This window comes from Labeo rohita, chromosome 18 (genome assembly GCF_022985175.1).
Source record: "Labeo rohita strain BAU-BD-2019 chromosome 18, IGBB_LRoh.1.0, whole genome shotgun sequence".
Lineage (NCBI taxonomy): Eukaryota > Metazoa > Chordata > Actinopteri > Cypriniformes > Cyprinidae > Labeo > Labeo rohita.
This window is the reverse complement of record NC_066886.1, coordinates 13,415,965-13,958,298: the sequence shown is the minus strand read 5'-3', so window position 1 is coordinate 13,958,298 and position 542,334 is coordinate 13,415,965. Positions and strand designations below refer to the sequence as shown.

The 542,334-nt window shown below is 35.8% G+C and overlaps 14 protein-coding genes across 24 annotated transcripts; 11 read left to right on the top strand and 3 right to left on the bottom strand.

Moving 5' to 3' along the window:
• Window positions 1-46,447: 46,447 nt before the first annotated feature.
• Window positions 46,448-84,618, top strand: pard6a (par-6 family cell polarity regulator alpha). The gene is made up of 3 exons (XM_051135528.1): window positions 46,448-46,659; window positions 50,211-50,433; window positions 79,933-84,618. The coding sequence occupies exons 1-3, from the start codon at window positions 46,597-46,599 to the stop codon at window positions 80,805-80,807; spliced, it is 1,161 nt and encodes a 386-aa protein (XP_050991485.1). The 5' UTR covers window positions 46,448-46,596; the 3' UTR covers window positions 80,808-84,618.
• Window positions 84,619-87,983: 3,365 nt separating this feature from the next.
• Window positions 87,984-124,342, bottom strand: ranbp10 (RAN binding protein 10). 3 transcript variants are annotated; one of them, XM_051135596.1, is made up of 15 exons: window positions 123,651-124,342; window positions 113,499-113,610; window positions 110,933-110,985; window positions 106,074-106,241; window positions 105,905-105,927; window positions 103,420-103,604; window positions 103,158-103,270; window positions 100,419-100,527; window positions 98,730-98,878; window positions 95,166-95,379; window positions 94,872-95,008; window positions 92,905-93,050; window positions 92,510-92,621; window positions 92,151-92,306; window positions 87,984-90,388 (listed from the first exon to the last, which is right to left on the bottom strand). In XM_051135596.1, exons 1-14 carry the CDS (start codon window positions 123,847-123,849, stop codon window positions 92,176-92,178), a joined length of 1,851 nt encoding a protein of 616 aa, XP_050991553.1. In that variant the 5' UTR covers window positions 123,850-124,342; the 3' UTR covers window positions 87,984-90,388; window positions 92,151-92,175. The 3 variants fall into 3 exon arrangements, with proteins under 3 accessions (XP_050991553.1, XP_050991552.1, XP_050991554.1); XM_051135595.1 differs by having other exon boundaries at window positions 92,165-92,306; window positions 123,651-124,340; XM_051135597.1 differs by having other exon boundaries at window positions 92,165-92,306; window positions 95,187-95,379; window positions 123,651-124,335.
• Window positions 124,343-124,422: 80 nt separating this feature from the next.
• tsnaxip1 (translin-associated factor X interacting protein 1) lies at window positions 124,423-135,656 on the top strand. Of its 4 annotated transcripts, none has more exons than XM_051135591.1 (17): window positions 124,423-124,988; window positions 125,324-125,378; window positions 126,566-126,660; window positions 126,796-126,901; window positions 127,995-128,088; window positions 128,400-128,596; window positions 129,315-129,450; window positions 131,253-131,422; window positions 132,246-132,320; window positions 132,412-132,511; window positions 132,600-132,715; window positions 133,002-133,130; window positions 133,227-133,385; window positions 133,517-133,626; window positions 133,703-133,826; window positions 134,938-135,044; window positions 135,184-135,656. In XM_051135591.1, the coding sequence occupies exons 1-17, from the start codon at window positions 124,942-124,944 to the stop codon at window positions 135,374-135,376; spliced, it is 2,013 nt and encodes a 670-aa protein (XP_050991548.1). In that variant the 5' UTR covers window positions 124,423-124,941; the 3' UTR covers window positions 135,377-135,656. The 4 variants fall into 4 exon arrangements, with proteins under 4 accessions (XP_050991548.1, XP_050991551.1, XP_050991549.1 ...); XM_051135592.1 differs by having other exon boundaries at window positions 124,425-124,988; window positions 125,327-125,378; XM_051135593.1 differs by having other exon boundaries at window positions 124,425-124,988; window positions 132,246-132,317.
• Window positions 135,657-137,931: 2,275 nt separating this feature from the next.
• Window positions 137,932-148,018, top strand: nutf2 (nuclear transport factor 2). 2 transcript variants are annotated; one of them, XM_051135604.1, is made up of 6 exons: window positions 137,961-138,050; window positions 138,730-138,751; window positions 140,805-140,926; window positions 141,918-141,989; window positions 143,262-143,360; window positions 146,195-148,018. In XM_051135604.1, the coding sequence occupies exons 3-6, from the start codon at window positions 140,828-140,830 to the stop codon at window positions 146,306-146,308; spliced, it is 384 nt and encodes a 127-aa protein (XP_050991561.1). In that variant the 5' UTR covers window positions 137,961-138,050; window positions 138,730-138,751; window positions 140,805-140,827; the 3' UTR covers window positions 146,309-148,018. The 2 variants fall into 2 exon arrangements, with proteins under 2 accessions (XP_050991559.1, XP_050991561.1); XM_051135602.1 differs by lacking the exon at window positions 138,730-138,751 and having other exon boundaries at window positions 137,932-138,050.
• A 228-nt stretch (window positions 148,019-148,246) lies between these two features.
• edc4 (enhancer of mRNA decapping 4) lies at window positions 148,247-182,054 on the top strand. Of its 2 annotated transcripts, none has more exons than XM_051135588.1 (29): window positions 148,247-148,472; window positions 149,095-149,251; window positions 150,670-150,781; window positions 151,430-151,529; window positions 151,635-151,821; window positions 152,021-152,168; window positions 152,279-152,383; window positions 152,524-152,633; window positions 154,764-154,847; window positions 155,022-155,117; window positions 155,369-155,468; window positions 156,554-156,734; window positions 156,884-156,950; window positions 157,040-157,131; window positions 157,625-157,815; window positions 157,896-157,972; window positions 158,112-158,244; window positions 160,056-160,669; window positions 161,890-161,991; window positions 164,552-164,695; window positions 164,834-164,867; window positions 165,162-165,342; window positions 166,967-167,122; window positions 167,291-167,406; window positions 167,672-167,837; window positions 167,999-168,185; window positions 169,134-169,353; window positions 171,608-171,771; window positions 179,824-182,054. In XM_051135588.1, the coding sequence occupies exons 1-29, from the start codon at window positions 148,385-148,387 to the stop codon at window positions 180,005-180,007; spliced, it is 4,296 nt and encodes a 1,431-aa protein (XP_050991545.1). In that variant the 5' UTR covers window positions 148,247-148,384; the 3' UTR covers window positions 180,008-182,054. The 2 variants fall into 2 exon arrangements, with proteins under 2 accessions (XP_050991545.1, XP_050991546.1); XM_051135589.1 differs by having other exon boundaries at window positions 148,248-148,472; window positions 160,176-160,669.
• A 2,674-nt stretch (window positions 182,055-184,728) lies between these two features.
• Window positions 184,729-218,882, top strand: nrn1la (neuritin 1-like a). 2 transcript variants are annotated; one of them, XM_051135600.1, is made up of 3 exons: window positions 184,729-184,919; window positions 211,399-211,549; window positions 215,880-218,882. In XM_051135600.1, exons 1-3 carry the CDS (start codon window positions 184,865-184,867, stop codon window positions 216,157-216,159), a joined length of 486 nt encoding a protein of 161 aa, XP_050991557.1. In that variant the 5' UTR covers window positions 184,729-184,864; the 3' UTR covers window positions 216,160-218,882. The 2 variants fall into 2 exon arrangements, with proteins under 2 accessions (XP_050991557.1, XP_050991558.1); XM_051135601.1 differs by lacking the exon at window positions 184,729-184,919 and adding an exon at window positions 208,417-208,549.
• A 12,750-nt stretch (window positions 218,883-231,632) lies between these two features.
• pskh1 (protein serine kinase H1) lies at window positions 231,633-244,192 on the top strand. Of its 2 annotated transcripts, none has more exons than XM_051135599.1 (3): window positions 231,633-232,003; window positions 233,861-235,007; window positions 241,274-244,192. In XM_051135599.1, exons 2-3 carry the CDS (start codon window positions 234,057-234,059, stop codon window positions 241,589-241,591), a joined length of 1,269 nt encoding a protein of 422 aa, XP_050991556.1. In that variant the 5' UTR covers window positions 231,633-232,003; window positions 233,861-234,056; the 3' UTR covers window positions 241,592-244,192. The 2 variants fall into 2 exon arrangements, with proteins under 2 accessions (XP_050991556.1, XP_050991555.1); XM_051135598.1 differs by having other exon boundaries at window positions 231,633-232,023.
• Window positions 244,193-245,750: 1,558 nt separating this feature from the next.
• On the top strand, window positions 245,751-255,167 carry fan1 (FANCD2 and FANCI associated nuclease 1). The gene is made up of 14 exons (XM_051135876.1): window positions 245,751-245,825; window positions 246,134-247,429; window positions 248,629-248,769; window positions 248,858-249,056; window positions 249,591-249,824; window positions 251,042-251,173; window positions 251,250-251,358; window positions 251,467-251,586; window positions 251,712-251,876; window positions 252,217-252,385; window positions 253,366-253,469; window positions 253,586-253,780; window positions 254,384-254,512; window positions 254,695-255,167. Exons 2-14 carry the CDS (start codon window positions 246,235-246,237, stop codon window positions 254,830-254,832), a joined length of 3,030 nt encoding a protein of 1,009 aa, XP_050991833.1. The 5' UTR covers window positions 245,751-245,825; window positions 246,134-246,234; the 3' UTR covers window positions 254,833-255,167.
• Window positions 255,168-257,109: 1,942 nt separating this feature from the next.
• On the top strand, window positions 257,110-281,633 carry mbtps1 (membrane-bound transcription factor peptidase, site 1). Its single transcript, XM_051135323.1, has 23 exons — window positions 257,110-257,282; window positions 259,924-260,435; window positions 263,344-263,601; window positions 267,642-267,860; window positions 267,947-268,057; window positions 268,200-268,309; window positions 269,430-269,546; window positions 269,752-269,819; window positions 269,906-270,008; window positions 271,007-271,158; window positions 272,290-272,451; window positions 272,715-272,859; window positions 274,297-274,485; window positions 275,034-275,206; window positions 275,361-275,476; window positions 275,595-275,751; window positions 277,639-277,763; window positions 277,874-277,951; window positions 278,074-278,214; window positions 278,332-278,463; window positions 280,428-280,554; window positions 280,684-280,814; window positions 280,920-281,633. Exons 2-23 carry the CDS (start codon window positions 260,216-260,218, stop codon window positions 281,129-281,131), a joined length of 3,246 nt encoding a protein of 1,081 aa, XP_050991280.1. The 5' UTR covers window positions 257,110-257,282; window positions 259,924-260,215; the 3' UTR covers window positions 281,132-281,633.
• A 4,932-nt stretch (window positions 281,634-286,565) lies between these two features.
• On the top strand, window positions 286,566-295,242 carry slc38a8a (solute carrier family 38 member 8a). Its single transcript, XM_051135608.1, has 10 exons — window positions 286,566-287,035; window positions 287,613-287,811; window positions 287,911-288,067; window positions 289,933-290,037; window positions 290,229-290,286; window positions 290,758-290,872; window positions 292,464-292,611; window positions 292,689-292,888; window positions 294,328-294,379; window positions 294,496-295,242. Exons 1-10 carry the CDS (start codon window positions 286,847-286,849, stop codon window positions 294,596-294,598), a joined length of 1,326 nt encoding a protein of 441 aa, XP_050991565.1. The 5' UTR covers window positions 286,566-286,846; the 3' UTR covers window positions 294,599-295,242.
• Window positions 295,243-295,303: 61 nt separating this feature from the next.
• Window positions 295,304-407,210, bottom strand: necab2 (N-terminal EF-hand calcium binding protein 2). Of its 2 annotated transcripts, XM_051135609.1 has the most exons (13): window positions 406,839-407,209; window positions 399,200-399,224; window positions 357,381-357,489; window positions 352,966-352,991; window positions 352,077-352,174; window positions 328,121-328,257; window positions 327,689-327,813; window positions 319,580-319,659; window positions 312,644-312,700; window positions 305,846-305,958; window positions 303,063-303,140; window positions 299,497-299,588; window positions 295,305-297,042 (listed from the first exon to the last, which is right to left on the bottom strand). In XM_051135609.1, the coding sequence occupies exons 1-13, from the start codon at window positions 407,154-407,156 to the stop codon at window positions 297,014-297,016; spliced, it is 1,287 nt and encodes a 428-aa protein (XP_050991566.1). In that variant the 5' UTR covers window positions 407,157-407,209; the 3' UTR covers window positions 295,305-297,013. The 2 variants fall into 2 exon arrangements, with proteins under 2 accessions (XP_050991567.1, XP_050991566.1); XM_051135610.1 differs by lacking the exon at window positions 312,644-312,700 and having other exon boundaries at window positions 295,304-297,042; window positions 406,839-407,210.
• A 3,652-nt stretch (window positions 407,211-410,862) lies between these two features.
• On the bottom strand, window positions 410,863-500,831 carry hydin (HYDIN axonemal central pair apparatus protein). The gene is given in 82 exon segments (XM_051135605.1): window positions 410,863-411,609; window positions 412,516-412,740; window positions 413,759-413,989; window positions 414,083-414,233; window positions 414,652-414,815; window positions 414,931-415,140; window positions 415,804-416,023; window positions 416,564-416,844; window positions 417,704-417,859; window positions 417,943-418,141; window positions 418,226-418,395; window positions 418,928-419,149; window positions 419,270-419,477; window positions 419,589-419,736; window positions 420,105-420,270; window positions 420,343-420,469; window positions 422,496-422,699; window positions 422,893-423,103; window positions 423,238-423,332; window positions 423,414-423,574; window positions 424,332-424,687; window positions 424,807-425,034; window positions 425,514-425,619; window positions 425,708-425,903; window positions 425,989-426,140; window positions 427,574-427,803; window positions 428,005-428,209; window positions 428,290-428,392; window positions 428,478-428,713; window positions 428,821-428,989; window positions 429,102-429,201; window positions 429,402-429,504; window positions 429,577-429,775; window positions 429,858-430,030; window positions 430,314-430,473; window positions 431,450-431,569; window positions 431,650-431,832; window positions 431,927-432,000; window positions 432,245-432,439; window positions 432,540-432,956; window positions 433,100-433,253; window positions 433,882-434,039; window positions 434,156-434,275; window positions 435,484-435,851; window positions 435,944-436,111; window positions 436,219-436,296; window positions 437,343-437,472; window positions 437,794-438,033; window positions 439,598-439,747; window positions 440,110-440,301; window positions 440,891-441,012; window positions 441,269-441,405; window positions 441,484-441,617; window positions 443,399-443,532; window positions 444,963-445,137; window positions 445,224-445,364; window positions 446,032-446,241; window positions 447,389-447,560; window positions 448,591-448,673; window positions 448,675-448,714; window positions 452,780-453,093; window positions 455,077-455,220; window positions 457,900-458,043; window positions 458,568-458,826; window positions 462,724-462,962; window positions 469,171-469,323; window positions 471,349-471,513; window positions 471,624-471,759; window positions 471,831-471,931; window positions 473,183-473,418; window positions 473,863-473,930; window positions 477,009-477,232; window positions 478,477-478,595; window positions 478,914-479,013; window positions 482,504-482,684; window positions 482,924-483,119; window positions 493,313-493,437; window positions 493,538-493,737; window positions 495,579-495,713; window positions 496,242-496,361; window positions 496,878-497,003; window positions 500,418-500,831. Coding segments are annotated over 82 exon segments (14,490 nt in total). The 5' UTR covers window positions 500,553-500,831; the 3' UTR covers window positions 410,863-411,099.
• A 5,830-nt stretch (window positions 500,832-506,661) lies between these two features.
• On the top strand, window positions 506,662-514,193 carry pnp6 (purine nucleoside phosphorylase 6). Its single transcript, XM_051135581.1, has 6 exons — window positions 506,662-506,988; window positions 508,834-509,003; window positions 509,141-509,244; window positions 510,973-511,148; window positions 511,768-511,958; window positions 512,908-514,193. The coding sequence occupies exons 1-6, from the start codon at window positions 506,966-506,968 to the stop codon at window positions 513,102-513,104; spliced, it is 861 nt and encodes a 286-aa protein (XP_050991538.1). The 5' UTR covers window positions 506,662-506,965; the 3' UTR covers window positions 513,105-514,193.
• A 12,076-nt stretch (window positions 514,194-526,269) lies between these two features.
• On the top strand, window positions 526,270-537,154 carry calb2a (calbindin 2a). The gene is made up of 11 exons (XM_051135796.1): window positions 526,270-526,470; window positions 529,428-529,504; window positions 531,041-531,130; window positions 531,238-531,318; window positions 531,960-532,016; window positions 533,263-533,340; window positions 533,746-533,801; window positions 533,889-533,928; window positions 534,014-534,067; window positions 536,370-536,441; window positions 536,537-537,154. The coding sequence occupies exons 1-11, from the start codon at window positions 526,377-526,379 to the stop codon at window positions 536,651-536,653; spliced, it is 816 nt and encodes a 271-aa protein (XP_050991753.1). The 5' UTR covers window positions 526,270-526,376; the 3' UTR covers window positions 536,654-537,154.
• The last annotated feature ends 5,180 nt before the right edge of the window (window positions 537,155-542,334 follow it).

Genomic DNA, 542,334 nt, shown 5'->3' with positions numbered 1-542,334 from the left:
CCTCAAAACACGCTGCTATGCTAAAAACACTACTTATCATGCTTTAAGTTTGCTGAACCATATGTGACCCTGGACCACAAAACCAGTCATAAGGGTCCATTTTTCGAAATTGAGATTTATACATCATCTGAAAGCTAAATAAATAAGCTTTCAATTGATGTATGGTTTGTTAGCATAGGACAATATTTGGCTGAGATACAACTATTTGAATATATGGAATCTGAGGGTGCAAAAAAAAATCTAAATATTGAGAAAATCACCTTTAAAGTTTTCAAATGAAGTTCATAGCAATGCATATTAGTAATCAAAAATTAAGTTTTGAGATATTTACGGTAGGAATTTTACTAAATATCTCCATGGAACATGATCTTTACTTAATTTCCTAATGTTTTTTGGCATAAAAGAAAAATCTATAATTTTGACCCATACAGTGTATTTTTGGCTATTGCTACAAATATACCCCAGCGACTTAAGACTGGTTTTGTGGTCCAGGGTCACATATGCGATGCCATATGACGAGTCATAGCATTTTTATACAATGTTATGTTTTTTAAAAACTGCAATTTGCATAGGCGAGAAGATATTTGGTGAGTGTTTTTTATGCTACCAGGCATAATATGAATCAAAAGGAACAGGTTGTTGTTTTGCTGTTGATTTATCGTTAGGAATATCCACATTTTTACACGTAAGAGTGGGCGTGGCCATTTAAAAATTTATGGGTTCGGCTTCCGGTCTCATCTGCGTCCAGCTATTTTTAGACGTACATAACATCTTGTTTTGCTGCTTGATTTAAAGTTGGTGTTTTACCATATTATTTTAATGTATTATCTTAGCGCAAACAGTTTTTACAACAGTGTTTACTGCACTCTTCGTTATTTCCCTATAGCGCCAAATGTATCGTAAGTCTCGCCCATACACTGTAAAAAATAAAAAACACAATTTGTTGAGTCAGCTTAAAATAATTTGTTACCCTGCTGCCTTAAAATTTTAAGTTCAGTCAACTAAAATAAGTTTAGTCAACTTGAAATGTTAAGTTGTACTAAGTAACAACTTAGTTATATGTGTTTGCTAAACTTAACAGATGGGTAAGTAACCCAGCTGCCTTAAAATTTTAAGTTGATTCAACGCAAATATCTAAGTTGTCACTTAGTATAATTTAACATTTCAAGTTGAATAAACATTTTTTGAGTTGACTGAACTTAAAATTTTAAGGCAGCCAGGTTACAAATTATTTTAAGTTGACTCAACAAATTGTTTTTTACAGTGTAGGCTTATTTCCATGTTGAAGAAAAAAGTGGATAGTCTAATAAATCAGAAAATATTGCAAGAGCGTATCTGTGAATGAAGAAGTAATTTACTATCGCCAAATAAAAATACATTTTACAACATGTTTACATAAATAGCCTGTATAGTGCATATGCTCCAGCTACAGGTTAAATTATAGGCTGAAGTGGCTGCATGGCAATTATAACACTAGACTATATATAGAAACGTTGCAAGCACGAGAGACGATTCTAGAAAGAAATGCTTAGGAAGGACATTTTTCTGAACATTTTAGGACAAAGTTTAAACCGGTACCATGTTAATATTACACAAACCTCTTTGACTGTGTTACTAGGATTGTCTACCTCAATAAAATGAGTGCTGTGCTGCTATATGCAACAGTTGCCACCACAATGCTAGGATGGATGATTGAGCCGTTGCACTGCAGTTGCAAAGGCGGTGTGTAAGTCGTAAGAGCCTACCTCAGTGACTTAAGACACTCCTGTGTCTTTAAACGCAACAAGCATAGACATAACAGTTTAAAATGGAAGATTTGGACTGTATGAGCATGTGTGACGTGTTTTGACTGGTCTCGTAGGCCTTGGTCAGCTAACACTGCTGGCGATAACTGAAGGTGATGTCATGTGTTTGAAGAGAGGCTTGACGTGGCCACCTGCCAGCAAAAGATAGGCCTGAGACTGAAGAGAGGGATCAATGGTGGCTACACTAATACCCCCTCCCTGTTTGTCCCCTATTCAAACCCAGCCAGCCATTATCTATTTAAATTTTGAATTCACTTCCCTAAATCACTGTTGCACACCCCCCAATCCAAATCACCCCTCTGTGGCTTAGCCTGGACAAGAGCACTACAAAGTATCCACTGCCTAGGGCTAAAACATGGCACCTAAATTATGCAATTAGGCTACAGAATGTAGAGCGAAATCCAGGCCATGTTCAAGACATGCAACCCTATAAAGCCTACTGTATTTGATGAGCGAAGGCCTCTAAACTATAAACATGATCAAAATTTAGCTGAAACACTTATTGTACACAATATACTACATGCTTTCTGTTGTCTGATTGATAGTTTTAGCCAGTTAAAAGTCCTTTTAGTATCATTCTAAAAGTGTCTACCTTCAGTTTGTGATACAAGTCTTTTTGCTATTAATCTTTAATGAAGTAAACATTTGAATAACTGTTATATTGTTACTAATATTTCAAGGTGAACACTTCCTGGACTGATGGAACCTAGGTTTAGCTAATTTTCCATACATTATTTTAGAAAAATCAAGGCTTTTGATGAACGTTTTTAAGTAATTTATTTTATATTTTATTCATATGCATTTTATGTAAGTAGTCTGCTATACTGTTATAAAGATCTCAATAATATAAATTCCAAACATCAGAATTTTATTTTTTGGCCATATAACATGGAAGCCCATTTCCTCCACTGAATAAAAACTAAAATAAATGTTATCAGGACTTTTTATCTTACAATTCTGACTTTTATTCTCAGAATTGTGAGATATAAATTCAGAATTGCAAGTTATATAGTCAGAATTGCGTGATATAAACTCACAATTCCAAGATATAAAGTCAGTTTTTCTCAGAATTGTGTGGCAAACTCATAATTGCAAGAAAGAAAAACAGACCTGTGAGATAAAAACTTGCAATTCTGAAATTTTTCGCACAAATGCAAGTTTGTATCTCACAATTCTGAATTTTTCTCAGAATTGTGAGATATAAACTCGGAATTGCGAGTTTTAAAGTCAGAATTTCAAAACTCATAGTTCTGAGAAATAAAGTCACAATTGCAAGAAATAAAGTCAGAATTGTGAGATAAAAAATATAGTCAGAATTGTCTGATATAAACTCGCAATTCTGACTTTTTATCTAAGAATTGTGAGATATAAACTCACAATTGCGGGAAAAAAAGTCAGAATTGACTTTTATTTCTTAAGATTGTTTATATCTCGCAATTCTGATTTTATAACTTGCAATTGTGAGTTTGTATCTCGCACTTCTGACTTTATTTCTCAGAACTGCGAGTTGATGTCTGACACAATTCTGACAATTCGCAATTGCGAGTTTATATGACTAACACTAATGCACTTTTTTCCTTTAAAAATATATAATGTGCATATTCTCCTATATGAGCCATAAAAGTCTGATGCAACAAATGTGATATTTAACTAAAAAACACATACGCTAATTATTATTATTTTTATTTTTATTTTTTTTAAAAGATTTTGTCTATAAACTTTTCCATTTCTGTTATTTCATATGTCGGGCTTTACATGGTTAATGGATTCTGGTACTAGACAGGTCTAAATTATTAATTATCTGATTTATTTTTTGTTTTGGTTTTACACATCTCCCTCTTTCAACTTGTTTTCTAGGGTCAGAGGAGGCCAGCATTGCGTCTGTCGAGCTGTCAATCACACGAAGCCCCCTCCTAGTCCCATCTCCATGCTCATTGACCCCTGAACCCCAGTGCGTGCAACCTGCCTCTCAGACTCCCTGTGGGAATGTCCACAGTTTAAGGAGGGGGCAACATTTGATCATCACTTTCTATCCTTCCTTCCTCACCTTCTTGTCCTTTCTTGTTTCTTTATCAGCTTGCATGTTGAGTTTTTTGGATGTGTCAGTACATAAAAAAGCCTGACCCTGAATTCTAATGCAAAACATATGTTTTTTGAAGCAAGGACATGCCAAAAGTGGGCATGAATTTATTTATAAACTCGTCAAGTCGCTCTTTCCATTTCTCTGCATCCCCCGTCCGTCATTTCTCATGTATTTTTGCCTAAGGCTAGCATGTACGACTGGGAGGGTATGTTTGTGGGTGTATTTTTTTGGGGGGGCAGGGCTGAAAGCAAAGAGTATGGGTTTCGTTTTTAAGTGCCACAGCAAAGAATAGTATAAGTAGCACATGGATTACGGCAAACAAAAAGGCTTTAAAATGTCTGATAAAGTGTTTATTTATCTATTTACTGCTTATTAAAGAAAGCTCAGACATTGACGTCACAGCTTTGTAAGCCACTCCTTTCTTTCCAAACCAAGCTCCAGTTCTCTGATGTTTTCTCAGTTCCTCACTTTCAGTGTTCAGAAGTGAGTTTTTGGGAGTTAAAGTCTTTCGAAGGGCAGAGAACTTTCCATTTAGCCGTCTCAGGAAGCCTTTTAGCATTTGTCAGCCACCCTTATAGAAAGCCCACCCACTCACCCACCATAACATGCTGACCCACGCAAAAGAAAGAGAAATGCGTCCTAACCCACACACATCACATACCACCTGTTCACTCCATCTGCTACTCTGGCATTTCATAACGTGCATGCAATTATATCGCAGACAACAAGCATGACAACATATTGAGCTTCACACTAACTCACTTAGTCAATACATATAGGTTTGATTGCTGCAGGAAAACTCGTACCCAGAGGCACGAGAAGGTTTAATTGGGTCAGGCATCTCCAAAGCCCTCATTTCAGGGCTAAATGAGTCTGTTTGGACACTCAGTATGCATTAGTGCATCATAGGAAACGTTAGTATTGAAACTAAGCAGAAAATATTCTATTACTGAATTGGATTTGAAGTGAATGTAAAACATGCACTAGAGTGGCATAATGGGATGGGTGTTTTTGTCTGTTCTCTAGGGCCTAGCTAGTACTTAGTCTATTGACTTTGGAAGATAGTGGTACTTAAGAATAGGCAAACCATTAAGTCTATAGTGGAGCTAGTCATTAAGACTAGACTATTCTAATTAAGAGCACTTAAGACATGAAAAGTAGACTCATTCATGTACCATATCAGTTTTCAAGTTTTTTATTTAAACTAAGCTGCAAAAAATGGTTCATGGATATGACTTTATATTAACTTTATACTCTTTATATTAATTTATTATATTTCTGTCATAACAACTCTTTGAGAGTTTAGCACGGTAATTTACATGGCAATGTTAATGTTCTTTGGCAGAATAGAACTGCCAATAGATTCATAGACATGCTGCTGTGAGCATGTAAGAAATATTGTTGCTGCACATAAAACATATATGAATAACCCGCATATATAACATACATGAATTTATGTCATAGCAGATCTATACAGGTGGACCTGGGGAAGGCGAAGGGTTTCTAAAGTGCGCTGCAAATGCTACAGCAAGCACTAGGCGATTATTTGAATGTTGAGCAGCAAGCTCATTGGCTGTTGATGCGAAAAGAAACCAATCAGCTGTGCCATGTGAATAATGATGTCATAGATTGAGTTAGAATCCATTGGACTATGCTATCTAGAGTTTTGTGACAGAACTCTGGATTTAATTTAGGCCGTTTACACTAGTGTGTTTTTGTTTTAAAACAGCGTTTTCTACACTGGCATTTTCACTGCTTTTCAGAAACAATTTTGGTCTACACTACAAAACCAAAAACATTGCATTCGTCATCAAGGATGTCTTATTTAAAAGATGTAACCATAATTAAATTGACTGTTATTTCTTGGGGTGTGAAAATACTGTAATTTCCTTTTTTTACTTTGTAGTTTAACTGTTACTTTTCTTATATGAGCCTCCGAAAAAAGAGACGCACCAAATGAGCATGGTGTTATTGTTTACATGGTCATCAAGGATATGCAGAGCAAATGTGGGCAGCCACACCATTGTTTTCAAAAGTCTCTATTTTGGTCCGTTTACAATGAAAAGCAACCCTGGAGTTTTCCAACTAAAGCGTGTTCTACAGCGTTTTTGAAAGTTTTTTAAGGGTCGAAAACGCCGGAGTAGCGTAAACGACAGGCGGAACCGTAGCAAAAGTTATGCTTTTTAAAATGAAAACACACTAGTGTAAACATAGCTTTACTTCTAAACGGAAATTAAAATGTAAACTATCACATAAACCTAAATTCGGACACTTTTGCACACAAACATTTGGAATAAAAAAGATTTTTTAATGTTGAAAAAAGTCTTGTATGCTCACCAAGGTTGCTCTTATTTGATACAGTAAAAACATGAATATTGTGAAATATTATTACAATATAAAAAAAAAACTGTTTTCTATTTTAGTAAATTTAAAAAAATTATTTATTCTTGTGATAGCGAAGCTGAATTTTCAGCAGCCATTACTCTAGTATTCAGTGTCACATCATTCTTCAGACATCATTTTAAAATAAATTAGAGTTCTTCTAAGTTGTAAAAATATTTTACAATATGTGACTTCAGACCACAAAACCAGTCCTAAGAGTCAATTTTTTGAAATTGAGATTAATACATCATCTGAAAGCCGAATAAATAAGCGTTCTATTGATGTATGGTTTGTTAGAACCACATTTGGCCGTGATACAACTATTTAAAAATTTGGAATCTGAGGGTGCAAAAAAATCTAAATATTGAGAAAATCTTTGAAGTTGTTTCAATGCATATTATTCAAAGTTTTGACGTATTTACAGTAGGAAATTTATGAAAAACCTTCATGGAACATGATCTTTACTTAATATCCTAATGATTTTTGGCATAAAAGAAAAATCGATCATTTTGACCCATGCAATGTATTTTTAGCAAATACATCTATTCTACAAATATACCTGCGCTACTTCACACTGGTTTTGTGGTTCAGGGTCATATATTACATAGTTTTTAATATATTTGTAATCATATAAATACAACTTTGTTGAACATTAGACTTTATTCAGAAACATTAAAAAATGTTAATTATTCCTTTTAACTTTTTACTAGTGTAAGTGGACCTCATTTAATAATAATAAAAGTAAGAGCAGTTGTAACAGTAAATCATTTTACATTGAGACACTTCTCTTAGCAGTTTATTTCAGGCTGTACTCTATAAATGTCCCTCTAAATGACCAACCCCCACCATTCTGAGTCCTTCAGGCAGGACACAAGACCCGGGGGGTGAATCTTTGACCCTTCAGTCCAGTTAATCTGTCTTTCCAGCGTAAATTCCTCTTAGATTAAAGCAGGGTGGGACCCTGCCGACCGGGTCATAATAATATGCTGATTGGTTCTTTCCCCTGGGCACGCTGCTCAGCAGGCGGAGAGGAAGTGTGAGTGATGACATCTCGTGTGACCCGGCCTATGAGCACGTAAACACTTAGAGACTATAAAGGTTAGATATAGCTAAATTTGCCAGTGTGGTCTTAGCCATGAGGAAACTTCGGACGCAGTTGGACACAGAAAGTGTCCGGTGGTGGGTGTGTGGATTACAGCCAATGTCCAGATCCAGGCCCGGTAATTAAGCTCCAACAAAAGGTTTCTCACTCAGCCTCATTTTAATGCTCCTATTGATAGGAGTGAAAAACTGCTGAGTATCTGTGAAAAGTGATGGTAATGAAAAAGAGAGGGAGAGGGGGAGGACAAGGAGCAGTGAAGGCAGAAGTGAAAGAGAAAGTGACGAGTGAAAGCAAAGCCCGCATTGGGGATGCAAGAACATGGCTGGCAATGAGCTCATGCACATTGTGTCTTTTTGCATGAGTTGACCCACTTGGTTGAATTTATTCTGAAGAGAAAGAAAGAGAAAAAGCAAACGAGAATGAAGCACAAGAGAGATCTTCTGTATATTCAGACAGTTTAAAAATTTAAATCCGATGGCTTTAACTCTTCCCTGGTGCAAATTAAAACGCTAAAATACTTTTTCAATTCCAAATTTAATATGCAAAGACAGTGGGCACACAAGATATTTGGACACTTAAGTCACAATAAAAAATGTATGAATATCTTTAAATAATATAACAAACATCAAACTGAGTGGTGAAGTTAATTCTGAGAATCATTTGTTTGTAGATGCCACTTTGTTTGATATTTTCATATCCAAAGCAGTATATTTTAAAGTGCAGCTTATTTAATTCTAAATGCATATAAACATTAAACAAATTTTGCGTCTGGCTTCCAGTCTTATCCGCGTCCAGCTATTTTTAGCTTTACAAAACAGCTCATTTTGCTGATTGATATTGCAAATCGGTATGTCTTTCCATATTATTTTACTGTATTATCTTAATTATAAACAAACTGGTTTGTAGTGCAAACAGTTTTACCCTTGTTCATCTCGTTATTTCCCTACAGTGACTAATGAACGGGAATTCTCACCCATAGGCTTACTTCCGCGTTGAAGAACAAGGTCAATAAGGATTTAAATAAAACTTACAAATAGTTTTTAAAAGTCCAGTATGTAATACTGAGAGCTAGCGGTTGACATGGGTACTGCAGTCCAAATTCAAAATATCATTTCTCCAGCTTCCTCCTCAGACGCGATGCTCAAGCGGGTTGCCAGATTGAGGACAGGCAACTGGAATGAGTGCAATAGTGTTTTCATGACGCATCAATCGGCCATATTGGCGGCACTGAACGTAAACAATATCACAGAACCAAGCGAAACTCGCATATTTTGCTGATTATTGCTGCTGAAAATGGTCAATTATTGTCATGTTTTGAGCTGTACTAATCGATCGGACCAGGAAAAACATTTGGAGTACTATAGACTGGCAGAAGTTATAACAAATCAAAGAGAAGAGTGCAAACAACTGTCGGAGGAACAAAAGGCGTTTGTGGTTGGCCAAAATGAACCAGGATTTCCAGAGCAAGAATCTTGACAACATTTGTGCTTGTTCTTATGATTTCCAGTCAGGTAGGTGAAATATTATATCTTAATTAATATTACTTGTATGTATCTTTACCACCTATTAACTTTAGTCAAAATATTGCTCCCTTTCTGCTTACTATGTCCTTCTCTATATGATTTAGCACCTTCCACACTTCTTTTCCATGGTTTAGAGAGCATTAATATTAGCAGAACAAAATATTCAGTAGTACATTAACTGTGCAGTCCATGCTGTTCTTTACCTCAGTGTATAGCCAGTATGGCCACGCGTCGGTAACTGACCATATCGTGATGTAAGTGCAAATTCCTCTGCTGGTCTTAAGAGCTTTTTAGATGGATGCCAAGGCTTTTTTTGGTTGGGTAGAATCTGCGATCTCTGGCTGTGATACGCTGTTTTCCGTGCTCTGGCAACCCAAATGCTATTGGTTAAACTGGTGATAGGCAGAATCACAGAACAAAACAAAAACTGCCATTCTGACACGGAATGCACATTTTCAAAGTCAAATAACTTAAATTTTTGTTTCATAAATATTATGTTGTTTTTATGCTTTGGTACAGTCAAAAAATTACATACAGCACCTTTAATTGTCACTGAACTTGGAGCAACTAATAAATGTGTTTTGCTCTGTTGCTTCTTGTATTTTCTAAGAACATGGTCAGTGTGAAACATTTATTTATTTCATTCCATGTGAAGTGTCATTTTTACTTTTTCACCCTTTGCATGTAGAGCAACTTCTGTCTGCTGCTCAGCAGTCCCCTGAAAAGTATCCCATCAGCCAGGCCCTAAAATAACTCAGAATAATGCAGTTCTGCTTAGTCAACAACCGTAAACAAGGACGGCTAAACAAAGAATGGAATTGTATTTTTTCTGCTTATTTTGAGCCCGTTTCCTAGTGCTGAGGTGTTTCCTATTCACTGTGAACTGTAATGCCCTATAAAGCCTATGTTTGTCATTTCTCTGTCTGCACTCATAGCCATGTATGGAAAGAAGCTGCCAAAACAAACTGTAGATGCAGCATGTCTCAACTTCGTCATAGAGTGTACATTTTAACAGCCAGCTTTACTTGGTGTTTATATTTGTTGAACTGTAAATTGAATTGTTTTCAATCAGACTATGGTACAGTACATCATTAGGGGTCACGGATCAGCGACCTCCATGTAAAACTGATTGTGCAGATCAAACCGTAAGTCACAGAGACTTGAAACTTGGTAGTATTCACAGTCCTGACAACATGAAATAGGCTACAGCAATCACAAGTAGAAAATCGCTCATAACTCCTAAACAGTCAGTCGCAGGCTCAAGTGTCTTATGTCGTTGGAATCCTTAGCTCACGCCGGACAAAATACATGCCTCAACCTCGATTTGATTACAGCTAAATATTCGGGTATTTCGCATTTTTTTAAAAACCTACTTTTGCAAAATAGTCCTAGGTTTTTTGCCTGATCAAAACCAAATGAAAGCATAAAGATTCTCTGGAGAGTGAATATCAATAATTATCAAAGCTTCCGCCTCATCGTCGCAAAGGGACACCAAAAAGTTCAGGGCCGCTTTTAGTAAAATGCCTGTAACTGCTGAACGGAATGAGATTTCTTCGCCAAAATCAGAACATCTACATAAGAGCTCAATCTGATGTCACAGGAAAACAAATTATGGAGCTTAACCACTTGGTGGTGCTGTAAGAGAAAAAAAAAACATAAAAATGGTTATAAATGAGTAAATATTTGTCCTATCAACATGAAAATTGCTGTGCATGGTCTTGGTCCGAAGTGACATGGGTGTCTACAAGCACATTTGCATATCTCAAAAAACATGGCTGCCACTGGCAGATGAAATTTGAGCACTTGTTAGACAAGGTTAACGGAGGCTGATCAAAACGAAACGCGGTGGGCCTGTTCGACTCACAGCCCTAAAGGTCTGAGAGAAATTTAAAAGAAATCGGACAATGGAGGGCAATAACGCATTTTTCAAGGGTGTAATTGATTGTGTTGCACTTTTTTTTTTTTCCGTATATGATATTCGTATCATACAATAGAACTCCTCATTCCAGGCAAATTTGCCTGTAGAACCACTGCTGTCAACCAAATCGTTTGTTAAATGATTGAGAAAGGGTTAAAAAAAAAAAACTACTTTTGCGAACTAGTCCTAGGTTTTTCACTCAATCTGGAAAAAAACACTACAGTACAATTCTCTGGACTCTCTAGGTCAATAATTATCAGAAAAATGTTGTAATTTACCCTTTGGAAAGCTATAACGGGATAATTTAGGAAAGGGGCCTGTCCAAATTTACCCAAAATCCTATAAAGCCTAAAGGAAAACTCAAAACTTCACAAAACCTACTGAGCACATGCGACAGGTGATTCTAAACTAGCATGCTGAGTTTTAAGAGGATCGTAGATCATATTTCTATGGTAAATTACCTGGATTTGCCAAAAATGCATTTTTAATCATTGATTTAGGTGGTTAAAAGCTTGCTAAATGTATTTTTTTATATGTGACCCTGGATCACAAAACCAGTCTTAAGTCGTTGGGGTAAATTTGTAGCAATAGCCAAAAATACACTGTATGGGTCAAAATTATAGATTTTATTTTCTTTTTTACATTTGCACTTTACATTTCTTTTATGCCAAAAATCATTAGGAAATTAAGTAAAGATCATGTTCCATTAAGATATTTAAAAAAAATCCCTACTGTAAATACATAACTTAATTTTTGATTAGTAATATGCATTATTAAGAACTACATTTTGACAACTTTAGAGGCAATTTTCTCAATATTCAGATTTTTTTGCACCCTCAGATTCTATATTCCGATAGTTGTATCTTGGCCAAATATTGTCCTATCCTAACAAATACATCAATGGAAAGCTTGTTTATCCAGCTTTCAGATGATGTATAAATCTCCAAAAATTGACCCTTATGACTGTGGTCCAGGGTCACATATGTGCTTAAATGCCTTAAAGCGCTTGAAGCCCAGTAATCGCTGTTTGCAGCTATATTTGGAATCTTATTTTTACTTGAAAAAGATAAAAATTAATCAATTAAATAAAAAGCAAAAAATATGTATACATTTCATAAATCTTTTAGCACTGATGAAGTTAATAATCTTTTGCCCTCATTGCAATCATTGCCATCTACACAGAAATGACATACATTCTGTTTATATATATTTATATACAATATTGTCTACATTTAAATCATGTGGCAGATCATTTCCACACAGAAAGAGAACCAGGGATAGTAAAAGAGAGCGAGGTTTCCCTGCAGGCAGCAGGCGATGAGTGTTATCTTTATCTACCCACAATAGAATGTCTCGCTCCTTTCCACAAAGCCACCATTGTGATCAGACGTGTTGGCAGGTGTTATGTTGTTGTAGTTGTTTTCATTTACTAAAGGTGCTTTTTATCCCGATTGTTTCTCTTTCCACTTACATCACACATGCAAACAGCTGAGCTTGCCTAGGACTCCACATGATGTGTTATGTGATAGTAATTGCTTTCATCTGACTCTTACTGGGCGGATATTATTACTAAATCAGGCTCTATGTAAAAAATAAGAGTAAAAACAAGACAGATTGTCCTGTGCAATGAGGTGACTACATACATCTGTAAATAAATGTTTTACTTTTGTGTAGAAAAACAACTTATGGTGGGGAACAGGAGCAAATGACGACTATGAGGTTTATGACCCCTCCCTGCAACAGCAGTAACTATATTTGAAACAAGTCAGAATCATGATCTAACACTGCCCTCCACTGGACAATACATGCAAAATGACATGCTAAGTGGGAAGTACTGCCTGCCTGGAAATAGTTACAACCCCTTGAAACCAGTGGTTTTCAAACCTGGAAAGCACCCATCCCCTGCACATTTTGTATGTCTCTCTTATCAGACACACCCAATTCATGTTGTGCAGCCTCTATTAACGAGCTGATGAGGTGAATCAGGTGTGTCAGATGAGGGAGACATACAAAATGTGCCAAGCAGGGGTGCTTCCAGGACAGGTTTGAAAACCACTGCTACACTGACCAAAATTATAAACGCAACACTTTTGTTTTTGCCCCCATTTTTTATGAGCTGAACTCAACGATCTAAAACTTTTTCTATGTACACAAATGGCATATTTCTCTCAAATATTGTTCACAAATCTGTGTTAGTGAGCACTTCTCCTTTGCCGAGATAATCAATCCACCTCACAGGTTTGGCATATCAAGATGCTGATTAGACAGCATGATTATTGCACAGGTGTGCCTTAGGCTGGCCACAATAAAATGTGCAGTTTTACTGTATTGGGGGGTCCGGGGGGTCTCAAAACCAGTCGGTATCTGGTATGACCACCATTTGCCTCACGCAGTGCAACACATCTCCTTTGCATAGAGTTGATCAGGTTGTTGATTGTGGCCTGTGAAATGTTGGTCCGCTCCTCTTCAATGGCTGTGCGAAGTTGCTGGATATTGGCAGGAACTGGAACACGCTGTCGTATACGCCGATCCAGAGCATCCCAAACATGCTCAATGGGTGACATGTCTGGTGAGTATGCTGGCCATGCAAGAACTGGGATGTTTTCAGCTTCCAGAAATTGTGTACAGATCCTTGCAATATGGGGCCATGCATTATCATGATGCAACATGAGGTGATGGTCATGGATGAATGGCACAATGGGCCTCAGGATCTCGTCACAGTATCTCTGTGCATTCCAAATGCCATCAATAAAATGCACCTTTGTTCGTTGTCCATAGCATATGCCCGCCCATACCATAACCCCACCGCCACCATGGGCCACTCGATCCACAATGTTGACATCAGCAAACCGCTCACCCACACAACGCCATACACGCTGTCTGCCATCTGCCCTGTACAGTGGATGAATCCGTGACGAGAACACCTCTCCAAAGTGCCAGACGCCATCGAATGTGAGCATTTGCCCACTCAGGTCGGTTACGACGACGAACTGAAGTCAGGTCAAGACCCCGATGAGGACGACGAGCATGCAGATGAGCTTCCCTGAGACGGTTTCTGACAGTTTGTGCAGAAATTCTTCGGTTATGCAAACCAATTGTTGCAGCAGCTATCCGGGTGGCTGGTCTCAGATGATCTTGGAGGTGAAGACGCTGGATGTGGAGGTCCTTGGCTGGTGTGGTTACACGTGGTCTGCAGTTGTGAGGCCAGTTGGATGTACTGCCAAATTCTCTGAAACGCCTTTAGAGATGGCTTATGGTAGAGAAATGAACATTCAATTCACGTGCAACAGCTCTGGTGGACATTCCTGCAGTCAGCATGCCAAATGCACGCTCCCTCAAAACTTGCGACATCTGTAGCATTGTGCTGTGTGATAAAACCGCACATTTTAGAGTGGCCTTTTATTGTGGCCAGCCTAAGGCACACCTGTGCAATAATCATGCTGTCTAATCAGCATCTTGATATGCCACACCTGTGAGGTGGATGGATTATCTTGGCAAAGGAGAAGTGCTCACTAACACAGATTTAGACAGATTTGGTTTTTTTTGGGAATAATTTTTTATTGGTTTTGTATAGAAAGGGTCATACACAATTGTATACAATTGCTTCTTTACAAAAAAAACCCAGCTCAGTCTGACCCTCTGAACCCCTTCAAACATCCACCCGCCCCCACCCCCCAGCGGTCCCCCAAGTCCAGGCCATCTTATAATAAAATTGCAATCAAACAAAGTAAAATACATACAATAATAATAATAATAATAATAATAAATAATATAAAATAAAAAGAAATAAATGAATACAAAATACAGATACAGATTTAGACAGATTTGTGAACAATAGTTGAGAGATAGGTCTTTTGTGTACATATAGAAAAAGTCTTAGATCTTTGAGTTCAGCTCACAAAAAATGGGGGCAAAAACAAAAATGTTGCGTTTATAATTTTGGTCAGTGATTATGCCATTAACAGAGAGGCTGGTTACATAAGGCCTACCCTTGGAACGAGAACATAATAGCATACAATAAACAGCTCACACTGACAAAATTATTTGTAACACTAATGCAACAATGAACAATGCCTACGTCCAGCACCACTCTGTATGCATGTACGACAGTTCACAGAAGCTTTGATTGCAGTCTGTATAGTTTTAAATATGGATTTTTTTTTTTTACACAGACACATTCACGCCAGAAGGCCTTATTTAACCCCCTGGAGTTGTGTGGAGTACTTTTTATGACGGATGGATGCACTTTTGGTTCTTTAGAATCTCAACACCCATTCCCTGCCATTATAAAGCTTGAAAGAGCCCAGACATTTTTGTATATATATAACTCCAACTGTATCCGTCTGAAAGAAGAAAGTCATGTACACCTAGGATGGCTTGAGGGTGAGTAAATCATGGGGGTAATTATCATTTTCTGGGTGAACTATCCCTTTAACTCTTGTAAGTGGTCAAATAACAACTCAAGAAATGATAATATTATCAGCAGCATATTGAAATGGAATCAAGCTTCTGCGTTTATTCATTGTCCAACCTACCCTTTTATCAGGAAGCATCAGGCCAACACAGACATTTAAAAACAGAGCAGGGCAGAGGGAAAAATGACCAAACGTTTCCTGTCTTTGTACAGCACATATCACTCAGAGCTCTATTCTGTTTCATATGTCTCCTATCAAAGGCGGACACGCAAGAGCATTAGGGCGTATATGGAACAAAATAACTAGTGTTCAGGGATGAAAACAAATGATGGCATGGGATATTTTTATCCCCAAGAAACTGGTCTCGGCTCCCTTAGTGGTAAGGTCATCATCCAGTTTCCAGTCCGCCTTGGAAAAGGTGGAGGGTAAGGAATTACTGACTAGTTTTATATGAACAAGCGATGACAAACTAGGATCATCAATTTGCAGGTTAATTGCTAACATACAATTTTTTATATATAAAGACCATGTTCATGACTAGTGATACATAAATGAGCAATTATTAAGCTTGCAATGTGTTTTATAACATGCTGGCTTCTGCAAGTGTGTTTGGCAGTTAATGTGGAAGGAAGAAACGCATCACAGCACAGGCTGGTTTGACCTCACTGCCTCGATCTGTCACCCTGCACATCTGTACCAATAAACGTTTCTTCCTGTAACCACCGATAGCCATCTCTCTATCTCACCCACACAATGGGGACTTTCCTGTAAACTTTCCTTACAAGTGATTATGGGTGTAAGACAATGAGTTTTAAATGATGAATGAGTTTTAAAAAAATAACTAAATCACCTTGTTATTAATTCCTTGTTTTGATGGGAATCAGGAATGCATCACTTCTCTGCGTTCCATTTTTGAATATTATCTGTCCATTCTAGGAACAGACCTAATTTTTTCAAGGGAAATTAAAGGAAACAAGGTGGTACTGCACATGATGTTACAAAATATATTGTTCATTTAATTCTTTTGTATCACAAACAAAAATGTTGGCTATAAGAGAATTGTGTGTTGTGTGGTTAAATGAATTTAATGTGATCAAATAATTTTTTTTCTGTGGGCAAGAACAAAGTAAATCCCTATATTTATGGCTCAAGCTATATATATGTGGCTCAGTGTTATTTCCCATAATAAGGCACTGAAGAGGCCAATCAGATTTGAGCTGTGACCAGTACTCCACTTGCCCCACCATTAGTTCAGCCAATGAAATGACACTCTAAAAATGCTGGGTTGAAGGAGAAGTCCACTTCCAGAACAACAGTTTACAGATAATGTACTCACCCCCTTGTCATCCAAGATGTTCATCTCTTTCTTTCTTCAGTTGTAAAGAAATTATGTTTTTTGAGGAAAACATTTCAGGATTTTTCTCCATGTAATGGACTGATATGGTGCCCCGAGTTTGAACTTCCAAAATGCAGTTTAAAGGCAGCTTCAAACGATCCCAAATGTGGTTGTAAACGATCCCAGCCGAGGAAGAAGGGTCTTATCTAGCGAAACAATCGGCTATTTTCATAAAAATAATACAATTTGTATACTTTTTAATGTCAAACGCTTGTCTTGTCTTGCTCTTTCTGACCTCTGTTTTTTTTCCGGTTTGTGACAGTTAGGGTATGTCGAAAAACTCCCATCTCATGTTCTCCCTCAAATTCAAAATCATCCTATATCGCTGTTTTACCTTTTTTGTTAAGGGTGTTTGATCTTCTTTGCATGTTCACTTTCCAAAGACTGGGTCGGAACTTCTGCAGCGATGTAGGACGATTTTGAAATGATTTTTGAAGTTAAGGGAGAAAATACGATTGGAGTTTTTTGACATACCCAAACTGTCTTGAGTCAGAATACACAGAGTTCATGGAGAGAAAGGCAAGATGAGCGTTTAAGATTAAAAAGCATATAAATTGTATTTTTTTCAAATTAAAATAACCAATCGTTTTGCTAGATAAGACCCTTCTTCCTCGGCTGGGATCATTTACAACCACCAAAAAATTGGAACAGATTTGGAGATATTTAGCATTACATCACTTGCTCACCGCAGTGAATGGGTGCCGTCAGAATGAGAGTTAAAATAAAACATCACAATAATCCACACGATTCCAGTCCATCAGTTAATATTTTGTAAAGAGAAAGCTGCATGTTTTTAATAAACAAATTCATCATTTAGACGTTTTTAACTTCAAACCATTGCTTCTGACTAAAGTCCTCTATCTACATAATATTGCTTTCTAAAGTGAAAAAGTTGACTTGTCTGATACAAGAGAGAAATATTCACAGATCAAGCTCCGTTTACAAGCAAAAACAGTTTGAAATAGTTCTAAACAAATATGTTTGGTGGATTTTGCTGTGAGGGGGACAACAGGGGATGGACTTTTTCACTGAAGGAAACCTTGTTATGGATTATGGACTTTTTGCCAGAAGCGACAGTTTAAGTTAAAACGCCTTAATGATTGATTTTATTCAAAACACAAGGCTTTTTGGTTCACAAGACATTAACTGATGGACAGGAGTCATGTCAATTACTTGTGGATTACTGTGATGTCTTTATCAGCTTTTTGAACTCTCATTCTCACGGCACCCATTCACTGCAGGGGAGCCACTGGTGAGCAAGTAATGTAATACTAAAGTTCTCCAAATCTGTTCTGATAAGGAAACAAATGTGATCAATACTTTAAGATCAATGTGTGCTATTTAATTTAACCATAAAATCTTTAATGAAGCTAAAAATAACAGAACATTTTTTTAGATCTGATCCCCATTTTAAGTGTTAAAATGTAAGCTATCTTGTGGCTTTAGAAGAACTGAAATGTATTGTGACTTTTTATAGTGCTTTTAAGATGTGTTTTACTGTGTAAAGAGTCTTTAAAAGCTCACAACAAAATTATATAGCAAGTGAACTACTGTTTTAACGTGTGAGTCAGTGGAATTAGTGGGATAGTAATAGAGATAAAGCAAGCAGAGAGCAGACGTGTGACACTCAACAGAGAATGAGGAGGAAACTAGAAACTGTGAGAAAAACAAACTGAGCTTCAGATAGTAAAACACAGCTTAAGCCATGCGTCTACATGTAATATGTAATGTCCCCATTTTTTCCCCTCTCACGGCTGTTTGTTTTCTGCTGACCACTACTAGACTGAGGTCAAAGAGAAGGCCTGTGTGAACAGCTGCCAAAAACACTGACACGCAACACTAGCACAGCTCTATAGTAAATGAAGGACATATAATTTAATGTAGTATGCAAAATACTGCAGCATTGACAAAATGTGTTCTATAACATCAAGGCACAGAAAATAACTTGTTCCTCTGTGTATACAGATAAAGCAATGTGTAGATGACCATGACATGGAAAGCAAATCCCCAGGGCAAAAGCACTTCCTTCTGGTTTGCTTGATCAACAGAGAGAAAAAACTGCTTTCCTCTTATTTTTCTCATGTTGAGTGAGTCAACTGTTTCCTCAATTAAACATTAAACCAAATGAATGTATTTGGGTAAATAATTCTAATATGTTGAACAGCAATTCCGAATTATATTATAAAAATTTCCATAAAGAAATATTGAAATATAATGTAAATCTACTTGATTTACTACTGATTTTGTATAAGCAGCTGACTGAGAAAACCCATCAGAGTCATCACATTCTGTACTAGAGTCAGAAGGGTTATGTTGCGTTCTTAATGACTACATTTGAGATTTAAACAGCTGTTATGTTTAATTGTTAACAATCTGTTCTATAAATGGAGTCAACTAAATACAATTCTCAGTCACTCAAAGAGCTAAAACGGAACAGAAACGTGAAAACTGGAGGTGGTGATAACTGCATTTTTGTGTAAAATTCTTCCATTAGTGATAAGAGTGTTTCATGACACATCAGCTGCAGCTGTTTTACTTTCTGTCAAGGTACTAAATGCTCATGGAGGCAATGCATTACGTCAAACATTTTAATTTGTCTTTATTATTTATTCTTTTGCTACTTTTCAAATGCCTTTTATGTATGGATTTTATTGATTTAGCCTAGAATTCATGTGAAATTCTATTAAATCCTAAGAAAAAGAACATAAATTATAAAATATTATTTATTACGTGTTTAAATTATGATCAAAACTAAAAAAAAATCGATAAACAACAGCCATCAACCATCTCAATATTTGTTGTGTGTAAATGATTTGTTTTTCAAAATGAACTTGTTTACTAATATTTTTATTGTTTTTCCATTTCCAATCAAGCTGTAATTTTATCAAATTATGCAAAAGGTAAACTGTTAAAACAGTTACAAATATTCAGTTGTGTGTATTTAGGATACATAAAATGCTGGCTATTATTTAAATTATTAAAGATGTCCATCGTCTCATTTGAGATTTGGTGAAAATGGCATTGTTGTTGAATCCTTTCAGACATAAAATTACAGAATTCTCCTCTGATTCATTTATATATAGTAATAGAAATTGTTAGTACAGTGTGAGAAAAAAAATGTTTTAAGAGCCTTCAGAGCGCCAAATTGACCATAGTTAAAGAACACCCATTTGTGACCCTGGACCACAAAATCGTAAGTAGCACGATTATATTTGTATAATATATATATATATATATTCTTTTATGCCAAAATCATTAGGATATTGAGTAAAGATCATGTTCTATTAAGATATTTTGTAAATTCCCTACCGTTATAACAGTCTCCGGTTTAACCCAAAAACAGTCACCAGCCTGTTATACCGTAAATATATCAAAACTTAATTTTTGATTAGTAAAATGCATTGCTAAGAACATAATTTGGACAACTTCAAAGGTGATTTTCTCAATATTTAGATTTTTTGGCACAGATTTTCAAATAGTTGTATCTCAGCCAAATATTGTCCTATCCTAACATATACATCAATGGAAAGCTTATTCAGCTTTCAGATGATGTATAAATTCTAATGTCAACAAATTTACCTTTATGACAGGTTTTGTGGTCCAGTGTCACATTTATCCACCTTATTCTTAAAAGGCTAAGTAAGACACTTCGGGTTCATTAGCTATAGGGAAATAACGAGAAGCACAACAATGTGCAGTAAACAGTAAAACTGTTTGCACTATAAACCAAAGTGTTCGTAATTAAGATAATACATTCAAATAATATGGTAAGACACACCAATTTGCAATATCAAGCAGCAAAACTTATTTTGTACAGCTAAAAATAGCAGGAAGCAAATGAGACCTGAAGCCAAACCCATAAAATTTGCAAATGGCCACACCCACTTCTACATGAAAAATAAGATGGATAAACCATTAAAGTTGACTTATTTACAAAATACTGTTGAAAAGTGAAAAACACGTCAGAGGGCCAGTTTATTGGTGATCAACTCATCACAAATCACAGGTTATTTGAAGAATTTCATTATTTCACAGCAACTTAAAGCAGTCATAGTTGAGAGCCCAATGCACTTGCCACTTACCACTTACCACAAAGTTCCCTTTACGATTTCTCCTAACAAAGCACTCAGACCCTCCTTACAAGAAGGCAACAAACTCTCGGTTTCCATGACAACCAGGGCGTAAGGTGGGAATATCGGGAATATCCCAGACTGGCGCAAAACTCCTCTCTAACCGACTAATGATTAACAACAGAAAAATTTCCACAGCTGCCTCACGTCAAAACGAGCACATTTTTACAAGAATAATCAAAAATCGAGTTGTTGTTGATGTTAGCCTACTGACATACCCGAAACATGCCACAGTTACTTAATATACTCTCTCAAAAACGAACAAAATTATATTTATTCACTATGAGGTTCCTACCTGAGGAGTACTGGTATGTCCAAGCGACTAAATCCCGTGTGAAGAACGAAGCATAAATGTGACTAGTTAAAGAGCGTTTAATTTTACCGAGCAGTACTTGAAGCGTGTAACTTACGCCCGCTGTGCAGAGGCGTCTGCTTATGCCCACCTCTTACTTTCAAAGCTGAGAGAAAACATAAACCCTCCTGTCCTTGTTTTCACAGTGCTAGAGCCATGAGGCAGCGGATAGTTAATGAAAAATCAACAGTCAGTTAACTCTCCTCAACATAACAACACAGCCAGACCACTGTCAATGAATCACTTAAGTCGCTGCCAAGCTAGGCAAATAATCGAAATGTGGAACCTTGTATGATTGATTCTTTTGTCAGACTGATTGATTAGGTCACCTTTAAACAAATCCCATTAGTGTCAAACACAGTAAGAGTAAACTGACAGCTATCTTAGTAGTGTAAGTTTTATGTGAAGACTTTCTTAGTTTACAGTTTAGCATATATAAATGTGAAAAAATATTATCACGACATAATATTGTCAAACTTTATGTGATATTAAGAAGCTATCTCACAGAAAAAAAACCATATTTTTTAGTCTATCTCACAAAAAAACTGATGTCTTGATCTCGAATGCATCTGCTGTGTACAAATATCTGACAGACGTCTGTAAGATGTCATACATTCTAAATCATAAACATCTTAAAGACATCTAATAGGCATCTATTTGACATCTGATAAACGTCTTATAGACCACTGCAGATGAGCAAACAATACAAAATACATCTTCCTATGTATTTGTGCTATCAGGGTAGGCTGTCACGATGGAATCTGTCATTAAATAACGTGTTAAAGGCTATTTTTGTCAGAAAAACAAAAAGTACAAAGTAAAATTATTATAAAAAACGAAACAAAAGGCAGAAAACCCTGGTGAAAAAAACAGCATATGCTGTTAGGTATGTTTTGATGCTGGTTTATGCTAGTCCTTTGCTGGTTTATGCTGGTCCTTTGCTGGTTCATGCTGGTCCTTGACCAGCAACATGACCAGCAAAAACCAGCAAAGGACCAGCTTAAACCAGCTAAGGACCACCATAAACCAGCAAAGGACCAGCATAAACCAGTAAAATAATTATAAAACACAGTAAAATTATTATAAAAAAACAAAACAAAAGGCAGAAAACCCTGGTGAAAAAACCAGCATATGCTGGTAGGTATGTTTTGATGCTGGAATGAAAGGACCATCTTAAACCAGCTAAGGATCACCATAAACCAGCAAAGGACCAGCATAAACCAGTAAAATTATTATAAAACACAGTAAAATTATTATAAAAAAACAAAACAAAAGGCAGAAAACCCTGGTGAAAAAACCAGCATATGCTGGTAGGTATGTTTTGATGCTGGAATGAAAGGACCATCTTAAACCAGCTAAGGACCACCATAAACCAGCAAAGGACCAGCATAAATCAGTAAAATAATTATAAAACACAGTAAAATTATTATAAAAAAACAAAACAAAAGGCAGAAAACCCTGGTGAAAAAACCAGCATATGCTGGTAGGTATGTTTTGATGCTGGAATGAAAGGACCATCTTAAACCAGCTAAGGACCACCATAAACCAGCAAAGGACCAGCATAAACCAGTAAAATAATTATAAAACACAGTAAAATTATTATAAAAAAACAAAACAAAAGGCAGAAAACCCTGGTGAAAAAACCAGCATATGCTGGTAGGTATGTTTTGATGCTGGAATGAAAGGACCATCTTAAACCAGCTAAGGACCACCATAAACCAGCAAAGGACCAGCATAAACCAGTAAAATAATTATAAAACACAGTAAAATTATTATAAAAAAACAAAACAAAAGGCAGAAAACCCTGGTGAAAAAACCAGCATATGCTGGTAGGTATGTTTTGATGCTGGAATGAAAGGACCATCTTAAACCAGCTAAGGACCACCATAAACCAGCAAAGGACCAGCATAAACCAGTAAAATTATTATAAAACACAGTAAAATTATTATAAAAAAACAAAACAAAAGGCAGAAAACCCTGGTGAAAAAAACAGCATATGCTGGTAGGTATGTTTTGATGCTGGAATGCTGGTTAGGTAGGTTCTGATGCTGGTTTAAGCTGGTCCTTTGCTGGTTTAAGCTGGTCCTTTGATGGTTTATGCTGGTCCTTTGCTGGTTTATGCTGGTCCTTGACCAGCAACATGACCAGCAAAACCCAGCAAAGGACCAGCATAAACCAGCATCAAAACATACCTACCAGCATATGCTGTTTTTTTCACCAGGGAACACACATTACATATTGCTTTTGTGACATATTCTTTTTATAGATATTTAATAAATATAAATAAATATTCATGCAGGCTTCTTACTTTTTCTTTTGATTTTGAGGTTTTTTTCCCACAAGCTTCACTCTTTAAATCAATCTAACAGAACAATTCAATATAGGGTTGGTCGCTGCTTCTTCTGGAATTCTTCTAGCGTTTGAATGCAAAAATTGATCTACCTTTGTTTCTCTGAGAGAATAACTTGCTTTCTTAACAGGGTTAACAGATGAGTAAACACAACTAGATTCGTTATGATATGTGTGGGACAAACCTTATCATATTTACCTCATTATGTACTTAAGTCACTCAACTGGGGGCCCAATTTAGTTAAAAATACTACTTAATTTTCAAAACTACAAAGGCTTTAAAATCAAAAAGTGCACTAAAATAAATATATTTATGTAACACTAGAGGGCGTACTGTACCCATGTAATTTTAAATGATTGACGATCGTGTTATTCACCAAATATTCACTAATTTATCAGACATGGAGCGTCAGGAAACCTCTTACAAAGGTTTTTCTTTGTTGTTGTACATAATTTTATTGTCCTTTCTGGAAATCCCAGGTGAAGAAGGGCATGATGTGGCTTTGTTTCTTTTGGCTGTCTTTTACCTTTTTCCTCATCTTACTTTCTTTACTTTCCCTTTCTCCCATTGTCTCACAGCTCATTTGATTACAATTGCTAATATTGAATTTGGAAAGTCTGCAACACAAATATCAGTTGGGAAAAAATTCAAGGCACATTTTCATGTTTTATATGAGATCTTCCTCACATGCATATTTTTCTTTGATGTATTACAAATTTTGGGTAATTGTAAATAAATACTAGAATAGCTGTTAGAAACATTTTTCTCAGACAAACCACAGACTGACAAAAAAGTGGAAGTACATGTCAAACTTAGGAGTGTAAACGAGACACAAGACGAGTTGCGTAATCACCAGGGGATGTTTTTGCCTTCCCAATCTAAAAGACTTCCACTGTCTTTCTCTGTAAGGTTTGTTATGACTTTCATCATACCGCTGATGCTCTCAGCTGTCGTCAAGGGAGCCTGAGGGTGCCACGAGAAAAGTGACAAATGTGAGGATGCCAAAGGAAGTAAACCACTGAGAAGAATGTAAAAACACATTTGTAACAAGCACTTTGTATTACCTTTGAGCCTCCCATTTCTGTCTGGACCCATCCTGGATGAAGTGACATAACTAGAATGCCATCTTTTCTGAAATCTTCCGCCAAGCAGCGAGTTAACATGTTCAGTGCCGCCTGAAATAAAGGAACAGCCATGACATAATAGTGATTTAAGGAGTAAAATAAAGCTTGTGGTTAAAATTCTTTAAAGAAATGTTCATGTTTTGTTAAGTGGATTACAGTAAAAAAGCTTAAAAAAAACCACTGGTACCTTGCTGACCCGATACGGGTACATTGGAGACCTGTAGAAATTCTCAGGGCATCTGGTGATGGATGACAGCAGTGTGGAGACATTGATGACAGCTGACCTTCTGCAAGACATGCTTGTTTGATGAGGAAACTGAGCTGCAGCCTTGCACAGGAGGTGATGGAAATCCTGAAAATGAATTAACGTCATTTACCATAAAAAATGTTGTACAATAACGTTACAAATTTTTCACAGAACAATGTTCTTACTCAGTGCTTTTGTCTTGTTTTCATAAATAGGGAAGGAGCAATTTAGAAACCTTAAAAGGACAGTTCACCCAAAAATGAAAATTACCACATGAGTTACTCATCCTTTGATTTTCTTCTTTCAGACAAATACAATCAGAGTTATATTAGAAAAATATCCTGGCTCTTCCAAGCTTAATAATGGCAGTGAATGGCTGTTGAGATTTTGAAGTCCAATAAAGTGCATCCACCCATCATAACAAGAACTCCACACAGCTTCAGTGGGTTCAATCAATGCATTTGTGTAAGAAAAATATCTGTAATTTAAACTTTATAAACTGTAAACTCTAGCTTCCGCTAACTGTCGTATGCACGCTCACGAGAGAGTGCCGTTCCAGAGGATGACGTAGGATGTAGCACAGAGGTGAGATCTAAACAAAACACCGGGCAACAATTTGAAGTACAAAACGAGGATTTGTAAAGAAAAATGTCTGAGGATTTCAATATAAGTCAAGAGGACACTGGTTTTTCTTTGCTGCAAACAAAACTTGGTTCTCGTGAGACTAGCATATTCTAGCTTACGTTGTGCCTACGTCCTACATCATCCGCTGGAACGCCACTCTCTCGTGAACAAGCATACGTTAGTAAGCGGAAACGTGCATGCGCATGGCAGAGCTAGACAAAACAAGCATTTGAGGTTAAAAAGTATATCAATTTGTATTTTTTTTAGAAATTGAACAATCGTTTCGCTAGAAAAGACCCTTATTCCTCGGCTGGGATTGTTTAGAGCCCTTTGAAGCTGCATTTAAACTACATTTTGGACATTCAAAGTTGCAGGCACCAGTGAAGCACACTATATGGAGAAAATTCCTAAAATGTTCAAAAAACATAATTTCTTTACAACTGAAGAAAGAAAGACATGAACATCTTGGATGACAATGGGGTGAGTACATTATCTGTAAATTTTTATTCTGGAAGTGAACTACACCTTTATAGGAAAAACAAAATTATCTTTCTTACCTGACTGACAGATGTTCTTGTTGATGTTTTCACATAAACATAATTAATTTGTATATTTTTTTAAAATAACTTAATATCTTAAAGGAGAAGTCCACTTCCAAAACAAAGATTTACATACTGTATAATGTACTCACCCCCTTGTCATCCAAGATGTTCATGTCTTTATTTCTTCAGTTGTAAAGAAATTATGTTTTTTGAGGAAAACATTTCAGGATTTTTCTACATATAATGGACTGATATGGTGCCCCGATTTTGAACTTCCAAAATGCAGTTTAAATGTGGCTTCAAATGATCCCAAATGTGGTTGTAAACGATCCCAGCTGAGGAAGAAGGGTCTTATGTAGCGTAATGATTGATTATTTTAATTTTTAAAAATACAATAAATACTTTTTAATCTCAAACACTCATCTTGTCTTGCTCTGCCTGAACTCTGTGTTCTGTCTCAAGACAGTTAGGGTATGTCAAAAAACTTCAATCGTATTTTCTCCCTCAACTTCAAAAATCATTTCAGAATCATCCTACGTTGCTGCAGAAGTACCGACCCAGTCTTTGCAAAGTGAACATGCAAAGAAGATCAAACACCCTTAACAAAAAAAGGTAAGATAGCGATATAGGATGATTTCAAAGTTGAGGGAGAACATGAGATGGTAGTTTTTCGACATACCCTAACTGTCATGAACTGTAAAAAAACAGTTAGAGTAAGACAAGACGAGCGTTCGGCATTAAAAAGTATATAAATTGTATTATTTTTATTAAAATAACTGATTATTACGCTAGATAAGACCCTTCTTTCTCAGATGGGATCGTTTACATCCGCATATGGGATCGTTTGAAGCCGCATTTAAACTGCATTTTGGAAGATCAGAATCGGGGCACCATATCAGTTCATTATATGGAGAAACATGCTGAAATGTTTTCCTCAAAAACCATAATTTCTTTACAACTGAAGAAAGAAAGACATGAACATCTTGGACGACAAGGGGGTGAGTACATTTTATGTGAATCTTTGTTTTGGAAGTGGACTTCTTTAGGTAACATATAATTTTTTTAGATCCGTAATGGAAAACAAGACACAAATACTAAGTAAGACAATCATGTGTTGCGGTGTAGAAGGTTCACCCACCTTTGCAATGAGCATGGGTCCTACAACATTAGTTGTGTACACGTCCACCATCTCCTGTTTTCCTGTCTCTGCTAAGGATCCTGGGATGTTCACACCAGCATTGTTGATGATCAGATTCAAGCCTTTGCCCTCCAGCTTGGCTTCCACCAGTTTTGAGGCCTCTGCAATACTAGTTGGACTAGTTGTGTCTAATGAGAAATTAGGTTGAACATTAGCTTAGCTTAAAAGAGTTCACCCAAAATTAAAAATATTGAAAATGTGTTTAGCCTCAGGCCATCCAAGATTTAGATGAGTTTGTTTATTCATCAGACCAAATTTGGAGAAATTTAGCATTACATCACTTGCTCACCAATGGATCCTCTGCACTGAATAGATGCCAAAGAGCTGATAAAAACATCACAATAATCAGAGCAAATGATGCAATGCTGAACAAACTCATCTACATCTTGGATGGATTAGGAGCAAGTAAATTTTCATCAAATATTCATTTTTTGAACTAATCTTTTAGTTATGAATAATAAATAGAATCATGACTCAACCACAAATTTACAGCAATGTTCTTTATTTTATTATAATTCTCCTACCAAGTTGAACAACCGTGATCACATCCTGGTGCTTCTGAGCTAGTTCCTGGAGATCCTAGAAGACAAGCAGTTAGAAGCGCTTTCCAGGATGTTCTACAAATACACGTTCATAAAATGACACATCATAGAAACACATTATGTGTTCAAACTTTAAATGCAGCACAGAAAAAGTTGCCCAACAAGTTTCAGTACCACAGTGACTCATCTACAGTATGCTGTCTTTGTAAAACTGGAATAGTACAGTTAGTACAAAGTTCAAACAATTTGTTTTCATACAGCACATAGTTCATTGACATTTACTGAGTTTAAACAAAAACATTACGCTAAATGGCATTGACAACATCGTTGACAACACTAAAAACATACTGTTTTTATGATAACCAATGTCACGGAGTCAGACGAGAAATGAATGATCGAAATATGTCCCTGTGTAGCGCAGCGGAAAACTCAAACGCGGATACACACGAGTGAGTAGGTAAACCACGCAGTTTGATCTGAGAACGCTCCAAAACGGAGTTGAGATTTCCACCAAGAAATCCGCGTTCTCACACGCACACAGACAGGTAAATAAAGCGCTCCGAAGAGCAGAGAGTTTACTCACGTGAGTTGAAGGAGATTCGGGACCGAGAGTTGAGCCTCGCATGAACTCAATGTCTGGTGCTGGATCGTCACCTACTTCCTGCTTAAATACCTGCGTGAAGTTACTTCCGGGTCCTCGTGACCTCACGTGACTCGGTGCGTGTGACAGTACCCCCTCCAGGACCGGCAGACGGTCCCGGGATGGAGGATACCCGACGACGGTAGTCCTGGATGAGAGCTGGGTCCAAGATGAACCGCCCAGGAACCCAAGACCGCTCCTCCGGACCGTAACCCTCCCAGTCGACGAGATACTGGGTGCCACGGCCCCGAGGACGCGAATCGAGGATTCGCCGGACGGTATACGCAGGACCACCGTCTATGATCCGGGGCGGAGGTGGAGCAGGAACCTGGGGAGACAGAGGGGAGAAGAAGACATGTTTGAGTTGTGACTGGTGGAAAACAGGATGGATCCGGAGAGTAGTGGGCAGCTGGAGCCTGAAGGTGACAGGGTTTAACCGGTGGGTGATCTTGAAGGGTCCGATGAAACGAGCAGTGAGTTTTTTAGAGTCAGTCTTTAAGTTGATATTGCGAGTGGATAAATAAACCCTGTCACCAACATGGAACAATCGTCCCGGTGGGTGCCGGCGGCGATGCTGAGTGGTGTAGCGGGTGTTGGCTCTTCTGATGGCGGTGCGTGCATGGTTCCAGAGCCGCCGGCACCGACGGACCAACTCTTGGGCAGACGGGACATCCACCTCCGGTTCTTGATGTTCGAACACCGGAGGTTGATACCCGTAGCATACCTCGAATGGACTCAGGTTAGTGGCAGAGGACGTGTGAATGTTATTGGAGAGTTCAGCCCAGACGAGGTAGCGTGCCCAGGAGCGCTGATGCTCGCCGGCAAAGCATCGGAGGAAGCGCTCCAGCTGTTGGTTGGCCCGTTCCGTCTGACCGTTAGTCTGTGGGTGAAATCCGGACGACAGACTAGAGGTGGTCCCGATCAGACGGCAGAAGGCCTGCCAGAACTTGGCTGTGAACTGGGGCCCTCTGTCCGAGACGATGTCCTTGGGGAACCCATGCAGACGGACTACGTGTTCGAGTATGAGCTCCGCAGTGGTCTTGGCAGAGGGAGTCCGGTGAGAGCCACCAGGTGCACAGCCTTGGAGAACCGATCCACAATGGTCAGGATGGTGTTCTTCCCTAGAGATTCGGGGAGTCCAGTGACGAAGTCGATGGAGATGTGGGACCAGGGTCGTTTGGGGATGGGGAGGGGCTGCAGCTCGCCGGTGGAAGGGGTGTTGTTAGTCTTGGAGCGAGCGCAGGTGTTACATGCCTGGACGTACAGCTGTACGTCTCTCCTCAACGTCCTCCACCAAAACGCCCTGGCGATGAAAGTGATGGTCCTCTGGACTCCCGGGTGTCCTGCCAGAGTGGAGTCGTGCCCCCACTGGAGTACTTCCTGGCGTAAGGTGTCGGGTACGAAGAGACGTCCAGTAGGGGTTTCCGGAGGTGGAGGATTTTGGCTGTGACTCTGGCGGACTCTCTCTTCTAACCCCCACCGGAGGGGAGCCAAGATGACGTGATGAGGCAGGACAGGCGCGGCCTCCGTGGTGGTGGAGTCTCGCTGATGTTGGCGGGAGATGGCGTCCGCTTTGCTGTTCTTCGAACCGGGCCGGTAGGATAGCTGGAAGTTGAAATGTTCGAAGAACAGGGCCCACCGCGCCTGCCTGGGGTTAAGCTGTTTGGTCTGGCGGATGACGGTGAGGTTCTGGTGGTCGGTCCAGACGGTGAATGGGTCGCCGCCGCCCTGGAGCCAGTGACGCCATTCCTCCAATGCCCACTTGATGGCCAACAGTTCACGGTCCCCTACCCCGTAACGCTGCTGAGTGGGATTGAATTTTCTAGAGAAAAACTACATGGGTGTAGTTTACCGTCTGGACCACGTTGCGAGAGGACGGCTCCTACGCCCACATCGGAGGCGTCCACCTCAACAACGAAGGGTTTGTCCGGGTTGGGGTGGGTGAGGACTGGAGCGGTGGTGAACAGGTGGCACAGGGTCTTGAAGGCTTGGATGGCTTCGGGGGTGAGGTGAAAGGCTCCATGAGATGGTTTGGTGAGAGCAGTGAGAGGTGCTGCAGTTGCGCTGAAGCCCTGGATAAATCGCCTGTAGAAGTTGGCGAACCCCAGAAACGCTGCAGCTGTTTGAGCGACGAGGGTAGGGGCCACGAACGCACAGCTTCCAGCTTCTGGGGATCCATGGCCACACCCTGAGGGGAGATGACGAAGCCGAGGAATGTGGTGGAGTGCTGGTGAAAAGCACATTTCTCCAACTTGCAGTACAACTGATGGGCCAGCAACCTACGTAGCACTGCTCGGACATGCTGGGTGTGTTCCTCCAGGGTCTTGGAATATATGAGGATATCGTCTAGGTAGGCGTAGCACCAACGACCCAGCATGTCCCGGAGGACGTCATTAATGAACTGTTGAAATACAGACGGACTGTTGCACAGACCAAACGGCATAACGAGGGTCTCGTAGTGGCCGGTGGGGGTTATGAAGGCCGTCTTCCACTCATCGCCCTCCCTGATGCGGACCAAGTTGTAGGCGCTCCGTAAGTCCAGCTTCGTGAAGAAGCGGGCACCAGAGAGGGCGTCCAGGGCGGTGTTGGTGAGAGGGAGTGGATGACGGTTCTTGATGGTGATCTGGTTCAGCCCCCCGATAATCCACACAGGGACGAAGACCCCCGTCCTTCTTCTTGACGAAGAAAAACCCCGCGGCCGCCGGGGAGCTGGAAGGGCGGATAGTGCCGGCCCGGAGCCCTTCCGCTACGTACTCCTCCATCGCTTGATGTTCGGTGGCAGACAGGGAGTACAGGTGGCCGCGAGGGAGCACCGCGCCCGGCACGAGGTCAATGGCGAGATCGTAGGGACGGTGAGGTGGAAGCTGGGTAGCGCTGCGCTTGCTAAAGACCTCGGCCAGGTCGCGATACGGGACAGGGACCTCTTCCAGGTTGATATCGGAGGCCTCGGACTCCCCTGAACACGTCCCAACCGGCGCCCGGAGACAGAGCTCCTGACAGGTCGCCCCCCCAGTGGACTATCTTGTGGTTGGTCCAGGAGATGAAGGGGTCGTGAGCAATGAGCCAAGGATGTCCCAGGATGACGGGTGGAGAGGTGATCTTGGTGATGAATAGTTGGATCTTTTCGGAGTGATTGCCAATGATGAGGTGAATTTCTTTGGTGCGTCGGTTGACAGGGCTGAAGTTGAGGGGGCGACCGTCGATGGCTGTGATCGTTAACGGTTGGGATAACACCTCAGTCTCAATCCCCAGCTGGGCAGCAAAATCCTGATCGATAAAGTTACCAGCCGCACCTGAGTCAACAAAAGCGGTGGTCACGATCCGTTGGTGGCCCACGAGGATTGATACCTGAAGGAGCATCCGAGATTCGGCGGGACAGGTTTTGTTCGTCACCGGACCAGGCAAAGACCTCCCCCTCTTTACCTGGTCTGGCCGTTTCCCGGCCGGAGAGGGCAGATTGCTCGATGGTGATCTGGGGAGGCGCAATAGGCACATAGACCCTCGCGGTAGCGTCTAGCCCTCTCTGCCGCCGACAGGGAGGTGCGTCCTATTTGCATGGGTTCCCCGGCTCCGGATGAGTGGGCCTCTGAGGCGATAGGTGGAGGAGGAGAGGGCGCAGCGACAGTGTAGGTGACGGGTGAATCCAGGGTCCTTGTGCGGGGGAAGGTGCCTGTGGAGGAACGAGAGACAGGGTTAGTGCGGTGTGGGTGGTGACGCATCCTCTGATCGACCCGGAGGGCCAGCTGGATCATGCCCTCCAGGGTGTCAGGGAGCTCCCGCACAGCCAATTCATCCTTGAGCCTGATGGAAAGTCCCTCGTAGTAGGCTGTGCGGAGAGCGGCGTCACTCCAGGTAGTTTGTACTGACAGGGTGCGGAACTCTGTGGTGTAACGGCTGACGCTGCGTTCCCCTTGTCTTAGATGATATAGCCGTGAGTCTACCTCCACCTCGCTCTCAGGGTGTTGGAAGGCGGCCCTGAGCTGGTTGGTAAATGCTGGATACGAGTGGGCGGAGTCGCCGTCGGCCTTCAGGACCGCCGTAGCCCACTCGGCTGCCTGCCCGGTGAGAAGTGAGACGAGCGAGCAAGGCGATCCGGCTGCGGTCTGTGGGGTAACGTGATGGCTGGAACTCAAAGATGAGAGAGAGGTTAGTGAGAAAGACATCACACCGGGCACCGGATCCATCCCACTTATCCGGGAGTGAAATTTTGGGTTGGTGGGCGGGGCGGATTGGTTCCGCGGGGGCGATCTGTGCAGCAGCCAGGTCATCATAGTCTGCTTGCAGGGTAGTGAGATCCGATTGGAGCGCCCCGCACTCCGCCCGAAGACCCGCGGTCTCGGCACGAAGCGCGGTAACCTCCGCTCGGAGTCCCACCATCTCCTGCTTCAGACCCATGATTTCCATGGACTGCTGCTGGATCACACCCCACAGTTGTTCCAAATCCGCCGGGACCATTTCGGGACCAGACATTCTGTCACGGAGTCAGACGAGAAATGAATGATCGAAATATGTCCCTGTGTAGCGCAGCGGAAAACTCAAACGCGGATACACACGAGTGAGTAGGTAAACCACGCAGTTTGATCTGAGAACGCTCCAAAACGGAGTTGAGATTTCCACCAAGAAATCCGGGGCTGTGACAACCAAAAACACTTTACAATAAGATCTGTTAAAATTATTTTTTCAGATACCATAAAATAACAATGAAGATTTTAACTGGAGGTGAACAAACATTAATTAACAAGGTGAGTCAAAAGCCAACTTGGTCCATTTGGGGCTCTACAAACTCAAGTCCAATTCCACGGTTTGATCCAGTCACCAAAACACTGTCACATATTCTAGATGCCATTATCTGTTAGAGGCTCGTCTGAGACCTGCACTCCGTCTACAATGGGAGGCATGTACTTGTATGTTAGTGTGCATGTATTGTATGTGTGGGAGTAATCAGTGTCATGGAGTAATACGTCTATTAACTCTTTAAAGGTCTGTGAATGTTTACCACTACTGCTTATGCTTCTATTAGTCCCTCCCAGTCTATAAAGCTGCCCTTCTTCCCGTATTACATTTACATTTACTTATTTAGAAGGTGTTTTAATTAAATGAGACATGCGGTATAATGCTGAGATAAATGAGTAACAATTCAGATTAAACATTGATGATTCCACTTCCTGCTGCTTTTATAGCATCACGTTATTCTTTAGAAATAACCACAAACATATCCACAGGCTAATGTGGAAATACATGTTAAACATAACAATGCTGCTAAACTACACAGGAAGTGAGTTGAGTAATCATTGTGGTATATGACTGGTTGTGCCAATCAACCTTCTTTCTTAGATGCAAGTGATCCCAGTCATCTTCAAAATATCTAAACGCCTCCAACAGAAGATAAATAAAAAAGTTTAAAAAATTTATTTATATTTTAAGCATGAATTTAACAAAATTGTATATTTTTATGTTTAAAACAATTTAAATAACTAATGTGGCAAGAAAAATACATATTTTTACATAATTGATGAAATATAATTATGTTCTTAAAGTAAACTATGTTCAAAGGTTAGTCAGTATGATTTTTTAAAATGTGTCTTGTGACACTGAAGACTTCAGTGGCTGTTGAAAATTCAGATTTGCCATCACAGGAATAAATTCCATTTAAAAAAAATGTATTTTAGGTAAAGTAAATGCAGCCTTGTTGGTGAGCATAATATACATAATAGACTAGTGAACATGTAAACAATATAATCTTGTTATCTTGAAGATTTGAGATGACCCAACTCCTAAGAAAACACAACACCTACTGTAATGCAGAAGTGAAGCTCTTTTGCAACACTGTGTATCGTGAAAAGCACTGCAACAAATAAACATGAATTTAACTGAAACATGAATAAAGGTACGCTCACCTTGGTGATGACTTGGGTTCTTGCAATATTAGTTTTTCCCCTGCTTTTGCATCCTGGATGCTCACATCAGCATTACTGATGATCAAATTCAGGCCTTTAGGTTGACTTTTATCATTTTTGCAGCCTTTGTGATATAGAGTTAGTCAGTGTATTCTGAAACATTAGAACATTATTTTATATGTAATATTAGCAGTAACAGCATCAATAGATGGCATGCTCATTATAATGGTAATTTAAGATGGTATATCAGCTATTATTGTTATCATATACTGGTGCTTCTGAGCTTGTAGCAAAAACATTATAGGAGGTTTAATGAATGTCTGCCTAAGTTTTACATGACGATGATGTTTATCTTACAGACATGTAAAAAATGTGTCACAATGCACCCTTTATCTACAGTAGAGCTGCAGAAGCAAATCTAGTTTTGGTGTCACAAGGACTTGTTACAACTGAAACGTGATGCAAAGTGCCAGACGTGTAGATAAGAGCTTGATATACAGCATAGCACAGGCATGCCATTAAGTAAACTAGTAAAACTAAATCAGAACAAACCCTGGTAAAGGGAATGAGGATACCTTGTAAGGATTTTTAATGGTTTTCCTCTCTGGTTTTCGTTTAGAAATTTGCACTAGAGATTTCGCTGAGCAAATAATCAGTGAATGTTCAACAAGTGCCGCCAACCGTTGGTGTGGCGCGACGTGACAAAATACTATGGAACCCATTGTGATAAGTGATGCTATCTATACAGGATGCGACACGACACGACAAATTCCCAACTGTAAACTGATGCCTCATTCTATTTGTAAAGTTAAAATGATTTGCAACAGTTGCTTTGTCGCGGCCTCAACTTGTTTTGTATGGCAAGCCAACAGGGTCAGAATTATATGGCAAACTTGAGTCATTCAAATAAAGAAATACTCCAAGCCCACCCTGGTGAAAAAAACAGCATATGCTGGTACGTATGTTTTGATGCTGGAATGCTGGTTAGGTAGGTTTTGGTGCTGGTTTTGGTCCTTGACCAGCAACATGACCAGCAAAAACCAGCAAAGGACCAGCTTAAACCAGCATCAAAACCTACCTAACCAGCATTCCAGCATCAAAACATACCTACCAGCATATGCTGTTTTTTTTTTCACCAGGGCAGAGTCAGTATTATTCAAAAATAACTGGTTTGATCTGATCATCTTAAACATCTTCTGGTTCTGAGTGCAGTTATTGGATAGCATACTGTAGACAGATTGCAGAATAATTCTAGTAAACATGACGTTACAAAAATACATTTAAAATGCAGTGTGTTTTTATAACTCCAGCAGCGTGCAGATGCTTGTTTATGTCAGGACTGTGGTGACAGCAGCTTGGACAATGGCTTAGCTTAACATGTAACCATGTATTTTCTATAATGGGAAAATCATCTTTTTATGACGTCGTTATTACGAGAAAAAAATTGTTTTAAGAAAATATATCATTTTAAAGTAATATTAATGTTGTTTTAACGACATCTCATTATTACGACATAATTAAGCGGAAAAACTAATATGTGTTTGGCATATTTTTTTTTTAACACAACAAATACACTCCCCATAGAACGATTTCTTGTGTTAGAAAATAATTACTCAAAGCTAATTGAATATTATAAACCAGCACTTATAATGTCCTGTACATAAAAAAAACACTTGTTTAATAAATTACATATACAGTGGGTACGGAAAGTATTCAGACCCCCTTAAATTTTTCACTCTTTGTTATATTGCAGCCATTTGCTAAAATCATTTAAGTTCATTTTTTTTTCCTCATTAATTTACACACAACAACCCATATTGACAGAAAAACACAGAATTGTTGACATTTTTGCAGATTTATTAAAAAAAAAAAAAACTGAAATATCACATAGTCCTAAGTATTCAGACCCTTTGCTCAGTATTTAGTAGAAGCACCCTTTTGATCTAATACAGCCATGAGCCTTTTTGGGAAAGATGCAACAAGTTTTTCACACCTGGATTTGGGGATCCTCTGTCATTCCTCCTTGCAGATCCTCTCAAGTTCTGTCAGGTTGGATGGTAAACGTTGGTGGACAGCCATTTTTAGGTCTCTCCAGAGATGCTCAATTGGGTTTAAGTCAGGGCTCTGGCTGGGCCATTCAAGAACAGTCACGGAGCTGTTGTGAAGCCACTCCTTCGTTATTTTAGCTGTGTGCTTAGGGTCATTGTCTTGTTGGAAGGTAAACCTTCGGCCCAGTCTGAGGTCCTGAGCACTCTGGAGAAGGTTTTCGTCCAGGATATCCCTGTACATGGTCGCATTCATCTTTCCCTCGATTGCAATCGGTCGTCCTGTCCCTGCAGCTGAAAAACACCCCCACAGCATGATGCTGCCACCACCATGCTTCACTGTTGGGACTGTATTGGACAGGTGATGAGCAGTGTCTGGTTTTCTCCACACATACCGCTTAGAATTAAGGCCAAAAAGTTCCATCTTGGTCTCATCAGACCAGAGAATCTTATTTCTCACCATCTTGGAGTTCTTCAGGTGTTTTTTAGCAAACTCCATGCAGGCTTTCATGTGTCTTGCATTGAGGAGAGGCTTCCGTCGGGCCACTCTGCCATAAAGCCCCGACTGGTGGAGGGCTGCAGTGATGGTTGACTTTCTACAACTTTCTCCCATCTCCCGACTGCATCTCTGGAGCTCAGCCACAGTGATCTTTGGGTTCTTCTTTACCTCTCTCACCAAGGCTCTTCTCCCCCGATAGCTCAGTTTGGCCAGACGGCCAGCTCTAGGAAGGGTTCTGGTCGTCCCAAACATCTTCCATTTAAGGATAATGGAGGCCACCGTGCTCTAAGGAACCTTAAGTGCAGCAGAAATTTTTTTGTAACCTTGGCCAGATCTGTGCCTTGCCACAATTCTGTCTCTGAGCTCTTCAGGCAGTTCCTTTGACCTCATGATTCTCATTTGCTCTGACATGCACTGTGAGCTGTAAGGTCTTATATAGACAGGTGTGTGGCTTTCCTAATCAAGTTCAATCAGTATAATCAAACACAGCTGGACTCAAATGAAGGTGTAGAACCATCTCAAGGATGATCAGAAGAAATGGACAGCACCTGAGTTAAATATATGAGTGTCACAGCAAAGGGTCTGAATACTTAGGACCATATTTCAGTTTTTCTTTTTTAATAAATCTGCAAAAATGTCAACAATTCTGTGGTTTTCTGTCAATATGGGGTGCTGTGTGTACATTAATGAGGAAAAAAAATTAAATTAAATGATTTTAGCAAATGGCTGCAATATAACAAAAAGTGAAAAATTTAAAGGGGTCTGAATACTTTCCGTATCCACTGTATACAATGGGGTTGGTATGCTAAAATGCTGTCCATGTAATATTAACAATTACATTAAAGTGTGATAAAGATGTGGAATCGGCCTATGTTCAATGTTAGAAGAGATGAAAATATACAAAAAGTATATATACCATATGTACTTTGTACATAAATATTTTCTATTAGTTCACAGGCACTTCTTCCACTAAAATGATTTGTGTTGAATTCTGGTCTGGTTTTGTTCATCACTGATTGGGTGAGAAAAGTTCAATATTACTGGATGTAGAAATCAGCGGGCATGGCTTATTATACAACAGGGAAAACGCTGTAAATAACGCACGTTTGGTGTAGACATACTAGTTCGGTGTAGTATTTTTTGTCTTGTTTTACAGTAAAAATATCTAAACATCCTTAAAAAAAGATAAATGTATTCGAAAAAATATTGTGTAGGAGGATACAACGTTTTCAGTGAGTAGACCTAAGTTTTTATTATTGTAAATTTTTTATTTATTTATTTTTATTAAGCACTTTACGACAAAAAATAAGAAAAACATTGTAATAATGTTAGTAATTTGTGCCGTTTAATAAAATAGTTTCAAACTTTTGTAAAGTTAAAGCAGAATTGAAGACACAAGACTCTGATTAAACGTTTAACGGTCATTTTTTTATTATTATTTTTAATATATGCGCATAAAACTATATTCTGTATTATATAATACCTTTTTATCAAATTACAAAAAATATTTAACGCTAATGCGAGGGTGTTTCTAATGCAGTGTCTATGTTAAAATTAACATCGTTCTCTTTTCTGACATTATCAGTCTCTCACAATGTTTTTCCTTTTTTTGAAAGGCGTGAAAACACTATCGTGAAAGTTTTCTTTTGCTATCTGAGCAAATGGGAATGCAAAAACATAAATATATTATATTTGTGGTGCTCTCCCATTCACGGCTCTCGAAGTTTACCGAACAAAGACGATTTACGCTGCTGAGAAACCCGGATATGTGAATTATTTATTATTATTATTATTATTATTTTGACTGACAGGACAGGACTGACAGGCAAAACAAAGAAGTACACTTTATGGCCACTAGGTGGCAGAACTTTATTACTTATGTCACCAGGTTAAAAAAAGCTCCTGTCTGAATGAACAATTGTCCTTTGAAATACACACCTAAATCAAAAAAGTGGTCATCAAAACATGAAACATGTTTTTTTTTTGTCCAAGTTCAATGTCATTTGTAAATTCACACACTGATCTTATCATACACAAAAGAGACATAAACCAGACTACAAGTATCCCAGACTCACTCTCATACCTGTTCACAAGCACTCAAACACAGAGAAAAACACAAAACAGTCCGTCCTCTCAAACTAGGACAAAGAGCAGCTGATACAGACACGTAACCATGGTGACCAGGTGACGTCTCACATTCCAGCTTGAGCTCTCAGATTTCAGATGGGGAGGCCAGTGGCCAATATTCATGTACCTCCATCAAACTGTCTAAAACGATGCCAGCCTGGGAAGATGGCAAAGAGTTACTGACCAGAAAGCCAAGTAAGTAATTAAAAAACTGAGAGGAGAGGAATCTGATCTAAGAGCATGATCTCTAGGCCATGCGCAGGTGGGCATCCTTAAATTTCCTGTAACAAATCCACAAGTTTGCCATGTCATGATCAGTCAGCGTTCAAATGTTTTCCTGTCGCTTGGTCTGAAGTTGTGTGACAGCACCGAGCGCATTAGCCTCAAGCTAGAGGCCAATCATACCATGCCAGGAATTCTTTTTTTCTTTAAGCTAAAGCCCGTGGAATGCTGGGTAGGCAGCTGAGAGGCTGACGACTGGCGGCTCGGGTCTGGTAACCTGCTGAGGGATGTGGGAGAGCCAGGGGAATGTAGAGTCCTCAAAACGGAGTGCACCGGCCAGTCTGGCAGCATTCTTTACACATAAACGCGCACACACCTCAGAAACCCACACAAATATTCCGTGTCTCTTTCCTTGCGACCTGTACGTCCGAGCGTGTCTTTGATGCATGAACAGCGTAAGCGGTACTGAGTGTCCCAGTATTAAAAATATCACCAGCCTCGCTCCTCATCAAACATTAATGAAAGCTGGTCTATACTTATACGTCATTTTCATGTCTGGAGCATTACGAAAGATTTCATGCCTTCACCATGTTGTACTGGGAATCTAAATTGAGCAAACAAAAGAAGATGCTCATATACCATGTCTACATTAAATGTTCACAAATATGTTTCAGCTGATTATAGGGATTTAAATCTCATTTTGCCTGACTGAAGTTCACTTTCAAAACCAAAAATGACAGGTAATTTACTCGCCCCTTGTCATATTCGTGTCTTTCTTTCTTAAGTTGTAAAGAAATTATTTTTTTTGAGGAAAACATTTCAGGAATGTTCTCAATATAGTGGACTTCTATGGTGCCCCAGAGTTTGAACTTCCAAAATGCAGTTTAAATGCAACTTCAAAGGGCTCTAAACGATCATAGCCGAGGAAGAAGGGTCAGCTAGCGAAACGATCGGTCATTTTCTAAACAAATTGACAATTTATGCACTCGTCTTGTCTATGTCTTCATGAACTGTTTTCTTGGTTTCTATACAGTTAATGTATTTCGAAAAACTCCCATCTCGTCTTCTTCCCCCACTTCTACATAGGTGCAGAAGTACCGACCCAGTGTTTACAAAGTGAATGTGCAAAGAAGATAAAACGGCCTTCACAAAAAAAAGGTAAAACAGCCATGTAGGACGATTTTGAAGTTGAAGACGAAATCGAGATGGGAGTTTTTTGACATACCCTAACTGTATTGACCCTGATTACACAGAATACACATGCGCATCGCAGAGAGGAGATAAGACATTTGAGCATTTGAGGTTAAAAAGTATATAAATTGTCAATTTGTTTCGGAAATGACCATCGTTTTTCTAGATAAGACCTTTCCTTCTTAGCTGGGATTGTTTAGATCCATTTAAAGCTGCATTTAAACTGCATTTTGGAAGTTCAAAGGAAGTTGTTTACCTCAAGAAACATAATTTCTTTATGACTGAAGAAAAGAAGGACATGAACATCTTGGATGACAAAGGGGTGAGTACATTATATGTAAAAAATATTATCTGTAAATTATCTGTAAAATAGCATTAAAATAATATGATAAGACAGCAATTTGCAATATCAAGCAGCAAAATGACCTGTTTTGTACAGCTAATAGCTGGATGCAGATGAAGCCAAATCCATAAATTTGCAAAAGAACGTGAAAAAAGAAGTAGATAAACTTGGTGATATAGTAACGGGCCACTTTTGCAAAGCTCCATACTAAAGAAAACACTACAGCAAGCCAACATTTAGGAGCCAAGCTACATTTTTGTACAAACACTACAGAATTGCTTGATAAAGATGGTTGTTCAGAAGTAGTTTAGTCCGAGTTTGATGCTGATGTTGCCATTACAGTTCCCAGTTCATCAGACATAAAAATGATTTACGGTTCAGCTGGAGTCTAATAGCACCTCTTAACAGTACACTGACTGAATGAATCGGATTCAAGCCACTAACTTAAATTTGAGGATGAGGATTTTTTACTTTTTAATTTGTTTGCTCTACAGTCTACACCATCCCACTTATGACCCTTACAGATGACTATAACTACTATTTTTAAATTAAAATTTAGGTTCCTCTTTATATTAAGTGGCTAATATATGCTATGCATTATATTGTATGTATTGTTTGTATTATAGTATATAATATACTATGTATTCAACATTAAAAAATAAGTACAATGTACTTATTTTGTTCATATTTTGTTCATGCTGTTACTGAGATGGGATACAGGTAAAGTTAGGGACAGGTTTGGTGGTATGGGTAGATTTAAGGGTGGGTTAAGGTGTTAAGGGATGTGTCAACAATAAAATTATAAAAATTATAATTACAGAAATGAATTACAAAAGTAAATATTTGCAGGTATTTTTTAAAAATATAAGTACAATATACACTAGTCAAAAGTTTTTGAATAGTACGATTTTTAATGTTTTTAAAGAATTCTCTTCTGCTCACCAAGCCTGCATTTATTTGATCCAAATACAGCAAAAACAGTAATATTGTGAAATATTTTTACTATTTAAAATAACTGCTTTCTATATGAATTATTTTAAAATGTAATTTATTCCTGTGATCAAAGCTAAACTTTCAGCATCATTACTCCAGTCTTCAGTGTCACATGATCCTTCAGAAATCATTCTAACATGCTGATTTGCTGTTCAAGAAACATTTTTTATTAATATCGATATAAAGCAGTTTAGTACTTTTTTTTTAGAATTCTTTGATAAATAGAAAGATCCAAAGATCAGCATTTATCTTAAATAAAACGCTTGAAGTCAGTATAATTTTTTCACTTTATAACATTTATAATGTTACAAAAGATTTCTGTTTCATATAAATGCTGTTCTTCTAAACTTTCTATTTACCAAAACCTTTTTTGAATTTTGTTCATTACACTCTGAAGTAGATCTTTAGGGTACAATAGGCATGAAAACACCTGAGATGAAAAATGTAGTGCGTGGTCAGAGAACAAAAAATATTGTTGTGATTCCAGACAGGTAAGATCGGAATGTTTGCTCATTCTGCTGACATGATTGAGATATGAAGCACCTTTTCAATTCAACACGACAGGGTGACTAAGACCTGTCTTGTTAAGAGGCTGCCTTTTAATTTTGTCATAAAGTCACTTAAATAACCCGACTGGTTATATCCGGCTTAAAATGACTCTCATTTGCACAGCAAATTGTCACGTTCTTGGGTGTCTGCTTCATTTGAGATCAAGAACTGTGAGCCACTCACTGACACATTACAGAAAATGAGTAAATCATCTATCACATAATTTCTGTTTCCGAATTATATGCCCCCTTCCTCAAAAAGAAAACAGGTCATGATGACAACGATTTACAAAATTCAAGTGCAACTTCACCCCTTTCTTCCCTGAATGTACAAGGCCAAGTGAAGCAGAGGTGGGAGTATTACATATCTTATCAGCTTGTACTAACCAGACCTCTCTTGAATAGCTCACATTCTTAAGCATCCATCACCTACGCAACTACAAACTTAAATAAACCTGGTTTTAAAAACTAATAATCTGTGGGTGAGTACAACAGTCCTGTTCACCTGTTTAAACTGCAAACACCAGGTTTATCACCTGACTTGCATTTTGGTGCCATTAATAGAAGCATAAGCTGCTATCCTCTCCACCTCGTTCCTTCTGCAATGTGTCAGACGTGTCTTCCTGTGACGATATAAGATTACAGTGAGTCATTTTAGAAAGGACAACTTAAAACCTTCACACTGCTTCTCGAGTTTCTGCTTCTTAGGCGAAAAGTCACTCAACAGACCTTAAGCCTCAGCAGGTACTTATCTAACAAACATCTGGTTTGACAGGTTAAATACTTTGGGTATGACTGCATAGATGAGCAAAGAACAGAGAACATGGTCAGGTGTTAGACAGACATTTGAAAATTCCTCAGGCAGTGTTGAGTTTAAATATGTTGTAGGAACCAAAAAGCACTGTGACTACCTTAAGGGTCAGCTGACCGATACCTATGTAAAAAACAGACGCATGTATTTAAACTTCATTTCTCTGCTATATTCCAGGAAATTGTTGGGTCTAGACCAAATGCAGAGTAGATCAAAGTACTGACCGTTGCGATGAGCAACCAGGATTATCATCTCCCTCCACATTCCTGCATTCTTCTGCTTTCCATCATCATCCGAGCTGGACAGAGGCCCGCGGAGAGGGTGTGCAGAGCAGAGACTGGACACACAACAAGGGAAACTCTAGAAAGGGAAGCTTTAATCAAGACCAGCGGCTCAAATAGACTAAAAGGAAAAAGATGAAAAAATAAGGGGGGAAACCAGACAGGCTTGTGTTAACAGTTTCTCTGTTAATGTTTTAGAACCTGTTAATAGTATGCTTACGCATTTTAAGTTTTCTTGTTTTTAGTATTTTCTAAACATTAAAGGAGAAGTCCACTTCCAGAACAGATTTACAGATAGTGTACTCACCCTCTTGTCATCCAAGATGTTCATGTCTTTCTTCCTTCAGTCGTAAAGAAATTATGTTTTTTGAGGAAAACATTTCAGGATTTTTCTCCATATAATGGACTGCTATGGTGCCCCGAGTTTGAACTTTCAAAATGCAGTTTAAATGCGGCTTCAAACATCCCAAATGTGGTTGTAAACAATCCCAGCCGAGGAAGAAGGGTCCTATCTAAAAAAACGACTGGTTATTTTCGTAAAAATAATAAAATGTATATACTTTTTTAAATGTCAAACGCTCGTCTTGTCTTACTCTTCCCGACCTCTGTTTTTTTCTGGTTCATGACAGTTAGGGTATGTCAAAAAACTCCCATCTCATGTTCTCCCTCAACTTCAAAATCGCCCTATATCGCTGTTTTATCGCTGATCTTCTTTGCACGTTCACTTGCAAAGACTGGGTCGGAACTTCTGCAGTGATGTAGGATGATTTTGAAATGATTTTTGAAGTTTGGAGTTTTTTTGACATACCCTAACTGTCTTGAGCTAGAGTACACAGAGTTCAGGCAGGGCAAGACAAGACGAGCGTTTGAGATTAAAAAGTATTTAAATTGTATTTTTTTTAAATGAAAATAACCAATCACTTCACTAGATTCTTCCTCGGCTGGGATTGTTTACAACCGCATTTGGGATCGTTTAAAGCCGCATTTAAACTGCATTTTGGAAGTTCAAACTTGGGGCACCATATCAGTCCATTATATGGAGAAAAATCCTGAAATGTTTTCCTCAAAAAACACGATTTCTTTACGACTGAAGAAAGAAAGACATGAACATCTTGGATGTCAAGGGGGTGAGTATAGTATCTGTAAAGTGTTGTTCTGTAAGTGGACTTCTCCTTTAAGGTTTGCTTTTTAGAATCTTATGATGAAATGTACTAAGTATAGCAACTCTAGACTGGTATTAAATCATTTAGTGAGAGACAAGGCAGACACTTTAAAGCAGCGGTTTTCAGTCACAAGGCTGGGATCCACTAGGGGGGCCTCAGCAGACATTCAAGGGGACCACAGGATGTCTTAATGATAAAAACTGTCGTTGTTTACTCATTCTCAAGCTGTTACAGACCTGTATGAATTTCTTTCTTCTGCTGAACACAAAAGAAGATATTCTGAAGAATGTAGGTTGATTGTCGCTGTTGACTTTTATTGTATTAGAAAAATACTTTTCATAGTTTTGGAACAACTTGTGTGTGAGTAAATGATTGTAGAATCTTTTTAAATGTATTCAAATAAATATGTTATTATTAACACAATTAATGTTATAAAAATATAACAAGAATCTAAATTAATTAAAATGCTAAAATACATAAAGTCAAGACATTATATATATTTTGTTTGCTTTAAAGGAGTAGCCATGAGGTGTCAAATGTCATGAGCAAATACAAATCTCATGATAATTTTGCAGTGAGAGAGCCCGGGGCTAGTGTTCACAGACAGATGCTGTCGCAATGTAACACTTTATATTTTTCTGTTTGTTTTGAATTTCTGAAATATTTTACTATACTTAAAGTATATTAAACGCTGTTCAAAGCAGTGGTGTTCTGAAATGAGGAGGCAAAGTCCCCAAAGGATCTTTTTTTTGTTTTGTTTTGTTTTGTTTTAATTCATGTCCCAGTCACATTTTTTGTTGTTGTTGTTAAATGAAAATTACTTACACTAGCAGGAAAAAATATATATTTTATATTTTTACATTAACAGTGTAATGAATATTCTATTTATTAAAGCCAAGTATGAGTCTCATTAAGTTCTTAAGCATTTTACATTTATTCCAAAAATAATAGCTCAAGGCAGCAGCCATTTAAACAATATATTTTATTTGTGAACTGTATTTAGCTATTCTTTTTAATAGTCAACTCATAACTATTTTTGAACTTTTTTTTTGGATCATCAGTCATCGAAGCTCTATAAATATTTGTCACAGAGATTTACTTTAAATTTCACCAAGCTGATTACTCACTAAAAACTCCCACAGATCCTGCTTTCTAGTTAATATCTAAACGTGTGAGTTGTTTACTTACTTTTTTTAAGTTAGTCTTTCCATTAATGTTATTATTCATTCAGACTGATTTTAGAATGTAGAAGGGCACAAACACAAAAGGCGGGATTTATTGCATGAGCCAATCACAGCCGATCATAACCAGTCATATCCAATCATATCACGATGTGACTTTCCCTCATTCATTCTCAATTACCACCCACCAAACCCACCGCACACTTTAGGCGGTCTGTTAAAACTCAATGGGCTCAGGGGAGGCAAGAGAGACGAGGACCCCCGCTGTAACTTTACCTGCTGGTGTCGCGGACATTTTTATTTTGGAAAACGAGTGATTTATACACTTCTCACTGTTATATTTTGTAATATTACCATTGTTTTAGTTTTGTACTACAATTTTTTTCTCATCCAATATTTTGAGGAGGCACTGCTTCTTTAGCCTCCTCAAAGAAAATGCCTCTGGTTAAACGACAGGTTTCTTTGTGAAAACTTACCTCATATAGTCGGACAACATGCCCCAAAACTGAATCATGTGTTCAATATTTCTCCTGGTATAGAAATAGCCTTTCTAAAATGTTAATAATCATGATATCATTTTTATATTAATATCTTTTAACACAATGAGGTTATTGAGTCATAAGGAATTTTTATATCCCACCCAGAGAGATCAAAGCACCATGCAACATTAAGCTTACATGTGATACTACGCACGGCCACGCCTTCAGGCGGCGTTCCGCCTGACGTCAGTGTTATTGAAAACCACAGGCCCCGCCCACCACCGGGAGAACGGCTCTAACAAATCAGTCCGTGCCTGTGAAGCAGTACTGCGGATCGCGACTGTCAGTTCACTCATGCTGCGCACACGATCTCTGGCTGCTGACTCCTGTATCTAGGGGCACTCTCGTGCGATACTGCCCGTGGGAATATATAAACCGCAAACATGTCACGGCATCACAGGACGCCGTTGAAAAACGAGGAGAGCGTGGTGGAGGTGAAGAGCAAAGTAAGTGAATCCCATAAATGTTGCATTAGACAGCGTGCATATGTAAACACTGCTGTTTACGCAGCCCTCCACGGGAGCGTGCCCGTAATTGGAGGGCTTTCAATCCGGCGCATCAGTGCTGGGGTTTGTGTACTAATCCATCCATACAGAGAAACGCTGATGGTGCTGTATGTGTCAGACTACGAGGCGCGTTTGCCTGGGATCATTATGACAGCAGGTCTCCGGTCCGTGTGATGTGATATGCGGTTCTGGTGCAGTGTGAAGCAAGGATCCTACCGATAGACAGACGTGCGCAATGAGGCGATTGGGCCCTGTTGATCAATTATGCATGTTACACACCAATAACGAAAAACCGAATCCCGCAGTCTGGGAAGAATCAGATCCTAACGATGCATCTGAGAGGCATTAATCATATTAGCGAAGCCTTGTAGTACTGCATAAACTCGATAAGACATTGGTTTAGTTTCCATACCTAGGATAAATTCGACTGTTTTTCTTCCATTACAACAAGTAAGCAGGTATTAATAAGCAGGTATTAATAAGCAGTAACACGAGCAAAAGTGCATTTGTTTGGAATGCACCTGGCAAGAGGCCACAGGTAATTAACCTTGTTGATGTTCACTGCTACAGAACCAGCGATTTGCTCCGTAAATATTTAAAAATCTTATGTTTCAGACAAATATTGACCAGTTAGTTAGTATATGTCTTATCTGCGGGTGAAAATAGTTCCAAAAGACGCTAAAGCATCAAGCTTTGAGTGTCACTATGCAATTCAAACTAAAACCTGGACTGGATCATCAACTGTAAGTGGAGTGCATCAGCTTCGTTCTGTTATAACTAAGCCAGCTCCAGCTCCACTCCGGATGTTTCATGTCATGTACGGCTGTCAAACGATTAATCGCGATTAATCGCGTCGAAAATAAAGTTTGTGTTTACATAGTATATATATGTGTACTGTGTATATTTATAACGAATAAAAACACACACATGCATGTATCTATTTAAAAAAAAAATTATGTGTATATATAAACTTATAAATAAATGCAAATATACAGAAATATAATTTTTTTCTTAAATATAGATGCATGTGTGTGTATTTATATAAACACAAACTTTTATTTTGGATGTGATTAATCGCGATTAATCGTTTGACAGCTCTACCTTTTTGAGTTTTGGGCCCACCGTCGTCCACGACAATATTCTAAGTAGACATTTGTGACCCTGGACCACAAAACCAGTCTTAAGTCGCTGGGGTATATTTGTAGCAATAGCCAAAAATACATTGTGTGGGTCAAAATTATAGATTTTTCTTTTACGCCAAAAATCATTAGGAAATTAAGTAAAGATTATGTTCCATGAAGATACATTGTAAATTTCCTACTGTAAATATATCAAAACTTAATTTCTGATTAGTAATATGCATTGCAAAGAACTTAATTTGGAAAACTTTAAAGGTGATTTTCTCAATATTTAGATTTTTTTTGCACCCTCAGATTCCATATACTGAAATAGTTGTATCTCGGCCAAATATTGTTCTATCCTAACAAACCATACATCAATGGAAAACTTATTTATTCAGCTTTCAGATGATGTTTAAAGCTCAGTTTTGAAAAATTGACACTTATGACTGGTTTTGTGTTCCAGGGTCACATTTGTAGTTGTCTGTGATTTACTGGATGGGAATTTTTTAAATATTTGAACTCACAACTTCTACCCAGTAAAACTACCTTAAAGCTCGGCTTTACTAGAAAAGGTTTATTTATGGAATATATAAAATAATTGCACTAATTTACATTATTTTCCTGGTTTCCAGGTTTTCCAGGCTGCCGCCTTTTGGTTGACAGCCACTGTTGTGTAATAGTACTCAACAATTGTCTAAATTAAAATGTAGTGGTTATAAATCGGTTCATCTCAGGCCACACAGATGTGTACAAACAGCCTCGTTTATGAAAGGAAACACTCTTTAGTACATTACATTTGATGGTGCTGAATACACATCAACAGACGAACATCTACTGATGTTTGTTTAAAATATTTCATATATTTTATTACGTTTTCATGGCCTCTGTTATTACTAAAGACACAGACCGCTTATTGTTAGTGTCTGGTGTATTGAAGTTGTTTGTTGTCAATGCGCCCAGTATACTTATTGGAAAGCCTCAACCACAATCTGCCAAACAGAGCAGGATATGTTTTATTATCCCTCCATTCTTGAGAAATGTTGGGCGGGCATCGCATAGATGTGCGTGAACGAGGACAACAGTAAACAGAAGGAAGATTCAAATGAATTTCCAGGCCTGGATGTTATATAGCGTCTTTTTTACTATTTTTTGCCTGAACTGGCTAATTTAATCACCTGAATCCTTCCTCATGAGGTTTTGGATTTCATAACAGGCAGTGCGGTGTGTTTGGTGACACTCTTTTCTTCCTGAGAGGAAATTGGAGGGAACTGTTTTCTTTTCTACTTTTCGAGCTCTTGATGGGATCCTGTCTCATATTATCTGTCACTTACTCATTGGAAAGGCATTTGTAATGTGAATGTAGTTTGAAGTTTGTGTTGAACAGTTCATAGTGATGTCTTTTCTCCAACAAGCCTTGTTTTCATTGGTAAAGTATGACAGGTGTGGCCTTTTAATCTGTTTTGCTATAGTTACTGTGGTGATTCCACATAACAGCACTGTTTTTTTAAACCGAGTAACTCATTTTGGTGCAAAGACAACTTATTTCAAAGGTGTTGATGTTGAAAATGTGAAAGACTTACTATGTATTTATACAATACATGTATTGAACATGTATTTCTATATAGTCTAATAAAACATAAAACCTGCCTGTGAGATCAAACACCCTTCACTCTTGTTATCTGCCACTGGAAAAAGCCTTTGATGTTTGTGAATGGGTACATGGTCCTCAGAGAACATCCTATGTGACCTGCTGGATGACTCCATAGTCAAATGATCTTCAATATGACCTTGTATATTTTTCCACTAGTATTCTCCAACTCCATATGTAAGGTATTCTCTATGGATGCAGGAGAAAATGATTGGCTCGGATGCAATTCCTCATCATAAACTGAGCAATCTGACAGATTTTGTCCAATATGTTCAGCTGAGCTCTTGAGATGAATTCCCCATCCGCTCAGATTGTGTGTGTGGTCTGGAGAAGCTCAGCTTTTTAATGCCACCATTCTCATCTTTCTCTTTATCTGTAGCACTTGATTAGATTGACCCTCCCTTTGTTCCTCACTGCTCTTTTTTTACCTTAATGGCTTCCTCCAAGCTGCAAGTGCACATCAAACAGCTCTGCAGCTGCAGGAGCAAGTGAAATTGGTACGAGGAACTGGCACTGGATGTGTCGGCAGATGCATCTGTGTGTAAAGTCACTGTCCAAGTTTCAGTTGGAAAATCTTGATCCATTTCCAAAAAAACGGTCGCATGTCTTACAGGGTGGTGATCTGTTAAAGTCATAATTGATCTATAAAGCTAAGTGCTGTGCATTAAGATCCTGATGTGTGTTTATTGACATCATTTAATACGTTTGTGGTTGTCCTGCAGTTTGAGGCAGAGTACCGCAGGTTTGCCCTGAAGAGGAACGGAGCCGGGGGCTTCCAGGAATTCTACCAATTGCTGCAGACCATTCACCGGATCCCCGGAGTGGATGTGCTGCTGGGATACGCTGACATTCATGGAGATCTACTTCCAATCAACAATGATGACAACTTCCACAAAGCACTGTCCTCGGCCAATCCCCTGCTCCGAATTATCATTCAAAAGAGAGGCAAGTCACATCACATAAAGGTCAAATGGTTGATATTGTTTTAAGGCTTAAAGGTGAAGTGTGTCGATTCAGCACTGCCAAATGGAATTGAAATCAGGTTTGTGTGGCCGTTCACAAGAAGAACCAATCATTTGAGTTTGGGGAGGGGCTACCTGAACCAATAAACCAGTTCCAGAACTTGAACATGTGAATGAGTTAGAGTCAGAACGTATTTTAAAGTCTCTTATGCTCACCAAAGACGCATTTATTTGATCAAAAATACAGTATAAACAGCAATTCTGTAAGAATTTATATTAGAATGTACAATTTAAAATAACAGTTTTCTGTTTTAATTAGTGCTGGGCAACGATTAATCGCATAATATATGTTTGTGTACTGTGTATGTTTATTATGTATATATAAATAAACACATGTACAGTATATATATATCCTTTCCGTGTATATAGTGTGTGTGTGTATATATATATATATATATATATATATAATTGCTGCATAATTGCTGTACTGTGTATATATATATATACATGTACATATACATATACATATATATATATATATATATATATATATATATATATATATATACATATACATATACATATGTATATATATACACAGTACACATGCATATATTATGTACACAAAAACGTTTATTTTGGCTAAAATTAGCATTCCAGGGGCTAAATTTCACGTTTTCAGGGTCGCTTCAACCCGCAGACATGAAAAACAACCGTGGCACAATTAATCGTTAAAACATTGCAATCTAGATTCAGTCACCCATGTGGTCTTATTTCTAAATGAAAACTATTTGTCTAATAAACCGGCACATTCAAAAACTATGAGAGTAGTTTTCATGTTTTGATTTATAGTTATTATATAAACACTGATGTCTATCAAAATACAGTCTGTATTGGAAATCATCTATTGAATGTAATTTTCACTTCAATTTTTTGCTTCAAATAAGGGTTGTTAATTACAATGTCAATTGTAATTGTTAATCGACACTAGGTGGCAAATAAATGACGGTTAAAAATGTGTGTAATTGAATTGTTCATTTAAAAGATTTGTTCAAAAACACTGATTCATTCATTAATGAAACAAGTGAAGCATTTGAGTGAGTCGCTGAATCATGCATTCAAGAGATTTGTTAAAAAATGCTGATTCATTCAGCAATGAAACAAGTGAAGTATTTATGAGTGAGCCATTAAATCGTTCATTCAAGAGATTTGTTCAAAAATGCTGATTCATTCTGTAATGAAGTGAAGTATTTATGTGAGTTCAGTGAGTCACTGAATCATTCATTCAAACAATTGTCATTCAATCATTCAAATTAATAAAACCTTTTTGAATCTACTGTAGCAATTAACATTTTGTCACAGCCTCAAGTAAATGACATGCTATTTTGCTTAGTTCAGAATCATGGTGGAATTGTGACCTCTATTTGAAACCAAAAAAAAATGATTCTCAATTCTGCAAAATCATGCAGCTCTGCGCAGCAACAGTTTTAATGTAACCCAACTGGACTTGGGAAAACGGGTGTAAAGCGAAGATCATTGTAGCCAGTCACAGACAGATCTATTGTGCACATGAACTCAGTGGCCATTCAGAGGTGTTTAAGAATCCACTCTAAATGCTAGCTGGAAATGCTGGTGCCATCACATTTTTAAAATTTCAGAGCAGCCATTTCTTCATTATCACATGATCCTTCAGAAATCTTTCTAACATGCTAATTTATACCTCAAGAAACATTTCTTATTATTATGAACCAGAAAGTTCAACAGAATTATTTGAAGAACATTATAAACATTATAATTGCCACCTTTTGCTTAATTTAATGCATCTTTGTTAAAAGAGTTTAAGTGTTTGAAACATTATTTTTGCATTTTGGTGCTCAGGAACCACACACTTCACATTTAACATTCATCTTAACCAGGACACAAGGGAATTTCGATGAATTATATGTAGCATTTTGGTATTGCTTAATCATGTTATGCATTTTTTGCGCATATGGAAAAGGGATACGGATGCAGCGTAGCTGATGCTTGTAGGTGTTTGTGTGTATGAGAGAGTTAGGCATTAAAATGATGTATCGTCTTTTGCTGTCATATGCCGTTATCCATATTTGACTCCAGAGGGAATAAAAACTCATTCCAGCAGTGTAATGTTGTGCACAAGGATGAGGACCGTCATGGGCTATGATGAGATGTTATGATGGGTGGGCGTCAGCGTTAGATGGTGCCAGTCGGGGCCCATCTCGGTTTCATGGCTGTAGTGGCACTGTGCCAGCCCCGAGGTGCTGAGTCTGATAGCGGTGCGGAGGAGTGATGAGCCCACACCCTCATCTCTGGCTCTCTCTCTTTCTTGACGTGCTTCCTTATATTCTCTTTCCGTCATCTTCGCAACCCTCTCGCTCTCCTTCCTGTTTCTTCATCACTCCTAATGCCTTGTCACTCTCAATGAGTTTTATTAAATCTGAACCGCAGCACTGAGGAAATGTTTCGCTAATGCTATTAGGAATGTTTTTCTCATTGTCAAATCATTCTTCCTTTATTTCATTGTTCTGTTTGTTTACGCCACCCTTTCTAATCCACTGTGAAAGGAACTGAGCAGCATTGTTTAGAGTTTTAAAAAAGTCTAAAAGGGAACTTTCATATTTAGCCAAGGGATTAAATCAGATTAATTGCTTGTTATTGATGTGTAAATTGTACTATATGGAGTTTCAACTAGCTAGTGATGATAAAAAGGGCCGGATAGAATCTCAGCATTTTCTGAACAGATTTTAAAGGACATTTCTGGAATTACAGGGATGTAAACGTGGTAGGATGTGATACGTGAATCTAAAATACTTAAAACATAGTGTGTGTGTTTGTGTGAAGGGTTACCTCTTGAGACATTAGAGAGAAAGAAAATGTGGAAAGAAACGATAAGATGCTTACATCCTGCAGTGGTTTCCGCCACTTTAGCTTCTGCAACCTCTTATGGACGTGATTTGTGAGGAAAAGAGACAGCAATAATAGTCCTGTATTATGTAATCACATTTTGCATAACAGATGGACCTCATTATGTGTTCGTAGTAATTCTGTAATGAGAAACTCGATACTTATTTAGTTTTAAACCGACGTACCTTCATCCACACCCTGACGTGATGAATCAGTCTTAATTGTTACTATTTATTGCTAATTGTTGATAATTACACTAATAGTGCTTGTTTACTATATACACGTATGGGATTGTGTATGCATGATGTAATTTCCCTGCATATGAGAACAAATGACTAAAGGTGACATAACAGCCAACCAAATATTTGCAGATTTTTATTGCCACCTTAGAGATTATTGTCTTAATTGATGTGTGAAACCTAATGCATCAACAATGAAAACAGCCACCCACCTATTAATTTTTTTCTATACATATATATATATATATATATATATGTAATTTATTCCTGTGATGGCAAAGCTGTATTTTCAGCAGCCATTACTCCAGTCTTCAGTGTCACACAATCCTTCAAAATCATTCTAATATGCTGATTTGATGCGCATGAAATATTTATTATCAATGTTCAAAACTGTTGTGCTGCCTAATATTTTTGTGATTTTTTTTTTTTTTTTTTTTTTTTTTTTTTTTTTTTTTTTCTTTTCCTTTAACATGCCTTGACTGACACTTGTAGTTTTATACATCCTTGCTAAAGTTAAAGTTCTTAAGTCTTACTGTTTCCGAACTTTTGAACAGCAGCGTATATAGAAAATAGATACTCAGTGGTGTTACCAGGATGGTCGCCAAGTGAAGTGACAGAGGCTACGTTCACACCCTCCGTTTTAGGGATTGACAACCGCATTTACTTACAGTCTCGAAATGCCCCGTTCACACAGCAGCTTACAGAAGCGTCTCGAATACTGTCTGTATGAATGTGCAACAGGAGTCATAGCAGCTGTGACCAAAGTAATATCACAGATGGCGACGTCCATAAAACAAAGTTTTATCACTTTCTGACACAAGGAGAGTCCAATCAAGACGAGAGTTCATTTATCAAACCTTCATTAACCGACAGCTGCTTTTATATTTGGGTGAAGAGCGGAACATTTGAGCTATGCATAGAATGCAAAACTGACGGGAGCGGCTCCGGATGTGACTGGATGTAAAACTTTAGATGACATGCAGCTCGTTTCACCGTCACTGTAAGTTACCGAAACCACACATTAAAGCACACAGCAAACGGTAGACGCGCGTTTGTGCGGCAGAGGGCTCTCTCACGCTGAATGACGTCACATTTGTGAACTAGCTGTTTACGGGTGTGAGTTCGATTATAGATTACGGTTGTCACACCCGTAATTAACTGTACTGTGTGTGAACGTAACTGTATTAAGGACTCAAATACGGTATTGACAGCTGTTTTCTGCTGCTGTGTGAACGTGGCCTGTGTGTGAACGTACTGTAACCGTATTAAGAACTCAAATACAGGACTGACAACTGTATTCTGCTGCTGTGTGAACGTGGCCTTAAAAGACACATTGAAAAACCATGAACACTGGCACTACCATTGAAGAGTAGATATATCTGTCGGAGCCAGTCATCGCTCAGAGCCAGAAAGTCCATTATAGTACTACAAGGCCGTGTAAAGATTAGACTCCCTGCCCTGGAAACGGTTCAGAAATATCAGCTTGCACAGTGTAAAAAAGTGGCCTACAATTGAGCACTGCATCCTGTGTGACTGAGGACAGGAAAGGCAGTTTGTCCATGTTCATCCAATTAATGCATTTTTGAGTTAAAGGGTTATTTCATTTCCATAATAAAAATTTCCTGACAATTTATTCACCCCCATGTCATCCAAGATGTTCATATCTTTCTTTTGTTGAAAAGAAATTAAGGTTTCTGAGGAAAACATTCCAGGATTTTCTCCATATAGTGGAGTTCAATGGAGATCAATGGGTTAAAAAGGCCCAAATTGCAGTTTCAATGCAGCTTTACCGGGCTCTACATGATCCCAGCTGAGAAACACGAGCGAAACAATATCTAGCGAAGCGATGAGTGACAATTTATATACTTTTTAACCACAAATGCTTCTCTTTCAGTAGCTCAATTTCAAACATTATGTAGTCACGTTGGAAATGTCATGTGTGACGTAGTACCAACTCATTATTTACAAGCGAATGTGCAAAGAAAGTCAAACAAAGAGTTTTTCGCCCTTACTTTTCTGAACTGAAGTACACAGATGAAGAACTTCCCAACGTGATTACGTAATGTGCAAAGTTGTAGACGTGCACCGCAGTGCTAGTGCAAGATGAGCATTTGTGGTTAAAAAGTACATACATTTTTATTTTTAGAAAATGACTGATTGTTTTGCTGCGTAAGACCCTTATTCCTCATCTGGGATTGTGTAGAGCCCTTTGAAGCTGCTTTGAAACTGCTATTTAGACCTTCAATCCACTGATCCCCATTGAAGTCCACTATACAGAGAAAAATCCTGGAATGTTTTCCTCAAAAACCTTAATTTCTTTTCGAATGAAGAAAGAAAGACATCACAATATATATATATATATATAAAAAAAAAAAGATCTGTCACCACTTCTGTTACACTTTTAAAAAGCTGTTTGTCGAGTCAACTTAAAATTTGTTACCCTGGTGCCTTAACATTTTAAGTTCATTCCACTCAAAAAAGTTTAGTCAGTTTTAAATATTAAGTTGTACTAAGTGACAACTTAGATATTTGAGTTGATTCAACTTAAAATTTTAAGGCAGCTGGGTAAGAAACCCAGCTTTTAAGTTTAACAAACCAAATTTTTTGTTTAGCCAACTCAAATATCTAAGTTGTCACTTAACTTAACATTTCAAGTTAACTAAACTTAAAATTTTAAGGCAACAGGGTAACAAATTATTTGTTGACTCAACAAATTGTGTGGGGTTTTTTTTTTGTTTGTTTTTGGCTTTTTTTACAGTGTATATTGCGACTATAAACGCATTTTAAGCAAACATTATCAATAAATAACAATTTAGATTTTAGAACAATCTCACACAAAGCTTTCATATGACTTTAAAACATTTTGAAAATAATGGACTATGTTTACCATATAGTTTTTTAGTATTATAAACTGACATTGTATGGAAAAAGAACTGCGTAAAGCTTCTTAAATTCTCATTTTGTGCTTCACAGACAAAATAGCTGTATATTTAGGACACGAGGGTGAGAAAACAATGACAGATTTTTTACTTTTAGGTTGAAACAGTGTTATTTATACAAAAATAGCATGCTCAGGGAAGTACCTGCCGCTGCAACAGTTCACATCTTGTTTAAAATGAGAAGTGTTGTCCACACAGTTCTTGTTGGTGTTGAAATGCTAACTGTTTGCAGCTAAGAGTATTAGTAAATGCCTATTTTTCTATTTTAAGAGTAAGGCGCTTTAGATTAGCCCCCCCTTGTCCTTGTACCAGCTCCCTTCCCGGTACTCAAGAACCTTGCTGCAGATTTCTGGTAGCTGGTCTTTCAGTAAGGATCTGTTTAATCAAGCCCCGTTTGAAGGGGGAGGAAAGCCACGTTTCCAGAGAGGGCTTATCGCTGTGGCAGCCGGGCAGAGTTTTGGGGGGGCTGTCAGTGGGCGATTACAGCTTCATCTGCTCCGTGGGAGAAATGTCATTTTTCTGCTGTAATAGCTTTTTTTCTGTTGTTGTTGACTGGTTATTTCGACACAGAGAATGGAGGGACGGTGTTAAAAGTCTGGGTTTTGCATCTAGCATTAATGTAGCTTGGATTTTAATGCTGTTGTTCATTGTTTTGATCATTAAGCTCGCATTAACTTCTTCACGTACACATTTTCCAGTCTTTAGTAATGTACCTGCTTATCTGTAGCTCTCACCCTCCTCAGATCATGATAAAAGCATCTGGGTGACAAATGCTTACGTTACGTTCCTTCCCTCTGATCAGTGTTAATAGATAACACCGGTTCATTTTACAGCCTGGTGCTTCACATTAACTTCTCTTATAACGTGAGTTTAATCAAGAGACTGTGGGATACTGACATGATTTGATTGTGTAGTTCATTTGAGGTATATTAGGTCTTTATTGTAGGTAAACGTTTATGCATGATGTCTGATAGTTGATATGTTTATGTCACTAATGTAAAAAAAAGAACAGGAACTAACAACTGGCAGGACACGTTTTTAGGAATGTGGTTTTAAATGCGTCAGTATGATGATGCCTGCGCATTTGAACCGAAAACACCGCCCGCCTGAAGAGCTGCTGTGCTGATGAGCATTTAATATGGATATCTGCTAATATAAACAGCTGGGTTTATGATGTATATGGAAAAGTTCACCTAAAATGTAAATTCTCTTAATTTGAATCATGAATAAATGTCGTAAATGACAAAAAAACACAACATGCAAGTACCAGGTTTGATATAAAAGGTTCATGTGACCAAATTTGAATTAGTTAACATTTTTTTCTGTTTGACCGAAGCAGTTCATATGTCATATGGAATACTTTTTATTGTGCCCCCTTTTTTAATTTCATTTTTGTACTTTGACAAAATCTTTAACATGCTTAAACAGCTGTGGTTGGCAGAAATTCACTGTAAAAACTATGTTTCATGTTTTTCAGCTGGTGACATAATATTAATATACTTAAATGTACACTACTTGTGATGTTCAGCCATTTACAATTATAACACTTAGAGGTAAACAATAAACAGGTTAACTGTAAAAATTACAAACAATATTTACAGTGTGCTGACAAACAAAGAAAGAAAAGTAAGGCAAAAGAAAGATATTGCACCATGTTTTATTCTTATCACATTGTCTTTGTTTTCTTCTGTAAGAACCTTTAAAGGAAGTTCATTCTGTCATTATTTTCTCACCCTCATGTCATTCCAAACATGTGATTTGTGAGATAGGCTTTGCAAGGCAAAAATTTAAGTTGTTCACTGATATGCACTACTGTTCAAAAATCTTTTATTCAGCAAAGATGCAATTTATTGATCAAAAGTACCACAGTAAAGACATTTACATTGTTAAAAAAACAGTATAGACATATTGGGGTCGACTGATTACTACAGATCACGTAGACCGATAACCGATATTTTGAACCGATATATCTGGTGTAAAAATAAAAATTAATGTCAAAATTAGGAACAACAAAGACTCTCAAAAACTTTCTTTAAATGCTTTTACATTATTTTATCGCCAGATTGGTTTTGAAAATGACAGATACCAATGAAAATGCTTAATATCGACACCGATAATTGGCCAGGCCGATAATCGGTTGACCTATAGACGTATATAGATAGAGCACAGGATCATACATAAAAAATAAAATAAAGCACCTCAGTGTTGTAAAAAAAAAAAAACAACAACAATTTGACAGTAAAATTTCTATTTATTGTGATATTTAGCCATTTACAATTACACTACTTACAGGTAAACAATAAAGAGGTTTTTACTGTAAAAATTACAAACTATTTACGGTGTACTGACAAACAAAGAAAAAAAAAAAAGTATCAAGAAAGATAAGACGAAGTCGAAATAAAGATACTGTAATGTGTTTCTTATCACGTTGTCTTTGTTTCCTTTTGTAAGAACTTTTAAAGGAAGTTCACCCAAATGAAAGTTCTGTCGTTTCTTTTCTAACCCTCATGTCATTCCAGACATTTGGTTTGTTAGATAAGCTTTGCAAGGCAAAAATGTAAGTTATTCACTGATATGCTCTATTGTACAAAAGTCCTTTACTCAGCAAGGATGCAGTATGTTGATCAAAAGTCACAGTAAAGACATTTACATTGTTAAAAAACAATACAGACATGCATGTCTGGTGTCAAAATGAAAATTAATGTCAAAATTAAGAACAAGGACAAAAACTTTCTTTAAGTGCTTTTAAATTATTTTATCGCCAAATCGGTTTTTAAATGGACAGATACCGATAAAAATAATCGGCCAGGCTGATAATCGGTCGACCATTATAGACATATATAGATAGAGCACAGGATCATACATAAATAAAATAAAACACTATCAGACAGAATATGTGATTTGTCACTTGTAGAACTTGTGGGAATGTCCTTTTACAGTTTTTCACCTGAAATTGTACTGTAATTCATAGTTTTTACTTGTAAAAAAACCACAATATTTGATAGTACTTTACAGTAAAATTACAATTTATTGTGATGTTCAACCATTTACAATTACAATACTTAAAGGTAAAAAAATAAACAGGTTTATACTGTAAAAATTCCTACTTCCTATTTACAGTGTACCGACAAAGAAATAATGAAAAGCATGAAGAAAGATGAGTCGAAATAAAGATACTGTAATGTGTTTCTTACCTATCACATTGTCTTTTTTTTTCTTTTGTAAGAACTTTTAAAGGAAGTTCACCCAGATGAAGGTTCTGTCATTTCTTTTCTAACCCTCATGTCGTTCCAGACATTTGATTTGTTAGATAAGCTTTGCAAGGCAAAAATGTAAGTTATTCACTGATATGCTCTACTGTACAAAAGTCTTTTATTCAGCAAGGATGCAGTATATTGATCAAAAGTCATAGTACAGACATTTACATTGTTAAAAAATAATACAGACATATAGGGATCGACCGATATGTTTTTTTCAGGGCCGATGCTAATACTGACTATTACAGATCAAGTAGACCGAAAACTGATATTTTCGATATGCTGTAAAAATGAAAATTATTGTCAACATTAAAAACAACAAGGACTCTTACAAGAACTTTCTTTAAATGCTTTTAAACTATTTTATCGCTAAATCGGTTTTGAAAATGACAGATAGCAATAAAAATGTTTAATATTGACACCAATAATTGGCCAGGCTGATTATAGACATATATAGATAGAGCACAGGATCATACATAAATAAATTAAAACACCATCAGACAGAATATGTGATTTCAGTCATTTACAGTTACAATACTTACAGGTAAACAAACAGGTTTTTACTGTAAAAATTGCTATTTTTAAAACTATTTACAGTGTACTGACAAACAAAGAAAAAATTGTGCTTATCAAATTGTCTGTTTCCTTTTGTAAGAACTTTTAAAGGAAGTTCGCCCAAATGAAAGTTCCAAATATGTGATTTGTTAGATATGTAAGTTATTCACTGATATGCACTACTGTACAAAAGACTTTTATTCAGCAAGAATGCAATATATTGATCAAAAGTCACAGTAAAGACATTTACATTGTTAAAAAACAATATAGACATATAGGGGTCAACGATATGTGTTCAAATAGACAGATAACTGATATTTTCAACCAATATATATGTCTGACGTAGAGTTATGAAAATTAATGTCAAAATTAAGTATAACAATGGCTCTAACAAAAATTTTCTTTAAATCGTTTTAAATTTTATTAACAAATCGGTTTTGGGAATGACAGATACCAATAAAAATGCCTAATATAGGTGCCGATAATCGGTCGACCCTAATAGACATATAGATAGAGCACAGGATCATACATAAAAAAAAATAAATAAGAGATCGGATCAGACAGAATATGAGATATGTCATTTGTAGAACCTGTAGGAATGTCCTTTTACAGTTTTTCACCTGAAATTGTACTGTAATTCATAATTTTTACTTGTAAAAAAACACCATATTTGATAGTACTTTACAGTAAAATAACAATTAATATGATGTTCAGCTATTTATTCTGCAATTTTTCACTCTATATGGTACAATAACTTACAGATAACCAATTTACAGGATTTTACTATAGCATTTTTCTTACGGATTTGGAATAAATAGATAGGTGATTTTCATTTTTGAGTGAACTATCCTATTCATATGAGACAATCTGACAGATGTCTAACATTATTATTTGAACTTCAGACAAATGAACTATGAGTTTGAATCGCATTTGGGTTGTCTCGTGAATGTTATTATAATCCGAGTAACACAATCACTACATATATACACAGAAACCGAGAACAAACACAGATGTTTTTCAGGTTTTCTGCTAACCATAAATGTAACAGACTCGCCGTGAATAGATTGATTGACACGAGGATGTGATGTATCCATGAGCTTGTGGGATTATCAGAGGTCCCTAATCAGATCTCGACCCCATCCACATATCTCTGACTGGGGCTTTTAGACCGAGACAGAGATTGATCTGGCTTTTAGCATGAGCTCATCCCACTGAGTGGCCATCCACTCATTCATCCCAGCAGATAATGGTGTTCCCTGAGCAGATGGGGACCAGTTACACACAGCCATGCAACTTTTGGGGCATAATTTTTATTGTGATTTCTCTATTTTAGATTCAGAGGAGGAATAATCTCCCCTGCTATAAATCTGTCATCGTTTAATACGAGCCGCACCATCATTCTTGATATAAAATTGTTCTAATACCTTACCGAGGTTCATTGAGCAGCTTGAAGGAAGTGTTTATCTCAATCCATGAGCGATGAAGCATGTGATCACGGGTATGATGGGTGAATGAAATGAACAAAGACAGACACATTCCTCTGTTGTTTGCAAGGCACGTATACACAAAAAAGCAAGTAGGTTAGTGGATTAGACGGTTTATTATTGTTATAAACAATGTCATGCTACATTTGCATATTTCTTTATTTATTTGAAGTGAGATGGCCTGTAAATGTTTATTTCTTGTGTTCGTGTTTTTTTTTTAACTCTTCCAGTATTGACATTAAAGCATGATGTTGGCTACATCATGGTTGTGGGTTCGATTTCCAGGACACATACAAACTGAAATGTACTTTTTAAGCTATTTTGGTTAAAAAACATTTGCCAAAAGTACAATTTATAGCCACACAGTTTTATATACTATATTTTCTGGAATATATGACCTTTGAATATGAGATTTATACATCACCTGAAAGCTGAATAAATACGTTTCTATTGATGTATGGTTTGTTAGGATAGGACAGTAGTTGGCCGAGGTACAACTATTTGAAAATCTGGAACCTGAGGGTGCAAAGAATCTAAATATCACCTTTTAAAGTCGTCCAAATGAAGTTCTTAGCAATGCTTATTACTAATCAAAAGTTTACAAAATGTTTTCATGGAACATGATCTTTACTTAATATCCTAAAGATTTTTTGGTATAAAATCAATAATTTTGACCTATACAGTGTATTTTTGGCTTTTGCTACAAATATACCCATGCTACTTAAGTTTTGTGGTCCAGGGTCACATATAATTTTTTTAAATGTTTTTTGAAATCAGTTGAAACTTAGTGTTAATTTAATTTAATTTAATTTTATTTAATTTTATTTAATTTTATTTAATTTTATTTAATTTTATTTAATTTTATTTAATTTAATTTTATTTTATTTTATTTTATTTAATTTTATTTTATTTTATTTTATTTTCGCTTTCACAGTGTCTCTGAAGATGCCATACAGGCCCTTCAAAGACGTGGCACCCTTCGCACAGCAAGAGAAATCTCAATGAAAAGATGAAGAACAGAAGTGTAACAAAGCCACTGGGCTTTTTTTCAACTATCGTAGCTCTCTAGGTTTTCTCTCCACACTGAGAACACATGGCTAATAAGAAGACAGGCACTTCAAGAGAGACCCCTGAGCCTAGAGATGTTTTTTTATGTGGCTGTCATGCCTCGAGAGTGCACAGAGGAGGCCGTGTGTTTGTGTGCGACTATATTGAATTCAAGAGAAACCCTGTGTCTTATTAGTAACTGATACTGTCTATGAGCAGAAACCCCCTAGAAGCAAAATAACTTTCACTATCCCCCGTTTTTCAGCCATCTTGTTGTGTTGCGTCCTCAGCTAATAAGTGATGAAGATCATATGTGGCAGGCAGGTGTAAATCCCATTGGCTGTATTGCTGGTTTTAGCAGGAAGTGGAAGAATGGGAAGGATATTCCCCACATGCCCATTCTGTGCACAATGATCTGAGGATTCAGCAGCTGTTCTGCACCCTAGGGCTCCTCTGTGTGTGTGTCTGTATGTATGTGTGTGTGTTCATGCCTGCACTTGTCTATGCTTAATGAGTATGCTATGTATAGTACACAGGGTTATCTGGATGGCATGTCGATGTAACATGCGCCTTCCATGCTGTTTTTGTTTTGACATCTTGGATGATATGGAAACATCATCCCTACAGTTACCGTCAAAAATAATCCATTTGCACTGTGCTGCTTGAAAAAGTGCATGAAGGACAGATTAAAGAAAGAAAAGGGAAAGATTTAGTGGAAAGAAAGCTACTGTAACATGGTTTGTATTTTTAACAGTTTCATTCTTATCACATTGTCTTTGTTTCCTGTTGTAAGGACATTTAAAGGAAGTTCACAAGAGTGAAAGTTCTGTCTTTATTTTTTCATCCTCATGTCGTTCCAAACCTGTATGCTGCTGTTTTTTCCAAGAAAAACAAAGGAGAAAGTTTGAAGCTCTTTCTGTTCAAGGACAGTTCACAGTGACCACAGCTGTCAAGCTGTGAAAAGGTCAAAATAGCACCGTGAAAGTAAACCATATGAATTGTGTGCTATATTACAAGTCTTCTGAAGATAGAATAGCTGTATGTGGAGAAAAAAAAAAACCAGAAAGAAAATGTAATCGTTATTGACAGTCTTATGTTTTTCAAAATGATCAGTGCACCATTGATGTCACTGATTTAAAAAAAAAAAGTTTATTTATTTATTTTTTAGTACTTCTTTTCAGCAGGGATGCAATATATTAGGGAAGTCCGTTTCTGCCACTGAATTAAAAATAAAAAAAACCTGTATCAGTCTTTTTTTCCACCTCAAAACTGGACATTATAACTAGCAATTGCAAGTTTATATTTCCCAATTCTGAGAAAAACTCAATTCTGAGTTTATATCATGCAATTCTAAGAAAAAAGTCAAAATAACACGTTTATATCTCACAATTCTGACTTTTTCCCTTAGAATTGAGTTTAAATCTTGCAACTCTGAGAAAAAAGTCAGAATTACAAGTTTATATTTGCAATTAAACTTGCAATTGCAAGAAAAATACTGAGATACAAACTTCCAATTCTGAGAAAAAAAAGTCACACTTCTGACTTTTTTCTCAAAATTGCGAGCTGTATCCCGCAATTCTAAGAAAAATTCTAAATTATACGTTTATTTCTCACAATTTGGAATTTATTTACCTCAGAATTGTGAGTTTATATCACACAATTTTAAGAAAAAATTCAGAATTGCAAGAAACTCAACTGCAAGTTTATATCACGCAATTCTGAGGAAAAAGTCGAAATAAGTTTATATCTCGCATTTCTGAGTTTTTTCTTGCAATTGTGAGTTTATATCACACAATTCTGAGAAAAAAGTAAGAATTACAAGTTTATATCTCACATTTCTTTTCTCGCAATTGCGAGTTAATATCACGCAATTCTAAGAAAAAAGTCAGAATTACATATCTCACATTTCTGACATTTTTCTTGTAATTGGGAGTTTATATATAACGCAATTCTGACTTTTTTTGCACTTTATGAGTTTATATCACACAATTCTCAGAAAAAAGTCAGAGTTCTGACTTTGTATCTTGCAATTCTGAGCAAAAGATTTGTGAGATACAGTCGCAATACGTTTTTTTTTATTCTTTATTCAGTGGTAAAAAAAAAAAAATTGGCTTCCATAATATTGATCAAAAGTGGCAGTAAAGTCTTTTATATTGTTACAAAAAATATTTAAAATGTTGTTTTTAAACTTTGATTTATTCATCAAAACATTTTTAAAAAGTAAAAACTCAGCTCTGTCATCACAAGAATAAATTACATTTTAAAATATATTCAAATAGAAAACTAATTTTATTTTAACAGTATTACTTTTTACTGTATTTTTGATCAAAGAAATGCAGCCTTTTGAGTTTGAGACTTCTTATAAAAACTTAAAAAAAAAAAAAAAAAAAAAAAACACGTACCTTGTTGAACTAAATCTGTCCGATTTGTAAAATAATCATTCATCAGCCAGTTTTGTGCTGTAGGTGCCAAATTTCATTAAAAGTTTTGAATAAAAAAAAAAAGATTTGTCACTGATTTGGTTCTTCTCTTATGAACTCTCATAAACATACCAAGCAGAACTGATAGGTATTTTGGTTGGTTTCTCCTGCAAAGCTACCATATAGCTTCAGAAGACTTGGAATATAGCACGCAAGTGATAAAGACCATTTTTAGGATTTTTTTTTTTTTTTTTGTCTCTTTTGGAGCTTGACAGTCCCATTCCCTATTCTCTTTCATTATATTGAAAAGCACATCCAGGGTATTCTTCAAAAAATCCCCTGTTGTTTTCCACAGAAGAAAGAAACAATATGAGGAAAAGGAAAAGAGTAGTCAAAGCTTTCATTTTGGCTGAACTATAACTTTAAAAACCAAATCTAAATTTCATTTGAAGTTGTTAGGATTGCACCCACAGCCATGAGAGATGATAACTCCAATATTTGCATTTGTTTTTTCAGTACGCATCAGCTTGGCTGTTGGTCGACAGGTCAATAGCCCAGTGTATTGCCAAGACAATCAAAGAGCAAATGAAAGAACAAAGGCAGGTCTGAGTTGGACTGACCGTTCTGCTCCACAGGTGCACTATCACACGGCCAATCACCATGACAACCATACAAATGAAAGGTGCTGCGTAGTGAAGAACAGAGTGCGAGAGAAACACAGGGGAGATTCCGTGACTGAGATGACATTGCTCCCATTTTTAACTGCATACTTGCTAAACTGGTTGTGGCTAATGTTAGACTGGGTTCTGATAGTGGCCTTTACGCACCACTCCCTGGATGACAAGTTGTTTTTATCTTATATATAGGGCTATTTGTGAGACACACTGAAAAATCGATGACAGAAAGGCATTCTGTATTCTCAGAGAAATATGCATTATGTTAAAAAGCAAAAACATGCACAGAAATGTGGTAAATATAAGGGTGTGCGCTGCAAAATAAAAAAAGAATGGTTGCTCGACCCGCCAGCTGTTGACATGCGGATTATGAAGAGAATGCACGTTGTTCGTGTAGTTCCTCTATAGTCAGCGACGGTGCTGGGAAGAGCTGTTTATCATTCTTTCCATTCAACACATTGTACAGCATTTAGCAGTGGAAGCATCATCACTAGCATGGTTACAAAAGAGCATATGAGATGAGAAGAGGGTGTTTCTATGTCAGCGTGATCTCATGAATAGCAAAGGAACTTGGAGGAATCTGTATTTCCTCATCACCTCATGGAGGAAGTGCACATAGGAACTTCATTTTACTGTTTAATTTTAAACACATGTAGGCAAGCTTGGAATATTAGAACCCAAATTATAGAACCCAAAAATGAACATTATCATCTTTTACTCACTGTCATGTTGGTTCAGACCTTTCTTTCTTCTATACACAAAAAGAGAATATATTGTAGTTTTCCATGCATTTCCAAGTCAATGGGGACTGATGGTGACAAGCTCCAAATATGGAAAATAAGTAAATACATTCATAAATAAATAAGTCAACAAATATAGGGGTCAGTTAAGATTTATGACATTGAAAGAACTTAATAGGAAATTCATTTACTAAGAAAGCATTCAGTTGTTTAAATATTATAGTGAAGACCTTTATAATGTTAAAAAAAGATAATAAATGATGTTCTTTTGAACTTTCTATTCCAAGAATCCTGAAAAATATGTATCATGGTTTGCATAAAAAATTTAAGCATCATAACAGTTTTCAACATTGGTAAGAATAAGAAATTTTACTAAGAATACCAGAATATCAGAATGATTTTGAAAAATAAAAAAGTAATATATTATAGTATAATAATGTAATATACACTAGCAGGCAAAAGATTTTTAATGTTTTTTTTTTTTTTAAGTCTCTTCTGCTCACCAAGCCTGTATTTATTTGATCCAAAATACAGCGAAAGCAGTAATATTGTGAAATATTTTTACTATTTAAAATAACTGCATTCTGTTTGAATATATTTTAAAAAGTAATTTATTCCTGTGATCAAAACTAAATTTTCAGCATCATTACTCCAGTCTTTAGTATCACATGATCCTTCAGAAATCATTCTAATATGCTGATTTGCTTAAAGATGCTTTAAATTGCTCAAAAGTGATAATAAAGATATCTGTAATATTACACAAGAATTCTATTTCAGATAAATACTGTTCTTCTGATCTTTCTATGCATCAAAGAAACCTGAAAAAATTCTACTGCTGTTTTCAACATTTCTAATAATAATAAATGATTTTCTGAGCAGCAAATCAGAATATTAGAATGATTTCTGAAAGATCATGTGACTGGAGTAATGATGCTAAAAGTTTAGCTTTGAAATCACAACAATAAATAGTTTTAAAATATATTTAAATAGAAAACAGTTATTTTAAATAGTAAAAACGTTTCAAAGTCAAAGTGTTTTTGCTGTACTTTGGATCAAATACACTGCCCTCCAAAAGTTTGGAAACACCCCTGACAAAGTGTGGTTTTGGATGATATCAGCATAAATCCTTATCATTTTTTGGTGCAGATACTTTGAAGCAACTTGACATTATCATTGAAGATCAGCAATAATAATTTTCATTTTGATTACATAATAATGGCAATATATACACTACCGTTCAAAAGTTTGGGGTCAGTACATTTTTATTGTTTCTTTTTTTTTTTTTTTTTTTTTTTTTTTTAAGAAATTAATACTTTTATTCACCAAGGATGTATTAAGTTAATAATTAAAAGTTTATTAAAAGTTCATAATAAATAATTTACATTGTTATAAAATATTTATATTTTGAATAAACACTGTACTTTTTAAACTTATTCATGAAAGAATCCTGAAAAAAAAAAAAATCACAGGTTCCAAAAAATATTTGGCAGCACAACTGTTGATATTATCCAACATTGATCATTCTAATAATAAATCTGCATATTAGAATGATTTCTGAAGGATCATGTGACACTTAAGACTGGAGTAACAGCTGATAAAAATTCAGCATTTATAAAAAACATTATTTTATATTGTTTATAGATAATAAAAAACATTATTTTATATTGTAAAAACATTTTGCAATATTACTGTTTTTTTTCTATATTTTTAATCAAATAAATGCAGCCTTGATGAGCATAAGAGACTTCTTTAAAGACTATTACAAGTCTTACTGACCCCAAACTTTTGAACGGTAGTGTACATGTCAGAGTCAGACATGCCCCTTTGCCAGCTGTGATGCCTGGTTACTGGTTTAAACTTGGCCCAGGTTTTTAAAAGATTTTTGGGTCAGCACACCTTAATAGCTTCAACAATTGATTGCCCAGATAATAATGAATTTAGGCCCAGATTATGCAGAGCTGTAATAGCTGCTAATGGTGGATATTTTGATGAATCGAAAATTTAAGTTTTTCTATGTATAAACTGTTTATGTAATAAAATATGTTTTTGTAGTTTGTGTTGTCCCTTATCAGTGCAAAATTATCACAAATTAAAAAGGATTCATGCCAGTATTGTCCAAAACTCCACTTTTTTAGGGCATTTCCAAACTTTTGGAGGGCAGTGTCAATGCAAGCTTGGTGAGATTCTTTAAAAAACATTAAAAATCTTACCGTTCAAAAACTTTTGACCGGTAGTGTATTTCACAAGACTGTATTTTTTATCAAATAAATGTAGTCTTGCTGAGCATAAGAACTTTTTCCCACTAAAAGTTGCTTCATATTAGCAATAAATTCAGTACTACTCTTTAAGGTCACTAGAGTATCGACCAAGGCACTACTAAACTCATCAATAGAAATAATGAAATGTATTGTTAGATAACAAAAGAACAAGGAATTCACTACATGGGTATTTGTGTCACTTTGCATAGCAAAACTTTCATTACACACCAGCATAACAAAAGACTTGGAATGTAGCACATCATGAGTCATACAGTATAGACTACTTTTGTGTTACTTTATATTCTGCCTAGCATATTTTCTGTTCCACAGTAAAAGGTCATACGAGTTTGAAAACACATGAGGGTGAGTAAAAGATGACAGAGTTTTTGGGGGGGAGTGAACTATCCCTTTAATACGCTCAGCTCTTAAGATGTATAAACACTTGTCAAGTAGAAGCGAGCTGTATTTGTGTATTAAAGCGCGCGCGTGTGTCTGAGTATTAATCATTTGGAATTAGCAGCCAGCTCTCATCAGCCTATGAAGTAATCCCAAAAAAAAAAAAAAACATTAGTCCCATAATCATTAGTGCCTGATCAGAGTACAGGTACACTGGACTCACCATCAAAACACGTTATAGCTGGATATCCCATTCTTTTAGATTTCTTTTTAAGAAATTAATTTTTTTCTTCAGCAAGAAGCTGATCAAAAGTGACAGTTAAGATATGTTTGTCACTAGATTTTTGTATAAGTGGCTTTAAACAGTTGTCTATGTGAGCATTAATTTGAAAATAAGTTTAACTGTGTCTGAAAGTGGCTCGGTGTTCAGTCCTAAGTTTGAATGGATCTTAAACTCTTGTGCACGTGTGGAAGTGGGGATTGCCGTTGCTGTGGTGACCATATGGCTGAGGGTTTGTCTCCAGATGGTGCTAACAGAGGATGAGGTCAGACAGTCAAAACCATGCACATGTACCGTGTGTGTGTATGTGTGTGTGAGCAGAGAATCCAGACAGCCACACCCAAACAAAGCCGTAAGCACACGAGACGTGGTGGAAGTACATGGGACAGATGCAGAATTAGACAAACATCCTACATCCGAGATTCACATGAGGTGATAACATTAGGCTTTTTTCACCCTGGCAAGTGGAGCATAGTGCCCGTATTAACAGGACACAGTCCTCACACCACCCTCATAAACATAACAATGCTGCGTACAGTACATGTAGAGGTTTGATTATGTTTTTGTTGTCCATAGTGTGCTGTACTTAGCATAAAAGGTTTTCAAATTGCACGCATATTTATGAAGCAGATGTATAACAGTAAAAGAGTTAAAAATCAAAATGTAGGTTTTCGTTTGCACAAATGGAAAGGGACACTTCTCGGTCACTAGGCCGTGAAGGTAATAAGATCCAGACGGAGATCCACGTGAACACACCTGTGATGTGGCAGTGTCACCTGCCTTCCTCTAACAGCATCAGGTGTCTGCTCTTCTCTGTTCTCCAGCTGCCGCCCTATTTTATTCATCATGACAAGCTTGTTCACCTGTGCTTTATATCTGCCTGCAGTCTTCAGAGAGACTGACAGAGACAACATTGTCCAGAATCCTGGCAAAGGGACAGCGCTGAAGTCCAGACCACAGTTATAGAGGTTTGGCAATGGGACTAGGGCTGTCAATTGAATATTTATTTAGTACAATTAATACTAAATCAAGTTTGTACAGATTTCTTTCAAGAGTGAAACTCTTAGAAGCATATGTTAATCTTAATTAATATATGAATATACAAAATGCATGTTATTGTTTATTTAGTGCTGATATTTCACATAAAGATGTTTACATATAGTCCACAAGAGAAAATAATAGTTGAATTTATACAAATGACTCTGTTCAAAAGTTTTCATACACTTGATTCTTAATACTGTGTTGTTACCAGAATGATCCACAACTGTTTTTTTTTTTTTTTTTTTTAAGTCATGAGTCCCTTGTTTGTCCTGAAAAGTTAAACCGTATGCTGTTCTTTAGAAAAATCCTTTAGGTCCCACAAATTCTTTGGTTTTCCAGCATTTTTGTGTATTTTAACCCTTTCCAACAGTGACTGTATGATTGTGAGATCCATCTTTTTACACTGAGGACAACTGAGGGACTCATATGCAACTATTACAGAAGGTTCAAACACTTACTGATGCTCCAGAAGGAAATAACATGCATTAAGAGCTGGGGGTGAAAACTTTCGAACCTAATGAAGATGTGTACATTTTTCTTATTTTGCCTAAATATCATATTTTGCTGCCCTTAAGAGGCTACATAAGACACTTGCATGTTTCCCAGAAGAAAAAATAAGTTAAATTTACCCTGATCTTCAAATTCAAAAGTTTTCACCCCCCCAGTTCTTGATGCATGGTTTTTCCTTCTGGAGCATTATTAATCTTATTATTTTCTCTTGTTGACTATATCTAAACATCTTTTATGTGAAACATCTTATTCAGGTGCTAAATAAACAAAAAAAATGCATTTTGTATAATCCCTCTTAATTTGGTAAAATAATTAACATTTTGCAGATTCTGAAATGGACGTAAACTTTTGACCTCATCTGTAATACATAATTAGGATTTAATTAACAATTCAATTAATTGACATATTACTTTGATTAATAATTTAATCAGTCGACAGCCGTAAATTTGCATAAAGATATGTGTTTCTATCCACCTTTTTCTTCCTGTAAGAGTGGGTGTGGCCATTTGTACATTTAATGGGTCTGGCTACGGTCTCATCCATGTCCAGCTATTTTTAGCTGTACAAAACAGCTCGTTTTGCAGCTTGATATGCATTATATGGTGTTATACCATATTATCTTAATTATGAACACACTGGTTTTAAGTGCAAAGTTTTACAGTTTTCTCCATGTTGTTATTCTTTTCGATATTTCCTTATAGCAGATAATGACTTATGCATTATAGAAAAAGGTGGATACACACTGAACAAATTACATAAAATTTTGCTCATATTAGCTACATTGTCTCTCAATGCTGGGCCAGCATCGCATCAGCACCTTGTCAGACACACAGCGGCCATTCTCTGCTGGTGAGAGACACTGGCTCCACATTCAGCATGATATATGACTCCGCTAATAACCTACCAATGCGCTGTGTAGGGTCGCAGTCAATAAGCTGTCCATCCTTGCCATAACACTACATTATTAGGTGTTAACGCTGGGTAAATAAGCTCTCCTATACTAGCATAACACACTGCCCGGAGGTAGTATCAGTAAGTCAATAAGCTATCCTGTTCAACAATAATATACTTCACCAAGGAACTGGAGAGGAAATAATGATTCTGATAGTGGTTTGAGAAGAATTAAGGTTTTGTTGAACAGCCCCTGTACCTCAGCGTTGTTTTCTTCATAAGGCATGAATGTACTGTTGACCTCCATACAGTATATTGTCATGACTTAATATAGACACAAAACATAAAATAAACTTTAATACGTCCATATTTAAAGCGATAGTTCACTCAAAAATAAAAATTCTGTTATTAATTACTCCCTCCTGTTGTTCCAAACCAACAAGACCTTCGTTCATTTGCATTGCTGTCTATACAGGGTCAGAAAGCTCTTGGATTTCATCAAAAATATCTTAATTTGTGTTTTGAAGATGAACGGTCTTACAGGTTTGGAACAATATGAAGGTGAGTAATTAATGACAGAATTTTCATTTTACCTATGGTGCGTTTCTTTACTCGGACACCTGTGTGAACTTCAGGCATAATACTCGTCCGCAGACACAGATGTTTCTGTGTGTGCTGCGTCTGAGGAAGTCTCTAAAGTCTCTCTGTATCTTTGTAATCCAGAGAGCAATGTTCACAAAGCTCTGCTCAGTCTGTGCCTGCAGGCCTCAGACACCTGGCAAGAGTTTTGATGTTTTTATTGTATTTTTCAGGTGAGTCAGTGAAAGCTTGTGAAAAACTTTCACCGCAGTCTGGTGTTTGGGGTTCTGGTTTATGTCTGCACCCTATGGTTTAGACGTGAAGTTTATTCGAAATAAGACAAATACTCTGTTTTTCTGGTATTGCGTGAGAGAAAAGCTGGGGGAAGTATCTTTTTCTCTTGTCTAAGCTGCACGTGGTTATTGGTAATACTAGCTGCTTTCTCTCTCAGACTAGTATAATGTGATAAATGGTTCAGTAATGCTGTTATGCTCGTCCGACGCAGAGCTGAAAATGCATCTCAATCTGAACCCAACTAAAACTATACATACTGTATCGCAGTAATACGAGGTTGCTGTGGAATCAGGTTGGTGATAAGTAGGGATCATTTGATTATTTGTATTGTGGTTATATACTTTCAGGTTAGAAGGTTGTTTGAGAGGGTTACTAAGGGGAGGAAATGGGTTTTCATGCTTGATATACATGAGAAATAGCCAAGGGGGGCTCCTAAAATTAATCATTTAAGATTTTAGTTGTTCAGAAGTGGTTTAAATCACAACTGTATTTATGCCATACAAGTCACATTACAGTTGTACTAAGCGTACACTACCAGTCGAAAGTTTTTGAACACCTTCTCACCAAGCCTGCATTTGTTTGATCCAAAGTACAGCAAAATATATTTTTACTATTTAAAATAACTGCTTTCTATTTGAATATATTTTAAAATCGAATTTATTCCTGTGATCAAAGCTACATTTTCACCATCATTACTTCAGTCTTCAGTGTCACATGATCCTTCAGAAATTATTTTAATATGCTGATTTGCTGTTCAAGAAACATTTTTACTAGGGCTGGCAAACGATTAATCACGATTAATCGCAAACAAAATACTAGTTTGAGTTTGCCTAATATATTTGTGTGTACTGTGTGTAATTATTATGCATATATAAACAAGCACATTCATGTATATATTTAAGAAATATTTACAAGTATATGTATTTATTGTAATTTTTATAGAATTTATATTATTTATAAATAAAAATATTTTGTACATAACAAATTTCTCTTAAATATATACATTAATTTGTGTGTATTTATATATACATAATAATTACACACAGCACACACACACACATATTAGGCAAACTCAAACTTTTATTTTGATTAATCGTTTGCCAGCTCTAATTTTTGCTAGTATTATCAATATTTAAAACAGTTGAGTACATTTTTTTGCAGGATCCATTGATCAGCATTTATCTGAAATAAAAAGCTTTTGTAACACATTATAAGAAAGTAATTCCGAGCGAGATTTAAACTGCTAGACAAGTTTGAGACTTTCAGTATCTTTTTGACTGACTCATTAAAAAGAATTGGTTCATAAGAGTCATTTGTTAGCGAATCGGACATCACAGCTCTCAATGTGTTCATAACTAACTGCACAACCAAGGTGATGACAGATGAACACACAAGCTTGTACCGACTATCTAGAACATAAACTGTTATAAATTCTTCTTTTTTTACATTTATGAACATTTTAGTCAGAGTCAAGTGCCTTGGACGTTTTTGTCAGTGTGAATGTGTGGGAGAGAGATTGCTAAGGGGATGGTGTCTCTTAATCATCTTTGAGAGCTCAGTGCATTAGCTTCTGATCTCTAAGCAATACATCACGTCATTTCACTAATTAGTAATGTTTATGAGATATACAACTCACGGACCTCATGTACACTCATGTACACCACCCACGGAAATTAGCACTTGAGCTGTACATCTTAACAAAATGCGTAGTTCGGGGGCAGGGTTGGGAGTTATCATGGTTTCCACCTCCACATAATAAATGGGAGGGTTGTTGGACCTGCTGTAGAGCCTCAGGCCAGCCCATTATGCCCATTTCTGACCAGCCTGTCTGCCAGGATCCCGCTCTGCCTCCCACTCACCCTCCCTGGGCATCCCGTCTCGCTCTCCAGCCCGTGAGCAGGTTTAATAACAGAGGCTGTCCTGATCTCTGTAGGGGTCCAGACACCAGACTAATGTAGTGAGACAGGGAGAGGGGCGCTGTGTGTTGCATACTATATAAGCTAGTCTTCAGTCTTTACAAGCACATCCACACGCAAAGGACGATACCGTCTGCGCTCAGGATAAATATTTACACATTTATGCAGATTAAATATGAGGTCACACAATCAGACAATGGTTTGGGCATCTCTATTGTTTTGCTTGACATATCTCTCCATATGAGCAAAGGGGTCAGAGTTCACCGCCCATCACCCCATCCACATGTACGCCCCTGGGGCCTGATGGTAATTAATTAGATGTGAGCTGGTAATCTACTGTTTGTGGATCTTAAGACAAACCTGGGCCTGTAGTCAGATAGACTAATTAATATAATCCCCATCATGTGATCATCTCTTGAGGTGCATGCTGGGCCTTTTCTTTCAGATTGCACAGATGGTTTGATATTCTGTTGAACCATAAATGTAATGTAAGATGTTGAACATTTGCAGATATGCATGATGTTCTACCAAGATTTTCATTGCTATTAAGCTAAAGTATTTACACAGTTGTTGTTTTTTTACACAGTCTTATTACTTTTCTAAGCGATCAGATTTATGATTTTTGCCTGGCAGATGATAAAATGAGTGAAAAAACTGGAACTGGAAAGAATTTAAGGCATATTTTTGGACCAGAATATCATTATCCAGGTTTCCAGCACCAGTGTTGTTATTGTTAACTCAAAACTACTAAACCAAAAATAATAATAATAATAATTAGTTTAAATAAAGCTGAAATTAAATATAAATGTACACTACCAGTCAAAAGTTTTTTTTTTTTTTTTTTTTAAAGAATTCTCTTCTGCTCACCAAGCCTGCATTTATTTGATCCAAAATACAGCAAAAACAGTACAATTTTGAAATATTTTCACTATTTAAATTAACTGTTTTCTATTTGAATATATTTTAAAATGTAATTTATTACTGTGATTTTAAAGCTGAATTTTTAGCATCATTACTCCAGTCACGTGATCCTTCAGAAATCATTCTAATATTCTGATTTGCTGCCCAAAAAAAATTATTATTATTATCATGTTGAAAACAGCGGAGTAGATTTCTTTTTTCAGGTTTCTTTGATGAATAGAAAGTTCAGAAGAACAGCAATAAAAGTATTAATTTCTATAGTGTATAATGTTACAAAAGCTTTTTATTTCATATAAATGCTGATCTTCGGATCTTTATATTCATCAAATAATCCTAAAAAAAAATTTACTCAACTCTTTTAAATATTAATAACAATACTACAAAATGTTTCTTGAATGATTTCTGAAGGATCATGTGACACTGAAGACTGAAGTAATGATGCTGAAAATGTAGCTTTGATCACAGGAATAAATTACACTTTAAAATATATTCAAATAGAAAGCAGTTACTTTAAATAGTAAAAATATTTCACAATATTACTGGTTTTGCTGTATTTTGGATTAAATAAATTCAGGCTTGGTAAACAGAAGAAAATTCTTTTTAAAAAAAAACAAAAAATAAAAGTAAAAGTGAGCTAACTGAAATAAAATGTTACATTTGAAATACTAAAATTATTCAAACTTAAAAATGAATAAATAAAAAAAGCAAAACATAAAAATTAATTAAGTAAACAAAATTAACTGAAAATATGGAAAATAATCAGACTAAAAATACATACTATACTAGTAACATTATCTACACATCTCTATGCATATTTTAGAACACTGCAAATAATAATAATAATATTACATTTCCAAAATGTACACAAGACGTATGCTGACTTAAGGTGGATAAATTCTTTTTTTTCTAAAAGGACTTGCATGTATTTTGTCTTTAAGATATAATTCACAAATAATTGTTTTATGCTTTTTTTTTTTATTTGTGCCTAGTTCTGTCATGAAACTCTAGATGACACAGGCTGATGGGTCGTTAACGCAAACTGATGACATTCATAACATTGAACTACTCGGCACAAGCTGACTGGTTCATGTTGCATACGCAGCCAATAAGCTTGCTGCTTTACATTTAAATGGCTCGTTTGCATTCACTAAAGCAGTTCGCAGCTGTACTTGTAGAGTTTCTCTGAAACCCTCCACCTCCCCAGCTCCACCTGTATAGATCTGCTACGGGTTACTATATATACTACTTGTGCAGCAGAATGTCTTAAATACTCACAGCAGCGTATTGGCGCATGTATTAGCAGTAGCAAGTTCCTGTACTTGCTTTGCAGCAGCAACAATAATCTACAACAACAGCAAAAACCAACAGCAGCAGCAATTTCAGTAGCATAGCAGATCTATTCTACCACGACCATTAACATTGTAATATCTATTTCCATGCTAAAATCTTCAGAGAGTTGTCATGATAGATTTTTTTTTTTTTTACTAAAAGTTCTTTTACAAAAAGAACTTTTTCCAGGAAAGCAATGATTTGCAATATTTTTAAGCTCTTTTTAGCTTTTTGACTTGGGCCAGTAAAAAAAAACCCAGCAACTGTGTAGCAACCTTAGTATAACCGCATACCTATGAAATGCCAACCACTCAGAACACTCCGAAATCTTCTGAAAATGTAAATGAAAATCTAGAATGTTTATTATTAAGCTATAGAACGAAATGTTCGCACTGCAGAAAATGCACGCAGTTTAATGTTAGTCAGCAGACTGAGGGGAAGGTGTTGATGACTTCCTGCTATTTCTACTCCCAGCAGGCTGTGCTCTCATAATCACAAAAAGACCTCTCCGCAAAGACCCACGCTCAAAACCCTTGCCGCAGTTTAAAAATAACCAAAAACATTCTCCCTGCTGACGCATGTTACCTCCCACCAGATTCCAGTCAGGAGGGCTCTGTGTTCTCCGTTACCTGCTCATCGGCTAAAACGAGTCTTGTTTTTTTCCTTTTCCTTTTTCTAGTCAGACATATCAGCTGTGGTTGTTTAGATCTTCTGAACAGTTAATATAATGTGTTGTGAGAGAGGCTTTGATTAATCTGCCTTTTAATCTGATTCCGTCTAGCGACCCTTGAACTATTGCAAGTGCCTCGGACAGATTTATTACAATCCTTGTTTGTTCATCCATCCATCCCTGCCTCTCGGTTTTTATTATGATCGGGTCTCTTCTGTGTTTTCCCAACCCTATTGCTCGATATAAACATTCAGCAATCAATGTCATTTTGAATTCTTTCAGAGAACATTGACAATAATAAATCTAAAATCGATTTAGGGGGATCAATTTTATAAATGAGGTCACAGTGATGTGATACTGGAAGGACAGATGGTGAATCACATAGAGAGGCGCTTTGTATCTCCTTGAATTCATTTTTAGTAACAGGGAACAGTATTTTATGCCAGTGATAAACCTGCACTGCGGTGTATACAGTAGATCATTCTAAGTTTAGTGGACCAATTGTGGAGTTGTGAGGCCTTTTCTTTATGGGGCCAGTCGACAGGAGGAATTGGATGGAATGAGATGAAAGAAGCACGTCTCGGTTTTGTTCACCTGAATATTCAGCAAACCTTAAATGTTCTCTGGGAAACAAAAAAACAGAATGGCGTTCCATCTTTGTATTCAGTTTCAGTTTTTATTCTCAGGGTTGGAATGCAATATATGTATTGGTGTATGTGTATGTGTATGTGTATGTGTATGTGTATGTGTATGTGTATGTGTATGTGTGTATATATATATATATATATATATATATATATATATATATATATATATATATATATATATACATATACATATACATATACATATACATATACATACATATACATATATATATATATGTACATACACGTACATACACATACACATATACATGTACATATACATACACATATACATGTACATATATATGTACATGTGTATGTACATACACATACACACTACCAGTCAAAAGTTTTTCAACAGTAAGATTTTTATTGTTTTTTTTTTTTTTTAAAGAAGCCTCTTCTGCTCTTTTGGACTTTCTTTTCATCAAAGAATCCTGAAAAAAAATCATGGTTTCCACAAAAATATTAAGTAGCACAAATGTTTTGGACATTGATATTTAGGGGTATGGCTGACAAAAAATATTTTGATTATTATTGGAATTTTTCTATAAAGATAACTAAATACTGCTGAGTATGTTTTGGTGCTGGTACCTTGGCTGATTTAGGTCTGTCACTGATAAATAAATACGACACTACCATCAATAGGTGGCAGCAGGTCCCTGTCTTAATGAGCGATTCATTGAACCATTAATTCAAACGATTCATTCAAAGCAGCTGATTCATTTAGAAACGAAACAAGCGGCTGTATTTACGAATGGGTTATTAAATCATGGACTCAAATGATTTGTTCAGAAACATTAATTCAGGAATGAAATATCGCAGTGTTGCTCTGAGACGTAAAAATGTTCTGCTTTGCAAGTTAATATTAGCTTGTTGTTCAACTGTTGTTTTAAATTTAGTAATACGGCACTTTTGCTTGTGTGATATTACTGAACTATGTATATTATATACATGTATATTATATACTATATATATTAGTAGGATATATTTCTTGAGCATCAAATCAGCAAATTAGAATGATTTCTGAAGAAATCATGTGACACTGACTACTAGAGTAATAGCTGATAAAAAAATTCAATACAATAATTACATACAATATGTAATGTAATAAATTACATCTTACAATATATTAAAATATAAAACAGTTCTTTTAAATTGTAATAATATTTCACAATATTACAGTTTTTACTGTATTTTTGATCAAATAAATGCAGCCTTGGTGAGCATAAGAGACTTCTTTCAAAAATGTTTTATAAACTTACACCACCAGTCACAGTGAACAATAAGATTTTTAATGTTTTTTTAAATAAGTCTCTTTATTTCTATTTTCTATTTCAGATAAATGCTGTTCTTCTGAACTTTCTGTTCATCAAAGAAACCTGAAAAAATTCTGCTAATAATTCTATCATATCTTAACAGGTTTCTTTATCTCTTTCTTTATATAACAAGTTTCTCTCTTTCTCTCCTCAGATGTAGAAGACATCGTGCCCTTCCCAACAGGCTCTCTTCAGAGAAGAAAAAAGGGTCTAGGTGGTCTGCATCAACCAAAGCAGAAGTCCAAATCAGCGCTGCTCATTGGCCTTCCGCAGGATTTCCGGCAGATCTCTTCTATCATAGATGTGGACATCTTACCCGAGACGCATCTCCGTGTGCGTCTGCACAAGCACGGCACCAACAAACCCCTCGGCTTCTACATCCGCGACGGCGTCAGCGTCCGCATCACTCCCCAAGGGGTGGAAAAAGTTCCCGGCGTCTTCATCTCCCGCCTCGTGAAAGGCGGTTTAGCAGAGAGCACAGGATTGCTAGGAGTCAACGACGAGATCCTCGAGGTGAACGGTATCGATGTGGCAGGTAAATCACTGGACCAGGTCACCGACATGATGGTGGCTAACAGCCACAACCTTATCGTGACAGTGAAACCTGCCAATCAGCGCAACAACACGATGCACCGTGCGAGTAAAACGTCTGCCGGCAACAGTTCCGCTGGCTCGGGAGGCTCCGCCCTCTCTCATGACTCCGCCCCCAGCCCCGCCTCACAGAATGCCAGCCAATACAGTAACAGCAACAGTGTGGCGGAGGGCGACAGTGATGATGATACTGATCTCATCATTGAGAACGACAACCTGTCAACGTACATGCCACACCGTATGACTAATGGCAACGGCAGCCACACTAACGCCCTGTCGTCAGGTGCATTTGCACACAGGCCCCTCCCACAAAGTGTTTCCTTGCCCAGTAGCAGCTCTTTAAGCTCCCTGACTACACCCACACATAACGGCAGCCCCACCAAGACAAGCAGTAGCCAAGAAAGCATGAGAGAGGATGGTAACTTCATTACGTTGTGAGCTACAGTAGGTTTCACACCACAGTATGCACATTTATAAGAAAATGAAGGAACTATTATATTATCAACTGTCATTTTTCAGTCATTACTATCACAAAACAACAATCTATTCACAATGAATGAGGACCCTCGGCCTAAAACACACGGGTTGCACAATCTAGCCAGTGTGTGAGGGCATGTGGCTGTCACTGTATGGAAGTGCCTTATGGCTCTCCACTCTTCTCGCCTTAGTTGTTTTTCTTCTTTTGGGACGAATTGACCATATTCATCTCTGTTGACTCCGAGGACAGTCGAACTAAAGTGTGCTAGCTACTACTGGGGTGCCTAACGTTATCAATTGCACCTCTGAGGATGCGAGAGACGAACAAATCGCTTCTGTGGAAATGATGCGTGTCTTGTTTTTGAATTCATCTCGATTTTTATGATGATGGAAGAAGAGGAGGAGGAAAATATAAGAGTGTTAAACCGGATCTGATCAGTGTTGTTTATGCTTGTTTGCTCATCTCACCTCATTCTGATGCTGATCGTGGTTTCTGATACTGAAAAAAGTCTACCAAAATGTGATTTTAAAGTGTTGTTATTTGCAATCAAGTCAAGTGTTTATTAATTGCCTTTTTAATATCTCAAAAATGTGCAGCGTGAAGATCATCGTTAAGATCATTCCCAATATGACAACATTTTAACATGTTTTTTTACTTCTGTCACTCGATTGTTTGTTCAAAAGCCATTTATAAGTAGAGCTGCATGGTTTTGGATTAATTGAGAATCAATTTTTGTTTCAAACAGAGATCATGATTCCGCCACGATTCTGAACTAAGCAAAATAACATAATTTATTAGAAGCTGTGGCAAAATATGAATTGCTGCAGTCTATTCAAAAAGGTTTTATTAATTTGAATGATATTTAAACAAAAAAAATTGTTTGAATGAATGTGTGACTCGCTTATAAATACTTTACTTCCCTTATGAAAAAGAACCATAGTTTTACTACAAATAAAACTAAAAAACCTAGAGTTAAACCTTGGTAACCACAAATTAACCATGGTAAATAACTTGTGATTAACTTGCTACACTAACCATAGTTTAACCATGGTATTTATAGTAAAACTATAGCTACACAAATGGTAATCAGTGCGCCAAAAACCCATGGTTAATATACTTTTACTATAAAAACTATGGTTAATTTTCATAAGGGTTGTTTCATTACTGAATGAATCTCTTGAATGAATGATTCAATGACTCACTCATAAATACTTAACTTGTTTTATTACTGAATGAATCGGCCTTTTTCAATGAATCTTTTTAATGAACGATTCAGGGACTCACTCATAAATACTTCACTTGTTTCATTACTGAATGAATCAGCATTTTTGAAATCACTTGAATGGATGATTCAATGACTCACTCATAACTACTTCACTTGTTTCATTACTAATTGAATCAGTCTTTTTAAATGAATCTGTTGAATGAACAATTCAGTGACTCACTCATTAATACTTGTTTCATTACTGAATGCATCAGCGTTTTTAAATGAATCTCTTGAATGAACGATTCAGTGACTCACTCATAAATACTTCACTTGTATCATTATTGAAGGCATCAGCAATTTTGAAAGAATCTCTTAAATTAACGATTCAATGAAAATTACATTTTTAACAGTCACTTGTCACCACCTAGTGGCAAAACAATGTAATCAACATTGTAATCAACAAATCTTATTAAAAGTGCCAATTTGAAGTGAAAATTACTTGCAGCAGATGATTTCCTGCATTTTGATCGCTACAATAGTGATCAGTGTTTATATCATAACTATAAATGTTTGAAAAAAACTCCTTGTGAAGCTGTTTCATACCTAAACATAATAACTGGTCTCATAGTTTCTGAATGTTCAAGTATGACTTTATCCAAGGTTTAAGAGACACAGATGAAACATTGTCATTTAAAAATAAGACCGCGTGGGTGATTGAATCGAGATTGTGCAGCTCTACTCCCAAGTTGGCTTAATTTTCACATTCATATCTCTGATGTCAAAAAAGCTCATTTCCAAGAAAATGCAAACTTCTTTTTAGGTTCCTCTTCTGTCTAATGTTACATTAAAAGTTTAATTCACCCAAAATTAAAAATTCTTGGAAATGTACTCACTCTCATGTCATTCCAAACCCGTTTGACTTTCTTCTGTGGAACACAAAAAAGATATTTTCCGTTACCCAGTAATTTGAACTTGGTCATCAGGGAAAAAAAATTAAACTGGTATTGAACAACATGAGGCGAGTAACCAAATTTAGAGTTTTGGGTGAACTTTGCTTTTAAGGTTTATAAAATGGTTTGAATTTTGCATTTTATTGATAAAAAGCTTTCTTGCACAGGTTCTTTCTTTTTGAAGGATGACAACCCGTTTTTCCCTCTTTGTTTTTAGTTTTTCTCCCCCTCTGGAAAAACAGGAATCTATATACTTAACTGGCACCACTGCGGCGTATCTTCAGAAAGACTTGACCTCTTATTGACTCAGTTTGTCCATTCTCCTGTGTGCTCTGTTTTTCTGTAAAGAGAGTGAGAGGAAAAAAAAGGAAATTCCTTTCATGTTTGGAAAGGCCAGAATTCTGCACATTGGGACCTTTTTCACACAGTCCACTCCTGATGGCCAAAGCTGTGAGGGTTTCTTAGCCATGATTAGTGTGTGCGCTCATATTTTTAAAGTATAACCTTACAGAAACGGCACTGAGGTGGACACTGTCAGTCTTGGAGTCAAATATTGGTTTCTCTAATGTCCAACAGACCCGAGCGCTGTTTTCAGGCAACGAGCTCCCAGGTGAATGCTTGTTTAGACTCTGGAGATACCGGCCTCGGGACGTCGAGCGCTTCAAAGGCTGTCTATCAAACCAAGAAGTGCCCGTGATGGACAAAGAACGGCTTTTATCATGAAAATGAAGATGTTACTAATACATTTGTTTTTTTTTTTATCATTCCGAATATTTTGAAGGAGATCTCAAGATTTCAGTTAGAAGCAGGTGCCAGTAAAAATAATCAGCCAGTGTTTCCGTGTCATAACTGATGGGCGTGATTCATTAAGGTGTAGCCTCATCTGCTCAGCATTATCTGGTTTAACTCGATCAGCAAAAAAATGAGGTGTTACTTTGCCACAAAACTGATATTTATCAAGGTAGCCTTGGGTCTGAAAGAGAATGTAGTTTATTTGAACAGGTCTAGACGTAACATCTGCACAACTGACGCTCTGACTCATTGCCTCGGGTTTTCACAGCAACATTGTTACACGCAGACGGCGAGGGCAAGCGAAACCGGAGGACGATTTGAAACGTATAGCAAGAGACATCTGGAGAAGTGAACTGTCACTTTGTTTTGTTATCTGTATTTAATTTAATATGTTTTATTGGCATACTCTAGATGGAGAGAGTAAGCACTGAATTTTAAACAGAAAGTGATGGGATGTAGAACAGCACATAACTGGAGCACCAATAATATTGCATTATTATTATTTTTTTCTTGTATGTCAGTGTATATGTATAAATAGAAATATGAAACGACGGACACTTTTGTACACTAGGAGCCCTTTTTATAAAAAAGAGCATTTTATATATGTGTAAAATATGGAAAGTATTTTTCTTATTCTTGTACTTTTGTATGTATATTAGAATTCTGGAGCGGAGGTTTCTATTTCTTTTGAGTATCACAAAAGTAAATCTTTAGATGCTTGTGTTTTTATTATAATCAGATGGGTCAAGGTGTACAATACTGTGAATGTTATAAGCTGATTATAAAATGTTCTATCAAGATAATAAAAGTATTTAAAATTGATTTCGATTGTGTTGTCTTCTTAAAACAATATTATTTACATTTTAACTTATTTCATATATTTTGTCACCATATGGTACTTTTAGTATTTGTGTATTTTTGTAATGTTTGTAGTTTATATATTTAACCAAATGTTACCCTGGACCACAAAACCACAAAAGGGTCATTTTTTTTAAATTGAGATTTATACATCATCTAAAGGCTAATAAATAAGCTTTCTATTGATGTATGGTTTGTTAGAAAAGAACAATATTTAGGAAAATCTGAAATCTGAGGGTGCAAAAAGTAATCAAAAATTAGGTTTTTATATATTTACAATAAGAAAATTTACAAAATATCTTTACTTAATATTCTAATGATTTTTGGCATAAAAGAAAAATTGATCATTTTGACCCATACAATTTTTTGTTGGCTACTGCTGCAAATATACCCATGCTACTGGTTTTGTGGTTCAGGGTCACAAATGATAAATGCATGGAATTTAATTTAGGGACCTGTGCTTAGTCTTTCTTACAATTTCAGAGAAAATATGGGAAAACCTGGTTATTTCTAGTTTAACAACATGTAGAAGCTGGATGCACTTCACCCACAGTGCAAAGAAACGAGCATTATTGCATTACAGACAAAGGACACATTAGATTTGCGATAACTTATCTCAGATTGCAGGAAATCAATGTGATGCAATCGCTCTGACTAGAGCAGTTCTCAACCTATGTGACTCCCTATACATAGGTTGTGATTTTTTTCCCCCTCTTATACATTTTTTTCTAAAACAGAAACTAGGACTGTTAGTACATTGAAATAATCATAATTAATTGCAAGGTTCTACATAAATTTGCTCTGCAGAAGGACTCCATATGCACAACTAGATACTGCTGATATTTAATCTGACAGAGTTTAAAACTTGTTGCAAAAAAAAAAAATATATATATATATATAATTAATTAACCCAGATTAATTGTCAATTTTGTTTAGGCCTACTGCTTGTAGAGTTCAAAATAACATGTACACAAAATAATATGCAAATAGGCTACATATAATATTTAGCATGTAAATTGGTAAATTATTTAGATATTCAAAGTAATACTTGAATATATTAAGACGTACTGTATTATGGCATACAATGAGGTGACTGAGGCCCTCTAGTGGACCCCGGTCATCGGTTGACATGTGAAATTGAGGGAATTGGCGCTCTCTGCTGTCTAATGCTAGTAATGACGATTCAAATCTGTTTCTATAGTTACCAAACGGTTCTCACGATTCTAACCTGCAAAATTTACATAACAGCTCATTTGTAAATTGATACAGCTGATGAATACGCAGTGCACAGAAACACACAAAGGAAGTCCCATCAAATCAAGCAAAACGCTAAAGGGTGGGATTTTTGGAAACACTGGCAGTTATTGATGATATAGGTAACCGATCCTTTCAGATGTGAAAACGTAAATGCTCTCAGTATTAATTTACACTCAGTTCAATTATATTCTTAAGGCAATGTTTTTGTAATATCTAAGGCCAAGCCTTTATTATTATTATTATTATTAATGTAAATACAATATTACATGTAAAGGAGAAAGTCTGCAACGTCCCGCTGACGTGTTTATCTGGAAAAAATGACGGTCAGGCTTCCAGTAATAATAAAAATACAAAAATTAAGAAGTGTTTCTTTTAAAATTAAGTATTTCTGTGCTATACCTGATTTACTGACACTTCCAGTGACTTGTGTTGCAGTGAGTGAGGTGATGGCAGGTCTGTGTTGATCCACAGTGAGCTTTATGAGGAGAAACTTGAGGTGACGAACTCTCCATATTAAAAGAGCTTAAATGTTACTGTTTTCAGTTATTTAATGCTTAGTTATGACTTTAAGAAGATGGCAAACTGTTCTTATCGTTTTGTATTTATAAACACCAACACATATAATGTGATGTTTTCACAGAATGATTAACTGTCCATGTATTTCAACATCCAGACATCTCAAAATCACAGCCCATCTTCAAGAAGGGATCAAGAAAAAATCTGAGGGTGCAGGATCATCCAGGTACAGCCTCTGAAAAAGAATAATGACCTGATAATGGCCATTCGCGCAACCATTAGGCTAAATTTGCACTCATATTTCTGCTAACAACCTTTGAACTGGAAGGTCCACAAAAGCAAAATCTATTTTCCGAGCTCTTCCCAGATGGTTTGTCCGATTTTCACCAAAACTGGCTCAACATTTTACCATCATAAAGCCACCTTTGTGATTAATTCTCTTATTTTTTCTATATACATGTGTATTACTTTCAATGTGACCCTGGACCAACAGTATTATTTACATTTTAACTTATTTGTCACTATAGTCCTATAGTACTTTTAGTATTTGTGTATTATCAATGTTTGTAGTTGGACCACAAAACCAGTCATAAATTTGTCTGAAATTGAGATTTATACATCTGAGACGTAAAATTAATAAGCTTTCCACTGATGTATGGTTTGTTAGAATAGGATATTTAGCCAAGATACAAGTATTTGAAAATCTGGAATCTGAGGGTGCAAAAAAAAAATCTAAATATTGAGAAAATCGTCTTTAAAGTTACTAATCAAAAATTAAGTTTTGATATATTTATGGTAGGAAATCGACAAATATCCTAATGATTTTTGTCATGAAAGATTCAATAATTTTGACCCATTCAATGTATTGCTGGCTATTGCTACAAATATACCTGTGCTACTTATGACTGGTTTTGTGGTCCAGGGTCACATATGTAGAATAAATTTTTCTGTTATTATTTTTCCACTCTGAAAGATAATGGTAGCCCATAAAACCACTTGTGGGAAAGTTATGAATTCTAGCACTCAGATAGAGAACAGTCTTAATATTAACCATACCAAATTTGAAGTCTCTATCTCAAACTCTCTAGCGCCACCAATAGGCCAAATTTGCACCTATATTTCTGCTAATAACCTTTAAACAAAAAGGTCTAGAAGCAAAAAATGTTCCCTCTCATTCCTTGGCTCATGCCAGGTCAAGATTTTTTTGCAGTCTTTAATTTTGTGAAAAATCTACTTTTTTGAACTCATTGCTGCAAGAAAGTTTTTAAAAGTTTATTTTGCACAAACTTCATCAAATTCGTTAACAAGCTTTACGAAAACGGTTTGGTATATCAAAAAGATGAATAACAACAACAAAATAATACAAAACACAGACACGGTTTGCTCATGGATGTGTATTTTAATAAAAATAATTCTGTCAAAATTAAATGAGTACAATATTTCTTTATGTTTCCAGTACATAGGTATGTCTCTTTTTTTCTTTTTTTTTTTTTTTATATTGTTTTTCTTTTTTATGTTGTTTTAAAGGTTTTTAAAGGTTCATGCTAAGTAGAGGGTAACTCATTTCACAATTGCTAAAAGAAAACTCAAATAAAATTAAAATCATAATAGAAGTTAAATTGTGCACAGCTTGCTGTACTCCATTCCATTAGTCCTGCTCCATTGTCTTTTGAGGCAGGAACATCACCACATGACTAAGATCTCGACAAAGATTTTGGCTACTGTCTTCCCTTCCATATATGTACGTAGGTCCCTATTTAAAGCCAATAAGTTGTTCTATAATGGATTATTTTAAAATGACAATATTAATTATAGGTGGTTAGATTACGATGAGTTCCAAAACATATTTGGCATTAAAAAAAGATCTAAGTAGAAGTACGAGCGCTTCTATATGAACTGCCATTTTGTAACTCAAACATAAGGGAAAAAGTTACACAAGATATCCCCATGCAACAACATACCACCATTTAACAACCAAACTGACCAATTTAGCAGAGTAAAATGGTAAAACAAGATTGTTGGGGACCAGGACCACCCCACACAATTAGGACTAACACATAAACACTGGTAAAAACAAATGGTGGGGCTCCAAACAGTGTAATCTGTGATTTTACTCTCCCTATATTGATTATGCAACTCCAAAGTTGGGAAGGCCAAGTTTAGTTAGCTATCGAGGAGCTCTGACTTCTGCCAGATGGTCGGCAGGTCAACCTGCACTACACATACCTTCTGTTAAAATGCCTGTCATGATACAACAAGCTAAACAGCACTGTCCTAAGAGTAAATGAGGTATAACTGAACAAAAGCGGGTGTAGATATGGGAATGTAACAATCTCATCATGGCCAGCAGCAAAAAATGTGGGAAATAAAATCGGCTAAGCTACATTCAACACCACGGCAGCGTGCTGGCAAGTAAAATGCTGGGTTGACACGGGATCGCTTTATAGTTTTTCCTTCATGGATGATCAGATTAAAAGAACGAAAAAAAAAGAAAGTTAAGTGCCTGAGCCAGTTAACATCACATTTACAAAGGCCAAGGAAAAGATCGGGACATCGGGGAGGGGAAAACCAAAACAATTGCACTGATATGAGGTCTAGGTGAAGTTCTGGAGCAACAAAGATGATTGCAATTTAAGGAGATGTTCTAATGCTAAATAAATACATTTTTTGTTTCTGTTCATTTGCAGGAACGCTGGGTCAGTCAATTGTCTTGCACGCTGCAAGTTCATACTCTGTCCCTCCATTACTGAACAGGAGAGGTAGACAGATACAGTAATGCATCATGTGCATTAATTGAAGTACAGTGCATCCAATGGTAAGTAACTAGAACAACAGTACTTAACAGCCAATGAAACAACCAATAACAGAAACGGTTGAAACGGTGTCAGTTTGTAGTTGTTAATCTAACAGGAGAACTATCAACACGTTGACACTATTCACACAGGTATAAAACATACAGACTTCGTATACGAAGTTAGTCTGCAAGCTTCAGTGGAGCTTCTCAGTAATCAAACTACTGAACTTGATATTCTTTCGTCAAAAATGTTGTGTTTTTATTTGGTACAGCCACAAAAATCAGAAAACCACTTGTTAGCTTCAGCTTAAAACTTAAAAAAAAGTGAAGGGTGACGTTTGCATGATACCCACTGCTATAAAGATGGTAAAATATCGCTAAAATAGATTCATTTCTGGGCATGGTTGAAAATATATTTAATCTACATTGGACCCGAAGGCAAGTCTGCGTCGTCACTGTGTGATTGTGTCTAATAAAACTCGTGCTGGTGCCTGAGATACTAAAGTAGCTTAAAAGACGCTAAAAGAGGCATGCATTATTTCACCCTCATTTTACGGTCACGCTTAATTCACGTATGCGCAATATCAACGTCCATTTAATTTCTAAAGGGGCTGTTAAGGTTGACCAAATTAAAAGGAAAACGTATAGAATTTGTTGTACGTAGAAAAGGACCTGCTTTAAAACCCACTCGTAAAGCGATACCTGTGTCCGCAAATTCCCCGCTCTGACGACAAACGAACGTTCGTCTAAATACCTGAGCTCTGACTGAGAAAAACCAGAGTGCGTAGCTCAAATTTTCAGTAGGAACTTACCATTATGTGTATTTTTGATATGGTACGCTTGAAATACTATGCACTGAACTCACCCATGAAAAAAACAAAAGTAGTTTGGGAAGTTGATTTGTTTTCAAGATGAGCACAACAAACGGACAAAATATAAACTAAAATAAAAATGACTAGATAAACAGAATAATTAATTATCTTTAAATAGTGTCACACAATTTGTATTTGATAATACTAAATTAAAAAGAAGCCTCTCTCTTCTTATGTTTCTATTCATTCTGCTCGGCTGCTTCTGGCAAACGGCAAGCGACACACCAATTCAAACGCGTGTTCTCCTCATGGCAACCAACTGGAAAGTCCTCCTCGTAGCTGTCCTGAACACTGCCTGAGGGAAACACAAATGGGTTATGTTTTTAACATGGACAAGAGAAATACTGGAATATTTTAAGAAATCAAATTTTTTTTAAATTAAACTAGCAGCGGAAAAAGAGGCTAAGTAAGAACAAAATTGATTTTGCAAAAGAACAAACACTAAACAAGACCTGAATAACTAAGTGCAGTAAATTGTAAAACTATTTGAGCTACAAACCAGTGTGTTTGTGATTATGATAATATATTAAAATAATATGATAATATAACCGTTTGCAATATAAAATAACTTTTTTTTTTTATAGCTAAAATAACTGGAAGTCTCACACATTCAAGTTGGCCATACCTGCTCTTATCTTAAAAATAATGTAGATAAGGAATGAAAAACTGAAATGATTGAATTCAAATAAAACTACAAGTGGGGGAAAAAAGCGAAGTAGAGAACAAATAAAAAGCTGATTTTGACAAACACTAGAAGTACAAACACTAAACTGTATGTATAAATGAGCAATAAAATATAAACAAAAAAAAATCAATAAAATTACAGAGAAATTAACTTTTGTCTTGTTATATATGGAATGATTTATGTTTGCATGTTAAAAAGCAATGAAACCTGAAAAATGACATTGAATTACAATTAAAACACAAATTAAAAAAAAAAAAAAAAACATGACCTAAACTAAAACAAACTAAACTAATAACCTAAACTAAATTTTACAATCAAATTCCTGTACAAAAATAAAAATATTAGGGATGCACTGAAATGAAAATTCTGGGCCGAGACTGAAACCAAAAATGCTGGATACTCTTGGCCGAAAACCGAAATCAAAAATGTTCTGTAATAATTATTTTTTAATTTTATTGAATAATCTAAATTAATTTTGTTGACTTTTTAATTTGAATCAATAATTTTAATGATACTGAATTTAAAAAACACAAGCCAATAAAATAATTTTTTCTTTAGTAATAGTTGTTCATGAGTCCCTAGTTTGTCCCGAACAGTTAAACTGCCTGCTGTTCTTCAGAAAAATCCTTCAGGTCCCACAAATTCTTTGGTTTTTCAGCATTTTTGTGTATTTGAACCCTTCCCAACAATGACTGTATGATTATGAGATTCATCTTTTCACACTGAGGACAACTGAGGGACTCATGCAACTATTACAGAGGGTTCAAGGCTCACTGATGCTCCAGAAGGAAACACAAGGCATTAAGAGCCGGGGGGGTGAAAACTTTTTGAATTTGAAGATCAGGGTAAATTTAACTTTTGTCTTCTGGGAAACATGTAACTAGCCTCTGAAGGGCAGTACTAAATGAAAAATATGATATTTAGGCAAAATAAGAAAAATGTACACATCTATATTCTGTTCAAAAGTTTCCACCCCCGGCTCTTAATGCATCATGTTTCCTTCAGAAGCATCAGTGAGTGTTTAAACCTTCTGTAATAGTTGCATATGAGTCCCTCAGTTGTCCTCAGTGTGAAAAGATGGATCTCAAAATCATACAGTCATTGTTGGAAAGGGTTCAAATACACAAAAATGCTGAAAAACCAGAAAGGGGACCAGAAGGATTTTTCTGAAGAACAGCAGGCAGTTTAACTGTTCAGGACAAACAAGGGACTCATAAACAACTATCACTAAACAAAAAACACAGCTGTGGATCATTCAGGTAAGAGCACCGTATTAAGAACTGAACCGGGTCATTTTTCTAAATTCAAAACTGCGTGCTGAAGACTGCTGAGCATATGCATAATTTTTTTTTTTTTTCAAAACTATAATTACCTTGCTGCTCTCACCTGGACTGGTGCTAGTGCAAAAAGTTGTCAACTCTGGCGAAGGAGCAGGAACCAGAGCGAACCCTGGCCATCAGCTGCACGCACTCGGTGGCCTGACCCAAAGCCAGCATGAGTGGAGGCTGTTTGGGCAGATTCTGAGACTCTAAATGAGGGAAAAGATCACAGACGTGAGACCATTATGTAGGAACGATCATAACAACTTGTGGCCATGTTACCAGCCCATTACATGCTCACGTAATAATGGTCTCACATTACTGTGGCCACATTTAAATTAAAAGGCCTACATAAGCGATCATGTTCACACAATTTCTCAGTGTGTGATCTCAGCCAGCCAAGCAGCCTTACCCAGAATAGCACTGTTGAGAGCGGAGCAGATCGCCTCTCTTTGCATGGGGTCCAACTGCTGGCCCACGGGGCAGTTCCAGGGGTCTGAGTACGCCAGCAGACTGAATGCATCCTGAACACACAAACAAACACATTGGCGAGTGGGTACAAAGGATGCAAGTGTACTGCTACCCACAGGGCTAATCAACTTTCCACTTCAACTGTGTATTTACATCAGCAACAAACAAGAGGCAGAGGAGTTGAACAGATTAGTTTATATTCTCGGAATATGATTGCAAGACTAAATAGACCACTTCACCAATATTTAATATAAAACACAACAATCAAACTGATGTGTTATGATTGCACAATATCACCATAACACCCTCCCTCTGATTTCCCTCTATCCCTCCTACCTGCAGCATCTTTTTGTGAGTGGCGTTCTTGCCGTATTGGCGGCAGAGCTGCTCGCTGAGGGCCTGAAGCTCTCTGCCGAACTGGATCATTCTCTCCGTGGCCGCCTGGTTTCCTCCACACAGCTGTCTTGAGCTGCAGCTGTCATCTAGAGGAGCAGATAAATTGCAATGAAACAACAAAAGCAGACATGTTTGCAACACTAACTGCACAGCGGACATTTGTGGTTAAAAAATTGCTTCAATATGGTACTGCTGGGAAATCTCACCAAAATTGTTTTATTAATCTGAGGCCATGTTTAATTAGCGAGCAGAACTACTGGGAATGCAAATATTGCGGAATAGAACACAATAGATGATCCTTTAGAAATTATTATATGCTGATTTGTTTTTCAAGAAATATTTCTTATGTTAACATTTCTTAATGTTAATATTTTTATGGAAATTGTGATTTTTTTTTCCTCCAGAAATGTTTTTAAAAGAAGTTTAAAAGAACAGCATTTATTTGTAATAGAAATCTTTTTTAACATTATAAATGTCAATTCAAAGCATCCATGCTGAATTAAAATAATAAAAAAATTAATTCCTAATCCATTAATTTGCAACAACAACAACAACCAAAAAAATAAAAATAAATAAATAAATAAATAAAATAAAATATAGGGCTGTCAAACGATTCATTGCAATTACTCACATCTAAAATAAATGTTTGTGTTTAAAGAACAGCATTTAGTTGTAATAGAAATATTTTGTAACATTATAAATGTCAATTTAATGCATCCTTGCTTAATTAAAATATTAATTTACTTAAAAAAAAAAATTACTGACTCATAATTTTTAACATAATATAATATAATATAATATAGGGCTGTCAAATGATTAATCACAATTACTCGCAACCAAAATAAATGTTTGTGTTTAAAAGAATAGCTTTTATTTGTGATAGAAATATTTTGTAACATTATAAATGTCAATTTTATGCATCCTTGCTTAATTAAGATATTAATTTATTTTAAAAATTACTGACTCATAATTTAAAATATAATATAATATAATATCAAGCTGCAAAATGACTAATTGCATTTACTTGCATTCAAAAAAAATGTTTAAAAGAACAGCATTTATTTGTAATAGAAATATTTTGTAACATTATACATGTAAATTTAATGCACCCTTTCTTAATTAAACTATTAATTTATTAAAAAAAAATTACTGACCCATAATTTAACTAAATAACATAATATAATATAATATAATATAATATAATATAATATAATATAATATAATATAATATAATATAATATAATATAGTTTGTGTTTACGTAATATATGTGTATGTACTGTTTATTTTTGGTATATATAAATACACACACATACATGTATATATTTTAGAAATGCTTATATATCATTTATATCTAAATAATAAATATATACAGTATACACACATATATTATGTAAACACAAACTTTTATTTTGGATGCGATTAATTGCAATTAATTGTTTGATACACCTATTAATATAATAAAAATAAAAGAACATCGCAAAGTCCTTAATCTAATAGTGCGAATAAAAATAGACCAAGTTTAACCATTTTCTCAAATCTAAGCAAAGAAATCATGTGCCTGAAAGTATAACAAGAAATAAAAATAAAATAAAATAAAATAAATACAAAAAAAAAAACGAGCACTGGTTGCTATAAAAAACTACACACTCCACAAAAACTTTGCAACTACAAAAGATCACACTCCCTCTTTGTAACCTTGGAGAAAAACATTTAATGGGCTGAATTATAGAGAAGCTCAATTTAGCAGCTCTCAAGGGGGAGAAGGACAGAGAAAGCAGAGAAAGAACTAGTCACTTCAGAGTGAAGAATGAACGAGGGATACAGAGAAAATAAAAAAAACGTTTCACAGCCTGTTGAGTACAACATTGAAAGTCCTGCATATACGCTATGTGAGTTTGTCCTGTACCTGCTACTCCATTGCCAACACTGTTGTCATCCGCCTGCAGGATTTCCTGGTGTTTGTATGTGCCATTCATAATGCGAGTTGAGCTTTCTGTCACGCCATTGCTGTAATGTTCTGCCTCAATTTCCATCTCGCTATCACTGTCAACACACAAAAACACACTGTCAACAGCAGAGCGGGTCTCTCGAGAAAGTCAGTACACAACATTTGAAAACAAGTTCAATTTTATATGCTTGGCCTTGCTTGCATTCAACCGCACATTCCGTTTTTCTCTCTGGTTCAAAATCTGGTACTAACCCAAGCAGCAACAACACAGACCTAGTCTCCTGGTTGCTGGTGGCACTGTGGGGCTGGGACTTGGTGGAGTCGGTAGAGTTGGACTCTGAGTAGTTGACGGAGGAAGGAGAGGAGGATGGAGAAGAGGAGGCGGAGCTTACGCCTGTGTACTTGTTGTGGCTCTTATTTTTGTTAGTAGGGGTGACCCCGTTACTGCATGTGGGACTGTCTGCTCCTGAGTCATGAGAGAAAGAAACAATAAGAGCTATCTTGAGAAACAGCATAAATGAAAGTGCATGACTTCAGTTGTAAATTACATAATCCGCCAAACTGCAGTACAGGTGAAACAAGTGATTCAAGAAATCTGTTCCACATCTTTTATGAATGTGTTCTCTTGAAGACGTTACTCATGATCAGACCCACACAGAACCTAAGCCCACAGAATTCTGCATATGAACATCTGTTCTTCAATAAGGTTTATATATATTTAAAGCCTTGCAACTTGGTTTAATAAATATTTGGGCTAATTTGATTAAAGTCCCCATGAAATCAAAATGTAATTTTTTTAGGCTTTTAGTATGAATGTTAGCCTTAAGGTTATTTATAATCTAATGTGTTTCAAAACAGTGACAAAATTCGCATTTACAAGATATAAACATTCAAAACTTAGTCTCTAACTTCCACCAATATGGTTCAGTGATTTTCATGACATCACCCTGCACTTCAGCTTCTCATTAAACTTTCTGTCCAATCAAATTCTCTCTAGAATCCGAAGCGTCCCGCCCCCTACACTAGAAATAGACGCTGAAGCTGTGTCTGAAATCAGTCACTTGTTCACAGAATTAGTATTTTCTGTACAGTGAATGGCAAATAGTGCACTATTTAGGGGACAGGGAATGATTTAGACAGTGTAAATATGCTTTACGTTGAGGCGAATGAAGTCACAGGCGGATCATATGCACGAGTCAGCGCAGACCGTGTCAAACCCATTTCAATTCTACACTGAATGCTACATTTTACAGGGGTATGAATGAGTTCCAGGGTTGCCAGGTTTTCACAACAAAACCCACCCAATTGCTACTCAAAACTAGCTGAAAACTAGCCCAATGGTGTATCGCATGTATCGTGTTCTAGGGGGTAAAAAACACATTTTCTTTGTTGGGGTTCCCCTGGTAAATTCGCATTTCAGGTGCTAAATATGACATTACTGGGGTCAATTCAACCCGCGGACATGAAAAACAACATGTGGCAACAGTGTTAAAGTAGCCCAGTTCTGTGGAAAAAAACACTGCTGAGTTTAGCGGCTCTGGTCCAAGCTGTGATATAATCAAAACACTATTGGGAATTTTAAAAAGGGGTGGGGCTGTTTGATATATGTGGCCCTGGACCACAAAATCAGTCATAAGGGTCAATTTTTTGAGATCTGTAAGCTGAACAAACATGTTTGTTATGATAGGACAATATTTGGCCAAGATACAACTATTTGAAAATCTGGAATCTGAGGGTGCAAAAAAAAAAAAAAAAAAAAAAAAAAAAAAAAAAAATCAAAATATTGAGAAAATTGCCTTTAAAGTTGTCACAGTGAAGTTCTTAGCAATGCATATTACTAATCAAAAATTAAGTTTTGATATATTTACGGTAGGACATTTACAAAATATCTTCATGGAAGATGATCTTTACTTAATATCCTAATGATTTTTGGCATAAAAGAAAAATGTATCATTTTGACCAATAAAATGTATTTCTGGCTATTGCTACAAATATACCCGTGCTACTTAAGACTGATTTCGTGGTCCAGGGTCACATATATCACCATCTTCATGTTTCAGTTAAAATTACTTCAACACATGGAATAACACTTCAAAAAAGTGTTTCAAAGCACTTCAGTGGACCTTCAATGCTTTCAGCTACCAATTAAGACTAGATAGCTCAACTAAGAAATGAATTAATAAATATTTGTAATTTTAAAATGTATACAGTGTAACTGTAAGTAAACATCATGATGGTATTTGCTGAACTGAACTGCTTCTAATTGCATAGATTTCTCCCCTACAGTTTTTGGAAAAAGAAAAAGTGTGCAGATTCTGTTTGGACCTGTTCAAGACAATTTTACAGAAACACTGCAGACATGGGTGAGCACGAAAATCATCAATAAATATCAAGGTCATGTGTCACCTCAAAATAAATAAAATAAAACTAATAATATTATTTTGCCAAAAAAAAAAAAAAAAATTGCACTGTAACATTACTTTCTTATAAATACAATGCAAAAAAATTCTCATTACTGTAACATGAAAAAATATAATAGGGCTGTCAAACATGATTAATTGGATACAAAATAAAAGTTTGAGTTTGTACTGTGTGTAATATATATATATATATATATATATATATATATATATATATATATATATATATATATATACATACATACATATACACACATATACACACAAATTAACGTATATATTTAATAGAAATGTTATTTATGTACAGAATATTTTTACTTATATATAATATAAATTATCTAAAAATTATAATAAATACATATACATTGTAAATTTTTCTTAAATATATACATAAATGTGTTTGTATTTATATATACGTAATAATACACAATACACACACACATATATTAGGCAAACTTTTATTTTGTATGCAATTAATCGTGATTAATCGTTTGACAGTCCTAATAATAAATATTAATAAACATTATTTTAGATCTATAATTAAGAACATTTGTAAAATTCAATTGGAAATGCACAACATGGGGTTTGTTGCACTGAATTTAATATGACGATTTTAATGAAGACTGACTGCTGTAGTAATGTAATAAATAGATGTTTTTATTAATGGTAATTTATTCATGAGTATGAATATTTTTTTGAGAATTATGGTAATGAGAATTTAGAAGAGAAACTGCATCAGTCATGCAAATAATGTCAGTTTAACTTTTTTTTTTCCTTATGCAAAATACTATTTAGTGTTTTTTCTTTAAATTCTGTGATGAAACAAGGATTTCATTCAACCAAATACATTAAATCACAAAGTGCTTAAAGGGACAGTTTGGCCACAAATGAAAACTCTATTAATTACTCACCCTTATGTTGTTTCAAACCCGTAAGACCTTTGTTCGTCTCTGGAACACAAATTATGATATTTTTGCTGAAATCTTTCATCAAATTGTACTCAATTTTACTTGTGAACGTGCATCAAAGACTGACATGGAAGAGAAGAATAAAAGTTATAAATAGAATAGAATAAAGTTGTTATTTTTGCTTTCTTTGCACACAGAAAGTATTTTTGCAGCTTCATAACATTAAGGTTAAACCACTGATGTCACATGGACTATTTTAATCATGTCCTTACTACCTTTCTGGCCTTGAACATGTCAGTTGCATTGCTGTCCATGCAGGATTAGAAAGCTCTCGGATTTAATCAAAAATATTTTAACTTATGTTCTGAAGATGAATGAAGGTCTTACAGGTTTGGAATGACATGAGGGTGAGTAATTAATAACAGAATTTGAATTTTTGGGTGAACCAGTCCTTTTTAAGTCACACTAGTGTAAAGTGTGTCTGTTACCTGTATTGTGCAAGTGAGTGTTGGTGGCTCCGTGCCGCGGGCTCAAGTTGGGGGAGCCGGGATAGCTGTCCTGTGATTTAGGAGAGCGGACACTAAAGCACCGTACCTCACTATCTGTACCATTCACCATCTCCACAAACTGCCGACACCTAAGGGAGAGCAGCAAAAATCAGTTTTGTACCAGTAAAAACTCATATACACAAATACACACTCGCTTCAGACCTGCCAATCAATTCAAATGTCTGTCAACCAGGTTTCTGTTATCCATTATGCCTACTGACTGACACTGTCGGCTCAGCAATCCATTAAACTGTCTGCTTGTCATTCAACTGTTATCCGTCACAGAGAGAGAAGAGTCAGCTCTCACTGCTTCCTTCCCACACATCCTGGCACTATTCCCACAGCAGCATCTGACATCTGATGACATCCAACAGCGCAATTAAATAATAACACGCATGTACCTCCATGTAAGGCTTAATATATATATATAAAAAAAATAAAAAATCTGTTTCATCTTTATGGTAAAACAAAATTGCAACCAAACAAACGTAATAACAATTGCTCCCAAAGAGAAGTTTAACATTACACAGAGCCAGCGAAAGTCATAAAGAAATTATGTTTTTTGGGGAAAACATTTCAGCATTTTTCTCCATATAATGGACTGATATGGTGCCCCGAGTTTGAACTTTCAAAATGCAGTTTAAATGCAGGTTCAAACAATCCCAAATGTGGTTATATATGATCTCAGCCAAGAAATAAGGGTCTTATCTAGCGTAACGATCAATTATTTTCATAAAAATAATACAATTTCTATACCTTTTAATGTCAAACTCTCGTCTTGTCTTACTCTGCCTGGACTGTTTTTTTCCGGTTCATGACAATTAGGGTATGTCGAAAAACTACCATCTCATGTTCTCCCTCAACTTCTAAATGCACCATAGCAGTCCATTATATAGAGAAAAATGCTGAAATGTTTTCCTCAAAAAACAATTTCTTTACGACTGAAGAAAGATAGACATGAACATCTTGGATGACAAAGGGGCGAGTACATTATATGTGAATCTTTGTTTTGGAAGTGGACAACTTCAACTTCGGCTATTGTTTGAAACCACCTATTTTAGTAGGTGGATCTTCAAATTGCATGCAATTTAAATCATTGCTCCCCCCAAAACCTCTAAACGAGATAAACGTTTGGAAGTATGGCCTGCATATTATAAAAAACATCTACAATTCAACAGAGTAGCTGACATATGTATGCATTGCAAAAATATATATAATAATAAAGTTAGTTCAAAGGCAGCTAATTTTCCACCTTATGCAACAGTATGACTAATCATATCAGAGCAGCTCAGACCTAACCCACCATGACCCTCTTTTCACCCTGCGTGTGTTTTGCCATAAAGACGTAACAAAAATAGAACCTTATTCGTCAGAATGACCACAGGGCACTTTAGAAACCTTCATTTTGTATAACAGAGTTACAGATTGCCCTAATCTCATACTACATGTTTTCTGAGTAGGCCTTCTCTATGAAACTCCAGAGAGCTGTGGATTTTCAAACATAACTAAGCTCTGCTGATCCCCAGAGAAGAGAACACTTTTATTTTTCCACCTTGTTTCAGGATTTAAACAATTCCTCTTGATCTATTCCAAACAAAAAGACACACAGAGCCTGGTAGACATACTCACTTCAACATGAAGAGTAAATTGGGGTTGTGTTCTAGGAGTCCGGGGTACAACTGCTGTGTCGCGTCAATGGCTTCTCCAACACGTCCTGCCAATACCAGTTTCTGTATTCCTGTAAGCCCAAAGAAGAAACCGCTAGTGTGTTTTGCACTTGTTAAAGTGGTCACATCATACATTTTTTATCACTCAATAGCTCTCCCTAGGGTCTACTTACAATGTTAGTAAAGTGTTTCGAGCATTCATAATTTAGTTTTATGATCATTTTCCTTGTCTCTGACCCTTTTAAACAGGTGTTTTATTACTCTTGTGCTTTTAAAACTTCTATGTTATTTCCCCCTCTCACAGGTGAAATGATAAATGGTGTTTCCATGCAAACTAGGGGTTGGTTGTCAAAGGGATTGCTGCCAATACAATTTTTAAATACTCCATTTATCTTTAACAGCCTCTTTGCAAAACTTGAATCACATTGTGACAGGTTCGTATAATAACATGAAATATGTAGCTCTGACAGTTAAAGGGTTAGTTCAAACAAAAATGAAAATTCTGTCATTAATTAATCACCGCCAAGTCGTTCCAAACCCTTAAGACCTTTGTTCATTTTTGGAACACAAACAAAGCTACTTTGATGAAATTTGAAAGATTTCTCACCTGCATAGACAGCAATGCAACTACTAAGTTCAAGGCCCAGAAAAGTAGTAAGGACATCATTAAAATAGTCTACATGTCATCAGTAATTCACAAAAAGAATTACTGCAGCTTCATAAAATTATAATTGAACCACTGATGTAACATGGACTTATTTAATGATGTCCTTACTACCTTTCTGGGCCTTGAACATATCAGTTGCGTTGCTGTCTTAGGGCTCTACAGTGTGACCATTTTAGTCACATTTGCTATTGCGTGCGACTATGAAAAAAGTTAGGAGCACCAGTGCAACTAACCCGATCAGCATATTTGTGTTACGCTGAGGGGAGCTTCAAAGGTTTCTACGTGTTTTTGCAACGTTGAGTAATGTATCACAGACATATCTCACGAATCCTTTCATAAACAAAGTGTAGAGAGAGTGTAAATAATAAAATTCATTGTGCAGTGAGAGAGCTTCGTTGATTATAATAGAACTTTGTGAGATTGCGATGAACATGATAATCCGAAAGACGAGTGGCAGCTTTTAATGATTTTTAAGGGAGTTTTTAAATGAGATATTAATTTAATACAATAGTCAAATAAACAAGAAGTTAATATTAAGTGACTTAAATTGTCTGACTGTAACACTATTGCCTGATTTTTCTCTATTTCGTCGTCAAAAATAGTTTAAAACAAGTCACAACTGAGCCACTGTGCATCTCCATTCAAACACAGCGGTGTTTCGTTTATGAATAAATGTGCGTTTTTAAACTAATCTAGTGAGTCAATGATTCAATTTCCCATGATTCATAAAGACTGATGATTCGAATGAGTGAATGATTCAGTAATTAAATCAGTGAATTTCCACCAGCTACTGGCAGTTTTAGTTTCATTTTTAAAGTATGTTTTTAGTTATTTAAATAATTTAATATTTCTATATTCACAATTTTTAATTTAAAACATTAATCTCAACATGAATTTATGAATTTGATTGCACTCATGCCACCTCTGAGCCTCATTAAACATGAAAATACACCTACCAGCCACTTTTGTGTTCTGTGCCACCTTTGTAGTACAAATTAATTTTGTTAATACTGATATTATTTGAATTGGTAACTTATTCTTATTCTACTTTGTCTTTTTCTGTTGTATGAATTTGAAATTTTAAAAAGCTTATAAAATATATATTTTAAAAAATTTGACATAAAAGATGACATAATTTTAATAAAGCTATCAAAATGCCATTACAAAGGTTAAAACAAAATTCCCCTGTAAATCACTTTAAGGAGTCAGATTTTTAAATTATTGATTAGAAGGCGCTCCTAAAATTTTGACTGTGCTCCTAAATTTTTTAAGTTAGAAAGAAAAGTAAGCGTAGAGCCCTGTCTCTATCCAGGGTCAAAAAGTGCTCAAATTCCATCAAAAATATCTTCATTTGTGTTCTAAAGATGAATGAAGTTCTTACGGGTAATTAATTAGTAATTAACGACAGCGTTTTCATTTTTGAGTGAACTATCCCTTTAAGAACAGGGTCCTTTAGGGTAGGGGATAGGGTGACCCTAACATCCCTTTTTTTCTGGCCAGGACAGCTACAGCATACTTTTATTTTACATCAAACTCTTTTAACTCAGAAGATCACAGAAAATTGGATTACTTATGATAATACCAACTTTCAGCATTAAATTTTACTCCTGTAGCCTTTTCTTTGTGAGCAAAATTACACATAACATTTCATTCATCTAATGGCTTATACTGAAAAGCTGCTTTCAACAAGATTTATTAAATTCACTCAGTTGTGGCCAGTGTCAGACAACCAATTATGGTAACATTAAATATTCAGTGTGTTCATTACAGCTTAAACCAAAGATGCTTTACTATAGCATCTCTGAGAAACTGATAAAATATTTATAACCCATCATCCAAAAAAAGCAACGGTTTTGCTTATTCTGTAAAATGTTAGTTCCTCATAACGGTTAAATTTTTCTATACCCAAATCATAACCAACGTTTAACCAGCATTACGACTACATTAATTCTGCCACATATTCAAATCACACAAGACATAATTATCCATTTATTTCCATTTATTTTTAGCTAAATTAGTTGACTTTGTACTCACTCTGTCTATTTTTTATTGAGGTTTGGTCCTCTTGGATCATGGTCTCTGTTGCTCTGGCAAAGGCCATTGCTGTGGCACAATACCCATGATGCACTAGGTAGCTGGACACCATACTGCAGATATAAACATAAAAAGGTTCATATGAGGAGAAGAAACAATGCAAACAAGGCATAACAAGGCTGCTTAGCAGCGTAACATGAAGTAGAAGCTTTTAATCAATAATGCGACTGCTGAATTTATTAATAGGTGACTGGCTGCTCACTTCTGCAGAACAGCCTGCCAGTCTCCCAGTCTTTCTCCGATGGGGAAGCGAGCGATCATGCTGTGGATCTTGGCCCTCCATTCGCTCATGTAGTCCTCAATGTCAAACACAAAAGGCTGTTGGCCAAAATTAGCATCTACTATCTCCCCTGGAGTCTGCAGCCCTACTGTGGGGTACAGGTTAGGCTGAAATGAGAGACAGGGACAAAAAGACAAAGCTGAGAGTCTGCTCAGAAGATCTGCATGAACTCCATCAGTAATTCTCAGTCACACCTTAACTGGCAAGGCCTTAAGTGAACTCCATACCAAAGCATAAATCTTCATCTGAGCTCATGACTAGCTTACAACACATTATCAGTCTACCATTACAGGTATTCATTTGGCAGACACAGATTTACAAATGAGGAATGCTACAATACAAGAGATTCAGTTCCTAGGGGGAGAGTAACATGAGAACTGCTGCAATACAAAGATCCAAAGTTGGGCAGGAAAGTACAAGCTAGCACAGAGATACAGGCGTGATGAATAAAAGTATTACGATGAGGAGACAATATAGGCATAAAGTAGGGCCCTATGAAATCCGTTTTATTTTTTGCAAGTTCCGTTTTATTTTTTTCCAAATTCCGTTTTTTCCGTTTTAATTTTTCTGAATTCCGTTTTTTTCCCGTTTTAATTTTTCTCAACTTCTTTTTAATGGTAAATTACATTTTATTAATCAAAGAGCATGTCTAATTAATTAAAATCATGAAACTTATACAATTTCACATTAAATTTAAACAAGGTTTTGAAATGTTTTATTTTTTCTCACCATGTTTTATTGTCAAATTCTGTGTTTTAGCATGTCTAATTATTTAAATGCATACTTAAATTTTAATTTTTTTTAAATTTATTCTTAGCCTTATGAAAGGTTTTATTTTTACCCTCAGAAATTCTGTGTTGTGTATTTAAAATGTTCTGGTTATCAAATGAAGACATAAAACATTAATATCATTTATCTTTTAATTATTGAAAATTAAGCAAACTTTTTTTTTGACAAACAAAGGGGAATTTACTATTAAAATTAAAACATGGAAGAAATGTTGTGTGATTATACCCTAAAACATAATGTTTGTTTTATTTTGGTAGCAGTTATAGTAGTAATATATGTGACCCTGGACCACAAAACCAGTCTTAAGTCGCTGGGGTATATTTGTAGCAATAGCCAAAAACACATTGTATGGGTCAAAATTATAGATTTTCCTTTTATGCCAAAAATCATTAGGAAATGAAGTAAAGATCATGTTCCATGAAGATATTTTGTAAATTTCCTACTGTAAACATATCAAAACTTGATTAGTAATATGCTTTGCAAAGAACTTAATTTGGACAACTTTAAAGGCGATTTTCTCAATATTTTGATTTTTTTGCACCCTCAGATTCCACATACTGAAATAGTTGCATCTCGGCCAAATATTGTTCTATCCTAACAAACCATAATTGACACTTATGACTGGTTTTGTGGTCCAGGGTCACATATTTCTGGCACAATGTCTTTAAGTCAAACCGGACTTTTATTTTGACGGGTTATGACGCTAGTTTTCCTAAAATGGAACGGTCAAATGTTGAAATTACCGCGAGCGTCACGCGTACTTTATTGTGTGTATTAATCAAAACCGCTCGTCTGCTCCATTCATTAAAACAGAGACACACAGAACATGCAGGATTCACATTTAAATGCTATTTTTGCTGCTTAATATTTACAGAAACTAGTCCATATTGCGGTTTGATTTAAGTGTGATGACCTACTTTTGATTAGTTCATTCAAACTTTGACAAATTCCGTGACATTCCGCGTTATTTAGTAAATTCCGTTTTCATGACTGGATTCCATGATTCCATAGGGCCCTAATAAAGTTACATCCAAAAGCCTGAGACTATTTTTAATAAAAACATTTTCAAATAAAATGGTCCCAGTCTTTATACTATAATTTACAAAACACTAATTTATATATTACGTGTGCTAGTTAATTTCCTGATAATTTACTAAACCTCATGTCATCCAAGATGTTCATGTCTTTCTTCACTCGAAAAGAAATTAAGGTTTTTGAGGAAAACATTCCAGAATTTTTCTCCATATAGTGGACTTCAATGGGGATCAGTAGGTTGAAGGTCTAAATTGCATTTTCAGTGCAGCTTCAATCGTTTCGCTAGATAAGACACTTATTCTTCGGCTGGGATCGTGTTGGGCCCTTTAAAGCTGCTTTGAAACTGCAATTTGGACCTTCAACCTGCTGATCCCCATTGAAGTCCACTATATGAAGAAAAATCCTGGAATGTTTTCCTCAAAAATCTTCATTTTTTTCAACTGAAAAAATCATTCATTAACTAATTTTCATTTAAGTTTTCTTAAGCGGTTCATCTAATGTTTATTAATTTTATTAAGATTGAAAAACTATTTTTAATACTTTTAGTTTTAAGATTACAGAGAGGTCTGTGTGCTTTACTTACTGGCAGATCTGTGAAAGCCACACCTGAAAGAACAAGAAAAAAGAATCAGAATTAACTTTGTATTCTGGATTCTGAAATTACACTTGAAAGTTATCAAAAACTTGAGCCCCCCAAAATTGATTTCTAATGATTTAAGCATTAATAAGATTTACGCTTAAATAACTTTTACCTAAACTGTGCCCATTCTTGGTGTAAAAGCATGTGTTATTGATGAGGTTCACGCAGCAGCCAATGACGTCGCCCGTTGTGAAAGTTGGGCCATACGGTTGGCCAGTCCCTGAGGAGCAAAAGGAGTGTCCGTCGTCACCATGGTAACCATAGGAGTGCTTGTCCCAACCTAAGGGGAGAGAGAAAAATGCAATCATTAATATGAAAATTACCTGAATTCAAAAACTGCACTTCTTTCACTGATGTTTTAGGAAAATCCGAGTGGATACAAACATACTAAAATATCTTAAACGGCGATAAAGTACTACACTTTCATTGAGCAAATTAGCCGAAGTGTGTAATAATCAAATATGCATGGGATGTCAACAACAGTGTTGCACTTATGTAGAAATCTAGGAGGGCACAGATTTCGGCTGCTAATAAGGAATCTTGTTTCTGCCTCTGTACTGAAAGTCACAGGATGAGTCGGAGCCGATCCTAAGCCTGCAGCGTTTGATATGCCATCTGGTCTACAGCATCATAAAATACTGCTTCTTACATAAATTATAAGCACAATTCCCATAATTGTGCAGAAAAGAATAAGTGGTGGACCCTTGCAGGGTAGACAGGGGTAGACTCTGGGACGAAAACCATAGCAAAAACACTCTTAGGTCCTGACTGTAATTCTTGACAATGGTCTTGGTGGACAGAAGTTGGCTTTCTGGCTGTTCAGAAACAAGAACTGCATTTACGACAGGTGCAGTTAGGGGTTTTTTATGAAGAAAATGTCCTTTAAAGGCTTCATCCACCCTGAAGCTTGATCGGTGGGCAGCTGGACAAATCTGTGTTTAAATTTTACAAGGCCATTTGAACAATTCATTAAACCTCGCACTGCCTCAAACCACCAAGAGGAGTCGTCCGTCGACATCATTGTCTGGGCCGATCTGACTCAAAACTTGTATGTTGTCAGGCATTCGTGATTAGTACATGATAAAAATGGTATTGCGTAAGCAATTATATTTATAGTCACTACGCGAAACAGAGTAAACAAGTGCATTCTGTGAATGACAGACTGAACAGATGCAAAACGAATGAAAAAATGAGGAAGTAAAGCAGTGGCTGTTGGGGGCTTGTTGTGTGGTATTAGATTAATCTGCAGAGCAGTGCGGGCAAGGATATTACTCCTAAAGCAGAGCTCAGTGTTCCCTTCATGCTAATGAAATGGGCAGAACTCCAGTATGGGATCAGAGACACAGAGGTCAGCGGGGCACGTAAAACCATTACACTCAAATTGCACGCATACCCACACATGCAAACATACAATGTGCCTCCTCAAAATACTGGATGAGAAAATTGTACTACAAAAATAAAACAATGCTAATATTACAAAACATAACATTAAAAAGTGTATACTCGTTTAAAAAAAAAAAAAAAAAATCACCAGCAGGTAAAGTTACAGCCCGAGTCCGCATCTCTCTCAACTCCCCATTGAGTTTTAACAGACCCCTAAAGCATGTGTTAAGTTTGGTGGGGGTTAACTGAGAATGAATGAGGGAAGTCACGTGAGAGGTGGCACTGCGATATGATTGGATACGACTGGTTATGTTCCACTGTGATTGGTTCATGTGATAAATCCCGCTTGTGTTTGTGCGTATTCTGCGTTCGCAAATCAGTCTGAACAAACAATACAATGGCGTTAATGAGAGGACTAATTAAAAAAAGTAAGTAAACAACTCACATACTCACATATAACCATTTTGTTACATCAAAATAAGATTTGAAATGGCCTGAAAACATGATCTTTGGGAGTTTTTAGTGAAAATCGTTGTGTCTGTAACAAATTTTTACAGAGCTTTGATTACTGATGATCTGAAAAACTCAAAAATTGTTAAAAGGGGGAAGACACAAAAAAAGCTGAACATAAGTTCACAAATAAAATATGTTTAAATTGTTACTGCCTTAAGTTATTGTTTTGGAATCAATGTAAAATGCTACAACACTATGATTATAACAGAATATTGGCCTTTACATGTGTTCAGGCCAGGACTTTTATCGAACGAGTGAAGCAGATCGGACTTTGTATGGCTGAGTTACAACACCTTCTATTCCCATGGTGAAACACCGAACTCTGTCAGGCCGCCACAGACACACCCTTTAATGACAACTCAAGATCTTTGCAATTTAACGTCGCAAAGGCCTTTAGAGTAGACTGACCAAATATAATGTTGATGACATTAAATCTCTATGAGAAGTTCGTTAAAGTATAAAAGATGCCACTTCCTGTTGCCAGCAGGCGGGGCTATGGCCATAACTGAATATGGTCACGGGCATGTGTTCAAGACAGGACTCATCAAATACATGAATTTTGGTGCAGATTGGATATTGTGTGCCTGAATTATAACAACTTCCATGGACACGTCCTTCAACAAAAACTCAAGATCTTTGCAACTTAACATCACAAAGGGCTTTAGATTACACTGACCAAATTTGGTGTTTATCTGTTTAAATCTCTAGGAGGAGTTTGTTTAAATACAACGGTTGAAAACGGCACAAAACTTGCCGAGAAAATTAAAAATAACAGACTTCCCGATGGGTTTCGGACTTCATATCGGGGGGACTTTTTGTAGGTATTGGTGTGTTACATGTGTCTACTGAATTTTGTATGTGAAACGTAGCTCGAGGTGTGCAGTTTCATGAGTTTTCAAGCACGTCAGGCCCTCAAAAATGCGATTCATTTTGGTGAAGAAGAAGAAAAATCTGAGCGATTACAATAGGGTCCTCGCACCGGTGCTTGGGCCCTAAAAATGTAACATCAGACCTAAAAGAAACATGAATTTGCCTGCATAAACTCTAGCACTAATCCAGCAACCTAACCTGAACATATGAAGAGTTCAGATGCAAAACCAGCTAAATCCATCTGACGTCTTTCTTTAAAAAATGCATTTTTATCAGGCTCAGATGTATAGGTTTCTATGTAAGTACCGGTACTTCTGATTGGGCTGAGGCTGGTATTTTAGTGAGTTTGAAGAAAAAGTATTTGATGGATGTATAATATGTTTTGAGAGCATTCACTCAGTATCATTATCTCATTTTTGTCCGAGATGGCTTTTAGCTGGTTTTGCATCTGAGCTCTTCATATATTACAGCATACCAACTCTAGTTAAGTAAGCACCTACAACCAGAGAAAGAATATCATGCCATTGGCTGTAGGCACTAAACACACTAGAAAATACATGGTCACCCTACATGCATTTGTCTACATTTCCACTATATTCCAAAGCACTCTGAGACAAAGAGTGCTTCATGCAGAGAGCACAGGGGTCAATAAACACATACGTTGCAGTCAGCACGCACATGCCGAATTGGCTAGATTGCTTCGAAGCATTTCAAAAGCCTCAGGCGCAGTATAAAAGCTAACAAGCAATCGACAAAGTCGCTTGACTGGTCAGAAAGGTCACAGGAGAGTGACACGAACCCAGCTGTGGCCAAAACTCCTCTGTCTGTTTCTGCTTTTGTTACACTGAAGACTCTTAAAAAATTATTGACGCATAGATAAAAGAGAGATATAATAATGTTACGTTTCTACAGCAAGATATGCATCACACTTTGAATCTATTTTATTATTCTTCAAGACAGGTTACTAAATTCATTAGTGTCTGCTTACATATTATATCTTAATTAGTGTCAACTTAATTATAGCTATAACTGATTCAGGCCACCTGTTCAATTCGGTGTTTAATTTAGCAACAAATTTAGATTTCAGTTTAATCTGTTTTGGTGTTAAATCATACTTTAATTCATTTAGATTAACTTTGCGTTACCAAATCATACATGCAGCCAATATAATTCCAAATATTGTGTATAGGAGTGCGCTCCACATACTATAATCAAAATATTCAGTCAATTTACTATATAACATCCTTCGTTATGATAATATGAGCAAATTTCATTTGGGTTTGCAATCAAACTAGATTATGTTTGGTTATTGTGTCATTTTTCATTCCAGTTAGTCATTTAAATAAACTGGCCCAGTAGCAGCTTGACGTCCTCCGGCATATGAATGGATTCTCTGTGAGAATGAAAAGATTTTCTCTGATTAATTTTAGCTTTTAGCTATGAATAATTATGACAAGGCTTTGTGATCTCAGAACATTCTGGATGCCAGGTAAAATCCATTGAGGAAAACCAATAATGAGATCTAGGTCTCCTCTCCTTTCCTTTGAGGACTCGTGAGAAAAAAAAAAAACACATCACAAAAGTTATTTCCTGAGATTGAGGTGCACAAAAAGAAAAACCCTGAGATGTCTCTGCATCTGCAAGGTCAGTCCCAAAGCTAGAATTTTTTCAAGACATGTTGAAGCCTGTTCCTGTCCTGAATTATAGTTTACTGTGATAAAAAGATATTAAAACGTGTAAGATGGAAAAAAGTAGAAGACAAATGGTTTTAGGCTACAAGACTATGTTGGCCTTTTCATGAGAGGATTCGTCAGTGCACGCTACTGCAAAGAAAAAAGTCTCCATAATCTTTAATCAAAATGTAATAACTTCTCTTTTAATCTTCAAAGCTCTTCCTAAACAACTTTCCTTTTTGGCTTTCTCCAATCGCCTGGCTTCATTCTGGCATGTAATGCCCACTTTTCACAATCCAATCATTCCCGATAGATGAAATCAAGTCCCTCCTTACTTTTTTTTCCTTCAGTATTCTGCCAGAATTAAAACAGGTTATGAATACTATTTCTTTTTCACTTTAACACACTTAATATGTAACCAAACGAGCTAAAGAACCTCACCCGCTCTTTAGTCACTCACAGTTCACCATGACCTGTGGTGAACAGCTCATCGCTTTAGTGTACATACAAGCACAAACACACACTCACTCACCAGGCAGTCTGTTCATGTTGACCCCATGGGCGGACAGTCCAATTCCCATGTATCTGCAAACACCAATGAGAGAGGACAAATGTTAGCTTTACTAAAAATAAGGCCTCTGATAAGCAATGAAACTGCATTAAAACCATACATTATGCTCCTGTTGCACACTTTTGTGGGCAAAAAAGGTCAAACTCCTATTGTCAATAGTGTAGTGATGTATAAAGCAAAGCTCACACAGTATTTGCTTTTAGACCAATGAGAAACTGACTTTCGTGTGAGTTGTGCTTTATACATTTCTACAGTATATACAACACCACACAGTATGCAGTGAATATGTGACCAACTTGATCATGTTTTGAACACATTTTTTTGTTTCAAATAGAGATCACGATTATCCCACAATTCTGAACTAAACAAAACAACAATTTACTAGAGATTTACTAGAGGTTGACAAAATATTAATTGCCTCATTCAATTCAAAAATGTATAATCAGCTTGAATGAACCATTTTAAAAAAATGTTTGAATGAATGTTTCAATGACTTAACGATTTATTGACTCACTCATAAATACTTTACTTGTTTTATTACTGAACGAATCAGCATTTTTAAATGAATCTCTTGAATGAACAATTCAATTACTCACTCATAAACACTTCACTTGTTCCATTACTGAATGAATCAGCGTTCTGAACAAATCTCTTGAATGACCAATTCATTGACTCACTCAAATACTTCCCTAGTTTCATTACTGAATGAATCAGCGTTTTTGAACAAAACTCTTGAATGAACGATTCACTGACTCACTCATAAATACTTTACTTGTTTCATTACTTAACGAATCTGCGTTTTTGAATGAATCTCTCGAATGAACGATTCAATTACTCACTTATAAATACTTCACTTGTTCCATTACTGAATGAATCAGCGTTTTTGAACAAATCTCTTGAATGAACGATTCAGTCACGCACTCATAAAATCTTAACTTGTTTCATTACCGAATGAATCTGCATTTTTGAATGAAACACTTGAATGAACGATTCAATCACTCACTCATAAAAACTTCACTTGTTTCATTACTGAATGAATGAATGTTTTTGAACAAATCTTTTGAATGAACGATTCAATTACTCACAAAAACTTCACTTACTTACCGAATGAATCAGTGTTTTTGAACAAAACTCTTGAATGAACAATTCACTGACTCAATCATAAATACTTTACTTGTTCTATTACTGAATGAATCTGCATTTTTGAATTAATCTCTTGAATGAACGATTCAATTACTCACTCATAAAAACTTCACTTGTTTCATTACTGAATGAATCAGTGTTTTTAAATGAATCCCTTCAAAACCGATTGATTCATTGACAAATACATTTTTAATAGTTACTTTTCACCACCTAGTGGCTAAACAATGTAACTAACATTGTAATCAACAAATGTTATTTGAAGCACTATTATTAGCAGAACTATGTATTCAGTAGTACATTAACCGTGCAATCCATGCCGTTGTATACATATGAGTATTGCCAATATGGCCACGAATCCGGGTGGGTAATTGACCAAATCGTGACACAAGTGCAAACCCTAAATAACTGCTCTGTGTCAGCAGGAGCACGAACACAGAATTGAAAGGTTTAATATACATAGACAAATCTTTGTCATTCAGAAATAAGATTGTGTGGGTGTGTGAATCGAGATCACAATCTTTTAACCATTCCTATGTAAATTACGCGATTTTATCCGTGACAAATCACCAAATAATAGTGTGATCACACCTTAATAAAATAAGAGAGCAATCAAGTTCAATCAACTGGGATAATTAAATTTGTGATTAAACTGAGTATAAGCCCTGCTCAAGGTACTTTGGGATACTTTATAAAAGTGCTAAATGAGTCTGGGAGAGAGTTACACAGCCTGGGACCACAGTGACTAAAGGATGACTCGACACTTTTCAACAGTTTCAGGCACGACCTGTAAGTTGCAGTTAGATGGCCTAGTATGACATGAGTGATCCAGCAGGAATACTTTTAGTACTCATATTGCAAAGTGGTGACAGGAAAGGGTGGAAGCATTTTCCATTTATTTTTGGACAATGATATCTTCAAACTGAAGGCATGACAAATACTTACCAACTAGTGACTAGAGCATGACACAGAGTCTAAGTTTCATAGCAATTATTGTTCTGACACAGTGAGAATGCTTTACATTCATTTCAGAATGTCTTAGTATTTAATTTGTCATTTTTGCTTTATTGCACACAAGCTACATGAACAGCACAAGTTTGTGTAAAATGTAATGTTTTTTCTATGATTTGTTTTTTTACTTCAGTGGAAAAAGTAAAAAACATCTGTACAAGGAGTCACTTGATCAATGTCACAAATTTACTTTTTTTTTTTTCAAAGTCCTAAGATTTTCAATGTGCTCTGAGGATTTTGAATCTGTTAAACAGATTTATAAAACAGACAGCTCTTGTCTTCAAATTCTACCAGTCACACGACTTTCCAAATGACGTACAAATCTCAGCAAAACACTGTGTATAAATGCCAACATCCAGTAGCTGTTTGCACTTACCCATCCCTTCCTTTGCTTACGATCTTCACCTCAAAGTAGTAGATACCACAAGCGGCGGGGATAGGATGGGTGGCCCGTACAGACGCTGCATCCTTGTGGTTTTTTCCGTGGCCTACAGCAAGACGGAAACATTGAGGGAAATGAGTCACTGACCAAACACACACTCTGGTATAGATGACTGTCCACATAAATAACAACAAGGTTCAGAGAAGTTTTTAAGGGCACATGTAAAGGGTTTTTAGCTAAGGACAGGTCACGAAAGTTGATGACAACATGCTCCTGTTTTTAAATGCTTGTGGTAACAACCTACAAGAAACATCCAATTGGAGTCAGGTGAACCCAAAACCAACAATACTCCCCTCTAACTCTCATTCTCACAGTTCTCCAGACCAAAATGACAATTCGGTCATCATTTGCCAACACTCATGTTGTTTCAAACCTGTGTGAATTACATAAAATAACATAGTTTGAGAAATATCTTCTCTCAGTACAATGGAAATTAAAGGTTACCAAAATTGTTTGGTTACAGACATGCTTCAAAATGAGGAGAGAAAGTCATATAGGTTGGGATGACATGAGGGTGAGTAAATAATGAAAGAATTTTTGGGTGAACTATCCCTTTAAGTAATACTTCTTAAAGTTAAAATACTCTCTACCAACACATTTTGATGTGCAGAGACATCTATAATTAAGCTGAGGTTGTATTCCCAAAGAGTGCAAACAGTGTGGCAATAAAACATCGCTCTGTTTGTTTGAGTGGTCCAATATGTCAACTTTCGGCTCAACCAATGGGACAGGTTTGTGGTGGTACTACCTGTTTGTGAGCACACTCCTTGTGTACAGTTTGTTTGTAGATGAGGAGTGTTTGGGAAACCAGTTTGGAAGGAATTATTTTTGCATTTCCATTTAGTGTGGTTAGAGCTGCAGAAATTATACGCCGCACCTTTAAAAATTCCCAATAAAGTCTATAAAGTCCTACAAAGTCAACATGAAAACAAAATGGCTCTTTACTTTTTAAAGAGACTATTCTAGTCCTAATGTAAATGATTAATCTACGGAAGCTGAATAAAAAAATTGAAAAGGTAATTGCGACTTTTTAATCTCACAATTCTGACTTTTTCTCGCAATTGTGAGTTTACATCTTGCAATTGAATTGCATAATACAAATTCGCAATTCTGACTTTTTTCTCAGAATTGTGAGATTTAAACTCGCAATTGTGAGTTATTAAGTCAGAATAGCAGGACATTAACTTGGAATTGTGAGAAATAGCTTACTGACTTTTCTCGCGTATGCGAGGTCGTATCTCGCAATGCAGATTTTTTTTTTAGTTAATTCTGACTTTTTCTCAGAATTGTGAAATAATTAGCAAAAAAGACAAATGTTTTCAGAACTGCGAGTTTATCGCAACTGTGTGTTATAAAGTCAGAACTGAGAGAAATAAACCTGCAATTCTAAGAAAAAAAGTCATAATTGCAACATTATTTCTTAGAATTGTGAGTTTAAATCTTGCAATTGAGGTTTTTTCGTGACTTTTTTGAATTGTGAGTTTAAATCTTGCAACTGAGTTTTTTCTCGCAACTGCGAGAGTTTATATCTCACAATTTTGATTTTTTTTCTTAGAATCGAGTAAAACAAACATGCAGTTCTGATTTTTTCCTCAGAATTGTGAGATTTAAACTCGCAGTTTTGAGTTATAAAGTTAGAACAGCAGAACATTTACTTGGAATTGCGAGAAATAAAGCCAGAATTGCAAGATAAAAACTTGTGACACTGACTTTTTCCTCGCAAATGCGAGTGCGTATCTCGCAATTCTGATTTTTTTCTGCCAATTCTGACTTTTTTTCTCAGAATTGTGAGATAATTTGCAAAAAAAAACCTTGTTTTCAGAACTGCGAGCTCATCACAATTGTGTGTTATAAAGTCAGAATTGCGAGAAATAAACTTGCAATTCGGAGAAAAAAAGTCAGAATTGCAACATTATTTCTTAGAACTGTGAGTTTAAATCTTGCAAGGTTTTTTCTCACAATACTGACTTTATCACTCGAAATGGCGAGTTTAAATCTCTCAATTCTGATTTTTTTCTCAGAATTGCGTAATACAAACTTGCAATTCTGACTTGTGAGATTTAGACTTGCAATTGCGAGTTATAAAGTCAGAACAGCAGGATACTAACTCGCATTTGCAAGAAGAGTCAGAATTACTGGTTTTAATCTCACAATTCTGACTTTTGTCTCGCTAATGCAAGTTTGCATCTTGCAGTTCAGATTTTTTTTTCTTGCTATTTTAACTTTTTTCCTCAGAACTGTGAGATAACTCTCAAAAAAGATGTCCTCAGAGCTGTGCTCTTACAATTCTGACTTAACTCACAATTGTGAATAAAGTCTGAGGAAAAAAAAAAAGTAGTAATTGCTGCATTATTTCTCAGAATTGTTTTAATCTTTCAATTCTGTTTTTTTTTCTTCAGAATTGCGAGTTTATATCATGCAATTCTGAGAAAAAAAGTCAGAATTGCAAATTTTATATCTTGAAATTCTGACTTTACAACTCGCAGTTGCGAGTTTATATCTCAGAATTGTGTCAGAATAAGTCAATAAATTTAAATAAGTCAGAACTGCAAAATGTAAAAAAAGTTAAAATTGTGAGATAAAAAGTCACAATTACCTTTTAAATTTTTTATTCAGTGGCACAAACGGGCTTCCATAATAACCAGTGCTTAATTTAAAACAAACAAAAAGAAAAAACAGCTTCTAAAACAACTTTCGTCCTCTGCTGACATCATCAAGCCCTCTTATCTTTTTAGCCCCCGCCCCTTCAAATGCAAAGGTCCGTTTTGATCTGGCAAGTCAACTTTCATAATTATACCAGATGGATGAATCGATTTACATCCTGCTTCACCCAACAAGTCACACTAAGGAAACAAAACAGGTTTTGAACGCCATTTAACATCATCTTTAAAGTTAACCTCTAATACAATCGTGAGAAAGGAAGTTGGTGAGTGTCATTGTCGTCTAAGCCTCCATGTACCACAGCAATGTGCTTCAATCTCCTAATCCAGTTTCCTGCATGTTGCAACACCTGCCAGCATTAATGGACAGACAGTATTAGATTCTGCGAGGCCAGGCCTTCCTCCTGAGCCAATCATTCATTCAACTTCACTGCACTTCTGGAGTCTCATGTTTAACTCATCTGTATGCACATATATGGACATTTCGCCGCATCTTTGGGTTTGTGTCCCCCGACTTGTAACGTAACCCTCACCTGAGTTTTAATTGCAGGACACCCAGTCACATTGCTACTGTATGTGTTTTTTAAATTAAAAATGGTGTACTAAGCATATGTATTCATCATTATCATCATCTCCGATTACTGTAATAATATTAATCACTTTTATTTTTAGCTTTCCAAGTTCTGCTAGGAAGTCACAATAGGTTTGTCTGCCAAAGCCAGACAAGCATTCATAATCAAGAACACACACAAAATCTATTTATATCCATGGCTCATACAACCAGAGTAAAGGCAGACGACCCTGTATGTGCAAATCCCCAACTCTCTCTCCCAACAAACCACACACACACTACAAATGCACATACGTGTGCATGCACCTCCCCGCCCCCTGCTCACACACTCAATCTATTTATACATCATGCCATGACCACACCATTCTGGGAGCACAGAACAGCAAGAGGACCCTGGGTGATTCTCTCCTTCTTTAGTTGCTTGTCTGTCTGTCCCTCCCTCTAGTTCTCTGCCAAACATGTTTAATGCACAAAACACAAACGGCTTTCATAGAAAGTCCTCCTCTGCAGTGCATAATCATAGGTTTGCTGCATCTTACAGCGCTGCTCTAAACCAGTGTAGGACATATTATTTTATGCTATGTTTTGTATTAGTGCTGCTTTATTTACATGCGTCATACTTCTCTTGTTTTGTAAAGGTGGTGAGTTAATAATCTGTTAACGCTTTAGGACATATAACCAACTCGCTTTCAGTCTTAACACAAGGGTGAATCTAATAAAAATATGTAAGCATTTACATCCTACAATCATTATACAACCCAACAACATGTAAGGTCATGCAGGTGCCTTAAACAGTGTTCTTATTTCAAGTAAACTAGTTAAGAAAAACCACATAGACCTATTTACATTTTGACTTAAACAGAAATTGGTGATACAGAACAATTTTGATAGTTGTCAGTGACTCACTGTCAAACAATATCCAGGTCATACTGAAAGTTGCACTACAGGGGAACAATGCGCTGTACTACAGAGTTCACACAAGATATGTAAAAAACAGATACTAAAATTCATTCTCGATGCTTATTAACTTGTGGCCACATTTGATTAAGTTGTTCTCCAAGTAAATTAATACTAAGGTATGATTTAACTAAAACGAAGGAACAAATTAGTAAGTCACAGGGGTGAGCGATATGACCAAAATCTCACATCACAATATGAGTAATTTTATTTCACAGTAACGATATATATCACAATGTAGTTATTTTTGCTTTAAATAAGGTCTTCATGATATACATTTTTGATACTATAGAAATTTCATAATTCTTGTCAACAAACTAATGCTAGCCTAAATGACAAAAAAAAACTCAAGCTCACTGAATAAAAGTAAACAGTTAGCGACTAAATAAAAATAGAAAACTAATTACAAGCAACAGGACAAAAAAAGCTACTGTAGAACAAATAAATGAGAAATGCTACATACATTGTATAATGTAATAAAATGTATAAAAACACTGCATACTATTCCCTGTGTAAATTAAATATATATTACTTATTAATGTTACAAAGTTATTTCGTTATGAGCAGTAAGAGATTTTCTCTCTTTTGTTGTTTGACTAACATGAATGACAGAGAGCAGGAACATTAGACTGCTGTCACTTTAAGAGCTACCTCTGATCTAATATATTGTTACACAAGTTTTCTTTCTCGGCGGTTTGCTTTCATTTAATGGCCCTTTCACACAGGATGCAGAATGTGCTGCGCTGTGCTATGAAACCTATTAATTTCAATGGCTTGCACCATGGGACAGTTTGTTGCTGCGTTGACCAAAGTGCATGCACGCCACGATCAAAGTTCACAATAGTTCAACTTTCGCCGCTGCACTCTGTGATGATTACCTGCGCAGCCAATAGAAACGGGGCATCCAAACAGAACTCCCGTTAAAAGTTTTGAAAACTCCGCCTACTTTGCTCTGGCCAGCATAGCGCTAATTGCTTTGCATCTAAAGGGCTATGCTGAACCCAGCGGCCAGCGGAGCGCATTCTGCGTCCTGTGTGAAAAGGCCAAAAGACCTAAACTGTTTATGAGGACACTTGCGTGAACCTTATTGACAGTACTCAGAAACAGTCTCTCAGGCGTGCACATATAGCGAAATGAGTTCTCTTTCACTGCTGATTGCATTTCAATCATCACTTGTTTTTAAACCGCAATGCTTAAGTTTTTCTACGTTTTTCGCAGAAAAAAAAAGCTGAATAGTAGCATGCTCACTGCATGACAGATGGAGGTGCAGGGGCAGTCACTTGCTCTTAAAATACTCATTTTTGAGCATAAAGATAAAACATACATTTTTCAAATCTGTAAAGACTCTACTAAACAACGAATCGTTGCACTTTTGTAAAATAACGAAAGCAAACAGGATGCACTTCTGCCGTCTCGGTCTCTGTGAACTTGAACGTCAAACTTCGAAAGTCTGTGTATACTTGCCTTACAAAAATGTGTCTATAGATAGTGAAATATCTACTTTCAAATGAACCAATTCAAACAGAAAACATATTGTATGTGAAAGACAAAGACTGAAACCGATGAGATTAAATACTTTGTATAAACTGACATTTTGCAAATGAAAAAAAGTTTGCCTAACAATGCTTTCTGTGACAGATTTGAATGGCCAGCCTGCAAAACGGAACAGCATTTTTTAAGTTTCCATGTTTGCGAGGTAAAATTATGCGGCTAATCAATTTATTTTGTAAACAAAGCTTTGTATGTCATATTTACTTAAACCTAGACAGGAAACTGATGCCACGTTCTATTTATGATATACTGATACAAAGTACAAACAACAACACGCCAAGCTGAATTTTTTCAATTTGCACAGAAGATGCAATATCGCATGTTCGTGTCATTCGTGATGCCTGGTGCGTACTCTTGTCTATTCACGTATTGCATTGCCTTTGTATGTAATTTGGTGCAAATAATTAAATTCGCTTTTGGTGTGAACACACGACAACTGCCGCGCACACCAAACGTGAAGCAAATGTTCTCCTCACGTTATCGCTCTACACTACTCACGCAATGTTTTTTTGTCACTTGCGCAAATAAAATAATCGCAAAATGCTTTCCTCCATTTTCTGATACAACTGGCCTTTCCACACTGAGCGTGTCAATAAGTTCATTGCTGATTGGCTTGCGCAACAATGCATCATGTGAATTTTCGGCTTGAGTTGACATTTTTCAACTTGCACAGAAGACGCGACATTCGCGACAAACGTGACGCCCGGCACAAATAATTATATTCGCTTTTGTAAATTATAAAAATTATGTCAAAATGGGTCAAGCTGATTCTAACTTCATTTACTTACAATTGTTAAACATCATCATGATGGGAAAAAAAAAATTTTTAAATCAAAAATAAAATAAAAAATAATATTTAAAAAAAGTTTAATCTTAATGTCTTTATACTAAATAATATTTCTTATTTTTTCTTTTTGACTTGGGGTGAAAGATGACTTAATTTCTATTCATGTCTATTAAAATAAAAAGAAAGAAAAAAATGAATGGTGGAACGACATACAATCACTCACATAAACACACACAAAATCACCACAAAATTGCACTGCTATCTGGTAAAACTCCCTTTTTTTCAATACTTAAGGGTTTCTGTCAAAACATCTAAGGGAAAAAGTGAGAGCTGTGCAAGGCTACAGCTGGCACCCATAATAACATCAGCTAAGCAGGCAAAAAAAAAAAATCTACAGTATAAGAGAACAAAGACACAGGGAGAGAAGATTGGAAGTGTTGTGCTAGTGTTAGCAAACAGGGTTTCACAGCTTCACAGAGACACTAGGGGGAAACGAACACAATCTGGTGATGTCACCGCAACGACTGAACATGCATGATTGGCTCCTCAAACAGGCAAAAGCCCTCTATAGGCAAACATTACAATGAGCTTAAAGGAAACAGAGCCCAACAGCCTGCACAGAAAATGGACAGCGGCCCACCAAACCGCGAAGAAACAATCTAAGCTTATGGTATATATGTATTTAGCATTAATCTTCTCACAGGAGGTGGTGTAAAAACAATCTGCATGGGTGTAGTGCTGCAAAAAAAAAAAAAAAAAAAAATCACATTTCCTGTCTCCATTAACAGGCTCACGTCCTTGTCAGTGTGACAATGAGTAAAATGAGGTCCACACTGGGAACAAAGCTAGAAAATGAGCCTCTGGTGTTTTTTCCCCTTGTTTCATCATGCAAACGCTTGCCTATTTTTTTACATACTCCCTAAATAAAGATAGAAAGCCATGTGGGCTAATACAATATCACATGGCATAAACATTGCACAGATTTACATCACTATTTGACAGGATAAATCTACTGTCTTAACATGGTGTTACCTAAAATTCAGACTACAGAAATAGAATCTGGTACACTGGCCAAACAGCACTGAAGGTTAATAGACTGCAGGTTAGCCTAAATCATTTATTAAGTGGAGCTGCTTTAAATATGTTGTTGCAAGGTACATAATGGCTATAGATTATATTAACAAGCCTTTGTTTGATCCTAATCTAATCAGTGCAATCCTGCTTTGAGGATAAACTGACCCAAACAGTCAGAACAAAAAGAAACAAAGATCCTTAACAACAAGGAAAGAAATCAATATCAGTATATCAATATCATCTGACTCTTAAAAATCAAATACTTGGCTAACATCAGCCACCATATGAAGTGGTAAACATAGCCATCGCCTGAAAGGAGATAGTTGCCAATGAGGTACAATTTTCCACAGACACAAAGCAGTGTACCTTACCAAAATAATGCAGCGTTGTTCATTGATGTGTCAAAGGGGATGAACTAAACTAGAGGATAAACTTTGCCTTGACACAAGAGCCGTCAAATGAACATGTAAGAAAATGAACAGCTATAGTTTACACACCAATGACCCTCAAATAGTAAAGTATTGCACAACAGGCCCACAGACACACATCACTGAATCAGAATTAGGTGCTATATAACAGCATTTGTACCTAAACTAAAAATAACAAGGGCACATGTCAGTAACACTTCAGTAATCTGTCAGACAACCTAATTACAAAATTAATAACTCATGAATTATGGCATGAATAGCTTTTTGGAAAGCTACTTTATAGTTCAATTAAATATCATAGTACACTCTAAAAAATGCTGGGATAAATACAACAGAAATTGGGTTGTTTTGACCCAGCGGTTGAGTTAAATGTTTAACCCAACTGTCTAGGGACATTCATTTAACTCAGCTGTTACTTAAAAATTACTATATTTCCTGCTTAAAACTTTTATTAATACGCTCAATAAATTAAGATTTACTAAGAAGTTAAATAAATAATTAAATATTAAACATTTTTTTAATTGCTTAGCAATAAATGTTCACCTTTTGATAACTGCTGAAGCCTCCAGCAATTATGTGTCTGATTTTTCATTTACAACCTATTTTGGGTTTATTTTAAGATATTTAGCCATTTTTAGAACAACAGCTGAGTTAAATAAAACTACCCAAAAGGTTGTGTTAAACATTCAACCCAAATGCTGGGTCACAACAACCCATTTGCTGAGTTTTTCTGTATTTAACCCAGCATTTTTTTTAGAGTGTTGTAGGCTTAATTAAACACACTTCTTGTGTTTAGTAAATGCAGTTAGCATCTATTCAGTTAGCATTAAAAAAACTGGAATGTATACAAGCAACTATATCATTTAAACTAACTAGGAATAAGTAATAGGCCTAATAATAAACTGGAATAGTCACCAGCAGCAATTACTGAATAGTTATTATGTGAACCAGCTTCAAGAATAGAATAGAATTCAATGGCAAAAATGTGTAATTTGTTACCAGAAACAATAGAAGTTACTTGGCATTACTGGAACAGTGACTAGTGTCAAATAAATAAGTACTAGTGAATAATATAAGTACTAGGGACTAATAAACATACAAGTCACTTCTGGAATGACGACTAGTCTATTGTACGTCTACTGAAATTTAAGACAACAGTCACTGGTGGATTACTCCGTGGTAATCAAAAAAAAAAAAAAAAAAAAAAAAGTACTAGACTGGTAAGATTAAAAACAGATAGTAGTTAGCTTGAAAGAATATTTTTAAAAGCTTATATATTACGCTTAGTGATAGTTCTCAAAATAGACAGCTTTATTATGTATTCTCTAGAAGCGTACACCGTTGTTAAACAAAAAAAGTACATCTGCACTGGGTAAATTCACAGACCCCCCTGAGGCGACTGGGTCATTCGAAACGCCACAACTGTTTACACAGCTAGTGTTGTGGAATTCGAATTCATTACGGCGAATTCGAAATATTCGCTCGGATTCGAATAATTCGATATCGTTCGTCAACACAAACACGCACATGTTCGTGCGTCAAATACGCAGCAAAAGCCGTTTTCAGCGATTTGTTTCGTTGTGATGCGGTGCGCGTCCTTATATAAATCGTCCGATAGCTGATAACAAACACACTTATGCAATGCGGAGTAAATGAACAAGCATTTGCAATTCATTGTAGCTGCTTAGCTGCCCTTATTGCCCTGCCGTGGCTAGCTAGCACCAGCCTCGACTAATTCACCGAAAGGGAGTTCAAACCATAAGCCTGGCAAATCAATAACACTTGATGTTCTTGCCATGGCATTAGGTGTCCAAAAGCTAGACCCCCCAGCCGTGCTTATGCCCGGAGCTACTCTCGCTAGCCGAATTCTGACATGATGGTTTGCTAAATGTCAACCCATTTGGACATTCCTCTTTCCTTCTATGCAACAAAGCAAAGGGGACGGAAAAAAGCAGCTCAAACTAGATCGGGGAGATTGCATATATTCGAGTGCAGCGAACCAGCCGGGATTGTCAAGGCCTACGGCTTGACAGTTCAGCGTGTGTCACATCTGTATACCTTTGTAATGCACCCGCAGATTATTCTGGGAGAGCCCGATGTAGCTGTACTTATCCTTGGGGCTCCAAGATCGGGGTAAGGGGGTCTCTTCCTCATTCACGGCCGGGTACAGCCGCTTCAAACGCTCGTTTAGCTCATGCTCTTGGTAATTAAAAGCAGGATCTCCTGTGAGCAGGCTCCCCGCTCCAAGCTCTGCCATTTTTGCTTATGTTTTTGTATTCCTTCTAGTAATCCTACCCTGTTGTGCCAATCCGCTAAAAAGGAGAGAGCGCTAGACTAAGGAGAGAAACAGCAGCGGTGAGATATCCCCGGATAACAGCCGCTCTACAGTGACGTGTGGGTACTGTAGTTGAACACAAAGCCCTGCGCAGTGCACACTGCTGACATGAGGGAAGTGCCATCAACTACATGACCCATACCTAATTCAGCCGGGCTGAAAAACGCAGGCTAGGATTTGTAGTTTTTAACGCAACCCATAATTCTATAGCTTGAGCATGGATGTACTTCATTTAGATCAAAACTAAACCGTGTTTTCGCATCTCGAATCTGCTTCTGTCGTTTGGTCACATGCGTGATGATGCAAATCGATTTCATACATGTCTGCTATATTATTAGGCATGTAATTCAGCTTTTTATGTAACAGACTTATCCTAAACTGTTGGTCTGTGAAGCCATAGCGTAATTTATTAACTGAATTTAAACAGCACTGATTGTTTTCTGTGTTCAACTATTCAAATAAAAGTATTAATTCATTAAACGTTATGTATTTGATTTTTCTTTCAAACATACATTAATATAAAACTTGTTTTTACTTCTAATTTAAGTTTACTGTTAAAAACAACTGCGTTGTATTAAAACTCAATGTCACATTTAACCTTTTTTTTTCAACAAGTTAAGCAGTCCTCGGTCTAAAAAACAGACGGGCTTAGAAAAACAACACACTCGGTGGTGTAATCCAGCGTTCGGCGTTCACTGCCGTGATGAAATACCCCCCTCACATGTTATATCATACCAGCGCTTTAAACGTTTTACATATTTAACAAAAACACACGTATGCGTTAACACATAAAAGCGAATTTAATGCGACATACGTGCTGTTTTAGACAAGAAGTCACGTTGTTGTTTATACAGGCATGCTCTGGCCACCTATAAACGGAAGGGCTTTTTAAGGGTCCGTCGGTATCTTAGCAACCACCTCTCAAACAACAACAATGCCACGCTGCTGAAGCTTCAGTTTGACGTTCGCTGTTAAATTTGCTGTGGATTATTATTTAGCTGTTTATTCGTCCAAATGTCGCTGAAAGAACTACAGTTGCCACCGTTGTTACACTCCGAAAGGCAAGATATATGAACATTTTAGAATTGTTAATGTCGCGTATTTACTGAACTAGAAATGACTGTCTACAGTCCAAACAAGGCAGAAGTTAAGTAGAAAATCGCTAGTAAATGAGTAGCTGACACATGAAATGTTTTTATATCAAGGTATATTTAAAGTAAACATAAGTATAAAGTAAACTGCATGTCAATAATTGCCATTTCTGTATTATTTTCGTAAGTTCAATAGGTCTGCAGTTTGACAACTCTTAGTGTAAAAAATAACGTTAATAATAATAATAATAATAAATCTAGTGTCACTGTTTGACCCAAGTTCAAACTGTCTGTCTTTCCGTTAGCAGAGGATCACATCGACACATTAATAACGGGATATCTAGGTCAAAGTTAATAAAAGTAAGTTATAAACCTGCTGTATTCATTGTTTTAATTATTTAAGAAAAAACACATCTATCTGATAGTTGATTTATGGATAGAATCTATACTATTAGCTGGTGAAATGAACTTAATAATAAAAGTACTCTACCAGTCAAAAGGTTTTGAACAGAAAAGAAGTCTCTTCTGCTCAGGAAGCCTGCATTTGTTTGATCCAAAGTACAGTAAAAACAGTAAAAGTCTGAAATATTTTTAGTATTTAAAATAACTGTTTTCTATTTGAATATATTTAAAAATGTAATTTATTCCTGTGATTTCAAAACTGAATTTTTATTACTCCAGGCTTCAGTGTAACATGATCCTTCAGAAACCAATCTAATATTCTGATTTGCTGCTCAAAAACATTTATTATTATTATTATTATTATTATGTCGAAATAATAGACAGAAAATAGTAGATATGAAATAGATATGAAAATAGATTTTTTTCAAGTTTCTTTGATGAATAGAAAGTTCAGAAGAACAGCATTTATCTGAAATAGAAATCTAGAAATAGATTTTGTAACATTATAAATGTCTTTATCATCTCTTTTGATCAATTTAAAGCATCCTTGCAAAAAAAAAAAAGTACTAAAAAATAATCGTACTAAAAAAATACCCCCCTCCAAACTTTTGAATGGTATAGTGTATAATGTCATCAAAGAATCTTTGGGAAAAAAGTACTCAACTGTTTTAAATATTAATAATAATAATAATAATAAAATGTTTCTTGACCAGCAAATCAGCATTTTAGAATGATTTCTGAAGGATCATGTGACACTGAAGACACGAGTAATGATGCTGAAAATGTAGATTTGATCACAGTAGTATATTACATTTTTAAATATTTATTCAAATAGAAAACAGTTATTTTAAATAGTAAAAATATTTCAAAATGTTCCTTTTTTCTGTATTTTGGATCAAATAAATGCAGGCTTGGTGAGCAGTAGAGACTTCTTTAAAAACATTAAAAATCTTACTGTTCATAAACTTTTGACTGGTCGTGTATGTATGTAAATGTAAAAAATAAAGAGTGACTTTGATTTAGCAGCATATACTTAAATACTCTGCATATTTGGTTTATCAGTTCTATGAAAAGAGATTTATTCATAGTGTTTGACACCACCATCACATGCTAAATAATGCCAAATCAACTTTAATTTACCTCAGAACAATGCAGGGGAAATATCCGTTAACCTTTCATCCTGGCCGGCTGAAGTTACCAATCAAACTGTCTCAAAGCCCAGAGAAATAAAACATCAGGGGTATGGCAAGTACAACACATAGCATCTCATTGTTCATTTAGCATTGCAATAGTTGTAAAACTTTACACTGGTTTGCACTTTTCCATGTCCATTGCATACTTTGGTCCTAATGGCTACATATATGATGTGTTGCAGATCTCTTACCAAGCCTCGTTTCTTAGAGCAACTGGAGTCTCATCTGAAGAGAGAATTAGAAGCTTTAGATGCACATGGCGGCAAAGTCCAAGAGCTCAGGCTGCAGGTTTATATTCCACTTTGCATTGGTCTCTTATGCTTTAGCATACACTATGCTTCAGAAGTTTTATGCCAACCATGGCTGCATTTATTTATTTAAAAAATATGTATTGTGAAAAATGATTACAATTTAAAATAACTACAATGCCATTCAAAAGTTTGGGATCAGTAAGATTTTTTATGTTTTTAAAGAAGTCTCTTATGCTCATCAAAGTACCATTTATTTGATCAAAGATACAGAAAAAAGTAATTTTATTACATATTATTGCAGTTTAAAAAAAGAGTTTTCCATTTTAATATACTTTAAAATATAATTTATTTCTGTGATGCAAAGCCATTGCACCAGCCTTCAGTGTCACATGATCCTTCTGAAATCATTCTAATATGCTAATTTATTATTAATGTTGGAAACAGTTGTGCTGCTTAATATTTTTTTGAAACATGTAATACTTTTTCAGGATTCTTTGATGAATAAAAAGTTAAAAAGAATAGCATTTATTGAAAATAGAAATCTTATCTAGCAAAATAAGTCTTTACTATAACTTTTTATCATTGATAATAAATCAGCATATTAGAATGATTTCTGAAGGATCATGTGACACTAAAGACTAGAGTAATGATGCTTTGCATCACAGGAATAAATTCTATTTTTAAGTATATGAAAATAGAAAACCAGTATTTTAAATTATAATGATATTTCAGAATATTACAGTTTTTTTTCTGTATTCAGAAAAGTCTTCTTTAAAAAATCTTCCTGATCTTAAACTTTTGAACAGCAGTCTAATTTCTATTTTAATATATTTTAAACTGTAATGTTATCAAAATCTTTACAAAATGTCACATAATCCTACGGAAATTATTCTTATATGTTAATTGGGTGCTCAAAATATTTATTATTATGTTAAAAAAGCTTAACATTTTTGTGAAATTTATACTTTTTTCTTTTAATTCTTTGATGAATAGTTCGTACGTTCAAAAGAACATCATTTATTTGAAATATAATTCTTAAAAATAATTCTCAAAAAAAAGTGTATACTGTAATTTTTTGATTAATTAAATGCATTCTTTCTAAATAAAATATTTTTTTATGCTTTTTCCAGATTTTCCAGGAGGTGTTTGGCTATTTAATCGAAGAATTTAAAACCTATAAGCCTCTTCTGTCTGTCATTAAAAATGAGTATGACCTCACATTAGGTATGTACAATCTTTTTAGTTATTTGTGAGAGAGAAAATATTTTTTGCTAGCAGGCTGCCAGCATTTCTAGTTTTCATTTGTTACTAATTATATCAGTATTGCATTAAACAAAAGGCATAGTAATGCAAAACATGTAAAATTGATTCTGATCCACTTCAGTAATATAAACTGTATCAAAGGCAAAATATAGAAATCCAAGACGTGTAATACAAAGTAAAATGAAATGCTAATGGAACTTGGTTAATAGTATTGGTCATGAGGAAAATAATAGTTGAGGTGACACCAATCAAAATGTTAATGTGTCTTCCAGCGCATCTTCGGGAACAGATGAGAGATCTGCTACCTCTGCGGGCGAAGCTGGTGCTTGTGTCGGAACAGTGTGAGAAGAGAATTCTGGATCAGAGAGTACAGGAAAGAAATGAAATGCGAGCTCTGAAGCAAGAGTGTCAGCGTCTGCAGTGTGTCATTGAGAGTATGAGAGGACAACAGACTACTCTGCAGATTCAGGTGGAGCTCATTTATTATGTCTGTCCTTTTGTACAGATCTGGCCAACATATCGGTTAACAACAAGCATGATAGGGGAAAGCTTATTTTATGGAATCATATGATCCCATTCTCTATGAGCAAATTAATTATGTTGTGGTTCTTATTAACATTTGATCCTATTAACATGTATGAACACAGTTTGAAATTAATTGAAATGTTTGCAGCAGATGCTTGTCAGGGCCAAACGATGGGTCACTGATTTACATCTCAAGTGGTGAAGGTCATTTACATACAAATTTTAATAGAGGAGTGTGAAAACAGAAAGAAAACAAATTTAAATAAACCATTTGTAGTGTTTTTGAATTTGCTTTTATTTTTATACTTTCATTTTATATTTTATTTTTAGTAATTCTGTTATGTGCTTTTGTAATTTATAGTAGTTTATATAGTTTTAGTTCTTTTTATTTATCTTTATTTTGATTTCAGTTTTAGTAAATTTAGTACTTGAACCTAAAGGAGAAGTCCACTTCCAAAACAATGATTCACATTTAATGTACTCACCCCCTGGTCATCCAAGATGTTTATGTCTTTGTTTTTCAGTCGTAAACAAATTATGTTTTTTGAGGAAAACATTTCAGCATTTTTCTCCATATAATGGCCTGATATGGTGCCCCGATTTTGAACTTTTTTTGAACCAAAAAACCAAAAAACAAAAACTCACGTGTATCTCTCCCACAGGTTGATCATCTAAAAAAGGAACTGGCCACTCAGTATCAGCTATACAGGGATGAACGTGATGCACGAAAACTGCTCATCACCAGAATCAGCACAATGCACTCCACCCAAGATACTGAACATGATGATTACAATGGAGGTCATAAATGAAGCTTACACTTAGTAACAATTAGTAGAGGTGTCTGAAAAAATAAACAAACATGGAAAAAAATGTTACTACTGGAATTTAAGAGCCAGTGGTAGGGTGACCACCTGTCCTGCAGTTTGCGGGACAATCTTGACATTGAGAGTTTGTCCCTCTACCTGCAAGACGTAAACAGTGTCCTGCATGTGTTTTTTTCCTTTCCTGAAATTACATATATCACAATAAGACTTAGATTTTAAAAAGAAAAATGTGATTGCCATTTAAAAACCCAGTTGTGCAGCCGCTATGGTTTAGCTAAGAGTGGGGAGAATAACAACCAAAGCATTTCATAGAGAGGGCTTTTTTCTGCTTATGATGACTGGATGGAGCAAAGGAATCAGGACCTCATCAAAAGTCGTTAAATACAGCCAGGCAGGATTTTTTCTAGACATGTGTTGAATAAGAACGTCCTAAACAAACCTGCCAGATCCAACAAAAATACAAGTTTGAGATGCACTGACTCGGGTAAAACACATTTAATATTCGCATAGTCTAATATGTTTTTTTTACATTCTAGTCTGTTATTCATTTCATTATATTTTGTAGACTGAAAGTAGCCTGCAGTCTGTCACTCGAACTTGGGCAAATTGAGTGCCAGTCACGGAGCTGGTTACTTTTAAAGGGATGGTTCACCCAAAAATGAAAATTACGCAATGATATACTCACCCTCAAGCCATCCTAGGTGTATAGGACTTTCTTCTTTCAGATGAATACAATCGGAGTTATATAAAAATGCCCTGGCTCTTCCAAGCTTTATAATGGCGGTTGAGATTTTGAAGTCCAATAAAGTGCATCCATCTATCATAAAAAGTGCTTCACATGGTTTTGGCAGAAGCAAATCAATGCTTTTGTGCAAGAAAAATATCCATATTTAAAACTTTATAAACCACAATTTCTAGCTCATGCCAACTGTCATACGTGTGTTAACGAGAGAGTGGCGTTCCAGCAGATGACTTAGGAAAACAAAACAAAACACCGGTCACAAATTAGAAGTTCAAAAAACAAGGATTTATATCAAAAAATGTTGGAGGTTTTAGAAAAAAGCCAAGAGGAGACTGGTTTTCCTTTGCTGCCAAAAAAACTTGGTTCTCGCGAGACTAGGATATTCTCATCGGAGCTTATGCTACACCTACATCATCCGCTGGAACGCCACTCTTTCAGAAATATAAACTTTATAAAGTTAACTAAGGATTTTTTTCTTACACAAATGCATCAGTTCACTTCAAGGCCTTTATTAACCCTCTGGAGCAGCGTGGAACACTTTTTATGATGAATGGACACACTTTAATGAACTTCAAAATCTCAACAGCCATTCACTGCCATTATAAAGATTATTGGAAGAGCCAGGACTGTATTGTTCTAAAAGAAGAAAGTCATATACACCTAAGATGACTTAAGGGTGAGTACTTTTTTAATTTTTAAAGCTTATTGATGATATTAAGCAGGTTATCATCCAATCATCATTAATATTTACATTTATATTTTTAGTCTAATAATAGTAAATTTATCAATTTCATACATATCCTGCATTTTCCCACAAAATCACATCTACTTTCCTGCAACAAAGCAATAACCCACTGGTCACCCTAGCTTGGAGGAAGCATAGTAGAGGTGTGATGTCGGATAATTTGAAGATAATGAATATTAGCCGGACTAGAGATTTTTACAGAGGTTTGATTGGCAGGAGTGAGTTGCAGTAGTCAGGTGGTCAAGTAATGAGGAGGTGGTTTGACAGAAGCTTTGCTTGTTCCTCTCAGAGGACGAATCTGAGGATCCTGTGGTGGTGCATATGGCTTTGCAGGTGTGTAGAGAGGATCTTACTAAAGTCCAAGTTGAGCTTAACCGCCTGCAAGCCGAATACAGCGATGTGGTCCCACGACGAGACTGGGATAACCTGAATCATATGCATGAGGAGACTTTTAAAAAGGTATGGGGAAAAAAAATGATATATAATTTAAATACATATTGTATAATATTTGTATTTATGTACATGTTGAGGTCAAAAGTTTACATCCCCCTTTCAGAATCATTAAAAATGTTATTTAACCAAACTTAAGAGGGTTCATACAAAATGCGTGTTAATTTTTATTTAGTACTGACCTGAATATAAGATATTTCACATTAAAGATGTTTACATATAGTCCACAAGAGAAAATAATAGTTCAATTTATAAAAATTACCCTGGTTAAAAGTTTACATCCTCTTGATTCTTAATAATGTGTTCTTAGCTGAATGAGCCACAGCTGTGTTTTTTTGTTTATTGATAGTTGTTCATGGGTCCCTTGTTTGTCCTGAACAGTTAAACTGCCTGCTGTTCTTAGGAAAAATCCTTCAGATCTCACAAATTCTTTTGTTTTCCAGCATTTTTGTGTATTTGAACCCTTTTCAACAATGACTGTATGATTTTGAGATCCATGTTTTCACACTGGGGGACTCAAGAGCCAGGGGTGAAAACTTTTTGAATTTGAAGATAAGGGAAATGTAACTTCTTTTGTCTATCTTCTGTAGCTTTCGAATGGCAGTACTAAATGAAAAAATATGATATTTAGGCAAAATAAGAAAAATGTACACATCTCCATTCTGTTCAAAAGTTTTCACACCCGGGCTCTTAATGCATGAATAATTCTATTAAGCAAGAATGGATTAAATGTAATCAAACCTAAAATAATGACTCGTAAACATCAGTTCTAGAAGTAGAATGAGGATAAGACAGTTAATAATGTTTAATGTGATTTTTTTCATTGTTTTAGCTAAAAACCTTACAGACAGACTTTGACAAGTTGAAGTCTGAGTATGACACACTGCTTGAGGTTCATCGTCAGGTAGTTGTGCATAGAAACAGCCTTCAAAGAAGTCTATAGTTATAAATAAATAATCATAACTCACCTGATTACTAAACATTATTCTAATCAACAGGCACCTGCTGTGTTACACTCCAATCAGTCTGTGCAGCAACATGGCTCAGATGACAAACACATTGTTACAACTCCCAGACCAAACTGGGAACAATGTTCAGGTAACACTATCTGAATATTCCAGTCATAAGCTGTCATATCAGTTCTTGAGCTTATGTTTGAAATAATCTTATGTAATTTGTGTTGCAGACATACTAGGAGGCAGCGAACGATGTAAAGAGCTCTTCGAAGGTCAATCCAGCCAAAAGAGGCTAGAGATCTTGCTGCAGCAGATGAATGGTCAAAATGAGTTCTTCACTGGACTTGTAAGTGTTCTTAACAGCAAGAATTGCAATGGTGCACTGCAGTGATGAAGTATTTTTGCATGCCAATTAGGATGGTTTTGTTAAGAAAAAAAAAACAACAACACCTGATAGGATAATCTCTGTGACAAAACAAGTTTATGATTCTTACACATTTTGTTTTTGAAGATGTACACAACTTTTATGTATCTGAAGCCTAAATATAAAAAAGAAATACATAAGAAGCTAAATACAGGGTGTAAATGAACTACACCAGCTTTGCTGGGCTGATAAAAAGTTGTTTTTACAGGGCACATCCAGTGACGTCCCTATTTATCTACAATATGAGGGGAAACTTAAGAACCTTAAGCTCAAGAAAACAGATGTAGTCAGAGTTATAAAAGACATCTGGAGGGAAAAAACTGCAGAGAATGAAAAGGTATGAATGGAATTCCAATATTCTTTCTTGATTTGCTTAAACAGTCACTATGTTTATTTAATGCTGTACTGCTCCACACATTTTTCTTTAATGAAGAATGATGACCCCAGAGATCTACAGGTGTTTCTTCATAGCTATCTTGTGGAACATTATAAGGATAAGGCAGGAGAATGGGCCTACAGCTTGATGGAAACCATCCAAAACAATCTTGAAGATGATCTCATTTGCCTTTTTAATGACGTCTTGACTGGGAAGGTTCGTGCTTAATCTTAATAATCATTTGTGATGAATATCCATAGCACTGCTGAACAGTCAAGTCCAATGAAGGTGCCCCCTAAATGTCTAAATGTTATTGTGAAATATGACTGATTATAGTTTTGTGGCAGGTTGATGAGAGTATCTACCATGGACAGACTCAGCTGCTGTCTCACTTGCTCAAGGTTTTAATTCAAAGTGACACAACACAATGCGGATCACTAACGGTTTTAGAATTTTGGTGAGTAAAAACTCATATTTCCTTGTTAGAAATTGTATCATTGAAATTGATTATTATAACATGTGCTAATTTTCAGTGAGGCATTGAAGAAGGCTTTCCCTCTAAAGTCAGATCAGGACATAGAGGAGCTGTTGACAGTAGCTCAGACAGAGCTGAGGAGTAATGGAGTGCGTGTTGCTTATCAGACGCTTTATACAGAGGTCAGTTTTGAAGATTTTGGCTTAGAACATACTTTAGATTGAATGTATACACTACCATTTAAAAGTTTGGGTTGGTAAGATATTTAAATGTTTTTGAAAAGCTATTTAAACATCTTTCATGTGTAATATTTTATTCAGGTCAGTACTAAATAAAAAATAACATGCATTTTGTATGATCCCTCTTATTTTGGTAAAATAATTAACACTTTGTAGATTCTGCAAGGTGTATGTAAACTTTTGACCTCAACTGTATATATGCATTTATTTGATCATAAATATGCATTTATTTGATTTAAAAAAACAGTAATATTGCAAAAAGTTATTACAATATAAAATAATGTTTTTTATTTTAATATACTTTGAAATATAATTTATTCCTGTGATACAAAGCTGAATTTACATCAGTCATTACTCGAGTCTTGAGTGTCACAAGATTCTTCAGAAATGATTGTAATATGCTGATTTATTATAGAATTATCTATGTTGGGAACAGTTGTGCTTCCAAATATTTTTTTCGGAATCTGTGATACTTTTTCAGGATTATTTGATGAATAAAAATGAAAAAGAACAGCACTTATTCAAAAGAAAATCTTTTCTAACAATATAAGTCTTTGCTATTAGTTTTTTGCTGAATAAACATATCAGTTTCTTTCAAGAAAAAGAGAGAATAAAAATTTACTGACCCCAAAATTTTAAACGGTTGTGTTCTTTTTAAAATTTTATTCATCAAAGAATTCTGAAAAAAGTATAACACGTTCCAACACTGATAATAAATCAGCATATTAGAATGATATCTGAAGGATCATGTGACACTGAAGACTGAAGTGATGACAATGAAAATTCAGTAATTATAATAAACATTTTTTTTTGTTTCAAAATTTTTACAGGAATTTTTTTGCTGAAAATAACATTCAAAGACCAGCATTTATTTGAAAATATAAATTATTTGTAAAATTATAAATGTCTTTACTGTCACTTTTGATCAATTTAATAATAAAAGTGTAGATTTCCTTAAAAACAAATAAAAATCTGATCCCAAACTTTTGAACAGCACTGCATATATAAACATGTTAGAACAACATTGTATTTGTGTACGTTGTTCCCACTCCAGGACACAGATGGAAAACACAAAGAATTCCTGAGTCTAGTTAAAAAACAAGCTACTGCTGAGAGACTCCAGTACATCAGCGAGCTGAGAGTGCAACTAGAGGGCAAAGGGTGAGAGATCATCATCCATCCACTGTTTACAGAATGTTATTAAAGACCTCAAAGTAGAAGCTACATTTAACTAATCCTTTTTAGATTTTGATATGAATATTGTCATACTTTTGTCCTGCTTTGTATATCATCAATGTAGGCAAGTGGATGCAGAGCACCTCAGGGCTGCCTTCCAGACTATTGATCCATCATTGGATTCTGAAACTCTGGACTGGAATCTCAGTGTAGCTTTTCAGACAAAGGAGTGCGAAATCCAAGCTCAAGCTTTGAGCACGGAGGCTGTGATACAGCGTCTCTCTGTGGCTAATGTGAAAAGGGCAGGGCCAAAGTGATGACCATTGCTACGTCAAGCACATTTCCAATCTTTTTATAGCACATTACGTATACAAACCAAGCACATCGCTCTTAATAGTTTGTATACTGTTATGTAATTAGGTAAATCACATATTAATAATGACACAATAATGAAATAATGATTTAAGTAGCCTTATGTCTCTAATATGCTGCTTTTTTGTTTTGCTTTTCCTGATAAAGAAACTGTCCTGCTTGACACTTTTATATTTAAATCAATAAAGCTATATTAATTTGTATTGTCTGCTACAGATTACTTAATAGTTATTTTTATGTCAATAAATGGTACATTTGTATTTATTTGTTTGTCAGTTTTCTTCTGTTAATTTAATGTATTTTTTTATAAACAAGAGCTCAATTTTCTACCTGGTAGATACAATGCATTTGTGAGACTAATTGAAAACTAAACTGAAATTTTCTGTACATGTTAATTTTATTTAACAGAATTCACAACCACAGATTGTAAATAGAAGTGAAACTACACAAATATGGTTTCTAAGGGACAATACTTGTATTTAAAGTACACTATATTATTCTGTGTGCTGCTTTAACACGTTTTTATTTTTGGTTTTCCTTAAAAAGAAAAGGGACAATTCTTGTGAGTATTTAAACTATACTATACTATACTATACTATACTATACTATACTATACTATACTATACTGTACAGTGTGCTGCTTTGACACGTTTTTATTTTTGGCTTTTCCTTAAAAAGAAAAGGGACAATTCTTGTGAGTATTTAAACTATACTATACTATACTATACTATACTATACTACACTATACTATACTGTACTATACCGTGTGCTACTTCAACATTTTTTTTTATTTTTTGCTTTTCCTCAAAAGGAAAAGGTACAATACTTGTGAGTATTTAAACTATACTATACTATACTACACTATACTATACTGTACAGTGTGCTGCTTTGACACGTTTTTATTTTTGGCTTTTCCTTAAAAAGAAAAGGGACAATTCTTGTGAGTATTTAAACTATACTATACTATACTATACTATACTACACTATACTATACTGTACTATACCGTGTGCTACTTCAACATTTTTTGTTATTTTTTGCTTTTCCTCAAAAGGAAAAGGTACAATACTTGTGAGTATTTAAACTATACTATACTATACTACACTATACTATACTGTGTGCTGCTTCAACATGTTTTTATTTTTGGCTTTTCCTTAAAAAGAAAAGGGACAATACTTCTGAGTATTTAAACTATACTATACTGTACTACACTATACTATACCATGTGCTGCTTCAACATGTTTTTATCTTTGGCTTTTCCTTAAAAAGAAAAGGGACAATACTTGTGAGTATTTAAACTATACTATACTATACTACACTATACTATACCGTGTGCTGCTTCAACATGTTGTTATCTTTGGCTTTTCCTTAAAAAGAAAAGGGACAATACTTATAAGTATTTAAACTATACTATACTTTCTACATGCTGCTTTAACATGTTTTTGGCTTTTCCTTAAAAAAAAGAGGGGGGGGGGGCAATACTTGTGAGCATTTAAAGTGTACTATACTATTCTGCGTGCTGCTTTAACACATTTTTATTCCTGAATTTTCCTTAAAAAGAAAAGGGGACAATACTTGTATTTAAAGTATATTATACTATTCTGCGTGCTGCTTTAACACATCTTGAATTTAGGCGTTTCCTTAAAAAGGGACAATACTCCTAAATATTTCAAGTATACTATACTATTCTGCGTGCTGCTTTAACATGTTTTTATTTTTGGCTTTTCCTTTAAAAGAAAAGGGACGATACTTAGGAGTATTTAAACTATACTATACTACACTATACTACATGCTGCTTTAGCATGTTTTTATTTTTGGCCCTTCCTTAAAAAGAAAAGGGACAATACGTGTGAGTATTTAAACTATACTATACTATACTATACTCTGTGTTGCTTTAACATGTTTTTATTTCTGGCTTTTCCTTAAAAAGAAAAGAGATAATACTTGTATTTAAGCTATACAAACTATACTATACTATACTATGTGCTGCTTTAATACGTTTTTATTTTTGGCTTTTCCTTCAAAAGAAAAGGGACATTACTTGTGAGTATTTAAAGTATACTAAATCTACATCTAAATCAGCAAAGCTATATTAATTTGTATTGTCCGCTACAGATTACTTAATAGGCTAACTATTTTATGCCAATAAACGGTACGTTTATATTTATTTGCTAGTCAGTTTTGTTACAATTTAATGTAATTTATTAACAAAGGCGTAACTTACTCGTGGTAAATGCAGAGAAGCACATTCGAGAGCCTAAAAACGAAACTGAAATGTTCTGTACGTAATTTTATTTAACAGAATTTACAACCACAGATTGTAAATAGAAAAGAAACTGCACAAATACGGTCTCCACGGGAAAATACTTGAGTATTTAAAGCATACTATTCTTGGATTCACCTGCTGCTCGAAGCACTAGTTCTAGATTTGGAAAGCAATACATCAACAACTAGCCTATGTTTACACTGAGAATCTGTTGACTCGCTGTCAAGAAGCAAAATTCAAAGCAGTGTGTAAGCGCTTTGCGCATGCTCAGACCGAAGAGGCCGCTCAACTTCTGTTCTCGGCGCGCTGGAATCGCCATAACTGGAACCGGGGATTCGGTTTAGGGCTCACGGAGGTAAGATGTTGCTCGCGTATTATTTATAACAGTTAAGAATGTATTTACGCTGCGCATAACTACTTTATAACTACTTTATGCAAAGTAACACTGGGGCTTTTTGCCAAGAATATTCTGAAGCGCTAGCTAATAGGACACGCCTATAGGACAGGAGCGTGTACGGGCCGCCGCGACTGCATTCAGCTCATATGGCTCTGGAGTATTTTTAGAACGGAACGAGGGTGCGTTTGCTCCAAGTTGACCGTTGATCGTTACTATTCAAACTCCGAGTCGATATTCAAAAAGCAACGTCCGCTTGAACGTAAAACACAACTTTTTCGCATCACGATTTAGCCGGTGAGCTCGTTGTAGACAGACAGCCCAGTGTTAGCACGTCTACGGCTAAAGCTAAAATGAATCAGTCAGTCAGCGAGGCCATTGAAAGCTAGCTAGTGATCTTAGCATGGTTACTTTTGCCACTAATTAGCGTACTTGATCAAATAGTGGCTGTGGTGTAACGGAAATTATTTTAACCACAATTTGGACGTGTCCAATGCGTCACCGCTTGATTTGTAAATTAAGTTAGTACTTAGTAAGCAAACAACTAGTGCTAAGAGTGTCTAAAATCCTCTTTAAAATGACCAGTCTATGCTTTTATATATCGGTCATTAATGTACGTGTTGTTTTGATCTAATTCTAGTTCCTTGATCTAATGGAACCAGGTTAGTGCAATTGATGTCATTCATAGTTCATACACAATTACTAACGTGTTTAAGAAAGTTTACATTTTAGGGAATTGTCATCAACTGCTCTAAGTAACTGTACTTGTTAAGTGGAAACTATAGATATTGGAAAAATTGAGTTTGAAAGTCTTCAGTGGATCATGGCCTAATCACATGTTAACCAGTCAAAGTTGCTGACAAATCCATAGGGCTTTTGAAAAGGGTGGAGCAGGAGTGTGTTAGATTCCATGAGCTTCTGAATAGAAATGAGCTTGTTACACTAAATGCATGTTTAAATCAAGGAATATTATTCTAAATGGAAAAGAATACAGAAAAAGGGGGTATACACCACACAGACAGTGTATGACAAATGAAAACAAAATAATAATAATAACATGGGCAGCCAGTGATAATCTATCCTACTTAAAGACCTCAAGCATTTAGATATAAGTAATAAACAGAGGATTATTGTGTATTGGTGTGGACACTAACATAGGTAATGTTTTTGGTGTGTACAGGTCTTAAATAGTTCACTTAAAAATGAAAATTCTGTCAATTATTACTCACTCATGTCGTTCCAAACTCGTAAGACCTTCGTTCATCTTCAGAACACCGATTTTTATTTTTGATGAAATCCGAGAGCTTTCTGACCCTGCATAAACAGTAACACAACTGAAATGTTCCCAGACCTAGAAACATAGGAAGGACATTGGTAAAACAGTCCGTGTGTTGTGGTACTCTCGATAATGGCGGAGGATGTGACTTGGATAAGAGCTGTTGAAAGTAGTTGTTTTTGTTTTCTTTGCGCACAGAAACGAATCTCATAGCTTCGTAGAATTGCGGTTGAACCACTGATGTCACATGGACTGTTTTACTAATGTCCTTACTACCTTTCTGGGCCTTGAACATGGTAGTAGCGTTGCTGTCTACGCAGAGTCAGGGTCTGTGATGTCAGTCATCTTTAAAATCAGCGCCATTGTCTTCATTTACCCGCGTGAGCAGAAGCACTTTAGTTTCACAATCTGTCCAATTTGACAACATTTTTGAAATCTCAGTCACAGCTCAGAGTAAACACGTCATCTCCATAAGAACGCTGCGATTGGCCAGTTTCGACCAAACCAAACTTCATTCATCAGTGTGTTTTATGTGCTCCTATCAGTAATCTGCGTTCACACAGAGCACATTACCAATAATTACAGCTTCTCATACCATATGTGTGAAAGGGGCAAATGTTAGTAATGTTCGAAGCAGATGTCATAGTAGACCGGACATATTTTACATTGAGCGGTTCATTCATAAATCCATAAGATCTTACCTTCATGCTGTGAAAATACAATTTGGAAGACAGAAGACAACAAGCTCAGCACTGAAAAGGTTAATTTAGTGCCAGAAAAACAAAAAGGTGCACTCAGTAATTTTGCCAGTTAAACCCTTTACATACAAAGCAACAGCACTTTGAGAAATATTATTAAAATTCTTTACACTTGCGTGAAAATTAGAAGTCCTCCAGTTCTCCTATCAGAAGTTGTTTATTTACTACATGGAGTGGGTTGCTTCATCATGGGCTCCGCCATGTTGGCATCACATGACCAGCCCTATGATGCAATTGACAAGTTGCTAATAATATGCTTACTTAGCATATTAAATATTATATTTCACATAAGCCCTTAAAGGGACAGTTCACCCAAAAATGAAAATTGAGTGGTAGTTGCATTGCTGTCTGTGCAGGGTCAGAAAGCTCTCGGATGATGAACAAAAGTCTTACAGGTTCAGGTTGATTTGAGGGTGAGTAATTAATGACAGAATTTTCATTTTTGGGTGAACTAACCCTTTAACAAAGTGTAAACAAAAGTATCTTAACACAGTACAAGTGATAATGACCAAGTGTGCACTTGACGCATACAGGTTGTTAGGTATCAGTATATAGTCCAAGATCACTGTTGGCTCAAATAAAAGCCTTTAAATCTAGATTAAAGTTTTAGATTTTTTTTGTCAGCTGTTTTCAACCCTCAGTCTGTCATGTACATTGAGTCATGTATTCTGTTTCCACCAGTGCCTGTAGCAGGGTGAATCAGAATGGGAGACAAGCCGATTTGGGAACAAATAGGATCCAGCTTTGTGCAACATTACTATCAACTGTTTGACACAGACAGGACTCAACTTGGATCGATATATGTGAGTATTGTATGAAGCTCTTGTCTTCCGGATAGTTCTCTCTTGACTAGTCCCATGGTCGAGAGAAATGTTTTACTGTCTCTGCCTTGCCATCATGTTAGTGTTCAAAGCGTCACTTGGTTTATGTCTTGCAGAATGACGCTAGATGCAACAAACAAGTTTTGTCGTGTGTTCAGCAGAGGAGTCTTTTCAGGCCAGAAATATGGTTCTATGCTGGACCTTTAAAAAGAGCCTAAAGAGCTCATACATGAACAACATATAAAAGAGCAACATGTCATTAATTACTCACCCACATGTTGTTTCAAACCTGTAGGATCTTCATTCGTCTTCGGAACGCAAATTAAGAGATTTTTAATGAAATCCGAGCATTTTCTGACCGTGCATAGACGGCAATGCAACTATCACGTTCAAGGTAGTAAGGACATTGATGAAATAGTCCATGTGACATCAGTGGTTCAACTCTAATTTTATGATGCTACGAGAATACTTTCTGTGCGCAAAGAAAACAAAAATAACGACTTGAAACTATTTCTTTCTTTTTTATGTCAGTCGACATGCGTTCACAAAAGTACCACTACACTGAATATAATTGCTGTTTTTGTTTTCTTTGCACACAAAAAGTATTTTCATAGCTTTATAAAATTAAGGTTGAACCACTGATGTCACATGAACTATTTTAACAATGTTCTTACTACCTTTCTAGGCACTGAACGTGGTAGTTGCTGTAAAGGGAGGGTTAGAAAGCTCTAGGATTTCAACAAAAATATCTTAAGTTTTGTTATAAAGATGAGCAAAGGTATTACGGGTTTGGAAGAACATAAGGGTGAGTAATTAATTACAGAATTTTCATTTTTGTGTGAGCTACCCCTTAAAGTGTCTGTGTGTGTGTGTGTGTGTGTGTGTGTGTATATAAACTGGCCACAGCCCTGCTTCTCTGTCTGGCTTCATATTGGCTTCTTTAGCTTATCTACATGCTTTTTTTTTCCTCTAGATTGATGCGTCATGCCTTACGTGGGAGGGTCAGCAATTCCAGGGAAAAGCGGCAATTGTCGAAAAGCTTTCCGTAAGTATTCATGTGTATTTTGTTTCCGTTGTTTGATAGTCTTTTCTCGTTTCCTCTGTGTTCAGAGACTAACATTCATTTTTGAAAATAGAGGGTGTGAGTTTTCCAACTATAAACCAATACTGATTTAAAAAAAAATCTCTAAAATCAACCCATTTATTGTGCATCTCTATTTAAATATTGATCAGATGTTTAATTATCATATATACACTACCAGTTAAAATTTTTTGGACAGTAAGATTTTTAATATTTTATAAAGAAGTCTCTTCTGCTTACCAAACCTGCATTTATTTGATCCAAAGTACAGCAAAAACAGCAAAATTTTGAAATATTTTTACTACTTAAAATAACAATTTCTATTTGAATATATTTTAAAGTGTAATTTATTCCTGTGACTTCAAAGCTGAATTTGTAGCATAATTACTCCAGTCACATGATCCTTCAGAAATCATTCTAATATTTGGATTTGCTGCTCAAAAAAACATTTATTATTTTTATGTTGAAAACAGCCGAGTCAAATTTTTTCAGGTTTCAGATGAACAGCATTTATCTGAAATAGAAATATTTTGTAACATTACAAATGTCTATCATCAAAAAAATCATCCTTGCTAAATAAAAGTATTAATTTATTTAATTAAAAAATTAATAATAAATACTGACTCTGAGCTTTTGAATAGTATAGTATATAATGTTACAAAAGCTTTTTATTTCAGATAAATGCTGATAATAATAATCTTTGGATCTTTCTGTTCATCACAGAATCCTGAAAAATGTACTCAGCTGTTTTAAAAATCAGCATATAAGAATGATGGTCATGCGACTCTGAAGACTGGAGTAATGATGCTGAAAATTTACAGGAATAAATTACATTTTAAAATATATTCAAATAGAAACCAGTAATTTTAGCAATTAAAAAAATATTTCACAATATTTCTGCTTTTGCTGTATTTTGGATCAAATAAATGCAGGCTGTTGGCGCCAATAGCTTTGTGGTTAGTGCCCAGACATATTGCAGCTGTGTTCATGGTGTCCCGAGTTCGAATCCCATCTCGAGGTCCTTTGCCGGTTCCGCTTCCCGCATCTGTCATCTCTCTACTATCCTGTCCATTGAAAAGCCCAAAAATATAACTTTAAAAAAAGTGTTTGATGAGCAGAAGAGACTTCTTTAAAAAACATGACAAATCTTACTGTCTGAAAACTTTTGACTGTTAGTGTATATAAAATATCTTTCAGTTTAAACAGTGGCAATATACATTATATTTTGTTTTTCAGAGCCTGCCCTTCACAAAAATAGCTCACAGCATCACAGCACAAGACCACCAGCCAACCCCTGATAGCTGCATATTGAGTATGGTAGTAGGCCAACTAAAAGTAAGTATTTTCTAAATTTAAGTTTGACCTCTGACAGTCATGTTATTGCAGCAGCGCTTGAGGTTAACACTTATGTATGTGATAAGGTCTAGGAAGGCATTCTTCTCATTTGAAATGCATAACATCACCTTTTAAACAGAGAGCTGCCGTGGATGCTTTAAGCCTCTCTTGATTGTCCTCCCGCTTCACCTTACGTGATGTAGTACTGAGTAATCAAAGATTTCATAAGCATTTCAGAGCTGTAGTGTGTGTGTTTGTCTATCAGGCGGACGATGACCAGGTTCTGGGCTTCCACCAGACCTTTCTGTTGAAAAGTATCAGCACTGCCTGGGTTTGCACCAACGAAGTCTTCAGGCTTGCCCTGCACAACCTTTGAGATTAAAGGCTCTTGATGGTCACATGGCCTTTCCTCCTTCTCTTAATGTCTGTAAGGACCAGTGTCCGCTTGGGTTCACGCACACCGTACGGGCCTCTTTACTAACGGCTTTAAGCTGTGTTCAGATCAAGCGTCTGTGTGGATTGTCAAATCTGTTCATGCAGGTTTGCCTGGTGTGTTTGTGATTTTGTTTGCACCTTTGCAGCAACAAACCAACCAAAAGACGTTTCATGACATAATGTGTCCAACAACGTCAAAAAGTGTATAAAAGTTTAACTTAACGAGCACCAACTTGTTGTGGTGACTAACACCCGTTTCACACATACTCCTTTTGCAGTCTGTGTGCATTATGTATGCGGTGAAGAAACAGCACGGGCTATTGTGCTTTCACATAGGATGTGTCGCAGTCTGCTACTGATCTGTGGCTGTATACCACAAACACAACATTAATCCATTGTTTTAATTTTCAAACCAAACGGTATTAATTAAAATGCTTTTTTTAGCGTTATGCTTCTCTTATTACAAAATACAGTAATACAGTCTTTCATAGACGTTCACGTTTAAATGCAATAAATATCAACAATGTATTATGCAGTGCATTTTACTTCCAGATATATGTATTAATTTGCTCAAGCAAGTGGTAAAACTTTTAAACAGCCTATTCACTATTTTTTTTTTTAATGTTTCACTGACAGGAACAGTCGACTCTCAGAGTTCCTTCAGATTAAAAACTTAGGTCCCTATGAAATCCATTTTATTTGTTTCCAAAATGTTTTTGTTTTAATTTTTATGAATTAAATTCTAGACATTTAATGGGTAAATTTAAAAAAATTAAGCAGAAAAAAGCATGTCTAATAAATTGAAATCATGAAACTTACACAATTGAACATTAATTTATTAAAAGTTTAACAAAACTTAAAAGTGGTTTACTCCAAATTCTTTTTTTTAAATTTTCTGAGTACCATTTTAATGATTTCATTACATTTGGATAATCAAAAGCATCTCTAATTGAATGATTTTAAAAAAATAATGTATTTATTTCTTTTTCAGAAATACTGTTTTTAAATAAATTCTGGTAATATTTTCTTCTGGTAAATATTTCTTAAAAAGTAATGTTTTAATAATATGTTTATTAGTGGTAGTACTGTCATTACATTAAGTAATATTTTTTTCTGTCACCTTTGCTTTAAGTTAAACTGTACTTTTATTTTGACGGGTTGCTGCGAAGACCTTTAAGTTTCTGTTTGGATATGGTATGATTTAAGAATACTGATGTACTTTTGATTTATTCATCCGAAATTGGGCAAATTCTTTGACATTCTATGTTATACAGTAAATTCCATTTTTAAGACTGGATTGCATGACTACGTCTGCATTTTCCACACAACAGAAATCATAGGACCCTAAAAACTAACATGAACTTTTTCAAAAACATGGCATACTTGGGTTCAAATATATTTCTGTTGAGCTTTTTGATTCGATTTATAAAAATGCATCATTAAATAATATGTGAATGAACAAGGATTGAAAATAAGTGTTATAAAATCATTGTTTTGAATTAGATTTTTAATATATTATTTATATTTTAAGTATTAGTAATTTGTGATTTTGTCATTTTATTTAATTTTTAGTTTTAATTATTTTAATATTTCAGCTTACTTTATTTAATTTTAAGTTTTTTTTTTATTTGATTTCAGTTTTCATTTTAAATGAAAATTTTGGTAATACTTTACAATAAAGTGTCATTTGTTAACATTAGTTAATGTATTAACTAACTATATGAACAAAGAGTAATACATTTATTACACTATTTATTCATCTTTGTTAATGTTAGTTAATAGAAATGCAGCTGTTCATTGTTTATGTTAGTTCACAGTGCATTAACTAATGTTAACAAACTCAGCTTATTTTAATAATGCATTAGTAAATGCTAAAATTAACATTAACTAATATTAATAAATGCTGTAAAAGTATTCATTCTTGGTTAATGTAAACTAATGTAGTTAACTAATAAATTTTACTGTAAAGTGTTACCAAAATTTTAATCATTTTAGTTAACCAACAAAACCCGAGTATATGTTTATATATGAGTATGAGTTTATAAGCTTGTGACTTCTTTAAAATGATTGTTTGAGTTACATCAGTATATGGCAACTGATTGTTTATCACCACATTTTGTCATGTTTTTATTTTTGTTTCACCTTCACTGACTGTAATTATGTTAAGACATTATGTCCTTAGCTGGGAAAAAGTGAATGTTGAGACACACTATCAGCCTTTAATTAGCCGTGGTTCCTTAATGCAGCTTTTGTCTTTCTAATTTGCTTTGAAACTTGCTGAACATGTCTGAAAAACTAACAGCATTTGAATTTTTAGCCTTGGGTTTAGTTCCCAATGACGTGTTGCACAGTTGTATGAGAGCCTCCGTTTAAGTCTCCTGTGTTTCTGCTCTGTCTAGGCAGATGATGACCCCATCATGGGATTCCATCAGAGCTTCATCCTGAAGAACATTAACGAGGCGTGGGTTTGCACCAATGACATGTTCCGCCTGGCGCTGCACAATTTTGGTTAAACGCCCCATGGCTAGCAGGAGGGAAATAGGGGAAGGTGGAGGATGGGGTTCCACCCCAATGACGCCTGAACCTGTCAATCAGCCCTTCATCCATCACACTCAAGAGAAACGGCACCGGATTACAGCAGTCAATCACAGAAAAACATGCAGGCGTATACAGTACTGCCTCTACTCCAGAAATGACATGTTTCTTTGCTGAAAGCCCACACATCCATCAAACTGACCCTTTTCCTTCGCCAACCTGCATGATGATGGGGAGCTTAAATATCAGAGGACGCCCTGACCAGGACAAATACGTATTAACCTAACCTCGGCTGTTTGATATTTACATTTTAGTTGCTGATTTTGACTTTGAAATAACAACCGTCTTACTGTCTCTCTTTGCTTTAGTACAAAGTGTGTTCAGCTTGTTTTTAGAATATGCTCCTTGAAGTTTAAATCTTTTTTTTTTTTGTTGTTTTGTTTTGTTTTCGCCCCACTTGAAAATTGGTGTGATGTCAGGTTGCTCTAGCTATCCAAAGAACACCACCCTAATTTCCCCTTCCCCTCAGACCAGTGTGCTTCCCACTTTCTGCTCACTGCTCTCTGTGACAATAATTACCAAGCCACGATACACAATAAAACCTTTGACTTTTTCTTAACAACGTCATCATCTTGTTCATCCCCCTGTCTGGTTTTGCGTCTACCTTTTTTTCCCTTTTCTATGCTTGCCTGTTCATGTTTTTGATACTGCTTCATATTAGATTCTCTCATTAAGATTACAGATTTATTTGAGCGGAGCAGAAAACAGCGGAGCTGTTATTTCTCTCTTTACAGGTGGCCAGTGTTTCCTGAAGCAGTTGATTAGACTTTAATATATATATATATATATATATATATATATATATATATATATATATATATATAATGTTGGCTTATTTGGTAGAACATCGCTATGATTAGCAATGTCATTAATTTACGACAAATTTTCCTAATTCTAAAAATGACAGAATTATAAATGAATGCTCTTGTTAAAAGAAGAAAAATCATAATCAAAAAGAGCCCAGATGAATCATCTCAGTGCTTTTATTCTTTCATTTACCCTTTCTGTTTTAGTTCAGAGGTTTTCCCTGTTTTCCATAAAAATGATAAAAATCTTAAAGTAATGAGATGTGGGATGTTATGTTTCATAAGCTTGTATGAATGTAAATGTCATCGAGTTTGTAGTGTGGCCAAAGCTGTTATTACCTTCCATATTTAGGCTTATATTTTGACATTTCCAGTACAAGAAGGATCACAGACACGAAGAGGTGACTATTTTCTCATTTCCACAAAATGTTTACACTAAAGGAGTTGTGTTCAGTGTTTAGGATTAGAAAATCATATTCATAAATATGAAGGCCTTTGTGCCAAGGTGATGGTACAGATATTTTAGAAAGATGTCTTCTGCGTTGTAGCTTTTTGCACTGAAATATCTAGACAGATCTGCTAGAACATCAGTATAATGAGTCACATTTTTGCATTATATATTTTTTTGCTGGAATACATGTATTGTACACGTACTTCATGCTTGCTTGGCCCTGCAGATATCCACTCTTTTGGTGGTTTAAGGGGTGAAGCAAAAGAAGACTTGATTTTCCCAAACAAAAACAACAGTAATACAATGTGAATACAGTAAGAGACTACTTCAGCTGATTACATGTATGTGGAAATAAAGGAGATCAAAGTAAAGTTGTGCTGGTATGTTATTTCTATAGTTCGAGGAACTAGCTGAAAAGTCGACAAATTATTAAAAAAGTCATAGTAATACGTTATGTAATGATTATTAATAACACGCCAGTAGAATGTATGAATTTGTGATTTTTTAAAATCAGATTATCATATTGAAAATTGAATTCAAGAGCGCGCGTCAACTGAGGTAATTCACTCCGGAACCGAAGAAAACGTGCCAGCGCAGGCGGGGGAATGAAATGCAGGGAACGCTCGACGGAAGTTGACGGACGATTGCAAGCTTTTCTGAGGGGCGAGCTCAGACACAAAATTAAACTATTGAGAATTTGACAGTTTGCAGTGATTCAATCCCCCCTTCCCTACTCTATGGCTTCCAGTTCCAACATGGACATAGAGGGCGCGACCCAGCACCTTCGGGATATCTTAAAACTGGATCGTCCCGGTAATTCGGCCGGTAAGTTGCCGGGGAAGGGAGCAGCTAGGCCGCGGCGCGATGATGCTGCGCAGCGCTTGATTTCAGCGCAAGCCACCTGACTGTAGTCGCTCAAAAACGCGGGACAGCGCTTACTACGTTTTATAAGTAATAAACATAATGTTTGGTGTATTAATGTGGTTGAATAAAAGGAAAGATAAAGTAGCATGTACGGGCTAAACTCATGCTGGCGCAGCAGCAGCTTCGCTCAGAGAGAAAGAGTTGAGTATTAATTCCGACATGAGCATGAATCATATTCAAGAGTTTAATGCATTTCATATGTATAAACATGCAGTTACTTGCTAAAAGTGACATTATAGCTTTCTGAGAGAGGACATGTCAAGTCAAAACGACGGTTTCAAAACCTGCTCAACTTTTTGGGCATCATTACTAGGTTGTGCCTCTTGTTAGAACAACATACAGTATGTTACACCATATATATTTACATAGATATACACATTTAATTATTTATTCTGAAAAATAAATTGTTAGTCAAGCATAGGTGGTGATGCACCTCTCTGACATGGATTGAAAGTCATTATGTAATAGAGACTGCACCAGTGCATTTTTTACAACGTGATTTATCATTCATATAATTCCACAGAGCCCTCTTTGGTAGAGAGCCAGAGAAAACCATCTTTCAATGGAGAGTTGAATGGCGTTCTTGGAGCCGATCTTATCGGAGCAGGAGGACTTGCTGCAGTGGTGGAGCCAACGACTCATAACACAGACAAACTTAACGGACAGGACACACAGACCATGTATGTTTTGCTGGCATTAACTCTGTATTTTATGCTAAATGCATTCTTTAGCAAAACATTATTGTCATTTCACGAACTGAAATTTTTACATGCTAGACTTTATAACATTTACACTACCTTTCAATGATTTGAGATCGGTGAGATTTTTAAATGAGCGTCTTACGGTCACCAAGGCTGTGTTTATTTGATTACAAATACAGTGCGAACCTTAATATTGTGAAATATTATTACAATTTTAATATTGTTTTAATATATTTTAACATTTAATTTAAAACTTGAAAACATTGTAGCAGTCCGGATAGGAAAAATGAAAATGAACAAAAGGGTGACTAACCGCTCACTGATCCTCTCAAGACTGAAAAAGTCTACAAAACATTGTTTTTATTTTATAAGTTGCATCGTGCAAAAAGTGCAAAGTGCATGTGAGTTAAAAACAGACGGACATGAGCAAGCAGACGGTTTAGCACATTGCTATCTTCAGTGCTTACTTAACAACCAACATTCACACTTTTCTAAGTAGGTCAACAATTAAACATTTAATTTCTTCCTGTGATGGAATAATCCAGTTATTCCAGTCTTTTGTGTCACATGATCCTTCAGAAGTCAATCTGATACGTGAACCATTCCTAAGGGTCATTTTTTTTTTAATTAAGATTTATACGTCATCTGAAAGCTTTCAATTTATCTGTTAGAGAATCTGGAATCTGAAGGGGCAACAAAAATCTAAATATTGAGAAAATCACTTTTAAAGTTGTCTAAATAAAGTTCTTAGCTATGCATGTTGCTAATCAAAAATTAGGTTTTAATATATTTACAGTAGGAAATTAACAAAATATTTTCATGAAGCATGATCTTAACTTAATTTCCTAATGATTTTTGGCATAAAAGAAAAATTTGTTCATTTTGACCCATATGATGTATTGTCGGCTATTGCTACAAACATACCCGTGCTACTTATGACTAGGTTTGTTGTCCAGGGTCACATAGGCTGATTGTGTGCACAGAAAACATTTCTTCTTATTACTAATAATGTTGAAAACAGTTATGCTATTTAATGTTTTTGTGGAAACAGTGATAATTAGAAAGTTCAAAAGAACTGCATAGAAATCTTCCAACAGAGATGTTTTGTAACCTTATGAATGTTACTATTTATTTACCCAAATAAAGTTTGTGTGTGTGTGTGTATATATATATAATATATATGTATATATATATATATATATATATATATATATATATATATATATATATATATATATATATATATATATATATATATATATATAATACACACACATACACACACACCTTTATACCTTTATATGAACTTAAACTTTTGAAAGGTACTTTATGTTGAATGAGCTCTTTATTGTCAGTAAATCCACATTTCTGTTTTTGTTTGTTTGTTTTTGTAACAGTTGCCTTTCAGGAGACGACGGGTCCACCTGTGTCCCCATCAGAGCAAACAATGTGGAAATTGTGTCCAGTCGTGACTCTAGTATTGACAGTAAGGCTCGTGGCAGCAACAAGGTGTGTAAATGAATCAACTTGTGCAAAACTGTTTATTAGTAGCAGTTCAAACATTGACTCATGGAAAACCTAGAAAAATCTGAATTTTAAAAGGATAGTTCACCCAAAAATGACTTGCCCTCATGTTGTTCCAAACCCATTCCAAGACCATTGTTCATCTTCAGAACACAAATTAAGATATTTTGTGCCTTTTGCAAGCAGAAGAATGCACATGCATGCATTATGGTACTTGTGAACGTACGGAAGAGAAGAAAATGTTTAATGAAGTTGTTATTTTTGTTTATAATTACATATAATTACAGTTGAACCACTGATGTCACGAGGACTAAAGAAGTAATTTCTACCTTTCTGGGCATTGAACGTGTCAATTGCGTTGTTGTCAATGCAGACTAAAAAGCTCTTGGATTTCATCAAAAATATATTTTTGGTTGATCTATCCCTTTAATTTTGTATTTCCAGGTTTGCAAAAGTAATTTTAAATGAACAAAATTATGAAAACCATGAAAACTTCTAGTGAGTAATTCTTGGGCAGTATAACTTGGGCTCAGTTGTGAAATATTTACTTGGCTAGAAATCTCTAAACCTAACTGTTGGGAAAGTCATAGAGATTAATAGGTCAAAATCCTTTGATGACGACTTTTCTTACAGGTTAAAATTCAGCCAGTGGCCAAATATGACTGGGAGCACAAATACTACTATGGCAACTTAATAGCTGTGTCCAACTCATACTTGGCTTATGCTATCAGAGGTCAGTTTGCACACTGTCTTTGTCCGTGGCTCATTTAGCACAGTCCTTTGAATAAAATGTTGATGGGATTCAGCTGAGCGGTTTCTAATTGTTTTTCGCTCACAGGGGCAAACAATCATTCTATGATCCGAGTGCTGAGGCTGGGCTCGACGGAGCGTTCGCTGCTGAAGGGCTTCACCGGTGCAGTCACAGACCTTGCTTTTGCCCACTTGGACTCCACCCTGTTGGGCTGCGTCGATGAGGCTGGGAACATGTTCATTTGGCAGCTCACTAGCCACAGCAGCAAAATACAGTATCCTCTGTAGATTGAACAGGAATTATGATGAAGATATTTCACGTTTTAGACCACTAATGAATTTTATTTCAATACACATTAGTCAAACTTTTTATTTATGTCTATATATAAAAAAATCAGGATCTAAATATATTGTGGTAAAATGCTAATGAGCAGGTGAACTGTGATATTTCTCCTTAACATTGATGTTTCTTAGAGATGAAGTGATCGTTCACATCCGAAGGCCTGAGGACACGCCACTAAATTCCAACCGCAGACTCATCTGGTGTCCCTTCATCCCGGAGGACAATGATGAGAACCCGGAGGATCCGTGTCAGACGTTGGCGCTCCTTCATGAAGACAGAGTATGTCTTCTCTGGAATTTGACAGTTTTATCACTTTCTCTCTAAAATGTCTTCATATTATTAGATTTGAAATGTTTTTAACACTATTACTCTCCTGACTGTGCTTTTAGGCTGAGGTTTGGGACCTTGACATCCTCCGATCCAATAACAGCTCATGGCCTGTGGATGCCACTGAACTGAAAGAGGGTTTCATCACCATTAGAGGACACACGGCAGTAAGTCCTGCTGACTATTGGCTTAATGCTGTGTCTGCAGTATTGTATTAACTAATTAAGAAATTAGATGTAATTACAGTAGCACATAAATGAGTTATAGGGTGTAATGTTTATGATTAAATGTGTTTCCGTTTCTGCAGCGCATTAGCGAGGGAGCGCTGTCCCCTGATGGCACTGTCTTGGCCACAGCCAGTCATGATGGATATGTGAAGTTTTGGCAAATCTATATTGAAGGACAGGACCAACCCAGGTACATGTTTGAGACATTGTGAAATTGAACAGTGTACTGTAAGATTTTATTTTTGAAAGAAAGAAATACTTTTATTTAGCAAAGATGCATTAAATTGACCAAAAGTGACATTAAAGGAGTTCACTTCCACAACAAAAATTTACAGATCATTTACTCACCCCCTTGTCATCTAAGATCTTCATGTCTTTCTTTCTTCATTCAATAAGAAATTGTTTTTTGAGGAAAACATTTCACACACTTTAGAGCCTTTTGAAGCTGCATTTAAACTTGGAAGTTCAAACTCACGGGCACCGTTTAAGTTCACTATATTGAGAGAAATCCTGAAATGTTTTCCTCAAAAAAACATAATTTCTTTACGACTGAAGAAAGAAAGACTTGAACATCTTGGATGACATTGGGGTGAGTAAATTATCTGTAATTTTTTTTTTTCTGGAAGTGAACTTCTCCTTTAAAGGCATTTATAATTTTAGAAAATTATATGCTTCAAATAAGTGCTGTTCTTTTGAACTTTCTATTCATAAAGGATCCTGGAAAAATGAAATATATGTTTTCCACAAAATATTAATCAGTAACTGTTTTCAACATTGATAATGCAATAAGAGTAGAATCAAAATCTGATAATGATAAATCAGAAATGTTTCCCTTTTTTATGTTTTTTACTGTTTTCATTAAATAAATTCAGCTGTGATGCATGGGCGCATAGGAGAAGTCTTTCAAAAACACAAAATCTTATTGCCCTCAAACCAACCAAATGATAGTAAATAGTAGGAAATCAAACTATGGCATGTAGCTTTTAAACATTTCTGAATGACTTTTACTGAATTACTCAAAAACATTTATTGCTTTTAGGTTTCATTAAAAAAATGCTAAAATATTTACAGTACAACTGTTATTAAATGTACATTATAAACTTTTGATGTTGTAATTACTAGGGCTGCCCTTGATTTTCTGGTCGACTAGTAGTCGTTCATTTTAAGTATTAGTCGACTATTAGTCGCACATTTATTAATAAACCATATAAATGATAAATAATAATGAGCTTTTAATGGCCTACATAGCCTAATAAGCATTCTAACACACATGCAGAAAAAGAGTGTGCACCACAGTGCACTGGCAGAAGTAATGATTATTAATGTGGGGAAATTATTAATGTCAAGGTGAAACAGCAAGGAGACAGCATTAACGTTTAATAATATATTGATAAACTAGCTCTTTCTTTGTTTTCGGCTTAAGAGATAAAGTTACACTGACTCGTCATCGCCGCAGTAGTGATGCACCTGTGTGCATATTTCATATGTATTACATAATTTGAGAATATTTGTTTTCTATTTGAATTGGTTTATTTTAAAGTAGACATTTCACTCTCTGTAGAGAGATTTTTCCAAATTTTGCACTCAACTTCACAAAGACAGAGACAGCAGAAAGTGCATCCTGTATGCTTTAATTATTTTACAAAAGCACAAAGTTTCATTGTTATTGTGAGTGCACACAAATAAACGTAGAGTCTTTACAGATTCGAAAGATGTATTACTCTTATGTGTATGACTAAAGAGGACGGAGTATTTTTAGAGCAAGCGACCACACCAGCATCTCTAATCTGTCATGCAGTAACGTGCTACTGTTCTGCTTCAGAACACTTAAATAGTGCACATTTTCCTAGGTTAACATTAGATTGAGCTGCCATGTAAAACTGCTACTACATACATATTTCAGATGAAAAGCCGTATTTGAAATCGATGACAGTTAGGCGAACATTTATATGTCCTGCCTGATGTACTATTACCACGTAGACCAGCCGTTATTGATCTGTACATCACGGACTGTGTGACTTTGCCACTTCCTGTGGATTTTTTTTTTTGGCGACTAATAAAATTTTGGTCGACCAAGCCTCCTATCGTTGACTGTTTGACTTTTGGGGGCAGCCCTAGTAATTACCACATAAATGAGTTGTTGTGATGTTTATTGATTTATGTACTTAATATTTAATCAATTATACTAATGTTAATATTAATTATTAACAGTACTACAGAAATAGTTTGTTGATTTTTTCTTTTCTGATGTTTTCCTATAATTAAATCGGATTACCTTGTTTAAAAAAAAACAAAAAAAAAAACATTGCTCCTTTTGCAGATGCCTGCATGAATGGCAGCCACATAATGGACGGCCTCTTTCCTGCCTGCTCTTTTGTGACAACCACAAAAAGCAAGACCCAGAGTGAGTATGACGTTGGTCCACATAGTCTTCCGTGACCCAACTTTAGAACTTTGTCAGCAACTTAAGTCATCTGGGAATCTGACACTGGGCTTTAAGCTGTCTTTGCAGTTGTCTTTACTTGAAATTGTGTCTTAAACATGTGCTATATGTTAAACCATTTATTTTCTTCTTAAGAGTTCCTTTCTGGCGCTTTCTGATCACTGGAGCTGATCAAAACCAGGAGCTGAAGATGTGGTGCACTGTGTCATGGACGTGCTTACAAACCATCAGGTCTGTTCTGTTCTTAGTTGTTCGATATACCTGAAGTAGGGCTGGGTGATTTTTATTTTTTAATTTTTTTTAAAATTATTTATTTATTTATTTTTTCAGATTTTATCAATTAATTTGAATTTAATGTTTTGCCACATTTTTATTTTTTTAGAAATCAAGGAATTGCAATTTTGAGTAGAAATATTACCAAACGTTAGAATTAGACACTTTGACAATATGCCAGTGAATAACGTTAAATTTGTATGTTTCAGGTTTTCTCCAGATCCATTCAACAGCGGTGTGTTACCCAGCTTGAAGGCCAGTTTGGACCTGTCTGCAGAATTTCTCATTCTCAGTGATGTTCAGAGAAAGGTCAGAGTCATTATTATTTAATATATATTTCCAACATACTTATTTTTTTATCTTCTCCAAAAGTCCATGTTTAATGGTTTCATAAATGTAATAATCAAAAAGGATGTGTAATCTATTGATTTCATAAAACTTAAATTAATCATTTATTAAAGTTCTAACATAAGTATTTTTTTTTCTTTCAGAAATTGTTTAAAAAAAAAAAAAAAAAAATATATATATATATATATATATATATATATATATATATATACATGTACATATACATATACATAAAAAAAAAAAATATATATATATATATATATATATATATATATATAAAATATTATTATTATTATTATTATTATATATATATTTTTTTTTTTGATTCAGTGTGTTGTGATGTAATATGTGTATATTTTTAATCAAAAACGTGAAGTGAACTCTCAGAGAAGTAGAAATTCATATGGAGAGATGGCAGACGCTAAAAAAAAAACATGAGAATCATCCTTGAGTGTGTAGTAGACACAACTTTCTGCAGTCTTACTTTCCCTTTCTTCCAAATTTTGCCAAATTCCTTGACACGCCACATAATAAGGTAAATTCCGTTTTTATGACCAGATTCCACCATTCGGCACACGTTTTTCGCATCGCAGAAATTTTAGGGTCCTAGTGTTTACTCTCTCTCATTGCATTCCAAACTTTTATGACTTTCTTTCTTCAGTGGAAACCAAAAGAAGTTATTTTGCCGTGTTGCTTATTTCCATAAAAATGAAACTCAAGTCATTGCTCCCTGGAAAAACACTCTTGCTGGTTTAGCTTTGAAATCTTACTCACAGTCAAGAACCAGTGCCATTTATAATCATTAACATCAAACCTGGTGCAAAACATCTTCAAGCAGCAAACATGAAATCTAATCATTCTAATACCAGAAAAGACTGAAATAGTTCAGTCTACTATTATAAAGCAAGTATAAAAGCAAGTTAGCCTACTCCAGCATGTGTCCTGTTAAATAGGATTCTTGAGCTTAGGTCAATGTTGCTGTTACAGCAAACAAGTAACTGGTTGTTTACTAGCAGTTGATTCTGGGTTGTGTGTTTGATATGTAGGTGTTGTACGTCATGGAGCTGCTACAGGATCAGGAAAAAGGCCGTGCCAGCTTCACTGCAGTTTCAGAATTTCTGCTTACGCACCCTGTGCTCAGCTTCGGCGTACAGGATGTTGCCCGCGCCCGATTGCGCCACACTGAGGTCCTTCCCCCTGATGAGGAAAGCGAAAGCATGACGACAGGTCAGTTCCTTTCCTTATTTTCACACCAGCATGTGTGAATGCAAATGGTGCATGCAAATGGTTGTAGTCTTGCTGTAAGTTCAGTGTCGATGCGTTCACTTGATGTTATCTAATATACTCTCTAATGTGTTTTTAATATCTTCTCACAGAAGGAAACCAGGGACCTTCGGAGTCCAAATCAGGAATCCAGATTAAACTCTACTGTGTGCATACAAAGTAAGTTATTCTGATAAAAAGCTCGCTTGATGAGGACATGAAGTTTGCATTCAGATCTGTGGTGTTGTAACATTCTCTTATGCCCTCAGATCACTACAGGATGTGCAAATCTGGTTCCAGCCCAATCAGGGGGCCTCATCTTCCCTCTTCATGCCTCAGTCTGGATCACAGGATGGCTTTGGTGAGTCTGGAGGTGTATACTCTTACTTCTATACATGCGTTTCTAAGACTGTCACTACTGAATGCACAGTGCTATAGCACTATAATATATCATAGGTTAATTGTGGTGAAAATGGTGTACTTGTTCATTTTAAAGGGGACATCAGATGCAAAATTCACTTTTACATGGTGTTTGCATATAAATGTGTCTTCGCGCTTTGTGGACGCAACCACCCTACCACGATAACCTATTCACTCCTGTTTTTTAAAACCCTAAAAGACCTAAGCAGTCTCAGTTACCAAGCTGTTTTGATTTTCTAAACAGTATGATGTCATATTGCTCAAGCCCCGCCTACAACAACGGACTGTCCTGTATTAGCATATTTCAGCCCTTAGCCAATTGTATGCTGTGAAGACCCCAAATGATCATACCAAACTTGTGAAAAAGTTCTGATGTCCCCTTTAAAATTAAAAGCTAAATTGCATAAATTAAATAAAATGCATTTCCTTCCCAGGTTTTTCTGACCCACTGGCTGATCTGAATGTGGAGGCTATGAGCTCTGATAAGGAGTCTGGCGATAGTGGATCACAGAATGACCTGAGTAAGATTCTGGCTCTTCCAACTCCGGCTGACTTCATGAGTCCAGCCCCATCAGCCTTGCCCAAACTCATGACCCCAGATGCATTCATGACGCCCAGCACCTCCGTAAGCTTTTAATATTACACATTCATCATTCGGTCCCTTCAGTGAGGGTGGTTATTCATCTTTGCTCTCTTATTTTTCAGATGCCCGCTTCCCCTGGCAGCAGTGCAAGCAGCCTGACCATAGTCACGGCCATGAGCAGCTCAGATAGCGGAGCAAGGTGGGGGAATTAACTGATTTCTTTGGTCATAAGTTTTCTTGAAACTGAGTGTTCTGAGACCTTGGATTCTACTGTGTGAACTACACAGTGTGTGTCCTCTCATGCACTCTGAGGCATTGCTCAATTTCCTTTTTTTCAGAGGTGGAGATGATCTGGCCCAGAGCCCTAAAGTGTCTGCCGAATGTGGCAACAGCAGCTTAAATCTGAGTGCCAGTGCAGGCAGTCCAAGATCCAACTCTATACTCATCTCAGGCCTTGGGGAAAACATCCAGGTACTAATGGACATGTCAAAATGCATATAGTGATATATTGATATCAAGTTGCCCTGCCTTTGTTTGTGTATGAAAGATGTTACTTTGTAAATTCTATGGAGTATTTATTCACTACTGTTCAAAAACTTGGGTAATTTATTATTATAATTTTTTTCTCGAAATACTTTACTATTTAATACTTTGTATTAAATTCATCCAAAATGACCAGGGCTCGTACACGGTGCCTAAAGTACTTGAATTTGACTTTTTGAAATACTTAAACAATAGAAAACATCAAACCATTAAGGCAGTACAGTTATAAAAACAAAACAAAGAAAAATGTAAGTGTACACAAATACAAATCCCTTAAGAAAATTAATTGTGGTTTTACTATAGTAAAAGTGTAGTATCTCTTTTTTTTTTTTTTTTTTTTTTTTTTTTTTTTTTTAATTAGTATATTTTTATTGATTTATTTCTCTTTTTATAGAATTTGAAATAGAAGTGAGATCTCTGATTTAAGTGCTTGAAAATTTAAAAAAGTAGTGCTTAAAGTCCTTGAATGTCCTGGAATTACATTTTACACTATCTGTATGAACGCTGAAAGAGAGAAGAGACATATTAATAGAAATTTAAAGGGAATCCCGGATATTAGGACTTGCATGGCTTAACGTAATGTAAATTATACTTACTGAAAGATATAGTAGAAAACCCATTAAAGATTTATGTTATTTAAAAACTCAGATTGTTTTATATATATTTTGGACTATTGGGGGCGCCATTATTTCGGTGGCGTCAAATGGTTGCACTCGGTGAGCTACTGGCGCTACCTGTTGCTATTTTTACCGCATTACAACTCCAAATACACAACTCAGAAAATATAATATTGATACGATGCCACATTGTGCGGCTTTTGGTTCTAATTTTCAGTCGAAGGGCAACAAGAGAAGCAATGCAAGTCTTCACTGCTTTTCTAGTGATAAGAAGGAAGAGAAAAATGGGAAGATGCATGTGGACGAATAAAACATCCTAAAGACTCCTCTTTAGCCCGATGCCTTTGAGGCTTTTAGTAGACCACAGCTCCTGAAAGAGCTTACAAATGGCAGAGACAAGAAATGCTAGATGCCGTCCTGGCAGGATGTAAACATGCTGATGCTTGTCATGATGCCACAGCCATTGAAGGAGTTTCTCAGTGCGAATTTAATTCAGTATCATGTGGCGTTTAGACTCCTTGTGGAAAAAAATAGACGGTACACCATTCGGTTTAAGCCTACACTTATATCCATCTCCACCTGTAAGCTCTTATAGTAGCTGTGGTCATCGTATCAGTATTTTATTTGCCGAGTTGTGTATTCTGAGATGTGTTGTAGTAAAAATAGCAACAGGGCAGCACCAGCTCACCACCACTTCATGTCATCGAAATAATGGTGACCCCCATAGTCCAAAATATGTATAAAACTATGTGGATTTTTTTAAATAACATAAATCTTTTGTGAGTTTTCTACTACATATTTCAGTAAGAGACATCATTTACATTATCTTAAGCCAAACAATTCTTAATACCAAGAATTCCCTTTAATGCATATTAATTTATTTAAAAAAACTGCCACTAAAATTTTGAACAGTAGTGTAAATGCTTATTATAGTAGATATAACAGGAAATATCCATGTTGGCTGTCTGTCTGAACATATCAGATCAGATTTCATCACTCACCAAAAAGATCTGATTTAAATGACAAACTCGCTTAACACTTTTTTTTTTTTTTTTTTTTTTTTTTTTTTTTTTTTTTTTTTTGTTCAAAATGCATCCCTCCATCCACTCCTCTTCTGGTTAGGCTTTCTCTCCCCCGCTGGTGCTCTCTCCATCCCTCCTTCATGAGGCCTCTCTGCTCTGTGAAGCTGCTCCTTATTCTCACAGACTTCCCCTTCCTTATTTCCCTTCTCCTCCTCCACAGGTTTCCCCTCCAAACCCCCCTCTCTCCCTGGATCTCCAGGCCATAGACCCCATGGTTGTCCCCCAGGCCTCTCCAACCAGAGCTCGCTCTCCGGATGTAATCTCCTCCGCTTCTACGGCAATGTCCCAGGACATTCCCGAGATCGCCTCTGAGACCCTCCAGAGGGGGCTGGTGGGTGCCGCTGCTGACTCGGTCCCTGTCCAGCATTCTGACAGCATGGCATCGGCCGCGTCAGTCCTCCACCTGTTGTCTCCTAGAACCCGGAGCAGTGCTGAACACAGTTTGCTACCTCTCGAATTGGGTGCAGCATCTGTGGATGGAGAACAGAGACTCAATAACACACCGTCCCTGCTAGAGACAGCTCTGTCGCAGGAGAACGCAGTAGCAGCTGGAGGATCCTGTTCTGACAGTAGTGTGAACCACACCTGGCCAGCAGCACCTGATATCACACGAGAAACTCGCAACAGCCTGAGAGACAATGGTTTGGGAGACTGGTGAGAGGCTGTTCTATAATATAATATAATATAATATAATATAATATGTCACCCTGGACCACAAAACCAGTCATAAGTAGCATAGGTATATTTGTAGCAATAGCCGGCAATACATTGTATGGGTTAAAATGATCTATTTTCCTTTTATGCCAAAAAATATTGGGATATTAAGTGTAGATCATGTTCCATGAAGATATTTCAACTTTAAGGACAACTTTAAAGGTGGTTTTTCTAAATATTTAGGTTTCTGTTTTTTTGCATCCTCAGATTCCAGATTTTCAAAATTTGTCCATATATTGTCCTATCCTAAGAAACCATACATCAATGGAAGGCTTATTTTTTATTTTTTTTAGCTTTCAGATGATGTATAAATCTCAATTTTGAAAAATTTACCCTTATGACTGGTTTTGTTGTCCAGGGTCACATGTATAATTTTTACACACAACTGATAAAATGTTTGGAGTAATTGTGTGTGGGTGTGTGTGGGTGTGTGTGCGCGCGTGTGCGTGTATGTGTGTGGGTGTGTGTGTATATATATATATATATATATATATATATATATATATATGTATGTGTGTGTGTGTGTGTGTGTGTGTGTGTGTGTGTGTGTGTGTATGTATATATATGTATATGTATATATATGTATATGTATATGTATTTGTTTTTGAAAGAAATCTCTTATGCTCACCAAGGTTGCATTTGTAAATATTATTGCAATTCAAAATAACTGTTTTTTTTATTGTAATATGTTTTAAAATGTAGTTTATTTCTGTGGTGGCAAAGCTGTATTTTCAGCAACGATTATGCCAGTCTTCAGTGTCATTTTCCTTCAGAAATTATTTTAATAGGCTGATTTTGGTTCTCAAATGTTTAAAAGTTGTGCTGCTTTTTTTTTTTTTTTTAATTGTAATAATATTTCAGAGTATTAATATTTTTACTGCATTTGTGATCAAATACTTGCATCCTTGGTGAACATAAGAGATTTTTTCAGACACTTACAAAAACATAATTATTCTAAACATTTGACCGGTAGTGTATATTTTCTTGTATGTATTTTGTGAGTTATGTAGATATATTTAGTTAATATTAATATTTGGTATTGATTTATGTTCTAGGAGTTCTGTATGGTGTACAGAGATACGTTTTCAGCAAACAGTGATAATATTTCAAGATACAAGGCTAACGCATTGGATAACTTTGTTTTGACTGTTTCCTTTTAGCTCTAGGGAGGAAATAAAGGACAGACATATTTCTTCCCCCTACCACAGGCGCACATATCACCTGACTCAGAACGACAGTCAAGATGCAAGTGCAGAACAGAGGTACATTCTTTACATTCTGGCGTATCACCTGTGCCAAAATAAAAATTTCCTGGTCGTTTACTCACCCTCATGTCATCCAAGATGTTCATGTCTTTCTTTATTCAATCGAAAAAAATGAAGGTTTTTGAAGAAAACATTCCAGTATTGGGAATCAGATGGTTGAAAGACCAAATTGCCGTTTTAATGTAGCTTCAAATGACTTTACACAATCCCAGCCAAGGAATAAAGGTCTTTTCTAGTGAAACGATTGGTGATTTTCTTGGTCACACATGCTTGTCTTGTTGACTTTATGCATTACGTAGTCACATTGGAAAGGTCACCTTTAACGTTGGTGGAAGTACCGACCCAGTGTTTACAAAGCGAACACGCAAAGTAAGTCAAACGCCTTTTACAAAAAAAAACCTAAAACAATGATGTTGGACCGTTTTAAAGTTGGAGGAGAAAATGGGATGTTTTTTTCACCCTACCCTACCTTTTTGAACCACAGTACATGGACAAAGAACTAATGTATTGCATGAAGTGTCAGACGTGCATCATCGAGCTAGTGCAAGACCAGCAATTGTGGTCAAAATGAAAATGATTGATAGTTTTGCTAGACAAGGTAAGACCCTTATTCCTCGGCTGGGATCTTGAAGAGCCCTTTGAAGCTGCATTGAAACTGCAGTTTGGACCTTCAACCCACTGGCTCCCATTGAAGTCCACTAAATGGAGAAAAGTCCTGGAATGTTTTTCTCAAAATCCTTAATTTCTTTTTGACTGAAGAAAGAAAGGCATGAACATCTTGGATGACACGGGGGTGAGTAAATTATCGGGAAGTTATTATTCTGTAAGTGAACTAATCCTTTACATTTTAATCAGCTTTTCCTGCAATGTTATACCATATTGAGGAAGCACTAAAATACTCAAATCTCAGTTTAATGTTTAATGAAGGTATTATGTGGTTTGTGGCCTGAAAACTGGGTTTAAATGAACATTTCTACCAATTGTAAAATCAGTGTCTCAACAGGTGTTTGGTAACTTAATTAGAAACTGCAATATTATGTGGTTTCCATTAAATTCTCTGAATGATAGTCTGACCTTCGCTAACATCACTGATTCATATCAAGGACACGCAAGACGTCTGCTGGAGAAAATGGTCACGACTCAAGTTTTTTCAATAGAAGTTCTAAATGAGTTCTGAACTGAAATTTCCATGGTTACTAAACATAAGATGGGATTCTGAGTTCTAATATAATTCCTGTCATGTGGGATATGTAGGATATTATTCAAAAAAAGCTTCCAAAACTATAACATTATTAACATATGTTACATGTCCAGTGTTGTTGTTACTTTAAAAAAGTAATTTGCTTCTCACAAATATTAACTGAGTTAAATCATTATAAAAGGAACTAATTAATTACAAGGAAAAGTCACTATTGTTACTTTTTTTAAAAAATGTTCAAATATGCCAAATAACTTGGATTCCCCCAATGAAGTAATCCGTATAATACCAACACAAGGTAAACTCATCTGTAATGTAATCATGTCTACGAGCGGCTCCGCTTTTCAAATTTTAAACATCCATGTGAGACGCATGGACATGTAGGTAAACATCCACATCACCTCCGTAAACAAACGTGAACATTCATCAAGTTCATGTCGGCTACTTTTCATTTCTGGAAGACGACACACTGAGAGGACCAAGCCAGAATTTACCTCAGAAGAAGAACACAATGCAAAAGTTATAGTAAAGGCACATTTTATTGTCAGTAACAGTAATGGCATTGTAACAGGGGAAACAGTAATTAGTTTGATTACTCGTTATGGAAGAAAGTATTGTCGTTAGTGACGCCGTTTATTAAAATGCCGTTATTCCCATCACTGTTCATGTTCAATAAAATATATTTATGGCTGACAAAAAAAAGAAGTTACTGTCGTCAACAAATTAAAATGTACAGTTGGCATCTGAGCCCAATAATCATTATTTACATTTATTATTATTATTTTTTAATGTGTTTAAAAGTCTCTTATTTTAAGCAAGGCTACATTTGTGATCAAAAATATAGTAAACGGTAATATTGTGAGATCATTATAATTTAACATAATAGTTTTCTATTTTAATATGTTTTAAAATCTGATTTATTCCTATGATGACAAAGCTGAATTTTCAGCAGCCATTACTCCAGCCTTCAGTGTCACACGATCCTTCACAAGTCTTATATTCTAATTTGATGCTCAAAAGACATTTCTTCTTCTTTGTTATTAGCAATGTCGAAGACAATTGTGCTGCATAATATTTAGCAACATACAAAATTCAAAAGAACAGCATCTGTGACGATGTGAAAATCTTTACGTCACTTTGGATAAGTAATACATCCTTGCTAAATAAGTCATTTCTTTTAAAAGCAGCTTGTTCACTCCTTCCTCACGTCTGCATGTCTGAACAAGTCTGAGTATGACTCAAAGACTTAATATAATGATGTAAATATGCAAATTAGGGGCTGTGTCTAGGGGCTTTCAGATACCTTTTGCTGATGTTTTGTCTTTTCCGTTTATTTTCTCTTCCTGCTGTGATGGACAGTGATCACGATGATGAAGTTGCCAGTCTGGCCTCCTCCTCGGGGAACTGTGGCCCTCGCTCCTCTCACAGACTTCCTGTAAAAGACTGGAAAACATCTCCCCGCAGCTCCCCTAAGCTTAAGAGGAAGAGCAAGAAGGATGAAGGGTGAGCTGCGCTCCTTACTATGGAAATCTTCCTGATATTAATGTTTATATTGTTTAATACGGGATTGAGCAGTGGGTCCCTTCAGCCTTATAATCTGATTGTGCGACTGATCAGATCTTTGTTTTTCTCCCTACCTAGAGAGTCCTCGCAGTCTAGACAGATTGAGAGCCAGGTAAGTCTGTTGATCCCCTGCATCACAATCCGAATGCATTTCTTAGCATTTGTATTGTGTAAACCCACTGAAAATGCATGAAGGCTTGTTTTCTGTCCAGTCACTGCAATTCATAATATGAATAAAACATTAGTGCAGCAGAGACAGAAATCAATGAATAGCATTGCAAGCTCAGTAGTATGAATGCTCTGCTGTGACTGTTATGACTCTTACAATTGTGCTGACGTCAGTGAAGCATCCCCGGGAGCCCTTGAGCTTCACAAGTGAGGAATGAATGTGCTTTTGTATCCTCAGATGAGCACTGAGGTGCAGGATGAGCTCCTGCTGATGTTACGGAGCCAGCAAAGGGAGATTGCTGAGCTGAGACAGAACCAGCTGGAACTTTTGCAGAGAGTCACCAGCCACATGGATGCTGTACAGAGCTCCATCATGGCTCACATTGAGCATGCCATGTTGGCTCAGCAGGAGCAAGAACGTATCCTTCCACTAGGGGGAGACTTGTAGCTGGGTTGAAGATTAGAGCAAAAATAAATGTGACCCTGGACCACAAATCCATTTTATATATATATATAAATGATAAAATTTTCCTTTATGCCAAAAATCATTGGGATATTAAGTAAAAATTATGAAGATATTTTGTAAATTTCCTACCATGATTATATCAGAACTTAATTTTATTGATTAGTAATATGCATTGCTAAGAACTTAATTTGGACAACTTTAAAGGCGATTTTCTCAATATTTCGTTTTTTTTTTTTTTTTTGCACCCTCAGATTCCAGATTTTCAGATAGTTGTAATCTCGGCTAGATATTGTCTTATCCTAACAAACATAAAAAAAAATCAAAGACCCTTATGACTGGTTTTGTGGTCTAGGGTCACAAATAAGCAAAAAAAAAAATAAAAAAATCATCCATGCTCTTATCTTAAGCTTTTATTTTATTTTTATTTTTTTCAGTCTTTCTGCCAATGAAACAAAGTCTACACTGCCATTCGAAAGTTTGGGATCAGTAAGGCTTGTAGTAAGTCTCTTATGCTCATCAAAGTTCCATTTATTTGATAAAAAATACAGAAAAAACAGTAATATTGCAAAATGTTATTACAAAAAAAATTGTGCTTTCTATTTTAATATACTTAAAAATATAATTTATACTTGTGTTGCAAAGCTGAATTTTCATCAGCCATTATTCCAGTCTTTAGTCTCACATGATTCTTCAGAAATCATTCTAATATACTGATTTATTGTTTGAATTTTCTATGCTTTCTATGCTTTTTTTTTTAAAGAAAGAGAAATTTTCTGACCCCAAAATTTTGGACTGTAGTTTATATTGTTAGAAAATATTTCTATTTTTCTCTTTTTCACTTTTCATTCATCAAAGAATCCTGAAAAAAAGTATCACATTCCAAAAAAATATTAAGCAGCACAACTGTTTCCAACACCGATAATAAATCGGCATATTTGAACGATTTCTGAAGGATCATGTGACACTGAAGACTGGAGTAATGATGCTGAAAATTCACCTTTGATCACAGGAATAAGTTAGATTGTAATGTATATTAAAATAGAAAAATGTTTTTCTACATCATAATAATATTTCAAAATATTATGTATTTTTAATCAAATAAACACTGCACTTATGAGCATAAGAGACTTCTTTTAAAAACATGAAAAATCTTACTGATCCAAAACTTTTGAACTGCAGTTTACTTGAACTGATGACTAATATTGATATTTTATCCTATCATATTACATGGCCACGCTCACTTTTCATGCAAAATAAAATCCATAAAGATAATAAGCACTACTCTACAGTATATTAACTTTGAAATATGTCACATTACAGAAGTTAAATGCATTATGAATGGCGCCATAAACCAAGAAGCTACATTTTAAAGCAGCTGTAATCTAAAGTGACAAATAAAAAAACAAAACCAAAATCCTTTAAATCCCTTATCACCGGAAAAAGCAAGAAGCCTGCTATGAATATAATCATCCTCCTAATGCTTGATATTGTTTATTCCTATACATATACATCCTAATGAATCACTTTAAGTTGGTCAGGCCCATAGAATGTGTTGTAAACTTTAACTGGTGGCACAGAGAGAAGAATGGAGCGAATTTTGGCTGAAGGACAAAGCCGGAACCAACAGCTCCAGGACCAGCTGGTTCAGCAGCTCGTCCAGACTCTAAACAACAGTCTCTGCAACCGGCTAGACAAAGTTTTGCGTGAAGAAATGAAGAAGACCGTCCCACAGGGTGAGCGTCGATGTTCTGAGCTCAACTGTACTTTTTTTCCTCATAGTGTTCAATACAAAAAAGAACATTCTGCTCTTGTTTTGTGAATGTGAAATAGATGGTGCAAAGACGTTTATTGATTTAAGGTTTATGTAGAGCTTTAAGGGACCTTTTTTTCCTGTTACACAGCCATATCGAAGAGCCTCGAACCTGTGACCGGCCAGATGAGCAGTACCATTGCTGCCAAGTTAACCGCAGTGGAAGGAACCCTGAAGGAAAATGTCACCAAAGTTGTTAAATCCAAGGTCAGTGGCTTGAAGTTTGAGAATGAACACTTTTAAATAGCATCCAAACTTGACATTTGTTATGATATTTTCCTCCAAAGGCTGAGTTAAAAACATTTCCGGCTGAAAAGGATGTTTCTCTGAAAGACATACTACAAACTGAACGGTTCAAAAGAAGTGCACCAACTTCTGCGCGCACTGAATAATTCATTGCGGAGCACAGAACAGCCACAAACTGGGGAACTCATAACTCATCTAACTTTTTGTCCTATTATTCTTTTCGCAGAACACTACGGATGCTATCGGTCGTGCTGCTGCGGAGGCCATGCAGGGTCCCATCCAGGCGGCTTACAAAGAGACCTTCCAGAGCATCGTACTGCCCGTGTTTGAGAGAGGCTGCCAGTCCATGTTTCAGCAAATCAATGACAGCTTCAAACAGGGAACCCATGAGTGTAAGAACCATCATCTTGGTTGGTTTGTGCTTGCTTATGGTAATAGCAGATACTCTTAGGCCGTCTGTAGTGCAAGCTAATTAATAAAACACTTTTGCGTTGAGCTATGTTGTCATGTGTTGCTGTAACTAAATATCTAATGACCTCACATTCTCCCGCAGACATCCAACAGCTGGAGACGCATATCAAAAACAGGAAACAGCGGGACCAGGATGCACGGGATCCCGTGATTGGCCAGCTGCAGCAGATGATTGACACGCTCCAGAATTCTCAAGACCAGCTGGCCACAACTGTGACTGCCAGCGTGTGCTCTGACGTTCAGCATCAGCTCCACATGATCGTGGGAAAGTAAGGCCTACCGCCACATGCATGCAGCGCAGTGCTCATCCGATATTTGTCAGAAATCAATATGAGGAAAGGAGGATGTTATATGCCTTCCCTTATGAAAACCTTTATTGCATGAATAGAGGAATCGATTGATTGAGGAGTTCATGCAGAGAAAGCATTTTTTTAGAGCTCTGCATTGAGTACCTTGCAAATAGATTGGCAGGTGTGGCATCCGGCCTAATCCTGGGTTTAATTTCTGTCAATATAGCTGGTTCGTTTCTCTCCTGCACAATTGTATAGAGTATGTAGCATTAAATTCAGGAACAAATCCTTGTGGCAATTGAAACCAAAAAAGAGCAAAATATTGTGTTACGTTGAGAATTACATTGCAGTGCAGTAGTTCAAATAAACACAAAATTTTGTCTTAACCAATACTTTTAAAAAGCTTATATAGGTTTTTAAGCACTGTACCTTTATTGTGTTTTAACAAAAAATAATTAACCATGAGATTAACAAATGTGAACCTGGACCATTGATGTATGGTTTGTTAGAACAGGACAATATTTGAGATGCAACTATTTGAAAATCTGAAATCTGAGGGTGCAAAAAATCAAAATATTGAGAAAATCGCCTTTAATGTTGTCCAAATTAAGTTTTTAGCAATGCATATTATTAATCAAAAATTAAGCTTTAATATATTTATGGTAGGAAATCTACAAAATATCTTCATGGAACATGATCTTTATTTAATATCCTAATGATTTTTGGCATAAAAATAAAGTCAATCGTTTTAACCCATACAGTGTATTATTGGCTATTGCTACAAATATACCCATGCTACTTAAGACTGGTTTTTGTGGTACCAAATATCTTATTAAATACACTCCATTAATTTTTTACATTTGACAGGGAGTAGAATCCTTTTATTATAAAAATTGTGTAGAGTAATGGTGTCTGTCCTCTCTGCAGTCTGCAGGACTCTATCCTGACGCAGGTGCAGCGTATAGTGAAGGGAGAGGTGAGTCTGGCCATGAAGGAGCAGCAGGCAGCTGTCACCTCCAGCATCATGCAGGCCATGCGCTCGGCCGCAGGAACACCGGTACCCTCCGCACATCTGGACTACCAGGCCCAGCAGGCCAGCATACTGCAGTTACTACAGCAGGGCCAGCTAAATGAGGCTTTCCAACAGGTTGGTTACTGATACTGACTAGACACAAACATGCATCATATTTCTCACAGGTCAGCCTGTATCAGGCTTTTGTGATCATGTCTTTAGGGCTTTTATGGTTATTAGCGTGCATTGGTTTATGGTAGCACGTTTCTATCACTGAATAAAAAAATAAAAAAAGATAATTGACTTTCAATTGACTGATCTCACAATTCAGACTTTTTTTCTCACAATTGCGAGTTTACATCTTGCAATTCTGACTTTTTTTGTAATTGCAACATATAAAGTCAAATTCTGAGGGAGAAAAAAAATTCTCAGAATTGGGAGTCTCTGTCTCAATTCTGACTTGACACGCAATTGCATGTTATAAAGTCAGAATTGCAAGTTTAGATCTCGCAATTCTACAGGTATACTTTTTTTTTTTAATCATAATTGTGAGTTTAATTCTCACAATTGGGTTTTTTTTTCCTCTGATTTATATCAAAAAAAGTACATTTTTTTTATTCAGTGGTGGAAACGGGCTTCTGTATTGATTAGATAAACTGCTGTTATGTCAGTAGATCTTTTAACACACCTTTACATGTGTTAAAGCATTATTTAATCATTAAAAATATACAAATGTAATTAAAATGCAAAAAACACCAATACACAAGCTAAAATTATTTTATTTGTATTAAAAAAAACTTCAAAATCTTAAATCACGAAATGTAATATATGAACACTTCTCGTTTCTGTTAATAAAAAAGTTTAAAGACAGGAAGGATTGTTAAAAATGCCACTGAAATACCAGAGGAAATCTCTTTCTTAAAAGCCGAATCAAAAAGTTAAGAACTACTGTGTCTATAAAATCTGTATATCATTGTAGAAGCAGACAACCGGTTACATTTTGTGTAACGGTCAGTATTTATGGGAACATGTACAAAACTTCTTCACAAAAATATCTTTACAAAATCTTCTCCATTGAGAAATCAGGATGTACTATGCTTTCCGTCTATAGAGTTTTGTTTAAGCCAAGTAGTGCCCTCTGAAATCTGTTTTTACTTTTTCCCAAATTCTTTTTATTTTTTCTGGATTCTGTTGTTTTTCCATTTTAATATTTCAAGACTGTTTTAATGATTAATTTAAAAAAATATCAGAAAGCATGTCTAATTAATTGAAATCATGAAACATACACAATTTAACAGCAATTTTTAAAAATGTAACAAAATGTAAGTTTTAAAGGCCCTATAAAAAGTGTTTTTTTTTTTCTCTCAAATTCAGTTTGACTCCATTCCATTTTAATGCTTTCATTAAAGTTTAATAATCCAAAGGATCTCTAAGTAATTGCTTGTTGAAAAAAAATATTTTATTATTTTATGCATTTATTTTCCCCCCAGAAATATGGTGTTGTGCATTTACATTTTCTGGTAAATCATTTATCTGGTAATATTCCTTAAAGAATAATGTTTTAATAATAACTTTAGTATAATTTTAGTAGTACTATCATTACATTAAGTAATATTTTTCTGTCACAGTTTCTTCAAGTAAAACCCAGCTTTTATTATGATGGGTTGCTGTGAAGACCTTTAAGCTTCTGTTTGTATATGATGTGATGACAGTTTTTCTCAAAAGAAATGGTAAAGTGCGTATGAAGTGAGACTCAGAACCGTTCTAGAGATCATGTTCATGTTGGCAGCACAGGCTGAAAACACTGTGAGCATCACGTGCGCTTCAGTATGTGTGTAGTAAATGAAACCGAAACAAAACCGTTTGTGCCATTAATCTACAAAGACGCAGAAAATGCAGGATTCATAATAACTAGTCTTTTTGTGGCTTAATATTCACAGACACTAGTGTCCATGTGGTTTGATTTTAGTGTACTGACCTACTTTTTATTTATTCATCCAAAATGTGGTGAATTCCAGGACATTCCGCATTATACAGTAAATTCCATTTTTATGACTGGATTGTGTGATTCCGCCCTAGTTTTCCACATTGTGAAATCATAGGGCGCTAGTTAAGTGATTCAAATTACTAACAGCCAAATTAAGCATTTTGAACGGGACGTCTTAATGTAAGTTCTGACTGTCACACTGGGTGACAGATATTAAGTATACTCTTAATTTGTATTCATAACTTGTTAATTACATCAGTTGGCATTCTCTGTCACTTATTTCCACAGGTCTTATGACATGAGATGTGACCTGTTATGTGTCCTTTTACCATCACTGTATTGTATTAGTACGTCCTCTGCTGGGGTTTTTTAACGGACTATTCTCTGTGATTTTTCTTGCAGGCTTTATCCGCAGCAGACTTGAATCTGGTGCTGTACGTGTGCGAGACCATTGACTCCCAGCAAGTGTTCGGCCAGCAGTCCTGTCCACTCCATCAGGCTGTCCTTTTGTCTCTCATCCAGCAGCTCTCCACCAACCTGAGCACACGCACAGAACTCAAGATAAGGTTTGTTCCCTTCGACTCTGTCAGTCAGTGCAGTCATGTACTCTTTTCACCATATGTCCTTTATATGAAAGTTATTAGCAGCCCAAATGAGTATGCAAGAGCATGCACAGCGCTGTGCTTTTAATGATTAAACACTTAAGTATTTATTTATAGCCCTCTGTATGTTGTACGTGATCAAGGGCAAAATGCAGTTTCATATCACAGGATATTAATGTGTTAAGACTCAAGACATTGTCCCTTTCTCCTCTTTAATTCCTCTGTGGATGACCTTGCGTTGAAGGGGACATCCGCTTCTGTGGCACTGCTGCATTGGGCTGCAGTTATTAAAGTGCTCTACAGTCTGGGCTGCGTTAGAGTTCTCTGCTGGGGGAAAGGGACCAACTCCCGTGAATCACAGAGTAATGCTCTGCCTGTGTGCTGCCAAGTCCCTTTACTGCTATAAACTGCTCTGTCTGCCAGTCCTATCTCTTAATTGCACTCTAAAATACTAGTGTTTCATACTGTCCATATGTGCATAGACATCTGTGAGGCTGTCCTCTTTCTGCACGGACATAAGGATGCGATTTTAAGTAGGAAGACGCATGCTTTAGGTTTGATCTATTTTTAGTATTTAAAGAGAGAGTTCACCCAAAAATGAACATTCTGTCATTTAATTACTCACCTTTGTCGTTTCAAGCCCGTGGGACCTTCATTCGTCTTCGGAACACAAATTAAGGTATTTTTGATTAAATCCGAGAGCTTTCTGACCCTGCATAAACAGCAATGCAACTACCACGTTCAAGGCCTGGAAAGGTAGTAAGGACATAGTCCATGTGACATCAGTGGTTCATCCATAATTTTATGAAGCAACAGCAGCACCTGGGGCTGGAACAATTAGTCGACATCGTCGACAATAACAAATATTTTTGTTGTCAAGTAGTCGTTGGATCTCATGACCTAATGTAAGAGCCTGCAATAGTGCGGTTTGACCGATGTGGCACTGTAGCACAAGACCGTAATTCAGCCCTCCTGAATGCAGTTCAAGAGAAGACGGCGCTTCAGAGCAAACGCAGTCGAATGTGTCAATATATGCTGCACACTTTCCTCTCAATAATAAAATGAACACAACAAAAACTGACAGTGGTGTGAAAGCAGGCATTTCATATTACAGCGGTGTGAATGTTTCCACAAGCTCTGTAGTTCGGTACTCCAGTAAAGCAGTTACGTTTATTTGTGCGATCTAGGAAAACCCAACACATGGTGAAATTTGACCTTTTTTAGGTTTTGATACCATATGAAAGCCCTTTCCAAAACTGTTTTTATTTTGTCCATAGCTTGAATGTAACCGAAGTTATGGCTATCTTAATTTGGCTGATAGCGAAGATTTTCAGAAACGGAATTTTGAGAAAAACAGGCTTAAAGTGAGACAGCTTTCACTTAGCGGGTTTAAAGAGAGCTGTCTGTCAAGCACTATATTGCATCATTACACAACCAGACTAACGTCTGTTTTCCGGTGTTTACCATGGGCAGAGTCTCCGAACTTTAGCACGAATAATGCAGCCTACTTTGTAGTAAAAGCGAGCGCAGCGCAACTGTTCGCGCACTGTGCATTTAACAGACTGTTATTGGACTCCGCCTCCTCTTTAATAACTTCATCCTCTGATCCTTCATCTCTGGATATGAAATAGTCCATAATAACATCGTTTTAGGCACTGACATCACCAAGATTGAGCAGATTGAGACAAATAAAATCAGATAAGTGAGCAGCTGTAGTACTTCAGACTGCGTTGTGCTCCGCCATCTTACGATATTAAAAAATAAATAAATAAATAAACTTTGTCCCATAGTTTACACAGGACTGGTGGAGAACGTGAATTGATGCACTCTTTATTAAATATGTTACGTGGTTTTTGATAGGTTAACTGTTTTTGTGGTGTTAAGGGAAAGCACCTCAGCAGCACGTTCTTAACATACGAGAAGGACACTGTCGTTTCTGCGTTTTTTCTGCACTAAACAAGTGAATATCACCAAGATATTTTCAGAGATAGACAAGATGTTATAGAATAATAATTTAATGAACCTAATTTTGTCAAAAAATTGACATCAACCTATTTTTCGATTTTCCTGTAAACGTCCCAGCGTGACATCCGACGAGTTTTCCCAGATCACATCACATTTATATAGTACTTCATGAAATAGATAGCCTTAATGAAGCAGCTTTGCAGCTTTTTGGTGCCTTTTAATGAACAGGACAGTAGAGAGATAACAGGAAAGTACTGGGCGGAGAGAGGGGAGCGGGATCAGCAAAGGACCTCGAGATGGGATTCGAACTTGTTGCCGCGAGGGCTATATGTCAGCACACTAACCACAAGGCTATTGGCACCGACAGCTTTACAGTATTAAACATAAAAAAACCAGAGTCAGTGTCGCTTTCAGTTAGAATTACAAATTGATTGTCTGTCATAAAGCAGCTCTCCAGTTTGAAGCTAGCTAATCATAAAATCTTATTTTTAGGGGGGAAGAAAAAATTTCATTAAAGTGATAGTTTGGTTTGTAGAGATTAAAGCTTGATCTTGTTCTGGACTGTTTTGATCGTCATAACCCTGTTATGTTACGAGAGATTATGTTGTGAATAAAATAGTTTATCCAAAAATAAAGCATCGTATCACTTACCTTTATTTTGTTTCTTATCCATATGACTTAAAAAAGGAGATTTTAGGCAGAATAATGTGCCATTTAGTTACTTTTTCATATATCTAATTAAATAGCGTATAAGAGAGTTTCTCTGTCATCTCATTTTTTATGCCAAATATCTATTTGTATATAATAATTGTAATTAGATATAATTTTCAAAAGCTGAAATGAACTTTATTTGTTAGAATGTCAAAAATCAATATTTTAATTAATTGCAAAAGCTGAATAATCAAAGTCTACTGATTAATCAGTGCAATAATCGTGGATTTAGCCGATTAATCGTTCTAATAATCGATTATCAAAATAATCCCTTATAATGATAAGCTTTATAACATTACGGTTGAACCACTGATGTCACATGGACTATCTTATCGATGTCCTTACTACCTTTTGCAGTGCTGTCTATGCAGGGTCTATCTGAGAAAGCTTTCAGATTTCATCAAAAATATCTTAATTTGTGTTTCAAATATGAAGTGTCTTACAGGTTTGTAACGACAAGAGGATGAGTAATTAATGAAATAATGAATTTTTTCGGTTAACCGTATCTTTAAAATATTTTTGATGGATGTGACGTGACACACTGAAGACAGGAGTAATGGCTGCTTAAAATCTACCTTTGCCATCACAGGAATTAATTGCATTTTAAAATATGTAATTATGAATTACATTGTGGCGTTTGGCCTTCAAGCAAATTTTTGAGTAAAAGCACCATATTGTATGTGCCTGATTCATGAATATTCATTAACTTGATTGGATGCTCCCATTAGGTACCGAAGAATGCTATCATGACCCAATTAATATTCACACACTACACCTTAATCCTGCTTTGGGCGTACAGTACACAAGACACATTTTTGCATTTAGTAACAGCCAGGCGAGTGCAACGAAGTGGAACGAGCAAGAGTCTCTGGGCACTTTTTTTTGTTTGTTTGTCTACCTGAACACTGTGTAATGTGGCGCTCATGACACGTGATGCTGAAAAGCAAATCTGGCATCAGTGCAACAGCTGCTTCACATTATGTAACACTTCGTTAAAAAAAAAAACAAGAATGCTCAAACAGTAAGACTAATATTAAAATGCTCCTGAGTTAAACATCACTTTTTATCTTTGCAAGTAAAGGTTAGCTGAATACAAGATGTGAACGGTGATTTCTCTGTACCGGGAATGTAATATCTCTCCGGGCTAGTAGATTATAGTTGAGATAACAGCACCGTAGGCTTAAATGTATTGGAACAGGGCCTACACATGTGAAAATACAGCAAATTGCTATGAGGCATGAAAGCTTAGCCATCTGGACAGGACTGCACCGCAAAGTCCTGGGGATATTAAGGTCATTGTATTACATTTCCACCATTTTTTTTTCCTTAATCGTAAGCTTTAACTTAATGATCGCTTGTAAGGTAATTAAGATGACCTCCGTGCAACATACAGCTCAAGTCTCTGGTGGTATCATACACCAGTGACTATGAAATTTAAAAGGCAGATGGAGAGATTTCCCAGATAGTTTTCCAGACAGGTGGCGTTTCAATAATCCTTGATGGACTTTATAAAAAACCCAAGCAGCCTGGAGAGAAGACCAAAAAAGCTTTAGCCTAGAATAGCTTAAAGAAATAACAAACATGTTCTGTTAGCACAGCTGTCAAAAAAAACAGCAGATTTGTGTTTGAGGACTGGAATGAATGACTTGTGCTGGATGCATACACTACCATTTATTTTTTATATATATATGTGACCCTGGACCATGGTCTTATGTTGCACAGGTTTATTTGTAGCAATAGCCAAAAATACATCAGATGGGTCAAATTTATCGTTTTTTCTTTTATGCAGAAAATCATCAGGATATTAAGTAAAGATCATGTTCCATGAAGATATTTTGTAAATTTCCTACCGTAAATATATTAAAACGTGATTTTTGATTAGTAATATGCATTGCTATGAACTTCATTTGGACAAGTTTAAAGACGATTTTCTAAATATTTAGGTTTTTTTGCACCCTCAGATTCCAGATTTTCAAATAGTTGTATCTCGGCCAAATATCATCAAACCATACATCAACGGAAAGCTCATTTATCAGCTTTCAGATGATGTATAAATCTCAATTTTGAAAAAAAATTACACTTATGACTGATTTTGTGATCCAGGGTCACATATATTTAAGTAATATTTTAATTTGTGCTGTTAAAATTAGCACGTTAAGGCAGGTGATTAATTTTGCCAGTTTAACGGTGTTAAAAATATTTAACAAAGTTGATCCCAGGGTTCGTACAAGGTGCTTAAAGTAGCTGAATTTGACTTTTTAAAATTACGTCCTGAAAAACCATTGAAAATGGAAAAGTTCTTGAAAAGTGCTTGGATTATTGAAAGAAAATGTATGAAATAAGTGTTTAATTTGGTCAATAAGTAAATATGTTTAAACGCAAAATTCTCGCTATTCAAAAAAGCATCATACCCTTTTTGCTTATTTCAGTTAATGTTAGAAGACAATTAAGTAATAGTACTGACAGTGTCGTGACTCATGTAAACAGCTGAAGATGCAAAAAAAGGAACAAATGAACCAAATCAATTGTGTAATTAATGCTGGAACCGCTTTGATTCAACCTTAAAAAAAGAGCCATTCATTTTCAGTTTCAACATTGCTTTGAACTATTTTAAAAAGCACGTAGTGATGGGTGAAACAGAGCTTTTCAAAATTCCGAATCAGTTAAACCGTTGCATCACAAAATGATTCACTGTTTTGAATCGCTTCAGTTGGATCGCGAATCACGAATTTGAAATAAACAACATAAGTGAGATGTCTGATTTGAAAATCTTTGAAAATCAAAAAAAGTAGTGCTTGAAAAGTCCTTGAAAGTCCTGAAATTTAATTTTACAGTATCTGTATGAACCCTGTAACACAAGGGTGGGGCTAGGGTTGGCCACCCCACTCACAACTGCTGCTTCTGTCTCTTTTTCTTGACAAGAGTTGCGTTTATTTAGATGTAGAATGTCTTTATGACCACATTAAACGGGAGACTTTTCAGATGTGCACTCCACTTTATCTCAGTGACAGGTGCTAGTCAAATGAGCACAGAAAACCATACAGGTGTTGAGGGAGCTTCAGTAGAACCGTGAACTGTGGTCAAATGAGATGTTGTCAGGCCATATGTCAGAAAAAACGAATTTACCTGTCCTGTTAGCCGTCGCAATCTGACCTATCGTAACTCCAAATCCGCCATTCTGTCCGAAAAACAAATCGGACAGGAGAGTAGATTAACTTCGGTGGACTTAAACGTGAAAAATTGTGTATTTACATCTTTGCACAGTTTAAATAAAATATGTTCTTACGTTCATTCATGTCTTTTGCGCCCAAAGAACAGACGATCGGTTCACGTGTAGATTAACACATTAAAGGGCCACAATATGGTATTTATTGTTTGAATTTCTTACAAAAATTACATTTTAAAACTGAGACCTTGTTTCATACCAGACCAGATGTAACCTCCTTTGTCTTGTCTGTCGACATGTTGTCAGTTTCCTCTTTGTTCCGCAATGTATTTTTCACAGCGTGTGAACGTGTAGTGTGAGTGCCATTGTTTGTCATGCATAGCAACAGTAACTAAGGAGGGCGGGTTTTTGCAAAGGGTCAGTTGCATGTGCAAACGCCTGCTGTGTGCTGTAGCCTATAAAGTGCGACTGAAACTGCAAGCATGTGTGTCAGATCCGTACCATGTTCAGTGGCGGGAGCTCCTAAAGTAATAGCAGCCAAATAAGCTAATAATGCAGCTGCTGTGATGTCCAGGGTTGCCAGGTTTTCACAACAAAACCTGCCCAATTGCTGCTCAAAACTAGATGAAAACTAGCCCATTCGAGTTTCGAGGGGGGTCCCCTGGTACAGTTTGCATGCCAGGGGCTAAATATAACATTACTGTGGTCGCTTCTACCCGTGGACATGAAAAACAGGTTTAGGTTGCCTTGTTAATATCTGGCAAGGGGCAACAGATGATTAGCCATTGGGGCTAACTCTGGCTTATTTACAGTATTTTACTGTTGAGTAATGAGCACTGACCCTATTAAATTAAAAAAAAAAAAAAAAAAAAAAAACAACTGTGGCAACAGTGTTAAAGTAGTCCAATTCTGCAGGAAAACTGCATTGGGTACCGAAGTATAATAAATGTTAACATTCATAGCTCTCAGTTATACTGTAATGTTGAATGGCTATAGTCAATGGATAAATATTAGGAAAAAAATTAAATTTTAGATTAAAATTCAATTAAAATCTAAGACTAATTTTAGATTTCTAGAAATTCTAAATTTTTCTAATTCTAAATTTTTTTATATATTTATATTTTTATATATATATATATATATATATATATATATATATATATATATGTGTGTGTGTGTGTGTGTGTGTGTATATATATATATATATATATATATATATATATATATATATATATATATATATATATATATATATATATATATATATATATATATATATATATATATACAAACTTCGGTCAAAAAAGAAAAATACTGTCTTTTGTTTCTACATTAATTTGAAGATTGATTGTGAAATTATTGCAGTATAAAAGTGTATTTAATATTAAATGGAATTAATCATGATTAATCTTTTTTTTTTTTTTTTAATCGATTGACAGCATTTTTTTTTTTTTTTTTACTTCTATCAAAAAATCTTGAATAAATGTATCAGGGTTTCCCTAAATATATTAATCACCACAGCTATTTTCAACATCAGTAATAAGAAATTGGTCTTGAGTACCAAATCCTTGTCTTTTCAAAAATGAGCATATTAGAATGATTCCTGAAGGATCATGTGACACTGAAGACTGAAGTAATGGCTGCTGAAAATTCAACTTTGAAAAGCTCAGGCCTCTTGCACTTTTTGAATTTAATATTAATACATTGTTAGAGGTCTGGCCCAGCGCAAAGTGCTTCTAATATTAATGAGAATTGGCTTCAAAGCAAACTGGTGATCGTAACAGGAGAGATTAAAGGAACTTAGCCTCCCTGCCAAAACACTTTGATAAAATAAATGATGTAAACGGTGCCTCCAGTTGAATCGAAGCCTGATGCGAGTGAAAACATTTGCTCCTTTTTGACGCAGACGATTGCACGGTGGTTGCGATGATGTTCGCAGGTATTTCACAGGCGTAAGCCAAAAAATGCTAAATGCCTGGAGAAAGTAATTTCTGGCTTCCCATTCATTTCAAAAGCACTCAGAAATGTGCAATATGAAATCAGTTTTGCTTATGGACGCTCATCCTCAATTCTTTTCAGTAATGCAAAAAAAAAGCTGTAGAAAAGGGGAAAATGTAAATTTCATGTTTTTAAGATTAATGTCCCCTCACATGACTTCTTTCCTCCTTGCATAGCTATCTTGAAGATGCTGTAATGAACCTGGACCATGGCGATCCAGTCACCAGAGACCACATGTCTGCAGTCCTGACCCAGGTACGACAGAAGCTCTTACACTTCCTCCAGCAGGACGCCCACAGCCCTCTGAGCAAGCGCGCACGCCGCCTCATGATGATGCTGCAGGGCCTGGTCAACCACTAGAGCCCCTCCAGGATGGCGCAGCTGACATTTTCACAACCCCTCCGTCATCGTTCTGCAGTCTCGTAGACGACCGTCGTGACCTCATACCACCCTGCTGTTCACTTGCTTTATCAGCTTATCAGCTCTCTCAGAAGCACTAGTGGGATGTGTAGTCCAAGCTTGGACTTAGGATATATTGAACTACATCTCCCATCTTTCCCTCCCTCGTTCCTTCGACTTCTGTTTGTATACACCATCATGAATGCAGAACGGGACATGGGCTACTTCGTTTTTTTTCATTATGTGTACTAGGAGACCACAACTTTTTTGCTTGGTTTTTTTTTTTGTTTTTCGCATCAGGAACAAGACTGTGGAGAGCTAAGAGAATGAAAGCTATAGCGTGAACACTCCAAAAGGTTTCCTGGCTGCTCTGCTTCTTTTTCCTTATATTTCTTGTTGGAGACGTAATCGTCATCTCGTGAACATAAGCCCTGTTGGTTATCAATAAAGGTTGTGTTTAGGCCACTTATCTGATATACTTAAAATACTTTGGCCAGGTTGCTGCTTTTTCACATCATACGTGCTCCTGGTATTTTTGTTAATTTCAAAATTAAAAACCCACACAACTGATGCCATGTTTTCCAATCAGCAGAGCTCTATAAAATGGGCTTATTATATTACCAAGGAATGCTCGTAATTTTCTTCAAAGGAACCTTGTCTGTAACTTGCAGTACGTCTGTAAGTCTCTAGAGGGCAGGCATTTATGTATCTTCTTTCTAATTTTATATGCTGCTTCTGTGATTTTTCAGTTTTCTGCAGAATTACACTACAGCGAATGCAGGCTCTTCTTTTTTTTTTTTTAATGCAGGGTTATTTTCTGTGAAACTGTTTGTTAACACCCAAATATTTGAAAGTGTTGGAGAAAGTGGCTGGGAAATGGCTATTTTCTTTGTTGTAGTCAGTCGATTGTATTTGATTTAGACTGAGATTGCCAACACTTGTTATTCATTACGAGGGACTATTTGGTCATGCCCTCTGATAAAGGAAGAACAAAAAGAAAGTGCCTTATCAGACTATAGCGTATCAGATATTGGTAATCGGGTCGCCTACGTTGACCGCCATGTTGGTGGCGAGCAAATTTTCTTTTCACTAAAACACAATTGAAGTAAAGAATGAACAGGTTTGTTACTGAAACGTTTTCTTACAAGTGCTGTAAACTGTGATCTGAGTTGTTTTGGTTTTTTTTGTATTTTTTTTTTTCAGTCCTCACAAGTTTCATGCTAATGCGAGGAGGAAGTGCCGGCCCCGTTGATTGTGTTTGTGTTAACACATTATTTGTTCCCCTGTCGTCTTTATTTTTAGAGCTGTGCATATTATATCCATAGCCGTTTGCAGCAGTCTGTGTGGCTCATTAGGACATTTTTACAGGGTGTAGGCAATGTGTCCTCTTTTGCTTTTTCCCCTCATACGTATAAAAAAAAAGCTCTTTAACAGACTTGAGCCTGCTGCGCAGCTGAGGGTAGATCTGAGGCGCTAATAAGGATATATTAAACTCAGCATGCTTGCATGCTAATGGTGAGAGCCATGTATTCAAACATAGTTAACCTGTTTTTACCAATTCAACACCCCAGTTTTGTTCAAGCTCTGTATTAACCTGGATTAATCCTTTTTCGTTTCTCTTTCTCGCATAGTATAGATGACCCATGATCAGATAGATTGTCTGATTCAGTTTTATGTTATGTCAGGTTGAAAACGTCCTCTTGTCAGTTTTAAGATTTCGTTGCAGTGCAAGGTTAATTGGTTTTTGATGCTGTTTTAGACCCGTCTGATAATGTTGGGGTTACTATACTAATACGCAACGCCTTCAGTTTTTGAGGCGTACAAATTTTTTTTTTCCAGTCGAGAGTTTCGCATTGCAGGTTGTGTATGACAGTTTAATCGTTTGTATTTTTTTTCCATTGTGTTTTGATTTTTGTTCCTTGTGTTTGCAATTCTGTTGTATATTTTACACTCATTTCTTTCATCATAGACGTTTTGGAATAAAAAAAGGAAAACATTGTTCAATGTTCAGGAAGACTGTGTGTGTTTTCTTTTCTGTGTACCTGTTTAAATTCTTGAAATGTTCAGCTTACACATTTTAATATGGATGAAGGTTACGTATTTATGAGAAGACAAACGGGAATCTGTTGAAATTATATGAACTTACAGAGATGAAAAATAAACGCTTGGGGGAAAACATCAATGTACTAAATATTTAAAATGCATATAACTTTAAAAAAAATGATCATTTAAAAACTGAATTAGGGTTAGCTGCATGCAGTTATGCCTAATTTACTGTTATTACAATAGTAAATACATGGGTAACAGGGATACCATGAAATAAAGTATTACCATAGCTTGGTACAATATTTAGTACATCAATGTACTAAATATTTAAGGAGCATAAAAAAAACAATTTAAAAACTGCTTTGGGCTTAGCTGCATGTAATTATGTGTAATTTATTGTTAAAACCATAGTAAATACATTTAATACCATAGTTTGGTACAATATTTAGTACAAAATACCATTTAAAAACTGCTTTATTATTAGTTGCATGTAATTATGCATAATTTACTGTTATTAATATAATAAATACATGCAATATGTGTAATGAGGACACTGTAAAATAAAGTATTAGTTTGGTACAATATCTAATGAATCAATGTACTAAATATTTAAGACGCATGAAATTTAAAAAATGATCATTTAAAAACTGCATTAGGGTTAGTTGCATGTAATTATGCATAATTTACTGTTTTTACCAAAAACAGTGTAATAGGTGTACCAAGGACATTGTCACAAAGTATTACCATAGTTTGGTACAATATTCAATAAATCAATGTACTAAATATTTAAGATGCATCAAAGTAAAAAAAAAAAATCATTTAAAAACTGCATTGGGTTAGTTGCATGTTAAATTATGTAATTATGCATAATTTACTGTTATTAACATAATAAATACATGTAATATATGTAATGAGGACACTACAGTATTACCATAGTTTGGTACAATATGTGGTACATCAGTGTACTAATTATTTAAGATGCATAAAACTAAAACACGATCATTTAAAAACTGCATTGGGCTTCGTTGCATATAATTATGCATAATTTATTTTTATTACCATAGTAAATACATGTATTACCATAGTTTGGTACAATATTTAGTACATTGATGTACTAAATATGCATAAAACTTTTTTAAAAATTACCATTTAAAAACTGCATTATTATTAGTTGCATGTAATTATGCATCATTTACTGTTATTACCATAGTAAATGCGTGTAGTAGGTGTACCAAGGACACTGTAAAATAAAGTATTACCATAGTTTGGTACAGTATTTAATAAATCAATGTACTAAATATTTAAGATGCATAAAATTAAAAAAAAAAAGATGATTTAAAAACTGCATTAGGGTTAGTTGCATGTAATTATGCATCATTTACTGTTATTACCATAGTAAATATGTGTAATAGGTTTAGCAAGGACACTGTAAAATAAAGTATTACCATAGTTTGGTACAGTATTTAATACATCAGTGTACTAAATATTTAAGATGAATAAAATACATAAAAGAAATCATTTAAAAACTGCATTATGATAGTTGCATGTAATTATGCATAATTTAATGTTATTACCATAGTAAATAGATTTGATGTGTAACATGGACACTGTAAAATATTGTATTAACATAGTTTTGTACAATATTTAGTATATCAATGTACTAAATATTTAAAATGCATAAAACTAAAAAAAAATACCATTTAAAAATTGCATTAGGGTTACTTGCATGTAACTATGCATACTTTACTGTAATTACCATAGTAAACACAAGTAATATGTGTAACAATAAAGTATTACCGTAGTTTGGTGCAATATTTAGTACTTCAATGTACTAAATATTCAAGATAATATAAAACTTTAAAAAAAATAATAATTTAAAACTGCATTAGGGTTAGTTGCATGTAATTATCTATAATGTACTGGTATTACCATAGTAAATACATGTAATATGCGTAACAAGGACACTAAAATAATGTATTGCCCGTCAATGTAATAAATATTTAAGATGCATAAAACTTTAAAAATGCAGTCAAGCGTTTCATTTGTGAATAAGTTACACTTATTTTGCAGTAATTTGCCTTTGTGAGTTTTTATATAACATGAACATGGGATATCCATGATTATGAATACATTACATGCCATATATATATCCAACATGCAAAGCCTGTATAATATATAATAAATTCTAACTGATACAAACTATAATACTTTATTTTACAGTGTCCATGTTACACATATTACATGTATTTGCTAAGGCAATAATCGTGAGTTATGCAACTAACCCTATTTAAGTACGTTGTTAATTAATGTAATTAACAAATAATATTAAGCAGTATACTCCTTAAATGTAGTAATGTAACAAGGACACCTTAAAATGAAATGTAACCGAATCTAATTGTAGTACATTTGATTACAGAGCATTAGTCAATGTACAGTGGAGTAGTTGAAGTAGCATAAAATATAGTTTTTTCAAATATTAATATCTATGCACGTCGGCTACTGACGTTACCCTTATGTAATGTTTGCTGATGACTTATTAATGATAGTGTATGTAGACCAGCGTGTAGTAATGCGTGAGTGAAATGAAAAGTTGAGCAGTCAGTCAGTCAGTCGTGTTTCCCGCAGCCTCCTCCCCTTTACTACAAGATACGCTCGCTAGTGAATCATTCATCACTCCAGCGCAATGCGAGCTGAAGCTCTGAGTTTCTATTAAATGAACACACACATCTGACTGAACTCCCTTCAGTTTCTGTGCACTGGGATCTGTTCAGGATGACACCTCTCCTCTGCAACGCCTGCCTCATCTTGCCTGTTGCTTTACATCTGCGTAAGTTGATGCTAATACATTCTTGTACTGCTTTTCTTTTACATATGGACTTCTAATCAGATGGTTTAGAGGTTGCTCGCTCTTTCTAACCAGGATACACCTGAGTCAAACCGCATTTCTGCTTTATTTAGGCTGCGATGAATCAGCGTCAGATAGCCTATTATGACAAATATAGATCAAGAGAGGTTATCTTATCGGGTTTTGTTATTGTACACGAGCTGTTTTCCTCTCTAAATGAGATAAGTGAGTAAAAACAACAGATAACACACACATACTGGTGTATATAAGTGTGCTGCAGAGTTCAGGCTCCATCGCTGGAGGAGTTGAGTCGAGCTCTGGATGTTGCCGGGGCACCGCTGACGTTTCGCTGTTTCTTTGGAGTCAATGCAAATGTTGATGTGACTTATTTCCCCAGAGGATATAATCTGAGTGTGGGAGAAAAAAAACAACGATAGTTACAAATCATGAATAAAAGCAGCTGTTCTGCAACTCACAGCTCTTCTCTCCGGAGAGTAACCCCCTTTTGCCCATTTACGGAACAAGATGTAATCAGTCATAACGTGTGTGAGGGAGGAAAATGTGTTTAAGTCGTGTGTGGGATTTAAAATAATAAGCAAGTGAATTTTTGGAACGTGCTTCTGATTCCGGTTTATTAATTGTTACATTGTCGATTCTTTTTGTACTTTTAAAAAATAAATGTTTTATTAATATTAAACAAAGTGTGAAAGAAAAAAAAAGATATGAAGAAATTGTTAAATTTATTATTATTTGACATTATTTAAGATTTCAACAGAAAAGATTTACCAAATTAGAAATAAATGTAATTCTTAGCAAATGTGTGCTTTTTTTAAGACTTACAGCGACTTTTATAGGCTGTATAAATGTAATTTATATATTTAACGATGTGTACAACGATGCCATATGAACAGTTAGTCTTACAAGCTTTAAAATACAATATAACACACGTTTTGGTTCAAGTCAGACGTCACAAAAGCAAGCAATAAAACTGCGGTTCAGTGAGTCAGACATCAGTAACGGCTCCGACTGATTCATAAGTGTTTTGATCTACCAAAAAAAAAATGAACCGACTCAAAAGAGTCATTCATTCGTTCGGCAACGGACACTGCCCTTGTAGCACGCTGTGTGGTTTTGATTCACTAAAAAGAACCGGTTCAAAAGAATCATTCGCTCTGGATTCGTATTACACTGATTGCGGTGTACGTTTTTAATTCACACACCGGCTCATTAGAGTCATTTTTTCTTCAAGCTGTAGATTCACAAATCAAGTCGAATTTAGTCAACTGAACAGACACGTTATTTGTGAATTTAACATTAACTAATTAATGTCTTTACAGAGACTTTCTTATTTTTTTTTTTTTAACAAAATATCACTGTGTACCTACAACGTTGTCATATGAGCAACTAGTCAGTCTTACAAGCTTTACGTACAGCACAACACAGTCCGACGTCACTAAAGCGGTTCATTGAGTGAGTCAGATTACAGTAACGGCTCCGACCGATTCAGTGTTTAGTCTAGTTAAAAAATAGCAACATAATCTTCTTTTTTTTTAACAAAATATCACTGTGTACCTACAACATTGAACAACTAGTCAGTCTTACAAGCTTTAAGTACAGCATAACACAGTCCGACGTCATGAAGCGGTTCAGTGAGTGTGTCAGATTACATCAGTAACGACTCCGACCGATTCATTTTGATTCACGAAAAATGAACAGTCATTGGAAATCAAACTGCTTTTGTAGTTCATTTCACATTTCAGACAGCACGAAAGCAAGCAATAAACTGCGGTTCACTGAGTCAGATTACATCAGTAAAGACTGATTCATAAGTGTTTTGATTCACAAAAAAATGAACTGGCTCAAAAGAGTCATTCATTCCTTCCGCAGTCGAACTGCCCATATAGCACGCTGTGGTTTGACACGTTATTTGTGAATTTAACATTAACAAATTAGAAATAAATGTAATTCTTGGCAAAGGTACGTTTAGACTTTTTTAATGATTTTACAGAGTTTCTATAGACTGTATAAATGTAATCCAGTATTTAGCCTAGTTAAAAAATAGCAACATAATTTTTTATTTTTATTACAAAATATTGATCAACGTTGATCTTGCAAGCTTTACAGCATAACACAGTCCGACCTCACGAAAGCGGTTCAGTGAGTGAGTCAGATTACATCAGTAACGACTCCGACCGATTCATTTTGATTCACGAAAAATGAACAGTCGTTGGAAATCAAACTGCTTTTGTTGTTCATTTCACATTTCAGACATCACGAAAGCAAGCAATAAACTGCGGTTCACTGAGTCAGATTACATCAGTAAAGACTGATTCATAAGTGTTTTAATTCACACAAAAAATGAACTGGCTCAAAAGACTCATTCATTCGTTCGGCAAACGAACTGCCCATGTAGCACGCTGTGGTTTGGTTCATCAAAAAAGAACCGGCTCAAAAGAATCATTCGCTCGAGATTCAAACTACCCTGCTTGCGCTGTATGATTTTGATTCACAGTAAAGAACCGGTGTCGTGATACACCGGCTCATAAGAGTCATTTGTTCTGACTGCTCTGAACTACGCATGTATGTAACAAGCTGTAGATTCACTAGCGGTTCAAACTGAGTGAATGTCTTCTTCATGAATAATACTACTAAGCATTATGAGCATTATACTGTCACATGACTTTTGTTTACACTGGCTCCACACACAACAAGCCACCACAATTGTTTATTTATGAGTTTTATTAAACAGGACAGTAGGTTCTGGAAAAAAAAAGAGGGATGTGATTAGAACTTTTTTATTGCTGTTCCCTACAGAATAGCAGGAGAAGAAACTTTGCATAGAATTTTTTTATACATAAGATATATTACAAATATTTGTGAACCTGTATCTGAGCTGTTTTCTGGCTTATGTTACAAACTTGTGCACTACTGCACCAAAGCTTCTGCTGAGCCAGCCCATTTATCATTAATTTACAATGCTATAAAATATGAGCAAACTGTTCCTATATAACATATCAAACTTATGCAGCTAGTCTAATATGCTAGACCGTCCAGTTGATTAAAAACAATCATTAGTCTATGATACCAGCACACTGTCATTTTAAATATTTGGCAACTCAATCAGGGCCACATTTTTGCAAAATGTGCATTTACATTACCTGATCTTTTATATCATACTTTAGAAATAGTTTAATGTAAAGAATATGAAGCTGAAAAGACACAGTGCGTGATTAGACCACAAACGATTTTATTTTTAGCACGTCTGTCACATTGCCATACTGTGGAAGGACATGTTTTGTTGCTACAAATGAGTTGAGAGTGAACTCAAGGGACTTGTAGAGCAAGTGTGGAAGTGGTTATTTATGTATATACACAAGTGAATTAATGTTGAGGGTAAGATCTAGAGTTAAATGAATAATGAAGAGGAGCATCTTAGTTGAATGTGACTGCAGAGTCAGCTGTATTGACAGTTATTGTGAGTTCACTCCACCACTGCAGATGGACAAGGTCATGGTTTCGATTCTCAGAGAACACAGTCGCTTTGAATAAAAGCTTCTGTTTCCTATTAATGAAGTGACATAAGGTCAAAAATAAGAAAATCCCACATACGGATTATAATGAACATTGACTTTCACATACAATTACCCTTCCTTCTTAAAGATTCCAGTATAAGTAATACTTGCGGACCAAAGCTCTATTCGGTCCCAGTGTGCTATTTACCGAACATAAAATTCAGTCGTTTATGGAAAAGACAAGATTTTTCATGAGTTGAAGTTAAGCAGTTCCTGAACTGTTTTTAAATACCTCACACTGGGTGGTGAGAATTTTTGATTTAGTTTAAATAGAATAATTTATATTTCGGTTGATTTTAGGGGTAGAAGAGAAAATCCGTCTCAATCTTGTTGCGCTCTCGTTCTCTCCCCACATCACTTTCATATTCATACGCTTTTGGTTTGAAAATTTAAAGCGTGCTCTGTAGACAGTTTGCCGCATTGAAAGGAGCAGACACGACTTCTGAGTAAAGATAGTTTTAAGACTCCTTGAAAACTAGGACACTAATGTTTACCGCCAAGGATATCATTCTATGTAATATTCGTATCTGCAACAGTAATTACTCAGTAAATAGGAACTGGTCTGATTTGCGGATAGAAAGAATCTGTTGATGTAGTGTATAAAGTGCCAAGGTCTTTCACTGGCATGCTTTTTACCAAGTGTGTGGCATTTGAGATATCAGGACTTGCTTTTATTTAACGCATATACATAGTGGGGTCCGGAATCTGAGGCCTCACTGAAAATCAAAGAATAAAAATGGAATTTTATGTACACTACCAGTCAAAAGTTTTTGAATAGTAAGATTTTTCATGTTTTTTTTGTCTCTTCTGCTTACCAAGCCTGCATTTATTTGATCTGAAGTACAGCAACACACAGTAAAAAGTTTAAATATTTTTACGATTTAAAATAACTATTTTGTAATTGAATATATTTTAAAATGTAATTTATTCCTGTGATCAAAGCTAGATTACTCTAGTCTTCAATGTCACATGATCCTTCAGAAATCATTGTAATATGCTGATTTCTTGTTCAAGAAATATTTTTTATTACTATTATTATTATTATCAATATTTAAAGCAGTTGAGGTTTTTTTTTAGGATTTTTTGATGAATAGAAAGATCCAAAGATCAGCATTTATATGAAATAAAAAGAAAGAATTTATAGAAATTAATACTTTTATTTAGCAAGGATGCTTTAAATTGATCAAAAGTGATGATGAAGACATTTATAATGTTACAAAAGATTTCTATTTTAAATAAATGAAATAATATAATGAAGATACATTTTCTACTCAGCTGTATTTCAATTTAATAATTGTTTTTTAGCAGCAAATCAGTATTTTAGAATGATTTCTGAAGGATCATGTGATTGGAGTAATGATGCTAAAAAATCAGCTTTGAAATCACAGGAATAAATTACATTTTAAAATATATTCAAATAGAAAACAGTTATTTTAAATAGTAAAAATATTTTATAATTTTACTGTTTTTGCTGTACTTTGGATCAAATAAATGCAGAGGAGACTTATTAAAAAAAAAAGCTTTTGACTGGTATTGTTAGAAAACAGAAAGGTTCAGCATTTTGAAAAATCATCAAACATATTTATAAATATATAGATGTTTATGGTATAATATATCATATTAATAACTGTTGGCCTATATATTGTTATACTTCTAAAAATGCTTATAAGTCATATTAGAAATCCTAATCAACTAATAAATAATTAATTTTACATTCATTTTTACATTTATTTATTCATTAATTTTTATAAAATATCAGAAATTAAATTCAGAATTTGCAACCAGTCCTTACAGTGACTTAAGTCTCACAATAAGTAACATAACAGAGTAACAATTCTTGTGCCATTTAGTGTTTTTGATTCACCAAAAAGAACCAGTTCGTAAGAATCATTTGTTCTCAGACAACACTGATCGCACTGGTCCAGCAGCATTGTTCGATGAGTTACAGTGCCAAAATTGTTTTTTTTCTCTTCATATCATATTAAATTAAAAATCATCTCAGACTTCTGTGCTTTACTATATACAAATCGACCTTGTCTGAGTCAGTGTCTGGTCTTTCGTTATAGACTCCATATATAGCTTAGTCCCCAAATAAGCGCTGTGAAATGAACCAGCAGCTGAGGCATGACATCCCCTCGACTCCCCACCCCTGTGACACCGGGAATGAATATTCATGAGAAAAGTGACTTACTTCTATTGAAGTTACAGGAACTTGTGTCCTCTAGAACTAATGAATCCTGAGTGATTCAGTGGTGTGGGCATTTGTGTGCATGTGGTTAATGTGTGTGTGTGTGCAGGAGAGAGATGGAGGGAAAGACAATGACCCAACTTGCAGGGGTAATTAAAGGCAGCTGAGTTGGACGCAGACGCTGCAGTGCATAGGGAACATTGGAGTTTTAACCGAAAATCCAAGGTCACTGCAGTCCATCTCCCAGGTGGCAAATTTTGTGTGGGTTGCATATCTGCATCAGAGGTAAGAGGCTCGTTGAATCCCTCGGGACATTCTGAGGCTAAATGTACAGCCAAATACGGTCATCACCCTTTTTTTGCAATTTTTAAAACTTAAGTCTTTGGAAGGAAAGTCAACTTGTACTTTTAAATAGTGTATTTGACCGACTTGCTGTTTGGTACATACCAAAATTATTGTGATTATCCTAAGGGAACATCATGTTGTTACAATACAAACACACAGATGAAGTGCACTAGACAAACTGCCAGTTGAGTTGTTGCTGTTTGTTATTATAAAAAGACATCAGCTATCCGAGTGAAAGAACCAGACAGTCCTTTAGGTTTGTCTTTTCTGTTTCAGTGGTGCTGTGGAGGTGGACACAGGGAAAGATTAATATGGCTGTCAGGTTTGTTTGATCACGGTTGACTGACTGTTCCCTCAATGGCTAACCCTTTGAACCAGTTGAGCTTAGACACGTACACTCAGTGTGGTTTTCTGTAATTTCAGCTATTATGTGACAAGCATGGATAGCTTGACAGAGATGATCTGAAGAGAGAGGAACACCATAAAACAGGTATCACAGGACGTGGAAAACAACACGCAGGTTGACAGAGAGGAAGAAGAGGGAGTTTAGTTGTGAACAGAATACAAAAATAAAGGAATACACAATAAGAGAAGAGATGAGGAGAGACAAAGTAAGATGAAAGCAGAGAAAAGACAAGATGAGAGGTAGGGTGAAACTAGGCAAAATAAAAAGAGATGAGACAAGAGATGAAAATAGATGAGACAAGGAGACAAGATGAGATTAGAAAAGAAATGAGAAGAGACAAGATGAGGAGAAATGAGAAATTATGAGACAAGAAGACAAGGCGAGGAGAGAAGAGACAAAATGAGAGAAGTGAAGAGATGAAGACCAGAGAAGAGACTAGATGAGACGAGACGAGACAAGAGTCAAGACAAGAAGAGATCAATAATGATGAGACGAGTGGAAAGAGGAGACAAGATGAGAGATTTCAAGACATAAGGAGACAAGACAAGAAACTAGATGAGTGCATTTTAAAAAATGCTGGGTTAAAAAAACAACAACAACAACCTGTATTATTTGGCAACCCAACGCTGGGTTAATATTTTGACCCGGATGGTTGGGTTAAATGTTTTTACCCAGCATGCTGGGTTGTTTTATATAAGTCAACTGTTTAAAAATTATTATATTGCTGGCTTACAACGGGCTGGAAATTTAAAATCAGACACAGAATTATACACTGTAAAAAACAATTTGTTGAGTCAACTTAAAATAATTTGTAACCTGGCTGCCTTAAAATTTTAAGTTCAGTCAACTTAAAAAAAAGTTTATTCAACTTGAAATGTTAAATTATACTAAGTGACAACTTATATATTTGATTTGAATCAACTTTTTACTTTCAATTTTAAGGCAGCTGGGTTACTTACCCATGTGTTAAGTTTAACACAAATATGTAAGTTGTTACTTAGTACAACTTAACATTTCAAGTTCACTAAACTTATTTTAGTTGACTGAACTTAAAATTTTAAGGCAGCAGGGTAACAAATTATTTTAAGCTGACTCAACAAATTGTGTTTTTTATTTTTTACAGTGTAGAGGCAAGAGCAATAATCAAAAGATGAACATTTATTATTAAGCAAGAACACCACAGACAAAAGATAAACTTAATTTAATTTGGTGAATGCAGCAGTTTACAATATTACATACCATTTAAACTAGTTTAACAATCATTTTAGAAAAAAATATAACATTTAAAAATAGCATTTTAATTTAAGTGTTTTCAACCATTCTCTGTAATCACATTTCACTGAAATAGTGGCAATTCTCGTACCGAAATCTGAGCCGGTGATGTGCTGCTGTTTGCCGGGTAACTGCGAACCTCAGACCACCTCCTCACGTTTCACTCGTAGCTGAAAGATGCCCTTACTGACTCCATAACCTGCCCATAAATAAACAGTGCAGAGTTTTGAGAACATATTTTAATATCAAATTAAATTAAATTCAGTATTATAACGAATAAAATCAGTTTATGTTATGCAAGGCAAATGGTTTTCATCATGCAAAGCGACCGCAGCTGACTGACACAGCTAACTGACATCTCCTCCTTGTATGTTGACTTGCGTAAAATAATATAATTTACAGCACAGTAAAGACTTTATAACTGAAATAAAATGTATACAAATCTTTATTTTGCTGAGAACCGATCTCTCCTGTAGAACACGCAAAAAGCCCGTGCTCTGACTGTAACTCAACAGCTGGGTTGTTTTGTTGGAGACAGGCTCAACCCAGTGGTTGGGTCGAAAAAATAACCTAGCATTAAAAATGATCCAGCAGCTTAGTTACAGAAAAACTACCCAAAAATAACCCAATAAAATTACCCAACAGGCTGAACCTTGCATTTGGGTTGAAAAAAGCCCAGCATTTTTTAGCGCTTAGAAACTAGGAGAAATTAAAAGAGTTGAGATATGATGAGATACTGTAATATCTGAATCAAGAAGACAAGATAAGAGAAAAAAATAATTAAGATGAAATGTGATGAGACAGCACAAAGAGAAATGAGTAATGATGAGTCGAGAGAAGACAAGAGGAGAGAAGAGTTGAGATAAGACTAGGTATAATTAAAAGACATGGAACAAGAGACAAAACGAGATGAAAAGTGATGAAACAAGGAGACAGAATGAAAAGAAATGAGTCAATATGAGGAGAAGTAAGTATGCTTAGACAAGAAGACAAGGCCAGAGGAGAGAAGAGACCAAGTGAAAAGAGACAGTATGAGACAAGTGTAGAGATGAGGTGAGAAGACAGGAGAAGAAATTAAATAAGATGAAATGAGTCAAGAGGAGAAGAACTGAGTAATAATGAGACAAGGAAAGAAATGAGAAGACAAAAAGATAAGGATATGACAGAATTGATTAGATGAGCAAAAGGAGATGAAAAAAGATGAAATAAAGAGATTAGACGAGGAAGAAAAATGTATAATGAAGAGACAAGGAGACAAGGCATGAGAAGAGAACAGAAACGATGAGAGAAGTGACGAGATGACAAGACAAGATGAGAGAAGAGATGAAAGAATGGAAAGAGAATAGAAATTAAAGATGAGATAAAAAGAGATGAGACAAGGAGACAAGAGAAAGAGAAGAGTAATGAATAGACAAGGAGACAAGCCATGAGGACAAAAAAGACCAGATGAGAGAACTAAAGAGATGAGGATATGAGAGAATAGATGAGATGAGCAAAAGGAGATGAGGCAAGGAGATAAGATGATATAAAAAAGGGAAGAGACTAAGGAGACAAGAGGAAGAAAATTAGTAATGAAGAGACAAGGAGAGAAGAGACGAGAGAGGTGAAGAGTTGAGAAGACAAGATGAGAGAAGAGATGAAAGAATACAAGACTAGGTAAAATGAAAGAGATGAGACAAGAAAAGAAATGAAATGAGTCAAGACACAGGAAAATAAGCAATGATGAGGCAAGAAGAGAAGAGACAAGATGAGAGAAGTGAAGAGATGAGAAGAAAAGATGAGAAAAGAGATGAAAGAATACAAGACTATGTAAAATGAAAATAGATGAGACAAGAAATGAAATGAGATGAGACAAGACAAGGAGAAATAAGTAATGATGAGACAAGGAGAGCAGAGACAAGAAATGAAATGAGATGAGACAAGACAAGGAGAAATAAGTAATGATGAGACAAGAAGAGCAGAGACAAGATGAGAGAACTAAAGAGATGAGGATATAAGAGAACAGATGAGCAAAGGGGCATGAGATAAGGAGACACGATGAGATAAAAAGAGATGAGACATGAGTAATGAAGAGACAAGGAGACACAACATGAGGAGAAGAGAGACAAGGAGAGAAGAGACAAGATGAGAGGACAAGACAGGAGAAGAGATTACAGACTAAGTAAAATGAAAAGAGATGAGACGAGACAAGAAATGAACTGAGTTAAGACAAGGTGAAATAAGTAATGATAAGACAAGGAGAGAAGAGACAAGATGAGAAGACGAGAAGAGATGAAAAATACAAGACTAGGTAAAATGAAAAGAGATGTGACAAGATGAGACAAGAAATGAGATGAGTCAAGGTGAAATGAGTAATAATGAGACAAGGAGAGAAGACAAGAGAAGTGATGAAAGAGTACAAGACCAGGTCAAATGAAAAGAGAAGAGACAAGACGGCATAAGAAGACAGGAAGGAATGAGTAATGATGAGATAAGTGGAAAAAAGAGAGGAGACCAGATGAAAAAGAGAACAAATGAGAAGACAAAAAAAAGAAAAACGGAACAGAAGAATTCTGCAGAAGAGAAGAGCGGAAAAGAACGCTGCAGCCTTTGGAGAGAAGATTGCCGCAATTGGAAGTGGCCCAGCCTGTATGCCTGGAAGCATGCACTAACCCTGATAAGTTACAGCTGGGAACTTCAATGTTGCAGTCGATAAAAACTCATTAGAGCAGGACTGGGTCACTGTGTTAGTGTCCAGCGCAATGAACCTCGCATTTACTCTCCATCAGAGAGGATGAGAGGAGCGTCTATTGATCTTAGCAGTAAGCTCATTTATTTGGTGGATGGAAAATGGTTTCAACATGGCCTCAGCGCTCACCTCAGCCAGGGTCCACAGTCTCCAGGCCGTGCACTCGAGGGAAGGAGAAACGCAGAGAAAGGGTAGAGAAGAGGGCATTCGTGCTAACAATGAGTGTACATTTAGAAACACCTCTGCTCCCCTCCTGTGTGAAGTCTGAAGTCATGGGTTTGAGTGCTACTTTTGTTTAGCACGGGCCTCTTGCCAGAATATACAGCCTTACAGCTCCAATTCTGTCATTATTGTAGAACACAATCTACTTCCAGGAAATCTGCTTCTGTTCCTCTGACACTGCTTGGGAGGAAAGAGCTATCCACTGCCTAGAATAGCATCTCCACCTGTTTGAGTTCCCCTGAAAGCCTTCCCCTGATTCCAACCCCAGTTAGTTAGGAAGAAGAGCTGATTTAATTGCCTTAGAGCATTTCTTATTAGCACTAATGTGGTTGCAAGCATGTTAAAACACATTCAAGGTGGCGCAAACATATTCCTTCTACACAAAAATATTTTCAAATGCAGACTTGACAAACCATCTTGGTTGGCCTGTTTGTCTTGGTTTTCAGCAGAGACTGTGACAGTCTCACACACTTGTTCATTAAACGCAGGAGACCTGTTTACACTCATGCATTCGATCTGTATATAAACTATATCGTGCCATGAATCTTTAATAGTGTAGCTAGGTGGATTCCCCTGTCATGGTTCAATTGTAAATAATGTAAAGCTCTGAGCCAGATGCTTTTGTCTAGGTCCTTCAAAAAGTCCTTGACTGAATCCTTTCTCTAGTCCATTTTCTGCAAACACTGTGCAATGAAAATCCCATTTGTGTTACCAGTGAGTCATAAGGCTTACAAAATTGAAATGGTTATTCAAGCATATGTCAGAACTCATCTTTGTTAATATAGCTGTCAAAAATATTAGTTTTTAACAGTGAATGCATATCATTTTTCATGATATACTTTCTGAAATAAACTTCACTTTAGATTAGACATTAGTTGCTGTCACAATAGAGCTAATAAAGCATTAATTTTCCAGTGGCTGTTAAAGAAGATATAATCAAAGCCAAAACAATCTGATTAGCGCATTTTTCATATAAAAGAATCTGATTGATTTTCATATTCAGCACTAAGTGCTGTTATTACATGGCTGTCTGGAATACTTAATTCTGATCAATTCTGGACAATTGTGGCATTCAGCCCTCAGATATTTCCATGCAGTGCTGAACATTAGACAGGTCAAATGAACTTTCATATTGCGTCTCTTTTTATGATGTTTATTAAAAAATAACCTTCACTATTAATTTTGATGTCTTATTGCTGAAGTGTTCATCTTGTTTCTTACCGATTGATTTTTTAAGTGGGCTATACTTATAAGTAATGCTTTAAGATGATACAGATACACTACCTGTCAAGGTTTTGAACAGTAAGATTTCACCAAGCCTGCATTTATTTGATCCAATATACAGCAAAAGCAGTAATATTGTGAAATATTTTTAATATTTAAAATAACTGCTTTCTATTTGAATATAGATTAAAATGTAATTTATTCCTCTGATCAAAGCTACATTTTCAGCATCATTACTCCAGTCTTCAGTGTTACATGATCCTTATGAATATGCTGATGCTGTTCAAGAAACTTTTTTTTATTATTAACAATATTTAAAACAGCTAAGTACATGCTTTAAATTGATCAGAAGTGATAATAAAGACATTTATAATGTTACAAAAGATTTCTCTTTCAGATAAATGTTCTTCTGAACTTTCTATTCATCAAAGAAACCTGAAAAAATTCTACTCAGCTGTTTTCAACATAATAATAATAATAATAAATAGCAGAAAATCAGAATATTAGAATGATTTCTGAAGGATCATGTGACTGGGGTAATGATGCTCAAAATTTAGCTTTGAAATCACAGGAATAAATTACATTTTGAAATGTTTAAATAGAAAACTGTTATTTTAAATAGTAAAAATATTTCAAAATTGTACTGTTTTGCTGTACTTAGGATCAAATAAATGCAGGTTTGGTGAACAGAAGAGACTTCTTTTAAAAAACATTAAAAATCTTAATGTTCAAAAACTTTTGACTGGTAGTGTAAAATCATTTCAACTCAATATTCAAATCAATATTGCATGTCTACAAATGTATTTATTTGGCATCTGGCAGTTTAATAGGCTCTGCATTGGGGTCCTGTCATGTCTGTTTGACGATAATGACCAACTGAACAATATTTTTTATTATTTAACCAGTGAATCACGACGGTTTTGTTAGGTGCGCCATTTACACCAATAATCATTTCAAATGCTCCTGCTTATAATTTTTAAATGTTTATCATCATTTTCTTTGATCATCCTAGAATAAAGCGTTCTGCTGATTAGATTTTGTACTGTCCCTGCAATGATTTTGTTCAATAACATAATTGCTTTTTCTGCCATTGTCCCAATTGTATGCCAATGCCAAGTGGTCACCAAAAGAGCTTCAATTATTTCGTGGCCTACTTCAGAGAGCAGTTCTGCAGATTTCTGTGAAGAATAAAAATGTGCTCTGGCTCTTTCCTGGTAAATAGCATTGAAAAATATGATGACTCACTGGCTTGTATAGTATGGAGCTCTCAGTATTCGGCCTTGCTACCACTTTCACCGGCTGAACAGCCATTCAGAATTTTTAATTTTCTAATTTTAAATCCACTATTTCTATAGTTTCTGAATCTCTGGTCTCTGAGAACACGGGGTGGGAAAGGTTCAAAGGTCAGGTGCATTTAATCAAAACAAGAGTAGGTCAAATTAAAATGAATGAAGATTTATATTAACATATAACAACAGCTCGTTGTACAGTGTCCTTGGTTTCATATGTGCAGTATTGTTTCTATTCATTTTATTTATAAGGATTTAAAATATTCTTAAGTAAACATTTCTAAGCCTTGAATCAAACCAACAAGCTCTGAAGGGAATCACAAGCAACTAAGTGTTTGCTACAAAATGGTACGCTACATTGTACTTATGAGGCAAAAACTCATTTCATGAAGCGTTGCAAATGATATAATCAAACAATAGAAGTAATCAGATTTATACAGTTATGTATGGACTCAAGAACATAGGAAGGCTGACTCAATTATGTCACTGGCTTATTGAGCTCTCTTCAGGATTACTGGCAGTGGTTTAGTATGCCATCCTGGAACATGAATTTAGGTGGACAACTAAAGTCAATATGAGAACAAATAAAATTTAAATGGAGACAGCAAGGGTCTGAGTTTCAGACGGTGCTATATACTGTATATGATACCCAATACTACAACAAAATAGACTAAAGAAAATGAAGATATAAAAAAGAAAGAATATAAAGACATAAAAATGTCATTAACAAGTTTTGTTCAACAAATCCGGTCTAAGCTAAAACTTTTTCTGATTTACTACTAGCTGGGCAAACAGCCCTTGGTTGGCCACCTTTTTGCCCAATTAAGCATGTTTTTTTTATCTATAACTTAAGTTGAAATCGCACTGTCTTATGGCTTGTACAAAAGCATATATCATCAATTACCAACCCCTGAGCTCATGGTAGGTCTGTGTAGAAAGGTTCATAAGTTAACATTAAAAATCAATTTCTCTATGGAGAAAATAAATGGGATCTTACTTCCTGAACCCTACTGTTGCGCTCTATTGTAATGTAATTGGGAACCACTTATCCCTGCTCACGGATCATCCCTAATCCCTGGTCTGTTTATTTATTTATTTATTTATTTTTCCTGTCTATACACCACTGCGAAAATGTGCTCTCATCAGCATCATATAATCTGCGTCTGGAAATCACAATGATTATTTTTGGAGTGCAAATTTTTGCTGTGTATTTGCTTTAGCATTTCAGACTCCTCCTTAATGAAGTAAGTGAGGTTTTCATGTTTAGAGTAAAGAAAGCTGACTTCACAACATGGCCAGATGAAAGAATATTTTAAAAACAAAATTTGCATATGATCAAAAAGGCTCCTGGGAATCTTTCCTCCTTCATATTGGGAGTACAAGGAGAGACGGATATTAAGGCCTAATATGAGAGCTTTAATGCAGTCATAATTTTTCACCGTCTGACTGAAATGTATGTGAGAGCATCGAGCGTTGAGTTAAACATGACTGATGCGTTCAAGGTTGGCATCCTAATTGTGTTTCGCTTCTAGACCGTACCCCACCCCAAAGCCCCCGCAGACTGCGCCTTTTGATTGTTTGAATATTGTCTTGTTTAATCACTACCCTATTTCTTGTTCTACCAAGAAGATTAGATGTTGGAATATTACATACTGGTTTGTTTATTCACAGCTTTTAGAGGATTTCAGAGTGTAGTTATTAGACTCGGGTGAAATAGAGACTGGGGAAATCACACCGACCTGTCAAAGGGTTTTTGATTTAGCATAAAAACTATTATTCTTTGTTCTCTCCTCCTCTGTCACCACATAAAGACAGCTCCCGTTAGCTTCTTACAGACATTACATTTAAAATAGCCGAGAATCAAAGAAAAGTTTCTGTCTTGAAGACACTTCAAGACTTTCATGTGAATACATGATCTGTTCATGTAAATGGGGCTGAAAGAATGATGAACTGCACAGTTTGAGTGCTTTGATGCCAAATATCAGCCATTTTCAAATTTCTAAATTTTTATATTCCTTCTTTAAATTGGCATATAATAAAAAATGACATTTTTTACTTTCATAATGCAACTTCTTGGTCTTTCGGTTAACGATTCATCTAAAACGACCAGACCAACTATTTTTCAACACATTTCCCTCCAATTAACCTGCCATTTAGGTCACATTCACATAGCAGCTGCATACAGTTGTCAATCCTGTAGTGAGTGCTTATTAAAAAGGTTACGTTCACATAGTTTGGTTATTTTGAGTTATTTGGACAATTTGCTCATTCACACCAAGGACGATATCTATATGTGACCCTGGGCCACAGAACATCATAAGTAGCATAGGCATATTTGTAGCAATAGCCAAAATACATTGTATGGCTCAAAATTAACAAATTTTTTTCTTTTATGCCAAAAATCGTTAGGATATTAGGCAAAGATCATGTTCTATGAAGATATTTTGTAAATTTACTACACTGTAAAAAACAATTTGTTGAGTCAACTTAAAATAATTTGTAACCTGGCTGCCTTAAAATTTTAAGTTCAGTCAACTCAAAAAAAGTTTATTCAACTTGAAATGTTAAATTATACTAAGTGACAACTTAGATATTTGAGTTAAATCAACTTAAAATGTTAAGTTGTACTAAGTAACAACTTAGATATTTGTGTTTGCTAAACTTAGCAGATGGGTAAGTAACCCAGCTGCCTTAAAATTGTAAGTTAACTAACCTTATTTTACTTGACTGAACTTAAAATTTTGACTCAACAAATTGTGTTTTTTATTTTTTACACTGTCCCGTAAATATATCAAAACTTAATTTTTGATTGGTAATATGCATTGCTAAGAACTTCATTTGGACAAATTTACAAAATCACACAAGTTTGTGCACCCTCAGATTCCTGATTTTCAAATAGTTGTATCTCAGGCAAATATTGTCATATCCTAACAAATCATACATTAATGGAAAGCTTATTTCAGCTTTCAGATGATGTATAAATCTCAATTAAAAAAAATTGACCTCTGTCCATATTAGCTCTGTATATTGTATGCATGCACTGCATTGATGCTGCTTTAATGCTTGAGCTCTTTAAAATGATGTGGATTCTGATTGGCTGATTAGTGATTCTGAAAGTGATTCCAATCATTTCTCTGTGTCATTACTGTTATAGCTGTGGTGTGAGCGTCCCTGTTCTAATAGAATTAGAAAGATTATTAAAATGTTGGTTGTATCATGCCTGATGTGAATGGCTAATGGGAAAGGAGGATTAACATACTGTATTCAAAGGAATAGCTCACTCAAAAATGACAATTCTGTCATTAATTACTCACCCTCATGTCATTCCAAACCTGTAAGACCTTCATTCATTTTCAGAGCACAAATTTTTCAGATATTTTTGATGAAATCCAAGAGCTTTCTGACCTTGCATAGATGCAACGAATACGTTCAAGGCCCAGAAAGGCAGTAAGGACATCATTAAAATAGTCCAAGTGACATCAATGGTTCAACCGTAATTTTATGAAGCTACAACAATACTTTTTGTGTGCAAAGAAAACAAAAATAATGATTTTATTCAACAATTTCTTCTTTTCTGTGTCAACATAAAAATGTCTAAAGATTTCAGCAGAGAGGCCATTCAGAGAGACTTGCAATTTTTTGCCTAGCCTTACTTATTCAAACCAGAATATACCGACGATGAGCTAAAAGAGATGGAAATTCTACATCAGAACGCAGCTCCTGCGTCAGCATCACCACACGCATGTGTCATAGTACTCTTGTGTTGAATTTGTTGAATAAAATCATTATTTTTGTTTTCTTTGCACTTAAAAAGTATTCTCGTAGCTTCATAACATTACGGTTGAACCACTGATGTCACGTGGACTATTTTATCAATGTCCTTACTACCTTTCTGGGCCTTGAACGTGTCAGTTGCGTCTATGCAGGTTCAAAAAGCTCTTGAATTTCATCGAAAATATCTTAATTTGTGTTCTGAAGATAAACGAAGGTCTTACAGGTTTGGAACATGAGGATGAGTAATTAATAACAGACTTTTGGGTGAAATATTTCTTTAAACTGTTGTGTGAATGGACAATTCAAAGGCAGGGTTGCCAGGTCTGAACAAAATAGCCAAAGACCCTAGCCCACATGTAATCTAAACTCAAAATATGCCACTCCCATATCTAAAACACTTATTTTTTAGTCACTGTTAATCATTGTTAAACACAATTTCAACTTGAAAATCACTAGTAGTAATTAAAAGTAGGACTGAAAAGTAGCTGGAAAACCATGGACTTGGCAACCCTGTGTGAAAGTCATAACGTTAATAACTGTTTTCAATCCCAAACACTGATTGTGTGATTTTGTAAATCAGACCCTGTTTAGCTGCTCTTGTTCATTCTGGTATAAAACCTTACATTTCCTGTGGAATATCTCTAGGAAATGACTAAAATTTACAGAAGTAAAATGAATTTAATGCTTAATAGTCAAATGCAGACCAGAAAATTTTCTCTCCTTTTTCAGATTTTTTTTTTGGCAGATTAATTGAAATGCTGCTGTGCTGGTTTAACAGATTAAAGTTGTATTTGATGTGGAAATTATTTTAATTGGATCTTTACTGCTAAGCTCTTCCAACAAGTCGAAATTTGAATCTAATTTAAACTGCATTTAAGGGGAGAGTCTCGGTGAAGGAGTTCCTCCATCTGTGTAGGTTTATCTGTGACCTTGTTCTGGACAGATAGCAGCTGTCAAATTAATGGCAATGCAAGTGTGATATCTCTTTTCCAGGCCTTTTTGTGAGAGTCTCTCACTTTTATCACATGAAATCACTGAACCCTTGTATCTTCTCCGCTCCGAGAGAGATAATGAAGAGATACAATCGAAAGCAGGTCCTGTCTCATTTGGTCCATTACTTCTCTACCTTACACTTTTTTCGAGTGACACATGACCGCACGTGTGAGCGATTGTGTTATTGTGGCAGTCGCATCGCCTCCTCGATGATCAAAGCCAGCGTTGAGCACATTAGCTTTGGGAAAGCCTGCCTTCATTTCTCTCATCCCTCCCCAACTCTCTCCCATCTCCAAATGAAACCACAATCCCATGGGGGCTGCAAAATTTTGCAAACTCTTCTGGGAATTGCATGTGTTTATATGTGTTACATCTCTGTGAGTATTTGAGGGCATGTGCGTGAGAAAAACATCCGTTAGAGCAAAATAAAAAGATTCCTTTTAAAATGCATCTTTCCACCACTGGCTTTTGAAATATCCGGCTAGCAAGGATAAGTTTTATTTCTTTTAGGTTGTGCTGCTGGTTTGTCTCTTATGCGACGCAAAGTGTAAAATGAATCAAGCTTTGGTGTTGTGGTGGATATAACTCACTGCCAGAGCTACTGAACACAATAAGGAGAAAAGGTCTGTGCTAACAAGCAGAAACCTGTCTCCCACCTTTTTTTGAGCTCAGTTTTGTTCCAATTAGTCCTCCTCACCTGGAGGATGACCTGGGATATGAAAACCACCTCACGGTGTGGGTTACGTCACCGACATAAAAGAAAAATCAAACTTGATTTTTCGTCCTCATTAAAGAAGATTAAGTTTGTACTCGCTTTGCTTCTCAGCTTTGAATTCAAATTCAATAGCAACATGTTCCTGTCCCAATTTACAGTGCATATCTCTGTAGCGCATCCAGCCAGTTTCCTCCCGGTTTCATGAAAGAAATTAACAGCTGGCGAATGCACTTCGTCTCCTCCCCCGCAGCCTCCCTCCATTCAGTGTTCCGGGAGTGAAGGTGTGAATGGAAAACCAGAGAGGTTAACCAATCACTTGGAAAGGGGACTTTGCTGGCATGAGCTAATTATCAGAATTTGTTTGTGCTATTGCAGGCGGCTTCACTGGAAGCCCTGCTTCAGAGTTAGCTCAGGGAATAGAGGCTCTCCTCGCCTTTCGCACGCTATGCTGTCACCGCTAGGCTTATTAGCCTGTCGCCCCTAACGATGCTACGCAAGAGAGGGCCACAGTTACCATAGAAAAAGTTGCCATAGTGCAGCAATAAAACTTTGCAGCAATCCCCCCACTGCCTCTAATTTTGAACAGTTTAAACAGTTCAACAGTTCTTTTATTCTGCAGAGTTGTGTATTCAGCATGTGCCTAATGCGTCCCACTGAAACTCTGTTAGATGACAGTGAATTAAATTTGCACCAAACAGGAAGATTTATATTTAGCTTTATCTCAGGTGTTTCTATGAAATTTGCACTCAACAGGAAGAACTGGTTAATTATTATGGTTGCAAAGCAACCACTATGCATTTCTAAATGATTAACACATGAAATATCCCGGGTAACAAATTTAGGTTATAAAAATGGTGTGGAAACGTTTTGAAATGTTTCTAAAATGCTGAAATGTCCATTTTTTGTTGTGATTGTAATGTAATTTAAAGGTTACAAAAACATTTCTTAGAACTATCCTCGTTTACACCGGCGAAACGATCTCCGTTGTCCTGCAGAGTTTACCTCCAACTTTCCTCAACAAACCTGACTGGAAGTTTCAAGAATACCTAGTAAGGCCTTGATTAGCTGGTTCAGGTGTGTTTGATTAGGGTTGGAGCTAAACTCTGCAGGGACACCGGCCCTCCAGGACCGGGTCTGGTGACCCCTGCCTTACACTATTAAAAATAAAGATTCTTAAACATCATTGGAACCTTACCATTGTTCTGAAAAATTCTTTAGATTCTTTACAATAAGAAAGAATTTTTTTGTTTTAAGAACTGTTCAGTCAAAGTAGTGCTGGGTGATTTACTGGCGATATGTATATATGGGGCATATTGCTAAAAGCAACATACAATCTACACAGCGTCTTTAACTGAGAGGAGATCCCTTTTAACTATACACTTTTGACTAACTGTTGGAAAACTCTTGAAACTAATAATAACGCACATCTAATTCTTTAACTAGGCAAATAAACCAACTGTAAACGGCTGTTAACAGAAGCCAGAGACGCTGAAAACCTAAAAGACAGAAAATTCTAAATATAGGCTACTGAATTGGGAATGGGGGTTTATATGAATGTATCTCTGAGGGGAACTTATTGTCTTCAGAAAAGTTTAGATTTTCTTTTCCTCTAACCTTCATATAATGCATATTAATGTAGTATTTAAAATCGTGTACAACAGTAAAAAAGGAAACACTGTATCACTGCTGTACCATAAGCGCCATCTGCTGGCAGAGAATGAATTGCAAATTCTCTCTTTGTTTTGTTCAAATATGCAGCATAATATCACAAAGCTATGGTCAAATCATTCTGTTTTTACTTAAAAAATGTGAAATTATACAATCTAACTTACATCAAAAACTGCTCATGCTATATGTAGCAGGTTGTACTGCCATTTCTTATACTTTTTAAGTGTATATTAATATTTTGAATAACTTAACTGCTTCAGACAATACAGTTATAGTTATATCCCCACAAATAAAGGTATTACCCCTAAATATTTAACCTCCCTTACACTGTATATAATGAAGTGTCTGTCTAGAGCTGTACTGCTAGTGCTTTTGATTGAGCTGTGCTCCCAGTAGGCACTGAGGGAAAGTCTAAATGAGTTCTGCCCAATGCAGTCTCTTACATCACACAAAGTATCAGTGTTCCTTGTCTTCCAGAGCTTTGTCCTGATCCCTCTAATATTAGACTCGGCCTGGGTTCAGCGAGTGTCTTAATTTAATTTTATCAGGGAAAAGACATAATATTGTATATATTTGCTCCCACAAAATACTAAAAAATATAATAATAAGATTCTTAATAAGATAAATTCTTAGGTACAGAAGTATCATTCCCATATGGGAAATATCTGTACCTAAAATATAATCATTAACAGTCTAAGCTTTTCAAAGCATGTTTTGATGTTTATGTATCAAGTTTTCCACGTGGATTTGATCATCCGGAAATTTCACATACACCCTCTTTGCTTCCTTCTTCCTTCTTGAACGGTTTAACTATAAGCCTAAAGAGCAGAAACTGGCAAAAAAAAAATACTTTGGCAACCTGCCTGCATGTCTGCTTACACCACTGATCCTTATTTACATGCAGTACTGTGTTTGTGAATGCAAATCTTCAGAAACCAACAAATAAAAATGGTTTTCATTTATTTTGATGTGCTCCCAGTGGGATGTCTGCGAGAGGCACATGTAGCAAACCTCAGCAGCAAATGTGCTTGCTCAGCACTGGTCTGGCTAAAGCTTGCATATTCAACCTCATGAATAGAAGATGGGCACATATGTGGCTTAAACCTCCATCATCACCTGCCCATCTTATGCTCTAGAGGTCATCTGAATTCACCATCTTTAATCTGTAATAAATTTACGGTTTGACGTCAATAAGTCAATAGATAGATAGATAGATAGATGGTTGTTCTGTTTTTCTAACTCATGTCTGAGTCACTCTAGGGACAGGAAATTATGCAACTGTTTTCCTCTAAGCGCTCCTAATGCTTCACATTATTTATTATGACGTTTTTGTTTCAAGGTTTCATAACATGCTCCTTAAAAGGATGACGTTATAGTGCTTGATTATGTATTGTGTAATGGTCTACCTGTATTGTAATCTATGATGATTTTTACAAGTAGAGTGAACTATTCACATTGCATGAAATGTATTGCACCTTTAAAGGAGAAGTTCACTTCCAGAACAAAAATTTACAGATAATTTACTCACCCCCTTGTCATCCAAGATGTTTGTGTCTTTCTTTCTTCAGTCAATAAGAAATTATGTTTCTTGAGGAAAAAATTCAGGAATTATCTCCATATAATGGACTTCAATGGTGCTCCCAAATTTGAACTTCCAAAATGCAGTTTAAATGCAGCTTCAAATGGCTCTAAATGATCCCAGACGAGGAAGAAGGGTCTTATCTAGCAAAACGATCTGTCATTTTCTAAACAAATTGACAATTTCTATACTTTTCAACAAATGCTCATCTTGTCTAAGTCTGCCTGAACTCTGTTTTTCCCGGTTCAATACGGTCAAGACAGTTAGGGTATGTCGGAAAACTCCCATCTCGTTTCCTTTCCCAACTTCAAAATCATCCTACATCACTGCAGAAGTACCAACCTAGTGTTTACAAAGTGAACATGCAAAGATCAAGTGCTCTTTACAAAAAAATGTGGGATGATTTTGACATTCAAGAAGAAAACAAAATGGGAGTTTTTCGACATACCCGGATTGACCCGGATTACACAGACTACGCATGTGCATCACAGAGATGAGACAAGACGAGCATTTGAGGTTAAAAAGTTAATAAATTGTCAATTTGTTTCGAAAATGACCGATCGTTTCACTAGGTAAGAATCTTTACCCTTGGCAGGGATCATTTAGAGCCCTCTGAAGCTGCATTTAAACTGCATTTTGGAAGTTCAAACTTGGGGCACCACTGAAGTCCACAGCAACGCCCCAGAAAGGTAATAAGGACATTGTTAAAATAGTCCATGTGACATCAGCGGTTCTACCTTAATTTGAACGTGCATCGAAGACTGGCACAGAAGAAAATAAATTGTTGAGTAAAGTCGTTATTTTGTTTTCTTTGCGCACAAAAAGTATTCTTGTAGCTTCATAAAATTAAGGTTGAACCTCTGATGTCACATGGACTATTTTAATGATGTCCTTACTACCTTTTTAGGCCTTGAACATGGTAGTGTCTATGCAGGGTCACGGATTTCATCAAAAATACCTTAATTTCTGTTCTGAAGATGAACGAAGGTCTTACAGGTTTGGAACGACATGGGTAATTAATGACAGAATTTCATTTTTGGGTGAACTATCCCCTTAAGTACCAATGTTATTCATATTCTCTCTTGGATAACATAGTACATTAAATTAATTTTGCAGCTTTAAAGAATATTATTAATTTATTCTGGAGTGTAATTTTTATATTAATTTAATTTATATAAATAAATATATATATATATATATATATATATATATATATATTATACAGTATTCCCTTCCCCCTTTTTTTCTTTTTTATTCCTTTTTTCATCTTTCCCTTTTTCTCTTTTCTTTCTCATTCACTCTCTGCAGTCCCCTCTCATGCAAGTGCCCTGTTTTATATAATTTATTTATTTAAGAACCCCATGGACTCCCCGTGGATCTCTGGCACCACAGATTAAAAATTAATGTTGTGGTTCAAATAAGCCCTGTGTCTGCCGCCTGGGTCATAACGGCTCGCTGAGCTGAATGGGCCAGGCCAGATCACGCTGTGTGTGGGTGGACAGCACTCAGATATATCAGAGCTTGGATTACACAACATCAGTAATAACATTACTAATGCAGGCAGTGGTACAGACTACTCTTCAACCCGCTTGTGCGCCGGCCAGAGATACAAATTCAGAGATATGTAATTGGACACAGTAAGTTCTTGTCTCCGTTTTGATCCGATGAGACTTTTTGGACATAGCCGCTTCTTAGATGATTTCTTTTTCCTCCCAGGCTGCTCAGTTTTGTTGTTTGTATGTGGTGTGGTCTGTACTGCATGTAAATATTTCTGGGCTGGTTCATCTATTTCAATTTTATTTTAGTTTTCTTTTAGCAGTTGGGAAATGAGTCACCCTCTAATTAGCATGAACCTATAAAAACCATTAAAACACCATAAAAAAATATAAACAATGAAAAAAGAGACATACTGGAAACATGCTTAAGAAATATTGTACTCATTTAATTTTGACAGAAAAATCGTACAATTTATATTATTTTGCTGTTCTTGTTTCTTCGTTTTAAAAAAAATGTATATATTGTTGCAGTGTTCATCTTTTTGCTAGACTGATTTTTATAACAGACTGTTTTTTGTAAGCTTTCAGATAATATGCTGTGATAGAAATATTAAATAATTTAAACTCAATTCAGTACATGTTCATATATTTATTTGGTGAGTAACCATGTAAGGGAGATAAACCTTTTTTTCAAATATTGCAATAGTGGCCAGCTTACTTTACATTATCCCTTATAATTTTAGTATTGATAGTGGTATTGAGTCTCGTATTGAGTGACGGTTGTATAAATTTCCCCTTGGCATCATCAAAGCACTTCAGTCTTTCTGATTTCTTCAGTCATTTCCACTTACGTGCAACGCCTCAGTGATTGTGAAAGAGTTCTTTGTCTTCTCCTCCTCTAATGTACGACTTGGTTTTCTCTCCTCCTCCAGATCTTCATTAAATGTTGATGGGGATGAGTGAAACCAATAATCCTCAGACCTCACTGCAAAAACATAGCTGAAAATCAATAGGTTTGCAGCAGTGTGGGAATAAAGCTAGCGGGGGGGGACGGGGATTGGGGGGAAGAGAGGGAGAAAACTCTATCCTATCAAATATTAATCATTCATTTCCTCAAGGGAATTAGGAGAGTGCTGGTGATTTGCTGTCTGACCCAATTAAGATCCTCCTGCATATCTCACTTAGGTTCAGCGCTACTGCCATCTGTGGTTTTATTGTCAATAGGTATAGGTTAAAGAGATTGAGAGACAACAAGGAGCAATGGAGGTTGGGAGGATACGGCACATTCACGGACCCATCTAACAAAGATATGCTCTGAAAACACTTTGCTAATGTTCCCATCAAGTTATAAAAGATTTTTTTCTAAATGTTCACTGAATGTTCAAAACATCCATTTTTAAAAATGTTTTTCTTATCCCAATTTTAAGGGACGTTTCCATTCTATCATTTTTCAAAAATTATTGGAACATACCTAATGATGAACAGAAGGTATAACATTTAAAAAATGTCTAACTAAAAGCTTTCAAAAATAAAACGTTCCATGAATGATATATACCTCATGAAGTCATCATTCCATGAATGGTGTAAACGTTCCATGAATGATGTATGTTTTTGTGCTAATGTTTTAAGAACATTATTAAAGGCCAAATAACTTTTTGAACAGATGTTCTATTAACATTAGGCTACTGGAAGAATATTTTTTCATATGTTTGAAATAACCTAAAATAATCCTGACTGGACGTAACCGTTGCAAATTATTTGAACTTCGGGTCAGTACGTCGAAAATACCACAAAGCACTGTCGGGGATTTCCCCCCAGCATCAGCATCACTGATTATAATGGGTTCTATCCACCTTATTTTTGCCGTAAGTCTGGTTTCCGGTCTCATCACTTCCAGCTATTTATAGCGGTCGTACTGCTGCTTGATATTGCAAATTGGTGTCTATTACCATATTACTTTAACGTATTATCTTATTTATGAACACGCTGGTTTGTAGTGCCGACAGTTTTACCGTTTACTGCACGTTATTCTTCTCATTTCCCTATAGCGGCTAAACAACCGGATGTCACGCCCATAGGCTCACTTTGGCGTTAAAGAATAAGGTGAATTTTGTCGCGTAGCGTCCGGTGTAGACCACACGGTGTAAGCCAAACATTCCCTGTCAAACTTTGGTAACTTAAAAAAGTGTAGATAAGCTAATACATGAACGCTCAAAGCATTTCTGTTGAATTTTTCTCCCACATCCTCAAGGTTAGAGATGTATTACCTCTGTGTTCTGTTCTAACAATGAAGCATAGAACTATACTCTATATGATCAATTTATAAATAACCAAGAACCCCACAAATCCAGCAGTGGTGGCACTGAAGGCTTTGTGTGCTGCTGTGAGTCTCTTTCTTCGGTTCTGTAAAGGATGTAGTGAAAGCCATTCAATGACACCCTGCTGGTTTGTTCATGACCTTGCCTATGGTTTGGGGAATGAGTGTATTTTATTTATTAATAAAAATTTAATTTGTATTTGAGCTTTTTTAAAAAATGACCCATAACGTTTGAAAGCTTGGTACAATGAAATGGGAAAAATACTTTTTTTAAAAAGACTTTTTTTTTACCCAAAAATGAAATATCTGTCATCATTAACTCACCCTCAGGTTGAGCACAAAAGAAGATATTCTGAAGAATATTAGTAACCAGATAGTTGACGGTACCCTTTGACTTCAATGGTACTTACTATAGGAGTGAACGGGTACTGTCAACTATTTGGCTACCAAAATCTTTTAGAATATCTTCTTTTGTGTTCAGTAGAAGAAAGAAATTCTTACAGGTTTGGAACAATGTAAGGGTGAGTAAATAATGACAGAATTTAATTTTTTGGGTGAACTATCCCTTTAATCTTACACCTCAAGTTACATCTTGAAGGTTATTGCTAACATTTCAAAATTTATTTTTAAGTTTACATGAATTTTGTCAATTGTGTGTCTCTATTTGTTCTAGTGCTTGTCCCCAGCCCATGTTCTGCTGCAGCCACAAAAAAGTGCAGCTCCATCTATAAAGGGTTTGCCCAGTGTCTGCTTGCCCTTGGAGACAGTCTGTCTGTCAGCTCCCAAAAAGACGAGGATACGCAGGAGATCGACTCTATTTGCAAGTAAGGAAAAAACAGGCCACAAGCACAAGCATGACTGTATATACTGTACATATATATAACTGTACAAAATTATATACATTTAAATAAATCAGTACTTTTATTCAGCAAGGATGCATTCAACTGATCCAAAGTGACAGTAAATACTTCTACAATGTTACCAAATAATGGATGGTGAAAATTCAGCTTTGCCATTACTGGAATGCTTTTTAAATGTTAAATTTGCATTTAAAAATATTCAAATAGAGAACAATTGTTTTAAATTGTAATAGTGTTTCACAATTTACTGTTTTCCTGTTTTCTTAATCAAATACATTCAGCCAAAAGATGCTTATTTAGGAGATTCACCCAAAAATGAAAATTCTGTCATTAATTACTCACCCTCATGTCGTTCTAAACCCATAGGACCTTGTTCATCTTCGGAACACAAATTAAGATATTTTTAATGAAGTCCGAAAGCTTTCTGATCCTGCATAGACAGCAATGCAACTACCATGTTTAAGGTCCAAAAAGGCAGTAAGGACATCGTTAAAATAGTCCATGTGACCTCAGTGGTTCAACCATAACTTTATGAATCTACGAGAGTACTTTTTGTGCACAAAGAAAACAGAAAGCTATCAAAAATATCTTAATTTGTGTTCCGAAGATGAATGAAAGTCTTACGGGTTTGGAACAACATGAGGGTGAGTAATTAATGAAAGAATTTTTATTTTTGGGTGAACTAACCCTTACCAACCCCAGATCTTTGGAAGGTAGTATATATTTCCACATGAATACACTAATGAGAAGAACAGATTCAGATTTATTTTTGTGCTTGGGTTTTGTTTTACAAGTCCATTTCCATGTCTCCATCATATGTCTTAATATACTGCATAAAATATTAGCCTCATATTTAAAAAAAACAAAACAAAACGTAAATCATTATTTTCTTTTATTCAGATATTACAATAGTGAAAAAGGAGTGAACGTTCAGTCATTTTTAGTGGTAAAACAGCATATGATTTAACAATGGATTTGATGAATTGTGATGTTTTGTGGTTCAGTTGACAACACAGGACATTCTGTCCTATTTGACAAAATTGCAGAAATCGTCATGAATTATAACTAATGCTCAATGGCGAATTTAAAATTTTATTTCCTTCCTAGGTTTCATCCTCTTCATTTTCTTTCCATTGCATTAATAGTGACATTAAAGGGATAGTTCACTCAAAAAGGAAAATTATTCTGTCATTGATTACTCACTCTCATGTCGTTCCAAACCCATAAGGCCTTCGTTCATCTTCTGATTCTTCTAATTAAGATATTTTTGATGAATTCCGAGTGTTTTCTGTCCATGTGACATTAGTGGTTCAAAAGCTACAAGAATACATTTTGTGCGCAAAGAAAGCAGAAATATGGGTTTAGACCAACGTGAGAGTGAGTAATTGAATTTTTGGGTGAATATCCCTTTAAAATGTTAACACTAATTAAAGTTAAAGCTTTACCAAAGCATATTTCTCAAAGTCTGGCATACTTTTTTATACTAATACTTGTCCAAGCTAAACATCAGCATATTCCTATTTTTTTATACATTGCAGAGGTCAAAAGGTCCTGCATAACAGGAATGACCTACCAATGCATTGTATAGCCACAATTAAATGCCTCGCTCACACCACAGGATTATTTGCTGTATGGCATTCATTGTGTTGTCAGAGGGAGTATGTGATATGGAGTATCACAGTTCATTGATATGACACCTCATTCATTCTCTATCTCCCTACATTGCCTTTCATCTCATTTTCTGTTGCTCCCTTCTCCTCTTTTCTCCATTTCTTCCTCATCTTTCCGTTCCTCCCAAGTGTTGGATATTCTAATTAAAGACTACTCTCTATTTCCCTGTCTGTCTTTTCCTGTCTGCCCCTTCATAGATCACGGATCTATGATATGACTTTATATTATGTCACACACTGTATCTGCAGGAACTCTTTAAGTATTCATTGTGTAGCAGCATGATGTTGTTAAAGAACAGCCTCCTGTATATCCTCCAGTCAGACTCAGTCCGTTACACATCGCCCGTTTACGCCACTTACTGAATGAATCATGATCCACGCAACAGCCTTATATAGTCCTGCGTTTAGCATTCAAGGCATACGCATGCAGGCAATGAAGACGGTGCTTACTTTAACACAGCTATTTAAGCGTTATTCCTCCAGGTGCCAATTAAAACTACCACTGAGCTCACTGTTCGCGTGCACACATGCATAAACACAGGTATGCACAGTCTCGCGCTGCACACTTATACGTTCACATGAGGGTTCTCAGGAAATGTATCTGATCATCTGTCAGGGGATCTTTTGGAACAGCAACATTCTCCCAGCAGATTGCAAAGTGTCAGGCTTAGGCCAAGACTCAGAGATCTGAGAGGAATGTTTAAGAAAAGAATTGGTGTTGAAGGACATTTGTGGTGTTGAAGGACAGACTTCCACTATGAACTGCACACAATACATCACTGCTTAATAGGTAACAGTCTTGCTGTGCTTCGGTCTATTTAGGAACTGGGGTTTTAACTTAAAAGCGTGTTTCTTCAGTAAGAACTTTTATGTCCCTGGGGTTGAGTTTTATCAAAACTAACAGATTTTTTTTTTTTCTTTTTGTTATATGAAGGTCAAAATAATCTTGGGAACTTTTACTTTTTGCCTTCATCATTTGTTTCTGCTACTTTTTGAATACCTTTTTTGCATGTAGATTGTTTTGCTCAGTATTTAAGTCTTAGAATATGAAAAGCCATCATAAAATATTACTAGTAATTACAAAGAAATACAGACACTATGATAATTTAACAGAGTAAAATAATTATAATCCATTTTAATATTTATTTAGGTGATAATGATTTACTGTCCATCAGTGTTCTCCATTGTGTTTTTTCCAACATGATCAATAATTTTGCCATGAAGCTATCAAAAATTTGTGTACTTGGTTACCAAGGAAACAACAGTGTCAGGGAAGAGCAAGATGAAATATGAGATGAGATGAAGAAATCTAACAGATTATTTTTACTTATCTTATAGAACAGGCTGCAATTTTGTCTTATTGCGAAAAAAAGTGTGAAAATATATTTTGTTGTTGTTGTTGTTGTTGTTTGTTTTTTTATATAAAATGCTATAAAATCTTTAAAAACTTTTTTTTTTTCAAGAAACATTTAAAAAAATATCTTTCGGGTTCATCTACACATTGAAATGAGCATACATCAAGATTATAAATTAAGAAATCAAGAAAAATCTTTCATGTCCCACAGATTTTTTGCGTTTTCAGCATTTTTCCAACAATAATTTTATGATTTTGAGATTGATTTTTTCATAACTGAGGAACTCAGTACTCATATGTAACTATTACAGAAGGTTCAAACGCTCACTGTTGCTCCAGACAGAAACACAATGCATTAGAGCGGGGGGTGAAAACTTTTGAACAGAATGTGAAGATGTGTGCATTTTTCTTATTTTGCCTAAATATCATATTTTTTCATTTTGTACTGCCCTTTAGAAGCTACAGGAGATACTTATATGTTCCCCAGAAGACAAAATAAGTTACATTTCACTGATCTTTAAATTCAAAAAGTTTTCACCCCGCGGCTCTTAATGCATAGTTTTTCCTTCTCGGAAAGGGTCGAAATACACAAAAATCCTGAAAAACCAAAGAATCTGTGGGACCTGAAGAAACAGCGGGCAACTGTTCGGGACAAACAAAGAACTCATGAACAACTATCCTTAAACAAAAAAAAAAAAAAAAAAAAAAAAATGTGGATCATTCAGGTAACAACACAGTATTAAGAATCAAATGTATGTACTTTTGAACAAGGTCATTTTTATTAATTCAACTATTATTTTCTCTTGTTGACTATATGTAAATGTCTTTAAACAAAAATAAAAAATAACATGCATTTTGTATGATCCCTCTTATTTTGGTAAAATAATTAACATTTTGCAGATTCTACAAACTTTTAAGCTGTAGTTTAAAATTTACGCACATTTATAATCTTGATGTATGGTCATTTCAAAGTGTATTTTAAACCCAAAACGTTATTTTAGCTGCAAAGTTTTTTAAATATAAAACAAATATAGTGCTTAATACTTCTTATAATATATGAAGTGTCTAAATGTAAAAGTTTGACAATAAGTAAGTTTATAACATTAAAATGCCCCATACTGTACTGCTGCTTCGTCCTTCATTTTAAACTATGGCTACATGAGGGATGTTTCAGGTCTTCGATTTATTTTTATCAGACTCTCGCTCATTAGCTTGTAGATTAGGTATTAAATATTCAGTATGTTTAACCTTAAGCTTGTGTCTGTTGCAGATCCTGGGATGATTTTCATGACTGTGCAAATGTGGCCATGGCCGGCTGCCCTGAGGAAGCTGCTGTGGTGTGGGAGTCTCTGAGACAAGAGTCCAAAAAGATGCAGTTTTCTGGGAACCTGTATGAGATGTGCTCTAGTCGTAGCCAATCGGCAGCTGCCTCCGATTCCCAAAGCCCAGATGAAACCAATCAGGAGTCGTTAAAGGGACGAGCTAGTCATACAAGCCTGACCTTTCTGACCTTCTGTTTGCCTGTGCTACTACTGTTTCCATGGATATAATCGCATCTCAAGACTCAAATATTCAGCACATAGACAACAATACTGACTGGTTTGGTTTTGACATTTCCGTGTAGTAGAATAAGATTTATTTTAGGCTTCAAATCAAACTTTTCAGAACAAAAAGAATGTCATTTCCACACAAAGGACATTTGTTTTCAGGTCCAAATCGTTTACTTTTATTATTTATTCATTGTTTATTTAAAATCTTAAAATAGCTAACTTCATTTTAAGCACAATCAAGGCACAAATTTCATTCATAGGAGGACCAAAATGCACTCCAGGCCTGATGTGGATGAAACAAAGATGGCGAAAGACATTTCCAAACATTCATCTATGAGGAAATTAAATGAAGGTCTACTGCAATACATTATCACCATGGTGAGCTATGAGTATCAAAGCAATGTAAAGAGCCCTCAAAAATGTTATTATTTCACTCTGTAGTGTAATCTTCTTTTGTAGGATCCTGAGAGGATTAAGTTTAAGGATTACACCAAATAAAAGTAAATTTAAGCAACACGGCTCACCTACAGGCTTTGTCAGACTTTGTAGTCTGTAGTCTGAATGCCTTCGGGTGACAATTTAAACTCAATTTATTAATGACGGGTTCATTGATTCAGTTTAACAAACAGCACAGCATTATGCTTGAAGGTGTTTTTGTACTAGTCTGTATGAGTACGGAACTGCTGTTTATTCAATGTTGGTCAGAGTACTGTGTATATACTGTATAGTCTTACATTATACATTCCTCATAGCTACTTTTTTATTTTTTCAAATGTGTATTTGTAATGACACAAGATGGATTAGCTTCAAAAAATCACGATGGTACAGTAATGTAAATATGACCGACATGCTGTAAAGAAGAGCTTTATGTGAGTATATTATATGAAATACATTATCATTTAGTGCATAATGAACAGATGAGACAAATCAATGGAGGTGAACTCATTAGCGGCGATTACACTGTGTCTACACCGGATGTGAGCTGCACGACACGACGCAACAAAATACTATAGAACCCATTATCCACCTTATTCTTCAATGCGGAAGTAAGCCTATGGGCGAGACTTCCAGTTCATTAGCCGCTATAGAGGGTTTGCCCTTAAATCACGATTTGGTCAGTACCTGCATGCGTGGCCATATTGGAGATACTCAGATTTAAACAAAAGCATGGATTGCTGTCTAAACCATGAAAAAAAAATGTGTGGAAGCTGCTAAATCATATAGAGAAGGGCTTAGTAAGCAGAAAAGGGTGCAATATTTTGACAAACTAAAGTTAACAGGTGGTAAAGACACATGTGAGCAGTATTAATTAAGATATTAGCCTAATATTTCACCTACCTGACTGGAAATGATAAGAACAAACATGAATGTTGTCAAGATTCTTGCCCTGGAAATCCTGGTTCAGTTTGGCCAACCACAACTTTTCGCAGTCTATAATGCTCCAAATGTTTTTCCTGGTCCGACCGATTAGTACAGCACAAAACATGACAATAATCAACCATTTTCAGCAGCAATAATCAGCAAAATATGCAAGTTTAGTTCTGTGTAGTGGCATTGTGTACATTTAGTGCCGCCATGACCGTGTCGTGAAAACACTCTAGGAAATAAAGAGAAGAATAAAACGGCTAGTAAACGGTTTGCACTACAAAGCAGTGTGTTAATAATTAAGATAACAGTCAAATAATAAGGTAAGAGACATACAAATTTGAAATATCAAGCAGCAAAGCTGTTGTGTACAGGAAATAGCAGGACGCGGATGAGACCGGAAGTCAGACCCATACAATTTATAACGGTCGCTTGTCGCGTCCAGTGTAAACAAACTCGAGCTGTTGCGACGCGGCGCGACTCGACAACTGTCTCTGGTGTAGACACGGTGTAAGATCAAATTGTGAATGATTATTACCAGAAATACAAGCATACAGTGTATTCCTATGGATACGTGACTTTGTGTGTAAAGCGAAGGAGGTTTTTTCCCCGGATCAGCTTTCATTACTTCCACTCAGCGCTGTGCTCTGCTCCGCTCAGCGGATTCCTTAGTCAATGTGATTTATGTTTAATTTTTAGGCTTAATTGGCAATCAATCATGTTTGCCAATGCAGTGAACTTATTAAGGAGGGCAAAAGCCATTTATTTAGTCAGAATATTTTTAAAAAACACTTAATAGGGGAGGGTTGCCAGCCACTTGTGTCTCAAATTTAGCTTTTGTGTGGTAGACTGACTGACTACTAACACATGCTTTAATTCCAAATCCAATTCCACTATTGTCATAGCCAGTGAATGTAGTACAATCTAAAAAAATATGTCTAAATAATATAGTAAGGGCTAATATGTACAAATTTTAAGTGTACATCACTCCTTGCTACATACGTAGAGCTCATTAATACCTCCCTTATTTATAATATGAAGACATTTGCTTGATAGATGCGTTTTATGAATCGCATGTAAAACTATTGTTTTCTTTTTTCATTTTGATATTATATATTCTCATTTAAAGCTGTGCCCTGATCTCTACAAAAAAAAAATCTTACGTTGTTAAAGGTGTCTGAAAGAATGTTTTAAATGCTTCTTGTTTTCTGTCTGTCCGCACAATTATTTGCTCTACATAACAGTATATTCTATACATTATATAAATAAAACTATTGCTATTACATAAATAAAAAGGTGCTGGTCAACTAGTTGAAAGTATCTGGGATTTCCCCCTGCTTTATGCTATATAAACTGCTTTTCACAGCTAAGCAAAATGTGTGTAAATCTCTTGTTCTCACTTTGGATGGCATTTTTTATTCCTCTACCTCTTCCAGATATTAATATTTCATGTGTCACAGATGCCTCTGTAAACACAGACACACCTTCAGTTAGCAAGACGAAGGTTACCTCCCAACGCAGCTGAATCCTGCTCCAAACATACATATAAACACCCAGCGGTGGTATGAGAACAACCTTTTTTTGTGCATTACTCTTTTGAAATCATGAATTTTGTTTGTACATACAGAAAACATAAACAAACATGAAGTGTAGTTGATTTTATTGGCAAAATACAACTCTTTGGCTTGTGTTATACTAGGGCAGCTAATACTTAAGGATGTTGTCTGTGTACTCTGATGATATATGGTAATCCAGTAACAGTTTAAAGAGTTATGGAGATGCGCCATGGTTTTATTGCTCGTAATGTGTTATGTTTACGTGGGCGTTTTAATTGCAAAGACGCTTACTATTTTTCTTCTTCCTGTAGATACATTTTAATACTCTGTCTGTGGCAGAATACTTAGCATACAGCAAAATTCTCTAATGATATTGACATGATGTTTTGAAGGTCCCCTGCTGGAAAATCCATCTTAAAGGGAATGTACATCCAAAAATGAAAATTGTTTACTCTCCCTCATGTTGTTCCAAACCTGCATGCAAAAAAGGTATTTTGAAGGATGTTGGTAACCAAACAGTTTTGGTTCCCATTGACTTCTATGTATTTTTTGTTCATAAAATAGAGCCAAAGAGTAAATGATAGGCTAACAGTTTTTATTTTTAGGTGAACTATCCCTTTAAGCTTGATTTTTCAAAAAAAGAGGGAAAACTAACTAATGAACCTCAAACATAATTTGATTAAAAAACAGGATGCAATTACATTTTAATGCATTCAGCTATATCTGATGTCATTCAGGAAGATGCTGTCATTGGAAACCACAGCATTCACATCTCAGTGTTGATGTCCTGGTCATTAATCAACTCATGATGCTGCAGACAGTTTGTGCTTGATTTAGGTGAGAGATCTGCTGGGCCACTTGCCCTCTGTGCAGATGTTGCACAGTCACACAAAGCCTACAGACACTTACACACACACCTAAGACTCATGCCAAACTATAACACTGCTTGCATTAATCAGACCCTTCCTGATTGATCGGGGGAGGATGAGCTGTTTGATCACATCCCGCCCTTCACTTCACCCCCTCTCTTTCCTCTCTCCACCACTCTTGGCAACTGTTCTGATCTGACACATTACCACTTTAGGGAGGGCCAGGTGATATTTTATAAATCCTCTGAAGAAGAGTGCAAGGAATAGAGGCGTTAAGTTCACTCAGATCATGCTCCAAATCCAACGACTCCATCCTTATTTTTGCTTTTCTTTTTTATGTTTTTTTAATAGCTGATATTGTCAACTTATATAACAGTTTTGACTTTAGATTTTCTAATACCTCTTTCTGAAGATTGCATCATTGCAAAAAGCTGTCTTTATGAAGAAGTCATTTGAATAATTTACTTAACCGATTCATTCAAAAAAGTGGCTTTTATCAATTAAAGGGAAAATGAAAATACTGTCATTAATTACTCACTCTCATGTTGTTCCAAACCTGTAAGACCTTCATCTTCTGAACACAAATTAAGATATTTTTGAAGAAATCTGAGAGCTTTCTGACCCTGCATAGACAGTAACACCGCTCAGGAATGAAACATGTAAGTGAGTAATTGAATCATGTACTCAGTTGCTTGGTTCAAAATCTCTTGTTTGTACAAGAATGAAACAGGTGACTTTTTTTGAGTGTTTCAGTGGACCATCCAATTAACTGATTCACTCAAAACACTTAATTAATTCAGCAACGAGTCACTGAATTATACACTCAATCATCTCATTTAAAACACTTGATTCATTCGGGACTCAAACATGTGCGTAATTGAATCATGCACTCAGTTGATTTGTTCAAAAACTCTAGTTTATTTAAGAGTGAAACGTGGCTTTTTTTGGAGGGATTCAGCGGATCATCCATTTAACTAATTCACTCAAAACACTAAATTCATTCAGCAAAAAGTCACTGAATCATGTACTCAGTCGATTCACTTAAAACACTTGATTCATTTGGGACTCAAACATGTGCGTAATTAAATTATGCACTCAGTTGATTTGTTCAAAAACTCTAGTTTATTTCAGAGTGAAACTTGGCTTTTTTTGGAGTGATTCAGTGGATCATCCATTTAACTAAGTCACTCAAAACACTGAATTCATTCAGCAAAAAGTCACTGAATCATGTACTCAAACAATTCACTCAAAACACTCGATTCACTGAGTAATTAAACATATAAGTGAGTCACTGAATCATGAAGATGTTTTGTTCAAAAACTTTAGTTTGTATATGAAACGTGACTTTTTTAAGTGATTCAGTGGATCATCAATTTAACCGATTCACTCAAAACACTTAACTGATTCAGCAATGAGTCTAAATCATATACTTAATTGGTTCACTCCAAACAGTTGATTCATTCAGGAATGAAACATGTAAGCGAGTAATTCAATCATGGACTCAGTTGATTTGTTAAAAGTCTCTAGTTTGTATAAAAATGATTTTTTTTTTTTTTGAGTGATTCATTGGATCAGCCATTTAAGTGATTCACTCAAAAAGCTTAATTCATTCGGCAATGGAATCACTGAGTCATGTACTTAATGTATTCACTCAAAACACTTGATTTACTCAAGAATGAAACATGTGAGTAATTGAACAATGCACTCAATTGATTTGTTCATGAATGTGGCTTTGTTTGTGTGATTCAGTGGATCATCAATTTAACCGATTCACTCAAAACACTTAATTGATTCAGCAATGAGTCGCTGAATCATATACACAATTGATTCACTCCAAACACTTGATTCATTCAGGAATGAAACGTAAGTGAGTAATTGAATCATGCACTCAATTGATTTGTTAAAAATCTCTAGTTTGTATAAGAATGAAACGTGTTTTTTTTTGAGTGATTCATTGGATCAGCCAACACTTGATTCACTCAAGAATGAAACATGTGAGTATTTGAATGCACTCAATTGATTTGTTCATGGATGTGGCTTTGTTTGTGTAATTCAGTGAATTATCCATTTAACCGATTCACTCAAAACACAAGCAATGAGTCACTGAATCATATATTCAATCGATTGACTCAAAACACTTGAATTATTTAGGACTGAAACATGTGAGTGATTGAATCATGCACTCAATTAATTTGTTCAAAAACTGTAATTTAAGAATGTAACAGATTTTTTTGGAGTGATTCAGTGGATCATCCATTTAACTAAGTCACTCAAAACACTTCATTCATTTAACAATGAGTGAAATCATATACTCAATCAATTCACTCAAAACACTTGATTTATTCAGGACTGAAACATGTAAGTGAGTAACTGAATCATGCTCTCAGTGGAGTTGTTGAAAAGTTGTGGAGTTGTTGTTTTTTTCTTTTTTGGAGAGATTCAGTGGATCATCCATTTAACCAATTAACCTAAAACACTGAATTCGTTCAGCAATGAGTCACTGAATCAATTCACTCAGAACTCAATCAATTCAATCATGCACTCAACTAATTTGTTTAAAGAATTGGTTTATTCAGGAATGAAACCAGTGGCTTTCTTTTAGAGTGATTCATTGGATCATTAAGTTATCTGATTCACTCGAAACACTTCGTCACATCAGGAAAAAAAAACACCCCAAATCACACAGGAACTGCTATGTGTTGCCCAGGTAGGAGTATGTGTCAGAAATGTTATAGACTGTTGTCACAGTATATGGTATGATAGATGGTTCCTTTAAATTGTGTGGTCTCAAATTGTCTAATAAATAGAAAGGCAGCACAGCACATCTATGTCTACAGTGATGTGTAAAATCATGAATTCTTTCAGTCTCACTCAAGATATTGTTACATCAGCAGCTCTTCCCTCAGCCAGCAACAAATGTACCATGATAGATAATAGCCCTTAAAATCCTTCTCCATGTTCACTCATTAAAATCAGGAAGACAAAGGGTAATTTATCACTCAGGAAATCCTGATATTGCCCATTCCAGCTCCAAGCAAAACTAGCACACGCTCCCTTATTAAAACTCTGCCCAAGGGGCCAAATCTAGTTTACTTTCTGGAATTCTCTTTCTCTTCACGCAGATTGCTAGAGAGAGAAAATGTATATAAGCTTCTCTCTCCCACATTCCTTCATTTTGTTCATCCCTCTTTCTCTCTCCTTTTGCCTCTCTCTGTGATAGATTCATCAGAAATGAATCGAGGGTCGATCTGATGTGTTGAGGTAGATACAATGAAATGTGAGACAACATGGGCGAGGGGGACTGATGGAAAAGGAAATAGTTTAAGGAGATAAAGAGGGAATTTATATGGAAAGAGGGTGAATGGATAGATATAAGATAGAATGTGTTGTAAAAAAAAGAAAGAAGTAGGCAAAATACTAATATGTGAAAGCGTGCACATTAAAAATTCTGCAAAAACACTTTTCCATAAAACAGCTAAATGTAAATTTGCAGCAAATATGGCATGTATCAGATGCAAATAGGCAGGATTTATTTATTAAACTGTACAAATTATTCTTAAACTATAAAATAAACATTTTGTTTTGTTTTTAAAATATAGAATTACTTCTAAGTAATTAAATTGAAATAAATTAATATGATTTAAAATTATCTAAATTGGTAACTGTTGCATCTTTCTTTCTTTCCTTCTTTCGTTTTATTCTTTCTTTTATTTATATGTGATTATCAGACATAAATTCATTTATCTTTTCCATCTGTGCATCATCCTTAAAGGATTATTTCATAAGTTGCAAGTAAAGACTGGTTTCTCTTTACAGTGATCGACTTGCTGGGTGCCACTATATCCTACAATCAATACTTGCTTACACATATGGCTCTGTATCTCCCAATGGGCACATTCTCCTGGCCAGATGAAAGTCTGTCTTTTAGTTTGTATTTCATTCCACCTGATTAAAAGTACAGGTTTTAATAATTACACATTTTAAAATAATTATAACCAAAATAATAATGCATTGTATCTATGTATTGTATTGTATATGTTCCAAAACAGTCTATGTGTACATGCTGATATTGCTTTTTAATTTGGTTTTGATATAAAAAAAAATCTTTAAAATGATATTTATTGCAATTTTTCGAAAAAGCACAAAATGTTTTGTTTATCATCCTTTCCGCATATCTTACATATCAAAAAGAAATAATCACTATTACAGTTCCAATACATATATAGTGCATGTCAGTATCATATCAAATGTATAGCTTTGCTTTTATGGATCTCATAAAATGCAACACTTCAACAGATTATACAGCAGAGCTCTCATTTCAGGAGGACAGGAGGGTTACCCTCTGTTTGTGTGTGCATGTGTGTGTGAGTGTGTTTATGTGTGTTTGTGCTCTTACAAAGCTGTGATTCATTTTTCACTGCTGCCATATTTTAATTCCCTGCTGAGATAAGAATGGTCCCTGAAAGAGTCCCTGTGGAAATCACAGGAGGCAGTGGTGGGCTTGCAATTGCTTTGCACTCAGGAAAAGAGTAATGAATAATCTATTGGCACTACAGGAGGGGTGGGTTAAACGGATATTGGTTAGGGAGATAGAATTAAGACGATCGCCACACATTGAAGTGTGATTCCTACATATTTTGCACATGGTAGTTGTCATTGACACTGATAAATAATTACCTGTTTTGTACACACATTGATTCCCACTGGTATTAACCTACTTTTTACCGTTATATATTGTCATTAGACACCATTTTTTTGCCAGCATTGTTTTTACAGAAACATAAATCTTTTGGTGTCAAAGTAGACAAAATAATAGTAATGAATAAAAATGCCTGTGTTCATGTTCTGTGCTTTGTCTTTCATATGACCCAGGCATTATTACTAGCCAATATTTGTCAGGGTGGGTTTCTATTAATTTCTTTATAGAAACAGAATTAAAAGTGTTAACAAAAAAACAAAAACTAAGCAAAACACAGCAAAATGAAGTAAAGCAAAGCAAAGCAAGCAAACAAACAAACAAACAATTTAAAACCAAAAACAAAATAAAATGAAGGAAAGCAAAACAAAAACAAGACAAAATTAAGCAAAGCAAAACAAAACAAATCAATTCAAAACAAAAAACAAGACAAAACGAAACAAAGCAAAATAAAGCACACAAAGCAAAACAAAAATCAAAGCAAAACAAAGTAAAGCAAATCAATAATAAAAAGAAGACTAAACTAAGCAAATCAAAAAACAATTCAAAACAAAACAATTCAAAAAGCAAACCAAATCAATTCAAATATAAAACAAGACAAAACAAAACAATTCAAAACATAAAACAAGACAAAACAAAACAAACCAAATCAAATCAGTTCAATTCAAAACAAAAAACAAGAAAAACAAAACGAAGCAAACCAAAACACGCCTAGTCAAAACAAAAAGCAAACTAAAACAAAGCAAAAGCAAAGCCAAGCTAAACAAATCCATTAAAAAAAACAATACAAAACAAAGCAAAGCAAAACAAATCAATTCAAAACAAAAAAATACCAAGACAAAACAAAGCAAAGCAAAACAAATCAAAGCAATACAAAAAATATAAACAATTATAAAACACAAAACAATTAATGAAACAGCAAATATTTAAAAGGTAACATTAAATCATTGTTTTATCAAACTAATATTAATATTAATTAATTATTGTAATGTGCTTATGGGTTTTGTTTCAAGTTTCATGTCTTTTAATTTTTCTGTAATATAATCCATTTAAGGGGAGTTGAAGAACCCAACTGCAGCTTTATTTACAAACGTGAATAAGATATAACATAAATGAAGACCGCCAACTTGACTTTAAACAAAACCCCATTTTACAATTATATGAATGTTTGAGATTTTAATTTAATTTGATCCACTTAAAATTTGACAACTTTTTAAAACATTAAAATTGACAAAACAAGATATCCTAATAGAGAAAAAATATTTATGTGACTGGACTTTTGACTCAAAACCTTATAGGCTAGCATTTCCCCATGTGACAACTAGCCCCTCTCTCCACTGCATTAATCCACAGAAATGAGAAGCTCAACTGAAAATAATTGTATTCTAAAAATAGAGCCAGAATGTTGGATGTTAGCTTTTGAATGGTTATAGTCAATGCGGAGGACAGATTCCTCATGTTTAATAGCCTGTCCTTTGAGGCATCCATTCACCTTTAATAAGCCCCGGAAATAGTATGTGGTTGGTATGAAAAGAATGTCTGAGATAAGATTCTTTGCACTTGTAATAAAAACTGACTCAGATCTGTGGAATTTCGAGACTGCAATTAATAAAACTCCTTTTAAATTCCTATATAGTTATTGAAGTAATCCGATTCATTCCATTTTAAAATATTTTTATGTGGTTTTATTATGGTTTTTATACATCATGAAGACTGCAAGAAGACTGCAAGAATCCTGTCATGTTCACATTTGTCAGTCAAGGCCAAATAATATTGTCAGTGAAACAGGAATAAACCACAGTTTCACTCTTCAAGCTCGTCAACTGCCCACAGTTGCGTAGCTCTGACTATACAGGATGTTCTGTAAACTCAGAGGTCATTGAACATGGCATGGCTTCTGCGCCAAATTCTGAAATTAGATTTTACTTCGCCGTTATTGAATCACTTTGACTTCTTCGCTGTATCCCATTAGTTCCTGAAAGCAAAACCAGGGCATGAGGTTTCCTTCCCAAAGAATATTTTCTTCTGAAAGCTCCACCATCTCTCTGTTCGACTCTCTTGTCTGGGGAGCCACCAGGGCCACCTTAGAAGTTGAGAAATACGAGTGTGAACCAAGAATAGCACGTCTGCAAGAAGATGTGTCTAGAATTTTATGTCTTTCTAACAACAGATTTGTAGCAAAATCACTATGCGGTTCCTCTGTGCTAAAGTTTAAGATTTCAAACAGATTGTAATGGAAAGCTAAATTGCGGGTCTGCTCTAGATGTTCAATCTCAATCCTCCAAATATTTGGACGTGTTCAATTTAATCTCCATGCGTAATGAGCGAGGGGAATTAAAGAAGCAAGGATGTCTGCTATCAAAGATCCAAGGGAAGCTCAGTGTTCTTGGACAAACTCAAACTGGACTTTGCACTCAGATGACTGCCAAATTTAGTGCCCATATTGCCTGTTCCGACGCTCTGGCCCTGACAGCCCCACAGGGTAAGACTGATTATCATGAGAATAATTGAGAGAGAGGAAGAGTCAGTGCTGCTTTTAATAGAGCTGTTTCTATCTTCATACTGATAAATAATGCACGGCAGTCAGCATATTTGGATTTAACGGATGATATTGACCTTTTTGGGCAGATAGTGAGTGGGGTGTGAGACGAGGAGAGAGAGAGGGAAACTGAGAGAATAAGAATGAATTAAGAGTGAGAGAGGGATGCAGAGAGACAGCCTTGAAGGCCAAGCAATCAATCATGCTGATATTGTTGATTTGCTTTGCATATTGTTATGAAAATAACAAACAAACATAGATTATAATGTGACAAATTCAATTTAACATTGAAGAAATCAGTCACTGTTTTGGAAGCAGCGCAACAAAGCCTTTATCCATCATTTACTGCCACATTGCATGAGCTATCACGTCAAATATGGGTTTGATGTTTTATAGTAAGTAACCCACCATTATTTTGTCGCTTATAATGCTTAGCATGTTATAAAACAGTCCCCAAATCTGATTGGCCAAGAGTGCTGATATATATAACGATCCAAAATTGTTATAGTAACTTTTTCTGCAGGTTGCATTGTTACACCAATAAGTGGTGACATATGAATCAATGAATCATTAATTCAACCTATTCGTTCAAAACACTTGTTCAGAAATGAAACACGTGGCTGTTTTGATTTATTTAACACTTGGCCGCATCCAAAAGTGCATACTATCCACATCAGACTCATATTGGAACAATGCTTCACGTTTCCATTCAATAGTGATTCTACCCTAGTGAAAAATATACTAAAATGTATTTAAAATACATTTATTTCATGTTAAGTATACTACAAATACATTTACATATTACATACTTAAAAATACCCTGCAATTGTATTTTTAGCATACTAAACTGGTTTATTTACAGTCTCCTAAATTGGAACAACTAATTTTGTAGCCTACTTGTAGTGCTAAAGTCCAACTAAAGATATACTTAAGTACATCTGATTGTGCTAAAGTGGAACTATTGCAAGTATACTCTAGGTACACTTTAAATATTTTGTATTTACAGACCAATATCATACAATCCTCACCAATAGTGACATTAAAACATATTTTAGACTTAATATTAAAGGAATGTGCATTGTGCACAAGTTGCGTTCCAAATAAAGTTTAACTGCAATTTCATATCAGTAAAGTCTCGAGCGACACGTCAGTAGATATGTTGAACTATACTTAGTATAAAATAAACACATTTCAAATCTATTACTAGGGTAGTCAAAGTATTTTCTATTATAATATAACGTTAAACACATGAAAACAGTTTTTAAAAAGCGTATGGCGCCATAGTTTTATCACTTTACAGTGTCACAGTGATGTATTACCCCGTTTTAACATGGATATCTATGGAGACCGGAAAAGAAGAGCACCTAAACGGAAGTGAAAATCGTAGTATGTTTAAATTCTTAGTATTCATAAAACAGTAGCAAAGGTATACTGCAGAAAGTATGTAATTTTGAAGGCAACCATGGACAACCTTTGTCCAAAATTACATGGCAGCATTTGAAAACTCATATTCTCCCTGCTGAAAAAAAAAAAAAACAGCGAAAACCAGCCGAAGCTGTTTGGCTGGTCTTAGCTGGTTTAAGATGGAAGTAGCTGGTTTTAGCTGGTCTCCCAGCCTGGCTAGGCCGGTCAATCTGGTTTTAGCTGGTTGTTCCAGCTGGTCTCCCAGCCTGACCAGATAAGGAGGTGGCCAAAACCCCTCCAAACCAGTCTGCTGACCATCTAAGACCAGGCTGGATGACCAGCTAAAACCAGCCAACTAGCTTAGACTGGTTTTAGCTTTTTTTTTCAGCAGGGCTCTGATTAGGTATTGTTTTGAATAGCTACTGTTAAAACAGTATGTTCATTATAGTATGAAAATAATCCAGACATAGTACTAGATTCAGAATGTTGTCACTGTCATGTGACCACTTATCAGCGTTGCGTTACTTCACTGCTATTCACAAATCCTCTCCTGTGGCCTAATGGGATCGTAAAATGTCCACTGGATACACATGTCAGAATCTTACCAGAAGTAACCTTTGAGAAACTTTTCATCTACTGTTTTGTTAATACTGTGAATTTGAGCACACTATTCTTTTCACATAATGTTTCTCACCCACTTTATAGTATAGAAGTATGCGAATTGGAATACAGCTGTTTGCAAATTCTCTCCCAAGATTTTCTTTCTGTTGAGAATCTCCACAGAATAATAAATAATTTGGGAACTTTTTGCCACCTGTTTTATGAATTATGTAAATTCAGATATACTGCTCTGTTCACATACTGTTTTAGCCCACTATATAGTAGAGACGTATGCTATTTCGGATGCAGCCCTCGTCTTTAGAAATGAATGACTGAATCATTCGCTCAGCCGATTTGTTCAAGAAAACTGCAGTGAGTGCTCATGAAAATGTGCAATGGTTAATTTTGCTTTTATGTTTGGAACTATTTCATGTTTCTAAAAGTCACTCTGTATTCACTTTTCATATATCACACTGTTTTTTTCCTTTTACCTGCTGCATGAAGCTGACAAATCACAGCCTTTCAGAAGTATCGCACGCTTGATTGTGTGTTATTGCGTAAAAAGGTGTAATCTATTTTTATAATGTACCACAGGAGGTATTTCTCTCCTTTCTTTTACGTGACAATCAGTTAAATTTTGATAAACAACCACTTTAGCTGTTGTAATCCAAGCAATGCCATTATAAGCTTTGCAGTCACAGATCTGTAAGATTTATACTTTTATCATTTTTCCCTCTCATTCTTGATTGCTCTTGTCTTGTCCCATCTACCATCTCACTGTATGTCAACACTTTCTCACTGTGCTTGTCTGATTCTTTTATTTGGATAGTTGGTGCCCTTTTGGATGTAATGGATGGCTCTCATCCAGCCTTTTACTACTGCAGGGACACAAATCCACTGGCATTTCCTCTTGAGCATTAGAAGTTACAATGTGTTATATCATCATCTGGCCCTATTGGAGCAATTCTGAAGTGATTGCTTTTTTGGAACGGTAATATCAAAAAGTCAAAAAACAAGAGTTCAGCTTTGGGTCATATGGTGGTAAGTTTTATATAAATATATGACTCATGATATTTCGAAACATCAGGACTACTACACCAAATGTTTATTTCTGTGACATTACAGCCTAAATGCTCACTGAGTGACCAGTAAGTTCAGGTGTTTTGTACTTGATTAAGTCTTTAAGTACATTCTTCTACTAATTTACCACTATCAACAGCACATATGAACACAAGCAAAACCCAGGAATAAATGTTATTTAGAGCCTGACATTAACTAAGGAACAGCGTCATCTAGTGGATGAATCAGATCATTTGTAACTCGTGTTGTGTGATAGTGTTGTTGCCCAAAACTGCAGCATGTAGCCTATATGAAATAGTAGTTTAACCTAAAACTGTTATCTACTATAAAATATTATTTTAAAAAATGAATAAAAAATAAAACAGCTCATTTAAACAGCCTCCTGGTGTTGACGATCAGTATTCTGAATTATTTTTTCAGGCTTTATTTTGTGGCCCACATTACCTCCAAGGCAAAATCTAATGAGAAATATTCATGAGTGCATTTCATCTATTGGAGGGCTGGTTTAAAAATATCAACCAAATGAAACACAAAAGTTTGTATAGAAGAGGGTCATGTCTAAGTTTTCCCCTTTTTACTTTGCTAACATTTGATAGAATCGTAGCTTGCTTCATATATTTGAATCCTTTATTTGAAGCAAGCTACAATACATGCTAAATGGTCAGCTAAACTGATTTGTACAATATAAAAGTCCCTCCCTTCAGAACAGCACTAGAACCGAAAAATATTTCGGAGTGTGAAGGGTTAATTCTAGATCTTTGTATAAAATTCTAAAATTCGGCAGTGTATTTTCTAAATGATGTAAAATGGTATTTAATTTTAACATCTTGATAAAATACAAGAAATAGCTAACTGTTTCTTTGCAGCTTGTTGGTTTTAATAATTTGTAGATTAAAAAAGTAGCAGTAGAAGTAGCAATCACGTGAAATAAAAATCATATGAAATAAACATTGTAAATAAAAGGTGTCTATAAAGCATATTCTGCATTATTTTGAGTAAAAAACAGCAAATTTACAAACATTTTACAATCACAATCATATTTCATAACTTTTAGATAGAAATGTATATATAGAGTACACATTTTTTTTGTTCATAAATGTACTCAAAAGTAAATCTGCTTTGATTCTAACCTGTATTTATGGCATTAACGCCAGTTGTGCCTTAATTTTATACTACTGTGAGTGAGAAAAGGTTATTCTGAGTGTTCAAACAATACATATCATACAGTTTTTTACAATTCAGTGTTATTGTAGGCTACAATACAGGATGTAGATGCATACATTGACGTTTATTCTCAAAACGCATAGATTGACATCATCCGTAGTTTTGTTTCTCAGCCAAATGTATGATTCTGGCTTCACAATATTTGTTGCAGGGGTCGAAGCAAGCAAGCGGAGGTCTTTCCTTTCCCAAAAGAAAAAAACCGAGAAGGGGGGAGAAAGAAAGAAAGGTCTACACAGGAAAAAAGGTGGTCCCACTCCGAAAACACCGTTTCCAAGCAGGCGGTCTCAGTTTCATACTTTTCTTCTCATATCGCTTCGTCTCTAAAGTGATACAAACAAGTTAACAACCGTTATTTTTGGACTCGACTTGTTCATGTTAGCAAATACTATGGAGATGCTATCTTTCTAGCCGGATTAAAGTTTAAGAAATGCGGTAAAATGGAGAGAAGAGCTGAAACTGGAGTGGAGAGGCTGGCGCTGGGAATCTCGCCTTCGTACTCCCACCATCGCCTGTAAGAAAATCCCTCTTAAGGTACTTTTCAACTGTATTTGGACTTTAAAAGTTAACGGTTTTGGTTATAAATGCATACCGTTGTCGTTAAAACTACAAAAGCTCGGAAACCTTAACGATTAAGTTCAGGTTTTTTCATCCAGGCCTCGAGAAAACAATTGATTTGTGCTGGACGGGGAGTTTTTTTTTTTGTCATGTTGGGGGGTATATCCGTTATATCGTCCACTTTAAAGCATTTTAACGATTTATTGGTGACTTTGTAACAGGGCTGGCTCCGTTAAGGCCTGCAGCGGATAGCGGAGTTGAAGAAGAGTGTTTCAAGTTTGTTTTGAGCCATGAATATGTGAACAAGTGTCTCAGTTTAAGTCTTTGTGGGGGGCCAGAGGAATTTTTTTGTGGTAAAGTTCAGTTGCAGGATCGGTCTATAGTTTAACTCTTTAACAAAGTACATCCTCGGTATGTTATGATACTAGTAATAGTATTAGTGGTGTCATAGTTATTCATTTTATTACCAGCCTTCTGTTTTCTCAGATACAGTTACACAGCGCCGTAAATCGCATATCACAGCTTTTAGCGATTTCTAATGCGGTCAAACGCAATGTAACGATTACATGTACTGTAACGGGAAATGTTATTCTGCTTATGCCAACAAATATCCTTTATATATGTACGCTGTATACACTTATTCAGTTGGACATCTATCTGTCTGTCTATGTGTCTATATATCTATCAGTGAAAGGACAAAGTTATTAAAGTATATTGTTGAATGGGAACACTACAAAAAGGTGCCATTTGCTAACATTAGTTAATGTATTAACCACCATGAACGAGCAATGAATAATACATTTATTACAATATTAATCTTTGTTAATGTTAGTTAATGAAAATACAGTTGTTTATTGTTTGTTCATGTTAGTGCATTAACTAATGTTAATAAACACAACATGATTTTAATAATGCATTAGTAAATGCTGAAAACATGAACTGAGATTAATAAATGCTGTAGAAGTATTGTTCATTCTTAGTTCATGTTAACTAATATACTTTATTGTTAAGTGTTACCTGTTGAATTATTTTTTATTCACTGTTCCTTTTGCATTTACTAGCAGCACATTTGGTTTTTATTATGCATAGGAGTAATAATTGTTATAATATTGTCTTATCTTTCTATTTATTTATTGCCAGGAGTATACACATTCACTTTCTGTTCAAGCTAACAATTATTCAATTATATAATTACATTTATTCTATACACTATTCCTATTTATTAATAGCACTAATTTGTGTTTTATTATATAATGTACAGTATATAATATACAAAAATGATAGTGTTATCAACAGAACTTTTTATTTTTACATATCAGCATGAGCTGTTACTGTTCACACTTGATATTAAACATACGCTAAAACGAAACAGCTCACACTTCATGCAAAATATACATTTTTATATATTTAAAGGGATAGGTTACCTAAAAATATAAATTCTGTAATTATTTTTTCACCCTTAAGCTGTTCAAAACCTGCAGCAATTTCTTTCTTCTGCTAAACACAGAGATATTTTGAGGAATGTGGATAACCAAACAGTTGCTAGTCCCCATTGACTTCAATATTATGGAAAAAAATACTATGGAAGTCAGTGGTTTGGTTACCAACATGCTTCAAAATATCTTATTTTGTGTTCAGGAGAAGAAAGACAGTCATACTGGAACAACTTGAGGGTGAGTAAGACAGAATTTCCATTTTTTGGTGAACTATCTTTTTAATATATGCATTATATGCATAATAGTCTATACTAACCAGATTATTTGCAGATTTTAAGTATAAAGAAATTAATACCTTTTTCTTTTTATAATTTCAGATTTATACTTTTGTAAATTTCACATCGACTGGATTTCAGGCAATTCTGAGGTGTTGTTTGGAGAAGTGACTGACTGTGGGACTGGACGTGTCCCTTCGTTGCATTTGCCGGTGTGGCACTGCACCGTGCACCGATTGGATGTTGCCTGGAAGATGAGGATGTGCTGCTGGCACCAGGAAGGAAGGATTTTGATGTGATGGGGTGCAGGACGAGCAAAGTCCTCCCAGAGCCACCCGCTGACGTCCAACTTGACCTAGTCAAAAAGGTAGAGCCACATCAGACTGATGTCTACAAAAACTTCATCAAAAGTGACGGTGGCAGGGAAAAAACAGGCTCGCCATCCCCTCAGGGTCAAAGCCAGGCTGCTGCGAAGGTGAGCCAGTCTCCTCCTCCGGCTAACGGCCAGCCGGAGCCTGCTGACCCACACCGGAAAAAAGTAGCCAAATACAGGGCCAAATTTGACCCTCGAGTGACTGCTAAATATGATATCAAAGCTTTGATAGGCCGGGGCAGTTTCAGTCGGGTAGTACGAGTGGAACACAGAAGCACACGGCAGCCGTACGCCATCAAGATGATCGAAACTCGCTACCGAGAGGGCAGAGAAGTATGTGAATCTGAACTTTGCGTGCTGCGACGGGTGCGCCACACCAACATCATCCAACTGATGGAGGTGTTCGAGACAGCCGAGCGGGTCTACATGGTGATGGAATTGGCCACCGGTGGAGAACTGTTTGACCGTATCATCGCCCGCGGGTCTTTCACAGAAAGGGACGCCACGCGGGTGCTACAGATGGTTCTTGATGGGGTGAAGTACCTTCATACGTTGGGCATCACGCACAGGGACCTCAAGCCTGAAAACTTGCTTTACTACCATCCTGGTGCTGATTCCAAGATTATGATCACAGACTTTGGCTTGGCCAGCACGCGGAAGAAAGGCGACGAATGCCTGATGAAGACTACCTGTGGAACGCCTGAGTACATCGCTCCGGAGATACTCGTTCGAAAGCCGTACACTAATGCGGTAGACATGTGGGCGCTGGGAGTCATCTCCTACATACTGCTCAGTGGAACCATGCCTTTTGAGGATGACAATCGCATGCGTCTGTACAGACAGATTCTCAAAGGGAAATACAGCTTCTCTGGGGAGGTAAGAACAATGCAACCACTTTAAAGAGATAGTTCACCCAAAAATGAAAATTACCCAATGATTTACTTACCCTCAAGCCATCTTCTGTGTTTTTTCTGACAAATACAATTAGAGTTATATTAAAAATATCCTGGCTCTTCCAAGCTTTATAATGGCAGTGAATGGCTGTTGAGTCTTTGAAGTCCAATAAAGTGCATCCATCCATCATAAAAAGTACTTCACATGCCTCAAGGGGGTTAATAAAGGCCTTCTGAAGTGGACTGATGTGTTTATGTAAGAAAAATATCCATATCCAAATATCCTGGAACGCCACTCTCTTGTAACCGTGTGTAAAACACTTAGCAGAAGCTAGCGATTACAGTTTATAAAGTTTTAAATATGGATACTTTTCTTGCACAAATGCATTGATTGGCTACAGAAGGCCTTTATTAACCCCCCCTGGAGCCGTGTGGACCCTTGAGTGACTGCTAAGTATGATATCAAAGCTTTGTTAGGCCAGAGCAGTTTCAGTCGGGTAATACGAGTGGAACACAGAAGCACATGGCAGCCGTACGCCATCAAGATGATCGAAACCCGCTACCAAGAGGGCAGAGAAGAATGTGAATCTGAACCTTTCAGACAAATACAATTAGAGTTGTATTAAAAATGTCCTGGATTTTCCAAGCCTTTAATGGCAGTGAATGGCTGTTGATTTTTTAAAGTCCAATAAAGTGCATCCATTCATCATAAAAAGTACTTTTTATGATGGATGGATGCACTTTAATTGAACTTCAAAATCTTAGCATCCATTCACTGCCATTATGAAGCTAGTTAGAGCCAGGATTTTTAAAAAAAAATATAATTCTGATTGTTTTTGTCTGAAAGGCGAAAGCCATATACACCTAGGATGGCTTGAGGGGTGAATAAATCATGGGGTAATTTTCATTTTTGGATAAACTAACCCCAAAATCATTTACCCAATTAGGTGTTGCTGGTAAAAAATGATCAACCTTTTCAAAACTGATTGTAAATCTCTCTTTATATCAACTTGTTTTCTTCAAAGCAGCACAGGTTTAGGAACTGATTGGTTGTAGGCCTCATGTTTAGTGGAAAATCTTTTTTATATATAATTTTGGCAGTGTTCACTCAAAGAATGAACTGCTCAGATCAATGAGGCCTTGATCAATGAGTTCCAAAAGAAATACAAACCTGTGCTAATTAAAGCTGCAGTCCATAACTTTTTTTTATTAAAAATCAATTTTTGAGTGAGTACATTACCAGACTATCTCCTTACTTTAGCCTGATTCACAACGGTAAGCTTATAATATTGCTTTCTAATTTGAATGGTACTGGTAGGTCTTCGATGAAAATACAAGCATGCCACCACTCGTTTTTGGGTCATTACATCATGTCTGTAAACATAAAAGTAGTCCAGGTTAGTAGGCTATATCGTATATGAGGATGCTGCAGGTGGTGGATCTTTTATAGCCTTTTCTCACAGCAGATGCAACTTGTCATTTTGATAGCACATTGTAATCCAGAAAGGATTGTGTTAATAAAACAAATGTAAGTGATTGGAATTAGACTACAGTTTTAAATGTGCATCTAATTACAGATACGTGAGATTACACAAGATTTGACAATAACAAAACAAAAACTCGTTTTGAATGAAAAAACTGACAAAAATTTATTGATATTTTCGTCAACAGATAACAAGACGAAAATGTTATGTTAATGTTACTCTTCATATTTGGGAAGAGATTCATTTAAAACAGATCTGCTGCGTGGTTAGGTGGTTAGATGGAGATTAATGTCATTAAATGGTAAAATATGCATTATTTAAACTTCAATGTGCTTGTGTCTCACACGACGCAACTAAAAGCCTTCACATCTCATACAGATAAAGTTTTAAGAGTTAAAGTTACAGATGAAACTTAACATATCAGAACCCAAAGGGACAATTCACAGAGATAAAATCCTATTCATGATATATGTAAAAACTAATAATGGTCACACTTTGCACATTTATACAAATATTCTGTGCAGAGAGGTGAGTTAACTATATTCGTTAATATGAACTAACAATGAAAAATGCTAATATAGCATTTATTGATGGTAATTTTAACATTTAAAAATGAATTTTTAAAACCAAAAGATCTCTATCTGAGCAAATATGAATTAACAATGAACAGTTATGTTTATATTAAGTAACATTAATGCATTAACTAATGGGATCTTCCTGTAATAATGTCTGTTCTTGAACTAGTTGTAGTTTTCTATATAAGAGCAGTATGTGTGAGCTTTATATATGAGATTTATATGAGCAGTGTGGATCATGTATGTACAAAACAAGGGTTGCTGGGAGATCGGAATTGCAGATGTTTTCGATTAGGTATAGAAGTGCTATAAAGCATATGCTGATGTTACTTGGTTTTATTAAACCCAGCGGTGTTTATGTGCCATGTTGTTGGGCTCATTTGCATTGTACTATACAACTATACTGGCTGACTGCTTTTGCAAACAAACAAGCTCCTATGAAATATATGTCCTTTGTATGTTACCTTGATGTTAATGTGTGGTATTCACCTTTAAATTTCCTTAAATTGCTCTAAAGTGTTAGTATTTGATGTTAAACTTCTTTCCGCTACCTGAGTTTAAAACTGACGTGTGTAAAATACTTTCTCCTATGCCAGCTTGCTTATATTTGTGCAGACACAAGTATAAGTAAGCCATTCGTCGGTTGATTTCCCCGAAAAGTGTAAGCGCTGTGGTCTGTGGCACTTTCAGCAGTGCACTGTTTGTTTGAGAGGCCTGACATAGCAACATTGACTCAACAAATGGTTTGAGTTTGGGGCGGCACTACCTGTTTGCCTGTTGAGTGGCAGCCGAGGGGGGGAAAGGGGGTGGAATGTTTACTAGGAAACATATTTTTGCAGTTTTATTGAGTGCAGACATTCTCAATATTTTTCCCAATTTGCTTTTTTACATAAAAGAGCTTCAGTAAGAGAAATTTACGTAGATTTTAGAAGTTGGAAAAATTGGCCGCCACATGGTGGCTTTGTACCACAATGAACATTGTTTAAAAGTTGGTCATATGACTTTTGTTTATTTATTTTTGTTCACTTATTTTGTTTTAATTATTATTAATTTTTTAGATAAAAAAGAATCAAATTTGTCACATGGATGAATCAATTCATTTTTATACTTCGACTGATTAAGTATTGTTTATTATTCAATATCCTTACTGTTATTAGAGACTCTCTTTTTGCTTGTTCCATAGAAAAGGGATTCCTAAACATTTTTTTAGCTGACCCCTTTGACCTAAAATGTTTGCTTGATGTACCGTCTGAGATTAAAATATTCCTTAATTTAACAACACATCCATTGTTCATGGTTCTGTGATTTTGGTTATTGATCACATGGCATGTAGGTTAATAGATATATTTATTTTGATGGTTTTTGAGTTATTTAAATTTTAAATCAGAACATAAATGCTTTAAATGGATTACAGACATGCTTAAATAAATAGTTATAAACAAAATTCTGTTTACGTTTCTAAAAGATATAATGTGTGGTATAAACTCAGTTACAGCTGTAATGTGCTAATAGTGTGTAGTATGTGTCCTCCCTCTATGGGTGACCCCAGGAAAAACATTAAATGTATTTTTTTTTAAGCGTGGCTTTAAAACATAATATTACTGATTTCTTAGACAGAGAAAGTGAGGAACAATGACGTGTTGCCAAATGGCAAAACTCTATCGTAGACTATTAGGGTTTTGGACCACAAAACCAGTCTTAAGTCGCTGGGGTATATTTGTAGCAATAGCCAAAAATACATTGTATGGGTCAAAATTATTGATTTTTGTTTTATGCCAAAAATCATTAGGACATTAAGTAAAGATCATGTTCCATGAAGATATTTGGTAAAATTCCTACTGTAAATATATCAAAACTTAATTTTTGATTAGTAATATGCATTGCTAAGAACTTCTTTTGACAACTTTAAAGATTTTCAAATAGTTGTATCTCGGACAAATATTGGTCTATTATAGCAAACCATACATCAGTGGAAAGCTTATTTATTCAGCTTTCAGATGATTTATAAATCTCAGTTTGGACAAATTGACCCTTATGACTGGTTTTGTGGTCCAGGGTCACATTTAATCCCACTAGTGGCACATAAAGCAAACATCAGTCGTAATTTGACTATTTTTATTGTTCTGCAAACTATTTTAAAATTATGAATATGAATGAAAACTGAAAAAATTATCACATTCACATTTATACTTGTGACACATGCTTTTATCTAAAGCAACTTCCATTGCATTTAAGTTATATATTTTATTAGTTCATGCATTGCCTGGAAAGCTGTATGAAATTAACCCTACTGTGGGTAGAGGTCACATTTTAATTTTCAGTAATTACTGGGATTAGATTATAGGACATTATGGAATCACGCATACAAAATGAAGACTACTGTGTTCGTCATTCCAGAGTCCAGCATCTTTTCAACGTAAAGGGATAGTTCACACAAAAATGAAAATTCTGTCATCACCTTCATTTCCTCAAAAATGACTTAATTTGTTTTCCGAAGATTAACAAAGGTGTTTCAGGTTTGGAACGACATGAGGATGAACAAATAATGACAGAATTTTTATTTTTGGGTAAATTATCCCTTTAAGTTCTAGGATATAATATTACTCTGCAAACGTGTCTGAAGAAAATTAAGCTTTAAAACAAACTTTAAAAACATTTTATAGGTCTGTAAAATGTTCTTTTATAGTATTTCAGCTTGCTTGGCATAAAAAATGACCAAGGAAGCCGGAATGGCGTTAAAGCAACCAGCTAACCAATCATGCATTGACTGGGAACTGAAGTCATGACCTTTGCACTGCATTGTATATATTATTGCCTGTTGTCTGGTGAGCAAAAGCTTTTTTGCATGTAGTTCAAACCTATTAGCATTAAAGGAGAAGTTCACTTCCAGAACAAAAATTTACATATCTCCATATAGCGGACTTCAATGGTGCCCGCAAGTTTGAACGTCCAAAATGCAGATTCAGTGCAGCTTCAAAGGGCTCTATAAACGATCCTAGCCAAGGAGTAAGGGTCTTATCTAGTGAAATGATCTGTCATTTTCTAAAAAAAAAGATAAATTTATATACTATTTAACCTCAAATGCTCGTCTTTTCTAGCTCTGCTATGTGGTCTTTCAAACAGCCTTTATAAAAAAAGTTACAAAGTTGGAGGAGAAAATGAGATGGGAGTTTTTTAACATACCCTAACTGTATTGACCCGGATTACACAGAGTACGCATGCGCATCACAGAGCTAGAAAAGACGAGCATTTGAGATTAAAACATATATAAACACATTTTTGTTCTGGAAGTGAACTTCTCCTTTAAGGCCATCTATTTGCTTTTGACAAAATTAACCATTAGCAAGTCTTTCTTTCTTGCAGTCTTTCTATCTGCACTACACAAGCTACTTTTGGCCAATCAAATCCCCTCTAGAAGAAGAACAACAGTGCCCCACTGAAAATATCTGTCTACTGCTATACAGTGACTTGAGGTCATTGAGGCTTTTACCCAGTCCATTCAGAACTGCATTCCTAAATCGAAATATTCCCCACAAAGCCACCATCTCAAAGGCAAAACACAACAGGCTATAATAGTCCTGCCTCTTTCTGTCTGTTCGTCTGCTAATGTGCTTTGTTTCTATTCATCACAAACACTTTAAACCTTTGCCAACTGTTTTGTCTTTGACCTTGAATTTTCTGAATGTGTTTATTTGCGTGCCTACAAATGTGTTTATTTGCACGCATGTTTTTGTGTGATGGTGTGTGCTTATATTTTGTAGAGTGTGTGTGTGTGTGTTTGTGTTAGCTGGACAATCATGTCATCGTCTTATCCTGCAGTAACCCCCTGCATGAGCGTGTGATGTAAGGCCGCAGATTTCCTGGTAGAGTGTGTGCGTCAGGGCCTCTCTGCTGCTGTGAGTCACAGACAAGACGAATGTGGGCTTTACAGGGAAAAGCCCTGGAGAAGTCATGCTAACCAACAAAAACCCAGCCATGTTTTGTTTTCTCTCTGGCTTAAAGAGCTGCTAGTGTTCGGCCAGTTGTCATAACATACAAGGAGATAGTCTAAAGATGTGTCAGAAGAATAAAAATATCAACTTAAAGTTTATTTTGCATTGCTGAAATGTATTGATTTGGCACAGGTGAGATGTTTTGAGAATATCTGAATAATCTAAATCTATTTTTTGTTCTCTTCTGTTTTCTGACAGCCATGGCCGAGTGTTTCCAATCTTGCTAAGGACTTCATTGACCGTGTCCTCACGGTGGATCCCACTGAGCGTCTGACTGCGGGCCAGGCACTTAAACACCCTTGGATTGTCAGCATGGCTGCTTCCTCCTCCATGAAGAACCTGCAGCGTTCCATTTCCCAGAACCTCTTGAAGAGAGCGTCATCACGCTGCCACAGCACCAAATCAGCACAGTCCACTCGCTCCAGCCGCTCCACGAAGTCCAGCAAGGCGCGACGCGTTCGCGAGAAGGAGCTGCGAGAACTCAATCGCCGCTACCAGCAGCAGTGTAACGGTTGAGAGCAACGTCACAAGTGTCTGCGTGTACCTTAAGAAAAAAAAACATTGGAAAGAGCAGAACAACATTGTGCCTCAATTTAGATGTCAACTTCCTGCTCCATCACCACAGAGCCAATTAGCAGAAAACCTCCTTCTAAACTTTTCTATTTTTCTGCTGTTTCTCTCTCGTTTATTACCTGTTATGTGAGTGTTTTATTTATTTATTGGTGTATTTTCATGTCCATGTTGTCTTTGGAAATTATCTCATTCAGCCTTTTTACCTGATTGTATCTGTTGAACAGAATTTTACATTTTAAGTTGCTGGAAGGACTAAGAATACGCCTTCCTGATTTTTGCTGTGAATTATTTGTTACGGTACCCACCCAGAAGATTGCTCTTCTGACGGGGGAAATGTGCTGTTTATTCATTATTAGCAACAAATCACATGACCTTGTGATTGTTTATTGTGCCTTAATATCACTTTGAACATGAGGGAAGGTAAGAATCAAATGAGTTGGAAGTAACCACGTATATATCACATTTGTAATGATACACACATTGTAATCTGTTTAATTATGAGCCTTAAAGGGGTGGTTTACACAAGTATGAAAATTCTGTCTTCGTTTACTCATGCAAGGAGCACAAAAAAAAGATAATTTGAAGAGTCCAAGTCAGTGGGGTCCAAAACAACACTAGAACTCACTGACTTTAAATGTATGGTCAAAAAAAGAAACCAGTTTCCACTGACTTAAAATTGCTCTTTTTATATGTACACTACCAGTCAGACGTTTTTGGACAGTAAGATTTTTGTGTTTTTTAAAGAAGTCTCTTCTGGTCACCAAGCCTGCATTTATTTGATTTAAAGTACAGGAAAAGCAGTAATATTGTGAAATATTTTTACTATTTAAAATAACTGCTTTCTATTTGAATATATTTTTACATTTAATTTATTCCTGTGATCAAAGCTCATTTTTTCAGCATCATTACTTCAGTCTTTAGTGTCACATGATTCTTCAGAAATCATTATAATATGCTGATTTGCTGTTCAGTCATTTTTTTTTATTATAATACCAATATTTAAAACAGAACATTTTTGTCATTTTTGTACTTTTATTTAGCAAGGATGCTTTAAATGAATCAAAAGTGATAATAAAGGCATTTATAATATTTTAGATAATTGCTGTTCTTCTGAACTTTCTATTCATCAAAGAGACATAATAATAATAAATGTTTTTTGAACCGCAAAACAGAATATTCGAATAATTTCTGAAGGATCACTTGACTGGAGTAAAGATGCTAAAATTTTAGCTTTGAAATCACAGGAATAAATTACATTTCAAATAGAAAGTAGTTATTTTAAATAGTAAAAATATTTCAAAATTTTACTGTTTTTGCTGTTCTTTGGCTCAAATTAATGCTGCTTGGTGAGCAGAAGAGACTTCTTCAAAAACGTTTTTAGCAAAAATTTTTGCTACTGTATTTTGCAAGATAAAAAGTCATAGTTACCTTTTTTATTTTCCATTCTGTGGCAAAAACAGGCTTTCCTATGAGGATGATAAAACAAGACAGAAGTCTCATTTTTGGGTGAACAGTACCTTTAAGTCGGTCCCAAAACCTAAATCTGCCCACTATCTGTTGTTTATCCTGAATGGGAAACAACCATCCCTTTTTAATATGGACCCTAATGTTAATACCATTTGTTAAAACCTGTTAGAAAATACAGAAAATACTCTACTTGGCTTTAAATCTTTAAATTTGGTCAGTGAACAAACCTATTCTTGACTTCTGCTCTTGGATCTGTCTGTACATGTGTTGTAGTAATTAATCATACTAACTGATATTGATTGCACTCTCAGTATGGGCGGCAAGTATCGGGAAACCCTGAATCAGAATCGGTTACTTTCTCTGTCACCAGCTGTTGTGCCTTGAGCAAGGCACTGAACCACCATGAAGGCCTTTTGGCAGCCTTTTCACTCTCACCCCTCTCTGTCAGAAACCAGTAGAGATGTGCCAAAGAAATTCCTGTCTGCCTGTATTAACAGCGAACATTTGGTGAGATCTGGAATATGATTCCTGTGAAAATAATTACTGTTAAATCTGTGATGACATGAAGACTTCTCAAAATATGTTCTTAAATCTGTTCTTTGTTTTTTATAAAATCGCACATCAAAAAAATTAAGGAGAAAAGGAATTTGTGTATTTGACTTGCGTCCCGTTTCACAGCAAGTGCCTTGAATTTGTTTTACAAATAATTTTTATGAAAAAATTGCAACATCACCTTGGATGGTTTCTTCCACATTCTCTTACTTTTAAGCTTGTGTAGACTTTAGAAAAATATATTTTCCTCTTTTTGGTTACATTTATTGGTTAAATTCAACAATTTTACCAATCTGCAAAATATCTTGAGTTCTTTGTAGAAGGTTAATTTAAAAAGTACTAGAAATTTGAATTGGTTAAAGTTGCTTGAGGGTTCATATGTGAGTGTTAAGGCTGTCATACATTAAGTAGTATCCACTAAAATATTTTATTAAATCAAAAAAGATTTTGGGAAGACCACTGTTTGTATATGCCTTTATACCCCAAATATTCCTTTCTCTCTCAAGAAAAAAAAAAACTATTTTATATGTGCTTGTTAAAATTTATCAGATTTTCTAGCACGTCAAATTAAATTTAGTAAAAGTGCAAAACTATATTTGATTTAGTCTATCACCAACATTCATGTAAGGAATGTGTGTTTGTAGCTACAGTTGAAATAAAACTGCAACTGTTGGCCATTTGTTGAATTCAATCCAACACTGTCTCTTGAAATTAAGTGTTTTGTTCCTTCTTGTCAGTTTTAATAAAGAACAATTATAGAATTCTTTCCAAATAGTGAATCATTAATATTTTGTAAAATTATGCAAATAAATGTCACCACATGGTCTAACTTGAATAAATCTGAATATATCCGCACCTACTTGTTAAACTCTTTGGGAAAATCTCTGTACACTGTTTATCTGATTTAACATAAGCTATATGATTTATGATACACACACCACCGGTTTAACAGTCAAGGCTTTAGGATAGTCATAGACTAAAATGCATGTTTGAGTTGTCTCAACTCAAAATATCTTTCTCTGACATATATCAGTGCCATTGTTCTTTTAAAAAAGCACACCTGTAACGTTTTCTAATAAGGCAGTTTTATAAAAGCTGCTTAAATATCTTTAACTAAGGCCTAGTGCTAGCTTAAACTAAGCCCTGTCTTTGAAACCAGGCCATAGTGTTGCCAAGTCCACGGTTTTCCCGCGGAATTGAATTGGAATACTTTAACGCTGTTGCCGCGGGTTATTTTAACGTGATATTTACGCATTGGAATGCGAATTTTAACAGGAAAACCCCGCCAAAAAAAGCATATTTTTCCCCTCAGAGCGCGATTTGGGAGGGTTTTGTTGTGAAAACCTTTACTTTATTACAGATGGGAAACAAGTTAGTCATGTTAGTCACTGTTATCTCTATGAAGCACGGTGTTTTCACATAGTGTAAACTGTTCGACTGCTGTGTGTAGTTTGTTTAACTGTCTAAATGCTTGTTATAAAGGAAGACACAAAATAGTGATTCAGAGTTTAATAGCCATTACGTTCACCCTTGACGTCAATTTGTAGGCCAAATGGTGTCTGATTTGTAAGTAAAATAAGGTCTGTGGTTAACGGGATAGTGGTAGTCCATCCCAAAAATGGCTGGATTGCTTGCTCACTCTAATGTCATTTTTAATAAGTATGACTTTCTTCTGCCGAGCACACCAATTGGGAACCAATTTCCATTGTATGGAAAAAAAAAAGAGACGTTTCCCTAAATGTTCTTAATGTTTAAGAGAAATAAGCCATGCAGATTTCGAAGGAAATTAAGGTGAGTATAGAATAGATTATTATTAGAATAATAAATAATGACAGATTTTTAATTTTTTTTTTTTTTTTTTTTGGATGAACTATCTCAGCATTAACTGTTACTTGGAAAAAAATCCAACAACAACAAAAAACCCGTTTGTCCTTTAATCTAAATTAGTCAGTCAGGATACAGTCCTCAAATACAAGACATTAAATTTGGAAGCCAGGTATATTTAATAGAGAAATTGCGACGAAAATCAACGTTGTGATAAAAAGATAAGTAAATATCTTGACTGGAGCTGACTTTTATTTTGAAAAATAACAGCAAAAAACTCATGGCGCCATGTATTCGTGTGACTGGCTTCACGATTAATCTCAGCGCTATAAAGGTTTGTACAGTTATCAGAAGCTTTAGTTGTAATTGCATGATAATTATTTTATGTATAGTCTATTATGTACTTGACAGTGTTGTTTTGATTCATATTATGCTATTTTTTTTTTCGTTGGTGGCATGGCTAATGCAGTCTACTGCAAAGGGACTTTGGTCTATTGTCAGTCTTGCAGAGTCTGAAACAATTGACAAATCAAATAATTTGTAAAGAATCATCTGTGAATATGACAAAAGATATAATGAAGCACCATTCCTAAACTTAATTCAGCCACTGTCTGTTAAATGTTTTTTATGTACTCTTCTCAGTTTCAGAGAAACCAATATGCAGCTTGCTTCACACCTGCTTCGGTATGACACTCCATTCCACATTGTCTAGCTGGTTTATGGGACAACCTTTATAAAAAGTCATGGAGTCTCAGACAGGAAGAAGCAGCTTGTCTAACAGAGGCAGTGCCAAGAGACTCTCAGTGACAAAGAAAAAAAGCCAGAGGGTCAGTGCAATCAAAGACAGAACAAGTAATGGAGCTAGCGTTGCTTCCATAACTTCATTTTTCAGGAATACACCACCGTGTAAACTGGCATGTCCTCTGTGTGGCAAACTTGTACCTCGTTACAAGATTAACGAACACATAGACTCTCAATGTCAGAAGTTTCTTGGAGAGGATCTTGAAGATGCACTGGCTGTCAGTGACAACAAGCGGGAGAAAATAAGCAAATTACCCTCTAATGATGCCGTAGCTCAAACTGATGGGAAAGAGAAAAGCCCAGGAGAGAAAGATGCTGCTGATACTAGTCCGTATTTTAAAAAGAACTGTGCTGTGAGGCAAGATTCATCTGAAACAAATGCGCAAACTAAACCGGTTAAAACAGTTGGTCTTGGAAGTTTGTCTTCTAAACTGTCTAGAAGAGTACTTAGGCTTTCAGGAGAATCTGAAAAGGATCGTACTCACAGGAAAGAAGAGGCTCATGATGCAGAACTGAGCAGCTCACAGAAGGAAAATTGCATAAGGAGTTTAACTTTTCAATCTAAAGCCAGTGGCATAAATACAGATAAAGCATTGCCAACAGAGCCAGTGACGTCAAACCAACCTCAAGTGAAAAATGTTGAAAAATCTGTCACGTTATTGGCGGAATCGAGCAGCAGCGCTGCAATTCACTCTTCATCTTCATCATCATCATCTAGGGTACTAAAGCGGAAATCAGAGGAGTTGCCTAAACATGAGACAAACACTACAGAAGCCTCTGTTATACATAAGAAAAGTAGGTATTTTCAAAGCAAAACTGAAAACAGACAAGAAACGAATGTCAAGTCGGATCAAACCAAGGCCTCGTCCGATGTTCTTCCAGTGTCAGAGAGTCAAATCAAAAGCAAAAGAACAAACAAGGGCATTGAGAGGAATCCCAATACCGCACCAGCCAATGAGTCCAAAGCGTTTGCCGTAGAGAAAGCCAGCGAAGAATCAGAGCATCAGCACACCAGGCAGCCGTATTACCTGCAGAACTTTCGGACCGTGCTTGAGGCGGTGTTGGAGAATGAGGATGATAGGATGCTCTTCAATGAGGAAGACTTCTCAACCATTCACTCTTTTCAGCAGCTCTCAGGTAGAACTGCTACTGTGAAGTGACTTTGAAGTCTCAGTTCTACTCTTATTATTTATATGGATGTCTATTTTAAAAAAACGTTTTTATTCATCAAAGTATCCTGAAAAAGGTGTATCATGGTTTCCACAAAAATGTTAAGCAACACAGCTGTTTTAGATTATTGATTATAATCTTACTTCAGCATCAAATCAGTATATTAGAATGATTTCTGAAGGTCATGTGACACAATAATGGCTATTGAAAATTCAGCTTCTCAAACTTTCGAACAGTAATGTACACTACCAGTCAAGAGTTTTTGAGCAGGAAGATTTTTAAAGTTTTTAAAGAAGTCTCTTCTGCTCACCAAGCCTGCATTTGTTTGATCCAAAGCACAGCAAAAACAGTAAAATTTTGTAATATTTTACTATTTAAAATAACTGCTTTCTTTTTGAATATATTCCTGTGATCAAAGCCAAATTTTCAGCATCATTACTTCAGTCTTCAGTGTCACATGATCCTTCAGAAATCATTCTAATATACTGATTTTCTGTTCATTTTTTTTTTATCATTATCAATATTTAAAACAACTGAGTTTTCAGGATTCTTTGATGAATAGAAAGAACCAAAGATCAGCATTTTTTAAATTAAAAGCTTTTGTAACATTATACACTATTCCATTCAAAAGTCAGTAAAAAAAGTCAGTAAAAAAAAAAAATTCGGGGGAGGAATAAAATTAATACTTTAATGTATGCTTTAAATTGATCAAAAGCAATGTTAAAGGCATTTCTAATGATACAAAAGATTTCTATTTCAGATAAATGCTATTCTTCTGAACTTTCTATTCATTAAAGAAACCTGAAAAAATCTGCTCCACTGATTTTAACATAATAATAATAATAAATGTTTTTTAGCAGCAAATCAGAATGTTAGAATGATTTCTGAAGGATCATGTGACTGAAGTAATAATGCAAAAAAATTCAGCTTTGAAATCACAGGAGTAAGTTACATTTAAAAAAAAATACAAATAGAAAACAGTAATTTTAAATAGTAAAAATATTTCAGAGTTGTACTGTTTTTGCTGTACTTTGGATCAAATAAATACAGGCTTGGTGAGCAGAAGAGACTTCTTTTAAAAAACATTAAAAATCTTGCTGTTCAAAAACTTTTGACTGCTAGTGTATGTTTGTATTAATGCAAACCTATCTCTTCCTTTCCTGTAGTACCTGGACAGATGCTGTATGTCCGTTTATTTCAAAGGAAGCTGAAATGGCTTCCGGTCAGTAAGTTGGAATACACAGAGATCAGCTCAGACCTCAAACCTGTCATTCAAGAGCTGGTCACATGTGGCTTCTTACAAACAGGTTAGTGATGTGATTTGTCAACCAAATTGTCAACAGAACTGTCAGGAAACATACTTCACTATAGTTCGTGACTTCTTCCCAATGACAGAATCTGAGCTTGACAACATCCAAGAGGTTTTGGATCTGCTGCCTGCACCGGAGCTCAGAAACCTGGCCAAAAGCTTTCACCTTGGCCGTGGAGGGAATGGGACTCAGAAACAGCAGTTGGTTGAGGGGCTACTCCAGCTAGGGAAACAGCGATCACTCTTTACTGGTCAAAACAACACGGCTGCAGTCATACTCAGAAGGTGAGATGTATAAGATGCATGTACTGTCTGTATGTATAAACCCTAGTAGTGCACTTTGTTCTAGATGAACAACAGAAGCTATTAAAGGGATAGTTCACCTAAAAATGAAAAATCTGTCATTAAGTACTCGCCTTCACATCGTTCCATATCCATAAGAGCTTTGTTCATCTTCAACACACATTGAGATATTTTTGTTGAAATCCAAAATGACTCATAGACAGCAATGCAACTGACATGTTCAAAGACCAGAAAGGTAGTAAAGACATTGTTAAAATAGTCCATGTGACATCAGTGGTTTAACTGTAATGTTATGAAGCTACAAGAATACTGATCAAAAGTGACAGTAAAGATTTATAAGGTTACAAAAGGTTGCTATTTCAATTAGAATATTCATAGTAGAATGATTACTGAAAGATGACACTATTACTGAATAGTGTCATATTTTGACCATGACCTTTTAACAGTGTATATAGCATAATATCACTTATTATGAGTAATGTAAGAGAACTGTACACCCAAGCTCTTCTTTTTCAGAGCCAAGCAGGCTGCAGGTTCCTGTGTGCGTCTGTGCCGCAGGTCACGTGCCGTATTCTCCCGCGTCCTGCTCCTGTTCTCCCTCACAGACACTTTGGAGGAGGAGGAGATGGCTGCTGGAGGTCAAGGGCAGCTTTACACCATTCTTCTTGTCAATTCTGGCCGTCTAGCTTTCCCAGAGTATACAGTACATCGCTCAGCCAAACTGTTTGAGGACAGGGATGACCTCATCAGGTCAGTTTATTTTATAATCATACTTTGCTCAAGTTAGGAAAGGTGTATAGATGAGCAAAACACCTAAAAAAACATGCTCAGGTCACATTTCACTTCAAAAAGAAGAAAAGAAAAATCAATTATATCTTGTATAAAGATGATCCTATTTGTCTATTTTAGGACTATTATGATTGTTTGCATTGTAATACTTTCAAGACAGTTGTGTACAGTAATTAATTAATGAATTAAATTCTGTAATAAAGATATTTATTTCAAAACTAAAAGGGATAAAGGAAGCAGAACAAATACTACCATGGTACGTACATATTTTAATTTAAACTAATCTTTAAATTAACATAATTTTTAATATAATGAAATTTGAAAATTATTGTTGTCAAACGATTACTCACGATTAATCGCATCCACAATAAAAGGTTGCATAATATAAATATAAATAATATAAATACACACACATACAGTATATATTTTAAAAATATGCACATGTATTTACATGTATTCATATAATATTATATATAAATATATTTAATACATAAACATAACATATTTTTCTTAAATATATCTGTGTGTGTGTGTGTGTGTGTATATGTATATGTATATATATATATATATATATATATATATATATATATATATATATACATACAGTATACACACGTACACAAACTTTTATTTTAAATTAGGGCTGTCAAACAAATAATCATGATTAATCACATACAAAATAAAAGGTTGCCTAATATATGTGTGTGTAACAAATTAATGCATATATTTAAGAGAAATATGTTATTTATGTACAGAATATTTTTATTTATATATAATATAAATTATATAAAAATTATAATACGAACATATACTCGTCAATATTTCTTAAATATATACATGAATGTGTTTGTACTTATATATACATAGTAATTACACACAGTACACACACACATATATTAGGCAAACTCAAACTTTTTTTGTATGTGATTACATGCGATTAATCGTTTGACAGCCCTATTGTGAAGGTGATTAATTGCGATTAATCGTTTGACAGCACTATTTAAAATGTATTTTTTGTTTCTTTCTTGTGTTTTTTTGGCTGTAATATGACTTGCCCTTTCTTGACAGGTATTGTAAGATTTGCCCCTAAAATATTAATTTGTTATCATGTTCTAGATACATCGTTGTCTCTTTTATTATTGTAAAACATTAGATTCTGTACATATTCTTCTGTACAGGTATGAAAAGGCAATGCGTACTCTGCAGGATGTGATTGCTGCAATGCAGACAGGCAGCTGGGAGGACGCCCATGCCCTCTATTCTACAGCAAAGGCCACCTGGCAGGAGATTAAAGACTCCTGTGACCTGAGGTTTGAAAAAGAAAACTCATCTTTCATTTAATTTGTTTGCTGTTGTAAGATGGATTGAGTTTCAATATGTGTGCAGTCATCAAGAACAGCTGCCTGTTTTTCTGCGGTGTTTCACTGTGGGCTGGACCTACACTCGGATACTGTCTCGAGGAGTTGAGATTTTACAAAGACTCCGTCGCTACGAGGTGGGTAAATACACAAAATATTAATAATGCTGTTGTAAACACTTTATCCTATATATTGATTTTACGTGAGTTCATGTAATTATTTATGTTTTCATTTCTGAAATGTAGGACGCTGTGGAGGAGCTCAGGGATCTTCTGTCCCAGCTAGTGTATTGTGTAGACAGTAGGGGGCGCTGGTGGGACAGACTTGCTCTTAATCTCCAGCAACACCTTAAACAACATGAGCAGGTACCTCATTTGATTGCATATAAATATAACTAAAAGATTGTTTTAATGTTACTTTTATATGGGATTCACAAGTGTTCTTCCAAATTATGGAGTGATTGATTGATTTTGAAACCTTTTGTATCAAGACCATCTGTGCTATTCGGGAAGGACTGAACGACCCTCTGGTCCGAACAGGCCACAAATTGTCACTTCACCAGCGAGCTTCCCGAATGAAGGAATCTGCTAGCTTGAAGAAGTACCGTCTGCTGCTTCGGGATCTGCCCACTGTTCACGTACAGGATGTCACTCATGTGAGTCTTCATTTCCACATTATGTTGTAGTTGTTGTTGTTGGACCATTGTAATACAGTGCAATGCAACTACCACATTTAAGGCCCAGAAAGGTAGTAAGGACATTGTTAAAATAGTCCATGTGACAGTGGTTCAACCGTAATTTTATGAAGCTATGAGAATACTTTTTGTGCACAAAGAAAACAAAAATAACAACTTTATTTAACAATTTCTTCTCTTATGTGTCAGTCTATGACACGCATTCACAACAGTACCACAGCGTGTGTTTGTGGTGCTGCTGATGCAAATGTCAATTTCTCTTGTGAACGCACTGTGAATTTTAACAGGAGTGTTTTAACAGGTGACTATTCGAGGCCAGCTATTTCCTCATGAGGGTGGTATGGGCAAATCAGTCTTCCTCAGAGCGGCCAGTGAGGATGAAGGCTCCACAGAGGGACGAGGGACTATGGTCATGTGTTCTGTTGAGGACCTGGCACTGGAACACTACAGAACGCTTGGTTTTGATCAAGGTGTGACATCACATTGTTTGTTCACCATTATATGAATGAATTGGTTTTGATGAAATTGAGGAATTCACTCAGTGAATCAAACCTCATAATGACAATCAAGCTTGTCATCTTTTTTTTGCTTGATATACAGCTTCATATATGCTTCATATTCATATATGCTCATTGATGCTTCAGAAGGAAACATATTGCATTAAGAGCGGGGGGTGAAAATTTTGAATTTAAAGATCAGGGTAAATTTACTCATTTTGTCTTCTGGGAAACATATAACTATCTTCTGATGGGCAGTACTAAATGAAAACAATATGATATTTAGGCAGAATAAGAAAAATCTACACATCTTCGTTCTGTTCAAAAGTTTTCACCCCCAAGCTCCTAATGATTTGTGTTTCCTTCTGGACCATCAGTGAGCGTTTGAACCTTCTGTAATAGTTGTAATAGTCCCTCAGTTGTCCTCAGTGTGAAAAGATCATGATTCTAAAAAACATAAAGTCATTGTTGGAAAGGGTTCAAATACACAAAAATGCTGTAAAACCAAAGAATTTGTGGGACCTGAAATTTTTTTCTGAAAAACAGCGGGCAGTTTAACTGTCCAGGACAAACAGGGACTCATGAACAACTATCAGTAAACAAAACAAAACAAAACAAAAAAAAAAACAGCTGTGGATCAACAAAACCGTATTAGAAATCAGGCGTACTTTTGAACGGGGTAATTTTTATAAATTCAACTATTATTTTCTCTTGTGGACTATACATAAACATCTTGTATGTGTTATATTTTATTCAGGTCAGTGCTAAATAAAAAGTAACATGCATTTTGTGTGATCCCTCTTATTTGGTTAAACAATTAACATTTTGTAGATTCTGCCAGGTGTATGAAAACTTTTGACCTATACTGTGTGCTCTGATAGCCTATTTTATGACTTCAGACAACTTATATATTCTTTTATGCTTTACATTTATGTTTCTGAAATCTCTTTTAGGTATTCATGGAGAGGGCTCTACATTTTCCACTCTTGTTGGACTCCTCATGTTCGACATCATCTTTATTGATGGGGTTCCTGATGTCTTTCGAAACCCTTACCAGGTACACAATACTTAAGAAATAAATGCTGTGCGCTTTAAATATTTAGGGTCACACTTTATCGTCAGGGCATACCACCCCAACAGATCAGTGATCAATGACTGCATGTCCTTTCCCAGACTTGTCCTCTGGATTTCCACACTGATTGTTTCTACGAAAACCGGCGGGAAGCCATCGAGGCGCGTGCTGAGATGTTGCGCGAGGCGTCTGCCGAGACGCTGCAGGAGCTGCTCGCTGATGTGTGGAACGCACAGGAGGGGAGAATGTGTGCAATGATAAACTGGGAGCGCTTCTCCAGTCTTGAGCAGGCACAGGTAATCACAGACACTGTTTTGCCAAGGACAGGCATTCTTCTATTAGCATATTTTAGAATATATTCATTTGTCATATTACAAATATTATATGTGACCCTGGACCACAAAGCCAGTCAGGAGGGTCAGTTTTTTGAAATTGTGATTTATACATCATCTGAAATATATTTATACATAATTTTTACTGATGTATGGTTTGTTAGGATTGAACAGTATTTGTTTGAGAATCTAAAGGTTGCAAAGAAATCAAAATATTAAGAAAATCGCCTTTAAAGTTGTCCAAACGAAGTACTTAGCAATGCATATTACTAATCCAAAATTAAGTTTTGATTTTTTTACAGTAGGAAATTTACAAAGCATCTTCATGGAACATGATCTTTATGTAATATCCTAATGATTTTTGGCATAAAAGAAAAATAGATAATTTTGACCCGTACATTGTAATGTTGGCTATTGCTACAAATATACCCTCGCTACTTCTAACTGGTTTTGTGCTCCAGGGTCACATATTATTAGAAATATATAATTGATTATGCCATGCATGCCAAATTATGTTCTCAACCATGCACACTGTGTAATTGCTTTGTTTTCTTTATCTGGTTTTAGAGTCTAGTGGCATGTCTGGGTGGCCACTTCCTGAGCGGTGTGGTTCTCAGGATGGCAAAGGACTTCAGGCATTGTAGAGGGGGACTTCCAGATCTGGTGGTCTGGAACACATCCAACAAGAAGTATAAGGTGAGTCAGAGATGTAGTTTGCTGGTTAGGAATGTATTCAATTTTTAAACACTCCAAAATATAACTTTGTTGTATTTAACTTATTGAATTGCTTTTATGGTCATTATGGTGTTAAATGGAAATACTGGATATATAAAGTAGCGGCCTTTAAATCGTTGCTCATTTGAGTTATGTGCTTCTAGCTGGTGGAAGTGAAAGGTCCTAATGACCGTCTGTCCCAGAAGCAACAGATCTGGCTGGATGAGCTGCATAAGCTTGGGGCCGATGTGGAAGTTTGTCATGTCACTGCCATTGGAGCACGAGGGGCTCAACGGGAGTGAAGCTGCTGTCACACAGAGAATGAAGACTCAAGCATGCATGGCTCTCCAAACAGGCTGCGTTAGAAGTGTTTGAAAAATACAGGATGGATTCAATGATGGTATTAAAACCACAGCTTGGCACTAATCTACTGATGTAAGAGAAGAGTATTAATAGGCACTGTAAGGGAGTTTAAAAGGATTTGTTCTCCCAATCTGAATCATAAAGCTGTTAAATTACCTCATGGCATTGACTGTTTTTTATTGTTGTGCTCACTGTAAAATGACAATATATTTTAATGACTGATTTTAAAAATTGTAACATTTCTGGAGTAAATAATTTAAAGTCATTAAATAAAGACATAAATATGAAAAAAAGGTTTTTGTCTGTTTGAATAATAAGAATAAAATTGCTTGTATATTTTTGCAAAACATAAGCACATAATCTATTATGTTTCCGTCTATTATGTCTACAGAATCTATTATTGAGGTCAAAAAAAAAAAAATACTGCCTGACCGCATTCCAAGACTGAAATACCTATTCATCGCATGTCACGCATGTCTTTTATGTTTGACACCCAGAAAAAAAACTTAAATCATGCTTTTCAGTTTAACCTTTACACATTTACACATTCTAGGTTCACATCATGCTACTGTAAGGTTGCTGAATCAGATAAGTGCAGATAAAAGGACTGTGCAAGTGCAGAATCTGATTTACCTCAGTATTAAAACACTTTATCGGCTCCTTAAGGCTCTACATATCTATAAAGATAACTATAACAATAATTATATTAAAGTCCACACAATATAATTGTATTATTGTCTTTCTTCTGTTCATAAAATGTTATTGTATTCTTATATGTGACCCTGGACCACAAAACCAGTCATAAGTAGCACGGGTAAATTTGTATCAATAGCCAGCAATACATTGTTTGGGTCAAAATTATTTTTCTTCTATGCCAAAAATCATTAGGATATTAAGTAAAGATCATGTTCCATGAAGATATTTTGTAAATTTCCTACCATAAATGTATTAAAACTTATTTTTGATTAATAATATGCATTGCTAAGAACTTCATTTGGACAACTTTAAAGGTGATTTTCTCAATATTTTGATTTTTTTGCACCCTCAGATTCCAGATTTTCAAATAAATGTATCTCGGCCAAATATCCTAACAAACCATACATCAATGGAAAGCTTATTTATTCAGCTTTCATGTGATGTTGAGATAAATCTCAATTTTTTAGACTGACCTTATGACTGGTTTTGTGGTCCAGGGTCACATATTTCAAAGGAGTTGCAGTGATAATCTGGAAACATTCTCATGCATCCTTGCTATTTGTTCCTCATTGTTGTTGCTTATAAAAACAAAAAGTTTTGTTCTCTTCACTTTACCCCACAAATTAAATACAAGTGTAGACGTGTAAAAATGTTCAGCTGGCTGGTTATGATTAAGAATATGAACATATGAGGGCGTCTTGACAAGCAATGCACAACCTCGCACATAGACTATTGTTGCACTGCCAGCAAAACCAGACTGGATGACCAAATAAAGTAGTGTAACTTCAGTCAAGCTGGGAAAACAACTGACCTAACAACTTAGACCTGATAAACACCAGATTAGACCAGTGAAATCATCCTAAACCAGCTAAGAACTGCCAGCAAACTACTTATGGCTCGCCTAAACTGTATTCCACTTGTCATGCAATCTGTTGGCACCCATGAGGTGAGCGGGTCCTTTGCTCAATTCAGTTTTTATTAGGCTACCTATTGGCCCTGCTAAACAAAAAACAATAGAAAGCATCACAGAAATTCTAATGGTTTCTACAAATACAATTACAAACATTACAAACCATAAGCTTTATTGTGTTTTGGGACATATTTCATTAGGATTTAGTGGTTTTAACAAGCCACCAAAAGAAGGCGACCAATTACCAGTAGAGACCAACAGGCACCACTACAGTTTCCATTAAATCCAGTACAATTCCCATTATTATCACAAATTTGTGATGTTTTTTGCTTTTTTCATCAAATGGGCTATGACTGGATTCTTTACCTCACGCTAACGTATATGATTTTAGTGATATTTTGCTATTCAACTCTATTTTATTATTCAATTTCACTATAAAACTTCCTCAGTGAGGGGAAATCACTGCGTACACCTTTAACATGCTTTCTTCTAAAGCACATTATTATAGATATCTCAATAACCAATCACGTGGAAGCGTAAAGGTATAAACGTTTCCTATTGGCTGAACGCGTATCCCTCCCAAGTCCAGACGTGACGCAGCGCTTGATAATTGGCTACTGGTTGTTGTGTTTAATATCAGTTTCTCACGTTACAGTCTTAAAGCTTACGCCATTAGCTTGTATATACTTCTAATGTGTGTTAAACCCAAGTTGCAAAACATTGCAGACGATATTTTCCGGGAGTTAATAATTTCCTGCTCCGTTGTTGTACATTCCGCAGACTGTAAGTATAATATGTGGTTGTTGGTTATGTGTGGGAACTCTTATCCTCATGCTTTGCTTAGCTAGATGTTAGCTTATAGCAGGAAGGTAACGTTAGCGAGACCACATGTTTGTCAGTTTTAACGACAAAAACATTAACGTTGAAGCTTTTTTAACACGAGGGGACTGTAAATAACGTGTTAGTCAGGTAAACTGCTTTGCGCAGCGTAAATGGATTGTTTGGTTAAAGGTTTAGCTAGCAAGACTGCTAGTGTTATTGTCATTAGCTTGTGTGCAGTGTTTTGTTAAAAGTAAGACATCAAAGCATTTTAGATCTGTTCAGCGGACAAAGCGTTATGTACCGCACCAAAACACTCTAAATATTAACTCATTCTTTACTTGCAACTTAAGCATTGCATCCAATTCACAATTTTGTCAGTGTCGATGTAAAGGCTTTGTTCCAAATGCTGATTTTTTTTATTTATTTATTTTTTTGTATAAAAGAACATTATCAGAAGAATATTATCACTTTAGCTACTATTTAGTTATGATAATGTTTCTGTTTTTTTTTTTTTAAACAATGACTTTTGCAGGCCTTTTTTTCTACTATCATTGCTGAAAATAATTAGCCCACTGTCTGGAATAAGTGGTTACTGTCCTTTTGCTCAATTGAAGAAAAAAAAAAAAAAACATGAATTCAAGTACTTTGGCTTGCTTTAGATTTTTTTTTTAAGTGATTATTCACCCAAATTCACCAAAAGGACATGTTAGACAGAATAACCGCTTAATTCTGCCTAAAACCAAAGAAGAAAAATAGGTCAAACAAGGTAAGTAAATGATGGCAAGATTTGTTTTTGGGTGAATTATTACTTTAGCTTGTTAAACTAACATCCTAGACTATGTTTCTCTACAAACAGAATCAAAGTAAACATTGATTTTGTGAAGATCACATTCACATCCTCTTTTTTTTGCACTGACCACCTGGCCACTTGCGATGAAATGGATGTAGCAACCAGTTTTTTCTTACGTATGAACCGTTTTCACATTTCTGAGATTCTCAGAAGCATAAATTGTCTTGGAGTTTAAGATCAAAAATAAAACAGATGAACATGATGGCTGGAGAACTCTTGCACTCTTTCATCAGATAGAAGAAATAGACAAAATAAAGTCTTGCCCTACATTTTTATTTTTATTGTTCATGAAGCCATTTCATTCAGATATACATCGAAGTAGGGAAGAAAGGATTATCGTGATTTCCATTTTATTTTATTTTTTTGGTCATGTTGACACAAGTCAGTAGGTTAGACTTTACATTCATTTTACTGCCTTGCACCCATTCTGTGTGTGTCTGTGACTAGCAAGGATGGTCTGGTTTGTAGTATAGAACCATATGGTGTGCATATTGAGAGCTTAGGTCTTACTCTACATAACAGCTCAGCCCATCTGGGTTAAGCCCACCTCTTGCGGGACAGGCGTTTACAGCCTGAAGTTAGTGGGAAATTAAACTTCTGGATGTGTGCCTCTGGGTGGGGGACCTTTTTTTCAAGAAAATGTCTTTTTCGTTATTATGAGGCTAACATTTTGTGGTGGGTTATAAGCATCATTCTAGTTGTCTTTAATGACGGCAGCGCTTAACCTGCGTGAACTCCATGCGCGTTTGGGTAAAACCTGAAGATCATGTTTTCCAACATAGTTTAAGAATTCTTCAAATCAAGCCCACTTGATTTTAAAAGAAATGGTCCTGTTCTTTTGTGTGTTTACACATTGTTTAAAAGTTTGAGGTTGGTAAGGTTTTTTTAATGTTTCATAAAGTCATTTATGCTCACCAATGTTGCATTTATTTGATTGACCATGCAGTAAAAGTAATATTGTAAAATATTATTACAATTTAAAAGAACTGTTTTCTGTTTGAATATACACTACCAGGCAAACGTTTTTGAACAGTAAGATTTGTAATGTTTTTTTGTTTTTTTTCATCAAGCCTGCATTCATTGGATCCAAAGTACAGCAAAAACATTAACATTTTGAAATATTTTACCATTTAAAATAACTGTTTTCTATTTGAATATATTTTAAAATGAAATTTATTCCTGTTATTTTTAAAGCTGAATTTCTAGCATTATTATTCCAGTCTCCAGTCACATGATCCTTCAGAAATCATTCTAATATTCAGATTTGCTGCTCAAAATAAATTTATTATGTTGAAAACAGCTGAGTAGATTTTTTTTTTTTTTTTTTTTTTTCAGATGAGTAGAAAGTTAAGAACAGCATTTATCTGAAATATAAATCTTTTGTAACCTTCTAAATGTCTTTCATCATTTTGATTAATTTAAAGTATCCCTGATAAGTTAAAGTATTAGTTTCTGTAATGTTTTTCAAAAAAGCATCATTACTCCAGTCTTCAGTGATCCTTCAAAAATCATTCTAATATGTGAATCGGTTGCTCATTTCTTCTTATCGATGTTAAAAACATTTGTTCTGCTTCATATTTTTGCGAAACTGTAATGCGTTCATTTAAGTAGAAAGTTTAAAAAACAAGATAAATGTCTTTACTGTTACTTTTGATTAATTTAATACATCCTCGCTGAGTAAAAGTATCATTTGACTGTTTTTCCAGCAACTACCTAAACAATACTATTGTGTTGTCTCTTCTCTGTTTGCAGAGAGCATAAAAACTCATTGTGAGGAAGCCCATCACCAGATGAACACCCCTCCTGATCTACTGTAGACTGTTTTACTCTTTTTGTGAAGATGGCCTTCCTCCTCCTCCTCCTTCTTAAGCTGTCACACTGATCACCTCCACTGGACCACAAACACACAATGGAGAGAAAACGCCGAAAGAAATGAAAACTCAAGCCATGTGTTATTCAGGCTTCTCTGCATTCTGGACTTAGACTATTTCAAAACAGCAAATACACATTCACGCTTGTTACCTTTGAGGACACGTATCTTTAAATGGGCAATGACCAGAAACAGACTGCAGGGACCATGATTGTACGGCTGTGCTTGCTTGTGGCCTTTTTAGGGGGTCGATTACCTGTGGTGGGCACAGAGGAAGACAGTGGACCGTTCTCAACACCCTTTCCTTCTCCTCTGAATACTGATGCACTCTTGAGCCCAAACTGCTCACAGCTTACGTTGAAACTGGACTTTTCTACCAAAGTGGTCAAGCATGGTAAGTAACATCATTGTTTGAAGTTAACAAATGTTGTCACAAGCGTAGGATTCATTTGGCTTGTAGTTAGCCAGTTAGCCAATTCCTCGTTGACTGCAACATGTTCAGACACTGTGTTTTAGTATGTCATTTAGTGCTGTAATTTACTTTTTACTGTTGATAATAACATTTTATTGCACTGAAAATCGGCTATCAATCCATTTATGGAGTTTATTGAGGATTTAGAGCAGCTGTTGCCCTTCCCGTTGTAATTCAGGGCAGGACAAAACGTGAGCGCTTCAGGTCAAACAGTGCTGGTGTAATGTACTCCTCTGTGCTGCAGCTCTCTGTCCATTCATTGGCTGGATTGTGCCCTCTGCTCTGTGTTTGTGCGTGTTTGCTGGTGGCTGGCCCAGACTGTTGGCAATGCATTCCTAAGACTTAATCTGAGTCCAGCGTTGTTTTCTCAGGGCGCACATTTGGCTAGTTTGGGTGTGGTGTGGATGTGGGTATACAAGACCAGAACGTAACACGTTATTTATAGTGGCCTGTTTGCTGCTCTATGAATGTGGCCTTTGTGTCATCTTCTAATGTTTAATTCATTTCCACTTCCCTCACCCCAAGCTATGAATTGTGGGATTGGCAAGGAGATTTTATGTGGCAATAGTTCCGGTTTTAATTGTTCAGCTTTAAGTTTCATGTAAATTCAGTTTTGAACAAAGCACATTGTCTGCTAATATTACTGCATTTGCTTTGATGCTTATTCTGGTTTTCCTTCAGGAAATTTTATGTTGTGCATTAAATGGTTCATCATAATTTTTTTTTTTTTTGGTAGATTTATGCTCTCTATAGCTGTAAATGTACTGCACAAATTACAGACTAGTTCAGTTGGGTTGAGTCTGGGTTGTATTTTCTTGCCTTGCAGAGTTTTGTTCATGGTTTGAGGATGATTGAATGCGTCCCATTCGTGTTGACATCTGCCTACTTGAATTAGCTTCTATCCATATAAATATGCTTAAAAGATTGGACATGCAGCTTTAAATGTCAACAACAGTAGATGTAGGAAGTGTTTTTGATATGACATTTAGATTAAGAAATGCGGTTATTTAAAAAAAAAAAAAAAAATGTGCATGGATCAGTTATTCACATGCATTTTAGAAAATAGATCAGTTGGAAATAGATTTTCATGTTGAATTTAAAGGGATAGTTGAGTTAAAAATGAAGAGCCATCATACACAGTCAAATATTTGTGAACAGTATGATTTGTAATGTTGTTGTGTGGTTTTTTTTTTTTTTTTTGAAGAATTCTCTTCTGCTCACCAAGCCTGCATTTATTTGATCCAAAATACAGCAAAAGCAGTAATATTGAAGTATTTGTACTATTTAAAATAACTGCTTTCGATTTTAATATGTAATTTATTCCTGTGATCAAAGCTAAATTTTCACCATCATTACTCCAGTCTTCAGTGTCACATGATCCTTCAGAATCATTCTAATATGCAGATTTACTGTTCAAGAAACATTTTTATTGTTATTTATTTTTAATATTTAAAACGGTTGAGTACTTTTTTTTTTTTTTTTTTGTCTGATGAATAGAAAGATCAAAAGATCAGCATTTATCTGAAATAAAAGCTTTTGTAACATTATACACTATACCATTCAAAAACTTGGAGTCACTAATTTTTTTACATTTTATTATTATTTTTTGGGGGGGAAAGAAATTATAAAAACTAATACTTTTATTTAGCTAGGATGCTTTAAATTGATCAAAAGTGATGATAAAATCATTCAAAATGTTACGAAAGATTTCTATTCATCAAAGCAGCCTGAAAAAATTCTACTTGGCTGTTTTCAACAACAACAACAATAATAATTATAATAATAATGTTTTTGAGCAGCAAATCGGAATATTAGAATGATTTCTGAAGAATCATGTGACTGGAGTAATTATGCTAAAAATTCAGCTTTGAAATCACAGCAATAAATTATATTTTAAAATATATTCAAATAGAAAACAGTTATTTTAAATCGTAAAAATATTTCAGAATTGTATTGTTTTTGCTGTACTTTGGATCAAATAAATGCAGGCATGGTAAGCAGTAGAAACTTCCTTATAAAACATTAAAAACTTTTGACTAGTAGTGTAGGTGTATGAAACTTTTTTTCTTTTTTTTTTTTTTTTTTTCTCAGACGAATACAAGCGAAGTTATATTAATAAACAAAAAATGACTTCATTAACCCCCTGGAGCCATGGAGAGCACTTTTTATGATGGAGGGATGCACCTTTTTTGGCATCAAATTTTTAAACCCCATTCATTGCCATTATAAAGCTTAAAAGAGCCAGGGCATTTTTAATATAACTTTGTATTTGTCTGAGAGAAGAAAGTCATATACACTTAGGATGGCTTGAGAGTTAGTAAATAATAGGGTAAAAATTGTTCTATTTTGGGTGAGCTGTCCTTTTAATTGTTTTTTATTATTTGCATTCTTTCAGTTTTTTTCTGCTGTCCTCACAGCCATTGATCTTTTAATGTAGTCAGAATTGCATTGCATTGCATTCCCCCGTGTACTGTTGGCTTTGTTATAAGTTGCGTCAAGCACTCTGGAGGACGGCCATATTTCAAGGCATTCTGATAGTGTCTCTGTTCAGGTTTGTTGAGCAAAGGAAGGCTATGGGTGTTTCTCTATACCCACCCTGTCCTAAAGTTTCACTCAGCAGGCGTTAATTCTGTTAAACGCTCTATTGTGGTTGTTGATGCAAGATTGAATCCATTTGAATGATGCCTTGACATCTCATTCTGTCTCTATTTGGGCTAAATGCCCAGGTGAATGTGAAAGCTTGCTGAAGTTGCATTCCTCAGTAAATATAAATGCAGTTGTCCTGTGAGATGTTGCAATATCTTCTGTTCACTCTTTTTGTTTTTTCTAGAGTACATTGTTGCGTTTAATGGATACTTCACAGCCAAAGCACGCAGTGATTTCATCAGCAGCGCCCTGCGAGATGTGGATGCGGTGAACTGGCGCATCGTACGGCGGGACAATCCTGCCAGCGATTACCCCAGTGACTTTGAGGTGGTTGAGATCCGGCAGGATGCCCGCAACAGCCTGCTCACCCTGCAGGACCACCCCTACATCAAACGAGTGACGCCCCAGCGTATGGTCCTCCGCAGCCTCAAACTGACTGACTGTAAGTATTACTTTACTCTTATAACATTGACATTGAGATCATGAACGTAATACTCTAATCATTCTGGACTGTAATGTACTAAAACAGTATTCTTAGCACTATATATATAAATCAAAATTGAACCCTGCAGTGCTGTGCACAGGTCACACAAGTTACATGCAATTTGTTCCTCACCAGCTCTCTTTGGGGTAACTGCAGGGAGGAAAGTCATCAGCAGGGGGTGAACCAAATAGGAAGTGTTTATTTACTGCGTGGGGTGAAGGAAATGGCTTTCAGAAGTGTTTGAGGTGAAAGAATGTTCTGTATTCACACACTAAGGTCCCCACTACTAAAATAAAAAAGACATTGCACCTACATGCAAATCTGCCCTCAGTGTTGAGACTCTGGGAGAGTGATTAGTGTTTACCAGCACCGCTTCTGTATAATAACAGAATGACTTCCTCTCTATTCACATCTTCCTTTACCAGCAGCCTAAACAAGCTACGTGGCTGTTGTGTAATACATCTGATGTTTACTGCAAGATTTTGTGGGATCAACACAAAAAAACATTGAGACATTTTTTTCCCAACTATTTATTTTGTAGTGTAAACTGCCATTCAAAAGCTTTTTTTTTTTAATTCTAAATCTTATCACAAGTGTATGGAAGCCCGTTTCCGCCACTGAACAAAAAATAAAAAAACATAAGTTTGACCTTTTATCTCAGAAATCTCACTTGAGTTTACATTTTGCAATTCTTTTTTTTTCTCAGAATTGCGTGGTACAGACTTGCGATTGCAAAGTTATGAAGTCAGAATTCCAATATGTAAACTTGCAATTCTGAGAAATAAAATTGCGAGATATAAACTCCCAATTCTTAAAAATTAACAATTTTTCCCCCTCAAAATTGGACTTTATTACTTGCAGTTGCAAGTTTATCTCACAATTCTGAGAAAAAAGTCAGGATTGCGAGGAATAAAGTCAGAATTGAGAGATATAAACTCAGAATTGTTGGAAATACAAGATTCAAACTCAGAATTGCAAGAAATGAAGTCAAAATTGCAAGTTTTTAATTGCATCTGTGACTTTTTCTCACAATTGCAAGTTTACGTCAGGCAGTTCTGAGATATTCTCGGATATTCATTCACTGGCTTCCATACAAGTGACCATTAAGACTTCTTCTTTTTAACTTTGTTCATCATAGAATCCTGAAAATGTGTTAAATTGCAAAAAAAAAAAAAAAAAAAAAAAAAACGTTGAATAGTAAATGTTTTCTTGAGCACCAAATCAGCCTATTAGAATGATTTTTGAAAGATCATTTGACACTGAAGACTGGAATAATGGCTCCTTTAAATTTAGCTTTTCCATCAGAAAGTCAATTAATCTTGTGATCAGTACGCTTTGGTTTTCCTTTTGGTTCTTTAAAAGAGCCATATCTCTTGAGTAAGTCAATTCTTTAACTGGACATCACTGGGTTTGGTCATTGAGTAGTTTCTGATTCATTATTTTGTGGTGCTCTGCTTTTCTCTCTCATCACTTGCAATTCACATTCTCACAGTGTAGCTAAAATATATTTTTGAGACCGCACCGCTCTGGAATGATCCTCAAGGAGCTGCTTATCAGTCTGGCTTCACCAGTCTGCACCCACTCGGTAGCCTATCTCACTCTTCAACCGCACTCTATACATAGCGCAGCTTAGAGAAAGAGACCCAACTAATAGCAGCTAATGATGTATTTTTGTTCTTATTACTGAAACCAAAGTGCCTCTAAGAATAACCCCTGGTCACAGTTTGAGAGCATATATGCAAGTAATTATCATTTAAATGATGTCAGGGTCAGCTCTACAAAAGCACAAGTGGGGGATTGAAATGTGAAATAATTATAGTATATGAACTAGTCTCGTCTGTATAGCTTTAGGGGAATTAATGAGCAGTAATCAGACAGAGAGGAAGACTGACATGCAAGAGCTGGTCGAAGTGGTTAGTTCTGCAACTCAGCCGTGCTTAAACGCCTACGATTCCTTCTAAGTGCTGCACTCGCACTTCACAAGAGGTTTTTTACTCTTCACCTCAACTCTTTCGGTGTAAAAGTGTCCTCATAAAGGTTTGATCACTGTTATTATCGGTCTGCTCTGTTTGAAAAAGCGTGTAAATATTCCTGAAAGCACAGGCTACCCATCTCTGGACTTGCCCGACGTTATTCAAAGAGCCAATAAAAATGCTAATGAGGGTGTAGATGTTGATACTGTATGGTTAGGTTGGTGTTAGACATGGACAGAATCTGATACTGTGCAAGTTTTGTCAATATTTACCGCCAATTTGTTTTAATTTTATTTTCTTTTTACTGGGTTTACAGTGCAGTCATGTTTGAGCCATGTTGTTGAATTCAGTTCATTAAGGAAGTCCACTTCCAGAACAACAATTTATACATAATGTACTCACCCTCTTGTCATCCAAGATGTTCATGTCTTTCTTTCTTCAGTCGTACAGATTGTTGAGGGAAAACATTTCAGGATTTTTCTCCATATAATGGACTGATATGGTGCCCCGAGTTTAAACTTCCAAAATGCAGTTTAAATGAGACTCCAAAAGATCCCAGTGCAGTTTCAGATCCCAGCCGAGGAAGAAGGGTCTTATCTAGCGAAACGATTGGTTATTTTCATAAAAATAATACAATTTATATACGTTTTAATTTCAAATGCTAGTCTTGTCTTACTCTCCCTGAACTGTGTATTCTGACTCAAGACAGTTAGGGTATATTGAAAAACTCCAATCGTATTTTCTCTCTCAACTTCAAAAATCATTTCAAAATCATCCTACATCACTGCAGAAGTGCCGACACAGTCTATGCAAAGTGAACATGCAAAGAAGATCAAACACCCTTAACAAAAAAGGTAAAACAGTGATATAGGATGATTTTGAAGTTGAGGGAGAAAATACGATCAGAGTTTTTCGACATACCCTAACTGTCATGAGCCAGAATACACAGCGTTCAGGGAGAGTAAGACAAGATGAGCATTTGACATTAAAAAGTATATAAATTGTATTATTTTTATGAAAATAACCAATCGTTTTGCAAGATAAGACCCTTCTTCCTTGGCTGAGATAGTTTGCAACCACATTTGGGATCGTTTTAACTGCATTTTGGAAGTTCAAACTCAGGGCACCATATCAGTCCGTTATATGGGGAAAAATCCTGAAACGTTTTCCTCAAACACAATTTCTTTACGACTAAAGAAAGAAAGACATGAACATCTTGGATGACAAGGGGGTGAGTAAATTATCTGTAAATTGTTGTTCTGGAAGTGTACTTCTTCAAAAATGTTGGCAAGTTATTTGTGCTAGGTATAAAATATCGATTTCTCAATTTAAATAGATTTTCGTTTTTACTAAATTATATAGATTCTTTAATCCCACAAATCGATTAGTCTAGCAAGTTTTCAGTTAACGAACAGAATATTGTTGTGCACCTCCCATCAAATCAAATATGTAGCTAGTCTTAAAAACCGTTAGAATAGGTTATTCTGTACCATCTTTTTCCGGCAGAGGTGTTTTTAAATTAGATATTATAACTATAGAACCAATATTATGTTATGCTACATTATATTTCCAGGGTATTTACGTAGTTTAATTACTTGAATCCTTGTTTTTGAGCTCTGGTTTATTTTGAGGCTTGAAGTATTCACAATAATGTATTTTTTTTTTTTTTTTTTTAATTCTGGGGTGATGGTGTCTATAGAGATGGCATAAGTGCTCTTGAGTTATGAGAAATAAATGTGCGCTCTTTATAAAGTGAATATAAATGCAGATTAAATAGGGAACATGCCCTGAAAGAATAATAAATTACATGGTTTCAGAAGAATCAAAAGACATAGTTGAAGTGAACAATCTTCTTCCTTGGGGCTGAGTGACATTTAAGGCATATTATATGGGATGACAGAAGTGTGTCAGTCAGTAGAGGTTCTTTTATATCGTCTATGATGCACTATATCCATGGCACAAATAAAATAATCAAGTGGGATGAAATACAATTGTGAATAATTTCTCATTTCTTTTATCTTTCAGCGGGCACTGATGGGGCGTCCCCATGCAATGACACACGCTGGGTGCAGAAGTGGCAGTCGTGGCAGTCATCAAGGCCGCTCAGGAGAACCAGTCTGTCTCTAGGCTCTGGATTCTGGCATGCTACAGGAAGACACTCCAGTCGCCGTCTCCTTCGGGCCATCCCCAGACATGTCGCCCAGATACTACAAGCAGACGTGCTCTGGCAGATGGGACACACTGGTATGGGCTGTTGTGATTAATGTTTTACTCCTTTTGAGGATTAGATTTGCGTGGAAGCTTTCATTCCTGTTTGTGTATGTGTACAGGCTCTGGGGTGAAGGTAGCAGTATTTGACACTGGGCTGAGTGAGAAGCACCCTCACTTTAAGAATGTTAAAGAGAGAACCAACTGGACCAATGAGAAAACACTGGATGATGGTAAGACTTGAGACAAGTTTAAAGATTTAATCAGTCATTATTGCGCTCTGAGTGAAGCTGACTGAATCAATCTGCATGAATTGTTTAGCTTGCAAATGTTAATCATTGTTTTGTCTCTGTCTGTCTCGCATTCTTTCTTCAGGGTTGGGTCATGGTACCTTTGTTGCTGGAGTTATTGCCAGCATGAGGGAGTGCCAGGGATTCGCTCCTGATTCTGAGCTTCATATCTTCAGGGTTTTTACTAATAACCAGGTAACACACAACTCTCAAACCCATGATCTTATACAACCATTTTTCAAAAATGAACTTACACTTTTATTCAGCAAAGATGCATTAAAATGGTCAAAAGTGACAGTAAAGATTTTTTTAATATTACAAAATGATTCTCTTTCAAATAAATGCTATTCTTCTGGATTTTCTATTTTTCTATTTCAGACAATCCTGAAAAATGTATCACGATTCCACAAAAATTTTAAGCAGTGGAGCTGTTTTAAACATTGATAATGAATGTTCTTAAAGGACCAGTTTAACGCATTAGACTGATTTCTACAGAAAGGGACAGTTCATACAAATTAAAATTCTGTCATTTGCTTACCTTCAAGTTGTTCCAAACCTGTATGAATTTCTTTTTTTCTTCTAAACGCAAAAGAAAATATTTTGAAGAATGTGGTTAACCAAACAGTTTCTGGTCTCCATCAATGTCCATAGTATTTTAGTTTATACTGTGGAAGTCAGTGGTGACCAGGAACTGTTTGGTTACTTGCATTCTTCAGAATATTACATTTTCCTTTCAGCAGAAGAAGAAAATAATAGATGTGACAGAATTTTATATTTTGGGGAAACTATCCTTTCAAGACTAGATTAGTGGCTGCTGTAAATTCAGGTTTGTCACCACAGGAATACATTTCAACCACATTTTAAAATATTAAAAGTTTTTAAAATGAAACTAATAGTAATAGTATTCCCCAATGTTATGTTGTTTTTTTTGTTTTTTGTTTTTTTTTAAACTGTATTTTTGAGCCAACAAATGCACCCTTGGTGAGCAGTAGAGACTTTTTTTTTTTTTTTTTTTTTTTTTTTTTTTTTTTTTTTTCAAAACTTTGTTTTTAGAAATATCACCCAGTTCTTTAAATGGCCTCTGTTTTCAGTTTTTGTGTATTATTACACATTTATTCTGGGTGATTTTTACACATCTTCACATGCACGTTAAGGTAAAGTCAAAAGTTTACATACATAATGCTTAATTTAAAAAAAACATGCATTTTGTATGATCCTTCTTATTTTGATCAAATAATTAACATACTGCAGATTCTGCAAGGTGTATGTAAACTTTTGACTTCAATTGTATGTTGTTTGTTTTTTTTCATCTTAGGTGTCCTACACTTCCTGGTTCTTAGATGCCTTTAACTATGCCATCCTGAAGAAGATAGATGTCTTGAATCTCAGTATAGGGGGACCAGACTTCATGGACCATCCATTTGTTGATAAGGTATGGACAAATTTAAATTAACAGTCGTTCAGTCATTCATTCAGCAGTTGCTTTTCAAAGCAAACTACAAATGAGAAACATCTCAAGCAATTTTTATGAGAGCCAACTAATTTTAAAGGTGCAGTGTATCTTGGCCTGTACATCAAAGTTTACACTCTCTGAAATGTAGTGCTTTAATAAAAACTCAATTGTTCTGTTTAACAAGGTTTGGGAGCTCACAGCTAACAAGGTGATTATGGTGTCTGCTATTGGCAATGATGGCCCACTCTATGGGTAAGTGAAGTAGTTTAAGGAAAAATTATGCTAGATTTGGCTAGTAATCATATTTATTAATTTTCTTTTTAATTTGTGTCTTTCAGAACTCTGAACAATCCAGCAGATCAGATGGATGTTATTGGCGTTGGAGGGATTGATTTTGAGGACAACATTGCCAGGTTCTCATCCCGAGGCATGACAACATGGGTGCGTTCTGTCTTCTGGTGACATCACATTACTGCATTTTTCCTGTGCAGCTGCCCTAAAGTTGCCAGTTAGAACATGTCTGTGCATTTTGATCTGACCTAATAAGGGCAGACAGACACCTCCTGCTGCACAAAGCTGGAGATTCCTGGCTTCCCCTGCCTTAGGAAGGATAGAATAAATTGAAGAGATGTACATGCACTTCAAAAGACTCAGTAAAAGCCCTCTATTGCACCTTTGAAGTTGTTCAAAGAATTACACCTTTGTAGATTTATAATAAAGTTGAATATAAATTAAATGTCCTTGAGATATGAGATATTGAAATTGAAAACCGATTTCCCAGTTAAAGAACTGAGTGATATAATGATAAAATGATATAAAATATAAAATTAAAATTAAATTGACGTCTAGGTAATATAATCAAGGTATGTTTTCATACTGTTTTTCAGTAGGTTAACACAAATGTGACCCTAGACCACAAAAGCTGTCATAAGGATCAATTTTTTGAAATTGAGATTTCATGAATAAATAAGCTTTCCATTGATGTATGGGTTTGATCTTTGTTTTATATTCTAATGATTTTTGGCATAAAAGAAAAATCGATAATTTTGACCCATACAATGTGTTTTTGGCTATTGCTACAAATATACCCGTGTTACTTAAGACTGGTTTTGTGGTTCAAGGTCACAAATATGAATATCTAGTCCTTTTTTTTATTTAGATACACAATTGAAAAAAGCAATAATATTTACCTAAATATATTAATTTATTTTGGACTTAATTTTGATTCAAATAAATATTTGAATATGAGTTGTGAATGAACTTACCAACAATAGCCATTACGAAGAAGTGCGCTCTGCTGAACTGCTGAATTTTGACTCAGTCCCCACTGAGGCATTGAATGCAACTTGCTGCTCTCTTTCCCACTCATCACAATATCTGTCAGTCTCTCTTGTCAGCTCGGTTTAATCATTGTTTTGCCTTCTGTGCTATCTGATCAGGAGCTGCCAGGTGGCTATGGCAGGGTGAAGCCTGACATTGTGACATACGGCTCTGGCGTGCGTGGCTCAGGATTGAAGGAGGGCTGTCGTTCTCTTTCTGGCACCAGTGTTGCATCACCTGTAGTAGCTGGAGCTGTCACACTACTGGCCAGGTAAGACAGATAAACAAAAAGCAGTATGAAACTGACAGATTTCCCAAAATGCTTTGCATTAACATTCACAAACTTATTTCCAGACTAGTGTCCAATTGTGTTTTGTAGGACCATTTAAAAAAAAAAAAACATAGAACTGAATTTTCTGTAGCCATTACTCCACTCTTAAAGGGATAGTTTATCCAAAAATGAATATTCTGTCATTAATTACTCACCCTTATGTGTTTCTAAACCTGTAAGAACTTTGTTCATCTTCAGAACAAAAATTAAGATATTTTTTATGAATTTCAAGAGCTTTCTGAACCAGCAACACAACTGACAAGTTCAAAGCTAAGAAAGGTAGTAAGTACATTGGTAAAATAGGCTATGTGACATCAGTGGTTCCACCTTAATGTTATGAAGCTACAAGAATACTTTTTGTGCACAAAGAAAACAAAAATAATGACTTTATTTGACAATTTCTTATACTCTGTGCCAGTCTTCAGTGCTCGTTCACAAGAGTACCACCTATATACTTAATAAATGAGAGTGCAGATGAATTATGTCAGGTGTAGACATTTTATATCCTCTTTCATCATGGATTCAGATTTAATCTTTAGGTCCGTGTTTGTTTATTTATCAGGGCGTCAGTAGTGATTGATAGTGGGCTGACGTGTACTTTGCACTTTGTACAAATTGCAATATACCTGTTGTCCTTATGAGGGAAAAATAAAGTGAAAATTTATCCTGCAAGAAAAGAAAAACAAGAAACAAATGAATTGACAGAATCAATCTTATTTTCCACAGGGAATTGAATGGCATAGTTTCTCTCACCGTCTTAGCTTTTGCTATATATTTGATGTAGTACTAAACTAGTGGGCTAAACTAATTCGTCTGTGTTTCCACTTCATACAGTTTTCATTTTTAACTTCTTCAGTTCCCTTCCTTTCTATCTCTTTTATATATATATTGCTCTTATTTGTATTAGTCTCTCATAGGTACTTGACCCCATCTGCCTCCTTGCTTTATGGCCTATGAGTCACCATGTGCCAGTATTTCTTCTTCCACAAGTCTGTGGTTGCACTGAAATGATATCCCATCAACCCACATCCATTTAACTGAATCATGTTTATTTGTCTTTTGTCTTTCCAGCACTGTTTTGAACAGAGAGTTGGTGAACCCAGCCAGCATGAAGCAGGCCCTGATCGCCTCAGCACGCAGGCTGCCAGGCGTCAACATGTTCGAGCAAGGCCATGGCAAACTCGATTTACTCAGAGCCTACCAGATCCTTAACAGCTACAAGCCACAAGCCAGGCATGTCTCTTGCATACACACAAATGTAGTGTTCTGTTCTTTGACTAGCATTCTGCTCACGTAGCATGTTCTTGCTATCTTTTTCATATATGCTAAATTGCTTCATTTAAAATGTAGCCAGCATCTCTATTGCACGCTCACTCAGATGTAATTACCTTCCAGCCTGATTATAGAGTAGATTTGACCTGGTTCGTTATCTTGCACTGGTTCTCAGTGAGGTCGTCATCCTCTAATGAATTTCTAATGGTGTTTTTACTCTTTAGCCTGAGTCCAAGCTACATAGATCTGACTGAGTGCCCGTACATGTGGCCCTACTGCTCTCAGCCCATTTACTACGGCGGCATGCCGACGATTGTCAACGTGACCATTCTTAATGGTATGGGCGTGACTGGAAGGATTGTGGACAAGGTGGGCAATGATAAATAGACTGCAATGACTGTAACGTAGAGGTACACTTCCAGAATAAAACTTTCCTGATAATTTTCTCATCCCCATGACATCCGATGTCTTTTTTTCAGTTGAAAGGACATTAAGGTTTTTGAGGAAAACATTGCAGGGAGCCAATGGGTTGAAGGTCCAAATTGAAATTTCAATGCAGCTTCAAAGGGCTCTATGCGATCCCAACCGAAGAATAATGGTCTTATCCATAGACTGTAAAAAAATATGGACGTAGTGTCCGTGGCGTCACCCGTAGGTTTCTGAAGAGCATTTTTGAAGCTCTTAGTGTGCGGGAGTCGGTCGTTGCCATCTTGGAATCGCGTCACTGCACGTCACTCCTGGATAACTGGTTGCTGAAACCACGCCCACCTAGCGCGAAGGTGGTGACAGCAGCAGCAATCCACCTGTGACTCAAGTGGCCACGCCCTAAATTATGCAGAAATTTAAGGCTTAATATAATTTAAACGGATGAGCTATAAAAAAATTCACCCCCTCACAGTTGACATGAAGGGCAAAATTAGCAATATAGACCAAACCCACTTTTTGAACCGGGCTGTAAACATATTTTTTTCTGCTGTGAAGTTGGGCATTTTAACATGGGGAGTCTATGGGATTGACTCCCTTTTGCACCCAGTCTCTAGCGGCCAGTCGATGAATTGCAGTTTTATTCACTTCCGTGTTGGCTTCAAGAGGGAGGTTGCCGCTTGGTCTTATCTAGCAAAATGATTGGTCATTTTCCAAGAAAAATACTACTTTTATATGCTTTTTAACCACAAATGCTCATCTTGCACTAGCTTGACTTCACACATTACGTAATCACGATTGCGCAGTGTAGGCAGAAGTACCAAACCAGTGTTTACGAAGTGGACGTGCAAAAAAAAAGTCCAACACCCTTTACAAAAAAGGTAAAACAATAATGTTGCATGATTTCAAAGCTGGTGGAGAAAATGAGATGGAGTTTTGTCTCTCTACTGTTCCTTTTTGAACCAAAATACACAGAACTAAGCTTGCGTGACTTTTCCAACGTGATTATGTAATGTGTGAAGACATGCATGCGCATTGCAGAGCTAGTGCAAGATGAGCATTTGTGGTTAAGTATATAAATTTAAATTTTTAAAGAAAATAACTGATAACACTTATTTATTTACTGGGATTGTGTAGAGCCTTTTGAACTTACTTTAAAACTGCAATTTGGACCTTCAACCTATTGGCTCCCATTTGAGTCCATCATATGGAGAAAAATCCTGGAATGTTTTCCTCAACAACCTGAAGAAAGAAAGACATGAACATCTTGGATGACATAAGTAAATTATCAAAAAAATTTCATTCTGGGTGTGAACTACTTTAAATTGTAATCTCAAACATTCATGGTCCATTTGACAAAGCTCATTTGTTTTACATCCTCAGCCCATATGGCAGCCCTACCTACCCCAGAATGGAGATTACGTGGACGTGGCGGTGTCTTACTCACCTGTGCTTTGGCCCTGGGCCGGATACCTGGCTGTTTCCATATCTGTGGCCAAGAAAGCTGCATCGTGGGAAGGCATCGCTCAGGGTCATGTCATGGTTACTGTGGCCTCACCAGCAGAGAATGATGTGAGTAACAGTACGGTCCCTGAAATCACCAGTAAGGTGATAATTTGCTGTTTTAATTTGTATTTGAAAGTGCTCTCCTTCTTAAAGGCATAGTTCACCAAAAAATAAAATATCTGTCGTTATTTACTCATCCTCATGTCGTTCCAAACCTGTAAGAGCTTTGTTTGTCTTTAGAACACACATTAAGATGTTTTTGATGAAATATGTGAGTTTTCTGACCCTGCATAGACGGATCTAGAAAGGTAGTAAGGAAGTTGTTAATAGTCCTGGAAGAGAAGGAATTGTTGAATAGTCTTTTTTTTTTTTTTTTTTTTTTTTTCTCTTCTTTGTGCACATATAGTATTCTCATAGCTTCATAAAATTACGGTTGAACAACTGATGTCACATGGATTATTTTCCCAATGTCCTTATTGGTTTATTACACTTCTAAGATTTTCTTAGAAGGCTTTCAGACTTCTTAAAACATTTCTAAACGGCTTTCATTTTGGCGGTAGTGTAATTTGAGATCATGACCGGCTGTGCTGTTTATTTTGTGTGTTTGTATCCAGTCAGCAATAGGTGGCGAGATGACCTCTACAGTGAAGTTACCAGTTAAAGTAAAAATTGTTCCCACTCCTCCACGGAGTAAGAGGATTCTGTGGGATCAGTACCACAACCTACGCTATCCACCTGGCTACTTCCCTCGAGACAACCTGCGCATGAAGAACGATCCACTTGACTGGTGAGCCTCAACCACCAAAAATAATCTACAAAAAACCTTGCGCTGTGAAAAAGAAGCTGTAGAGGGCAGCATTTCATAGCTTGTTTGTAGTACCATTTCCCTCCCTAGTTTGTTTCTTATGATGTATAGATGATGTTTTTCTTTTGTTTTGAAGGAATGGTGATCATATTCACACTAACTTTAGAGACATGTATCAGCACCTTCGCAGCATGGGCTACTTCGTTGAGGTCTTGGGTGCACCAATCACATGTTTTGATGCTAGTCAGTATGGTAGGTGTTCATTTACTGAAGTGTTTTTGCTATAAAAGATTCTGTATTGTAGATGAATTGGTTTTGTGGTATAAGCAGTGATGGAAGTCAACTGTCATCTCTCTCTGTGTGCTTATAGGGACCTTGCTGATGGTGGACAGTGAGGAAGAGTATTTTCCAGAGGAAATCGCCAAGTTGAGAAGAGACATAGATAACGGCCTGTCTCTCATAATCTTCAGTGACTGGTACAACACATCAGTCATGAGAAAAGTCAAGTTCTATGATGAGAACACAAGGTACTGAGAACATCAAGGCACACTGTAATCTTTGTGTCACTGTCTCTGTTTAATGAATGATTTACCATTCCACCATACTGAACGTGTCTCTGGGTACATGTTCTGTGGTGTCCAGTCATCTGAGGCCTCTAGTAAAAATGCTTTTCTTTTGTATGTTTAAAGAAAAATTACAAACCCGAAAATTACAAAATTACAAACATATTACACTTTTATATATCACAATTATATTAATGATAATGTATTTGTAGTTCATAGGAAAAGTTTCTTTAGTTTTTTTTTTTTTTTTTTTTACATTCTTCTTATTTTAATCCTAAAACCTTTTGCAGATTGCTTAGGTTTAGATAAAAATCTCATATTTCAGTTATTCTCAAAATGTTTGGACACCACAGTATAAGCAATGCAGAAAACACACATATTTACAGAATTCAGTAACAAAAATGGAATTTACTGTATAACGCAGAATTTGGCCATTGTGAGATTAATAAATCAAAAGTAGGTCAGTACACTTAAATCAAAACGTGATACGGACTAGTGTCTGTAAATATTAAGCCGCAAAACACTATTTAAATATGAATCCTGCATATTCTGCGTGTCTCTGTGTGAATGAATGGCGCAAACACGTGATTTCCTTTACTACACGCATACGAGTGCATTGAATACATAAACATAATCTTTAGAACTACTCTGAGTGTCACTTGATGAGCAGTTTCTTTTAAGAAACTATTGTCGTCATCATATACAAACAGAAATTTAAAGGTCTTCACAGCAACCCGTCAAAATAAAAGTTCAGTTTAACTTGAAGAAACTGTGACAGAAATATATTAATGTAACGATAGTACTACTACTAATAATAAAATTATTTAAAAATATATATATTTTTTTTTTAAAGGAACATTTACCAGAAAAATGTAAATACACAACATGGTATTTCTGGAAAAAAGAAAAATTAAATAAAATAATGATAAATTAATTCTGTATAATATCTATCAATTAGACATGGTTTTGGTTATTAAAATTTAATGAAGCCATTAAAAACAGAATCAAGAAAATTAATGGAAAACACAGAATTTGGTAAAAGTAAAACTAAATTTGAGGGAAAAAATGAAACATTTTATAAGTTTTATATTTAATTTATATGTAATTTAATTTAGTTAAACCTTTTAGTAAATTGCTGTTATTGTGTATGTTTAATGATTTCAATTAATTAGACCTGCTTTTTGATTAGTATTTTTTTTTTTTTTTTTGACCATTAAAACTGAATTTGAGAAAAAAATAAAACATGTTTCATAAGGCCTTAAATGTAACTTTTGTTAAACTTTTAATAAATTGCTGTTGTTGTATGTTTAATGATTTTAATTAATTAGACATGCTTTTTGATTAGGATTTTTTTAAATTATTATTTTACCACTAAAACAGAATCTAGAAAAATTAAAATGGAAAAAAAAAACAGAATCCAGAAAAATTAAAATGGAAAAATGCAATTTGGGGAAGAAATCAAACTTATTTCATAGAGGCCTGTATGAGGCAAAAAAAAATTGCACAGAATGTAATGTTTCAATAGACAATAATTTGTGTCAAGACAGCCACGCTAATTACTCTATTAACTGATTTTACCTGACATTTTTATTTCAGCAAAGTGTTTGTCTAATTTTTCAATTACCATCTTTTTTTCTGTCCTAATTTAAAGTGTGTTTTCCATTAGGCTATTTAAGTGCCCTAATTCAAAACTAATGTCATTTTGGGGGGATTGAAATTGTGTGGCTTCTATTATTGGATCTAACAAATACCTGTTTAAATGGGGCTCCAAGTAAAGTGTCCAATTTAGGACAAACATGTTTTGTTTATTAAATAAGGGCAAAATTTGAAACTTGCATTTCACATTTGCAGGCAATGGTGGATGCCGGACACAGGGGGTGCTAATGTGCCAGCATTGAATGACTTGATCTCAGTATGGGGTATGGCTTTCAGTGACGGTCTGTATGAAGGAGACTTCACAATGGCAGATCATGACAGTAAGACTATAACTTAATAGCTGTATTATAAATTCTTGTTAAATACATGATATTTTAATGAAGATAAATGAAGTAGATTTCAATAATATAGCATGTCTTTTTGCTTTCAGTGTATTATGCCTCGGGGTGCAGCATTGCTCGCTTTCCTGAGGATGGGATTGTCATCGCTCAGACATTAAAGGATCAAGGTACACAGGACATGCTGTGATCATACACTGCACATCACTGCTGTATCCATGGAGACCAGCTACAAGCTGCCTCGTTTTCTTAATCCGCTTGTTATTGTTATCTGGCGCCCTCCAATTTCTAGGTCTGGAGGTCTTGAAACAAGAGACGGCAGTGGTGGAAAATGTGCCTGTGCTTGGGCTGTACCAAACACCCTCTGTGGGGGGAGGCCGCATCGCGCTCTATGGAGACTCCAACTGCATTGATGACAGTCATAGACAAAAAGGTAATGGCTATTTGTGTATATAAGCTCACAAACAAGTCTGAGAGAGAGCTAAAAGACGAGCCCCACTCAATATTAATTTTTAATTCAATGTGTTTGGGTTGTCTTTTCTCTGTTTAGACTGTTTTTGGCTGCTGGATGCTCTGCTGCAGTACACTTCCTATAGCATGACTCCACCCAGCCTCACCCACTCTAAAAATAGAGTGGTGCCGCCTACAGGCACAGACAGGCCATTACCACAGAGATTGGAAGGTAATACAGAGATTTTCTTACTATAGGGAGATAAGAGGGTCTGTATTTCTTACTGTTGGAGAAAGCATATCGCTAACTTGGATCATGTTTTCCCTAATAACTGATTACATTACAGACTTGACGTCACTGAATTTCAGTCAGAGTTGTGCGACATGGTATCGCCATTTATGGATACCGTGGGAATGAATGAGAAGTGCTGTAAGCTGAATCCCACATGTCGCAAAAAGTCATTGACTTCTCTTATAAAAATGGCTTTTTTTTTCCGTGGTAAACTCTAAAAATAGTTCAATCCAAAAGTATTGTTTAGTGTAAAACATGTTGAAGATTAGCAGATAGGCTGTCGATTCATTAAATGATAAGCCGTTTCCTCTAAAAAGACATCTATTCAAAGAAAACAGCCTCTGGTCTTCTTTCCCACGTACTGCCACACCGGAAGCGTTAGCTTTAGCCGTTATGCTTTTTCGGCTAATGGTTGCAAGCTTGCCTTCTAGTGGCTTTGGGTAATATTTAATAGTTACTAGTAATATTTAATACTGTATTTATTCTTAATTCATTTTAATGCATTTTTTTTTCCAGATTCATTAGTTAGTTAATTAATTTAACTAATTCATTATTTTAATTTGTTTTAATTCATTTTTAATTTTTTCATTTAAATTTAAGTGTAATAATTTTTTTTTGTAATGCACTATTGTCAGTTTGTTACTTATTCATTATTATTTTGTTTTTTAATTCATTAATTATAATTTGTTTTATTTTATTAGTTTTATTATTATTTTTAATTAGTTTATTTAATCCATTATATTTTGATTTATTAATGCAATATTTTGTTTGTTTTAATTCAGTGTCTTTAATTCACTATATTATTGTTGTTGTTGTTGTTGTTGTTGTTGTTTTTTTTTTTTTTTTTTTTTAATAATCTTTTTTTTAATGCATTATTTTCATTTCATGATTTATTTTTTTCAATTTCCGTTCAATTTAATTCATTATTAAAGTAATTTTGTTTCTTTCATTATTTTTTTAATTCATTGTTTTTATTTAATCCATTTTTTTATTAATGCATTATTTTCTGTGTATTTTAATGAATTGTCTTTTTTTAATTATTATTATTATTATTATTATTATTATTATTATTATTATTATTATTGTTATTATAATTCATTATTTTAAGTCATTTGTTTTTAATTTAAATAATTTATTAATTTTATTTGCTTTTTAATGCATTATTTTCAAACCATTAATTCATTATTTTTCTATGTTTTTCTAATTATTTTGGTATTCATTTAATTTTTTTATTTTTACTTCGTTAATTGTTTTATTTATTTAATTTTTAATTAATTGGTATTTATTTAATACATTTATTATTTATTTGGCATTATTTTTAATTAGTTTATTTTTATTTAATACATTATATTTTTATTAATTCAAGATTTTTTTTGTTTGTTTTAATTCATAATCTTTAATTCACTATTTTTTATTATTATTATTATTATTATTATTATTCAATTCAGTATTCATTTGTTTTTAATTTGAGTAATAAGTTACTCAGTTTATTTTAAGTCTTTTTTAATGCTTTACTTTCAGTTTGGTATTAATTGATTATTATTTTTTATGCTTTAATTTTTATTTTATTTCATTATTTTTAATTTGTTGATATTTATTTAATCCATTATTTTTATTAATGCAACATTTTATTTTAATGAATAATCTTTCATTCATTATTATTTTTAATTCATTATTTTAAGTCATTTGTTTTTAATTTGAGTAATTTATTATTAATTTAATTCAATGTCAATAGAGTTCATTATTATTATTATTATTATTATTATTATTATTATTATAATTATTATATTATCATTATTATTATTATTATTATTTTAATTTATTTAATGAATGAATTTGTTTTTATGAATCTGACTTAATCTGATGATGATGATGATGAATAAGTGTTATTATTGTTTTTGTAGGTAATCACCTCTACCGTTACTCGAAAGTGCTGGAGGCTCATCTGGGCGACCCTAAGCCTCGTCCTCTACCTGCATGTCCTCATCTGTCTTGGGCTAAACCCCAGCCACTTAACGAGACTGCTCCTAGGTCAGTACACCCGAGACTGCTGCCATTTTCACCTCCTGCACCGTCAGTGGAAAGAAATCTAAATTTAGATGCATTGTCTTTTATAATATCGACATCTGACAAAGTTTGTTGACACTTATTTCTTCTCAGCAATCTGTGGAAGCACCAGAAGCTACTGTCAGTGGACATGGACAAGGTTGTTTTGCCTAATGTGAGGCCATATCGGCCACAGGTTCGACCCCTGTCTCCTGGAGAAAGTGGAGCCTGGGACATCCCAGGAGGTGAGGAAGAAACATTTGCTGCGTGTTCAGAAAATAATAAATTGGGTGCTTTTTAGAATTCAGCCAGTGCACTGCAGTAATCTATGTGTGTGTTTGTATCCTCAGGGATAATGCCCGGACGCTATAATCAAGAGGTGGGGCAGACCATCCCAATGTTTGCATTTCTTGGTGCCATGGTTGTTCTCTCCTTCTTTGTGGTGCAATTGACCAAGGCCAAAAGCAAGCCCAAGCGCAGAAAACCCAGAGTGAAACGGCCACTTTACCTTCAACAACAGCAACAACAAACCCCTCACTCAGGCAAAAACCCCACCGTATGATCACATCTGGACAAACTAACAGGGAACAGTCTTCCCTGCGGTGTGTGTTGATGATGAGATCCGAAGGGCTGTGTCTGTACATTCTTGAGATGAACCAGCCACCTGCGTCCCGATAAGGGCCTTGTTTGGACATCAGTGTTCCCTCTCTTGCCTTTCAATTTAGTGACCAAATGGAGGAATGTTTCCTTTTTTAATTTATTGATGAATAATTGACTGTTGACCCTCGCTTTGTATGTCAAATTGGACAACCGAAACCAGCCATCCAGTTTCCTCGATCAACATATTGGACTTGTTTCCACACGTCCTCATTTTTTGTATCCCGTCAGACTGTGTTTTTATAAAACGGTTGTGTGCTTACATCTTTTGTAAATAGCCATCATGATTTCACTGTTGTTGGCGTGAAATTATCAATGTTTTAAAATATATCTTATCCGATATAAAGCAAGAAAACCCGCCTCTGTCTTTGTAATAAATCTTAGATGACAGTCTTCATATAATGTTACGAGAATCGTTTTTATCTTGTTTATTCGAGGGATGATTCAGGTAAACTGTCAGAAGTATGGGCCTATGGAACAGTTCTGTTTACTTTTGCTGCTTTCGATGATGGATGAACCTATTTATTCTTTGTTTGCATGAGGAACATGTGCATAAGATGGATGAAGCTGTCACCGTTTGACTGTGTGGCCCACTAGTTTGCCTGAACATTGTTCTGCTCAGAAGTAAAATATCACTTTAGGATATTTATTTGGAGGAAACCCATATTTGACTTGGCCTGTCATTTTGTATTTATCTTTATTACACCACACAAGCTTACAAACTTCTAGTCAACTTAAGATTTTTAATGTGTTTTTTTTTTTTTTTTTTTTTTTTTTTTTTTTTTTTTTTATAAAGAAGTCTCTTCTGCTCACCAAGCCTGCATTTATTCGATCAAAATACAGCAAAAACCGTACAATTTTGAAATATTTTTACTATTTAAAATAACTGTTTTCTATTTGAATATATTTTAAAATGTACTTTATTCCTGTGATTTCAAAGCTGAATTTTTAGCATCTTTACTTCAGTCACATGATCTTTCAGAAATCATTCAGATATTCTGATTTGCTGCTAAAAAAACATTTATATTTTAAAATATGTTCAAATAGAAAACAGTTTTAAACTGTAATAATATTTCAACATTTTACTGTTTTGCTGTACTTTGGATCAAATAAATGCAGGCTTGATGAGCAGAAGAGATTTTAAAAATATAAAAAAATCGTACTGTTCAAAAACTTTTGACTGGTAGTGTATGTGGTGCCATAGATCTTTCGAACAGGTTACAAACACCTTTTAATGAAATTAAAATTAAATACACATATTTTTAAATATAATGTTTATTCCTGTGATGCTACATTTTCAGCAGCTATTACTCTAATTATCTTCCGGAAATATTTCTAATATGCTGATTTGATGCTGATTATCAGTGTTGAAAAGTTTTTGCTACCCAGTGTCTTTGTGGAAACCATGATAAACTACCACTGAAAAGTTTGGGGTAAGTCAGATTAAAAAAAGAAAGAAATACTTTTATTCAGCAAGTGACAGCAAAGGCTAGAGAAATATTCAACTTTGTTATCAGACTCATCACAGGAATCAGTCTTTTTTTTTTTTTGATAAATATATATGTAAACATTTATTATCTGTCATTTCAATCAGTGTTGGCAATCATTGCTACTGCTGAAAGTACAAGAAATATAACAAATTCAATCTCCCAAGATAAAAAGCATTCTTCAGAATATCCCACACAATCATAGCCTCCCTGTAATTGAATGCTGGTGTAGAAGTGCAAAAGAAATATGCCTCTTCCTCTTCATTTTAAATTGGATCAACGCCGTCTGCTAAGTAGTCTTGTAGTTTCCTGCACTTTTGCTTCAGGCCTGTGAGAAATCTACTAATTCCATTAGAAGTGGTACAGGCTGGGAAGCCTTTCTAAACCTTGTTCCTGATCCATTTTTAATAGGGAGAATAGCCTGTGAAAATGTCACCAGTTCCTTTCAGGTGACAAAACGTGATGAGGTTAATGACATGAAAAACATGAGAACTAACCCTGACCAGTTATCTGTGCTTAAGTGGATTTCCCAAATCCCAAATGTCCCAAGTCACATGTTCCCCCTGTCCCTCATATCCAGAAAGTTCTCAGCCTTGCTTGAGGAGTGACAGTGAGCCTGTAGCACCAGTGCCAAAACTCAAACCCCTGGAACACATGCTGTTAACCCTTTAACCATGGCTTTACTATAGTCAAAGTAACCATGGTTTGACATCTTGACTATCATTTGTATAACCACAGTTTTACCACAAATACCATGGTTAAACTATGGTTAGTGTAGCAGAACCATGGTTTAACTATCCACCTTATTCTTCAACGCGGAAGTAAGCATATCGGTGAGACTTCCAGTTCATTAACCACTAATAAATAATGAGAAGAATAACAATGTGCAGTAAACAGTAAAACTGTTTGCACTACAAACCAGTGTGTTCATAATTAAGATTATACATTAAAATAATATGGTAAGACACCAGTTTGCAATATCAAGCAGCAAAACGAGTTGATGTACAGCTAAAAATAGCTGGACATGGATGAGACCGGAAGCCAGAGCCATAAAATTTACAAATGGCCACGACCGCTCTTACGGAAAAAAATAAGGTTGATCATATCCATTTTTTTTGGTTTATCTGTAGTAAAAACATGGTTAATTTCTGTAAGGGAAATGTTACATATCCTGCCCAGTGCACACATGTCCTAGACACATTTTTCAATTTTCCACAGTATTTTATCTACCTTTTTCTTCCTGTGAGAGTGGAAGAATTGTCCATAAAATTTAAAAAAAAAAAAAAAAAAAAAATCTGTACTAAACAGCTCGTTTTGGTGATTGATATTGCAAATTGGTGTCTTACCATATTATTTGTAATGTTTTATCTCAATTATGAGCACACTGTTGTAGTGCAAACAGTTTTACTCTTTACTGCACATTGGTATTCTTCTCAATATTTAGTGGATATAAACCAGAAGTCTCACCCATAGTCTTACTTCCGCATTTAAGAAAAAGGTGGATAGTGTCGATAATTAAGTTGGCTTGAGAAAGCCAACTTACTGATCCTACTATTTAAGAATATTATTCTTCTTCTTCTTCTGAGCCAAATTTCGGTATCTATCTCCTCCTAGAGCTTTCAAGCTAGAACCACCAAACTCAGCCCAGATCTTCAGACTGGTCTGACTCAGTGTGCTCTTTTCTAACTGATCCGGCTTACAGTTTTTGTAAACCAGACTATCAAAACCACCAAAAATCCCATAGACTTACATTCACGGAATGTTCAAATGAGCCAACACTCTTCAACGCTTCCCAGAATCCCTTGAGGCTCAATCAAACTTCCCTTCTATGTACTATTTCTAATCCATTTAGACTCATTTAAGCTTCCACTCTAATATTTCTAATATTTCTAATCTATCTAAATCATGCTAGCAACATGCTAGTAACATGCTAGTAACTTGGTAATCATGCTAGCAACATGCTAATCATGTTAGAAACATGCTAACAAAATGTTAGTAACATGCTAATTGTGTTAGCAACATGCTAGTAACATGTTAATCATGTTAGAAACATGCTAACAACATGACAATCATGCTAGCAAAATGTTAGTAATTTGCTAATCATGCTAACAAAATGTTAGTAACATGCTAATCATGCTAGCAAAATGCTAGTAACATGTTAATCATGCGAACAACATGCTAGTAAATTGCTAATCATGCTAGCAACATGCTAATCATGTTAGAAACATGCTAACAAAATGTTAGTAACATGCTAATCGTGTTAGCAACATGCTAGTAACATGTTAATCATGTTAGAAACATGCTAACAACATGATAATCATGCTACCAACATGCTAGTAACTTGGTAATCATGCTAGCAATGTGCTAGTTACATGCTAATCATGCGAACAACATGCTAGTAACTTGCTAATCATGCTAGCAACATGCTAATCATGTTAGAAACATGTTAACAAAATGTTAGTAACATGCTAATCGTGTTAGCAACATGCTAGTAACATGTTAATCATGTTAGAAACATGCTAACAACATGATAATCATGCTACCAACATGCTAGTAACTTGGTAATCATGCTAGCAACGTGCTAGTTACATGCTAATCATACTAGAAACATGTTAGCAACATGCTAGTAACTTGCTAATCATGCCAGCAACATGCCAATCATGGTAACAACATGCTAGTAAAGCCTCGTTCAGACTGTCAGCCCAAATCCGTTTTTGTCCATATCTAGATGGAATCGGATTTGAATAACTGACTGTCCACACAGTCATATCGCAACTGTTCAAATCCGATTTGTGTGTCCATAAGCGCTCTTTCGTTTTACGGAATGTGCGTTGGTTTCTATGGCAATGCCGTTGCGTTGTTATGCCAACGCTAAAATCAGCAATAACAGCATTACAGTTTGCAATATAGATGCTGTCTTGTGATATGACAACGTTGCCGTCGCGTTTGATTATATTTCGTATTCTAAAGCAGCGGCAGAAACGCAGGAAGCTGGAATGTGCGACTTTATTCTGTGCTGCCGTCTCCGCTGGTTTGAAAACTCAAAGAGGTGCGTATACTAGCTGTATATTGTCTTTCCCCACTTGATTTGCAGTTCGCAACAACACAAGCTTGTTTCTGCAAAGACGTTTATTATGTTTTCCACAAAAACGTCTGAAGTGTTTACGTTTTACGTGGCATGAAAACGTGAAAAAGCAGAAATCCGATTTGAATAGAATTCCAAACCACATACGAATGTAGCTCGAAACGGATTTGACCAAATGAGATTTCATGTAGTTCGTTGCTATTCAGACTACCTAAATATGATCGGATTTGCATACAAATCGGATATGGGCTGACAGTCTGAACTAGGCTTAATATGCTAATCATGCTAGAAACATGTTAGACATGTTAGAAACATGCTAGTAACATGCGAATCATGTGCGAAACATGCTATCAACATGCTAATCAGAAACATGCTAGTAACTTGTTAATTATGCTAACAACATTCTAGTAATTTGCCAATTATGCTAACAACATGCTAATCATGCTAACAACATTGTAATCAGCCTATAAAAATACAAACAACAAGCTATTCATGCTAAAACATGTTAACAACATGTTAAATCATGTAAGCAATGTGTTAAATCATGCTAACGTTAGCTGCTTTTATACTTTTACAACTGCTTCAAACTTTCAAGCTAGGCTTTCTCAAGCCAACTTAAAGTTTGTTCTCAAACTTTACTCATCTAGTTTGTCTTTTGATGTAAGCGGAAAACAAAATGTTGGATATTTAAAATATTTAGTGAGAATTTCTGAGTGAATTTAGTTCATCTGGAATCTTTTTGAACAGTTCCCTTCTAGGGAAGAAGAAGACGAAAACCTACAGTTATTAACAACATTACTCAGTGGAATATTTTTTAATCTGATCATATTTAATACATTCAACCCTTTATTTAACGTGTCTGCCGTTGTAAATTGCCGAGCTGCTCGAGCCCAAATGCTTTTCATTAAATTACTGACGAATCAAATTGGGTTCGTTTCTCTAAATCGTGACGGAGCGTTTGATTGGCCTGAAACACCAAACTCCCACTCCTCATTCACCCGACCTAAAGTTTGAGCTCCCTCAGAGAGTGGTTCAAACAGGGACGAGCATGGAGGAGCTGGCTAAAGAAAGTATCAGCTTTTTAACAAAGCCGTCTCTGGACACAAACGGACCGAAGTTGGGCTCGTTAGGAGCGGTTTTCATCTTGCTAAAGTCCGCGTTGGGTGCAGGGCTTCTCATCTTTCCCTGGGCGTTTGAAAAAGCTGGAGGACTTCACTCAGCTGTCACTGTAGAAATGGCAAGTAACTCTTTGCTATAATGAAACACTGATTGTTTAAATATTTAATGGCTCAGTTAACCTGTTTTTTTCCACGTTGACTTCTACTATATGTGACCCTGGACCACAAAACCAGTCATAAGGGTCAGTTTTTAGAAATCATATTAAAAAAGCTGAATAAATAAGCTTTCCATTGATGTATGGTTTGTTAGGATAGGACAATATTTGGCCGAACTATTTGAAAATCTGCAATCTGAGGGTGCAAAAAAATATTGAGAAAATCACCTTTAAAGTTGTCCAAATTAAGCTCTTACTAATGCATATTACTAATCAAGAATTAAGTTTTGATATATTTACAAAATATCTTCATGAAACATGATCTTTACTTAATTTCCTAATGATTTTTGGCATAAAAGCAAAATCAATAATTTTGACCCATACAGTGTATTTTTGGCTATTGCTACAAATATACCCAAGCGACTTATAACTGGTTTTGTGGTCCAGGGTCACATATTGATAATGTGCACGCTAAAAGAGTGTGAATTTGACTGTTCAGTGTATTTACACCTATTGTATGATATGTTTCTGTCTTACATAGATGTCTCTTGTGTTCCTGATCAGTGGACTTGTCATCCTGGGCTATTCGTCTTCTATCAGTGGACAAAACACATATCAGGCTGTGGTCAGAGATGTGTGTGGTCCTGCCATAGGCAACCTCTGTGAGATATGCTATGTGTTTAACCTCTTCATCATATCTGTTGCTTTTCTGGTCATAGTGGCGGACCAGCTTCAGAAATGTAAGCAACGCAAAGCCGTTAATGCGACTTTGACCTTTTGTAAAGTACTGGTTATCCATTAGATCATCACATTGATCCATCTCCATTAATTTCTCCCAGTGTGTGTCTCTTTATATGAGTTAATCACAGGATTGCCAGAATCAGAGATGCCATACTACTGGTACACAGACCAGAGGTTTGCCCTGTTTCTTCTGTGTCTCTTCTTCATTTTCCCTCTCTCTGTCCCGAAGGAGATCAGCATACAGAAGTATACCAGGTGAGGAATTGTTTTTTTTTTTTTTTGCTTATTTTCTTGACTATATTGATCTGGGGTGCGTTTTCCAAAACCAACTATGGCCACAAGTTCTATCGTTACCAATAGAGTTCAGTAGACCTAACCACCATAGTTAGCTAACGATGCTTTTGGGAAACGCACCCTGGAACAGTATTTTTATTGTTAACTAAAACTAAAACTATTAGTTATTTCAGTCATTAAGCAGGAAATGTATGTGATTAGAAAAGAAAAGCCTGTAAGTTCTCAGATGCGTAGAATAAAAAGATGTATAATCAACCAGGTAGGCGAAATTGTCTGCACACTGGAAACATACAATCAGACCAAAAAAGGGCTAAAAGAAAAAAAAAGTGATTAAAAAAAGAGATAAAGTGACATATGAAAAATAGTTTTGATAGACTTTTCATGTTTCAAGTGTGTGGACAATTTCAGTCAAAAGTTTTTGAACAGTAAGATTTTAATTTTTTTTTTAAGAAGTCTCCTTTGCGCACCAAATCTGCATTTATTTGATCCAAAGTACAGCAAAAACAGTACAATTTCGAAATATTTTTACTATTTAAAATAAGTGGTTTCTATTTGAATATATTTTAAAATGTAATTTATTCCTGTGCTGAATTTTTAGCATCACTACTCCAGTCACATGATCCTTCAGAAATCATTCTAATATTCTGATTTGCTGCTCAAAAAACATTTATTATTATTATGCTGATCTTTGGATCTTTTTGAATCCTGAAAAAAATGTACTCAACTGTTTTGAAATAAATTTATTATTATTATTATTATGCTGAAAACAGTTGAGTAGAATTTTTTTCAGGTTTCTTTGAGTAGAAAGCTCAGAAGAACATCGGAAATAGAAATCAATCTCTCTTTTTTACTCCAAGCTTTTGAGTGGTATAGTATATAATGTTACAAAAGCTTTTTATTTCAAACAAATGCTGATCTTTGGTTCTTTCTATTCATCAAAGTGTCCTGAAAAAAATGTACTCAACTGTTTTAAATATTGATGATGATAGTAATAAAAAAAAATGTTTCTTGAACAGCAAATCAGAATATTAGGGTAAGCAGAAGAGAATTCTTTAAATAAACTTAAAAAAATGTTACTGTTCAAAAACGTTTGACTGGTAGTGTAAATTAAAGCTAAATAGAAATAAAAATGAAAAAAAGACAAAAGCCCATAACAATCAATAAAACTTAAATTAATTAAAAATATAAAAATAAAAGCTAATTTAAAATCTTAATAATTACTGTAATAGTATATAAATCATACATAAATAACCTTGATTCAGAAAGCAAGATGGTAAAGCAGAAAAACCTGAAAAAGCCATGTAAGTTGTTAAACCCTTTGAAATAATGGTAATTTCTATAGTGATTCCTTTTCTAGTTATGTTCTGCTCAAGATGTATTTCATCGGCTAAACAATTCTGTTTATTCACAAGTCACACTGATGTCCCATTTGTGACTGAATTATTTTAAACTGGTTCATATTAGTGAATTGTGTGCAACAGCTTTCAAATTATTCTTTTGGGTTTTGTCAAAATGTTTTGGAAAGCAATTTGATTGGTCAGAACTGTGGGAAGCCTGTTTAGGTAGAAAGAGTTGCAAATAAGTGAATAAAAAGACTGGGACTGTGCTTTCATGAATTTTATGAAGCGCTGTTATTGCTTCTGTTTTTCATTAGGGCTTTTATGGTCAATTGCCGTGGCAGTGCACAGCATTTCGAATAGCTTTAAAATGACTCTCCTCTGACTAATAAGAAAAGCCTCCTTCCCCACACATCATTAAGATAATTTGTTTAATGTCAGCAGCATTTATTTTCTCATCAATAGTCTTTGATATTTATTTCTGCTCAGTGTTCTAGGAACCTTCGCTGCCACGTATCTGACTGTAGCCATCACTGTGAAATACTACATGAGGCCCGTTCATGAGATCAATCTGTCGCCTCTTTACAGCAGCGGGTGAGTGACAGAGCTTTGAAATTTAGTTTCCAGCATCTTCAGAATTATTTTTTCCTCTTGCCCTGTTTGAACGAAACTTACTGTCATGCTGAAAGAATGTAATTGGCTCATTTAACTGAAAGCAAAAGGTCACAGGAACTTTTATCGGTGAAGCCGTCTGCTTAATTATCATTATTTTTATTGTTATTTAGAGTAAGCTCATGGGCTTCGATGTTCAGCGTCATCCCGACTATTTGCTTTGGATTTCAGGTAAGATTTCTTGCTTGTATTCAACATGCTGCCATTTCACATTTGAGGAAAAAGCAAAACTCTTTTTGAATATCATCACTCCACTCCACAAATGAGGGGAAGCCAAATAGTTTTTGCTCTCGCTTTAATATTGAAGGTCAGGTCAGATGCAAAGCATGAAAAATGGTGCATTTTTGAGGTGACTTTTATTTGTCAATGCTGGGGGATTGTCAAAAATGTAATAAAAGTCCACTGGCATAGCAGAAGAGCGCTAAATTACTCTGTGTCCGCCGCCCGAGGCTGATTGATTACAAGGCGGGAATGGAGAGAAGATGGAGATATGAAAAGAGCTGTGCAGCAGGGGAATCAGTGAGAAATGGGTTTGTGCAGAAAGTTACTTATTACAGGAAGAGCTTTTTTCGGGGTAGGCAAAGTGTGCTGGAGATCAGATGTTTGAACACTGGGCTTGTGCTGACACTGGGTATGTTTCAGTGCCATGAGGCCTGCGTTGCAGTCTACAGTAGTATGGAGAACAGGAAGCTGTCCCATTGGGTCATCATCTCTGTGGTGTCCATGTTCATCTGCCTTATCATCTACTCTCTCACTGGTCAGTAATTACAGCCTCAATACCAAAACTTAATATGTAAACCAACAAAATTGTATGGTGAATGCTGAGTTTTACAAACCACTTCAATATAATTTTATATACAATATTAAAGGGGACATTGGATGTAAAATTCACTTTTACGTGGTGTTCGCATATAAATGCGTCTTAGCAGTGTGTGAACACAGCCACCCTACAATAGCTGCGTCTCATTTCGGAGGCTGCATCCTCTGGAGGTCGCATTGAAGGCTGCACACATCATGTCTTATTTATGAAAAGTAACCATAATAAAATTGACCGTTATTCCTTGTGATGTGTAAAATATCTAGCGTAACAATCTGTTGTTTTCATAAAAATAATACAATTTATATACTTTATTTTATGCCAAACGCTCGTCTTGTCTCACTCTGCCTAAACTGTTTTTTTTCTGGTTCATGACAGTTAGGGTATGTCGAAAAACTCCCATCTCATGTTCTCCCTCAACTTCGAAATCATCCTGTATCGCTGTTTTACCTTTTTTGTTAAGGGTGTTTGATCTTCCTTGCATGTTTACTTTGCAAAGACTGGGCCGGTACTTCTGTAGCGATGTAAGATGAGTTTGAAATGATTTTTGAAGTTGAGGGTGAAAATACAGTTGGAGTTGAGCCAGAATACACAGAGTTTAACGAGAGCAAGGCAGGACGAGCGTTTGATAATAAAAAGTAGTTAAATTGTATTTTTTTTAATGAAAATAACCGATCGTTTTGCTAGATAAGAACCTTCTTCCTCGGCTGGGATCGTTCAAAATCGGGGCACCATATCAGTCCATTATATGAAGAAAAATGCTGAAATGTTTTCAACTGAAGAAAGAAAGACATGAACATCTTGGATTACAAGGGGGTGAGTACATTATATGTGAATCTTTGTTTTGGAAGTGGACTTTTCCTTTAAATGAGACCTCCCTGATGACGTGTGCCTTCGAATGCGACCTCCGGAGGATGCAGCCTTCCAAATGAGACGTAGCTAATGCTAAAAAAAAATCCATTCCGTTTTGATTTTCTGAGCTGTATGATGTCATACTGCTCAATCCCCACCCACAACTGCTTATGGACTGTTTGTATTAGCATATTTCCTCCTTCAGCCTGTTGTACACTGTCCACTATTTTCTCTGCGCTAAAGCAGCTGTGACAACTATAATGTCTCGTAATCAATGCAGGCGTTTTGTATTTGAATGTAAAAGTGAACATAAGTCTTCATTTTCTCCCGACATCAGAGCCATTGAGGACGCAGTGGATTAGTTTTGTTTTTAATGGTAGCGTGACTCTAAATACACAAAAAAACTGAAGAGGCGGAGTGAGCTGTAGCTCATTATCATTTAAAGAGACATGCACTGAAATAGTTCGCTGTGAACAGAGCTGTTTTTGACAAGGTAAAAAGGTGTGTTTACATGAAAATTGAGGAATTTTAGCTGAAGTATGTTGCTGACATTTCATGAATACCCTAAAGAATCATACCAACTTGTGTAAAATGGGCGTCTGATGTCCCCTTTAAGGAGAGTGTAATGGTTGGTTAGGCATATATTGTTTTACTGATGTTAACCAGGACTATTTTGTAGGAGTCTTTGGGTATCTGACGTTTGGGAAGAACGTTGCTCCTGATATCCTGATGTCGTACAGTGGGGGTGATGTGACCATGATCATTGCCAGGCTGCTGTTTGGAATCTCAATCATCACCATCTTCCCCATCATTGTCTTGCTCGGAAGGTATGCAGCAAACTGTGTGGTTTATGGCCTCTAGGAGACTAGTTACTTTCATAGATTAATTGACTGTGTGTGTGTAGATCTGTGATTCAGGATCCACTGTTGCGGCGACGACACAAACATACAGCGGTGACAGAGTCTTATGAGAGCCGGACTCGTGTTGCCTTGACCACAGCCTGGGTCACAGTCACTCTTCTTATCGCAGTGTTCGTTCCAGACATTAGCAAAGTGATCAGTGTTGTCGGAGGAGTCAGTGCTTTCTTCATATTTATATTTCCAGGTAATTGTATATTTTCAGGTCTTCTTTTGATTTATTTTACAAGGCCTCATGATGTGTTGTAAGTAATACTTAGTGTTAGAGCTGCATGATTTTGGATGAATTGAGAATCACAATTTTTTTTGTTGCAAATAGAGATCACGATTCTGCCATGATTCTGAACTAAGCAAAATAACGTAATTTACTAGAGGCTGTGACACAATATTAATTGCTGCAGTTGGTTCAAAAAGGTTTTATTAATTTGAATGACTTAAAAAATGTACAAAAAAATTGTTTGAATGAATGATTCAATGACTCACTTATAAATACTTGTTTCATTATTGAATGAATCAGCATTTTTAAACAAATCTCTTGAATGAATGATTCAGTGACTCACTCATAAATACGTCACTTGTTTCATTACTGAATGAATCAGCATTTTTAACAAATCTCTTGAATAAACAATTTAATGACTCACTCATAAATCAAATCACTTGAATGAACGATTCAATGACAAAACATTTTAACAGTCACTCGTTCACACTTGTTTTTAAGCTTTGGGGTTTAAAAACAAGTGATTTTAAGCTGTTGAAACACAATCGTCAACAAAATAAGTAATTTTGCTATATGCGTGTACTGTCTGAGAGCCTGTCAGAGAGGTGCGCACATGTGAAGACCGTGCTCATACAGAGTGGAAGTACTGAACAGAGTTATTTTTGCCACTTTATAGGCCTTGAATGGTTAAAAACACACTTGTGTGTGTGTGTGTGTGTGTGAAAAATATTGTTTGGTCAGTATAAAAACTATAGGGAAAGTCCCCACAATTCACAAAAACAAACGTGTGTGTGTGAAAATGCCTGTTTTTGCAAGTACCTCATAAACACAGTATTTTAGGTCATAAGTGGAAGCAAACAGTCTGAGTAAGAAAACACGTGTAACAGTATATTGGATCCGGGCAGCTCTTAAAGTGACAGCAGTCATTCATATTAAACAACAAAAGAGAGAAAATCTCTCACTGCTCTTGACTAAATCACTTTTGTTACTTTAATAAGAAATATATATTTAATTTACACAGTGAAGATTATGCAGTGTTTTTTTATATTTGAGTACTTTATACAATGTTTGTAGCGTTTCTTATATATCCGTTCTACTGTTCTATTGTTTGTTATTAGTTTCTTATTTTTTTTTTTAATTTGCTAACTGTTAACTTGTCTTCAGTGAGCTTGAGGTTTGTTTGTTTTTTTTTTTTTTTTTATTTAGGCTTGGATTTTTTTTTTTTTTGCAATACTGACAAGAATTATGACATTTCTATAAGAATAATGGTTACAGCTTGATTGTCACAACACAGTGTCTTTGCATTTTAATATAATATGAATCTTTTAGTGCTTTTCTTGGTAGCCTGATGTGCATATTCATACAATTTTGTATTAATTTGCATTCTTTTATTTTTATTTTTTTTGGAGGACTTTGCCTAATATTTGTGGTGCAGTCAGAGTCAATTTCTCTTACAATGAGGTGAGTGAAATTGGATATCAATATCATAGTGCTTTAGGATCCTGTATTAGATGTTTAATGAAACTTATTCTTATTACTTTTACAATAACCTTTTGTTTTTATACTTTTTGTCCCAGATACCTTTTGATCACATGGGGAATGATCACACTTTTCTGTGGTACCTATATATTTGGCCAGAGCACTTCTATTGCGATCATGCAACTACTAAGTGATATTTAAACTTCTGTCTGACTTTTAATTGTATGGTTTAACATCATTTTAGACCTGCTCCAAAACTTAATGTCTGAAATAATTCCTTAAAAATGGAGATTGTTGTACAAATGTACAACCAGCTTTGTATGAAATACCTCAGTCAGACATGTAATGTAAATCTGAACTATTTATATAGTCATTTTTTGAATGTTCTGGAATTTTAATGGCCAATTTCATGTTGTGATAGATGTGAGCTTAGGTATAATTAAATGATAGTTCACCCAAAAATAAAAATTCTGTCATTAATTACTTACCCACATGTCGTTCCAAACCCGTAAGGCTTTCGATCATCCTCAGAACACAAATTAAGATATTTTTGATGAAATCCGAGAGATTTCGGTTTTTACATAGACAGCCACTGACATGTTAAAGTCCTAGAAAGGTGGTAAGGACATTGTTAAAATAGTCAGTGTGACATCAGTGGTTTAACCATAATGTTGTATGACACGGAAGAGAAGAAATGGTTGAATAAAGTAATTTTTTCTATGCACACAAAAGCATCCTTGAACATTATGGGCCTGGGAACATTTCAGTTGCATTGCTGTCTATGCAGAGTCAGAAAGCTGATTTAATCAAAAATTATTTTAATTTGTGTTCTGAAGGTGAACGAAGATCTTACAGGTTTGGAACGACATAATTAATAATTAGTAATTAAAGACAGAATTTTCATTTTTGGGTGAATTATCCCTTTAAAAAAAATTGAAAAAAAGCTGAAGCTCTGCATTTGCATTTAGACTATTCTTTAGATTTCATTGGAAACACTTGTACACCTACACAAATTTGTAAATTTATAAATACATTTTCATATAAATGGTTTTTGAACAATTGAATGTGACAATGTAAAAATGTTCATTCATCTCAATTCATTTCGACACCCAAAAAGCTGACAAATGCAATGACAGATCCTTTTTCAGTACTTTATTGAATAGCAGCACTCTACATAATCTAGAATTTTAACAAATTTCAGACGAATATAATACTTTGCATCCCTGCAATAAATCTCTACACTCACTTATAAGAGAGAAAGCCAGTATACGGAAACATACATGGGTATAAGAAGTAGTATTTCATCAAACAATGCCATTAAAAGTGACTGCTCATATAGTAAGTTTGATTCATTTCATATATAGAGAGAGTTTTGTTTTGTTCCGTTACTGGAGTAATATAAAAGAAAATAAGAAATGCACAAAATCCATTTAAAGTAGCATAGCTAAATTCTACGGCAAATAATTTACTGGACATTCATTTGTAACATGCACTCACTGTGAGGGAGAAACGAACTGAACAGAAGGCAGGATCGGTGGGAAAGCAAACGGAAAGGAACGCTGCAGTGTTGAGTTGTTTACACATTGAGCCAACCAGAAATTCACACAAACACAACAGCCTTTGAGTTACTGATCAACAAATGTGAGATGTGAAAGTCTGACCCACTTTTTGCTTGTCCTGAGAAATGATTCGATGCCAAATGTTCAATTATAGAGAAGCAATAAAACTGATGGAAACTTTAATGCCGGTCTCTAACTCTACTCGCTCTTTCTAGATCCATATATTAGCTTTCAAAAATGATCAACATAAAATATTCAATACAACTCTGTTATTACTCAGGATATTCTCTACTCCCTATCAGCGATTCTCATTTACATAAGCATTTCGTCTATACGTCAGGTACGTTGTGCTTTTGGACCAGATGTTAATTTGGTGTGTTGTAAATGTAGGCCCTTCGACTGGCAGAACGCGTCATGCTCATGATTTGACAAAACTACCAGTCTCTCTACATGGCTTAGTGTGTTACACAAATGTGTCATGAAGATACAGTTCAAAGCACTTATAATAACACCAACCTATAACTAGTATCAAATGACCTTTACAGAAATGCTATTGTCCATGGACGGCTGTAGAAATACTTTGCTGCACAGTTTTTGTCTTCTCAGAAGTTGTACCGCAGGGAACTGTTTGCAAAGCAGCGGATGCGTGTTTGAATTGGGATGAAATATTAATCAGCCTTGTTTAGTTTGAAGAGGCTGTTTATGTAAGTTGCTATTTCAAATGCAAATGTGAATGCGAATCAACCAGGTGAGGTTCCCAAATGCTCTGGGGGGTTTTAATGTTGTTTCTGTATGTTGCCGTGGAGGGTGAGAAGGGAATCGGGGACGTGTCTGGCGTCTGCGGCCGACACTACTTTTGGCTCAATATCAAATGGATACTGTGTAAACAAGTAATTACAAAAGAGGAGGAGACAGAGTGGGGAGAGCGCAGAGAGAAAGGGGAGGGGGGTTAGGATAGCAGGGACTGTGACAGAGGGATAGAGAGGGAGATAGAGGAGAAGAAGAGAAGGTTTTCAGGCATAAGGCGGGACGCTCCACCCGCAGACCGGCTCGCTTCTCAGTCTCTGTTCAAGCTGCACCAGGCGGCTAGAAAGAGAGAGACAAAGTCAGTGTCATGATTAAAGAGATACACATTTAATGCCTCAACTTCTGTCTTTATGTACACTACGAGTCAAAAGTTTTTGAACAGTAAGATATTTAGTGTTTTTAAAGAAGTTTCTTCTGTTCACCAAGCCTACATTTGATCCAAAGTACAGTAAAATCTTGAAATATTTTCTACTATTTAAAATAACAGTTTTCTATTTGAATATATTTTAAAATGTATTTTTTTATTTCTGTGATTTCAAAGCTACATTTTCAGCATCATTACTCCATTTTTCAGTGTCACATGATCCTTCAGAAATCATTCTAATATGCTGATTCAATTCAAGAAACATTTTTATTATTATCAATACTGAAAACAGTTGAGTACATTTTTTCAGGATTCTTTGATGAATAGAAAGATCCAAAGATCAGTATTTATCTAAAATAAAAAGCTTTCGTAACATTATACACTATACCGTTCAAAAATTCGGACTCAGTAATTTTTTTTGTTTTTGTTTTGGAAATTATAGATATTATAGAAATTAATACTTCTATTTAGTAAGGCTGCTGCAAATTGACCAAAAATTATGATAAAGTTTCGTCAAAAAAACCTGAAAAAAAAATCTACTCAGCTGTTTTCAACATCATAATAATAATAAAAGTTTTTTGAGCAGCAAATCAGAATATTAGAATGATTTCTAAAAGATCATGTGACTGGAGTAATGATGCTATAAATCACAGGAATAAATGACATTTTAAAATATATTCAAATAGGAAACAGTTATTTTAAATAGTAAAAAATATTTCAAAATGTTACTGTTTTTGCTTTTTTAATCAAGGCAGGCTTGGTAAGCAGAAAAGACTTCTTTAAAATATAATTTTTTGAAAAGTAATTTTTTTTTGACTAATAGTGTATATGCAAATATGTCAACGTCATTTTACAGAAATCATTTCTGTTGTGGTTATGCAAAATGGCACCACATGGTATGGGGTGACTGTTCAAATCACTTCACATCCAAAGAGAAAATGAGAAAGTGTTTTCATTATGCCATGGAAGCAGTAAAAGAATAAGGAAAAAAAGGGGAAAAAATCAAACATTTTGCTTGTATCGTAATAGACAATGCTTAACAGATGAAATATATTAAAAATGTATAGTAATTATCTGTTGATATAGATTATTGCAACTGAGCTATAATAGGCAATGCTTAACAGATGATGTATAACAAAATAATTACAGTAATTATTTATTGAAACATCACTGCAATTGAGCTACTGACAGACTTACTGCAATATTCATGACTTATTATTAAATTAAGAAAATCTTCAATTTGTGATATTTTGAACATTTAAAAAAAAGATATATATATTAAATATATAATTATTAATTATATGTAATTAGTTTTGTATGCTCATCAAGGTTGCATTTATTTGATCAAAATATTTATAATACAAAAACATTAAAAAATAATGTATTCCTGTAATGCAAAGCTGAATTTTCATCAGCCATTACTTCAGTCTCCAGTCATTCTTTAGAAATCATTCTAATATGCTCATTTATTATTAAAAGTATATTGGCAACAGTTGTGCTGCCAAGTATGTTTTTGGAACATGTGATACTTTTTTCAGGATTCTTAGATGAACAAAAAGTTAAAAAGAATTGCATTCATTGAAAATATAAATCTTTTCTAATAATATAAGTCTTTATCACTTTTTATCATTTAAACACATCCTTGCATAATAAAAGAAAAAAAAAGAATAAAAATTTACTGACCCGAAAATTCTAAATGGTAGTATATATTGTTATATATATATTACAAAATATTTCTATTTTAAATAAATGTTCTTTTTATTCGTCAAAGAATCCTGAAAAAAGTATCTCAGGTTCCAAAAAAAACATTAATAATAAATCAACATAATAGAATGATTTCTGAAGGATCATGTGACACTAAAATGTTATTTTACATAGTAGTAATATTTCACAATATTACATTTCTTTCTGTATTTTTGATCAAATAAAAACAGCCCTGATGAGCATAAGAAACTTCTTTAAAAAACAATAAAATCTTACTGATTCCAAACTTTTGAACAGCAGTGTATAGCTATAGATATGTATCTATAGCTATCTGTCTTATCTATAGAGATACTGTGTTATAGGCCACTCCTATTTACAGCTATGTAGGGTAATTACATTGAAATTTTGCAAAAGCTGTCTCCTGACATAGAGCTGAAATAAGCTTGAGAAAATTCCAACTTCAAAAGACATTAATCCAGAGAATGTCAGAGGAGAGGCATGCTGAAAATGAGAGTAATCCTGTAGGGCAGGTAGGAATACATAATGGCTGTGAAATGTAGGGACATCACCCCACAGACTGCACAAGACACAAAAAAGTAGCATCAAAGGCTGGTTTGGCACCAACGCCCAAAGCAGCCCCTACGGCTGGCAGCAGTGGAACGCACCAGGCACAGCGACAGCGGACACAGCCTCGGGCTGGCACAGAGTATCCACTTTCACATGCTGGAAAGCCTTGCAAGCTGCAGTCTGAAGGTGCCTGAGAGAGAGAAGCAGAGAACGTCAGAAAAGGGGCAAAACAAATCAGCACCCTAATGTCTTGAGATACAAAGTAGCAGCAATAATATATTGTTAATGTAGATTGTTGAGCCATGTGGATTTTGAATATAACTTTCTAAAAAATAAATACATCATTTCTATCATTTTGATAATAATAAAGCTCAGTTATTGTATAAAAAAAAAAGTTTAAAATGTGTTTAAACATTAAATTTCACACTTAAACATTACATTTCAACAAGATTTTTAGGACAGAAAACCCAAATTGGAAGTTACTTTAAAAACAAGCAGCTTCCTGTTGGTTGGTGTGGTGAATTTGCGTTACCAACATGAACACAAGCAAATAGAGGGTATGCATGTGACGTCACAGTCAGCTGGAGCGGCTGCGGCTCTGCCCACTGACACGTGTCTACACAGGACGCGAGCGGCGCGGAGCAACTCAACAAAACACAGTAGATCCCATTAATCAGTGATGCTGTCTACACTGGATGCGGCGCGGTGCAGCGCAACACGACAAATCCAGGACAGTAAACTGCTGCCGCGTTCTATTTATGACGTGCTCACACAAATGTTGCTTTATTAAGTTGGCTTGAGAAAGCCAACTTACTGATATGCTATTCTCTTCTGAGACTAAATCTGTCGACACTAACTCGTCCTAGAGCTTTAACTCTACAAACTCCAAACTCAGCCCAGATCTTCAGACTGATCTGGTCGGGTGTGCTATATCTTTTCTAATTGATCGGACTTACGATTTTCCTAAAAATGACGATTAAAATTGGGAAAAATCCCATAGACTTACATTGACGGAATGTTCAAATGAGCCAACACTTTTCAAATTCCAAATGTCAAAACTCCCAGAATCCCTTGAGACTCAATCAAACTTCCCTTCTATGTACTGTATTTCTAATCCATTTAAACTCATTCAAACTCATCTATCTATCTATTTCTAGCAACCAGAATCATGATAGTAACTTGCTAATCATGCTAGAAACATGTTAGTAACTTGCTAATCGTGCTAACAACATGCTAGTAACTTGCTAATCTTGCTAGAAACATGCTAGCAACTTGGTAATCATGCTAGAAACATGCTAGCAACTTGCTAATCATGCTAATAACTTCTTAATCATGCTAACAACATGCTAGTAGCTTGCTAATTATGTTAGCACCATGCTAGTAAAATGTTAGTAACTTGGTAATTATGGTAACAACATGCTAGTAACTTGCTAGTCATGTTAAAAACATACTAGTAACATGCTAGTAACTTGCTAATCATGCTAATAACATGCTAACAACATGCTAATCATGCTACAATCATGCTAGCAACATGCTACTAACTTGCTAATCTTGCTAGAAACATGCTAGCAGCTTACTAATCATGCTAGTAACTTGCTAATCATGCTAACAACATGCTAGTAGCTTGCTAATTATGTTAGCACCATGCTAGTAAAATGCTAATAACTTGGTAATCATGCTAACAACATGCTAGTAACTTGCTAGTCATGCTAAAACATACTAGTAACATGCTAGTAACTTGCTAATCATGCTAATAACATGCTAACATCATGCTAATCATGCTAATAACATGCTAACAACATGCTAATCATGCTACAATCATGCTAACAAAATGCTACTAACTTGCTAATCTTGCTAGAAACATGCTAGCAACTTGCTAATCATGCTAGAAACATGCTAACAATTTGCTAAGCATGCTAGTAACTTGGTAATCATGTTAACAACATTCTAGTAACTTGTTAGTCATGTTAAAAACATACTAGTAACATGCTAGTAACTTGCTAATCATGCTAATAACATGCTAACAACATGCTAATCATGCTACAATCATGCTAGCAACATGCTACTAACTTGCTAATCTTGCTAGAAACATGCTAGCAGCTTACTAATCGTGCTAGTAACTTGCTAATTATGTTAGCACCATGCTAGTAAAAGGCTAGTAACTTGGTAATAATCCTATAAGCATGCTAACAACATGCTAGTACCTTGCTAATGATTATAACATCATGCTAGTCACATGTTAATCATGTTAATAACATGCTAACAACATTCTATCTATTTATCTATCTCTGACAGACTGTATTGCCTTCAGAACATCCAAAGATTAACCTTTTAAAACTACTTTAGAATTCAAACTATTTCAGACTGAATACCATCAAACTTCAAACTTTTTAAAACTTCTTAAACTTTTTAAACTTTATAAACTTTTCAAAGTTTTTAAAACTTTCTGTTCCGGGCTTTCTCAAGCCAACTTAAAGTTTGTCTTGACAAACTTTTTTATCTGGCTGTAAAGTGTTATTCTAACAGTTATGTCAAAGTAATATTCAAAATCACGTTATTATTTCTGTCTCTCTCAGATTGTTTTCAGATTTCAGTCTCAGATAGCCAAAAAAAAAAAAAAAAAAAAAAAGCATAAATACATTAAATACAAATCACTCTTGTTTTCTCGGCGCTTCACATTAGCGGTCGGCAGAGCTTCAGAAACATTCCCTTCATATTTTTGATACTAAAATTAATATCGTGAAACTCTACTGAATTCAAATTCAATTAATATTCGATTGTATGAAATGCAAGTGCACGTTTGTTTGAGCTTTCGTTGCTACTGTATCACATGTATGTGCGTTGATCAGTTGTGAGTAAAAGTAAAAATTAAATCTGAATTTATAAATGATGAATGATGCACTCACTTGTCGATTTATTCATTCTCTGAAAAGATCAGGATGAGCAAGCGACAGATAGCAAGATTTCATGTGTTGCCTCCTGTGGCAGCACATTATTTATAGCAACGTTTGCATTAAGGCCAGTAAAATCACATTTATCATCCATTTTGCATGCAAAGTAATGGCATATTTCACTACTACTGCTCTTTATTTATTAATTTCGGGCGCATTGATAGAGTTTCATCTGTTTGATCCATCGCGTTTAAAATATAATAAATACAGGTATTTTTCCAGTACCGGTATACCGCGCATCCCTATTTCCTATAGAGTGTTTTCACGACGTGTCATCAGTCGGCCATATTGGCAGCGCTGAACGTAACAATACCACATAACCGAATGAAACTCACATATTTTGCTGATTATTGCTGCTGAAAATGGTCAATTATTGTCATGTTTTGGGCTGTACAAATTGGTCAGACCAGGTAAAACATTTGGAGTACTACAGACTACAGACAAGGAGAAGAGTGCAAAAGGCGTTTACGGTTGGACAGGATTTCCAGGGTAAGAATCTTGACAACATTCAAGTTTGTTCTTATTTCTGGTCAGGTAGGTGAAATATTAGGCTAATATCTTAATTAATACGGCTTACAAACTTTAGTTAGACAAACTATTACACCCTTTCATGCTTACTAATGGCAAGCAAGATGATCGGAGTTTAGAGAGAAGATCCCAGTCAACACGACAAACCCTGTGTCACACACAGGAGAAAAGGTGTTTTACTGTACCTCTTCCATTCCTCCTCTCCGTCCCAGAACTCATACACCACAAAGGAAAGGCCGTCAGGCAGCCGCACAGCTGTCACACTGGAGAGAGATAAACAGAAGAACAAAGGTGAAAAAGCACTGAACCTTCTAGAAACAAACAGTGAGAATAAAGAAAACAAGGGTAATGTGTTCAAGGACAGGGAAACAACTTCTAATCTATAGAAAATGTAAACAGAACCTTAATTATCCATAGTACTGTATGAACCTCCACTTGATGGCAGTACCTCCTCATATATTTCTGCTCTGTTTTTTTTATTGCCTCCGGGGCTGCAGCTGTAGCAATGATTAGCATTAGCTCAATAAATCAACAGAAGTCTAAACATCAGCCACTTCAGACACTCCTCAAACTTTCATTAGAGGCAGCAACGCTGCAGCGAGTAGCTTTTTAGTGCTTTCTTGATGGGGAAATGATTCAAGCTTTATTCAGTCTTGGGTCGCTGACATGTTACAGAACCTGCCAGGTCGTAACTCCAGCAGCTGTAGATGTTTAAAATCACTGTTAATTGTTTTTGCCATATCCATTTTACATCTGTAATTTAATGTATTTAAGAGATAAACAAAATATTCATTAAAAACAAATGTAGGATATGAGTGCAGACTTAATGTGAGCTATTTGACTGTTAATTACATTATTCAGTAGCCTGCATGGCAAAAGTTGTTTGAGAGGAAACTTCAAAATCATGCTTTCTTGCTCCAATGAATCCTTCACAGAATGTGCATTTAGAAAGTAAACAGGTTCAGTTTTGGTGTCATTTTGACTTTATTAACAGAGGTGTATTATTGTTGTGAACAATAGTATTTCAAGCTTGGTGTTATTGAGTTATAAGAGTTTATTTGAATGGAATGAGCGGTTGAGAAAATGAAAGAGCATTTCAAAAACTGACTTTAGCTTCCTCAAACTCTAAGGATTTCACAAACTTGATAAAATAATAGAGTGGAGGAAAGTTGAAAGAAATAAGGCAGATAAAGGGGAGGCTACAGAGATGACAGTTCAGCAGCAAATGGGTCTTTGCAGAAGCTTGCAGATGTTCTCACTGATCAATTATTCACTAGTCTGATGTGAATCATGACGGCAGTACAAAATGCTGCCACACAAAGCCCTCTCTCAGAGAACTGACTCAGGGAGCTTCCTTGAGAAACACTACAAAGGACCTATTTTACTCACTGCTCTTACATTAATATTTCATCCTGTGGGGCTGAAAAATGCTCTTGGTCCTGGCCTGACCAAAAATTTCTAAATGAAGCAACTACTGTTCAAAAGTCTGGGGTTGGTAAGACTTGTTTTAATGTTTAAATTTAGCGCTCAATTACTAAACATTTGTGCTGCTTAACTGGCTGACTTTTTTCCTTGATTTTCAGAATTCAATGTAAAAGTCTTTGCTGTCACTTTTGATCAGTTTATTGCATACTTGCTGAATTATTTAGCCATTAAAGGGATACTTCACGCAAAAATGAAAATTCTGTCATTAATGACTCACCCTCATGTTGTTCCAAACCCGTAAGGTCTTCAAAACGCAAGTTAAGTTTAAGAGCTTTCTAAAACCCTGCATAGACATCAACGCAACTGACATGTTCAAGGCAGAGAAAGGTAGTAACGACATCAATAAAATAGTCCATGTGACATGTGGTTCAACCTTAATTTTATGAAGCTATGAGAATACTTGCGCTGCATTGCTGTCTATGCAGGGTCAGAAAGCTCTTGGATTTCATCAAAATTTGTGTTCCGAAAATAAACAAAGGTCTTACGGGTTTTTTATTTTGGGTGAACTATCCCTTTAATTTCTTAAAAATAAAATAATCTTACTGACCCCTTTTGAATGGTAGCTTATCTAGGTTTAACCAGGGAACACAAATGGTAACTTACTGATTTAAAACATTTCAGGACTATTTTTTATCTTTTAGGCCTTTGTAAACGCTGTGTATTAATACTGCAGAAAAAAACAGCAATTGTTTAGCCAGTTTCATCATTAATTCATGAGTTTGAATAACAACACTCCCCTCTGCTCGCCTGCCATCTTTATACACAGGAGGAGAAACAATACAGTGTCATATTTAACACGTCAGGGATAAATACACAATGTATTTGTGAGAGATGCACAGGTTCATTTTTTAAGAATTGCATAGTGGTATAGTTTTTGTTACCCTCCAATAGACACTTTGACACTTATATACAAAATACATACATCATTCCCTCAGGAGATAAAAAATAACTGAAAACACTTCAGTTTGACATTACAAAAAAAGCACAGAATGCTTTTTGGACTATCATACTGACAGCTAAATTTAATATGAGGGAATGAGGTAAATGCTCACTAGAAGGTCAAGCTTAAAAGGATAGTTCACCCAAAATTAAAAATTCTGGCATTAATTACTAACCCTCCTGTCGTTCCAAACCCGTAAGACCTTTGTTCATCTTCAGAACAAAAATTAAGATACTTTTGACGAAATCCGAGAGCTTTCTGAACCATAGACAGCAACACAACTGACACATTCAAGGCCCAGAAAGGTAGTAAGGACATCGTTCAAATAGTTCATGTAACATCAGTGGTTCAACCGTAATTTTATGAAGCTACGAGAATACTTTCTGTGCGCAAAGAAAATAAAAAGAAAACAAAAAAAACAACTTTTATTCAAAGATTTCTTCTCTTATGGGTTTGGAACGACATGAGGGTGAGTAATTAATGACAGAATTTTCAATTTTGGGTGAACTATCCTTTTAAGACAAACACATAAAGTCAACTCACTGGAAACAGTCTCTCTGAGCAGACACATTCTTCAGGTATTGTTTCAGGGCTTCGCAGAACTCTCCCAGCTGCTTCTGGGAAACATTCATCTCCTGGCGGATCAGGTAGAGAGACTGAAGAAAGAAAAGGAGAGTGAGAGAGAGAGACAAAGTGGCAGATTAGTTTCCAATAGCCTGAATACATAATGAAAACTGTGAGTCTGGAGGGATGATTAAACTTGTGATTAAAATGCGTGGAAAGTTTACGAACACTTTGAATATTATTAACATTTGTTTTGTTGGTATTCGCTTAATATTCTCTTTAGCCAAAAATAAATAAATAAAGCCAGACACATTTAGAGATTCAAATCGCAGTGTAACGGGTTGAAGAAATCATAAGTAATAAACACTTAACTTTAAACCCGTTTAGGAAAAGCAAACTGCCTTGAAAGCTTTGACCCTCATTTACTAAGAGTCATGCAGCTATATTGCAGATGAAGGGTTATGCAAGATCTGCATATGGTTATTCCTTTAGGACAAGGAGAAATAAATATGACACATACCAGACTGTAAAATCAATACAGCTACTCTTTTGGATTGTCGCCTAAGTAACTAATTAATTCCCAGTGTAATCTAAATGATGTAGGATTGTGGGAGTGTGGTTGGCTACCAAATAAAACAGTACTGGCCTGTGAAACAAAAATTTATAACATTTCCAGAAGGATAATTGTAGACCTTAACGGAAATGAAACTGAACTGCTTCTGACTTGCCTATTTCACATAATTGCACCTCTCGTGTAACATGTCACTCAGGCCTCCCACTCCTTTCTAAAATGGTGCTGTCATCTTGAACCAGTTTTATTAAGTCTGAGAGATTTGATTAAATAACTGACATTACCCTGCAACAGACTAAGAAATGATAGGTTTAAATGTAATAATTGCTCGGCAGACTATTTCCACACTGCAGAGCACCCTGAGGAGCCTGACGCACTGATTAACATCTGCATTTATATGCTGGAAATCATAAAAGTTTAAGATGCCTATATGCCACTTCATTTCAACTTAAAGTAATATCCTGTGAAATGTTTATAATTCACCACAGTTCAAACGTTTGGGGTCAGTAGGATTTTTTTTTTATTATTCAATTAATACTTTTATTTACAAAGTATACATTAAATTGACCAAAAGTAATTAAGCTTTCTATTTAAAATAAATGCTGTTCTTTTAAACTTTATATTCATTAAAGAATCCTGAAAAAGTATCATGTTTTGCACAAAAATAAGCAGAACAACTGGTACATACAGTAAGCATTGATAATAATAAGAAATGCTTCTTCTTGAGCACCAAATCAGCATATCATGTGACACTGAAGACTGGAGTAACGACTGCTGAAAATTCAGCTTTCCCATCACAGGAATTAATTATATTTTAAATTGTAATAACAGTTCACAATCTTACTGTTTTTACTGTATTTCTGATCAAATAAATGCAGCCTTGGTGAGTTTCCCCAAACTTTTGAACAGTTGTGTATATTATCCTATAACCAGGCCCACTGCTATGGAAGCACGTTTCCACCACTGAATAAAAAAAAAATTAAATAAGGTTATTGCGACTTTTTATCTTACAATTCTTTTTTTTCTCAGAATTGCATGATAAAAACTCTCAATTCTGACTTTTTTTTTTTTTTTTTACAAATGCAAGTTTATCTCTTGCAATTCAGACTTTTTTTTTCATGCAATTCTGACTTTATTCTCAGAACAGTGAGATCTAAACTCACAACTGAGCTATAAAGTGCAATTTTGGAGGAAGAGAAAGACTGATGTTCTCCGAATTGCTTATTCTTATGGTTTATATCTCACAATTCTAAGAAAAAAAGTCACAATTGTGAGATATAAACTCGCAATTCTGAGAAAAAGTCACAAACTGATATAAAGTTGCAATTCTGAGAAAAAAACTCAATTGTGATATGAACTCGCAATTTTAAGAAAAAGTCACAACTGTGACATACAAACTCAATTCTGAGAAAAAAGTAACAAGTGCAAAATATAAATTCGCAATTCTGAGAAAAAGTCACAATTGTGAAATATAAACTTGAAATTCTGATAAAAAGGTCACAATTTCGAAATAAAAATGTGCAATTCTGAGAAAAAAGTAACAATTGCGAAATACAAACTCACAATTTTAAAAAAAAATAACAATTGCAAAATATAAACTCTTATATAAATTCTGAGGAGAAAAGTCACAATTCTGAGAAAAAGCCACAAGTGCACAAACTTGCAATTTATAGTCACAATTCTGAGAAAAAGTGTAAAATATAAGTGTAAAATATAAACAGTCACAAGTGCGAGACAAACTTGAAATTTACAGTCAGAATTGCGAAATATAAACTCGCAATTCTGAGGAAAAAAATTCAATTGCGAGATATAAATTCGCAATTCTGAAAAAAAGTCGGAATTGTGGGTTTATATCACTCAATTCTGAGGAAAGATGTCCAATTTACAAGTTTATCTCACAATTCTAACTTCATAACTCGCAACTGTGACTTTGTATCATGCAATTCTGAGAATAAAAAGTCTGAATTACGAAATAAGTCGCAATGACTTTTTTTTAAAATTCATTACCAGGTAAACTTTGCAGAATTATTTACATTTTCGCTAAAAGAAAAGTCTTCAGATTCAGTCTGGGTTTGCCTTTAACTTTTATATGCCATTATTAAAACCAAACAACCTCACTGCAACACAAATCATAACTTCACAGGAGTGAAAAAGGGTATGTTTTTTAGAGAAACTAGGCTGTAGTGTGTATGCTATAACTAAGGTGTCACATCTTTAATAGAGCATGTGCTGTTCCCCGGCAGGTGGGAAAGATAAAACCCGAGCGAAAACCATTAGGCCCTTTGATTTGACAGTCGTCCCGCTCCCCGAAGGCGAGGGCAATAAAAGAGCAGAAGCCTGGTAATAAACCCTGAACTTAATCAAGAGCACTATGCCACCCAACGCTAGTCAGAATGCAATCAGAAACACTACATTACCCAACCTACACAAAACTCAATAAGTATCATTCTGTTTTCCCATTCTCCTCCACTGGAGGCCTGATCTGATGAGTACGTACGAATAATTAGAGAAACGCACAAGGATTCTGAATCCAATTTTCTTCGCGTTTCGACATGTGGCTGATCCGAACGAGCTGCATTGAGACCGATTGCACTAATGTCTTTCATTAGTCTTCAGTGTTTGTTTGAACAGCGAGGGGGCTTCATTCAGACTCAGTGCCGTGGAATAAACTGATAAAACAAAGCAAGCATATGTGACCCGTAGTCTAAATGTTAAGAGGCTTTGGGCTCAGTGGGATATTGTATTGTTAGAATACTTAAATCTCTCGCTCTGATTGGAGCCAGGTTAGTAACCTTTCTTGTGTGTACTGCAATGTCTCTCATTTGGGTTTATGTGAATTAGCAATCCCTGATGTGGTGAATGTGCTTTGTGTATATGCACATGTATGTGTGTGTGTGTGTTTTTTCTTTGTCTCAGAAGGGAACCTAAACTAATGAACCCTAAAGACCCCCATGTGGAGTTGAACTGCTCCACTTCTACATTATGCATCAGACTGTGAAACACACACACACTTGCACTAAGAGAGGAGAGAGTATTTTATGTGCCCAATTTCCTACCATGTAAGTGAGGAGAATGTCTCAGGTACAGTGTGAGCCCATAAAAAAAAACGGATCCTCAAAGGGTTTGAAAAATTTCACTGTTACCATGGAAACTGGGGAATACCGTCCCATTTCTGTCTGATTGGCATCTTTCTACCCCCATTTTTCCTTTCACTGCTAACACTAAATCGCATTTTAATTTCTCCCCTTTTGAACTTTAGCATCTCTTTAAATGAGCTGCTTTGTTCAAGTCTGAGAGGCACAAATGGAAGCAGCTCGTTTTTCTTTCTGCGTCCGCCCCATGATAATTCCCTCTAAATGAGCAAAGATGGCTTTCAGATATGTAGTTGTATAACTCCTTCAGATAGCTCTCCCATTCTCTTTCTGCCTATCTTCGGTGGTTTTATCAGCAGACGGCTGATTTATATTCCTCCCGGCCAATCAAGACAAGCACTGCGGGTGGTGTAAGAGTCTATTTAAGTCAGTGAATACAGCCTGTAAAGTATAAACCGCTGAGCTAACAGATGCATTGAGCTGTTGGACTGATCAGTCATTAGTCCACTCTCTATAAAAACGTCCTGAGGAGAAGATAAGAGCTCTCCCTTCTTGCAGCATCTCCACTCTGTAATAGACATCAAACAGCCATTGTTTTCTTATATTTGGAGGGGGCAACACAGTGATGCTTGAACATTTTGTTTATGCACATAAAATGTACAACCTGTATGTTTGTATTGTAATGATTTACATTGATATTTACAGGAGGAAAACCAAAAACCGAATTAGCAATAATCATATGCTAATATATGCATTCATGCATATTTAAATAAGTGAGTGTGTGGAGAAATACACTATTGATGTAATAAAGATCTGCTCCCTTTTGTTTAAAAGGGATAATTCACCCAAAAATGAAAATTGTTATTAATTACTCATCCTCATATTGTTCCAAACCCATATGACCTTGGGTCATCTTTGGAACACAAATTAAGATAGTTTTGATGAAATCCGAGAGCTTTCTGACCAGCACTGCAAGTAATAAATGACAGAATTTTCATTTTTGGGTGAACTATCTCTTTAAATATTCAGCACTTAACTTTTCATACCAAAATGTTTCTTGTTACTAAAATTAGGTTCATTTCGTTAACATGTTTTCTTGTCATCTCAATGTCAAAATGCATGCAGTTTACTTAGGGCACTATGAAATCCTTTACATTTTTTCCCAAATTCAGTTATTTTCCTTTTTAGTTTTTTTGGACTCCTTTTTAATGGTTAAATTAAATTAATCAAAAAGCATGTCTAATTAATTAAAATAAAAAAATTAAAATTTATTCAATTTAACATCAATATAAACAGAAAATACATACAGAGCTCAAGAAAAAATGTTTTATTTTTTCTCACCTTATGTTTTATTGTTATTGTTTTAGCATGCCTAATTATTTGAATGCATAAAAACAACTTTTATTTATTCTTACAATAGTCTTATGAAATGTTTTGTTCCCCCTCAGAAATTCTCTGGGGTGTATTAAAATTTTTTTCTGGTTATCAAATGAAGGCATAAAACAGATTTAATTTATCTTTTAATTAATGAAAACTAATTTTTATTTTTTGGCAAATAAATGGGATTTACTATTAAAAATTAAACAGAGGAAATATTTTGTGATTATTTCTTAAAAAATAAAGTTTGATTATTTTTTTTTTCAACAGTAGTAGTAGAAGTATTATCAATAATCTACTAAATAACAGTAATATGGGCCTATTTCTGGCACAATGTCTTCAAGTTACACCGAACTTTTATTTTGACGGATTGTCGTGAATTCCTTTAGATATCTGCGTGTATATGATATGAAGCTAGTTTCACTCAAATGAAACGGCAAATGCTCATGAAGTGACTCTCAGTGCAGTTCTGGAGATGTTTTTCATGTCCTCATTTACGAGCAGTAAACAAAACTGAGCACCTATGGCGTTTATTTATTCATTCATTCATTCATTCATTCATTCATTCAGTATGAGGGAGACGCAGAGCATGCAGATTCATATTTATAATTAGTCTTTTTGCAGCTTAATATTTACAGATACTAGTCCATATCGCGATTTTATTAAGGTGTAGTGACCTACTTTTGATTAATTAGTCCAACTTTTAAATTCCGTGACATTCTGTGTTAAAATGTAAATTCCGTTTTTATGACTGGATTCCGCAATTTCCGCGTTTTCCACATTATTTTTGCAGAAGTCACCATTCCCTAAATTTACTATAAGCAAATGCAGCAATAGTCACTTGTACACAAACAAATAGCTTGGAAATGCCAGTCATTGTTTTAAAATGGCTCTTTTCTGCTCTGTATAATATTCACGGCAGATAACACTGCAGGAAACCCTGACATTATCGTAGGTGTGATGAACTAATTCCAGAAATATCTTCCGTGTCCAAAAATAATGCTTGTGTTAACCAACAAACACAGAGGCACACTTTGAAGCTGTCAGGTGGAACCTGCTCAACCCCCATTTTGTCTTGAAACTGACAAGGATTAATGGATAAAAAGAAACAATTCAATTACCCCTGATCCTTCCAATGCCAATAAGATGGGAGTCAATTTGAGCTAAGATCTCTGTTACACACTGAACTCAGTTGCACTTTTCCTATTTTTAAACACAGCAATCTTTTCTTTATTACATCTGAAACTTTTAAATCACAAAGTTCTACAAGAGATTAAATCCCAGCACTCCCATACTTTAACTGAACAAAACCGTATGACATTTTTGTGCTTTTCCCATAATGCGCTGCTGGGTGTATCGCTGGTCCACAGAGCGGGACTGATTTGTGGCCAGGTGAGGTGTAGTTTGATACTGCCTATTATCTTTTAAAGGCACAAATGACTCCTGGAGCATGCTGGTATTAAACTGAGCTGGTGCTTTCATATAAAGTGGCTAAGTCCTGAGGAACAGGTGGCAGATGTGCTGCAGGTGTGTGGAACAGCATGAGGAGTGCTAGAGAGACCCATGAGGAGTCAAGCTTGATTTGACAGAGGTCTATTCAGTGATTTTGAGTAATAACTTTTCTTTTGTGTTTTAACATGGAGGGAAATGGTGAAATTGATCATGCATTTTCTTTGAGGACTTTATGCATTTTTTTTATCATGCTTTTTGGTATGTAAGACGTGCTTTAGTACTTACTGCGCTAGTTGTGCCATCAGTGTCTGTTAGTCGCTGATGTAGGTCAAACCAAACTGTCTGCAACAAAAACCAGAACAGAAAAGCCACTAGTGAATTCACTGTCTCCCTCAGCTGCCCTTCACTGATGCTGTCTGTCTGCGAACACTCAATCAGGTGAGCTCATGAGAGATGAATCACTTAAACACATCTGCCTGACCTTACAATAAAAAAAAGAAACTATTTGTTAAAGAAAAAAGTTTACGTATAATATAGTTATTTTGGATTAATGTTTAAAGGATTAGTTCATTCCAGAATTAAAATTTCCTGGTAATTTACTCACCCCAAAGCCATCCAAGATGTTCATATCTTTCTTCAGTTGAAAAGAAATACTAACCACACGTGACCTATCCAATATGATTGTATACTGCGTTAAGTCGTAGATGCGCATTGCAAAGCTAGGGCAAGATAAGCATTTGTGCTAAAAATTATGCCAATTTTTTTTTTTTTTTTAGAAAATGACTGATTGTTTAGCTAGATAAGACACTTATTCCTCGGCTGGGATTGTGTAGAGTCCTTTGAAGCTGCACTGAAACTGCAATTTGGACCTTCAACCCGTTTACTCCCTTTGAAGTCCACTATATAAAGAAAAATCCTGGAATGTTTTCCTCAAAAACCTTAATTTCTTTTTAACTGAAGAAAGAAAGACATGAACATATTGGATGAAATGGGGGTGAGTAAATTATCAATTTTAATTTAGGAGTGAACTAATCCTTTTTAGAAGTTCATATTCTTATAAATGTGTGTAATTGCCTATCATTCAATGTGGGTCACTCATGAAAAAGAAAAGTAATATTAAACATTTATTATATTTGCTTTTAAATCTTGCATTCAATTAAATGAATTAATGCATTTATGATGTTAAACTGATTTTCAGCTCTATTTTGGTCACCACAATCAACCACAGCTTACAGTATTTAACCATATTTTGCATTTTACGTAAATATTAAATACAGAAGCCATTTAGTTTTTCAGGTGCTAGCTATGACATAAAATCTCTTATTTCTTCACAATTTGTGTGATTGAGTTGACAAAAATTAAGCATAATTACTTATAAAGTACAAAAATGCAGAACTCATCAGGGCCTGTGTGATGTTGTGGAACTTAAAATAGATACGGAATATGGAAACATTCAGGATGGCAACTAACTTTGCCTGATTTTTCAAATGTTTTCATAAGTATCTAACATTATTCTCAACACTACAGCTCTGAAACTTAAAATAACGAGGTATATTTACCTCTTTCTTCAGTCCTTCAGTTTTCTTTAAAAATATATGTATATTTCTATTTTTAATAAATTATTTCTAGATAAAATACTGACTCTGAAGCAGATGGTTTTACAAGCAGAAAAGGATAAAAATGTCATGATTTTGATTAAATACAGAGAATTTCACAAGAAATTGTACATTTGGGTTAAGAACAATTAACCCAAACATATTCTCGATTCATTTCCAAATAGAAATGTTGCTATTTTAACATTCTGTTTTAAAGGATTAATTAACTCCTGGATTAACATTTCCTGATCATTTACTCACCCCCATATAATCAGAGATGTTCAGACTACTTTCTTTCTTGAGTTGAATAGAAAAGGTTTATGAGAAAAAAACATGCCACCATATAGAGAACTTTAATGGGAGCCAATGGGTTGAAGGTCCAAACTGCAGTTTCAGTGCAGCTTCAAACGGCTCTACACGATTCCAGCCGAGGAACAAGGGTCTTATCTAGCGAAATGATCTTTGGTCATTTTCCAAAAAAATCTTATATACTGGAATCACATTGGGAAGGCCACACACGGTTAGTTCTTCGTCTGTGTAATCTGGTTCAAAAAGGGTAAGTTAGAGGTTCTCCTCCAAATTCAAAATCATCTGACATTGTTGTTTTAACTTTTTTTTGTAAAGGGCGTTTGACTTTCTTTGCACATTCGCTCTGTAAACACTGGGTTGGTGCTTCCACCTTTCCAACGTGACTACGTAATGCGTGAAGTCAAGCTAGTGCAAGACAAGCATTTGTGGTTAAAAAGTATATAAATTGACTTGATTTTTTTTTTAGAAAATGACAGATTGTTTTGCTAGATAAGACCTTTATTCCTCAGCTGGGATTGTGTAGAAGCCATTTGAAACTGCAATTTGGACCTTCAACCCATTGGCCACCATTGAAGTCCACCACATGGTGAAAAATCCTGGAATGTTTTTGACTGAAGAAAGACATAAACATCTTAGATGATATGGGGGTGAGTAAATTATCAGGAAATTTTGATTCAGGAATGAACTAAGCCTATAGCGGTTGTAGGATGTTTTCTAGTATCAAGAATCTACGCATTGAGAGAAAGCCTGTGAGTATTATTTCCCTTCCTCAATGTAGAAGCTAAAAACACTGTCACTGGGATGTAATGATGTATGCAGACAATAAAAAATGCTGAGAAAAAAACAGTATATATTTCATATATTCTCTCTATATTCCAAATATAGGCACTCTATGAATTCATGAGGAATTTACATCAGCCATGACACTGAAAAGTTTACACCATCGCAATGTATGAATCATTCTATGCTTCATAAAAAGACAGGCGCTGGTATCTCCTGTCAGTCCATCCATAAGTGAACAGGGATAGTGTGGAATATTCTTTCCCATCACGGAATGACAGAGTACATAATGGCCGGTAATGATGCCACAAATTCGCGCAGCTGTCTCTCTCACTGAGAATAGTGATGGCGGGTTATCCATCAAAAATAATAGCAAGAATGACAACCGCCGCACTGTTGAGGATGAATACTGCAGGAACGGCTTGAGCGTTAAGTCCCCACGGTGATTGGAGGCTATCAGGGTGCCACAACTGGATAGAAAAGGAAATGATGCGTTTCCTAAAGCTGTGGGAGCGCATTATGCAGACAACAAGAGCGCTCTGATGACTGATCCAGCTGTGAGCCAAAGCGGGTCACCAAAGTCAGGCTGCCCTGTCTAAAGCGACAGTGAGGATGGCGAACAGGACAGGACAGACGTACAGTGCTATGTTTGACATTTCAATTAAACTGAAGACTTTGAGGATGGATGTTTAGAGAAGCATATGGTAAATCCTGCACAGACCCAGGTGTGCTGCAGACCGGGTTGTATTGATCAACTATGGCAGATCTCACAGTGGACTGAGCAGAAGAACGAGTTCAATAAGGCAACTGGAAAACATTGTCACTGATTTGAGAACTTTGAAGGCAAGCCAAACTATGACGATTGCAAAAGGTTGCATGGCTTGCAGGGGTGGGCAGAAAAAAATATTTCAAAATATTGCGATGATTTACCTCATGATACTGGATTGATATTCTCATGCCAAATACATACAGTATCATGAGGTAAAACACTGTAATATTTTAATATTTTGACCATTCAAGGTCCGTGGGAAGCAGTGTTGCCAAGTCCGCGGTTTTACCGCGGTATTGGGCCACTTTAACACTGTTGCCACGGGTTGCTTTTCACATTGTATTTAGCCCCTGGAATGCGAATTTACCAGGGGCGCCCAGACAAAAATGAAATGCTAGTTTTGAGAAGAAATACTGCAGGTTTTGTTAAGAAAACCTGGCAGCCATGCACTGTAAAAAACAACTTGTTGAGTCAACTTAAAATGATTTGTAACCTGGCTGCCTTAAAATTTTAAGTTCAGTCAACTCAAAAAAAAGTTTATTCAACTTGAAATGTTAAAATATATTGACAACTTAGATTTTTGAGTTGAATCAACTTAAACTTTTAAGGCAGCTGGGTTACTTACCCATCTGTTAAGTTCAGCAAACACAAATATCTAAGTTGTTACTTAGTACAACTTAACATTTCAAGTTGAATAAACTTATTTTAGTTGACCGAACTTAAAATTTTAAGGCAGCAGGGTAACAATTTTTTTAAAGCTGGCTCAACAAATTGTGTTTTTTATTTTTTACAGTGTGGTGGGAAGGTATAACATTTGATCAACACATACTCAATTATTTCTATTTAAATAAAGTTTTAACTCAGAATGAGCTAATTTTCAAAATGTCAGGGGTCGGTAAGAATTTTTACTGTTTTTAAAAGAAGTCAGTTATGCTCAACCAAGGCTGCATTTGTTTGACTGAAAATACAGTGATATAACAATTTAAAAGAACACTATTTTCTATTTTAATATATTTTAAAATGTTATTTATTCCTGTGATGACAGCTGAAAAAAATTAAGCTAAATTCATCATTACTCATTTCTTCAGTGTCACATTCTAATATGCTGATTTGGTGCTCAAGAAATATTGCTTATTAATAGAAATGTTGAAAACTGTCACTTTGGATCAAATTATAGCCTCCTGGTTAAATGAATGCATTAATTAAAAAAACATCTTACTGAGCTCTAACTTTTGAACAGTAGTGCATATCACAAAATTATAGTTGTCAAGCTAATTAATTTAAAATGAAACTCTTCAGAATATTTATATTCCTTCATTACAAAATTGATTGTATATGCATGCATCTTTATTAATCTGTATCTGGACTGACACCAACACATCTCCCAGTACAGGAGTCTCTGCTGCTCAACCCAGATATCCTCTCATTCATCCCGTCTCACCAGAATGCGTCAGAACCTCCCTTCCACTGAGAGAGAAATAAACCAGTTGGGTTGGTTTGGCTATTCTTAGCTCCAGCAATAAGAACCTGCCTGCCAAATCTCCAGTATTAACTGGGGACTCTATTAGTCCACTGCGCTCAATGTCAGACACACATAATAAAATGACCGAGAGAAAGAGAGAGATGGTGAAACAATGGTTAACCAAGAAAGAAAAGTTACATAAATGTTGAGTGAATAGAATATAATGGTAAAAACAGTCATCTACTAGTACAGGTCTGTTTAATTGCTTTCTTTGTTTCATTCCGTATCATTCCTCAGCAATGAAAGTAATAACTATAGGAAGAAAAGATTACTGGCTTTGCTAAATGCAATCTGAATCTCCTCTCAGGGCTTTACATATGAATGTGTGTAATTATCAGTGTGTGCATGTGTATGCATAAGTGAATGTACTGTATGTGCAGGAGTAACTGAAATTGCAGAGCTGTATTTTAGGTACAGGAGGAGAAACCGAAAAGCTCTTTCCACAACAAAGTCTCAAAGGGATAGTTCAGGCAAAAATTAAAATTACCGCATGATTTACTTACCCCTAAGCCATTCTAGGTGTATATGACTTTCTTCTTTCAGATGAATACAGTTTGAGTTATATTAAAAAATGTCCTGGCTCTTCCAAGATTTATAATGGCAGTGAATGGGTGTTGAGACTTTGAAGTCCAATAAAGTGCATCCATCCGTCATGAAAAGTGCTCCACACGGCTCCAGGGGGTTAATAAAGCCCTTCTGAAGCGAACTGATGCATTTGCGTAAGAAAAATATTCATTTGTAACCCTGGACTACAAAACCAGTCTTAAGCAGCATGAGTTTATTTGTAGCAATAGTGAAAATACATTAAATGGGTCAAAATTATTGATTTTTCTTTTATGTCAAAAATCATTGAGATATTAAGTAAAGATCATGTTCCATGAAGATATTTTGTAAATGTCCTACAGTAAATATATTAAAACTTAATTTTTGATTAGTAATATGCATTGCTAACAACTTCATTTAGGCAACTTCACAGGCGATATTCTCAATATGTTGATTTTTTTGCACCCTCAGATTCCAGATATTTAAATAGTTGTAACTCGACCAAATATTGTCCTATCCTAACAAACCATACATCAATGGAAAGCTTTTTCAGCTTTCAGATGATGTATAAATCTCAAAAAAGTTTTAAATATAGATTATGGATGAATGCACTTTATTTGAACTTCAAAATCTAAACAGCCATTCACTGCCATTATAAAGCTGAGAAAAGGCAGGACATTTTCTAATAAAACTCTGATTGTTTTCATCTGAAAGAAGAAAGTCATACAAACCTAGGATGGTTAGAGGGTGAGTAAATCATGGGGAAATTAAATTTTTTGGGTGAACTATCCCTTTAAGAAGGCTGTGGCACACCAAGGTGATGGTCACCAAGCGGACAGATCAATCTGATTGGCTGTTCAGCTTAGCGAACCAGTGCATGAGAAGAAAAGCGAAAGCGATGAAAGCGAGCAAATTAATTCTGTTCTAAATAAAAACTGATGTCCCAATTCTATTTGATATTTATTGGTTTGCAAATCTTTGAATGTTTCTAAAAGAAGGCTCTAATGCTCAGAAATGCTGCATTTATTTGAATTATAAATACAATAAATATTGTAATATTGCAAAATATTATTTCAATTTAAAATAACTGTTTTCTGTTTTAATATTTTATAAGCATAATTTATTCCTGTTATGGCAAAGCTGAATTTTAGGTCGCCATTACATTTGTCACATGACTATCACTGTACTCATTTCTGCTGTTTAAAATTTTTTGTGGAAATCACGATATACTTTATAAGGATTTCTTGATGAACAGACAATTCAAAAGAAAAGCATTTATTTGAAATAGATATCTTCTTTAAAACTGTAATTTCATTTACTGTCACTTTTGATCAGTGCATCCTTACTCAGTTAATTAAAACTTTTTAAGGAAGTATATACTTGAGACTGTCATCTGCCACTACTATAATATATGTTTATATTGACATACACATCCCACCCTTTAAAACATATACACTTTTGTACAGTGTTGCTTTTATTTGAAAGAAATATGAAATATCTGCTCAAACAAAACATGTTATCAGTTGCTGTAAAACCAGAAACTAAGCTACATATTTCCATTTGTTAACCATGTTTTTATTTTCAGTGTCTAATTACACTGGATTGCATCTGCACGGGTCTGTGGATTTTGACCTCTCGCTATTATAAGACGCTACCCAGGAGGAAGCACTTGACCTTTCGGTATTATAAGACGAACCTCTTACCTTATTCTCCAGACGTCCAATCAGCTCAGCCAGCCGGTTGATCTGTGCCTCAAGTCCTTCTTTTCTCACCTCCACAGCTCCTGACAGAGACAGAGAGGCACAATGCATAATTTGCAGATAGTTTCAACGAAATTTTACTCTTCCAGGCACCTGAAACCTCATCTCAGAGAGGCTGTCATAGCAATGCGACAAAGCGAATCAAACATTCAGACATTATTACTGAGCTCAAGTTATTACAAAGATTATAATGGACGTTTACACTTCTTTGCAAACTACTTTGAGTTTTTACACATCAAAAGGTGTTCGCTAGAGCAAATGACACGTATATCCACGTATTTACTGGAATTGTACCATAGTATTACTGCCACTGCGAATGAGAAGTACAGTATTGTTTTTCACAGAAAAATAAAAATATAAAGTGATTAACATGATTTCCACCCTTCCTTTCTTTCTTTTATGCAATGACAGATCCTATTAATGAGGGAAAAGGTTTTCCTGCCTTTGAAATCAGCCCCACTTGAGGTGCCAAACCAATTAGGCTCTAACACCTCCCTTGTGTTGATGAGGCCAGCGAAACGGGGAGGGGAGACACTTTGGAACACATTAACCGTTACCATAGCAATAGCAGGACTAAGTGAACATGGTCTGAAACCTTTTAAAGGCATGGTCACTAAATTAGTATATTACAGTGTACCAAGACTGATCTGAGACCGGTTTAAAGTTTTCTAAAAATGAGTAACAGGGTATACTGTAGCACAGCATACTGTGAAACATTCAGCACATCAGCTGTAGACGTACACAGCTTACGCAAACATGTTCCTTACAAGATTAGAAGCAGTCCCATGAGAATGTCTGTGTGCAGAACTGCACAAAATGTTCAGCAGTTTTCACAACATCTACACACTGGCAGCTGTTTTCTGTTTATTAAGGAAACATTTTTTGCTAATTTGATCATGTTTTGTACTTATAAGATAATACAATTGAAGCAGTGCTTCAGGTAACTCGAGTTCCAGTTTAAGGTCTCGCCAGATATAGTACCATACAGGATTATTACTGTTCAAATGACATGTCTCCAATTTAGGGCTGGGCGACAAACTGGTAGACAGGATTAACTGGTAGAAATTGGTCAACCGGTAGAGATTTTGAACTTTGTCTCTATCACGGTTACACGCTCATGTGACGCTGCTGTGCTACGTCGTCACAAATACGTAACGTTTACACACAATTTTAAGCATTATGGATCAAAACAAGTGATTTTAAAATGTTGAAATGTAAGCAGCAGCAAAAAAGAACTTATTTTGCTGTTTCTGAGCATTGTCAGGGAGGTGCACACATGTAAAGATGGTGCTCACAGAGCGCAGGAGCGTTAAACTCTGATTTTTGCCACTTTTTAGGCCTTGAACGAATAAAAACACACACTTGTGTGTGTCAAAATACCCGTCTTTGCGAGTATCCTCGTAAACACAATAGTTTAGGTCTAAAGTGAAAGCAAACAGCTGAGAAAGAAAACACATGTGTGACAGTATATTGGACCCGGGCGGCTCTTAAAGTGACAGCAGTTATGTTAATCAAACAACAAAAGAGAGAAAATCTGTGCTAAAAAGTGACTAAATCACTTTTGTAACTTTAATAAGAAGTATATTTAATTTACACAGTGACAAATGTGCAGTATTTTCGTACATTTGATTTCTTTATACAATATATGTAGCGTTTCTTATTTACTTGTTCTAATGTAGTTTTTTTGTACTTTTGCTTGTAAATAGTTTATTCTTATTTAATTTCTTATTTTGAAATATTTTTTCTTTTTAAAATAAATAATTTTCTTTTTTTCTATTTGAATATATTTTAAAAATGTAATTTATTCCTGTGATTTCAAAGCTGAATTTTTAGCATCATTACTCCAGTCACATGATCCTTCAGAAATCATTCTAATATTCTGATTTGCTGCTCAAAAACATTATTATTATTATGTTGAAAATAGCTAAGTAAAAATTTTTTAGATCGTTTCATTCGTCAAAGAATTCTTAAATAATGCACTCAAGTGTTTTAAATATTGATAATAATAATAATAATAATAATTTTTTGCTGTACTTTGGATCAAATAAATGCAGACTTGGTGAGCAAAGAGACTTATTTAAAAAACATTACAAATCATACTGTTCAAAAACTTTTGACTGGTAGTGTATATTGTTTCCATGAAATAAAATTACTCATATTGTGATATAAGATTATGGTCATATTGCCTACCCCTAGTCCCCATTATTCTTCATATGAGTAGAAACACAGCAACAGACATTTCTTCACTCAAACAGTAACTGGAATGGATGAAGATAATCTGGGAGTCTTGCCACATGGTCTTCCTGCTTATGAGACTGTCATGTTAATTAGTTTGGGCACTTTAGCCACGACATACTGACTTGGAAAGAACATCAGTTCAGACTCCAGTCAGGACCAAGCTGGGCTGAACCCAAACCTTTCCCTGACCACCTGCGCCTTTACTGCTGTCAAATGAATGACTTGCCAATATGGTATCTATGGAAAAAGTCTTGCCTAGAAGCAAAAAAGGCAAACTTAAAGGGATAGTTCATCCAAAAAAATTAAAATTCTGTCATTAATGACTCACCCTCATGTCGTTACAAACCCGTAAGATCTTCGTTCATCTTCAGAACACAAATTAAGATATTTTTGATAAAATGCAAGAGCTTTCTTACCCTTTCTGATTTTTCTTACAAGTATTCTCATAGCTTCACAACATTATAACTGAACCATTGATGCCACATGGACTATTTTAACAATGTCCTTACTACATTTCTAGGCACTGAATGTGACAAAAAGCTCTTGGATTGCATAAACAATATCTTATTTTGTGTTCTGAAGATTTGCACAAGTTTTATGGGTTTGGAATAACATGGGGGTGAGTAATTAATGACAGAATTTATATTTTTGTGTAAACTATCACTTTAAGGCGAGACACAACAGGTTTTTTCATTCATTGGTTAATTGAGATTTTGATCTATCTGGCTTTTCATAAAGTGCTGCTTCAAATTAGTGGAAAAATAACATTTAAAATACACTTCTAAGTGTTGTTTTTAATCACACTTTATCAGAAATCTCCATTTTAGTAGCACTATGTACACCAAACTTTAGCAACAAGTTTTATTTTTTCAAACACCAAGCTTTATTATTGACCATATTCTGAAGTTTTTATAGAGGGGTTAGTTTATATATAATTTGCCTAATTTTAAACAGCATTTTATTCCAAAAAAATTGTAAAAAAGCTTTTTTTTCTAGCTGTTGACGGTGGGTATTTTTATGGCTTAATCCCGTATTCACATTTCTGTTCCAAAAAAAGGTATGCAAATGAGTGCATATTTAATTAGATCATGTATCATTTGCATATTTAAACATAACATTCAGAAAACTTTAATGCAATCAATCAGCTGGGGTAGTTGTATGGTGATATCTATTAGATATTTTTTAAATCCTATTCTTAATATGCCTAGATATTGTCCAAAAATAACATTGTTTCTGTTTTATCCTACTACAAACTGTCTTCATGACATAATCGATTTAGTGATAATTATTTTATTAGTAGTAACTATTTTATCTACTGATAATGTTATGGCTGCTAACGAACAAAACAAAAAGGCAGTTTTATTAAATTATTTCATTTATATTAATTAACAAAAACATTTAAAAAGTGAATTCAAGCACCACAACATTAAAAATATAATCTAAATAAGGGGAAATGTGCATGTACAGTTAAATATCCAATATCGGTAATCCAGTATCAGAAAGAATGACTGTTTATCATCAAATTATTTGAATCAAACCTATAGCACTGAGCCTGTGTGTGTGTGTTTGTGCAACATGAGCAGAAATAAGGAGAGTAGAGTGAGAGAAGAAAAGCAATTTGAGAAAAGCCTGTGATTGACTGATGGGAGAAAAAGTGCCATGTGCAAAGCAAGTCTCGCAGAAGTATTGATCAATAATCTCATCCCGGTGCTCATAAACTACAGCTTGGACAGCACGCTCCAATCACGGCTCTCCCTGCCGGAGCTGACAGCTAGAATGGCGCTTTTATTGTGAGCCGAGTCAGCTTTATCCATGTCTAGGGGAAATTTAAAACTAGTGGCAGTGTTTGAACGTCACCCATAAAACAGAACTCTTCGATTCAGCGCTGTGGTGTCACTCGAACAATATTGGCATATTGGACGCGCCAGCTTTACAATAAAAGCGAATGAGAGGACAATTGAGATCTATATTAATTAGCATCAATAAGGAGTTTGCAATTCAACATGAGCTTTCGTTTACAGCTTTTTGTTCTGAAATGTCAAAAGGCATCTAACAGACCTGCTGAAATGCACAGAAAAATAAATCCACAGCAACAGAAATGTCTGTATTACTTGGCTGAATTGAAGAAATTGACTGCATGGCGATTCTATTAGCATTGAGAGGAAGAGAAAAGTGAGATGGGCATTTCAAAAACGAATCATATATTGCCTCTGTGACACAGAAAAAAGAAAAACACTGGAATTAATTTGCTACCGTATCTCCAGGCGCCCTCCAACTCCTTTTTCTGACTGAAACTCAGGAACGCATTTAAGGAAGACCTTTTTTTTCAACCCTCCGCTCATTAAAAACTCACACATTTCTTCAGTTGCATCATGCGTACGAGACTGTCGTGAGCGTGTGGTATGTGCTGACTTGGCACATGGATGGCGTAGTGTTGTTTTAGTGTCTCTTTAGAATGGTTTCATAACCAACTCGCTAGAGCTCAAGCCCAAAGCTCATCAGTAATGGAAATGTGGAGTTTGTTGATACAGAAAGCCCACAGGAAAGCATTGCGAACCACATCTTTAGACTTTAACTTTGCCTTCGGCAATTAGACAGCTTTTGCGTGATAATGTAGTTGGCCACCAAGTCTGCACCACAAAAGAGACCCTTTTCAAATTGATTTATGCAATGTTTGGTAAAACAAACCCCATGATGAATAGAAGCATGTAAGGCCTCAAGTAAACCTCCACTAAAACACTACAGGAAAATAGTATTGAAAGTGTGGCGTCTCTAATCTAGGTGCCAATTGTTCTGACAGGGGTAGCATTGCTAAAGTCAGTCTTTTCAGACCCTGGCTTAGGAACAGCCATTGTGTCTCAATGGAGATTCGTCTCTTTGATTTCCAATATCTCAATTTCCTTGTGATTTACTTAGTGATACTATGGCAGTACAGTATTTTTAGGCATTTTAAAGTATCATAGGTGAGGTACAAAATGTGGGCAGTTAAATTATACTGTCTTTTAAGACACCTATTTTTGGCCAAATTCACATGCATTTGTAAGATTATTTTATCCCATATTTACACTACCATTCAAAAGTTTTTGAACAGTAAGAGTTTTAATCTTTTTTAAAGAAGTCTCTTCTGCTCACCAAGCCTGCATTTATTTGATCCGAAGTATAGCGAAAAACATAAAATTTACAAATATATTTACTATTTAAAATACCTGTTTTTTATTTAAATACATTTTAAAATGTAATTTATTCCTGTGATCAAAGCTGAATTTTCAGCATCATTACTCCAGTCTTCAGTGTCACACGATCCTTCAGAAATCATTCTGATATGCTGATTTGCTGTTTATGAAATATTTTTTATTTTTCTGGATTCTTTGATACTTTTATTTAGCAAGGATGCTTGAAATTGATCAAAAGTGATGATAAAGACATTTATAATGTTACAGAAGATTTCTATTTCAGATAAATGCTGTTCTTCTGAACTTTCTATTAATCAAAGAAACCTGAAAAACTTCTAATCAGCTGTATTCAACATAATAATAATAATAATAATAATAATAAATGTTTTCTGAGCAGCAAATCAGAATATTAGAATGATTTCTGAAGGATCGTGTAACTGGAGTAATGATGCTAAAAATTCAGCTTTCGAATCACAAAAAAGTAATTACATTTTAAAATATTATCAAATAGAAAACAGTTATTTTAAATAGTAAAAATATTTCAAAATTTCACTCTTTTTGCTATACTTTGGATCAAATAAATGCAGGCTTGAGAAGCAGAATAGACATGTTTAAAAAAACATTAAAAATCTTCCTTTTGACTGGCAGTGTATGTGAGGTACTGTTCAAAAGTTTCGGGTCAGTACTATTTTTTTCACTTTTTTTTTTAGAGTTTTAGAGTGACTGTAAAGAGATTTATAACACTACTAAAGATTTCTATTTCAAATAATTGCTGTTCTTTTCAGAACTGAAATGTTTGTTGAGGCCTAAATCTGCATATTAGACTGATTTCTGAAGTATTATGTGACACTGAAGACTGGAGTAATGGCTGCTGAAAATGTAGCTTTGCCATCATTTTCCATTACATTTTAAAATATATTCTAAAACAGCTTTTTTAAATGCAATAATGTCACAATATTACTATTCTCACTGTATTTTTGCTAAATAATTAAAGCATAAATAAATGTAGCCATGGTGAGCATGGTGACTTCTATAAAAACATTTAAAAAATCTTATCGACCACAAACTTTTTAACTTTATTATAAAGTTCTTACATTTTTCTGTGTACGTAGTAGATGGCAAGACAGCTCACTAGGGTTTGGAACAGATCTTATGTAAATGACAAAACAAATTAGATGACTCTTGGAAAATAACTCTCAGGCGTATGAGGTAAGAACCAACCATTTCATCATAACCTTGTTCAAAAAGTCTCATCACAGCTGGTTCTGCTCACATAAACAGATGCATGCTGCATTTATGCTGATGCTTGGAGACATGAGTGGATTCAGTATGTAAAAGTCATTTTGCAAGCTTTGTGCGACCGGAATTTTTTAAAGATTCACAATACTTCAGACTTAATTTCTAGTAACGGATCTACTGCATGCCAGTAGAAGTACATACTTATCCCTATAAAGCTGACTGTTATCATTTTTGATACACATATTAATAAGGCCTCTAAATGATCAGCAATATTCTATTCATTACAGCCAAATATGAATCTCATCAAGTGTTTTTTAAGCATTTTAGACTTATTCTAAAACAATAACTCAAGGCAGTAACAATTTAAAAAATATATTTTAGTTGAGAACTGTTCAGCAAATCTTTTAAGTAGTTAACTTTCAACTGTTTTGGAATTTTACAGATCATCAGTCATCAAAGTTTAAATATTTGTCACGCACATAGAGATTTACTTTAAATTTCACCAAGCTGATTTCTCACTTAAAACTCAAACAAATCATGTTTTCAGGCCATTTCAAGTCTTATTTTGATGTAACAAAGTAGTAATATCTAAGTGGTAGTTGTTCAGTTATTTTTCTTAAATTACCAATCGCAGCCGATTATAACCAGTCATATCCAATCATTTTATTGTTAAACTACGAATTTTCTCATCCAATATTTTGAGGAGACACTGTCTCCCTTGCCTCCTCAGAAGAAACTCCCCTGTTCAAGATGAGCACTTACTAGACTGAAGCAGCTTAGGTTTACTTGATTATCCATAAATCATTTTGAGAAAATTCATGTTAAAATATGAGTATCAAATATGATAAATCAGGCTTTTGAGAAACAGTTATTCAATCATCTCTCAATCATCATTGTACTGCACTACGTTTTTGTTATATGCATTTTATGTAGTCTGCAATACTGTTAAAAGGATCTCATTGATTTACATTACAAGCTATCAGAATTTCATCTTATTTTTCAGGCATATAAATATCTGCAACTGCATCAAATTGCTCAGTTTGTGCTTCGTTCTTGAGTATGAGCTCCATATTCTCCTATGTCAGGGGTGTCCAAACTCAGTCCTGGAGAGTTTAGCTCCAACCCAATTAAACCAGCTAACGAAGATCTAACTAGGCATACTAGAAGCTTCCACGCAGGTGTTTTGGAGCTGGCTGGAGCTAAACTCAGCACCCCTCTAGGACCAAGTTTGGACACCCCTGTCCTGTGTCATACTGTATGAGACATAAAAGTCTATTGTATCAAATATGATACTCAACAAAAACATATGCAAGCTTTTTGTTCAATTTTTCCGTAATTGGCTGCATCTTAAGAGGTTCTCAGATGTGTTGGAATCAGCTAGAAGCAGACACGATCACCTCACCTGCACCTGTATTGATGTTCCTCACACTGTCCTTTGCACTGACTCTGTTGTTGGGAGGATAATCTGGCACCGGGGCCTCATAGCGCCTATCTGGGACGCGTGGGCTGGTCTTACTGGGGTAGGATCTAGGTCACAACAAGAGAGAACAAGGACAAGGAATACAGATGATTAAAATGTTTAACTGGAATCAACTAAATATTTCATTTTACTAGAAATAATCTTTATTTAACTTAAGCAAATCCTTTTCAAATAACGGCAGCTGAATAATCAATTATATAGACTGCAATCCCACTTAAGTTTAAATCCTACAATTACTATAATGTAATCATAAAGCATTTGCTAAATTGAAAGTCTACTTAAGTTATGGATGCATTCATGTCCTAATGGACATATATGTTGATGAACCATGATGGGACATGCTCTATTTCTCACCCCACTGATGAATGCTGTTCATCAATGGCATCCACAGCACTCTCTACAGAGTTCAGCAGAGACTGGATCTGATTGGCTGATTCCTTCAACAGGAACCGGGTCACAAACTGCTCAACGTTAGTTCCACGTTCATATACCTGCAGTGAGCGAGAGAGAAAAAGAGAGCGGAAGAGAAGATTGAAGACAGATAAGAGCACATCAGCACTTTTCGGAGGATCTTAAGCATGTATATTTGATGAAGCTCTGTTTGAGTGAACTTTGCACCAGCTTTAAGTAAAACATCCAGAGGTGCGAATCTCCAGAGGGACCTGGGGGATGAACATTTCTGGAATGAGCTCAAAGAAACAAGAAAAACAAGATGCGGTTCATGTAGGCAAAAGCTCAGGGTGAGTTAAGTTCTGAAAGCTCGTAATGGTATTGGACATTAGAGGAGCCAACACTCATTGATCTGGTGACATTTTGACCGCTTCCCCAAACACTCAAGGTCTGTTTTACACCGTAGAGGCATAATGTCACACAAGGGTGTTGTATTGAAAGAAATACACTGTGAAGGTGTTAAAGACTACCACTTTAGTGCTGAACTTTAAGCATTATTATTGTACACATGGATTCTGTCAAACGCTCCCAGCAGCCTCTCAATGACAAATGCCTCATCTTTTTTGCAATTTCCTTATATTCTTGATCCTATCTAGGTATTGGGATGGCAAAAACCCACACTAAAGCAACTCTCTTGTGTAGTAGCCAAAACTCAAATCCTGGGCGTTGTAAAAAACGAGTAAACAGCTAGTCTTTTGCTTGCTCAGTCATTGTCCATTGGCACTGATTTTATGCACTGATTTGCAGAAAGATCGTCACGGTCAGCGTTTTAACCAACCCTGGCCTTCACTACTGATCGCAATTGAATATCCAAATGGAAAGACAGCATTGGCAAGGGAGTAAAATTGGACTGCAGTGCTGGCCTGTATAAGGTATCTCGTAAATTATGCCGCATTGCCATGCAGACTTAGGATGACTGTGTATAAAAGACCATTACAGAAGGAGTAATAAAAGAGACTTGGAGCACTGACAGCCTGTAGTGCTCTGTCAGTCCAAGAAAACAAAGAAAGTGAGTGAAGGAGAGGAGTGAAGTGTGGGGTTGTGTTGCCTAGTAGTTAAATTTAACAGCTGGAAATGAAAAGCTTCCAGGTTTGATCTATGGCTTAAAGGGATGGTTAACCCAGAAATTATATTTTGTAATTTACTCAACCTCACGCTGATCCAAATCTGTCTTCTTTTGTGTCCCACAGAGGAAGATACGTTGTTTTGGAACAAACTGACTGATTATAAAATGGACAGAAATATAGTTCTTAAAACATCATACAGTATGTGACCCTGGATCACAAAAACATTCTTAAGTAGCACAGGTATATTTGTAGCAATAGCCAACAACACATTGTCTAGGTCAAAATGTAAAATTTTTCTTTTATGCCAAAAATTATTAGGATAATAACTAAAGATCATGTTCCATTGAGACATTTTGTCCTAATAATTTCCTACCGCAAATGTATCAAACTTAATTTTTGTTTAGTAATACGCATTGCTTAGAACCTAATTTGGACAACCCTCAGATTTCAGATTTTCAAATAGTTGTATCTTGCCCAAATATTGTCATATTGCCAACAAAACCATCACATCAATGGAAAGCTTATTCACTCAGCTTTCAGAGGATGTATAAATCTTGTGACTTATGACTGGTTTTGTGGTCCGGCATCACATTTTGTTTTCCACAGAAGAAAGAAAGTCTATAAATCCATTTTTCATACTTTACACTTCAATGTTTTGTTGCCTAAATTCACTTGTAGCATTTAAAATGTTTTTGTTTTAGTACAGAATTTTCATAACAGTCATATGCATGCTTATGAACAACATCAACAATCAACATGAAAATAATTATTCATTTAATATCATTAAGGTACTATTACAGTTTTTTATATTTTGAACCATTTTCCATATTCATTTTAAGTTTAGTTAAAGCTTTAGTCATTTTTGTATGTTTTTTTAAATTTAATACTAAAAATGATAGTGTCTATATAGTTATAGGCAGTTCTAGTTTATTTTACATCAAGTTAAACTAAATTCAGGGTATCTTCAGGATTTTTTAAGCTCAAATTTAAAACTTTTAAGACTTTTTTAAAGTCCTTCACAAATAAAATTAATATACAATATGAGTGGGGTAGGGCAATGTCAGTGGTAACATTAAACTGCAAAATGACAGTAAAAAGCATGATTTACAGTTCAGATACAGGTTTTCATAAAAACAAAAAGTTTTATAAAATGATAAACTTCACATTTTTAAGAAAATGGATCAATCAAAGGTATCAATTATTATATTATTTTAAACAATTATTATCAATCAATTATTAAATTATTTAAATAACATAAGCATACACTACCAGTCAAAAGTTTTTGAACAGTGTGATTTTTTTGTTTTTAAAGAAGTCTCTTCTGCTCACCAAGCCTGCATTTATTTGATCCAAAATACAGCAAAAGCAGTAATATTGTGAAATACTTTTACTATTTAAAATCTTTAAAACTTTAAATCTTTAAAGATCAGCATTTATCTGGCATAAAAAGCTTTTGTAACATTATACACTATACAATACAAAGCTTGCAGTCAGTATAATATGTTTTAATACTTTTAAAAAAAAAAAAAAAAAAAAATATATATATATATATATATATTATTTAGCAAGGATATTTTAAATTGTTTAAAACTGCTAATAAAGATATTTATAATGTTACAAAAGATTTCTACTTCAAATAAAAGCTGTTCTTCTGAACTTTCTATTTATTAAAGAAACCTGAAAAAGTTCTACTCCACTGATTTCAACACAATGATAATAATGTTTTTTTGAGCAGCGAATAAAAATATTAAAATGATTTCTGAAGGATCATGTGACTGGAATAATGATGATAAAAATTCTGCTTTGAAATTACAGGAATAAATGACATTTTAAAATAAATTAAAATAGAAAACAGTTATTTTAAATAGTAAAAATATTTCAGAATGTTACTGGTTTTGCTGTACTTTCGATCAAATAAATGCAGGCTTGGTGAGCAGAAGAGACTTCTTTAAAAAAAAACATTAAAAAATTTTTAATGTCTTGTTTAGATGTTTATAATACATTAGTATTCGCTTCTTGGCGATCCACTGGTTGACATTTACACGCGTTTGCAGCATAAAAACATGGGTTGATTTTCACATTGGTGTGAACAAAAACAGCAGACGAGAATTCATTCTCTGCAGGCAGGTGGTGCTTTCAAAACGACATATATGTAGCAATTTCCCTGGTATCAGCTGTAAACAAAACAGAGCTGCACCTGACTTTAAAAAAGTGCATTGTTCATATTTATTCAATGAAATCATATATACATAAATAAACATCACATTCAGCCATACTGCAATTCTTGTATTTCTGTCCCCACATTTAAGACCTCTTGAAATCATAATTAAGACTTTCTTGTTTCATTTAAGACTTTTTATGGCCTTAAATATAATGCAACTAAATGTAAGACTTGTTAAGAACCTGCAGAAACCCTGAAATTAAAATAAAGTTTACCTAAAATAAGTTTTTAATGTGTTTTTTGTTCAAGTAACAAAGCTAAAAACTTTCTCTTTCCCTGGTAGTGTGGTGGTAAATAAAGATTCTTTTCTAAATAGAGGATGCTAGCGTTTGTCATGCCCACCTGCCTGAACAAGGAGCCTCCAGGTGGTGACGATGGCGGCTGGAAAGACTCCGAATGATTTATGCTAACGGTATGCCAGGTCAGCGGCTCTGCACTGCGTTTCAGTGCCAACGAGGGCCTTGACACACATCAGCAAGCACGGAGGAAGGGCTTACTGTCCATGCCAAAATAAACACGACTTCTCAACATAACTGAGAAAACAAATAACTTTTCAATTTAACCAAATGACAGCAATGATGACGTTAGAAGTTATTTAAGCAGTAACCCAAATAACCTGAAGATATGTAAACAAATCAAAACTCTATACAACCCTGACAGGCCTTTAATGAGGTATAAATGTGTTTGAATTGTCAGGACAACACCACGCTCGGAGCGAATCTAATGATTTGGTGCCCAGACTGCATGAGTGCATAAGGATACGGGTTTTAAACCTCGCTGTCATGAAATATTCATTCTTCTCTATTATGGCTCAGGCGACACATATACCCAACCACAAATGTACAAATGGTCTGTCACCCTTCTGTAAAATATGCTCTAGGCACTTCTGAAAGTGTGACTGATAAGGTGAATTACTGAATAACAATGAGTGACATACTGGACTAAAGCATCCCGAGACACCTGTGCTCAAGTCGAAACCTAAATAGTCGAGAAGAGCATTATATGTGATGCGCAAAGACAGGTTTTCCACAATAGCACACATGAGAGGAAAATACTATCGGGAGGAGCTTGTGAGGAATTACCTAATAACTGGAGATTTTCCACAGAGAATATAAGTTGGTAAAAAATAAAATAATATGAAAGCGCTGACACCTAACCTATTTTGTCCTTTGTAGAGCAAGCATTAAATATAATAAGCGTGGCAAATGCAGACAAGTGGATAGTGCCGCCACTTACGCAATATTTCATAGTTCAAAGGAAAACTGAGTATCAAGAAACCCTCATATCAAGCTTAATAAGCAATGCCGGTTATTTTAAACAGCCATCGGCAAGAGAAGCCCAGAATAAAATGCCATGTTATAGTGGGACAAGTAATTTGACTGATTTGTCCCAGCCTCTTTAAACGCAATTTTGCATATCACAAATGTTGTTGCTAAGAAACATATTGACTGCTGTTGCTAGGATACGATTAATTGGCTCATGTCTGAACAGAGACCGTCGAGTGTATTTTTGTCTTAAAATAGATAAAAGCTTACAGTTATATGAACATATTTACAAAAAAAAGTCAAAGTCACACCCTTATATTTGTTGACAAGGCTGGCTGATAAATATGCACGGATATTGTGCCAGATAATTATACAACATACAAGCATCTGTTCATCTTCATTATATTATCCAATATATTAAATTGCTATTTTTCACTTTTTTTTCATTTGAGCGCCACCATAACACAATAATCATTGTACCATTCTAAACTTTATACTGTACAAACACTCTAGTTTTAAAGCTGGATTTTAACATTCAATTCTAAGTAAAAAATATTTTAGATTTATTATAAATTTATTTAAAATAAATGTACTAAATATATGTTTACATTTAATGTGTTGCAGAGCAACTCTTTCTCTTCCACTAAACAAAAGTCATTTTTAACATACACTGCCGTTCAAAAGTTTGGGATCAGTACGATTTTTTATGTTTTTTTTAATTATTCTTATGCTCATCAAGGCTGCATTTACTTGATCAAAAATCCAGAAAAACAGTAATATTGTGAAATAATATTCCAATGTTTTCTATGTGAATATATTTTAAAATGTAATTTATTCCTGTGATGAAAAGCTGAAAACAGTTGAGCTGCTTAATATTGTTAGAACCTGTGATGCTTTTTTCAGGATTCTTTAATAAACAAAAAGTAAAAAAGAACAACATTTATTTAAAATAGAATCCTTTCATAACAATATAAACAATCATTTAAATGTTTGTGGTCAGTAAAATTGTATACTTTCTTTTTTTAAAGAAATCAATACTTTTATTTACCAAGGAAGTGTTAAATTGATAAAAAAGTCATACCAAAGACTTATTTTGACTTATTATAAATGTTGTTCTTTTTACATTTTTATTCATCAAAAAATCACAGGTTCCCAAAAAATATTAAGCAGCACAACTGTTTTCAACATTGATAATAAAAGTAATAAATCAGCATATTAGAATGATTTCTGAAGGATCATGTGACACTGAAGACTGATGAAAATTTAGCTTTGCATCACAGGAATAAATTATATTTTAAAATGCATTAAAACATAAAAACTTCCGAGCAAAATAAAACCATTTTAAAAATATAGGCTATTTAAAATAAATGTTACATGAAATGTATTATTAAGTTTAATTCACAAAAAACATCTGGTCACATTTCTCTGTATTTTGAGATTAAATTCTGCGAGCACTCCTGATCATCATCTGCAGTCTCTGCTGCTTCTTGTTCTCCAAGTGCCAAATGAAAAGAGGGTTAAACAGTTCCCTAGAATAAGCCGAAAGGGTAAACAACTTGAAAAGAGCAACCCTTCCAAAATTACACAGCACAACAGAGGCAGGCAAAGGTTTTCTCCCACCTACAGTCTAAACCTGCGGCTCAACCTAGTTAGACAAAGCTTCCGAGAATTGAGAGAAGAGATTCAATCACAATCGCATTAGCCAAGCCTGAAAACAGAAGTCATGGCATAATGCAGTTATTCAGCCAGGGACACATCCATTCACAGGCCCAAATCACAGTAGCTGAGACTTTACAAAACCAGGATTAAATCCCAGACTGGTAGAAAATGAAGAGATGAGAACACACACTGCCTATTGTAAAAGAAGGATGATTGAGCCATGCCTCCATTATTGTCTGAGAGCGTGTGGGAAATGGCTTGTTCAGTGCTACAAGATAAAGACGTACACTTAGATTTTTGCTGTTCGCTGCAGGTGTCTCAAGCATCTTTCAGGTTTATCTAACTTTGGGCATCACAGGTTCAGGAACCCAAGCCTTTTGGGAGGCTTTCATTTGTTCCAGCTACTGCATTTTCACTTTCATCTCCCCAGAGAGAACAGTTTAACCCAGAGTCCACTGACAGACTTAGAGTTGGGGTTTTATCCTTTAAAAACAGATAAAGTGTGACTACAGCTGTGAAAGGCAGAGAATGTATCCTTTTAAGTGACATATAGTCACATAATCAGCTATTTCATGTTTCTTCGACCCCTCAATCTAACAGCAAAATGTTGGAAGTACATTTATAGTAATATAAAGTTGTTATTTTTGCTGTCTATGCAGGGTCAGAAAGCTCTAATGGGCACGAGCCCATTAAAGAAGCTGCATGTGTTATCTCGATGTAGCGCGGACGCGCCTGGAAAAACCGAGCGCATCGCGTTGCGACCGCGTCGCTTCCATTATGAGTGCAGCTGCCGCGCACCTACATTTGAATTAACCAACTTGAGCATGCAAAAGATGCTATATGTGAACGGCGCCGTCACGCGAGCACTAAACAGCACTGTGAGATCCAGTGCGAAACACTTGTGGTATATAATGGTATATAATTATAGTATGTATGTATTTTTGATTAATGTGTGCATTTTGATGCATCTGTGCATTTTTACTGAATGTTTTTAGACTGATTGATAATGAACAAAAATTTACCTCTGCATCCTCAAGCTACTATCAAATGTGTATTTCTAAGAGACAAAAAAAATATTATTATTATTATTATCATCATTATTATCATTATCAGACAACCCAAACCTGTTTCTTGATTTGAAACAATACAAACCTACACTGCAAAAAACAATTTGTTGAGTCAACTTAAAATAATTTGTAACCTGGCTGCCTTAAAATTTTAAGTTAACTCAAAAAAAGTTTATTCAACTTGAAATGTTAAATTATACTAAGTGACAACTTAGATATTTGAGTTGAATCAACTTTTTAAGGCAGCTGGGTTAGTTACCCATCTGTTAAGTTTAGCAAACACAAATATGTAAGTTGACACTTCGTACAACTTAACATTTCAAGTTGAATAAACTTATTTTAGTTGACTGAATTTAATTTTAATCTAATTTTAAGGCAGCAGGGTAACAAATTATTTTAAGATGACTCAACAATTTGTGTTTTTTATTTTTTACAGTGTATGGTCTGCTTTATTTTATTATTGTTTTATTTATTATTTGTTAATGTTCTTGTATGTTCAAAAAATGTTAAATTATTCACTTTAAGGGGTCTAAAATAAAGAAAAGAGACTATTTTTTGTTACTCCAGCACTTTATTATACTAAATGTACTGTGTTTTTTTTTGAGTGCAGTAAATTTTGGTTGAAAAAATGAGAATCGTGTAAGAGAATCGTGATCTCAATTCCCATGGAGAAAAATCGTGATCCACATTTTAGCAAGAATCGTGCAGCCCTAGTTTGCAGTGACTTAAATTCAGCAGATTTAGCCATGCTGGCAGAAAACACAAAGAGCAAAAATCATTTAGTAATAAAAAGAACATAAGCTGAACATGCAGAGGCACATGACAATAATCTACATTGCCAAATATCCACATCCCCAAGTGGAAGAATTTACTTAAGAGAAAACACCATATCATAGATCTTTATTCACAAACCTTATTAGATCGGATCACTAACTACATGTCAATCAAATCCTCTGTGGATTTGACCTTTATGAGTTTGACATTTAGATTCCTGAGGGCATCTCTAGAGGATAGGCTTCATGGCAAGCTTATAAGGGGACTTGTATAAATAAGTTAATTCTAGTTTACCTCAGAGAGCGCATAACAACAACAACAACTAGTGAACTTGAAAGTGCAAATCTTGATTCACACCCCACAGGCAGTGGGAGGCATCTGAGAACAATGTTATTCTCAAGCTGCAGCCACCAGCAGCAAACATGCACAGGGCTTCTAATTATAATCGCCTCTCACAGAGTTTTCCAGGCAATTTTAATCAAGCGGCTTGATGTTGGAGAATTATCATCACAAAGACAGGACTCGGTGTAACAGTAACAGCCTTTGCTTTCAATGCTGAGGAAACACAGGTCCACTGATCTGTGTCACGGTGGGAGCGTTTCGTAACCGCGCTGATTGAGACAGCCGTCAGGAAATCTAGCGCTCCAGCTGGGTTTCAATTGTGCCCACCTCTATAAGCCATAACGGTGATGAGGCAAGTGTTCGAACACAAAAAATCATCAGTGTCTTATTCAGTCATCTCTTTTTCTTTATCCACACAATTCATGAGATGAAATGACGCAGGTTACTGTCAATGAAAGAATGGTTCTGTCATCATTCGCTCTTGTCGCTACAAACTTGCATGGCTTTTTTTCTTCCTCCGCAGAACACAAAAAGAGTAATTTTGGAGATGTCGGTCACTCTATTCTATGCAATTACAATGAAAAGCACCCTAGAAGTATCATAAAAGTAATCCATGTGTCTTTATTTCAAGCCTTCTACAGTCATGTAATATTCTTACCTCAGGAACAGACACCATTTGGAATCCAGAAAATTAATGGAAAACACAGAATTTGGTCAAAATAAAACTGAATTTGAGAAAAAAAATAAATCGTTAAAAACCTTAAGACCTTAAAAAACTGAATAGCTGTTAAACTTTTATTATATTGCTGGTAAATTGTGTAAGTTTCGTGATTTCAATTAATTAGACATGCTTTTAACCATTTAAACAGAGTCTAGACAAATTAAAATGGGGGGAAAACACAGAAAAATTAAAACTGAAAAAATGGAATTTGGGAAAATATAAAACAGATTTTATAGGAACCTACCTTCAAGACATCCAAGATTTTGAGAAATGTAGCGATTCTGAACTAAGCAAAATAACTTGTAATTTACTAGAGGCTTAAAATAATAATTGCTGCAGACTATTCAAAAAGGTTTTATTAATTTAAATGACTTATTAAAAAAAAAACTGATTCAATGACTCATAAATACTTCACTTGTTTCATTACTAAATAAATCAGCATTCTTGAACAAATCTCTTGAATGAACAATTCATTGACCCAATCATAAGTACTTCACTTGTTTCATTACTGAATGAATCAGCATTTTTTAACAAATTTCCTGAATGAACAATTCTTTGACTCACTCATAAATACTTTACTTGTTACATTACTGAATGAATCAGCATTCTTGAACAAATCTCTTGAATGAACGATTCAATGACCCAATCATAAGTACTTCACTTGTTTCATTACTGAATGAATCAGCATTTTTTAACAAATTTCCTGAATGAACAATTCTTTGACTCACTCATAAATACCTCACTTGTTTCATTACTAAATGAATCAGCATTCTTGAACAAATCTCTTGAATGAACAATTCATTGACTCACTCATAAATACTTCACTAGTTTCATTACTGAATGAATCAGCATTTTTAAACGAATCTCTTGAATGAACGATTCATTGACTCACTCACAAATACTTCACTTGTTTCATTACTGAATGAATCAGTGTTTTTAAACGAATCTCTTGAATGAACGATTCATTGACTCACTCACAAATACTTCACTTGTTTCATTACTGAATGAATCAGTGTTTTTGAACGAATCTCTTGAATGAACGATTCATTGACTCACTCAAATACTTCACTAGTTTCATTACTGAATGAATCAGCAGTTTTAAACGAATCTCTTGAATGAACGATTCATTGACTCACTCACAAATACTTCACTTGTTTCATTACTGAATGAATCAGTGTTTTTGAACGAATATCTTGAATGAACAATTCATTGACTCACTCATAAATACTTCACTAGTTTCATTACTGAATGAATCAGCATTTTTAAACGAATCTCTTGAATGAATTATTCATTGACTGACTCATAAATACTTCACTTGTTACATTACTGAATGAATCAGTGTTTTTGAACGAATCTCTTGAATGAACGATTTGATGACAAATACATTTAACAGTCACTTGTCGCCACCTAGTGGTGAAACAATGTAATGTAATCAACAAACGTCATTTGAAGGCCAATTTTAAGACAGATAAGCCAGATTAATCAACCGATTATTTCTGTATTTTGTTTGCTACAATAGACATCAGTGTTTATATGATAAGTATAAATGGTTGAAAAGACTGGTTGTGACCTGTTCATACCTAAACATAATAACTGTTCCCATATTTTTTTAATGTTCTGGTATGGCTTTATCAAAGGTTTAATAGACACAGATGAATCATTGTCATTTATAAATAAGACTGCGTGGATGATTGAATCGAGATTGCGATCTTTTAACAATAATTTGTTCAGCTCTAAATTACATCACTTGCTCACCAATGGATCCTCTGCAGTGAATGGGTGCCGTCAAAATGAGTGTTTAAACAGCTGATAAAAACATCACAGTAATCCAAGTTATCCTCACGACTTTAAACCAACAATTTGTGTAAAGTGAAAAATAGCATTTTTTTGTAATAAACAAATAAGACCTCTAGCCATAATATTGCTTCTCCTGTGAAAAAGTCATGTTGTCTGAATCACAAGAGAAATATGCACAGATGCACCATTCACAAGCAAAAACAGTCCAAAACTGTTGCAAACATATGGACACTTTCAAGGTATTTCTGCAGCCTTTTTGAAGCTTGAAAGCTCCAGTATGTTCTTGAATTTCTCCATTTGGGTTCTATGGAAAAGAGAAACTCTTGACAGAGATTTCAATTTTGGCTGAATTATTCATTTTGCTCCAGTCCACAGTACAATAAACGGGAGGAGGAAAGTCCACTCATAGACATCGTTCTTCACACAGGCAGTGAATTCCACCAGCAATGACGCTTAATGAAAAGCTGTGTAAGATTTGGGCAATAGAGTTCACGATTCTCCAGCCATAAAATGCAGTCAGAGACAAACAACTAGAGCTGTGGACTGCAGTTCATCATAAAGTGCAGCAGCAAAGAGATTTATAGAAGGAGCCTCAGAAGTTTAATGAACAAGTGAGGACAAGCGCGGTGGCAGCACTTAGCTCTTGCTGGGCAGGCGCAGGGCCCACTGCTGTGCAAGAGCGCATGGGCACAGGCTGCGATTCACACGCTAGCGGTGGAGAGATGAGTCTCAGAACAGTAATGAATGACAGACGGGAGCTCTAGTAAAATGCTAGAGCTTCACATGCCTGTGAAATTACCACTTCACACTAGTGATACAGGAAGGGGTTTGAGATGGATATAGTGGAAAATACTGGAGTGTGGCAGCAATCTGCTTACTGTTTAAATCAGCTGTGTACCTAAATGAAAATTCTTGGATGGAGCGAAAAGCAAAATTGTGGCTACACTAGCCAGTCAAAAGTTCTATCTACCAGTCAAAAGTTTTTAAACAGTAACATTTTTAATGATTTTTTTAAAGAAGTCTCTTCTGCTCACCAAGCCTGCATTTAACAAAAACAATCAAATTATAATTGAAATATTTTTACTATTTAAAATAACTGTTTTCTATTTGAACATATTTTAAAATGTAATTTATTCCTGTGATCAAAGCTAAATTTTCAGCATCATTAGTGTCACAGGATCTCACAGGATCACAGGATTCTAATATGCTGATTTGCTGTTCACATTTTCTTTAATTATCATTACTATTATTTTTATTATGTTAATTAAATATTAACAATATTTAAAACGGTTAAACCATTTTTTTTTTATAATTCTTTGATGAATAGAAAGACCCAAAGATCACCATTAATCTGAAATAAAAAACTTTAGTAACCGTATACCATTTCTTGGAGTCAGTATATTTTTTTTTTATTTATAGAAATTATTACGTTTATTTAGCAAGGATGCTATAAACTGATCAAAAGTGACAATTAAGACATTTAAAATGTTACAAAAGATTTCTATTTTAGATAAATGCTGTTCTTCTGAACTTTCTATTTATCAAAGAAATTTGAAAAAAATTCTACTCAGCTGTTTTCAATATAATAATAATAATAAAAATAATAATAATAATAATAATAAATGTTTTTGAGCAGCAAATCAGAATATTAAAATTATTTCTGAAGGATCATGTGACTGGAGTAATGATACAAAAAAATCAGCTTTAAAATCAAAATTTTCACTGTTTTTGCTCTGCTTTGGATCAAATAAATGCAGGCTTAGTGAGCAGAAAAGACTTTTTATATTGTTTTCTTCTATTATATTCTGTTTATATTGAATACAATAGAAAATTTCATATTACAATTTCACAAAGAAATATTCAGAATTTTGTCCAAGCAATAATACAAAGACATCCCTAATAATAAGCATTTAATAAATTAACCTACATTTTATAGACCATTAAACCAGAACAGATCATTTCTGATAACGACAATTCTTCTTTAAATTGTAATTTATTAAATACTTGGAATCCTGCCATTCCAATTCAAATTTCGAAAAAAACTTCCCGTGGAATGTGGACAATTCAGCTAAGGCTCTACAACATTAAAGTCTGTATTTTGCTGGATTTTCTGTATTGGTGATTCAATAAACCAAGCGCTTTGTACCCTGCCGTGATACTTTAGTAAAACAATGATTAGAATATGAAAAGGTTCCTGTCAACCGATCTACAACAATTTAATTCAACAGTGACATTCTGATTCACTGGTGTATCCCACCGCTCTGCTCTCATTGTCTTCCTATTATGTCCATGTTGTAGCTGCAAAAATTGTCATTCATCCAGATGCAGATGAAACCATAGGATGTAAATTTAAAACGACTGCCGACAAATGGATTTTAAAGTCACTCTCATGTTACGCAACATCACCATACTTCAAGCAACGCCAAGCCAGAAAAGAAAGGAGTATTTGAAAAGCAATTCCATAACATACGGCAGCGTGGGACATTGAGCCAGGCTCATTAGCACACAGCCTGCTCAAGGATAACATTATGGCAACACGCAGAATCTGAATTCCAGACTCACCGCCTCATAAATATTCATTCACACTGTGGAGAAATAGATTTGAGGAAAGAATGAACCTGGTTATTGTTTGTGCAAGTATTTTTTTATCCTGTCCCCAACGTTGGGTATTTAAATCCTCTAACAGACCAGTGAACAGCCTATACTGTATATGACAAATGTACAGAACAAGTGTATGAGACTGAAACCCTGCACACTAATTGAATCATCAGCATCAACATTCCAATGAGCCCTGAATTAAATTACCTCCAGGCATAGTGGTAATGCACCATAGTAGGTTCCAGAAATCTGAGTAAACGTCTCTGTATACTGCAGATTTATGTTCCTGAAAGCATTTCTAGTTCAAGGTCTATGATGATCTACCTCTGACAAAAAATATAGACCACCTTTTAAATAAAGGGAACGTTCACACAAAAATGAAAATTCTGTCATTAATTACTCACACTCATGTCATTTCAAACACTTAAGACCTTCGTTCATCTTCAGAGCACAAATTAAGATATTTTTGATGAAATCCGAGAGCTTTCTGACCCTGCATAGACAGCAATGCAACTGAAACGTTCAAGGCCCTGAAAGGTAGTAAAGGACAACGTTAAAATAGTAATGTTATGAAGCTACGAGAATACTTTGTGTGCAACCAATAAAAAATAACATTATTCAACAATTTCTTCTTTTTGGGAGTACCTTGACGTGTGCAGCATTTCAAAGCAATCAGAAGAAACATTTTAATAAAATACTCAATCATTTTATTACTTACATGACAAAACATTTCTAAGAAAACCCGAAGTCGCAATATGCCGAGCTCTTTAAGCACGCCATATGATGTTCACCAAAATAACCCGCAAATGCCATAAGTGGTTACCAGGGAAACTAGGTAACCGGGGTGACATTGTGCAACCAGAAGCAAATGAGCGCAAGTGAGAGTGACTGAACACAGGAGGTGTGCAATATATGTTTACAATATAACAATGGCCAAACCCCCTCACCTCAGGTCAGCATGAAATGAAAGGGGAGAGAAGTTCCGTAGCATCTGTGGCTAGGAAAACATTAGTTTCAGGAAATGTCCTTCACCTCTATTTGGGACCTTAGATGTTCACAGCAGGGGTCTGGAAGGAACTGTACGCACTGACCAAGCTTTAAAAAGAAAATAAGGCACGGAGATTAACTTCTCTTTTCATCACAAATACACATGAACAAAGCCGTTTTGGTATATTACGATATAAAGTGACAAAACAACTTGCATGAAGCACCTGTACTCACAGATTATAGGTATGAAAACAATGTATTTAAAGTTTTAGTTCACTTCCAGAATAAAAATGTCTTGATAATTTACTCACCCCGTGTCATCCAAGATGTTCATGTCTTTCTTTCTTCAGTCGAATAGAAATTAGGGTTTCTGAGGAAAACATTCCAGGATTTTTTTCTATATAATAGACTTCAATGGGTTGAAGGTCCAAATTGTAGTTTCAGTGCAGCTTCAAAGGGCTCTACATGATCGCAGACGAGGAATAAGGGTCTTATCTAGCGAAACGGTCAGTCATTTTCTAAAAAAAAAAAAAAAAGTATGTACTTTTTAACCACAAATGCTCATCTTGCACTAGCTATGTGATGCGTGTCTACGCATTACGTAATTATGTTGGAAAGGTCATGTGCGGTTAATTCTTCATCTGTGTACTTTGGTTCAAAAAGGTACCCTGAACTACCCTAATAAACTCCATCTCATTTTCTCCTCCAACTTCAGAATTGCCCGACATCGTTGTTTTACCCTTTTTTGTAAAGGGCGTTTGACTTTGCATGTTCCCTTTGTAAACACTGGGTCGGTACTTCTGACTAGAGCTGTCACTAACAATTATTTTGGTAATCGAGTAATCTGTCGATTATTCTGACAATTAATCGAGAAATCGGATGATTATAATGAATTTTTTTGTAGTAATAAAAATAGACCTAAGTAAACAAATGGCCTTTAAAATAACTTAAAATACATATATAAAGGCAATTAAGCAATAGTAATTAATTTAAATAAACTATCAAAAGCAAGTAATCATATGATTTTACTAAACAAAACTGTTAAAATACATATTGTACTGTAAACAATAGAGCTAATGTGCATTATGTATTATAACAAATGCCTGCAGAGGGCGCCAACAGCCTGACGATTGTTTTTACACTTCACTGCCTGATCTAATCCGTGTTTAATATTGACTAATCAACATTTAATTCAAACGTCCACACATGTAAATGATAACAGTTGGTATTGCAGCATTTACAGTGAACTGAGACGCACGTAAGTAACCTAGATGCATATATAAATAATAAATAAAGTGCATATATTTATTGAATTGAATCGTAGCGTTTGTGAATTCTTTTATGTTTCATTATGATCTTTAAATAGGTTTAATATGTGGAATGTGCCACTTCCGGCATTTTGCCGATTACTCCACACAGGCAAAATGCAATCAAGGAATTTTAATTTGAATACTCAAATAGAATTAAAGAATGGTTGCAGCCCTACTTCTGACTACGTCAAGCAGACGTGATTATGTAATAAATGAGGTCGAGCATATGCAAGACTAGCATTTGTGGTTAAAAAGTACATTATTGTTTTTTTTTTTTTTAGAAAATGACCATATCGTTTCGCTATATAAGACCCTTATTCCTCAGCTGGGATCATGTTGAGCCCTTTCAACCTGCACTAAAACTGCAATTTGGACCTTCAACGCGTTGGCACCCATTGTCTATTATATGGAGAAAAATGCTAGAATGTTTTCCTTAAAAACCTTATTTTCTTTTCAAATGAAGAAAGAAAGACATATGGCTAAATGAATAATGAACCCCGCTGATGCACTCTATAGCCTACATCTGTCTAGTCCCTTCAACATACAGTGTCACAGTAATTGCAGAGGTTTACAGTAAATCAGAGCTGAAAACCTAACACTGCCCACCACAATTCTCAATCTAATCCTGTCAAAATAGTAAAATCAACTGGAAAGCTGGTATAAAACAGTCTCTAGTCTCTCTCTACCTGCCAAAATCCCTTCCTGTAAGCATAATTACTGTTTGCCATGTGACAGGCTCATTAATATCAACTCTGGCATCAAACAAAGGCTTCAGAGTGCACTGCACAGCCAACCTGTTCAAAACGCGACAGCTCCCAGCTTGGCATCCTAATGAATTTCTGCATTTACATTTTAAACAACAGAAACTCCTACAGTAGCTGCTTTTTGACAAGTGTGCTCACTTTAGTGCATGAAAAAACCCACATATGGCACGTCACTTAAAGCGCGCTGAAATAAGCTGAAAAACATGCAGCTGAAACAGAACGATTTGAGAAGACATGATAAGAAATTTCATCAGTGTCATCTTCTATCATTGTTAACACTGCTAAACACAAATGACAGGGAGTGAATTGAAGAGTAAGCATTCTCCATTTGAAGACTTAACAAGAAGCAGTGTGTGAATGTCTGGGCAAAGTCCGAGCGCTTGAACTAAGCAGCAGCTAATGAGAGGAGCTCATTAAAGCTGTGTGTGCAGGACAGGCAAAGGAAAGATGAAATGTGTTTAATGAATTCTTGCTTTTCTTTTCTTTCAGTGGCATCCTACTTTAGCCACCTCCAGATGCTAAATGGCCAATTAAAAATATGTTCTTGAAGTATTAAGCTTCAGCACACTATGGCAGGGGTGATGAGGCTCTTGTGCGCTTTTTGAAAAACAATTGCCTTTATTTATTTGCATGATAGGATTTTGTTGGGTGGGATTTCAGGTTTACTTCCTGCAGTTTTTGACTTCAGTACATGTCCTCTCAAAGTACGTAAAACAGAATTTCTGGCATTCTAATTGCCATCATTCTTTATATTTATAACAATAAATCTTTCATGTTTTGTGAGAGACAGAAAGCGCACACCAGGAGACTTCATAATATAGTCCATCTGCCACTCTATATGTGCGATCAGTGATCTGTAGCATTGCCGAACACACATCTTTTGTATGTTCTCTGGAAATACACTGACAATAATGCTATGTTTTAGACTTGTTCTGTTCACGAGGACAAGCGGCAAGCCGGTAACGTCAAGATGATGTGCGAACGACAAAGCAGTTGCTCGTACAGAAAACACGAGTCCGCTGACAGTGGGTGCGGGTGTTTTCGTCTCAGTCGGTGACTCTGATCTACTTCCTTTGCTCTCTTGCTCTGACAGGTTGAGACAGAAGGAGAGAGCTGTCCTCTTTCTGACATCAGCGCTCTTCTATTGAGCTCATTTGTTCAGTGGGATGTCAGCAATTGCGGTTGAGAGACGTAATGAGAAGCACGGTAGAGAGAAGAAACAGAGAGAAGGAATCTTTCTTTCTTCAAGCATTCCCAAAAGACAAACTGCAAAAAAAAAAAAAAAAAAAAAAAACGTGCACTGAATAGGGCACAGTTACAGAGTATGCGAGTGTTGTAGAAGAGCAGGGAAAAAAATAAACCAATACAGAGGACAGACTAATAATGTTTTTTTTTTATAAAAGTAATAAATTAAAGTTATTTATGTTACTTTAAAAAACTATTATAACTAAATAGTGTTTCAAATAATATATATTTTTTTATTTTATTTTAAAAAAACTATTATTTATATAGAGTTGGTTTTAGATATTTTATTTTTGTGTGAAAATATGTGAATAAAAGTATAATAAACTGAAAAATATTATATAATTATAATTGTTATTAATAATTTCTAATAAAATTTATATTTGTATGTTTTTGATATATATATATATATATATATATATATATATATATATATATATAATTTTTGTATGAAAATGTGTGAATAAAACTATAATTTTAAACCAGTTCTGCATATCAGCTATTACATACTTGCATAAACATAAAAATAACCTGTATCAGTATTCTTTGCCATAAAAAGACAGTATCAGTTGATCACTGTGAGTATGGTGCAAAACATAAAAATTAGTTTAAAATAATAATAATAATAATAATAATAATAATACATATTATATAATTATATATTATTATTATTAATTTCAATACGTTATATATTATATATTATTATATTATATATGTTATTTTTTTTACATATATTATATAGATTTATATAGATTTTTTTTTGTTTTTTTTTTTAGAAAATCTAAAAAAAAAGTTAAAATTCACTTCCAGAGCAAAAATTTACAGATTATTTACTTACCCCCTTGTCACCCAAGATGTTCATGTCTTTCTTTCTTTAGTCATAAAAAAAAAAAAAAGATGTTTTTTGAGGCAAACATTTTAGGATTTTTCTCCATATAGTGGACGTCTATGGTGCCCATGAGATTGAACTTCCAAAATACAGTTTAAATGCGGCTTCAAAGGGCTCTAAACGATCCCAGCCGAAAAAGAAGTGTCTTATCTAGCAAAATGATTGGTTACTTTCTAAATAAATTACAGTTTATGTACTCTTATACTTCAAGACAGTTAGGGTAGGTCGAAAAACTCCCATCTCATTTTCTCCTCCAACTTCAAAATCATCCTACATCGCTGCAGAAATACCGACCCAGTGTTTACAAAGTGAGCACACAAGGAGGGTCAAACACCCTTTACAAAAAAGGTAAAACAGGAATGTAGGACAATTTTGAAGTTTGAGGCGAAAATGAGATGGGAGTTTTTTGACATACCCTAACTGTCATGAACCCGAGTTCACGCAGATTTTAGAATAAAAACTATATAAATTGTCATTTTTTTAGAAAATAACCGATCGTTCCACTAGATAAGACATGTCTTCCTCAGCTGGGATTGTTTAGAGCATTTTGAAGCTGCATTTAAACTGCATTTTGGAAGTTCAAACTCACAGGCACCATAGAAGTCCACTATATGGAGAACATTCCTGAAATTACTTCCTCAAAAAACAATTTCTTCACAACTGAAGAAAGAAAGACATGAACATCTTGGATGACAAGGGGGTGAGTACATTATCTGTAATTTTTTGTTCTGGAAGTGAACTTCTCCTTTAAATAATTCTGCATATCGGTTTTCACATACATTAACAATAAAATAACCTGTATCAGTGTTGATAAAAAGACAAAATGAACGAGTAAACAGAGAGCGGGAAATGCGAAATAGAGCCCAGCAATTACAGACTGCTTTGAGTGGGGAGGGGATATTGCTGTCTATAATCTATAAAAGATATTAGCCCAATGGCTACACCTCAGATCAATCCACCATGGCATAGTTAAAGCATCTGATCCTATTAGAGACCATAAAAAGAATTATCTAGTCTATACACAGCACTTTAAAAATCAAAAATGCTTTAGGCATCTGGGAAATGAGTTCATTTCATTTCCACCATTGATACAATAGAAATGTGTCCCTCCATACACATCACACACCACTAAAAATGCACATAAGCTACAGTGCAAATTGATGCCCGGTGTGCAAGAACATGAATATTTCATGGGCTGTATGAAAATACCACATTTACATTAATAATTAGCAGCAGCCTTTAACCTTCTCCAGAGAACAGAGGACTAGATTTTGAGTAATGAAGAGGCGTGAGGGGACACTAACACTTATCAATATCAATGCCTGTGACAAACATCGCTTTGATTTTAGGCTATTTGATTATCCGCCCTCACACTGACATCAATCTCATGGCTCTGCTACTCAGCTGGTGGAAGGGTTTGAATCTCCAGAGACGTGGCAGTAATGGATAAGACAGTGAATAAACAAAAGCTGTAGCTTATGTTACTCAGTGTAATGTCAAAGGTCCATGTCTAGTAATGGGGAAAAGAGATTACAGAATGCTGTTGTCACTCCAGTCCACTCACATACTGTGGTCCAGTATGGGCTTTACTTGACACATCAAGTATAATGCTTGAATGTAAATTACTCAATACAAATTCTTGTTTACTAATCTGTGTGTGATATTACTTAATTGTTAGTAGCCATCATTAACATGCTGATCTCTTAGGAGATGACAGTGTTTCTAATATATTTTAAAACAATGCCATCTTCATTTCAGAAGAAGCAGTCTGTGGTTTTGCTGCTACCCTGTATATTAGATGACAGTTGCTGTTACACCAACACTTTGCAGAGCATCTGGTATATATCACATTACCATGATTGTGTAGATGACAGTGTCTGTCTCTCTTTCCATCTCATGCACTCAATACACACATACACAAACACATATCTACACACCCAGTCGAATGAGAAAACATTTACTGGCCTTATGAAGAGCTGCTTTGTTGTTGTTGTTTGTTTGTTTTTACTCTCACCTAATGAAATTACATTTATTAGTTTGTAAGATACAACCCGTGCTTCTTGCTATGTTTTTTTTATCGAACAAAAAGGCAACAGCCTTGCATAATAAACATTCTGTCTCTCTCATTTTACATTCTATACAACAGGGGTTTTCAAACCTATCAAATATGATGCATTCATTTATGGAAAAACAAAACATTAAAGGGATAGCTCACCTGAAAATGAAAGTCATTAATTAGTCACCCTCGTGTCGTTCCAAACCCGTAAGGCCTTTGTTCATCTTCAAAACGGTCAAATCAGTCAAATTTTGACTGAATTTGAAATATCACGTGGTGTGACCAAATATCATGTGGTGTGACCACTGCAGAGTGTTTTCCATTATGGATATATGTCCCAGATTGGACGTTTTTGAGATTTTATATTCAATTGATGGTTTATATACATAAAATACTTTATTTTAGTATTATTTGGAACAGATTTTTTGACTTGGGTCATTTCAGATGGGTTATGTTTAATCTTTGTACAATATGAGAAAAAATGCAAAATAATTTAAAGCATATAATTTTAGTTTGGTAATTATGCTTTTATTAGTCATTTATTATTATAAATTATTATATATTTATTAATAACTATTTTATTTACTTTACCAGATTTCACTGCCAAGCAAAGTAGAATAAATTCTCGCCATAGGCAGCATGTTCATTCTGACCCTGCAGTCAAGCACAATCTCCACATTTCATTTTCTACTGCAAGAAAGGTATTTATGCTGTGATCTCAGAACCTACTCTAAATTGACCCTTCGCAAAGACCCACCCCCCTTAGTTACTGTTGCTATGTCTGACAAACCATGGCACTTTTATGCCACACATCATGTTCTAATGCAGTGAAAAATACATCATGAAGCAAAGAGGACACTTTTCAACGCACCGACTTACAAAACAGAGCTGATTACTTTGGGTATGACACAAAGTATATGTGTTCAAATTTTGTCATTTAAAAAAATAAATAAATAAAAAATTCAAACAACAAATGTTTGAACAAATAATGTTTTGTGGCTTATTAAAGTGTTTCGACAGATTGCTGTAGTGCCTCAGTTCAAGCAGCACATGAACCGATCATCTTTTCATCTTTACTAGTTATAGCACGAAATAAACATGAATGAACATCAGAAGGTATCTTGTTCACCCATGAAAAGGTGTCAATACACACAATTTTTCAAGTTCAAGTCCACCGACTTTCATCTACTCTCCTGTCTGGTTTGTTTGTCGGACAAAACTGTGTATTTGGCGTTATGATTGGTCAGACAGCCTGTTAATCAAACTCCCAGTAAAGGGTCAATTTAAGCAGCCAAGATTGGGCAAAGTTCAGAAATAACTGGGGCTAAATAAATGCCTGCAGTTAATGCCATATGCGGCACTTTACACACATCTCTTTAAATAGATTTTTAATGCCTTTGCGTCATTTGGAGCGACCACTCATCATGTGGTGCGACCAATAGGAATAACTGTATTAAAATAAAAATAAAATTTGTAATTTCTGTGGTTGAAATATGACTGCTACATCATGCTTAAGTGAATGTAATTTTTTTTTATCAGTTTGATGCAATTTACAGGAAAAATAAGTCCACTAATTACATTTAAGAAGGTGAAATTCTAAAACCAAAATATGAGATCATTATTTACAAAAGCTCAAAATAAATTCAAATACTTTGTTTCTTAACAATTTAATTACTGAGAACATCTAAAAAAATGTTAAGGAAATGAATTAATTTCAATATAAATCATGGTCGCACCACATGACATTTTTTTAAGGCTATGGCCAGTTCATTGAGATGAAAAAACACTAAAATCACTTAATTTTAAATGTTAATATGAATTTATGTGTACACAACATTGTTCATGTTTGAACAGTTACAACAGATATTATTTTTTGTATTTTAAAATTGGCCTGTCGAAAATACTTATCATCAATGACCCTTATACATATGGACCTCTAGGCATCCTTTGCCGCCCCATGAGGGTCTCTGAACCTCAGTTTGGAAACCCTTTACAGTACAACATGCACATACGCAGCCTAACAACTCATTTGAATGGTAAATTATGCTCAGGTAGGATTCTAATGTCTGAAGATGCAAAAACACAAGCAGAACATTGCTGTGTTTGTAAAGTAATTCAGTAACTCAGGTGTGGCAGAAAAAATTACACAGAGAGGAGAATTCAAAGACAAAATTATGCGCTCATACTTACAATTGCTACGAAAGCAACTGTTGAGAACAGAAATGCAAATGTAGGGGTGGTGAAGAATCACAGAGTGTAATAATTTTCTTTCTGAAATCAATGTAGGTTTGTTTGCAATCAGCCAGCCACATTAAAACACGAGTGTTTATCTATAAGAAGGTCTTGGATCCCAGAAGCCGTCGTTGTGAAACTGACAGACAAAACAAACACTAATAACTGTACCCCAAATGGGCTATAAATTTTTAAAGGATAAGCTCAGTACGTATTGGGCCAGATATTTTACAACTATCGCTCAGCCAGGTATTTAAGAACTCTAACCTGCAGTATTAACAAGGACCTTAGTAACATCAATTACATTCTCCAGCATGCCGGAGGGGAAGGAGGAGGGAGGAATACACTCAAAGACTGATACAAGAAGAGCTGGAGGAACATGAACAGAGAGCGATTGGGTTTTTACGTCTTCTATAAATCAGATTACACACTCGGTTAGAAACGGAAAGAAAGAGAGAGGCACATATTTGTGATGGCCACAGCTCAGTAATCTGCAGTTCTGTCTAACTGAGCACCAGCTTGCTAATGAGAAGAAAACCACAAACAGAATATGCAAGCCAAGCTTTGAAATGAGAGGTTATATTTAGATGAGTAGGAGAGACTGCAATAACATGCTCTTGCACTCACGCACTCAGAGTCTTCTCTCAATATCTCTTCCTCATCTGATCTGAGAAAGGATTTATTGTAGTATGCTTATAGGAGATGGTTTTCTGTTTCAGACTCCCAAAGATATGTACAATTCAAGGTATGATTTAGAAGCAGTCACCAAGCTTAACCAAAAATGTTTTAATAAAACCGATTCATGTCTATGAAAATGTAAGTGTGTGGTATTGGACACTGTTTTGACAAAAATGCAGAAGGCCACTAACCTTTTTGGTGAAGTCCATGGCTTTGAGAATGGCCAGGTTGAGTGTCTCTAGGGAGGCCAGAACACCTTCATATTCCCCCATGTGGTTGGCAAAGTAGTCTGATGAACAGAGAAATGAGGCAGAACAGAATTATGCACTTTCTCACAAACAATATGGAGGAATGAAAACACCTGAAACATTAAAGGAATAGTCCACTTCCAGAGCAAAAATTTACAGATAATGTACTCAACCCCTTGTCATCCAAGATGACCATGTCTTTCTTTCTTCAGTCGTAAAGAAATTATGTTTTCTGAAGAAAACATTTCAGGATTTCTCTCCATATAATGGATATCTATGGTGCCTTCGACTTCCAAATTTCTGAAATGTAGTTTAAATGCAGCTTCAAAGGGCTCTAAACAAGTACTCTTTATGACAATTACGGTATGTCGAAAAACTCCCATCTCTTTTTCTCCTCCAACTTTAAAATCATCTTACATCGCTGCAGATGTTCCAACCAAGTGTTTACAAAGGTTAGAGCCCTTTGAAGATGCATTTAAACTGAATTTTGTTAGTTCAAACTCAGGGGCACCATATATATCCATTATATGGAGAGAAATCTTGAAATGTTTTCCTCAAAAAACATAATTTCTTTACGACTGAAGAAAGAAAGACATGAGCATCTTGGATGACAATGGGGTGAGTACATTATCTGTACATTTTGTTCTGGAACTACTCCTTTAAAGTAGTTCAGGTTGAATGACTAGATCATAGACCTATAAGTCCATATATTGTAAAACAAATAGATATATTCTACACAAATACTCTACACAAATCTGTTCACATAAAAATATTTGCTTACAAACAAATTCAGTTTTTTGGCACTCTAACACACAGGCATACTGATACTCACCGCATAGTTCCTTGGTGTCAACATTACTAACACATCGCAGGAAAAGGGAAGCGTACAGAAAAACAGAATAGAAGAAGCAGGAGAAGAAAGAGATAAGAAACAGGGGAAAAACTCAGCACAAATCAAACATTACATCTATGTCTTACAAGAATGGAAACACAGAATCTCTCTAAACTATTGACTTATCTGGTTCCTAAAAATAACACAACACAAAACTTAAAAAATATATGATTTTTGAAACCTGTACCTCAGCGGACCTCAAAGTTACATGCTTTTATCAAAATGAATTAATCATTTGACACTAATCTGGTACTAATGAATGGAGAGATGCATATATTGTTTTTTAGAGAGGTTTTTGAAGTTGCTCCCTGGACCACAAAACCAGTCATAGGGGTCAATTTTTTCTGAATCATCTGAAAGCTGAATAAATAAGCTATTGATGTATGGTTTGTTAGGATAGGACAATATTTGGCCAAGATACAACTATTTGAAAATCTGGAATCTTAGAGTGCAGATAAACAAATAAATAAATAAATTGAGAAAATGGTCTTTAAAGTAGTCCAAATGAAATTCTTAGCAATGTATATCACTAATTAACAATTTTTGATATATTTATGGTAGGGAAATTTACAAAATATCTTCATGGAACATGATCTTTACTTAATATCCTAATGATTTTTGGCATAAAAGAAAAATAATTTTGACCCATACAATGTATTTTTGGCTATTGTTACAAATACACCCATGCTGCTTAAGACTGGTTTTGTGGTCCAGGGTTACATTTTAGTCTGTTGATTATTATTTTAGTTTTTTAAAGAGGACATTAGATGCAAAATTTACTTTCAGATGGTGTTTGCATATAAATGCGTCTTAGCAGTGTGTGGACACAACCACCCTACAATGATAAGAAGCTATTCACTCCTTTTTTTAATCTCCACAAAAACGAAATCTCAATTATCAAGCTGTTTTGATTTTCTGAGCCGTATGATGTCATACTGCTCAGGCCCCGCCCATGACTGCTGACGGACTGCTCTGTATTAGCATATTCCCGCCCTCAGCCAGTTGTACGCCGTCCGCCTTTTCCTCAGCACTCAAGCAGTTGTTGCAACAACAAAGTTTCATAAGCAGTGCAGGTGCTTAATCTATAAACTTTTCTTTTCCATTCCTACAAAAATGACTATTGTGACATACTGTATAACGTTACAAAAAGTACTCATACTGGCCACTACTGCCTGCCTGTTACCCTTTCCGGGCTTCATCCTATCCTATCTTTTTTAGCTCTTGGACTTTTCATCCCTCACTTCTTTATACTTTCCTTCACTTGTTAAAATGGAGTGCCATCGGCAAAGGGAAGCACAAAAAAGATATAAAGTATGACATTTACAGGTGTAGGGTGGGCACTGAGAGCGAACACGGCTAACAATCCTCTCTCCTTTCACTGGTACTGAGCTCTTGATGCCTGGCCTGTCAAATAAAGAGTACGTCGACCACAGCGGAGGACAGAAGAGATGGGAAGGCCGCTGTGTATGAGACTATGTGAATGTCGTGAGTCTCTCTCTCTGTTAGTGGCCTATCCCATTCAAATAGTACTTATATAGTATTGTCCCAGATAAGCTAGTAAACAAATTCATCATTGTTATTATTTTCCATCCAACATTAAAACAAAATTAAGCCTATTTACTTTCTTGATGTGTGTTCATGGTTTCACCGTGATTGATTCATCTGTGCATGTTATTAAAAAGAAAAAAGTCTTTGTAATTCTTATTTAAAAAATAATAGCTACTTTTTCACCTCAAATGACTTTCCTGATGTCAGTTAAAGGGATAGTTCCAAAACCATAAGACCTTCGTTTATCTTCGGAACACAAATTAAGATATTTTTGATGAAATTCTAGACCCTACATAGACAGCAATGCAACTGACACATTCAAGGCCCAAAAAGGTAGTAAGGACATTGTTAAAATAGTCCATGTGACATCAGTGGTTCAACCGCAATTTTATAAAGCTATACAGCATCAGCAAGCTCTCAGATTTCATCGAAAATATCTTAATTTGTGTTTTGAAGATGAGCAAAGCTCTTACAAATTTGGAACAACATGAGGGTGAGTATTTTTTTTTTGATGGAATTTGATTCTCAATGAATAAAATCAATCTGCCCTTAATTTTTTTCTTGTTGAATGTCATGCAACACTTAAAAATTTGTCAAACAATAGAAGGAAAATTATTTACAAACAAAAATTAACAGTGGTTTAATATACAGTTATGAAGAGCATGACTTCGACCAATAAGATTTCACAGTGGGCGTGGCTAAAATAATAAAATGTCCTGTCACTCATCCTGATCTCAACTGGTAAGAACAATGAAAATCAGATTTCCATTATAGTCGCACCTGCTAAGAATGCTGTAAGAATTCAGATAAATGGAGGACAAAAGATAAGGGATGTTTCATTTCAAATCCACAACATAAGTGTAAATGAGAAACAAGCACAAAAAGGTGACATGCATAACGCTCTCAATTTTCTTCCTCCATTCGATCTTCACCAGCTCAGTCTCTCTCAGCACCCCACACCCCAGTGTCTTTTCCAGCCCTCCCCCCATCTCATCATCTAGCCCTCTTGTCTCCATCCTTTTCTCTGCACCAGTCCTTATGGGCTCTGGTGGTTCATTATTTAGAGAGAAGGCTGTGTTGGACCTGCAGAGCAGCGACCGCATCCTAGCAGCTGCAGACTTCTCCTCCTTTTTTACATAATTCATTCTGAAATGTGATTAAAGACAACACACACACACTCTAGAGCAGCTCTGCCTCCAGAGACCCGCTCACACACACCTATACACACAAACACTGAGAAATAGGGTGTATGAGACACAGAGAACAGAAAGAAAGCGAGATCTGGCAGATGAGACAGATGTAGTCATGATGACACTTTCCAAACACAAAACTTTAAGAGAGACTGAGAGAGAAAGCATGTGACTTATGTGACTAGAGAAGCATATTTATAAGCTTTTCAAAAGGGTCTAATCTCATTACTGTTCACCTCATCTTTTTATCATCCCTCATCAGTCGCTGTCTTTTGGTTTTCCCCTTTCCTTGCTGTCCCATTATCCTTCATTATATCCATCAAAATGAAATCTGCCCCATTTTTCTGCCTGATTCTTGAGAAACCATTAACTATAATCAGGGGTTAAATTTGGAACCAAGATCTGAAGATCCTGGTTACATGGTTATATCTTCAAAAAGGATGCTACAGATACTTTTACGTCCCAGGGAGCGATTTTTATGACTCTGAAAATATTGTTGTTAAACATAATTATAAAAATATACTAAATACTGTAATATGCAGAAGTAATTATTTTCTATTGTGTGGAAAAAATATTATGTTATATGTAATATTAATTATACAATATAATAAATATAGTATTTAATATAAAAATATACTATATTTACTTAAAACAAACATTATGTTGATTATTATTTGTGACCCTGGACAACAAAACCAGTCATAAGTAGCACGGGTATATTTGTAGCAATAGACAACAATACGTTGTATGGGTCAAAATTAGCGATTTTTCTTTTATGCCAAATATCATTAGGATATTAAATAAAGATCATGTTCCATGAAGACGTGTAAATTTTCCACCGTAAATATATCAAAACTTAATTTTTGATTAGTAATATGCATTGCTATGAGCTTCAAAGGCTATTTTCTCAATATTCAGATTTTTTTGCACCCTCACATTCCAGATTTTCAAATAGTTGTATCTTGGCCAAATACTGTCCTATCCTAACAATCAATGGAAAGCTTATTTAAAATAAGCAATAAAAACCTCAATTTCACAAAAGTGACCCTTATGACTGGTTTTGTGGTTCAGGGTCACATTTGTTATTATATTTTAATATATTATTATATTTTGTGTAATTTCCAGACTAGCTGTAATTTTGTAAAAATATTGCTTGACTACTTTAATAAAAAACTAGCTATGAAATTCGCCTTAGCCAGACAAAAAAAAGACAAAAGCAGACTAATTAAATAAACTAGAGAGAGTGTGAGAAGTTAGAATTTATTTTCTGAAAGTCCACAGGGCTAAAACTGATGAAACAATTACAGTGGTTTCCAAAGGTGAAGCTTGCGCTTTAGGCAAAATCACCTCATCCATGTTTCGCCACTGATTCTCATATAGAGAAATGGATAACACTTTATAACAAGAACTATTACGAAAATAAAGCTTTAATGATGTTGCTGGAACATTTAACAACTTGTCCAGGGAGTAAAAGCACAAAATGAAATGAATTATAAAAGTCTCAATCCATTTTAAATTCCCTGACAATTTAAGGTCATATTGTTTATTTTTATTGCCCTGTTGTCTTGTATTGCGCTCACTGGATGTGTATTCAGCGTTGTGTGTCTGTAGAATCACCTGGTGTTATCAGAGTCAATGGTGTGAAACAGCTTTTCCAGCTCCTCTTCATTCAGAGTCCCATCAGAGAAGAAAGCCTGGAACTCATCAAGGGAGAGCTTTCCATCATCTGCAGGGGGAAACAGAGATTTTAGTTGCACGCCTCATTCATTTTTAACACCCCAGACAGTACTGCGTATCGGCACCATGGGTATTTCTGTAACTACATCTTAACAGGCAGAACAGAGTGCCGTCAGTCACAGCATCACAAATACAATCATTACAATCTGTCTACAATTAAAATACATCTATATATTCACTATTAACTGCATGTCGACAAAGCAAACTGACTGATATGCATAGAAAATGTTTTCACACAAAATCGATAGATTTAGGTGCGTAAGCACATTAATTTCTTCTTAACCCTCGTTCTAATGTTGATGAATCTGGATTATTCCTAATGATGGAACAAGAGCCCACGGTTAGCAATTAACATAATAAATGCCCAAACCATCTCCATATACAGTATAGGAGTTCTGCACAATCTCTTTTTGTACAGCCTTTTGTCAAACTTACAGTATACTTATTCTCTCTACAGATGCATATCAAAATCTTTGAATAATCCTAGTGTGTCATTCTTAATGCAGAATTGACACAAATATTTTTTTTTGTTACTGTGAAGTAGGGCTGAATGATAAAATGATAATTATAGTGATATATTTTTTGTCGATAAAACAATAACAAGAGTTCGATAAATATTCAATATAATGTTTATGCGCCAAAAGCAGAACAAAACAGCGCTACTTATTTGAATCGCGCCACACAGACCATTTATCCTTGTGGCTCAAAGTTTAAACGGCAGCACAATGCAAGTTTCCTAGAGCAGATGTGTTTACCCATTGATGAGTCTTGGTTATGCGAGCACTAAACAGTGCTGTGAGATCCAGTGTGAAGCACTTGAAATGAAGAACACAAATTAATCTGTGATTTAAACTAGTTTAAAGTCTGATGAAACAGCGCTGACAAACAGGAGAAACACTGTGTGTAACGATCCAGCCAGAAGGCTTTTCAATCTACAAATCGCTATCATTTACCATGGATTTACTGTGGTAACACTATCTGCACTATGGTATTGTGGGACGTTCATAACAAATTGTATTATATTATTAATGTAGACATATACAGTTGAAGTCAAAAGTTTACATACTCGTTGCAGAATCTGCAAAATGTTAATTATTTCACCAAAATAAGATGGATCATACAAAATGCATGTTAGTACTGACCTGAATAATATATTTAACATAAAATATGTTTACAAATATAATAGTTACATTTATAAAAATGACTCAAATGTTCAAAAGTTTACATACACTTGATTCTTAATACTGTGTTGTTACCTGAATGATCCACAGCTGTTTTTTTTTTTTGTTCAGTGATAGTTGTTAATGAGTCCCTTGTTTGTCCTGACCAGTTAAACTGCATGCTGTTCTTCAGAAAAGTCTTTCAGGTCCCACAAATTCTTTGGTTTTTCAGCATTTTTGTGCATTTGAACCCTTTCCAACAATGACTGTATGATTTTGAGATCCATTCTTTCACACTGAGGACAACTGAGGGACTCATACGCAACTATTACAGAAGGTTCAAATGTTCACTGATGCTTCAGAAGGAAAAACAATGCATTGAGAGCCGGGGTGTAAACTTTTGAACGGAATGAGGATGTGTACATTTTTCTAATTTTGCCTAAATTTCTTTTTTTTTTTTTCATTTAGTACTGCCCTTCAGAAGCTACAGAATATACTTACATGTTAAATTTACCCTGATCTTCAAATTCCAAAAGTTTTCACCCCTGGCTCCTAATGCATTGTGTTTCCTTCTGAAGCATCAGTGAGTGTTTGAACCTTCTGTAATAGTTGCATATGAGTCCCTCATGATGGATTCTGTAGAATATTTTATAGAAACCATGATATATTTTTTTCAGCATTGTTTGATCAATAGAACATTCAAAAGAACAGCATTTATTTAAAATACAAATCTTTCGTAGCTTTATACATTTCTTTACACTCACTATTGATCAATTTACTGTGTGTCCCTGCTAAATGAAACCTTACTGACTTTTAGGCATCACCAATGACGACAGATATGGGGCTGCTAGGAGAATATACAGTATTGGCTTCCTCTATGGGGAATGGTCAAGAAAAGGTTGGTGAGAAAAGGGGGCTGTTACAAATAGGAGTCTCAGATGGAGTCACTGCTGGGAGAAATGAAATATTCATCAGCCTGCATTCGTCCTTGAAGTTAAGACTTGCGCTTATTGGACAAACTAAAGCCGAAATACAATATGAAAGTAAGTGCAGCCAATCAGTGGTTCCAAAGCAACTATTGGATTGTAGTTTCTAAATCCAAAAGCTTTTACTGGAAATGAGAACCACTTATGGCTTGTCAATGCAGTTTTACACCTCCAACACACGGCCATGTATTTATACATGACCTTTATCCATTCTGCTCTTTATATAAAACACCCTACCATATCTTTACCTTTGTGCTTTTCTTTCTGTACCTCCATAATGTTCTCATCCTTGCTCTGTCACAGTTAGAGTGAAGGTGGAAGGGAGGCAAAATCAAAAAGAGATCTTTTTCTGAACCATAGCTCTTATAAGGAGCGCGTTTCTGTCTTTCCCCTTCTCTATGCAAGGTTGAGGAGCACGGGGAACCTAGCCCTTAATTAGGCAGTGACCCACTTTTCTTCTCTGTTCCTCTGGAAGGAGCGCTTGCTCAGGAAACAGACATTTACTTGCCCAATATCTACGTTCAGCCTTGTGGTCTAGTGACAGCTGATGCGCAACAGTAACATTACCTCTGTAATATATCTTAATGAGTCAATAAACCTATCTGCACTGGGTTAGGTTGACAAATTAATCTTATACAACCAGCATTTTATGTCGATGATCACTGTTTGCATGATGCGGGTTGGAAAGAGCGATTTTTATCTTCTTGCAGAGCTATTTAAGAGAGCGAACAGTCCTGCTGCGCAATTACCTCGAAATTGCTGTACTCACCTAAACTGCAGGTGGGCTACTGTAATGCTGCTTGATGGACAGAAATGGTTTATCTTCCAGATAATGTGAATGGCCTTTCAGTGGGATTTAAAAGTGCGAAGTCTCATTTGACACAGGAAGAGTGTCATGACAACGGCAGCTTTTCATTTACTCAGAACTAAAGCCTTAAAACCCAAGCTTATTTGAAACTTTAACAGTACTCTTTTTAAAGTTTTTTGCATTGCAAGACTGGAAATGAATATATACATTACTTTTCAAAAGTCTGGGATTAGTAAAAGTTTTTAATGTTTTTGAAAGAAGTCCCTTATGCTCACCAACACTGCATTTATTTAATAAAAGAGTAATATTGAGAAAAAAAATATTCTATTGTATTCTATTCTAATACAATTTTAAATATTAACTGTTATATATTGTTATATATTTTAAAATGTAATTTATTCCTGTGATTTAAAGAAGTCTCTTATGCTCACCACCATGCATTTATTTAATAAAAGAGTAATACTGAAAAAATTATATTTTATTCTATTATAATACAATTTAAAACATAACTTTTAGATATTTTACATATTTTAGAATGCCATTTATTCCTGTGATTGAAAGAAGTCTCTCATGCACACCAACGCTGCATTTATTTAATAAAAAATTCCATTCTATTCTAATATGCTATATAACTGTTATAAATTTTTAAATATTGTAAAATGTAATTTATTCTCATGAATGAAAGTCTCTTATGCTCACCAATGCTGGATTTATTTAATAAAATATTTAGAAGAATTATATTCTATTCTGTTCTATTCCATTCTAATACAATTTAATATAACTGTCTGTCATATACATTTTTTATATTTTAAAATGTATTTTATTCCTGTGATTAAAAGTCTCTTATGCTCACCAAAGCTGCATTTATTTAATAAAAAAAGAGTAATATTGTGAAAAATTCTATTCTATTCAATTCTATTGTGTTCTATTCTAATACAATTTAAAATATAACTGTTATATATTTTAAAATGTAATTTATTCCAGTGTAATTTGATCTCCAATGCTGCATTTATTTAATAAAAAAGAGTAATATTGTGAAAAATTATTTTCTATTCTAATTTAATTTAAAATGTAACTGTTATATATTTTTTATATTTTAAAATGTAATTTCTTCCTGTGATTAAAAGAAGACACTTATGCTCACCAATGCTCCATTTATTTAATAAAAAAAAAGAGTAATATTGTGAAAAATTCTACTCTATTCTAATACAGTTTTAAATATAACTTTTGAAACTTTTGATTACTTTTAATCAATTTAATGCATGTCTGTTAAATAAAGTTTTAGCAAAAAAAACATTACAATCTTTATGGTAACAGTATGTTAACAACTGTATGTTAATGTTAATGTTAATGTTAATATTTCTACCTATTGTGGAAACCATGATACATTTTTTCAGTATTCTTTGATGATCAGAAAGTTCCCTATAACAGCATTTAAATTTGAACTGCTTTGTAACAATCTAAAAGTCTTCTTGGAACTAATGAATCATAGTGTGTGTCTGTATACTTTTTATATATATAATAAATCAACACAGACTAGTCAGTTGATGGATGACTATTGACCACTGTCACACATTCCTTTTCCAAAATATTGGGCAAGGCAAACTTGCCTCTAGCTGTCTCTGACTACAGTGTCGAGGAATATAATGACCCTTTATAATGTTCTCTCTATTCATCTTTTCTCTGTCACCATTATGTTCTCCAGAGATGCAGACTTTGGCACATAAACCACTCCAGTTGCAGTCAGAATGTAGACAGGAAAAAAATACTTAATATAATGGCGCATGACGGACAGAAAAGCTGCATCTTTCTAGATAATGTAAACTCTCTTTCAGTAAAGTGCAAAGTTTCATTTGGTGGTGAGAAAAACAAACAGGCAACTCAAATGTTGCTCTGTCTTGGGAGCAGGGCCAGCAACTGATCACACGGGTTTGGGAAGGTGGAAATGGACCAAGAGGTGAAGTTTAGTTAATGTGTGTAGGAAGGCAAGAGTCTGCAGGGACTGGACACTGTCACAGACCTCACTGCTTCCTATGAAAGAGAGGCAATTAGCACTTTTCACAACCAATGGCCCCAGCACATCTTAGCACCTTCTTACAAACACGTCCCTTCCCATCTCTTCTTTCGCAACTCGCACCGCATTTCGGGGAGAACTGGGGTACATGTTGCCATGGTAACCAAAAGAACAGGAGCAGACCTTTGGGATCGGAGATGTCTTAATCGTACACACGCCTGCTCTCATTTTTTCTCTTTCAGTGTGTTTGTCTCTTTCCCTTGCTTGTCCTTTCTTATTTTCCACACCAGCGACATGCGGTTGACTTCTACAATCATATTAAAGTTGACCTATTATGCCCCTTTTTACAGTATGTAATAAATCTCAGGTTCCCCAGAATGTGTGAAATTTCAGCTCAAAATACCCCACAGCTCATTTATTATATCATTTTTAAAAAAAACCTTTTTTGAGTGGAACTCACTATTTTTGTGCATGTCACTTTAAATGCAAATGAGCTGCTGCTCCTTACCCTCTTTTCCAGAATAAGGCTGTGCCTTTGCAGCTCATACCTTAGATCAGTGTTGCCAAGTTTGTGGTTTTCCTGTGGAATTGGGCTACTTTAACACTGTAGCTGCGGATTGTTCTTGATGTTCGCGGGTTGAAGTGACCCCAATAATGTCATATTTAGCCCCTGAAATACGTATTCACCAGTGGAACTCTGATTTTAATTGGGGGACCCCCTCGAAATGCAATTAGGCTAATTTTGAGTAGTAATTGGGTGGGTTTTTTTGTGAAAACCTGGCAACCCTGCCTCAGATACTCTGCCAAAAAACATCAGTTTGGTTTTGATTATCATGTCTATTGCGCTGAAATCACGACATGAACATCTTGGATGACATGGGGTGAATAGATTTTTAGGGGAATATTTATATTTTGGAATGAACTAATCCTTTAATAGTGAGAATTGGTCTTTAAAATAAACTGTTACCAATTAATCTTATAATTCACAAAATCTGAAAAAATATCCCTGATCCTCACTCATTTCAAATCACATTGTAGAAGAAAAGAATTTTTTCTTTCATTATCCAAAGCCTACTTTGTCATTGCGACTCTCTCCATGGTTATAAACAATCAGTGTTGCCAAGTCTGCAGTTTTTCCATGGAATCGGGCTACTTTGACACTGTTGCCACGAGTTGTTTTTCATGTCTGCGGGTTGAAGCGACCCCAGTAACGTCACATTTAGCCTCTAAAATGCGAATTTACAAGGGGAATCCTGACAAAAAAGTATTTTATCCCCCTGAATGCGAATTTTAATGGGGGACCCCCTTCGAAATGCAATTGGGTTAGTTTTGGGCTAGTTTTGAGTAGCAATTAGACGGGTTTTGTTGTGAAAACCTGGCAACCCTGCCTCAGATACTGTGCCAAAAAACATCAGTTTGGTTTTGATTATTACGTCTATCATGCTGAAATCAGTAAATTCTTTTTTATTCTGGAATGAACTAATCCTTTAATAGCGAGAACTGTTTTTTTAAATAAACTTATCATTTGATCTTATAATATAAATATCCCTGATCCTCACTCATTTCAAATCACATTGTAGAAGAAAAGTATTTATTCTTTCATTATCCAAAGCCTACTTTGTCACTGTGACTTTCCCCATGGTTATAAACAACCAGTGTTGCCAAGTCTGCAGTTTTCCCACAGAATTGGTCTACTTTAACACTGTTGCCGTGGGTTGTTTTTCAAGTCTTTGGGTTGAAGCGGCCCCAATTATGTAATATTTAGCCTCTGGAATGCTCATTTTTCCAGGGGAACCATGGAAACCAAGTATTTTACCCCCTGGAACACAATTTTTAACGGGGGACCTCCCTCAAAACTCGATTGGGCTACTTTTGGGCTAGTTTTGAGTAGCAATTAGACGGGTTTTATTGTGAAAACCTGGCAACCTTGTAAACAACCGGCTGTTTAAAAAAAATAATGTCCTAAGCATCAGAAGCATCACATATTTTGTGACCCTTTCCTCACAGAGTAATGATGCTGGAGATTTTTGGGATGCTGATGCAGAAGTCTAAGACCGTATAAACCTGCATTGCCCATCTATCCATGGCAAAAACAGTAATAAAACCAAAAGCTAAACTAATATGAACGTCGCACACTCCCTCTGGCCCATCCCAAAGACACCACTCTGAGAGTAATGATGGATGAACAGTAAAAGAGACTTTCACAGGCCTGTCAGCTTTTCTCGCTCAGTAACATCGATCAGCATGGAAAAAAAACTAGCCCTACCTGGCCGCCTGACCGTAAGCCTGTCTGTCAAAGCATCATTTAATCTATCTGCCTTCAGATTGCCTGTCTGTCTGGCCATCTGAGGTGGACACCGGTACCTTTGAAGTCTGCTGGGATTTGATTCAGCCATATGTCCGAACAGTGTGATGGCAGCATGAGAGGACCCATCAGCACATGCTAAACATTTACCCAACTCATCCTCCCACTTCCATATGTCGTCAGTTTTGCAAACAGCGTAACTGTGCACAGTGAGCCAAATTACAAATAGGTGTTACAGAGACTGTACGACATGCTCAAGCTCTCTGGCGGCATCGTACTGGTTTAGCTTTAAAACAAAGAAGAAAACACTCACTGAGCAAACTCAAATGAGCAGAATGTCAAATCTGGCATTACAATAACAATTTACTGTGCAAATAAAAGCTGCGTTATAACTGAAGGGGTCCCTGCAGTGCTCACTGCTCACTATTCCCAACGCTTGGGATATCCGCTGAAGTTAACTTCACTTGACAAAATGTGTTAATTTGGAACTGACTGCAACATCATCATACACAAATGAAACTTCATACATATTGAAGTTTGAGGTATGATGACGACATAATATATACTTTACCATAATATTAGACTTAATAGCAATTTAACAGCAACACCAGTGGGTAAAGTTACAGCAGGAGTCTCTTTCACCTCCCCTGAGCCCACTGAGTTTTAACAGACACCCTAAAGCATGCAGTGACTTTGGTGGGGGGTAATTGAGAATGAATGAGGGAAAGTCATGTGATGATATGATTGGAAATGATTGGTTATGTTCGGCAGTGATTGGTTCATGTGATAAATCCTGCCTCGTGTTCATGTGCATTCCGCATTCACAAATCAGTTTGAATGAACAATATAATGGTGTTAATGGGAAGACTAGTTAAAAAAAGTTAGTAAACAACTCACACACTTACAGTGCCCTGCAAAAGTATTCATACCCCATAATTTTTATTCACACTTTGTTATTTTGCTGCCTTATGTTAAACTGCTTTAAAGGGGTCATCAGATACCTTCAGATTCTTTAGGGTCTTAATGAAAAGTCTATAATATACTTTGGTTAAAAATTCTCAATGGTTGTGTAAAACATCACCTTTTTTACCTTGTCAAAATGAGCTTTGCAAAAATCATGTCATTCTAAGGGGTTGTTCCTTTAAATGCAAATGAGCTCTGCTCGCCCCGCCCCTCTCTTCTCTCTGTGGAGTGACGAGCCTGTTTATTTTAGCTGCATTTAGCCGCTAAACTTCCTAACTACCACATTATAAGGAAAGGCGATTGCAAAGATTCATAAAAAAAAACCTTTATATGCATTTCTGCTGTAAGTGAAGCTGGATCACGAATGATTCGTGCAAACATAGACGGATATATGTAGATCGGAAGCCGCATTCCCTTCACAAACAAATGTAATCCACTGCATCTTCAGCGGCTCAGATGTCGGGAGTAAATGACGACCACTATGTTCATTATTACATCCAGCATTACAACACCTCAATCGCTCAGTTCCTTCCAGCTGAACACTGGAATCTCACTTAAGATGACGGAATACCCTGTAAAGGCACTTACGCTCAAATGGAACATATAGACATTACACGATAACTCAAAACAATATTCCATCAATTCTTCAAATGACACACAAATTAAGGAGCAATGTTTAAACTCCTCATTACGAAGACATCTACAACGGCGCATGTAATAGCCCACCGCACTCTGTCTCTGTGAAGCAGATAAGGGACGGCTGCATGAGAACTGATCCAGAATCTGATTGAATAAGAGTGAATCCTAATCCCCGGCACCACTGACAGAATCAATTAATGCTTCATCTAACAAATCTGATTCAATCACAATTCATTCAAATGAGTCATTAACCTCAGCTGCCTGAGTGGGCATTTCACATGGAAATCCTATTAGTGTGACCCAGCCACCAGAAAAGTACATTAGCACAGAAAAGCCAGGGCTACAAATCTGCAAAATCTCGAAAGCAACGCTCTCAGACGTACTGTAGCTCTGCGCCAACCCAATGACCTTCTCAAGAGAAACAGCCGTGGAGAAAGTAATACAGTTTTTTGTTGAGAAATGAGTTTCGGTCCCTAGAGCTTTGTCCGCAGACCACAGTTTGCTCACTGTCTGATGCATATTTCACACAAAAGTGGCGAGCGATATCGGAAAATCGGCAGGACCAATCTGATTGACTGGCTTCTACGCAATTTCCAGTCTGCCTGGAAATTATGTCCCTTGGATGTTCTGGCATAAATTCCGATCACAGAGACTAACACATTTTCCCTAATAACTTCAGAACACAAATTAAGATATTTTTGATTAAATCTGAGAGCTTTCTGACCCTGCATTGACAGCAACACAACTACCATGTTCAAGAACCACAAAGGTAGTAAGGACATCGATAAAATAGTCCATTTGACATCAGTGTTTTAACCATAATTTTATAAAGCTGCGAAAATACAAATTAATGACTTTATTCAACAATTTCTTCTCTTCCTTATTAGTCAACGTGTTCACAAGAGTACCATGACGCATTCGAGTTGGCATTCGAGTTGGCATACTGTATGTTATTAATATGTATATATATATATATATATATCAGAGTTCGTGTTAACCGAAAATTCTCCGTCATTGACAGAATTTTTTTATCAGTGACAGAAAAATCTGAAGGTCATCCGTCATTTTGACAGATTACGCTGAGGGTAATCTATTGTAAAATTGTAGCTGTAATTCCCACCCCTGTCCAGTTGGTGCTCCAGTGTAGCAGCAAAGCACAGGATACAGAACAAAAACGAAACTATCACGAATGTTTTCCTATGCGTTTGATTACGCACAGGCGAGTACTAGAAGAAACTAACAATTAAATGAATTGTTCTAGCTATTAGACTGTGTTTTTTTAACGTCTACACCTACCCCAACCCTAAGCTTAGCCCTTACTATAATAAAAAAACAGTATTTTTGTTGTACAGTGTGAGAAAAATAATGTTAGATTGATGTGCGCATGCCCAGTAGCTAGAGCTGTATTCCTTCTAGCCTTTATCCGAGTACACAGAAGCTACAACGATCTATCACGGCACATTAAAGAGTGCCAAAACAGTATTTATAGATTGAATTTCCTAATGAAATTGTGTTATTCTAATTAAAATATGAAAATTAAAATGACGGGTGATTTAAAATGACAGAATTTTTACAACCCTGTCCGTCAAAATGACAGACAATGTTGAAGTCTAGCGCAACCTCTGATATAAATACAAACTAGGGCTGGCAACTTACTCGCATGCAAAATAAAAGTTTGAATTTGCCTAATACATGTGTGTGTACTATGTGTAATTATTATGTATATATAAATGCAAGCACATTCATGCATTGGTTTTTAATGAATCTGTAAAAATAATATCCCCTTTTTTAAATCGAGCCATTCTCAGATGCCTGTCGTTGTTGCGTCACACCGACAGAGGCCGCTCCCATGATAGTTGATTGACATGAGCGTTTTACCTCAGATCACCTGTAACAGTCTGCCCTCTTTTGTTTCGTTGCCGAAGCAGGGATGTAAGTTAGACAAGAATATCTCCGATTGAGTGATTGAGGTGTTGTGTTGATGGATGTACGTGGTCGTCATCTACTCCCGACATCTGAGTCGCTGAAGATGCAGTAGATTACGTTCGTTTGTGAATGGAATGCGCCTCCCGATCTACATATATTTATCTATGTTTGTGCAAATCATTCATGATCCAGCTTCACATACAGCAGACTACAGCAGAAGTGAGTATAAGGTTTTTTTTATGAATCTTTGCGATCGCCTTTCCTAATAAAGTGCTAGTTAGCAAGTTTAGCAGCTAAACGCGGCTAAATGTGGCTAAAGTAAAGACAGAGAGAAGAGAGGGGCGGGGCGAGCAGAGCTCATTTGCATTTAAAGCAGCCTCGACCAGAACAGGATGATTTTTGCAGAGCTGATTTTGGCAAGATAAAAAGAGTGTTGTTTTACACAACCATTGAGAATTTTTAACCAAAGTATATAACAGACTTTTTATTAAGACCCTAAAGAATCATATCAACTTGTTGAAAATGGGCATGCAATGACCCCTTTAAATAAAAATATGTTGTACATAAATAACATATTTCTCTTAAATATATACATGAATGTGCTTGTATTTATATATACATAATAATTACACACAGTACACACACATATATTAGGCAAACTCAAGCTTTTATTTTGTATGCGATTAATCACGATTAATCATTTGACAGCTCTAATATAAATATATAATTTAGCTTCAATGGATTTGTTTTAGTAAGCTTTCCTGTCTCATTTGTATTTTACAAATGACAAACTCTCCAAACTGGCACTGGAGAGTCTGTTACAATTACAGGAAGCATAATTTTCTGCCTCTCAGACAAAAGAGCCAATTCAGAAGAGTGTTAGATGCACGTTTCAAACTGAAGCTTGTTTGAGTATGTCTGTGAGTATGAGTGAGTGTATCTGTGGCCCAGTGGGAAACGGGTGGGGCTCTATTAGTACTGCACCATTCAAAGCAATGCCATCAGTCAAGGATGAAGAGTCTGCCAAGCGACTAATGTAAGTTCAGCCTGTTTTGTGGTCAATAAAGTCCATGAATCCCATCTCTAATGTAATGCAGACTGCAGTATGATGAATATGCAGCTCAATGCTGCAGTTGGCTAATTATTAGGACACGAGATTCATGACTGTGAACGCCAGAAGTGCTAAGGGGCCATTAAAGAAATGAAACAACTGGCTTAAAGCAAACTATAACAGGGACTTTCCTCGTAAAACGCATTCGTTGATACACTTCAGAAGAAAGTACAATGTTTGGTTTTTTAGAAGCATGAAATTATTGCCTTTATAAAAAAAATGTGCATTACATGTTTACTTAATAAAATAAAGTCTAACATTTTTAGGAAGACATCTGCATTGCACCAATATGTGGCACTGGCAAATGTCCACTTTGTATACTCAGAGGTTCAATCTGGAAGAAAGCCATCTGGATTTTAAAACTAGACGCAGACTGAAATTCACTCTTCAACATTCAGTGTCAGCATAGAATCAGGTATAAAGTCAGTGGGTGTTTAGTGCACTGTATACATTTCATTGGGAATGCATAACATGTCTTTTTTATGTATCCTGGAGGGGTTTTGCTCTAAAAGTTTCCTTGGAGAAATATGGTTGAGAGATAAAATTTATCTCTGTGAGAATTTTCCTTCAGAGATCTATTATCTTTCACATTCAGTAAGAGAAGAAACTGGCTATTAAATTAGAGAAATTGTACTAATATGGGACACTATCCAAAGTGAACTTACAATAAGTTCAAAATCCTCTTTAAAGGTGTTAAATTAAAGAGCTAACTAATCAGCCATTTCCACCAACTCGCTCATATACACTCATAAAGTGTGAAAAGAGTTTAGGAGAAGAACTTCATTCCTGCACTCCAAAATGAGTTGTGCTACTTGCTCAATTTACTTAATTAAAATGAGCTAATGCAACACATCTATTCAGCATCCTGTCACAACTTAATTTAATTGCACTCAATTCATTTAAATTTGTAAAACAGAAGTTTACTTAATCCATTTGCACTGAGGCTACATGAATAATTTAGGCTGGCATTAACATAGCATTACTGAAACTGATTTCAAGTTTCCAGCATGCACTAAAAATGTGGTGTAGGATTTACTTTGAAACAATTTTCATGGAGAAACTGCTAGTAGATTTCACAAATGTGACCCAGGACCACAAAACCAGTCATAAGTGTTAGTTTTTTTAAATTGAGATGTATACATCATCTGAAAGCCAAATGGTTTGTTAGGATAGGACAATATTTGGCAGAGATAAAACTATTTGAAAATCTGATTTTGAACTAGAGCCCGACCGATTTATCGGCAGGCCTATATCATCGGCCGATATTAGGCATTTTCCAAACTATCGGTATCGGCATTTATAATGGCCGATAAATGAATATTTCAAAAATAAAATAAAAACAGACGAAACACCCTTCAACCATGTCATGAGTGTTGGCGTTGTATAGTTTGTCCACCAGAGGGCACTCTACACCGTCCCTGTTGGCAACACTCGTGTATAACGCGCCACACATCCTGCAACCTGCTGATCCAGCCAGAGTCGGGCAGAGAGAACCAGTTATCCGTGAGTGAGATCATCGGTGAAGTGTGTTCATGGTGAGTTGGTCACGAGACATACATTGCTTGAATAACAATTAAAAGAACATCCCCATCAGTTCTCTTAACTCAAATAAGCATGACAAAATTCGTGACTATCATGTCCAGTTTTGCTGCTGTTAAATAAGCCGAGAGTGAAGCGGAATTAGCTAGTAATTATGTTACGTTGTTACAGTGTAGTTGACTGACTGTCCTTTTAACTTTTGATAATGAGACTGAAGTATTTCTTTAATAGAGTGACAGTTACAGCAATGAGACATATCATCTCTCCTTGGCCTGTTATATTAAAAATGTATGCTTTACAATTTGCAGTATGACGTTATCCATTGCTAAATTATGGCTCATCATAGACTAGCTAACCACAAAGCTAGCTAATGCCACTATCAGTGGAAGACCGCTAACGTTAACATTAATGAGCTTGGAAACCACAACGAACTTATTCTGCCTAAATAAAGTAATGAACTCATAAATAATAGTTAAATAATAGTTAAAACTCATAAATAACTACAAATAACTAATGTTAGGGAAATCTGTTAATGTTTTGTTGCGCGTTTCCTAAACTTAAAAAAAAAATTTAAAAATATCAGCCGATATATCGGAATATTGGATTTTAAAACCAATAAATATTTGTATCGGTATCGGCCTTCAAAATCCTTTATTGGTCGGGCTCTATTTTGAACTTACAAAATGTAGTTTAAATGCAGCTTCAAAAGGCTCTAAACGATTCCAGCTGAGGAAGAAGGGTCTTATCTAGTGAAACAATCTGTCTTTTTTTTCGAAAAATAAAAATTTATATACTTTTTAAGCACAAAAGCTTGTGTAGCACAGGTTCTGGGATGCACGTTCACGTACTATTGAATCATGTCAAAAGGTCACGCCGAACGTAGGCGAAACTACAGACCCAGTGTTTACAAAGCAAACATGCAACTTTTTTTACAAAAAATGACTTGAAAAAAAAAAAAACTGTTTACAAACAAAAAGCTACAACGATGTCAGACGATTCTGAAGTTGCAGGAGAAAATAAGATGGAGTTTTCCGCCATTCTCTACCTTTTTGAGCCGGAGTACACAGACGATGAACTTAGACGAGATTCGTAGTAGTAATGAGAAGTTCGGATCATTTTACTGACTCAGACCTTTGAGGCTCGTTCAGCAAAATGAACAAATCTTTTTTCAAGTCATTTCGTTCATTTTAGCAAAATATAATTAAAATGTTACGTGTTACTTTCCTAACACATCTACTGCTTACACAAACGTCGATCACACTACAAACAAGACGTTTGTCACGTGACAGCCCCATACGATGAACAAACGACTCAGAAAAATCTGAAGACTCGAAACAGGTGAACTAATTTCAGTATAGAACCTAATAGGATGTTGCGCATGCACGACTGAACGAATCACTCCCCGAGACGACTCGTTCTTCCTGAGTCACATTAAAGATCCGTTCAAGATGAACAAATCATTCAAGAACGCGCATCCCAGAGCCTGTGCTACACAAGCTTTTGTGCTTAAAAAGTAATTTTTTATTTTTCGAAAAAAATGACCAATCGTTTCGCTAAATAAGACCCTTCTTCCTCAGCTGGGATCATTTAGAGCCTTTTGAAGCTGCATTTAAACTGCATTTTGTGAGTTCAAAGTCAGGGGCACAATTGAAGTCCATTATATGAAGAAAAATCCTGAAATGTTTTCCTCAAAAAGCATAATATCTTCACGACTGAAGACAGAAAGACATGATCATCTTGGATGACAAGGGGGTAAGTAAATTATTTGTAAATTGTTGTTCGTGGAGTTCTCCTTTTAAAAAATGATAATTTACTCATCCTCATGTCATCCTAAGCTTGTCTGATTGTCTTCTGAACACAAAAGAAGATTTATAATAGTATAAAAAAGCTAAACTGTTTTAAATGTTTCAATAAGATACTTTCAAAATGTCTTAAGTGACACATTTTTCAACATCTTCTTTTTATGTTCCATAAAAGAAAGTCAACCATACAGGTTTGGGATGACATGAGGCTGATGAATGATGAGAGAATTTTCATTTTTGAAAACTGTGGAGTTGAATGTTGCTTAACTCAAGAGCAATTACATTGCAAATGCCAGTGGAGTGACTCTTTGCGCCTCCCGTCAACATCATATTTTACATATGGTAAAAAGAAAACTGACATTTAGTATGCTAATGTGCGCTGTTCCTCACTCGTTAACTGCATGAGTTGAGTTGCTTTGGCATGTCTAATTTTATTGCGTGTTACCAAGTGCAGTTAGATCATGCTGTTAAAGAGAGTGCAATGTTTAAGATATTAAAAGGATAGTTCACCCAAAAATTAAAATTCTGTCATTCACTCATGCTTGTGTCGTTTCAAACCCGTAAGACCTTTGTTCATTTTCAGAACACAAATTAAGATAATTTTGATAAAATCCAAGAGCTTTCTGACCCTGCATAGACAGGGAAAAAAAAAGAAATTGTTGAATAAAGTCGCTATTTTTGTTTTCTTTGCACACAAAAAGTATCATCATAGCTTCATAAAATTAAGGTTGAACCACTAATGTCACATGGACTATTTTAATGATGTCCTTACTACTTTCTGGGCCTTGAACGTGTCAGTTGCAGAAAGCTCTTGGATTTCACCAAAAATATCTTAATTTGTGCTCCGAAAATGAACGAAGGTCTTACGGATTTGGAACAACATGAGGGTGAGAAGACAAGAGAAGAGAAGAGAAGACAAGAGAAGAGAAGAGAAGAGAAGAGAAGAGAAGAGAAGAGAAGAGAAGAGAAGAGAGTTCACTGAAAGCAGCGCCTCACACCCACATTCAGCTGTGGCAATCAAGCAAGTCTGCTTTATTTCCTCTGAGGATTGGAAATTCTCAATTAATTTTCACTCTTTTACGCTTCAAGGGACTTGAGACAAAAATCATCTGGCTTTGGGTGGGAGCCTAAGAAGAAGTATTTGTCTTTTATTATATAGACACTTAACATAATGGAGCACTCCTGGGTCAGCCGACTTAAGGGCTCAGAGGATGCGTGAAAGAGATGAAGACACGGATGTGACCCCCATATTGGGTTTCCATTTGATTAAAGCCTTTAGGCATCTGAGGAAACAAGCTTAGGGAGATGATGATGGCACCATGGCAACATCAGGAGCCAGAGGCCTAATGGGATATAGGGATCGCAGTTTGCTGTAACCATGGGTAACTGGCTACAGAGAGGTTGGTGGGGGAAAACATTATATATTACACACCACCCCTGTTGAGTTCTGCTGTATGTGCTTCAGAACATTCCTAGATAGTGGCTTTGATGCCCTGACTGTCAAAAGCGGTTATACTGAACTCACCCTATTTAAAGTCAAGAATCACAACACAAGAAGCTACAATAGGAGCGCTCTGGGAGAGATCAACACAGTGTTATGGCCCTGCTCTTGATAAATCTCTTTTCAATTGCAGTAATTGACATATAGGCTGATTTATGGAGGAAGGTTGCCACCACAGCACTAAATCCTGCTGCCACTGTCCTGATGCAATGCAAGAGTTGCGGTTTTATTGCCATTGATGCCATAAAACCATTGAAGAGCTTCATGTAGTGAATTGACTGCTCTATTTGATTACAATAATAGCTCTCAAAGATAAGGAATAGTTTATCAAAAAATGAAATTTGATCATCATTTACTCACCCTTATGTCATGAAACCCATATTTCTGTCTTGTGTGAAACACAAAAGAGATGATTTTGAAAAATCTCTCCGTTTTCACTATAAATAGTTAAAACCTCAAAATATCTTCTTTCATGTTCCACAGAAGAAAAGACCCTTGTTCACTTGCAAAAAGACAATCATACAGAAACATACCTTGTTAACATATATAAAGGCACTAATTAACTGACATTTAAATGCCATTTAACAACGGACACGAATATCACAAGCCCATAGCTGCACATTTGGAGTCTGTCATATTATTAACTACTTAACTGTCTGTGATTAGTTAGAGCAGCGAAAGGCCACAAATTCGCAAAATGCATGGAGAGTACCCTAATGATGGTAGTTATCGCAAGAACTACCAGTGTGATATTATCATTATACATGCCATGTGTACTTCCTGCCAACTCAGACCATATAAATTGATTCATGAATCCATAAGATGCCCTGCTTTTTGGCTACTTAATTATGTAACAGATGTTAAGATACACTGCATATTTTGCAATTTGCAGCAATGCCAAAAATACAAAGGAACGCTATTGTAAAATCCTCCTGACACAAATGTTTTCCATGCCACTAAGGAATCTATAACAAAACAAAATTAAATGAAGGATGCTTTACCGGAATTTTGAGCTTGCTATCTGAACTGAATATGATGAGAGCAAAACCAGACATGATAAAAATATAGGGAAAAAAATGAGAAAATGCATGTCTAAGGTGGATGCATGCAACTAAAAACAATGTTGTCTGATTCGAGAATAAATGACTCTTTATCAACTGGTTCTTTAAAGGAATCAAGTCAAAATTATTCACAAATGACTCATTGCTCTGCAGTGATTGAGAATTGCAAACAAGTTATATTGAACTTGGTGCAATTACTAGCATATATGTGTGTGTTAGTATAGGGATATAATATATATAGGGCTGTCAAATCGATTAATCACGATTAATCACAACCAAAATAAAAGTTTATGTTTACATAATATATATGTGTAATATGATGTTATATGATGTCATGTGTTTATCAACTGGTTCTTTAAAGAAATCAGTCAAAATGACTCACAAATGACTCACAGACTCGTTACTCTGTAGTGAGTAGTTAAGAATTGCAAACAAGTTATATTGAACTCGGTGCAATTACTAGCATATATATGTGTGTGTGTGTTAGTATAGGGCTATAGTATATATAGGGCTGTCAAATCGATTAATCACGATTAATCACAGCCAAAATAAAAGTTTATGTTTACATAATATATATGTGTAATATGACGTAATATGATGTGTTTATCAACTGGTTCTTTAAAGGAATCAGTCAAAATGACTCACAAATGACTCACAGACACGTTACTCTGCAGTGAGTATATGAAAATTACAAACAAGTTATATTGCAAAAGCTAACGTGTGTGTGTGTGTGTTAGTATAGGGCTATAGTATATATAGGGCTGTCAAATCGATTAATCGCGATTAATCACAACCACAATAAAAGTTTATGTTTGCATAATATATGTATGTGTACATGTATATGTTTAAGAAATATATGTAACATTTATGCACACGTAAATATTTCTTAAATATATACATGTATGTATATTTATATATGCGTATAAATAGTAAATATTAGGGCTGTCAAATGGATTAATCGTGATTAATTGCAACCAAAACCAATTTTTATTTTTACATAGTATATGTATAGTATGTGTACTATACATATATATATACAAATACTGTAAATATGTACAGTACACACACATATTATGTAAACACAAACTTTTATTTTGGATGCGATTAATCACAATTAATCGATTTGACAGCCCTAATACACACACACTCACACACACATATTTAAATAAATATTTAACACATTAAATGTATTGCCATAAAATATTATATATATTTTACTGTTTCAATTTAAATATGATATAAAACAGATGTCCAAAAACAAGCATATCTTTGCATTCTTATCTGAATCAGACATCTGTTCAAAAGCTGTGTATGTAATCATAATCATGGTGGTAGGTCATCAGCAGGTGCTTGAGACCAAGGATTATGAACAAAGGTACAGTTGTGATTAGTACTGATTAAAAGACATGATTTTCTTCATAAAGAGAGTCTGCTTGCCGCTTCATTTAACTAATCTTAAAGTCTTCACAGTTTTCCATAAACAGGAGCAGAGAGGTCAATCCCGATTCTAATAGAGCAGTGCTCAGTTTTGTGAATTACGTGTTTGGTTCATTATTATGAAAGTCAAAGGTGCCGTCCATGTGGAGAGAGGTTTTAACTGAAAGGTCAGGTCGATGATTCAGTCCCACATTTTACACTTTCTCAGGGGAGTCGTGCAGACCAGATAGCACTTTCTGTTTTTCTGAAAATAGCATCTCAAGGCTCAAGTTGTGAGGGAAAAAAGGAATTATCTCCAATAGGTATACAGGCTATGTGTTACTGCTGTGAACCTCTGAGTGATCTGAGTAAGGCAATGCATGTACATCATGCATACTCAATGTAAATGTCCTTTCTGCAGTCACAAGCTGTCGATAATACATTAAGAAGATTACTACATAGAATAGTGGGTTAAGTTTAGGGTTTGCTTTAGGGAAGGCTAGGGTAGACAGTCCCTCAAAACTGCATCCCTGGTGAGATTGCAGCGCTACACCTCATTGCACCATGAACACAAGCACTAGCGCATCGTACATGATCCTGACACCAAAAGGCGCTGAAGCAGACCTGACAACCAAAACCTTACAAACAAGAGTGAGAGTGTGAGAAAAAGAGTGACGAATGGAATGCAAACAACTCCAGCAAAACAGTGTTGTTAATGTTCACTAAAACTATTAAAAATTAATATAGACAGCAATGCAACTACCATGTTCAAGGCCCAGAAAGATAGTAAGGACATTTTTACACAACCTTTCTGGGCCTTGAACGTCAATGATCAAGGTATGTTGTTCTCCAGCTAAAATGGTCAAGAAAACACTGGTTAAGCTAGTATAAACATCTAACGAGAATACCAGTACATCAGCTTCCAAAATCCAATAAATCATGGTTAAATCTATGCTGGTCTTTGAGAGGGCTGTGAAACCAGGAGAGAAACAAAGAAGAGACAATAAAGATTGAATAAAGAATAACGGCTGCAAGTTTCTACTCTGTGATTGTTGTACAGTCAACATTATCTTCAACACGTTAAAGAACGCAAATCATTAAGTCTGAAAGGAATTTGAAAGAGAAAACACTCCAAAATAAAACCATTGTGAGGTTATTTGCATATTCATTTGTTATATTCATTTCTTTCTGTATACCAATACTAGTACTGACATGAGGAAATAGCTTCCATTATGACTACATTTAGTTGCTGAAAAGAGATTTTTGCTGCTTTCCTTAAATAATACATTTCTTATGTAAATTTCCTTAGATAAGAAATTGCAGTACTGAGAATAAAAATGAATAACTGACTTTATTACAGTGCTGCATCCAACAGGATTGCAAATTATTCAGAATTAGAATGCTTTTTAGATTCCAATTTAATTTAAATTAAATTAGAACTTATGTAGTAAATATCAAACAGAACGGACCCTTCGCAAAAACCCATCCTCCTTAGTTACTGTTGCTATGTCCGACAAACAATGCCGTCCTCACACTACACACCATGTTCTTACACAGTGAAAAATACATCGTGGAACAAAGAGGAAACTGACAACACACCAACAGACAAGACAGAGCAGGTTACTTCTGGCATGAAAGTCTCAGCTTTAAAATGTTGTCATTTTTTTAAGAAATTCAAACAATAAATTCCATATTGTGTGACTCTTAAAGGGCACCTATTATGCCTCTTTTTACAAGAGGTATTATTAATCCTATCGCTCTCCTGAATGTGCCTGTGAACTTTCAGATCCAAATAGAATACAGATTGTTTATTATAATGTGTTAAAAGGTGTCACTTTTGGGGCGGGTCTAAAAAGTGCTGTTTCAGGAGTGTGTACCCTTACATAAAAATGAGCTGCAACTTCCCTCCCAGCTCCAGAAGGGGGCAGAGCCTAGACGTCTCTGTTTTGCGTATGGCAATAAACAGAGGAGAAGCAACATGAGCAAGGGTGAGAGGACCGGTATTTCGGTTTCACTTTCGCTTCATGTTTCATGTTTTGCAAGGAGGAGAGAGAATGGACAGAGGGGCATGGCCCGCGAATGCTCCCCACTTTGGAGCGACACCTGTCCTGAATGACGCAGATGCACAGTAATCTGTTTAACGCGTTTACATGGCAGAATGTTGTTTGTTTACAGAAAGGTTTATCCCACCCCGTCAAACCGATTACAATTTAATTCGGTTTTAGCATTTATATTCCGATTTAGTTGTTTATATGGAGCATTTTATGGAGACTTTTCAACCGATTACAATGCTCCAAACGCACCTAGTGAGTGCCAATGAATAGAATATAACTGCAGTAGCCTGTTAGATGATCTTACAAACTTTTAGTGTCACGTTTTCCTAGTTAAAACCAATAAATGTGTAAATAGTCAATGAACAAGATAAGCTCTGTACCTTACTGTTTTTTTGTTATATTCGTCAAGTAATCCATGAAAACTTGCATAATGTAATTGCTTTCCTTTATTTACAGGTATAGAAAAATATCAATGAACTTCACAAAAAGATACATAAAGAAACATTTGTAAAACCAAATCATAATTGTGCGCAGACTTTAGAATTTAATAAAACTCCTAAAATGCCTCAAAAGACATTTACAGTGAAATACACTGTAAAAAACAATTTGTTGAGTCAACTTAAAATAATTTGTTACCCGACTGCCAGTCAACTCAAAAAAAAGTTTATTCAACTTGAGATGTTAAGTTGTACTACGTGACAACTTTGAAATCTGAGTTGATTCAATTTAAAATTTAAGGCAGCTGTGTTACTTACCCAGCTTTTAAGTTTAACAAACACAAATATCAATAAGTTGTCACTTACAGTACAGCTTAACATTTCAAGTTGACTAAACTTATTTGACTTGACTGAACTTAAAATTTTAAGGCAGCAGGGTAATAAATTATTTTAAGCTGACTCGACAAATTGTGTTTTTTGTTTTTACAGTGTATGACGTCATTTTGGGCCTGGTTTGATTTTATGAACATTAAAAAAAAGACTGGATGTATTTTTATCATTCTAAGATGGCTGTGTACACACAATTTCAACACACATTTCTATCCAAACCTTCTAAATATGGGATTTGCATAACAGGTGTCCTTTAAATATGTCGTGACAGATAACTGCATTGCCTTATTGGATCAATCGACATGTGAACCGATCGTCTTTTATTATTTATCTAAAAACACAAAATAAACATGAATGAATATCAGAATCTATTTTACTTCAACTATGAAAAGACGTAAATACACAAATTTTTCCACCAAGTCCACCAAAGTTAATCTACTCTCCTATCTGATTTGTTTGTCGGACAAAATGATTGAATGTTATGATTGGTCAGATTGCCTGTCAATCAAGCTGTTTGCGAAGGGTCAGTTGAAACTGAATTTATAGGGAAAACTGAATTTAGAAATCTGCAATAAGTGTAATTTTTAACTAGAAAAAGGAACACTCATTAAGAGAAACTGAATGAACCCAGTCCCCTTCTCCTGAACCTGCATGCACCCCAATCATTTGAGCACCAGAAAAACCATGGATTTTCCATAATGCCCATGCAACACAAATACTGTACCTCCCTGAACCTGGAGCGTATAAACAATTAAGTCCTGCACCCCTTGTGCTTATTTTAATTTCTCATTGCATATGATAGCACACGAGTCATATGGAGCACCTTTTCCATTCAAATGAGCCCCACTGGATCTCCATCTCACTCCCGCTGCTGTGTGAGCAAACTGATAATGCTGTCAGCATTCTGTCCATGTTTTCCTGGCAGGCTCCACCACAGTGTTACAACTGGCATCTCCCCTGTGAAACAACTGCTAAGAGTGACAGTTAACATTGTTCTCAAGCACAATGCTTTCAGTACAAAGCAACGACTTTACTAAGGTATGAGGAAATGCTACAGTGTGTATTGTGTGGCCACTAATAACAGTGAGCACACAGCTTATGTATTGTAGTCCTATTTGGTTGTGACAGGCTAAAGCCTGCACTCTCAATCGAGAAAGCACTTAGAAGGCTTTTTTGTGATTCACACAGCCTTGCATTAAGATGTTTTTTGTAAATAAAAAAGGAAGATTCCCTTAATGCTGAGCGAAACAAAAGCCTAAGACATCTTGAAGAAAAACACTGACATGCCACATCAACTCTTTCTCTGTCAGGCAGCCAAGTTTAGCACAGAGCGTGGGCCGCCAGGTCAGCCAGGTGAACTCCCCCGAGTCTCAGCTAACATCAAAAATCAACCAATCTCCACTGCCTTGGATCCAATCGACCTTCTCTCATAATGCCTTGGGACATCCTCTGAAAGCACTAGTATTCCCTAAAAACAATTCTGGCATGCTGCTACCCTATCTGCAGTGCAGTCCTGTGACTGCGGTGCTTTCTCGCACATTAAAGAGAGTGTTTCCTTTGATGTGGCAGTGCGCGGTTGGGTGGATGGAGAAATGTGGGGAAATACCCTCAGTGCACACAGAACGAAGAACTGCAGCCGCTTGCTCAACTGGGCACAGTATGTGCTTATCTACTCTAAATTAAAGACTACCACACATTCAGTATTTCTTTTTCATTTTCTCTACATGGAAACATTGAAAAACGGAAACTAATCAGATAGCCTCGTGCTGTGCTGAAAACCCTTTACCTAATTTGGTGTTAATCTCACATTACACTGCATTATCGCCAAATCTTGGATTCAGTTTTGTTTTCTTTCAATTAGCACAGGTTTTACATTTCTTCTTGGAACTGGCTGGTCGCAAGTCTATTGATCCGAGCTATGCACCGCTGTTTTTGAGCGAAAAAAGCATTATTTGTGGATAATTGTGGATAAAAGGTGCATGTGCTCAGATCAGTGAGGGCTATGATCAATCACTTTCAAAAAGAAATGCAAAACCTTAGTCAACTGAAAGAAAATAAGTTTATAAAAACATTAAATCTGATATTTGGTAATCATATCGCATAAGAAGAACTTTATAAGCAATTTTTTGTAGGTCGGTCATTTTTGACGGGAATATCACAGGTAGGGGTGTGCGATAATGACAAAAAATGAGCTCCGGTAGTTTGCAGGAGTAACAGAAATGAACTTTTCCAATAGATTTTTACCTTTTATGGACATTTTTTCTAACCTAATTAAATGTATGCATCATCTTACGTGTCAAATTCTAAAATGTAGTCAATAAATTCAAATAATAAGACACTATAGGGCTGTTACCAATCAAATGAAATCAGTATCAACTAAATTTGTGTTTGCAATGCAGAGGTGGCACAGCCCACATGGAAAGAACCTATATGAGGATATATGCGCATATATGAAACCTATATGCAGTATATATGCACATATATGATAATATATATGCTGCATATATGCGTATATATGCCACATATAGGCAAAATTGAGGTGCATATATGTGCATATACAGGCCATATAGGTCTCCTGTATTGCTTCTTTATATCCACAAAAAAGCCCTATATGTACATACAAGATATGTCTCCTATATAGCTCATGGCAGGATCTGGTCATTTTACCTCATATCTCACTTTGGCAACTGTCATACATGATGCCTAGCTCATATTTTCTATTATCAAGGCAATAACTAAGAACTAACTAAAAAAAATTTAATGTATTTTTTGGCCGTTTTCCTATATTATATGTACATATATGTGCATATATGTACATATAATATAGGAAAACGGCCAATTTTATATATGTCACATATATTAAAAACCTATATCAAAACCTATATTAAAACATATATGTTTATATAGGTTATTTCCGTGTGGGAGAATCTGCATCTGAAGAGGCATTTTCATGTCCTTCATGCAGGACATGAATGCATAATTAATGTTTTGATGTTTAAAAAAATGCTGAATACTGACATTTGAAATGATTTGGAGGGGGGGAGGGAAAATCTACTTTAAATATAAACCTTAAATCGCTAGTAGGTGGCAGCAAGTCTCTGTATAAGTCAGTCATTGAGTCATTCATTCAAAGGATTCATACAAACAGCTGATCGAAACACTTGTGTGTTGCTCTGAGATGTTTGTTTGGACTTTCCACAGTTGAAATGCAGCAAAAACAAGAACTGTTGTGTCTAAAATGTAAGCCACTTAATATTAACTTCTTGTTTATTGAGTTATTCATCAAATCAATATCAAATTTGCAATCGTACTAATATTTGGAGAAAAAAACATCACTCTTTGTGTGATATTAATTTATATATATATATAAAAGCTACATATAAATACATGTCAAAGATACATATAAATACATAGGCGGCATTTTTGACCCCTTATACTACATTTTTGGAGGAATTCTATGTGTATTTTAATGGACAAAATCACGCAGTGAAAGCATGAACTAGAGCTGCACGATTTTGAGAATCACTTTTTTTTAACTCAAATAGAGATCACGATTCTGCCACGATTCTGAACTATGAATGAATGATTCAATGATTCACTCAAATACTTCACTTGTTTCTTTACTGAATAATTTAGCATTTTTGAATGAAACTCTTGAATGAATGATTCAATGACTCACTCATAAATACTTCACTTGTTTCATCAGTGAATAAATCAGCATTTTTAAATGAATTTCTTAAATAAATTATTCATTGACTCACTCATAAATACTTCACTTGTTTCATTACTGACTGAATCAGCATTTTTGAACAAATCTTTTGAATGAACAATTCAATGATTTACTCATAAATACTTCACTTGTTTCATTACTGAATGAATTTGTGTTTTTAGAATCTCCTGACTGAACGATTCAATGACTCACTCATAAATATTTCACTTGTTTAATTACTGAATAAATCAGCGTTTTTAGAAATAATCTCCTGAATGAATAATTCAATGACTCACTCATAAATACTTCACTTGTTTCATTACTGAATAAATCAGCATTTTTGAATGAATCTCTTGAATGAATGATTCAATGAATCACTCATAAATACTTCACTTGTTTCATTTATGAATGAATCAGCAATTATGAACAAATCTCTTGAATGAATGATTCAATGACAAATACATTTTAAACAGTCACTTGTTGCCACCTAGTGGCAAAACAATGTAATGTAATCAACAAATGTTATTTAGTTATGTAGCGAAAATGACTTTCAACAGATGATTTCCTGTATTTTGATCGCTACAATTAGATCAGTGTTTATATCATAACTATAAATGGTTAAAAAGACTGCTTGTGACCTGTTTCATACCTCAACATGATAACTGTTCTCACAGTTTTGAATGTTCCTGGTATGACTTTATAAAAGGTTTAATAGACAGAGACAAATCGTTGTCATTTAGAAAAGTCCTAGAAAAGGAAGTTTTGGCAAGTTGTTATACCCTGTAAGAGCAAAGTCAATAAGCTTTAGTGCAATGTGATAAATTAACTACCATTTTCGAGAAAAAGGAAATCCACTCTGGGTCATAATGAGTGCACCACAGCATGAGGGTTAAAAAAGTCATAATTTTAGCCAAACTTAACTAGTCAAACTTAAATTTGGCATTAGCAGCAAGGACAGGAGTCGGTCCGGAAAAAAATAATAAAAAATGGAGCGTGGGGTGGAGGTAGAAGACAAAACAATGGAAGAATTTGAACAAGCCCAAATCTATTAGCTGGAGGCCTTCGGTATTTTTAATTAGGCAGAGTCTCCTGGGACGGAACACTGTGATTTGAACAGACCTGCGGGAACCAAACACATTTTCAAATACTTTAAAAAAGATTCCCCGCTGACTACACTTAATGTTGCACTCTGCAACTGCATGATCTTAGTAAAGAAAGTTCTTCCCTCAATGTATTTTTTAAATCTTCTCTAAAAATACCTCTTTGCATTACGGCAAATCTTCCACAATGCTGTTCAGATGTGCAAAAAAGGGAAGAACTTTTCAGAAAAACTTGCACTTGTGTTTAAGTAGTTTGCGAGAGAGCCAGTGTTTGATGCATTGCAAAAACAGACCCTTAAAATGCATCTAAAACAAAGATAACAAAGCACCACCTTCATAACTCACAGTGAATGAGATGCTTTGTATACTCTGTGCTTTAATTAAACTTTCTCTAACTGCTGCCTCTCAGGAGCCTTTTGACCACTGTGAGAACTGACACAGTGTGCCCAGAGAAGCATATGGGCTCAGGATATTCATTTATCTTCCAGATCCATTTTTAAGGCAGCAGTTAGCTGGCATCAGACCGTGTTTTGCAGTTCAGAGGGCCATTTTTTAAAGCGGAGATCTGTCCAGAAGCCCCAGTCAGGCTTTAATTAGCAGAGAGGGAATAGGAGGGGTCTCAGATCTCAGGCCAGCTTCCATCAAAGCAGGGTTCATCCTGAGGAAGATGTGAGAGCCAGCATTCTCCTAGTGCTCTGTAAATGCATTCATAAATGAGTTGCGTTGGGACATTGCCCGCTGTGAAGCGCATTAGCTATTCTTACACCTGCCTCTGTTGTACACCAGGATAATTATGCTATATAGACTTTGGCACATGACATTTTCCTACTTATCGGTTACAGACTGGGTGATAAGGCCCCAGATCCAGTTCAAAAATGAGCACAGCTGTTGACAGAGAGTATAGGATATATCCGAAAGCTCATTCCTTTTCTTTTTAAAGCCCAGTAGCTTTTATTTCATGCTATAAACACAATTTACTACTTGCTACCAGGGGAAAGGGATGTTCTCAGTAAAAGAGCATTTAAATATGAATATTTGTGGTCCAGAGAAAGAAAAGTCTGAGTGACAATAATTGTCTAGGACATGGCGTCGCATAATTTGCTGGATGAACACGAGCAGTAATTAAGTCCAAGCAGGTTCTGAGCATAAGACAGGTATTCACAGTGCAGCACATACCGCTCCTTGACAGCTATTTGCCATGGAAACACAAATCTACACGTGTTTATATATATGTGCATATGTGTTAAGAGATGATTCTGACCATATATAGGCATGAAACGCCACAGAATTTACAGTATGATATAGCCACATATACATGTATTTTTGCTTTTCAGAGCTGTAACTTAAAATGTGCCACTCTGCCAAAGTCTGAATCAGCATAGGTGCGCATTTCTTGTTTTAGCAGCATGTCAAAAACGCCACCGCAAAGATTGCTAAATAATATATGTTCCTGCCCACTGTAGGCCAAAGCAGAGGCTGTGGAAAGAGCCCTCGCACAGTACATTCATGCTCCACTGGCCAACAGCATCAATGTGCGCATTGCTATATGTCCAGTGCTCTAAAATCCAGAAATAGCCATTGAACTGCTTCAGCACTCATTGAACTCATTCTGACAATCCTGCAAGTGTGACAGAGTCATGTTTCAAAGCAAGCAAGTATAGGAACTTGCTACTGCTAATACATATGCTGATTCGCTGCTGTGAGTATTTAAGACATACTCCTGTTGCACAAACAGCATATAAAGTAACACTATACAGGTGGAGCTGGGGAGGTGGAGGGTTTCAGAGGAACTCTGAAAGCACACTACGAACTGCTCTAGTGAATCCTAACCAGCCATTCAAATGGTAAACAGCAAGCTTATTGGCTGCAAATGCAGATATAACATAAACCAATCAGCTTGTGCCAAGTAGTTTAAGGCTGTGAATATCATCAGTTTGCATTAACAACCCATCAGCCTGAGGCATCTAGAGTTTCATGACAGAACTTGGCATTTAACTGAAACTAAAACAAAAATTACAATAATCATTTTAATTTAGTTTAAAGGGGTAGTTCACCCAAAAACGAGCCCATTATTTACTCATCATCCAGGCATTCTAGGTGCATATGACTTCCTTCTTTCAGACGAATCCAATCAGAGTTATATTAAAAATTATCCTGGCACATAGATGAGTGTTTCTCTTCATCAGTCCAAAACAAGTCCAATAAAGTGCATCCATCCATAATAAAAAGTGCCTCACATGGCTCCCGGTGGTGAATAAAGTCCTCCTGTAGTGAATCGATGCATTTTTGTAAGAAAAATATCCATATTTAAAACGTACAAATCACTTTAATCTAGTCTGCACCGACTGAGCGTACACAGAAGCAGCTCTGGGTGAATGGCGGATGACGTAAGACGTCTGCGTTGCGTATGCGCCACTCAGAATTGATGAACGCGAGATCACGAATTAGAAGTTCAAAACAAGGACGTTGGAGAATTTCGATATAAACCAAGAGGAGATTGGCTTTCCTTTGCTAAAGTAAGGAACATCTGCTTCCTTTGCTCCTGTAAACAAACATTGGTTTATGCGAGACTCACCAGTGCATGTGCAATGCCAATGTCCTATGTCATTAAAGTGACTCTTATGTTTTAAATATGGATATTTTTTTACAACAATGCAGCGATTTGCTACAGGAGGCCTTTATTCACCCCTTGAAGCTGTGTGAGGCACTTTTTTATTATGGATGGAAGCACTTTATCGGACTTGGACTTTACTGGACTGATGAAGAGAAACACCCGTCTATGTTATTCTAAAGCTTGGACGTGCCAGGATCATTTTTAATATAACTCTAAAAGAAGGAAGTCATATACACCTATGATGCCTGGAGGGTGAGTAAATAATGTGCTAATTTGAATTTTTTGGGTGAACTAACCCTTTAACTTCATGTACTAAAATAATTCAAACTAAAACTGAAATGAATAAAAACTATAACATTTATATAAAAAATGACTTAAAATTAGAAAAACATTCAACAAAATAACTAAATGAAAATGGAAAATATAAAAATAAAAACTGGACTTCAGCTTAGATATGGAGCAGACCATATCAGAGTTATTTTAGTATATATTATTTATTATTATATATTATAAATTATATTTTTACAATTACATACTATTACCGTTTTTATTAATATTTTGAAAGAGCTTTTATTTTTATACTTAATTTTCATTTTAATTTCAGTTCATTTTTTAGTAGTTTTCTTCATTGTAAATATTACTATTTAGGTAAATTTCATTTTATATCAGTTTTAGTTTTCATTTATTTCTAGTTAGCAATGTTAGAGCTTCCTTAGTGCTTAAACTAAATGAAAAGTAGAAATGATGCCTTGGCAACAAATAAATTTATGTTTTTATCTAATATTTGTATTTTATTTTATTTCAGCTTTCAGTTTCTTAGTCTTAGTTTAATAGACTAATTCAGACTTTGCAAACAGTGATGACGTTTTTGTGGGCGTGGCCAATCTGGTGGCAGAAAATGACAGTTCTCAAGTAGCAGTCTATGGAAGCCATGGAATAAAAGAATAAAAAAGGTAAATTTGAGTTTATATTTCAAAATTCTGACTTTATTTTCACAATTCTGATATTATATCTTACAATTCTGATAAGAAAAATAAATTTGTCAAACTCGTAATGTTGAGTTAAATTAAGGTAAAAAAGTCTGAAATCCGAGGTATAAACGTGCTTTGCGAGGAAAAAAAGTCAGAATTGTGAGATAAAATATAGGTAAATATAAAATGTTATAGGTTTAAATAGTATTTCATGCTGTAACTGTAGGGCTAAAATATTTTCCCTATGAACTGCATATGGGAATATTATGTAGACCTATTGTTTAAATCAAATTTATACTTTAAAAGTAGAGTAATCACAGAAGGTTTCATCCATTAGTCTGTCCGTTTAAACATCTGCGTTTAGCTTCAAATGGCGTCTTTGATGACAGTATTCTATAAAAATCATACAAATAGGCACAACAACACATTTTATCTCTTTTTCTGTGGATTTTACCCATTTTCTCTCCACTTGTTACCAGTGTTTTTCTGCCACCACAATGCGTGAGCAGCTGCAAGTGACATAACTGCGACGTCTACTCCAAATTGGTCTACTGAGTTCAGTTTTAGTTCTAGTTGTAGCAAACAGAGTTTTAGTTAAACCTGGATCAAACAGCACAAAAGTTAATGTCATTTAACACAAAGCACTCTGGGTGGGAGCACATGGATGTTATACTAAATTAACTAAAATTTAATCCGACTAAAGGGCTCATAGATTCTCTTTGTTTTTGCATAAGACAAAGCTGCTCATCCACACAAACAAGTAAAGCATGATGAAATATCAAAGAGAACCAAGCAATATGCATCTATTGATCCAAATAGGAGACAACATGTGTTGCTGTTCTTTGTAGCAATAGCTTCAGCGTCGGCCCCTGGATTCAGACATGTGGTGCCCAAAAATGTCCACTATTAATGAGGCTATGCAGGACTGCACAAACCATTAATCTAAAGTAAAACCAATCCACATTCTCATCAACAAAGCCTTATATTTAGCAGTACGCTACACTTTCCAGTGGAACATCTACAAGATTAATAGCAGGAATATTCATGACTGAAAACAAACCTGAGACATTATTTACCCATCATGCCCTTTTTACAAAATTTTAATGATTCATAAGATCTAGAGCGGGGAAGCCTTGATGCTTGCATGCTGTGCAGGAGGCTGCTGTCAGCATGTTTATTTTCAGTGAGCACACACATAAACACTCATTTACTGCCAGTGAGAACCCGCAAATCTAGAGCAGAGAGGGGGAAAGTACTAGAGAGGAGAGAAGCTTGTATTTATTCATTCAAACCCACGAATTAGCGGTTTCAGTGAAATCTAAGCGCGATAATTGGTTACTGTATACATACTCTCACTCCAACTTTCTGCTTCCTCTTGAAACACCAGAGGAATGTACGATTTGTGAACAAATGGCTCTTATGAATTCCTTTTATTGAGTCAGTAAAAAAGATTTACAACCTTAAAATCGTTCACTCGTGAGTCAGTTTTAACAGACCACAGGCTGTAATACAGTGGACGATTTTTATCTAAACAGATTTTAAAACACTAGGCATCATACAGTATACTTTCTGACTCTGTAAATGGTTACAGAAAACACTGGGTGTCATACACTACACGACTGAGGATCACACACTATAAGACTTTGAAGACATTCCAAACACAACAAACTCAAATATGTGACCCTGGACCACAAAACCAGTCATAAGGGTCAATTTTTCCAAACTTAGATTTAAACATCACCTGAAAGCTGAATAAACAAGCTTTCCATTGATGTATGGTTTGCTATGATAGAACAATATTTGGCCAAGATAAAACTATTTGAAAATCTGGAATCTGAAGGTGCAAAAAAATTTACATTTTGAGAAAATCACCTTTAAAGTTAAAAATAAAATTCTTAATGCATATTACTAATCAAAAAGTAAGTTTTGATATATTTACAGTAGGAATTTTAGAAAATATCTTTGTGGAACATGATCTTTACGTAATATCCTAATGATTTTTGGCATAAAACAAAAATCAATAATTTTGACCCATACTATGTATTTTTGACTATTACTACAAATAAACCCCAGCGACTTAAGACTGGTTTTGTGGTCCAGGGTCACATATTTGCTTTATAGCTAGAAGATACAAATGAAAACAATGTCTTCCAAAATAGCAAACATGTTTGATGTTCTCTGAATGGATGGAATAATAGTCATAAATCATACAAATGTAATTTTTATTGTAAAAAAAATATATATAGAAGCCAGTTTCCACCACTAAATAAAAGAAAGAAATTGTGATTTTTTTATCTCACAATTTGGGAATTATCTTGGAATTCTCAGAATTTTGAGATATAAACTCACAACTGTGAGTTATAAAGTCAGAATTGTGAGACAATTCTAAGAACATATCAGTATTTTTCCCCTCAAAATTGGACTTTATAACTCACAATTGCGAGTTTATACTGTATCTCACAATTCTGAGAAAAAATTCAGAATTACGAGATACAAACTTGCATTTGTGCAATTCTGACTTTATTCTAGAAATAAAGTTGCAATTCTGAGAAATAAAGTCAGAATTGTGAGTTCCCCTTCAGTACTCTATGACGTTACGTCATAACTGATGTATTTGGGGTCTCACTTAGGAGCCCAATCACCTCTGAGCTAAATGGAAAAGGCCAATGAAAATTGGCAAGTGGAATTTGCATGCCAAGCCATTCCCCTGTACATTTGTAAGATGGCAGCGTGCATTCACTCATTCAGATTTCTGCTTCAGAGCCTCACCCTGAGAGCACGAAAGTATTCTTCATCGTTGGACTCTCTTCAAGCTGTGTAGCTGGCTCCACAGAGCTGCGTAAACACGCTGAGGCGGCGTTCGTGGATGGTTCATGCGTTCATTGCGAACACATGACCATGGCTACGCTTAGGTCCCGCCTCTCGTTCGTGATGAGGCTGCCCTCGTCTTCTACCCAGCCCAGTTCGATGGGCCATAAAAGCTCCTCGGCTGCGCCAGTTAAAAGAAAGGGTGACCTGAGGATTACCGTTTGGAATGATCCGTCGGGTCAGCCCCCACGGAAGTCCGACGCCTCCACTCGTAGTCCCGTGGAGTTGCCGAAAGATGGCGCCGGCTCATCCTGTGGCGAGCCCAGTGTCTCCTTTGGCGCTCCGGAAGAGGACAGGACGTCAATCGCAGCATCAAAGGAGGGGCTTCCACAAGATGATGCTGACGATTCTGCTGAGCAGCCCCCACTGCGGCGGCTGCTCAGGCGGAGTCTGAGGCAGCGTCCCCTGGGCAGCCAGGAATATCGAGTTGGAGGTGCCTAAAGCGCCTTCTCCCGAGGGTTTGAGGCTTGACAATTGGTTTCTAGGTGCTGGTAGCGACGTTCCACCTCGCTCCACCCCAGTGCCTTTCTTTCCAGAGGTTCGTGAGCAGCTTACTAAGATGTGGCGGGCTCTGTATAACGCTCGTTCACCTCGTTCAAGTTCCTCCCTTCTCACCACCCTGGATGGTGGGGTAGCCAGGGGGTACATTGACGTTCCCCAGGTGGAGCGTGCAGTGCACTTGTGCCTGCAAAATGCCGCCACTTGTAGGAATCGTCCACGCCTCCCATCCAAGGCCTCTCGCTGCCAAGGCTTACAGTGCTGCGACTTGCATGCTATGGCCATCCTACAAGTTCATCGGGCCAAGGCAGTAAGACAACTGCACCAGGGTGTTTCTGATCCGAGGTTGATTCAGGAACTGCGCACGGTGACCGACTTCGCTCTCCGGGCGCAGCGCGGCCCCTTAGTCAGGTGATATCCACAATGGTGGTCCAGGAGTGCCATCTCTGGCTGAACCTGGCGCAGATGAGTGTTGCCAACAAACTACGCTTTCTCGACGCAACAATCTCCCAGGCTGGCCTCCACCTTCGAGGATTTGCCCAGCAGTTCTCGGTGGTACAGAAACAGACAGAGGCAATCAAACACATCTTGCCCCGTCATGAGTCCACCAAGCCGAACGTCGCAGAGGGCGCCCCCCTGTCCGCTGCTCAGGGCCTTGTTAAGAACACCTGCAAGACTGCGAAGTGGCCCTGACACGGACTACCCAGAGATGGAGGAGATTGCTCTTTAGGGGACCCGGACATCTGTGCCCCCTCCCCCGGGGAAGTGTGACCTCCGAGCTGGTGGTACCCCCTAGACGTTATGTCCTCTTGCCACAATCCTGGACTGCGCTGGGGCACCGGGTTTCAAATCTGAATGAGTGGATCCATACAGCCATCTTATATACCCGTATGTACGGGGGAGAGGCTTGGCATGCAAATTCCACTCGCCAATTTTCATTGCACTCGCCTTTTCCATTTAGCTCAGAGGTGACTGAGCTTTCTCCCTTGAAATTTGGACTTTATAACTCACAATTACGAGTTTATATCAAGCAATTCTGAGAAAAAAAGTCAATTGCGAGATACAAACTAATTTATTTTAAACTAATTTCTCTAAGTCAGAACTCATCTGTGAGATAAAAAGTAAAAATAACATGCATATCTATCTATCTATTTATCTATATATATATATATATATATATATAGTTGAAAGATTCAATTGACAAATTTCAAGTTTAATTCAATGTTACTTGCTGTTTCTTCTTGTTTGTGAAATTTACTTGCAATTTGTCAGTGAAAGTGTTTTTTTTTTTCAGTGTAGGCCTACTTAAATAAGCATAGCCTATATTATGGCTGGGCGATTTTTCAGATTTTATCGATTAATTTGAATGTAATGCTTTGCCACAATTTTATTAAAAAAAAACAAAAAACAACAACAATGAAAAACCAGCACAATCGAATTAAAAAACTGTGAAGAACCACTACTGTATGTCTGATATTTCATGTATGCATCATGGTGACAGGCCGAACACTGCTGTTCATTGTTTTTACAGAACATTTATAGTTAATAATAGTCTACAGGTGTTATACCTTCAGTCATTTTGAATTTGAATTACCTTGAATTTTGAGATTTTTTAAAGCATTAAAAGCCTTGTATTATTTCTGAACATATAATATGTATAAGACAAGTTTGTACAAGATGTAGTTGTAGTTCATGCATCTTTACTGCAAAGTGATTTGTTTAACATTTACATCACGTTGACAACTTCATGTGTGGTGCACTTGGAACAGACTTTTCTTTAACTAGATGGTTAATAAAGAAAAAATTACTTAAATCATGTTGTAGTTAAATTTCCAAGTTGACAAGTTGACTCATTTTTTGTCTGTGGCCCTTTTTCTCTCTCTGGCCCTGTGAGATCTTTTTGAAGTAAAAAATGCTGCACAGAGAAACAGTACAGAATTTAAAGCAGCTGAAGGAACCAATTAAATTTCCATTATGTGTACCCATGCCGCTTTTTCTCTCCCTTAAACTGCATGATATATTTAGGAGGGCGAACTGCAGATGCAGATAAGGCGATGGGTCATGCAGGTCTCTGCCAGGCTGCTCTCATGTCAACAGCCCTTGCAGATTTATGGTCACAGACCAGGTAATCAAAAAGCAGGAGGCTGAGCCTGCCAGACCAAGCTTGCATAAAAGCTCTTAGGCCAAAAGAGCATGTCATTTCCTCTATACAACAGACACTAATGATTCTCTCTGCCTGCTTCACACGAATGATGTAACCACTCACTTCTGCAATAAGAGACATGCGGCAGGGTGGCATGACACTCCGTGTTGTTTGTGCTCAGTGTGATGTTTTACTCTCAAATTGATCCATAAACAATGATTTCAAAGGAAGTTCATTTACAAATTTCAATTGTCATTATTTACTTACCATATTGTTTCAAAGTTCAGAAGGTGATGAATGTAATGCATCAGTCATATGAAGCACTTTTATTTATATTATTACTATATTTTTTTGTTTACACTAGATTTTTTAATGTTAATCTATTTTAATATATTTAAAATATAATTTACTCCTGTGATGACGAAGCTAAATTTCAGCAACAATTACTTCAGTCTTCAGTGTCACATGATCCTTCAAAAATCATTCAAATATGCTGATTTTGTGCTTAATTATTATAAATTATTATTGGTTCTTAAATATTAATTAAGGTTCTTATTATTAACAATGCTGAAAACAGTTTGTTTGAGATAGAAATCCTTTGTAATATTGTAAATGTTTTTACTATGGAAGCCCATTTCCACCACTGAATAAAAAAAAAATAAAAAAGTAATTTCTAGTTTACATCTCCCAATTCTGACTTTTGTTCTTTTCTTTTGTTCTTTTTTTACATATCAGTCTTCATATCAGACTTGTAACTTGCAATTGCGAGTTTATATCTCTCAATTCTGAGAAAAAAGTCAGAATTGCATGAAAAAAGTCAGAATTGTGTGAAAAAAGTCAGAATTGCATGAAAAAAGTCAGAATTGTGTGAAAAAAGTCAGAATTGCATGAAAAAAGTCAGAATTGTGTGAAAAAAGTCAGAATTGCGAGATATAAAGTCGCAATTGTGAGAAAAAAATCAGAATTGTGAGATAAAAAGTCGCAATAACCATTTTTTATTTAGTGGCAGAAACGGGTTCCATACTTTACTGTCACGTTCCATAAATCCTTAATAAATAAAAGTATTCATTTATTTTTCTTCCCTAAATTCCTTTTTTTCCTAAATCTTACTTTGAATATTATTGTATCATGTTTCCACAAAATTTTTAACAACACAACTTTTTTTTAAATATTGCTAAAAATAAAAATCAGCACATTAAAATTATTTTGAAAAGAGCATATGACGCTGAAGACTGGATTTATGGTTGATGAAAATTCTGCTTTGAATAACAGGAATAAATTACATTAAAAAAAATGTAATAAAAAAAATGTTTTTAATTGTAATAATATTTTACAATATTACTGTTTTTAATTAAATGCAGCCTTGATCAGCATATTCAAAAACATTTAAAAAACATTGCTAATAATAAAAAACAGAACATTAAAATGATTTCGAAAAGATTATATGACACTAAAGACTGGATTAATGGTTGATAAAATTCTGCTTTGAACAACAGTAAAAAGTACATTTTTTAAAAACTGAAATAAAAAACAGTTGTTTTTAATTATAATAATATTTACAATATTACTGTGTTTTTAATTAAATGCAACCTTGATCAGCATATTCAAAAACATTAAAAAAAAAAAACATTGCTAATAATAAAAATCAGTACATTAAAATGCTTTCAAAAAGATCTTATGACGCTGAAGACTGGATTAATGGTTGATTAAAATTCTGCTTTGAATAACAGGAATAAACTACATTTTTTTAAAACACTGAAATAAAAAACAGTTGTTTTTAATTGTGGTAATATTTTACAATATTACTGTGTTTTTAATTAAATGCAGCCTTGATCAGCATATTCAGAAACATTCAAAAATATGAATTATTCCAACCAGTAGTTTATTTTAAATTATATTATATTATATTAAATTATATATTACATTACATTACATTATATTATATTATATTATATTATATTATATTACATATTGGAGTTGCCTGATGTTAGGACTTGTGGTTACATTAAACTGTCAGAAACTGAAAAATTTTCATTTTGTGTTCCATGTTAAAAATAAAGTGTTATAGGTTTAAAATTACATTAGGGAGAGTAAATGATGACCAAATATTCTTTATGCAGAGAACTGTCTCTTTTATGCACGCAGCCCTATTCGAAAAAGGATAATAATGTTTCACTTCTAGGAGTTTAGCTCTAAACGCTAGAGGCAAATTAGCCTGCTGTGCTCTGTTTCTTGTTAGACAGTTGTGTGATTGAAAACCAAAGAGTTGCAAAACATGGCACCCATCTCCTGTGGTCCCGACTCTTGTTTTCTCTTTCTCCCCCACCCTCTCGCTTTCTCTCTCTCTCATTAAAACTGTCACAAAGCTGCTCCCCTGGGAGTGGTTTAAAAATAACACAAATTGCGTTAGCACCACATCAAATAGCCACTACTCCTTTTCACAAGGTTTGTTGCAGGTTTTCTCTCTCTGCTATTCGTATCAACTCTTTTTTAAACCCAGGTACAAGAACTAGTTTCACATAGAGGAGTTTTCCTTTTGAAAAAGGTTTTATATATGTATATTTCATCTCAATCTTGTGTCGATGATGATCATTCAGAAAACTACATTACAATCCAATTGGATGAAATGCACTGTAAAGTAATATGCATCTTCTCATATATGAATTTGAGCATAGCAAAATTTGTAATGGAGCTTTTCTTCATAATCATAATTGTTCTGCGGACACAGGGTATGAATATGTATAAAGAGGGTAATTTGCATAATGACACTAATCTAAAATCAATTAGCAAATACATCTGAATTTTTTGATGCAATTTAATTAGCATTACAATATAGGAAAAATAATTTCAGAACATCCGGCAAACGCAAATCACTAGTTTTCTTAGCAGATGATGCTTTACTAATATAATACCATGCATAAATAATACTGGTCAGGCATCTGAGAACAAAAAGAACGAAACTTTTAATAAGCCCCGCAAATGGGAATTATTTAAAAGATTACGCACGAGGCAGCACATTTGCATTGTCTTTCCTGGAATGTTTCTTCACGTTCTGTCTTTTCAGCTGTCAGAATTGTGCGAGGACAGATGGTCAAGCTCTTCAGCGTTGTGTAAAGCTTGTGTAAATAGCTGTATTTATTTTATGAAATGATGTACACTACCATCCAAAAGTTTGGGGTCAGTCCGTTTTTTTCTTTCTTTTGAAAGAAAACAATAAAACCACATTAATGTGATGAAAAAGACATTTATAATGTTACAAAAGACATCTATTTCAAACAGATGCTTTCAGATAAACATTGATTATGATAAGAAATATTTATTGAGCACCAAATCGGCATATTATGCTAAATTTACACCAAACAGGTGGCACAGAAGTGTTTCTGAAGTGTCATTTAGGCATCTCCACAGAGGCTGTTTAATGCTCCTCAGAGGTGGCATAAATGCATTATGCCCTATTATGCCCATTTTACAAGATTTAATATAAGTCTCAGCTGTCCCCAGAATGTGTCTGTGAAGTTTCAGCTCAAAATACCCCACAGATCATTTATTATATCAAATGCCTATTTTGGAAGCAAAAACACATTGTTTTCATGCATGTCACTTTAAATGCAAATTAGCTGCTGCTCCCCACCCCTATTTCCAGAATAGGGCTGTGCCTTTATAGCTTGTACCTTGGATATTTTGCTAAAAACATCTGTTTGGTTTTGATTATCATGTCTATCGCACTGAAATCATGCATTTTAAAGCCATATCAGTTTAAACTTCTGAGCACACACATTCAAAGCAAACGCACAAAAAGCGGCTGTCACACAGCATGTGAGTGCTAAACTGAGTTCTCTTTCATGTCTTATTGCACTTAAACTGTCAAATACACAAGTTTATATTAACAACACGTGAGTTATAAAAACAGTTGGTTATGTTTGTGAAGGTAAACTGCTGGGAAAGAAATTGCATGTTTGTGTTAGATCTGTGTGGTGGCAGCGTAATATACAATAAATGAATCAATAAATTATCAAAATAAGCTTATCAAAACAAAGTTAATGTGTTGTCCTGTTCACGTTTTCTTGGTTGGTAGATGCACCGGGGACCCGATAGTAGCACTTAAACATGGAAATAGTCAGATTTTCATTATATGCCCCCTTTAAATTGGCTGAGTAAAGATTAGGGCTGGCAAACGATTAATCATGATTAATCGCATACAAAATAAAAGTTTGCCTAATATATGTGTGTGTACTGTGTGTAATTATTATATATATATAAATACAAGCACATTCATGTACATATTTAAGAAATATTTACAAGTATATTTATTATAATTTTTATAGAATTTATATATAAATGAAAATATTTTGCACATATATTAGGCAAACTCAAACTTTTATTTTGTATGTGATTAATCGCGATTAATCGTTTGCCAGACCTAGTAAAGATGGCTTTAAAATGATTTCTGAAGGATCGTGTGACACTAAAGACTGGCGTAATGGCTAGTAAAAATTCAGCGTTGAATCACAGGAATGAATTACATTTAAAAATATATTAAAATAGAAAACAGTTAGTTAAATTGTAAAAATGTTTTACAATATTACTGTTTTGGTGTACTTTTATTAAGTAAATGCAGCCTTGGTGAGCATAAGATACTTTTTTCAAAAACAATAAAGGGGTCATCGCATACCCATTTTCCACAAGTTGATATGATTCTTTAGGATCTTAATGAAAAGTCTATAATATACTTTGGTTAAAAATTCTCAATGGTAGTGTAAAACAACACCGTTTTCAGCTCTGCAAAAATCATCCCATTCTGGTCGAGGCTGCTTTAAATGCAAATGAGCTCTGCTCGCCCCGCCCCTCTCTTCTCTCTGTGGAGTGACGAGCATGTTTACTTTAGCCGCATTTAGCCGCATTTAACCGCGTTTAGCCGCGTTTAGCCGCATTTAGCCGCGTTTAGCCGCATTTAGCCGCGTTTAGCTGCCAAACTTGCTTACTGGCACATTGTTAGGAAAGGCGATCACAAAGATTCATAAAAAACCCTTATACTCACTTCTGCTGTGAGCAGCGAACATAGACGGATATATGCAGATCGGGAGGCGCATTCACTTCACAAACAAACGTAATCTTCTGCATCTTCAGCAGCTCAGATGTCGGGAGTAAATGACGACCACTATGTTCATTATTATATCCAGCAACACAACACCTTGATTGCTCAATTCTTGTCTAACTTACATCCCTGCTCAGGCATCAAAACAATGGAGGTCAGACTGTTACAGCTGATCTGAGGTAAAACGCTCATGTCAATCAACTATCGTGGGAGGGGCCTCTATGGGTGTGACGCCACAACGACAGGCATCTGAGAACGGCTTGATTTGAAAAAGGGGATATTATTTTTACAGATTAATTAAAAACCACTGCATGGATTTTTATCATTATAGTGTAGATGTGTACATACACTGCCAACACACATTAATGTTTAAACAACATGTAAAAGTGAACTTGCATCTGGAAGCATCAATGACCCCTTTAAAGAAATCTTACCGACCTCAAACTTTTGAGCACTAGTGTACACTGATGAAATTTAACATGAACTTCAAAACATGAACATGATTTCATGTTGAGAACAGAACAGATTCTAAGAAACACATTCACATTAATGACTTAACATGACATGATATAAATCAGATCACACTCACCATCCTTATCAGCTCTCCGGAAGATCTGAAATGATACACAGACACACAGAAATACAATATTATTATTCATTTTAATTCACATTATCATTCTAATTCATCAAAACATTCAAATAATTCATCCAAAAACCTCGCTTATCTATGTTTCTAGGACTCTCAGTATAATCACTTACACAGTAGTTGACAGTAACATTAGAAACCTGTTTGATTTCAGTACTGAACTTATCACTAATCAGCTGCCTAATCTTAAATGTACATTCAACAATTCTTATTAGACACTGGCTGCAGAAAAATAAAGTAGATGCTGGAAAAGATGGATAAAAGTAATTTAAAAGCATCTCTCTGTAGAGTTCAGTGTCAGTCAACCTACTCAGAAAAGCTATTAAAGGAGACGCTGGTTCTAAAGGCTGATTGCACTGCAATTGCATGATACCTTGGCCCTTAAAAGAGAAGGTTACTTCCAGAATAAAAATTTCCTGATCATTTACTCACCCTCATGTGATCCAAGACATCCATGCCTTTCTGTCTTCAGTCAAAAAGAAATTAAGGTTTTGAGGAAAACATTCCAGGATTTTTCTACATACTTCAACGACCTTCATTGGGTTTAAGGCTCAAATTGCAGTTTCAGTGCAGCTTCAAAGGGCTCTACACAATCCCAGTCAAGGAATAAGTGTCTTGTCTAGTAAAACAATCTGTCATTTTCTAAAAAAAATTGACAAATTTATGTACATTTTAAGCAAAAATGCTTATCTTGCGTGACCTTTCCAACATGACTACATGATGCATGAATTTGAGCTAGTGTAAGATGAGCATTTGTGGTTAAAAAGTATATACATTTTTATTTTTTTTAGAAAATGACAGATAGCTTCGGTAGATAAGATCCTTCCTCGACTGGCATCGTGTAGAGCCCTTTGAAGCTGCAATTTGGATCTTCAACCCATTGGCCACCGTTGAAGTCCACTATATAGAATGTGTTCCTCAAAAACCTTAATTTCTTTTCGACTGAAGACAGAAAGACATGAACATCCTGGATGACAATGGGGTGAGTAAATTATCAGGAAATTTCTATTCTGGAAGTGAACTTATCCTTAACATGCACTCAGAAAACCACCAACACATTATAACCTAAGTTCCTTTTTTTAATCAAGACTAAGCAAGTCTGTACTGTCGATGTGTTTGGTTGAACCTGTGAGAGATTGACTGAGGTGCTTAAATCTGCAAGAGCAACCTGATCACACGGTCCAGTCAGATGTGAAATGGACCACTTAAGACTCTCTGGTAACACAGAAAATCACAGTCAATAGAATGTGCTGGGAAGCGTTACTCGCAACGGGCTAATTTACAGCAGTCGATCCATTCAGCCTTTCTCATTTTCTAAATAAATAAATACAGTGAAGCGTAAATTGTTGTCGTCAGATCTGGACGTCCATGTTATATGTACTGGCTGCACAAGCAAGAATAAAGGTGCATGTTTATGATTGGACATGCATGTTTTTGAGCATGTGCCGAACATCCGATAATTGAAACAAGTATTGACAGCGCACAATTTGATCTGCTTCAATAGAGTGATCACCTTCTGTTGACGGTCTAAATCACTTCTCAAATGGATGAGCCAGCTGCTTCATTCAATCCTGACAGCTAACAGCATTCCACCTGTCAGGATACTTCACCATCACAGAACAAATGCAAAAGCCACACAGAAGGGATAAATGGCCGTCAGGACAACCACTGAAACATCTTGCGAATGGGGTTTTTCATTCGTTTGAACTAGGCACATATTTCTCAACCATTAAAAGAGGAGAGTGAATGTGGGAACAGTGACATTAGCCATGTTCGATCAATACTGTAATGTATTTTACAAAGCGCTTAAGAAGCACTATTGGTATTTAAGCTTCCAAGGCATTTTATATCTTAAATCAAAAGTGTCTGGCATTAATCGGCAGTAGCTGTTTTTAACTGGTTGCTGGTCGTTTGGATTTTGTGGACTGTAAAGAAGTAAAACAAAATGCAAATAATAAAATTCTAACCATATAAACAGGCATACTGAAATAAATAAAAAGGACTGCAGCTTAACAACAAGGATTATGAGACTCTAATAAACTAATATATAAATTGGGGTTTACCTGCAATAAGGATTGTGTGGTGAGTAATTGGCTGGTCAGAATATGAATTTATTGCAGTTCTCGAGACATTTAGAAATTAAAAGTTTCCTGCTCAGCACAATTTACCTTTCAAAACTTTGGGGTCAGTAATATTTTATGTTTTTTTGTTTTTTTTTTAATCTTTTATGCTTACCAAGGCTTTATTAAAAATACAGCACAAATATTCTGCTTGGTTAACAAGATTCACTTCTACCTTATATTTAGAAAGAACTAGATAAAATATATCCGAAAACTCAGCCACATTTGACCAAACGTGGGAACTTGTTTTCAGTTATGAATTTTTATATGATTATTTTTTATTATATGTTTTAGTGTGTATTGAGTTGTTTTGTATTGTTAGTGGTTTTGAAAACCATGAAAATCTGAAAAAAAAAAAAAAAAAAATATTGTAAAATATTATTTTAATTTAAAATAACTTTTCTTTTTTAATATGTTTTAAAATATAAGTTTTTCCTGTGATGAAAAAACTGAATTTTGAAGGACATTACTCCAGCCTTCATTTCGATATGCTGATTTGCTGCTCAAGGAACATTTATTATTTTTGTAGAATATTACTGACTCCAAAATTTTGAATATTAGTGTCATGTTAATAACTTTTAGACCTATTTTGAGCATAATGTTAGGATTATTAAGTGCAAAGTAGTATTAATAAAGGAGAATATTATATTATAAAGTAACATTTTTGTTTATTGTCACTGTGTCAGTAGTGTTAAACAGTGTTAACTCACAAATCTGACTTTTTTCTCAGAATTATGTGATATAAACTTGCAGGTGTCCATTACAAAGTCAGAATTTCGAGAAACTCACAAATCAGACTCACAAACTCACAATTCTGAGAAAATATCAGTCTTTATTCCCCAAATTAGACTTTATAACTTGCAATTGTGAGTTTATATCTCACAATTCTGAGAAAAAAAAGAATTATGGAAAAAAAAGTCTGAATTATGTTTATATCTCACAGTTCTGACTTTATAACTTCGATTAAGATTTTATGACTCGCACTTGTGAGTTTATACCTCACAATTCTGAGAGAAAAAGTCAGAATTGCAAGTTTATATCTTGCAACTCTGAGAAAAAGTCATACTTTCAGACAAAGTCACAATAACCTTTTTTAAATATTTTTTATTCAGTAGCGGAAACGGGTTTCCATAGAGAACCACTATACGACAGGATCCTGCTTTGTTATTACTAAACCGGATCATAGTAATAGTAGCAGATGATGCCAAATAGTCCAGAAAGTAAGAAGAAAAGTAGCTCATGTTGAAAAAAAAAAAAGTAAAAACACGAACAGAACCACCATTAGCTGGGAGTTGCATCACACTTCCTTGATTGTGATTGTCTGCTTGAAGTGTTCGAAAATAAAGGGAATGCACTAAAGGTATGAGGTTGTTAAATACCATTTGTATGGTCTGACAATATGAAGTCACTTAATGTAGGTGACCCAGTTTGTTTGCACCTCAGAAGATATATCTCTGTAACAGGAAAGGGGGACAGCTAAGATCTGAAGTGCTAATGTGAACTACAAAGCTACAAGTTGAGAAAGAGAGAGAGAATTTAAATAATTAGTACAGGTAAAGTACATATCGTGCCGCTGTTAATGGTTAATGTTTGAATACGAAAAAAGAAAAATACATTGCTATGGAAGCCCATTTCCACCACTGAATAAAAAAAAAGGTTATTGTGACTTTTTATCTTACAATGCTGACTTTTTTTCTCCCAAATTGCAAGATAAAAACAATTCTGACTTTTTTTCGCAAATGTGGGTTTATATCTCGCAATTCTAACTTTTTTCCTCGCAAATGTTTGTATCTCACAATTCTGACCTTTTTCTTACAAATGTGAGTTTATATCGTGCAATTCTAACTTTTTTCCTCACAAATGTTTGTATCTCACAATTCTGACTTGTTTTCTCACAAATGTGACTTTGTATCTCACAATTCTGACATTTTCCTCGCAATTACACATTTGTATCTTACAATTCTGACTTTTTTCTCACAAATTTGAGTTTGTATCTCACAATTCTTAATTTTTCCTCAATTGTGAGTTTACATCTCACAACTCTGACCTTTTTTCTCACAAATTTTAGTTTGTATGTCACAATTCTGACTTTTTCCTTGCAGTTGCACGTTTGTATCTTATAATTCTGACTTTTTTTTTCTTGCAAATGTGAGTTCGTATATCTCACAATTCTGACTTTTTTCTCACAAATTTGAGTTTATATCTCGCAATTCTGACTTTTTTCTCGCAATTATGAGTTTATACCTCAAAATTCTTACTTTTTCCTCGCAATTGCACGTTTGGATCTCACAATTCTTACTTTTTTTCCTCGCAAATGTGAGTTTGTATCTCACAGTTCTGACTTTTTTTCTCACAAATTCGAGTTTGTATCTTGCAATTCTGAATTTTTCTTCATAATTTTGAGTTTATGTCTCACAATTCAGATTTTTTTCTCCAAATTTCGTGATATAAACTCATAATTGCGAGTCAAATTTTGAGGGAGAAAAACAGACTGATATATTCTCCGAATTGCAAATTTATATCTCACAATTCTGACTTAATACCTTACAACTGCATGTTATAAAGTCACAACTGAGAGATATAAACTCACATTTGCAAGAAAAAAAAAGTCAGAATTTCAACTTTATTTCTCAAAATTGTTTTTGTCTCACAGTTCTGACTTTATAACTTGCATTTGCGATGTTACATCATGCAATTCCGACTTCATTTTTTAGAATTGTGAGTTTATATCTCACAGTTCTGACTTTATAACTCACAATTACGAGTTTATATCACAATTCAGAGGAAAAAAGAACTGCAATTTTGTATCACGCAATTCTGAAAAAAGAAAAAGTCAGAAATGCGAGATGTAAACTTGCAATTGCAAAAAAAGTCAGAATTGTGAGATAAAAATTCACAATTTTTTTTTATTATTCAGTGTCAGAAACATGCTGCCATATATTGCAGAGAAACCAGGTACAAAACAAAGAACAGCTAGTGCGACTAAAACAAACCACTATCCAGAACAATAATCAACTCAAATCCTGCAATTGGACCAAATCCAGACATCACAGAAAAAATAAGGCTGTGTTTCAAGACAATGACGTTTGTTTCCAAATTTCCTCTTTGGCCCATAAAGGCAAAAAGACTCTTAATAACACAGAGTCTTTGTGCTGACAAAAGAAGATGGAACAAAGAACGAGAGAATGAGGTATTAGGCAAAGGGAGATAAAGAGTGGTTGAATGGACAGAGTGTGACTTGATTAATAGGCACTAATATGTGGACTCACATTTAGACTTGCCAAGTCAATTGGATTGATTCGCAATGCTCTGGCTCAAATCCAGTTCACTGAGCAAATGCCAAATATATTTGTATTTTGAAGTTCAACTCGATAGTGCAATAAAGTCTTTAGTAAATGTCATGCACGGTGACCATTTGATCATCCTTATACTCTCGCACATCCAGCATCCTCACTTTACTCCTCAACTAGAGCGCTACTGTAATTTAGTGCACAGCGTTCAACCCCAGTGGAAAAGAAACGTTCAAAAAACACTAAATTCACTTAATTACTCCCTTAAGCCAGATGAGGTCTGGGACCTGAGACGTGATGATGTAAGAATGAAATATTGTGAACTGCAAAGCACACTTAGCTGCTTTTACGACAGCTTGTTAGTGCTCCGCTTTCACTGTCAGGTTTGGGGAAGCCGTGCTGAGAGAATTCAACACACCCTGAATCCGTAACTCGTCTAGCCACAATTGCATGCTGGATGGCACTTCGTGGCTCTGTTGTTTACCAGTGCAGTTTTAAGGCTCGGCTGATGGCTGATCCTGGAACAGACGTGGCAGCAGACATGTCATTTGCTAGAGATAGATTGAGTTAAGTAATGGAATTCTCTCACAAAGCATTGGGGGAAATCAATTCCCCTACAAGCACCTGCGCTCCAACCGAAGTCTCCGGGAGAAATCATGTACACATGCTCACTATCCATAAAATACAAATTATCTACAGCACCTCATTATCTCCTTAACCCCTCCCTTATTCATTTCCTCCACCTTCGCTATTGCACTATAAGTGTGCATCGATGCCTCTGGTCTTTTTCTGAGGTTTTTAATTAGTTTTTGTCCCCTCTACTTCACAGTCTGGTTACCTGAGACTGTATCTGGGTCTAGGACTGAACTACTTATCACTCTCTTAAATGTTTAACTTCTCCCCCTAAAAGCAACGCAGAAGTCTCAAGAGGTATGACCATCAGATACACATAATTATCCAGCACCGATGAACAATACTGAGGCAATACTTTGACCTACTAAATCAATACTGCTGAGACCTCGCCACAGCAGCCAACCACAAAGCATAACTGCCGGGCTCACAGGAAAAGCGCAATAAATTATTTAGATTCAAGTGTGCTTCGCAGAGATACGGCCTTAAAATCAGAGCAAAAGAACTGCTGTATAATCTTAAGACGCTGAAAGACACATCTGCATGTTTCGCACTAGAGAATCTAGCGTATGTTTATTAACTTACACAGCTTTTAATGCGCGAACTTATATATTAACAGTATCTTTATATGTGTCCCATTAGGGCTATAATGACTTTGTCACACCCTAAACGGGGTTATTTTGCTTTAATGACCATCTGGGTGTATATTATCCCACTTATTGCGTATCAAATATTGATTTGAGCGTACATTATTAGCTGTAGATTATCTCAAAGCCTCCGCTAAGAAAAATAGTCCGTATTAAATGTACACTGCAAAAACACATTATAGTAGCCTACTAAAATTAACAGTTTTTATAATAACATATAATTTAGATACACTGTAACTTATCTTTTAAGCTCTCTCCCTCTCTCTCATCCAGGTCTTATTTGTTTTTAGGTTCGTTGAACTGCTGTTTCTTCTTGCTTAGGGACTCTTTAAGCTTATAGCCAGCTATCAAAGGTTTTATTTGCAGATGTAGGCCTTTACTAAAATTAACACAGACCATTTTTATTAAACGCAACAGTCGTAGTAAGACTTTCGGGTCGCACGATGGCGCCAAGAATCGATAGCCAGTGCGCGGAATGATACGAGAGAAACGCCTGTATGTTGCCAAGAGCAACAGCGAAATATCCAATTTAGGTTATTATACTAAAATTTAATAATTGCGAATAAACAATCAGAATTAAGAATTCAAGAGAACAGTGTAATAATCGAAAGTAGATAGGGATGATTGTTAAGTGTCAGATTCTGTCAGAATAGGTGTAAAATGGATAAAAAGTTAAGTAGGTCGAAGTCAAAATGCGTAATTGCTGTAATTCATTTATAAACAGAAGGTTGGCGAGTTATAAAGTGATAATCTTTGACTGCTTATGGGTTGCTCTACACTCTTCTGAGGTTGTTTAGGCTAATTAATTAATTAAGGCAATTGAATAAAGTTTGTTAACGAGTGCATGCATTTCATATTTCTTTATGCATACAATAATAAAATATCAAACACCTACATCCAGAATGACAGAGATGCCCTTTCGGGGCTCCGGTGCAAAGAACTGCTCCTGAGCCACCGCCGCCTCCTCCTTCACATATTCCCGAGTAGAGATGCTTTTATTGTCGCTCATCTTGGTGACTATCCAGCGGACGAGCCCGTCTATTCCACCGGGCTGAGCGCCGCTGTTTCCGGACTGTGCAGCCGTCGCTGTCTCGCTGTCCTGAGCCCCGGGTTTGGGCTGGTCTTTGCTGTCCTGTGCCCGGAGTTTGGCTTGTTCTTTGTGGAGCAGTTTGTGGACCCCGTCCCTGCAGTAGCGCGCTGCTTGTTCACACATCCTTTTGCCGCGGAGCGTTCATGCTGCGCGCTATGGGGGCGATCCCTCCTCCTCTATGACATCAGCAGCAGAAGCGGTGGAGGCACACATCCCAAAAACTCACCCCTCCTGTCACACCTAATTGGAGCAGTTCAATAAGTGCTATCCATTTAGCTCAGATGCAGCAAAATGAACTAGAAAAGCATTATTTGCACTTTAGAGAAAGAGAGTAGATACTAATACAGCAGGAATCGATGCTAATGCCCATTGATCCCAGACAATAAGTTTTGAATAAACTATGGTAATGTTGTTTAGGTCTATATTGTTAACTCTAGTGTCGGGGAGTAACTAGTTACATGTAACGGTGTTACGCATTTAATTACAAAATTACAAAATAAATGTAACTAATCTGTTACAGTCTTAGAAAAAATGTGATTAAATTATGATTTTTTTTACAGTTACAAAGGGGATTACATCTTAATACTTATGTATTAATATTTACTGTTTCTTTTTATTTAAAATATTTAAATAAGAACGATCTCTAAAAGGTACAATAGAGGTGCTAAAGCTATTTTGTTGTAGCTGTGCTTTCAAATGAAATTGGTATCCACCGTTTTCTTCACAATAACAGCGGGCACAGTCATTTGTAAATGTTATGGGTGTGGCTTCTGGTCTCATCACCTCCAGCTATTTTCAGCTGTACAAAACAGCTGCTTTTGCTCAGTGTTGCCAAGTCTATGGTTTTCCCGCGGAATTGGGCTACTTTAACTCCGCCGATTGTTTTTGATGTCCGTGGGTTGAAGCGACCCTTAAAAACATCATATTTATCCCCTGAAATACGAATTTACCAGGGAAACCCTGACAAAAAAAATGTGTATTTTCATCCCCCAGAATGCAATCTTTAACAGGAGACCCCCTGGAAACGTTTTGGGCTTGTTTTGAGCAGAAATTCATTTTGAAAACCTGGCAACACTGGTTTTACTCCTTGTTATTGCAAGTTGGTGTGTCTTACCATATTATTTTACTGTATTATCTTAATTATGAGCACACTGGTTTGTATAAACAGTTTTACCATTTACTGGATGTTGTTATTCTTCTGGTTATTTAACCTGAAGTCTCACCCATAGGCTTACTTCCATGTTGAAGAAAGAGATGGATCATCTTAATGAGAGCGATGAAGGATTTCTAAAATTGGTTTGATTGCTTCTATTGTCCTCATTTGTAAGTCCCTCTGGAAAAAAGCCTCTGCTAAATGACTAAATGTAAATGTAAACTCAGAAAAGTAATCAAAAAGCAATTAAATGTGATAAGTTACATTAATAAAGTAATTGAAATAGTTACACTATTTATTAGTTTTTAAATATGGTAAATTGTAAACTGTAAATTATTACATTTCCAAAGTAACCTTTCATGGATTCATGGATATCTCTTTTACCTTGAATTAACCATGGTTTTACTATAGTAAAATAACCAGTTTTTTGGTGAATTGATTACATTTGTAGGCTATAACCACAGCTTCACTAAAACACCTTGGTTAAACTATGGTTAGTGTAGCAAAATGGTTCATTTGTGGTTTACCAGGTTTAACATTAACCATGTTTTTTGGCTTCATTTATCCACCTAATTTTTCCCGCAAGAGTGGCTCGGTCATTCGGTCAATAAATTTTATGTGTCTGGCTTCCGGTGTCATTCACTTCCAGCTGTTTTTAGCTGTACAAAACAGGTCGTTTTGCTGCATAATATTGCAAACTGGTGTGTCTTACCATATTATTTTAATGTAAAATCTTAATTATAAACAAACTGGTTTGTAGTGCAAACAGTTTTACCATTTACTGCACTTTGTTATTCTTCTCATTATTTCTGCAGCGAAGTTTTGCACATTCACAGAAAACAGCTTACTTCCATGTCGAAAATTAAGGTGGATAGTAAAAGCATGGTTAATTTTCGTATGATCTGTGGTCCATAATTGTAGTATCTACTTAAATAATACACAATAAAACACCCAATTACATCCATTTATATAAGTATCCCACACAAACTGTAGATATACTTCTACATAAACGCACAATTGTAATAATTATAGGCCTACAGTAAATGTGAAGATATTAGCCATACGCAATCGGTTGCAGTTCAAACCTACAATGCAAACAAATTCAGCCCCACCGACACAGTTAGGTCACCTTCATTCATCTTTGGAACACAAATTAAGATATTTCTAACAAAATCCAAGACCTTTCTGACCCTGCATAGATAGCAACGCAACCATGTTCAAGGTCCAGAAAGGTGGACATCGTTAAAATAGTCCATGTGACATTAGTGGTTCAACTGTAATTTTATGAAGCTACGAGAAGAAAAGCTCTCAAATTTTATCAAAAATATCTTAATTTGTGTTCCAAAGTTGAACGAAGGTCTTACGGCTTTAGAACAACGTGAGGTGAGTAATTAATGACAGAATTTTTATTTTTGGATGAACTTTCTTTAAAGGAACTATCTTTAAATGTTGTTTATTTTCCACATGTAAATGCAGTCTGTCGATATCTTGTTTGATCAACATCCAGGAATTTGTATCACGTCAGGAAAAAAAGCAGCAGCTTGACAGTTTTTTGGGCTGGGTACTCCTTCACCTAGAAAATCCCTCATTACCTTACTGTCTCTCTATACCGGTCTGAAATGACCTTTGTGAGTTGAAAGACTGTGGAAAGGCTCCCCCGGTCCTGCCCTTTACGAAGGGTGATTAAGTCATTCCAACTAAAAGGGCCTTTATTTAATTGGCACCAAGTACAACCCCCCTACAGTTTGCGAACCTATAGTGAGGCATTTAGGCAAACAGGGGGAAAAAAGTGATTGGATGCATCTCTTTAATGTAGGGCAACTCACAGCAACCTGTTACTCCTTTTTCACCGCAGAGGGTGCTCAGATAATTACAACAAGCAGTAATCCCTTGTCTTTGGACATGCTCAGATCAACTCCCCTTGCAGCCAGTTTGTGCGTGACAGCGACAGGCCACACTTTTCAGCACGTAAACAAACTCAGTGGTATATCAGAGAATGTGCAGGGGGTAAAAAGAAACTACTGAACGGTTATTTTGGTTCCTGTGCATCTTTCAACTGGAGGTTTGGCATACAGGCAAACTGCAATCCTGTACACTTAAGGGAACAGTTCATCCAAAAATGAAAATTCTGTCATTAATTACTCACCCTCATGTCGTTCCAAACCCGTAAGACATTTGGAATCTTCAGAAACACAGATGTTTTTGATGAAATCCGAAAGCTTTCAGACTTGACAGCAACGTAACTATAACATTCAAGGTCCAGAACATCACTGATATGAGGAGTAACATCTAATCTAAACCAGTTCCTGCATTCATTAACTCACACACTTTGTCTGTTTGAGATTTGGATATGGCTAGAAAATGCAAAAAGCATGCAGGAAGGCTTGGCTGGGAAAAAGAGAGATAAATGCAAGAGATTTCACATACATACTGCAAATAAGTATGAAACAGGCACTGCTGCCCACACAAATACACGCACAATCAAATATCTGTATCTGAGTCATGAACCTAGAGGGAATATACCTTCCATCACGCCTAAGTAGATGGAACATGTTAAAGGTGATGTAGGAGCTACAAGTGCACCTCCTGGTGGACTAAAGAAGAGCACCCAGGAGTAACAGCCACTGACTTCACACTTGACTGGTATAATTCTGCAAACTTGAGTGCTGCAGAAATGTTTATTTTTTCTCTTCATTTTCAGTATTTACAATATATTTGTATTTTATTTAAAATAGCATATTTTTTCAAACCGAAAAACTGACTAAAAATAAATGAAAAGATCTGTAAAAACAATAAATTAACTGCCTAAGAAACTTATTTTATTTTTCAAAAAGCAATGTTCAATTAATTATTTTAGTCATTTTTAACCACTACCGTGATTTATTTTATCCAAAGAACAGCATGGCTTTTTCTTCACGATGTTCTTTTTTCTGAAGAAGGCTCTGGACTGTAACCTTTCAAGTAGTAAACCCAAAAGATGCCCTGTCCATGGCCCTCCATACGTGGGCAAGAAATTGTCAGCTTTCCATGACAAGGGCCTCTGGAGCCCGTGGGAGGGCCATCAAATGTAACCTGTATGTGCTGCGTTTTCTGCGGTAAAATAGTCTCTGCACCCTTGACAGTGAAGACAGGGTTGTCCACCAGAAAGGAGAAGGTTGTAGCCTGTTGAAAGACATTTTTAAAGGAAATCGAGACACTGGAACCTGAGCTGATGGAAAAGGGACCCTGAGCTTTAGGTGGGGTGCAGGTGCCATATAGAGGGAAGACGTACTCCCCTCCTAAGTCTGAGGAGATGGTGAGTAAGCTTTGGATGTCTCCCACCTGGCAAGGTTCGAAATGGACCGTCACACTGATATCTGTGCCAGTTTGGTTCCCCGCTGCTGCTTTAACGCTCTTTTCCACAGTGAAGTTTGGGTTGTCCGTCTGTATTAGAAACAAGATTGGAATGGAATGTTTATAGCAAAGACGTTAGAATTTAAAGGGGTAGTTAACCCAAAAATGAACATTCTGTCATTAATTACTCACCCTCATGTCGTTCCAAACCTGTAAGACCTTCGTTCTTCTTCGGAACACAAATTAAGATATTTTTGATTAAATCCAAGAGCTTTCTGACCCATAAGGGTCATTCCATGTTCAAAGTCCAGAAAGGTACCAAGAACATCAAAATAACATGACGCAGAGGAGAAGCATTGTAGAATAAAGTAGTTATTTTTGTTTTCTTTGCGCACAGAAACGATTCTCATCGCTTCATAAAATTATGGTTGAACCACTGATGTCACATGGACATTTTTTTTGATTTCCTTATTTTATTTTATTGATGTCCTTATTACCTTTCTGGGCCTTGAACATGGTAGTTGCATTGCTGTCTATGTAGACTCAGAAGGCTCTTGGATTTTATCAAAAATATCTTAATTCGAGTTCTGAAGATGATCGAAGGTCTTACGGGTTTGGAACGACATGAGGGTGAGTAATTAATAACAGAATTTACGTTTTTGGGTGAACTATCCCTTTAAGCTGCTAATGTAATTCCACACCATGATTTACTTTCTTTGTGTAAAGAAAAAAATAGGATAAGTAAAAAAAATGTCTGAGTTTTTTAGTGAAATTAATGAGGTTCAGTGTTGTTTTAGACCAAACTGACTTTCATTTTACAAACTAAAACAACTGAAACATTCCCTAAAACGTCCCTTTTTTGTGTTCAAGAAACTCATTCAACTCATTATTCACATAACAGTGAATAAATGGTAGCAGAATTTTCATTTTTGGGTGAACTCTCATCTTTTATCACAAAGATATAGTAGGTAATAATGGGACAATAGGGACTCCTACCTTGCAGATATATTCAGTCTTGACACGAGAAAAGTTGGTGAACTTAGCCATGACACTGTGTTTGCTGCCAAGTGGTGCTCTGAAATATAGAGGCTTCTCAAAGGGTGCAGGCAGGGCCTTCAGCTGAAGCTCATAAAAGAAGTGTCCAAGTTCAGCAGCGTACAGCACCAGCCGCGCTGTGGACTCTCCCTCACACAAAGGCTGATATTCAAATGTTAATGTAACCTAAGCAATAAAAAAACAGTCATTAAATACAGAATCACCACAGCAAAACTGCCTTAGCTGGCAGTGACAGACAATTCATTTTATTTAAATATTTTAAGCGGTCATCGGATGCCCATTTTCCACAACTTGATTTGATTATTTGGGGTGTTAATGAAAAGTCTGTAACATGCTTTGGTTAAAACTTCTCAATGATAGTGTAAAAAACACCCTTTTTACATGGTCAAAATCAGTTCTGCAAAAATCAACCTGTTCTGGTCAATTATTAGGAAAGGCGATCACAAAGACTTATACCCACGTTATAATTTATTCCTGTGATCAAAGCTAAATTTTCAGCATCATTACTCCAGTCTACAGTGTCACATAATCCTTCAGAAATCACTAATATATTAATATGCTGATGTGCTGTTCAAGAAACATTTTTTACTATTATTATCAATATTTAAAACAATTGAGTACATTTTTTCAGGATTCTTTGTAACATTATACACTCCATACCATTCAAAAGCCTGAAGTCAGTATACTTTTTTTTTGAAGAAGAAGAAATTACAGAAATTAATACTTTGATCTATCAAGAATGCTTTAAATTGATCAAAAGTGGTGATAAAGACATTTAAAATGTTACAAAATATTCTTATTATAGATAAATGCTGTTCTTCTGAACTTTCTATTCATTAAAGAAACCTGAAAAAAATCTACTCAGCTGTTTTCAACATAATAATAATAATAAGAAATGTTTTTTAGAACATGTAACTGGAGAAATGATGCTAAAAATTTAGCTTTGAAATCACAGGAATAAATTACATTTTAAAATATATTTATAGAAAACATTCTTTTAAATAAAAATGTTTCAAATTTTTACTGTTTTTGCTGTACTTTGAATCACATAAATGCAGGCTTAGTGAGCAGAAGAGAATTCTTTAAAAAAACATTACAAATCTTACTGTTCAAAAACTGGTAGTGTATGTTTATAAATTTTAGATTGTGGTGCATTCTTGAGAATCATCAGTTCGGATTCTACCTTAGACTGAGCAGGCACAAGGAACTGTGGAGGAACACTGATATCTGCATTCTGGCACTCTGCAGAGAACGACACGTCCACAAGAAGAGGGTTCTCCACCTCCACGGACCCCGATGTCATCTGCCTCACCCGGGTCGCCATTTCTATAGTGCTGAGCACTCCTGGAGCCGTTGCTTTGTAGTTGAGATTGTAAAATAGATACTCGCCTGTTGTCTCATTCTTAAAAGTCACCTGTAAAAGTGAGAAACATGATGATGTTTTACAGGCCATATAACCAAAGTAGTCTGTATTAGCACGTTTTTATGGGTGCATGACGGTACTTGCTTTAGCATTGTACTGGCCCTCTTTATAAGTAAAGAAGGAGAGTTTGTAATTCTTCGTATCCAGTGCAGGCACATCAATGTACTCCAGGCCCTTCAGGGAAACAATGCCATCTGAACGATCTGGTTTGATGAGCTCCATCACAGCACGGAACCTGCGCAGCAGGATATAAAACACAGAGTTATAAAACATAAATTATACTGAGAAGCGGAATATAATTTGCAACTGAGGCTCTATGTCGATGAAAGGTTTTACGATCATTACAAAGCATACCCCAAGAGGCACTGTATCGTGTGGCCATTTTATGGGTATTTTCATGATTAACAGTGTTTATGCATGTGCAATAAGCATATGTCTGTGTAATGAATCGAGATTGACTAAAATGTTTATTAAACAGGATAATATGGCATTTTGCATGCTGCGTCAAATAATATAATTTCTTTTAGTCAATACTAGCCTTTGCAATAGATTTTAATTGATTGAAAAATAGCATTTAGTTTTTAAAATACAATAAATGGCCTATTGTGATTGTTACACTTCTTGTATGTATATGTTTCTTGTAGATGAGGTACCTCTGAGGTCTGGACAGCCAGTTGTGGACAGGTACTGTCTGTGTGTGCTGGCTTTTGGATTTGATCTCTTCGGTTATTGTGCCTTCAGCCTTCGGTGGCTCAGCTGTGCCGTGCAATACGTACAGTATTCCACTGCCATCAGGAAATGAGAAGAACACAGAGCCCTGCACCACAACAGAAGGAGGAGTCATTAACATATCTAGAATTTAATTTGACTGAATATTTGTTTCAAAAATAATGAATGGAAATAGTCCTTATCTTGTGGAGAGAGTGTCATACCTCATGCCTTTCCCCATCTCCAGTCATGACCAGTGGCTTGTATGTGATCTCATAGGTGTTCTGTTGCAGGGGCTCAATGAGGAGAGTGGGTGGCCCGCTCCAGTGCTCTCCCTCTATGACACATTTCAGACTCCAGCGCTGGTTAATGCGGTTGGGTAGAGCCAGAGACTGAGTACACTGACTGCGCACCTGACACACGAAATTCACCACCTGCTCACACAAAAGAGAAAGCAAAAGCAAGAAAAAGACAGTTACACAATGAATTAGCCTTGCTTTTAAAAGGATTATTTCACTTCCAGAATTAAAACTGCCTGATGATTTACTCCAATGTCATCCAAGATGTTCATGTCTTTTATTCTTCAGTCAAAAAGAAATTAAGGATTGTGAAGAAAACATTCCAGGATTCTTCTCCATAGAGTGAACTTCAATCAGTGAGTTCAAGGTCCAAACTGCAGTTTCAATGCAGCTTCTAAGGGTTCTACCAAGAAATAAGGGTCTTATCTTCCGAAACAATTGGTAATGTTCAATATTTATATACTTTTTTTTTTTAAAAACAAACGCTCATCTTACACTAACTGGACTTCACTCATAATTCTGCTGAAAAGGGCACGCATGACGTGACGGAAGTACCAACCCAGCGTTTCCAAAACGAATCAGCAAAGAAAGGTAAAATGATGTCAGACGAAGTTTGAAGTTGGAGGACAAAATAAGATGGAGTTTCTTTTCGACTTAAAGAAAGACATGAACATCTTGGATGACATGGGGGCGAGTAAATTATCAGGAAGTTTCTTTTCTGGAAGTGAACGAAGGGTTTTATTATGACACACTGTAACATTCAAACTTGTATTTTCTTCTGTCTCTGCAGCTATTTACCTCTGTTGCAACCGGAGGGACAATGCAGGAGCCAGTGAGGGTGAGTTTTAATGGTTTGCCCCCTTCTATAGTACAGCAGAGATCATCATAGCGCAGATCTTGACTCAGCTCAGTAGGGGCAAAGGTCACTTCAAGGGATACTTCCATTCCTGGGGTGATGTAGCCTTCAGCAGGGAAAATGGTGAAATCTGGAGCAAAGCTCTTTACATCCCATTTGAATCTGAAGAGAACAAGGAAAAGCTGAAGATGCAAAAATACAAATATGTGATCCTGGACCACAAAACCAGTCTTAAGTAGCACAGGTATATGTGTAGCAATAGCCAAAAATACATTGTATGGGTCAAAATTATACATTTTTATTTTTATGCCAAAAATCATTAGGATATTAAGTAAAGATCATGTTTAATAATAATATTTTGTAAATTTCCTACCATAAATATATCAAAACTTAATTCTTGATTAGTAATATGCATTGCTAAGAACTTCATTTGGACAACTTTAAAGGCAGTTTTCTCAATATTTTGATTTTTTTGCAGCCTCAGATTCTCAAATAGCTCTCGGGCAAATATCATCCTATCCTAACAAACCATACATCAATGGAAAGCTTATTTATTCAGTATAATCCCTTATGACTGGTTTTGTGGTCCAGGGTCACATATATACTTCTATTTGAATCAATGTAACAGTATTGTCGCTCAGATTCATTCGTTTACAGAACCAGCCACACAAGTTTCTGTGATCAGCACGCATGGATGTGTACCTCGCACCAATGTCTCCTGTGTTCTGCATGATAATGCGACGGGTGGCTTGGCAGCGCTGGACCACAGCTCCAAACTGCAGGTAGTCTGTGTCCACTCTGACCTCCACTCCCTGGCAACAGCCCTTCATGACCAGCAGGGGGCGAAAACCACCTAGACACTCCAGCTGCAGCTCCTCAGTGAAGGGAGGCATGCGCTGTTCAGGAGAAAAGAGAAGCTCCACCACACAGCGGCCACCTCCCTCTTTAAGTGTCACCTCCCCTTCTGGACGCACTGACAGGATCTGAAAACAAAAAACAAAAAACACAATAATTCTTTTTATGTAATGTATGAAATAAAGTGGAATGTATGCATGTATTCATACATTTGTGACCCTGGACCACAAAACCAGTCATAAGAGTCAATTTTTTGAAATTGAGATTTATACATCATTTGAAAGCTGAAGTTTTCCATTGATCTATGATTTGTTAAGATAGGACAATACTGTTTGAAAATCTGAAATCTGAGGGTACCAAAAAAATCAAAATATTGAAAAAAGTTGTCCAAATGAAGTTCTTAGCAATGCATATTACTAATCAAAAAATTTAATTTTGATATATTTACGGTAGGAAATTTAAAAAATATCTTCATGGAACGTGTTATTTACTTATTATCCTAATGATTTTTGCCATAAAAGAAAAATCTGTAATTTTGACCCCTACAATGTATTTGTATAAAATATACCTGTGCTATTTGAGACTGGTTTTATGGTCCAGGGTCACATTTAGGTCCAAATTTTAAACAAATACTGTTTTTTGGAGCTTTCAATTATTCAAAGAATCCTAAAATTTATCATAGTTTCCAAAAATTATTAAGCAGCACAACTGTTTTCAAAACTGATAATAAGAAATGTTACTTCAGCACCAAATCAGCATATTAGAATGATTTCTGAAGGATCATGTGACACTGAAGACTCAAATAATGGCTGCTGAAAATTCAGCTTTGAAATCTCAAAAATAAACTATATTTTAAAATATATTCAGATAGAAATAGTTATTTTAAATTGTAATATTACAGTTTTTATTGTATATTTTACCAAATAAATGCAGCCTGGGTAAGCTTTAGAGACTTCTTTCAAAAACTTTCAAAAAAACATGCGTTACCCTAGAGTCCTGGAGAAGGTTATTAGAGTGTCTGCGAAGACTAAAAGTCAGGGAAGTGTGGCTGTTGTTCACTAGAGGGATCAATTTCCGACTTTGCTGGCCAATCTGCAGAGCTCCAAAATTGATCACTTTGTGTGCTGAGTCTTCCAAATTAATCTAAGACAAAAAACAGGACAGGATGAATATTTATTACATCAGGATGTCGATATGTATGATCGTCCAACAAAACTCTTTGTCACCTTCATCTCAGCACCCTGTCCCAGGATCTCCACCACTTGTTTGGCACACTTGTTCATCTCAAAAACCACCTTCTCGTGGTACCGAACTGCCTTGCGTGGGTAGAATGAGAAGAGAACCTCCACAAAGCCGCCAGGAGAAAGGACTTGAGGGGTGAAGCTGACCTCCAAGACAGGTGTGTTGGAGTACAAGCACTCTAAACTGAATAAATACCATAGTGTTATAAAAACTAACCATAAAACTTTGCTTTACATGCTTTAACATAAAATATAATCAGTTTTCTACCTGATTCCTCTGCTGCTTCTGTTGCTAATCACCAGTGTGTGTGTAACAGGTACCATACCAGCACAATGTATGAAATGCATTCCAAAATTGTGCTTTAGGAAAGAAAATTCCAGATCTGGAGCCACAGCTGAGCCCATTAGTGCACAACGGAATGTCGGCCCACTCCTTATCTACAAACAATTGAATGCAGAAAAGGAAAAAATTATGTCAATAATATTTTGTTCAATAAGAAGGACAAAAAAGGACATTAAAGAGTTAGTTCACCCAAAAATAAAAATTCTGTCATTATTTACTCAACCTCATGTTGTGCAAAGACAGCAACGATACCCACCACGTTCAAGGCCCAGAAAGGTAGTAAGGACATTGTTAAAATAGTCCATGCATTGTCCAAAACAAAATGTCCAAGACATTTTTTTTTCTTTGTGCACACAAAGCATTCCCTTAGCTTTATAAAATTAAGGCTGAATCACTGGTGTCACATGGACTACTTTAACAATGTCCTTACTAACTTTCTGCGCCTTGAACGTGGTCGTTGCGTTGCTGTCTGTGTGGGGTCAGAAAGCTCAAGATCAAAAATATCTTAATTTGTGTTCTGAAGATGAACAAAGGTCTTATGGGTTTGAAACAACATTAGGGTGAGTAATTAATGATAGAACTTTCATTTTTGGCGAACTATCCCTTTAAGAGATAGAGAGGGTCTACCTTAATAGAAAAAGTCAGATCTTTGAGCACACATTTACGCTGAGGGCAAAAGGTCAAGGTGCAGGAGCTCTGTCCATTGACAGCCACTGTGTCCAATTTAGGTTCCACCTGCAGGTGGGGCTGCAGCGCTGCCGGCCCAGACAGGTCATACTCAACATCTAAACTGAATTTCCCAGGATTAGACACCACAAATGTACATGTGGATTTATCGTTTAGCTCCACCTATACAGGGAACAGATAAGTGGAAAGCTTGATCTAAATGTTTTGTGCTGGAACTCTGTCAAAGACAAATCTGGCACACACTAACTAAGGATGCATGAATAACTTCACATATATTTTTACCTGTTTGAAGTCCACAGGATGGATCTGGTTTGATGAGAGATCTGTGATGGACCCCTCAGGGCTCTCATATCGCACATGAGCATTCATGCTGTAACACTCTCCCTTCACGTTCATGGTCAGCGGCTGGAGCTTCCTCCGCACTGTCACTACTAGATTAAAAGCCACATCTCCCTCCCGTGTGGGAGTGATCCGTATGACCAACGGCATCCTGTCAGAGGCAGATGTGAACAAGAGCAGTGTTCAAATTTAGGATTACATTTTGTACCAAAAGACAACATGATTGTCATGTCTTAGCCTTTATATGAATGAAATAACATACTTATCTTTAGGTGGAACCATTCCCTCCATAGGCTCTACCACCAAGCTGTCCTGGTAGCCCTCAGAGTGGCATGAAGACTCTTGAACCATAAAATGGAATGGTTGATCTTCTCTGTTCACCACAAACACAGTCTGATGAGCTTCAAAACCTGCACACAAAGGCACATGGACACTGCTACTGACAAGACATATGGTACCAATAACGTCATAATAAAATTATGATCAGTATCATCATCAGTTCTTCACAATCCAGGCCAAGCTGTCATAATTTGTGCAAAATAAGTGTTGTTTGCTCATACAATGAAAGTCAATGGGGTCCTGTGTTGTTGTAGACCCTAGTGACTTCCATTGTATGGACAAAAACAGTCTAAACACTCATTAAAATAACTTCTGTTGTGTTCCACAGAAGAATGAAACCAATACAGGTTTGGAACAGCATGAGGGCGAGTAAATGATGACAGAAAGATTTATTTTTGGACTATTCTTGGTAGAACTGAGCATTTTATTGAAAACTCACCTAGTAGCAAGCTGCCCAGATTGAGGTGTGCTCGATCAATATAGACAACAGGCTCATTAGCAGTGCCCACCAGCAAAAATGGCAAAGACAAGTTGTGTTCAGGGATTAAGAAGGTCCAGAAGGATTCCACTAAATCTAGGTTGAAAACCTGGTACTCAAATGAGACCTGAAAGCAGAGATTAAAATTTAATATCGATTCATGTCATGTGATTTTCTGTTAAAATCTCAAACAAAACACCTTCACTTCTTTCCCCGGCTGAATGGACTTGTTTGGTGTAAGGCAGTTGAAAAGAGATTTGCCTGAGTCCTCACATCTCCAGATGAAAGAGTATGGCTTGTTTGTGGGATTAATAACACCAAATTCCCTGAGAGAAAATAATGCATTCATTATTTGTGCACTGCAATAATAAATCACCCATATTTTTAATCAGGGACAAGTCTGTCAGTATACTATGTATGCACAGTACGTAGAATATATTTTATTAGGATCATGTGACACTGTAGACTTTAACACAAAACAGTTATTTTGAAAAGTAACAGCATTCTACAATATTACTGTACACTTAATTTGTATACAGTATATGGGCCTTGAATGTGTCAGTTGCATTGCTGTCTATGCAGGGTCAGAAATTCGGATTTCATCAAAAATATCTTAATTTGTGTTCTGAAGACGAACGAAGGACTTACGAGTTTGGAACTCATGAGGGTGAGTAATTAATGACAGAATTTTCATTTTTGTGTGAACTACCCCTTTCAGTATATACAATATAGTGTATAGAAATATACATACACAGTGCCTTGCAAAAGTATTCATACCCCTTCATTTCATTCATGTTGTGTTGCAGCCTTAAGTTAAAATGCTTTAAGTTACTTTTTTCCCACATCAATCTAAACTCCTTACACCATAATGACAAATCACAAAACAGGTTTGTAACAACTTTGTAAATTTATTAGGAATAAAAAACTGAAATGATTCCATTCCGTAAGTGTTTATACCCTTTTCTGGGACACTTAAAATTAAGCTCAGAAACATTCATATCGCTTGAAGATGTTAGTACACTTCAAGTAGAGTTAACCTGTGGCAAATTCATTTGAAGAGTATGATCTGAAAAGGCACACACCTTTCAGTAAAAGGTCTAACAGCTGAAAATGCATATCAGAGCAAAAACCAAGCCCTGAGTTCAAAAGAACTGCCTGCAGAGCTCAGACAAAGGATTGTGTCAAGGCACAGATCTGGGGAAGAGTTCAGAAAAAAATTCTGCTGCATTGAAGGTTCACAGAGCCATGTAGCCTCCATTATCCATAATGGAAGATGTTTGGAACAACTAGGACTCTTCCTAGAGCTGACCTCTTAGCCAAGCTGAGCAAATGATGGTGAAGGGCCTTGGTTAGACTGGTGACCAAGAAGCTGATGGGCACTCTAGTTGAGTTCCATGATCATATATGTAGATGGGAGAAACCTACAGAGGGACAAACATCACCGCAACACTCCACTGATCTGGGCTTTATGGAGGTGTTATCAAACTCAACCCTCCTCAGTGAAGACAAATGAAAACCCACTTGGAATTTGCAAAAAAGCACCTAAAGAACTCTCAGATTTTGAGAAACAAGATTCTCTGCTCTTAAGAACCTAATTTCCAAGCATCATGTACGGAGAAAACCAAGCACTGCTCATCACTTGCAGAGTACCATCCCAGCATTAAAGTGTGGTGGTTGCAGACTCATGCTGTCGGGCTTTTTTTTCAGAAACAGGAACTGAGGGGCTCGTCAGAATAGAATGAAAGCTCAGTGAACCAAAAAAATGAGATTAATTAATTGAGCCTTAATTAAAACCCAGTCCAGAGCATTCAGAACCTCAGACTGGGCAGGACTAAGGAAGGGTGGCTTATAGACAACTCTGTGAATGTCCTTGAGTGGCCCAGCCACAGCCTGAGCATGAACACAATCAAACATTGTCTGCCAAATCAAATGTCTGCCAGCCCCCATCCAAGCTGACAGAGCTTGAGAGGTAAGGCGAAGAATGGCAGATAAATGTCAAATGCAGATGTTCAAAATCTGTTACAACATACCCAGAAAGACTTGGCTGTAAAGGTGCTTTAAGGGTATAAATACTAATGCAATGTACTTATTTCAGTGTTTCATTTTTACTAAATTTGCAAAATTGTCACAAATTTGTTTTGTGCTTTGTCATTATGGTGTATGGAGTGTAGATTGATGTGGAAAGAAAAGTAATTTAAAGTAGTTTAACATAAGGCTGCAACATAACAAAACATAAAAAATGAGGGGGTGTGAATACTTTTGCAAGGCACTGTATATTATGTTTGTTTGTAATATAAACAACGTGACTCATCCGGTCAAAGTCAGAACTATCCATTTTATGAAATGTTTTACCTGCAGACAGTCGTCCCAATACCCACTGAGGTGAACTCTATAACCCTGGTACTGGGGTCCACAATGAGGGGACTGTGGGGTTCAGGGTTCCGCCTGTTTCCAGTGAGGTAGTCTGAATCCTTTAGGTGGAAATGACAGTATGGGAGCAAACAGCGACCACTTACGGAAATCACTGGACTCTGCTCATCCTTTAGATTAGAGACGCTACAAATGAAAAAAAAGATTAGAACTGAGCAACAAGTCATAATCAGCATGAGGGTGAGTAATTAATGACAAAACTTTCTTTGTTGAGTGAACTAACCCTTTACATAATTTACAGGAGCGACAACCCCAACTAAATTGACCTCCAAAAAATTCTGAAACTTTAAAGTTTGTACGAGACCTATGAGTGTTTCACCTGCAGATCAAACTGGCCTTAAACTCAGCCACTTCCAGAGGGGAGAACCGGATGTGGAAAGTTTGACTCGCTCCTGAGCTGATAAACCCTACATCAGGTTCAACACTGAAAGGAGGAAGCTCTGGATCTCCTAGCAGCAGAGAGGAAACACTCTGCAGAGAGCTTGCTGGTCTTTCTGGTGTCCTACTCCCTTGAGCTGAGCGAGTCCTACCTGATCCATCAGATATATTATTTACATTAATACAGTTTTTTTCTTGCTATTATTTGCATCTAAAGCAAATGCAAAAACATAAATCTGTGGTACACAGATCACAATACAAATACATTTGAAGGCTGAAGGTTTACCTCCATGTTCAAAGTATGCAGTCTTTCCATATGTCTCCATTAGAACCTGCCAGGAATATTCCAGCTTAACACTGCCTTTGTTCTCCATCTGAAGGCTAAAAAACATAACATCACTTATGAAAACACATTCACCTGTCTGAGCAAATTCTGTATAAGTGCAGTGCATTTAAACTTACTGAAAGACTCTGGTCTGGTACAACATTGTGTCTTTGAAATGGATGGGCCCAGTATCACACTGGTATTTGGCGTAATCACATGTGGCACTAACAATCAGCTCCATCTCTCTTAAGGAGTTCTCCACCACAGAGTGAGGAGGCTCAGGGTCTGTCACTACTACCTGATCACAGAACAGTGACAAGATAAAAATTAGAAGTCATTTGTTCTTTAAGACATTTAAGATCTGAACATTTTTCTGTAGAAGCCTGTTTCCATCTCAGTGTAAAAAAACAGGGTAATTTTGACCTTTCTATTAACTGTGAATTTATTTTATAGTAATTACAACTTTATATTTCGCAATTGTGACTTTATATTTAATACCTAACACTTTGTAATTTCACAACTGCCACATTATGTCTCCCAATTGCAATTTCATATCTGATAATTGTTTTTTTCCCGTAGTGTAATTTATGATTTATACATCAAAGCTGAATAAATAAGGTTGAATGGTTTGGCTGAGATACAACTATTTGAAAATCTAGAATCTGAGGGTGCAAAAAAAAAAATAAAATATTGAGCCTTTAAAGTTGTCCAAACAAAGTTCTTAGCAATGCATATTACTAATCAAAAATTAAGTTTTGATATATTTACAGTAGGAAATTTACAAAATATCTTCATGGAACATGATCTTTAATTAATATTCTAATGATTTTTGGCATAAAAATAAAAATGTATAATTTTTACCTATACAATGTCTTTTTTGCTATTGCTACAAATATACCCGTGCTACTTAAGACTGGTTTTGTGGTCCAGGGTCAAATATGTTATTTTAAACAAAACAAGAAAAAATGTAAGCATTTAATGAAGTTAATGCCCTCAGTAAGCAGATCAAATGTGTAGTCATTATATAAAAAGATCACTGATTCTATGAAACTCACCTTCCGTTTAGTTGGCTGTTGTGACGACTTGTCTACATCCACCCATTTAACAGTCCTTTGACAGTCATCCCAGTCTGGGATCTGGTCTACAGACTGCTGAAAGGTAATACTGCTGAGTTTACATTTTATTGTTTGTTCGTTCAACACAATGGGCTCCTCTGAGCAGAGGGTGACTGTCACAACTTTGGAGCAATCAGCATGCAGGTGACCAACTTGTGGAGAAAAGCTCAGCTGTGGGCCACTGGGAAGCCATTCAAAGCGTAGCACCTTGGAGCTGCTTGGGTTTGTCATGGTGAAGGTTTCTTGATAAGTGCGGCCCACGTGACAGTCTCCAAAATCCAGAAGGTCAGACAGAGCTGAGAGAAGCATTCAGAAGAGATATTACCAACAGTGGGTACTGAAAATTAAAATATCCATAAAATAATGGTACTATGTTTATTTAATCATGCTTTTGAATGTCTTTTACATTACTTACTTTCAATGCTGTCCTGCTGAACTTTGCTCCCAATGTTGTCCAGGATGATGATGTCATGGTAACCCTCACCCACAAGCTGCACCACTGTCTGATCATACTGGTTATCCCTTACCATTAACTTCAAGTTGGCCTCAAACTTCTGAGCCACCTTTGGATGAAACCTGACCTGGAATTCTGCTTGTTGCCCAGCCATGAGGATCAGAGAGGCTACATGCGCTAGTTGTGTCTCTGAAGGGGATCAAAAATGCAGTTACATTTGATTTTAATATGTTTCTGTCACATATCTCATGCTAATGTTTTCTTTATTTCAATTTACTGCTTATGGTTGCCTGCCTCAAGCTAAACATTTTGTTCCTTCTACGCTACAGCACTCTGTAAAAAAGTAATAATTACAAATCTCAAAACAACTTTATTGCATTTTAAAATATTCATATAGTTTAATATACGGCTCTGATCGCTCAATGGATGCATTCTTTGGTCAACTACAACTGCTTGACAATGTACTGACTGCTTTTTTTTGTGATAAAACCAGCTCTAAAGGATCCCAATAATCTATAAACACTGACACCAAATTTAATGAACTGGAGCGAGGTCCAAATTTGCTGCTGTTTGTGTTATTAGTTTCATATCTTATTTGAAACGCAAATCGTAACAGCACTGCACAGAAATAAATGTGCATTCACTCTTCATTTGTGTTTATGGCTTGCCTTCTCTTGGACTGCTTTCTATTTGTGAGGAGGCCAGTCTGCAAACAGTGCCAGGAGCAGCTTTTAGAGTGAAAACTCCCAGGTGATATTGCAGTACAATGCTAACCTGCAAATATAAGAGAAGAATGGATTATTATAATGAAAACTTGCATCATAAAAACAGAAATTTAGCTGAAAGCTAATTTTGATCTTACTTGTGCAGGCACATTGCCATTGTTCTTGATCACTAATGGAAGAGTCTGCCCTCGTCCCACCAATAAGCGCTTAAACTGCAGCACTGGCTGACCGCGATTAGTCCTCTGTACAGGTCTCAGAACAGTGATGCAGGGCAAATTCCCTTCACCCATTAGATCAAACACCAGAGCTTTGGGTTTGGCGGCAGAAGCTTGACTGTGTTTCAAAACATAATGAATAAAGCCTAAACAAACTATCAACAGCTATCTAAACAATTCAAACCTGTAATAAAAGCAGTTACCTTGTGGTCCCTTTTAGAATTGCCTCAAACACTGCATGATATGTATGCATAGTCAAAGGAGAAAAGGTGATGGTGGCAAAAGCATGAGAATGGCTGGGGATACACATCTTTGTAGGGGTCACCTCAAAAACCTCTGCATTGGGCGTTGATGTCTGAAACGACAAAAAAAGTTAACACAGAACAGTTAAGCAAAGATACAGTTCTATCATGACAACTCTTGGAAGACTTTAGCATGGTAATGGATTTGACAGTGTAAATGTATTTGGTCTTGGCAGAAAAAATTTGCTACTCTGCTAAATTGAAGCTGTTGTTGGTTATTGCTGCTGCTGCAAAGCAAGTACAGGAACTTGCTACTGCCAATACAAACACCAATACGGTGCTGGAGTATTTAAGACATACTGCTTCTGAACAAATAGCATGTATAATAACTTATATCAGATCTATACAGCTGGAGCTGGGGAGGTGGAGGGTTTCAGTGGATGCTAACCAGCCATTTAAATGCAGAGCAGCAAGCTTATTGGCCACAGATACTGTACAACATGAACCAATCAGCTTGTGCCAAGTAGTTTAATGCTGTAAATATCATTAGTTTGCGTTAACAAACCATCAGCTTGCGCCATCTAGAGTTTTATGACAGAACTTGGCATTTAAGCAACAGTTAGCCCATTGAAGGAGAAGTCCAGTTCCAGAACAACAATTTACAAATAATTTACTCACCCCCTTGTCATCCAAGATGTTCATGTCTTTATTTCTTCAGTCTTAAAGAAATTATGTTTTTTGAGGAAAACATTTCAGCATTTTTCTCCATATAATGGACAGACATGGTGCCCTGAATTTGAATGTCCAAAATGCAGTTTAAATGCGGCTTCAAACGATCCCAAATGCGGCTGTAAACGATCCCAGCCGAGAAAGAAGGGTCTTATCTAGCGTAACGATCGGTTATTTTAATAAAAATAATACAATTTATACCCTTGTTAATGTCAAATGCTCGTCTTGTCTTACTCTGCTTGGACTGTTTTTGTTCCGGTTCATGACAGTTTTTTTGATTTTGAAATGATTTTTGAAGTTGATGGAGAAAATACGATTGTTTTTTGAGTTTTTCGACATATCGTAACTGTCTTGAGTCAGAATACACAGAGTTTAGGGAGAGAAAGGCAAGACGAGTGTTTGAGATTAAAAAGTATTTAAATTGCATTTTTTGAAGGAAAATAACTGATCGTTTCGCTAGATAAGACCCTTCTTCCTCGGCTGGGATTGTTTAAAACTGCATTTGGGATCGGTTGAAGCCGCATTTAAACCGCCTTTTAGAAGTTCAAAATCGGGGCACCATTCCAGTCCATTATATGAAAAAATGGAAAAATCCAGAAACTTTTTTCTCAAAAAACATAATTTCTTTACGACTGAAGAAAGAAACACATGAACATCTTGGATGACAAGGGGGTGAGTACATTATATGTGAATCTTCATTTTGGACGTCTTCTCCTTTAACAGTTACAATATTTCAAAACAGATAAAACACTTTAACATTTTTGTATATTCTGCAGAACAATGTCAATAGTGACAGTACCACTTCTCATAAACACACCTTGACTGTTTTGATCGCCAGGCTGAGTTCACAGGACACTTTTCCTGGATTGGTCAGTCGGAACTGGGCTTTGGCTGACTGACCCACTAGGACATTGTTGAAGACAAACTTATTCTCGTCATGTACATAGACCCCCTTACTGTCCCGGTATTGCTCACACTGCAGCATGCTACTGCTCTTACAGATACGGTGCTCCTCAAAGATAGAATCAATGTCCGTACTCGCTATTCCTGTAAACAGTACAGTGACAGAGTGATCATTTTACACTATACTTCATACTAGTTTAAGAAGCTTTATTTTTTAGCAGTAAGTCATTCATGAAACACATCGCTCATGAAACACTGAGCCCAGAGGCAGAGCTACACCATGAGACCCACTGTGACTAGAGGTGGAGCCACACCAGAAAACTGGAATCATTCATAGTCACAAACCTGGCATACAAACTTCTGCTATTAGCTTGTATGGAACCCCATCTGGGTTGTCAGAGGGGTCTCTGTCAGTGATGTCTATAGCTAGACATTCCTCCCAACTACCCACATGCTCTGCTTTGCAATCCACAGTAACCACTTGTTGAGCTCCAGGTGCCAGAACCCCAAAGCACGGAGACAATGAAAAAACACCACATGTCAAATGTGTCTGCAAAAAAACAGGATAAAATTAATTTGTAATATATTACATCTTAGATTGAGACTTGATACTTAAATACAGTTTCTTACCTGTGTTGATATGCCAATCTCATTCTGCATAGTGTGTCGTAATTCACTGGCACTGGATGGTTTTCCAGTATAATTGTCTTTTGATGGCTTCTTACTTCCCAAGCTTCCAAAAAAAATAACCAGAACATTTTTTTTTATGAATGAATAAATTCATTTATTAACCTATTTATTTATTTATTTATTTATACCCTCTCCTCTGTGCAGGAACTGGGACGCTTTTGCACATCCTAATGGTGAAACGCATCTCAAAGCTGCCTCTGTTCTCCAAAGTGAGAGCCTGTTTCTTGCGAGAGCCATACACCAATGGGCCAAAGTTGATATCATTAGAGGGACTGATACTGTATTTGGTGAAAAGTGCCTGGACAGACACTTTGATTGGTATTGTGTTAATAGTCTCACCACCCTCCAAATTGGGCTCAATAACCTGGGAAAAATACAACAACTTATTATTTTTCCATCTCTGTTGACAGCAGAACTAAAATAAAATTTACTGTACGATAAGGAATCTATCAAGTGGTAAGATGAAAAGACCTGACAGCAAAGGATTGGGCTATCTCTGATGGACATCTCCTTGTTGTGGTGATATATAATCTGGATGGTACTGGGCTTATTGTTGGGGCGTAATGAGCCTTTCTGAGGAGTGATGGAGAAGACAGAGTTCAGATCTGGCACTCCTGGCTCTGTGGCAACTAGCGTAAACCTGGAAGTGAAAATTATTAACAAAAGGAAGGAGAAGAAACATTAAAGACATATTAGATGTTTTTCTTTTTATTAAAATAGAAAACATCTATGATATCTATCTAGTAACTCACCTAAAGGCAATGTCATATTTGCCTTTGTTTTCCAACTTAATAGACCGCTTGACCTCTTCTGATACTTTGATTGTTCCAAAGTCTAATGAACCATCAGAATCTACAGCACATGCAAAACAGCATTAAATAAATAAAGGATTATTTTTTATTGGTCACTGTGTTACACAAAAGAAAGAAAGTCAGAGAGATCTGGAACCAAATGAGGGTGAGTAAATAATAACAGAATTTTAAATTTAGGGTGAACTGTTATGGCAAAATCTTATGGTGTGATAAGCCAATAAGCTGTTTTCAGTTAAGTACCTTCTGGAATGGTTATGTCCACTGCAATATCATAGGCCTCTGCAATAATCTGAATGTTCTCTGAATGTTGAACGATGCCAAGAATGTTCTCCACGTCTGACACCTGGTAAACACAAACGATACCAGTACTTCTACACTTTTACATTTACAAAAAGTGTTTTTCATTCTGTAGTACCTCTAAACAAATGGCCCTCTTCAGTTTGACAGGGTTCTTGGCTATAAAATACATGTGCAGCTTGAAATCAGAATGAGGCATGATGATGCCCTTGTTCTGAGACACGCTGAATTCATCCCCGAGCATCTCCAGGCCCCTCAGCCTCCACGCAGCTGGCATAAGGGTGTTATTGCGCAAACATAAACTCTGAGTTTCTTTTCTGTAGACAGAATATGAAACTTTAATGAAAAGGTTTTAATAACAATTAGCAAAAAATCAGTAGATTAGTAAATGTAGTAGACCTGTACGGTGGAGTTTTGTCAAACTGAAGCAGCTTGCGGTCCAGCTCCAGTTCAGGCCTCACGCCTATACAGGAGAGGCGGAAGACAACAGGCTCTGGGTTCCCCTTGATGCAGCACACCAAGCTGTCCTCTATGCGTTTGGGTGTATTTGGGTATGCCCACACCATCAGTAGCTGCCAGGAATATATCAAACATTAATGAAAAGAGAGTTTGAGTAAATGCCTTTTTTTGGTGTTAAACTGAGTTTAATGAGATTGAAGCTAAAAAACGTGGCTAAAAAAGAAAACTTCAAAACACAAATAGGGTTACATTTTAAAAATGGCTAATTAGACTGTTAAAAAATACTGCTTTAATGTTTTAAAGAACAAAATATAATTTTAAAATGAAATAGCATACAGCTCAAATGATCGCAAAACTGTGAATTCGGCAAAAAGTATTAAATAAAAATGTGCATACTTTTCGCTCATTGGGATCCAGTTTCATATTTGGAGGGTCAAGAAGGAAAGTGGTGGCCTTGGTGTCATGCTGAAAGCAAAAATTGATCTCTGCCTCCATTTTAGAAGTATTGTGGATTACAAACTTATCCATGTTCTCAGGATATTTTGCTTCTTTATACCTGGGTCAGGATAGGATCATTAATATTTATAAAGAATTAATGTACAAGGTAGGACTGGGTTTTGACACAAATTTCATAATTCGATTCAGATTCACAAGCTTGCGATTCGATTTGATTTGAAATTGATATCAATTATTTTGTATATATATCAGGTATAGTATATGCCCAATTTTTTCAAGGGGAAAAAATCTCTCAACCAATGCTGTAAAATATACATGAGAGTCCATTGGTACTACATTACTTTAATATTGAAGGTTAAAATTACATTTTTTTCCCGGATATATAAACATTTAAATAGTGGCTGTTCTAAAAACTTGACAGATTTATTCAAACATGAATTAAACATTGAAGAACAGTAAAAATTATAATGAATATGTTACATGGTGCATATATTTAGCAAAATGCTTCTCTCTAGAGCATTTTGTGACGTTACGTGACATATTTTCTACAAGCTGTTATATTTATGGCTTTCAGTAAGTTATACTTGTTCTTTTAACATACCTTCAGATGTTTATTCATGTTTATTTTGTGCTATAACTGGTACTAAAGCGGCAAAGATGATCAGTTCATGTGCATTTCGCGCTGCAGCTTCAGCTAGAGCGATCTGTCATTCCACATTAAACAGCACCAAAACAGCATTTACTGTTTGAATACTATAATAAAATGGACAGAATTTGAAATATGAGACTATGCTTCATATCTAAGGTTACAAAACATAAAGCTCATTGCGATTTATTTGATTGGGAGGTGCACTACAGTGTTCCGTTCATTAATTGAAAACAGGCTAGATTAATCGATTCTTGGGATTTAAAAATCAATATCGTTATATAAATATGAGAACCTATTAAAATCGAGAAATCAATATTTTTTACCCAGCCCTAGTACAAACACATTTATTATAGACAAACTTTAACAAAAAAGTACTGTTAAGCCACTCAATAATGGCAAAAGAGCACAGATAACATCATGACAGCACCTGTCCCTGGTCTTTCCACAAAGCAGAGGTCCAAACTCGTACAGGTCTGACTGGATAATGTAAGTCTTTTGAAGTCCACTCTCAGGCCGCAGACTCTTTTTGCAGTGTGCAAACACAATCCTATTATATAAACACACAGACACTATAATACATGTCCAAAGTCTATGACATCTTTATTTCCCTACTGAAATGTTACTCACTTGGGGTCTCTGCTTATGGTTGGGAAAGCACAAATTCCTCTACAGTACAGCTGATAACATCGCTTGGTTCCCATCACCTCAAAGCTGAAAGACTGATCAAAATTTCCAAGAACAGAAGAATAAAATCTGACCCTTAGAGTAATTGCTTCATTTGATGGTACAATCCAGCGGAAATGAGTGAGTCTATAAAAGAACAGCAGATTTTAAGATTTTAGTGAAATGGATCTATTTATTTGTGATTGGACATATGGTTTATGTGTGTGAGGGACCTCCTTACCCCTGGTTGTATTCTGGATTGGGTTCCTCAGATGGTACACCCTGGCCAGGATTAGATGTGTTTGTCATGCCCTCCTGCGGGGAGACAAGTAGACTGCTTATAATTTAGATTTTTAATTTAAGTCTTTTTCTATGCTTAAACTAAAGTTGTATAAATGACTAAAAGGCCTTATACATGTATAAGAGAATTGCATCAAGACTTCAGTACAGGGGTGTCTAATCTAAGTCTTACTAGGCATACTTGAAACTTCCAGGCAGATGTGTTGAGGCAAATTGGAGTTAAATTCTGGACTAAGTTTTGAGACCCCTGATTTAGTACCTTAATTTCTGATCTCAGGTCTGCTTCTGTCTTCTCTGGCAGATCCTCAGAAGATGTGGGCATCAAAAAGGTAAAACAGTTGTTGGAGAGCTGTGTGTTGGGCACTGATCTCATCTTAGGGTATGGGACTATGGAGAATATTATGGGCAGTGGGATGGGTGGACCTTTAGGTCCTAACCCTAACTCATCCAAAATCTGTGAGGAAAACATTTAAAAAATGTACTTGATATTCTATGGATAGAAACTTTGTGCAATTAAAAATGGTCCAAAATAAAGAGAAACTTAGGTGCTTTACCTCCTCATGGGATGGTAGTTTCATGCTACTGATGATCTCGAATCCACTCAGTTGTTCCTTCTCTTTTATAGACAGCCAGACATATGGGATAGGCTGTGCAACCACTATCTTTTCCGAGCCTTCGGCACCATCGGTTGACACTTGGGTCTGACTGGGAGCTGGTGACTTTATATCTGCAGCCTCCACTTTCTGCTTTTCCTTCTCAGCTTTCTCCTTCTCTCTTTCCTTCTTGCTCTTCTTGGCAGAGGGAGGAGGACAATTCATTATGTCTCCAGTCTCTTGGGCCTCGGAGGAGGCCATGGGCTGCAATAAGAGACTCTGTGCTCGGTCCCAGAACTGAAGAATGTGCTGCAGTTCTGGCTGACTCTGTTCGTACAGCTGGAATCGGGCCAGTAGCTGTCTGTCACCCTCACTGGACTGTTTAAGAAGAACATCAAAACAGATTTCAAATATTACCAGCTAAACAAATTATTCACTTTACCTTGATTGGAAGTCATATACTTCATGTAGCTCAAGTTATGAAATTTTAAATATGAAAATCTGAAACATCTTTAGCTAACCATCTCTTGTTGTAGGTCCTCAGAAAGTGGCAGGGGGTCTTCATGTTTTGGTTTTGTATCCCAGTCCTCACTAGGTGTCATATCCTCTTCTCTTAAGTTCTCCAGCTCCTGTTGTCTACTCTCTCCTTGTTCTTGGTCAGACTTGTCCTGTTCTCTAAGTAATCCACAATTTCAATTTCACAAACTCATTCTTTCCTGCAGTTTTCTTTTAATAAAATCAAGTGTGAAGAACCTGTTCAATATTAGCTGTCATTACTAAAACTTATGAAAACCTGCCTTTAAAATATTTTCTGAATCTCAGAATTTACAGGATGCACAGCAAGAAATCTTCTTAATTTAGTCTTATTTTGTGTTCAAACATTCGAACATCCTTAAGAACAAAATAAATTTAGAAGCAAAAATATATGTAGACAAGATATTAAGACTTGTTTTTAGAGAACACATACATTTTTCTCGTTTTAAGCATAAATCTAAAAATTTGAGTTCATGCTTAATAAATTTAAAGGGATAGTTCACCCAAAAATAAAAATTCTGTCATTAATTACTCACCCTCATGTCGCTGAGGGGGAGACATTAATAAGAGAATTGTCATTTTTGGGTGAAATATCCCTTTAAGCCTAAGATATATTATCTGAAAACCAGCCTTAATATCTCGTCACTAATAAATGTATCTTGATGCATGTATCTTCTGGAATGTAATATTATAATAAATAACATTTTTTATTGTTTCAAACAAAAAGAATGACCTTATGTTTAATTTGTATCAGAACAGTGTAGAGCACCTTAGTTTGAAGGTACTGTAGCTGTTAAACAGGTTGATAACATAAATATGGCGACGGTTGTTGAAGGCTGTCAGGATGATCTGGAGCATTTTACTTGGTGAGTGGCAGTACAGTGTCTCCAATCCGTCAATCACAACACCGCGGTGACAGTCGCTAAGCTATGGCATGGGAGCAAGCAGGGTAAAATCAATATGTGCTGTCTACATATGCTGTGATTGACACAAATTATCAGCCATATATCAGATACGTATAGGGTATAAAAACATGTACACACCTGCAGTCTCTCTGACAGGATCTCTACCAACACATCATCAGGCAGTAGGCAACTAATCACCCCCAGCTCTTCATTTTGACTGGCACTCACACTCAGACGCCTGTGTACCTGACCATCTGTCTGCAACACACACACACACACACACACGTTAATTATTCATTTATATCCATTCATACATGACACTTACAAGCAAGATACATACAGAACAGATCCATATGTTACACAATATGTTTGGTATTACTACAGTATCTTGCTATATTTACTATATTAATGTAGGGAAAGCCTGACACTTACACACGTACACCTGCACACACATGTTGGGTTTCCAAGTTTTAAAGGGACATTCCATGGTCGCAATGTTTTTTTACTGTACAAGTTGTATTTTCTATCCCCTTACCCTACCCCTCACACAAAAAATTCTGCAGTTTTATATTTTCAGTCTGTGTGTGTATTTTTTGAAAGAGGTTTCTGCATTGCTCTACACTGCATTAATTTACTGTATTGAAAAAAAAACTCTAAAGGTTATAGCTTTTTATTTAACTTTTTATCTCACAATTATGACTTTTTCCTCAGAATTGCAAGTTATAAAGTCAGAATTGTGAGATATAAACTCGCAATTCTGAAAAATAAAGTCCAAATTGTAATATATAAATTTGCAATTATAAAGTTATAAAGTCAGAATTGTGAAATATAAACTCATAATTCTGACATTTTTCTCAGAACTGCATGATATAAACTCGCAGATATGAGTTATAAAGTCAGAATTGTGAGAAAAACTTTCTTGCAAAAAAACTCGCAATTGTGAGTTATAAAGTCTAATTTTGAGAGGAGAAAGGACGTAATTGTGACTTTTTTCTCAAAATTGTGAGTTTATATGACGAAACAGTCAGAATTGCGAGTTTGTATCACGCAAATATGAGAAAAAAGTCAGAACTGTGAGATGAAAAGATGCAGTTACCTTTTTTTTATTCAGTAAAGGAAACCGGCTTCTAAAAAAAACGCCATCTTGAGAAACATTATTACAGTTTAAATAACCTTTTTCTAATATAACTCTTTTCTATTCCAATTTATTTTCAAATGTTCTGTAATTTACTCCTTTCATGACAAACCAACATTTTCAGCACCCATTCCTTTTTAGCGTCACATAATCCTTCATAAATCATCAAAAAGCTGATTTGGTGTTCAAAGAAAAAAATGCTAAATACAGTTGTGCTGCTTAATATCTTTTTGGAAACTGTGATAAATTTTCTTCAGGATTCGGTGATAAACTGAAAGGTCAAAAGAAAATGTATTAAAAAAAGATGTGTAAAGAATTTAAAGTGTGTTACCACTGAAGCAGCAGGACCAGAGCTGTTATACTTCTGTGAATGTCCTGTGATGTTTGTTTTGTTGCGGGTAGAGGCAGATGACGGGGGGACTTTAGGATCACTGGTCAGGCTGCCCTCCGCTGTGTGTTTGGCAAGTGCCTCAACACTAAGAACACCAGCACCCTGTCCAACAGTGGCCACCATTATATCTGCCGCTGCCTCATCCACTTCCTTTTGAGCATGCGCCACAGCAAATCTGGCACATTGTTCCCTTGCCCTCATGGCTGCAGAGCTGTTCCCTGATGCCACAGCCTCCTGCACGACCTCATCTACACTGAGACACGCTGCGCCATAGTGCTTAGCCAGAGTAACTGCTGTCCTTGTTTTACCTGCACAGAGATGCTTACATTTGCATTTTGTGTTTTGAAAATAATACACAGAAAATGTTTATCATTTTCCAACAGAAAAAACAGCATCTTACCTGATAGAGGGGCACCATGAACAACTATGGCAATGCCCCGGCGATTTAGGGCAGCCTTGCCTTCTGGTGACAGATCAATGCCCATGTGACGTGCAACAACTCTAGACACAGGGTCGTATTCCAGATCCCCCACTGCAGTGCCAGTGCTAATGTTGTCTTTGGTCTGGCCTGTGAGGAGAATGTACTCTCATTTATGTGTAATTATATACTGAATTATAATGCCAATCTTATAAAGAATGCAAATGCATTTACTGTTGCCCTAGGCTGAACCACACCTTTACCACTGAGTGTTTCACCCTCAGATGCTGCAGCTGTCTCCCCCTTGTCTTCATCTTCAAGTCCCTCCCCAGAATCTTAAAAAAAAAAAAGTTAGATCTATTAGATTCACTTAAATTCTGTCAAAAGGCAAAACCTGTGATCACGTTCCATGTCAGATGTGTTTCATTCTTATATACAATCTGCATCAAGCATAAATTAAAACCTGTAGCTAAAAAATAAAAATGGCTAAAAAAAAAAAAAAAAGCTCTGACAGATAGCAAAACAAAAGTAAATATCCTTTAAAACCATTAAAGGATTATTAAAGATTTGCACTTCCAGTCAAAAGTTTTTACATTTTTTTATGTTTTTTGAAGAATTCTCTTCTGCTCACTAAGCCTGAATTTATTATATTTATTATATTTATTTATTTATTTGAAAAAAACTTTTAGAATTAATACTTTTATTTAGCAAGGATGCTTTAAATTGATCAAAAATGACAATAAAGACATTTATAATGTTACAGAAGATTTCTTTTTCAGATAAATGCTGTTCTTCTGAACTTTCTATCCATCAAATAAACCTGAAAAAAAAATCTACTCAGCTGTTTTAAAAATAAATGTTCTTTGAGCAGCAAATCAGAATATTAGAATGATTTCCAAAGGATGTGACTGGGATAATGATGCTAAAAATTCAGCATTGAAATCACAGGAATAAATTAGTTTTTAAAATATATTCAAATATAAAACAGCTATTTTAAATAGTAAAAATATTTAAAAATTTTAATATTTTTCCTGTACTTCGGATGAAATAATTGCAGGCTTGGTGAGCAGAAAAGACTTGTTCAAAAAAACATTAAAAATCTTACTGTTCAAAACTTTTGACTGGTAGTGTAATTCTTTTACCTGTAAACCTATTTTAAATCATCAGATTATGTCTGACACATGCATCCAACACTAAATATTTCAAAATGTGAACCTGCATCAAAAATGTGCCTTTGAGATCATTTCATCATAGAGATCATTATAGACCTGGATTTTTCAAACTGGGATCCGTGGAAAAGTTAGAAAAAAATGTAAAAATAAATAATAAAAATAATTTGAAAAACCCATATATAGACCATTTCTGTTGCTGTATACACTACCCTGCTTGGGTTCCTGTGAGCTCTGCTCTTTGTAGAAGTCCAACAGTTCTTGGGGCAGAGTCTCACCAGGAGCACGGGGAGGTAAAAGTAACACATTTTGGGCATCATATCCTTTTAACATTCGCAAGATCTGAGAAGCAGAACACAAAGAAAAAACGGAAGATGATGAATATAGAATGGGAATGATAGTGCCCAACACTATACTGAAACAAACACATATTTGAAGATCATTTTTGAGAAAAATATATACTAAAAATATATACAGAAGACAGTAAATGAGGCAAATGCTGAAAACATTGCTCAGATACTTTGGTCTGAAATAATCTAAGGAAAAAAAGTTTGTTCATAGTAGGAATTTTTATGCTGACACTTTCATCTTGAGAGTATGTGATCTCATTACTGTCTGATGAAAGAATAGATCTAACGAAAAAATTAAATCTATTAAGCTCACCTCTTCCTCTTCTAGGTACTGCTTGTCGAAGTCCAGAGAGTAGAACTCTATAGGGAAAGGGCAAGGGTTGTGGACAACCACCTCAGCCACCTTCCCTTCACTGTAGGGCAGGATGGAGCCAAAATCTAGTTCTGAGAAGGAAAACTCCAGCTGAGGCTCTTCTCCCTGACCCTGGGCCAGCAGCAGGATCTTCTGAGTGCTTTGAGCCACTGTTATCACAAGTCTCTGACTGTACGCTCTCTGAAGAACACACATCAGAAGTAAAACAACCAGGCCTTTGTACAAAAATACACAGTTGGCTGCAGACCGACTGCAGGCTACACAATATATTACAATTATTCATAACTCAATCATGTTCCTATGACTCCCAGTAGAAGTACAGACTGTCTTCATTCTACTTTAAGGAATCAAATTCAACATGGTAACCTGATTTGTGTTAGTATTTTATTTATATAAATAAAATATTTATATATGCATATACACTGCCATTCAATAAGTTTAGGATCAGTAAGATTTTTTTTAAAGACGTTTCATATGTTCATCAAGGCTGCATTTATTTGATTAAAAAAATTCTATGTGAACATATTTTAAAATGTATTCCTTTTTGTAATTTATTCATGTGCTGAATTTTTAGCATCATTACTCCAGTCTTCAGTGTCACATGGTCCTTCAGAAATCATTCTAATATGCTGATTTATTATCAATGTTGAAAACAGTTGTGCTGCTTAATATTTAGTTGGAACCTGTGATACTTTTTTCAGATTTCTTTAATACATAAAAAGTTAAAAAGAACAGCATTTATTTAAAATATATATATTTTAAATATATATATATATATATATATATATATATATAACAATATAAACTACCATTTAAAAATTTGCAGTCAGCAATTTTTTATTCTTTTAAAAAATAATAATAATACTTTTGTTCATCAAAGATGTGTTAAATTAATAAAAAAAAAAAGTGACAGCAAAGACTTATTTTGTTAGAAAAGATTTCTATATTGAATAAACAGATAATTCTAATAATAAATAAGCATATTAGAATGATTTCTGAAGGATCATGTGACACTGAATGGCTGATTTTTTGGCTATTTTAAAATATATACAATAATATAAAATATTTAAGCTGTAAAAATAATTCACAATATTACTGTTATTTTCTGCATTTTTGATCAAGTAAATACAGCTTTGATGAGCATTAGAGAATTCTTTATAAAGCATTAAAAAGCATACTGATCCCAATTTTTTTAACAGCAGTATAGATAAAATATAGCTAGATTTAATCTCAAAACTTTGACATTAGAAAGTCCCACTCATAATTATTACACTACCATTCAACAGTTTGGGGATGGTAAGATTTTGTAACGTGTTTTTAAAAGCAATCTATTTGATCAATAATAACACTAATAAATGCTGAAATAATGCTAAATTTTATAATAAATGTTTGCTTTTTAATATATCTGTATCTGTATCTGTAATCATTTGTAATGTATGTGATTCATTTTTCAGCATCATTACCCCAGTCTTTGGTGTCTCATGATCCTTCAGAAATCATTCTAATTGCAGATTTGCTGCTCAGAAAGCATTTCTTATTATTATCAATGTTGAAAACAGTTGTGCTGCTTAATATTTTGTGAAAATACATTTTTCAGGATTCTTTGACAAATAGAAAATTAAAAAAAAAAAAAAAACATTTATTTGAAATATAAATCTTTTGTAACATGTCTACATTAAATCCATTCTTGCTGAATGAAAGTTTTATTTGACTAGTTTATAGACCAGTGTCTGCGTTTCTTTACCCCCTCTGCTGGGCTGAATTTGATCTGCACATTGGTTCTGTCACCAGGATAGAGTGTGCCATCTGAGGGCAATAACTCAAAGACAACTGGAGGAGGCTGCTGTTTCAGTCGGGCCTGTCGTCTGAGGTACAGCGGGATGTGCTTGTCAATCTGCTCACATAACCAAACAGACAACATCTGGGATAAATTCCCATTCAATTCAGTCACAACAAAAACTAGAAATGTTATCAGAGGAAAAAACACAAGGGCGCTGAAGTAAAACTCATACCACAGTCTGATCTCAAACTGATTAGCAGTGGCACAAAGATGAATGAATCTCAGCACTGCGACCAACACCCATCAATAACAAGCAGATATATATAATTCATTACTAAACCAGCTTATTAATGATGGAAATGAACCTTAAAGTCAACTTGAAATGAAAATGACTCTGTTTACTTTCCTTATACATGATCATAATCTTACAGCAAATGATTCATCAGAGTTTTTCCACTGTTTGCAGATTCTTGTACCTTCTTTGGCCGTTTCTCCTGTCTGATGCTCCATTCACAGGGCACTGGCCCGTCATTGTGCAGCTGGACTGTGATCACCTGACACAGGCCGCACTGGATGGTGTCGAACTGCAGAGTGTTTGTTGACACTGTGAGAGATGGCATTGTGACCTCCGCGCATAAACGCACCTGCACTTGGGGTCCTTTAGTCACCTGTCAGCATACAAGTGAGTACCTCAGTGACATAATAAATCAAAAGGGCAATAAGCTATAATGTGCAGATAGCAGCGGATAACCTGTAAGACCTTCGTTCATCTTCAGAGCACAAATTAAGATATTTTTGATAAAATCTGAGAGCTTTCTGACCCAGCATAGACAATACAACCACATTCAAGTCCCAGAAAGGTAGTAAGGACATTATTAAAATTTAACATTTAAGCTACAAGAATTCTTTTTGTATACAAATGGTATTTTATCGATGTTCTTACTACCTTTCTGGGCCTTGAACGTGGTAGTACCATCTATGCAGGGTCAGAAAGCTCTCGGATTTCATCAAAAAGATCTTAATTTGTGCTCCAAAGATGAACGAAGGTCTTACGGGTTTGGAACGACACGAGGGGGAGTAATTAATGACAGAAATTTCATTTTTGGGTGAGCTGTCCCTTTAAGTACAAGTCTGTATGAGATTTGTAAATATGTGAATGTTTATGATGATGGATGGAAAGGCACAAAAAGTCAATATTTCATCTTCATCCTGTATTTCTTTCCTTGTCTCAGATATTTAATGTCGTTTTCACCAAACCTGTATGGGCATAGCTGCATCGATCTTTCCCAGATTGGCCCCACGGGCATCAAACTTCACCTCAAACGTCTCTGTCTCGCAGAAGGGCAAATTCTGCACCCTGTCCAATTCTGTACTAAATCCTGAGTGGAATAAAAATTAATATTAATGCAGTGAATACAGCTATGCGGAATGAAATTTCAAAATATTCATACTGAAATAATAACACTAAGAGAAGAAGCTCAACTTTACATCAAACCACAAGCTTCATAAACAACCTAAACACATCACAAAGACTGACAGCTATTTGAACAAGATCTGTAGCAGAAATCGATGCTGTCCAGAACAATCATTGCTGGCTGTTTTTAATCTACTGACCAATCTGTGGAAAGGACCAACCTGTGCCTGCCAGTGAGCTCCTGTCAGCTCTGAAACATACAGCAACTGGACAAGTGTTGGTTATTTTGACAATGTGGGTCACGATGCTTCCACTGATGACATAACCAAAGTCCAGTGTGTACTCAGGCAAGCTTAACCTAAAGAGAAGGCCCATCAGACAAATGCTTTGATTGAACCATTGTAAAAATTAGAAGTTTCTACATGGATAGACTTACTTGCACAGCTTCTTGAGCAAATTGTTAGTGGACCCAGATCCCCTTTGATCTGTGAGTTGGTGCTGTTTTTGTACAGCCATGGCATTTTCCTTTACAAGGAGTCTTTCTAACTCCATCTGCAGCAGGGCATCATACTACAGCATACATAGAGATATTATAGCAATATAATATATTGGCCATTTTACAGAACTGGTGCAAACTGCTGTGTGTTATTTCATAACATTTAGCTTTTATATGTATACAAATATTTAGAACTATGCTAGCTAACCATGTGCTGATTAGCATCTTTAGGCTAAGTTCAAAAGTATCTAAAATTGTCACTACCAAAACAGTCATGACCACTGATGGGGATAACGGCGTTATAAATAAACAGCATTACTAACGACATTACTTTTTTCAGTAACAAGTACTCAAATTACTGTTTCCCCCGTTATAACGGCGTTACCGTTACTGACAATAAAATGCGCTGTTACTATAATTTTCGCATTGCCTTTTATCTTCTGAGGTAAATTCTGGCTTATTCCTCTTGCGTCTTCTTCCAGAAATGAAAAGTAGCCGAAGTGAACTTGATGAAGGTTCACATTTGTTTACAGAGGCGATGTGGGTGTTTACCTACATGTCCGCGCATCTCATGTGAAAAATTTGAAAAGCGGAGCCACTTGTAGTTGTGGTTACACTAGAGATGAGTTTAGACGGTAAAAACTGGAGCTTGCGTTGGTATCATATGGATTACTTCATCAGAGAATATTGGTTTTCGACATGACTTACTTCATTTAAAAGATTACTTCATTTATTAGACATTTCAAACTTGGGGTGACGGAGACTGAGACGTCAAAGAGCGCACCCTGTTTATTTTATTTATTTTACAAAAGCACATTGTTTTCTTGTTATAATAATGTTTTTCATGTCTGCGGGTTGAAGTGACCCCAATAATGTGATAGTTAGCCCCTGAAAGGTGTCTCTCACATTGTCCCACAGCAACATTAAAATAGTGTAGATTAGTATACAATGTTTTATTCATTTACCATATGTAATATTGGGGGCATCCAAGTTATTTGACATTTTTGAACATTTTTTAAAAAAGTAACATAATAGTTACTTTCTTTGGTAATTAGTTACTTTTATAATGATGTAGCTTAGTTACTATTTGTGAGAAGTAACTAGTAACTATAACTAATTACTTTTTTTAAGTAACATCCCCAACACTGGTCACAAACGAAACATTTGGTAATGTTTAATTATTGTTTTTTTGAGTGTTATTCTATAAAATGTAGTTTTTATGTGTGTACAACTGCTCAGAACTGTGCTAGTGGACCATGTACCATGTCTACTGTACATATCTAAAATTGTCACTACCGTAACAGTCACGGTCGAAACGTGATCATCATTTCGGTAGTGACAAAAGGGAACACATAATTCTTTATTTGGGGGAAATAAACCTCATTTTAGTACAGTTATGCAATTTTTTAGTATTTTAGAATGTTTTGGTATGCAATTAAAAATTCTGTGATGTGACGTGTTGTAATGTGGTCACTACCAAAATATTATTGTCACTACCAAAAATGTGCAGTCACAACCAAATTGTTATGATGGTGTTAGGTTCAATGTATATTCAGACTAATGAATCCTAACACTGATAACACACGTACATCACAGAGACGTCTATTTGACATCTGTATTTACATCTGCAAGACGTATTTTTTAGAGTGTTTGCTCATCTGCAATACGTCTATTGAACGTTTCCTATCAGATGTCAAATAGACATATATCAGATGTCTCTCTCTGACTTTGCACCAATTCTGTAGAATGGCCCATTTACAAAGCTGCAAAAATAGTTATTCTCATTGGAATTTGACGGATTACATTAAGCTAGGAAGAGGAAGACACAACATGCAATTAACACAGATGGACTCACAGTAGGGATGTAGTCGTCTTCAGGTGGCATCTCGTCTTTTACTGTGACAAGCCTGCTCAACACCCCCTCTCTCGATTTCTCATTCTCTACCAAGTCTTTTGCCTCCATTAGCAAAGAACCATACATCTCCTCATCTAGCCAGAAAACAGAAAACACCTTCATAAGGTTTCATAGCCTCTTCTGAAAGCCTTGTTTACAGATTTCATGTCATGTATTTTTAATTCCTATTACTGATTCAACAATCTCTTTTTATAGGCCTAGTGCAACTTTATGTCGAAGTATTGACCTTATGATGTAAAAATATCTCTTGAGCAAGAAAGCCTGCAATTTCTTTGCTCCATTTCTTCGCTCTTTACTACAAACACCCTGTGTTAGGAAAGCAAAGAATCCGATCAATAGGTAATCAGAGAGCAACACTGCATTCCTTTCCTTAGTAATAGTTGCACCATTTACTCTATAACCACCAGACCTCAGTTCCCACTGAGAGCAAAACTGCTTGTTTCTTAGATAAATAGCTTTCCTTCAGGCTGGCTGCAGATCAGAGAGGAAAATGGATTTGAACAGTTCTAGCGCAGAGTGTGAGCTAGTTCAAGGACAAGACAATTACGTCTGTCTGCAATCTGGCACGGCGCAACTGTGTTTGATTAAAGGTTAGGTGAGCCAGGACGAAGGACTGGACTCCTTTCAAGTGTATTTGATGAAAGTGAAAGTTGGATCACACTCAGGAATTTAAAACATCCTGTCTGAACTTCTCAACGTGTTCAACAATTTTGAGAAGAGCTGTCGACCTCAGAATGGCTAATTCATTTATAAGGTTCCATTAATTAGATCATATGAAGATGTATAGAGTCTGACTTGGCCAATCATTTAATGGCTATACTTTTTTGCAACTCTTACTTAAAATTCCTTTTTAACTTGGAGTTGAGATCAACCAAGTGAAAATGACAAGTCCAAAAAGCACAGCGCAGAATTGAGGAGTCTTGAGAAGTCTTGAGAATAATTTAGAAATAGCCATACGGCTAACTGAACTAAGTTTCAACCAGTTGCTACTGTAAACACAGGCTTACGATGCTTGCCCCGCCTAGTTTCTTCTGATTGGTCCACTACTTTGAAAATGCGACTGATTAGCTGAGCTGTCAAAGTTGAACTTCTTAAAAACACATCTTAATACTTGATGCTCAGGTGCGAGACGCTAAAAAAAAGCTGTGAGACTAGGTGCAAAGACGTCTGTCTAGAAAATTTTTACACCGAAAATTAATTAAAAAGCAGTGCAAGTGCAAGCAAAAACACATTTTGTGAAAACATTTCCCAGGAGCACACCTGTCCTCAAGAAGCCGTGCAATCTGAGGTATAATTAATGTTTAGAGCACAAAGTGTAATACTTTAAGGACTGTTCAGATGAAGCTGAATTTTCACCAGCCACTGCTCCAGTCTTCACTGTCGCATGATCCTTCAGAAATCATTCTAATGTGCTGATTTGCTGCTTAATAATCCTTTCTCATTATCAATGTTGAAAACATTTTAATATTTTTTTGAAAACTGTGGAGTGTGGATGGTAACTTACTCAGGTCTCTGGGCAGGTCCAGACACAGTCGAGGGAAGATACCCTCTCCTCTTACAGTAATGTTCTCGGCTTCATAGAAGGCCACTTGCAATTGAAAGGTCTTGTGAAAGACTTCTGGGATTCCTGGGAGGTAATATACACTGAGCCTCATTTCTGCATACGGCTCTAGGTGACCCTTCAAAAGAAACACAACCATAATGCACTCGTGCCACGAATTTGATACTACTATGTTCTTGCATTAAAACTAGAAGAACATCTCACCTTGCGGGGGATGATGAGAGGTTGACCAGGCAAGGGTTGCTCTGCAAAGACTCCTTGTTCTCCAGTTAGAGTGAAGAAATCAAAGCCAACTTTCCCTGTGTTTTTCAGAGTGACCTCTGCTTCCGCCACATGGTCAAACAACTGAGATTACAAACATAAAAAATCTCCATTTATGGGCCATTCTACAGAATTGGTTCAAAGCATAATATCCAAGGTACACATTTCTAGTAATTGTGCAGTTAATTCTCACATTGTATTTTCAGTTTCGGAATATTTGTCCTCTCCCTAAATTTGTCACTACCAAAACCGTAGAACATATAAACTAATAAGAAGGGTTATACTGACCTATAAAGACTTTGCTTACATCTTCCTTGTAATATATATATATTTTCCATTTAATTAAAAGTTTTCAAAGGTAAATCCATAATACTTACAATTTTAACAATATTTCAACAGTGCTTTATGAGATTTGTTGTATAATTACAAAATATTTGCATAACTGTACTTAAATTTAGATTATTTCCCCTGAATAAAGGATATGTTTCCTTTTGTCACTACCAAAACAATGATAACATATTTTGGTTGTGACCGTTTCGTTAGTGACAATTTTAGGGAATAATACCCCAGAAAAGGATATAAGGATATAAGGATCTTAGTAAACATCTAATATTTGAATTCTTAAATGCTTTTAAATGTTTTTTTGTTTGTTTGTTTGTGGGACAGCAGTTTGCACCAATTCTAAATTTAGAATGGCCCTTATACTCAAGAATCCTATTGCTATTATTGTAAACAAGTGTACAGTAGCTACCTGTAAACCAAAGTCAATGTCGTTTGTGTCCAGCGTATACGAAACAAAGGAAGCTTGACCCTTGAGTGTGATCTTATAGGTGGGTCCTCCTTCCACCTCACACAATGCCAACACATGCGTGCTGATATCAGCGTGGCCAAGAAACGAGAAGGTCACCAGCTTGGTGTCACCAGGCTGTAGTTCCCCATACAGCGATGAGATATCAAACACCTACAAAATAGATGAGTATGACTGTGTTGTATGAAAAAGAGGCGCTTATCACAACCCTATGATTTCCCACTATCCTATGCATTTGATTTATCCTCTGCGACTATGAAATATTTAGGAGCCGATCAGCATATCTGCCTTTGTGCGCAGTGGAGCTTCAAAGGTTTCTAGGTGTTTTTGCAATATTGAGTAATATATCATAGACATATCTCGCAAATCCTTTTATAAACAAAGTGTAGAGAGAGTGTTAATAAGAGATTCATTGTGCAGTGTAGAGAGCTTCGTTGACTATAATAGAACTTTGTGAGATCGCGATGAACTAAGATGAGTGACAGCTTTTAATTATTATTACTGAGGGAGTTTGTAAATGAGATATTGATTTAATACAACAGCTAAATAAACAAGAAGTTAATATTAAGTGGCTTACATTGTCTGCCTATAACACTATTACCTGAGTTTGCTCTATTTCGTCGTCAAAAAAAAAAATTAAAAACTGAGCCGTTGCACATCTCCATTCAAACACAGCGTTGTTTCATTTATGAATTAATGTGTATTTTTAAACAAATCTAGTGAGTCTATGATTCAATTCTCCATTCATAAAGAGAGTCACTTGATTAATTCCTGAATGAATCAGCCATTCGAATGAATCAAATGAACGAATGATTCAGTAGTTAAATCAGTGTCTTCCCGCCATTTGTAAAGTATCTTTTCAGTTACTTAAATCATTTAATATTTTTCTTTTCAAAAGTTTATATTTAAAACATTAATCTCAACATGAATTATTGAATTTGACTGTACTCATGCCACCTCTGAGCCTCATTAAACATGAAAATACATGTACAAGCCACTTTTGTGTTCTTCTGTGCCACCTCTGTTGCACAAATTAATTTTGTAATACTGATTTCATTTGATTGGTAACTTATTCTTATTCTACTTGTTCTTATTCTCGTTTTAATTAGAAATTTTAAAAAGCTTATAAAATTAAATATTCTTTTAGCTTGTTGTAGATCATTAAACTATTATGCTGCCTCGGAAATCTGTCCTAAATCAGTTTTGGGAGGCGCCTTTGTGCGCAAACACAGCCTGCAAAGTCATGCTTTCGGAAGCAGCCTATGTCAACATAAAGGGACAGACGCAAGGTTATACCAACCTCTTTCACACCCACACTCGGATGCCCGTTGGCTGTGAGATTGATATGTTTGCTTCCCAGGTCTGTGCTCAATGGCCTTTGTGTTGAGTAGTTCCTATTCTGCTCCTGTCCGTTGGAGCTAGCATGATGCAATTCATCCTCTTCCAATTGAGGTATGATTATGTCAGCCTCCCTGCAAAAACATAAACAATGATACATTATTACGGGTTTTTAACAATAATCAGATCTCCATCTCTCTTAGGTTTTCGTTCCGCCTAAAGGGTCAGACGGAAACCAAATTGGGTCTGTCAAGATGGCCATTAATTACAGAAAGTATTAAATAATTGAATGGATGTAATTTATCAGAAGAAAAGTTCACATGGGAAGTCTCGAGCTTTGAAGAAAGGAACACAATAGGAGCCATGCTCACTCAGATTAAGCATTGATGGAATCAGTGTCATAATATTTCCCTTTGGGCAAAAAAGCAAATCAAAAATCTTGTAAAACTATTCAGATGGAAAGCTGTATTAAAGCCGGGCAGGTTGTAACAATGGGTGTTATTGTAAATGCAGTCAGCAGGGGGCAGTGTTAATCAAGAAATATTTATTTCTTTCTTTCTTTCTTTTTTTTCCTTTTTTTTTTTAAATAAGCCAGGAGGTGATTACTTAGTACCGATAATGAATAAGCTCCACAGGACCCCTGGAAATTGAAAACACCAGCCATATAAAAAAATGCAATCCACTAAAATCCATCTGAAAATGTACAGCTTTTGTACTTGAATGCTGTTTATTTTACTGTGTGTGTGTGTGTGTGTGAACCAGGCTGAGAACACTGGCCAAATGACAGTATTGAAAGCGTTTACTAACATAGTGAAGGGAAGTCTGGTGCAGGTGTTCTCAAAGTCTCTCAAGAGACACGTGCTGCCAGAAACGCTCAACAAACGCACAGATAACGCTTCACATTTACCTGCCCTCCTCGATATGAGTGCATACGCAACGGGTGCTCTTGAGTAATCTAATGATTCTGTAGGAGGCTATGCTTCATACTCTCATTATCAACTTGGAGAACGAGTGAGAAGGTGAGGTAATACTCAAAGGTCTCCTAACATGATGAGATTCGGGTAAACATCCCACTTTATATGTATCCTCATAATTCCTGCTTATTATCAGAGAGGCTTCAGGGAGTTGTCAGCCTCTAGTCTCACACAGAAGCTGTTCTCAGACCTGTTTTGGTCCGTCTTGCCGTCAGCTTCTCTCTGCTCTAACAGCTCCCACTGCGCCTCCCCGCTCTCCTTTCTTTTCCCCCCCAGCGTCTCCGTCAGTCCCCTGACTCGTCTCATCAAAAAACCTACCAGAAAAGAAGGAAAAAGTAATCAGTCTCATATCAGCCACAAGAAAAAAAACTGTCCATCAGCAAGAAATCCGCTATGTGTCAGGAGCCCAAATGGATCAACGAAGTGGTGCAATAATGCCGGCTTCGCTCTTGGTTTTAATTACTGATAGGCTTTTAATTAGCAGGCTGGACAATGCATGCTGAAACCTCTGTGATATTGATAGGAAAGGTCATAGTCTTATTGGATCACGCAGGAGGTGGGAAGCGAACAGCAGTGCTGAAAGTGATTAATCTTCACTGGCTTGCACTGTAGCCCTGCGGAGGCTATATCGATTAATCTGATGCAGGACATGGCAGCCACTAAACAACAATTTAAAACTATAAAAACTCAACCCAAATCCATCGACAGCTGAGACTTAAAATAAAGCTTTGAGCAAGCAATTTTTATTTTTTAAACAGGAAACCATAAGCATGTGCAGGGTTTGACATTAAGCCTTGCTATTTACTTGTCCTTCTGACAAGTAAATCAGTCTTTCAATAAAAAAGTTACTTTCCATTCTGAAACAATAGTGTCATCACTGCTCTATGAGGTCTTACTTTAATCAGCATATTTGTGATTTTTGGCTTAAAGGGGTCATCGGATGCAAAGTTCACTTTTTGATGTTGTTTGAACATTAATGTGTGTTGGCAGTGTATGTACAAATCTACCCTATAATGATAAAAATTCATGCAGTGTTTTTAATTAATCTGTAACAATAATATCCCCCTTTTCAAATCGAGCCATTCTCAGATGCCTGTCATTGTGGCATCACACCCATAGAGGCCGCTCCCACGATAGTTGATTGACATGAGCGTCTTACTTCAGATTGGCTGTCACAGTCTGACCTCCATTGTTTCGATGCTGGAGCAAGGATGTAAGTTAGACAAGAATATCTCAGATTGAGCGATTGAGGTGTTGTGTTGCTGGATGTAATAATGAACGTAGTGGTCGTCATTTACTCCCAACATCTGAGCCGCTGAAGATGCAGTGGATTAAGTTTGTTTGTGAAGGGAATGTGCCTCCCGATCTACATATATCCGTCTATGTTCGCGCAAATCATTCGTGATCCAGCTTCTCCTACAGCAGAAGTGAGTATAAGGTTTTTTTTTATGAATCTCTGCGATCGCCTTTCCTAATAATGTGCTAGTTAGCAAGTTTAGTGGCTAAACGTGGCTAAAGTAAACAGGCTTGTCACTCCACAGAGAGAGGAGAGGGGCGGGGCAAGCAGAGCTCATTAACATTTAAAGCAGCGTCGACCAGAACAGGATGTTTTTTGCAGAGCTGATTTTGACAAGTTTAAAGGGGTGTTGTTTTACAATACCACTGAGAATTTTTAACCAGAGTACATTATTATCTTTTCATTAAGACCCTAAAGAATCATATCAACTTGGGGAAAATGGGCATCCGATGACCCCTTTAAATTGATTTCTAGGACACTTCCTAACTTTATAAAGGGCAATATTTTACTTTTTTATTTAACCTTACTAAATGTATGTGTCATCATTTACGTCTAATTCTTACATTTTATTAATACATTCAGTTAGAATAATTAGACTCTATATGGTTGTTACCTTTCAAATCAGTATCAACGGAAACACTGAAGCTGCACTGAAAGTGCCATTTAGATGTATTTACTCAGACTGTTTAATGAAGATAAGAGGTTCCATAAATGCATTTACATAGTAAAATTGCATTTCCTCACAGGGTTTGGAAGGCTTGACTGGACATCACCCGTTTATTCAGTTATGTTTAATGAAGATAAGAGGTTCCATAAATGCATTTACACAGTAAAATTGCAATAAATAATGTTATAAGATTAATGTTTTACTTTTTTTAACATATAAATCTGAAATGTTGGAAAAATTCAATGATACTTTTAAATATGAAACCAAGTCACTGTCTTAAAGGAGAAGTCCACTTCCAAAACAAAGATTCACATACAATGTACTCACCCCCTGTACTCCAAGATGTTCATGTCTTTCTTTCTTCAGTCGTAATGAAATTGTTTTTTGAGGAAAATATTTCAGCATTTTTCCCCATAAAATGGACTGATATGGTGCTCTGAGTTTGAACTTCCAAAATGCAGTTTAAAAGCGGCTTTAAACAATCCCAAATGCGGTTGTAAATTATCCCAGCTGAGAAGAAGGGTCTTATCTAGTGAAACGATTGGTTATTTTCATAAAAACAATACAATTTATATACTTTTTAATGTCAAACGCTCGTCTTGTCTCGTCTCTGCCTGAACTGTTTTGTTCTGGTTCATGACAGTTAGGGTATGTTGAAAAACTCTCATGTTCTCCCTCAACTTCAAAATCACCCTATATCGCTGTTTTACCTTTTTTGTTAAGGGTCTTTGATCTTTTTTTCATGTTCACTTTGCAAAGACTGGGTCGGTACTTCTGCAGCAATGTAGGATGACTTTGAAATGATTTTTGAAGTTGAGGGTGAAAATACGATTGGAGTTTTTCAACATACCCTAACTGTCTTGAGCCAGAATACACAGAGTTCAATGAGAGCAAGGCAAGATGAGCGTTTGAGATTAAAAAATATTCAAATTGTATTTTTTTAATGAAAATAACCGATCGTTTCGCTAGATAAGACCCTTCTTCCTCAGCTGGGATCGTTTGAGGCCGCACATAAGCTGCATTTTGGAAGTTCAAAATCTGGGCACCATACCAGTCCATTATATGAAGAAAAATGCTGAAACGTTTTCCTCAAAAAACATAATTTCTTTATGACTGAAGAAAGAAAGACATGAACATCTTGGATGACAAGGGGGTGAGTAAATTATATGTACTAATTTGTGTTCCGCATATGAACAAAGGTCTTATGGGTTTGGAACGACATGAGGGTGAGTAATTAATGCCAAAATTTTCATTTTTGGGTGAACTATCCCTTTAATATGACATGAAATATTAACAAATTTTAAATTATATCTTCATCTATAGACTATATGAATGCATAAATATATTATTTTTTTTTTTTACCTTGTTAATATTTATTTTTAACATTTTAAAATAACTTTAACACTAGCCGTAACCTAAACACTTGCTCAGTTTCTATACTGTAATTGCTCCACCACACGGCACTCAATGCTCTTTTTGAGAACACGGAGATCAAATGTTTGACTGTTATTGTAAGGTACTGCATTTATACACCACGAAGACTGTAAATGCTGATGACCTATTATTTAATCATATTCTTCTCCACTACTTACTTCCATCAGCAAAGTGTGAGCTGTCATACATCACCCGTTTATTCAGTTATAGTAAGTTACTGCATTTCCTTACAGGGTTTGGAAGGCTTGACTGGACATCTGTCCATCTTTAACAGATGAGTGCAGAATTAAAGCATTGACTGCTTAATCTTTTGGGGCTTTTTTGGAAGCCGTTTAATTCCAACAAATTTATTTATTTATTTGTTGTTGTTGCTGTTTGTCAACAGAAAATCAATACTCCTTGAACATTTCTCTCAAGAAGTCACTTACGCAGCCTTTGAATTGCTAAATATCTGCTTAAGTCTATACGGTCTGTCCACTTGTCTGTGACAGGCTACATTAGAAATGCACTAGCTTGGAATTAAAGTACAGCACAGCCAAGTTTACTCTGTGAAGAGGTGCCCCTGTGCTGTTAACCATTTTGTTTATGCTTAAAGGACTACAAACTAGATACACTTTATATTTAGACAAAATGCAAAAAAATGTCCCAGTGATTTTATGTCCATGCAATGAAAGTCACTGGGTTCAAGGGTCAGAAATTAACTTTTCCATTAAGGGGCAATATTTGCATCCTGGAATTGATGCATTTTTGTCATTTGTGTGTTGTTTAATTGTGCAAGGGCATTTTTTGCCCCTTTGTCTTGAATTTATCAGGCAGCTTTGTTCATTTTGGTGGTATTTTTTGCCACAAGCCCTTGTTAATCTTCTTTTGCGTTCCAAAGAAGAAAGTAAGTCAGGAAGGTGTGTATAGTACGACACATTTTCATTTCTGGGTGAACTATACCTTTACGGTTAGATATGTAATTCGAACTTCAAATCATACCCAATATGGCATTGCTGTCGGTCGACCAGGAAGGCCCAGCGGTAGGAAACACATAGTGGGCTGCAGTTGGTCATGGTGAGCTTGCGGCGGGATTTTGTGTTGTTGAGAATGCAGCCGAAGTCCAATGTGGTGCTTGAGAACTTGAGATTAGGAAAGTGGACCTCACCCCTCAGCACTACCCTGTGCTGCTGAGGGTGGCCTTGGTAGCAGAACTCCAGCACACCCTCAACCACACGGGCGACGTGGTCCTTTCGAAACATGGGGTTGAAACGCACCCATAGCTCTTTTTGAGCTCCGACAGCCAGCAGCAGACTCTACAGAAAGAAAAGAACTAGACTGAGCCTGAAAGACCAAATACTTAGATTCACGGGTCAAAGTAATGGAAGACATTACAATCTTACCTGCACACTTACATACATATGCAACAACAGCATAAAATAAATCAAAAAAACTTTTGATAGATTTTTGCCAGAATGCTTTGAAGATGATCTGAGCCAATTTTGGTCAAAAATTGGACAAACTGTCTAGTACGAGTTCGAAAAAGTAGATATTTCAAAAAAAAAAAAAAAAAAAAAAAAAAAAAAATCTAAACTCTTGCTTTTAGACTTTACGGTTTAAAAGTTATTAGCAGAAACATGAGTGCAAATTTGGACTTTTGGTGGCGCTAGAGAGTATGAGTTAGAGACTCCAAATTTGCTGTGGCTGATGATAAGACTGTCTTCTATCCATGTGCCAAATTTCATAACTCTCTCGCAAGTGATTCTATAAGATTCATAACATTCATTACAATACATTAAAGCATTTGAAAAACACAGCATTTTACTACAAAATCCGAAATGGTCCACACTCAAAATGGCTGACACAGGAAAATTTTGTATTGTTTGATTAATTTTGCTACTCCGAGAACGAGATTACTCTTATGATTCTTGGTCAAACTGTTCAAAAAATTTGATAAAGCATTGCGAAGATATAGTCCATTTTTCTGAATATAGTCGATATTTCTGAAAATCCTAATTGTGAAAAATCTTGACCATAGAAATTAACATTTTTGTATCCATTCGACTCACCATGAGCTGAAAAAATTGGAGGAAAAAGTTTTTCCAGACCTCACGGTTCAAAAGATATTAGCAGAAATATAAGTGCAAATTTGGCCTATTGGTGGCGCTAAAGAGTTTGAGTTAGAGACTCCAAATTTGCTATGGTTAATACTGAGACTGTCCTCTATCTGGGTGCCAAATTTCATAACTTGATTCGGTATGCTACTCCGAGAACAAGATCGCTCATGATTCATGGTCAAACTGTTCAGAAAATATAAACAAAAATTGACCATTTTTATATCTTTTGACCAATAGGTGGCCAAAACTACTCATTTGCCCTCAGGTCATGCTTGGTATGACATGCACCAAGTTTTGTCTGAATCCGACAAAGCACTGCGAAGACATAGCCTCATGTCCATTTATGCACAAACTTCATCAAATTTGTTACCGTGCTTTATGAAAATGGTTTGGTATGTCAAACAGCATTGTCTGAAGATGATCTGAGCCAATTTTTTGGTAAAAATTGGGCAAACCATCTAGGGCGAGTTTGAAAAAGTAGATTTTTTGCAAAATTTTAAAAAACTTGACCCGTATAAATTCAATTTTTTTAGAGAACGAGATCAATCATGATTCATTGTCAAACTATTCGGAAAAAATAAACAAAAATAGACAATTTTTATCATTTCTATGGTATATCAAAAACCATTGTCTGAAGGTGATCTGAGCCAATTTTGGATCAAATTGGACAAACCATCTAGGACAAGTTCGAAAAAGTAGATTTTTCTCAAAATTAAAAAAAAAAATCTTGCCCCAGAAAATTCTAATTTTGAGTTAAAAAAAGTAGATATTTCTAAAAATTAAAAATTGTAAAATATTTTGAATCAGTGGAAAAAACTTTTTTTTTCTAGACCTCACGATTTAAAAGATATTATGAGTGCAAATTTGGCCTATTGGTGGCGCTGGAGAGTTTGAGTTAGAGACTTAAAATTTGCTATGGCTAATATTGAGACTGTCCTCTATCTGGGTGCCAAATTTCATAACTTTCCCGTAAGCGATTCTATGGGCTGCCGTAGACTCCCAGAGCAGAAGAAGAAAACCAACGGATACAATAGGTGCCTAAGCACCTTCACTGCTTGGCCCTTAAAAATAAATGGCATTTTAACATTTTTATTTAGTTTTTTAGAAGAAATAATTAATGGCTGCCACTAATTATACTACAATCACTGGTAAATAAACAGTAGCTAAACTCAACATGTTTACCTTTGAGGTTGTATACAGTTCATCCCCATCATAATTACACAATCCAAAAGGCTCACGCAGGGTCAATTCCATGGAGAGGTTCAAGGAGGACACACTCTTTAGAACCAGCTTCTGATACAATGGAACCAGAGACACATCCGGAGCCTGAGATTAAGACAAACTTCATAAATAACAACAACATATAAGGCAAAACCAACAAAACACAATATAATACAAGATTAGTCTGAGAAGATTCAGACTGAGAATTTCTGAAACTACAGTAGTATGTGCTAAAGAAGAAATCTTGAGACCAGCTATTAGACACAATATCATTTTCAAGCACAAATATCAGTTGTCAATACTTGAAAGGCGAATTTCACTCTCCCCTACTCTCTTGTTTTCCCTCTTCCATCACTTTCCTCTCATCTCTCTCTCTCCATTCCCTACTCGCTCTCTTTAATTGCTTTATTCCTCCCAGCTCTACTAAGGGAGCATTCAGTAAATCTAGCAGCATGGGCTGTCAAAACACAGACGAATGGGACAGAATCAGATAAAAAGAATGCCACTGAAATAAATTTGCATTTTTAGTTCTAAGATGCAGGCTTGCAAGGCGCCTGAAAGCAGCTGTCAGAAGATATAAGAAGTGTATGAAAATATGTATGGCTGCAGCAAAAATGGGAGAGAACAGGAATCCGACAAGGGGGATGGTGTTGTGTGTAAAAATGTGTATGTGTGTGTGTTGAAAGAGAGATAATAAAAGTGAAATAAGGCAGACAGAAAATCATTTTCATTATAATGATGGTTCCCCCTGAGCTCACTGTGCTTATTCTACAGCTTTTTTTAAAAAAGAGAAGAGGACCTGAGATGCCAATGCTGAGCTGTGGGCTGGGGTTCAAATGAATTTGCCACCTCAGCTCACTTACAGTCATTTTGCCAATGAGAAGTTAATTTGGACGGCTCATTTGAATGAGTCGACATAACAACTGCATGGTCTTTACTGTCAATACTAGGGGCAGCAATCTATTTTCAATTCCAATAGACCATGACATTTGCCTATGCCTCAATCTTGTCTTTATGCAGTCAATTGACTTAGAAATGAATCAGAATTGATTGACTGGATGAACAGATAGATAACTCTTCTGTACCATTCATAAATTAGGCTTAATTCCTGTACAAGGGAGCAGTTAATTGCCTCATTCTAACCATACGCTGCAATCTATTCTTTCAGCAGTAAGGAAAAGCATCTCGTACTTCATAAAAAGTGAAAGGACATTTAATAAAGGGTACATGCACAGCCACTGTGCTGCTGCACAGATAATGGACCTGACATTTAACATACACACGCAATACAGTACTGACAAAATGAGTAATTAAAAGGATAATTTACACAAAAATGAAAAATCTGTCATTAATTATTCACTCTCATGTCATTCCAAACATGCATGACTTTCTTTCTTCTGCAGAAAACAAAAGAAGATATTCTGAAGAATGTTTGAAATGGTTTTAGTGACAACTGACTTCCTTTGTATTTCTCAGAATATCTTCTTTGGAAAGACAAAATGGTGACATTATTTTCATTTTTAAAATAAAATTAAATTAATAACAAAATTAAATTAAATTAAATTAAGAATATGAAATCAAATCAAATCAAATCAAATGAAACAAAATGTAAAAAATAAATAAAAAATTAAAAAATATAAAATAAAAATAAAAATAAAAATGAAATGAAATAAAATAAAATTAAAATTAAAATTAAATTAAATTACTAAATTAAAATGATAAAATAAAATAAAATTAAATTACTAAATTAAAATGCTAAAATTAAATTAAATTAAAAAAATAAAATAAAAATGAGAATAAAATTAAATTAATAAAATAAAATAAAATTAATTTAAAAAATAAAATTAAAATTAATATTAAACAAAACAATTAAATTAAATTAAATAATAACAAAATAAAATAAAATGTAATTAAATTATACAAAATAAAATGAATTATACAATTAAAATAAAATTAAATCAAATAATAATGAAATAAAATAACATAAAAATAAAATAAAATGAAATGAATAATAAACAAAATGAAATAAAATAAAATAAAAATAAAATGAAATAAAATAAAATAAAATAAAACAATTAAACTAAATTAAATTAAATAATAACTAAATTAAATTAAATTAAATTATACAAAATAAACTGACATTAAAATGACTTAAAAAATAAAATTAATTAAATTAAAAAATAATGAAATAAAATAAAATGAAATAAAGTAAAATAATAAAATAAAATAAAATAAAATTACATTAAATAAAAAATAAAATAAAGTAATAAATGAAAGTATGAAATATGAAATTAATAATAAAATGAAATTGAATTCAATTAAATGAAACAAAATGAAATGAAATGAAATAAAAATGAAATAAAATAAAACAATTAAATTAAATAATAACTAAATTAAATTAAATTAAATTAAATTGAAAAATTAAATTAAATTACAAAATAAAATAAAACAAAACAAAACAAACAACAAACAAAACAAAATTAAATTAAATTAAATAATAATAAAAAAAAATTGAAACCTTTACAAATTATCTGCATTAAACATAAATTACACCAGACTGTGCTGAAAAAAATTCAGCGCATTAAGCATTTATGGCCAGTTAGCGGATTAACTTTGGCACCCCTAACAAACAAATTAACTTAAACTACAAGGGAGAGAAACTAAAAATATGACATAACTAAAAAATAACAAAAAATAAGTACACTAAAATGAAACATAAATAACTACATAAAAAATTCTAAACTATACAACAACCCTTGACAGTAGAGACAGATTTTTGCAAACCTTTGCCACATAGAAGTTGATTTGCTGGGGGGAGATGTCTACTGTTGGGGAGACAAATTGGCATGTGACGTCTGCAGTCATGATGCACTCTCTCACATACTGACGCCCGACAACAGCATAGCATACCAGCTTCTCTGTAACCACCTGCAATTCATAAACACACATTTTTAAAAAAACACATCATATGTACAAAATAGTTTCTTTTCATATTCTTAATTTATGAACAGATGTGAATCACCTTTGATAGTATCATTTTTTAAAAAACCTATTGTCAGAAATGCACTAAAACAGAGCCCTTCTCTATGATGGCTAAGTGCCAGCACGCTGACAGCCGACCGACTGATGGCTATGCAATGCAGCAGCCGGCGTGGGATGCAGCAGGGCAGGCCTATATTCACTTCTCACCTTCTCTCATCTCTAATTTACCATTAAATCAATAAGGACTCAAGGAGGCATGCATCTCTGTAATGCTCTACAGAGGAAGTCAATACACAGCTCCATGCATCTCCACTGAAAGAGGATTAAGTGTGGCTTTCAGGACTTTCATCACTGTAGTATTCAAACTTCAGCCGAAGTGTCGGAACCACTGTTGGCTAACATATTTGAAATTGTTGCGAAGAATGTAGTGCAGTTATCAGTTAGAGACGATTAATAGTTGATGCAGATACCTTGGGAACATGAGAGGAGCCTTCAAGCAGCATATCAGCTGAATGGCCAGGAGGAAGTGATAAACGTGCAGGGGATAAGCTGAAAACTGGGCTTTCTTGAACTGAAGTTTGTAGACTCTTGCTTTTCTTGCTCCTAGACTTGTTAGGTGACAGATGATCTCTATTAGGAAACTGTGGAAACCCCTCTGTGGTCCATAATAGTTGGTGAGTGCGACGTCCTCGGTTAGTGATTCTGAAGGCGTACTGACATGGGCCAGAGCTGGAAAACCAGAACAACCATGAAGTTTTGTGAATAGCAGACATGTTATTGATAAAGGGATAGTTCACCAAAAATGAAAATTACATTGTCATGCAATTCCAAACCTGTAAGACTTTCACTGATATTCAGAACGCAAATTAAGATTTTTGATGAAATCCGAGAGCTTTCTGACCCTGCACAGACAGCAACGCAACTATCATGTTCAAGTCCCAGAAAGGTAATAAGGACATCATTAAAAGTCCATGTGACATCAGTGCATCAACCGTAATGTTATGAAGCTACGAGGATACTTTTTGTGTGCAAAGAAAACTAAAATAAATACAGTTGTAAGCAGTGATTACCAAGCACTTTGAGTTTAGCACATATAAAAAAGACATTATTTAGCAAGCGTGTAACCAGCTAAATCAATGATTCAAAAAAATAACAAAAAACACATTTTTGGCAAATCCAGGTAATTTATCCTGCTTGTTTAGAATCACCTGTCGCATGTGCTCCCAGGTTTCGTGAAGTTTTGAATTTTCCTTTAGGCTTTAAAGGATTTTGAGTAGGGATGCACGATATTATCGGACTGATATCGGAATCGGCCGATAATGACTTCAAATGTAAATATCGGCATCGGCCCGATATGAAAAATTATGCCGATATGTTTTGCCGATAAGATGAATATGTTAACTCACATGTGCTAAGGGTGTGCTAGGGATTAGATCATGTCAGCAGTGTGGCTCATTCTTGAAGCAAAGTTTTGACTGAATGAGGAGTAGATTCACTGTTTTGGATCGATGCATTTAAACTGAGAATACACATACAGAATGATGCATAGCAATAGCACGTGCAGTGGCAGCAGAGGCTATAGGAGAAAACGCGCCGTTGTTCCATTTGGGATAATTTACTGTCGCCTGTTTCATATCCAGTCACTAGATTGCTAAATGCACATTTTAAATGGTTTTATGGTGCTCTTTGTTGTATTTTGAAACCCAATGGCTGTGTTTGCACATGACATGATCTGCATTTAAAATAAAAAGTAAAATTCTCTTTCTTCGGCGGCGCAACGGCAAAACACACTGTTGCTCATATGAAACATTTTTCGTGAATATGACACAAGTGAGGTATAAAGCATTCTTTATAAGTTAAATAATTGGTTAGCAGGCAAATGTTAGTAGCGACCATACTTTTGGATTCATGCCGTTCGAGCCAATACATTTAAAGCCATAAGCGGCTGTGTGTCCTGTTTTCCCGGTTGGTCACGAATTGCCACAAACTTAATAATATTTATAGTTTCTTTTCACAAATCATCACCGTCTCACCCTTTAATTTCGCAGGTTTGTTTTCTTGTCATTTACTTTTAATCCATGTTGTCGTATCATTTATGCGGGTAAACTGCGTGTGGGAAATAAAAGATTTCGTGGCAATAAATTAAGAATTCGTTAATAAGACTTTTTAATTCGTTCCCTTATTTTACAAATTAATAAATTAATAAAACGTAGGAACGAATTAACAAGTTGTAGGAAATAATTATGTTCGTGTCCCGCAGCCCTGTCAGAGCGCAGTGCACCATATAAAATAATTAGAAATTATAATTAAACATGACTTAGTGACTACATTTCTATTACTTTCTTTCCATGTTGAATGCCTTTGTATTGCAGGGCTCTAGACTGATCAAAACTGTCACATGTTTTTTTTTTTTTTTAAATGTGCAAGTTAAAATTTGACGTGGTCGCACTGCTCCATACAGCGCGGGTTACAGAGTTACAAAGCCGTGGCATATTCAGGATTTCACTGATCACGCGAAGAGTAGTTTTCGTTGTGAGCGCTTCGGGTGTAGAGCCTGGTTTGTATTTGTAGTGTCAGCACGAGCCAGGCGGTGACGGCAAAAAGAACGCGACTATTCTGGAAACGATGGCGGACGGAGGATTTGGTTTTCGAGTAGGGTAAAAGACCGCTTGTTAAACCAGAGAAGGTAAACATGTTGGTATTCTTGTGCAAAAAGTGTACTGTTTTGCCAGTTGGTCACGAATTGCGACATAACTTAATATTTTTATTTTTTAATATATTTTATTTTTAAATCCTCACCGTCTCACCCTTTAATTTCTTAGGTTTATTTTCTTGTCATTCACTTTTAATCCATGTTTTCGTATCTCTTACTGTGATAAATTGCGGGTGGGAAATAAAATATTTCGTGGAAATAAATTAACAATTCGTTAATACTACATATTAATTTGTTCCCTCATTTTACAAATTAATAAATTAATAAATCATAGGAACAAATTAAGAAATTGTAGCAATGAATTATGTCCTGTTCATGTCCCGCAAAGCACCCTCACAGTCACCCAGTTTAGTTCTACTTTTCTGTTTTCGTTTTGAAATGTCATATTCAGATTGCGAATTCGAAAGTGAAAGCATCCGAAGTTCGGCTTATAACATAGCAAAAGTGAACTTAATTTACAAAATTCAGATCATAAATAATGCTAGTCTACTGATGAAAAAGAAGGGATTGAATGTAAACCGTTCATTACTATTTATTTAATCCTAACGAATAAGTTATTGTTAAAAACTAACTTTAATAAAATGATATATATCGGTATCGGTATCGGTATCGGCCAAAATGAGATGAAAAAATATCGGCATATCGGATATCGGCAAAAATCCAATATTGTGCATCTCTAATTTTGAGTAAATTTGGACAGGCCCCTTTTCTAAACGAATCCATTATAGCTTCCCAAGGGGTAAATTTCAACATTTTTTTGGTAATTGTTGACCTAGGGAGTCCAGAGAATTGTACTGCAGTGTTTTTTCCAGATTGAGCGGAAAACCTAGGACTAGTTCGCAAAAGTAGGTTTTTTCATCTTCTCAATCATTTAAAAAACGATTTGACTGACAGCAGTGGTTCAAGAGGCAAAATTGTCCAGAATGAGGAGTTCAATCATATGATACAAATATTGCATGTATTTGCGAAAAACGTGCAATGCTCTTGAAAAATATGACATCGCCCCCTTGATGGCTGATTTCTTTCAAATTTGTCACAGAGGGGCCATGAGTCAAACAAGCCCACCGAGTTTCGTTCCGATCGGCCTCCATTAACCTTGTCTAATAGGTGCTTCATCGCCCAATGGTGGCCATGTATGTTTAAGATATACTAATGTCCTTATAGACACTTGTGGCATTCTGGACTAAGACCGTGCACAGCGATTTTCATGTTGATAGGACAAATGGTTGAGCAGTGATAGCCATTTTTAATTTTTTCCCCTCTTATAGCAGCACCAAGTGGCCAAGCTCTGTGATTTTTGTCCTGTGACCTCAGATTGAGCTCTTACGTAAGTGTTCTGAGTTTGACAGAGATACCTCTTTCCGTTCAGGAGTTCTAGGCATTTTACTAAAAGCAAACATTTTTTCATCCCTTTGGAACGGTGAATTGAGACTTTTTTTTTTCGATAATTATTGATTTTCACTCTCCAGAGAATTTTTCTGCACTGGTTTGGTTCTGATTGGGCAAAAACCTTGGACTAGTTTACATAAGTAAGTAGCTTTTGGAAAAAATCCAAAATACCCGAAAATTTCGCTAAGCTCAAGATCGAAGTTATCCTCCGATATCCCATTCAGAGTTATGAGCGATTTTGTACTTTGATCGCTGTAGTGCCCCTGTCAGGCTGATGGGGCATGCCTTGGTGACGTAGTTGGTGGTGTAAGTACTCTCATTCCTCTAAGTTTCAAGTCTCTACGATTTACGGTTTGGTCTGCACGATCAGTATTATGTGGAGATTGCTGATCCTTGGCCGTTCAAACAATTACAATAATGACTTTTTTCAACAATTTATTTTCTTCCGTGTCATTCTCTACACTTTTGGGCGGTGGTGAATCTCTTTAAACTCAAGGACATCTGCATGTGATTGGTTGTTTTACCTGAAGTGAGTTCCCAAATCCAGGTTAGGAGCAAATGGCCGGTCAGTGACTATGGTGGTGCCCATTCCTTTGGCCGACACAGGAATTTTAAAGGTCTGTCCATCCTTGATTTCCAGTAGCAGCTCATCCTGGAAGGGAACGGTGTCATTCAGGTGGGCTATCAACTTCAATTCCAAACTCTGCTCTGGAGGAATTTCCCCTTCGGTGGGATCCACACGCCAGTGAGACCTGTTCTTTACCTATCAACATAAAAAATTTGGATGAGAAAAAAATCATAGTATAAAAATACACAAATATTACAAAATATGACATAAAAAGCATATAAATCACTTCTAAAGTACAACTATCAAACAGTGACACCAGCAGGGAAAGTTACAGCGGGAGTCCCATCTCTTCTGCCTCCCCTGAGCCCATTGAGTTTTAACAGACCCCCTAAAGTACACGGTGAGTTTGATGGGGAGTAATTGAGAATGAATGCAATGCCTCCATTGTGATATGATTGGATGTGACTGGTTATGATCGGCTACGATTGGTTCATAAATCTCGCCTCTGTTTATGTGTGATCCACGTTCGCAAATCAGTCTGAATGAACAATATAATGGCATTAAAGGGAAGACTAATGAAAAAGTAAGTAAACAACTCACACACTTAGATATAACCACTTTGTAGAGTCAAAATCAAACTTTAAATGGCCTGAAAACATGAGCTATTGTTTTTTTTTTTTTCAGTGAGCAATCAGCTTGTTGGAATTTAAGGTACATCTCCATGTCGGTGACCAATATTTACCGAGCTCTGATGACTAATAATCTGAAAATAAGTTTATTACAAAAAATAATAAAATGTACAATTGTTTAAATAAAATATATTGTTTGAATTGTTACTGCCTTGAGTTATTATTTTGCAATAAATGTAAAATAGTTAAAAACATTAAACTGATGAGATTTATACCTGGTTTTAATAAATAGAATAGCCTTTTAATTACACTGGTAACATAAAAATATAATATAGATTTTTATTCTGGTAGTGTAAGTAATGTTTATTTAATGAAAAATATTTGACTGGGACATTAATTTACATTCATTTAAAAAAAAAAAACCATAACCAGTCCCACTAATGCTAATCAAGGCTGCAAGTTTTATCAAAAATACAGTAAAACAGTGATATTGTGAAATATTATTGCAAATTAAAATGACTGTTGTCTATTTTAATATACTTTTTAGTCTAATTTATTCCTGTAATTCAGCAAAGCTGAATTTTCAGCATCATTACTCCAGTCTTCACTGTCACACGATCCTTCAGAAATCATTCTAATATGCTGATATTCTTATCTTAGATATGTTATATATAGATTTTTTTTTTTTTTACAAAGTTAAAGTATTTACCATCACTTTTTCATTACTTAATTATCCAAATATGATAAATAAACAAATTTATTTATTAATCTTAATTGAAAAAAATGACCCTTATGACTGGTTTTGTGGTCCTGGGTCACATATACATTATGTTCATTTGTTCTTATTGAGCAACTGAGCACATTAAAATTTTTGCTTTCTCATTTACTTCAATTGTTATCAGGAATAACCAGCTATATTCACTAACTAAATTAAAAAGAAAGCGAAAAGTAAAAAGTAAAAACTGTCCGAACTGATGAGTAAAATCCAATTTGCAATTGATATACAGCAATGACACACTAAAGCATCCATTACTTCATATACTCCAATGCAAGAGCACATGAAAAATCACAAGCACAAAACAACAGTAAACTCCCTCAAGTGTGTGGACTGATTCTTCTGTGTCTTATGTAATGTTCAAGGGAAATGATCCCACAGTGGATGAGTTTTCTAATGGGGAATGAGAAATATTAATGATCATTCCCTCCCGGTTGGCTCCCAACACAAGCAAACACCACTTAAAAGCCAACCGCTCAGCAAAATCTTATCTCAGTCTTGTAATTGAACAAGTTTTAAATGAGCAGCCATATAGCGATAACATGCACATATGTGTGTCTCTTTGTCTATACGTCCTGCCAGCACGATTGGCATTATCTGAAGGGAGATGGAAAAACTGGCGATAGTATAGAGGAATTGTGATCATGCATCAGTTTTATAATGAGTACTGAATGGCTAATGGATAGACATTTCCTCTACACTGGGGTACTGACCCTATATATGGAGCATATGCATATAAGCAGGTTTTTCCTCTTTTAAACCTCATATGCGAAGCACCTCCTCTCTGTCCTACTTTTCTCCATACTTTCATTATTTCCTTTCATTCTTTCATAATGAGAAACACACCAATGAGAAAAGCGCAAGCTTGTCTTTGCATGCAAAAACGCACATCACCGGCTGCTTAATATGTACCACTACTTTCCATAACTGTTGGAGGAAAATTCAAATCAATTTTCATAATGCGACCAAATGATTGATGTCCTGCACATTAACTTTTAATTGGGATTTTCTGACTGTGCAAAGAGAACCGGTGTTGGTAGGTTAAGGGATTCTGATTAATAGCGTTTTATTTATCCTGAGTGTGGCTCATCCTGATGGCTGAGTAAAGCTTTTGGCACATTTATCATCATTCCCATTACTCTCTCCTCTTACAGTCCTCATAGGAAAAAACTAAGTGAGCAGACTGAGAGGAAATTGAAGATAGAGTATTTCCTGTTTCTAATGTATCTAATACATTAACAGATATCTAAATGTACATACATTTTCAAACTTATTACATAAATGAAAAGACACAAAATACTGAGCTGGGTTGAAATGACAATAGTCAGTTTTGACCACAGAATTTAACAACTGTCCAATCAGAATCAAGTATTCCAGAAAAACATGTAAACGGCTCACTGAGATAAATTGGCAGCTAACTTTTTCTCATCCAACTCCTCAAACTGATATGGCTTCTGAGGCATGCAAGACCTATATATTTGTGTGTGGCGAAATGTGTTTGTGAGGCAGATGGTGTGTTAGAGACCGATCAGGAGGAACCTTACTCATATCTCGTATTCACTGAACTGTGCGCCATTGCGGAGCCACATGAATAATTCTAGAGAAATATACTGACTATGAGAGGTAGTAAAGGGTTTTGGTAGCACTTCATATGAGGAGCCCTTTGAAATATATTTTAAATGTATCCACTCTTGTGCAATGTGCAAAGCTACTGGTGTCATCACCTTCCAGATATTTTAGCTATACAAAAACAGTCTGTTATGCTGCTTTGATATTGCAAACAGGTATTTGTTTTCATATTATTTAAATCTATTATAATCATAAACACACTATTTGTTTAAAGTACAAATAGTTACTGCATTCTGTTATTATTGTAGTTATTTTCCTACAACAGCTAATGATTTGTCTCAGTCTCAGCTATTTACAGACATAGTTTACTTCCATACAAAAAGCAAAATAAGGTGGATATACACTACCAGTCAAAAGTTTTTGAACAGTAAGATTTTTAATGTTTTTTTAAAGAAGTCTCTTCGGCTCTCCAAGCTTGCATTTATTTGACCCATAGTACAGCAAAAATAGCACAATTTTGAAATATTTTTACTATTTAATTTTTTATATATTTTATAAAATATAAAAACTTTAAATCTGAATTTTTAGCACCATTACTCCAGTCACATGATCCTTCAGAAATCTTTCTAATATTCTGATTTGCTGCTCAAAAAGCATTTATTATTATTATGTTGAAAACAGCTGAGAAGAATTTTTTCAGGTTTCTTTGATGAATAAAAAGTTCAGAAGAACAGCATTTATCTGAAAGGATTCTTTTGTAACATTATAAATGTCTTTATTATAACTTTTGATCAATTTAGAGGCAAAAGTAAAATAAAAATGCTAAAGAAAAATATTAATTTCTATATTTTCTCCCCCCCACCCCCAAAAATAAAATATTGACGCCAAGCTTTTGAATGATATAGTGTATAATGTTATTGATCTTTTGATCTTTCTATTCAAGAAAGAATCCTGAAAAAATTTACTTAACTGTTTAAATATTGATAATAATAATAATAATAATAATAATAATAATGATACATGTTTCTTGAACAGCAAATCAGCATGTTAGAATGATTTCTGAAGGATCATGTGACAATGGAGACTGCAGTAATGATGCTGAAAATTTAGTTTTGGTCACAGGAATAAATTACATTTTAAAATTTATTCAAATAGAAAGCAGTTATTTTAAATAGTAAAAATATTATTACATATTACTGTTTTTGCTGTGTTTTGGATCAAATAAATGCAGGCTTGGTGAGCAGAAGAGCACTGTAAAACTCTTACTGTTCAAAAACTTTTGGGTAGTGTAAATACTGTTTTTCCTAAATATGCATTACAATATCCATAACATATTGTTGAACAACTATGAATGTACTGAATATATTAATTACACTACTATACAACATTTTTATGCTTTTAATATTTGGAACGTTTTTTTTAAAGCTGTCACCAAGGCTGTATTTATTTGATCAAAAATACATTAAAACAGTAATACTGTAAAATATAATTACAATTAAAATTTTCCTATTTCCTATTTTAATATATATTTTTAAATAATTAATAAATTAATTAATTCCGGAGATGGTGGGGGTGAATTTTTGTGTTAAAAAAATAAATAAATAAAATAAAATAAGAAAATCTGATAAAAATAAATAATATTATTTAAATGTATTTTAACATTAACATTTTAATACATTTTATTAATAATATATCTATTATATTTAAAATATAATAAAAGATATTTTTTTATATTTATATAAATAAATATTTGATATTCCTTGAATATACCTTTGAATGGACAGAAATATGTGTTTTGGAACCAGGAGTGCAATGCTAACAAGCCAATCCTTGAACCCATGATATAATAGAATCATTTTCCTATACATTAAAGGGATAGTTCACCTAAAAATAAAAATTACCCCATGATTTGCTCTCCTTCAAGCTTGCTCTACGCCTACATCCTATGCTATCCGCTGGAACACCACTCTCTCGCGATCATGCGGAAGTTAGAAATTACGGTTTATAAAGTTTTAAATATGGATATATTTCTTACACAATTTTATTAACCCCCTAAAGCCATGTGGTGCACTTTTTATGATGGATGAATGCACTTTATTGGACTTTAAAATCCCAACAGCCATTCACTGCCATCATAAAGCTTGCAAGAGCCAGGACATTTTTTAATATAACTCCGACTGCCTTCGTCTGAAAGAAGAAAGTCATATACATCTAGGACGTCTTGGGTGTGAGTAAATCACGTGGTGATTTTAATTTTTTGGGCGAACTATCCCTTTAATGTACTGCAAAGTATTTATGATTTGGTTTAAGCATATATACCAATATAGTGTACCTCATGTTTTAGTATTTGCTTAAATAATAAAAAAAAAAGTTTGCTCTCTGCTCATTAGTCCCAAGGCAAGCCAATGGTAACACAGTCATCACCAGCAGCAGGCTGCCCTTTGGAAGAGGGAAACTGTCAATTCAGGATTCAGCAAGGAGGAAACGCCTTTGAGCAGGTAGACGGAAGAGAGAGGGCCCTATCATTTGTACTGCGCCGGACTAAAGGAGGTCAACAGGGAGACATAGATCACTCCGTAAGTCTTCATTTGAAAGAGAAGTGGCAAAGCAAGTGGGAGAGAGATAGAGGAGGGGAAGAGAGATAGACGAGCCGGTCGATAGGGAGCTAGATCGAGTTTGGGGCGATTTCCCCTTGAGAGAGGAATCAAGTGAAGAACATGCCAGCTGAAATTTCAATAATGAGATCAGACCTGCATTAGACGGTTTAACACCATTGATTGCTTTAAACTTCATCGTGCTGTAGAGCTTTACAATGGAACCAAAAGCCAGTCTCAGGAGAGACATATCTTTCGGAAAAACTCACAATACTAGTTTATCAGAAACTATACGAACAGATGGCCGCATAACAGCGAACGACTGCGTTTTGAGTATTTCCAATTCACATGGCACTCTTGTCAGCATCAGGCTGGCACTCAGCCATGCTATCGAGCGCCTGTAATGAAATTCAGGATCGGCTAAAGCTGGAAAATGTTTGGTAAAAACTCTGGGCTTATGAAAGTCTTCAGCCTTAGAAGAGAAGACAGGATCAGTTTACCAATGAGTGTCGGCCCATAATCTAGGATGCCCTGAATATCTGAATGGATTTTTCTGTATATGCTTCCAAGTCTCTTCGCGTATGTGTGTGTGGTTGCATGCAATCCTTCCAGGGATTAATTAAACAAAGCCTAATGCTAAATTTATCAGTGCTGAGAATCAAAGAAGCTTATTTAATATAAAGAGCAACCAAAATGAAAAATGGAAATTAAGAGAAATTATATATGAAATCATTCACAACACATGGAGAGAAGACCATGATATGAGACATGGAATGGACATCAGGTGAGGAAACAGTGCTGAAGCTATTCGTCCCTGCTGTCGCAATGTTACCCACCATTTGAGCAAGGAATCTGGCTGGGATTGGGGAGTCGTTTGACAGCTGCAAAGTCCTTGTGACATCAGTCAGCACGGGAATGCAGCCAAAGTTCAGCTTGGCAGCTGTGACAGAGACAGAAGGTCCCTGGCCAACACAGGAGAGCAGGAGCTCCTATAGAATAAAAGAATTGCATATATCAAGCGATGCACTGAAATTCTTTTGCCAAAAATGTAAAAAAATCCATTTGTGATGTTCCACTGATAGAAACAGCTACGATAACAGATCTATTAACAGTGAGCATGAACTCTGACAAAGAGAAAAAGCAGTGTACGCGTGAAATGATTATTTTTAATCATTTTAATGTAAACAGCGGCTGATGATGGATGACAGCACTAGTACAGATAGAAGGAGGCTGTTGAATGCAGCATCTCATGAAATAGCTGAGGAGAAGAAATGTGTCTTATGCAAAAATGCGGCAAGGCTTCCGCTCTTAAAGAGCCTTCAACTCTTCATGGAATAAAAAAATACCTTTTGCTCTTTACTATGTATTCTTTAGCGTTGAGCTACAGGAATGGTATAAATTTAAAGTACTTAATGTACAAATATTGTTTAGTTTTTCCAAACGAAAGCTTATTTAAAATGATTGTTTTTTCCAAGCCCAATGTACAGGTGAAGTCAAAAGTTTACATACACCTTGCAGAATCTGCAAAATGTTAATTATTTTACTAAAATAAGACGGATCATACAAAAATGTATGGTTTTTTATTTAGTACTGACCTGAATAAGATATTTCACACAAAAGATGTTTACACATAGTCCACAAGAGAACATAATAGTTGAATTTATAAAAATGACATAAAAGTTTATAACCCTTTCCAACAATGACTGCATGATTTTGAGATCCATCTTTTGATACTGAGGACAACTGAGGTACTCATATGCAACTATTACAGAAGGTTCAAACACTCACTGATGCTTCAGAAGGAAAAACAATGCATTAAGAGGTGTGGGGGGGGGGGTAAACTTTTGATGTGTACATTTTTCTTACTTTGCCTAAATATCATATCATATTTATTTTCACTTAGTACTGCCTAATATTTGCATATGAGTCCCTTCACAAAAATGCTGAAAAACCAAAGAATTTGTGGGACCTGAAGAATTTTTCTGAAGAACAGGAGACAGTTTAACTGTTCAGGACAAACAAGGGACTCATGAACAACTATCACTAAACAAAAAAAAAAAAACACAGCTGTGGATCATTCAGGTAACAACACAGTATTAAGAATCAAGTGTATGTAAACTTTTGAACAGGGCTGTTTTTATAAATTCAACTATTATTTTCTCTTGTGGACTATATGTAAATGTCTTTTTTGTGGCATATCTTATTCAGGTCAGTACTAAATAAAAAATAACATGCATTTTGTATGATCCCTCTTATTTTGGTAAAATAATTCACATTTTGCAGTTTCTGCAAGGTGTAAACTTTTGACTTCAACTGTATGTTATTCTTAGCAATAATACTGATGTCACAATAGACATTTAATGATGGAAAATTAGACATTTCCATATATGGTGACATTTAAAGGTATTAGTACACAAACACTGCTATTCAAAAGCTTGCAGTTAGGTTTTTTGTTTTTTTTTAAAGAACAAATACTCTTCTTTAGCAAGGATAAAAAATTCTGTCATTAACAACTCACCATCATGTCGTTCCAAACCCGTAAGATCTTCCTTCACCTTCACAAATTAAGATATTTTTTATGAAATCCTAGAGATTTCTGACCCTGCATAGACAGCAACACAACTACGACGTTCACGGCCCAGAAAGGTAATAAGGGCAGTGTGTGGCTCATCAGTGGTTCAACCACAATGCTACGAGAAAACAAAAATAATGACTTCTCTTCATGCGTCATTGTACTCTTGTGAATGCAAGTCGACTGACACAGAAGAGAAGAAATTGTTGAATAAATTTGTTATTTTTGTTTTAAAGCTCTCAGATTTTATCAAAAATATCTTAATATGTCTTCCAAAGATGAAGGTCTTACGGCTTTGGAACGACAAAAGGGGGTGAATAATTAATGACAGAATTTTCATTTTTGGAAAAAACTACCCCTTCAAGCAGCACAACTGTTTAACATATTAGAATGATTTCTGAATAGTATAGTAAACGCTAATATAATACGCGCATACACTCACCAACGGTGGGTCTTGGCGACCTAGTATAGCAATGTGTGCTTTTTCCTGCAGGCTGCCCACTGTCTTGGCCTGAAGAACTAATGGAATCTGTTCGGTGCTGTGCGGCTGGATAACCCCTCGTGCATGAGGACTTGAATAAAGAAGTGCTGGGTTCACCTCATACGGCTGCACAGAGAAAAAGAAACACGTCATACGCTTGAACATCTAAACACGTGTCTGATCATGAACTTTGAAAGGCCTGCAATATAAAAAACAAAGACTTTTACAGGAATCACCTGAGGCAGAAGTCCAAAGCAAGCAGGGAGGTCAGTGTCATTGATGAGCTCAACTGATTGCTCATAGGGGCGACCCAAGAAACAATCCTGGAACTGAAGAACTGGGTTCTTGAGGACCACATCCGGCACAACACATCTACAGGGACACTCAGAGATAAGTTTTGTGCAAGAAAACCACTTCATTTTTCCTATAAAACTGTATATTACCTAGCTTTGATTGGAAGGGCCAAAACTTCCTCTCCAACGCTTTGAACATCTATCACTAAAGCCAGATTGTAGTCTTGCACTGTGTTGGAGCAAAAGGTTAACTGCAAAACAAACACACTTGAGTTAGATTTTATATTTATTAAAATATAGCAAAAACAGTAATATTATTACAACTCAAAACAACTGTTTTATATTTGCATATATTTTAAAATGTAATTTATTCCAGTAGGCAAAGCTGCATTTTCAGCAGCCATTACTCCAGTCTTCAGTGTCCCATGATACTTCAGAATTCAGTCTAATATGCTCATTTGGTGCTCAAAAACATTTCTTCTTTTCAATCTTACCAAACCCAAACTTTTAAAAGGTAGTTAATACTCTTTGTAAGATTTTATATCTCCACCATTATATCATAAAACAAAACCACTTAAGTATAATTGTTTAAATCACAGTTAAAACAGCTTTAAACAGATTTAACAGCTGCTTGTCTAAATATAGCACTCCACAAATCACCATGTTATTCCAAACAGTTCAGAAAGCAATATTCCTCTCCCTGCAGTGCCTTAAGTGCTCTGAAATCGCACATATGGGATCACAGACAACTGTCACCAAGAAATGTAACCGAGAAGAACAGCAAAGCACTCTCCAGGTGCTATGCCTTTATTATGCTAACACGTCTGGGAGGCTGCCGGCCAGCTGTGTGATGCATGTGGGAATATCATCCCATTTTACTAATATGACTAACCACAAGCCCCTAATATGTATTCTTCTGCTGAGGCCTCATTAGAGCACGGTGAGCCACATTCGTGTCACAGAGTAGGAGAGGCACATTTGCACACTGACAGGAGACACCCACATCCACAGAAAGCACAAAGACAGGCGGACACATCCAACAGATTAGCCCTCCAAAGTGCTGACAGCTCCCATTGATGGGAAAAGACCAGCACATGACAGGTACGCAAGGTACCTGGCAACCAGTGAAAGGAGTATGGGCGAGATAATCACAGCCCCATAGAGAGAGAGAGGAAGGAGCTACTATTCTCATTTATCACTTTTTCCAATATATTCCACCTCCCATTTTTCTATTAATGGAATACAGAGGCTCTTTTTCAAAAGTCCAAGCTGTCTGAGGTTTAATAGGGATTAAAGGTCTCCTCTGAACGGACGTTTAAGGCTGCACTTAGTTTAAAAGACCAAAGTTTCAGTCTCTGGAGAGAGCGTTGATGTTTGAGGCACGGACAGGTCTTAGGGATCGTCTCTGCTTTTGCATAGGGAAATTGATTCAAATCGCTTTGAGGTATTCAGTGAGATAATATGTTGACGGCTCAGCTTAGCATCAGAAAGACTAAACATACCTGGATATCAATCTCAGCCATAGCGCGAACTGTGCCTGCGCCGGGTGATAAGATAAACTCTTTCGGTCTCTTTTCGGTTTTGTCGCCCGATCCCCATTCGCTTCTATTCAGCTGAGCGACCTGGTCCGTGCTGGTAATGCTTGCCTGTCCCATACCATCTCCAGGGATCCGCAGTCCAAAGCTCATGGGCACCAATGAAGTGTTGCTGAGGCGACATGTCAGCGTTTGCGGAAACCCTTGGGTCAGTGAGAGAAGATTTCTGATTACACCAATAATATGTGACCCTGGACCACAAAACCAGTCATAAGGGTCAATTTTTTGAAATTGAGATTTATACACAGATTTATAAGACAATATTTGGCTGAAATACAACTATTTGATCTAAATACTGAGAAAATCACTATTAAAGTTCTTAACAATGCATATTACTTATCAAATATTACGTTTTGATACATTTGTGGTAGGAAATGTACAAAATATCTTCATGGAACATGATCTTTACTTAATATCCTGATTTTTGGCATGAAAGAAAAATTGATAAAATGTATTTTTGGATATTGCTACAAATATACCCATGCTACTTAAGACTGATTTTGTGTTTCAGGGTCACATATGCAAAACAATCATTACTCGCTAGCATTGATCCTAACTGATGAAGTGGAGAGTGCAAGTTTATTTACCAAAGGACACCTCCCCAAAGTTGAGCTCTGGGACGCTGAAGTGGAACGTAGGCCCAATTAAACACCCCCTGCAAGAGATGAAGGGATGTGGAAACTTTCAAAAAACCTATTTGCTATTGAAAATGTAGCACGACACGTAATTACACAAAACTAAAAGGCTGTTGAGGTAAGGTCCAGAGGAATGAGGAATGAGTGGCATTGTTTTAAATGACAAGGCAGAGTGGTAGTTTTGGAATGTCTACATTCAGCACTTTCAATGGTAATCCATCTTAATCAAGAGGGAAGTTGCTTGTGCTAGTTTGTTTAAAAAGATTTCAGCAGAGCTCTGCTTCGTTCATTTAATTAAGGTTTGGCCTGTACAGATTCATTTAATCAGCCATAAGCTAATGATTAAAACAACGAAGAGTGAAGGAGAAACATTGGTGGGTTTTGCTAATGGTCATAAGAGAGGGTTGATTAAAGGGAGGGATGTAAAATATAGGTCAGTCTTTGCATCAGGCAAAGGATATCTGCAGTGCTTTAAAACAACTCTGTCTAAGCTTGAAGGGTTAGTTCACTTAAAAATAAAAATTCTGTCATTAATTACTCACCCTTATGTGGTTCCAAACCTGCAACACCTTTGTTCATCTTCAGAAGACAAATTAAGATATTTTTGATGAAATCCGAGAGCTTTCTCACCCATACGCAGCAACACCAACGCAGCTGACACGTTCAAGGCCCAGAAAGGTAGTAAGGACAGGGCTCAGTGCGACCATTTCAGTCGCATTTGCGTTCAGCATATCTGTGTTTGCACTGAGGGGAGCTTAAAAGGTTTCTACGTGTTTTGCAACGTTAAGTAATGTATTACAGACATATCTCACGAATCATTTCATAAACAAAGTTTAGAGAGAGTAAATAAGAGATTCATTGTGTAGTGTTGAGAGATTCTTTGATTATAATGATACTTTGTGAGATTGCGCTGAACTAAGATGAGTGACAGTGTTTAATGATTATTGAAGTAATTTGTAAATGAGATATTGATTTAATACAATAGCTAAATAAACAAGTTAATATTAAGTGACTTACATTGTCTGACTATAACACTATTGCCTGATTTTGCTCTATTTCATCAGTTTATGAATGAATGTGCATTTTTAAACGAATCTAGTGAGTCAATGATGCAATTTCCATTTCATAAAGAGAGTCACTTGCTTTATTCCTGAACGAATCAGCCATTCGAACGAATCAAATGAATGATTCAGTAATTAAATCAGTGACTTGCTGCCACCTACTGGCAGTTTTTTGAGTTCGTTATCTTTTCAGTTATTTAAATCATTTAATATTTCTGTATTTAAAAAATTATATTTAAAACATTAATCTCAACATGAATTTATGAATTTGACTGCACTCATGCCACCTTTGAGCCTCATTTAACATATGAAAATACACCCTCAAGCCACTTTCGTGTTCTTCTGTGCCACCTTTGTAGTACAAATTAATTTTGTTAATACTGATTTCATTTGATTGGTAATTTATTCTTATTCTACTTGTTCTTATTCTTTGTTTTAATTAGAAATGTTAAAAAGCTTAAAAAATATAATTTGCTAAAAATTTGACAAAATATGACATACTTTTAATAAAGTTAGAAAAATTCTATTACAAAAGTAAAAACAAAATTCCCCTGTAAATCACTTTAAGGAGCCAAATATCACCTCGTAATAAGAAGGCAAATTTTTTTATCAGATTTTTTGATCATTGATTAGAAGGAGCTCTTGAAATTTTGACTGTGCTCCTAAATTTTTTACTTTATTCAGCAATTTTCTTTCAGTTATGTCCTTACTACCTTTCTTGGCCTTGAACGTGGTTGCTTTGCTGTCTATGCAGGATCCGAAAGCTTTCGGATTTCATCAAAAATATCTGAATTTGTGTTCCAAAGATGAACGAAGGTCTTACGGGTTTGGAACGACATGAAGGTGAATAATTAATCACAGAATTTTCATTTTTAGGTGAACTATCCCTTTAAGCACGACTTGGGCTACATCCAAATATGCCTACATTACTGCTATATAGTTGCTATCCCATGAGGCCATGGGAAAGGATTTGTAAATGGCACTGAAGCAACGCAACTGAAGCTTGCAGCATGATGATTGCAGTACATTAGGATTACATTCATACTACACACACTCATACTATACAGAAGACACTTTTAAAAGATCACAAAGTAACATAAAAAGATTTTACTTTGATCTTTTAATATTATGTTGTCTACCAGGGTTGAATGTGTATGAACATGACAGGCAATCTATCATATGTCACGGCTGGGTTAATGTTTTAAAACTGCCATTAGTACATAACAACGAAAGGGGACTGACGGGAAATGTACTAGTGTTGTGGAAAATTAACAACTCAAGACAAAAGAGGTTCATTTAACAGACACCAAGCAAGACATTTGACTTTTTCAAATGTTTAGATAATAATTCATTCATGAGAGAAGTTGATAACGTGATAAATAGTGTCTAGCAAGAGGGAAAACAAGTGTCTCTTCTGATAAAAAGAAAAAAAGATTTAAATGCCTTACACTATATATATTTAAATATTTCAATCAAACTAGGTGGCGATAAACCTAATCCTCTAGGGAGCGATTTCATCTAAGTTTGAAATGAAATATGAATGATTTTCCTCATAGACACATAAGGCAATGCATGCAGAAATAACTTACAACCAAATACAATACATTTTACTTTTATAATATAAATTAATATGAATTAATTGAAAATAAACAAATGAATACATCTTGTCTTGGCTTTAAAGGGACAGTTTACCCAAAAATAAAAATTCTGTCTGCGCTGCTCCTTGTTTACAAGCAGAGGAAAACGCACGCTGAACATAAAACATGTCTGAAGAAAAGAAATTGTTAAATAAAGTTGTTATTTTTGTTTTCTGGACCTTGAACGTGGTAGTTGTCTATGCAGGGTCAGAAAGCTCTCGAATTTCATCAAAAAGATCTCAGTTTGTGTTCGGAAGGTGAAGGAAGGTTTTTCGGTTTTGGAACGATATGAAGGTGAGTAAGTAATGAGAGAATTTTCATTTTTGGGTGAACTATCCCTTTAATTGTGAACAGAAATTAGGCCATGTTCATAGCTAAGGGGTTAATCCATGAGGTTTACCTGAATGTGACAATAACAGGCTCAGGGTTTCCCACCACACTGAAGTGCAACTCCTCAGAGAAGACACCCAGTTTGTCAGAAGAGAATTGGACCTCCATAGATTGGCAGGCTCCAGGTGGGATCATGCCTTCAGAGGGGCTGAAGGAAAAGCAAAGTCCCAGCTCTGTACTGGGCTTCACTAGTTTATACACACCTTTTATCAGTCCCTTGTTACTCAGAAGCAGCTAAGAGAAAGAGAAAACAGATGAGAGATAAAACAAAAGAAAGATGGTCTGTGTTTGCCTGCATAGTTCCAATTGTTTCATTTTTTCACCAGTGGGATCAATTGACGTTGTTTAATCATACACTTGGATACTACCTCAAAAAGAGGTCCGTAGAGACAAATCAGATTCAAACAAACAATCCAAAACTTTCAGGACAATTATATTATTGGGATCACGCACAAGCTCAAATAACAAAAGGAATTGGAAAGCCACAATGTTTACATAATTGAGTGTATTCGAACAGAGCCAAACACTGGTCTATTTCAAGACTCAGTAATAATAAGGGGCTTTTATTATTCAATTAAAACTGCCGTTGAGTCCATGCTACACTTGGCAGATTGTCAGCAACATCCTGATTAAATTTGATGTGAGATCCTGCTTGCTATTGCTTCACAGCGAATCAATTTTTTGAAGGGTTCTTCTGTTACATCAATATTTCTTCTCCCACCACAACTGCATGCTTTAGTGCATATAATGATTTGGAGAGGTAACGCTAAGTGGTTTTGTCTTTTAGACTGTGCTGAAGGTTAGAAACAGGACAATAACACTAACCAACTGCATTCAGTTGTGACACATACTGACTCAAATATAAAATTAAGATATTTTTGATGAAATCCGAGAGCTTTCTGACCCTGCATAGACAGCAAGGGTTCTTCCACGTTCAAGGCCCTGAACGGTACCAAGAATGTCTATGTGACATCAGTGGTTTAACTGTAATTTTACGAAGCTACAAAAATAATTTTTCTTACATTTCAACAACAATTCTTACATGCAGAGAAAAGCACGCACATGCGTTGTGATACTCTCCAAAATGGCGCCTAGTGTATTCTTGTAGCTTCATAAAATGATGGTTGAACCACTGATGTTCTTGGTACCTTTCTGGGCCTTGAACTTGAAAGGACTCTTCCTGTTTATGGAGGGTCCAAAACTTTCGGATTTCATCAAAACATCTTAATTTGTGTTTTGAAGACAAACAAACATTTTACGGGATTGGAACGACATGAGGGTGAGAAATTAATGACAGAATTTTCATTTTTGGGTGAACTATCCCTTTAATTAGTTATATTTAATGTCAGAATGGACCCATTTAGCACCCAGTGTGTCATGCAGCTGCTCAATAATTAATAAAAACAGGATTTAATGGGACTGAATGTAATTTAATCTTAAACCTTTGTTTTCAGCTTTAAGATTAAACCATATTGTACCTTGTAGCTCTGTTTCGAGCCAATGACAATGTTTCCCATGTCTAGAGCGTCGAAGATGAACTGCAGTTTTGGGCCTACACCTTCTCCCTGTATGCAGAGTGGCAACCGAGATTTACGACCTGTGTAAGTACAGAGCAGTCAAATGAGAAAACAAAAATGTACAGGTTAGCATAATGAAACAGGCTGTGAAATTTCACTGGTGACAATATCAACAGTCTGGCTTTCTAGGTCACTACTAATCCAAGCGACCAGAATATTGTTAGACCTAAGTCAAACATGCAAATAAATGCAAACCTGCAGATGGGCCTAAGCACCACATGCAAAAATAGTAATGCATTGTTAGAAAACAATACAAGCATGCGTGAGCATAGTGGCAGCAAAAATCCATTCATTTTAACACAACATCTGTTATCATGATGCTACTGTACAGTAAGTACCAGTGATTTCACAGTAAACAGTCTGCTGGTAGATCCTGGCTTCCTGCGGTTTGAAGATGATGTTCACCTCAGCAGTGCTGTTGGGCCAGATTTCTCCCTTCTGTAAACAAAGCAGTCAAATCAGCAGAGAGAACACATTATTGTACCTCAGTCACAACAAACTGATTTTGATGAATTTAAACAGATGTTATTTGTTATATAATAGTCATTAATTACTCACCCTTAGGTCATTCCAAACCCGTAAGGCCTTTGTTCATCTTTGGAAGACAAATTAAGGTATTTTTGATAAAATCCGAGAGCTTTCTGACCCTGACGACAACCCAACTGTCATGTTTAAGGCCCAAAAAGGTAGTAAGGACATTATTAAAATAGTCCATGTGACAACTGTAACGTTATGAAGCTACAAGAATACTTTTTGTGTGCAAAGAAAACAAAAATTTCATTAGAAAGGGTGACCTGCATTTATTTGAACCAGAATATACAGACAATGAACTAACGTTCTACGTCTACCATTTTTGGTGAACTATCTCTTTAATTTAATCTTTAGTTCTAGTTTTAGTTTTGAATGGTAGTGTATATGAAACTGCATAATGAAAATAACATAAATTTCCACAGCAATACATGACAAAGCTATTTTTTATTACTATTACTATTGTTATTATTGCAGGTGAAATGATTTGAAAAAGTGACCCAAAAAAACACTACTCCCTGAGGAAATGACATATACAGAGTAGTGAAAGCCTTACAGTCAGAGCTTCACAGGTATGATCCCAGCAGGTGATACATCAATAAACTTGGGAGATACCGAGGTCTCCTATCACCATTGCGCACTTGAGCATCCATTTACAATTATGGTGCTCCAGTGGGGTTGGTCTTCCAATTACATTGGATAAATATCTTTGCTAAATCACAAGTGAGCAAACAGCATGTTGTGTCACCAGGCAGTGCTTGACAGAGAATTGACGGAGCAGGTGTGATCAAGCTCTACCGCATATAAACAGATGCTCACACACAAGCAGAGGGGACACAGATCTGTTTTGTTTTGCTATGTCTCTGTCTTTTCTTGTCCAAGCCTGAATAGTCCTGGTTTGAAAAAGCTGCATTTGCATGAGCAGACAAGAGTGGATTACAATGAAAAAATTAAACCAGAACAGAATGTGAATCATTTTTAATTGTATGCAACCTTATAGTCGCACCTTTTTTTGTTTAATAAATACAACATATATAGGGCTGCCCCCTAATAGTCGATTAACCGTTAGTCTCGGTTCTCGGGAAGTAAAAAATCCACAGGAAGTGGAAAAATCACAGTCAGTAATGGACAGATCGTTAATGGCTGGTCTACGTGGTAATGTAGTACATCGGGCAGGACATCCAAATGCTCACCTATCATTCATCGACCTCAAATATGGCTTTTCATCTGAAAGATGTATGTAGTAGCAACTTGACATGGCAGCTCAATCTAATGTTAACCTAGGAAAATGTGCACTATTGAAGTGTCTATGCGGAGTGTGGAAGCTGAACAGTAGCATGCTACTACATGACAGATGGAGGCGCCAGTGCAGTCACTTGCGCTTAAAGGGGTCATTGGATGCAAAGTTCACTTTTACATGTAGTTCGAACATTAACGTGTGTTGGCAGTGTATGCACACATCTACCCTGTAATGATAAAAATCAATGTAGTGGTTTTAATTAATCTGTAAAAATAATATCCCCTTTTTCAAATCGAATCATTCTCAGATGTCTGTCGGTGTGGAATCAAACATAGTGGTCGTCCTTTACTCCCGACATCTGAGCCGCTGAAGATGCAGTGGATTACGTTTGTTTGTGAATGAAATACGCCTCCCGATCTACATAAATGCATCTATGTTCGCGCAAATCATTCGTGATCCAGCTTCACTTACAGCAGAAGAGAGTACAAGGGTTTTTTTATGAATCTTTGCAATAGCCTTTCCTAATAATGTGCTAGTTAGCAAGTTTAGCGGCTAAACATGGCTAAATGTGGCTAAAGTAAACAGACTCGTCACTCCACAATGAGAAGAGAGGGGCGGGGCGAGCAGAGCTCATTTAAAGCAACCTCGACCAGACCAGGCTGATTTTTGCAGAGCTGATTTTGGCAAGGTAAAAAAGGTGTTTTTTACACTATCATTGAGAAATTTTAATCAAAGAATGTTACAGACTTTTTATCAAGACCCTAAAGAATCATATTAACTTGTGGAAAATGGGCATCCGATGACCCCTTTAAAATACTACGTCATGTTTGGTCACACAGTTCAAAGTAAAACATCTTTAGAATCTGTAAAGACTCTACGTTTATTTGTGTACACTCAGAATAACAACGAAACGTTGCTGTCTTGGCTATGAACTTGAGCGTGAAACTTCGTAATTCCATATATACTTATAAAAAACTATATCTATAGAGAGTGAAATGTCTACTTTTCAATGAACCAATTTAAATAGAAAACACATATTCTCAGATTATGTAATGTGTATAAAACAAGCATACAGGTGCATCACTACTGCGGAGATGATGAGTCAGTGTCGCCGACTTCATCTCTTAAGCCGAAAACAAAGAAAGCACTAGTTTATCAATAAATTATTACGTTAATGCTGTCTCCTTGCTGTTTTTCCCTTAAACTCATAATTATTATATCATCCGGTGTGCTGTGGCAAGCTTTATGTGTGCTTGAGCACTTATTAGGCTATGTAGGCAATTAAAGGCTTATTATTATGATTTATTATTATGGTTTATTAACAAATGTGTGACTAATAGTCGACTAATGCTTAAAATGAATGACGCTAGTCAACCAGAAAAATCTTTAGGTTAGAGCAACCCTAAATACAAATAAGGAAATTGTGAGATGCAGAAAAAACATGATCAGCATGATATATGCATGTGCCTTTAATAGGCTGAAAGTCACAGCTAAGTTGCAGATTTGACACAGAACACTGTTGGATGTGTCTTTTGAAGGTTATGTGGTTGGCCATTTGGAAAAAAAAAGTGCTGAGTTAGACATCCCAGACGCCGATCTATCATAATCAGCTGGCACAGTTGCATACATTCTGCAGCTACTAAAAAGTATTCTCGTAGCTTCATAAAATTAAGGTTGAACTACTGATGTCACATGGACTTTTTGGGCCTTGTTGCTGTCTAAGCAGGGTCAGAAAGCTCTTGGATTTCATCAAAAATATCTTAATTTGTGTTCTAAAGACAAATGAAGGTCTTACAGGTTTGAAACGACATGAGGGTGAGTAGTTATTGACGGAATTTTCATTTTTGGGTGAACTATTCCTTTTTTTAAAAACTACTCATTCATAATTACAACTTACATTTATTAAGTACATCATTTTTAAGTCTCACCCACATAACAAACTCTTTTGGCTAATTAAAAACAAGCTCAGTATGTTTTAAATTGCTTGGCTGAGTTGAGTGATGTCTAAGTTTGGTTTCCACCATATGTTTAGGCATATGGTTATATGGTACGAGGACATCCTAAGTTTCAGATTTAATTGCTGGTTATGTAATATTGCATTGGAGAATCTGAAATCTGAAGTGCTAACGTGTGTCATGTGTCTAGCTGTGAACAACACACCAGGGGCATCATGATGATGTCCTGGTCATCCAGTGACAAAAGCTGCTGCTGAGTTTGCACGAGTCCCTCCTGGAGGGTATGGGAAATCGGCGAAAGACGAGCTCGCAAAGAAGGATCAGTGTTTTCTGTGAGAAACTGCTCCATTTCATCAGCCTTTTCTTGATGCGGCGCTGAAGAAAGCCTACAAAAGAGAAACGTGAAAAATTGACAGAGGAACAAAGAAAGACATTATTTATTAATTTAATCATTACCACTGAAAATGATTTTCACTTGTCTCTCGGTTTAAAAAATGCAACTCAGATGCTGTCAACAGAATATCCCTGTCACCTACTATTGAACTCCAAAGATTTCATATTTTCAAATTGGAAAAACTCAAATTATATCTAAGACTTGAAGCTGATAGAGGTCAACTAGTCAAACCTTTCCTGTTCCTCTTCATCCTCTGTGGCAAATTTCTTCCACTGGTAATGCACAATGGAATCACTCTTGTTCATTATTGCCACTTTCTGGTTGCTGGCCAAAGAGATGTAGGTTTTCTCAATCATCACATAGTTCTGGTCCAATCCTACATCAATATCTGCAGACTCTCCATAGAGGCTGATTTGGATGTCTTCTCCTACAAAGACAATACAAAACAATACTTGAGGGTCATTCTTATGAAATCATCTATTAAATTCCTCCTTTGCGTCATTATTTTTGCTTTCTTTGCACACAAAAAGTATTCTCGTAGCTTCACAACATTACGGTTGAACCACTGATGTCACATGGATCTATTTTAACGATGTGCTTACTAACTTTCTGGGCCTTGAACGTGTCAGTTGCGTTGCTGTGTGTGGGTCAGAAAGCTCTTGGATTTCATCAAAAACATCTTAATTTGTGTTCCAAAGATGAACGAAGGTTTTACGGGTTTGGAACGACATGAGGGTGAGTAAGGATGGGGGTGAACCATCCTTTTAAGTAATGGCGTAAATACCTGTAATACCTGTAAACTGACTACCACAATCCTTAGTAAATGACATTGCACGATTCATGTAAATACTCTCATCCCATAATTTTTTTTTGTGTGAAAGGGAAACTCCTACAAATGCATATGCAATAAAATCAGCTGCAAAATAACTGTCCATACTTTATCACTAATTGTTTACTTCATGTCTTTAGTAAATCTTAACAACAGTTTTTAACACCAAAAGAAAGTAAATTTGTTAGTAATTCTGGACAATAAAATGTTATAGGGTTGATTGTTGTGGAGTTGAAAGCTAATAACAAACAAAACTAGCAAATATTATTGTATCACACCACATGATTTAAAATTATTTTAAAATATATATATATAATTGTAATGAACTTAATGAGGCTAATAAAGGTTAAACAATAATGTACTGAAAAATATGCCATTTAATCAACTAACAGTCAAAATATGTCATAGTATTTATCATGAATTGAACTTAATTAAATCTGCATGTCTACATCAACACTGAAAGCATGACATTTGTACAATTTACAAAACTACATTTTATGCATTACAGACTAGACATAAATATATATAAAATAATGTGTCTTAGCTCTGAGGACACAAATACCATTGGCACTGTTTTCTGAGAATGACCCTTGAAGGTATACACTTCCGAAAGAGTGCATAGTAGAAAGGTCCCCATTAACTCCCTAGCAAGCATAAAGATTTACAATTAGCCAATTATACGACTGGAGCTGTGATCATTTTAGTCACCATGGTGGAGGTGCTAAATGTAAACAAATAGAAGTGTGTGTTCTTCGTTTGTTACTATGGTGGTGCTGTTGCGCCACAATGACTGTGAACCTGAAGGTTCATCAGGATAAGTGCTCCCCGGTGGAAAGCAATCACATGACATCACCAAAACCAATCAGCAGCAAACACAAGTAAAATTCAAAGCAAGAGCTCAAATCAGAAGCGCAGCCGACTTACATACATTTACCTTCATTTTTATTTGTTTTACTAGTTTGGATACATTCAAAGCAGGAGCTTCATGCTTAGTGGACTATCACAACCCTTCCTTGTCTATGATGTCAGCACACTTGCTCATGCAGCCACACAAAAGCAATCAAAATAAACAAACAAAAATAATTTTCAGTATAAAATGATATCAGGTAAACATTGTTCTTAGGCTATAAATCTGCTTTGGATATATAGCATTTGGAATGCGTAATATGATTGTGCTGACTGACACAAACAGTTCTGGGGAGGTGGGTTGCAAATATATGAGGCAATTCCTCTAAACAAGGCCAAAGCAAACTGACGGATATTGTACAGAAACATGCATTTTTTGGCTGTCTTAGCATGCTTCAATGCCTAATCATCACAAGTGCATGCATGTATGAACATATGCGTTCACACATATGTTTTTGTGTGTGCGTATATGTACAGTGTTTGCAACTCTTGCACAGATTCTAGGGAGAATACTTTTATTTTTCTCAGCATGTATCTCTCTCTGAAGACTCTATTCTGCAGGGGCCCTAGCTCTTGGACACAAACAGACAGGTCACCAGAGGCATTTCAGATTGTTAAGACATTACCCACCCTCCTTCATTCCATCCCATCGAGACTTCTACAGTATCAGGTGTACTGCACATAATTAACCCCTAACCGGTTTGTCTTTTTGTACATTGAGGTCTTCAAAATACTGTCTTCAATACACACTGATCCAGTACACTGCCTAATGAAGCTGCTGTGGATGTTAGGAAGACAATAACTTGTGCAATAGTAAATCTAAAAATATGTTGATAAATAATCAATCATATTGGTTATCGGACGTTATTAGTTATATTAGTATTGTGCGATATTGGATCTAAATTTCATTTAATGCGAAATTGGATATTTACAGTGACTTTTGTATGTAAGTATTTTTTTCATGTTTTATGTTGCAGCCTTATGCTTTAAATCACTTTTTTCCCCACATCAGTCTACACTCCATACACCATAATGACAAAACACTAAACAGGTTTGCAAATTTATTAGAAATAATAAAAATTTGAAATGATTCCACTGCATAAGTATTCATACCCTTTTCTGGGACACTTGAAATTTAGCACAGGAGCACTCATATCGGTGGTAGATGGTACTACACTTCGAGTGGAGTTAAAATGTGGCAAATTCATCTGAATGAGTATGATTTGGAAAGGCACGCACCTCTCAGAAAAACCAAGCCCTGAGGTCAAAATAACTGCCTGTAGAGCTCAGAAACAGGCATGCGTCAAAGCACAGATCTGGGGATGAGTTCAGAAAAAAATTCTGCTGCATTGAAGGTTCACAGAAGCATGTAGCCTCCATTATCCATAACGGAAGACGCCTGGAACAACTAGGACTCTTCCAGAGCTGGCCACCTGGCCAAACTGAGCAATTGAAGAAAGGGATTGGTTATACTGGTGACCAAGACGCTGCTAGTCACACTAGTTGAGCTCCATGATCATATGCGGAAATATGAGAGACCTACAGAAGGACAAACATTATAGCTGTGTGGCCAAACACAATCCACTTCTCAGTGAAGACACATGAAAACCAAGCACTGCAGAGTAAACCAATCACCTGCAGAAGGAAAACTCATTGCACCAAAAAATATGGAGATAGCCTTAATGAAAACCCAGTCCAGAGCATTCAGAACCTCAGACTGGGCAGAAGGTTCACCTTCCAACAGGAAAACTGTTAATGTCCTTGAGTGGTCTGGCCAGAACCTTTGCTTGAACGCAATCAAATATTTCTGGAGAAACCTAAAAATGTCTGCCAGCCTCCATCCAAGCTGACAGAGCTTTAGAGGTAAAGAGGTGAGGCAAAGAATGGCAACTAATTGCCAAATGCAGATGTGCAAAGCTTGCCGCATCATACCCAAAAAGACTTGAGGCTGTGAAGGTGCTTCAACTAAGTATTGAGTTAAGGGTATGAATACTTATGCAATGGGCTTTCAGGGTTTTATTTTTAATGAATTTGCAAAGTTGTCACAGATCTGTTTTATCCTTGTCATTATGGTGTGTGGGGGGAAAAAAATAATTAAAAAACGCAACATAAGGCTGCAACATAAAACGTGAAAAAATGCATTTTTCACAAGGCACTGTAATTGTAACATTCTGATTACCTTTGCCATCATTTAACACACTTAATTATTAAAAACACTAATAACTGAACAGCACTCTTAAATGTAATCCTTAGCAAAATTTTAGCCAACCATCAATGGGCACATGAGCCTCAGAACTGCAAGACAAGCATTTGTGGTTAAAATGTATATACATTTTTATTTTTTGGAAAATGACCGTTCATTTCGCTATATAGACCATTATTCCTTAGCTTGAATTGTGTAGAGCCCTTTGAAGCTGCATTGAAACTACAGTTTGGACCTTTAACCCATTCCATTATATGGACAAAAATCCTGGAATGTTTTCCTCAAAAACCTTAATTTCTTTTTGACTGAAGAAAGACATACATGAACATCTTGGATGACACAGAGGTGAGTAAATTATCAGGAAATTTTAATTCTGCAGTGAAATAATCCTTTAAATTCTTGAAGTTAAACCAAAAAATAAAAACAATATCTTGCGAAATGTAAACAATACATAATATATGCTTTCGCCAAACATTTTCATGTGCTGTACAGTAAGGACTAAAGACTGTAAGAAAGAAGAAAATAGAGCCTGGAGCATTTTCTCTATAGAAGCTGCTCCAGTTATGCAAGCATGTCTTCTAGCAGAAGGACTGCTGTTACTCCATGCACGTTTTAAACAAGCCTTTGTAATTGCAGCACATATGAAGTCGCTAGAGCAGAAGTATTTGCATTTATGGAAAAGACAGACAGAGAGTGTGCAAGAAAGATAGCAAAATAACAGACAGGCAGAGAGAGAATAAAAACATTGGGAGAAGAAATGAAACCGTCATAATTATCAGTGACATCCTGAATGTGATACGGGTAGAAGGGAGGTTATGTCCTGTGGTTTCTCTCCTTTCTCAGCTCCATCCCAGTCTCACCCTTTCATCCTCTCTTCACTGATTAATTTGCCATAGATATCACTTTTCACAAATGAGCCAAAGACATTTAACCTCTGTCTCTATGCATGAAGCTTTAAGAGGGAAAAAAAAGAGTGAAGGAAATTGTGTCTTTGATGGGACACTGCATCTGCCAGCGGGCTGAGGGATTGTGGGAGCTGTTCAGAAGAGAGGGGAGGGGAGAAGAATGGGAAATGAGGAAAGCTTTCATAGTGCTGCGGAGTGTGCGTGTGTGTGTACGCGTATGTGTGATGTCTTCTTCAGCTCACTCTTAAGTGCACTCTAAAAAGCCTGTCGAGATAAGGGAGTTCTCCTTCTTGAGGAGGAAAGCGGTCTACTTATATCATCAAGCAGACTATAGAATTCACATTTGGTCTTCCAGACGAAAGAAAAACAAATGTGAGATGACCAAAACATGCAATAGAAAAGCGATTTCCTTTTGGACGTCTTTTCCTAGTGCAATTAACCTGTGTCAAACAAGAGTACAAAATATGCATAAATAAAAGAAAAACAATTATCCTGTCAATTCTTTGGCCTTTCTGAAGATGCTGTTAGCATGCATTTTATTCTTACAATAGCACAAGGCATTTTAGTGATTGGTTCAACACACAGCAGTAATTATCTTATTTATTTTCATGACATGTTTTGTATGCATTGTGTTATGCTGTCTGAGCAGACGACAGACTGTTGAACAGAAAAGGAAAGGAGAGAGATTGATATACTGTAGACAGAATGGAAAAGGCGACCCGTGACCCATGCAACGAAGCTGATGTGTTTGTTTTGCTTTGGCGCACCATGTTTTCATTCGCGAATATAATACTGTTTTTGTCATTAGCTCTCCTCACCTCGATGTTGCCATTTAAACAGACCTAGATGCTTACGGCTCCCTCTGCATCTGTTGTCTCTGAATGCCACGGTAATGAGATTTTGTTTCTATACGAAAGCCGTTAATAGCAAACAAGCCACGGGTAATGCGTTGCACTGCAATTTGTAACGGAAATACAAGAAATGAGATACATGCCGTACCGACTATTTCTCATACTGAAGTTCCATGCATGCATTCCCTGTTTACAGCCAGAAATGTCTGTAGAAATGATGAGAGGGATATCCTTTGAAGAACCCCAAGCGTCCCTTAAAAGGAAATAGCTTTCACTGTATAAGAGAGAGTGTGTACTAGTGTGTAGGATCCCCTCTGCCCCACTGCTGCAGCTGCTACCCGGGGCTTTTTGGCTCTTTATGCATATTTTAGAGTCAGTGGGCAAACTCTGCAGCCTGGATAAGGCAGATCATACGAAGCAAAACAGCTGGGAGGCATTTGAAAATGTAGGACAGATTAAGTAACTCATCCCTGCCTGTTTTGCTTAGAGGAGATAGTGTCGCTACTTACTTCCAGCTATTGGTAATTAAACACATTATGGTTTCAGAGGGACTACATGGGCTTCAGTAAGTCTTTAGCTTTGTGGTCCATTATTTATAGTCAGTCAAAACAGAGCAGTTAAAGGTACTACCAGTCAAAATGTTTTTTAGCATCTTTTACTCACCAAGCCTGCATTTATGTGGTCCAAAGTACAGCAAAAGCAATACAATTTTGAAATATTCTTTTTATTTAAAATAATTGTTTTCTATTTGAATATATTTTAAAATGTCATTTATTCCTGTGATTTCAAAGCTTCATTTTAGCATCATTACTCCAATCACATGATCCTTCAGAAATCATTCTGTTCTGATTTGCTGCTCAAAAAACATTTATTATTATTTTTATGTTGAAAACAACTGAGTAGAATTTTTTTAGATTTCTTTGATGAATAGAGAGTTCAGAAGAGCAGCATTTATCTGAAATAGAAATCTTTTGTAAAATTATAAATGTGTTTATCATCACTTTTGATTAAAAAAACAGAATTCTTTTAAAAATTCTTTTAAAAATTTTTAAAAAGCATTAATAATCTTATGACTGGTAGTGTAGTGTAGATTGCACCTTAGCTGTTCTGCATGTTAAACTACTAATCATTTGTAATTCCTACATCCAGATCTGTTTTGTCAAACAGTATAATGACAGATCCAGTAACAGTCTCTGAAATTCAACAACACTGCAAAAAAAACAAAACAATGAGTAGCATTTACTCATTTTTGTGCAATCAGTTTTTTAAGTAAATTTACATTCAAATTAATCCATCTTAAACATGTAAAATTAACTTTAACTTTAATTAAGTCGAAAAACTTCCATCTCATTTTCAACTTCCATCTCAACTTCAAAATCATCTTACATCGCTGCAGAAGTACCGACCCAGTGTTTACAAAGTGAACGCGCAAGTAGGGTCAAACACCCTTTACAAAAAAAGGTAAAACAGCAATGTAGGAGTTGAAGGAGAAAATGAGATGAAAGTTTTTCTACAAAGCCTAACTGTCATGAACCGGAATGAGCATTTAAGGTTAAAAAGTATATAAATTGTACATTTTTTTTAGAAATTAACTGATCGTTTTGCTAGATAAGACTTCTTGGCCCTTTGAAGCTGCATTTAAACTTGATTTTGGAAGTTCAAACTTGTGGGCACCATAGAAGTCCACTATACGGAGAACATTAATAAAATTTTTACCTCAGAAAACATAATTTCTTACGACTGAAAAAAGACAGACATGAACATCTTGGATGACAAGGGGGTGAGTAAATTATCTGTAAATTTTTGTTCTGGAAATGAACTTCTCCTTTAAAAGAAAGAGTACAACTTACAGAAATCCATATCTTGTCTCATCTAATCGTTTTATCAGTGTTTCAACCACAGAAAGACATCAATATAACAGCTTCTAAACAATGTCACAAAACATCTAATTTACCTCAGAAAAAACATATTTGGTGATCATAAACTCGCTAGTCAGCTGGAAAAATTAACTCTAGAGAGGAGCATTTTACTAAATACAGTATATGCAGCATATAACATATTCATTATAATTTTTACTGCTCTTCAGTTTTTAACTTGTTTGAATAAATCCGTCAAATTTTTATGACAGCCAGCATTTAAATGTTCATATTTCAAAAAACTAATAGGAGTAGAAATATAATTATGTAGATGTAACTGAATTATTATAAAAACTTAAAGGAGAACTCCACTTCCAGAACAACAATTCACAAATAATTTACTCACCCCCTTGTCATCCAAGATGTTCACATCTTTCTGTCTTCAGTCGTAAAGAAATTATAGTTTTGAGGAAAACATTTCAGGATTCATTGGTGCCCCAATTTTGAACTTCCAAAATGTAGTTTAAATGCAGCTTCAAAGGGCTCTAAATGATCCCAGCCGAGAAAGAAGGGTCTTATCTAACGAAACGATCGGTAATTTTTTTCGGAAAATAAAAATTTGTTTACTTTTTAAGCACAAATCAAACGCTGTTTACAAACAAAAAGGTACAACAATGTCAGACGATTCTGAAGTTGTAGGAGAAAATAACTTGGAGTTCTTCCGACATACTCTACCTTTTTGAGCCGCAGTACACAGACGATGAACTTGTGGTGATTCAAAAACATGATTCGTAAGTGATGGGAAGTTCAGATCATTTTACCGACTCAGACCTTTGAGTCTCGTTCAGCAAAATGAACAAATCTTTTTTCGAGTCATTTCGTTCATTTTAGCAAAATCGGCATTACGTGACAGCCCCATAAGATTAACGAATGACTCGAAACAGGTGAACTAATTCCAGTACAGAACCTAATAGGATGTTGAGCATGCGCGACTGAACGAATCACTCCCCGAGACGACTCGTTCTTCACGAGTCACATTAAATATTCGTTCAAAATGAACGATTGTTCAAGAACGCGCATCCCAGAGCCTGTGCTACACGAGCGTTTATGCTTAAAAAGTATACAATTTTTATTTTTCGAAAACAATGACTGACTTCCTCGGTTGGGATTGTTTAGAGCCCTTTGAAGCTGCATTTAAACTGCATTTTTGGAAGTTCAAATTCAGGGCACCAATGAAGCCCATTATATGCAGAAAATCCTGAAATGCTTTCCTCAAAAACCATAATTTCTTTATGACTGAAGACAGAAAGACATGAACATCTTGGATGACAAGGGGGTGAGTAAGTTATTTGTAAGTTGTTGTTCTGGAAGTGGACTTCTCCTTTACTTGAAGTGTTAAGCATTTGTATACATATCAGTTAATTTTAACCTTCTATGTAGTACCAACTCACTCTCATGCATATTTTGAGACATTTTTTGAGAAAATTTGGCATGTACTATACCTGATGTATATTCAAAATAGGTTTGTTACAAGTTTGTGAATCGAATCAAATTGTGAAATTTGTGTCAAAACCCAGCCCTAATAAGCATTACACCTTCAGTGCAGAACAGTGCAAGGTTAGTGTTTTCCCTATACAGCACATAGAGAGCACCATTAGAGACTTAAGAGAGGTCTGTGTGCTTATCTGAGAGGCAACTGGGACTGCAGGAAGATGTTCCTGCCAACCCCAGAACGAAACCAATGAAGACATGCTCCAAAGCAGCTTCGAGTTAAACATAAATGAGGAGGAGACAGGAAAAGGCGCTAAATTAAAAATGATACTCCCCTGATGGGTGCAAAGTAGTATTTTTAGAGCAGAGCGCATATTAAAATGTTAATGCCAATGGCCTTCAGCAGACCTGTGTGTTTATTCAGTGAGACAGGCAGAGCACCTGCAAAAAAAACCCACACACAAGTGCCTAAACCACATGCTCAATTATATCTTGACATATACACGCACATTCACACAGACAATAATTCATGCATGCACACGCTGTTTAGTTTAAACACACCCTCTTACCCAACATTGCACCATCTTGTCTGTGAATAACACCTATCTGCCTACAGCTGACTCAGGTAAAACAGTGACTCAGCATTAAGATTAATTAATTAAATGAACCCTAACAAAAATTCAACTATTGTGTTATGTAAAAAAATCATTTGCATAGATCATAGACCTCAGAAAGTTTTAGCATTCAAAGCATAGCACACAAGTGAAAATGTCAGTAATCTGCCTGTTCAAAAACAAAACAAAGTGCAATAATAAGGATGGTCTGTTGGTCCAGGACCAGTGTGAGAAAGTTTAAGTGCAGATGGAATGATAATGCTTCTTTTTGTGGAAAACATTATAGACGTTTTTAGGATTCTTTGATGAATAGGAAGTTCAAAAGAGCATTTTGAAAAACAATTTCTTTTTTAAAATCTAAACAACTTTTTTTTTTTAAATTACCATTTTTAGCAGACGGACAATGCATCCTGATGTATAGCACATTAACATACAGAAAAGGGAAAATATTGTTTGTAAGATTAACCAGGCACACCCGTTAACAGGATTTATTAATAGAACTCTTTGCCTGAAGGACTACCCTTTGAAAGAGCAAAAATTAACCATTCTTGCTCCAATACAACGAAATAACTGATATTTTTTAATCATAATAACCTCAGGGTAATCAACACCTAAAGAGAAATACATTCAATTCCAAAAAACCTTGAGGAAAGTCATGTACAGATATATTCTGCCTCAAATAGCATAATGCAATTTGGCTTATGTGATGTGTCACTGTGATGTTTTGTAGCTTAGTTTTACTTTAAAATGTCATCTCCATTATTGTATGTGTAGAATATGTGTGGGTAGTGAAAAATAAAGAGTCTATTAGTATATTAAGAATAACTGTAAAATACAAAGATGAATTTACATTAACAGTGAAGTTTAATAATAAGATCATTTACATTTGCTACAAGGATGTCACAGTGACATTTAGTAGTGTTGTTCGAGGAGGAGTTTGTGGTGTTGTGCTAAGCAGTAAATACCTGAATGGTAGCGCAGCAGCAAAACCTGGCTGTGATCCCCTGTGGCTTTAGCCAAGAACTCAACAGTAACTTGCATGCTTTGTCCAACATCAAGCGTCCCTATGGATGGCTCTACAGAAAATGGGCTGTGCGGAATATATACACCATTATAGACATCATCTTTAAAAGAAAGTGTCAGCCATAGAACAAAACATGAAATTATTTATACAGCACAATGTCTTTTACCTGCATGTGCTGAGCTGGAATTTAGCCTCACAGTTTCCTATGTTCCGCACAAGCAGAGTTCTCTGGGACAAGCACTTTACTGGACAAACTTGGAAATGCAGACTATCTGGGAAGTCCAAGATGGCACGGGGCCCAATTGCACGAATGGGCACCTCAAACTTTTCACGTTCAGTCACACAAATAAGTCTGTGGATGTAATCCTACAATTACAAGCATTTGAATGTCAGTGGTGATATACAGAGGAACATACTGTAGAGCCTTGAAGAAGGCAAGGCCTTAAAGAATTAGTTCAGTTCCAGAATAAAAAATTCCTGAGAATTTACTAACCCCTATGTCATCCAAGATGTTCATGTCTTTCTTTCCTTAGTTTTTGAGGGCAACATTCTAGGATTTTTCTCCATATACTGGGCTTCGATGGGACCCAACGAGTTGAAAGTCCAAACTGCAGTTTCAATGCAGCTTCAAAAAGCTCCACACAATCCCAGCTGAGGAATAACGATCTTATCTAGCTAAAAGATTTTCTAAATAAGATTTATGTATTTTTTTAAAGATTTATTTTTTGCCATTTTGCCTTTATTATGACAGGACAGATCAGAAGTGACAGGAAGCAAAGTGGGAGAGAGAGATGTGGGCAGGATCAGGAAAGGTCAGGATTCGAACACAGGACACCGGGAACGCAACGGCACAAGGCTCTCGGTGCCATCCGATTTATATACTTTTTAAACACAAATGCTCGTCTTGCACTAGCTTGACCTCAAGCATTAGGTAATCATGTTCATGTGACGTAGGCGGAAGTACCAACCCTGTGTTTACAAAGCAAGTGTGCAAAGAAAGTCAAACATCCTTTACAAAAAAAAACACTAAACAATGATGTCAGACAATGTAGAACAGGGGTGTCAAACTCAGTTCCTGGAGGGCCGCAGCCCTGCAGAGTTTTGTTCCATCCTTGCTCCAACACACATACTATGCAGTTTTCAATTAAGCCTAAAGGACTTGATTAGTTGGATCAGGTGTTTTAATTAGGGTTGCATCTAAACTCTGCAGGGCTGCGGCCCTCCAGGACCGGAGTTTGACAACCCTGATGTAGAAGGTGACTAGTTTTGAAATTGGAGGGAAAAATTAGATTTTACTTTTTCGCCCTACTTTTTTAAACCAAAGTACACATGCAAAGAACTAATCGCACTTGACCTTTGACCTTTTTTAGAAAATGACTGCTTGTTTCACTACGCAAGACCGTTACTCCTCAGCTGGGATCATGTAGAGTCCTTTAAAGCTGCACTGAAACTACAATTTGGACATTCAACCCACTGATCCCCATTGAAGTCTGCTATATGGAGAAAAATCCTGGAATGTTTTCCTCAAAAACCTTAATTTCTTTTCGACTGAAGAAAGAAACATGTGAACATCTTGGATGAAATGGGGGTGAGTAAATTATTAGGAAAGTTTTATTCTGGAAGTGAACTAATCCTTTAAAACAAACCTAAATGTAATAAGGTACTGTACATCTAGTACATATGGTATCTTTAATTAATCAATACATTTTAAACCCCAGAATTTGGGAATTACTGTTTTGAGGAATCAATCCATAAACTCACATGCAAAACCTTACAGAGAATACAAGCAAGATAGGAAATGATACAGTTTTTCTCAAACCACCATAGCTCTATTTGAATTAATGTATGAAGATATCTGCATTAAAATGTTTGCCAAACCAAAATAGATTTGCAGGTCACATCACAGACTGCAAAAGAGTCACTAATGGACAAATGAGTGGCTGTGGTAGAAACATTAAGTCTCCAGTGTCCTGTGCTTACCGAAGTACTTTCTCAGATTTCTTAAAGACGTGTCGAACATTAAAATGAGACTTTGAGATTTGTTTGCAACATATTTATGTTGTAGAGACGCAATTACATCACAGTGTGGCAGTGACATCTTTTTGGTCATTCATAAATACAAGCAATTGGGCAATGAGTACACTATAGAAATGGTAGTATATGTACAACCAATTAAGTAGTGAGTGTCAGCTGCAGTTGCACTTTACCTTGTTCTCCTGTGGAGTGAAGAGAACGGTGAATGTAGATGCCATGCCTGGGGCAACTTTCTTACTAGCATCTAGTGGGCTAACCACTTTAAAATAAAGTGAGTCTTCTTCAATCACCTTTACCAGTCGAGGAACCTGCAATACATTCATATTCATGTCAAGTCAATGTTCATTACACATGAAAATGAACAAAATATTCTCTAATTGTCTTGGAATAATGTTGAATGGTGTGATTCAGAATGGAATGGATTACAAGCTACCAACGAATATTAACAAAATGATAGACTGTACACTCCAGGACAGATTTATTCCAAAATGCATAAGTCCAAAACAGATTTGCAAAGATGATTAAATTTAAACCAATTCCATCTATATTTTGTGAACAGGTCAGTGGGTTTATGTCTGTAAAGGTTTTCTTAAATCTTGACAATTGGCAAATGTCCACGACTTGATTTGTGGTGGGATTTGTGGCAAATCCCCTTGTTTAACAATCAGGCAAATAAATCTACTTTCAATTCATTTCTATCCTTTGAACTGGAAGTTCATAATACAAGTATAAAGACAAATACACCCAAATGTACTAAATATTGTTTTTTTTACCCATTCATTGTGTGGTTTTATAACACACTGACTGTATAATCTGCTCAGAGGAATAAAAGTCACCTTGTCACTGTTCCGCAGCTCTAAGGGCACCTTATATGTCTTAAATGGTGAGTAGTTCTGAAACACAATCTCAGACGGGTACGGTTGAAACATGGCCTGGTCCAAATCTAATGAGGAAAACTGTATTTGAAAAAAAAAAAAAAGCGAAAGTCAAACTTTTATATAATATCTGATGAAATGCTGAAATGTAAAATGTTGAAAATCGCTCAACAAATGTCTTCTGCATTCAAATGTCCACTTTATTAAGGAAAAAACATTAAAATATCTGTGAATTGTGTTGTGTGAGAAAAATCAGATGCAGCACACCCAGGGTTGTGTTGAGGCAGAACATGCAGCATTTGTCACTGAGAAGATTTTCACATATAATCACATTCTGTTTGACTCACATTTTAGTAGGTCAATACTATTTTATATAACAGAATTCTGCAGTACAAAAGAACTGTAAACAGCTACAGTTACTATACTGCACATATTAAAAGCATTAATATATTAGTATCTCCCCAGAGAAAAACTGTGATGATGACCTTAATTAACTTTGAAAATGTTGCTGCTAAGATACTTGGAACCAGTGATGTAGAAGAACAAACTAAATAATTAAGCGCTAGAGCTGAGCATTGTGAAATGCTGATATTTTACCTTGTGATGTGTGGTCTCACTCATATCTAAGAGCTCCAGGATACGGGGCGGATGCATCTCGTAAGTGTTTGATAATCGCTCCTCTGTTGTCTGGCACATTTCTCGAGCATATACAGATGGAATCAGCTGCAAAGACATATGCAGACTGTTATGAGTGCATTCATCCACTATGGATTCATATTTTCCTATATTCTGCATAATTCATATTGTGAAAAGTACTATAGAAATAAATTAAACTGAAGTGAATTTATTTAGTGTCTCCCTTGTCTTCCAAGATGTTCATGTCTTTCTTTCTTCAGTTGTAAAGAAATTTTGTTTTTTGAGGAAAACATTTCTGCATTTTTCTCCATATAATGGACTGCTATTGTGCCCCGATTTTAAAATTCCAAAATGCAGTGTAAATGCTGCTTCAAACGATCCCAAATGCGGTTGTAAATTATCCCAGCCGAGAAAGAAGGGTCTTATATAGCGAAACGATCGGTTATTTTAATAAAAATAATAATTTATAAAAAAAAAATTAATGTCAAACGCTTGTCTGGCCTTACTCTCCCTGACAGTTAGGGTATGTCGAAAAACTCAAAAATCATTTCAAAATCATCCTGGATCGCTGCAGAAGTTCCGACCCAGTCTTTGCAAAGTGAACATGCAAAGAAGATCAAAAACCCTTAACAAAAAAGGTAAAACAGCAATATAGGACGATTTTGACGTTAAGTGAGAAAATACGGTCAGAGTTTTTCGACATACCCTAACTGTCTTGAGCTAGAATACACAGAGTTCAGGGAGAGTAAGGCCAGGCAAGCGTTTGAGATTAAAAAGTATTTAAATTGTATTACTTTTATGAAAATAACCGATCGTTTCAATAGGTAAGACCCTTCTTCCTCGGCTGGGATCGTTTACAACTGCATTTGGGATCGTTTGAAGCCGCGTTTAAACTGCATTTTAGAAGTTCAAAATCGGGGCACCATATCAGTCCATTATATGAAGAAAAATCCTGAAATGTTTCCCTCAAAAAACATAATTTCTTTACGACTGAAAAAAGAAAGACATGAACATCTTGGATGACAAGAGGGTGAGTACATTATTTGTAAATTGTTGTTCTGGAAGTGGACTTCTCCTTTAAGCAGGAGTCTTTAACCCTTCTCCTGGAGAGCTACCACCCTGCAGATTTCAGCTACAACCTTAATCAACACACCTCAACCAGTTAATCAAGGTGTTCAGCATTACCTGGTAATTACAGGCAGGGATGTTGGAGCAGGGTTGAAACCGAAGTCTGTGGTTTGGTAGCTCTCCAGGAGCAGGGTTGAAGATCCCTGGAGTGTTTGCTTTGTATTGAATAACGCTGACACACAGACATCAGGAAGTTTACTTATTGACATATATGGGCCATTCTACAGAACTGGTGCAAACTGCTGTCCCACAACCAAAAAACACATTTGAAAAGCATACTAAGATCCTTTTATTATCTATGGAAACCCACAATAATATTTAAAATATCAGTAGGCTTAATATATATATAAAATAATCATTTAATGGGTGCTTGCAATTGGGAGGTGGCTGTCCGGAACCCTAGCCCCTAAATTTCAACTTATGAAAATGATATTGAAATCATTTTTGCATTTTATTCCATTGTTGTTTTTAAAAATATCTTTTTTGATTTTTTAAAAAAGTGAAGTTCAAAAAGTTATTTTTAAATTATGAAACTTTATGTAAAAAAACAAACAAAGCTGTCCCGAATTTTCCTGTCACTACTGAAACAGTGTATGTTTTAGTCCATTGGCTGAGGCTGCTTTAACTACACCCCTGCATTTATGATCAGGAAATATGTATGTGTCACTCTCTCACATAGCTACACAGTGAGTAGATATACCTCATCATTTTGAGGTAAATGTGTTCAAAAGTATGAAAAATCTGTGTGTAACTTTAAAGAATATCACTACCAAACACCATTTTTCTATAATTAAACCGTTTTTGGGAGTTATTCCATAACATTTAGCTTTTATATACTGTTTAGAACTGTGCTAGCTAACCATGTGCTGATTAGCATCTTTGAGCTTGGTTCAAAAGTGTCACGACTGAAACATCTGGTGAAGTTTCGGTAGTGACATCTTTGTTTTTTTGGCGTTATCCCATTAAATTGTCACTACTGCCGTAACACACTGTAAAAAATAAAAAACACAATTTGTTGAGTCAGCTTAAAAATTTGTTACCCTGCTGCCTTAAAATTTTAAGTTCAGTCAACTAAAATAAGTTTAGTCAACTTGAAATGTTAAGTTGGACTAAGTAACAACGTAGATATTTGTGTTTGCTAAACTTAACAGATGGGTAAGTAACCCAGCTGCCTTAAAATTGTAAGTTGATTCAACTCAAATATCTAAGTTGTCACTTAGTATAATTTAACATTTCAAGTTGAATACACTTTTTTTTGAGTTGACTGAACTTAAAATTTTAAGGCAGCCAGGTTACAAATTATTTTAAGTTGACTCAACAAATTGTTTTTTACAGTGCAGTCACAACCGAAACATGTCATCATTGTTTCGGTAGTGACAAAAGGAAACACATAATCCTTTATTTAGAGGAAATAAACAAAATTTTACAACAGTTATGCAGATTTTAGTATTTTAGTATGGCGTTTTAGTATGTTGGTAATTCTGTAATGTGATGTGTTGGCTACCAAAACATTACTGTCACTGCTGAAAATTTGCTGTCATGACCAAAACATGGGATGTTTTGTCTAAAATAAAGTATACTGAATTATCAGCTAAGATGTTATGATAGTGTTTGTTTCAATATACATTCAAACTAATTAAGTTTGAAATCAGTATGATCAACTTTTTGCCTTTTACACAGAAGAACTGAATTCAAAATACAACAAATCTCATAAATCACTCTTGAATTGTAATTGTTATTGACGTACCTCTCAAAACTTTTTAATAAAATAGAAAAAAAATATAGATTTACAAGTAAGATGTAAACAAATACTTATTAGGTTTAATATAACCCTTCTTTTTAAATGATAATGTGATTCAGATGTGACAAATTTTGGGGAAAGGACAAATATTCCAAAACCTTCTGAAAATACAATATGAGAATTAACTGCACAATTACTAGAAATGTGTACCTTGGATATTATACATTATGCATACATACAAAATTTGTGGCAAAAGCCACATTTTTTTCAAGACGTTTCCAACAGTGTCTTTGAACCAATTCCAGCCCATATTGGATATTAAATAACAAACAAAAATAAAAGGGAGAAAAAAGGAGATGTTACAGTAAATAAAATGGGACTTAATGAGTTTTAGAACAACTTAACAGATACTTCAATATTAGAATTGAACACTCCATAGCTGTCAATCAACCACCTGTCAATCTACAAGAAAAAATGCACTAATTCTTCATGGTCAGAGTCAGAAAATCTGAGTATGTTTATGTTTATTAGTTACTAATAGTTAGTGCTCCTTTTGAAGGCAGAGATTTTAGTTAATGATAAGGGTAGCCTGTTGCTTTAAATACAGGTTTAAGATATATTAAAATGCTCACCTTTGCAGAATTTGCCTCCCGTTTTACCAGTTTGGGATTTCGGGGTGCCACCACTTTTGTTTTGAATCCCGCTGGCATCTTCTCGCGTGAACTTCGGAGGTTTGAGTGAGAAGCTTGGACATTCGAGGCTGGCATTTTGAAACAAACTGACTAACTGACTTAAAATGAAATTTGATGCTAATGACAGTAACTAAACTAATGAAATGTTTAACCGAGAAGCAGGTGGCTAACCGCCATTCGCACGCTAGGTCGCTTCATTGATAATGTTGTGTTTGTCCCGAACACAAGACGTTTAAAATTAATGTTTATAAAATAACCACACGGCTACATTATAAACTACGTGTTGGAACAATAAAATTAATAAAGCATTTCAAATTTTCAAATCCAGCCGATTTGTTGTGAAGGCTCTTCCTCCAGCGCACATTTCTCAACTTTGAGCTTGGTGGTTACTATGACAACGGTCGCCATGGCAACGAGGAACTGGAAGTTCTCAGTAAAAAGCTCACCGATTGGTGTGCGTGCATAAAGACGCCCTGTGATTCGATGAAAGTTTTGGGCTGGAACGGTAGATGAGGATATCCGTACCATAGCAACTTAAAAACCACAAACAAACATTTCCCTTGTGTTTGTATAGAGACTTCGATTGGACAGTAGAGAGTAAATAGGAGTACTAAAGAGGAGACTGTACGAGATGTCATAATCTTAAAAACATTTTATCTTACACTTTATTTACATCAAGGTACTCAGCAGATTTATGAATTTAGACTAAAATCCTTACGTTTTTTTTCTGATATTCAGTGTAATATTAGGCAGACACTGTCCGCTTTGACCTGATCATGTCTAATAATTTCAAAAAAATGTAAATGTCATTTGCACATATATAAGTATGTATGTGACATGGTGAATTAAGTAATAATATATTTTGAATTTAACATAGTAACTAATTTTCATTCCCACAAAAGCAAATACACATCTCTGATTGCCAAAAGCAAAAGTGTTGATCATGTATGCACAACTGTATAATAATATTAGCATAATCCATAAATAAACATGGGTGTAGTTCATCACTCTTGTCATAACATGAAAATCCAGTTTGAGACAAGACCAACAAAATCTAGTTTTTTTACCCTTGTGGAGTGCATTTAGAATATGCTGACGTGCCAACTGAATGTAATATTTTCAGAAACTTTATGCATGTTTTTTTTTTTTTTGTTATTAAATGGTTATTAAATTTATTAAAGTTTAAGGTTATTAAAGTTTCAATTTATAATTTATAATGCAATTATTTATATATTTAATATATATTTATATATTATATATTAAATATATTGGTAATATATATATATCTGTGTGTGTGTGTGTGTGTGTGTGTGTGTGTATTATATTTTAATAACACACAATAGTTAAAGTTAACATTAAGTACTTCAATATGTTAGTCAGTACATTAGAATAAGTGTATTTCTTCAAAGCATACCAAAAGATCATTAAAACATAATGACTTAAAATGTGCTTTAAAGTAGAACTTTTAATTTGACATTATTACAAACTACACTTTTTAAAAGTTAAAAACAACCATGAAAGTGTACTTTCTTTACGCAGACTACCTTTTGTGGCCTTTTATTTCATTAATATTACATTACCTGTAAGTACACTAAGTGCCCATTCAGTATAATTAAGTGCACTTCTTTTGCACATGGGAAGATGTCTTGCCCAAAGTATTAGCTTTAAATATTTCAAATGTGCTTTATTTTACATTTAATTTAGACTGAAGGTGTGTTTTATATATGTTGTGTTTACCAATAGTCCACATACAATCTTACATGTAGAAAACAAAAGGAAAAATCTGATGGCATGAAGAATCAGGATTTAATGGACAAATATTATAACAACTCAAGAATCGACCACTTAAAACCCAAACTGGTCAATCACTAATATGACTGATCAATGTCTCTTAATATCTGTGTTGGTTAAAGCCCTGCTTTAAATAAAAAAATTAGTGTGATTTTAACAGTAAAATGATTTTAAGAGTAAAAAAAAAACAGTAAAACTACAATGTTACATCATAACTGACGTATTTGGGGTCTTCTCTGGAAAACGCTACAATCCTGAACCGCATTACGTAGTTGAGGAATAGATGCTGGCCGGCAAGCGTGTCAAGACAAATGAAGCTCAACTCATAACCTTCCCAAAGCCCTGTAAGCCAGATAATGGGCCCACCAGGGGTGCCAGGTATCTGAAGCAACCGTTGGAGGGCGGAGCACAATGACGAAATTTAAAGCCATGTGGAGACTGAGTTTTAAAAAATAAAATATCTAATAAGATACTGGGGAGACACGCTACTCCACTACTCCACCCTAATCCGGACTGCCGGGCAATGGAGGACCCAGAGTTCACTTGGGGGAACAACTGGGAGAAAGTGCACGGATCCGTAAGGAATGGCGCAGCAAGCCGACACCGAGCCGTCCTCCCGCCAATTACCTGAAGTTACCTGCAACACACGGGAGAACACAGCTTAGCGCAAGAAATAGAATCTTGCACAGTGATGGGTGTTGCCCGGCCTGCAGCTCCTACATATGTCTGCTAGAAAGGCGCTGTGCACCACGCCTAGGAGGAGTAACTCTTCGTAGAGTGGACTCGACTCCTAGGGGACACAGCTCACCTTGGCACTACGAAGCCGAGGTGAGGCACCTACCACCCAATGGGCCAACCTCTGCTTGAGGACAGCATTCACCGTCTGCTGACCCATAAGCAAACAAGGGCTGCTCGGAGCGTCTAAGTTTCAGGTGTGGTCCACGTAAACCCACATGGCACGAACAGGACACAGCAACGCTAAAGCCGGGTCTGCCTCCTCCGGCGGCAGCACTTGCAGGTTCACCACCTGAACCCGAAGGTGAGTTATGGGAACCTCGGGCACATAACCAGACCGGGATCTCAAGATCACGTGAGAATAGCCGGACCAAATTCAAGGCACGTTCCGTTGGTTGAAAATGCATGCAGGTTCTCCATCCTCTTAATGGAAGTGAGCGTGATCAGGACCGAGGTCTAAGCGACCAGGTTTCTGGCGGCTCAAAAGGAGCACTCCAAAGACCTAAGAGGGCCACGGAGAGATCCCAAGAGGGGATAAGGTGCAGCCTAGGAGGACTTATCCTCCTGCACCCCTCAGGAACCTGGCGGTCAGGTGATGCTTCCCTAAAGGCGACCATCCACTGCATCCTGCTATGCCATGAAGGCCGCGATGAACACAGTCAAGGTGGAAGGAACATCCTTTGCTCCAACTTCTCTTGCAAGAAAGAAAGCACAACTTCTGACTGAGCATCTCAGGGGGTCCACTCAGCGAAAGGAGCGCCATACAATGAAAAGACCTCACCTCAGAGCGTATGCCTGCATCATAGAGGGGGCTCTAGCCTGAGTGATTCAGGACTCAGAGGAAGCAAAACAGGTCTACCTGAGGCTTCCAAGATTACTACTACAGTTGAGGATCCAGGTGCCCCTCTCCCAAGTGGGGCCAGGACACCCCCATGTAAACTGGGAAAACAGATCACACCGAAAAGCAGGGAAGTCAAGGGGAGACCTGTGCTGATACGTCTGACCCCTGAAGCAGACCAAAAAACAATCCGTGTCAGGGCAATCAGGGCATAACAGCACGTATCCTTCAGGTTGAAGCTGTAACCCAACCCTGGTGCTGAAAATCAGAAACATGTGTTTCTGTTTCAGCCACCCGAATGGTAGCCCGAAGAGGGGATCGATTCAGAACTCAAGAACTAGGAATGTGGAAGCCCACCGCTGTATGGACCGACCAAATTGACCAGCAGACATGCTAGGTACAATTAGTAACCGGGCTGCTGTCTGCATTAAATAGGGATTATAGGAACGGTACCAACACCCCTGTGGCAGGGCAACCAGCTTTCTTTTTTTTTGAGGATAACTCATAAAGTAAGCGTCCCGAAGTAGCAGCGGTGGAGAAAGCCCCTGTCTTTCCCAAGGGTATTTCCAGAGCAATCCTCTAATCCCCGGGTAGTCTGCTTTCAGGAAGGCTTCATGCAAGGCAACCCAAATGGCAGACTGCCACCCCTAGGTGTGGCCAGCTCAACGCCCCCGAAGGGGAGCAGAGCAAGTCCTGTTGGGGCCACCGGGGTGCGCCTTCAGCCACAGGCAAAAACCGCGGCCCTTCCACGGGTACTCTTCATTCTTTTGCTGCATGTGAACTGCCCAAGACCGCTGGGCCAAGTCCTGGACAGTCTCGCCGACAGATCACCAAGAAAGCAAGCTTTGTCAGCGTCATTTATCTCCACTAGGTTCAGCCAGAATAGCACTTATAGGCCACAAAAATGGACATCGCCTGACCAAGGGACTGCACCGAGACTTTTCAGTCACCGTACGCAGTTCCTGCATCAACCTCGAGTCAGAACTACCCTCGTGCATGGCCGTCAACATAGCCTCAGACTCTGGTTGTGCAGCCGCCACAACTGTCAGCTGCTCAGCAGAATCTCTGGCATCAGAAGACGATAGCCCCTCCACTGGTGTGGCGATAGACATCTTAACATATTCATGAGCACTTAACGACACGCAAGGCTCATGCTGGAACGAACCAGCACTGACATTCAGAAACTTGACAGTAATACGCTGAGAGGAGCCAGACCTCCACGGTGACTGACCCGACAGAGCAATGCAGACTATAATCCTATGGTCTCCCATGCTTCCAGCCAATGCAGCCTCGGGAGTCTAGCGACCCACGAAACTGGAAAGGATAGAGTGCTTAAATGTAAGCTATGACCGAGCGAAACTATTGCACCCCAAAAGCACACGATCAGAGATACATCTTGAAAAAGACGCTCTCAACAATCGTATATGTTGCAGGAAATTGCTCTTTCAGACTGGATTGCCCAGGGGAGGACTGCAGCAGTCTCTCCGCTGAATGCAAAAAAATGATGTTCCACACAGCCAAGAAACTCCTGCAGTGATGAAGGTATTTTCTTATTTGCAGGAGCAGCTCACGAAGTGATCAGCTGCAAAGCAAAAATCTGAATGAGTGGATGAACGCCGCCATCTTATATACCCATATGTACGGGGGAGTGGCTTGGCATGCAAATTCCACTAGTCAATGTTCAATGGCCTTTTTTTCTTAAGCTCAGAGGTGATTGGGCCCCCAAGTGGGACCCCAAATACGTCAGTTATGACGTAAAAGTCGTAGAGTACGACTGAAGGAGAAATGATTACATTTAATGTCAGTTAAGTACATTACATTACATTAAATTACATTACATTAAATATCAGTAAAGTACTGTTGTGTACTATGCTGGAAGTGAAAAAGAACAAGTCACCGTGTAATTTACAGTGAAAAACCGTAAACTGACATTTTTTTTTATTATTATTATTTTTACAGTAGGATTGTATGTTATCTAATGTTGTTAAATTCATGTTTATTGCATTATTTCAGTTTCATGTGTGTTACCATGATGGTGTTTAGTGTTTGCGTGAATGACACTGTGCACCATATATGCTAATATTGAAAAGCTGTTTGTGATTGGTTTTGATTCACCATGTGACTTTCTTATTACTACCTGCTTTTGGTGGTTAAACAAAGGTACAAAACAGATTTCAATACTTTAATAGGCTGGTACATTAACATTATATCAGTTAATGAAATTTCAGTGTTTAAATGCTACCATGTTTTTTACGGTAAAATTCTGGCAACCACAGTTGAATTTAACCCAGCATGCTATTTTTGGTGGTTACCAGTGTATTACAAACGTACAAAACAGATATTAGTACTTCAATTTTTTTAAGTTAAGTCTGCAAAAGGTGAAATGTTGCTACAATGTTTATTTACGATAAAGTTATGGCAACCACAGCTGCTGGTATTTTACCGTAAATGTCACTGATTTATTTTATTGTATTAGTATTATTTTTTAACAGTGTAAAACCAGTCCTGCTTTAAAGAGAAACCAAAGCATTGATTTGAAGAACGCATAATAAAACATCACGAGTTTTTTCTAGCTCCCAAGCACAACTAGTTTGGTAGGTTTATAAGAGGCGGGTCATTTGTCGAACCCAAGTGACTTCAAAGACCTACTGAAGAGTTTTATTTACTTTTAAGAGTGAAACGTGGCAAACCACTGAATAATTAGCTTAGTTAGATGACGCGGTGGCAAAGTCCGGTTGGTGTATTTAAAAAAAAAAAAACATCCACAATCTGCGTATGACAAATGACACTTTAACCGTTTCCCTGGACACTTGAGTTAAAACAACACAGAAACACGTTATTTCCCCTGCTGTGAGGCACCACTACACGTCTGTGCTGGTTCTGGCAGGATGACAGTTCTCAAGGCTCTTTAACTGCGGGTCAGTGAGCGGCCCGTTCTGACAGAAAATTGGATTAGAACAACGAGCGCTGTTTAAGAAACCAGTTTTAAGACGGACTCCTCCTCCGTCACGCCACTCTTCCCACGAGACCGTCGGGTGTTTGACCTCTCGCTCAGGTTGCTCTTGTATTATTATTCCTTGAGCCAGCAATACCCCGTTCAGTAACTCGACCAGCCGCTGCGGACATGTCAGCATCCAACGAATGCAGGTAAGGTGAAAAAACGAATATATGTACCAAATTCGCTCTCTTACAACATAGCAGACCTGCCAAATCAATATCCTACATCATATCAAACTGACTAAATGAAATATTATTGAGATTACGTATCAGATACATTCGTGATTAGCAGTCGCCATGACAACTGTCGCTTTTTATTTACATCCCTCGTCAAACAGCGCTATCATAGATCAACCTAAAAACGCGACACTAAAACCTACACGAGTTATAACGCAGTCTCTAACTAAAGAGGATTTTAGTTCCGTGACTGTTTGGATGACGATAGTTTATTCTTCATTCATATTTTACCACTATTATGTGCCTTCCAGTTTCACATTTCAACACATTTGTTGTCGATTAGAAGCTAGAATGAAATTCAACATTTCTAATAACACTATATCTATAAAAATCAGCTACTCAATTATGGTTACGTAACAGAATCATCCTATTCAGCTTGTTGGATGCGCCCAGAATAATACGCAGCTCTTAAAGTGACAGGCTGCGCTTTAAAAGCTGTGAGAAAAACAGCTATGAGAGCCATCCCAAATGAGGACATCATGGTTGTTGGCAGACCCTTTCAAAGCACAAAAAAGGGCAGCGCTGTGATTGTAATATTAAAGGCCTATTGTGCATTCTCACTGAGCGTTATGAAGCCACGTAGTGTTTGAAGCTCAGCTCTCTGAATGGAAAGTGCTGATCCCGCAACGCCCTGCAGCACCACGGACAGCGCATGCTTACTGCTCGGCCATTGAGCTCTTCCTACAGGATATTTTCTTTTTAATTTGTTTCTTACAGCTGTGAAAGGCTTTCTGATTAGAAACGAGGGCAGACCAACTATGTAAGCAATTCAGAATGAATTGTAGTCTATTATCATTTTTGTTTCAGTTCCAAAAGACTATAAAATAATTCAGAGTATGATGGTGTTTTATGTTAGTTAAATAATGACAGACACTTTTTGACAACCAGAAAGCTGTCATAATGACTAACCGCCTAAAGACTACACAGGGTTTTTTTAACTACCTACTCTGGGAAAGAAAGCGTCAGCTATGGAGCTTAGTCGTGGAATTTAGTCATTTTTAATTTTTGACAGGAATGACAACAAGGCTGTGAGGAATAGAAGTACAGCGTTCAATGTTTAACACGACTGTACAGCTGACAAAACATCATAGCGAAAAAAAAGCCCTAAAAACATTATAATAAAATAATAAATAAAATTACATGATCTATCCACCTTATTTTTGTGGTAAGCTCATATGCCGCGTGGCCATTTGTAAATTTTATGGGTCTGGCTTCTGGTATCATCCATTAAAAGCTCTTATAAAAATTCAATAGATTGCTTGGATAGATAAAACCCAAGCGAAGCCTGGCGATGAGCACAGACCAATAATATAGTTATTTCACACAGTTACAGCGCAAAAATGTCAATTTTTTGTCCATTTCCCTTGTATGGTAACATGACTAGCAGTTATACAGCGGGTCACACACATGCTGGAAATCATTTACTACAGTGATTGTTCAGGTAAATGACAGTCAAAGAGATAATTTAACATACTTCACCACAATACCATTGCAAATGATATGGATATATTATAATATAGTACAACTTAAAAAAGAACACTAGTGTATATACTTTTGCTTCTTTATTCTAAATGCTGTTTTCAGTTTACTTGATTTGTCCTGATCACTCTCAAAGCAACTTGATTGGATCACTGTCCTTGACAGGTTATTTGACTTTAGCATGTGTGTCTAATACAGATAATTCTAATTTCATGCATGGCCAACACCAGCCCCACTAAGAAAAATATTAAGCAAAAGTAATGTTTTGTGTGTATCTAGCTACAGCTATGAGGAGTACAAAGAAACTGCAGACTGGCTGCTTGCTAACACAGATATCAGGCCCAAAGTGGCTATTATCTGTGGTTCAGGACTCGGTGGATTGGCTGACGTGCTGGACAACAGGAAAGTGTTTTCTTACGACAAAATCCCCCACTTTCCCCACAGCACAGGTACAAGTCATTCACAGCCTATTCAGAAAAAAAATATTTCATATTCACTGACTACACAAAAATGAAAAAATGTGCCGTTTATCACTTCACTGCCATTATTTGAGTTTTTCTTAATACACTACCTCATCCCTTTTCAGTGCAAGGACATAAAGGTCAGCTGGTGTTTGGAGAGCTGAATGGAAAGCAGTGTGTTTGCATGCAAGGCCGCTTCCACTTCTATGAGGGCTATAACATTGCCACGGTAAGTATCATGCTTAAAATCTCAAAGGGAAAATTGAATTCTCAATGGATGAGGCATGCCGTAATATTCCACCAGTCAATCTGCCCACCTGCAGTATATAAGAAAAAGTATGAGCTTAGAGCAAAACCAGAACATTTAAAAGCATATGGGTTTGGATAGAAAATCTGGGGGGGAAAAGAGTGAAAAGGCACATTGTCAGTTGATAATTAAAACATATTGGTAACACTTTACAATAATGAATCTGGTTATTCTGTACTTAACCATTGACTTTTTAGTGTTCGTATAAACAGAGTGGTTTTATCAGTGATTTTAAGTATAACAGACACAATCATAGTTAACCTTTGGCAAATGACCCTGTCTTCTCCTATAAACTTTTACAACATTTCAACATTTGTGTTGCTTGTGATCAAGTTAAATAATGTTCAGAAAGACACACAGCTTTCTCTTTGTTGCAGAAGCCAAGTGAAATATAACATTATGATTTATGACATGGTTTTTATGAGTGATTGAAATTACGGTCCATATTCTTGGCTGTGCTGTAAAAAAGTCATATACACTACCAATCAAACATTTTTGAACAGTAACATTTTTAATGTTTTTAAAGTCTCTTCTGCTCACCAAGCCTGCATTTATTTGATCCAAAATACAACAAAAACAGTAACGTTTTGAAATATTATTATTATTTAACTTTTTTTTATCTGAATATATTTTAAAATGTAAATTATTCCTGTGATTTCAAAGCTGAATTTTTAGCATCATTACTCCAGTCACATGATCCTTCAAAAATCATTGTAATATTCGGATTTGCTGCTCAAAAAAACATTTGCTGTTGTTATTATGTTGAAAACAGCTGAGTATATTTTTTTCAGGTTTATTTATTGAATAGAAAGTTCAGAAGAACAGCATTTATCTGAAATAGAAATATTCGATAACATTATAAATGCCTTTATCATCACTTTTAAACAATTTCAAGCATCCATGCTAAATAAAAGCATTAATTTCTATCATTTCTTTCCAAAAAATAAAAATTATACTGACAAAGCTCTGACAAGCTTTTGGTAGTGTCATAAAATGGTATAGTGTATAATATTACAAAAGCTTTTTATTTCAGATAAACACTGATCTTTGGATCTTTCTATTCATCAAAGAATCCTGAAAAAAAAATGTACTTAACTGTTTTAAATATTGATAATAATAATAATAACATTGTTCTTGGACAGCAAATCAGCATATTGAAATGATTTCTGAAGGATCATGAGACACTGAAGACTGGAGTAATGATGCTGAAAACTTAGCTTTGATCACAGCAATAAATTACATTTTAAAATATATTCACATAGAAAACAATTATTTTTTAGTAAAAATATTTCACAATATTACTGCTTTTGCTGTACTTTGGATCAAATACAAATCTTACTGTTCAAAACTTTTGACTGGTAGTGTATTTGTTTCTCAATTTCTTAATTCAATGCACATCATCGAAAAAACAATTTTCAATAAAACTGTATTGTAAAAATGTAAAAATGTATGATGACTTTTCAAATCAAGTGAAAATATTTACACAATTTAGACAAACGGGGAAGAGGGGAATACAGTTATAGTCTACTATATGGTTTTGATAACATATATCAGTTCATATTTCAATTTTTAATTTCCTGTTTCATAAAGTTGAGGAAAAGATGAGTTTGTCAAACTAGCTCTAAATCTTATACTATTGTTCCATTTTAGGTGACATATCCAGTAAGAGTGTTTTTCCTTCTCGGGATTGAGACTCTCATTGTGACCAATGCTGCTGGAGGACTCAATCCTAAATTTAAAGTGGGAGACATCATGCTGATCAAAGACCATATCAACATGCCTGGCTTTGCAGGCCAAAATCCCCTATGTGGACACAATGAAGAAAGGTGAGTTACTTTGTAGTGTACTTAAGGGATAGCTCACCCAAAAAAGAATATTCTGTCATTAATTACTCCCCCTCATGTCGTTCCAAACCTGTAAGACCTTCATTCATCTTCAGAACACAAATTAAGATATTTTTGATGATATCCAAGAGCTTTCTGACCCTGCATAGACAGCAATGGTACCATGTTCAAGGCCTAGAAAGGTAGTGAGGACATGGTTAAAATAGTCCATGTGACATCAATGGTTCAACCTGAATTTTATTAAGCTATGAGAATACTTTTTGACTTTGTGATAGTTGTGTAGCTGTCTATGCAGGGTCAGAAAGATCTGAGGTTTCATCAAAAATATCTTAATTTGTGTTCTAAAGATGAACGAAGGTCTTACGGGTTTGGAACGACATGGGGGTGAATAATTAATGACAGCATTTTCATTTTTGGATGAACTATCCCTTTAAGAATTTAAAGAAGTATGTGGATGAGTGTTCTTTTGATTTTTGACTTTGTTTTGAACAGTTCAGTCTTTGTTCTGCTGTTGGCTTTGGTATATAATCTTACTAGCATTTCTCTAATGATTTCTGCAACCAGTCCAGTGTTCACTGACATTTGTATTCTGTCCCTGTAGATTTGGAGTGCGCTTTCCTTGCATGTCTGATGCTTATGATAGAGACTTCGCACGGTTGGCCAGGGAGACAGCAAAAGAACTAGGCTGTGACTCTTTCCTCCAGGAAGGTGTTTACTGCATGTTGGCTGGACCGTCCTATGAGACGATTGCAGAATGCAGGGTTCTACAGTTGCTTGGGGCGGATGCTGTGGGTATGTACTGTACGACTACATAACACTTTGATAAAAAAATATTATGAGTAGCTAAGACGTAGTGCACGTATTATAGCTTATATACGCTGCTGTTTAAAAGTTTGGGATCAGTACGATTTTTTAATGTTTTTTAAAGAAGTTTTTTCTACTCAACAAGGCTGTGTTTATTTGATTAAAAATACAGAAAAAACTGTAATATTGTGAAATATTATTGCAATTTAAAATAGTAGTTTTCTATTTTAATATACTTTAAAAAAGAATTTATTCCTGTGATGCAAAGCTGAATTTTCAGCATCATTACTCCAGTCTGCAGTGTCAAATGATCCTTCAGAAATCATTCTAATATGCTGATTTATTATCAATGTTGGAAACCGTTGTACTGCGTTCAAAGTTTGGGGTCAGTTATTTTTTTATTTGTTTGAAAGAAATGAATACTTTTATTCAGCAAAGATGTTTTAAATTCATTAAAACTTAGTAAAAACTTAGAAAAGATTGTTAGAAAAATTTTTTTTTTAAAAATTGTTAGAAAAGATTTCTATTTTGAATAAATGCTATTCTTCTGAAATTTTTATTCATCAAAGAGTCCTGAAAAAAGTATCACAGGTTCCAAAAAAATATTAAGCAGTACAACAGTTTCTAACATTGACAATAAATGAGCATATTTTAATGATTTCAGAAGAATCACGTGACACTGAAGACTGTATAGATGATGAAAATTCAGCTCTGCATCACAGAATTAAATTATATTTTAGTATATTAAAACAGAAAAATTGCAATAATATTTCATAATATTACTGTATTTTTGATTCAATAAATGGAACTTTGATGAGCATAAGAGACTTTTTTAAAAACCATTTGATCCATTGATTTGATACATTAAATAGCAATCATTTTTCATAATATTACTGTATTTTTCATCTACTAAATGTAGTTTCTCTATAATCACTAGGTATGAGTACCGTTCCAGAGGTGGTGGTTGCTCGTCACTGTAATATGCGTGTGTTTGGACTCTCCCTCATTACCAACAAGGTAGTGACCGACTACGACAGCACAGAACGGGCTAATCATAAAGAGGTCCTGGAAACCACCCGTATGCGTACCGAAGACCTGCAGAAGTTAGTCAGCACTTTAGTGTCGAAAATGTAGGATAACATCAAATTTAGTACAAAAATCTTGCAGCTGCTCTCAAAACACTTTTGCACAGATTTGCACCCACTGTAGTTTTGTCAAAAGTATTGATTTTTGTAAAAATGTGACAATACCAGCATTTCCAACAAGCATTTTGAGCGCTGTTGAGCGCATTGTGTTCACAGATATGTCTGTGATTGGCTACAATGATCATCGCTTCACAGTCTTCACCAGGAGCATTTTAAAGCTGCGTCTATCAGCGAATCCATCTATGAGGAGACATATCAGGGATCAGCTGCTTTCAAACACTCCAGTGTTTATCTGTGTAAACGCTCGCAAAGAGCGAGAAACGATGATCATTGTAGCCAATCACAGACGTATCTGTTGAGTGCGTGAACACAATGACCAATCAGAGATGTTTAAGAATCCACTCAACTGCGCTCAATATGTTGGTATCGTCACATTTTTAAAAATTAGACAACGCTTGCACCCACACAGCTTAGTAATGTACAATAGCATACAGTATATGTATTCCTTAATGCTTCTCATGTATTTTATTCAGGGTTAATGTAACTTTATGAACTTTCCAGTGCCTCAAGAGTCGAAAATTTAGGCTAGGTTCATTTAGTTTACTTTTGATATTATCCATACTGGAGTGAATAATGCAATACTAACACATCACTGTGACTGTGAGACTAGGTATTAATATAATGCATTCACATCCTTCCTGAAATGAATGTTAAGAACAATTGAAATTAGAAGCATGACATAAATATCAGTATTCTTGTCAGTATGTCTTGAAAAAAAGAGTTAAAGAACAAAGTATGTGAAAAGGGACAAACAGGCCTACACTCTACTTTTCTCAACTCTATGAAAGGGAATTTGCAATTAGGTGCTAAATAATCAATTAATATATTACAAATCAAATGTTTTATCTTTTTAGTTTATCAGCTTGTCTAGATGTTTCCAAAGAAATTTACAGATGTTGGAAATTATTTATGGAAAAATCTTTTTAAAAGTATTATACATTTTTAATTGTCTAGGAATGTGGTGTATTTTGCAAATTTTATTTTGACTCAAATATTAAAATATAACAATTAATTAGTATATGTTTCTGTGTGTTGGTGTAATCCTTTGTTTTCTATCCTTCCATTTTCCAATTCCGAGACCCTTTGCATGGATTTACTGTATATATATTACCGATGAGAATCAGAGATGAAACTAGTATTTTGCTACACCATACTAAATAACAGACTTACATTGAGGAAAAAAATTATTTGATCCCCTGCTGATTTTGTACATTTGCCCGCTGACAAAGAAATGACCAGTCTATAACTTTAATGGTACACTGTAAAAAATGCTGGGTTAAAAACAACCCAACGTGGATTATTTGGCAACCCAGCACTGGGTAAATATTGGACAGAACACATGCTGGGTTATTTTGACCCAGCTGGTTGGGTTAAATGTTTGTTTGTTTTTACCAATTACCAGCTGAATTTGTGTGGGTGAATACAGCATAGTTTAGAATATTATACACATTTAAACTCAAGCATTTTAGATATAAAAATGTAACAATTAAAAGTAGCATTTTAATTTTAATGTTTTCAACAGTTCTCTGTAATTGCTTTTTACTGAAATAGCGCTAATACTCGTGCCGGTGTGTCACCAAAATCTGAGCTGTTGAACGGCTGCTGTTCGCCCTGGTGACTGCGAACTTCAGACTGCGGCCTCGTGTTTCACTCATAGCTGAAAGATGCCGTGATTGATGCCAAAACGTACCCATAAACAAATAGTACTGACATTGGAGAACATATTTTAACATTAAATTAAGATAAACTCAGTACTATATCAAATAAAATCGCAAGGCAAAAGGCTTTCCATCATGCGAAGTGATCTCTGCTGATGCGACTGACTGACATATTGTCCTTACAGCACAGTAAAGATGTTATAAATGAAATAAAATGTATACAAACCTTTATTTCGCTGAAGAAGTGCAACAATTCGGCAGCGCTGAGAACTGTTCTCTCCTGTAGAGGGCTCAAAAATCCCACGCTCTGACTGTAACTCAGCAGCAGCCTAGGTTGTTTTGTCGGAGACAGGCTTAACCCAGCGGTTGGGTGGAAAAAATAACCCAGCGTTAAAAACTAGGTTGCCAGGTTTTCACAAAAAAACACGCCCAATTGGTACTCAAAACTAGCCCAAAAGTAGCCCAATCGCATTTTGAGGCGGGGGTTCCCGTTAAAAATCGTGTTTTGTTTTTTGGCGGGACATGAAAAACAACCTGCGGCAACAGCATTAAAGTAGCTCAGTTCCGTGGGAAAACCGCAGACTTGGCAACACTGGTTAAAAATGACCCAGCAACTTAGTTACAGAAAAACTACCCAGCACCTGGGTAGAAAAATCCAGAAAAATTTTAATGAATGAAGTAAGTATTTGACCCCTTCGCAAAACATGATTTAGTACTTGGTGGCAAAACCCTTGTTGGCAATCACTTAGGTCGTTTCTTGTAGTTGGCAACCATGGAGTTTTTCGACATATTCTAACTGTCTTGAGCCAGTATACACAGAGTTCAATGGGAGCAAGGAAAGACTAGCATTTGAGAATAAAAAGTATTTAAATTGTATTTTGTTAAATTGTAGATAAGACCCTTCTTCCTCGGCTGGGATCGTTTACAACCGCATTGGGATCGTTTGAAGCCGCATTTGAAAGTGGACTTCTCCATTAATGTGCTTCTTCTTTGAGCCACTCCTTTGTTGCCTTGTCTGTGTGTTTTGGGTCATTGTCATGCTGAAATACCCATTTACGATCCATTTTCAATGAGGGAAGGAGGTTCTCACCCAAAATTTGGGTTGTCTTGTCCCCTTAGCAGAAAAACACCCCCAAAGCATAATGTTTCCACCTCCATGTTTGATGGTGGGGATGGTGTTCTTGGGATCATAGGCAACATTTCTCCTCCTCCAAACATGGTGAGTTGAGTTAATGCAAAAGAGCTCTCACTTTCACCCAGTTCTCCTTGGAATCATTCAGATGTTTATTGGCAAACTTCAGACGGGCCTGTACATGAGCTTTCTTGAGCAGGGGGACTTTGCGGTTACTGCAGGATTTCAGTCCTTCACTGCGTAGTGTGTCACCAATTGTTTTGTGACATGGTCTCAGCTGCCTTGAGATCATTGACAAGATCCTCCTGTGTTGTTCTGAGCTGATTCCTCACTGTTCTCATGATCATTGAAACTCCACAAGGTGAGATCTTGCGTGGAACCCCGGACCGAGGGAGGCTGACAGTTATTTCGTTTTTTTCCCATTTGCGAATAATCGCACCAACTGTTGTCACCTTCTCACCAAGCTGCTTGCCGATGATCTTGTAGCCCATCCCAGCCTTGGGTAGGTCTACAATCTTGTCCCTGACATCCTTGGACAGCTCTTTGGTCTTGGCCATGATGGAGAGTTTGGAATCTGATGTGGACAGGTGTGTTTAAAAAGACACCTTGGAACCAGAAATCTTGCTGATTGATAGGGGATCAAATACTTATTTTACTCATTAAAATGCAAATCAATTTATAACTTTTTTGAAAAGCATTTTTCTGGATTTTTTTGTTGTTGTTGTTGTTGTTGTTATTCTGTCTCTCACTGTTAAAATAAACCTACCATTAAAATTATAGACTGATTATTTCTTTGTCACTGGGCAAACATACAAAATTAGCAGGGGATCAAATCCTCACTGTATAAGATTTTAGCAGGGGATTTTTTTCCTCACTGTGTAAGATTTTATGTGTTTAGCAAAGGCCCCTTAGGGATCAATATCAATCATTTCCTGCAATGCATATACGTAATTTGTACACTTACACCCTGCAAAACACACATATATGTGAATGACTAGGCATCCCACTTAACCCCCTTATGTCACTGCATTATTGATAAATCATGTCAACTCACCTCTGAAGTAGCGATGAAATAAAACATTAATGACATCAAGCTTGCAGCTAGTCTGTCACCAAGCAAAAACCTTAAAGCAAAAACATAATGGAAAGTGAGATATTCACAAGACGATTTACAGACAAGTTACATTAATGGACACCTTAAATAACATAAAAATAGTTTTGAGGTTGTTATTAGAGTATTTCAGTTGTCTACATCAGATTTTATGTTTAATTCAATGTTGCTTGCCATTTCTTTTTAAATATTTGTGAAAATTGTTTCTACGTGATCTTTTTCAGTGTAGTGACTAGCTACACTGGGGTCATCAATGGATGCCCATTTTCCACAAGTTGATATGATTCTTTAGGGTCTTAATGAAAAGTCTATAATATACTTTGGTTAAAAATTCTCAATGGTAGTGTAAAACAACACCCTTTTTATCTTGCCAAAATCAGCTCTGCAAAAATCATCCTATTCTGGTCGAGGCTGCTTTAAATGCAAATGAGCTCTGCTTGCCCCGCCCCTCTCTTCTCTCTGTGGAGTGACGAGACTGTTTACTTTAGCCGCATTTAGCCGCGTTTAGCCGCTAAACTTACTAACTAGCACATTATTAGGAAAGGCCATTGCAAAGATTCATAAAAAAAACCCTATACTCACTTCTGCTGTAAGTGAAGCTGGATCACGAATGATTTGTGTGAACACAGACAGATATATGTAGATCGGGAGGTGCATTCCCTTCACAAACAAACTTAATCCACTGCATCTTCAGCAGCTCAGATGTCGGGAATAAATGACAACCACTACGTTCATTATTACATCAAGCAACACTTACATCCCTGCTCCAGCATCAAAACATGGAGGTTGGACTGTTACAGCTGATCTGAGGTAAGACGCTCATGTCAATCAACTATCGTGGGAGTGGCCTCTGTGGGTGTGATGCAACAACGACAGGCATCTGAGAATGGTTCGATTTGAAAAAGGGGATATTATTTTTACAGATTAATTAAAAACCACTGCATGGATTTTTACCATTACAGGGTAGATTTGTACATACACTGCCAACACACTTTAATGTTCACACAGCATGTAAAAGTGAACTTAGCATCCAATGACCCCTTTAATATTTTGCTGCTTTGTGACCAGTCCATGAATACTGATTCCACAACCTCTGAACAAATTAGATTTTTGGAGGAAACAATCTTTTAGAGGAAGGAGGTTAATCTGTCAGACGATGCCTCTGCCCTTGATAACACAGCTTCAGATCATTCTGTTATTCAGACTTCCACAAAATATTTATGGAAAGCCAGTTGTGCTGACTCTGCCCAGAAACATCACAGTCCCTGTGAACCATTAGTGAAGAGGTAACTCTCATGCAATTAGTGACGGGCCATTTGCTGAAATATTCAGGGCTTGATGCCCATGATGTGCGCAACGGTGACGGTATTTCCACTCGCTGGTTTTCTAGAGGAACAGAGGAAGTCAGAAAATGTAATGATCTGTTGTGATCGTACACGTTTGTGTTCTGCTCTCTCTCTGACATATTATCTCATTTGAAAATCTTGTTTCTCTCTGTAGCTGTTTTCCACTGAAATGCAACTTTCAGCTTAGCATTCTTCATTCTGGGGTCTTCACGTATTTCAGATTCTATGAGAAAAAAAAATGTTTGGAATTTTAATGATAAAAAGCTCTGTCTTAGTAGGTAAATGGAAGCTTAACCTACACTACCATCAAAAGTTTTGGGTCAAATAAATGAATGAATGAATGATCAATTCAGCAAAGATTCGTTAAATTAATTAAAAGTGACAGTAAAGACATTTATAATGTTACCAAAAAAAAAACCTATTTCAAACGAATGTTCTTTTGAACTTTCTATTCATCAAAGAAACCTGAAAAATAATGAATCACGATTTCTACAAAAATATTATACAAAAATATAGAAAACAGTTGTTTTAATATTATTCTTATACATTATTGCTGTTTTTTATCAAACAAATGCACCCTTTGTGAGCATAAAAGACTTCAATAATATTAAAAAGGCTTACTAATACCAAACTTATGAATGGTTATGTATATAGTGAAAATTATTAAATGATTTAATGGGCCAATATATATACACATAAATATTTGTGTGAAAAACTGTATGAATTACAGTACTTCTACTGTAAAATATTGTTTAAAAATATGAAACAAACATTTTTATTAATATTGTATCTTCTTATTTTATTTTTATTACCATTTATAATATAATATAATATAAATGTTTTGAGGAAATATATAAATAATACTGTTAAAAAAGTATTAATATTGTATTTTTAATATATTTTAATATAATATAATATAATAGATCTTAAGGGAAAATTATCATTAATATAATGGTTCAATGTAAAATGTAAATTATTGTAATTTTTTAAAATGGTTTGAATGTTATTAATATTGTATATTTATATTTTTATTAATTATGTATTTCATTTTTGGCTTTCCATTAATATAATATAATATAATATAACATGTTTAGAGGAAAAATAATTATTAATATAATGGTTCAATGTAAAATGTCAAATGTAAAATGCTGTTACATTTTTTTTTAAATGTTGTTAATATTGTAGTTTTATTTTTGTATTATGTTTTTTAACCAATTAATATAATATAATATAATATAATATAATATAATAATATAATATAGTTATATGTTTTGAAGAAAAAGAATCATTAATACAATGGTTCAGTGTAAAATGTCAAATGTAAAATATGATTTTAATATTATATAATGTTGTTAATATTGTATTTTTATATTTTATTAATTATGTATTTTATTTTTCCATTAATATAATATAATATAATATAATATATATAAAGTCTTGAGCACAAACACATTATTAATATAATGGTTTAATGGTGAACTCCTCTCAATCTGTTCACAACAATATCTACGAATTTTAATTCCCAAAACTATGTCTATAGTATGACATCCACATACTGTATACTCATGAACAAGTCTCTGATATCCTGGGCATAGCAGACCTTTAAATCAGAAGCCTGATATTTCACTCTCTGCCCTCCCGACGCATCCCTCCACGCTACATTCGCTCCCATGATTTTTCTTTTTCATTTCACTTTAATCAGCCTGCTGTGATCGTGCGCTTGATGGAGAGCTACACTTTATATCTCACCATCTCTCTCAAATCATGTTTGCAGCAAGGGACACAGGAAGACTGAGAGAAAACCCAGGGGACACGTTGGCATTAACCGTCCATACACATTCTTGGAACAGTGGAATCCACTGAGGAGGAAGGGCCTTATTGGAAAGAGAGATCTCATTTATCCATAAACAGGCCACAGTTGAGTAAGAGAGACAGTAGCGATGTAATTCTGAGCATTGTTCAAAGGTCAATGCTTTTCCCACATCCACATTCATGACATCTCCCTTGCTATTTTTTTACTTTAAAGGGATAGTTTAGCCAAAAATGAAAATTCTGTCATTAATTACTCACCCTCATGTCATTCCAAACCCGTTAGACCTTCATCTTCAGGATGCAAATTAAGATATTTCTGATGAAATCCGAGAGCTTTCTGATCCTGCATAGACAGCAACACATCTGACAAATTCAAGGCCTAGAAAGGCAGTAAGGACATTGTTAAAATAGTCCATGTTAATGTACTAAACATGCAAATACACTCATTTTTTACTAATCTCAAACTTTTAAGACCCCACTGTATATGGAGGAATTTGATCAATCACACTATAGAGGTGAATTTGGGGATATAGAGGAAATAGACTGAGGCTTCTCTGCTGAATAAAGACTTTCCACACTTCAAAACTCACCCGTCAGCAGCCAGATCACTGGAGTACAGCCAAGAACGGTGTGACAAGCAGAGATGGTATTGACTGACTATTCCTCAATGATCATATTAGTTCACTGTCACTTTCACAGCATATTGATTGACGTTTTTGCCCTGTAGATCATATTAGATCCCTAGTCCTTCCATAACCTCTATGAAAGGTTGTCTGATATGAGGAAAACAGCCTCTGACTATGAAGGATTACATCAAAAAAATATTGTGTAGCTGGCGTGATAAAATGCGTTGCTGACATATTAGCCTGTGCATTCAAATTTCAGTTTCATTTCTCAGCATTAAAACCACCACAGGTAAGTATTTTATTTGAATTCATGCAGATGTTAGGCCCTTGACCTTGGTGTATGCACCCACCTGGAGCTCGTAATAAATGCAGCCTGTACAAAAATCTCTGTTGCAAACATTCAGCAGGAATGTAGATGTTGCCGGATCAGGCTTCTTTGATGGAAGCTTGTGATTTACGTGCTTCCTCCTGTCAATGACAAATGGAAACTGTTTACTCCTCAGGATCACACCGAAACACTCTGCCTCATGGCAGCGCTGTCTAGACAGAGCACAGGTATAGATTAATAACCTCTCCGATCGCAACAACCCCCTCAAACTCAGACAAGCTGTGAACAGGAGGAATTTGCAAGCAGTATTTAAATAGTTCTGTCTACTTTTTGTTCTCATACATATTTGTATTTATTTTAGATGATAGATAGATAGATAGATAGATAGATAGATAGATAGAGAAAGATTTGCACATTCAGTGAACTACAGACCAGATTACTCTGCCTCTATAACCTGGAGCTCCTGCCTAAGGTTAGACATTTAAAGTCATTTAGTACACAATAGAAGTCACATTTGTCTCCCCTCGAATGAACTACAGGGAATGACAATCCAGCGTGAGACATTGCCCTTACTGGAAGTAGAGTCTCATATTTCACTTCACATAAACAACTAAGCATTCGCGGGGGAGAGACGATAGTACGTCTGAAGCACGGCAACCTTGAAAGTGAGTGAAAGCTCTTCTGCTTTTGATAAGGGTAGTAGCTTTGAATGAGCTGATTACTTAAAGTCATAGTATGGTAAATTATCCATGTTATGCAATGATTAATATGATCAAAAGCATGCCATTTTTAACATGCTGGTACAGTATAATGGCTTTCAAATGCATTTGTCTTTAAGTACAAGTATTTTGTGTGTACTTGAAAAAATGCTCTAAAAAAAATTTTGTTGGGTCAATTTTTTTTATATTTTTTTACCCAGGTGCTGGGTAGTTTTTCTGCACTCTTAAAATGCTGGGTAATTTTTTTTTAAAGGAGAACTCCACTTCCAGAAAAACAATTTACAAATAATGTACTCACCCCCTTGTCATCCACAATGTTCATGTCTTTCTTTCTTCAGTTGTAAAGAAATTGTTTTTTGAGGAAAACATTTTAACATTTTTCCCCATATAATGGACTGATATGGTGCCCCGATTTTGAACTTCCAAAATGCAGTTTAAATGCGGCTTCAAACGATCCCAAATGCGGTTGTAAATGATCACAGTCGAGAAAGAAGGGTCTTATCTAGCGTATCAGCTGGTTATTTTAATAAAAATAATACAATTTATATACTTTTTCATGCCAAACGCTCATCTTGTCTTACTCTGCCTAAACTATTTTTGTTCCTGTTCATGACAGTTAGGGTATGTCGAAAAACTCCCATCTCATGCTCTCCATCAAACTTCAAAATCATCCTACATCGCTGTTTTACCTTTTTTGTTAAGGGTGTGTTTTTTTTGCATGTTCACTTTGCAAAGACTGGGTCGGAACTGGAAGGACTGCAAGGTGAAACGAGCGTTTGACAATAAAAAGTATTTAAATTGTATTTTTTTTAATGAAAATAACCAATCGTTTGCTAGATAAGACCCTTCTTCCTTGGCTGGGATCATTTACAACTGCATTTGGGATCGTTATATGGAGAAAAATGCTGAAACAGTTTCCTCAAAAAACATAATTTTTCTGCACTCTAAAAATGCTGTGTTATTTTTTTTTAACCCAAATGTTGGGTTTAGCCTGCTGGGTCATTTTATTGGGTTGTTTTTAATATTTTGACCCAGGTGCTGCGTAGCTTTTTCTGCACTCTAAAAATGCTGGGTTATTTGTTTAACCCAAATGCTGGGTTCAGCCTTCTCGGTCATTTTATTGAGCTGTTTTTAATATTTTTACCCAGGTGCTGGGTAGTTTTTCTGCACTCTCAAAAAATGCTGGGATTCCAGGAATTTAACTGGAATTCAAAAGACATTATCTACTCAGTGTTGTTTTTCTATAATCATCTTAAAGGGGACATCAGATGCCCATTTTCCACAAGCTGGTATAATTTTTAGGCTCTTCATTAAATGTCTGCAAAATACTGCAAAAATCCTCAATGGTCATGTAAAACACCTTTTTACCTTGTCAAAACAGCTCTGTTCACAGTGACCCTTTTCAGGGCGTAAATATGCTAATATGGCACAGTCCGTCAGGTCATGGGCGGGGCCTGAGCAATATGACATCATACTACTCAGAAAATCAAAACGGCTTAATAATTGAGATTGTTAAGGTTTTATGAAAAAAAAGAATGAATGCACTTTTATCATAATAGGGTGGTTGTCTCCACACACTGCTAAGACACATGCAAATATATATGCATTATATGCAAACACTATGTAGAAGTGAATTTTGCATTCAATGTCCCCTTTAAAATCTCTATAATCAATAAATGCAAGTTGCAAACACCAGCTGTTTGTTGATCCAGATTTACACAGTAAAGCTCTTACTAAGTCGACTAGTTTTGATGGACAAGGTCAGGAAACTCTCAGTCAGACATATCAGTCATCACCTTTGACCTGACTCAATACGGAATTAACTTAAGCTTCTGTTTATTCAAATAATCAAGATTAGTCTTCAGATGCCCTGACCGTGAAGACGGTCCTCATAAGCCACTGTCTCTCTACGGGACGTGCGAAATGTGATTAAGTGTGTGGATTTTTAATTAATTTAGCCCTAGTTGAGCCACTTCCGTCAAAAGATTGTAATTGGCATTAAAGCTTTTGGCGTGTCGCATGGACTGGGTCCTTACACATATTTGGCAGCGAGGGCGCAATAATTACTGCTGAGTTCCTGGGATCCCTGCGGTAAGTGAGCATTACTTTTCCCAATGCTCCGTTCCCGGTTCCTATGGTGCAGGCAGCAGTATGCATGCATGACTGCGGTGGGATAATTAGCCTTTGATGCTGCAGGCTCCACGGGGACAGATGTCTTTTATCACTCTCTGTGATTGCAAGCACCTCCATAAGGACAAAAAACTATATTCACAAACAGTGAGACAGATTTGAATATGCTGATGAAGAAAAATAATAGTTCTTTTGACATATCTGAATGTTCAGTGATAAAAAAAAATGATGTAACTGCATTTCCATTGTTCACCCAAAAATGAAAATTCTGTCGTTAATTACCCTCATATTGTTCCAAACCTGTAAACAAGGACCCTTGCTGTCTATAGAGGGTCAGAGAGCTCTTGGATTTCATCACAAATTTCTTAACTTGTGTTCCGAAGATGAACAAAGGTCTTATGGGTTTGGAACGACATGAGGGTGAGTAATTAATGACAAAAGTTTCATTTTTGGATTAACTAAGCCCAGTACCTGCGTGACCTGTCGTAGACATAAACAGAAAGAAGTAGGTCCGGCTACAATGTTCTTCCACAAACGCATGCAGTTCTATTAATTAACCGCTAGAGCACCAAAATCAATACACTCTAAAAAATGCTGGGTTAAAAACAAACAAAGTTGGGTTATTTGGCAACCCAGCGCAAGGGTGAACATTGGACAGAACACACTCTGGGTCATTTTGACTTTACCCAACATGCATGTCGGTGACGGGCTGCTGTTCGCCTGGGGACACTACGAACCTCTGACCGCTGCCTCGCGTTTCACTCGTAGCTGAAAGATGCCGTGACTGACTCCATAACCTGCCCATAATCAAACAGTAGTGAGATTAGAGAACATATATTAACATCAAATTTAATAAAATTCAGTATTACAACAAATAAAATCAGTTTATGTTATGCAAGGCAAAAGGTGTTTCCATCATGCGAAACGAACGACTGATGCTGACGCAGCTGACTGACATCTTGCCCTTGTATGTTGCGTTGTGTATAATCATATTAACAGCACAGCAAAGACTTTATGAATAAAATAAAATGTATACAAACCTTTATACCTCTGACTGTAACTCAGCAGCTCAGCAGCTGGATTGTTTCGTCAGAGGTGGGCTCAACCCAGCAGTTGGGTAGAAAAAAAACTCAGCATTAAAAATGACCCAGCAGCTTAGTTACAAAAAAACTACCCAGCACCTGGATAAAAAATATTAAACATAACCCAATAAAATGACCCAACAAGCTGAACCCAGCATATGGGTTAAAAAAAATATATATATATATATATGTACACACACACACACACACACACACAAATATTTAAGCCTAAGGAGACAAATTGATTATGTCATTGGCAGTTCCAGTGTTGCCAAGTCGAATTGGGGTACTGTTGCCGCGGATTGTTTTTCATGTCTGTGGGTTTAAGCGACCCCAATAATGTAATATTTAGCCCCTGGAATGCTAATTTTACCAGGGGAACCCCGACCAAAAATGTGTAATTTATTGTGTGTGATTTTTAATGACTAGGCTACATTTTGGGCTAGTTTTGAGTAGCAATTAAGTGGGTTTTGTTGTGAAAACCTGGCAACCCTGGGCAGTTCTTAATGGGAATGGGTGGAGCTAAAGATCTATGTTGGCACGTTTTGATCACTGCCACTCCAATTGGTGGAATTTTCTGTAGCACATCTGTGCACATGTCATAAGAGATGTAGTTGCAAGGGGCAGCAGAAGTTATTTTGAATAAAGATTAGGAGGGCTTACATGAATACATTATTTAAAAAATAAGAATCGTCCATTTTGAGTTCATGGTGACTTTAAAGGGTGCCGCCCAAGTGACAACTTTTGAATGTTTTTGTGCATTAGTTCAAACTGAATCTGTGCTGGGACTAAACTTTGAATGCTTTAAAACGAAATAAATGTAAAAACAATTTTCTTTTACACACATTAAAGAAAAGAAAATGTTTAAAAAATGATAAGCAGGGATGCTCCTGGCTCCTCTGTAGTCATTCAATAATTGCATAAGTATGGGCCACACTATACATTACGTTGAAGGAGCAGAATGTTTAATAGCCTACATATGGTGATGCTGGTACATCTACATGTTTCTGTGGAAGCATCTGTGGAGCTGAGCATCTTCAGCAGCAGCTTTCCCAGCACGTGCGCCAGTGCTGAGCCATGAAACCGTGATGCTGGAACTACTGCGCCACCCGCATGAGCGCCAAAGGATTGCAAGCACTCAGCGCATTTAAAACCCCCTGCAAAGCACTGGGGGAGTTACAGTGCGAATTTGACTCTGACTGAGTAAAAGTTCGCCCGGGATTTTCTTGTGGACAGTAGGACAGACACACAAAAAACATGGCAAACAAAGGACAGCAGCCTCCCTACCTTCACTTGGCAGAGCTCACCGCATCCCAGTTCCTGGAGATCTGGAAACATTTTGATGCAGACGGTGAGTACAGATGCGCCGTTTATTCCACGGATTATGATTCTGAGAAAGAACTGATTAAGTCATAAGTGAAATGGTAGCATTTAAATAGCAGGAAAAAAAGTTTAACGCTAACAATTTCTAAAGAAAACAACTGTAGGGCACTAAAGAATTTGGCAGATGCGAAATAAAACAAAATAGATCAAAGTAAGTTAATACTGCTACTCTATTATATAATACTGCTAATGTGTGTATATATATAATGTGTATTTAATAAGTCCCTTTATATGAGTCATATTTTTTATGAATCATATACGTCACGTCATTTATTCATTCAACATTTTTGTACCCTAGGCACGAATCTAAAACTGACTTTCCTCACCATTGCTATTATCTAATAAGTGATGGACAAAATCAATTATTGCGTAAATGCTTTGACTGATACAATTTTTAGTGAATCGCGCGTCCAGTAACTCCAAGCGGCTCCTTATAGTCTCCCATTGATGAAATTACTTTTACTCAGGTACTATCTCGGACAAGTATTAAATATGTTTTCATATATTTAAAAATGTATTGAACTGCCCTCGTCGAATTTTCTGTGCATCACTTTCTCCTACACTGTCTATTCCCATGTGTTTTTACGCACCTTGGGCATCATCTCTTTTGGGAAGATGGGTGTGTGTTCAAGGTCCTCGTCACCCAGGACATCTTCTGAAGATCACTTACAGGAAGCTCATCGGATATTATTCCTGGAGAGTTAGAAGTTGCGTTGCATCCTGCAATATCTAAAGCTGAAAATATCTAATCAACTAATTATTTATGTATTAGGAACATAATCGTATCCGTAGGGCAGATGTTATCGTTATTAGCAACTTGGTTCCGGTTTCTTTCCTGTTCGTTTCCCGCCGAATGCGTATTAGAGAAATACAGAAGATGAAAAAAAAAGATTCGATAAATAGCATACTAACCTAGAATATCTATCAACTCAGCTATAAACGTATAGTAAATAGAAAAATAGAACAACCTTAGAGTAAACAACAAAATAAACGAGTTGGTTTTGTTCTTAAAGCATCCATTCATTTTTTAAACACATATATTAGGCTGTACATGCTATGTGTTTTCAAATTCATTAACCACAAAAGGTAAAAGTTAGTCAAAACGCGGTAAATACACGCTCGAAAACAAGCTGCATTCGCCTGAGGAGGTCACAATAGCAAAAACAGCTTTTCCACAGTCTGTATCAGGCACATTTATAAAACAAAGAAGTTTATTGGGTACTTCTATCACAAGTAGCCATCACTCCATCGTTTAAGAGAGTTTACATTTGTGCGGGGGTGACAATCGAATTAGTTCCTATAGAGACGAACCTTCAAAAGCGGGAAAATTGCTGACAAAAATTCCATTAAGACGTCGAAGGTGCGCAGCCTGTCAAGTTTATAAGGGATGAATTATGATATGTTTAGCTACAAAGTAGCTTAACCAATTAATCTAAAGAGGAAGAAATTGACCTGAATTAAGCTGCTTATGAGGATCTCAGACATCCACGTCACCACAGAATATCTTCAAGAAGATATTGAGGAGCATCTGGAATTATTTTCCATCAGAGATGCTTTATCACACATTCATGTGGCTTGATAAACAAGTTTGCGTGTATAAATTCATAGCTACTTATACACAAGATTCAGAACTTAAGATTCAATGACACATTTTGTTGTGTCATAGTCCAAAATGGCTTCTCCAACACATCAGTTTTTTTTCCAAGATGGCTGACCATGCTGAAAGCATGTAGATGTGCTAGAAGAATGATGATAATAGTATAGGCAGAGCCAACAAGCTTAGAATTCAATATGATAGAAATCAAAATTGGATGTTCAAGATACAACTAATGCATGGGCCATATTGCATATAAGCACATTGGAATGAATCTGACATTTCCAAAGACTAAAAAATTGAATTAATTATAAGAAGAATGAATGTTTATATTATCCTTCAAAATGTCAGAGCAATCATTTCTACACCAGATGGTAACAGTAATTTCCAACATACTCAGCAGGATTAATGTCTGTGTAGACTGTAATTATTATGTATGGCACTCAACAAATTAGATTAATTATTCTGTATAGATCTCTGGAAAACATCAATGTATGTAGTGTTCTTTCTCAGAATGCAATAGTTAGATCGATTGCAAACACACTATGACTACCTGTCTTCTTACATAGCTCATTGTATATTCTCAGCCATGCGGTGATGGTTCGCATTTATTATAAATTATGAACAGAAAGAGTGATTAACCATGAGTCATGTGTCCAGATGTCTACAAATGCCACTTTAATCCACAGGCAGATTAATCAACAATCATAGTAGTTAAGACTGAGACTTTTCAAACATGACCCCTTTGGGAGAAACACAGATAATAGGACAATATTTATGAACTCATTGTAGTTCTCACTTCACATAAGTTACAATCACTGTTGTGATGAATTAGGCCGTGCACACAAAATCCAATTTCAAACACGCATACACAAACACATATTTCCTTTGCATGAAGGGCCAATTTCCTGGCATGGGAAATTACCCCCAGATGGTAATATTACATTTATTTGTAGAAGCGATTTAAAGTTTCAGCAGTGTTCTCTGAAGCATCAAGAAGAATCTCCTTTTCGTCTTTTCAAATAAATGGCTTTAAAAGGCTCATACTGTAAGGCCTCCAATTAGAGGAAAAAAACGGAAAAGAGAGAGCCTTCAAAGCTTAACTGGGAGACTAGCCATCAAAAGTTTTTAATTAAGAACTGTGTTACTTGGATTTGGGTCCCAGCCAACAAACCAATCTAGAGTTAACCAGCTTCAAAGCAGCCATCTAGGCAATCTCATTACTTAACATTTCAATTGAGAGACAGTAGTTATCTAGTCACATAATGACAAACATCATTATGGATTAAGACATCTCAGCATGTACTGAACCACACTTCCTTATATTGCAGGAAATGGCTACATTGAGGGTAAGGAGCTTGAAAACTTCTTCAGTCAGCTGGAGATTGCACGGAGAGGGGCTGGTGTGGTGAGTATATAGACAAGCGAAGATTTAACAGAAATACATCTCATTAGGCGGCACTGTATCTTCCAAACTATATTGCTGAATTCTCAAAGCAATGAGACACTTCATTGTGTTGTATTTAGTGCTATCAAATCGATTAATCGCAATTAATCGCGTCCAAAATAAAAGTTTGTGTTTGGATAAAATATGTGCGTGTGATGTATAACTACATGTAAATACACAGTACACACACATATATTATGTAAACACAGACTTTTGTTTTGCATGTGATTAATCGCGATTAACCGATTTGACAGCGCTAGTTGTATTGTGTTGTATTCATCGTGCTTAAACTGAAAGATCGATTGTGAGATTGTTACTCTTTTTGCATGACTCGCATCAACTCAAAGTACATCATCAAAGAAGCTTAAAGGGATAGTTCACCAAAAAAGGAAAATTTTGTCATCACATACTCACCCTCATTTCATTGACAATTTTTCTATTCTGTAAAACACCAAAGAAGATGTTCTGAGAAATATCTTTGTTGTTGTTGTTTTGGACACTTTTGATTTTCACTGTATGGACAATTAAAACATTCTTCACGATATCTTTTAAAGTCACACGGGTTTGGACAAAATAAGGGTGAGTAAATGATAACAGAATTTACATTTTTGGCAAACTATTACTTTAATGGTGTGTGCACACCAAAAGCGAATTTAATAATTCGGCAAGTTGGGTGACACGATTGTCGGAAACACGCAATATAGTTGAAAAATTTCAGCTCAAGTGGAAAATTCGCTTATTTACACATCCTGCTTGATAGGTCCAGCTGTGTCAGAAAATAGAGAAGAGCCTTACGCCATGTTTTAATTCACGCGAGTGATATAAAAAACATCCCGCTAGTAATCTAGAGCGATAACGCGATGCAAATATTCGCTTTGGTTTTGGTGTGCACCTTAAGATGTTGATGGAAATCAAAGCTGCTATCAGGGTTGCCAGGTTTTCACAACAAAACCCACCCAATTGCTACTCAAACCTAGCCCAAAAAAAGACCGAATCTAAAAATCACATTCCGGGGGGGTAAAATGCACACTTTTTGATGGGATTCCCCTGGTAAAACTAGCATTCAAGTGCTAAATATTACGTTATTGGGGTCGCTTCAACCCACGGAAAACAGCTGTCAATACATAAAATTTCCTTATATAAAAACAACACTTTGGGACCTATTTTCACTGAGTTTGATCCATGTGCGAATCTAATATATAAAGAGCACAGATGACTAGGCAGATGGCATGCAGGAAAGATAGGAAAGGAGATTTTATCTTCATCCCTGTATGTTCTACAATAAAACGGAGGGAGCCTCACAAATGGTCTCATAAAGTTAGTAATGCTATTATCCGCCACACAAGTGGCAATGAATATGGCACAAGGCAATGCACAGTGTACATCACTTTCAAAGTGATAGCTTTTTCCTGACCTGAGAAGTACAAACCTAATAAAGCTTTTCCAATAAGCAAAGAATGAGAAGAAGATTCATCTTGTTGTGCTTTCTCCATACAGGACCCCTCAAATGCAGCCTTCAAAGAGAAGATGACAGAGTTCATGCAGAAATTCGACAAGAACAAAGATGGGAGAATTGAGATGTCTGAGGTAGATGAACACATCTGATCACTTTAATCAAACCTGTAACTTATTGATAGTGGTCTCAAACTTTTGCTGAATGTGTGTCTAATCCACCCATGTACATTTTCCATCAGCTGGCTCAGATCTTGCCCACAGAAGAGAACTTCCTCCTGTGCTTCAGACAATTTGTTGGATCCAGCACTGAATTCATGGCTGTAAGTGATGATGCTACATTTTCATTTTATACATCCGTGGTCATTCATATATATATATTTAGAGCACAAAACTCCTTTTGGGTGCCATACAGATATCTTCAAAACACTCATTAGAATCTAATATGCGTAGCCAAATACAACATTTCGGAGAGTCTCATCAGAAATCGACTGCCTCAATGATGTATTATGTCAAGTTGAAGCGAGAGTGGAACTAAAGAGAAAGGGAAGCTTTTTAATCATCCAGTGTGGTAGGCAAGCCTTTTAAAGGGCTGGAATGAGTAAGTACAAACTTCTATTTTCAGACTCATGTATTATAGATGTGCTGCTGTAATTCTCCGTAGACCTGTAGAGGGAGGCATCTATCTTTGATAAGAGCCTGTGATGGAAACAAGGCCAGCTGCTAGATTAAAACATTCATTAAATGGCATTTCTCGCTCCTTGTTCTCACAATGCACAGCTGCTTTGAATAGAAAATACAGAGGGGATAATGAAAAAGCCAGGGCAATTAATGTAAGAATAATTTGCCAATTATTTCTTCACCTCCGCACTCCTATTCTTCTCATATGTCCAACCTCAGACATATTTCACGTATAGTTGTTCTCTGTACTGATAGTACAGTTACAATATCTTTCTATCTGTAGGCCTGGCGGAAATATGACACAGACCGCAGTGGCTTCATCGAGGCTAATGAACTTAAGGTAAGGTTTTTTTTGCTGTGGCCTTTGCATCAATCGTGAAAAGAGTTTCGAAAGCCACTAATGTGATGAGGCAGATGGAAACTATGCAAATCTCTCTGGATTTGGTGGCTGGCATCCGATAAGAGTATACAAATCACTACATTTGTAAACAAAGCAAATGAAGCAATGCTCACTGAGGAGACGATGACCTCAAAAGAAAGTAAACCAGATGTCACTAACAAATAATGTTCCTCTTAGGAGAATACAGTTGAAGTCCACGAGAGAAAATAATAGTTGAGTTTATAAAAATGACCCGGTTCAAAAATTTACATCCCCTTGATTCTTAATACTGTGTTGTTGCCTGAATGATCCACAGCTGTGGTTTTTTTTGTTTAGTGATAGTTATTCATGAGTCCCTTGTTTGTCCTGAACCTGCTGTTCTTCAGAAAAATCCTTCAGGTCCCACAAATTTTTTGGTTTTCCTGCATTTTGTGTATTTGAACCTTTTCCAACAATGACTGTATGATTTTGAGATCCATCTTTTTACTCATACGCAACTATTACAGAAGGTTCAAACGCTCATTGATGCTCCAGAAGGAAAAACCAAGCATTAAGACCCGGGGTGAAAACTTTTGAACAGAATGGAGATGGTGATCTTATTTTGCCTAAATATCATATTTTTTCATTTAGTACTGCCATTCAGAGGCTACAAAAAATAGTTTCCCAAAAGACAAAATAAGTTAAATTTACCCTGATATTCAAATTCCAAAAGTTTTCACCCTCGCCTCTTAATGCATCGTGTTTCCTTCTGGAGCAACAGTGAGCGTTTAAACGTTCTGTAAGGTTCAGTCATTGTTGGAAAGGGTTACAAATACACAAAAATGCTGGAAAACCAAAGAATTTGTGGGTGAACAGCAGGCAGTTTAACTGTTCAGGACAAACAAGGGACTCATGAACAACTATCACTAAACAAAAAAAAACACACTGTGGATCATTCAGGTAACAGCACAGTTTTAAGAATCAAGAGGGTGTAAACTTTTGAACCGGGTCATTTTTATAAATTCAACTATTATGTTTTTTTTTTTTTGTGGACTATATGTAAACATCTTTTATGTAAAATTATTATTCATGTCATTAGTGAATAAACAATAACATGCCTTTTGTATGATCCCTCTTATTTACGTAAAATAATTAACATTTTAAATGATTCTGAAAGGGGGATGTATATAAAAGTATAAAAAAACACCATATTCATTACTTCCAACAGGGCTTCCTCTCTGACCTGCTCAAAAAGGCAAACAGACACTACGATGACCAAAAACTGCAAGAATACACACAAACAATTGTAAGTAGTTGTTTTTGAGGTGCATTAGTCAATGTCTTATACCTCTATATTAATGTAATTTATTTTTTAACACAAAAAGCTTTTACATAACAGCAGTCATTTAATTTTTAACACAAATATGCAACTTTAAAGCGGTATATTTCACCTTAAAATCCTTGAGGCATTCGCCACAATGCTTGAAAGAGTCGTTCACGCACTGACCCACGGTTTGTCTGCACTGCAGCTGTGCTAACATATGTCCACTCCTTAAGGACAGAGACACCAATTTGAATTATTCCAAGACAAGCCAGCTGGATAGAAAGAGTTGTCCTCTACTCATTGTGAAGAACAGAATAAATTAAGAAATGATTTGATGCAGGATTTCTTTAGTGAGTAAACATTTAAAATCGTTGTCTCTGTTTATAGCTCAAGATGTTTGATCTGAATGGCGATGGGAAGTTGGGTCTGTCTGAAATGGCGAGGTGAGAAATTATTTGACATAAAATTGAAAAAATAAAAATGATGAAAAATCACTTTGATCAATAACAACCATTTTGGTTTATTTTAAGGCTTCTGCCGGTTCAGGAGAATTTCTTGTTGAAGTTTCAGGTATGTATGCATAAGTTTTCAGCCCTTGTGAGTTTCCTGAGGTCAAATATTTTTGACACTAAAAGTTGTTTTTGTTGTCCAACAGGGTGTCAGGCTGACTGCTGAGCAGTTCAACGCCATCTTTGCATACTATGATAAGGTAATGTATAATCCAGCAGGAAAAACGTGACGTCTTTTGCAGGGCTTTAGGGTATTGTAATGGTTTTGTATGCACTGCTGCAACGTTGCTGGAAATCTGATCTTCTCCTCCTTCGTGAGTGCTTTCTGAATGCAAAGCAGCGTCCCTGTCCACCTGTGCAGGTAAATGAGCAGAAGCACCTGCACATGTTTTTCTGCCCACACCTTCCAGCTTGGTGGTATCATCATTTGGAACATGCAAAATCAAAAGCACATTTACAGCAGTTTAAGTGCCAACCACTAGTAATTACAGGAACCCTAATGAAAACTGCTGCAAGAAGAATTGCTATTTAATATGGTGCTACCACAAGTTCATAATTAGTCCTTGTCCAGTTAACTTAGACAAGGCGTATATTTTTTAGGAAAGAAAGATTATCTAAACCTTGTTCTATATAATTAAACAGTCTTAAATTAAACAATATCTGTGAGCAAATAGACTGCAGCACCCGATTATGTGTTAAGGCTAAACTGGAGTACCACCATTTAATTGTATCATTGTGTAACATGTAAGTTTATGTCAGAGTTATGATTAGTTTTCATTTTGGGCTTGTGTTTTCTTTCTAAGCTCTTTAGTTTCTCAGTCTCCTCCCAGCAGTCACAATGCCTTAGCTGTTATAAAAAATATTGAGAACGAGACACTTGACAAGCCATCTGAGCACTAATATGGCTTATAGTCATAAAATGAGAATTGAAACAGACCTGACAGGGTTTCAGTCACTTAAAAGTCAGTTAATAACAAATTAGCAATTATAAGCCAATATGGTTCTATTCATACAGATACTATTAGTAGGCTATATCATTTTAAAAATATTTTTTTTATTTCAGTTTGAATTATTTTAATAGTTAAAGTAAACTAAATGAAGATGAGAAATGCTGCCTCAAAAATCGTAAAAACTGCCCTATTTTTTATATATTATTATTTGTATATTTTATTTTATTTCAGTCAGAGTTTTTGTTTTAATGAACAAAATATTTTTTATGGTTTTATTTGTATTTTTAATGAACTAATAACCCTGATACATTTTTTTACTGGTTTTATATATTTTTATTAAGTTTTACTGATCACTATTTTTTACTAGTTGTAAAATAATATATTATATATTTATATCTTTTTTATATTTTATTTCAGTCAAAGTTTATTTCGTTTTGAGGAACAAAAGTTATTTGTTATGTTATGGTATAGTTTTATTTTTAATGACTAATAACCCTGATCTATATGACCTTTCTTCTATGGGACACAAAAGCTGACATTTTTATTGATTATATTTTTTTTTTTACCATTTTGTACTAGTTGAAATACACTAAGTTTAATTTTTATATTTTTATATTTTATTTCAGTCAAAGTTTATTTCGTTTTGAGGAACAAAAGTTTTTGTATGATTTTAGTTTTATTTTTAATTAATAGCCCTGATTTATATGACTTTCTATCTTCTATGGGACACAAAAAAATGCTGTTTTTTACTGGTTTTATATATTTTTTAAAATTTGTTTAACATTTTTGACTTATAAAACACATTTGACTGATCGCTGTTTTTACTAGCTAAAATACAATAAGGTTCATTTTTATATTTTTATTTTCTATTTTTGTTCAGTCAAAGTTTATTTAGTTTTAAGGAACAAAAGGTTTTTTATGGGTTTAATTACTAATAACCCTGATCTATATCACTTTCTTTCTTCTATGGTAAACAAAAGCTGACATTTTTATTGATTTTATTTTTTTTTAGCATTTTTTACTAGTTGAAATACACAAAGTTACATTTTCTTTATTTCAGTCAAAGTTTATTTATTTATTTATTTATATTTAAAAAAAAAGTTTTTTAATGGTTTTAGTTTTATTTTTAATTACTAATAACCCTGAACCCTGAGAAATGGTTGATTTTATATATTTTTTAAGCATTTTTACTAGTTGAAATACACTTAGTTTAATTTTTACATTTTTACATTTTATTTCAGTCAAAGTTTATTTATTCATTCATTCATTCATTCATTCATTTATTTATATTTAAAAAAAACACGTTTTTTATGGTTTTAGTTTTATTTTTAATTACTAATAACCCTGAACTATGTGACTTTCTTTCTTCTATAGGACACAAAACTGACATTTTTTACTGGCTTTATATTTTTAGCAGTTTTAGTTTAGTTCTACACTATAACAATGAATTTTGTAGACTTTGAAGTCTACAAAATCCTCCCTATTTGTTCTACAGAAGAACATTCACAATTTTTTATCAACTGTAACATGGTTGTTGTTTTCTGCTTTCAAGGATGGAAATGGCTATATTGATGAGCAGGAGCTGGATGCTCTCCTGAAGGACCTCTATGAGAAGAATAATAAGGTGAGATACAAAGGCTCAGAATTATTATTACAGCATTTGACAAATGACCGATAACAAAAGCAATCCCAACGTACTGTGATTGTGTTTAACCTCAGGAGGTGGACTCTAAGAGCCTGAATGGTTATAAGCAAAGCATCATGGCACTGTCAGACGGGGGAAAACTGTACCGCACAGAGCTGGAGATCGTCCTTTGCCGAGAGCCCATGCTGTGAATCGAGGCTTCCTGACCTCCATCTCAGCTCTGTTCCAGCTGCCTGAATACTGTAACCGTGTGCATGTGCCGGGCACCCCGTTCCCCTCCCATCCCCTCTCTCTAAATGAGTTCTGAATGAGTGTGCACAGAAAAGCACAATTCTCTCCTGTTCCCGTCTGTCCTTCCCCTTCCCACACCCCGATCGCCACTGCTTTCCTCTGCCTACAAACTGCAGCTACTATGATGCCCTCTGCTCAATTTTTAAACTATATATTTAAAAAAGAATCTTTCTGAAAGTGTAGGAGAGTAATGGTATAATATGGTTAGATATGTGATATATTTATTTGGAGTGCTTGGCTTCAAATCTTCTGGTTTCTTCCCTTCCGTTTGGTTTCCTCTTCAGTTTGTTTCTGACCTCATTTCATTTCATTCCTGCCCAATTATGTTTGGGTTTGTGGTGTTTTTTTGGCTGATACTGTTTGAGGATGTAACTAAGAGCATTAATAAAAGTTATGTGATATTTGTGTTTCATCTGTGTTGTTCATTATGTGGAAAAAATATGCATTTTACAGAAGAGACCATCCTTCATTCTTTAAAAATGGCCTGTGTCACATATAACGTCTTATTCAAGCAGACAGTTTCTCTGTGACATGCTGGATGGAGATGTCACATTTCAAGTAAAAATCTTTCCTAATTGTGTCCAGATGCATTTAAACCACATTAAATAATTTAGCTGCTAGACTTTCCTCTTACATAGCAAGAGTTTGTAGAAATTCCTATCAATTAATCATCAGAACATGAATAATTGATCCAAATGCAGTTTTGGTTTTATAAATGGGGATTCTCTACACTGTTCGCACTGACTGTTACCATTGCTCTGATGTAAACTGATGATTGTGTACAAAGTAGAGCTGTACGATTAATCGTTAGAAGATCACATCTTGATTCAATCACCAATGCCTTATTTCCTAATGACAACAATTCACTGTGTTTATTAAATCTTTGATAAAGTCATACCGGAACATTCAAGAACTATGAGAACAGTTATGTTTAGGTATGAAACAGCTTCACAAGCAGTCTTTTCAACTATTTATAGTTATGATATAAACACATATGTCTACTGTAGTGATCAAAATAAAGGCAATCATCTGTTAAATAACGTTTGTTGATTACAATGTTGATTACATTGTTTGGGCACTACATGGTGACAAGTCACTGTTAAAAATGTATTTGTCATTGAATCTTCATTCATGAGATCCTAATGTTCAAAAATGCAGATTTTTCAGTAATGAAACAAGTATTTATGAGTGAGTCAATGAATCATTTATTCAAGACATTTGTTAAAGAACACTGATTCGTTCACTATTAAACAAATTAAGTAATTTTGAGTGAGTCATTGAATTGTTCATTTAAGAGATTTGTTCAAAAACACCGATTCGTTCAATAATAAAACAAGTGCAGTATTTATGAGTGAGTCAATGAATTGTCCATTCAAGAGATTGGTTTAAAAACACTGATTTGTTCACTAATAAAATAAGTAAACTATTTATGAGTGAGTCACTGAATCATTAATTTAAGAGATTTGTTCAAAAATGTTGATTCATTCAGTAATGAAACAAGTGAAGTATTTACGAGTGAGTCAATGAATCATTCATTCAAGAGATTTGTTCAAAAACGCTGAATTATTTTGTAATAAAACAAGTGAAGTATTTATGAGTGAGTCAATGAATCGTCCATTCAAGAGATTCGTTCAAAAATGCTGAATTATTTGGTAATGAAACAAGTGAAGTATTTATGAGTCAATGAATCATTCATTCAAAAGATTCCTTCAAAAACGCTGATTCATTCAGTATTGAAACAAGTTAAGTATTTATGAGTGAGTCATTGAATCATTCATTCAAGAGATTTGTTCAAAAACGCTGATTTGTTCACTAATAAAAAAAGTGAAGTATTTATGAGTGAGTCAATGAATTGTTCATTCAAGAGATTCGTTCAAAAACACTGAATTATTCAGTAATGAAACAAGTGAAGTATTTATGAGTGAGACAATCGTTCATTCAAGAGATTCGTTAAAAATTACTGAATTTTTTTGTAATGAAACACCGATTAATTCAGTAATGAAACAAGTGAAATTTTTATGAGTCATTGAATCATTAATTCAAGAGATTTGTTCAAAAATGTTCAAATTAATAAAACCTTTTTGAATAGATTGCAGCAATTTATATTTTGCCACAGCCTCTAGTAAATGACATTATTTTGTTTAGAATTGTGGCAGAATCGTGATCTCTATTTGAAACAAAAAACGTGATTCTCAATTCATCCAAAATCGTGCAGCTCTAGTACAAAGCATTTTTCATTGAACTAATCTGACAAATTATAATCTATTTAACATTCTATATAATATTTTAATATATCTGATGATGACTATTTCAAGTAAAAAAAAAATACTGATAATTAATTGAATGTTAATTATTTTTCTTAAACATTAATGCATATTCTGCATACAAAAAATCCAAAAGCAGATTTTTTTTAATATGCACTCAAGTTAAAAGCAAATGACTATAAACAAAAATAATATGCCAAAAAGGTTTCTCAGCTCTAAACATTTAGCTTTTAAAGATGCTTTGCCCTCCCATTTGTACCTATTAAATACAATTACCAGAAAGCATTCACAGTCTGGTGTAATGTCTATATTGAAATTGCCAGAGCAATGAATTAATAAATGAAGAGAATTCTGTTCTTTTATTGATGATGTTTAAATATAGCTACTGTGAATTTAATGAGAAACTGAGAGTGGACTACTCAGTTCTCAATTCAAAGAACAGCATTTCTACACTAGACAAAATGGGAACGAGGCCATGTTCTTCAAAAACAAAACATTGTTTCCTAAAGGTAATGGATGCAAATTGAAAATCCTTAATTATAATTTAGAGGCTTTTGAGATGCCTTTCAATTACCTTAGGCATCTAAATATTTCTTAAAACCTGATGAAGCAGATCCAAGTATAAAAAACATCTAATGGTGTCCATCAACAGTTCAAAACAGCATTGGATTAAGTTAATATTTAATATAATATTTTCCCTATCACTTGAGTGTAATGCAATGGCTGTCATTCAACTGATATGTATGTTTTTAGCAGACGCTTGTAAATAAAATCAATATTTCAGTCTTTCTACTTTAAAATCTCATGTTTAAATCAATGTTTTTTGCTGCTTCTTTGTTTTTATTTGTTAAAAATACTAGCAATTTCTGAGTGAAAACTGAATTTTTTTCAGTGTACCGAAGTAAACAAATCACATTAACAGCAGTAACCAAAACAAGTGAGAATTCACCATACACAGGTTTAGAATCCACTCTCTAAGCTATGACTCCAGGCTCAAGACGAGGCTCACAGCAACTACAAACACACAAAACTTCTAAGACAAAGATTTAACGGCCTCAGCTTATCTTCCCTGGATCTCCTGGCGAGGATGTTACCACTGAACTACCAATGCTCTCTGCCACTCAGCGCATGCTAATATAATTAGAAAGCCCTTTAATGTCCTCAAGGCTCATTGTGAGCCTCATAAGTCTCACAGAAAATTGAAGCATAAAAGGGAAAAGAGAGTGATGGCTAAAAAGACAAGCAAAAATGTGGTTGAGTGGATGTTAAACAATCACTTCTGTAGAGATGAGGCTTACAGATTCTTCCTTTACTTGCACAGAAAACATGGCAAGCATTTTTAGCAGTTAATTTTATATGTAAGTATTATAATATGTAGTAATATGTCATTATTTACTGCATGTGAAATTAAACTGCAGGGTGCAACAACCGTAGGCAGAGGATCTGCTATATTAGAGCTGCAGTATAAAGACATCATCCTTTATATCCCAAGACAAGCTTGTAAGAGGTTAACGCTTCTTTAAATATTGAGGGTTCACGCATGCAAACAGTGCTGTGATGTGTGGCGCAACATTGACTCCAAGTGGCCACTCACTATAATTGCACTAGAATGTCAATATGCATGTCGCTTCACTCGTCTAATGCAAGTGTTGGATCTCAAATCTCTTGTAATTTCTCAGAACAGCAAAGCTTGTGAAGACTGAAATAAATGTTTGGACCAAGGAAATGCTATATATGGTAAACACATCCCCTAAGGGAACTACAGTGCCTTGCAAAAGTTTTCATACCCCTTCATGTTGAAGCCTTATGTTGAACTGCTTTAAATGACCTTTTTCCCATATCAATTTGTGACAGCTTTGCAAATTTATAATAAATAAAACACTGAAATAAGTACATTGCATAAGTATTCATACCCTTAACTTGTACTTGGTTGAAGCACCTTTACAGCCTTAAGTCTTTTTGGGTATGTGCAAAGGTTTGCACATCTGCATTTGGGAATTATCTGCCATTCTTCGCCTCAGTGGGGGCTGGCAGACATTTTTAGGTTTCTCCAAAAATATTTTATTGTGTTTAAGCCAAAGCTCTGGCTGGGCCACTCAAGAACATTCACAGAGTTGTCCATAAGCCACTCTTGGGTCATTGTCCAGTTGGAAGGTGAACCTTCTGCCAAGGGTGAGGTTCTGAATACTCTGGACCGGGTTTTCATTAGGGCTATTTCAATATTTTGGTGCATTGAGCTTTCCCTCTACTCTGAAAATCTGCCCCACAGCATGAGACTACTACCAGCACACTTTACTTTTGGGATGGTACTCTGCAGGTGATGAGCAGTGCTTGGTTTTTCTTCAAACATGTTGCTTAGAACTGAGGTTCATCAGACCAGAGAATCTTGTTTCTCACAGTTTGAGGATCCTTTAGGTGCTTTTTTGCAAATTCCAAGTTGGTTTTCATGTGTCTTCATGGGGGACTGAATTTGTACACACTGCCATAAAGAGCAGATTGGGGGAGTGTTGCAGTGATGTTTGTCCTACTGTAAGTTTCTTCTATCTGCATATATGATCATGGAGCTCAACTAGAGTGACCATCAGCTATCCATCAATTGCCCAGTTTGGCCAGGAGTTCCTAGAGTCTTCCATTATGGATAATGGAGGCTACGTGCTGCTGTGAACCTTCAATGGAGCAGATTTTTCCTGAAGTCCTCCCCAGACCTGTGCCTTGATGTAAGCCTGCTTCTGAGCTCTACAGGCAGTTCTTTTGACTTCAGGGCTTGGTTTTTGCTCTGATATGCATGTTCAGCTGTTAGACCTTTTATTGAGTTGTATGTGTCTTTCCAAATCATACTCAAATGAATTTACCACAGTTTAACTCCACTCGAAGTGTAGTAACATTTACAAGCAATATGAGTGCTCCTGAGCTCAATTTCAAGTGTTCCAGAAAAGGGTATGAACACTTACACAATGGAATCATTACATTTTATTTTATTTCTAATAAATTCCTTTTTAACATAAGGCTGCAACACAAAACGTGAAACAAAAGGGGTGTGAATACTTTTGCAAGGCACTGTAGTGATACACAAGCAATAATCAGGCCTTAAAGACAAAATATGTAAATTTTATGACATTTAATATCTTATTACTTTTAAAATAGAAAGATACCTTTGTGCAACATTTAGGGTATGTAAATACTTCAAATTAACTTAATTAACCTTCATATCAAATGTCTGGTCTTTCAATCTAAAAAAATGCTGGGTGGAATGCATGGACAAACCCAGCGACTGGGTTGTTTTGACTCAGCGGTTGGGTTAAATGAGTAAAATTTAT

Coding starts and splice junctions, on each gene's coding strand:
- nrn1la (XM_051135600.1), top strand. CDS start 184,865: ATGACACCTCTCCTCTGCAACGCCTGCCTCATCTTGCCTGTTGCTTTA. Junction 184,920..211,398: donor GCCTGTTGCTTTACATCTGC/GTAAGTTGATGC, acceptor TATTTGTTCTAG/TGCTTGTCCCCAGCCCATGT. Junction 211,550..215,879: donor GAGATCGACTCTATTTGCAA/GTAAGGAAAAAA, acceptor TGTCTGTTGCAG/ATCCTGGGATGATTTTCATG.
- necab2 (XM_051135609.1), bottom strand. CDS start 407,156: ATGTGTGAACAAGCAGCGCGCTACTGCAGGGACGGGGTCCACAAACTG. Junction 328,258..352,076: donor CCATGGACTTCACCAAAAAG/GTTAGTGGCCTT, acceptor CGCTCACTGCAG/GTATATGAACGTGGAACTAA. Junction 312,701..319,579: donor TTGGACGTCTGGAGAATAAG/GTAAGAGGTTCG, acceptor TTTTTGTTGCAG/ACAGTTTGGTTTGACCTACA.
- calb2a (XM_051135796.1), top strand. CDS start 526,377: ATGGCAAACAAAGGACAGCAGCCTCCCTACCTTCACTTGGCAGAGCTC. Junction 533,802..533,888: donor GGTCTGTCTGAAATGGCGAG/GTGAGAAATTAT, acceptor GTTTATTTTAAG/GCTTCTGCCGGTTCAGGAGA. Junction 534,068..536,369: donor TCTTTGCATACTATGATAAG/GTAATGTATAAT, acceptor TCTGCTTTCAAG/GATGGAAATGGCTATATTGA.
- edc4 (XM_051135588.1), top strand. CDS start 148,385: ATGGCTTCCAGTTCCAACATGGACATAGAGGGCGCGACCCAGCACCTT. Junction 148,473..149,094: donor TCGTCCCGGTAATTCGGCCG/GTAAGTTGCCGG, acceptor ATAATTCCACAG/AGCCCTCTTTGGTAGAGAGC. Junction 167,123..167,290: donor GAAGAAGACCGTCCCACAGG/GTGAGCGTCGAT, acceptor CCTGTTACACAG/CCATATCGAAGAGCCTCGAA.
- ranbp10 (XM_051135596.1), bottom strand. CDS start 123,849: ATGGCAGAGCTTGGAGCGGGGAGCCTGCTCACAGGAGATCCTGCTTTT. Junction 93,051..94,871: donor TGTTGGCAATGGAGTAGCAG/GTACAGGACAAA, acceptor CTGCTCCTCTAG/ATGACAGCTGCAGCTCAAGA. Junction 92,307..92,509: donor TCTCAACAGTGCTATTCTGG/GTAAGGCTGCTT, acceptor TCCCTCATTTAG/AGTCTCAGAATCTGCCCAAA.
- fan1 (XM_051135876.1), top strand. CDS start 246,235: ATGGAGTCTCAGACAGGAAGAAGCAGCTTGTCTAACAGAGGCAGTGCC. Junction 251,359..251,466: donor AAAGACTCCGTCGCTACGAG/GTGGGTAAATAC, acceptor TCTGAAATGTAG/GACGCTGTGGAGGAGCTCAG. Junction 253,470..253,585: donor TCTTTCGAAACCCTTACCAG/GTACACAATACT, acceptor GTCCTTTCCCAG/ACTTGTCCTCTGGATTTCCA.
- pard6a (XM_051135528.1), top strand. CDS start 46,597: ATGTCACGGCATCACAGGACGCCGTTGAAAAACGAGGAGAGCGTGGTG. Junction 46,660..50,210: donor TGGTGGAGGTGAAGAGCAAA/GTAAGTGAATCC, acceptor GTTGTCCTGCAG/TTTGAGGCAGAGTACCGCAG. Junction 50,434..79,932: donor AATTATCATTCAAAAGAGAG/GCAAGTCACATC, acceptor TTCTCTCCTCAG/ATGTAGAAGACATCGTGCCC.
- slc38a8a (XM_051135608.1), top strand. CDS start 286,847: ATGGAGGAGCTGGCTAAAGAAAGTATCAGCTTTTTAACAAAGCCGTCT. Junction 287,036..287,612: donor CAGCTGTCACTGTAGAAATG/GCAAGTAACTCT, acceptor TGTCTTACATAG/ATGTCTCTTGTGTTCCTGAT. Junction 290,873..292,463: donor TATCATCTACTCTCTCACTG/GTCAGTAATTAC, acceptor ACTATTTTGTAG/GAGTCTTTGGGTATCTGACG.
- tsnaxip1 (XM_051135591.1), top strand. CDS start 124,942: ATGTCGCTGAAAGAACTACAGTTGCCACCGTTGTTACACTCCGAAAG. Junction 124,989..125,323: donor CCGTTGTTACACTCCGAAAG/GCAAGATATATG, acceptor TCTTTCCGTTAG/CAGAGGATCACATCGACACA. Junction 126,661..126,795: donor AGAGAAATAAAACATCAGGG/GTATGGCAAGTA, acceptor GATGTGTTGCAG/ATCTCTTACCAAGCCTCGTT.
- pnp6 (XM_051135581.1), top strand. CDS start 506,966: ATGTCAGCATCCAACGAATGCAG. Junction 506,989..508,833: donor TCAGCATCCAACGAATGCAG/GTAAGGTGAAAA, acceptor GTGTGTATCTAG/CTACAGCTATGAGGAGTACA. Junction 509,245..510,972: donor AGGGCTATAACATTGCCACG/GTAAGTATCATG, acceptor GTTCCATTTTAG/GTGACATATCCAGTAAGAGT.
- mbtps1 (XM_051135323.1), top strand. CDS start 260,216: ATGGGCAATGACCAGAAACAGACTGCAGGGACCATGATTGTACGGCTG. Junction 272,860..274,296: donor CTGGAAGGATTGTGGACAAG/GTGGGCAATGAT, acceptor TTACATCCTCAG/CCCATATGGCAGCCCTACCT. Junction 275,207..275,360: donor AAGAACGATCCACTTGACTG/GTGAGCCTCAAC, acceptor TTTGTTTTGAAG/GAATGGTGATCATATTCACA.
- pskh1 (XM_051135599.1), top strand. CDS start 234,057: ATGGGGTGCAGGACGAGCAAAGTCCTCCCAGAGCCACCCGCTGACGTC. Junction 235,008..241,273: donor AATACAGCTTCTCTGGGGAG/GTAAGAACAATG, acceptor GTTTTCTGACAG/CCATGGCCGAGTGTTTCCAA.
- nutf2 (XM_051135602.1), top strand. CDS start 140,828: ATGGGAGACAAGCCGATTTGGGAACAAATAGGATCCAGCTTTGTGCAA. Junction 140,927..141,917: donor CTCAACTTGGATCGATATAT/GTGAGTATTGTA, acceptor TTTTTCCTCTAG/ATTGATGCGTCATGCCTTAC. Junction 143,361..146,194: donor TGGTAGTAGGCCAACTAAAA/GTAAGTATTTTC, acceptor TGCTCTGTCTAG/GCAGATGATGACCCCATCAT.